Source organism: Balaenoptera borealis (assembly GCF_965194805.1).
Source record: "Balaenoptera borealis genome assembly, chromosome: 7".
Classification (NCBI taxonomy): domain Eukaryota; kingdom Metazoa; phylum Chordata; class Mammalia; order Artiodactyla; family Balaenopteridae; genus Balaenoptera; species Balaenoptera borealis.
In genome coordinates this window covers 56,250,735-56,809,375 of record NC_138864.1, presented here as the reverse complement: position 1 = coordinate 56,809,375, position 558,641 = coordinate 56,250,735, and the positions used below count along the sequence as shown (strand labels likewise).

General features: G+C 37.0%; 4 protein-coding genes and 3 long non-coding RNA genes across 16 annotated transcripts in view; 3 read left to right on the top strand and 4 right to left on the bottom strand.

Moving 5' to 3' along the window:
- Positions 1 to 101,125: 101,125 nt before the first annotated feature.
- Positions 101,126 to 132,640, bottom strand: LOC309631813. Its single transcript, XR_014246572.1, has 2 exons — positions 132,552 to 132,640; positions 101,126 to 132,128 (listed from the first exon to the last, which is right to left on the bottom strand). It is a non-coding gene; the product is annotated as an uncharacterized lncRNA (long non-coding RNA).
- Positions 132,125 to 226,038, top strand: ITGB8 (integrin subunit beta 8). Of its 4 annotated transcripts, XM_082398311.1 has the most exons (14): positions 132,125 to 132,828; positions 166,524 to 166,609; positions 172,780 to 172,951; positions 181,683 to 181,929; positions 183,320 to 183,485; positions 184,066 to 184,224; positions 197,034 to 197,129; positions 206,357 to 206,446; positions 209,992 to 210,126; positions 212,755 to 213,160; positions 215,619 to 215,844; positions 217,114 to 217,220; positions 220,222 to 220,385; positions 220,482 to 226,038. In XM_082398311.1, the coding sequence occupies exons 1-14, from the start codon at positions 132,702 to 132,704 to the stop codon at positions 220,602 to 220,604; spliced, it is 2,304 nt and encodes a 767-aa protein (XP_082254437.1). In that variant the 5' UTR covers positions 132,125 to 132,701; the 3' UTR covers positions 220,605 to 226,038. The 4 variants fall into 4 exon arrangements, with proteins under 4 accessions (XP_082254437.1, XP_082254438.1, XP_082254440.1 ...); XM_082398312.1 differs by lacking the exons at positions 220,222 to 220,385; positions 220,482 to 226,038 and adding an exon at positions 219,166 to 220,204; XM_082398313.1 differs by lacking the exon at positions 166,524 to 166,609 and having other exon boundaries at positions 132,697 to 132,828.
- On the bottom strand, positions 140,858 to 394,735 carry LOC309631771. Of its 3 annotated transcripts, none has more exons than XR_014246517.1 (3): positions 376,177 to 394,735; positions 183,801 to 183,894; positions 140,858 to 158,195 (listed from the first exon to the last, which is right to left on the bottom strand). It is a non-coding gene; the product is annotated as an uncharacterized lncRNA (long non-coding RNA). The 3 variants fall into 3 exon arrangements; XR_014246519.1 differs by lacking the exon at positions 376,177 to 394,735 and having other exon boundaries at positions 140,858 to 142,834; positions 158,057 to 158,195; positions 183,801 to 184,059; XR_014246518.1 differs by lacking the exon at positions 140,858 to 158,195 and having other exon boundaries at positions 183,492 to 183,894.
- A 3-nt stretch (positions 394,736 to 394,738) lies between these two features.
- On the top strand, positions 394,739 to 508,919 carry ABCB5 (ATP binding cassette subfamily B member 5; the record flags this gene model as incomplete). Its single annotated transcript, XM_082400422.1, is given in 33 exon segments — positions 394,739 to 401,528; positions 403,684 to 403,690; positions 403,694 to 403,738; positions 405,408 to 405,558; positions 407,967 to 408,021; positions 415,415 to 415,606; positions 415,692 to 415,863; positions 418,522 to 418,646; positions 418,727 to 418,841; positions 418,845 to 418,904; positions 420,252 to 420,254; positions 420,256 to 420,366; positions 420,678 to 420,788; positions 423,188 to 423,313; positions 424,602 to 424,805; positions 441,310 to 441,605; positions 456,465 to 456,684; positions 460,589 to 460,729; positions 464,819 to 464,962; positions 465,921 to 466,025; positions 466,220 to 466,297; positions 470,856 to 470,939; positions 480,751 to 480,954; positions 483,857 to 483,957; positions 484,877 to 485,017; positions 496,011 to 496,167; positions 499,276 to 499,476; positions 501,288 to 501,494; positions 506,905 to 506,961; positions 506,963 to 506,989; positions 506,993 to 507,052; positions 508,722 to 508,874; positions 508,878 to 508,919. Coding segments are annotated over 33 exon segments (3,948 nt in total). The 5' UTR covers positions 394,739 to 401,475.
- Positions 508,920 to 519,255: 10,336 nt separating this feature from the next.
- On the bottom strand, positions 519,256 to 530,722 carry LOC309631751 (uncharacterized protein). The gene is made up of 3 exons (XM_082398661.1): positions 525,009 to 530,722; positions 523,501 to 523,629; positions 519,256 to 519,333 (listed from the first exon to the last, which is right to left on the bottom strand). Exons 1-2 carry the CDS (start codon positions 525,339 to 525,341, stop codon positions 523,573 to 523,575), a joined length of 390 nt encoding a protein of 129 aa, XP_082254787.1. The 5' UTR covers positions 525,342 to 530,722; the 3' UTR covers positions 519,256 to 519,333; positions 523,501 to 523,572.
- Positions 530,723 to 530,795: 73 nt separating this feature from the next.
- On the bottom strand, positions 530,796 to 533,574 carry SP8 (Sp8 transcription factor). Of its 5 annotated transcripts, XM_082398447.1 has the most exons (3): positions 533,038 to 533,112; positions 532,579 to 532,675; positions 530,796 to 532,423 (listed from the first exon to the last, which is right to left on the bottom strand). In XM_082398447.1, exon 3 carries the CDS (start codon positions 532,388 to 532,390, stop codon positions 530,921 to 530,923), a length of 1,470 nt encoding a protein of 489 aa, XP_082254573.1. In that variant the 5' UTR covers positions 532,391 to 532,423; positions 532,579 to 532,675; positions 533,038 to 533,112; the 3' UTR covers positions 530,796 to 530,920. The 5 variants fall into 5 exon arrangements, with proteins under 5 accessions (XP_082254573.1, XP_082254571.1, XP_082254574.1 ...); XM_082398445.1 differs by lacking the exons at positions 532,579 to 532,675; positions 533,038 to 533,112 and adding an exon at positions 533,420 to 533,574; XM_082398448.1 differs by lacking the exons at positions 532,579 to 532,675; positions 533,038 to 533,112 and adding an exon at positions 533,420 to 533,574 and having other exon boundaries at positions 530,796 to 532,419.
- Positions 533,575 to 541,432: 7,858 nt separating this feature from the next.
- Positions 541,433 to 558,641, top strand: part of LOC309631769 — a 551,953-nt gene continuing 534,744 nt past the window's right edge. Inside the window, exon 1 of the long non-coding RNA XR_014246515.1 lies at positions 541,433 to 543,930. This is a non-coding gene — a long non-coding RNA (uncharacterized lncRNA). The remainder of the gene's footprint in view (positions 543,931 to 558,641) is intronic.

The following is a 558,641-nucleotide window of genomic DNA, read 5'->3' as shown; positions in this document are numbered from 1 at the left end:
CGTGGGAGTAAGAGAGCAGCAGGTGGAGGGCTGGTGATTGGCAGTGACGGTAGAAACAGAGAGAAAGAAGCAGAGTAAGATAAAGGCAGGAATGGCAGAATCCGAGTTCAGAAGTATTAGCCATTCATAAGGGCAAGGCAAGCTGTTAGTCATCCTCACATTCAACAAATACTTACTGAGTGCTTACTATGCACCATGGACTATTCTAAGACCTGGCGATACTGATAAGGTCTACTGAGAGAAGAAAATAAACACAAATCCATGCCTTCACAGACCCTACATTCTAGTGGATATGTACTAAGAGTTACATCTTAAACCATGTTTGAGTTCTTCCTGATTGTACAAATGTCACAGTGACTTCCTGTGCTTCTTCACTTTATTCTCTATCCTTTCAGCACACCCTCTTCATCGTATTTTTTGCAACATGAAAGAGCTTAATTGATATGGCCTGAATTAAAAGTTAATTACTTAGAGTTTTGCTTAGGACTGGTTCTAAATGTACACAAGTCTCATTCCAAAGGGGTGAGGTAAGAGCTGTCTCTTTTTGGGGGGGGGGGTGTGATGAATTGGGAGATTGAGATTGACATATACACACTAATATGTATAAAATAGATAACTAATAAGAACCTGCTGTATAAAAAATAAATAAAATAAAATTCAAAAAAAAAAAGAGCTGTCTCTTCTTGCAGATAACATTGGGACCAGAAAAGAATGAGGTAAATTAAATATAAAGGTTTCATCATTGTTTCTTGTTTACTCATTACAGAATTATTTATGTATTTATTCATTCATTCATTCATTCATTTTTGTTCCAATAAATGATTCTTTTTGTAAAGAGCCAAGAATTACTTGTTAGTCAAAATTTGCCTAACTCTGTTAGTAGTTTCAAGGCACTTCCCTCCTATCTTTTCAAGAAATTTTCAACATCAATCACCTCTTATTTTCTTTTGTATTTTCTTTCATATTCTACCTCTTTCTCTCATCAGAATCCTTCCTATCCATATATCTCTCAAATCTCCCCCATTTTATAAAAACAACAAATTTTTACATCTCTCTCAAGGACCCATGATAACCTTTCCTTCCCATCACTGATATGCTTTCAACAATCTCTTTGTATAAACTTACTGTCAATTTCCTTATCTTCTCAGTCCTCAGCCCTTTGTAATCTGACTTCTGCTTCCATTAAGCTCCGCTTATGGCCATTTTTCTAAATCCAATGGATTTTTTTAACTCTTCAAGTTTCTTGATCTTTCAGCAGATTTTAACACTCATATCATTCAGAATGGTCTATGTGATGCTGCAGTAAAAAAACAACTCTAATCCCTCAGGCTCACCATAACAAAGATCTCTTTCTTGCTCACTCTGCCTGTCCATTGAGGGTTAGCTGGAGGGCTTTGCTCAACTGAATTACTCAGGGACTTAGACCCTCAGGGCAGTCTCTAATTTGAACACTGCCTGTTGTCCTGGTAGAGGGAGACCTCTGGTGAACTTCATACAGGCAATTATAGACTGTGCTCAGAATCAACACACATTCTTTTTGCTCACAACTCTTCAGCCAAAGCTAAATGCATAGCCACACCCACCCACAATTGAGCCAGGAAGGAGAGCCATCTACCATGTGCCCGTAGACAGAGAGCTGGAAAAATTTGATGAGTTGGATACAATTCCTACAGTGAGGTTCACTGATCCCTCCCTTGGCATCTGACAGACTGAACTCTTTTGATGGTTTTCCTTTCTCTCTAGCTGCTCTTTTTCTGTCTCTGCAGACTCATTCTCCTCTACTCAGCTTGTCCTAGCAGCTTATCTCTTTCCCCAGGCAATCTCATCTTTGCCACTGTTTTTATTACCTTCTATACATTAACGGTTTTAAATTTATATCAGTGTTCCCCTCTGAGCCCTAAACCCAGATATCCAGCTCTTCATTCTTCTTCATTTCTACCCATACATTTCAATCCAAAACAAAAGCATAAATTTGCCCCCAAATGGTTTCTTTGCCTGTGTTTCCTACCTCAGGAAGCGGCACCATGAGCAGTCCAATTTTGAAGGCCAAAATCCCAAGACAGATCCCCTGTTTCATTCGCTCCATATCTAATTCATCAGCAGCCCTTCTCAGGTGTACCTCCTAAAGGTAATTCATCCTATATACCTCTTTCCATGTTCATTGTCACTACCCTACTCCAACCTACCTACTTCCCTTTTCTAGAATACAATAGCCTAATTGGCCTCTTTTAATCCACCTTTGATGTTCTTCAATCCATTCTTCATATTGAAAATGGAATTGTTTTTCCAAAATTTAAATACAATGCTCCCACCTTAAAATTAGATAGCTTTCCCTTCCTCTCAGGGTAAAGCTAAAATCCCTATTTGGCCAGTAAGGCCCTCTCCATGGTCTCTTAAGTCCCTTCATATCTGTCCACTCTCACAATATATTACTCTTAATGATTTGCTCTGCTCCAAAGGAGATTTCTTTTAATTCCTAGATTTTCCAAGTTTTCTTCCATCAAACGGTCTTGCACATTTCCTCTAACTGGAATACTCTCCTCCCTCTTTCCCTTTAGATCTTGGCTATCCACAGGAAAGCCTTCCTTTGAGCATTTATATAAAGTTTTAAATTCCATGACAATTTTTGTAAATAATTCTTGTCCATTGTTCAGATAAGCTCCATGAGGCCAAGGCCTGTGTTTTTGTTTCTTCACCATTATTTTCCCAGCTGCTAGCATGGTGTCTGGGATATAGATGTTTGCTAAACATAGTTTGAATGTATAACTGAATGGCAAATTTTATATTCCTTTTGTATACTAGAATTTAGTGGAAACAAAATTTGTACCTTTGTTTAAAGTTGTTCCAAAAAAAGAAAGAGAGTGAGTTAGGTCCTTATCACTAGGGAAACTTATACAGAAATATTTTTTAGAACTGGATGGGGATTTTGCTAAAATGTACTGGTTTACAAGATTATTAGTGATAACCTCATTAACAAAAGAAGCACAGTTGCCCATCTTTTCCCAATTATATCTCATGGACATTCTTCTAACATGATACTTAGGGTAGAGACTACATACATATCCAGATGGCATTGCTAAAAAAGAACAACTAACTGGAACACTGTTACAGTGATTTCCCCTCTTTTCATTTCAGAAGAAATTTATAAATTTCCAAAGCCAGAGTTTAAAGTCATGGATGCCGTATTAAATAAATACAGGCCTACAGATTTCACTGAATTTCTGGGAAATGAAATTAGCCCCCCACACAAGTGATTAAGGCAATGTGTCACCCTAAATTCCAAGCTGATAATTTTAGGTAGCTATCCTAAGTACTAATGTTGTCAGTAAGAAGGAAATCATTTACCTCAGTTTGGACAAACACTAACTCTTTTAAGTTACTAAGGTTCCTCTGGTGGAATTTTAAATGCTGTTCAACAAATATGTTGTGTCTCACCCAAAGGGTATAATTTGCATTTGAAATAAGTAAGGAACTTCTCAGTAATAGACTAGGCACCAGAAATTTTACATTTTTAAGATTCAAATCCATATTTAAAGTCCATGTGTAATCAATAGACATTTAAAAAGGAGCATGATTAAAAGAATATCAGTATATGTAAGAAAAATGAATATCAAGTATGTTTGAGACTAAAATCAGAGGGCTATTATTTACATTAATTACTGTGTGCAATTAAATTATTCTGAACTTACCTTAGCACTTAGAGCATTAATTTCTTGGAGATACCTAATTAGTGAATTTTGGTGCTATTATAAGAACATTATCTGCTTCTATTATCCATACCTATAAAATAGATATTATCTAAATTTATAAAATAGATTTGCTCCTATTCCATTTATCTTTGTAGAAGAATAATAGTTTACTAATTACCTGGGAAAGGCCTGCTGAACAAGATTTTAATGATGCTTAAGTCATTCATGGGTATAATGAAAGTTATTCGAAAGACAGGAGGGTAGAGTCTAAAAAGAGATTCTTACCATCGAAGAGTTACTTAGAATTTTTCAAGTTCAAGACTACCTTTATTTTGAAAATTCATGCAACATTATATATTCTTACAACACACAACAATGTATCAGGCACTACAACAAACTGAGAATCAAAAGATTTAAGGGAATCCTCTTAGTGGATGAACCAGGATGGACCCTGGGTCTCTGAGCTCTTTATTCAGTGTTCTTTCCACTTTACCAAGATGACATTTAAGATAAACATTCTTTCTGGAATCATCAATGTTCCAACGCTCTGGAAACCGTAATACTGCATATTTTTAAATAAATATCTTGTATAAGTGGTTGAAAGTAACCATTTCTTAAAAGGGAAAGAATGATTTTCAAAAAAGTATTTGAGGATCAAAAATACTTTAGGAAAATGCTTTAGGATTCCAAAGAAGAAATTAAACAGAGAAAAGTCCCTTTCATATCCACTGATGAATAGATGAATGTAAAAGTTCTGAAATATGAAAGAGCTCTGGGATTCATTTACATACATTTGCTTGTATTTCCAAAAGGTAAACCACATAATATAAAAGAATGTTTCTGGCCAATTTAACAGGCTTAGGAGGATAGTTTCTGGTGACACCACACAACTTCCTTTTATATTCATGCTGCTGATATTGATTTGCCTATCGGTTTCTCTCCCGGCCAACTTTTCCAACATCTTTGAGAATGTAAGAGTATCAGAGAAATATAGATTTGAAAGTGATTTCCAAAGAATCTTTCTACACATAATCTCTTTTTTGGAAGGTATAGGGGTGGCACTGGGGAGTTGACAGATCACTGCCTGCATACACGAAAAGTCTTGCTATTTTTTAACAATTAAAAACTGTAGAGAATATGACTATTATCTCACACAAAAGTCAGAAACATCTATGCTAATTCTGTCATGAGATTGTTCCAGGAGAATGAAAATGAAGACCTTCCCTGATTAAAGAATGGCCCGTTGGGTGATGGAGTGATCCTTCTCTATAATCACTCTCCATCTTTCCTTTCCCAACTGAACACTGATCCCAGGGCTTTCACATTGCCCTAGAAAGGTAACTCTCCTTATGTAAAACCAGAGAAATTAACACATCATTAGTAGCTAGGGGCTTCCTTTAACATTGTATTTCCATGCCCCTAAATGTCAAGGAGGCATGGAACTATTTTGAACATTGCTTCTTTGAGAAGCTGCATTCCATTTCAAAAAATTGACTCACGGGACTTCCCTGGTGGTCCAGTGGTTAAGACTTTGCATTCCCAATGCAGGCGGCCCGAGTTCGATCCCTGGTCAGGGAACTAGATCCCACATGCATGCTGCAACTAAGAGTTCGCATGCTGCAACTAAGAGTTCGCATGCTGCAACTAAGAAGTCTGCATGCTGCAACTAAAAGATCCCTCATGCCACAACTAAAGATCCCACATGCCGCAATGAAGATCCAATGTGCCGCAACCAAGACCTGGTACAGGCAAAATAAATGAATGAATGAATAAATAAATAAATAAATAAATATTTTTAAAAAATCGATTCACATATAGTTGATATGGATTTTTTAAGTGTACATGACTTAAGCCCTAGAATGATGTAAATAATAACAATGAAGTACGAGGGTGATTTGAGGGACTAAGTAGCATTTCCAACCATTCTTCAAAAGGTTGTGGGATTTTGCAATTCTGTTACACTAGATAAAACACTGACATGGGAATCTTAAAAACCTACATTCATGTCCCATCTCTTCCATTTACTATGTTATATGACTTTGATCCAAGACACTTAACCTGAGTCACATTTTCTCAGCTGGAAATGGGTGTAATTTCTGTTCCACCACATCTCAGGGTTGTGAGGCAGCATAGAGCAGTTGCATGACATGGACTTCAAAGTAAGACAAATGTTGGTTTGGATTTTACCTCTACCACTTACCCTGTTGGAAAATTTCTCTGAGACTCAGTTTCTTACCTTTCAGGATTTGGGGGAGGATTCAAAATAACATGTGCCTAATAAATTCTGGGCCAATGAATAATTGCAATGATCATAAGAGATGTGGAAGGTGCTTGGAAACTATGGAGTGTTGTCTAATATAAAGTATTATATTGTTAAACATATGACTACGTATAGCTGTTATGCAATTTAGATCACAACTTGAAATCATAATGTATACGGAACTTGATGCTTGTCATCTGTCTTCCTGACTCGAATGATTGAATACAGGCCATGTCAAGTTAGGGGTTTTGTCTAACCTAATTATGACTTTATTCCCAGTCCCTGAAATAGTGTCTGGCACATAGCAGGCACTCAGTAATATACTAACACTAATGTAGCACCCATGTGTCAGGCATCTCATATTCATAGCAACCAGGTGATCTAGATACTATTATTAACCACAAATTACAGATAAGGGAACTGTGGCATTGATCACTCTCATAGCCTCTTTCCCAAGGACCACCAGAACCCAAGGAAGCCGCTGGAGCTACTGCCAAATCTAGGAATTAAAAATCACACTTCATAGGTTGTATTTTGGCCTCACCATGCTATGGGTTCACTCACCTTTGGATTTTTTATTTTCTCTACTCAGATAGCCTTGATAGTCTTTGCCCTCAAAGTCAGTTTATGACTAGAAGAGCTGTGAAACAGCTGTGTAGCCTTATAGAATACCAACCTTCTCAGTCCCAATTTCCTTAATAATTAATACTCGTCTTTTCTAATTTATAGGTCTGTTTTGTGTCAGTATGAAATAATGCATGAAGAACTATCAATTGCTATGCAAATGTTAAGCACTGTCTTTGCTCTTCTGATACACCTAGGGAGTTGACATGGCATAGTGGTTAAAGGCGGAGTGCTGGCACAGCATGGTCTGGTTTGAATCCTGGCTCATGACCCATGTGATCTATGAGCTTCCTGTGCCCTCATCTCAAAAGTGATGGCAATAGTACCTGTATCATTAGGATTTTGCAAGGGTTAACTTTAACACATGTAAACTTCCTACAACAATGTCTGACATATGATAACAATATCTTAACGTCAGTCATTATTATTTCTGAAAATTGACAATTTAGATTATTGAAATATAAATATATGCAAGGATTTCTTCCCTCCCTAATAAATCTTTTCATTCTGAAAACTCCTCCTGGTCTATTTTGCCTTTATTCATCACCTGAGTATGAATGTCTTTTACACGTACAAATAACTCTTAATAGTCCCAATTTTGAATATTCATGAAGGACTCTAATGGGTCTCAAAGACATAATAATATGTCATTTCTCTGAGTCCTGTATCTGGCTCCTGTGTTCTATAAAGCACCCAGATGCTCAGGTGAGAGTGAATCTAAAGGCCTAGTGAGTTTTCATCTCAATCCAGTTCTTTGTTTTCCGCCACTCTTCACACAACTTATCATCCTCATTCAAACTTAATAAAGCTTTCCACTGCAGTTTAATGTATTTGGTGTGTGTGGCAGAGTGGGGGAAGGATAGAGACTTGGATTACATGTTAAATTGTTATTTTTAAATTTGATTTTTCTAAAAAGCCTTGGAGTCTGTTACCAGTGAGTGTCAGCAGTCAACTTTAGAGTGACAACATATTTTAGGTCTAGATTTGTATTTCCAACTACTTCTAGGAATTTTACCTAGATGTTTATTGGGAAATGTAGCAACATTATTATAAACTTAACTTTTTCCTCAAAAACGTGTCCTCCTTTCCATCTTCCATCCTGGTAAATGATATCATCATTCGCTCTGCTCTGTGGCTACCATCTGAGCATCAACATCAACTCCTCTTCTCACCCCACATGCAAAGTGTTTCCAGTCCTCTTGATTCTGTCCCCAAAATATATCTGCTATTTATCCTTCACTTTCCAGTCTCTCTCTTACTTAGATTAGGTTCTTATGGCCACATGTGGATTGTTGCAATTAGTCACCTAAGCAGGTTACCTGCCTCCAACATCCTACGATCTGATTATATCACCTCCCTGCTCAGACCCTTTGAAAGCTCCCTTCATCCTAGAGTATAATACCAAAGTTCCTTCTTAGCATGGCATCCAGGGACCTTCACAGTCTGAATCAGCGTATACTTCCAGCTCATCTATACCGTCCCCTCCACGCATTTCCCACTCCAGTCATATGGGACCCTTTATTCCTTGAATGCAAGTTTGCATTTGTCCATATACCTTTGCCTACTCTTAATTTGTTCTTTCTTGTCCATCTTTATTCATCCTTCAAAAAATCTATCTGTCCTTCAAAATATCTCCTTCTCAGGAAGCCTGCCTGACATTTCTTTCTTTCCTTTTTAAGGACTACATTCCTGGATCTTCTGTGTTTCCATGGCAACAGAAGAAGCATTACTACATTGTTTTAAAGTTGCTGATAAAATATTTATATTTATTAAGCGAAATTATCAGCTTATTATGAAAAAAATGGTATTTCTTGCCTCTAGTCCCTAGATCCCTAGAAAACAGTACCTAAGCCAACGCTAACCTACTAACATTTTATTGGGGAATATAATCCCAGGAAAGCAAGGGAGGAGAAGAAAGTGAAGTGATGTAGGAAAAGAGTGAAGCAAATGCTAGGTGATTTGCTGCTGAACTGACCACATGGAACCACAGTACCTCAGACCAGGCCAAATAGAAAAGAAAAGTGAGCAACTTATCTATTTATATTCCCCTTCTTCTCTCTTTGATTAACCAAGTGTCACCCCACAGGGAATTAACTCCTATATCTCCAAAGTGTGTTGCCCAGCCCCTCTGGGCAGCCACTAGACAAAACTGAGCCTCCATGGGACCAGTAAGATTGGATCTAGGTAGTGGAGATGAGCTATAATAGTTCACTTCAGTCCAGTTCTTCTCTCATCTCAAGAGAGGCAGAGATAACTCATGTTGATCAGAAATGAGGTGATGACTGTGATGGCCTTGATGACTATAGTAAAGGTGTAAGCCATAAGAAGACAGGTGATGCCAAGCAAATCTAGGTGGTGGAGACGCATAAACTGGGTTCAGTGCACTTCCCTTTGTGTCCTGGTGCATAGCATGGTTAATGTGTAACGTGTTTCCTGTATGGGAAATAGCATGGTCATCATCTTCACCATTATCAAAGGTAACTTGAGGCAAAGCCAGCTTTCTTACATTTCACTTGGGAGTACAACAGCAAGGCAGTAACATGTACTGGATGCCACTAAGTGCCAAATACCACGTGAAGCCCTTCACCTTCTTCATGTGAATCTGTTATTTTGATCCTCCCAATATCTTATAAGACAGGTATTTCTTACATCTTTATTTTATAGGTGAAGAAACTGAGCCAGTGAATTTCTCATCCAAGGTCACACAACTAGTAAGTTATAGAGTCAAGATTCTATCCTAGGTAGCCTAACTCCAGAGTCTCAGCTTTCCCACATGTGCTGCACAGCTTCCCCAAATATCCCCTAGGATCCCTGTGCAAGTCTGTTTTGAAGAAGAAAGGCAGAACTAAAGTTGAAGATGAGCATAGCTTCCGTCATTGTTTACTTCAAAAACACACAATTACCGGGACTTCCCTGGCAGTCCAGTGGTTAAGACACCGCGCTTCCACGGCAGGGGACACAGGTTCGATCCCTGGTAGGGGAACTAAGATCCCACATGCCACAAGGTGCTGCCAAAAATTAAAACACACACACGCACACACACAATTACCCTAGCAACCTCCTCTACAATGCCTACAGCAATGCAGAACTTCACAACCACCCTCAAATCCATTGTGGTGCATACATGCTGAGACATTTACAGTCACAAGAATTCACTACTACAGAGTTCAACTATTCTTCACTCTCAGAGTAAGAGGGGACAAACAGCTGATCAAAGCTACTTCTTCAGAAATCAAAAGTTCTGGACTGTCTGTGGGTTGACTCGCTGTTGAAGTCACAATTGGCTGTTTACCTCTTCCTGAGAAGGAGGGTGGAATCTACTCTGCTTGTGAGTTGGTTTGTCACTTATAATTTCTATAGTGATCACGTATCGCCTAACTGCCTTTCTCCTCACAGGATGGCCGCTGTGATGCCCCAACATAAGCCCCTGAGCTGTCTGCAGGGGAGGAGGAAAATATGAAGTTGCTCACTAAGTATTTACTCAGCCAAGGAACATGATTGCTGTCACATTTTAGGGGAAGCACATTTAATCTCAAAAACATTGTCTAGAAGAAGCCATTTGGTATATCTGAAACCTGATTATAGCATTGTTTGATTTACAGAATGTACCTCTCTTAGCAGTCTTAGTGAATTCCAATTTCCACCCCTTAAATTACCTAGTAAAAAAACTTGCCAAGCCACTATATGAGTCCTGATCTTGCCCTTTCCAGTAGTACAAATATTTCAGTGTATGTAAGAAACACAAAGTGTTGTAGATGGATTCAGGAATAAAATTTTTAAAATACATAGTTGCTTATTTCTGGAACAAAACAAGAGAGTAAAAGGCTGCATACAAATCCCAGTTACTAAGTGACTGCATATATTTAAGACCTATTGCATTCCTGGCTTCCCTTGAAAGATAGCCACAGAATGATAAATTCAGGAGGTACAGAATTTTCATAAAATGCTTAATGTTTAAGCCACATCCTATGTGTCCTCCTGGACTATTGGTTGAATGCTGAATCAGACAGATGTGAGTTAGAATCCAGACTTCAGCCTTGACTGGTAGCTGCGAGCAAATTCACAATCTCTCTAAGCCTCATTTGACCCATCTGTAAAATGGAAGTAATAAACTTCCCTACTTTATAGGACCTTTGTGAAGGTTAAATGACTAGTACTTATAAAGCACTTAGCATGTCTGACTCAAAGCTATTTGACAATTGTCACACATATAGATATCAGGGATTCCTTGAAAATACACACTGACTTTGATTTTTATGCCTACTACAATATCTCTGTATTTTTCTTCTCTCAGTAATATTTAAGATCTTAATGACAGGAACTGAATATCAACTGAATGAATATGAATAAAGAATTTTTAAAGAAAACACTAACATCGTGTTGAAAATAAAAATTTTAAAATCAACACAGAAATGGTTGTTGAAGTTCTGAAAATTCAAGGGATCTCTGAACTAGAAAGCTGTTAAGTCTTCTGCCCTAGAAAACCCTAAAGACTTGATGGGGAGAAGAAAGGGAAAGAAAAGCCCACTAAGAAGAAAAATAAGGAAGTCGCACAGTTTTTGAAAAGAATTAGGAGACAGTGGCATGGGGATTTGAAGAGATGAGAGATTTTCAAAAGAAAGTTTCCTTCATCCATTTAGATAGATATTCATTGAGTGTGTAATAGATGCAAGGCTCTAGAAAAACAAGCTGATAAAACATGCCTCTGCTGTTAAGTGAAGCTCAATACCATAACAGGTTATTATAGTAGAAATTCATGCAAGGAAAGGGGAGTATGAGGAGAGAGCGCCTCCATCTGCTTGGTAAGGAGATAGCAGTCAAAGCAGCCTCAACAAAGGAGGTAGGTAACAGGCTCTTGGTGGCTGCTTCTATTTTCACCTCTGGCTCCATCCAGCACCACCAGGGGATTCTCACAGAATTGTGTGAACACACAGCCCATAGGAGCAAGCTTTGTCCACACCCTTCAAAGAAATCTTCCCCTGGTCACCACCTACACCAAGTACACACATCAGCAGCAGCAAAATGCACTTTAGGAGACAGCTCAGGAAGTGCACAAGCACCCTTCTTTCTGCACAAGCCCTAGAAGCAGGCTTGGGGTCAACTGGACAAGGAATTCCAGAGTCCTGGGTTCCTGGATAAGGGGGTGTCATGGGTTCTACCTGGTCCATCCCTATGGCCTTGGAGATTCTATGGCCAGTAGGATGAAGCATGGCTGGAAGAGGACCAGAACATGGGGGCCAGGGCAGAAGACACTTCTACCTGAGTCTAAAGGCAGGATGGATTGCAGGAGGAACTCCAGAATTTATATCTTGTCATCATGAAACCCTATAGAAATAAAAGTAAGAAATCTCCCTCCCCATTAACTCATTGTGGACAAAAATCACCTTAGCCAGGAGGAATGTGATCTACTATTTAACTTAATCTGGTTGTATGCTGCATCCTGGAGGAGGGGTGTGAACCCCACGGTCTGAGAATGGAGGAGTGGAGGATGAAAGGCGAAAGGATGATGAGAGGCAATGACTCTTACATGTGTACTACAGATGGACATGAAGCCAGGTTCCAGAGTGTTATGGAGGGGAAAGCAAGAAGGCATTGGAATATATGAAGCAGCACATGGAAGTCTGGCCATGAGAGAAATGAAAAATATAACTATAGCAAAGAAACAGGGGTAAGGTCTAACGATAGCTTTTCCAAACAAGGAAAACCTGTGCATGTGTGAATGTAGAAGAGAGCTTCACACTTTAATGTACATAAAAGGCTTGCTGTTAAAATGCATGTTCTGATTCAGCAGATCTGGGGGTGAGGCTTGAAATTCTGCCTTTCAAACAAGCTTCCCCATGATGCTGCAAGTTTGTGGACTTCACCTTGAGAAGCAAAAATACAGAGAATTAGGCATCAGGAAAAGAATGAGGTTAAAGGTGTGGCAAAAAAAGAAAAAATGAAAACTAGAGATTCCCAGACAGTGCTCCTCTTTGGCCCCCTATATTAAGCCATGTTCCCAGCAGAGAGGCACAAGGCAGTATTGTGGAGTAATCTGGGGACATTCCAACGATCTTTTAAGAATACTTGAAGAATATTCTAACCAGAGGCTCATCTAGTGTAAGAATGAAGCAGGAAAGTCGAGTCTGTTACCCTCTTGTCCTTCCTACGCCCGCTCAATAAAAACATAGCATTCATGTGTATGTGTGTGTGTGTGTGTGTGTGTGTGTGTGTATACGCATGCGTGTGTGTGCGTGCGGGCATGTGTGTTCACATTGTGTGTGTGTATGTTGGATTCTTTTGACAACCTAGCCACTGACCACAAAGTTTCAGTCACATTGTTAGTAGTTCCTTCCTGACTTAATTTTTCATCAGTCATATAAATAATGAAACTTAGTCAATTAGGGCTTCACAATGTCTTCTTTCTATAACTCAGAGATCTGGAAAACATATAAATTTGCCAAGTAATGAGGTGTCAGCCCCTTAGGGTGACAATACTAAAAAGTACCTCGTTAAAATAAGGAAGTAATCATTAGTGAAAATTTAATTCTTCAATTTTTGACCTCAAACAAAAATTGTCATTTTTTTCCATAGATACTCATCTCAGCAATGACTAAACAACAAGTGGGGTGTTGTCATGACAAACAGTTTCAATAAAGGCTTTTAATTAAAGTTTTAAAATGCTTTTTTATAACAATCTACCATCCTCATTGTCTCAATTTATTGTTGGAAAGTAACATATTTTTGCAAGTATAGAATGTGTATCCTAGGATTTTACCTTGATATATTATTCTTTGGAGAGTTATTAATTCCCTGGAAATATAATTTGTCCCTTAATATCTTGAAGACCTGCTAAAATGTGAGCAGAATTTTTTTCCTTTGGCCTCCTCATGGCTCTTTAGTCCATTTAATGCTCATCTCACTGTATTAGAAACAGGAAAGTATAGCAGAAATCATAAGAATAAGTCTGAAAAACTGGTTTTCTTGGCTCTGCAAGTAACAAGGTTTTTCTTAATCTATATTAAGTCACTAAATGCCCCTCCTCCTATTTCTCCTACTTCCCATATTAAGTCTTTCATTTCCTTGCCTGGACTTCTTTCTGACTGGCTTTTTCCATGATTGTCTCCACCTCAACTTTCCATCCCAGTTTATACATCACCTCTTTGCAGAGGTTTTCTTAATCTCCCCTCCATAAAGTAGGACATTCTATTATTTCTCTCTCACAGCACCCTGCTTAATCCCTTTATAGCAGTAATCATAATTTGTCTGTATTTGTTTACTTGATTATTTTCTGTCTCTCCTTTAGAATACCTAGTGCTTAAGCTCTGGTAGATATTCTCCCTTGTTTTGGATTGTAAGTCAGAACCAAGCAGTATATTGCATAGTTTACTCTCATAATTTGTATTAAATGATTATAGGAAAGAAAGAAGGAACAGTCCATAAGTTCTTTTAAAGCAGGAATTCTCTCTTTAATTTCCATAAATCTCAACCTCATAGCTCCATGCTTGACATAGAATAGGTGCTCCACAAATACTGGTTAAGCGAACACTGGTGCTCAGAGAAGTGTCTGCAAAAGTGAATAATTTCACTCTTAGCAACCACAGGAGACAGAAGAAGCAGCAGGGACCAGAAAGTCACGCTATAAAGCCTGTGTAGCCACCAACCACAAGTACCCTTTTGATTCTGGTTGATATTTGTAAGGCTTTTCCCTGGTCTTTCCAAACTTACCCTACAAATGCCTCACCAAGAGTACTTGGCTAAAAAACTTCTACAGTGAAAAAATTATCTAATTTTCTCCAAGGTTTCTATTTGGATCAACATGTGCTATTATGCTCAACAACTTCCCTGTTGTGCTCATGGGGATCACCCTCAGGAAGAGTAAACAGATACTTAGAAAAACCATGATCTTTCACCACACTGGATTACTTTCCTTCTGATTGTGACCAATGACCACCCTCAGACATTTTGTGCCTCATGCCATGTAACTCATTTTTTTCCACTTTTCACTTAGAACCTGATCCATTTGTTTATTTATCAGACCAAAAGACTCACACAGATGGCTTGTGTTTTAGACTTGAGACCATAAGTCCAATTGTTAGGGTCCCTGTCTGACTCCCCTGATAACATGTGTGACCTTGAGTAAGATGTTTAACCTCTTGTGAACTCCTACCCATAACATGAACGTAATAATGCTTAACTCATGGGTTATTTCTTTTCAATAATGAAATAATTCATGTAAAGTGCTTTGTATATGTACTGTACCAGGAATGTATTAGTGACTAGTACATTTTAGTGCCTGGAATATACTAAGGGCTTGATTTTAGCTGGATATTAGCTATTATCTTTATCAACTTGATATTTGTTTTTCAATTGTAGAGGAAACCTCTCAGATATTTGAAAAAAGTAGAGAGGGGAAACAAATTTGCCACTTGCCTCACGACCACTCAAGAGTTATAAATACCATCATAACTCTTTCCTGATAAAATAGGGTGAGATGGAGCCTAAGACCTTTCTTTGCCACAACATACTGGAATTCTCCAGGAATGGGAAAAGCTTCCTCATAGAAGTACTGAGGACAGACCAGTGTGTTTTCTGTTTTGTGAAGTCATTCTATTGTATTTATTTCTATCTCTCTTGTTCTTTCAAATTTTGCATAACATTTCGATATGTTAACACTGTTAGATGACATTGTCATTGAAATAAATTGGAGTAACTGACAATGGCAACACAATGAAAAGAGATGAGTCTGAATTTAAAATAGCATTTTAACAATTTTTCATCAGAAAAGCCATTGTTGTGTGAATCTTACTAACACACTGTGTGTGTGTGTTCATGAATGTGTGACTATAATAAATAAAGTCCAAAAGCCAAGATGGATAAAAGCATACTTTCCGTTAATATCTCCCCCAAAATGTCTCAAGTCCATCTTCACTTGAAAAAATAATATAGCCACACAATGTGTTTATGAAGTTACTTCCAAAATACTCTATCTCTGTACCCTGATTTGAATATCTATTATTATATTATAGATCTGTCAGTTTATTTATTGCCTATCTCCCTTACTAGAATTTAAGCCCTGAGGAAGGCATGGAATTTGTCTATCTCATTCATAGCTATATCTCTAGCACATAGTAGTTGCTCAATAAATATTTGTGGAATGAATGAATATCCCTTAAATTCTGCAAATATTGAGGCAATATATTTATATGCACAGCACAGACTCTAGACAAATCACTGGTTGAACTCAGTATAAGCAACACTATGGTGTGGTATAAATATTAGCCTGGAAATTTAGATGTTTACACTTGGTTCTGCCACCAAATGTGAGAATTCAGGCAAAGAGAGTATGGCTTTCACATATGCCAAACGACATAGATGAGAAGGGAAGCCTCTTCTCTGCTGTGCTTGGTTCAGTTCACTAAACATTATGTCTTCTTAATGCCTCTTAACAGACTCAGATAGTTTATTTGGGCGGGTAGGGTTATGGGGGAATAGGATGGTGATGGCTAGTAGGGGAAGACAGTATCTTCAGATGAATCTTTACATTCAGCAAGTTATAGTGACTAGCAGAGAGAACAGGATAAGCACTGATGTAATTTTGTTATCCTATTACTACCTACAATATGAGTTTCCTCTTTTGATTCTCTGTTCTGCAAAATAAAACATAAGAATTCAAAGCAAAATCTAATTGAAATTGTAGAACATAATAAAGTTGTTTATAGTACAAGTATTTCAAATATTCAGTTATTAATTTATAGTTTGAAGTATTGCTAATTTAAGCTTTTTATTAAAGCTTATGGAAACATAAAAGTAAGCACATTAAAATATAGCCTTAATTCCTCCCATTCTTTATTCCATTAATTCAGATTACAATTTGTTTTAATAATGGGCTTCCTTTACTTTCCTGAAAGTGCAATGAAAAGCACAAGCTGCATTTGTCTTATTCTTTGCTTGCCTAAGAAAATTTGTGGCCATCTTACTCCCATGACAGATGCGCAGTATTATAGTAAGTTTGTGAATAAGTACTAATGAAGTATATTTCGTTGTACCTGAGTATTTGGAAATCCAACCTTATTTAATATGATCCAGAAAGCAATAGTGGAAATCAGGGTAACAGACATATCTTTTAAAATTTTTACACAGTATTCCACTGTTGAAATGCCAATTACAATGTATTTTAATGTTTTGAAATAAAATTATAATATAAAGTTCCCAATTCAGTAAAAAACTATTAAACTTCACGTCAGTTCCAGGTCTGAACATATTCTGCTCTAGAACTGACTTCCCTTATAGCAATCTCATATTTGGACAGCAAATCTCTTTCCATGATATACAAAAACTGAATTACAATGTACTATATCAATGCAAAAGAATGTGAGATTTCTGAAAGCCTTAGTAACAACAAAACACATAATAATTTAAAAGAACGCAAAATCAGAAGGATAAGTTTGTGTCAGGGTCAATTAAGGCAGAAAAAGGGATTGTTCATTACATATCCCTTTTATACAATAAGAAAAGCACATGTTTGTTATAATGACAGCCAAAATAATTTTTTAAGTTGTAATTTCTTGTTAGTAGACCTATAGGTCCTGTACTTTACATTATGAAAACAACTCTAACAAGCTTCACAGCCTTAGGAAAGAATTAGAAAGAGCTATAGATAGTGAAAAGTGAATCACAGTTACATACAGATAGAATGTGCCAATGAGACAAATAGCAACAGGAAGGTCAGGCCTGAAGTGTTATCATCTTAAAATGATATATTTTAGCCCATTTCCTTGGTTAATATTATTCATTCCTGGCCTTGAACAGTTGTGACTAAGGTAACATTGCATAAAGAAAGAATATGGATAAACACTGGAGTGCCAAGTTCTAAATTAGACTCTGCCAATTTCTAGTGAGCAATCTGAGACAGATTACTTCACTTCCCTTGAGATCCATTCTCCACATTAGCAAAAATAGAAGTAATACCTCTTGCTCCAAGGTTTGCTGGGAGGATTAAAGACAAAACATCTGGCACCATCCTAGTACATAATTGACATTCAATAACCATTAGTTTCCCTTTTTCCTTTACTAAAAATACAGAGCAGTCCAAGGAAAGCCAAGTGTTTTCCATGTTTACTGAATAAAAATTTGAACATTTTAAGCAATAAATAGCTTGAGTTTGGCAGCCATGAGTGATCTTTAATCAGAGGGTTTAAAAAAAATAATCAACTCAGCACTTTTTACATAAATAATGATAATAATCACTTTTTAATTCCTCGTTTAATGACCTTCAGCCACATAAACTACCCCATCAAAATAGATAATAATGATTTTGTTTATATACATAAATAACATATATGAAATACTGAAATCCAAAGGAACCCTCACAGCTACCTTAATATGAAGAAGACATCATAGAATTTTTAGATGTAAAATGAATTCTGGCTTTAGTTTTGTATCATGTGAGTATAGTCTTCTGAAGTGTTATGGACTTCAATATAGTAGACACATTTAAAAGTAAAAGCAGGATGGAAATCAATATAGTGGAGTAAGAAGATGTGGAGCTCACCTTTCCCCCCTAACACATCAAAAATACATCTACATGTGGAACAATTCTCACTGAAAACTAACTGGAAACTGGCAGAAGGACTCTTGTACAAACAATGTGGTAAGAAAGCTACACATGTAATAGGGTAAGAAGGGAAGAAAAGTGGTAGGGACAGGATTTGTGCCCCTGGGAGGGGACTCAGAGGAAAGGGAGATTACACGAGTGGATACCCACCCTGAGGAGGGAGAGGGTCAAGCGACACACTGGGCATCACAGTCCTGGGGTCCTACATTGGAAGAGAGAATCCCCTTTGGCTGGTTGGAGAACTGCTGGGTGAGGCAGAAAGGCTGGAGAAGCCTAGACTCTGGTCATGGAGAGTGCACACAACAGGGTGGAGACAGGTCTGCCCTAGAGGTGCTGGGCCCCTGTGATTACCTTGCCGCAAGCCTGAGCCCAGAAAATCAATATGACAGACTGAAAATCAATAAGGCAACAGTGGTCTTAAATGATACAATAGGCCAATTAAACTTAATTGATATGGATAGGACATTACATCCCAAAACGGCAGAATAAACATTCTTTACAAGTGTACATGGATTATTCTCCATGATAGATCACATGCTAGGCCACAAAACGAGTCTCCACAAATTTAAGTGGACAGAATTTATATCAAGCATTTTTTCCAATCACAACAGTATGAAACTAGAAATCAACTACAGAAAGAAAAACACGTGGATACTAAACAACATGCTACTAAAAAACCAATGGTCAATGAAGAAATCAAAGAGCAAATCAGAAAGTATCTTGAGACAAATAAAAATGGGAACACAACACTCCAAAATCTATGGGATGCACCAGAAGCAGTTCTAAGAGGGAAGTTTATAGAGATATGGGCCTTCCTCAAAAACAAGAAAAATGTCAAATAAACAACCTAACCTACCACCTAGAGGAGTTAGAAAAAGAAGAACAAACACAGCACAAAGTTGGCAGAAGGAAGGAAATAGTAAAAATCAGGGTGGAAATAATAAAATACAGACCAAAAAACAATAAAAAAAAATCAATGTTACCAAAAGATGCTTTTTTAAAAGATAAAAGAATTGATAAACCTTTAGCCAGGCTCACAAAGAAGAAAAGAGAGAGGACTCAAATAAACAAAATAAGAAATGAAAGAGGAGAAAAAACAACCAATACCACAGAGACACAAAAAATCCTAAGAGAATTCTATGAATAGTTATATGAAAATGAATTGGACAACCTAGAAGAAATAGACAAATTTCTAGAAAAATACAACTTGCTAAAACTGAATCAAGAAGAAACAGAAAAAATTTGAACAGACTGATCACTAGTAGTGAAATTGAATCTGTCATTTAAAAAAACCAAAACAAAAAACTCCCATCAAACAAAAGTCCAGGACTGGAAGCCTTCACAGGGGAATTCTACCAAACATATAAAGAAGAAATAATACCTATCCTTCTCAAACTATTCCAAAAAATTGAAGAGGATGGAACACTCCCAGATTCATTCTATAAGGCCACCATTACCCTAATAACAAAACCAGACAAAGACACTACAAAAAAAGAAAATTACAGACCAATATCTATGATGAATATAGATGCAAAAATCCTCAACAAAAATTTAGCAAACCAAATCCAACAATATATAAAGAGAATTACACACCATGATCAAGTCAGATTTATTCCAGGATTGCTTCAATCCTGGAATAAATCCTGAACACAAGATTGGTTCAATATTCACAAATCAATCAATATGATACACCATATTAACAAAAGGAAGGATAAAAATCACATGATCACCTCAACAGAGGCAGAAAAAGCATTTGACTAAATTCAATTTCCTTTCATGATAAAAACTCTCATCAAAGTGGGTATAGAAGGAACAAATGACAAATCCACAGCTAACATCATACTCAACAGTGAAAAGCTGAAGCCTTTCCTCTAAATTCAGGAACAAAGACAAAGATGCCCACTCTCACCACTTCTACTTAACATATTGGAAGTCCTAACCACAGCAATCAGACGAGAAAAAGAAATAAAACACATCCAGATTGGAAGGGAAGAAGTAAAACTGTCACTATTTGCAGATGACATGATACTTAATACAAAAAACCTTAAGGTCTCCACCAAAATATTTTTAGAACTAATTAAATGAATCCTGCAAACTTGAAGGATACAAGATTAATATACAGAAATCTGTTGCTTTTCTATACACTAATAATAAACTATCAGAAAAAAAAAAAGGCACAAATTCCATTTAAAATCTCATCAGAAAGAACAAAATACCTAGAAATAAACTTAACCAAAGAGGTGAAAGAACTATATTCTGAAAACTACAAAACACTGATGAAAGAAACTGAAGACAACAAAACAGTTGGAAAGATATACCATGTTCTTGGATTGGAAGAATCAAAATTGTTAAAATGACCACACTACCCAAGACAATCTATAGATTTAATGTAATCCTTATCAAAATGCCCATGACATTTTTCACAAAACTGGAATCAATAATCCTAAAATTCAAATGGAACCAAAAATAACCCCAAATTGCCAATGCTGTTTTGAGAAAAAAAGAACAAAGCCAGAGGTATTACACTCTGTGAATTCAGACTATACTACAAAGCTACAGTAATCAATACAGCATGGTCCTGACACAAAAACAGACATATAGATCAATGGAACAGAATAAAGAGCCCAGAAATAAACCCACACACCTATGGTCAATTAATCTAAGACAAAGGAGGCAAGAATATACAATGGACAAAAGACAGTCTCTTCAATAAGTGGTGCTCAGAAAAGTGGACAGCTAAATGTAAAACAATGAAATTAGAACATTTCCTCACACTATATACAAAAATAAACTCAAAATGGATTAAAGAACTAAATGTAAGACCAGAAACCATAAAACTCTTAGAAGGAAACATAGGCAAAACAGTCTTTGACATAAATCATAGCAATATTTTTTGAATTGTCACCTAAGGCAAAAGAAACAGAAGGAAAAATAAACATATGGGACCTAATTAAACTTAAAAGCTCTTGCACAGCAAAGGAAACCATCAATAAAACAAAAAGACAACCTGGATTGAGAGAAAATATTTGCAAATTATATGATCTACAAGGGGTTAATATCCAAAACATAAAAAGAGCTTATACAACTCAATATAAAAAAATGAACAATGAACAACCCAAACAAAAAATGAGCAGAACACCTGAATAGACATTCTTCCAAAGAAGACATATAGATGGCTAGCAGGCAAATGAAAAGATGTTCAACGTCGCCAATTATTAGAGAATTTCAAATCAAAACAACAATGCGATATCACCTCACAGCTGTCAGAATGGCTGTCATCAAAAAGTGTACAAATAACAAATGCTGGAGAGGATGTGGAGAAAAGAGAACCCTCCTTGGCGCAGCCACTATGGAAAACAATATGGAGGTTCCTCAACTAAAAATAGAACTATCATATGATCCAATGATTCCACTCCTGGGTATATATCCAGAAAAAAATGAAAACACTAATTCAAAAAAATACACGCACCCCAGTGTTCATAGCAGCACTATTGCAATAGCTGAGATGTGGAAGCAACCCAAGTGCCTATCATCAGATGAATGGATAAAGAAGATGTGGTACATGTATACAATGGAATATTACTCAACCTTTAAAAAGAATGAAATTATGCCATTTGCAACAATGTGGATGGATCTAAAGAATATTATGCTTAGTGAAGTAAGTCAAACAGAGAAATAAATACTGCGTGATATCACTCAGATGTTGAATCTAAAAAATAAATACAAATGAATGTATATGCAAAACAGATACAGACTTACAGATATAGAAAACAAACTAGTGGTTACCGTTGGGGGGAGGGAAGGGAGGGAGGGGCAAATTAGGGGCATAGGATTAAGAGATACAAATTATTATGTGTAAAATAGATAGCTATTGATATATTGTACAGCATAGGGAATTATAGCCATTATCTTATAATAACTTTAAATGGAGTATAATCTGTAAAAATACTGAATCACTATGCTGTACCCCTGAAAATAATATAATATTGTAAATCAACTATACTTCAGTTTAAACAAAGTAAAAGCAGAATTGTGAAAACTTTATTCTCCCTTTCTTGAATTTCACTATCCATTCTAAGGGTTAGTGTATTAAACACCAAATTTAGTTTCTCTCTAAAGGATCCATAATGTGTTAAGTTTGAAAGCTATCACCATGGACAGCAAAACATAACACAGGGAGATGAATATCCCTGCTTCTCTCTCTCTCCCCACTTCTCTCTACTTCTCTATGCCCAGTACACTATAGGTTCGCAATAAATCCTTGTTGGATGGATTAACAAATGGATGGATGATCTAAAAATAAAACTCCAAAATTTTAATGAGAATCTATGAAAGTGAATTATTTGGTTTGTACTTATTGATATCATAACTAAAGAAACTATAGTAGAATACTGAAGAACTGTGCAAAAGTGGACAAGTGCATCTATGTTTTTGAGGAAGAGAATCAGATGTTGTAAATAATGTATCCAGACAAAGGAATATTACCTAAAATCATTGTCAAAGGTACCAGATGCTGAACTTGATTAAAACATTCTCCTAGAGGTTGGGAATAGAAAGATGAATATGGCACTTATTTTCAAGAAGTTCAAAATATAATGGGAGAAATTAACATAAACAAACTGAAGTAAATGCATGTATAAAATAAATGTGTATTTATAACATACACAAATATATGCATAGAAAAATACTACACTGCTCAGAAGCAGGAATAATCAATGTTGTCTGGGGAGCAGAATGTAGGCAGGAAAGGGGAGCATTGAGATAGGCCTCTGAGGGGACAGTTTAATTGGGTCTCAAAGATGAGCCAGATGTTGTGAATCATACAAGGTAAGGCAGAACATTCAGGCAGCCCGTAGATAATGTGGAACAGTAGACATGCCCAAAACAAAAGTGGCCAGTTTACGGAAATTCAGGGAGATCAATGTGGTGGAGAGCAGGTTGAAAGGGGATGGGAGGGTGGGGGGAAGTATAATAAGGAGGGCCTTGTTTGCCATATGGAAGAATTTCGATTTTATATTGCAGGCCAGTGGTTTTCAAATTATAGAATCCCCTCAGAGCCTACTGGGGAATAAAAGCATCCAAGCTTATATCTGTTCAGTCTTCCACTTAAGTTTTCCTTTATGAAGAAAAGTTTCAAAACGTCTGTTATAGGCAATGAGCCTGTGAAAGGTATTTTTTGTTTTTGTTTTGAGAGTAATGAGGCAGAGTTATATTTTAAGAAGTCAATGACTGGGTCTTCAGTGGAGGTGAAAGGAGCCTGAGGTCAGATCCTAAGAATAATTAGATTGCCAAGGTGAAAGATCTGGAGAGCCTATTCCAAAATGGCAGCAGGTGGGATGGAAAGCAGGCCACTGGAAAAGAAAGTTAGTGGTCTCTAAAACTATTTTTCATCTCCCTTGAGTAAATGATTGGACTCAAGATTAAGAAGAAGCAGATCAGGATTAGTCCCAGGTTTTGGCTTGGGTTTTTGCATATATAAAGGTATTCTTCACCAGGATAAGAAATAAAAGAGGATGATCAGGCTTGAGTGCAAAACTATGAGTTGAATTTGAAGCACTGTAGTCTACATAAATGAGTATGTATATTCAAGGGTTGGGCATAAAAGTGTGGGGCAAGAAAGAAAAATCAAGACTGAAGATATAGCTTTGAGAACTAGTGGCATAGCAGTATGCCTTTAGCTATAAGTGTATAGTAGATCACTCAGGGAAGAGGTGAATACATGAAAGGTCCAAAAATAAAATGTGATTTACTTTATTTAAAAGATAGGCAGAGGAAGAAAAATCTGTGAAACAAACAAAGAAAAGAAGGAGACACTAGGGGACTGTAGTGTCAATCAAGGTAACAGAAGTGTCAAAGGGAGGGTCAACGAGTAAGATCAAGATCAAGTAAGAAAAGGACTGAGGAGAATCTACTGAATTTGTCAATGTGCGTCTCCATAGAGACCTCAGCTAAAGGGGATGTACTGGTGGTATGGTGAAAGCAGAAGTTGTGCTACAGTTGAGAAAGTCAGGAATTCACTGAATAGAAAGAAAGTACTGGGGTTCCATACAGGGGTTACTTCATGAGTAAAAATACTGATTTCTGTGTGCAGTTTGTTAGGGGTATCAAGAAAGTCAACATGGCTGTAGGGAAATAACAAAGTAAGTATAAAATTTCTGCTTATGAGACCAGTACCATGTTATAGGGAAGAGGTATTGGTTGTAAGGACTGATATTTAAAGGAGATTAAGAAGCAGTTTTGCAGTGAAAAAAATAAATTGATAGACTTCAAGTTGCCTATTCACTCTGGATTTACTTATTATGTTGCCGTGACTGTAAAAAATTAGATAAAACTAAAGAGATATTCCAAAGTCAAAATGCCACATAATGACCATAACCAAGAGAGCTGGTGCCAGGAATCAGGAAATCTCTGTGTTCTTCCGTCTTGAAAGTAGAAGAAACACTGAAGCATTCTGAAGCCAATAAAGCAGGACAAAGAACATGTAAACAGCTCTTTCCCAACTATGAAGTAGATGAAGAACACCATGTCCATTCTAGCATTAACAATGTAAAATTTTTGTGTAAACTTCAAGGGCTAACATATTTAGTTAATTTGGTGAGGAAAGCAATGACCTGCTTTCTATAACTATGCTCATTAAGAGAACAAGTGAACCTTACTTTTCAAGGGCTCTTTTTCTCCAAGAAGAAAAATGCTTATTCATAAAACACTTAGGTTTTTTTTAATGAAGAATATAATTTAAGGATTTATATTTCCTTTAATTTTGATGAAAAGACTACGCTCTTTATGAACTAACACATTTCTAATTATAAGCTTTTAAAAAGTTGAATTCTTGTAACTCTGTTTTATTTAACAGGTCACAGTGTATCCTATCCCAAATCTACAGTCCTATTACTGGTTTGTTGAGAGTTGATTGATATGGGCAGAGAAAGTCTATAAGTTCCTTGAAGGAAGATGGCTGTATCCTCAGGACTACATAGATGTTCAATAAATTCTTACTAAACTAAATTGAGTCATATACAAAATAATATTGGCCCAAAATTCCCTTATTCCTATCATAATGTCATCCTATTTTTAAAAAATATTCCCCAACACTTAAAAAAAATTAAATAACTCAATAACTATTAATCTTGAAAATAAATTTTGTTTGGATCCACTTGATTGGTTGACAAACTTATCATTATTTATATAGACAGGAATACTTGAGTCCAGATATCAAGAAATCAATGCCAAGAGGGTCAAGGAGATAATATAAAAGGGGGAAAATGTATGAGTATAAGGTACTAGAGAAAGATGTGCCTAAAAAGGGACAGGTAGCACTACACTAATCCAGGATGTTATGCTGCATGGGCATCTGGTCCCAGATCACCTGATCTTTCAAGAGATCTCAGAAATATGTATTTTGAGGCTGTCTCCTAATTAAAAATTTTAAACTCAATTGCTTTTTAAAATATCATGTGATTGACTCCCTCCGCTCTAGGTAGATACTTGGCAGTTAAGGTCTTTAAACATCAAATCCATTAAAAGAGGTGAACAATTACAATGAACGGATTATGTGTTCAGCCTGTACCATCTGAATTACAAAAAAAACTTTCTTACTAATGAGGGTATAAAATACACTCTGTGCAGCTATAGGAATTATTGTCAAAATCTCTTTTCTCCTTCCAGCTTCGGCAGTCTGTAATGTTACCACAATCTGAAAGTTGAACATTAAAATGATTAAGAAGAAAAAATACTTAGAGACTTCTGCATAATTCATCATAGCAGCTGAGAGTGAAAGACAAGTTGTCTTGTAGCACAAATACATTACGAACTACAACACACAATGAAAATTTAGTTAAATACACTTAAGTGAAAAGATTAAAAATGTAATTCCTTTCATTATTAAAAACACCAGAAAAACAGTTCATTCCTGCTAACATAAATGAACAAGTCACTATGTTTTAGATATATTTTATGGAATAACATTGTTTGATTGGGGGCAGACATATTTGTGCAATTCACCCGTGACATATTCATTCCACATGGCTGGATCATAGGTATTATTATTGTTCCACCACATGGAAAAACATCAGGGCCCATTCTTCGGCTAAAGCACCCTGCAGTAGAAACACCACATGTGGTGCCAACTTCTGTCACACTTCAGTGGAGGGATTTAGAATAGTTTGCTTTAGCTGTGGATCTTTCCCTAACAAAGACTGGTAGTCTGTACCACGCAATACTTTAAAGACTAGATTTTAATAGCTATGTGTTTAGGTGGGAGGGAGAGATAGTGTTTCTCAGAACAGCACAAAACAAATGCCCCATAGGCAGATAGAGCTGGATTTGAATCCTAAATCTGCCACTCATTAGCTTTGTAAACTTGGACTAATCACCGGAGCTCTACTGAGCAGCTTCCATGTTCCACACACTATGCTAAGCTCTGGGTATAAAAGAGTGAACAAGATATAGCCTATGCCCAGAGCAACTTAAAGTTTAACAGGAGAATCAGAAAAGAATTGGCAATTGCAACAGAGAATCTTAAGGGCTACAGTAAATGTAAGCAGAAGGTATTAGGGGGAGCAGGTAGAATTAACATCTTTCCCAACCTTAAACTGTAAGGTTTCCTGAAGGAAGTGATATCTGAGCTGATATCTGGAGGAAGGAGAGGAGATAGGTAAGTGAAAAGTGAGGCAAAGAATGTTTTAGAAGGAGGAAATAACATATCCACAGCCAGAAATTGAAAGACAGCCTAGAACTTCTGAGGACCTGCTCACAGTTGTACAAGTGTACACAACGGAATATCAGCTGGACGATCCTCTATATCATAGCCAAAAAGAGTTTGAAGGAAGAGTGAAAATGCAAAAAAAAAAGTTGAAGGAAGAGTAAAAATATTACCTTAGTACTATTCATACATTTATTCCTCCTCTTTGTAAGTGGTTATTTCAATGTATTATGTTTAAGAAACTATAGGTCACCCCAGCTTTGACTTCTTCTTACCTACCACCATTCCAGTGATGTAGTCAGGCAGAACGAGAAAGAGCAAGTATGTGAAATGCTTCAGGGTAGAAGTTGCTAAGGCTGTTCTTTTTATGCTTCAAGAAAATGCAGTCTTTAACTGCAGAAAAAGAGACCGTCCTGGAAAAGGGGGAGAGGAGGGAGAATGCAGGTGCAGTAGTACCTGAAGGAATAAGCTCCAGGCAGGTGAGATGATAAACTGGATCCTGTTATTCCATCTTGGCCAGAGTGAAAACTAAATCTTTATCTTTTAAAAGTGGAATTGATATTCAGAAACAGCCCAAGGAAAGGTGTTCCTTAACAAACAAACTTAAAGACTCTTCTGGATGGCCTCTAAGGAACTCCCTCCCTCTCCTACCAACTTCTGATTTTGATAATATATACTTCCAGACTCTTTCTGCAGAGGTCCTATTGCTCAAAGCTGGAAGCCATCTTGGGATAGAGTATTTTAGAAGGTTCATGAATGGAAAGTGATGTCAGCAACATGGTGATATAAGAATTTCTAGTGTTTGTCCCCTCCCAGAAACATCAATCTGAACAACTATACAAGCATGAAAATATCACCACAAGAGCTAAGGATTTCAGGTGAGGAATTACAGCACCTGGACAAAGCACAGATATAAGATGAATTTGAGCAAGTACGAAAGACAGTTTCACCTTGCCCTTGTCACCCCTCCCCTAGGCCCAAGCAGCCCAGTGAAGAGAGAGATATCCTTCTGTGGGGGAGAGAGAATGAAATGAGCACCTGACTTCACCAAAGACCACAGCACCCACCTGCACCAGTGCCAGGCTGACTCCTCCAACCCCAGGCAGGTTCCCTGCAGCCCAGACTCCTTGCTGACCCCAATGCTAGGCCAGCTACACTGGTCCTTGACTCCTAGCCCACCCAGTGCCAAGCATGCGCCCATAGAACCAGATTGGATCCCAAGATCCAGGTCCCCAGCCCACCCCAGTGCTAGGGAAACTCCTACAGTCCCAGAATCTCAGGCCACCTAAGTGCCAGACAGGCTCCCATAGCCCAAGCCTCCATGATGGCCCCTGAAGCCTCAAGCTATAGGCCAATTCCCATGGCCCCAGGCTCCAGACTGGGGCAGGCTCTGCAGACATAGGCACCAGGATCACCTCTAGTCAGCTCCTGCACCTAGTCAGCCTCTGAAGACCCAGGATCCAGGCTGCCCCTATGGACCTAGGACCTTGGACCGGAGCCATGAACCCAAGCACCAGATCTGCCCACCTGTTGACCCAGGCTCAGACCTACCTGCCCAAAGACTCCAGCAGCAAGTCTGCCCACAGAAAACACAAGGCAGCCCACCCAGAACTTCTGGATGGGCTGACTCATAAAAGGACTTCCCTCCCTAAGCCAATCTATACAGACAGGAAGAGGTGCCTACTTCCTCAATGCCCAGACACCAACACAAAGCCACAGGGTTATGAATAATAAAGGAAACATTAATCCATCAAAGGATATAAATAAAGCTCCAATGACTGACTTTAAATAAATGGAAATCTATGAATGATTTGACAAAGAATTCAGAATAATCCTCTTAAAGAATTTCAGTGAACTATAAGGAAATGCAGATGACTAAAGGAAATTAGGAAAACATTGCATTAACAAAATGAGAGTTTAACTAAGAAATAGAAACCATTAAATAAAGAAACAAAAATACTAGAGTTGAGGAATACAATGACTTCCCTGAAGAATTCAATAGAGAGTTTCAACAAGACATTCAACCAAGTAGAAAAAAGAATTAATGAACTAGAAGATAAGTCATTTAAAATCATCTAGTCAGAGGAGTAAAAAGAAAAAAGAAAAAGAATGAGAAGGAGTGAATTACAGGATACCATTAATAAAAACAGATGGTTTCCCTGATGAATTTTGCCAAATATTTAAACACTAGCTAATGCCAACCTTCTCAAACTCTTCTAAAATATTGAAGAGGACAAAACACTTCCCAATTCATTTTATGAGGCCAGCCTTACCCTGATATCAAAGCCAAATAAGGAAAACTACAAGAAAACTACAAGAAAACTGCCGGCCAATACACCCAAGGAATATAAATGCAAAAATTCTCAACTGTTACAACTCAAATGAATTCAGTAAAGTTACAGGATAGAAAATCAACATACAAAAATTAGTTGTGTGTTTATACATTAACAATGAACTATCTTAAAGAGAGATAAGGAAAACAATCCCATTGACAGTAGCATCAAAAACTACAAAATATTTAGGAATAAGATCAAGCAAGGAGGTGAAAGATCTGTACATTGAAAACTATAACACATTGTTGAAAGAAATTGAAGAAGACACAAATAAATGGAAAAAAATTCCATGTTCATAGATTGGAAAAATTAATATTGTTAAAATACACATACTACCCAAAGCCATCTATTGATTCAAAGCAATCCCTATCAAAACTCCAAAGGCATTTTTTACATAAATAGAAAAAATAATCCTAATGTTTATATGGAAGCACAAAAGATTCTGAAGAACAAAAGCAGTCTTGAGAAAGAATAACAAAGCCAGAGGTGTCCTATGTCCTGATTTCAAACTATACTACAAAGCTATACTAATAAAACAGTATGGTACTAGAAAAAGACACATAGGCCAATGGAACACAATTGAGAGCCCAGAAGTAAACCCATGCGTATATGGTCAACTAATATTTTACAAGATGCCCAAAAATGCTCAGTGGGGAAAAGATAGTCTCTTCAAAAAAGTGGTGCCGGGAAAACTGGATATCGACATGCAAAAGAATGGACGGGACCTCTATTGTACAACACTCATAAAAATTAACTCACAATGGATTAAGGACTTAAATATAAGATCTAAAACCTTAAAACTCCCAGAAAAAACATAGGAAAAAGTCTTGGCTTTTGACCTTACAATGATTTTTTGGATATCATACCAAAACTGCAAGCAACAAAAGCAAAAGTTAATAAGTGAGAGTACATCAAACTTAAAATGCTCCTACACAGCAAAAGAAACACTCAACAAAATGAAATATAATGAAAAGGCAATATATGGGATGGGAGAAAGTATTTGCAAATACTATATCTGATAAGGGGTTAATATCCAAAATAGATAATAAACTCATACAACTCAATAGCAAAAACTCCAAATAATCTTATTTTAAAAATGGTCAAAGGACCCAAATAGACATTTTTCCAAAGAAGACATATAAATTGCCAAAAATACATGAAAAGTTTTCAACATCACTGATCATCAGGGAATGTGAATCAACACCATAATGAGATATCATTTCACATCTATTAAAATGGCTATTATGAAAATGACAAATTTACAAGCATTGATGAGGATGTGAAGAAAAGGGAATCCTTGTGCACAGTTGGTGGAAATGTAAATTGGTACAGCCACTATGGAAAACAGAATGGAGTTTCCTCAAAAAATTAAAAATAGGGGAGACCTTCAAGATGGCGGAGGAGTAAGACGTGGAGATCAACTTCCTCCCCACAGATAAATCAAAAATACATCTACATGTGCAACAACTCCTGCAGAACACCTACTGAATGCTGGCAGAAGACCTCAACTTCCCAAAAGCTTTGCTTTTACCATTTGTCCTAGGGTTCTGTCTATCCGTTTTTTTTGTTTTGTTTTGTTTTTTTAATAGTTTTTAGCGCTTGTTACCATTTTTGGTTTGGTTGCTCTCTTTTTTCTTTCTTTCTTTTTTAATTACTTTTTTATTTTTTTATTTTTAATAATATTTTTTAATTTTTTATTTTAAGAACTTTATTTTATTTTATTTTTTTCTGTCTTTCTTTTTTTTTTCCTCCCTTTTTCTCTGAGCCATGGGGCTGACAGGGTCTTGGTGCTCCGGCTGGGTATCAAGCCTCAGCCTCTGAGGTGGGAGACCCAAATTCAGGACATTGGTCCACCAGAGACCTCCCAGCTCCATATAATATCAATCAGAGAGAGCTCTCCCAGGGATCTCCGTCTCAATGCTAAGACCCAGCTCCACTCAACGACCAACAAGCTCCAGTGATGTAAAACCCATGCCAAACAACTAGCAAGACAGGAACACAACCCCACCCATTAGCAGAGAGGCTGCCTAAAATCATAATAAGTTCACAGACTCCCCAAAACACACCACCAGACGTGGTCCTGCCCACCAGAAAGACAAGATTCAGCCTCATCCACGAAAACACAGGCACCAATCCCCTCCACCAGGAAGCCTACACAACCCACTGAACCAACCTTACCCACTGGTGGCAGACACCAAAAACAACAGGAACTACGAACATGCAGCCTGTGAAAAGGAGACCCCAAACACAGTAAGTTAAGCAAAATGAGAAGACAGAGAAATACACAGCAGATGAAGGAGCAAGGTGAAAACCCACCAGGCCAAACAAATGAGGAAGAAATAGGCAGTTTACCTGAAAAAGAATTCAGAGTAATGAGAGTAAAGATGATCCAAAATCTTGGAAATAGAATGGAGAAAATAGAAGAAACGTTGAACAAGGACCTAGAAGAACTAAAGAGCAAACAAACAAGGACGAACAACACAATGAACAAATTAAAAATTCTTTAGAAGGAATCAATAGCAGAATAACTGAGGCAGAAGAACGGATAAGTGACCTGGAAGATAAAAGAGTAGAAATAATTACCGCAGAGGGGAATAAAGAAAAAAGGATGAAAATAATTGAAGACAGTCGCAGAGACTTCTGGGACAACATTAAACGCACCAACATTCGAATTACAGGGGTCCAAGAAGAAGAAGAGAAAAAGAAAGGGACTGAGAAAATATCTGAACAAATTACAGTTGAAAACTTCCCTAGTATGGGAAAGGAAATAGTCAATCAAGTGCAGGAAGCACAGAGAGTCCCATATAGGATAAATCCAAGGAGAAACACACCAAGACACATATTAATCAAACTATCAAAAAATAAAGACAAAGAAAAATATTAAAAGAGGCAAGGGAAAAGCAACAAATAACATACAGGGGAATCCCCATAAGGTTAATAGCTGATCTTTCAGCAGAAACTCTGAAAGCCAGAAGGGAGTGCAGGACATAGTTAAAGTGATGAAAGAGAAAAGTCTACAAGCAAGATTACTCTACCCAGCAATGAACTCATTCAGATTCAAGGGAGAAATTAAAAACTTTACAGACAAGCAAAAGTTAAGAGAATTCAGCACCACCAAACCAGCTTTACAACAAATGCTAAAGGAAGTTCTCTAGGCAGGAAACACAAGAGAAGGAAAAGATCTACAATAGCAAACCCAAAACAATTAAGAAAATGGTAACAGGAACATACATATCAATAACTACCTTAAATGTAAATGGATTAAATGCTCCAACCAAAAGACATTGACAAGCTGAATGGATACAAAAACAAGACCCGTATTTATGCTGTCTACAAGAGACCCTCTTCGGGCCTAGGGACATATACAGACTGAAAGTGAGGGGATGGAAAAAGATATTACATGCAAATGGAAATCAAAAGAAAGCTGGACTAGCAATTCTCATATCAGACAAAATAGATTTTAAAATAAAGACTATTACAAGAGACAAAGAAGGACACTACATAATGATCAAGGAATCAATCCAAGAAGAAGATATAACAATTATAAATATTTATGCACCCAACATAGGAGCACCTCAGTACATAAGGAAAATGCTAACAGCCATAAAAGGGGAAATCGACAATAACACAATCATAGTATGGGACTTTAACACCCCACTTTCACCAATGGACAGATTACCCAAAATGAAAATAAATAAGGAAACACAAGCTTTAAATGATATATAAAGCAAGATGGATTTAATGGATATTTATAGGACATTCCTTCCAAAAACAACAGAATACACTTTCTTCTCAAGTGCACATGGAACATTCTCCAGAATAGATCATATCTTGGGTCACAAATCAAGCCTTGGTAAATTTAAGAAAATTGAAATTGTATCAAGTATCTTTTCCAACCACAACACTTTGAGACTAGACATCAATTACAGGAAAAAAATCTGGAAGAAATACAAACACATGGAGGCTAAACAATACACTACAAAATAACAAAGAGATCACTGAAGATATCAAATAGGACATCAAAAAATACCTAAAAACAAATGACAATGAAAACATGATAAGCCAAAACCTATGGGATGCAGCAAAAGCAGCTCTAAGAGGGAAGTTTATAGCAATACAACCCTACCTCAAGAAACAAGAAACATCTCAAGTAAACAACCTAACTGTACACCTAAAGCAATTAGATAAAGAAGAACAAAAAACCCCAAAGTTAGCAGAAGGAAAGAAATCATAAAGATCAGATCAGAAATAAATGAAAAAGAAATGAAGGAAATGATAGCAAAGAGTAATAAAACTAAAACCTGGTTCTTTGAGAAGATAAACAAAATTGATAAACCATTAGCCAGAATCATCAAGAAAAAAAGGGAGAAGACTCAGATCAATAGAATTAGAAATGAAAACGGAGAAGTAACACTGACACTGCAGAAATACAAAGGATCATGTGAGATTACTGCAAGCAACTATATGCCAATAAAATGGACAACCTGGAAGAAACAGACAAATTATTAGAAAAGCACAACCTTCCGAGACTGAACCAGGAAGGAATAGAAAATATAAACAGACCAATCACAAGCACTGAAATTGAAACTGTGATTAAAAATCTTCCAACAAACAAAACCCCAGCACCAGATGGCTTCACAAGTGAATTCTATCAAACATTTAGAGAAGAGCTAACACCTATCCTTCTCAAAGTCTTCCAAAATATACCAGAGGGAGGAACACTCCCAAACTCATTCTACGAGGCCACCATCACCCTGATACCAAAATCAGACAAAGATGTCACAAAGAAAGAAAACTACAGGCCAATATCACTGATGAACATAGATGCTAAAATCCTCAACAAAATACTAGCAAACAGAATCCAACAACACATTAACAGGATCATACCCCATGATCGAGTGGGGTTTATCCTAGGAATGCAAGGATTCTTCAATATACACAAATCAATCTATGGGATTCGCCATATTAACAAATTGAAGAATAAAAACCATATGATCATGTCAATAGATGCAGAAAAATCTTTCGCCAAAATTCAACACCCATTTATGATAAAAACCCTCCAGAAAGTAGGCACTGAGGGAAGTTACCTCAACATAATAAAGGCCATATTTGACAAAGCCACAGCCAACATCATTCTCAATGGTGAAAAACTGAAACCATTTCCACTAAGATCAGGAACAAGACAAGGTTGCCCACTCTCACCACTATTATTCAACATAGATTGGGAAGTTTTAGCCACAGCAATCAGAGAAGAAAAAGAAATAAAAGGAATACAAATCGGTAAAGAAGAAGTAAAACTGTCACTGCAGATGACATGATACTATACACAGAGAATCCTAAAGATGCTACCAGAAAACTACTAGAGCTAATCAATGAATTTGGTAAAGTAGCAGGATACAAAATTAATGCACAGAAACCTCTTGCATTCCTATACACTAATAATGGAAAATCTGAAAGAGAAATTAAGGAAACACTTCCATTTACCACTGCAACAAATAAAAATAAAATACGTAGGAATAAACCTACCTAAGGAGACAAAATACCTGTATGCAGAAAACTATAAAACGCCGATGAAAGAAATTAAAGATGATACAAACAGCTGGAGAGATATACCATGTTCTTGGGTTGGAAGAATCAACATTGTGAAAATGACTATGTTACCCAAAGCAATCTACAGATTCAACGTAATCCCTATCAAACTACCAATGGCATTTTTCACAGAACTAGAACAAAATATTTCACAATTTGTATGGAAACACAAAAGACCCCAAATACCCAAAGCATCTTGAGAAAGAAAAACGGAGCTGGAGGAATCAGGATCCCTGACTTCAGGCTATACTACAAAGCTACAGTAATCAAGACAGTATAGTACTGGCACAAAAACAGAAATATAGATCAATGGAACAGGATAGAAAGCCCAGAGATAAACCCATGCACATATGGTCACCTTATCTTTGAAAAGGAGACAAGAATATACAATGGAGAAAAGACAGCCTCTTCAATAAGTGATGCTGGGAAAACTGAACAGCTACAGGTAAAAGAATGAAACTAGAACACTCCCTAACACCATACACAAAAATAAACTCAAAATGGATTAAAGACTTAAATTTAAGGCCAGACACTATAAAACTCTTAGAGGAAAACATAGGCAGAACACTCTATGACATAAATCACAGCAAGATCCTTTTGGACCCACCTCCTAGAGAAAAGGAAATAAAAACAAAAATAAATATATGGGACCTAATGAAACTTAACATCTTTTGCACAGCAAAGGAAACCATAAACAAGACGAAAAGACTACCTTCAGAATGGGTGAAAATATTTGCCAACGAAGCAACTGACAAAGGATTAATCTCCAAAATATACAAGCAGCTCATGCTGCTCAATATCAAGAAAACAACCCAATCCAAAAATGGGCAGAAGACCTAAATAGACATTTCTCCAAAGAAGATATACAGATTGCCAACAAACGCATGAAAGTATGTTCAACATCACTAATCATTAGAGAAATGCAAATCAAATCTACAATGAGGTATCACCTCACACGAGTCAGAATGGCCATCATCAAGAAATCTACAAACAATAAATGTTGGAGAGGGTGTGGAGAAAAGGGGGCATTCCCACTGTTGGTAGGAATGTAAATTGATACAGCCACTATGGAGAACAGTACGGAGGTTCCTTAAAAAACTAAAAATAGAACTACCATACGACCCAGCAGTCCCACTACTGGGCATGTACCCTGAGAAAACCATAATTCAAAAAGAGACATGTACCACAATGTTCACTGCAGCTCTATTTATAATAGCCAGGACATGGAAGCAACCTCAGTGTCCATTGACAGATGAATGGATAAAGAAGATGCGACACAGATATACAATGCAATATTACTCAGCCATAAAAAAAAATGAAATTGAGTTATCTGTAGTGAAGTGGATGGACCTAGAGACTGTCATACAGAGTGAAGTAAGTCAGAAAGAGAAAAATAAATACCATATGCTAACACATATATATGGAATCTCAAAAAAAAAAAATGCTTCTGAAGAGCCTAGGGGCAGGACAGGAATAAAGACACAGACGTAGAGAATGGACTTGAGCACACGGGGAGGGGGAAGGGTAAGCTGGGTTAAAGTGAGAGAGTGGCATGGACATATATACACTACCAAATGTAAAATAGATAGCTAGTGAGAAGCAGCCGCAGAGCACAGGGAGATCAGCTCAGTGCTTTGTGACTACCTAGAGGGGAGGGATAGGGAGGGTGGGAGGGAGACAAAAGAGGGAGGAGATATGGGGATATATGTATATGTATAGCCGATTCACTTTGTTATACAGCAGAAACTAACACGCCATTGTAAAGCAATTATACTCCAATAAAGATGTTAAAAAATATTAAAAGTAGAACTATCATATTATCCAGCCATCCCTCTTCTGAATATATATGTCTGAAAGAAATAAAATCACTTTCTTGAGAAGATATCTGCACACTCATGTTCATTCCAATATTATTCATGTTCATGTGGTATATAGATACAATGGAATATTATTTGGTATATACATACAAAGGAAATTGTGATATATATATATAGAGAGAGAATAATGTATATATTTTTACACACACAATGGAATAATATTCAATGCAATATTATTCAGAAGACAGTTCTGCCTTTTGGGACAACATCCTTTTGAATGTCCATGAGGGCATTACGCTAAGTGAAATAATTCAGACAGAAAAATACAAATACTGAAGGATCTCACTTATACGTGGAGTCTAAAAAAAGTCAAACTCACAGAAACAGAAAGTAGTATGGTGATTGCTGGGGCTCGGGGTTGGGGGAAACAGGGCGATGTTGATGAAAGTGTACAAACTTCCAGTTATAAGATGAATAAGTTCTGAGGACCTAATGTACAGCACGGTGACTATAGTTAATACTGTATTATATACTTGAAAGTTGCTAAGAGAGTACATCTTAAATGTTTTCACAGCACACACTAAAAGGTAATTATGTAAGGCAATGAAGGCATTAACTAAACTTACTGCAGTGATCATTTCGTAATATACACATATATCAAAACATCACACTGTACACCTTAAACTTACACAATGTTATATGTCAATTATATCTCAACAAAGCTGGAGAGAAAAAGAAAAATGACATACAGTCATTGCTTTCATACAAAGTCTTAATTTTCACATTAACTATGGTAATACTCCTGACATTATTTGAAATGGAAACAGTTAGTTCATTTTAACAAAGAAAATGCTCATTTCTAGATCAGCAACTATCTTCATAATTGTTCCCTAGAACACTAGTGTTAAGAAACTCCATGAGAAGGAAAAAAATAGTCAGTGATCAAATAATTTGGGGAAATGGCTACATACTATCCCTATTGAATACTGATTATTTTTATTAGCATATTTAATATTCTGAGAAGTCCCAAAGTAAACAGAGCAATCAACAAGCAAACTTCAACCCAGGATTAGATGAGGGTTAATTAGCATAGATTCAGTCACGGGACTAGAGTCACCATTCACTGGGCATGGGCTCAGCACCCATGAAGTTGTTAAGGAAATCCTTGAGAAAATCATTTAAAAGGACCTAATCACCTTACAACATCACATAAAAAGTATTCTTTCCATCAAAGAAAACTAATGAGATTGACCACCATGACTGCTATATATTGTTCTTACACAATGTCAAAAATCATGATCCTTCCTAGAAATAGCCCATATATCTAATGAGGAAGAAGAACATAGCACACCACAAATTCTTTGTTAAAGTAAGTTTTGTTTTGCCTGGCAGTCATTCTTGCTTGTTTGCCTTTTTATGTCACTTTCATAGAATAGGGAGAGACTTGCTTATCACTATCCAAAATTCATTAAAAGTAGGTTGTGACAATTTTTTTGGTCACCAAAACAAAAATGTCTTCCCTGAGAAGAGTAATAAGAGAGGTCAGAATGCTTTTCCTTTCTTGGTAAGCTTGCCTGCTTGTGCTTTCAGCACACCATGGGCAACCTTTTGTCATCAATCCTCATGTGCAAATGAGCCATGGCACTTCTCAAGGTCCAGGACTTCCCAGATATTTGGAAAAGGACTTCTTAGGCAAAGGGCAGGAGCAGTGCCAGTGACAGAGGTGCTACTTGGTACTGACTCTGATAGGGGATAAAACATCTTACTTTTTAAAAAGAGGATTCCTAAGTATCATTTCTTAACCTGATGATAATGTAAATGGTGTTATGCAGTTTCTACCTCATTGTCTGGAATATAATAAGTACAATACGGTCTTGCCTAGAAAATAGAAGCATCCATAATTTTGGAAGACCTTAGAATACCTTTCTACCTTTTTTTTTTTTTAACATCTTTATTGGAGTATAATTGCTTTACAACAGTGTGTTAGTTTCTGCTGTACAACAAAGTGAAACAGCTATATGTATACATATATCCCCATATCCCCTCCCTCTTCTGTCTCCCTCCCACCCTCCCTATCCCACCCCTCTAGGTGGTCACAAAGCACCGAGCTGATCTCCCTGTGCTATGTGGCTGCTTCCCACTAGCTATCTATTTTACATTTGGTAGTATATATAAGTCCATGCCACTCGCTCACTTTGTACCGGCTTACCCTTCCCCCTCCCTGTGTCCTCAGTTCCATTCTCTACATCTGCGTCTTTATTCCTGTCCTGCCCCTAGGTTCTTCAGAACCATTTTTTTTTTTTTTTAGATTCCATATATATGTGTAAGCTTATGGTATTTGTTTTTCTCTTTCTGACTTGCTTTACTCTGTATGATAGACTCTAGGTCCCTCCACCTTACTACAAATAACTCAATTTCGTTTCTTTTCATGGCTGAGTAATATTCCATTGTATATATGTGCCACATCTTCTTTATCCATTCATCTGTCAATGGACACTTAGGTTGCTTCCATGTCCTGGCTATTGTAAACAGTGCTGCAATGAACATTGTGGTACATGTCTCTTTGAATTATGGTTTTCTCAGGGTATATGCCCAGCAGTGGGACTGCTGGGTCATATGGTAGTTCTATTTTTAGTTTTTAAAGGAACCTCCATACTGGCTGTATCTTTTTCTACCTTTTCTATATTAACTTTATAATAAAATTTAGAAGTATCTATAAGAAGGGCACTCATGTCAGACATGACTCCTGCATCCCTTGCACTTAGCACAGTGTCTGGCATAGAGTGAACCATCGTAAGTATTTATGGTGAGAGAGTGGAAAGGAAAGGAGGAAAGGCTTAGAAATCAAACATAAAGGCCACCACTTTTAAAGGAGCAAATTTCTATAGGTATTTTGAAGAAGAAATTTAAAATATGTTCTAAAAAACTTCTGTGCCCTTTAGGGGAACATAATGCTTTTGTACTATTTGATTCAAAGAGTAGGCAGCCAACTTTCAGAAAAAAGTCATATACTTTTAATTGTAAATAATATTCATTTGACTTGATTGATCCTTAGTTTATATAATTTGAGTATTCTCTACTTTACCTGCTATTCTCAAAGAAAATCCTCCTATTTTTCTTTGTATAACACTGAACTGGCATACTAGCATAGGTATTCATATTTCTGGTTTACCAGAAGGTATAGTTGAATGAATGTCACTGTTATCACACAGCAACATATTTAAGGCCCTGATACATTCTTGAGGTTCAACATACACTTTCATGAATTTTTCAGGGTTATTAACTTTGAACTCAGTCATGTTGGAGGACTAAAGTTACTATCCTCCATCCACACATTGTATTGATTAGTACATTTTCAGTTACAAGTAGCAGAAACTCAAATCAGACAGGCTTATGCAATCCATCAATCAATCAAAATATTGGCTTACTTCACTAAAGTGCAAAAGTAAAGCTGGCTACAACTGGTGTGAAGAATTATTATTAGGAATCTATATCACTCCATTTCTTAGCTTCTGTTTTCTCTGTGTTGGCTTCATCAAGCTCTCTCCATCTGGTAGCAAGATGGCCCCAATAGCTTCAGGCTAGGTTTCTTCCACTTTAACAAGCCCAAAATGAGAAAGAGCTCTTCATTCCTAATAACACCTAGGACTTTGACTGACCAGGCCTGGAGTGCCTATCTCTAGAGCCTAGACTAAACGTAAGGGGGGGCGGCTCTCCAAAAGAAAGTGAAGATGCTGTTATGCCAGAAGAAAGGGACATGGATACCAGATAGGCAAAAATGCAATGGCTGTATGCTATGCCCATATTTTACATTCTTGTGGAATTAGTCAGAAGTCAGAGTACTTAAATTATATTTGGATTGTTCACAGGCAATTCATTAAGTTTTAAAAAAAATACTATTAAAAGTTCTTTTTTAACCTAGAAAATAGTTGGGTGATTTCAGTGCATAAAAATTTGCCATTAAAATGAAATGAACAGAGAAACAGGAAGTTAAGCCTTTCACACCTTTGTGTGATACTTCATTGTGGTTACTTAATTTACTGATACAGCTCCATTATTCAAATATTAACAGTGACTCAAAGATCAGACATTCTCATTTAAGGCACAAACATAGGAAAAGGTAGGTTTGTTAAATATGAATATTTATGAGTATGAGCAATAAACTCCTGGCTAGACAATAAATTTGAACCCAGGCCCCCACCAAAATTACTTGATGAACTTAAATTTTCAAGATCATTTCAAAAGTTGAATAATCCTTTGGTTTAGTAAGTTATCCTGGTTCTGTGTGATTTTGACTTTATCCAAAACAGCAAAACGATCAATAAATACAAAGTCAGAATATTTTGGTTTCAATAAGATCTTTACCATACTAAAGCCATGCAATTCCCGGCAAGTAACTTCTTTCAAAAAGCTGCACAATAGTCAAAAGGATATTATGTGAAAAGTAGTTCTAAAACTTATAGACCTCAACGTAGATTTATAAAACAAAGGGTTTTCTCCATATAATACATTTATAATTCTGCTCCTCATATGGTAATTCTTATTTAGCTAGTGTTCCTTTGTTATTATTCAGTTATTTTGTCCTGATGAATTTATTTCTGTTTATGGCTTATAAGCCCTTTACAACTATTTTATTATGTGACCTATACATAACCAAAGTAGAAAATGCCCTGTATATTGTGCTGTGGTTTGACCTTTTTGACAGTGCAAAAAGAATGAGAGCTGGCAGAAATAGGCATGATGAGGGAAGCTATTACTTGTGTAAATTATTTAGAAAATAACTATATGTGAGGTTTAATATATTATCTAAGCTACATTTGATTGAATCAACCTATATTATTTTAAATACCAGTGGTTATACTTCTATCATTTTATATGAAATAAACCCAATTTTTCAGACAAGATTTAAAAATGATGCAAGATAATTCCTTAATTAAATGTGAAAAATAAGTTCTTGGGAATTAAAAGGTCTCACATGAATATGCCTATTCAACTAAAAATGACAGTGCCCACACATCTTGACATCCAACCATACATTGATTCCCAAATCAGAATAATTATACCTGCAGGTAGGCAGATAGAGTTTATGCAGAAATGTACATCTTTTGTTGCATCTTCTTGGCTTTGTGCCCTGACATGTCAGACACAAATAAATAAGCCAAGCAATACATTGTTTTCTAATTCAGAGTTTGGAAGATACCCTGCTATCTACACTTTTACAAGACAATGTGTTAATATTTCTATGTTCACCTTTTACTTTTAGAATATATGGCTTTATTACTATGCTTTATTTTCTGAAGAGTATACTTTCTTGTTTTCAAACAAGATTTATTTGTTTATGTATTAATGTCTATATATTTTAACTGTTATTTATTACATCTCTTTATTTATTATCTCTGATATTAAATATCCTATTGGAAATAGGCACTCCCAGCAGAGGAATAAATCATAACATTATTTCCATCATAAAAAATCTCATTTTAATTTGTATTTTGAATAATTTTATAAAGCTGGAGTCCCTGGAGCTTCAAGTCTATTTTGACATCTGCTTAATTCATCTGCTTAATAACCAAGTTATGATGAAACAGTTGTGCTGTCAAAAGAAATGATCAGTGTTGTACTATTCTTGGTTGCATTGCCTTCTGTTTCCCACCTTCTAGACTTTCATAGAAATCTAATAAAGGACGCAAACAAGCATTTGAACTACAGGATCATAAAATGCCTCCTGCATTATCTGGCCACTTATTTAGCTGTATCTTTAAAGTGTCAAAGATTTCGATACAATGAAAAACGTTTGGTCTATGATCTCCGTGCTTCTTTTCTCTTAAGCTAAGTTTGTGCAACACCTATCTTTAGGTACACTTGGTGAATGCAATACTATCATTAATTTATTTAATAGAGTTATTATACATTTTATGGGAGAGTTTCAATAAAAATTGGATTTCAAAGCAACTAACATTTATGGGGTCATACTCTGTACCAGGTATTCTATATACTTCAATTTATAAAGTCTCAATTAAAGCTCATAATAAACGAATGTAGTTGTTATTATAACCATTTTACAAAATGGTCAATAAAAAATCAAAGAGGTCTAGAAGCTTGCCTCAGGCACCAAGCTGGTGAATTAAGTATAGGGAATTAACCCTAAAATTCCAACTTTAAAACTAGCATTCTTTTTACTATACTACATTTAATAACAATAAATGATAGCAATCATGGATATTAGATATTAGCATCCATTATATGCCATGCACTTTTCCTATTAGTCATGACCCAGTGAGATTATTTCTATTTTTCAGATATGTAAATTGATGATCAAAAAGCCTAGGCAGTTGCCCATTGTCACCCAGCAGGTAAGTAGTAAAATCGGTATTCAAATTCAAGCCACGCACCTGACGTCAACATTTAAATTCTCCCTATGATAGCATGCTGATTTTCAATCGTAACTAAAACTTGCAAAAACTATAATTCAATGTATACGAGATGACTGGATGATACTTTAGGAGCTATCACTTCAAGGTCACCATTAAACTTCTTTTCCATTGTTTCATATATGCGAGGTGCTGATTTAAGAGGTTTTTTTGGTTAATAGAGAGTCAATATATTATTGGTTAATTGATATTTTCATTTTACTTATGTCTGAATATTTGGCATTACACACTGTATTTTGAAAATTATGGCAGGGTATATAGCTTTTTGCATAATCAGATTAATAAAAAGTGTTATAGGGGCTACCCTGGTGGCGCAGTGGTTGAGAATCTACCCGCCAATGCAGGGGACACGGGTTCAAGCCCTGGTCTGGGAAGGTCCCACATGCCGCGGAGCAACTGGGCCCGTGAACCACAACTACTGAGCCTGCGCATCTGGAGCCTGTGCTCCGCAACAAGAGAGGCCGCGATAATGAGAGGCCCGCGCACCGCGATGAAGAGTGGCCCCCACTTGCCGCAACTAGAGAAAGCCCTCGCACAGAAACGAAGACCCAACACAGCCATAAATAAATAAATAAATTTTAAAAATAAATAAATAAATAAATAAAAAGTGTTATAACTGTGATTCAATCAGCAAAAGAAGACTAAACAGATAAACATAAGAAAACACTAAACAGCAAAATGTATACAATTCAATTTTGTGAAGTGATCTAGTCTATAAGCAGGTCAGTATACAATCTCATAAATAAATTAATACATACTACTATACATACTCACATATACATGATAGAATGGGCAGGAAATTCAAAGAAATAAAGGTTGGGAATCCCTAGGCAATAGAGACAACATATTTTTAAATCAACTTTATTCTGGGATAATTTATATTAAAAAAAATACACCCGTTTTAAGTGTATTGTCCAATAACTTTTGACGAATATATAAAACTGTGTAACCACCACCACAATGAAGATAAAGAGCAGTTATATCATCCAAGATTTTGGTGGTATCCCTCTTAAGTTAATCCTACTTTCTCAGTACTAGTTAACCACTTTATATCACTTTAGTTTTGCCTATTCTAGAACTTCACATAAATGAAATCATACACTATGTGCAATTTTTTGTCTGTCTTTTGCTCACTATAATACTTTTAAGACTTATCCATGTAGTTGCAAATATCAGCAGTTCATTCCTTTTTATTGCTGAGTAATATTCCATTGTGTGTATTATCACAAATGTTTTACCCATTCACCAGTTAACAGACATTTGGATTGTTTGCTGTTAACATTGTACACAGGTACATTTTCATTTCTCTTGGTAAATACCTAGGAATGGGATTGTAGGGTGGCATAAGTGTATACCAATTGTACATGAAACTCTTGAACTGTTCTCCAAATAGGTTGTACCCTTTTATACTATACCAACAGTACATGAGAGTTTCAGTTGTACCACATGTCAGTCTTTTTAAATTTTAGTCATTTCAGCAAGTATGTAGTGATTTATTCTTATGGTTCTAATTTGCATTCGGGAAACAATTTGTTTTGAAGAGGACTAGATTAACAACTGAGAATCCTAGGTAAAAAGATTGACAATCGAGTCACACATGGATCTGAATCCGATATGATACCTACTACGGGCATACCCTGGAGATATTGAGGGTTTGGTTCCAGACCACGGCAATAAAGTGAGTATGGCAATAGAATGAGTCACACACAAATTTTTTTTGGTTTCCACAAAATTATATAAGTTCTGTTTACACTACTGTAGTCTATTAAGTGTGCAATGGCATTATGTATAAAAAAACAATGTACATACCTTAATTAAAAATATATTATTGCTAAAAAATGCTAACCATTATCTGAGCGAGTTGTAATCTTTTTGTAATAGTAACATAACAGATCACTGATCACAGCTAACCATAACAAATACAATAATAATGAAAAAGTTTGAAATATTGGGAGAATTACTAAAATGTGACACAGAGATATGAAGTGAGCAAATGCTGTTGGAAAAATAGCACCACAGACTTGTTTGATGCAGGGTTGCCACAAACCTTTAATTTGTAAAAAGCGCAGTATCTGCAAAGTGCAATAAAGTGAAGTGCAATAAAACAAGGTGTGCCTGTATATGTGTGACTACGAACAAGTTCTCTTAGCTTCTCTATGCTTATTTTTGGCTGCGTTGGGTCTTCGTTGCTGTGCGCGGCTTTCTCTGGTTGCGAAGAGTGGGGGCTACTCTTCGTTGCAGGGCTCGGGCTTCTCATTGCGGTGGCTTCTCTTGTTGCAGAGCACTGGCTCTAGGCGCGCATGCTTCAGTGGTTGTGGCTCGTGGGCTCTAGAGCGCAGGCTCAGTAATTGTGGCGCACGGGCTTTGTTGCTCCGCGGCATGTGGGATCTTCCCAGACCAGGGCTCGAACCCGTGTCCCCTGCATTGGCAGGTGGATTCTCAACCACTGTGCCACCAGGGAAGCCCCTATTTTGGACTTTAAAAAGAACATAAGCATAAAGCACCAAACATAGTGCCTGGATTATAGAGAGTGTTCAATGAAAGTTAACTATTATTATTATTCCTATTTCACAGAATGTATAAGGTTATAAATTTTTTACCTTATATTAAGTTTACTTCTAATGACCATAAAAATAATGCTATGCCTTTATAGGATATATCTTACCCAACATATGAAAGTGCTTTAAAATAATTTTTTAAAACAGATAAATCTGATTTCTTCAAAGTTAACCATAATATACAGAAGTATTACTCTGGAAAGTATCTTTGCATCTAGTACTTTTTTAAATTATTAATTAATTAATTAATTAATTTATGGCTGTATTGGGTCTTTGTTTCTGTGCGAGGGCTTTCTCTAGTTGCGGCAAGCGGGGGCCACTCTTCATCGCGGTGCACGGGCCTCTCACTGTCGCGGCCTCTCTTGTTGCGGAGCACAGGCTCCAGACGCGAAGGCTCAGCAATTGTGGCTCACGGGCCTAGTCGCTCCGCGGCATGTGGGATCTTCCCAGACCAGGGCTCGAACCCGTGTCCCCTGCACTGGCAGGCAGATTCTCAACCACTGCGCCACCAGGGAAGCCCATCTAGTACTTTTTAAAAAATATTTTGTTTTGTTTCTAAGTTGGGACTTGATCCCAAGAAAATATAGCATTACTTTACATGGCCTTAATCCTAGAAAGTAGTAGTATCAAGTATTTAAAGCAACCTAAAATAGATCACAAGCATTCTGCCTGCACTACGCCTTCCTCATCCACAAGCAATCTTTGTGGTTTCGATAACTCCCTAAAATGCCAACTCCCATTTTATCCTGACATCAAGTGGACCAACATGCTCCCTCTCCCCTCGATGCGTCAAATTGCCTACCCAGCTGCTCCCACCCAGGGTGTAGTCTCTTTACTAGCACTGCCTGCAACCACTCCACTGTGGCCTAGTGACGCCACAATCAGCTTCCCTTTCACTTGTCCCATTGCCGAATTTCTCCTCAGGTCTGAAAGCCCTGCCAAATCATCTAGCTTTTGCTTCTGTGTGGTCTGAGAGAGTTGGCACAAGGAGAAGTAGTGAGTTCTGTGACTTCCTCTTGGGTTTTCTTTCACAATTAGGAAAGAGGATTAGGAGTAGCCAAGAGACATTTATTTTTTAAGAAAAGTGTCCTTCTGAGAAAAACAAAGAGATGTCTTAAAACTCTGAAAAGTTAAGGGTTTAAACTAATTGCTATTCAGTCATTGACTTACTCGGTGACCCTAATATGTTTACCTCTTGAATACTAAGTTTTTTATGAGCTGTTACAGATTTTTTTGAAAAAAAAGCTATTATTGATGTCTGTTGACATCACATTTGCAATTAACAAATTTATATAGTGATTTTGTTTTCCAGTCCTCCCATGTAAAATCTCATTTGAATGTCATAACTACTATGAGTTTGAAAGCATTGGGTAACAAGGCATGCCACCACCAGCACTATCAATACCAAGAACAAACCACTTTGGGAGCCAGGCTGAGGTTAATGGGGAGAGTTACAGTAAGAACAAAATAGAATACTGGCACATGAAGACAGCTGGAATGAGCAGTTACTAATAAGAGGCTTCAGGCACAGCAAGCAAGCAGAAGTCTATTAATCAGCATTGGGAATAAATACAGGGAAGGAACCGGTCAACAACCAGGGTATGTAAGGGTAAGAATCATACAGATTTATCTGGCCAGTGGATCACACTGGTCCTGAAGATCGGTAAGGAGGTCTGTCTTACCAACCATGGCTCTAGACATGCCTCCAGACATGCACTGTTTGAGAAAAAACAAGAAACCATTCACCATGTCACAGGGTACTCCATTTTTTATGCCTCATTTCTGGTATTTTTTTCTCTCAGGCCCATCCTTACTCACTCCAGCTCTACAGCTGAGCAAGAAGCAAATTGGGGTTCACTGCTTCCCACGGGCTTTTGCTTAATATTAAATTAAGTCAATGCTCAATATCTAAACCCCTTACCTAGAGCTGGACTTATTGAGGGATAGGCTTCCCTTATGCTTGGCTACTTCTTCTTGTCTAAGGACAGTTTTTTGGACTTCACCTTGCCTGCCTGCCCTAAGCCTGTTATATTCCAGACCCTCCATGTCTAACTAGACCTCAATTCTTGACTCCTCCTGTTAAATCCAGTCCTATGGCCATCCATGCATTACACTTACAATCACTCTTGGCTATTGCTCTACAACCACTCAGGAGACTATGGCAGGATGGCTAGAGAAGAGTCTACCATTGCCATGAAGATGATTAAGAAAAGGCCTTCATGAATAAGCAATATACAAATCCCTTCAAGACTGAGCTTGAAGATATGAGCTCTAGGAGATTCCACAAGTGGAGAAGTTCTTAAGGTGCTTCCACAGACTATAATGTTGGCATCAGAATTTTCCACTTTGAGTCCCACAAGCTCATATGCAGCCTGTAAAAAGATGCTAATCTCCCTTTAAAAACTCAGGCCTCAGATACCCTGGCACACCGAGGATAATTTTAAACTTCCAAGGAGGAAACAAAATAAATCAGTTACAGAATATCCTAATCATTTTTAGTTAACTTTCCATATTTCAAGATTTTTGTTCCAGGACAAATGAATTCTATCCTAAAAGGGCTTACCCAACTTCACAGCTCTCTTGCCTATTTCACAGATATGAATTTAATAAACATACATTCAAATATCAAAATTGCAATTTAGTTTTATAACTAATATATGTTCTATCTACTCTAGAAGTCCCTTACCACAAAAGTCAGAATATATATTTTTATCTTGTATTTAAGATTCTCAGATGGTTTAAATTCTTTCCATTCTCCTTCCAAATATAGTACCTGGTTGCAGAATGAAGCTGACATGTCTGCAGAAATGAAGGTGGAACATCCAAGCCTCCAGGTGATATATCACATCCTGCTTGGTCTCTGAGTTGGCCTCTGTTGTGGCTGCTTCTGCAGTGTTGTAACCACGTGGCCACTGAGTATCCTTCTGAGTTGGGTTGTCCTGCTTTGTCTTTAGAGTGCATCCTGTAACCACTGCAAATGTCCATGGACTTTGCCCTAGCCTCTAGCCTCCAGTTACAAAGATCCTACATTCTCCAGTCTATATGGCTAGTATAGTCCTCCTGCTGGTCACTAGGAAACATAGCATTTTTGGATGGTCTTGGGGGCCTAAGATTCTTTATTTGTTTTCTCCACACCACATCAAAGTGAGACTTCACTCAGGCCCACCCTCTTTGATACCTCCTCAACTATTGCTATGTAAATGCTCCTAGCATTTCACATGCGTGAGACCTCTTTGTGAAACTTTCCATTATCCTAGGCTATGTCTTAGAAAGCAGGGCATCAGCCCCTATGGTCTTTGGAATCCTCAAACTCACTTGGTTGTTGTTAACACCTTCTTTGGGATTTACCCTTAAGGAGAGAATCAGAACACTAGGGCCTGATCTTTGGTTCTTCTCTTTGTCTCACTCCCAGGCTCCATCTCTCAGTGTCCAGATGGGCTTTCCTCTTCCTATGTGTCAAAAAATTGCCTTGCATTGCAATTTTTTTCTCCTATTCTATAGTTCCATCATATAAATTGCCTGATCCTCTCCAAGCTGAATGTCTGCTTTGGAAGTTCTGAGAAAATCATCCCCTTCTCAAGCAAGCCAGGCATTCTCAACAATCAAGTGCTTACTTTCAGACTATAAAAAATATTCCATTTTAAAATTCTAAGCCAATACATCCCTGGTTGTAACAGGGTTATGCTTTCCCCATAAAGCCATGCATGCTATTGACTCAGTGGTTTGGAGACCTGGACTCCTAGGAACTGGGAATGGCTGAGAACTGAAATGCATTGATTTGCTGTCTCAAAATTAGTATCTCTGTAATGACTTCCATCTCCCCATTTACCTCTCTATGGTATATATTTACCACCACATAAATACAATCGCTGGACACACCTGGCCTTCAAGGCAAGAATCAAACTCCAGCCTCCTCAGACCCTCCCTCTCAGTAAATAATTTGCAGAGTTATAGAGGCTCACATCAGAGCCACCATCTCATCTAAAGTATGTGACCTTGTCTATTACAAGGGCCCAGTTTAGTAATACCTTAATTGGACAATAACCATAACAAATAATTAACATGTAACACATATGTGTTAATAAAAAGCACACTTACAGAAGGGTTATTCTGTTACACACTAGAGTAAAATTAAAATAACGCTTATACCTGAATAATATGTATGTGAAGTAATAATCTTAAATCTCTATATAAAATAAAAATGAACTAATCAAGAAAGAATTACTACATAAATTATTGGGCAAACCTGTAAAAATTCCACCTTTCTATTGTCAAAGGGCAATTAGATTTCAGAGTTGCCCCAAGATTAGGCCTGAAATGTGTTATCTGATGAACCCTGTAAATAAAGGAAAACTCAAGGCTACCATTTATTGAATGGCTGCTAAGTGCCCTTGGTTGAATCTATATTATCTCATTTAGTTCTCACAACAACTCTGCAAATGGAGCGAAATTTCATTTTTAAAGATGAAGAGGTGAGGGCCCCAATCACCAGTAGAGGTACAATGGGACTCAATTCTGGCAGACGACAAAACCCTCAAGGTGGGACTGAAGCAAGTTCATGTAATTGCTCCAAAGTCTTCCTGTGGTGGGTGAGGAATTAGAAACAAGTTCCAACACCGCCAAATGTAGTGCCAATAAGAATTACACTTTTGGGGCTTCCCTTGTGGTGCAGTGGTTGAGAATCTGCCTGCCAATGCCGGGGACACGGGTTCAAGCCCTGGTCTGGGAAGATCCCACATGCTGCGGAGCAACTAGGCCCATGAGCCACAATTACTGAGCCTGCGTGTCTGGAGCCTGTGCTCCGCAATAAGAGAGGCCGCGATAGTGAGAGGCCCGTGCACCGCGATGAAGAGTGGCCCCCACTTGCCGCAACTAGAGAAAGCCCTCGCACAGAAACGAAGACCCAACACAGCCAAAAATAAATAAATAAATTAATTAATTTTTTAAAAAATTACACTTTCACCTCTAAACTTATATTTTAAATTCAGCTTTTGGTTCTTGTTACCTGAGATTTAGCACTGGTTGACTCCTATTCAAGCCAACTGATACTTCAGTCAGTCATCAGCAAATACACAGACTTATATTTAAAAAGCAGTCTCTTTAGAAAAAGTATCTCAGCAGGACTTGAAAAGGCCCTGGGGAGGAGTACTCCCCTTTCAGTAGAATAAAGTTACTCAAGATGACCCCTCTCTTCAGTTCTCACACAATCTTTGAAAGAAATAGCAAGAACTGGCAAAAAAAAAAGTGGCACTTCTCTCCTTTGGTCCTTCCCTGTCTACATGCAAGTGTACATCTCTGTCTCCTACTTCTCTAAAGTTCCTTTTAAATACACTGCAGTAGTTTTAGTATATTTTAGAATCTGTTTGACTTTCATGTTTTCAAGTGATTTAAAAGGTAGCACTAGGGAATGTTGCTCTGTGGCATGTTACTATTGAAGCTCCAACAGGGAGCAAGGATAACATCTGCTTTTCATGTTTTGCTGTGTATATTTTATTGAATCTTACAATAACCCCTCAGAGGTTGGTGAAGGTCAGGTTTTATTATTCTCATTTATAAGCTGGAGGTAGAGTAAAGCTCAGTGAGGTGTTGAATGTCATATCAGAAGCAAGTAAAACAAACAGGAATATAGGATTTAGGTCTCTGTCCAGGGTAAAATACACTAAACCAGAATTTTTCAAAGAATAATCCATGGGTTCCAAGAGACACTTTTGTAAAGAGAGTTTCTTAGTGTAGAGGGCAGACAGCAGAAGCAAGAAGAACTCCAATCCTGCAGCCTGTGGAACAAAAACCACATTCACAGAAAGATAGACAAGATGAAAAGGCAGAGGGCTACGTACCAGATGAAGGAACAAGATAAAACCCCAGAAAAACAACTAAATGAAGTGGAGATAGGCAACCTTCCAGGAAAAGAATTCAGAATAATGATAGTGAAGATGATCCCGGACCTCGGCAAAAGAATGAAGGCAAAGATCAAGATGATGCAAAAAATGTTTAACAAAGATCTAGAAGAATTAAAGAATGAACGAACAGAGATGAACAATACAATAACTGAAATGAAAAATACACTGGAAGGAATCAATAGCAGAATAACTGAGGCAGAAGAACAGATAAGAGACCTGGAAGACAGAATGGTGGAATTCACTGCTGTGGAACAGAATAAAGAAAAAAGAATAAAAAGAAATGAAGACAGCCTAAGAGACCTCTGGGACAACATTAAAGGCAACAACATTCGCATTATAGGGGTCCCAGAAGGAGAAGAGGGAGAGAAAGGACCCAAGAAAATATTTGAAGAGATTATAGTTGAAAACTTCCCTAACATGGGAAAGGAAATAGCCACCCAAGTCCAGGAAGCACAGAGAGTCCCATACAGGATAAACCCAAGGAGAAACACGCCGAGACACATAGTAATCAAATAGGCAAAAATTAAAGACAAAGAAAGATTATTGAAAGCAGCAAGGGAAAAACGACAAATAACATACAAGAGAACTCCCATAAGGTTAACGGCTGATTTCTCAGCAGAAACTCTACAAACCAGAAGGGAGTGGCATGATATACTTAAAGTGATGAAAGGGAAGAACCTACAACCAAGATTACTCTACGCAGCAAGGATCTCATTCAGATTCGATGGAGAAAACAAAAGCTTTACAGACAAGCAAAAGCTAAGAGAATTCAGCACCACCAAACCAGCTTTACAACAAATGCTAAAGGAACTTCTCTAAGTGGGAAACACATGAGAAGAAAAGGACCTACAAAAACAAACCCCCCAAAATTAAGAAAATGGTAATAGGAACATACATATCAATAATTACCTTAAACGTGAATGGATTAAATGTTCCAACCAAAAGACACAGGCTTGCTGAATGGATACAAAAACAAGATGCATATATATGCTGTCTACAAGAGACCCACTTCAGACCTAGGGACACATACAGACTGAAAGTGAGGGGATGGAAAAAGATATTCCATGCAAATGGAAATCAAAAGAAAGCTGGAGTAGCAATTCTCTTATCAAATAGACTTTAAAATAAACAATGTTACAAGAGACAAAGAAGGACACTACATAACGATCAAGGGATCAATCCAAGAAGAAGATATAACAATTATAAATATATATGCACCCAACATAGGAGCACCTCAATACATAAGGCAACTGCTAACAGCTATAGAAGAGGAAATCGACAGTAACACAATAATAGTGAGGGACTTTAACACCTCACTTACACCATGGACAGATCATCCAAAATGAAAATAAATAAGGAAACAGAAGCTTTCAATGACACAATAGACCAGATAGATTTAATTGATATTTATAGGACATTCCATCCAAAAACAGCAGATTACACTTTCTTCTCCAGTGCACATGGAACATTCTCCAGGATAGATCACATCTTGGGTCACAAATCAAGCCTCAGTAAATTTAAGAAAATTGAAATCATACCAAGCATCTTTTCTGACCACAACGCTATGAGATTAAAAATGAATTACAGGGAAAAAACCGTAAAAAACACAAACACATGGAGGCTAAACAATACGTTACTAAATAAGCAAGAGGTCACTGAAGAAATCAAAGAGGAAATCAAAAAATACCTAGAGACAAATGACAATGAAAACATGATGATCCAAAACCTATGGGATGCAGCAAAAGCAGTTCTAAGAGGGAAGTTTATAGCTATACAAGCCTACCTCAAGAAACAAGAAAAATCTCAAATAAACAATCTAACCTTACACCTAAAGGAACTAGAGAAGGAAGAACAAACAAAACCCAAAGTTAGCAGAAGGAAAGAAATCATAAGGATCATAGCGGAAATAAATGAAATAGAAACAAAGAAAACAACAGCAAAGATCAATAAAACTAAAAGCTGGTTCTTGGGGAAGATAAACAAAATTGATAAACCATTAGCCAGACTCATGAAGAAAAAGAGGGAGAGGACTCAAATCAATAAAATTAGAAATGAAAAAGGAGAAGTTACACAGACACTGCAGAAGTACAAAGCATCCTAAGAGACTACTACAAGCAACTCTGTGACAATAAAATGGACAACCTGGAAGAAATGGACAAATTCTTAGAAAGGTACAACCTTCCAAGACTGAACCAGGAAGAAATAAAAATATGAACAGACAAATCACAAGCACTGAAATTGAAACTGTGATTAAAAATCTTCCAACAAACAAAAGTCCAGGACCTGATGGCTTCACAGGTGAATTCTATCAAACATTTAGAGAAGAGCTAACACCCATCCTTCTCAAACTCTTCCAAAAAATTGCAGAGAAAGGAAGACTCCCAAACTCATTCTATGAGGCCACCATCACCCTTATACCAAAACCAGACAAAGATACTACAAAAAAAGAAAATTACAGACCAATATCACTGATGAATATAGATGCAAAAATCCTCAACAAAATACTAGCAAACAGAATCCAGCAACACATTAAAAGGATCATACACCATGATCAAGTGGCATTTATCCCAGGGATGCAAGGATTCTTCAATATACACAAATCAATCAATGTGATACACCATATTAACAAATTGAAGAATAAAAACCATATGATCATCTCAATAGATGCAGACAAATCTTTTGGCACAATTCAACATCCATTTAGATTAAAAAACTCTCCAGAAAGTGGGCATAGAGGGAACCTACCTCAACATAATAAAGGCCATATATGACAAGCCCAAAGCAAACATCATTCTCAATGGTGAAAAACAGAAAGCATTTCCTCTAAGATCAGGAACAAGACAAGGATGTCCACTCTCACCACTATTATTCAACATAGTTTTGGAAGTCCTAGCCATGGTATTCAGAGAAGAAAAAGAAATAAAAGGAATACAAATTGGAAAAGAAGAAGTAAAACTGTCACTCTTTGCAGATGACATGATACTATTCACAGAGAATCCTAAAATTGCCACCAGAAAACTACTAGAGCTAATCAATGAATTTGGTAAAGTTGCAGGATACAAGATTAATGCACAGAAATCTCTTGCATTCCTATACACTAATGATGAAAAATCTTAAAGAGAAATTAAGGAAATACTCCCATTTACCACTGCAACAAAAAGAATAAAATACCTAGGAAAAAACCTACCTAGGGAGACAAAAGACCTGTATGCAGAAAACTATAAGACACTGATGAAAGAAATTAAAGATGATACCAATAGATGGAGAGATATACCATGTTCTTGGATTGGAAAAATCAGTATTGTGAAAATGACTATACTACCCAAAGCAATCTACAGATTCAATGCAGTCCCTATCAAATTACCAATGGCATTTTTTACAGAACTAGAACAAAAAATCTTAAAATTTGTATGGAGACACAAAAGACCCGGAATAGCCAAAGCAGTCTTGAAGGAAAAAAATGGAGCTGGAGGAATCAGACTCCCTGACTTCAGACTATACTACAAAGCTACAGTAATCAAGACAATATGGCACTGGCACAAAAACAGAAACATAGATCAATGGAACAAGATAGAAAGCCCAGGGATAGACCCACACACCTATGGTCAACTAATCTATGACAAAGGAGGCAAGGATATACAATGGAGAAAAGACAGTCTCTTCAATAAGTGGCGCTGGGAAAACTGGACAGCTACATGTAAAAGAATGAAATTAGAGCACTCCCTAACACAATACACAAAAATAAACTCAAAATGGATTAAAGACCTAAATGTAAGACCAGACACTATAAAACTCTTAGATGAAAACATAGGAAGAACACTCTTTGACATAAATCACAGCAAGATCTTTTTTGATCCACCTCCTAGAGTAATGGAAATAAAAACAAAAATAAACAAATGGGACCTAATGAAACTTCAAAGCTTTTGCACAGCAAAGGAAACCATAAACAAGACGAAAGGACAACCCTCAGAATGGGAGAAAATATTTGCAAACGAATCAACAGACAAAGGATTAATCTCCAAAATATATAAACAGTTCATGTAGCTCAATATTAAAGAAACAAACAACCCAATCCAAAAATGGGTAGAAGGCCTAAATAGACATTTCTCCAAAGAAGACATACAGGTGGCGAGGAAGCACATGAAAAGCTGCTCAACATCACCAATTATTAGAGAAATGCAAATCAAAACTACGAGGTATCATCTCACACCAATTAGAATGGGCATCATCAGAAAATCTACAAACAACAAATGCTGGAGAGGGTGTGGAGAAAAGGGAACCCTCTTGCACTGTTGGTGGGAATGTAAATTGATACAGCCACCATGGAGAACAGTATGGAGGTCCCTTAAAAAACTAAAAATAGAATTACCATATGATCCAGCAATCCCACTACTGGGTGTATACCCAGTAGAAAACCATAATTGAAAAAGACACATGCACCCCACTCTTCATTGTAGCACTATTTACAACAGCCAGGTCATGGAAGCAAGCTAAATGCCCATCAATAGACGAATGGATAAAGAAGATGTGGTACATATATACAATGGAATATTAGTCAGCCATAAAAAGGAACGAAATTGAGTCATGTGTTGAGACGTGGATGGATCTAGAGACTGTCATAGAGAGTGAAGTAAGTCAGAAAGAGAAAAACAAATTATCGTATATTAACGCATGTATGTGGAATCTAGAAATATGGTACAGATGAACCGGTTTGCAGGGCAGAAATAGAGACACAGATGTAGAGAACAAACGTATGGACATCAAGGGGGGAAAGCTGTGGGGGGTGGGGGTGGGGGTGGTGGTGTGATGAATTGGGAGATTGGGATTGACATGTATACACTGAAGTGTATAAAATTGCTGACTAATAAGAACCTGCAGTATAAAAAAATAAATAAAATAAAATTTTAAAATTTTAAAAAAACTAATACTAAACTTTCTTTCGGTTATTTGTATGGAAATATGTTAATATAAATGTTTCAGACATTACATGAAATTCCTAAAAATCTTATATGTTCTGGTATAATGTTATAAGTCATAATTCTAGTTATTACTTTAAAATGTATATCTCAGAAATAACTAAATTTCCTTATCAATTGCATTATTATGAACTTTCATCAAATCTTTAACCGTGGTCATTTTTAAGTCTTTTGTCATTTACAGACAGTTCTGGGTGTACTCTGATGCTTTTGAAAAGTGTTGCTATAAAAGGGTTTCATCTTCAAGGAATTCATGGAAAAGACTCTGACAAGTACAGGTTTCTGGTAACTGACTATACTGCTGAACTGAATGAATAAGCATTTTCAGAACTCTAATGGAAAACTGATGAATTCATAAAAGTGCTAACAAAAGATCAAGATGAAAAAAAAATTAATTACATGGGACTGAGTGAACTGATGAGGATGATTATAATTTTTGTGACTTTCTGTTTGAATAAAAAAAAATGTTAAATTTTGGTATTTATTTACCTAGAAACTTCACTTATGTGAAAGGCCAAATTTTAGCATAATAACAAAAGAATGATAAAAAAAATGTTTCTTAGTGTATATATTTGAGTAATTGCCCATACTAAATGTGCCTCCAGAGATAAACAGTGCATACATTAAAGGTTCTGTGAAGTCCTGCAACTAAAAAAATACCAAAAACTTTGCTTACTTAACTCAGCATCATTTCCTATAGCATCTTTTGTTTGTTTAGTAAGTATTAGTTTAGATTAATAAAACACATATTGGGAAATGCTCCGTTAAACTGTACCATCTCTCTTTTACCTCATAGCATACGAGCAAAAAAACCACTCGTCTCAGTCAAGGGCACATCTAAGTTATCTTTTAGAAGTAACAGAGAGAGAAAGCGAGGGAGGGAGGGAGAGGGAGAGAGAGGAAAAGGGAGAGAGAGAGAGAGTCTCTTACTTGAGTTTGCTACTTCTGCCAATGGTTATCACTTCTGTCAACAATATCACTTCTCCCCAGTCCAGTCCCTCTGTTCCAGTTGGTTTGATCTACTTCACTGTCCCCCACTCTCATTAATTGGATTATATTCCTTCATTTAGTAAACAAAAAGAGCACCTATTAAACACTAGGCACTGTGTCAGTCACAGACAGAAATTAAAGCATAGTTCTTGTCCTGGAGGAGCTACCTAGTAAAAGGGGAGGCACGCAAGTACAAAACAATGTATCTCGACAAGGCAAGCCCAGAGGTGGAACATCCACCAGAGGGAAGAGAGGGAAGTCTTGCTGCAGGAGGTGGGACATGGCTTCCTCTTATTTCTTCAGTGGAAACATTTTAGAAAACAGTGCTTATTGATATGGATGATAAATAGATGTTAGCAAAGCAAATTGTGGAGAATAAGAGAGCCTAAAGAGAATAATATCTAGCAATGCATGTAGGTGAAGAAAGCAGGGTTCATTTGAAACAGTGCATGATCAGATCTTAGGACATATATACAGGGGTACTAGCTGAAGAGCCATGGAGATTATCTAGCTATCTAACTATATATCTATCTATCCATCCATCGACACATATACATATATATACATATACAGATATATATATACATATGTATACACACACACACATAACACAGTAAGGAGTTTAAACTTCATCCTAAAGAGAATACAGTTATTAATTATATATCACTTTTAGCCATTTTAAGTCACTTTAAATCCCTAAAGATTCTTCCATCTTTTGCAACTACTTATTCTCAAACCTTGAGTATCCTTTCTCTTTCTGTGGACATGTCCAATGCCTATCCATACATCCAGGCCAAAATATGTAAGCCCATTATACCATAACTTCCCTGACTGCCTCAACCCAGACCTCTTCCTCCTGTGAATTTCTCTGCTATTCACTAACTCTGTGATTCATGTAATGCCTTATAAGTTACTCTTTTGTAAATATGTTTGCTTTCTACAGCTGCATATGGCAAACAACTCAAAAGCAAGGAAGTATATTGTGTATCCTTGGAACACTGTGGTGGTTCCCAGTGATCCCTACCTCCAGCTATTCATTCCCTCGTATAATTCTCTTCCCCTGAACCTGGGCTTGATCTAGTAACTCACTTCTTACAGATAGAATAAAGTAAAAATGACAGGGTGTTATTTCCAAAAACAAGTTACAAAAGACCCTGGCTTCTGTCTTTCTCTCCCTCTCTTGCTCTCTTCCTTGCTCGCTTTGAGGGAAGTCACCTGGCATGTTGTGAGCTGCCTTATGGAGAGGCCCATGTGGCAAGGAAGTGCTATCTCCAGACAACTACTACATGAGCCATGAGTGAGCTTGAAAGTTGTCAATCCTACTCCTAAAGAACCTTGAGATGACTGCAGCCCCAGAGGACATTGTTTACAGTCTTGTGAGAGACTGAACCAAAGTGCTAAACTGCACCCAGACCCCTGAAATGAAAATAATAAATGCCTATTGCTATAAGCTACTACATTTTGGGGAAATTTATTATACAGTCATATATAACTAAGAATAACACCTAAAGCAACAGGCTACAAAATAAATATAAAATATTTCAGAAGAAAGATATGTAGATAGATAAATGGAAGAATATACAGGAAATAATTGATTTAATATTTATTGAATGAAGGAATCCAAGGATGGATATTCATAAAAGTTCCTTCAGGTTTATTTTGGATTAAAGTAAAACAAAAAGCTGATTTTTATATTATACAAACCCTCTTGCTTTTATTCCCTCGTTTATTTCAACTGAAGAAATGCGTTTTCACTGTGAACTTCTAGGCAAACATTTTCTGAGTTTTTATGCAAAATGCATAATTGATAACCACAGAAGATACACCCAACAATGGATACAGTTGCTTACCCACATTTCACACCACTTATGATCTTCTCCCTCACAGTCATGCCTGTTTCCATGGAATGATGAGAACATCTACCAGGAAGGCATTTATGGACTCAGTGTGCCTGGGATTTATGGTACAAGAGGGGACAGCAGGACATCCATTTAAAGAAACATGATGAACCATCTTTCCCATGAGTGGTAACCATGGAATGCCCTGTTGATTGAAAGATTTCTCACATGTTCTCCCTAAACTATCAAGTTCTTGAGTCACAAAGGCATTCCACCTAATGGCCTTTCCTGAGACTCCTTTCTTATTACCAGTAAACAAAAAAGAATGAGTCTGCTGAATACTACCATCTATACTCTAGTGTTTCTTTTTTTAACGTGTTTATTGGAGTATAATTGTTTTACAATGTTGTGTTAGTTTCTGCTGTGTAACAAAATGAATCGGCTATATGTATACATATATCCCCATATCTCCTCCCTCTTGCGCCTCCCTCCCACACTCCCTATCCCATCCCTCTAGGTGGTCACAGAGCACTGAGCTGATCTCCCTGTGCTATGCAGCTGCTTCCCACTAGCTATCTATTTTACATTTGGTTGTGTACATATGTCAAAGCTACTCTCTCACTTAGTCCCAGCTTACTCTTCTCCCCAACCTTGGTGTCCTCAAGTCCATTCTCTACGTTTGCGTCTTTATTCCTGTCATGCCCCTAGGTTCATCAGAACCACTTTTTTTTTAGATTCCATATATATGTGTTAGCATACGGTATTTGTTTTTCTCTTTCTGACTTACTTCACCCTGTATGACAGACTCTAGGTCCATCCACCTCACTACAAATAACTCAATTTCGTCTCTTTTTATAGCTGAGTAATATTCCATTGTATATATGTGCCACATTTTCTTTATCCATTCATCTGTCTATAGACACTTAGGTTGCTTCCATGTCCTGGTTACTGTAAAGAGTGAGGCAGTGAACATTGTGGTACATGTCTCTTTTTGAATTATGGTTTTCTCAAGGTATGTGCCCTATAGTGGGATTGCTGGGTCATATGACATTTCTATTTTTAGTTTAAGGAACGTCCATACTGTTCTCCATAGTGGCTGTATCAATTTACATTCCCACCAACAGTACAAGAGGGTGCCCTTTTGTACACACCCACTCCAGCATTTGTTGTTTGTAGATTTTTTGATGATGGCCATTCTGACTAGTGTGAGGTGATACCTTATTGTGGTTTTCATTTGCATTTCTGTAATGATTAGTGATGTTGAGCATCCTTTCATGTGTTTGTTGGCAGTCCGTATATCTTCTTCAGAGAAATGTCTATTTAGGTCTTCTGCCCATTTTTGGATTGGGCTGTTTGTTTTTTTGATATTGAGCTGCATGAGCTGCTTATATATTTTGGAGATTAATCCTTTGTCAGTTGCTTCATTGGCAAATATTTTCTCCCATTCTGAAGGTTGTCTTTTAATCTTGTTTATCGTTTCCTTTGCTGTGCGAAAGCTTTTAAATTTCATTACGTCCCATTTGTTTATTTTTGTTTTTCTTTCTGTTTCTCTGGGAAGTGGGTCCAAAAGGATCTTGCTGTGATTAACGTCATAGAGTGTTCTGCCTATGTTTTCCTCTAAGAGTTTGATAGTGTCTGGCCTTACATTTAGGTCTTTTATCCATTTGGAGTTTATTTTTGTGTATGGTATTAGGGAGTGTTCTAATTTCATTCTTTTACATGTAGCTGTCCAGTTTTCCCGGCACCACTTATTGAAGAGGCTGTCTTTTCTCCATTGTATATTCTTGCCTCCTTTTCAAAGATAAGGTGCCCATATGTGTGTGGGTTTATCTCCGGGCTTTCTATCCTGTTCCATTGATCTATATTTCTGTTTTTGTGCCAGTACCATACTGTCTTGATTACTGTAGCTTTGTAGTATAGTCTGCAGTCAGGGAGCCTGATTCCTCCAGCTCTGTTCTTCTTTCTCAGGATTGCTTTGGCTATTCGGGGTCTTTTGTGTTTCCATACAAATTGTAACATTTTTTCTTCAAGTTCTGTGAAAAATGCCATTGGTAGTTTGATAGGGATTGCATTGCATCTGTAGATTGCTTTGGGTAGTATAGTCATTTTCACAATACTGATTCTTCCAATCCAAGAATATGGTACATCTCTCCAGCTGTTTGTATCATCTTTAATTTCTTTCATCAGTTTCTTATAGTTTTCTGCATACAGGTGTTTTGTCTCCTTAGGTAGGTTTATTCCTAGGTATCTTATTCTTTTTTTTTTTTTTCTAAGTTTTTTTTTTTTTAATTAATTTATTTATTTGTTTTTATTTATGGCTGTGTTGGATCTTCGTTCCTGTGCGAGGGCCTTCTCCAGTTGCGGCAAGCGGGGCCACTCCTCATCGCGGTGCGCGGGCCTCTCACCATCGCGGCCTCTCCTGTTGCGGAGCACAAGCTCCAAACACGCAGGCTCAGTAGCTGTGGCTCACGGGCCCATTTTCTCCGCGGCACGTGGGATCCTCCCAGACCAGGGCTCGAACCCGTGTCTCCTGCATTGGCAGGCAGATTCTCAACCACTGCGCCACCAGGGAAGCCCATCTTATTCTTTTTGTCGCACTGGTAAATGGGAGTGTTTCTTTAAATTTTCATTCAGATTTTCCATCACTGGTGTATAGGAATGCAAGAGATTTCTTTGCATTAATTTTGTATCCTGCTATTCTACCAAATTCATTGATTAGCTCTAGCAGTTTTCTGGTAGCATCTTTAGGATTCTCTGTGTTTAGTATCATGTCATCTGCAAATAGTGACAGTGTTACTTCTTCTTTTCCAATTTGGATTCCTTTTATTTCTTTTTCTTCTCTGATTGCTGTGGCTAAAACTTCCAAAACTATGTTGGATAATAGTGGTGAGAGTGGGCAACCTTGTCTTGTTCCTGATCTTAGTGGAAATGGTTTCAGTTTTTCACCATTGAGAACAATGTTGGTTGTAGGTTTGTCATATGTGGCCTTTATTATGTTGAAGTAGGTTCCCTCTATGCCCACTTTCTGGAGATTTTTTACCATAAATTGGTGATGAATTTTGTTGAAAGCTTTTTCTGCATCTATTGAGATTATCATATGTTTTTTCTCTTTCAATTTGTTAATATGGTGTTTCACATTGTTTAATTTGCATATAGTGAAGAATCCTTGCATCCTTGGAAAAATCCCACTTGATCATGTTGTATGATCCTTTTAATGTGTTGTTGGATTCTGTTTGCTGGTATTTTTTGAGGATTTTTGCATTTATGTTCATCAGTGATATTGGCCTGTAGTTTTCTTTTTTTGCGACATCTTTGTCTCGTTTTGGTATCAGGGTGATGGTGGCCTCATATAATGAGTTTGGGAGTGTTTCTCCCTCAGCTATGTTTTGGAAGACTTTGAGAAGGATAGGTGTTAGCTCTTCTCTAAATGTTTGATAGAATTCACCTGTGAAGCCATCTGGTCCTGGACTTCTGTTTGTTGGAAGATTTTTAATCACAGTTTCAATTTCAGTGCTTGTGATTTGTCTGTTCATATTTTTATTTATTCCTGGTTCAGTCTTGGAAGGTTGTACTTCTCTAAGAATTTGTCCATTTCTTCCAGGTTGTCTATTTTATTGGCATAGAGTTGCTTGTAGCAGTCTCTCATGACCCTTTGTATTTCTGCACTGTCAGTTGTTACTTCTCCTTTTTCATTTCTAATTCTGTTGTTTTGAGTCTTCTCCCTTTTTTTCTTGATGAGTCTGGCTAATGGTTTATCAATATTGTTTATCTTCTCAAAGAACGAGTTTCTAGTTTTATTGATCTTTGTTATCGTTTTCTTCATTTCTTTTTCATTTATTTCTGATCTGATGTTTATGACTTCTTTCCTTCTGCTTACTTTTCGGTTTTTTTGTTCTTCTTTCTCTAATTGCTTTAGGTGTAAGTTTACGTTGCTTATTTGAGATTTTTCTTGTTTCTTGAGGTAGTATTGTATTGCTATAAACTTCCCTCTTAGAACTGCTTTTGCTGTATCCCATAGGTTTTGGGTCATCATGTTTTCATTGTCATTTGTTTCTAGGTAACTTTTGATTTCCTCTTTGAGTTCTTCAGTGATCTCTTGGTTATTTAGCATATTGTTTAGCTTCCATGTGTTTGTATGTTTTACAGTTTTTTTCTTGTAATTGATATCTGGTCTTATAATGTTGTGGTTGGAAAAGATACTTGACATGATTTCAATTTTCTTAAATTTACCAAGGCTTGATTTGTGACCCAAGATATGATCCATCCCAGAGAATGTTCCATGTGCACTTGAGAAGAAAGTGTATTCTGTTGTTTTTGGATGGAATGTCCTATAAATATCAATTAAGTCCATCTGGTCTAATGTGTCATTTAAAGCTTGTGTTTCCTTATTCATTTTTTGTTTGGATGATCTGTTCATTGGTGTAAGTGTGGTGTTAAAGTCCCCTACTATGATTGTGTTACTGTCGATTTCCCCTTTTATGGCTGTTAGCATTTGCTTTATGTATTGAGGTGCTCCCATGTTGGATGCATAAATATTTACAATTGTTATATCTTCTTCTTGGATTGATCTCTTGATCATTATGTAGTGTCCTTCTTTGTCCATTACACTAGTCTTTATTTTAAAGTCTATTTTGTGTGATATGAGAATTGCTAGTCCAGCTTTCTTTTGATTTCCATTTGCATGGAATATCTTTTTCCATTCCCTCACTTTCAGTTGTATGTGTCCCTAGGTCTGAAGTGGGTCTCTTGTATACAGCATATATATGGGTTTTGTTTTTGTATCCATTCAGCCAGTCTATGTCTTTTGGTGGGAGCATTTAATTCATTTACATTTAAGGTAATTATCGATATGTATGTTCCTATTAACATTTTCTTAATTGTTTTGGGTTCGTTTTGTAGGTCTTTTCCTTCTCTTGTGTTTCCCGCCTAGAGAAGTTCCTTTAGTATTTGTTTTAAATCTGGTTTGGTGGTGTTGAATTCTCTTAACTCTTGCTTGTCTGTAAAGGTTTTAATTTCTCTGTCGAATCTGAATGAGATCCTTGCTGGGTAGAGTAATCTTGGTTGTAGGCTTTTCCCTTTCATCCCTTTAAATATGTCCTGCCACTCACTTGTGGCTTGCAGAGTTTCTGGTGAAAGATCAGCTGTTAACCAAATGGGGATTACCTTGTATGTTATTTGTTGCTTTTGCCTTGCTGCTTTTAATATTTTTTCTTTGTCTTTAATTTTTGATAGTTTGATTAATATGTGTCTTGGCATGTTTCTCCTTGGATTTATCCTATATGGGACTCTCTGTGCTTCCTGGACTTGATTGACTATTTCCTCTCCTGTGTTAGGGAAGTTTTTGACTATAATCTCTTCAAATATTTTCTCAGTCCCTTTCTTTTTCTCTTCTTCTTCTGGGACCCCTATAATTTGAATGTTGGTGAGTTTAGTGTTGTCCCAGAGGTCTCTGAGATTGTCTTCAATTCTTCTCGTTCTTTTTTCTTTAGTCTGCTCTGCGGCAGTTATTTCCACTAGTCTATCTTCCAGGTCATTTATCCGTTCTTCTGCCTCAGTTATTCTGCTATTGATTCCTTCTAGAGTAGTTTTAATTTCATTTATTGTGTTGTTCATCATTGTTTGTTTGCTCTTTAATTCTTCTAGATCCTTGTTCAACGTTTCTTGTATTTTCTCCATTCTATTTCCAAGATTCTGGATCATCTTTACTATCATTACTCTGAATTCTTTTTCAGGTAGACTGCCACCATTCTTTCACCACCAACTGGAAGGAATGCCTAAATATATGGGTGTTTTATATAACTTAGGAAAGAGAGCGAGTACTTATATAATTTAAATAGCATGCCAAACTCTATCATGAAATTTTATGGCATATAATTTTGAAGAACTTCTAGTTTGAGTTAAAAAGAAAAGATACATGGGAAGCAGCCGCATAGCACAGGGAGATCAGTTTGGTGCTTTGCGACCACCTAGAGGGGTGGAATGGGGGTGGGTGGGAGGGAGACGCATGAGGGAGGGGATATGGGGATATGTGTGTGTGTCTGGCTGATTTGCTTTTTTCTGCAGCGGAAACTATCACAGCACTGTGAGGCAATTATACTCCAATAAAGATGTAAAAAAAAAAAAGAAAAAGATACATGGAGAAGAAAGAAGGAAATACAACAACAACAACAGAAATCACTCCCCTAAAAAAGCAGATTCGTGCTGAAAATTGCTAACCATTACTGTCATCATTCTTAATCTCATCATCTAATATTTACTTTATTTCATGGTTTACACAATGTATTGTGGATGACACTAAATAAGCCTGTGTGTTAACGGGGAAGTTGGCATTCATTTTGTTCTTATGATGGAAATGTTAAATCAGATAGGTTAAGTTTGTTGGTCAAGGTCAAACAACCAGTAAGTGGCAGAACTAAGACTAGCATCCATACTTCCCAATGCTTAAAGTTATACTGAGGTGAAAGGAACTGATTAAGTTAATAGTTGAATGACTTGCCAAGAGGTGAAATCCTTTTAATTTAGTGCCACTATTATGAAGTAACTGTAGCATGGGGGAATGAAAAGTAACGTGGAATGAGACAATCTTTCTGAAGAGAGAATCAATTGCAAAAGAAAGATGAAAAGATTTCAGCAGTTATCTGTATAGTGCTAGTCAAAACAAATTCACTTTTCTAATATCTCTCACTTTCATTTCTCTGCAAAGTATTGGTATGAGGTGACAGAGAAATTTCAGTATGGAGTGGTTCAATGAATGAAGGGTTAAAAATCTCAAAACAAGGAGGAAACGATGACTAATTAAAGAATTTCACTGAATTATTCTGAATTATTATTCTAATCAGAGTGATGAATGAACTGCCTAATATATGGGTGGAAAAAGGGTGATTTTAGGTTGCTAAATATTCCAGTATTACAAATAGCCAAGTTAACCCATTTCCTTGAATAATTACTCATTCATTTATTCAATAAATTTCTAGCTAACTGAATAATCATCATCCAGGGAGCTTACAAAAATAAATATTCTAAGTTTCGATATTGTAATATTGTTATACAAGATGTTACCATTGGGAGAAACTGGCTGAAGGGTACATGGGACCTTACTTAACATTTTTTTTTTTTTGCAACTTCCTATTCCTGTGAATCTAAAATAATTCCAAAATAAAAAGTTTAAAAATAGAGTGGGATCCAGTAATCCATATTTTTTAATCAGTACTTTGGATGATTGTGATGTGCTGCTGTGTTTGGCAACCACTGGACTCCACAGTACAATACTTGTACAGAAGTCAGAGGAAGTTTTCAAATAATTTATTTTTGATAAAGGATTATTCAATTACTGTGACATTTCTGGGAGTAGTGGGAGTTAGAGGAACACTAATTATCTGTCCATCTCCCGACCCCACACTCACTTCCCCATCCAGGCATGACTAAATAGCAATACATTTACTCCTGTCTCCGAATTCTCTACTCATTTCCATGTCTCTATCTCTATCCTCTATCTCTATTCACGTCTGTTTCCATAGATAACCTATCAACACTCTGACCTTACAGCTTCTGAATCTCCTTGGTATCAGCAACCTCCATCATTATTCTACTGGTCTATATACATTTGTATTGCCTGGAATGGAAATAAGCAACCCAAATGTTGCTTTCAGCAGCCCAGTGTGAAGCCCACCTTCACAGCCCTTTGAGCCTAGGGACTTTAGCCTCCAGGGCTAAAGATGTCTGTAGCACACCTTCATGCAAAGGCTCCAAGGTCCCTAATAACAAAAGCTTAAATGTCCAGTTCTAATCTGTGCTAGAACCAATGGAAAATGGCTTCTAAGGCTAGAAGTGCCATATTAATATGCAAATATCAATTGGGGACAACACTGTAAACTATTATTAACTAGGCCACCAGTTTAGGATGGAAGAAGCATTATTAGAAAGGCAGGTTTCTGGATCCTGGCTCTCTCAGGATTCTGACTCAGTAATTCTAGAATAGGATCCAGGAATCTACATTCTTATACATTGTATACTGACCACATTCAAAGAAATCTTAACCTGAAGGTTTAAATGCAGATAAATAAGCTGCTAATCTAGAAGAGATACTACAGATACAAGAAGCACCTAACAGTTTGACAAATAAATGGGAGAAAGTACAATAGATGTCCTTTGAATATTACGTTTCTAAAGAGGTACCTAACTGGAGAGTCTATAGAGGATAAAGTGAAGGATTGGGAAGAAGGCAGCTCAAAACAGAAAAGGAGAGAAGGGGAATAAAGAAAACCCTAGTCTTTATGTAACAAGGTTCCTCAACACTGACTTTGTTTCTGGGTGGAAGTTGGCATGGAGATGGAGTTTTGGGAAATATTCTCTCCCAACTGCAGGATTGTCTCTTTCCTACATAGAGATGGACCAGGAGAGAAGGAAGGAAGTCATAATATTCACATGGAATGATATGAATAACTCCAGCTAATATGTGAAAGAACTAAGATATAAACAGAACTCAAACAAGATATTCAGCACAAAAGACCAAAACTAGGAAGATTCCCTGTATGCCCTTGCTATCTCTAGGAGGCTGAGAGAACTATGAGTGTTTTCTCTGCCCAATTGTTATTGTTAACAATAATTCCCAGAGGTAGTCTCATATACCAAAGGGATCATGTTCAGAAGCAGAAAATGATTCAGTAATTTCATTTTAAGGCTTTTCCAAAAGTCTATTCAATTCCTGGGCTCTTTGTACTTGCAAAAACTTAATTTGCCTACCAGATAAAATGTTTGTTCTTAGTTCTCTGGTGTATTAGTTACATTCCAATCAGAAGACAGAAACCACACAGTAGTTTAAACAGGGAAAATTTAGGGTAAAGAAATAGCAACAGAAGATTGAAGTAATAGGGAATTGGTTAAAGGTCAGGGGAGGGGGGGTGGACTCTAAGGGATACTCAAGTGCTACTGAGGGAGAGTACTCAAGGAAAGAACAAACTTGGAGGGAAAGAATCCTTCACCAAAGCTAGGACTCAAATCTCACTGGAGAGGGCATAGTTGAATCCCACTGGCTATTGGAAAAGTTCAATGGGTTGTTCCAAGCCAAAGAGAGTAGCTGAGAAGCTACCTGTTCAAGTTGTTATGGACTTGCTGGAAAGCCGGCTTGTGCACTATCTGGATTCATGGAAAGCCACCTGGAAGTAGCAGGGGTATGAGAAGGGGTTGCTGATGATTCACTGGGAAACAAGCTGGTGAATCCATAGAACTTGTTAGCTGCCCTCAGGAATGCCATCGAACTTACTGCTGGAAACCGCACAAGGTGGGGTTTGTGCTGAAGGAAGCTAGGGAGGTGCCACTTGCTGCTTGATGCCAGGACACTGCTGAAAAAAGCCAATTCACCCTGCAGGAGCTCAACTAAATGAGCACACCTGAACCAGGAAGAAGGAAACTCTCTCCTCCATTGTCCCTTCAACACCCTGTCCTTACAGTGTTTGACCAGGCCCACTTTTGTTATCACAGAGCAGAAAAACAAAAAAGGGTGAATTTGGAGCTGAGAGGCAATAAATTGATAACTGGCACAGCTGCCTACTAATTAAGTAAAAATTTTTCTTTTCTAAAAGACATTTTTCAAATATATATTTGATGATATATATATTCAATGTATGGAAAATATCATTTTCTTGAGAACTAGGTAAAGAAAATGTTATCTGAATCAGTGAAGGACAACTTTTGTACTTTTATTTGTCAGTGTGTCTCAGTTTTTAATCTAGACAAATATTGTACTATCAGAAAACATATAGTTCCTATTAGTGACCATCTGTGTGTGAGCCTCACCCAAATTTAGAATCTCTAGAAGTGGGATCCAGGTGTGGGTTCTTTTCAAAAGTTTCCAGGTGATTATATGTTGCTAAGTTGGAGAACCACTACTCATCAGTTTATGCCAGAAACCTAGGAATCACACCAACACCTCCATTTCCTCATCTACTGCCCTCAGCTAATACATCACTGAAAACCATATGGTTTAGGAATCTCTCCACATTTTCCCCCAAATACTGCTGCCCCCAGTCCAGATCACCATCATCCCTTACATGGGTTAATGCAACAGTCTCCTCCTGGCCTTCATCCTTTCGTGTCCATCTCTGAGCAATTCCACTAACAAATGGATTTTGCCCATGCTGTTCCTGCTACGTTAGACTCTTTTCCTTTACTTTTCACCTGGTTTATTTCTATTTATCATTCAAGTTCTAGTTCAAAAAATACTTCTCTTAATCAGAAAACCTCTCCAAATCCTTAAACTAGGTTCAACCCTTCTCCCTTATTCATTGCCACAGCATCTTAAATGTTTTACTTATTACATCATCATAATGAGCCAAATAATAATTTAGGTAATTATTTGTTTAATTTTGACTCTATCACTAGACAAAGGTAAAACTGATGAGAACAATAACGATAAATGTGGAGAAGAAAAAAGTTCAAAACATCTGGATCTATAGTTTTACAAATAAATCATAATTAGAGCTGACAATGAACATTTAGTGTCCTTAATTAGCACATTACATACATTATCTCTCTCAAGCCTCATAACAGTTTTAAGAACTGCATGTGTTCACTCAGTCATTCATTAAACAATCTGCATAGTGCTACATGTGCAAAAAATTTAGGGCCACATTTCTCTAAATGTGGTAAGAGACTGTGAAACACAAGTTGGCCAGGACATTTACATCAGATGCAGATTTGGTTGCTTCATCTTGGAACTACTGCACCAGGCTCACTGAGGATAAGGCCTGGGTATTGACATGGTTAATAAGTTCCACAGGTAATTAGTATTCAGCTTAAGTTTCAGAAGCCCTGTTCTAGAATAAAGATTCTAACAAGGATGAAATATATATATATATGCCATCTATATATATGCCATCTATACCAGGACCCTTTCCTACACCTACTGAATCAGAATTTCCATTGGGTAGAGCCTAGCAAAAGTAATTTTTAGAAATTCTACAAATGATTGTGAAACTAGGTACCTCTGAACACTAATCACTCTTTTAGATGTTGAGAATATGGTCCAGAGGTGGCTGCAGGGTACAGAATTTTGTATTAAAAACAACTTCAGTGAAACAAGATAAGGCAATAGAAAAGGTGAGTATACAATTTTGAGAGTTGATTCATTAATACTGCTTTGTTTTCTCAAAAGCTAGAAAAATACTCCCTAGTCTACCACAGGGAATGTCAGTTTTTAAACAAGTTGTGAATCAGTGAATAGTGCAATGCCATCATCATCCTCACATCATGCACAGAGAGATGTGATCCTGCTCAAGATAAACAAGGACATCAAGAAGATTGATGTGACCATTGTGGCCAAGGAACCATGGGACTCTTCATAGGAAAGATGGTGGCTAAAACTTTATTAAGATACTAGATGGTTTCTTGGAACTGTGTCTATTCACAATGGAAACCTGCCTGGTTATAAATATTTTTGAAGAAAACGTATTCTCCCACAGTCTAGAGTAGAAAGTCGAATGAGAAAAGGGGAAGTGAATTTATTTATTTATTCATTTACTAAACAATTTGTACAGTGCTATATGCACAAAAGGATTAGGGCAACATTTCTCAAAGTGTAGTAAGAGAGTCTGACACACAAGTTCACCAGGATCAGAGAGAAGTTTAAAGTAATGGCATTGAACCAAAAATGTACCTTTCAAAGTGAAGATAAAAATACATGAAAACTAACTAACTAAATAAATAAATAAAATAAACCTCTGAAACTTATCTGGAATCTTTCCCTTTTTTTTGAATTAATAATAATTACAGGAACTTCCCTGGTGGCACAGTGGTTAAGAATCCACCTGCCAATGCAGGGGACATGGGTTCGAGCCCTGGTCTGGGAAGATCCCACATGCCGCGGAGCAGCTAAGCCCGTGCGCCACAACTACTGAGCCTGCGTGCTAGAGTCCGCGAGCCACAACTACTGAAGCCCGTGCACCTAGAGCCCGTGCTCTGCAACAAGAGAAGCCACTGCAATAAGAAGCCCTCGCACCACAACGAAGAGTAGGCCCCACTCGCTGCAACTAGAGAAAGCCTGCACGCAGCAACGAAGACCCAACTCAGCCAAAAATAAAAATTAATTAATTAAAAAATAATAATAATAATAATGATTATAGCTAACACTTAACACTTACTGCATATACCAAGGACTTTAACATACATAATCTCATTTAAGCTTCATAACAATTCCATGAAGTAAATACAATTTTTCTTCATGCATTCATTCATTCAACGCATGTTTAAAATACATTGACCACAACAACTCTGTTCAACTCTGTCTAAGGAATGGGAATGGAACTATGAAAAAATAGGGAAGTTCCCTGCTGTTGTAAAGACAAACAAAATATACTTATTCGATAAATATGCAAACTGAAGGCTTTGGGCAACTGAGATTTAGACAGGTTAAACAATGGTCTCAAGTTCAGAAGCAATAAGATGTAGAGCCAGGCTCTGAACAATTAACAGGTTAATTGCAGAGCCACTGCTCATTACTATGTTCAAGGACCAAAACCAATTTAGATCTAAGTAGGTGAAATTGCCATTTTTATAGGGGAAAAACATCAAATTTTGACTATTTCATATGCATCAATCTATACTCATACATATCTTTTCCATAAATCTTAGTTCTTTTTCTCATTCCCAGTAACTCTTCCTCCCAGAATTGTTTATGGTTGTTGATGACCCACATTGCAAAGCTGAGAATTAAACCCTATTTCAGAAGATTCACATTACTAGAAAGTTTGGTAGGCCAGAGGGCACTGTAGTTTGACGATGACTTGTCGGTTTTTTTAATACATGAAATGCGCTCCGCTGTAACCAATTAAGGGAGTGGAGATGGCCTCAAACAGTTTAAAAGCAGTAAAGGATTGTGTAGAGAAGACTTGTTTATTTATTGCTGGCTATTTTATCTCATCCTCAACACAATACAGATCAAATCATACTAGACGGACTAAGATAAAGATTAATTGATAACAGGTTTCTCGGTAAAGACTAATTGATAACAGGTCTCTTGTCCATGCTTGTAGTTTTTTGGTTTTGTTTTTAATGTGCATAGTCAACAAGACCAAGTCAAGACATTTGGGACACATAACACAGTTCAGTATCAAGGACAATGTGGCAGTAGTGTTCTCTGAACTAGAAATAAAGTTATGTGTTTTCTGGATCAAAATAACCTGCTAGGAGAATTCTAAAACATTCTAAGGGCTATTGTCTTCTAACAACTTAAAAGAGTCCTCTAAAGAAACATAATTACATAAGTATACACATATAAACATTTACATTTATCTTCATATATATGTCTCTCCAGTTCAGGGTTCCCCAATCTTCGTTCAGATAATTCTTTGCTGTGTGTGTGTGTCAGGGTTGGGGAGATATCCTGTGCATTTTAGTATTTTCGCAGTATCCTTGGTCTCTGCCAATAATACCCTCTCAGTTATAACTAATAATGTCTTCAGATACTGCCAATTATACCACAGGGGCAAAACTGCCTACAGTTGACAACTACTGCCCTTGATAGACATAGGAATAGATAAGTATAAGGGAATACTGTGATAAGGAGACATGAATTTGTGTCTAGGTACGGAAAGGGAGAAGACTGTGTTTGTGTGGGTCATATGGTACAATGGTTAAGAACAGTCAGAATCACACTGACCAATTATGAACTTCAATTCTACCACATATTAGCTTTGAGATCTTTAAATGATGGTAACAGTAGGATTTCAAACAGTTATGAATATTTAGCAAGAAAAAGTATTTAAAGTACTCAGCATATTGCTTAGCACTGTAAATACTCAGCAACTATCAAGTCTTATTATCTTAGAAGATCCAGCAAATACAATCTTCCCTCTGTCTTTCGCTGCCTCTCTCTCTCTCTGTGTATTACATATAGATACACAAACATATTACATAAGCATTTGCATATGCAGCTGTACATGTATATACATATACATATAAATACAGCATAGGTAAAATATAACAACGGCATGTATGAATGTGAGTTCTTGACTCTGGCTGTATTGGGGGCAGAGGCCCAGAAAGAGAGTGAGCCACACCATAATGCAAAACAGATGTTAGTTTGTTAGATAATTTTTTTGGCAGATTAAAAAAAGAGGAGTTAAGTAAGCTTTATCTGGCATGTTTCAAGAATAAGGTAATCAAATGTTAAAATTAATAGAGTGTTAGCACATAAAACCAAACATGGATTATCCATTTTAAAACATTTAAAATACAACAAAATGCATTTAACACTAAAACTTACATGATTAATTCATTTTTATTTCAACAATTATTTATAAATAACTTACTCTTTTCTTAGCTCTCTGCTAAACACTGATTTATTTTTTGATGAAACTTTAGGAACTTACAATTCTTTAAGGCAATAATTTTAAATATTTTTTCTCTTCAGAGGTGTGAAAGATGTAAGAGTTTTTACTAACTCCATATATCATGACCTGAAGGTGTTTTGGAAAGTAATAATACTACCGACAATCAGTTATTTCCATTGTATTTGCCCCTTTCTCATATAAATTTAAAATACAGAGTGTCATGTAAGATGCCTACCCTACTTCTCCAAAAATTAAACTCTTAAGTCAAAAACTAAGAAGCTCTTTTGTAAATTTTAAAGGTTTTCTTTCCTATCACTATAGGAACTTAGAAAATATCTAATTCTTCTCTTCCACATCCTTAATAAAACTGAATTCTGCCTCAGCTTCTAGTAAAGGAGGTATTTATTTGTCAACGAAGTATCATATCTATGGTCAGCTGAGATGCTGAAAAAATTCTTCCTTATATTAAACCAAAGCCTACCTCAAATTTATACACAACATATTGATTATCTGATCACTACAAGCAACAGAATATGTTTTGAATTTTTTCCATATAGCAATCCTATATACACTTGACATCAACTTTTACACCCTCATATATATATATACACATACAGACATACACAGACATACACACACACACATATTAAGAATATACGTATCCATATATATTAATATATATATACACATATGTACATTTATATGTGTATATATGTATATATATCTACACACACATACACAGAAAGAGATGGGAGAGAGAGTAATAAATAGGGCAAAATATAAACAAACAACTTGTAAATCTTGCACTAGTGTTGCAAAATTTTTAACTGTGAAACAATACCTAAATTAAGAGCTTTTATAAAAATATGAAGTCATATGGGAAAATCCAAAATATTGCCTACTCTCAAAAAATCAAGCTATGTTATACCAAGGACTTACTATGCTGTATTCATTATTTGGTAGCTAAATGAATGTGCATAAAACATGAAGTCATAACGCTAGGAGCTTTAAACTTACAAATATGCAACAATGAGTTATTTATAGTGATAGTTGTATCAATGGCATTTTCTTCCCAACATTTTACTTCAAAGGGAAAAACATCTGAAGAAATGGTACTCTAGTTAAGCATAGGGAATTTTTAGTTAGAATAATTATGTTTATACGAATACTTAGGAATGTGTCTATTTATCTGCCAAATGAATACAAAACATACAGCATTTATCAGTTTCAAGGACTCTAAACCAGAACTGTGAGAAAGTATTTCATTTTGAAACCTGAAACAAGAAGAAATTCAGCTAATTTGGAGTCAAAAATACACTTGCTGCATGTCTCTTAAGCCTCTGATGAATTATAAAATGCATTTCCACATTTTTTTGGGGGGGCTAGGTCATAATGTATATAGCGGTTTCATCTTTCTTCTGTGGTGTGTTATTCATCCTTGTTTCCATTTCTGGTTTTTAAATGAAACTTCACAATCCTGCTGAGAACCCTTGCTTTCATACTGTTTTTGAAACCAGACTTTCATGATGAAGCCACAAAACAACTCAGCAATAATACACATTAAAGCAGCATGCTGTTTTGAATTCATATTTAGGGGATTTGGCAAAGAAACCATAATAATTTGTCAAGTTAGAAGCAGCCTAGCAGACAAAATCTAAACCTACATCTAAACTCACATTGCTCATCATCTTTCTACTCACTGATCTCTTAACTTTTCTTTCTTTATCCCTCTCGTCCCTCCTTCTGTCTTTTTTTTTCTTTTTTCTTTCTTGAGTCTTTGAAGAAGTGGAAACTAGGATATAGGCCAGAGCTGGGCACTTCATTTCTCACAACCATATGGAGAAAGGAGAGAATAAATACTAGTCAACTCTACAATCAGGAATTTTGTCATCTGAAGTCATAAGCAGACTTTGGCAACATGGAGCAGTTAGTCACCATCACAAATTCAAGAAAACTTTATGTATATCCACGTACATCCTCACTGGTTTAGAATTAGGAGAGTAACACCCCAGGTATTCCCCAGGTGGAAAGGGACACTCCCTTGAAAGTGGGTGAATTCCCACTGGATGTCCCCATTTCTGTTGGGGATCTCATCTCATATTCCCTCCATGGGGAGCCCCATGGGTTTCTTAATTGCCTTCTTCAGGGTTGGGAACAAAATTGAGAACCCTGCCAAGTTGGGGAAATCTAGAAGGCTCTTCATTGCTTAACAAAATAAGGGATAAATTAAAGATTGAGAAATCTCTAGGACATTTCCTTTTATAGCTTCTATCTCTTAACTCACAAAAATGACAGATTTAATTAGTGTTATACTGAAGAGACCCAGGAAATATCATCATGAGATTTCCACTGGATACCAGTAAAGCCAGGTGGTTATCTGTGTCTGTTTGTTGTTCTTTAGATATATCTTCAGAAGTTGGTACTTTACCTTTTTTTAACATTTTTTAAAATTAATTAATTTATTTGGCTGCGTTAGGTCTTAGTTGCGGCACGTGGGATCTTTGTTGCGGCATGAGGGATCTTTCGTTGCGGTGCACAGGCTCTTCATTGCAGTGTGCGGGCTTCTCTCTAGTTGTGGCGTGTGGGCTCTAGAGTATGTGGGCTCAGTAGTTGGAGCACGTGGGCTCTCTAGTTGTGGCTCTAGGGCTCTAGAGGGCACAGGCTCAGTAGTTGCGGCATGCGGGCTTAGTTGCCCTGCGGCATGTGGGATCTTAGTTCCCCTACCAGAGATCGAACCCGCGTCCCCTGCATTGGAAGGCAGATTCTTAACCACTGGACCATGAGGGAAGTCCCAGAAGTTGGTACTTTATTGATTGCAAACATTTATAATAAGGAAGCATTTACATAGTAACAAACTAGGAAAAGAAATATATATATATTTCTCCATACCATCACCACAAAAAGTTTAACTGTTTTGTTTGTCATACGGGTTTTTAATTCAAAAATAGCCTCTTTCAGGATACAATGGAGAAAAAATAGTCTTTTCTTTCCTTCCTCCCTTCCTCCCTCTGTCCCTTCCTTCCTTCCTTCCTTCCTCTCTCTCCCTCTCCCTCTCTCTCTTCCTTCCTTCCTTTCTCTCTCTCTCTCTCTCTCTCCCTCCCTTCCTCCCTTCCTTCCTTTCTCTCTTTTGGCTGTGCCAGGTCTTACTTGCGGCATGTGGGATCTTCATTGTGGCATGTTTAATTGTGGCATGCAGGATCTGTAGTTGCGGCATGCAGGCTTCTTAGTCGAACCATGCAGACTCTGAATTGCAGCATGCATGTGGGATCTAGTTCCCCGAACAGGGATGGAACCCATGCCCCTGCATTGAGAGTGCAGAGTCTTACCCACTGGACCACCAGCGAAGTCCCAAAAAGGTAGTCTTTTCAACAATTGATGTTGAAACGACTAACTGTACATCCCTATGCAAAAAAATAAATCTAGACACAGACTTTACACCATTCACAAAAATTAACTCAAAATGGGTTACAGACCTAAATGTAAAACACAAAGCTATAAAACTCCTTAGAGATTACATAACAGAAAATCTAGATGCCCTTGGGTTTGATGATGACTTTTTAGATACAACATCAAAGGCATGATTCATGAAAGAAAAAATTGATAAGCAGGACTCCATTAAAATTAAAATGTTCTGCTCTGCAAAAGACATGTTAACAGAATGAAAAGGCAAGCCACAGACTGGGGAAAATGTTTTCAAAAAACCCATATAAGTTATCCGAAGCTGCATAAAATAAGCCATCCCAAAAGTTAGTTAAACAATGATTTTTTATTTCTTTCAGTTCCATGGGTTGATTTTCTGCTCCACTTAGTTTTGACTGGGATCATTCACGTAGCCACATTTAGCTGGGAATTCAGCTATGGCTGGAACATCCAAGATGTCTTCATTTAGATCTTTAGTAGTTGTTGCTGGCTGTCAGTTAAGATCCCTCCTTTTCTCTTCTATTTGGCCTTTTATCCTCAAGGGCCTCTTTCTTCATTCCTTTCAAATAGAGTATCTTCAACTTCTTTACATGGTAGTTGGCTTCCAAATGAGTGAAACAGAATCTGCAAGTCCCCTTAAGTACTAGGCTTAAAGGTTGCATTCTACTGGTCAAAATAAATCAAGAGACCAAAGTCAAGAAAAGAGGAAGTAGACTCTATCTCTTGATGGGCGAAGGGGCAAAGTCACATTGCAAAAGAGTACACAGGATAGCAGGGGCTGCTGTGATCATGGTGAGAAATAATCTCCCACAAACATATAATACTTTTCCATTGAACTTATTTAAAAGTTATATTGTTTCTGAAATTTTAAATATTTGCAAGTTGTAATGAACAAGATTAAGTTTCTTTATAGGATGAAGATTTAATCCTAAGTTTTTAATCAAAGGCCAAAGTATTAAATTGCTAAAATAAAAAAGAAAAGAAAAGAAAAGAAAAGAATACATACTCCATTTGTGTTCCCCAAATAAAGATCTTCTTGACAATTTTTTGAGAGCTTCCAGCAGGGAGTGAGTATGGATTATATGTCCTGAAAAACTAGGTGGTTTATATCCTAATAATAATGAGAATTATATGTAACTCATTATAGTTCAGTCTTTGCCTTGACTACCAAGAAGCATTTGATAAGGTCATTTAAACATAATAGTCATTCTTTTACTTTATTACTTGTTTCCTTTATTCTATATTCATATGTTCCTGGTTATTTTTTGCCCTGTTTCTTTTTTGCTTTGATTGTAAGCCACTTAAATCTTTCAGGAAGTAATAAATAAATAGATTTTAAATAATCAGTTTTATGTTCATATCTAAAAAGAGAACACAAGAATGATGGATAATGAGGTTACTGTCTTACAGATCAAGAAGCCAGAGCTATGTAAAGTAACATATCCCACCCAAGGCTTTTCATCACTTCCAACACAAATATCATGAAGCAAAGGGAGGCACTCACCCTCTGAGTATCAAAATCCAAACTAGTTTCATTCATATCATAGAGTAAAAGTCCTCAAAAGGACTCAGATTGGTAAATCTAAAGCTAAGGTACAGATACAATCTTTCATCTTCAAGATTAGTAAGGCACAAGTTCTTCTGCCTTTTACTTATTGATAGGCATTTACTCAATCTTAATCTTATAAATAAACATATTCTTTTAAAAACAGCCAACAACTCTTAACCAAAAGATGTTTAAACACATGGTAGAGGAATCTTAGGGAAAATCCAGAGGCTGAATCCAATTTATTCCAAGAAAGGGACAGGAAATCAAGTCACTAAATAAACTTACTATGTGTGTACTTGAAGTACTGTTGGCTTTGTGCATGATTTGTTTACTGGTGATGTTATGGAGCAAGGGCTCCTGTACCTAAAGCACAGAAAGCCAAACTCTGAAAGCGGGTGTTTGCAACAAAGTAAGGGTTTATTTGTAGGGTGCCAAGAAAGGAGATGGGCAGTTCAGGTTCAAAAGACCCAAACACCCCAATGGCTTTCAGGCTAGTGTTTTTAAAGACAGCGTTAGGGGAGAGGTTGTGGGATGTGTGATCAGCTCATGGGCTTTCTTCTGATTGGTTGGTGGTGAGGTAACAGGGTGATGTTTTGGGAATCTCAGCCTTCTGGTTCCAAGCAGTCTGGGGTCTAAGTGCTTGTGGTCTACAGGTAATCACCATCCTCCACATGGGTAGGGATCTTAGTTTCTATAGAACAACTCAGATATGCAGTAGATTGTTATCTATATCCCTTAAGGAGGAATTAGGAGTCCTGTGACTCTATTGTTCTAATTATTAACTGCTTGAGCCTGCTCTTTGGAACTCAGAGAAGGCCTAGGAAACTAAAGCCTTCTTTTCTACAAACAAGTAATGTGGGACATGGAGGGGCTTTTATACCTGGGAAGGCACCACAAGGTCTTGCTTGGTTTCAGTCCCCGCTTCTCCTTGATAATCCATAATCCTTAGGGGAACAGGCAAGACAGGAAAGGGAATAAAGTTTTGGACAGAGAGATTAATCATGAACTCAGCAGGGGAACTCAGTTTCAATGACATAGGCATTTTTCTTCAATATTATTGCTAAAATTTTCTACCTGTTTTGTGAGAGCAAATTTTTGCTTTTCAAGATTCTAGAAAATCCTCATTTCATTATATATGTCTCAGTATGTATAATATTCTAAAACATAATTTCAAAGACTATATAACTGAAGCGTGAATGATTCTCACAGCCCCATAACTGACCCAATTCTTCTTTATGGGTAAAGCTGGAAAACAATAAAAGAGCAATAAAAAGTATGATATCACTTATGTACTGTTTAATACATGGGCTTGCTTTTATTATTGGATCCAGTTAAATATTATTTTGTTTTTTAATAAAACAGTGTCTACTTCTCCAGTATCAAATTTACAAAATATTTGACTTTAGTATTTATCAATGTATAGACATGTTACATTGCTTCCTTTTAATATGTAATATTGGTTGTCTTTGCCACGTTGAGCACTTAGCAAGTGATGTTGTGACTAGCATTGGATAATCTAGATCATTGCTCCTGACAAATCTCCTTTATTTGCAAGAAGCAAACCATATTCAAACTAACAAAATTAAAAAACAGGTTCATTAGAGAATATAAAATATCCCAGAATACTAAGATAGAAATGAAGTATAGTTGGGCTTCCTGTGACCTGAGTCTACAGATTGGAAACCTAAATTACTCAGTCTTTCAAGAACTGCCTAGACTATGTATCTATTTTACTCTATGAATATGCTCACTCTGTAGTATTTTTTATCATCTTCCTCTGCTTACCCATCTTTACCACAGCCTAACATGGCTAAAAGCCCAACTCTGTAATCACCAATAAGTTCTGGGCTGAATTCTGAATGACCCAGGTTCCTCAGTACTTTGATTCCAAACTTCTAATTGATTGTTCCTCTCTTTAATGTTTACCCAAAGTCTGTCTGTCACTGCAGATTATCATAAACATGTGGTCAACCTATGGGTTAGTTTAGCTGTGATTGTAGTAAGATAGAGTCATGTGATCAATTGGAGCTGTGGGAAGGCAGAAAATGATTAACATTTCTACTATAATTTACTAAATATGTACCTTGGAATAGTAACAGAAGAATCTGTTTCCTCATGTGTAAAATCTAATAATGTTTACTTAATATTTGCCTAGCCTACCCTTAAGTTCTGTCTATAGTAACAAATGAGTTAATAAAAAAGAAAGCAGTGGGCAACCTAAAAGCATTGGAATGCAGCCAATAATTAACAACACATATCTACTATCAATCAAATTATTGAGGAGAAAACAAACTATAGACAAAAATCAGTCTCTCAAGATGATAGAAACTTCATATAGCTCATTTTCGATTGTAACTTAGAGGAAATCAAGAGTCTAATATAAGTCAACTATTTTTCTTTTTTCCTTGATCATTTAAGTTATAGTGCTTTTTCTAAAGAAACTCAAGAGTTGACTCTTTCACCTTGATTTAAATGGTTTTGGGGATATATATTGATTTGATATCTTGTTTAAAGGTTCCTACTATTGCAGGTATGTTTATTTAGCTTGGAATTTGGGCTCTTTCTTTGACTTTTTTCTGCTTCTTTATTTCTGTTTTATTTTTCTTTAGCTGCTGCTGGTTCTGGTGATTTATTTATTTCATACTTTCTATTTTCTAGAAATCCACAGTGGTAAGGACTTGAAGATAATTGGAAGACTAGAAATGAAGGAAAGTAGTAGAGTCTAAGCCCTGAGAGTAGGTGGGATTCATCTAACAGTTTGTAAGAGCAAAAGGAGCTTTATACACAGAAAGGAGATGGAATAAAATTAACAGAGAAGCCAAAAGACAGCAACCCAGTCTACAGAAAAAAACTACTGAGGTGAGAACTGTCTTCCTAGTGGAGGCCCAGAAAAACTCCAATCTTGCACTGAATGAACACAGGGAAGAAGAGTGAATTGAGTAGCTATTATCCAATTAACCACATTAATTTATAACTAATTATACTATATATTTATATATGAGCTAATTAAAGATAACTTAATTAAAGGTATCTTTACTAGGTAGCTGGAGCAGAAAAACCTCTCCCCAGCCCCATCATACTGAGCTATCAGCAGTAGTTGTCTGCATGTAGGGACAGTGTTCGTAATCTGCTCTAAAATTAAAATGCAGACTCTTTTCTAATATGACTCATGGGTTGGGTATCATGCCAGTTATGGAAATCCTGAAAAAAAAGGGGGTGGAAAGTCCACAATGGATGAGGAGGAGTTATTTTAGAAAGGAAAGACAACTTTGCTTACAAGTGATATATACTGAAGCTCTCTACCTTCAGATTAAAATCCTTTTTTCTTTTTTTACCAATTGTGAGACCCTCAAGACTGCCTGTCTACTTTATGCCTACCAATCCTGAGAGGAACTTCTGCAAGGCTGTACTCTGCCCTCACTGACATAGTGCCCATAATAGTCCTTCCCTCAGGTAAAAGGCCAACTAATGCACGTACAGAATTGTAGAGAAAAATCTGTGATAGCTGACTATGAATCAACCTAGTAATTCAGTGCAAAATATGAAGAGATAAGAAGGATCATAAAATATTTAAGAAAAATCAAGAATATGATCAACATTAATACATTAGATCCCTGTACCTAATTTCAACATGTGAGTGTGTGTGTGTGTGCATGTGTGTGTGTGTGTCCCCACACCAACAAGCAATTCTTGGACACCAACCAGGTGTCTGGGAATTCAACTCAACTCTGACACTATCTACCCAGAGATAGAATCAAGATCACACAAGTAAAGGGCTCAGCCCAAGACCACGCTCCACTTTAGACACCAATCACATGCCCAGGTTACCTGTACTTCTGACTGACTGGCTATAAATCAGAGATTCCCATGATCCCCTCCTTGGGTTGGATTAATTTGCTAGAACAGCTCACAGAACTCAGGAAAACCTGTTTACTCACCAGATAACCAATTTATTACAAAGGATATTAAAGGCTGGTAATCAACAGCCAGATGAAAAGATATATAAAGTGAAATCTTAGACAATGGAGGCTCTGTCCTTATGGAGCTTTGGGGCCTGGCACTGTGGCATATGTAAATGTTCTGGTTCCATAAAATGGAAACTCCCTGGACCCTCTACTTTTGGGTTTTTATGGAGACTTCATTACATAAGCATGATTGATTAACTCATCGGCCATTGGTGATTGACTCAACTTCTAGCTCCTCTCCCCTCCTCTGAGGTCAGGGGTGGGAGTCCCACCCTCTAATCACAAGGGTGGTTTCTTTGGCAACCATCCTAAGGTGCTTACCAAAAGTCACCTCATTAATATAACAAAAGACACTCTAATGACTTTTAACACTGAGGAAATTCCAAGGGTTTTGGGAGCTGTAAGCAAGGAATTATGGACAAAGACCACATAAGAAATATATATTTTGCTCATCTGGACTAAATATATATTTTTTATAGATCATAATTTTGCAATGAATAACTAGCAACATCTAACAGATGTTAAAGGAATAGATAAACATCTAACATCTAAATCTGAAGGCAAGGTCTGTGGACATTTTTAGTTGTCACAGTTGCGGGGGTAGGGGAGCTACCGGCATCTAGTGAGTACGTGCCAAAGATGTTGGCAAAACTCCGACAATGCACAAGACAGTCCTACGCAACAAAAATATATCCAGCCCCAAATTTCAATAGTGTAGAAGTTGAAAACCTCTGTGCCCTTTCTACTTCTCCTTCACTTGAGTCTTTAATGGCATTTTGAACGTACTTATCTTCCTCTGTCCTTGCTTCTGCAAGGTCCTCCTTTCTTCACCCCCAGGAGATTCTCATTGTTTCTATTATGCTATTTTCCCAGGATTTTGAGATCTAGAGAGTAAACACCATCTTGCTCTCAGTGATTATGAGCTTAATTTCTCTAGGATGCACTGGGGGAAAAAAACCACTCACCTTTACTTTCCTTTAGCAGCACTTTCCTGTCTCTACTGGAGAATGGTTTTACTTGTGTATTTGCTCTGGTTTCTTCTTGAAACTGAATGCAAATCCTTTCTAATTTGAAGAAATTTTTGACTGTCAGCTCTCTATTATGTCCTAGAGTGGTTATGGATGTATTCCCTTGTTTATATCTTCTTTTTTTTTTTGTCATTTCAATGGCCTGTAGGAAAACTGTAGAAGTAAGCACATATTCTTAGATTGCCACTTTTATCTGAAAGTTGCTGATTATTTTTGCAAACTTATCCCCATAAAATTTAGGCTACAAAAAATTACCAGAAACTGGAATTTGTGAACATTTTGAGTTTTATTGTTACAAAAGTCACTGAAAACTATTTCCTGTGTATTTTTGAAAGTTTAATTTTGACACTGATATTTTTACTAGAGGAAAATTTTCTTCCTAGAATCATTTGTTAAAGTGGAGAGTTATTTTAAAGGTAGATATTAATAAATATTATTAATGAAACTGGAGGGAAGGGGGCAGGGTACAACCTTTAAAAGAATGACATAGCCATAGGACATGAGAAAAACTGGTTAGAACTAACTACATCCAAGACTGCAGAAGATCTGACTTCCAGTGGACCTTGAGCCTCATTATACACTCATTGTAATACATTAGCATAAACTAAGTGACACACCCACCAGCGCCATGACAGTTCTGAGGCTGACCATCAAAGATCAAAAAGTGGGTGGTGGCCCAGTTCCTGGAAATCTCCACCCCTTCCCCAAAATAGTTGGAATACTCCTCCCCCTCATTAGCTTATGAAATTACCCAGTCCATAAAAAGTAACCATGGCACATTTCGGTGCCTCTCGCCTTCTGAGATGGCCCACACTCTGTCAGTGGAGTATGTCTCTCCCAAGGCCTCTCACTTTCTGAGATGGCCCACACTCTGTGGAGTGTGTTTCTCTCTAAATAAATCCACTTCTTACCTATCACTTTGCCTCTCACTGAATTCTTTCTGTGATGAGACATCAAGAACCTGAGCTTCATTAAGTCCTGAGACCAGGTGTGTGATCTCAATTAAAAGCCTGTGGGTTCAAGTCCCAGTCTGGGTTTTGGCCAGGTTTGAGTCCCACCATGTGGGTTCAAGTCCCAATCTGAGTTGCACAGTTTCATTATTACAACGATAGTTCATATTTTATAGCCGTCAGACATGGTATGCTTTCATAAGCACATTATCCTGCTTGAACCTCACAACCCTAGGAGTAGGTATTGTTTTGCTTCTTTAGCTGTAAGAAAAGGTGACTTTTGAGTGAAGCCACACAGCTGAGTCTCAGGAAGTCTTCTAACTCTACATTTAATATACTTGCTGGTTTTCTACACTGTTTTCTTAACTGGAGGAAGCAGAGTGTTTACTTTTCCATTGTATCAGTTGCTCTATTCCAGAATGGGGAGGGAATTATACCATGATCCAAGAAGAGGATCTTGTATTAGACCTCTCCTGATATGGCCCAGTAAATGCCAGCTGTAGAGCCCTATTAACATGAACATACCACTAGCTCATTGTAAATAAATAAATAAATAAAAATTAAAAAATAAAAACAAATAAATAAATGACAATGCTCATTATTTGGAAGAAATCTTCTAAGAAGCTTGAGGTATAAGAAACGTAGTCAAGGCTAATTTCTTTGGTATCAGATCAAAGAAAGAATATATTTTTAATGAAATTTCCAAGTGTTGCTTAGGTCATGTTATCTTGTGTGTACTTCTCAGTATACAAAACTTCACCTTTGTGCCTTCTGATTCATTATTTGTTTTCTTCTACATTTCATTCAGGACTTGAGAAGTTGGAAAAATGACTTTTACTCTCAGTTCTCTTACTCTTGTAGAAAGCCAAAGGTCTACTCATTGATCTACTGATTTCTAGCAGATAAAAATTATGGGTTCACTACAAATCTTTTTTCCCTTTGAAATCCATGCAAATACTGTAATTTATCTTCAAGGATGTGGACTAGGAGGTCTTTCCTTCCTCCTTCCTCCTTACTGGTCCCTGCATTTAGCCCAAAGGAATATATTGCTTTTTGTTGTTTGTCATATTGCTGGGGGTGAGGAGACTTTCCATAATCTTACAAAAGTTAGAGCACAGTAGGAACAACAGAAGTATTATTTGTATGAACCTCCCACTAGAGGACAAAGATTTCTGTCCTCACTTTTCCTTAGAACTGGTATTAGGAAAAAAAATTTTTTAAATAGCTGAAATTTATTCAACATTTAATATGTCAAGTACTGGTTTTAAAAACAGGCATTTTGCATTATTTCATAGTCCTCACAAAACCCAGTGATGATGGCACTATTTTCACTCTGATCTTGCAGATAAAAGGGGAAGCAAGAGCAATGACATAGTTTGCCTAACAATTAGTGAAACTTAAATTCAAATCCAGTCTGTCCATCTACAGAGCTTGCTCCTAAATTATTTGATTTATTTCAATTAACTTTATTTTTTAGGAATGTAAGAGTTCTTCAACACAACATCTACTCTCATGTTTTCCATTTCTGCCATGTTTTTCTCATGGTGAGCAAATATGCCACTGACTTTTCATATATGTGGGTCAGAGTTGTGGATAGAGACATCAACATGACAAATAAAACATACTGTATGTTACTAAAAAGAATTTTTCACATTCCAGATCTAGTGGGTTTTTTCAGGGTAGCAGAAGTGCTTGCATTTTCAAATTAGTTTTTGACAGACGATTGTAACTTAGATACATAAACAGTTTTCATCATCAATCCTTTCATTTTCATTTGTCTTGTTCCTGGTAAACTCTTTTTCACATTCTCTGAGGGACTGTCCCAAATCTCTAGCATTGTCTCAGGACCATGACTCTCACTCTCATCTTTCAGCAAATACTTCTGCTTGCCATTTCACAGACAACTATAGGCCATCAAATACGAATGCCTTCAAACTTCCCCCTCTACACATCTAACTTTTCAGTAATGACACCCATTCTCATGGTCTTGCAACCTATCTTGGAAGAAAGAATGCTCTTTATCCGTGGTGGGCTAATCTGTGCTCTAAATCTACATCTTATCTCCTTTGACATGTTAGCCTACCAATTTATCCTGTCATCTCTATTTTCAATATGCCTTTTTCCAGAGTCAGCTTCTGTCATCCCACAAACATTTAAATCTTTGTATTCAGATAAAGAAAATCCTTCCTCCTATACACTATACAAACTATTGCTGATTCCCGTCCTTGTCTTTATCACTAACTTTCTTGAAAGTGTTACATAATTTATCCTCATCACTTCCTTAGATTCATTCATTCCTCAATCCACTGAGTTTGACTTCTGTCACCATCCCTCTAAAAGTCATGTTCTTTGGCTCACCTATAATCTTGTAACAACCTTACCTACTATCAGTTTTCAGTTTCCATACTACTTCACTTGTACAACATTGATAATGTTTACAACACCTGCTTCTTGAAAATATCATTCTTTGGTTTATTTGGGAGGAGGGTCACCATTCCTTTTGATAAAACATGTTGCCTAGAATTTCTTAAAGATTGGTACATGTAAATATACAATATATTTTAAAAATACAGATATAAATATAAATGCAGATATTAATGTAACTATAGATATATCCTAGCTGTAGAGATATATGCATATCTTGTATAATTTCTGTAATATGAATTTTATTGAAATTTAGTTTGCAGGAATGAACTAAGCACATATGTAAAAGGAGAATATTTAGCCAGAACTTTGTTATGTCAGATATATGTTTTTACTTAGCTTACTAGACTAAGGCCATCCCTTTTCCTCCAGGCTTGCCTACTACTACTTACTGCCCAGTAGTTTTCTTCCATTTTTCTCTGGCAATTACTTTTTAGTTATTTGCATGAGCTTCTCTTTCTCAGTTGGCTTGTGAAAACCTTGGGTCCTGCTCTGGTCTCTCACTCTGCCTCCTCTCTCTAAGTAACCTAATTCAAATCTATGGCTTCAACTGTCATCTGCTCAATGACTCCAAAACACTATATGTCTAACCCAGAACTAACCGTTTTTTAGTATAAAGTTCAGTATTATTAAGTGCATTCGTATTGTTGTGCAACCATCACCACCATCCATCTCCAGAACTATTTTCATCTTGCAAAACAGAAACTCTATACCTATTAAACAACAACTCACCATCACACACCCCCACCCCCTAGCCCCTGGTAACCATCTTTCTAATTTTTTTCTCTATGATTTTTGACTACTCTAAGTAACTCACATAAGTAGAATCATACATTATTTTTTGTGTATTTCACTAAGCATAATGTCCTCAGGGATGATCTATGTTGGAACATGTGCCAGAATTGCCTTCCTTTTTCAGGTTGAAAAATATTCCATTGCATGGATATACCACATCTTACATATCCATTCATCCATCGATGGACTCTTGGGTTTCTTACATGTTAGCTGCTATGAATAATGTTGCTATGAACATGGGTGTACAAATATCTCTTCAAGACTCTGCTTTCAATTCTTTTGGATATATACCCAGAAGTGGGATTACGGAATCATATGGTAATTCTATGTTTTATTTTTTTAGAAACCTTCAAACTGTTTTCCACAGTGGCTACACCATTTCACATTCCCACTAACAGTGCATAAGAGTTCCAATTTCTCCATATCCTAGCCAACACTTGTTATTTTTCTGCTTTTTGTTTGTTTTTCTTTTTGATAATAGTGATCCTAGTGGGTGTGAGGTGGTATCTCACTGTAGTTTTGACTTGAATTTCCCTAATGATTAGTGATGTTGAACATCTTTTGATATGCTTACTGAACATTTATATAATATATCTTCTCTGGAGAAATATTCAGGTCCTTTGACCATTTTTGAATCAGATTGTATGTTTTTTGTTGATGTTGAATTTTAGAAAAATCATTGCCAAATTCAATGTCATAAATCTTTTGCCCAATATTTTTTACAAGAATTCGATAGTTTTAGGTCTTACATTTAAGTCTTTAATACATTCTGAGTTAATTTTTGTTGTTATAACTTCTAATTTCACCCCATTGTAGTTGGAAAAGATACTTTATATGATATCTATCTTTTAAAAATCTATTGAGACTTAATTTGCGACCTAATATATGATCTGTTGTGGAAAGTATCCCATATGTACTTGAGAAGAATGTGTATTCTGTTGCTGTTGAGAAGCATGTTCTTTATACGTCTATTAGATCTAGTTGGCTTATTGTGTTGTTTAAGTGCTCTATTTCCTTACTTATCATCTGTCTGGTTGTTCTATGCATTATTGAGAGTGGAGTAGTGAAGTCTCCAACTATTATTTAGAACTGTTTGTCAATTTTTGCTTCATATATTTTGATGGTCTGTTATTAAGTACATAAATGTTTGTAACTATTATATCTTTTTTGCTGTGTTGAATCTTCTATTAACATAAATTGTCCTTCTTTGTTTCTTATAAACTTTTTTTAATATAAAGTCTATTTTGTCTGATATTAGTATATTACCCCTGCTCTCTTTTGGTTACTATTTTCATGGAATATCTTTTTCCACCTTTTCACATTCAACCTGCTTGCATCTTTGGATCTAAAGTGAATTTCTTGTAGACAGCATATAGTGGTATCATTAAAAAAAAATCCATTCTGCTAATCTCTGTTTTTTAATTGGAGACTTTAATCTTTTTACATTTAAAGTAATTACTCTAAGGAGGGACTTACCTCTGTCATTTTGCTATTTGTTGTCTATGTGCCTTACAGCTTTTTTTGTCTCTCATCTCCTGCATCACCGTCTTATTTTGTGTTTAATTTTTTTTATAATGAAACGTTTTAATTCCCTTCTGTCTTCCTTTTATGTATATTCTATAGCTATCTTCTTTGTGGTTACCATGGTGATAACATTCAACATCTTAAAGTTATAACACTCTAATTTGAATTTATACCATCTTAACTTCAATAACATATAAAAGTTCTACTCCTTTACAGTTCCATTCCCACCCCTTTCAGTTTTTGATGTCACAAAATTATACATTGTGTGTCCAAAACTACAAACTAATTATTGTTTTTTTTCATGCATTAGTCTTTTAAATTACATAGAAACCAAAATGTGGAGTTACAAGCCAAAGTTACCGTGAAATAAAAGGAAATACATATTGATATTGATATAGAGAAACATAGACCTATAGATATAGTTACATAGATATAGATATAATGTCCCCAGTTCCTGAAACATAGCCCTTAAAACCTTTGTGAATAGGGGTGGTAGAAGAATCTTTATTATAACAGTTAGTCTTTGACCCCAGTTTATGACACAGAGTTCCTATGACCTTTGTAATTTCCTGAGTGACAGGAACATCTTTTGTCCTATTGTGGTGACTCCTGGTAGACTCCTGGATAGGAGCTTGTCACCTGAAAGGACAAGCCATGATTAGATGTTTGAAACTTTCCGTGCCACCCCACCCCCATCCTTCAAGAAGGAGACAGGAGTTAACAGTTAGGATAGGGTTCTGAGAGCTGCAGGATTGCTGTACACATGGAGGTACTGAGAGGGTGGCATGCCTGGTGAGGGCATGGAAGCTCTGAGTCCCTTCCCTCATACCTTGCCTTACGCATCTCTTCTGTCTGGATGCTTATCTGTATGCTTTATCCCATCCTTTTATAATAAGCCAGTAAAAATAAATGTTTCCCTGAGTTCTGTGAGCCACTCTAGCAAATTATCAAGCCCAAAGAGGGGGGTTGTAGGATTCCTGATTTATAACCAGTCAGTCAGAAGTACAGGGGAAAACCTGGGACTTGTGATTGGTATCTGTAGTTGGGGAAGCAGTTCTCTAGGACGAGTCCTTAGCCTGTGGGAGCTGATGCCATCTCCAGGTAGATAGTGTTAGAATTAAGTTAAATTGTAGGACACTCAGGTGGTGTTGTAGAGAATTGTTTGATGTGTGGAAAACCCACACATCTAGTGTCAGAAGTGTTGTGAGTATGGTAGTAGTAGGGAGAATAAAGGAGACACACAGAAGGAGTGTGTTTTTCTCTTACAGTTACAATGATACTAGCTTTTACAATTGCTCATGCATTTACATTTACTATGATCTTTATTTCTTTACATGGCTTCAAATTACTGTCTAGTGTACTTTCATTTGAACCTGCAGGACTTCCTTTAGCATTTCTTGAAGGGCAAGTCTAGTGGCAACAAACTCCCTCAGCTTTGGCTTACCTGGGAATGTCTTAATTTTCCCCTCACTTTTGAAGAACACTTTTATTTGATATAGGATTCCTGGTTGACAGTTTTTTTCTTTTAGCACTTTAAATATATCAACCTGACTTCTGGCCTCCAATGTTTCTAATGAGAAATCTGCTGATTATGTTATTGAGAATCCCCTGTATGTGATGAGTCACTTCTCTCACACTGCTTTCAAGATAGTCTTTGTCTTTCAACAGTTTTATTATGATGTGTCTCAGTGTGAGTCTCTTTCAGTTCATACTACTTTGAGTTCATTGAGCTTCTTGGACGTTTACAGTCATGTCCTTCATCAAATTTAGAAGAATTTTGGCCATTATTTCTTCAAATATATTATCTCTACTCTTCTCTCACTCTCTCTTCTCCTTCTGGACTCCCACTGTGCATATGTTGATCCACTTTATATAGGGTTCTGAGAGCTGCAGGGTTGCTGAACACATGGAGGTTCTAGAAGAGTGGCATTCACTTTTAGGCTCTGCTCGCTTTTCCCCAATCTTTTTTCTTTCTTTTCTTCAGACTCAAAAATTTCAATTTTTCTATCTTCAAGTTCACTGATTCTTTCTTCTGCCCATTTAAATTTGCCCTGAACCCCTCTAGTGAATTTTTTTGTTTCAGTTGTTATATTTATCAATTGCAGAATTTCTTTTTGGTTTCTTTATAGATTTTTCTATCTCTTTATTTATACTTCCATTTTGTTCAGACATCTTTTTCTTGATTTTCTCCCCATCTTTCTTTAGTCCTTTGAGCATCTTTAAGATGGTGTTTTAAAGGCTTTTTATAGTAGATCTGTCATCAGATCTTTCTCAGCAAAAGTTTACGTTGGTTTATTTATTTATTTTTTCATTTGAATGGGACATACTTTCCTGTTTGTATGCCCTGTGATTTTATTTGGAAAATTGGACATTAGAATCTAATAATGCTGTAATTCTGAAAATTACATTCTTCCCCTTCCCCAGGGTTTGCTGAGGTGTTTTGTTTTGTTTTGATTATTGTAGTATGTCTCTATGCCAAAGATGAATGTGAGGTATAAACTTAAGGTCTTACCAGGTCTTTTCTTAGCAGGCACCTTTCTCTGAGCATGCATGGTGGCTTTCTAATTTCCCCCATACACATGGTTGCTTTAGAATATTCTAATCTTTAATGCCTGGCTCCCAAAATGTGAAAAAGGAAAATAAAGTGTGGGGCAGGGAGAGTGCCAGCCCTTTAAATCTCCTGGAATTCACTTCATCTGGAAGCAGGAGAGGTTTCCAACAATAAGGAGTGGTGCAACACACATAGTTGCCCACTTCTGTGTCTGCACATCCACGATCAGAAATAGCAATCAGCAATCAGAACATAGATCCCTGATATTTGAAAGACAGGGTTCTTATTGCCACTCTGGCTCCTGCAAGCTGTGTGCAAGCTGCTTCAGAAACATGTGTACAGTTGCCTGCCATTGGCCTGGGGAGTGTGCGATGGGTAGCTGATAAGTGCTGAAATTGCAATTAAGCATAATTTAATGTCCAAGCCTTCCCCTAGAAGTAGCAAGTCTTCATTAGACTCCAAGGTTTCAAAATAGTTACATCAGCCGAATTCTGTGTCTGTAACTATTGTCTGGGTGGGATGATGAATTCTTGGTGTTTCCTACTGCACCATCTTCCCAGAATCCTATCACGTCCAGATAAACCTTTTTAGGGGTCATCAATAGCACTGAACTCGCAATGAATACAATGACTCACTAAAATGCAAATATAATTTGCATAAAATAATTTCTAAACTGAAGATGAAGTATGATGCTAGGACCATTGTCCTACAGTTTTCTCAATACATTTGTATAATTTTGATTCTTTTTTTCAGTGGTTCCAAAATGTACTCTAATAAATATGTTGAAGAATTGATGTTGAAGAATTTTCAATAATTTTCATTTCCGGTATTCTTTCTTACGTATTATTCTACTTAGTTGCTCTCCATCTCAAACGCAATAGGAGTGTACTTCCCCTGTGGGTTCCATAAATGCCTATTGACAGGAATAATTTTCCTTGCCTGGCAATAGTGCCTTTAGAATCCAAACTATTTGCTCTCACACTCCCAACTTAGATATTGGGGGAAAGTAAGAAGTAAAAACTCAAGAAGTGAATATACTCTGAGTCGTATTTTTTTTAAAAAATGACATGTACACATAACTGTTTTTAAAAGAGACGTAATCTGTTAGTTAAGAATGAAATGAATGCACAAAACTGCAATAAGATAAAAATACCCAGATGTAGTTTCTGTGGTGATAGGATATGGATTATGAAAATACATGCCCTGTGAAGTTCTAGTGGGAAGTATGAAAACACATGCTGTGAACTGAGGAATTTTGTCCCTTTGTTTATGATTATAAACAATGGTGGGACTGAGACTGGGGATTCTCCTTTCTCCTGGAAAATCCCTACTTCTTCCCTCTTAGAACTGAAAGGGACTAACTCGGTGTTATGAGGCTACTGGGGAATTTCAGCTAACTCCTGTGGGGAAAGAGATGGAAACAAGCATTCCTCAACAATCTCACTGATCAACCACAGGTTTCCCATAAGCATCTCTCAGATTCCCATAGGTCCTGCCGAGGGATAAGTGAGAAAAATGGAATCACCACATTTAGTCATGCTTACTATAATGACTGCCACTAACTGTAACAACTATTTATTCCTCCTGAAGCCTGGACCCATCTGACACATGCTAGAGGCTAAAAAGCAACAAGAGGGCTTGATGATCACCATGGCTTCCTGGCAGGCTTGATCATCTTAGTACCTATAGGAAGCAGGCTATCTATGAAATCGGATACCTGGAAACTTGGGCCCATGCCACTACCAAAATTACTAGAAATCAAATTTCCATTAATAAGTGGAATCCCATCTATGTCACTTCTGGCTAACCTACAACTTCTTACCTCCCTATCCACCTTAGATACTATAGATAAAGATCATTAGTCCTAGAGTCCCATCTTCATTCTGCTCCTTTCCCTCCAGTTCTGCTCTCATTCCAGACCCTTCCACAGGTCTTTGGAACCCTCCATTCTGAAAAAGAAGCAAGCAAACCCAAATCCTCTATATCCTTAAATCTTTAAGCTCTCTCAGGTCATGTCCTGAATGCCTTTTTTTTAAAAAAAATAGAAACCTTACATCAATGGGAGGTCAATTCTTCTCATGTTGACTTCTCCAGTAGGGGATGTACATTCTCCCATATATCAACATGAACACCTCAGCCCCTGAGGCAGGGCTGGCATCCTCCTGGCTCCCTACTGCCACTTTCTGTTTATCACACATCTATTTTCATTCAAGAAGTCTCTTCTTTTAAGCTCATGCTGTGTGGCTTTACATCGATTTACCTGAACCTACTGCTCTCATCTTCTAACCCTTGGACATTTAATAATAATATTGTCATTTGACCCACAGTCTTATCCTTACCTATCCAACATCCTATTCCACATCCGAGCTACTCAATTGACCTCCTCTATCCCAAAGATCTTTACCATCATTCAACTTCCACAAGTCATACCCTGGGTCTAGTCAACATCTGAAATTAACTCACATCCACATCCAGAATATTAAACTATGAGTACAAAGCGCTATTTTAACTCTCTTGTTCCATAAAAAAAAGAAGAAGAAGAAGAAAGAAAGAGAAATAGACAGAGAGAGAGAGAGAGAGAGAGAGAGGGAGGGAGGGAGAGAGGAAGGAATGAAGGAAGGAAGGAAGGAAGGAAGGAAGGAAGGAAGGAAGGAAGGAAGGAAGGAAGGAAGGAAGGAAAGAAATTCCACTCATCCTCTGTACCTGCTGTTTCATTTCCTTCTCCTTTCTTTCACGGCCATACTTCTTAAAAGAATTATCTGCCCTCATTATCTCTAGTTCCTCACTTCACACTCTTTCCTGCTGGAATTCAGCTTCCACCCCAACAATGGAAACTGTTCTCACTAAGGTTAACATCTTCCTCCTTATCACTTGATACTACCTCATCTTTGAAATCCTTTCTTAGTTTAGCTTTCTTGACTTCTCTTTCTTTTAGTTTGTCTCTCACTTCTCTGAGTATTCCTCATTTCGTTCTCTATATACCTCTTAAATATTAGTGGCTTCCAGAGTTTAATCTGTGTTTACTTTCCTTCACTACACTCTTCTTTTCTAAAACAGCCTCTCCACTGCAATTATTATACCTAAAAATGCAAAATAGGTGTAAAATGACTGCCCAGTCTATAAACATCAATCCCACAACACTCTTCCATGTTTCAAACAAGATTTTCCTTTGTCCCTCAACTATCTTCACTTCAATGAATTACAGATACATCAATATCCACATGCTCTTCCTTCATTTATTAATGGAATACATTATAACAGACAAGCAAGAAATAGGTGAGGCTGCTAGACCAAATATCACAGGACTCAAAGCTCTCTTTTTTCTTTCTATAGCTGCTTACTTGTACACATTATTTCTCGCCTGAATTATTGCAATCACCAACCAGGTGGTATAGCAAATACTGTTTCTTTACACCTTTATGCACAGACATCTTTTCCTCCTGAACATCTAAAATAAATAATATGCAATAAATTTTTTTCCTAAAAATCTGAAAATAGTCATACCATCGAATATAAAATTTAAGAGGATAGTATCTCCTTTTAAACTGACAATAAATTTTAATACTGCTCTTACTTGTTAATAAAAGCCACATTAGCACTTGTGACACAAGCCTTCTTATGTTACCCTAGTCGAAAGAGAAAACTATTTCAGCAAAGGTCGTTAGAAAATCATTTTAGAAACCACTAGATCATTACCATAGTTTTAAAAAAAATAAATTCAAGAATTTTATAATATTGCTCAATCTAACAAAACTGGAATTGTAACAATAGAAGAGGCATTTCCAAAATAATGGTCAAGTCTATGATAAATGAGTTAGTGGTATGTGCAGAACATCTTCCATTTGCCCCTCCAGATCTATTATCCATTCTTCTCCACACTGTTCCCTTCTGGGAGGCTGTTTGGCCAAAGGAAGGGAAGAGGGAAGAGAAAGAAGTTGGACTACTTCTCTAATCCTTCCCTGTGTGACCGTTAATTGTATATATCAATTTGGCTGTGCAACAATGCCCAGATATGTGGTCAGATATTGTTCTGGATGTTTCTGTGAGAGGGTTTTTAGATGAGGTTAACATTTAAATTGATGGGCTTTGAGTAAAGCAGATTGCCCTCCATAATGTGGGTGGGCTTCATCCAATCAACTGAAAGCCTAAATAGAATAAAAGACTGACCTCCCCCAGATAAAAGGGGATTCTGCCAGCCGACAGCCTTCAGACTTAAAACTGTAACATAGGCTCTTCCTTGGTCTCTAGCCTGCAAACCCACCTTGCAGATATTGGACTTACTGGCCTCCATAATCACATGAGCCAATTTCTTAAAATAAATCTCTTTCTACATACATATAGAGAGAGAGAGCGAGAGAGAGAGAGAGAAGTGTGTGTGTGTGCATGTGTGTGCGTGTGGTAGGGTAGAGACAGAGACAGAGAGATCCTTTTGGTTCTGTTTATCTGGAAAACCCTGACAAATACACCCTGCTTCAGCACTGAGTGTCTGGAAGTAGCTGTATCCTTCTCAAACTACAACTCTGGTAAAATGGCCCCTTCTCCACAAGTCCAACTCTCACTGGGTCAATCTATTTCTATTGTCTTCTTTGTCTCTTGGCCATAAGGGTAGTAATGATGCCCCTCCTCTTCCCCATTACTAGTCTCTGGTGTTTTACCATCCTTTATTTCTTAACTCTGCTCACACCTCTGAAGTCAGTCCTTTCATTAAAGCATTGGCTGTCAACTCAAGCTGCATATTAGAATCAGCTGGGAAGCTTTTAAAAATCCCAATGGCCAGGCCACAAACCAGACCAACTAAACCAGAATCTTTGGGGGCAGCATACAGGCATCAGTTTTCTTAAAGCTCCCCAACACAGCCAAGGTTAAGAACCACTGCATCAATGTCTCTTCATTTGACAGGAATTTTGTTTCCAGCCATGACCCCAACCAATATAGTCATCATCTAATATCCCCTTCAATAAATTCCCCTCAAAGTTTAAAGACAAAAAAGTTTCTTGAAATCTTACAAGCATTTATCACCTGTATTTTTCTTATAGCTATTTTCTACACTGCCAAGGATTATTTCACTTTTAAGACTATTTTGCTACTCTTTCATTTTCTCCAGTTCATTCATTTGTGCCTAACCAAAAACTTGTCTTCCAACTACCATTCTCAACCTAATATTTTTAACCTCTTACCCCCACTTCTGGTGAATAATCTTTCTAAAATATGTCTGACCATGTTGCCCCATAATGCAAATTTAAAATTTCTATCAGTAAAGGTCTACAGCCTATATAAGTTGAAACTTCTTGGTTAGGCATTAAAACCTCTCTACACTCAGCATAATCAGACATTCCTAATTCTCAACAACCTCTCCCCTCCCTTGCCCTGATATCCTACATTCTACCAAACTACTGTCTGTTCCTTTGACTCTCCTTATCCCCTCATGCCTCTTCTTCATATTAACGGAGATCATTTCTCCTGCCTGAAACTTCCTTCTGTTCTTCAGCAGCCTGACCCTTCATCCTTCAAGACTCATCTCAGATGTTACCTCCTCAGTGAAGACATCTCCAGTCCCTCTACAATGCTCAATAAACGGTAACTATTATTAACCCTCTTGAGGGCTTGGGGAGATTTTCTGAAGGAAGAGGCTTGTAAACTGGGACTGAAAGAAAATAATGAAGGGGAAAGTGTTGGGGAAATGGGGAAGAAAGTTCAGAAGGCTTACATAAAAGCCCAAAGATGAGACAGCATCCATAGCACATGGAGACTGATGAACAATGAGCCTTGTAAAGAGTTTTGTTTTAATCGTAATAGCAATGGATTGTAAAGCATCGCTCACAGAGTCATAGAGAATAAATCAGAGGAGAGAAAGATTAGAGACAGAGAGATGACTATGAGACTGTCACAGAAACCCAAAAGTTCCTCACCTGAGCTAGGTCAGTGGCAGTGAAAAAGAAGGCATGTGCCATTTTCTATATTGTCCTTAAGTGTAACAATTTTGCCTTTTCCATAGAGATCTGTTAAGATTCAGAGTAAGAATCCAACACTTCACAGATTCTTTTGATTGATTGAAATATCATATGAAAATGCACATTCCTTTAAAAATCAGTCAAGTATATTTAATGACATATGTGTAAACAAATCATTTACCATCAGCCATGGCATTGAAAGTCAACCATTTCTATGTTTTCTTCCAAAAGTCACCCTCTGCAACAGTTTTTTCTCATTCCACTACGATATTTTTCTTTTCATTTGACAGCCTTGTTGGTCATTTGATTATCTTTGTCTTTATAGGTATATATGTAAGTCTTGAAAAATCTTTTATCAGTGTACATAATGGACCTTTCATGAATACAGCAAAGACTAAATATTTTTTAAATGGTGGTAGCTAGGAACAAGGGTGGGATCTCCATTACTACATCTGTTGTCGTGATAGGGGAATATAATTTGACCTATAGAATAACTCAGAATTAGAACTCTATTAAAGGATTTTCCTTTATATATGGAGAAGGTATTTACTATAAAAAATTAAGAACTTAACATTTCTATTTTAAAATAATACTAGTGTGGATATTACATCACAGATTTTCATATAGGCAGTAAATCATGACTCTCTATATATTGATGCCTGAAATGTCATGTGGCCATGTATAAAGCAAATGTCACCCGAGACCCTCCCACACAGAGACCAAAGTGAGTCTCATTCAAACCACTGGTTTGAGTTTGATGCTCCAAATCCTCCCTGTGAAGATTATGACTATACCTGTAAGTTTCTTAGGGTTTACTTTTTTAGGTCCCTGTTGCTTCCATTCCTAAATCCATGCAGCCTGTTGGCCTGGCATGGATTTAGATGTGTCACTTTTCTGATATCCACAAAAACCCACTCACAACAAGCATTCTGTGAGTCTAGTAACTTCAATGGTCATGAGGAAAGTAATGATATTCATAGAACGGCTTTCTTCCATCTCCTGTTGCCTCTGCTTTGTTCCCATTCTCATCTTTCTCATCCCTTAATTCTGTCCTCCTGTTCCCTTGTATACAAACAACCTTATCTCTACATCACACACACTACTCCTAATCCCTGGTGAAGCCAACACTATACCTGCAAAAACTTACCTCATCTAAGAACTTATCAAGAACTTTCCAAATAAACGTTGTTCTACATCTACTAAATAAATAAAAACTGTTCTGTCTCATTATATGTGTAATACATGTGAATGCAGAAGACAATCTTGCCTAATGGGGTCTGAGATTTTACCCAGGTCATAATCTGTTTGCTTTTTGTCATTATCTGTCATTATCTATCATTACCTATCATTCATCTTTATAGATTTTAACACATCATCTTCCATCAAGAAATGGATGACACGGAGAAGCAAAATATTTTATCTCTCTGTCAAGGAAGGAATGGGGGATGAGATAGAGAATTTGGGGGAGAAAACAAAACTATATGCTAGGTGACATCTGAGGCATTTTACAAATATTACCACATTCAATAACCTTTTTAATTGAATCTTCACAGCAAATGAATGAGATGGGACTCCTGAGGCTAAAAGAGACTGAGTAACTTTCTCAAGGTCACAACAGCTATTAAGTATGGTAAATGAAGTTCACATTTATTCTGCTGAAATGCTGAACTAAAGATTGGAATAGATGTATAAGTTTTCTTTAGCATCTCTTTTGTTATAGCTATGACATCACTCGTCAACCTAAAGTCTTGGTCCTGCATTTGCAAACTGACCAAAAATTAAGCATGGAGGATATGCCTTTGTAAGAATTTAAGCTCATTACAGACTCATGGAAGAGAAGTTCAGAAACCCAAGGCTTGGGATATCACCTTGTTTCTACTGGAGATGGTAACAAGGGAAAGAGTCAAATTTTTACCTACTAAATCAGTTGTTCCTTCATTGATTTATCTTAATAACAGAATCACCTTATTTTAAGTCAAGATGAAATTCAAAACTGAACTTGGATCCTGTAGTCTAACAAATGTCTGTGACCTTAATATAGTTATCCAGACTTTTACCTCTCACAGTCATCCCCCAGACAGAGGAAATGACTCCTCTCTTTTTAAAACTGGAAGTGTTAAAGTTAACATAAAATATGTCAACACAAAGTATTTCTTTATATATGGTTCAGGAAGTATGCACTTGTGTTTTTACAAGTCTAATTCATGTGCAGGCCTTTAAGTCTTGGGCACCTATGTCAAAATTTCAGTAAAAGTAAGCCCAAAATTGAAAAATAAATAGATTATCAGTAGAAAGGACCATCTATTCTTGGGTTTCATTATACCTATATGTTTCATATGAAAATTTAAAACTTATTTTAAAACGTGCATCTATTACTTTATCTCCAAATATAACAAAATTTCCAAAAATGTTGAAAATGAGAAACCATGAAGTACTTCATTTGAATACAAATAATACATGATGAATTGAAAATATGACTGTGTTAATTTTTCATTTAAAGACTTAGCTATTCTAAGACTCATTTTGAAGAGGTCCATTGAAACTAAAAGGCAGACTGACCTCACCACAGCCATTCAGCAAGGAAAAGCCACCTTCAAGGTGATGATAGCCATATACAATATGTATTCTTTGATAAGATAAAACACAGCATCTCAGAAGTCAGAGAGAATAGCTTCAGATGCATGCCTCAAAGAGAAACTCAAAAGGAAAAGAAATCTATTTCAAAAGAAAGAAAAAATGTTTGAGGTCTTGCTCCCAAAGAGAGATTTTGCTTTAAACTACTCCAAAAAAGGAAAATGGCTGGCTGATATCCAAAGATAAAGAAAGCTTTGGCATTCTTGACCTCAGATACCTTAATGAATGATACACAAAAAGTCCTGTGTTACAAAGTCCCATTACTAAGCTGGCATGCAAGAGGGAGGAATCATCCTGTGAGACAGAGGGCACATATACAAGACAATATTTTACTGTAGGAACACTGGTGCCAGGATCTGATACACAAGGGTCCAAAGCTTGGCTGGGGATAGTATTCACAAATGCCCAAAAGTAAAAGCGGTAAAATAAAGACCAAAGAAAATCCTGAAGTTTAAGGCCAAACTACACTAGAAACCAAGGACATAGTCTAGAATTAATGCCTGGCAGAACAAAAAGTTACCTGGGCATGATGTAGGTGAAGCAAAGCAGTGAGAAGGCGGGTTTTGCAAATAAGGCTGTTTTCATGGCTTGCTTTTATTGGCTGTATAGTAGAAAATGTTACGGTGTGTTGGGTTTGACCTTAAAGCAATGGGACCTAGGAAGACAATAGATCTAAATAAACTTTGTTGTACATCCAGTAACAACTGGCAAGGCATTTCTTATTCTTGGTTTTTATTTTCCTTTTCTTTTGCTCTGGTTATTTTTCTGTAACTCCTATTTCAGTTAATGACACCACCATTCTCTCCTTTGAGCCACTCCAAAATAAGGGATTCATCTTGACTCTTCCTTCAGCTAGTGTACCTAATATTGTCTTTAAATGAACTCAGCATTTTTTAACTTAAATGTGTTTAAAAGGAAATCTTCATATTATTAATTAAAATGAAAAACCTCCATTAGTTACTATAAAACAAATTCTCTTTAAAAATTCAATGAAAATAAAGCAATGTCAATAAATTTTAGTAGCAATCCACTCCCTCTTTTTCAAAAAGATAATTAGCAAATACCATTTGATACAGATTAGTATCAACCTAAGTTTTTCTCCTTAAATTAATTAGAGGGATTAAAAGATAACTGAAAAGGAAATTATTTTTTCATTGTGTGACTTAATTATGATTTAATGCAGCATCCTTGTACCATCAAAAGGTCATCTGTAGACAAGTTCCACACTTTGGGAAGCACTGGACCATGGGATAAAATCCAAACTCAGGGGGCTTCCCTGGTGGCGCAGTGGTTGAGAATCTGCCTGCCAATGCAGGGGACACGGGTTCGAGCCCTGGTCTGGGAAGATCCCACATGCCGCGGAGCGACTGGGCCCGTGAGCCACAATTACTGAGCCTGGGCGTCTGGAGCCTGTGCTCCGCAACAGGAGAGGCCGCGATGGTGAGAGGCCCGCGCACCGCAGTGAAGAGTGGCCCCCGCTTGCCACAACTGGAGAAAGCCCTCGCACAGAAACGAGGACCCAACACAGCCATAAATAAATAAATTTAAAAAAAAAAATCCAAACTCAGTAGCTTGATATGATCTCACTCCTGACTACCTTTCAACATAATTTCCTGCCACTCCACAAGCCACACACCCTGACTAAATTTGGCCCCATTAATTTCCCCACTGTGTCTGCTGGGAAAATTCTAATGCCTCACTCTGGAGGTTTCAGATGTGAAGTCTAGAGGGACCTCCCAGGCACATTTCTCCTTAGCACTGACAAACATTCCTCATGGACTAAACTCTAGTCAGGTTCTTCTGAGTCCTTGACTCAACGAGGTTGCCACCTTGGCCTATAAAGATTTGCATAAATGCTAGTATGGTTTCTAACAGCTCAAGGCCACATCCCTAGGATGACCCTAGTCCCCTCAAAGTACCTGCCTGAGAAAGCTCAAGACTTCCAAAAGAACTCACTGCTTGTTCCAGCTGATGCCTGAAGATAGGGCCCCCGTCTCCCAGTCTCTGTGGGAGGGTAGGACCCTAATTTTGATAAGTGCCAGTTAGCAAACCCAGATGGATTTCATGTGGACCAAATGCCCCCTTCTTGCTTTCTGTAATTTTCTTTTTTACTTCCCTGAAAAAGTCTGTTGCTCTCTTCCTTACTCCTTCATTCTCTTTTTAAAACACCGAGTCTCCTCTGTACAAATTAAAGTTGAGTTGAGAGCATGCTGGACTGCTTTCCCTACTGCAATAGTTATTGCTGATTAAGTCTATTTTTACCACTTTAACTGTGCCTGCCTTTGTTTACCTTTGACAGCACTTCACATCTGCTCCTAATTCACTACACTGTAAATCTTCAACCATCCCTCTTTCTTGCTATGTTGTGCTCACTGGTGTACCCCAAGTGCCCAGATCAGTACCTGTGCAGTGTCTCCCATATTAGAAATGGCAAACTCTTTTGCTCACAGGTTAATGAAGTGAAATGATTCAACAATATTTTGTCAGGTAGGTTTTTGTACTATATGTGTACTATGCATGAAATAGCTAAACAATATTTTGTCACATAGACACCGATCCACCACTGAGGCAATATTTCCTTGAGAGGAATTTTTAACTTTAAATAACTGCATACACAAAAAGGGAGAACGCTGTTATGTGACTACTGTGACCAGGGCCATGTGGAAAGGATCTAACATATCGCTGTCGTTTTTCTCTCAACCTACAAATCATAAGAGGGACATCACACATTACATTAAGTTTTACAGTTTAAAAATAATTTTAAAATCTTTATCAGCTTATTTTCATTCTTTCTTAACTTTGTCAGTATCATTTTTAATTCCAATGTTTCCTTTAACCTCTCATCTTCCTCTTTTGGATGTTCACTTCCTTTTAAAATGATAATTGTCTATGACTTTTCGTATTTTTTGTTTTATATTAGTAAGAGGATTTCTATAACTATGGCATGGGGAATTTACATGCAAGTTATGGGAGACACTGGGTTTTTACTTCAAAATTATTGATAGTTTTGTTTTACTGCTACTAACTTATAGGTGAAAATGCTACTTTGCATAGAAGCCTCTTTTATTCCATGAAATTAAATGAACCATAACTCCAAAGTGTGATGAGGCACACACAGCATGACCACATTATTTCGGAAAGCTGAAGAGTTGCCAGTCTGTTGATCTCAGACTTCATGAACCAAAGTGCAGCTCAAATTGGTTCCCTGCAGTGGCTTTGAGCTTCTGCCAAACAGACACTGTAGGACTGAAAAATACAAGGTACGGAGATGGCACCTAGGCACAAGTTTAGAAAGTTAACTCTTTTACTGAAGTTTATTTTGCTACTTTTATTAAAGGGGTTGTTGTCACATCAGACATTTTGCTTACTTAAAGGTAATATAAAATAATTGCTGAGATAGCATACCACTGAAAACGTGAAACTAAATGTGGGGCCTGTGTGAGCATCCTTCTTTTGCCACTGAATTGCAAATGCTTCTTCCTATACACAATTGTACTAGCATTGCAAATGCTTCTTCCTATACAGAATTGCAAATGCTTCTTCCTATGCACAATTGTACTAGCATTAAACCATAAATGTAGAATTCTTATTGTGGGTTGATTTGGGGCATATCAAGTCTCTTCTTGTCTTCAATTGCTGTATCAGCATCACCCTGTTGCCTAAAACTTCGTTGTTTCGGTCTCTGCCCCTCCCACTCTGAGTCAATCCTAACGCAATCAGGCAATATATTAAGACCTCTAACCACAATCCTTAAATGGAGCCTGGAATTAAACTCACATTACTGCGCCCAGAATCCAGTGTCTGTGGAGTGACTACGCATTCATGCACCTGGCAAGCTGCAACCACTCTCCCACCCAACATTCTGTTGCCCAATCTTCATTATCGGATTCCTCTCCCTGCAGACATCCTCCACTCCTCGGGCTGCAACACGTGTCCTAAGCTAAACCACCACTGGTTTAACAAGGGACCTGCCCCTGACTAGAATCTGGCCTGGCACTTCACACCCCTTCCCTAGACACTGACTGAAGCTCTGCTTCCAACAAAATGCGCTCTTTCCTTTCCTTGCCTGGAGCTGAAACACTAGCACTGCCATGAATTCTTATTGCTGTATCCTCTCCCACCAGATTCCAACCCCTTATAAATGATTCCTGGCCCACAATCTCAGTCTTCCTAATCTCAGATATTACGATTAGGAATGCTGGTCACCCACCCACTGTAGATCCTTGATCCCAGCCCCCTTTTTCCTGCTTACTTCTCTTTCCCTGACCTGAGGTCCAGCGTACTTCATAGTAGGTGAGGTGGGCGATAAGACAATGTCAGTGTCTTTATATCCCATCATATAAAGAAAATCTTTGAAGGCATCTTTTTTATTCAATGCAAATAATCACCACAATTAATCTGTTTGGTGGTGTCTATTTTTTTTTAATGAAAAATAAACCTTCATTTTTTTTTCTAATGAGAAAACAGTATAATTTCCTTTTGTTCTATTGTTCCAAAATTTGATAAAAGTTACTCTTTTCAAGATGCCATAATTTGTTAGGTGTTAGAAGTACTTGCATTACGTAGTTTACTTTGTGTTAGGAGCTTGATTCTTCCTATAAAGCTTTCTGTACTATCTATATTCTGTGCTACCCAGTTTCCCTGGCAACATGTTTGTTCCCATGGAGAAACAAAAATGAACACCTATACAGAGTTGAACTTGAAGATATAAAACTTCACAGGATGGATAGTTTGCTCAGAGGCTATTAAAGAGCAAAATGAAAAGACAGAAAAGGAGAAAATATATCTAGGTTTCAAGTTCCAGCTCAAAGCTAAGAAACTACTTCTGATCTCTTTTGACCTAAGTAACAAATGCATTCTTGGTGTCATTAACAGCAACTTTAAAGAGACTTTTTTTTTTCTCCCAAAAGCAGTTTTTAAAACTCACTACCTAGGCAAAGGGCCTTTTGAAATAGTGACTGGATGGTTTGTTTTATTTTAGCAATTTGGTCCTCGTAATGGCAATTTGTATTACATGTTACATGAAACTGCCTAAATTTAAGTCAACTTGATTTGAGAAACAAACAACCCAATATATATGCTAACAGTGAGACTGCTAGCAAATGAGCATAAGATTATTTTTTTAATAAAAACAGGTTATTTTTCTTTCTTTTTTTTAAATGTCCAGAATTTTCCTAGTCAACCTATTGCCAGTTTATGCTATCTGAATAGAGCTTGCAAACTGCAAATGGATAGAAATTCGGCTGCTTTGGTTGAATATGAAAGGAAGTTGATAGCCTCAGTTAAGGCTCACACCACTATGCCAAATTCCTAACATTATTATAGCAGGACATGGAATGATAAATGATACCAGTAAAATAATTCACACTCATTTGCAAGCTCCATGCAAGTGGCATGAACTCCACTAATAAGAGACAAAGCGAAATCACTGGCTCTGGTGGCTCTTTGTTCTGTGACCTCCCACCCTCCTGCCTGCCTTCTTTTCCCCCCACTTTATAATCCAGACAACTTCATCCTCTCCATTTGTATCTCACTTCTTTGTCTGCTGTCTGCTAGCCTTCTTGTGTTTTTGCTCTAAAACCTTGACCTCCTTTTTCCCATTTTGTTCTGCTGTTCCTACTCTACATTTTTGTCACTTTTTTCCTGGCTTCACTCTTGTTTCTTACTCTCGTCCCTCTTCAGTCCTTACCTTTTTTTGTATTATCCTTATTTTCAGTCTCCTTTCAGTCTTCAGTTTGCTACCTTTTCATCCTCTCTATGCTCCCCCTCTTCTCCTAGAAGTTTGTATATTTTGCTCCTTTTTATTATTATGTATTGTTTCTGGATGAATTATTTTTCTTTCTCCTTCCATATATTACTTTTTTCTGATTGTTTGAACCCCAGTCCCACTGACCTTGTGCAAAAGACTATGACCGGAGCAATTTAAAGTTTGTCTTTATTATGATAAAAGTGGAAGAAAAATTAGGTTTAGGAAATAGCATCTTAAACAGTAGGTTGCCTTCTTGTTAACCAGTCTCTTTGTCCTCCCTGTAGGTTCACAGTGAGTAGAATCAATGAGATTTGTCACCTTTATCTGTCTAGATCAGGTGTTATTCACCCTAATCATGTAGAGAAGAACAGGACTTTGAAATCAGTAAGTCCAGCATGCTGAGTTGCTGCCACTCAAGAAAAAATAACTTTTGTATATTATACGGTTGGTCAACTGACAAGCAGCAGAATAAAGTTGTGGCCCAGGATTTGCTGTAGCTTTTGAAGCAATAGTTAACAAGGAAAGAAAACATAGGTTTTACTCCCACTTATTTTTGTATGGTATTCGGGTGGGGGCATTTGCATCATTTTATATTGTTTATTCCATATGGCAGATAAAATAATAAAAATGTTTTAAACTCAGAACTTGTTTTTGATCCTCTATCATCAAATGGCATGTACTTTAAGTTGCTTTTTTACAAAAAATTTTGGGAGTAGGATGTTCATTTTTCTTTTATAGACTTTTACCTAATTTCTAAAAGTATTCAATAGTGAATTGCATGCAAAGATAAATGGTCATTCAGGTTTCAATGCATTGCTTTGAACTAATGAGATATACATCCTAATATTTGAATTATTCATGACCATATAGCTTATATAAATTATATATATATATGTATATCCATTAGTATAGTGGCAGATTCTTTGTGTATGCTTGCTTTGTCATACTTGAAGTTGAATTTTAATGTAAATTATATTTATTAAGCACCTAAAAGTCACACTCATCCCCTGACAAATTTTCAGTCTTATAAATCCATGAGAAAATATTCATGTCCCATGATATCTACTGGTTTTAAAGCACTCAAAGCCTTGCTCAATCATTTTCACTCACCATGGTTAAGATATCTGCCCTTTCTGTTTTCTTCCGTTTACTGCTTTTGCATTTAACAGATTTTATCTTGCTTAAAGACCTCAGGTTCTTAAAAAAGACCATGACTTGGTAACTAAACCAAATTTATCCTATTCTAGTTTAATATTCTGTTATAATAAAATTTTTAGTACAGAGGAATTTTCCATACAGTATCTTCTTTTCCTTATTATTAATATAATTATAGAGCCAACATATACAGTCATGCAAGCTGAACGAACATTGCACAATGCTAGGGGGTCATTCTTGACCTACGTGTGGGGTCCTGTATACAGTTGGATTAATTTTGCAATTCTCACTGAAACGATGCCATGCTTTTACTCATCTGATGGACAAAAATTTCTACTTCGATAATGCTGAATCGTGTTTGGTTTTTATTCTCTAAAAATCCTGGAATGTAACATTTTAGAGTTAAGAGGAAATTTAAAGATCTAGTTCTCCTCTTTCATGCTACACAGAAGGAAGATAATTCCAGAGAAATGATGTATCCTGACCACAATTTTATCACCATATCCACCATCAGAGTCAGCGTTAGAGCCAACTCTCTGATTCCTAGCTTCAGGAATATCATTTTGAATACATTCATGGTGATACAGAAAATATTTCTACCACACAAATCCCATAGGTTCAACTTTTTAGATTTTTAGCCTAATTTTACTCCTAGACAATTTTACATTGCAAACTGCTGGAGGACTGAAATAATTTCTGAGTAATCCTCCTTATGCAGCTTGCTATGTAATCCAGCAACATACTAAAAGGCTTTTTGAGCTGGGATGGTCACCATCTCCATTGACTAACACAGTGAAGAATATTTAGAAAAGAAATTGTTCAATGCTACTGTTACATCTATATTACTACAGTATAATTTTGGAATATTAACATTAAGTAATTGAAATAGAGTTTCTTAGGAATTAAAATGTTTCCCAATAATGTACTGAGAAACTACCAGTTTAATTTTAATCTTCTCTATAGAGATTTTCTCAATTAATATCAGCCCATATTTTTCCTTCTCTTCTTTTTTATTATTCAAAAACAATGTGTGGTTTTTGCTATAGTATTTTAATTTGTTTCTGTTCTCTTGTTGCATCTAAAAAGCTTATCAATTCCATGTATACAAAGTTTGTCTTTTGTTTTCTCTCCTCCATGCTCCTCAGTGTGCATACAGTTGATGTTAAATGTGTGCTACTGAAGTGGACAAGAATTGAACCTGACACTTCATCACCGAAGTTCTGATTAAATGGAAACAAATATCTAAATTTAGTCTACATTGCCAAAAACATTGTCAAAAGTGTACGTAATGAATTTAAATGCCAACGGAACTAATCATTAATGTAACAACTTTAAAATGAAAATTACTATAAAGCAATATATAATAGTGATGCTTAAAATCGTTTCTCCTTCAAGTAGCTTAATGCAAATTGATGGAGAAAACAAGCAGAGAGGAAAAACTGGTGCATACCATCACAAAATCATAATGGTTTTAAAAAATTATTTCATCTTTCCCCCTTTTTTTTAGAACTGAAAGAGGTAAATGATGGGTTTGGTCGGCTCTTCATTTGAGAGAGCAGCAAAAGAAGAGAAAAAGAACATATTAGTGCTCCAAGAAGCCATAGCTTCTGGCAGATGTTGCAAGAATGAATTAGTTCATTGGCCTCTTTTTATTTATTTATTTTTTTGGAGACTTGTGTCAACTTTGAGTGGAGTTTCCAACTGCACAATGAGCATCTAGACAGTTTTGACATCTTTATTACACTCTCTGAGTTCTTAAAATGCTACCATTTTGTTTAAAGATGATTTCTTTCAAGCTTAAAACAATTATTCAACTGCCAAGAATAAATAATTCCATGACTCAATACCAATATAATTATCTTCCCGGATCTGGTTTCCTAACTAATATTCATAATCAAAATACCCGTTGTTTAAGCAAAATTAAGATTTGATTGATTGCTTGACGATATTCTCATTCAAATCCATTTCTTTCCAGGCCTAATTTTGTTTCTTGTATTTGCTTTGCACTGAATTTTTGTGGTTTAAATAGCCCATTTAACATGACCACTTTCAAACAAGATCATAAATTCTCATAAAAGCAGACTATGGAATTCATAATCATAGCTCTTGGCCGCCACCTAAAGGTTTCTTTTTTGTTTTATTTTACATAAGACCTACTGTGCATTCCATTTATAACAAAACCGTTGCCTGCAACATCACATGTTTTCACATAAGTATAGGGTAAAGAGACTTATTTCACAATGTCTTTTCACTTTTGTATACTTGCATCAGCAGCCAATATAATTATATCCACTTCTCAATCTATTTGGTACTCAAAGGCAATTTAAACTAGGTCCTCTGAGTGGTTTGCAATTTTCCATTCATTCAAGAAATAGTTTGTCCTTATTATGTATCACTCCCACTCCTAGGTCCATCTTAGAAATACAAATATTTAAATCATGGTTTCTGGCTTCAAAGAAAAATGCACCAGCTACCGATGTTTTAAGAAACTGGCTTCTCTTTTGTCATAATCTGTATTAGAATTATCGTTAATTGGATGCCATAGAGTAAATTGAGGAGAAGCCTGAACAAAGAGAAATGTTCCTCATTTCCAACTTTCCAAGGTAAATGCAATTAAACTCATGTTTACTGAACAATTGCTGAGCTGAATGTAATGTATATGCTAAAGTCTTTGAATTCCACAGAAAACATAAATAACAGGTGTAGCCTCTTGATTATATTTAAGGGTAAATAAGATATCAGAATTAATAATTGACCTGTTCCATATCTTATTCTCACTCCCTTTATTCGCCTCCTAAGAAACACCTGATTGAATCAGGCAAAATATCTCCAACTCCCTACTTGGATTCTGACAAAGTCATGTTTGGAGACTGAAATAAATGTCAGACGATATCATAGTGAAAAGTTAGGTATGAGCTCTACAAACTTCTCATTTCAAAATTCATATGAATAAAGCATCTATGAACTACCCAAGTTGTTCCCAAACTTGTAGACATGTTTTATTAGCATGTATACTTACCACTATGGATTTTATGTATTTATGCCTTGACCTATTTATAGACCACTAATCACTAATTCATCAATTCAAAAAATATTTAGTAGGTGTGTCAGGCACTCACCATTGTCAGTGTTCAATAAAATAGACTGCTCTTTGCCCTCATGGGGTTTGTGAAGGAGAAGATGAAAGAAAGGAAGGAAGGAAGGGAGAAAGAAAGGGAGAGAGGGAGGGAGGGAGGGAGGAAGGAAGGAAGGAAGGAAGGAAGGAAGGAACTATGAAGGAACTTAACACACTGTACTGTGATAGAGAATAATGTTGAGGGGAGACAGAGTCTCATCAGGGTAATCAAGAAAAGTTTCTAAGGGGAGGCAATATTTAAAATGAGACCTGAAGAATAACGAGCCAGCTCTGCCAAGAACACAGAGAAAGAGGCAGAGGGAATTGTCTATGAAGAGGCCAAAATACAAAGAGAGAGCCACGGGATACAGAGCTGAATGAGCAAAGGGGAGTTTTGTGAGATGAGAATGGAGAAGTAACAAGGAACCCAATCATGCAGGGCCTTGAGAGCCAGGGTAAGGACGTTGGGTTTTACTTGAAATAGAATGGAAATCTACAGATTAGAGAAGGAAGTAATTTGATCTGATGGCTGCATGAAGAAGGGGTTGGAATGGGCCAAGGGAAGAGAGAGACAGTTAATAGTCTATTACAGAAGTACAAATGGGAGAGATGATGGTGACATGGACAAGGGTGGTGGCAGTGGAGGCAAGAGAAATGAACACACTGGAGATGAATTTTGGAGCTAAGTTCAATAAGATTTGGTGGTATGTTAAATGACCCCTTGCTTCTGCTGTTCCCGCCCAGCTTGTTAACATTTGCTGATATGAATATAACTGAAATGCTGATATAGTTCTCCATGTTAGACTTAGACTTCTAATTTAGATTTTATGTCACGTGTAAGCTTTAAATTTAGTAAAAAAAATTTTAAGAAAATATTTTAATAGAATGACCTATTTGTACATCAATAAACTCTTATTATCTAGCATTTTCTGCATATGAGGCAATCTACAAAAAATAATTTTATGAATAATGGAAGTTTATTTACTAAAAGCACCAAAGCTTATTTAATTTTAACCACTTAGAAGAATTTTTTCTAAAATTGTTAAATATTTCCCTGATCTCTTAAATAGAATATATTTAAAATAAGTTAAGCTTTTCAAAAACTCTGGGTCACCATGATGAAAAATAGCTGCTGTACCTAGTGGTAGCCTTAAAAAAAGTGAGATATAAAAGCGGGTCTCCCCTACTCTGAAAAACTGAAAACTATTCTGCTTTGAAATAATTAAATATTGTGTTACTGTTGTCTCAGTTGTCCTAGTCCTCATTGTGCCAAACTGTAGACATCCACTTCTGACCCATTCTAACATGATGTTTTTCTTTGGCTGTAAGCTCGGAAACCTGCTACTAGACTTTCATGCAAGTTAATAGTATGTAGACTCCAGTAAAGTATGAACATTTGTATTCTATTTTGACTGTACAGAGGCTTTTTTAACATGCTGTTTTCTCAAGTATATTTTAGGTCACTGAAGTTGCTTGATCAGCAAAATTTAGAACAGGAAAATGTCCCTATACTAGCATTTTTTTTCCCACATTTTTCATGATGCTCCTTGAAAATGGTATTCACATTATCACATACATTATCATTTTAAGTATCTACAAAGGATCCTTCCTTATGACACAACTTCAACTACATCATTATAAACATTGGTTTTTTGTTTGATGCCAAAAGTATAGTTTTAAATGTAACATAAAAGCACATAAAATTTGACCGTAAGACTAGACTAAAAAAAAATCCCAAATCTCTTGACTTGGACTATAATGTTATCTCTTTCCTTTTTTCATTTTGACATGCATGGAAACTAAAACTAAAACAAATCAAACGTTCACAAAATCCCAATTAGCAACACTAATTTCAAAGTGTCTTTTGACAAATAATATGTGCAGATTACAAACCCAAAGATATGTTTGAAGCAGCTCTTCTAAATAGCTACATTCCTCTCTCTATATCACCACCTTGTTTCATGGAAGAAAATGTGTAAACGTGTAATGGAAATGTGTAAATGATTAAAGGATCTGTATAAACAAAGAACATTCTTAACACGCATGAGAATTATTTTGAGGACTTATTGAAAAACCAGATACCAGATGCCTAAAGCTGACCTGAGAAATGAGAGTCCTTGAGAGAGAGGTCTAGAAATTAGTATTTGAAACAAGAATTCCCCAGCTTATTGATATAGGTGTTCCATAGAACAATCTTTAGTTAGCATTGTCATAGACACCAGGTAAGCAATCCTAAACAATCTGCCTTTGTATTTTCCAAAGATGACTGTACCAATGCATACCATCCTATATGCTCTTCCTCTAAGGTGACGTTGGCATCTCTTCACCAAAAGATGGGGTTTATGTTCCTTCTTCTTGAATCTGGGCAGACTTTTGGCTACAGTGGAAATGATGTTATGTGACTCCCAAGACCAATTCATAAAATGCAATACAGCTTCCACCTAATTCTCCTGGGACGCTTGTCCTTGGAATCCAGCCATCATGCTGTGAGAAAGCCAAGCAGCCACATGGAAAGGCCACATGAAGGTTTTTCAGCCATAGCTCTCACTGAAGCCCCCATTGACAGCTAGGCATCGACCACCATACATGTGAGTGAACCTTTAGATGATTCTGGTTCCCTGCTTTTTGGCCACCAGAGTAGAGCAAAATCAAGGTCTCTCACCCCGCCATGGCCAAATTTCAGCTTTGTGAATAAAATTAATGTTGTCACTGTTCTAAGCCACTAAGTTGTACAGCAGTTTTTATACAGCAATAAATAACCAGAACAAATTCAAAATATTATGTGGCTTCCTCAGATGAAACATAAAGCCTCAGATAAATCTTCACACATTCCAGTTTCCATTTAAGGATTTCAAATTCTATTCAGCCAGGTCTCCCCAGGTCCCAGACCCGCTTGCTAGGTCTTGCTTTAGTTTATTGCCTAGACCTCTGGTTCTCAACCGGGAGTGATTTTTGCCCCTCAGGGGACCTTTGGCAGTGTCTGGACACAGTTAATTGTTGTCACGACTGGGGAGGAAATGCAATTGGCATCTAGTGGGTAAAAGCTAAGGATGTCGGTAAACACTGTGCAGTGCACAGCACAGCGCCTCCTCCCCAAAACAAAGAATTATCAAGCCTAAATAGGAGACTGAGAAACTTGCACCTAGACCTGGCCCAGCAGTGAGGTACTCCATACTTACCTGTGATTCTCTTCATTATATAGGTATGGAGTTCTCAACCAGGAGTTGAGGAAAAGGGGTGGGTGGGGGCACTAGAGTTGGAACATCAGGATTATCTGTAAAGATTTTCAACTTACACAAGTGAGCCTATGGTGCTTAAAACTGGCTACAAATTAGAATAATTTATCAGTTTTTTTTGTTTTGAAATACCAACTGTATTTAAATACCAACTCAATCCCCAACTCTAGAGATTCTGATTCAAAAAATGCTGGAAAGGCAGTAGTCTTTAAAAACTACTTAGGTGATTCTAATGTGTAGAATATTAGCCCCTTCACCTGGAGATTGTGACTCCTAACTTGAGGAGAAGTATTTGCAGAGTCTAAAGAGTAAAACTGTAAAATACTTACAGGTGATCCTGTTGGCACCCCTCTTCCTCTTCCCCTACCGAGAACCTTTGGCCTAAGTGCTCTCCTAAACTTACCTGCCATGTTATGGCAAGAAAAGGACCTGTGCCAGACTCTCACTTCACTCTCCTGCACTTCTTTGGGACTGAAGCAAATCCTAAGGCTCAGTAAATGTTTCTTAGGCCAGTAAGAAGCACCATTTAGTAAATGCTGAACAGCCAATTCAAGTATAATAGGATCACTCTGCTTCACACCTCTCCACCAATAAAATCAGCTCTATTTACTAGATTTTCCATTAGAAGCCTGAGGTAGATATAAAAACATCAGTCAATATTCTTAGAATTTTACCACTTGGATGTCAAGCTACACCAAATAGCTTATACGATTTACAAAGTTCAAGATGAGACTGAAGTTGCTGATAGGATGTTATCATGCTGAGATTCATCTCCTTCTATATAGAACTTGTCTTGCCCCACTCCCCCAAAAAGCCATTAGCTAGGCAAATGCATTGTCATCTGCCTCAGATGCTAAGCAGATGAAAGTCTGCTCATTAAAAAAAATGAGTTGGGTGGAGAAGGGAAAAATGTGAAATAGGCTATTATTATAGTAATTACTTTGGCAAAAATGTGTTATTTCATCATGACAATAATCTTTTCTGAACATGTTATTATTATATTTGTGGTAAAAAGAAAAAAATCAAAACTATGTTTTTCTTTTAAAAATGTATTTGTTGAAGGAAAACACCAATTTAATAAATTAAATTTCTCAATAATGATCAAGTTCTAACTTTTCTGTTTTTAATTCTTTCCCATTAAACCCAAAGCCAGAAAGAATCTTTATGTGTTTTGTTACTTAGTAAAATTATTTTTCACCCTCCTCAAAACATAAATGTATGTGTATTTTAATATGTCCTTAAATCTTCTGTCCTTGGGCCTAAAATAGATAAGAGAAAACCAAAACAGAGCAAGGTTTTTGGAATGAGTTTTCAAGCTCTGGAATCCTTCTAAAAGAAGTTTGTATGGCAATTATGCTTTGAGTTGTTACATCTCTCCCTTCTCTAGAGACATATTGTTAGCTATGTGGGTAAAATGAACCTTTAAGTTCTTCAAACTCTTGTTATCTTTTCAGCTTTCTAGTACTCAAAAGAATACTTATAAATAGTTTCTTAAAGGTGCTGGGCCTAATGTCTTACTGAACACTTTATGTAAATAACAAAACCTGTTGTTGCCCAGTTGTATGTACATCTTTGCTTGAGCATGTCCCTAATACTGTCTTCAGTGTCCATGATGGAGGCAATATTGTTATTTAGTTTCAGGACCTAAAACCAACTAGGCAGGATCTAGTTTCATAAAAGTATATCTGTTTTAACAGGAGAGAAGCTGTTATAATTCTAAACCACTTCCTACAGGCTGAGTAAAACACAGAGAGAAGAGGCACAGTGGAAAGTGGTGAGGGCCAGGACACAGAACAGGTAACAGATAATCACTATTTGGTAAAAGGAACTGTGAAAAGATTGTAATTTTACTTATGCCAAATTCCATTGGCCATAATGTACTTCCTGCTGCATTGATATTAAATGTTCGGTTGATGCTAAGGAAATAAAGAATTGGAGGTTGGGCACTGCCCCTTTGTCCATAAGCCACTAGTGCAGGGATCACAAAGTTAAATGTCCACAGGACTCAGGCATGTAACAGATATGAGCAAACCCTGTCTAGGTATGTGAAAAGCAGTAACATGATTGCAGTGAAAAATGGTAATTGACTCTCAGAAAGACAACAGAGAATGGTGAAGACTGTGGCAAACTGGAGAGCCTGGGCTCCTTAGGGGGCAGCTAGTATGCAGTTCCAGCTCATTTCCTTGCAGAAATGTAAGCCTAGTCATGCCTAATATTCTCATTGTTCAATAGAAGCTGTAAGTAGGATTTTATGAAATCTCTTGATTTTAAAACATTTGGCAAAAAATCAATAATTTTTTAAACCACTCTATGGGCAGATAGTATGAGGGCCAAACAAAATGTGTTCATATTTGATTCTGAAACTTGTGTTTCACAGTCGAGAAGATCCAGGAAATCCAAGCAAATAATTAGGGGTATATTTGAGAGGAAAGGGACCTCAGCTAGCAGCAATACAAAAGCTCAACGATTAGCAAAGATGTGAAATTCAGACTAAGAAGCAATTCTCATGTTTCTTTTGCTAATCTTGCCAAGATAGATTATGGCTATCTTAATAAAGCCAATCTCCTTTCCCTTGGCCATTTGACCTCCTTTAAAGCTAAATGTGTTAGATATTTTCCATTCACCCATCCAGTTCCCTTCTCTACCCTCTTTGTGTCCCAGGAAGCTGGCCAGTGTAGATTACATTAAAGGGTTGCTTCCTCTCTGGCTTACACTGTGTTTGTTTGGCCCATCTGGGGCACTGGCAGGAGTTTGGAGAGTAGGAAGAGATGGACATCAGGGCATTTATTTGCCCTGTTTTTTCCCTGCTGGTTCACTGATTAGCTCCTTTCTTCCCATCTGGAGGCCCTCTATATACAGATCCTCCATGCCCTTTGTGTGTGTGTGTTTCTTGAAATACTCCCTCTTCTTGACTCTCAAGACAAGGGTCTTAAGGGTTCCCCACTGTTATAAGGCTCAGGGAAATACACCATCACTTGTTCCCTTCCATAAAACCTGCCCTGCAGGCTTCAACTACCCAGCTTAACTCTGCTTTCTATTTCCTTCTGGGAGCCTGCCTTAAGATGCCTTTTCCAAGGGCACAATCATTCCCCAGGGCTGGGATCTTAACTGGGCAAAGCTTCTCATCAAGTCCTTTAATTCTTATTTTTCTGGGTCCTTTGAAAAAGCAAAGCTGTTTGGCAAGAAGTATCAGGAGTATTGAGAATGTATCTAACCTTTGACCAAGTAACTTCACCTTGGAAATTAGTTAAGGAAAGAATCTTAAATATTTAAGAATTTGAATAAAAATTTATGCAAATATGTTTATTTTTATAATGGTCAAAAACAATAAACAGCTCACATCCCATCTTAGGACTATGCCAAGTATCTTTTGCTTGCCCCACCAGCTACCCACTCCACTTTGCTCTGCCCTGAAGTGCCAGCCTTTCTGGACTCCACTACCACCTGACTTAGGGATGGGCTTTGCCAATTGTGTGTCTTGATCAGAAAGCAGAGAAGGGGAAAAGAATGAAGTAGGGGTAGTTATTCTTCCTGTCCCTCCCTGAAGATGACCTCAGGCTGGCTGTGACTCTTCAACAAAGGTGACAGAACTTGTCAGGTGATATCCACACACTAAGTACTTCTGGGGTCCAGCAATGCACCCTTCTTTTGCCCTTTGAAGCCTAAGGAAAGCGATGTATCTCCCCATGGTTTCTAACTCAAGGATACAGCACTATTACAAAACCCTATCCCTATGTTTGCGAATAGTCTCTTTATTGTCAAATTCTCTTCAAATTACCCAGTTTGAGCATACCGTCTATTTCATTGCCAAGAATCTAGTGGAATCAAGGAGCATATTTACGTAAACTGAACTACAAACTCATTTGGGAATAATATATAACTTAGAAAGATATTCCTGAAAAATCTATATTAATAAAACTGGTAAGTCCAGTATGAACAAAGCTACATAAAAATAAAGCAAATGAAATTCACCATGAAAATGTAATACGTCCTTCACATTTTCTGTTATAAAAACACATTACATTTTTAATAAAAAATTTCCTTTAAAAATTAGTTAAAAGTGAAAGACACTTTAGATTATGCCTACAGGAATCCAGAAAGACATAGAAGTGGCATTAGAAATAATTCTTGAGAATAAAGTAGGACAAAAGAGAAGGAAAAGGAGAAAAAAAAGCCCAGCTGAGGAAAAAGCCTATGGAAAAAACAAGTAAAAGTGCTTGTACGAAAGTCAGGATTCTGTTCTGTACAGCATGTAGGTGAAGTTGGGAAGAGGGGAGAAACATGCCATTGAAAGTGGTACCCAGAATGCGATTTGGGGCCAGAATATGCAGGGTTTCATAGCTGAAGCTAATGGTCTCTTTCATGGCCTGCAGAGAGGTTGGGAATGGCATAAGATGAACCATAGATGGGTTTAAGAAAAGGATAACAAGTTTATTTTTATTTGTTTTAATTTAAAATTTTTTCCCTCTTTGCACAGAGTTTTATTTATTTTTTTATTGAAGTATAGTTGATTTACAATGTTGTGTTAGTTTTGGGTTGTACAGCAAAGTGATTCAGATATATATATGTATATTATAAATATGTAATACATATACATATTCTTTTTCAGATTCCTTTCCCTTATAGGTTATTACAAAGTACTGAATATAGTTTCCTGTACAGTACGTCCTTGTTGGTTATCTATTTTACATATAGTAGTGTGCATATGTTGATCCCAAACTCCTAATTTATCCCTCCCCCCACTTTCCCCTTTGGTAACCATAAGTTTGTTTTCTATGTCTATGGGTCTATTTCTGTTTTGTACATAAGTTCATTTGTATCACTTTTTTAGATTCCAAATATTAGCAATACCATATAATATTTGTCTTTGTCTGGCTTACTTCACTTAGTATGATAATCTCTAAGGCCATCCATGTTGCTACAAATGCCATTATTTCATTCTTTTTTATGGCTGAGCAATATTCCATTGTATAATATATACCACATCTTCTTTATCCATTCATCTGTTGATGGACATTTAGGTGGTTCCATGTCTTTGCTACTGTAAATAGTGCTGCTATGAACATTAGGGTAAACGTATCCTTTCGAATTATGGTTTTCTCCAGATATATGCCCAGGAGTGGGATCGCAGGATCATATGTTAGCTCTACTTTTAGTTTTTTAAGGAACCTCTATACTGTTCTCCATAGTGGCTGCACTAATTTACATTCCACCAACAGTGTAGGAAAGTTCCTTTTTCTCCACACGCTCTCCACCATTTATTATTTGTAGACTTTTTGATGCTGGCCATTCTCACTGGTGTGAGGTGATACCTCACTGTAGCTTTGAATTGCATTTCTCTAGTAATTGGCTACATTGAGCGTCTTTTCATGTGCCTTTTGGTCATCTGTATGTCTTCTTTGGAGAAATGTCTTTTCATATCTTCTGCTCGTTTTGATTGGGCTGTTTTTTTTTTGCTTTTGAGCTGCCTGAATTGTTTATATATTTTGGAGATTAATCCTTTGTCGGTTGCATCATTTGCAAATATTTTCTCCCATTCTGTAGGTAGTCTTTTCATTTTATTTATGGTTTCCTCTGCTGTGCAAAAGCTTTTAAGTTTAATTAGGTCCCATTTGTTTACTTTTGTTTTTATTTCCATTACTCTAGGAGGTGGATCCAAAAAGACATTGCTGCGATTTATGTCAGAGTGTTCTGCTATGTTTTCCTCTGGGAATTTTATAGTACCCAGTCTTACATTTAGGCCTTTAATCCATTTTGCATTTATTTTTGTATATGGTGTTAGGGAATGTTCTACTTTCATTCTTTTACATGTAGCTGTCCAGTTTTTCCAGCACCACTTATTGAAGATACTGTCTGTTTTCCCTTGTATATTCTTGCCTCCTTTGTCATAGATTAATTGACCACAGGTGTGTGAGTTTATTTCTGGGCTTTGTGTCCTGTTCTATTGATCTATATGTCTGTTTTTTTGCCAGGACTATACTGTTTTGATGACTGTAGTTTTGTAGTATAGTATAAAGTCAGGGAGCCTGATTCCTCCAGCTCCATTTTCCATGCAAACGGAAATCAAAAAAAAAGCTGGAGTAGCAATACTTATATCAGACAAGATAGACTTTAAAATAAAGGCTGTTACAAGAGACAAAGAAGGACACTACATCATGATCAAGGGATCAATCCAAGAGGAAGACATAACAATTCTAAATATATATGCACCCAACATAGGACCAACTCAGTATATAAGGCAAATGTTAACAGGCATAAAAGGAGAAATTGACAGTAGCACAATAAGAGTGGGGGACTTTAATACACCACTTACACCAATGGACAGATCATCTAGACAGAAAATCAATAAGGGAACACAGGCCTTAAATGACACATTAGACCAGATGAACTTAATTGATATTTATAGAGCATTCCACCTGAAAGCAGCAGAATACACATTCTTTTCAAGTGCACACAGAACATTCTCCAGGATAGATCACATGCTGAGCCACAAAGAAAGCCTTAGTAAATTTAAGAAAATTGAAATCATATCAAGCATCTTTTCCGATCACAATGCCTATGAGATTAGAAATCAACTGCAAGAAAAAAACTCCAAAATCACAAACATGAGGAGGCTAAACAATATGCTACTAAACAACCAATGGATCACTGATGAAATCAAAGAGTAAATCAAGAAATACCTAGAGACAAATGAAAATGAAAACTTGACCATCCAAAACCTATGGGATGCAGCAAAAGCAGTTCTAAGAGGGAAGTTTATAGTGATACAAGCTTACCTCAGGAATCAAGAAAAATCTCAAATAAACAACCCTACCTTACATCTAAAGAAACCAGAGAAAGAAGAACAACAAAAAAACAAAGTTAGTAGAAAGAAAGAAAGAAGAAAGCTCAGAGCAGAAATAAATAAAATAGAGACCAAACAAATAAATAAATAAAATAAAAAAGATCAATGAAACTAAAAGCTGGTTCTTCAAAAGATAAATAAAAGTGATAAACCTTTAGCGAGACTCATCAAGGAAAAAAAGGGGAGGGCCCAAATCAATAAAATCAGAAATGAAAAAGAGACATTACAACTGATACCGCAGAAATCCAAAGACCATAAGAGTGTAGTATAAGCAACTATATGCCAATAAGATGAACAAGCTAGAAGTAATGGACAAATTCTTAGAAAGGTACAATCCCCCAAGACTGAACCAGGAAGGAAGAGAAAATATGAACAGACCAATTACAAGTACTGAAATTGAACCCGTGATTTTAAAATTCCCAACAAACAAAAGTCCAGGACCAGATGGCTTCACAGGCAAATTATACCAAACATTTAGAGAAGAATTAACACCCATCCTTCTAAAACTATTCCAAAAAATTGCAGAGGAAGAAACACTTCTGAACTCATTCTATGAGGCCACAATCACCCTGATACCAAAACCAGACAAAGATATCACAGAAAAAGAAAATTACAGGCTGATACCACTGATGAACATAGATGCAAAAATCCTCCCCAAAATACTAGCAAACTGAATCTAAACAATGCATTACAGGGTCATACACCATGATCAAGTGGGATTTATCGCAGGGATGTAAGGATTTTTCAATATCCACAAATCAATCAGTGTGATACACCACATTAACAAGTTGAAGAATAAAAAACATATGATCATCTCAATAGATGCAGAAAAAGCTTTTCATAAAATTCAACATCCATTTATGATAAAAACTCTCCAGAAAGCGGGCACAGAGAAAGCATACCTCAACATAATAAAGGCCATGTATGACAAACCCACAGCTAACATCATTCTCAATGGTGAAAAGCTGAAAGCATTTCCTCTAAGATCAGGAATAAGACAAGGATGCCCACTCTAGCCACTTTTATTCAACATAGTTTTGGAAGTCCTAGCCACAGTAATCAGATAAGAAAAAGAAATAAAAGGAATCCAAATTGGAAAAGAAGAAGTAGAACTGTTACTGTTTGCAGATGACATGATACTAAACATAGAAAACCCTAAAGATGCTTCCAGAAAACTACTAGAGCTCACCAATGAATTCAGTAAATTTGCAGGATACAAAAGTAACATACAGAAAAAGATTGCATTTCCACACACTAACAACAGAAGATGAGAAAGAGGAATTAAGGAAACAATCCCATTTACCATCACATCGAAAAGAATAAAATACCTAGGAATAAACCTACCTAAGGAGGCAAAAGACCTGTACTCAGAAAACTACAAGATACTGATGAAAGAAACTGAAGATGACACAATCAGCTGGAAAGATACACCGTGTTCTTGGATTGGAAGAATCAATATTGTGAAACTGAGTATACTACCCAAGGCAATCTACAGATTCAACGCAATCCCTATCAAATTACCAATGGCATTTTTACAGAACTAGAACAAAATTTTTTAAATTTGTATGGAAACACAAAGGACCCCAAATAGTCAAAGTAATCTTCAGAAAGGATAACAAGTTTAGATTTGTATTTTGGAAGGAAAACTCTCATAGCACTGTGGCAATGAGGTGGCTGGGAGTTCAAGATAAGGATGAGAAAAGCCTGAACTAAGGCAGCAGTAAAAAAATAAAATAGGAAGGAAAAGACTGCAGACACTTCACTAAGGTGGGATTAATAAAATTTGTTAACTAATGAAAGACAGGGGTTATGCAGTACATATCTTTAAGACAGAACAGTAATACCTAGGGCACACCTAAAATCATGATAATATTCTTTGCTACTTTAGCTTTAAAAAGCATTCTTCTAGTGACCAAAATATCGTTTGCATTTTTGTTGTTGTTGTTGTGATTTCTATCATACTGAAATGTGCATCTTTATAAATAACTTTATTATATTTCTGAATCTTTAGGGGGCTAATTTTCCAGATATAAAATTAGTGTTTCAGATATTTTAAAGATTTATTACATGCTGTCAACGGATTGTAAGAAAGTTTGAGCCAATTTACCATTCTAAGATTAATGAGTTCCTATTTCAGCCTTCTATTGTTAGATTAAGTATTGTCATTTAAAAATTCTTTGAGCATTTAATGGGTAAAAATGGCATCTCAGTTTTTTTTTTTTACAAGTCATAAATTTTATTAGAAGTTGAGTATCTGTTAATTAGCAGGCAGCTATATAACTTAACTATAAAGCCACTACAATTCAAACATTGTAGCATTACTACATGAATGAACACATATACAAATTAAACAGAAAAGAATATCCACAAATAGTTCTAAGTATGTCTGGGAAGTTTGTGATAAAGTCAAGTTATAATCTTTAAAATTGATGCTTAGAAAACTACACACCCTTTGAAAACTAAAGTCTGTACCTCACACTACATACCAAAAGAAATTACACCAGTTGCACACGTAAGAAGCTTGCAAGTTGCCACTTTACCCTAACAAGATGCATCTCAGTTTTTTAATTAGTATTTTTTGGATAGCTGATGGCACTGAACTGCCATGTTTTTAAGCAATTGTATTTCCTATCCTTGAATCATATGCTGATGCTTTCTGCATATATATATCTATTGTAGACTAAATGTTTTCTTATCCATTTGTATGGGCATATTCTGTGTTAAGTATTTTTACCCTTTTTTGAAATATTTATGAACACCTAAGTTTTAAAGAAATCATATCAAATTTGTTGATTTGTTCTTTTGAAATTGGATACATTATTTTTACATTTAGAAAGAACTTTTATTACCAACACCAGAAAACAATTATATGTATATAGTTTTGAAGTTTTACACTAAACTCTTTAATCCATCATGAATGCATTTTGGTATAAAGTAAGTTTCTAGTATAAAATAGGTAAGCAACAGGATATATTCTACAGCCCATGGACATATAGCCACTATTTTGTAATAACTTTAAATGGAGTATAATATATAAAAATATTGAATCACTATGGTGTACACATGAAACTAATATAATACTGTAAATCAACTATACTTAAAGAAAAAAAGAAAAAAAGGCTTAGTTACAGATGGAAAAATAAAAATAAAAAAATAAAATAAATGTCTAAATTCATGTTGGTTGTTTTCCAAAAAACTCACATTGTCACATCACTATTTATTAAATTTTTTATTCTCTCTACATTGATATTCAAAGCATATCTTGTGTTATATTAAATCATCATTGATAGTAGAGCCTACATCTGAGCTATTCTATTTACCAACTCAGTCATCTTTTTTTTTTATTATTATATATTACTTCCAAATCAGATTATAATATCTTTGAGAAAAGGGACTGGGTTTTACTAATGCTTGTATTTTCCATAGGACCTATCACTTTACACATAGTAAACGTTCAATAAATATTGACATATCTATTAAATGAATGTTTAAATTGAATATCCTGTGCCTAATTTACAAAGAATTTCCTCACCATGTTAAAAGGTCACATTCTTCAAGGTGAAACATGAAGTAATTTTGAAATTGGAGAACAGGGCTGAGAATGGAAGCATTCCAAGTATAAAAATGCCATGTGAATTTGATTAGAATAATTTAAATTTTGTAGTGACTTCATTCTCCAGAGGCGATGTGATCATGAGAAAATACTGAGAGAGAGAATTTTAGTTGTGGGCTTACTCTGAATTACTGAAGTTCAGAAAGGCCTTTAGCTGTATAGTGATGTGCAAATCAGTCCACATACCACCATGGCTCAACAGATGAACTATGTCAATGGTGAAATGTTGTCTTTACAATGTCTGCTGATACTTTTATTTGGGAGAACCAGCTGTGGATCCTTAACATTGTTATACATTTAGAGCACTGAGCAATAAAGCAATGATATTTAAAACATATTACATATTCATTTCCCCTCCTGACTACGTATAAGTTTAAACATGTTAAATTTTAAATAAAAGGCAGTATTAAGTATGTTGTCCCTGTCATGTACAAATATGTGAAGCTTTCATATAGTTAGTTATCTGTCAAACTATACAGGATGACTTCAGGCTGAAAAGATTGCGGAACAATCTTTTTGATTAAGGAGACATAAAACTAGGCTGTCATAAAGAATGCTAGGATTACAGGCTTCTATATAAAGACATGCTCACTACATCTATTAATGTGGGTAAAGAATTGTATAGTTACCAGAAAAGGAAAGTTATGTATTCAGCAAAACCAAAGATATTTGATGTTATTTTTATGACAATATGCAAGTCTTGAAATAAGTATTTATGCATTTTCAATGTTGTTTACATTGTGAAATTAAAGTAACCTAAATTACCATCCCAAAAACCCTTGGCATAATGTATTGTGAATTCTAACACGTTTCATTCTCCTTTGATTCTCATAATAATCTTACTTAGTAGTGTGTATGTGTGTGTGTGTGTGTGTGTGTGTGTGTGTGTGTGTGTGTGTTTTAATAGACTTTACTTTTTAGAGTAGTTTTACGTTCCTTACGTTCCCAGCAAAATTGAATGGAAAAGTACAGAGTTCCCTTTTGCTCCCTACCCTCCCATATTTTGCTTCCCCCACTATCAAAATCCCATATCACAGCAGTATGCTTATAACAATGGATGAACCTACACTGACATACCATTATCACCCAAAGTCCATAGTTTATATTAGAGTTCACTCTTGATGTTGTACATTCTATGGGTTTTAACAATTGTACAATGACATACTACCACTGCAGTATTATACAGAGTAGTTTCACTGCTCTAAAATTCTCCTGTGCTCCATCGATTTACCCTTCCCTCCCCTCTTAACCTGGCAACCATCTTTTTCCTGTCTCCATACTTTTGCCTTTTCTAGAATATCATATAGTTGGAATCATAGAGTATGTAGCCTTTCCACATTGCCTTCTTTTACTTAGCAACATACGTTTAAGGTTTCCCCATGTCTTTTCATGGCTTGATAGCTCAGTTCTTTTTAGTGCTGAATAATATTCCATTGTCTGGATGTACCCCCTTGTATTTATCCATTCACCTCCTGAAGGACATCCTGGTTGCTTCCAACTTTTAGCAATTATAAATAAAGCTGCTGTAAACATCCCAAGTGCAGATTTTTGTGTGGAGATAAGTTTTCAACTCCTTTTGGTAAATACCAAAGAGTGCAAGTGATGGATTATATGGTAAGAGTGTGTTTAGTTTTGTAAGAAATCACCAAACTCTTCTAAAATGGCTGTACCATTTTGCATTCCCCCCAGTACTGAGTGAGGGTTTCTGTTGCTCCACATCCTCACCAGCATTTGGTAGTGTCAGTGTTTGGGATTTTGGCCAGTCTAATAGAAGTGTAGTAGTATCTTGTTTTAATTTGCAATTTTGGTAGCTATTTTAATTTTATCACTGTATAAATGAATAAACTCAATCTCAGGGAGGTTAAATAACTTGCCCATGATTCTACAGCTACTAAGTAGCAAATTAAAAATTAGTGTGTACAGATTCCAAAGCCCTTGTGCTTTTTATTCTGCAGGTTGCCTTATAGCTAGACAAGAATAAAATTCAAATTCACACACGGAGAACACCATAGAGTAGTTTCCAGGCTCATTATTATTCGTTTTAGTTTAGGTTCCTCCAGAAGAGGACCCTGAGACAAGAAAGTATCAGGGAACGGTGGAGAAAGGAAGGAGGGGAAGGCAGTGAATGAAGGATGTTTGAATACAGTTATCCCTGTGGGCAACTGCAGCTTACTCCTACAGGGAACCTAGGGAAACAGTGCTCAGTATTACTCAAAATATAGTGTGTGACAGAACCAGTCCTTGAACTGTTTAAGACGCACCCAGGAAAAAGAATATATAAAAAGTAAAAGTAAGTACTTAGAAACTTCGGTAACAACTTGACATTTTTGTAACATCCATTTTTCTCTTTTTTATTTTTTAAATTTATTTTATTTTATCATTCATTTTTGGCCGAATTGGGTCTTTGTTGCTAAGCGCGGGCTTTCTCTAGTTGCGGCGAGCGGGGGCTGCTCTTCGTTGTGGTGCACAGGCTTCTCATTGTGCTGGCTTCTCTTGTTGCGGAGCATGGGCTCTAGGCACGTGGGCTTCAGTAGGTGTGGGACACAGGCTCAGTAGTTGTGGCGTGCGGGCTTAGTTGCTCCACGGCATGTGGGATCTTCCTGGACCAGGGCTTGAACCCGTGTCCCCTGAATTGGCAGGCAGATTCTTAACCATGCGCCACCAGGGAAGCCCCAACATCCATTTTTCTAATAATTCGTTTTATTTTTTTCCAATCCATGATGGATTGAAAATGAAAAACTGGTCCAAAAAGAGTTTGAGAAGCACTAGTATGGAACACAAGGCCCAAAGTGATTCCTTTCAAGGAGCAAGGGAGCTGGGGTATTTATACCTCACTTCCCATCAGGTCAGTCCTTGTTTGAGACAGTGTCCAGAAGTGTTCATTTCCCAGCACTTCTGCCTGGGTGGAATGAAGTGGTATGCCCAGAGGGACACATGAATGTCAACAGTAGTGTCTACTAGAGAGTTTGTCAATGAAAAATTTCATTTCACTAAGCTAATTAATCTAAACATCATCACATCTCTATAATCATACTGATAATGAGTTAAAGGCTAAATAAGCATTAATTTGCTACATGCTATATATAGAAGGATAACAGAAAGCTAGAATTTGACTATGCACAGATAAAATGTTTCATTCAAAAGCACCCATGAAAATAACTAATACTGCCAACCAAAGCATTGGTTAGTGGGTAGGGTAGCTAAATTAAAGCTGCATCATTACCTAAAATTCAACTCTAATGCAAAGCAGTAGTCCATGGAATTCAGGATATGTGAGTAATGAGCATCTGTCACTTTACAGGGCTTCCTTCATCAACCTAAGATAATTTTGTGCCATCTTGTTGGAAAATAGTATTTTACTTTCCACTAAGGAAGCCAAAGGCAAGAGCTCCTCCTTCCTTCTCTCCACTCCCAGAAAGCCAGGGGACTGGCATGTGACGAAAGTTCTGAAAATTAGATATTCTCAACCAGGATTCTGAATCTTAAGCAAGTGGTCCAAAGATGAAAGTATGATTAGAGAGCATTCCTATTTTTTGGAGACTTACTGCTACTGCTTATGCCTTCCTTGGTTTCTGGCCTTATTTAATCCTGGTCTCTCAGCCTCCTGCTAATTCTGTGAGCTCCCAATTTCCTTCCAATAGTTTCCTTTTTTTACTTAAGACAGTTACAGTCTAACTCTTACTTGAAACCAAAAGTCATCACTGATATGAGGTGGTGGTGAAGAATCAGAGCTCTGATTCATGCTTGCTCAGTAATTCTCTTGAAGAAGTGAGGTCAGTCTCTTCATCAACCTGGTTTTTAGTTTCCACATTTCTACAGTAGTATTAGTTCAGCAGTGTGCTTTATGTAAAATTAGTCTGTGAGATGGTCTCTGAATAAAGGATTCTTCCTTTGGAGAATCCAATTGCATGTTAGCCTATTTAAGTTCCTAAAAAATTCTCCAGCAAAGGATTTAACTTGACTTTAACCCAGCATTTCCTAAACTTAATCATGGAAGTCTTATTTCTGAAAATGTTAACATCTCACACAGTTATTCATCCATAGAATACCTTGGAAAGAGGCATTGGCTCCAGCAGTTCATTTTTCTTTGACTTTGCACCTGACACTGGAGTTTATCACTAAGCACACATGACACCTTTGAGGAGTCTCTGCATTAATCCATTATGGCAGGGGTTCTTAAACCGCAGTACATGAAGAAGTATTTCAGAAGTTTGTAATAACGCATATTGCTGGGCATCACACCAGATCTATGAATTCAGAATCTCCTGGAATAGAGTAAGGAATCACTCTACAGGTGACTATGTTGTAGGCAGTCCTCAGTTCACAGTATAAGGAACACTACTTTCTGTAAAGTACCTCCTGAACCTCCTGATGGCTTACATTCTTTATCATTGGAAGAATCTAGAAGTCATAGTCATAATACTATATCCCACTGGCTTGATCATTCAGATCATTCATCTCCTAAAAGCTGTAGATGAAGCAAGTTCATAGACAACTTGTGAACATCAGCTTAAAACCTCTGAATAAAACTTTGAAAATCTCTGATCCAACTTCAGAAAGATACAATATTAAAGTGTGAATATGGTTTCAGTTGTAACTATGGGGTCAATAATTTGGACAAAATCTAGTTAAAGGTTGAACACACACTAAAAGGAGCAGTCAGTCTCTCAGATGTCTCTCTCACTCCTGTTAACTGTCTATAGCTTATTCATTTCTCACCATAAACTATTAGTGAGAAATCAAGGTTAAAGGAGTAGTAGGTCAGAAACTTAATTCATCCAATTTTATGACTTATTAGCAACTAAAAGATTCTGATGATAGGAAGCCTGAAATGAATAGCTAAAATGTTATTTTTAGACTATCTGTGAATTTCATTTGCTCTCATTTACACAAATGATGAAAAATCAGCTGTCAGAAATTTCAAAGCAAGACAGCAGAACACGAAAGAAACAAAAATTACTCAAGTCACCATCTTCTGGAACATTTTTTCTCTGTTAGAATTCTTCAGGTAATATATGAAGAGAATAATAGTACATTTCTTCACAATATCCTGTACATTTTCTTACAGGAAAAAGGACGAGTAGTGGTGACATTTTTGTTGTTGTTGTTGGAAACAAGCAAACTTTTTGCTCCTGGGCCACTAGTTATATTTACTGTAAGAAACCCTTACAGATGATTTGCAAGATTCAGGAGAATTCCCTTTTGTCTTTACAGCCCCAAATGTACAGATAATTTGTTAGTAAATAATTTGCAAGGATCATAGTCTCACAGCTGCAATATTCTCTTATTTTATTTTGATAATCAGAATTATAGCCTCTTTGCAACTGGGGAGTGACGATATATGGAGGTGTGCTTATTCCTCAACATCTCCATAAAACTGGTATACTGACATATATTTGCCTGGGCTTCATATAACACAACACAGAATTCTTTCTTTCCAAAGGGCTTCAAAATTTACAAGCTTACCGATTTACAAGCTTTGTTTTATTCCTCTTGCTGCACAGTTGTTTTGGCTTAGTATATAGAATATATCAACATCTAACAACATAGAGTTTAAAAAATTTGTACATACCTTATCATATTTCACAGTTACTTTCATTATTTGAATAAATTTATTTTATTTAATATTGTAACTTCCATTTACATTTCCAACACTAAGAATTAGAATTAAAAATGTCATGAAACCCTGATGTGATAGTCACTCAACAATGCAGAGTGTACTTACACATACATCCTTATAGGGATTATGGATTGACCTTTTTTCTTTATTGTAGCACTGCACTGTCTCAAGGGTGGCTGCATTCCTTAGGGTTGTGAACTAATCTCTGGAGAATACACATGTTGCCTCACTGAAGAGTCACTAATCAAAGCTTGAATATGTTCCTTTTGTGTTCAAATTTCAAATCCTCATCCCCACTCCAGCCATTTTTCAGGATCCTTCCTTTAAGACCACCGAAAGCAAAACTATAGCTGTTCAAACTTGGAACTAAGGAAAGAAAATAAAAAATGAAGCTGGGCTGGATTTAATTCTATGTAGAGCACATTGCCAAGAGTGGAATTACGTTTACAAGCATCAGTTTTTTCAGGTTTGGGTCATTCATTTGGTCTCTCAAAAGGACCTGCTTTGTAGATCCAGGGCACTTGTAATTTTCCAGCTGCGTTCCTGGTTTGCTTAGCTAATCCTGTGGGCCCCAATGTGCAGTCCACACCTGAAAAGGGGGAGTTTTTAATGTCGTGGTTTATTAACCAGGTACTTTCCATTCACGCAGTTAACAATTAGAAAACAGAAAGAAAGAAAAAAAAAAAAGAGCGAGAAAGCCTCCTACTTGTTTTTTTACTCCAAATATGGAGATGGAAACTATTAAACAAATAAGAAGGAGGGAAACTCCCGCATATTTCACCTTGACCTGGCTGGAATGCTCTGATGCCTGTAAGAGGCGGTGCTCTATGAAAGAGATCGGGCAGGCTGCTAGTGGAAAAATGAGAGGTCAGACTTTACCACGGGGAACCTCTCCTGCCCCTAGAGGAAAAAAGAGAACCATCAGCCTGTGTCTCAGATTGGAAACAGCGCCTTGTTTTCAATCCGGGGGACTGGGTTCCCTCCCTCGGCCTAACGTCGTAGGAATGGGACCCAAGAAGGCGCGCGGCTTCCCCGACAGTTGCCGGGCATAGCACCCGCTCCAGGCTTGAACCGAAATTTCTGAACTGCCAACAGGCAGAACGGCCCTCCCACCTCCTCTCCTTAGTCTCACTCTTCTGCTCCGCCGCCCTTTGTAACTTCTTTGTTCCGTTTATTTGGAAGGTGACGCCTAAGGTCAAAAGATCCACCGTGACTGGCAAAAGCCCAGAGCCACCACCAGACCCTGGGAAGAGCAGGGCTGTCCAACTCAGGGCTGAGGCTCCGAGTGGAGAAGGAGCCGTGAGAAATTTCAGCTGCAACTCCGGGTACAGCCCCTGCGGACCGGCCCAACTCTCCAAGGGTTGGGGAGACGCCGAACAGTCTTGGGGTGGGGCAAAGGGTGAGCTCCGAACTCTGCCAGCAAAGTGGGCAGTGCGCACCAGCGGAACAGAGGGTGTTGGGGGCGGGGAGAGGTGCCTGCACTCCACGTAGTCTGTAGCAGCTGCCGAGCAGTGAGTATCTCCCAACAAAGGACCGCGCAGCTTCGGGGTCAGAGGCTGGGGTTTGCGCACAGCTGCCACTCTTGCTGAGCTAGTCTCCGCGCCACCTAGGCGAGCGTTGGGATGCAGGGATTCGGAGAGGAGGGGGAAAGAGAACACGGTGTGAGATTCCTGCTGCGCGGCTACGCATCAGGAGTTCTTGTGAACGATGGGAATGGCAACTCTCAGAGCCAAGGGGAAGAAAAAGAGCTGGAGTGAGCAAAACAAAGAGCGAGTGTGGGCCGCGGTGACTTCATGCCTCACCAATGTCCCGCCCACGCTGCTCCGAGCTGTTGCTGCAGCCGGAGCCTCCGCCGCGCCTGCGGGCGGCCGCGGCAAGGAACTCTGTAGCGTGGGGCGGTTTCCTAGCAACTCGCAGCCCGAACGCGCCTAGCTACCCGCACTTTGGGAGCCCCAACCCTCCCTCCCCACCCCAGCCGGGGGCCGGAGCAGGACCATTCCTCCCCCGCCCCTCGCCAGCCTCGCCTCCTTCTCATCCTCTCCGGGGTGCATCCCAGAGCGCGACAGCTGTCCCGGCTCTGGACGTAGGGACGCCTGAGCAGCACACTGGGGCCAAAAGGACGAGAGCACGAAGCACCCGCCCCCGTGAAGCCAGGCTCCTGCACCCCTGGGGAACCTCTCCTCCTGTGCTCGCGGCCGTGCGCTCCACTCCCGGTCAAGCAGGGAGCTGCGATGCCTCACTCGGTGTCCGCGGGCGCCGGCGGGGGCTTCTAGGGCGCTCCGGAGCCGCCTCCCCCGGCTGCTGGCACATCAAGCTTCCTCCCTCGCCAACCAGGACGCTGCCTCTTCGACTTTGCCCGCTGCTCAGCTGACGAGGCTGCAAAGTTGCAATTAAGTGAAGTTGGCTTCCCTGCCCACCTGTGGAAGAAGCTCGACCTCATTGATGCGCCATCGACTTTTTTCCCCTTCGGCCTCGCCAGCGTCCCCTCCCACAGATGCAGCATCACCCACTGAATGTACATTAGGCTGGTTTTTCCCCCCAGCTTCGGGCTTTGTTTGGGTTTGATTGTGTTTGGCTCTTCGCTAAGCTGATTTATGCAGCAGAAGCCCCATCGGCTGGAGAGAGACAAAAGCTCTTTTCTTTGTCCCAGAGCGGGCTGCGGAGCCTTTGCTCGCGTCGCCGCCCCGGGCCATTGGCCGTCAGAGGAGGTGCTTCTCGCGGAGATCGCGGGACCAGCCGTGCGGAGCTGGGAGGGCCGCGGGGGCCCTGAAATGCCGAGCTGTGCCCAGGCCGCCGTACCTGCATCGTTTGCTCCGAGCCGCGGGGTCCGCCTGCCGGGCCTGCTGGAAACGTCCTAGCAACACTTGGCACTTCGCGCCCGGGAGCGCGAGCGCGCATCCGGTTAGCAGCCAGGCGGCGGGCGCGGTGCAGTGCGGGCTGCTTTGCATTATGTGCCGCTCGGCCCTGGCTTTTTTTACTGCCACATTAGTCTGCCTGCAAAACTGCAGGCCAGGTCCTGCCCCATTCCTCCGGGCGGCCTGGGTGTTTTCAGTTGTTCTTGGACTGGGCCAAAGTGGTAAGTTGTTTTGTTTTCTTTTGTTTTCTTCCCTTCCTCAAAGGTCTTGGGCTGTCACGAAGAGCATCCCGGCCAGGTAAGCGGCCCGGTGACAGCCTCCATCTGCGGAGAACTTCAGAAGGGTGGGTGTGTGGCGCCGTTCTCCATTGCAGGTGGCCCGAGGGAGGCCAGGTGTCAAGCGTTTCCTCCCTAGAGGGACAGCAATAACTGATTACCTGAGGAGACCCTGTGTGTTGCTGAGGGAGGCAGTTAATAGAATGGAAGTTTGGGAGGGTGGTGGGCCGTATTTACAGAAGCCCGTTTAGGGGTTCTGCCCCGTCCTTGAAGGCATCCTTGAAGGTGCTCCCCATCTTTCTAGTATGTGGGTCCACTAACCCCTAACTTGCATTTGATTCAAGCCTGAGGATAAATTGGTATAATGAGAGTGAGGGTTCTGTTTTTGAGTCCATGAAAGAAAGGATAGCTGCACACAAGTTTCCTCTACCATAGTGCTCAGCCTGAATGACTTAAACATATATGAAGAATATTCTTGCTTTAAGTCACTGTTTTTTCAGCTCAAGAAACAATTCCTAGCTAACTGATCCCTCAGTGAGATCAATCCTTGAGACCGAGACCCTGAGACAGAACCCAAGAGCAGGATTGACAACTATCAGTCCAGGCAAGCCACTTTTGTCAGAACTACCTGATTTGGAGAGGATACTTCTTTATAAAGGATATTGTCCCCTCATTTTACAAATCACAAAGAGAAGCTCAAGTCAAATAGTGTATGAAAAGGTGCTTTGGCACTTCTGAATTAGATGCAAATTTAAGGTGGCAGTACTGGATTGTTAGCAAACAGTAAGACATAAAGTAAGTGATAATAATAATCATGAATTTAGGATGAGTTCTTATTGGTATTAAATGTAGGCCAAATATTTATTTTTGCCAATGCAATGATTATTGCCATACTTTTTGGAACATGTTTACTTTATCTGTGTTTGGTCATTGAGACTTAAATTCTATTAGAGCCTTTCTCTGGCCTCTCCTGTTGAAGGAGAGTTGTAATTGTTCTGTAGATTAAAATGTTCTCCTATGCTTTGAATTGACGAGCCAAATTTCTGCCTGAAGCTAATTAAAACCATCAAGTCATAGCCTTATAAATAAGGGTTTATAATGGAAACATGCTAGCTTCACTTATTGGTTGCATACACAGCTGTCTAATATTTGTTTCAAAAGAAGATTTATCCAACTGTGTGAAATGAGAGCAGTTAGAGCTAATTTTTATCTTGTGGCTCTTTTTTGGCTTATAAGTTGATTTTAAAATAAGTGAAACTTAAGGCAAAGGAAAAAGTAACATTATCAATTATCGGTTAAGTGAAACCACTGAGCATAACTCCATCCTGTGTTAATAAGTGACAAAGTATTTTTCCGGATTTAGTAAATACATACACACGCACATACACTAGTAAGATGACCAAAACTTGTGTCAACAGGGTATATTTTGTTCCCAATACTTAGGCAAAAGAAAAAGTGCTACTTGCCCCCAGATTTTGCTAGTAATTGTGAGTTTTTTTAAAATATTCATTGCGTTTGTAAAGATTAGTCAAGTTGTCGTGTAATAGCATTGTATTTCCATCCAGTGACTGTAGCTGATTTGAAGCAAATACTATGAATGAGCTCTCTTGCACCTGCAGTTGTGAAAAGGGAATGCTTATCTGAAATCAGAACAAGGCATCCTTTTCCCAGTCTCTGTCAATATACAAAGATTTCTGATGTATACTGGTTTGCACTGCAGTTAAAAACATGCAAAAAATTTAAATTATAGCCAGTACAACTCAGAAAATTAGAGATCAGCATAAACTGTTGTACTTTTGTGATATAGCTACAAGTCTCAAATTATATGTCTTCACAGTACAAATTAGATGCTTAAAGCAGAATAGAAATTTAGGTATCAGTTACAAAGGAAATCTTGTTCCCTTGCTCAGTAGTTTACACCAAGGATATGTTGAGGGCAATAAAGCCATACAAAAGAAACCATAAATGGCACAACTTTGGGTTTAATTTTTGAAGTAGAATTTACAGGTCCCAAATACATAGTGGACTTTTAATAACGAATATATAGTGAGAACGGGGGATGTTATTAATAAAATCTGAACATTATTCTGATCTAGAAAAAAAATTATTGGAGTTTGTTTTTCAACTTTCCTTGGTGGAAATTACCGACAATCAGAGAAACAATAACACTATAAATTGGTTAGTGAGTAACTGGAAAACACTAGAGAATACCTAATGGTTAATATTTGAAGAGTTAATGTAGTAACACTGCTGTTTCTACATTTGCTAGCTTTGAAAGGCTAAAAATCTTTTTAACCTATATTTTTATATAGCAATATAAGAGTGACAAATTTCAGAAACTACCATTTCTTTTTGGAAAGTGGTAACTATTGCGCTGAAATATCACCTTCTGTGCATAATCAACTATTTATTCTTTTACGTAACAATCAACTGGATTAGCATTGTTTTGTAAGTGTAGTATATTACCTCAGAACATGTTTTATAGAATAAGTTTCAGAATTCTTTATGCTTACCTAAAGTGAGAGGATATTTAAGAGAACCAACGCTTCATTTTTAAAAATCCAGTTTTCTAAATTATTTGCACAAAAAGCATCCAAATTAATTCTATCTTAAAGCAACTGAGATACTTTCCGATAAAAAAGCTTGTACTGTATATGAGAAGGCTATGTTTGTGCTGTATATTTTCAAATCATACCAGCAAGGTAGGTGATATGATTTGAAAAATGCCATAAAAATTCCTGTGCCCCCAAACAGTTCTTTCACCTGTTACCAAATTATCAAAATTTTCACCATTTAATGGATTTCTTTGGATTAAGCATGGTATTGACACTATGTTTCTTCTAATTTTTAACTTTATATTACGGACATTTTCAAACACACACAGAAGAAGAAAGAATCGTGTAAGGAATCACCACAGACCCATCACCCAGCTTCATCAACTATCAACTGAAGCCCAGCTTCTTTCATGTCTTCCCCCACACATTTCATTTCCTTCCCCCAACAAGATTACTTTGAAGCAAATGTCTCATATCATTTTGTCCTAAAATAATATCAGTAAATCAAAATACTACTAGAGGAGAAGCATGCTTCATTAATCCCCACAACACAAATTTTTTTAGCTAAAATTTAGGGCCACAAGAACATCCACTATCTTTAAAGGGAGGAATGCGGAAGTGAGGGAGGCAAGCAAAGGCAAAGACAGTTTCAAGTATTTGCTTCTCAGTGGTTCTATTATATAGCTCCATTAAAAATATTTTTTAAAAAGTATGCATGCATATGAAAAAGAAAAAATACAGACAAATGTAATTACTTTATTTCAGTGGAATCACAGCAGGTATATCTTGTTTGAGTTTCAGTTTTAAGGACTGTTCCCCGTCTCTTGAATCATCATTTTTCTCCTCTCTACTAGATCATTTACAGCATATGCATATCCATACATGCTGTAATAGCTCTCATCTTCTATTTCTGTCTCCTTTGTAGCAAAAATTCTTGAAAGAATTGTCCATACTTGCTGTCTCCAATTCTCCTCACCTTCTCTTTTAATCCATTGCTCAGGCTTCCTTTATCATCCCTGAAGTTACACCACTCTGTTAAGATCACAGTGACCTTCCTATTGTCAAATCCGATGGTCAGTTCATAGTCTTCATCCTTCTTGACCTACCATCTGTCAGCGAGTTGACACTGTTGATCACTCCCACCTTTGAAACACTTCTTTCCTTGGCTTCCTGGACCCCCATTCTCTTGGTTTAAGCTCCTTCTCCATCCCTGATGTTGGTTCTTTCTCATGTCCCAACCTCCAAATATAGGAGTGGCCCAGGATTCAGCCCTCAGATGTTCTCTTCTAGATATATACTGGGTCTCAGGTGGACTGATCAGGTCTTGGGTATTAAATACCATTTCTATGCTGACAGCTCCAGTCCTGCCCTCTTATCTCATTTCCAGAGGGTCTAGCAAACTGCCTATTCAACATCTCCACTGTATGTCTAAAGGCAAAGTTAACCCTAACATAGTCAAAACCAAACTTCCAATTTTCTCCCTCAGGTTTGCTCCTTTCACACTCTTCTTCATCTCAGTAAGCGATGTCAGTCTTCTAGTAGTTTGGGATAACACTTTGGCAGCACCCTTGATTTCTCTGCTTCTCCCACATTCCATGGTCAGTTCACCACCTCAGTTGCCTAAAAAGCTGATTTTGCTGTGATTTTCTTTTGTCCACTCAGATTTGATAAAAGTTGAATTAATACCATAACTTTTTTTTTTTTAAGTATAGGATATCTTCAAGTGGTAGAACCATATATAGCACTCTGAAGAATAAGAGGACTGACCAGGTAGAAAAAGTTCTTAGAATAATATTAACCAGCTGATAATTTTTTAAAATGTATGTTTAAGTCTTAAAGATATATTATTTATTCATGAATGTATATACCTATTAAGCTAATTAAGCCTTGATTGGACTAAAAACAAAATTAGTTAATAACTTTAATAAAACAAGGGAAGCCAGAGGATATAGTTTAGAAGAGAAAGTTACACTGTTGAATAGGATTTAATATAGACAGTTAACAAGATAATCAGTTTTCATTCCAATTTGATATTTTTATGAGACATAAGAAATAACATGATATAGCAACAATATATTGCCTTTTCAATTTTCCTGTACTCCATTTTGAATGAACCTTCCTTGAAGCAAATAAAGTATTTGAGATAATCTGGTCTGTGTTGTTTAACAGCCTTTTCTGCCCCACCTGTTAAATTAGATTTATCCAGGTATAGTTTATGTTAAATTTTCACTTTGTTCACCACTCCCCTCCCCCAGGGCCATTCTATTGATCACTAGATGGATCTCAGAGGGTACAGTTTTTATCTAAAGTTCTTTAAACTTTAATAAATGGGGCCTGATATGCAGAGACCATCCAGTTTTCTTAAAACGTAATAAACTGTTTGCCTTGTGATATAGTCTTTCTCTTGTTTGTACTTATTAAGCAAAGATGCTCAAAGCATCCTCCTTGAAAGTGCCTGTTGTATAGCATTCTCAGTCATTTAAATGATGTCTTTTCACTGGTTTGATAGGTCTCAGTGAGTAACTTATATAAAAATTATGTTATTTTTGATATTATTGAATCTTACCTTACCAAACTGACATAAGGAAATAGTCTTTTTATATGTTCATTGAATGACCTGACAACATTCATAACCAACCCTGTATTGTTTATGCTCAGTCCTTCTTGGTCCTCAAAACTCTAGTCCCTGTTGCAGCCCAAGTCTACACATTTAGAGGAGTTTTGCCAGCATGAGGACTGTTAGCCCTATGTATCTTCTCCAGCTATATATGAAATGTATTCTGTAAGCTATTTATTGATTATAAAAGAAGCCATAGAAAAAAATATTTTATGCTTATGCATATTGCATTTTATTAAATTGAACAATTAAATACTGAGCTTCTTAAGTAGGTGACCTAATTGCTAATCTCTAAAAATGTAACTTTTCCAGTTGTATCCTAAAGATGTCATATAAGTATGGCTTCTATATGTAGTGGAAAGAAAGTGCAATGCTCATGTAATTTCACAAACAACTGGGTAGCTCTCTCTCTGTGCCATGCACTGATATAAATGATTTACCACATTAATTTAACCTTCATACTAACACTATGAGAGAGGTAGAATTGTTATTCCTGTTATAGAAATGAGGAAACTGAAGCACAGAGGAGATAAGTAACTCACTGAAAATCACCTAGCTAGTAAGTAGAAAAGATGGGATTTGAACTCAGTTATGCTGCCTCATACTTGATTTAAAAAGTTTCTAGATGTTTAAGTTATACATTCAGTGTGATTGTCAGATAGAGGACCTTCATGAGGACGCCCATGGCATATTTGGAAAAAGGCCTTTCATTCATCCCCTTTCTCAATTGTTGGTGTGCAAAGGTGAATTGTGGTGGAAATCTGGGTGTTTCAGGGTTGTCCAGGAGGCAAGGAAACAATGGCCATAGGTAACATGCATGTGAGAGCATGGAATCCTAGGAACAGAGTTTGGACCTCCTTCCCTGGAGATTGCCGGGCTATGCCATGTAATGCTGTTACCCTCACAGAGTAACTGCAGAGAGGAGGATAAAGATTTGTGAATCGGGGCATGGTGAAAACATACCTCCTGTGGAGGCAAATACTCTCAACCTCATATACACCTCACTATGGTTGTTTTCATATGGGAGTAAGAAAGGGCGAGAGGACACGTGGCCTTATGGGCGTAACCTGGAGCAAAACTCTGCCTCCCACAGGATTTCCGATGTGTTACAGATGTGTTTGACTTGTGGTTATGAGAAAGAAAGGAAAAGAGAAAGACATTGACCTACTAAGTAGCTGGTAACCAGTTCAGTCAGAGTGTTCAAAGGGACAAAATCATGGTACAAGGCATCACACCATTGATCAACATAGGGCTCAAAGCATTCCTAGACATTTGGAGCCACTCTATTATATAGCTTGATACTCTATATTGTTTAATATATTCATATTATTTTTTCTCCGTGCATGTTTACAAAGTAAGTGTTTTTTCAGCTGTTAAATATTTACAGTGATTAGCCATAGCCAGTAGTCTACCAATATTGGTCATTTAGAGCATGGCATTTCCAGTATATGCCAGGCTCAAGGCATCTACTGCTGTACTTTCTTCAGGCAGAAGTTTTCGCTGTGTGTGTGTGTGTGTGTGTGTGTGTGTGTGTGTGTGTGTGTGAGTGATTTCAGTTTTATAACTATTTGACAGCAGCGGTTAGTTCACATCAATATGGACTGTCTATAGACTTCTGAAAGTGGTGACAGGTTTATAGGTTATCAACATATAGAGCTTGTTTAGTGAATCTTCACCCTTGTTTCCCACATATGGATACGGTATAGGACATTCCTTATTCCTTTGGCTCAGACAGCTTTGTTAAGCTTGGTGTCAATGTATACATCTGGAGTTCCCACCTCCTTCATGGCAAACTTCCAGATCTCTTTGAGTGTCCAAGGGCCATGCTTCTTTTAAAGCCTACTCCATATATGCACAGGTAAATGCTGATGGTTTATTCTCTGGTCATCACCTCATTGATGGAAGAATGGCCCTTTCTTCTCACCACTCTTTTCCGTGGGAGCCATCCAAAGAGTGCAAGAGATTGTGACTCTTCAGGAAGGAGTTTAATGCTGAGACATCAAAGGCTCTACCTAAGCACTAAGAATACAGCAGAGAGCAAAACAAAGTCCCTGCTCTCATGATGCTTACATTCTAATTGAAGAAGACAAATACATGTATATATACATGTGTATATATGCATGATATATATGATATACAATTTATCACATGTGACATATATCATACATACACATGTGTATATATATGTGTGTGTGTGTGTATGTGTGAATATATATGGTAAAAAGAAGAAAAAATAAAGCAGACTGAGGGAACTGACCTGAGAGGGACTGGACAGTCTACTATTATATACAGGATAGTCAGAGTAGGTCATTCTAGTAAGAAAACATTAAATTTCTTAAATTTTTTTCTTTCTATTGTACACATCAGACATTTCACAATCTTTCCTATAGTTTAGCTCCTTCTTGAAAACGGGAGGCAAAAAGATACACTAGGATTTCTAAGCTGTTAACAGTAATAGGAGTTTTTTTCCCCTTTGCTATTAAAGGTCATCAAATTCTCACTTATGGCTAGGAAGAAAAGAGTTGAAAGGTAGTGAAGGGATGACAAGATGATAAATAAGTGGGTGATTCTAGGTAAGATGACTAAAGGAAAATGGAGATTTTTGTTTTTTAGCATCAACTCTTTGTCCATAATGGTTTCTCGAATCTATCCGCTCCTTTTAATACAACGCCACTAGAGTAGAGAAAGCCTGAAATAGTCTTCATTCCATGAGGCAAATCTTTTGGCAAAAATCTATGAGTGTCCTAACCAGTCTCCATTATTTCAAACCTTTGTCCACACTTTACCTCCCTACTCAGAATCTTCATGGCTTCCATTGTCTTCAGGCTCCTCTGCGTGGTATGCAAAGCCCTTCCAGAACATCCCATGCCTAACATTCTGGCTCCTCGTTGAAGTCCTGTCTCCACATCAACCTGTGACCTCCTTGAGAGGAGAAACTGTGCCTGTTGATTCTGCGTTTTCAATGCCTGGCATGCAATAGGCCCTAATAAATTATTTGAAGTAAATGACTCAGTGAATGAGGTGAGGATAATAGTGATCAGTTTTAAATTGGGCAGCTAAGCAAATAAGCCCTATTCAGCTCTAATCCTCACTAGAATTTGAACTTTAAGAAATACAGTTTTCTTTTGAATGTGAGTTCTACTATAAAAGGTTTAACACCATGAAAGGACGTTTGTTTCTGCATTCCAAGTCCACTCCAAAAAGCAGTCTCTTGACTTGACAGGCAAATCTTTAGCAAAGATCACAATAGAGACTTAGATTTTTAATCTACTTTTTACAAATTTGTTTTGCTTTCAAATTTCTGTGATAATTATTTTCATTGTTTTTAATTAATATGAAAAGTAATCCTGATCCTTTACCCTCAGTGTGTATTTTAAAATTGATTTCTACTTAGATTATACAACCTGAAATTTGTAGTCATTTTAACCAAATACTAAAAAAAGTAATGAAAAAACAAGATATTCTAATCAATTTAATCATAATGCACTCAGATTTTCTTAAAGCATCTATAGCTTTGTGTCAGGCACTGTTCTGGAGTTAAAAGAATAACAATAGTTAACATTTGTAAGGTATTTTCTGTATGCCAGACACACTCCTGTATATATGATAGGAAAATATATCCTTTAGTGCCCACAACCCTCTGAGGTATGTACTCTGATAATTCACATTTTATAGGTAATCAAACTAGTTAAAGAGTCATTGAATAACTTCTTCAAGATCTCTTAGCTAATAAGTAATAGAACCAGAAGTCAGACCTGCGTGGGTTTGACTCTGCACTCTCAACCTCATAACAGACTATCTTCCAGGGGTAAGAAGAGTCTCTACCCTGGCCTTGGAGGGCCTTGCTCTGGCCCTCTCCACAGGCAAGGAATCCATGGGGCATGCCTGTCCAGAGTCTTCAATTCCCTTCTAGATCATCCTTAGAATTCTCTGCCCAAGCAGCCCCAACCTACTTTTTTTAGACTGTGCCACCTACATGCCAAACCCGAGGAGAGGGGAAATAAATAGAGCTTGGACATGCAGGCTGGAGTATCCATGCAGGTAAGTGACAGGCTATTTGCTTTGCAGAATAAAGCTAGAAGTGAGAGAGAAGAGGGGCAGATTGAGGGCTGGAGGAACAACACACACTGCAAAGTTCCCAACCAGAAATCTTAAGAATCTGAAATTCTAAATTCAGACCTAGCCTTCTAGGGCATTATCAACGCGTGTTTATCAATGTAGGAAAACAGAACTTATTTTACATAATAGTTTCTTAGCCTGGGTTTTAACTGTTAAATATTTAATCCTGTTATGCCTGGCACCATTTGTACTCTTGCTCCCGCCCTAAAAAAATTTAGGGACAGATTTGTCTAGTACATTAAGTATTACTTGGGGGAGGGTGACAGACAATGAATGCACCATAGATCACTGAATAAAGAGAACTACTTTATGTCAAGGTGCTTTTTGGTAAAACTCTGAGATGGATACAGATTACACTAAATTCTATTTTCCTGAAAAACAGTGTCATAGAGAGAGTCTAGTGTATACATTTTTTAATTTAGTTTTACTTTTTATTTCCCCTTATTGGTTTAAAACATGTCACAGAAAAGAACATTTTACTGACATGAATTAGCCAAATCCGGTTGAATTATTCAGCTGGCATATATTTAATATCTATAAGTGAATGAATGTGTGGAAAAAATACTGCCAAACTGCCTTTATGGACTAAAAGGACTATTTTCCAATTTAAATATCAGTCTTAATGTGACCTCCTTTCTGTTTTTACAGCAAGTAAATTAGTCTAATTTACATATGAAAGAAAAATGTAATAAAAGTCAAAATTATTTCCATTGGGATTTTATAATTTAATTAAAACAGTCCTACCTTTCAACAAAAGTACTAGGATCGATTCTTGCTAGGAAACTACTAATATTAAATAGATATATTAAAATTATCTTCTCTAACTTTAGGAAATTAGTTTAGGAAATAAGAATAAGATCATTAAATTAAAATTGCAGTGTTAAATTATAGTGGTCTTATTGGATATATACTCTTAAGATGATTCTAAAAGACGCTTTTATTCTGAATGCTGTTATTCAAAGTACTAGAAGTTCATATTTTAAAACAGCATATAAAGTCTTAAAAAGTGATCTTTCATGCCGACCTTATCAATGAGCCAAACTATCATTACTATAGTTATTTTGAAGAGAGTTGTTACACTCTTTCCCAGCTATTTTTGTTGTTGTTTTGTTTTAATCCGCTGTTAACATTTGTCAAAGATAGAGTCTGTTGCCATTCTAGATCAGTACTGGTACAGTTTGATTATTCTAGAGAATTGCCCCCCAAAAATCACAGCACCCAGGTAGTACAGAGTGAGGAACCAGAGTAGCAACCAAAGGCTAATTCAAGCTAAAGTCCATGAGAGAGACTGAGTTTGGAAAGACTGGAAATGGGAAAGGCTGGTAATGAAGACAGGAGAATAGCAGACTAGAAATATGTCAGCTCTGAAGAAACGTGCCAAATATTTCTCATTAGGTATGTGAGGTGTGCAGTAGCTTTTGGTCAGGGATGTTTTGATATTTTGGACCCAGCCTCCTTCTAGGATTGAAAGAGTTGATATGCCGATGGTAAAATACAGCCACAGTCGAGGTACTGTTGTTCCAAATATACATATGGTAACAGGGTCCTATCCTTGGAATTGAACCACAAACATTTTCCAAGGTACAAGCATTTTTCCTGATTTCAATGGGGGCCATATATTCAGTATAATTCCCTAGTAACTGTTGCAGGTACTACGTAGGGAAAAGATCTTCAATCTTATAGAATGAGGGATGACTACTATGCTCTGCAGGAGCTTTAGAATATTATGAGTTCGAACAAAGAAAATAATTAAAAGAAAAATTCAAAATTCTACAGGACCTTAAGGAAGTACCTTACGTCGGAGTGCCAGACTAGGCATTGTCTTTTTTAAGTGCCTACTCAAGTCAGGCTTGGAGGTCAGGCTGGCTACGCCTAATGGTGTAAGGTGTTCGTTGATTGCAGCAAAACAAAGAATGCAGGAAAGTTTTGGGGTGTGCAGAAATTGCTGTAGAACTGGCTGTTCTAGTTGGAAACAAAGAACTCATTGTAGCAGAACTGAATTATTGGCAGAAAAATGACCTACCTGGTCTCTTTCTTAGTACAAGGCATACCTCCCAAGGTATCACTCTATTATCTTTTGTGCATTTGATTTGGATTTATATGGTGAATTGAAGACAACTGAACCATAATTTGCAAAAGAAAACCCTCTAGAAATGATACATGAGGCTCAAGTTTCAAGAAAATTTATCTGGAAGATGATAACACTGAAAAACACACTCAAGAAGGGAGTCAGTTTCAGGCATCCTGAATTTTGGTTTAAAATGTCCCTTTTGATGAGTGTTTCAACCACAACCATCTAGAACCAGAGCCCTAAGGTGAAGGACAATGTATATAATCACAGTGCCCAACCCCTGAGGTTGGTAATGGAAACACAAAGATTAAATGTTATTAGTACCAGTCTTTAGTTCAGAGGATATAACTTGTTTGATGCCTCTTGAAGACTTCAAGGCCACACGATGCTTGGTGACATCTGATGGGACTAAGACGGGGTGTTAGAAGGGGTGAGGTGTCCTGAATAGGTACCTGTGCCCCAATGAAGGAAGCATAACACAGCTGGAGAATAAAGCCCAGCACCCACTGTTAGGGAGCACATGTGTGTTAATATATATGTCCAGGGCCGACCCTTGGCTACTTGCAGGTCAGCATAGCATTGATGCCAGAGATCATTACTCTCTGAGAACAGGACTGCAGGCTAGATTATCTGGTGGTAGACTTACTGGGGTAGAAATCAACTTATGGGCATTATCAAAAGTCAGATATCAGGGCTTTTTGGACAAATCCTGCCTCTCAGAGATGTGTTTGATTTTGAAGTTAAAAAAAGACAGGTGCTGCTTCTGACTGAATTACTTGGCGGTGCAGAAATGTTTGGTCGGTTAGACCTATAACCGGATGTTACACCCCGCTTCCCCACAGGATAGACTTCTCAAATACTGCCCAGATGACATGGGTTTTTTCTCCTACACTGGGCACCTATCAATTCCTTTGGGTTTAATTTTTTTTAAACAGAAAAGCCCATGTACAGAACTTGGGTTTTCTTGGCCCTTTTACTAAATTACATACAGGCATACCTTGGAGATATTTTGGGTTTGATTCCAGAGCACTGCAATAAAGCAAATACTGCAAAAGCAAGTCACATGAAATTTTTCATTTCCCAGTACATATAAAAGTTATGCTTACACTATACTGTAGACCATTAAGTATGCAAAAGCATTATATCTAAAAAAAATAATGTACATACATTAATTAAAAATATTTTATTGCTGAAAAATGCTGTCATCTGAGCCTTCAGTGAGTCATTATCTTTTTGCTTGTGGAGGGTCTTGCCTGGATGTTGATGGCTGCTGACTGATCAGGGTGGTGGTTGCTGAAGGTTGTGGTGGTTTTGGCAATTTCTTAAAATAAGACAACAATGAAGTTTGCTGCATCGATGGACTCTTCCTTTCACAAAGGATTTCTCTGTAGCATGCAATGCTGTTTGATAGCATCTACCCACAGTAGAACTTCTTTCAAAACTGGAGTCAGTCCTCTCAAACCCTGCTGCTGCTTTATCAACTAAGTTTATGTAATATTCTAAGTCCTTTGTCGTCATTTCAACAATCTTCATAGCATCTTCACCAGGAGTAGATTCCATCTCAAGAAACCACTTTCTTTGCTCATCCATGAGAAGCAACTCTTCATCTGTTAAAGTTTTATCATGAGACTGTAGCAATTCACTCACATCTTCAGGCTCCACTTCTAATTCTAATTTTCTTGTTATTTCCACCACATCTGCAGTTATTCCTCCACTGAAGTCTTGAATCTCTCGAAGTGATTCATGAGGGTTGGAATTAACTTCTTCCACACTCCTGTTAATATTGATATTTTGACCTCTTCCCATGAATCACAACTGTTCTTAATAGCATCTAGAATGGTTAATCCTTTCCAGAAGGTTTTCAATTGACTTTGCCCAGATCTTTCAGAGGAATCACTATCTATGGCAGCAATAGCCTTATGAAATGTACTTCTTAAATAAAACTCAAAAGTCAAACTTACTCCTTTATCCAGGGGCTGCAGAATGATCTTTTGTTAGCAGGCATGAAAATAAATTAATCTTGTCCATCTTCATCAAAGCCCTTAGGTGATGAGGTGCATTGTCAGTGAGCAGTAATATTTTGAACAGAATCTTTTTTTCTGAGTAGTTGGTCTCAAAAGTGGGCTTAAAATATTCAGTAAACCATGTCATAAACGGATATGCTCTCATCCAAGCTTTGTTCCATTTATAGAGCACAAGCAGAGTAGATTTAGCATAATTCTTAAAGGCCCTAGGATTTTCCAAATGGTAAATGAACACTGGCTTCAACTTAAAGTCACCAGCTGCATTAGCCCCTAACAAGAGAGTCAGCCTGCCCTTTGAAGCTTTGGAGCCAGGCATTGACTCTTCCTCTCTAGCTATGAAAGTCCTAGATGACATCTTCTTTCAATATAAGGCTATTTTGTCTACACTGAAAATTTGTTGTTTGGTGCAATCACCTTTATTAATTATCTTAGCTAGATCGTCTGGATAATTTGCTGCAGCTTCTACATGAGCACTTGCTGCTTCACCTTGTACTTTTATTTTATGGAGACTGTGTCTTCCCTTAAACCTCATGAACCAACCTCTGCTGGCTTCAAACTTTTCTTCTGCAGCCTCCTCACTTCTCTCAACCTTCACAGAACTGAAGAGAATTAGGGCCTTGCTCTGGATTGGGCTTAGGCTTAAGGGAATATTGTGGCTGGTTTAATCTTCTATCCAGACCACTAAAACTTTCTTCATATCAGCAGTAAGGCTGTTTTGCTTTCCTATCATTTGTGTGTTCACTGGAGCAGCACATTTGATTTCCTTCAAGAACTTTTCCTTTCCATTCACAACTTGGCTAACTGTTTGGCTCAGGAGGCCTAGCTTTCAGCCTGTCTCAGCTTTCAACCTGCCTTTCGCACTAAGCTTAATCATTTTTAGCTTTTGATTTAAAGTGAGAGACATGGGACTCTTCCTTCACTTGACTGCTTAGAGGCCACCACGTGGTTATTAACTGGCCTAATTTCAGTACTGTTGTGTCTCAAGGAATAGGGATGCCCGAGGAGAGGGAGAGAGATGGGGGAACAGCATGTCAGTGGAGGAGTCAGAACACACTTAATATTTATTGATTAAGTTTGTTTTCTTATATGGGCATGGTTCGTGGTGCCCCAAAACAATTACAATAATAACATCAAAGATCACAGATCACAGACCATCATAACAAATATAATAATAATGAAAAAGTTTGAAATATTGTAAGAATTACCAAAATGCTGCACAGAGACATGAAGTGAACAAATGCACTTGATGCAGGGTTATCACAAACGTGCAGTCTGCAAAAACACAATATCTACAGAGCGCAATAAAATGAAGCACAATAAAATAAGGTAAGCCTGTAGATGCTTCTAGCTCTATGTTAAAGAATTCAAGCTCCAGAGTACTCCAGATGGGCCTTCGAGTTCTGTGGAGCTGCCATAGTGGCAGATGACCTACTAACTGGTCAATCCACTTTAGGATATTTCCTAGGGATCCTTATTGACAAGCAGAGAACTAAAACACCCAGAAAAATCCCAAGAAATATGGAATTACCTAAAATTTGGAAGCCTGCCTCTACAGCACAGTGGCACTCCTATATATGACTTACCTATGAGGAATTTGGGTTCCCAAGAACTTTACCCTTAATAGCACAAACTCACTTTTCCAAAGCTTTGAGGATGCTATACAGTAAGTGGCCTAGGAGAGTCTGAATTAGTTGGTTATACAAAGAAGGCTGTTGGATATTGTCCAGATATACAGTGGCCCCCTCCATCCAAAAGATCACAGGAGATACCACATGAACACTGGGAGACTGGCAGGGAATTCTAGAATCTGAGAGGACAGTATCAATACTGTATATAACTTAATTTATATATTAAAAATATATTTTGAAAAAGACCTTTCATTCATCTCCTTTTTCAATTGTTGGTGTGCAAAGGTGAAGTGTGGTGGAAATCTGGGTGTCTCAGGGTTGTTCAGGAGGCAAGTAATCAATGGCCACAGGTGCACATGCATGTGAGAGCACAGAAGCCTAGGAACAGAGTTTGGAGTCAGGCTGTCATTTGTTTGGGAATAGAATAGAATCTTCCAGGGAAGAAGGGGTAGATAAATTGACCTATCTCTGCACACTCAGTGGATCTGCAAAATGGGTCTGACAGGATAGACAGGCACTCAAGAGCCTCAGTCATGGTGAGGAAACAGCTCCTATTTACCATTCAAAAATAATCATACTTGATTATATATTTTAAAAGGCAGCTTGGGAGTCTTTAGCAGAAGCACAGAGGTTGAACTTCAAAGGGGTAGTTAAGTATTGGAAGACAAAAGGGATATAAGGGCCAAGGGGAAGCTGAGTAGAAAACAGAGGGGTTCAGAGATTAGACCTGGGGTGTTGTATGTTGGGGGATGATTTCATTTTTCTGAATGGGTTGCTGCTGTTTTGCCAGCTTTAACTGATCCAGCTGAATGGGCTGACCCCCTGTAACAACTTAACAATACTGTGTGATTTCTAACAGACAGTATATATTTGGGAACCAGACAGAATAGAGATGCAATTATGTAATAAAAGGATCTGGCAAATTCCTCAAGGAAGTTTTTACTGACCCTCCCAGTCTCCCTTTTAGGTGACATCCTCCTATGCTTTGCTGCCATAGCACCTAGCCTGTTCTTTTCACAGCACACTTATTAAGGTTCTGTCATATGTTAGTTTTTGCTATTACTCTATAAGCTTCACAAGGCAGGTACCCTATTCTTAAGACCCTTCACAATGCCATGATTATAGCAGGTATTAAACAATTATCAAATAATTCATGAATGGACGAAGGCCATCCAAATCATTATAACTTCAAATTCCTTAAAAAGTGGAATTTTCTGCTCTGTTCCCAGATGATAATCTTTTCCTCTTTTGACCAAATCTGTGTCCATTCTCTTCCTTCTACTCAAGAAATCTTTTAATAATACTAACAGTGCTGTCCATGAGAAGGTGAGAAACAGTTATAGTAAAACCCTGGTTACCTACAGTGCATGTGAAATCCATGGTCATTCATAGTTTGATGCTTTCTTTTGAAAATCTTTTAAAGATGTATTTGTAAACTTTCCTATCTTAGTAAGTACATCATTCAGACTTTGAGATTTGAGAAAAGCCTCCCAGTTATCATTCAATCAATAAATCAAAAGGTATTGTTTGAACACCTACTCAGTACACTTGGCATTGTACTAGTTGTTATGGGGACAGAGGAGATGTAAGATATCATGCAGGTGGGATAGCTGAGCTTGGGAACTGTGTGAGTACGTAAAACAAGATAGCAATGTGGGGCCAAGGTGGGTGGTCTGGGTCATTAGTGTTGCAGGGCTTTTGACTTCTCCTGAATTAGACAGGATATAGGTCAAGTGTGTCCTGATGCCGAGACAGAACCTCGAAGTCCCTTCTAAATATTAATATTTAATTTTAAATTTTCTTATGCTTCAGCAGAGAATTAAAGTGCAGAGCCTTGATTAACTGAAGGTTTCAACTACTTAGGTTTTACTATACATACGGTTCACCTTTTTAGGTACAATGTATTCCTAGAAACCATCATAAAATGCATCAACATAAAGCAAATCCAGGTTGTGTATCCCTTACCCTAAAGGTATATGTGATTACTTGCATTGTCTTTAGCTATTAGCAGAAAACTGTTAAATGAGTGTATAAAGACAGGAAGAACAGAAATATAAGGATTAATTTATCGAATGAGTAGACCAGGGATATCAAAGTGGCAAAATTCAGAGACAACGTGTTTTCATTGTGTTGAAAAAAAAAAAGTGTTATGAGTGCTGGTGATCAGTGCAGAATGGCCAGAGAGAATAAGTGCAGTAACAGGACAAAGCTTCCCCAAGGGGAGGCATCCTGAGCTGAATTCCAGAGTTGACTGAGAGAAGGGGACACAATTGGGAGAAAGTTAACTGAACGATGCAGAAGTAAACACATCAACTCAGAGAGAGAGGGGGTTGGGGGAGAGAGCACACACGGGACAGTTTGGTCAATGCAGAGGAGACATGCATTCATCTTCTCATTAAACAAATATGTAGTGAGTCTCTACAATGTGCCAGATATTGCTCTAAGCCCTGAAAATAGAGCAGTGGACAAAATAGACAGAAATATCTGCCCACATATAGTTTATATCCTAATGGGAGGAGCCAGACCATTGACAAAATAAATAGAATGTCCAGCATGCTAGAAGGCGCTATTTGTCTAGCACCTTCTGTAGTGAAAACAAACGCAGCTGGGGGATAAGCAGCAGTGCTCACACCTCCCCCTCTAGCACTCCTCACTCCGCATCTGAGTCTGTTTTTCTCTACAGAAAGTGCTAGACATATAGCACCTTCTAGAATGCTAGACCTTCTATTTATTTTGTCTATGGTCTGCCTCCTCCCATCAGAATGTGATATCTGAGCCAAGTCCATAAACCTGGAGGGAAATATGAAAGGACAGCATCTTCCTCAATGATCTGTCACTTGAAAGGAAGAGACTGGCACTTAAACGTGAATTATAATCTAATAGGTTCTATAATTTAAACTAAAATCTAATAAGTGCTAATCATTTAACAAATAATTTTTCAACAATGACTGTGTGGAAAGCATAGTTCAAGGTGTATAAGAAACATTAGGAAACAAAAGGACAAAAATCCTTGTCCTCATGAGTCTTATATTTTGGGGGAAGAGGAAACAAAATAAAAAGTAAACATGGTTATAAGTAATTATATAGTATGTTAAAAGTGCTAAGTGCTATGGGAAATAGTAGACCAGGATTAGGGGTATACGTGGGAGTTGCCATTTTAAATGGATTAGACGGGCTAGACATCATTAAGAAAGCAGGTGTTTGAGCAAAGTCTTAAGGGCAGTGAGAGTTAGCCTTGTGGATAATTGGTGGAGGGGATCGAAAAAAAGAGAGGCTATCAAGGGATGTAAGAGATGTGACATAGATGGGAAAATGGAAGGAGGGGAGGTGGCAGATTGTTGGTGTCAGGATCCTGGAAGTGAGTGAGATTGAAAGACAGGAGGTAGTGGTCAGAGAGGGTAATATGGGAAATACTGGGATTGTAGAGGGGTTGCAATTACTGGTAATTACAAGGTCTAAAGCTATGACCGTGGCTTAAGCAAGTAGCTAAACCAGAGTGGAGGACAAAATAACTGGAGAAGAGAATGAGGAAGTGGGGCATCTAGGTATTGCAAAGATGTTCTGCATATATACTGAAATTGCCATGAACTGAAATAGTAGTAGTATTGGAGAGTGTGATAAGCAACGAGTCAAAATTCTCTAGAAATGAGAAGGCATCACCCTGGCATCAGTAAATGCCCGTAGTAATTCAGGGTTCTGCGTGATGAAATCTGAGTTAAGAGTGTCAAAACTGGGAGAGGTTAGGGATGAGGGAGAGAGAGTGCCCTGGAAGTGGCAATAAGAACTAAGGAGGGCAGCTATCTGCCTCTAGGCCCAGTGTCATGAGGGTCGTGGGAGAAACAGCCATTACTCATGAGGTCAGCAAAGGAAGCGAACCTCAGGGGTGATTCAGTTTTCATTAGAGCAAGGAGTGGGAAAATTCATAGAAGAGACTGATATACAGGGAATTCTTCTGTAAATGGGCTAACAATTTTGGAGAGCACAAGAAGAGGGTTTCTGAAGTTGTAAAAGAGTGCAGATGATGGGAGAAGAGAGACTGTGTACAGCCTAAGAGGGATTAGAGGGGCATTTGCAAGTCTTAGACTCCTTGAAGCAACTGACATGAACATGGATAAGTGAGATTAGTCTTTGTGAACTCAAGGTAGATAGTGGTGATAAAGCTGTGAGTGGCAAGAGGAAGGTGGAAGTTCTGGGGCTTTTCTTGATTCTATGGAATGAAGAGAAACGATCTGAGGAAGCCTGACTTAGTTCTGGTGTGAGGATGCTCACTCTACTCAATCTCCTATTGAGTGGGAGATGGACATTTGTTTTTGAATGCCTTGGGCTACCCCCTCAGACAATCAGCTGGAGCTGATTATCTGAGGAGGTATATAATAGCTGAGGATTATACCCGAAGGTAGTACAAACCAACAATGCTTTGGAAGTGAAAGGGTTTAGTGAAGACTTTCCAAACTATCTAACATCATCTTCTCCCTGGAGGAATTTGCTTCTTGCTAAATATATTTACAAACGTAATATGTAATTTATACCCACACTTGCATAATCTGCAACTAACTAAATAAACAAATAACTAAATAAAATACATACAAATAACTATAATTTAATGCAGAATGTAAGAATCACAATGCAAATTCTGTAAGGACTCAAAAGTAGCGAGATAAGCTACACCTGAAGGGAACAGGAAGGAACGGATGGCAGAGATGTAAAAGTAAGATAAGTGTCTTAATTGGATGCTGAAGAACTGCAAGGACTGTAACAGAGGGAAATGCCCAGGATGACTCTTCAGGCAGAGAGAAGAGTCATACATACTGGCCATGACTAGGGCATCAGGGGAGAAGTGAAAGAGAGAGCCATTGAGTTAGATATAGGTGAATTTGTTTGAACTTGACTACTCAGGTGGTGGAAAATCATTGAAGGCTTTTTGATTGTTTAGTAGGGTAGGCAATAATGTATATAGTCAACCCTCCGTATCCAGGGGTGTCACAGCCCTGGATTCAACCAACCACAGATTGAAAACATTCAGAAAAAATATTCCAGAAGCTTCCAAAAACAAAACTTGAATTTGCCACATGCTAGCAACTATTTCCATAATATTTACACTGTATTTACAAATACTTACATAGCATTAACATTGTATTAAGTATCATAAGTAATTTAGAGAAGATTTAAAGTATATGGGAGGATGTGCATAGCTTATATGAAAATACTGTGCCATTTTATATTATATAAGGGACTTGAGCATCCTTGGATTTTGGTATGGGGTGAGGGGGTCCTGGAACCAACCCCCTGGAGAAACTGAGGAACATCTGTATAATGAATTTCAGTGGTAGATGCCCAAGGTAAAAGACTGAGAAAATTGTTAACAGTAAAGCAAATGATAAATAATGAGAGCCTAAACTAGGTTGAAGTCCAATAAGGGAAAGATGAATGCTAAAGATACTGAGGTAAAAGCAAGAAGTATTGGTGACCAACAGGTTGCTGGGATTATGGCAGAGGGAGGAGTCAATGTTGACCATAAAGATTTAAAGCAGAATAACTAGGAAAATATTGCAATTAACAGAAATAGGTCAGTCAAGTCAGGAAGAGCTACTGATAGATGGGAAGATGATTTTTATTTGAGACTTGAAGCTTTTGAAGTTCCAGTAGGAACCTACGTGGAATGTCCAGAAGACTGTTGAAAATTCAAGACAGAAACTTGAGTGAGAATTTGGAACTGCAGATACTAATTTGACGGTCATGTGCAAGCAGATGAGACTTAAAGTCATGTTAGTATATGAAGCCATCAAGGTATAGAGTTTAGAGAGATGTAAAAATAGCCAAAGACATAAAAAGAAAATTAGTTGTGGGAATGGGAGAAGTGATAGAGTGTCCACTCACTGTTGAAAGGTAGAGCACATTTAAACATTGCTAAATACTAGTTGCTAGATATAATTAGGAAATTATCATTTGCCTTTGAGTGAGCAATTCACTAGACAGAGAGAGGAAATGATCTTGGCAAGTACGAAACTCTTCTTCCTCTGAAAAGAGAACAAAGACAAATTTGAGTTAAAAAAAAAAGTAATTTAGATATTCTAGGTAATATAAAGGTACGGTTGGGTCATATCTTAAGTATGAGGACTTGGTAGAAGCGTTTGGGGATTTGAAGAGAAAGGATTAGAATAGCGAATGTGAGAAACTATGATGGAAAGTCAACAAGAGATGAATCAACAAGGCCTAGGGGTTAGGTGAAATGAGAAAGAAATTTGGAAGAAACAGGGCCCCACAAAGGCAGCTTCAGATGCTAAGGTATAAGTTGTTGCTTAGGATGCATAAACACTACTTCTGTTTATTTTCAACTTCATGTTTAGAATTCTTGGCTCAGGAGCCTGCCTTCTGTCCCGTCCTCTGGCTCCTCCTGAATTTGCCCTTTATCCTACTTTTGGTCTTTGGGTCTAATAACTCTCTCATGGTTTCATGATCCATTGGCCCCAATAGCTCATGAGAATTCCCTGCTGCAGGCCCCAGGGATTCCCAACAACTCTGTCTAAGGTGGAGGTAGTGAGATGTGGGGTGATTTGGGTGATTTTATGGAATTGGGTAAGCTGAAAATCATGAGCAAGATAATACTTTGTAAAATGTAGAAAAATGTCTGGTGATGATAACAAAGATTGGGAGGGGCATATTAAATAAGAGCTGTGAACTTTGAAAGAATAGAAGTTGATACGTTTTAGAGGCAGGGACTGGGGGAATGGGGGGAGAAGCCTACAAACAGCTAGTGAGAGCAAGAAGATTAAAGCATTGGTTGAAGATTTACCCAAAGAATGATAAACTCTAATAAAGCTGAGTTTTGATAAAGTGGAAGCAATAGCTGGACCATTTTGGGAAATATGGAGGCTATGGAACAAGAATTTCATAGGACAATATGGACTATAGATTAGTTTGTTTTACAGTATCAATATAAAATGTCCTGAATTCACCAACTCTTGGTGGTTTTATAAGAGAATATCCTTGTCCTTGAAAAGTACACCTTGAAGATTATGAGGTAAAGTACTGATCATTGATATATATATGTATAAAGAAGTACCTAGTCAAATTCCAGCCAATGGAAGTAAACTGGGCAATTAGTTGAAATAGTTTAGATAATTTAAATATTATAAAATATTAAATTTCATTCCTATAAGGTAGAGTAAGGTGAAAATTTTTAAATTATAATTCAGAATTTCCTTTGCCTGAGTCCAAAAGTAAAATGAATTTTATAAGAGACACTGAAGTATTTAGAATCATCTTTGGCTTGAAGATTGAAGCGATTTTATTATAGAGAATGGACTATAAAATATATTATTAATGTGTACTTCAAACTATATTAGTATTAGTGCTAATATTAGTACTAATTACTAAGATACTTAATCTTACACTTGGTATTAGTACACACTCCTTTCAATTTTTCATGCTGCTGAAGCCTTGCAAGGAATTCCAAGTAGAATATAAAAAATAATTTTTTAACCTGAAAAAATTTTTATCATCTCACAGCTGAGCTCAATCCGTTTGAAGAAGCATTACAATAATTTACCCCTCGATCTGAATAGGTTATATAAAGCAGGTAAATATAGTGTAGGGATAAATGACTTTAGTTAACCACAAATTGATCTGTAAGTCAAAAGATTTATATAATGTGTCATTGGCATGCTTTTTAAAAACCACATAAAGTAATTTAATATTTTTATATATATTCTCAAGAAAGGAATATATTTCCCCACTGTGCTCTGATTGTCCTTTATTTAACAAATAATACTCTATCAGTTAATTTATAATGCTAATCTTAAATAAACTTTATTGATAAATATTACATCAATAAATCAACCTTACTGATAAAATTTACATCATTTAAAGTGTCAATTGTACAGTTTTTGACAGATGTATAGACCTGCGAAACTAACACTACAAACAACATACAGAACACTTTCATCCCAGCAAAAGTTTGTACTTCTTTGCTGACAAGGTTAAAACATAAAACAATGGGGGCTTCCCTGGTGGCGCAGTGGTTGAGAATCTGCCTGCTAATGCAGGGGAAAACGGGTCCGAGCCCTGGTCTGGGAAGATCCCACATGCCGCGGAGCAACTAGGCCCGTGAGCCACAACTACTGAGCCTGTGCGTCTGGAGCCTGTGCTCTGCAACAAGAGAGGCCACGATAGTGAGAGGCCCGCGCACCGCGATGAAGAGTGGCCCCCGCTTGCCGCAACTAGAGAAAGCCCTCGCACAGAAACGAAGACCCAACATGGCCAAAAATAAATAAATAAATAAATAAAAATTTAAAAACATTATTCCTCTTTAAAAACAAAACAAAACATAAAACAACGAATGATTCTGCGTTACAGACAACTGATGAGTAACTGATATATCTAACATATAGGGTTTTGGATGACCTTTAAAAATACATCTTTCATAATATAAATTATATATTAAAATGTCCGCATAAACTGACAGGACTGTACATGCTATAAAGCAAAAGTTTTCCACCAATCATGTCATTTTAACTCATACTCTACTTTTTAAAGTGTTTTCACAACACAGTAGATGAATACAGCATATAAAGAGCAGGAGCATTTTCCCTACCTCATCAGCAAGGAAGCAAAACCTCAGCAAAGTTAAATTATGAAGCCAAGGCAGTTAGGACAAGAACAAGTTGCTTGCTTCCCTGTTCCAGATTTGGCTTCCAGGGCAGAACTGGAAATTCACAAATGGAAACTGCAACTGCAAACACCATTTCAAGTGCTTCTGCCTAATTAGCATGCAGCCCAGAACTGTCCCCTGGCAAGATATTGGGGAAACACAGTTGTAAAAGGAGAAGCTCTCTCCGTTGCTGAAAAAGTGCCAACCAATCTGATTCAGGCACTTGGTAAGACATTCAAGTTGGGGCTTTGGTGTTAAAACTCAAAGTTTCCTTGTGCTCAGAAATAAAGTGAATTTTGAAAAGGGCACTGAAGTACTTAGGGAAGTCTTTGGCACTGAGGACAGAAAATAATCCTACTGGGGAGAATCTAACATCCTCATCTCTAGAGTGGGACTGATGATAGGAAAAGTAATGACACACTACTGGTATGAAAGAATTATCTTCAGCTACATGGGAATTATTATTGAGTCATCACTTAAGAATTAATAATAGTACTAATTAACAAGGGTTTTAGGTTTTAAATCATACTTTGGTATAATTGTCTTTCTTTATGTTTTTCTCTATTCCATATAGGACAATGTTTAAGAGAAGAGGCTCTGTAGTCCGAATTGGGTTCACACTTGGTCTCCGTGCTCACTAGCTCTCTGACTTTGAGATGAGACTTTGCCTGAGTTTTAGTTAGTTCCTCATCTTTAAAATGGGCTTAGTAGTGCTTTCCTCATAGGACTTTTATAAATTTTCAGTGAGATAATACATATAAAGTGCTTGGTACAGGGCCCAAGTGAGAGTAATCACTTAATAAATATTTGGGGTTTTTTCCCTAATTTTATCCTATCATATATATAGGCTTGATTTTCAAGTGGCAGAGTCAACTAGAGATACCTTTTTGGTCTTTGAAGTGTAATTACAGGAAAACCAAATGCTGAATTAACTAAAATTCACTTTGAGTTTTAATTTATTTTTTTACTTAGAATAAAATTCTCTACAATATAGGGTGTTTCTCTGCCGCTCTAATCAAGCGCACGCCTTCAACGTGACTTCAGGATTAAAAGATATAATGAAAAAAATGTATTCCTACTATCCTGGGGCATTTGGGTTTTGACATGAATAGCACTATGATTTTTTTTTTAGGTGGGAGAAAGGAAATTCATACATGCCAAGAGTTGGAGAGGAAAATAGGAAGAGCCCCTAGAACTCTAGTGTGTTAGATTAAAAAACATTATTTAGAGGAACAGAGTGGGAAACCGGTGAATATTTTGGCTTTTATAAAAAGGGAGTGTGCCTCATAAACAGGACAGTTGGAATGTATGGAAAAGTTCCAGTTAAAACAAGACACAAAGCACATGACTAATATTGCTTTTCCAAGTTAGACAAATGCAGCTTTAACCAGAATTTGCCTCAGAGGGGCCTCTGGAGCCCTCCTTGAATCTTGAGATTTTGATCCTTTTTCAAGTTCCAAGTCTGAAGTAGGAAAGCAATATTGAGAGATGCTGTGTTTTTGCCCCTCACCTTTCTTCCTGAGTTTCCCTCGCTTTGTCACAAATTCCCACCAGGTGAGTGAATGTCAGAAGACAAACTGATATGCACAGGTAAAGGAGCAAATGCAAAACTTGATTTGAGCCTCTTCAGGAACTATCTTGTTGAATACCTGCTTGGCCCACCAAAAGAAAATTCACTGTTAGGAAATAATATGAACTGCAAAGTCATTTTCAAATGCAAATGACAAGTACTCTTTATACTCTTTCGTCTCCTTCCCATTTCAAAGAAGATATAATCTAAAAAACAAACAAATTTCAGCCAGATTTCTGCATTTTACCTATCTTTCAAACCTGACGGTTTGTCCTTAATGTGAAGAGACTCCTTCATCAATAATAATTCATGGGGGCTTCCCTGGTGGCACAGTGGTTAAGAATCTGCCTGCCAATGCAGGGGACATGGGTTCGATCCCTGGTCCGGGAAGATCCCACATGCCGCGGAGCAACTAAGCGCGTGCGCCATAACAACTGAGCCTGTGCTCTAGAGCCCGGGAGCCACAACTACTGAGCCCATGTGCCGCAACTGCCGCACCTGAGTGCCACAACTACTGAAGCCTGCACGCCTAGAGCCCCTTCTCTGCAACAAGAGAACCCACTGCAATGAGAAGCCTGTGCACCACAACGAAGAGCAGCCCCCGCTCGCCGCAACTGGAGAGAGCCTGCGCACAGCAAAGAAGACCCAATGCAGCCAAAAATAAATAAAATAAAAATAAATAAATTTTTTAAAAAAAGAAATAATAACTGGGAACTTCTCAATCTGAAGAGAGAATTGGATATGCAAATACATAAAGCTTATAGATCACACTATAAAAAAATAATAATAACTCATGGTGTTTTATTTCTCCTTGTACATTTTCTATCACCTGAGCATGGATTGCCTTGTGTATTGTTTTTATTTCTTATTCTACACACCAAACTACTGTGCATTTAGGGTGACCTGAGGCCTCAGCTTGCCTGAGGAGTTTCAGTTTACACCTGTTTCACCAGTGTAATTAATAGTTCCCCCTTTCAAGTTAAAATTGTTCTGGTGTAGAGCATAAATTACACAATCACCGAAGATGGCCTGCAATCAGAACTTTTTCAAAGCAAAGTTGGTTAAAATGTGTGTAAATGAGTCACAATAAAAGTTTCTGATATGACCCCTCCAGACTAGCCTTCTTGATGTGGCCCATTTCAACACAAATGAGTGTCATCAGTGGCTTCACAGTGGTTCTTCTTGTAAATTCCATCATGAACTAGAGTTCTGATTTATGCCATCCCAGCGTACTTTAAATACTGACTCATGTTGGGATTGCCCCAAACAGGGCAGGGCAGACTAATGGAATGTGAAGCATTGCCCTGACATTTCTTAACCTGCCCAGTGTTGAAAGTGGCTTTATTTTCCCCGTTTGTGCTCCAAAAATCTTTATGCTAGCATAAAACCCTATTGTACTCACATGATTTTCTGCTATATAACAAGGGAGGTTGAAATTTGTCCCTGAAACGAGGATTACATGTAATAAAAATCTAATAAACCTGGTTAATAAGAAGAAAAGATACTAATGCTATTTCCTAACATTGGCATTAGAAGGAAGTTCCTCTCAGTAAGAAGTTACTCAACCTCATAGGGGCATAAAACATTTGCTGAAATGGAACCTGATTTAGATCTGAACAATAAGAAAAAAAAAAAAGTGAATTTGGTAGTTTTGCATCTGATAATGGTACCATTCAAAAGTGCTATTTCAATTCAGTATCATTCCATCACATATTCAGAGTTCTTTAGAAAGAAACTAACCTTGCTTTAAAATAAATCAGCAGAACTGTACAATATCAGAAGACCAAATGTAAGGAAAAGAAATTTGTCACTATAGGTATATTTGGTTTTTTTCACATTTGGAAACATCAAGATGAGGTCATCCAGATGTGAAACATTAAGTAAACATAGTTATATTGCCTTTTGCAATGAATAGGTTTTGGAAAGAAAGATTATTTAAAAATGCATATTCAGGAGCTAGAAAGACCTGAGAAATTAAATTGACAAATCAAACTCAACTTAGAATATCAATTATTCACCCCACATTAATTGAGTGTGTACCAGGTGCTAGGCTCAGACACTGAGGAAAGAAAGAAAATATATGTAAGCACCTGTTTTCTAGGAACTGACAGTCTAGTAGTCTTACTTTTCCAAAGAATAGCAAAACATGAAAAAACACAATCTCTTTAGGGTCGATGATCTGTTTCATATAAAGTAATGTTATGCTTAACATTTCTAAAAAAGCAGTTATATTAATTCTGCTCAAGTCTTTCTCTTATTAATTTTTTTCATTTTTTCATTGAGATATAGTTGACATACAATATTGTAAGTTACTGGTATACAACACAGTGATTTACAATTTTTAAAGGTTATATTCCTTTTATAGTTATTGTAAAATATTGGTACATTCCCTGTGTTGTACAATATATCTTTCTAGCTTTTTTTTTTATACATAATAGTTTGTAACTCTTAATCCTCTACCTATATCTTGCCCCTCACCCCTTCTCTCTCCCCACTGGTAACTAATAGCTTGTTCTCTATATCTGTGAGTCTGTTTCCTTTTTGTTATATTCACTAGTTTGTTTTATTTTATATATTCTACATGTAAGTGATATCATACAGTATTTGTCTTTCTCTGACTTATTTCACTTAGTATAATACCCTCCAAGTCCATCCATGTTGTTGCAAATGGCAAAATTTCATTCTTTTTCATGGATGAGTAATATTCCATTGTGTGTGTGTGTGTGTGTGTGTGTGTGTGTGTGTGTGTGTGTGTGTGTGTGTGTGTATACTACATCTTCTATATCCATTCATCTGTTGACGGACACTTATGTTCCTTCCATATCTTGGCAACTGTAAATAATGCTGCTATGAACATCTCATTAATTTATCTTTTGAATCTCAGATGAAAAACTGTCTGAGGCATTGTGTTCATCGGCTAGTAAGAGGGCCCTTAAAAACAGTGGCTTAAGTAAGATTGAGGTGAATTTTCCTCCTAATGTCAGAAACAGTTCTAAGAGACCACCCAGAAAGGGGGCAGCAACTCCACAGTGATGAGCGGCCTGGGCTTCTTTACTTTTGCCACCTTTACTATTGGCTTCCATGAAAAAGGTTACCTCAAGTATGAAGATTGCTGCTGCTGTTTGAGACATCACATCCATGTTCCAGGCAGGAAGAAGCAGGACAATCATAAGACAAAAGGGGCCTTCCAGCTGAATCAGCCCTCTTTTTGAAGAACTTTGACAGAAGTCCCATTCAGCAATTTCTGCCTCCTCATCCCAGTCATCAGAACTAGTCATATGACCATGTAAGTGAGGCTGGAAAGTGTGATGTTCCAGTTCTTCTCAATGCCATCTTCAGCAAAACTAGGATACTCTTAGTAAAGAACAGGCAGGCAAATAGCAATCTCTGCCTGCTACTCTAATTATTTATCACTCTCTGGGGTACATCATTTTAGTAGATGTTGCTGGCACCCCATCTGGAATCCTTTTATAGGCTGGCACACCATCCCCAGCTACTGTGAATTCTGGCTGTTAATGGCTCACAAACGCCACCTTCTCAGAATTGGCTTCCACCAAAGCAAACTACATGGCTCAAAGATATCTGGGACTTTAACCTACCCTGCCCCCCACCCTATGCCCTCCAGGCTACCTGCAGCCAATGACTGACTGGTATGAGGGTATAAATGTTAGACCACCCTTGCCTCAAGGTGGGACAACTCCATGGTGTCAATTGGGTATGACTTCTGGGTTGGATCAGGCTGAGATCAGACTTGGACTGCACCAACATCTTTGCTGAGCACCTTGTCCTGACCTTCTCATCTCACTTCCCTTCTCAAAAATCACTTGCCAAGAATCTCTCTCAGGTTCTTCCTCTGAGGATCTAAGACAATTGGTTTTTCTTAGAATCCCCTCACCCGTTTTCCTGAGCCACTATATAAGACTTGAACATTATCATACCACCACCTTTTCCTCCAAATACATCTTTAGACTATCAAACCTAATCACTGGAAATACTAACAGGGAGACAAGAAAGAAAGGAAGCCAAGCTGTTTTTCACTAAACATAAATGTAGGTGTATGTTTCTTCAAGTGCAAGTAGAGGCAAAATTATTTAGACAAAATGGTTTTCCCCATAAAGGTACTCATTTTCATTTACATGGGCCGAATGCTTATTTGCTACAAGTTCAAAAGAAATTAAGCAGTATGTTAGAGGTAGAGGAGAAAAAATTGCCAATCTAGGCTGGATGCCACTGCTGGAGAATAGTATTTTCTGAATTATAGTTTAGTAACAAACTACAAATATTAAAGTGAATTTTTTCAACTAATTCTATATGAGCATACTTGAAATATGCATTTGTTGCATAAAAATTATTTTAGTAGTTGAAGTTTTGCCACATATGTATTATTATAATTATTTTAATTATATCTGCTTCTTTGTCTATTTCAAAAGTAAAATTATGTTTCATGTATTCTGAATGCTAATTAAAAGAGGAAATGAAGAACACATAAATGAACAATTCAATTTTGTATTATTTATGTGAACTCCAAGGAAAAAACTAGAAGAAAAAAGAGAAATACCAATAGTTGTATTGTTTACTTGCTCTCCCTGTTCTGAGATACTGCCTCAGGCACTAACTTCCTTGTAATACATTTCTAAGCTCTTCCAAGCTTCCCTACTCAGATCCATCTTTTCCAAAGAGCTTCCCACGCTTCCACCTTTTCTCCCTTGCCCCTTTACTTAATCCCTATTGAAATTTAACTGTGACTTTGGTTCTGTTTCCTGTGCCTGATTTTCAAAGAAGGAGCCCTAAACCACCTCCTCCCTCCCTATATTTTTGTAGGGGCCTTTACGAAACAGTTCCTCAGTCAAAACTTGGAATAACTAGATAATTACAAGTGATTAAAACACGAATCTATTTCTTTGTTTTAACTTTTATATCAAATGATAACACATTAAGTGTCATGTACACAAGAACTTTCAGTAATCAGGTAATGTATTTTGAAGATACCTGTAACATTTACATGACTATGATATACACCTAGAACAAGGAAACCCTGAAGTTATACTCCAAACTTTATTCTACATGTGCTCAATTTGCCTGGTTTTGACTGTTATCAAAGTAGAATACATATCCATTATAACAGTGTTTATTTTGTTGTTTTTTTTTAAAGGAAGCAGTTTTATATAATTATCCAAGTTTAATTTAATTTGTATAGTAAATGCAATTAGGAAGAGGATGCTGTCTGGAAAAAATGCATTTCTGCATTTTTTACAAATCATTCTGTCTAGGAGTAACAGGAGGATCTAGAATGATTGATTCTAAATACCACGGACGATAATCTTCATCAGTTTTCAGTTCATTCTTCCAGATAACTATGGACATCCTTTAAATATTGTTGAAATTTTGTGGTGTAGACTTTAGACCAGAAAAACATTAGAAATGTTTCCTAGAACTTTCACTTGATCTGATCACGTGACTTATGGAAAGATCCCAAGCTAAACGTTGAAATTTCTACTGTCTTTAGGTTATTTTTTTCCTGGTCCATTTTCTTCTTCCTTTCACTTCTGTAGATTAAACATCCTCAAAATAATATTAATAAACATATCATCTAAACAGGATCATTTTTCCTGTAGTTAAATAGACTCTGAGAAATGTCAGCCTTGGAACCTGGGAAGTATTAACAGAACCAAAGTCTCTGTGTCCCTTGGTCATCATCCTTAGGTGTCTGAAGTTTGAGAACAGAGGTTGGCACTAGAACTTTTAAAAGAAAACAGAAAGCAAAATTCAGAGAGAACAGGGCTTCCCTGGTGGCGCAGTGGTTAAGAATCTGCCTTGCAATGCAGGGGACACGGGTTCGAGCCCTGGTCGGGGAAGTTCCCACATGCCGCGGAGCAACTAAGCCCGTGCACCACAACTACTGAGCCTGCGCTCTAGAGCCCACGTGACACAACTACTGAGCCCGCGTGCCACAACTACTGAAGCCCATGTGCTTAGAGCCCGTGCTCCGCAGCAAGAGAAACAGCTGCAATAAGAAGCCCGCGCACTGCAACGAAGAGTAGCCCCCGCTCGGCGCAACTAAAGAAAGGCCACACGCAGCAACGAAGACCCAACACAGCTGAAAATTAATTAATTAATTAATTAATTAAAAAAGATTCAGAGAGAACAGATGTTTGCTTATAAATTCATTATTTACTACATGTGCTATAGAAGTAGGAGCCTGACTTGAACTTGAACCAGGTTAACTTAAGACAGAGTCAGACAACCATTAGAAACAAAGACCAAAGTAATAGAATCTGCAGCTTCCCTTCTAGGAGGCAGTCTTAACTGCCAGAGCAAAAGTCCTACCTATTCAGTGAAAGGCTTGGTCAACTCTGATCTGAAATAGACTTAATTCCATCTTCCAGCTGGGGCAAGCTTAAGAGTTGGTAAAGGTCAAGTTAGGTCTGCAAGTGTGCTTGACTTCTAGACCTAAACTGATTTGCTTTCTGAGGACAAAACTAAAAAGGTCACTCCTCTTCTGAATACTTTAAGAATAAGCAGGTTTTACAGTTTTGGAGGATAAGTCAGAAGGAAGATTTTTAGGTTATGGAGTCTTCATAGTTGGTGACCACACTGTAGTAAAGAGAGCCCAAACATGAGTTATTTTTTTAGTCCTTGGAATTCTAGGCCAGTGAAGAAAATTCTAGGCCAGTGCAGTGCATCTAGATCAGGGAAGATGTTTTGGATAGTGTATTTTAAAAGCTGATGTAAAGCCAAGGACAAAGGATGAAGGGGACAGAAGAGAAGGATAATAGAACAATGAGATGTTAGGGAAAAATGCTTTTAGCTTAACTCATTGGTGTCTGGGGAAATACAGGGAAGAGTGCTCACTACCACCCCAGTTATTTCAGTTTTCAAAATACCTTTTGGTCTAGAATTGCACATACTTCCCAATATCCCAACGCACCTCTCTGCTATGTTTACTCCTCTGTATTCCTCTCTCTCTCTTCACTGCCAACGCCCATCCCATGCCACCTCCAGGTCAGAACCGTTTTAACCCTGTCTTCAAGAATGTTGGGACAAGTTGAGAGAGAAGAAAAAGAGAAACCAATTAGATGGGGATAGCTAGAGATTTTGTAGACTCTATCCCCTTTCAAACTTCGATATGCATGTGTGACTGGGCACAGACACAGTCTTCTTTCATGCCTATTACATTTTTTAAAAAGAGATGAACCCAAATGAGAATAAACAAAATGAGAGGGCAAAGAGACATACTAGGTTATCACTGCCTCTGGGGAGCCGTCCATAAACATGCCCTCTTCTCTGACCCCTGCCCTTCCCTCTAAGTAGAGTGAGAAGATCCTCACCATATTCCCATAGTGCATTGGTGATATTTTGTTATGCTTATCACCCTGTATTTTATTGTTTGCTTATACAGTTTTCGCCTCACCTGGACTGTGAACTACTTAAAGCCAGGATGTCTATGTTATTTACTGTGTGCGTGTAAGTGAGATGGGTGGAATGCTGTGATTTCCCAGGTCCTTGGGACATTTCATTGTAAAGGATGGAGTACGGGAAGCATGTGATTGTTCCACTAAAACCTCATGATAAAATAAATTATGACTCACTCTTTATTATATTTTATGTGTTTAAGTCTGTAATATGAGCCTCTTTTTAATGATCTAAGTAGACAGTGGCTAGAAGGATATAGGTAAATAGCATCCAGGCACAACTATGTTATTAACACATAATAGACAAGTGTGGGTAGCTATGGAAAAGTGAATTGGTCATAATCTTAAAGTGGTCCAGTCAGAGAAATTAAATTAGGTTAACTAAAACAACTCATTCATTTTAACCACTTTACTTCTAAAATACTGAATCAATGCCATTTTGTCTGGTTCTGATATCCTGCATGCCAAAATAATCAATATTAATGCAGTCAGAATTACCAAGTGAACTACTGTGTATGTCCATCAAGAATGTTTCTCAGAAACTTCATTCACTATGACTTAATATGGATTTACATGTTGAGATTGAAGTCTGTATATGATTATTTTTACAGAAAAATTCTAGATCCAAAAACACCTCATTGGTTCAGATAATATGAACTACAGTGAAACTTTAGCACACTAAAAAATTTGGAGGATCCTCTGCCATTGCAACAGAATTTCAAACCAAACCCCAAAACCTAATTAAAGTCATATTTTTATCACCTTCTTTTCCCTAATTTTATAAAACCAGATGATAGCTATGAAGAAAATACGGTACATATTAATTGCAGTGATCAGGTTAACAATTCCCAAAGAAATTGTATATTTTTTGATGTCATGTACTTAAAACTATGGGTCAGCTTATTTCAGTTTTCAAAATACATTTTGGTCTAGAATTGCACATACTTCCCAATATCAGAGTAAACCGTAATGCCTCATTTTATCCTCCATTACAGAAGACAATAGATGTGCATCTTCGAATGCAGTGTCCTGCACCAAGTGCCTTGCGCTGGGTCCGGAATGTGGATGGTGTGCTCAAGAGGTGTGCCTTTTTCTTTCTTTCCTTTTTTGCTCTTTTCTCTTTTCCTTAAAGTTGACCTTCTTTCTAGCATGATTTCACTGACCTAATATTCTGTGCCTTGAAGATGCATCAAGAAAAAGAAAGATACTGCTGAGCATCAGGAAAATTTTCTTTGGTTTCATGCTTGGAAACAGCATATCTGGCTGAATATAAGTATAACCTTTTTATTAGGAAAATTATGGTAATTTTGAAATGAAGTGCAAACCATTTTATGTTTTCCATCTGTTCTATAGAGGGAATTGGCAAACACGGATAGTAACTTTTGATAGGTCAGTAGGCTTTGTGTGAAATTCTTGCTGCAGCTTGGGGCATTAGGTTATATATCCAAGTTGGATCGTTGTCTTGTGCTTGCTTATTAAAGAAAAGCAAGCTAATTTATTGTTCCATCTCATTTGTTTTTATTTGAAATACTTGGAGATAAGTGATTTGCTCCATTTCATAACACTGTACATCAGTTCACTGGCTACTTATGCAAAATGGGATGCTTTTCTTTGACATGTGACCCTATTCATGCAATATTGTGTACATTAAATTCTGTTACATGGAGAATAACCAGAAAATGTTTATTCTTCAAAATTTGTGTCTTTATAGTCAAATAAAGAGAAACATATCCCAATAACAAACTTTTTAGTAAAACGATTATAATGTGTTCCTTCCTTCTTGGCTCTAAACTTGTATTGAGTTTTTCCTTCCTTGGTAATCTTCAATCAAAACTACCTCATATAATAAGTGTCAATGAGGAAGCCAACTGCTAATTTGGGGTTTCTTTTATGAGATTGCCTAGGTAACTTTATGATTATTTATGTAGTTCCTGAGAATTGAAACAAACAGACCTTTAATGGCCTTTTGCTTGACATGAAGAGAAATCTCTAGCTTTTGCAGGCTCTGATTTAGCTGAAAAAACTGTACCTACCATTATCTTTCCAATCTCTCCTGTTATTACTTGCCCTTTTATACACCCCCAAGAGCAAACAGAAATATGAAAAGTAGCAAAGGATGATGGACATTACTTTCTTCTATGCAACAAGTCAGGAAAAAGGCAGGGGTGGGGATCATGAAACAGTAGCCACGTCTTCTGAAAGTAAGCAGCCCTCCTACTGACAGCCCAGAGGCTTCCTGGATGTACTCTGGGCTTTATCGGTCAGAAAATCAGATGTCACTCAAAACTAGGCAGTGCTTTGCCAGAACCCATGGAGCCAGTCAATGTCATAGAGAGGACAATTCCAGAGTTTCCAGGACCAATCTCATTCCCTCCTATAATCCAAATGACCAGACAGAATTCACTCTTTTCTCTGAGCCTCCCTTTCCTCATCTCTATAACCTTGAGTTTGAAGTTTACTTCCAGTTTTTCCTCGTCAGGTATGTTTTACATTTGTTGGTTTGTTGATATTTCGTGACCCTCACCCAGCACTCCGTTTTAGATCTTTACTGCATGACCAAGGAAGATCATTAGAGTTGTGAAGATTGTGCCAACTTAACTTCAGCTCCTGAGAACTTTAGTGACTATAGTTTAGAGGAATTTTCAAAAGATGGTTCAGAAACCCAGTTACCAGCTAAATGCAACATGCCAGCCATATAGAATGTCAGTTTCCAGAGAGCACCCTTCTCCATCTCACACCTCTACTGGCATGAAAAGTCTGGAGAGTCACAGTTATGGGAGTAGCAATGTCAGTCCTGCCACGGAGGAGGGATTTTGTGTATTCAGAGGAATGGGTGGTCCAATGGAAGGAGGTAAGCCAAGGAGGAAATGTAGGGTGGCTTCCAGAGGTGTCTGCTGTTGGTCCAATCCTCAGAAGGGGATCTCAGAAAACATCCAGAAATGACTTGGCTGTTCATATCCCGAAATATTCTTCTATGTGGTGCCAGGGTAGTCTAATTTATGTGTTGACAAAGCAGGCTCTGAAATGAGATCAACTTGGATTCAAATCCCAGTGCCATCAATTTCCAACTATGTAAACTTGGCCATGTTAACCTACCCACTCTGAACCTCAGTTTTCCCTAGCTCTGAAATGGAAATAATAACTGTAACTATGATACACTGTTGTGAAGTTTAAATGAAACTGTATGTGGGAGGCATTTGGCACACAGGCATTGCTTAAGTTACTATAAGAACTATGGTGAGACTCTAGAGCAATTCATTCAGACTTAGGAAACTAAGAAAATTGCCTGTGTTAAGAATACAACATCAGGGGAAGCAACCCATGTTAGGACTCAGTCACTGGCCATATCATTAACAGAAGGAGCTGTCCACTCCCTACATGCTGACCTGACACAACTGAAAGGAAAAATGCAATGGTTAATTTTGAAAGATTGCCCACCATTTAGTCACATATGCAACTGATGGTTTTATTTCTCAGCCAGCAAGAGTACAGGGACAAGAAAGAAAGATGCATTTTTTTCTCTGTTCATGATTAGAAAAGATAAACATGAACAACTTAAGCCTGGTTTGTATAATTCTCAAAGCTGGTCAAAAGTAAAAGTTCACTAGAAAATTTACACAGAGTATAATCAATTTGTCTGCATTCTTGTGTAGCATGTCAATCTGCCATTCTATATATTTTGACTTCTCTTTCTCTCCATGCTACATAAAAGGAACTGGAAAATATTTAGGATAGACAAAATTGTATCAATATTACCTAGTTCAATGCCTCATATTCCTTTTAACATATGTGAAAGACTTGACATAACATATGTGAAAAAAAAGATGACTTAACATATGTGAAAGTTTTGAAGACTTCTCTTCCTCTTCTGCCTGATATGTCAGATACAGGTTGTAATTACATAGCCAGAAGTTTACAGGGCAGCCTTGGAGCATAATTAAACTAAAATATAATACAAAGGGCATTCACTATCAAAAAGGAAGATGATAGAATTCTTTCATTTCTGTGCAGATTGCCATGCCTGGAGGTTAGAAAGACTCAGAAATGAGTAGGAGAAAAACCTCTTCCTATTTATATCTCCAGATTATTACATTAAATGGATGAAAGTAACAACTGATGAGAAGCCAACCAGGGTAACTTTCTAACCTGGGCTTTTCATTCTCAAATGGGTTTTAGACAGCTGGAGTATAAGTTTGCTTGAGTATTTCTTGTAGAAAAAAGTAAAATATAAGAATTAGAAGACATTAAAATGACACAAAACACCAAAAGTTAAAAGGGTGTGGTTTCAAATTCTTTTCTTTTATACAGAGTGGAAAGTAGGCCACAGTGGGTAGGGGCAGCATTCCATTCTTTATTTTGATGCCACGATCTTTTCTTCCCTTTTCAAACCTAATTGTCAAATTGGCAATGTTTTTCTAACTTAGTTTTTACAGTAGAGTAAAAACAGCCATGCTGATTCAGACACTGCAAAACAAATGATATTTTTTTGCCTATTTCAGCAAAATGATTTGACATTTAAAGGTCAAATGGCATAGCTTGATGTATAGTTGCACTGAATTAACCACCCTCCCCTCTTTTTCATTCTGTATATACAAATCACAAAATTTCCGGCTGCAAAGAAAAATCAGAGTTATTTGTACTTTATTTCCTTTCCTGATTTGAAGGCTTGCAGTTTTTACTTAAATTAATTAAATTAAAACGCATGTGGCCCTTGGTCTGTGGCCTTCATGGGAGGCATGAATGAGCATACATGTACCAAGCCTTATGCGCGCTCAGTATTCCCCAGGCTCTGGGACACCTGAGATCCCCCATCCAGCCCCTTATATCTAGCAGTATATGCCACCTTTCTCTGAGGAGCTCCAAGTTGTTTAAAAACTAAATCTCACATTCAGAACCTCTAAGTTTTAACAACAGATAGGATAAACTTGGAAATGAGAAATTAAGGCTTTAAACATTTTAAACTTCAGGCTAAAATCTAGGTGTATGGTCAATAGCAAGGCAAATGGAATTCTTCTATTCCCATGAAGTCATTCACCAATGACACCTGGAGATCTTGATTGAAAAGAACATATTCTCTTTTGTCTTTTTTTAAAACAAATTTATTTATTTATTTATTTATTTATTTTTGGCTGCGTTGGGTCTTTGTTGCTGCGTGTGGGCTTTTCTCTAGCTGCGGCGAGCGGGGGCTACTCTTTGTTGCGGTGCGCTGGCTTCTCATTGTGGTGACTTCTCTTGTTGCGGAGCACGGGCTCTAGGCGCACGGGCTTCAGTAGTTGTGGCACGTGGGCTCAGTAGTTGTGGCATGTGGGCTCTAGAGTGCAGGCTCAGTAGTCGTGGCACACGGGCTTAGTTGCTCCACAGCATGTGGGGTCTTCCCCGACCAGGGCTCGAATCCGTGTTCTCTGCATTGGCAGGAGGATTCGCAACCACCGTGCCAGCAGGGAAGCCCTCTCTTTTGTCTTTTAATTATATTTATATTACAACTGTGCACCACACTCTAATTCAGGATCAGTACTGTAAAGGGTCACATAGTAAAATTTTTTGTGCCACATACTATGTCTGCTGTACATTCTTCTTCTCCTTTTTTATTGTTTTACAGCATTTAAAAAATGTAACAAGTATTTTTTAGCACTCAAGCCATACAAAAACAAGCCATGAGCTGTGTTTGTCCCACTGTCTCTAGTGTTCCAACCCTTTTTCTAAACTGAGAGAAGAATTAAATTAAAATCTTTGTATGAATGTTTTTATATTGCCTACCACCATCCCATCTAATTCCTCACCAGTGCCAAGGATCTCCTTATTCATAATTAGTGATCTCACATTCAAGTAATATTAAACTTGAATATAATCTCTTTTCTCCATAACCCTATGACATTCTGTGCTTCCCCTAAATTTAATGCCTATGATAATTGCATTTACTTGCTTAATGGCTGAATTCACTGATGGTCTGTTGACTCTGATAACAGGGACTCTATCTGTCGTGTTCCAGTCTGTATCCTCAGCACCTAACAAACTACTGTCCCTGAGTATGTATTCAGTCAACATTCTTTGATTGAATGAGTAACTGATCAGAAACCCAATTCTTTGAATCGGTTGAACTAGACGAGGAATGACTGAATGCCAGATCAAAATAGCCACATCCAGGAAGATCACTAAGCAAATATCCAGGCAATATGTAAGCAAATATCCCAAATAATTCAGGCCAACACTATATATAATAAACTATATTTCTATACTTTTCAATACATTTCCTGTTCTTAGGAAAAAACCTAAATGGTTACATTCAAAAATAAAAACATCAAATCTTTCTCAGTCAAGATAAATTATATTTTAAGCTTGCTCCATTAATTCCAAGTTTACTGGATGGCTATTGGATTACCATCAACTAACCAGTGCTGAATGGTAATGAAAGTTCAAGATTCTGTTCAAAATCAGGAGAATTTGAGCTGCACTTTTTTTTTTTTTTAAACATCTTTATTGAAGTATAATTGCTTCACAATGGTGTGTTAGTTTCTGCTTTATAACAAAGTGAATCAGCTACAGATATACACACGTTCCCATATCTCCTCCCTCCCGCATCTCCCTCCCTCCCACCCTCTCCATCCCACCCCCCCAGGCGGTCACAAAGCACCGTGAGCTGCACTTTTATATCTCCCAGCCTCATTATGAGCATCTTCCTTGGTTTACTGAATTACAGGCTGTTACGTGTATAAGAAGTCAGAGAATTTTTAGTCTAAGAAATATAGATTTCCAATTCATTCTTTTATGAGTTTTCAGTACCTAATGAGGCATGTGATTTCTAAGGACTTGCTCTGACATTCCAAACATAATAGTATATAGTAAATATACCAGTTGGGTTCTTTGAGAACTGAAGCTTACATGTGGAACCACACTGAATGGTCTATTTTGGCTAAATTTTCTTTTGGAGCAGTATTTCCAAAGTAAAATATTTAGGAAGAATTAAGTTGGTATAATTTTACAGTGATCAGTTAACAGTATTTAAAGTACTTAGTTTAAATCTCCTTTTTAATATTCATTTTCTTCTTTCAAAATAAGATTTAGAAATTAAAGCTTTATTTAAGACAAATTTGCCAGTATTCTTATTGGAAACATGCAGCTATTCTTAATAGTTGTATAATTTGTACAATATCGGAAGATGGCTTCTTTGCAGTGTTTGTTATGTGGTTTTCTTTGGTTATAACTGAGATGATATGCACTAAAAACATCAGTGATTTTCCTTCTTTTAAACAGGATTTCATTTCAGGTGGATCAAAGAATGAACGTTGTGATATTGTTTCCAATTTAATAAACAAAGGCTGCTCAATTGATTTGATAGAATACCCATCTGTGCATGTAACACCAAGTGAAAATGAAATCAATACCCAGGTGACACCAGGAGAAGTGCTGATTCAGCTACGTCAAGGTATGGTTATTTTCAAATAAATCAATGATGATTCTTAATTTGACATTATATCTAGCTTTATTTGCTCATATTTAACATTTTATGGCAGGCAGTATTGCTGCAGTAGAAATAAGAGTGGGCTCAGAATCAAGAAATCAGAATTCTAGTCTTTCTTATGACTATAGCTAGCTGTGTGGCCTCGGACACTCTCTGCAAACCTGACCACACTATATTATAATTATGTGTTTCCAAACTTGATCACATTGTACTATAATTGTGTTCCTATGCCACTGCCAGCTCTGGAAGAAAGAGAACATGTTTTATTCCACTCTGTTTCTCCAATGCCTAACAGAGTGCTGGCATGTAGTAAGCACTCCATAAGTGTTTGCTGAATTTGTTAGTTGATTAATTAGTAAGAGATGTGAATTAAGCTAAGTCTTAGAGCCTTTGTGATAAGCTTTTAAACAGAAAACTATAATTCATAATTATCATAATTAACTTGAGATGCTTTGGCCCCTGAGAGTAACATACACTTTTCCTCCAATACTTCTCTTATACTTATCCTTCCACACCACTGTATTGCACATGTAGCAGGCCACTGGAAATTATTCATTTTCTCCAGTGCCAGAGAATCCCAATGAACTAACTACATATGGCAAGATAAGTTCAGGTACAAAGATATGCATCACTCAACTAGATACATTTAGTTTTAAGTGGTATGCAATTGCCTTCAAGCCATCATTATTTCATTTTGGGTGGTCTTGTCCTGTCATTAAACTTTTGAATATCCATTATCGACATATGACTTCCCAATTCCAAAGCTGAGCTATTTTTCCCAGACTCTTGGATTACCAAAATAACGAAATCCATTTCTTTCTTGGCCCTAGGCATATTCCCAGCTTCCAATTAAAACTGTGCACTTCACCATATCCAACAATTATACAGCCCAGTATGGACATAAATGAGTGACAGCTGGAAAGGGATACACAAAAATTAAAGTAACTAGGTTGGTAAGATTATGACACTTGCCACCTTCTATTGCTGCCATAGCAAAATACCATACACTAAGTGGCTTAAACAACAGAAATTTATTTTCTCAAAGTTCTAGGAGCTAGGAAATCTAAGATCAAGGTGCTGGCAGATTCGGTTTCTGGAGAGGGAGAGAGAATGACAGACAGACAGAAAAGGAGCTCTCTGTTGTCTCTACATATAAGGGCACTGAATCCACCATGAGGACCCCACCCTCAGGACCTCATCTATATTTAGTCATCTCCCAAAGGCTCCATCTCCAAACACCATCACATTGTGAGTTAGGGCTTCAACATAGAAATTTGGCTGGGGGGTGGGGGGCAGGGAGGGGACAAAATTCAATCCATAATCCTTGATATATAAAATAATGTTTTCAAAGGCCATGAAATATTTTTAGAAATTAATTACATTTTATACAAGAAAACTGAACTCCAAAAAGTGAAACTTTTTATAGGCCAACATCTCTGAACACCTCGCAATAAAATTTAAAATCAATACAAGAGGATAAACAAATATTAAATAATAGAGAAACAAAGAAAAGCTTTTCCTAAATAAATTCTATCTCCAAGAATAAATCAAAACTCTAGTCATAGACTATTTAATAATAACAATAATAACAACACACATCATAACATAATGGGATGTGTTCAAAGTTGCTCTCAGGATAATTCAAAACTTTAAATGCTTTTATTATTAAAGAAGAATGAAGCATCCAGATAAAGGTATAGGAACAATAAAAACAAAATAACCATAAGGAAAACAAGAGGAAGAAATTCATAAGTTAAGGAAAAAAAACAAAATGAAATGCAAAATAGAAATAAAAAAGTAAAATGAACGTATAAATCCAAAATCTGGTTATTTGTAAAGCCCAATGAAATAGACAAATTGTTGGCAAAGCTAATTAAGAAAAAAGGACAAAAAGCAAATGACCTGATTATACAGACCATAACCAGAGAAACAAATATTGGGTAAAAAAAAACTTTAAGAAAATATTAAAAATGGTTAAATGTATTAAATGTGGTAATATATATAAATTGTGATAATAAAGATAATTTTCTAGGAAAATATACATGACTAAAATTGACTCAAGAAGAGGGAAACCCCTAAGAAACCTAATAAAGATATAAGAAGTTAAGAAAATTATAAAAGAAACCCCCCCTAAAAACATTAGGTCTAAATGTTTTCATGGGAAGAAATGATTTCATATTCCCCTAAACATTTAAGGAACACATTATCCCTATGCTACATAAACTCTTCCATGGTTTTAGAGAAGGCATAGAAGCTACTCAATTTTTACAAGCTTATAACTCTAGTATCAAATCCCTAATAACATTTTAAGAAATCAAATTAAACTGCATGTGATAATAAAAAGCAATGTCACCATACAAGTAGATTTAACCTAGGGTAGTTGATTGTCTTAAAATTAATGTATTTTTATCATCTTAGTTTGCCAAAAGAAGAAAAATATATATTGTTATCTCAATAGATGCCCAAAATCATACAATAAAAATTTAGTATCCATTCCTGCCCAAACCAAAATTGAAGACTACTTCTTTAATATGTATTAAAATCCTTTTGAAAGTTTTACATAAAAGCAATCAGACAAGAAAACCGAATACGAGTTATCAACATTTTGAAAAGATAAAGCAAAATTATCATTATATGTCTACCTGGAAATCCAGGCAAATCAACGAAAACTAACTATTAAAATTAAAAATAAAAGGCCATGGAAGGAAATTTTTTAAATATTCAAAAATCAATGAATTTCCTATACAGTATTAAATATAACTTAAAAAGGGATCATTTCAAAGCAGCAACCTAAAATGTAAACTGCTTAGTGATTAACTTTCTAAAAAATATGTAGAGAAAAAAAAAAAAATATGTAGAGTCTATTGTGCTACGTAAAACACAGTATGAATAGATGCAGAAGAATTTTATGTTCCTGAATAGGAAAACAATATTATAAAAATAACAGTTTTCTATAAATATATTCTAGTAATGTAACAAAATCTAAGTGAATCAATAAATGTAAGACAGTCCCAATCAAATTTAAATGCAGTTTGTTTAAACAAATCTTCAGTGATACTCATTATACATGTATCTATCTATTTCTATCTATCTATCTCTCCATATATATAACAACATATATATTTAGGATACATTCCTAGGAATAGATTTACTAGGTCATGTATATTACCAGATTATTCACAAGAAAAATTCATGTCCAGTTAGGCTTTCAAGAGTCAACCTCGCCCATTCTCATTCTTTTTAATCTCTTCAGTTTGTTAAGTGTAACTAGTCCATTAGCTGTTTTCTTTTGTCTTTTTCCTATTACTAGAAAGCGTGAACATTTTTCTTAAGCTTATCAACTATCTTTATCTCTCCATTTTGTGTGTGATTTGCCCCTCCATACAAATTTGCTTATTTTTCTCATTGAATATTAATTTTCAAGAGCCAACAGATGAGGCTTATCATATATTATTTACCTCTAAAAAATATGACTAATAGCCTTTAAAAATGTCTTGCTCTTTTTTAAATACTTGAGATTTGAAAATTACAAGGAGCATTTTTTTATACTGGTATGTTACTTTTAAATTTATACACTTAAATGAATTTAGTCTGTTCTCTTCTGTAGACATAATGGTGGCTGAATCCTCCTGAGACTATAAATTAACAGTTCAAAAGTTGGGAAGTTATTTCAGTGCTGTAGATAAGCAATGGCAGTAATGGTAACAAGGCAGGAGAAAAATGGCCAGACTTGAGAGATAATCCGGAGGTTTCATCCCCAGGAATTGGTGATTGATGAGTATGGGAACACCTGGGCTCTGGCTCGAGCATCTAGGTGAGGTGGAAAGGCTGCTCTTTGTGGAGGGGGTGAGTCTGAGTTCAAACAGACATCTTGAGTTAACGTAGTGACTTATCCGTTAGAGGCTGGAGTTCTGAGGAGAGATAGGGTTGGAGATAGAGAAGCTGGAGATGTCAACATGAGGCAGTAAGTGAAGGTAGTATGAATGAGATCATGGGAGTAGGAGAATCAAAAGACAAATGCTCAATGTCTATGTCAATCATTACAGGGTTTGATTTTAGTCAATTCCCCAATCCTCATGAATTTCTGTGTGAAAATAGTGTAACTGTCTAATGTGTATGTTATCTTTCCAATATAGCTATGACAGAACTATATTTTTATAATCTGCATATATAGCAAATAATTATTAAAATAGATTTAATAAGTTCATCTAAAAGTGCATCGTGGCATCAAAGACATGCCAGCTTTGGCATATAATATATAAAGCTGTATTTTACCAACTCCAGATATATAGGAACCTCATTCCTTACAATGTAAAAGTCCTTTGCACCCTAACACATATATAAGAGTTGAGGGTCTGGTATAATGAATACCTAAGTGTAAAATACATTTATTCCCTAATTTTAATTTTGATTTATTAGATTTATTTATAGATAATCACTTTATTCTTACCTGATGAAAATTCATGACCTTCAATGTAGCATTTATTAAGGATTTTAAAAAGTTTTTATTTTTAAAAATAAAAATATTTCTATTACATCATATACTAAGTTTTTAAAGGAATGTTAGGGCTATATAAAATATGTATATAACTGAATATTTTAAATGAGATTTTAAAAAGATATTTTCTTTTACTTTTCACTTCTTAAACTATACTTTTTAAATTTTTTACCTATCAATTTTATGGCAAAATAATAACAGAAATAGGCTACTAATCCTAGTTTATGTCCCCTGAGAACAGTGAAATGAAATGAAATCTTTAGGAAGATAGGTGAGAGAAGATAATTTTCGATTTCTGTTTCAGAAGTAATATAATGTATATGACAAGGATTAGTATAATTTGTACTTCACTAATTGAAGAAAAGGTTTCAAACTTGATTCATTTTAATACTGTAAAGAAAAAAAGTTCTTTAGTGTAGCTTAATTTAAAATGTAAAATTTTTCAGGTATTCTTCTTGAATTCAAAACTTTTTTCAAAAAACCTAAAAATATATAGTCATGCATTTTTCCTCCACAACACCTGGCACATATCCCCCATTTTATCCCACACAGAAATCCAGAAATGTGCTGGAGTCTGTACCTTGCTGTTTCAAACTAGTCTTATTCTTGGGACTTCTCCTTCCCCTGCTCAAGGATAATGAATAGAAATTGGCAGCTCTTTCTTCCTGCTACAGTTCTCCATATTTTCTTATGGCTTTTCAGTTTCATCTTATGCAGAATATTTCTTAGTTATCTTTTCTTAATATCCAGTCATGTTTGTTGTAGCCAGCTCTTCAGAGATACTCACGCCATTATGTGAGTGATTTAAAACTCATTCGAACAACTTTAGTTTTTTGGTCTATTCAAACCAATATTGGCAATAGCTCTAAGTAGGTCTCAACTTTCCTCCAAGTCCTCTTTCTTATTCTATGTCACAGACTCTTTTCTTGGCTTTAAAGTTAATCAAAGGAATAGGGTTTGAGCCTTTAGAATCTCAAATTATGAGAATGAAGCTTTCCTGGAGATAATGTAAGTGGTTGCATAAATATTTTGGGGCCAGATGATACTCTTTTCCTCTTATAGAGAGAAACTATTTAAGATCTCCCTAAACTATGGGAAAGAAGTTATAAATATTAGCTTCTTACTGTGGTATATATATGGGCCTTTTGAAATGCTGTATCAAAATATTCTTCATATATAGTTTAAAGAACATTTATGAGTGGCTATGCATGTACCAAACCCAGAGGCTTCAGAGATGAATAAACAGTTCTTATCCTAATGTTGTTCTATCTAATGTTAGAATAGTTCTATCTAATGTTGGATAGAACAGTTCTATCTATTATCTGTTCTAACATTAGAACAGATCTAATGTTAGAATCTAGTAATACTAATGGTAATAATTACTAATGTCTATATATTTACTGTGTACCAAATACTGTGGTAAATATTTTATGTGGATCACTGCACTTAGTAGCTCTTACCCACTAAAAGAATCCACCCCCACATAGCTCCTCTCTCAGAGTAGCATTTAAGACATTGCTGCTGGAATTTATATCACAGTGGTGATGGCCGCAGATATTGTCTTATTTTTAGATGTGTTTCTTTCTCATTTGATATATTCAAAACCTCTTTAATGTCATCTTCCCTTTGAGCCCAGTGTTGGTGGCACCCCAGTAGGAACTGAATGGCGATTTTATCCAGGGACATGGTATTCATGTTCCCATGAAAAGGTATTTCTACTGCCTCCGAGAGAAGGTTTCTCCATCATATATAATTATCCAATCCAAAGCCAACTTGAGAGCATAATGTGGGCAATGTCTCAGGCTCATGGGCAAAATGTGGTAATCTAAGCTTGGCCCCTTCAGCTTCCTCCTTAACAAGCAGAGTGGGGTTTGGGGTCAGCCTATGTAGGGCTGCCCACCTTAAGCTTACTACTTAAAGCTAGAACCTTTTAGGAAACTCAAGGGCCTTGCAGTTTAAAAGTAGCGATTATCATTCTCTCCAGCGATGAGTAAAAGGCCTGTGTACAGAAAGATTCTCCTTTCTCCTTTAGTGAAAACTTGTCTTACTGAGGTGTCAGCCCACGCTGAGGTCTTCAACTGACCCAGGTACATGTGCTAACGCCAGCACCTATGTAATCAAAATCAAGCTACAGCAGCCTGCATCCTCTAACCATGGCCATTTGGCAAGGCTTCCTAAAAGCCCTCTTCTTTGCTGAGGCCAGTGAGACTAGGATTCGCTTGCTAGGCTATGAGCAGCTGACATGTGCTGAAGGCCCCTGTGTGGCTAGCATTTTACTGGAGCTCCCTGAATAGCTCAGGCCTCCAAGGCCTGTGCTTTTGTTGATGCTATGTAGACTCTGCCTGTTGGCTGAGATAACCAACCAATAATATAACAACTCACACAATACGCTGAATATCTGGTACATTTTTCGATGACTCTATAAAAATAGGCAGCCATTCATCTTTAGACAGAGCCACCATAAACTATAATGATCCATCAAGATGAAAATACCATGTGGCCAGTTCCTAATGCCTTCAGCCATATGTCCAAGTCAACAGTTAAAAAACAACTACACAACTTTAAAAAAATTAAAAATTAAATGCTGACCCACACATTAAAATTCAAGCTCCTCCACATGAACCACACTCCCCAATATGCTCCATTTCTATTTCTCATCGATCCAGCCCTGTCTACCAGATTCTATCATTCTTCTGAATTAAACTTCTCTACCCAAATTGCAGGACACTTCCACATGGGCAGGATTTTTCACCAGATACTTGGAAAGCAGAGCCAAATATATGTTCACTGGAGGCAGCCCAGCTCCCAAAAAAAAGGAGTGAAAGAGTTGACTGGGCTGGGCTATGCAAGCCCAATTTCTCCTCCCAAACTCTTGGGCTGAAAATCCAAGAATGTTATAATAAAGAAGTTTCCTGCATTTAAAGGCAAATTAGGAATAAGTAAATAGCCCCTTTTTCCCATAATTAATATTACAGACCAAAAAACCTTACTATTTTTAATACATTCCATAATCTGGCTGAAGAACATTTGATTTGTGAAGTAAGTTTTAAAATATTGCTATTTTTAATCATATTAAGACTGGAAATATGATTTGATAAATTGTAAGATTCCTTTAATAAGTAGATCAGGCTACCAATTATGTATACAAATTGGTATTTATTAAAAAAATTTTTCCACTCAAAATATTCCCCATGTACAAATAATTAATGACTTACAAGCATTTGCTTTATTATTTAAAAAAGTAAAATTCACAAACTTCCTGTATTTAAATTGATAACTTTTCATCATGTACTTTAAAAAGTTAAATACAGAAGTACTAACTCTGTAGGGTACCAGATCCTTGTATCACTTGATAATGGACAGAAAACTAAATAAAACTGTATTGCAAAGACAGTTTGTCTTTTGGAGGCTCCAGCAATTCTCCTTATGGTGACCCTCTCTACTCATCCAGTTTCTTTGCCCCTGTGATCCCTCTTCAACATATGTTTATCATGCACCCATTATGCATTGGACAAATGCTGTCCCCTACATTGTCTAGGTCCTCAATGTGGCACTGCTGCGTATCATTCTTCAGACCACTGTCTCATTTCTTCTTACAACTAACCGTTGGGGAGAATCTAATCAAGTAACTCATGATGAGGTAGGAATGATTTTGAATAGCTTAATGTACTTCTCAGTACCAGAGTTTTCACATCTCATATGTAAATATGCCTTAACCCAAAAGAATGAATCTACACCTGCATCCAATAAGGGGTAAATTTTCTTAGAATACCTTTCTGGCTGTCTTCATATCTAAAAGCAACCTGAAAACAAACACAGACACCTACTCTCTCTTATGATAGAATGCTGCTTGCCATTTGTGCTGTGCTTTACTAGACACTAGAAATACAGGTTCATATGGTGATAAATATATTCCCTATTACATTTATGTTGAGCTGGTCTATTTGCTATTATCTCTATCTGCCCTATAGAATTATGAGAAATGCATTGTAGAAGTTGGAGACTAAGACATTGGTATGTCTGGGATGGTACGGTTTCCAAACTGCCTTGAAATTATTCTGGAATAGTCCCAATTTCATTCATTATGCACAAATTTGTGATAATTGTTCTACACCTAAAATGTGACTGACGTATTGATAGCTTAACCTGAGATGTTTAAAATGAATACTATACTATGTTTGCCTTTCTTTGAACTAGGAGCTGAAGCTAATTTTATGCTGAAAATTCATCCTCTGAAGAAATATCCTGTGGATCTTTATTATCTGGTTGATGTCTCAGCATCAATGCACAATAATATTGAAAAATTAAATTCAGTTGGAAATGATTTATCTAGAAAAATGGCATTTTTCTCCCATGACTTCCGCCTTGGATTTGGCTCATACGTTGATAAAACAGTTTCACCATACATTAGTATCCATCCAGAAAGAATTCATAATCAATGCAGGTATCTAATATTTGACGTGGACTTCCTAATGCTAAACAAATTTAAGATCTTATAAAACCTCATTTTGTTTTTAAATCAAAGACTTACTAAATTTTATATTTTTGTTTTAATTAAATGATAAATGAAAATATGTATAGAAGAAGTATGTTCCTATCTGAAAACTTCTGAGACTGAAGGGTGGCTTTTTACTTTATATTTCTTCAAATATCATTCACTTAGTTCCTATTACAAAAAACACAAATAATATTAGTAATTTTGGATAAACCTCCAATAATCAGGCTACCACATATATATATAAAATACCTCTTTGAAATTTCTGTATTCCTTTTTTGATTGCTCCAAATTTGCCGAATTAAGGTTTATCAAATTCAAAGTACTTATTTTGCCAGTATTGCATCTATATTTCCATTACTGTATTGTGACTGTTTATAATTACATTGCTTATGATGTGATTTCAAAGAAAACTCAGCTAGCACATGGAGGGTAGGTAGGTAGGTCAAAAGATGAGAATTTTTTTGCTAGAAAGAGCCCTTTTTCTTATCATTTTGGAACAGCATATTCCCTACTATGAAAGGAAAACAGACCTTTAAAACATGAATTTCTCACACGATACTTAGCCTGTAGAATTTTCAGAGAGAAATATAAATGTGTTCGGTTCTTCCTTAACAAAACATTTCATTTTATCATCTTCTTTCCTACTTCCATGAATTGCCCAGATCATTTACAGTATATACTCTAATTTACCAAAACAACTCTGCTTTCTGTTGTAGAGGAACAAGACCGATGCCTCTCCACATGGAGCTTCACACACCTTCTCCCCGAATACAACTGCACCTGAGGAATGATCCTCACCTTTGGGGACATTATGGGATTCTCAAAACAATTTTAATGAATTTTGACCATTCATCAATAATCCTACACCAAGCATCACTTTAAAATTAGCAAAATATTTTAAAATATCGAACAGTAGTACAATATTTTAACTGAATTCCTAAAAACATTTCCCAAAAAGTGTTTTTCAGCTGTTCCATGGGCAAATGTGATAGGAAATCACTGTAAATTCTCATCTCCTCTTAAAAATTAACAGTGCATATTAGCATAATAAAAGCCCTTAGGTGTCCTATATTAAAGAAACATGTTTAATCTTCTTTATGTTTTGACAACCAAGGCATTATATTCCTACATGCAAAGAAATATTCACCAATATTGAGCTTTTCTCTGATTTTATAAAATACAGATTTTCTCTAATAAAATTTTCTTGGCAAAAAAAAAAAAAAGGTATTCCCTTCTCACATCAACCACACACTTTTACTATGACTATGAGTAGTATTTTGGATCTTTGAAGGACGCATAGTAAAACAGAATTTGCATTTCTTCTATACCCATATAGTGACTACAACTTAGACTGTATGCCTCCCCATGGGTATATCCATGTGCTGTCTTTGACGGAGAACATCACTGAGTTTGAAAAAGCAGTTCACAGACAGAAGATCTCTGGAAATATAGATACACCTGAAGGAGGTTTTGATGCTATGCTTCAGGCAGCTGTCTGTGAGGTAAGAAGTTTCACATTATTGAATATTTGCTCAGATGAAAAATTCTCCAAGAATTTAGGATTTTTCTCTTTGATTTATGGAGTGAAAACATAGCATAGAAGAATACATTCTTCTCCTATCTGTTATTCGTCACCAGTATTATTCATTTTGGTATGTGTTCAGGACAGAGGGGCTAAATTAGGAGAGGGTTATAAATAGGAAAAGATAAAAGGGAAAGAATAACTTCTGCACTTGGAAAATCATTTCCAAAAGGGCTGCTCTTTTCACTCACTACTCTCCAAGGAAAAAACAGAAATAGCTTGTTGTCCTACTCACATCACAGTGGGCAGTCTGTACTTCATAAACCTGGCTTGTTCTTCCTCTGTGGAACACCAGAAGTCTCTAGCCAGGAGATAGTGTGGTCAAACGGCTGTGGAAGAGGATATACAAATAAAAGTTAATACTATTTATGAAACAGCATTGAATTTATGCACATCATTCTAGCCTGACTTAATGTTTTAAATTTAATGTTTACTTGAAATGAAGACCATAGTAAAGGTCTATGTTATTGTACAAGATCTAATTACATGTTTATTTTAAGAGTCACATTGGATGGCGAAAAGAAGCTAAAAGATTGCTGCTGGTGATGACAGATCAGACATCTCATCTTGCTCTAGATAGCAAATTGGCAGGCATAGTGGTGCCAAATGACGGAAACTGCCACCTGAAAAACAACGTCTACGTCAGATCAACGAGCATGGTAATACAGCAATAGCCTATTAGTAGTTATGACTCTTCTGGTTACAATATAAGTTTAAATTGGCAATTCAGCTGTCCTTGTACCAAGAAATTACCTAAAGGATCATGATGCAGAGTCAGGATAAGTCATGAAAGACAAGTTACAGAACAATGCAGTCTATAAATTCTGCTCAATAAAATATAAGGCTGAAATACTTTGATAATATGTAGTAGCTGACTCTCTAATGTCCTACAAAGCACTGTATAATTTATGAAAATAAGAGTGATAGAAGAGCTTACTTTTTACTCAACTGAAGGACCTTAAAAGGAAAAGAGCATATACATATACGTTTGCCTTACTAGTTTACTTATAACTACTACAGGGTTAGTATTGAAAAACATATTAGAGATTAAGAAGAATGTATTTGGCTTGAGGAATCCTCGCAGTAAAATAGACAGAATCAAAGTAGAGACTAGGGGAAAAAAGGACTAAAACAAAACCGGCTTTCAATTTTATACCTCACTCCTTCCTTCTGAAGTTTATCTATATTTAAGGGCTCTTTTGTTTAAACAGTGCATATCTGGATTGCTTCCTGAGGGTTAGTTTCGGCTCTGAATCATATATTTAAATACAATCTCTTAGAACAACATCTTTCCCAGCATTAGCTATTCTGCATGTAGAAAATAACTGCATAAAGCATCATTTACTTGTGACGTGACACCTACTTATACAGGCATGCAAATATTAGAACAAAAGCTTCCAAACTTTCTTATACTGCGGTACCTAGTGTCTTAGTAATCTTTTCCCTCGTACACGTAGGCAAAACAAGCAAACAAACAGCCTGACAGTTCTGTTTATTAAGTAGTTAGGTCCAAATAACATAACTATTTAGTCCTAAAAACTTAGTAGCCAGTTAAAAAAATAATACACATGAACATCAAAAAATATATATGTGTGTATATATATATATGTATAGTTTGTCATTCTTAGTAAATAAGTTACAATGGGAACTTCCCAAGCCTTGGAATCGGACTAGATATAACCATCCTCACTTCCTGTTCCGCACTGATTTTCACGTTGCCCAGTTTTGCAAAGATATGCCATCATCTAAAAGAACAGAGCCAAATGTAATGGTAAAGCTGTGAACCACCTCCAGCTAGTAGTTCATGGGTACCTGACAGATGCCACGTATTACTGTGCTTCCCTTAAAAATTCAAGATATTTTGAGGTACCCTGGTGAGTGTACTGCAGTGCTCTCAGGCACCTCATGCACAGTTTGGGAAATGCAATATTAGAAGCATATAAATTATGCTGAAATGTGTGTGGTTCCCATGAGTGAAATTTAAATAGTTTAAATTTTGTTAATCTGAAACATTCTACCAGACTTTTTGAAAGTCTAGAGCAGCAACTGTTATTACCGCATAAAACAAGTTCAACCCTTGGTTGGTTTAGATTCTTGAAAGCAGCCTCAACATTTAAAGATTTTAAAAAATAACTAGAATTTGAATTTTAAATTTTAGGATTTGGAGTTATTCCCTTAGTGTCTTTCTCTTTGCTAATTCTCTTCTACTCAGCCACATTTCACTTTGGTAGACCCATCCACTTTAATTTAGTCATTTATTATCTTTTCTTCCATTCAACCTCTTTTAATCTGAGATAGAGTTCTAATTCATTTACTGGGAGTGGAGGAGAAGACAAGAGGAACTATTCTATTGTGAGACAAGTAGAAGCTTTTTTTTTTTTAAAGGGAAAATAATAATCACATTATTCTCAAATTGCATTGCATTATCGTTTTGAAGTTTTGCCAAGTCACTGAAGTCATCGCTCCATAACTGTATTTTAGAGGGTGCTGTTGCTCATATAGGAAGGATTCCTTAAGGCAAAGAAATGTTCTCATACTTTTAGACATATGCCATGCCATATAACCTTATGGACACAAATTATAATTCTGATGGAATTTTACACAGTGTTTGGGCTCTTATGATATCAGGAATTTGGACAAACTATCATGAACTTCATTTGCTTTCTTGAAAATTGTTTTACCTACTTAAAACAATGAACCTTCCACATGTCACTGATATGTATTGAATAAACCAAGGAGTAGTGTGTTTATTAATACCTTAGAAGAATATTTTTATCTCATTTATCCCAGGTCTGTGTTTTAAGGGATCCTCTTCTTAAGAAGTTCATTCCCTTCATTTCCAGGGACACTGCCCTAAAACAAAAGAAGCTGAAGCATTTTGATTGATCCCTTGACTATGTGTTTATATACACAAGGTGTACTACTGCTCTGAAACCTCCTACATCCAAAGCTACCCTGAGCCTAATAAGCATATGTACCTGCTTATTTTAAAATGACCTCCATTCTCTCCTATTCAGCCATTATAGAGGAATTTAAAAAGGTATAATTTAGACAAGCAATCAAACACTTTGCTTCTTGGCTTTATCTCTAGCAGCCAATACCAGTAATGTTGAATAGTACCTGAGCTTCTTGGGCCAAGACTCTGGTTCTTTCATTTTTAAAAGGAACTGATAAAAGACCTTTTACATGTCTAAATTACATGGTCCAGAGTTCTACTGCTTATTCACCTAGCTATTTCATGAGGGTCAATGTGAATTCCAGAATAATAACATCTACCCTGTCTTCAGTTTTTATTAACTGAAACCACATATGTACATACAGTATCAGTATACTGCATACAGTACAGTGTATACAGTATGAAATTTATCTTTACAACAACTTGGTAAGGTAGTCATAATTATCTTTCTTTTATAAACAGGAAAACTGAGGGGAGAAGAAATTAAGAATGTTGACTGAGGACAGACAGCTAAGAAGTTAATAAGTGGCAGAGCTAGGGCTCAATCGAGTTCAATCTTTTATTAAAATCTATATTCTTAACCACTTTGCCACAGTGTCTCAAGGGAAAACTAGAATAAATAGAGCAGTGAAGTTCTTGCTATAGTTTCTGCTCTAACTTTCTAGTTACAGTCTTACTTATAGAAGAAATAAAGCAGATAATTTGGCTTACTTAAATTACATAACATGATAAAATTTTAAACAGTTTAAGCATTGTTACATTTTATATATGGCCATTGGCAAATAATATTATAGTATTAAATAAATTACCTTTTCCACTGCTTTTTCTCCAATTGCCAATATGAAAAGCTTGAGTAGTAATGTAGTTTTATAATTTACCAGTAATAATGCCAGCTTAAAATAAGGAATTGTTTCTAAAATGGTAGAGGTTAGTATAAAAATTGTTAATGGTGTAGAAGACAGGTTAATACTGAGGTCCTAGAATTTCACCCTGTCTCCCTACCCAGCTCCTCCAGGGTGATTCCCAACTTCATTCAAAGCCCTCCTCACAACCATTCACCCCATCCTTGGCCAAGAATAACACCAGAGTCTCCAGTAACAATGAAAGGGGCCCAAAGAGCAAATATTTGGAAGAGGCACACAGGTCATGCAATGAACCATTATTAATGGGACTTTCAAATATTGCTGTGACTCTCAGTCCTGATGGAGAGATGCAAATAGGCAAGATCCTACCACACTTCTAATTATATTTAGTAGCTCAGGTATGGTGTTTCTCTCTCTGAGCATTTTTTTTTGTGCCCCATCATATTATGGTCAGTGATTCTTCACCCCTCCTATCATTTAACTCCTCAGAATTCCTTTACTTATTTAGTCTCATGGAAATTACTGATATATAATTATAAGAATAATAACATTAAAATTCTAATATGTCAAAACTAAAGCATATAATAAAAATTTTCACCTTATTTCCTGATTCTTACTTTGTTTTTCTCTGCTTAACACTGCATAAAAAAACTTTTTAAATTAATTAAAGAGATAAGATCAGTTTAGAGTGTTAGCACCTTTGGGTTTTATGAACATGCACCATCAGGAAAGTAAAGGGAATATCACTCAGGCTAAATGCACCCAGAAAGTTTTAAGTCCATATGCAGCTGTTTTTTTAAAAAATATTGTTACAACTTTTAGTTAAAGGTAAAGAGAGAACTTCAGCAAGAGAAAAATAAAGAGTCACATACAAGGGAACACCCATAAGTCTATCAGCTGGTTTTACAGCAGACTTTGCAGGCCAGAAGGGAGTGACATGATATACTTAAAGTGTTGAAAGGAAAAAAAAACCTACAACCTAGGATACTCTATACAGCAAGTCATCATTCAGAATTGAAGGAGAGAGAAAGAGCATCTCAGACAAGCAAAAACTAACAGAGTTAATCAACACTAAACCAAACTTCAAAGAAACATTAAAGGGCGTTCTTTAAGTGAAAAAGAAAAGGCTGTAACAAAGAAATAAATTATAGGAAGGGGAAAATGCCACTGGTAAAGGCAGATATATAGTAAAGACAGGGGTTCAACTACCTAAATAAGCTACTACAAAGACAAAAATTGTAGAATCAACTAAAACTACAATAAATAGTTAAGGGATTGATATGAAGATATAAAATATGATATCAAAAACACAAAAGGTGGAGGGGGTAGTAAAAAATGTAGCTCTTTTAGAATGTTCTTGAACTTAAATGACTATCAGTTTAAAACAAGTAGATATAGTTAAAGGTCAACATATATGAACTTCATGATAACCACAAATCAAAAACCCTCAATAGGCATACAAAAACTAAAAAGAAAAGAGATGAGCTAAAGCATACCACTAAACTAAAAAGAGACTAAAACTAAAAAGACATGAACACAAGCATACAACTAAAGAAAATCATCAAACCACAAGGGGATAGACTAAAACAAGAAGACAAAACAGAGAAACAACCAGAAAAAAGTAACAAAATGGCAATAAGCACATACCTACCAATAATCACTTTAAATGTCAATGGACTAAATGCTCCAATCAAAGGACACAGAGTGGCTGATTGGATAAAAAATAACCCATCTATATGCTGTTTATAAGACACTCACTTGAGAGCTAAAGATACACGGACTGAAAGTAAGGGGTTGAAAAATGATATTCTATGCAAATGGAAACAAAAGAAAGCTGAAGCAGCAGACCCTTATCAGACAAAATAGACTTTAAAACAAAGTCTATAACAAAAGACAAAGAGGGAATTATATAATGATAAAGGGATCAATACAAGAAGAGATTACACTCATTAACATATATGTGTCCAAAACAGGAATACATATATAAAATATTAACAAAAATAAAGGGAGAAATGGACAGTAACACAATAATAGTAGGGCACTTTAACATCCCAATGACATCAATGGGGAGATCATCCAGACAGAAAATCAATAAGGGAACAGTGGCCTTAAATGAATCATTAGGCCAGTTGGACTTAATAGATATCTACAGGACAGTCCACCCAGAACAGCAGAATGCATATTCTTTTCAAGTGTACACGGAGCATTCTCCAGGATAGATCACATGCTTGTCAATACAAGTCTCAACAAATTTAAGAAAATAGACATTATATCAAGCATCTTTTCTGACCACAATGGCATGAAGCTATAGATCATTTACAGAAAGAAAAATGGGAAAAGAACAAACACATGGAGACTAAACAACATGCTACTAAAAAAACAGTGGTCAATGAAGAAACCAATGAGGAAATCAGAAAATATCTTGAGACAAGGCAAATGAAAATGGGAACACAACACTCAAAAATATACGGGGTGCACCAAAAGCAGTTCTAAGAGGGAAGTTAATAGTGATACAGGCCTAACTCAAGAAATAAGAAAAATCTCAAATAAACAGCCTAACTTACCAACTAAAGGAATTAGAAAAAGAAGAGCAAAGTCCAAAGTCAGCAGAAAGAAGGATATAATAAAGATCAAAGCAGAAATAAATAAATTAAAGACACCCCCCCCCCCAAAAAAAACAATAGAAAAGATCAATGAAACCAAGAACTTATTTTTTGAAAAGATAAACAAAATTGATAAGTCTTTAACCAGGTTCATTCAGAAAAAAAAAAGAGAGAGTACCCAAATACACAAGATAAGAAATAAAAGAGGAGAACCTACTGCTGTTATCACAGAAATACAATCATAATAGAATACTATGAACAGTTAATGCCAACAAATTGGACAACCTACAAGAAATGGATAAATTCCTAGAAACATACAATATTCCAAGACTGAATCAGGAAGAAATAGATAATTTGAATAGACTGATAACTGGTGTTGAAATTGAATCAGTAATCAAAACCTCCCAAACAAAAGTCCAGGACCAAAGGGCTTCACAGGGGAATGCTACCAAACATATAAAGAAGAGTTAATATCTATCTTTCTTAAACTATTTCAAGAAATTGAAGAGGAGGAAACACTTTCAAACTCATTCTATGAAGCCACCATTACCCTGACACCAAAACCAGAGAAAGACAGTACAAAAAAAAGAAAATTACAGGCCAATATCTCTGATGAATATAGATGATTCTATCACTATATGCAGATGACATGATACTGTATATAGAAAACCCTAAAGTCTTCATCAAAAAGCTATTAGCACTAATAAATTAATTCAGTAAAGTTGCAGGATAGAAGATTAATATACAAAAATCTATTGCTTTTCTATACACTAATAATGTATTAGTATTATATATTTTCTCAGGAAGAGAAGGTAAGAAAACAATTCCATTTAAAATCACATCAAAAAGAATAAAATACCTAGGAATAAACTTAACCAAGGAGGTGAAAGACCTATACTCTGAAAACTATAAAGCACTGATGAAGGAAACTGAAAATCATAAAAAGAAATGGAAAGATATCCCATGCTCTTGGATTGGAAGAATTAATATTGTTTAAATGGCCATTCTACCCAAAGCAATCTACAGATTTAATGCAATCCCTATCAAATTACCAATAACATTTTTCACAGAAGTAGAACAAATTATCCTAAAATTTATATGTAATCATGGGAGACCCCAAATTGCCAAAGAAATCTTGAGAAAAAAGAAGAAAGCTGGAGGTATTATGCTTCCTGACTTCAGACTATACTACAAAGCTACCATAATCAAAACAGTATGGTATTGGCACAATAAGAGACATACAGATCAGCTGAACAGAATAGAGAGCCCAGAAATAAGCCCATGCACATATGGTCAATTAATCTATGACAAAGGAGGCAAGAATATACAGTGGGGAAAAGACAGTCTCTTCAACAAGTGGTGCTGGGAAAACTGGACAGCTACACCCAAAGGAATAAAATTAGAACATTTTTTTCCATACCATATACAAAAATAAACTCAAAATGGATTAAAGACCTAAATGTAAGACCAGAAACCACAAAAATCCTAGAAGAAAACATAGGCAGTATGGTCTTTGACAAAGATCTTAGCACTATGTTTTTGGACCTGTCTCTTCAGGCAAGGGAAACAAAAGCAAAAATAAACAAATGGGGCCTAATCAAACTTAAAAGCTTTTACACAGCAAAGGAAACCATCAACAAAATGAAAATGCAACCTACTGAACATGAGAAGATATTTGCAAATGATATGTCCAATAAGGGGGCAATATCCAAAATATATCAACAGCTAATACAACTCAATATCAAAAAACAAACACCCTGATTAAAAAAATGGGCAGAAGACCTGAATAGGCATTCTTCCAAAGAAGACATACAGATGGCCAACAGGCATGTGAAAAGATGTTCAACATCACTAATCATCAGGGAAATGCAAATCAAAACCACAATGAGATATCACCTCACACCGGTCAGAATGACCATCAAAAAGACCACAAACGATAAATGTCAGTGAGGAATGTAAAGAAAAGGGAACCCTCCAACTTGGAAAACAGTATGGAGGCTACTCAAAAAATTAAAAATAGAACTAACATACGATCCAGCAATTCCACTCCTGGGTATATATATATAGCTGAAGAAAAAGAAAACATTAATTCAAAAAGATCTATGTACACCAATGTTCACAGGAGCAATACGTACAATAGCCAAGATATGGAAGCAACGTAAGTGTCCATCAACAACTGAATAGATAAAGAAGTTTGTGGTATATATATACAATGGAATATTACTCAGCCATAATAAAGAATGAAATTTTGCCATATGCAACAACATGGATGGATATAGAGGGTATTATGCTTAGTAAAATGACTCAGACAGAGAAATACAAATACTGCATATTTTCACTTATATGTGGAATCTAAAAAATAAAAGAAATGAATGGATATAACAAAACAGAAACAGACTCACAGATACAGAGAACAAGCTAGTGGTTACCAGTAGGGAGAGGGATGGGGGAGGGGCATGTGAACAATAATGACTTTAATAATAACTTTAGAATAGACCTAATTTTAATGCTTCTCATGCTTGGAGAAAATTACCCAGGAAATTATTTCTGCAAACAATATTTATTTTTTCTTCTTTAAAATTGAAAGCAAAAGTTGCACACAGAATCACTTGAGCTAGGCTCGGAGTAGTCTCATGTTGCTTTTATAGTGCCCCTGAAAATGAGAAAAAATATTGATTTTCTAAAGTGACTCAATAAAAACAAAAATTGATGAAATTACTTATGAAATAGAATGTTCCAAATAAATTATATGTTTGATTAAGTCATATATAAGCAGAAAACTTACTACCATTCTCATTGAAAAGCTTACAAAAATGGTTATTCCATGCCCCTCATTCAGTAACAAGGATATCAAGAATGCAACTGATACCATGTTTGGCAAGAGCCACAAATTCAAACACTTCAGGAGCCAGGTGCAAAAGGTAAATAAATGAAGCAAGTTAAAGCATATCCAAGTGCCCAGCATTTAGCCTTTAGTAATGGCCTCCAAATGTCTTTTATTGAAAGCTGTCTTTTATTAAGCAGCCCTGTGGTATTTGTCCCTTTACACTTAGGGAGCACCACCCAGCCTCCCAGTGAAGTGTAGATATTGCTATTACCTCCATTTTATAAATGAGAAAATGGAAGCACTAAAAGGATCAGGAACTTGTCTGTGGTCAAGTTCTGTGCCCTGCATAGTAGTGCCTAGGTAAATGACACGCAGTGTGACATCAGGACATGAGCCTCTACTTACCATTAATATGGGCTTAATAATTAGAAAATGGTAAATGAAAGTCTTTACACATGTTAACCCATTTAATTCCCACCATAACCCTGAGAGGTAGATACTAGTATTTATACGTTTTACATATATAGAAACTGTATCACAGAAGGTTAAGACAGATGCCACTGTTACATGGCTAGTAATTGCAGAGCCAAGAGTTGAAGCGGCAGGTGGTCTGCTTCCAAGCCCCTGCTCTTGGTGTGGCTCTCAACCAGAACGATTTTGCCCTCCAGAGAACATTTCAATGTCCAGAGACATTTTGGTTGTTACAACTGGGGGAGGAGGGAGATACTGGCCTCTAATAGGTAGAGGCCAGGGATGTAGCCAAGTACCCTACAATGCACAGGACAGCCTCAAACCCACAACACAAACTGTCCATAGTGCCACTAATGGGAAACATGGGTCTATGCGATTATGACTATGCAGCCATATAGATAGAAAAATAGGCCATTGGGAGAGATGGGGACTGACAACACATAATTTAAAGTCTTCATCTCTAAATAAATCTGTGCTATCACATTGTTTTCATGCTGTCTCTGTCCTCTAAAAAGTGAACTATAAAAAGTAATCCAGATAACTGAGTACTTTTATTTAACCAAGACATTGTTTTTTTCTTTTTTTGTATCTTATTATGATATTCAATGCTTCAAATTCTATATTATCTTATAAGGACTTTTTATAATGAAACTCACTTTTATGGAGAATCTTAAACACTTATTTTCTTGTCACTACACAGGCACATTATTAAAATTCATACATCTCTACATAGTTATTATCTCTTTAACCGAAACTGTCTCCATTGAATCTTTCTTACCTCCTCTTCCCTTCTGACATTTATAAGTTATTTCCCACAAATCACAGTGAAGGTGTTGGTGAAGAAGAAAAATGTGAATGGAATCCTTTTGCCCTTAATTACTTAGCAGCTGCCTTGGCACATTGCTTTCCCTTCTCCCTTCTGCCCCAGAAATGCTTGTTATCTCCATTAATTATTTTCATAGTTCAGAGAAACAATATGTAATGGGTTAGACAGAGGGGGAGTTAAAGCTGAGGAGCAGTGACGTCACCAGCACAGGACAGCTGGCCGAGAGGGAGTGTTCCCGCTAGTGAAATACAAGACATAAAAGATAAAATACTTAAAAGATACTATGCTTCATGGAGGAAAGGGGAAGGGGCTTCAACAATGGCCATTAATCCACAATTCTCCCATCAACAATGGTTTGTTTAAACATCTATTAAACATTTGTAGTTTTAACAATCTGCCTCAAGGTACTTGGAATTTTCTTTTAAAACATTTCTTTCTAGGGTTAAAAAATGTGTTCTTTTAAGCTTAAAAATCCAACTGAACTTCTTAATGATCTTCGGAGCAAACGAGAACTTTCTAGATTTAAATTTTGTGTACTTTTGGTCAATGTGACTTCCTGTTTTTGAAAAGGGGAAAGAGATTAAGAAGCCTCCAAAAGCTGCTTACATTTTGGACTGTTCTTTAATATTGATTTTATGTGAGTTAAGTGTAGGCTGGTTAAAAAACATATGGATTAAATTTTCCTGAAAATATGAATGGTTTTAAAAATTAAGAAGGGGAAATGCTTGGCAAACTGTGATTATTTTTTGTCAAAGCAAAAATATTTGAAAAGTAGTTGTTGCCATTAAAAAAATATTCCCAATACAGTTAGATTTACCTTCTATTACTTGTTCTCTTTTTTGTTGTTCTCTTTAATTTACTAGCATTATGCAAATTGTCATAAGTCTGTTTTAAGAGTATGCATATTATTAGGAACAAGGAATAAAAATTTATCTGATAGAACTTATATTTTGGGGATTGTTCTTCTATTACTTTAAAATTATATTCTTAAGAATTGCTGTGGGTAGCATTTTTCTTATGCAAATCCATGTGGTAATACTTTTTATACCCCTTTGTAAATTGGAGTCATATCACATTTAACTGTAATTCAAGAAAATTTTGTTTCTACACAGCAATTATAGATTATATAGAAATAAAAGGATATTTGTTATGATTATTATCTTAGTCCATTCGGGCTCCTATACCAAAACATCATAAATTAGGTGGCTTATAAACAACAGAAATTTATTCCTCACAGTTTTTGAGGTTGGTAAGTCCAAGATCAAGTCACTAGAGGATCCGGGGTCTGGTGAGAGCCTACTTTTTGGTTCAAAGGCAACACCTCCTAGTTATAACCTCACATGGCAGAAGGCACAAGGGAACTTTCTCCACTGGCTCTCTTTTATAAGGGCACTAATCCCATTCAAGAGGGCTCTACCTTCAAGACCTAATCACATCCCAAAGGCCCACCTCCTAATATTACATCACCTTGGAGGTTAGGATTTCAATGTATGAATCTGGAAAGCGGGACATAGATATTCAAATCACACCAGTTACTCATGTTAGTGATGATAGTTTTAAGCACAAGGCTGTGTCTTATATCTTATCAAACTTATATATATAAGTTTAATAAGCAGGTCAAAGAACTTAGGCTATAAGTGAAACTAGTAAAATTAGCTCTTTCACTAAGTTCATATAGTTGCCAAAATCCAGAAATATTAACCAAGATGGTTTAAACAAAATTTTCCCTTAACAAAAGCACAGTTAGCATTGGAGGGTGAAAGGGGAAACAAAAACTACAGAGTAATTTGAACTTGAATCAGATGATACTAATTAGGCTCAGTCACATGATCCTTGGCTTACAGTACTAGGCACCAACAACAGGTGGGCACCACTGCAGGTGAAGTTTGACATCATTTCTCTAAAGGTATCTAGAGTTGTTATTTGAGATTGCTTTAATATCTAAAAGAGCATTTATAGAAAGAAAAATATCAAGTACTATGTCTTACTACATAACTTTATATAGCAAATTCCATAGTTGTCAGATTTCTCATATTTACTAAATTTTATTCCCTTTCTACTCATTCCCTGCTTTCTTTCTCACTACCGCAAAGAATGTCACAGTTAGAGCTACATAAGTTTTATAAATCAATGTAAGACAGATTTGTAATATAAATATATGTATACATAAATGACAAAAAAGTTAAGTATAATGATAATAAGTTGAAAGATCTGTAACCTACACCTTGTATAAGCTGTTGGAAAAAAAATTATAATAATCGCTATTAGTTTTGAGTATATGCAAGAAACTGCTCTAAATAATTCACATACTATTGTTATCTTTCTACTTTTGCCAGCAATCATGGAAGGCAGATACCATTCACATGTTGTAGAGGATAGACCTGAAATACAATTTTTATCATAAATTGACAATCCGGGATTTGAATACAGGGTTTTCTTCTTTTAAACAAACTTTGTTCTACACCATGTTATATATCAAATTTTTATATGTATGTAAATATGTATATATATACATGCATATATTTGCATTTTAACACTTGTTACTGAATTTCACCTCAGAATGTGATTGTCACTAATATGTCTCTGTTTCTGAATATTAAATAATCTTTCAATTATATTACTTGGAGTCCAATGTTAACCTAAAGAAGTGCTAAACACTCTTTGTACGTTGAATGCAACCCTCTTCATTTTTCTGCGTTTCTGGGGTTTTTATGGGGCCTTTGTCTTTAAAATATCCTTAATAATGTTGACGTTGACCTTATTTTTTAAAAGAATTTAAATGCCTCTGGTAAAATGATAATCCTTCCCAACACAATACATTTTTATGTTAATCATACAGTTTTCCTCATAACAGATGTTTGGAAGTGTGTGGAATTGAACTACTAAATTTCACTCCCTTCTTTATTTCATTTTCTGTTACAGGAACATCCCTCACTAGGCCAACTTTCAGAAAAGTTAATAGACAACAACATTAATGTCATATTTGCAGTTCAAGGAAAACAGTTTCACTGGTATAAGGTATGTTAACTCCCAAAATATAAAAATTAAAATGTTTGCATCTATAGTTAAAATTAGAATACTTCTTAGAACCCCAGGTAAGGATTCTGGAGTTATTATACTCTGTACAATGTAAATTTAATACTGTATTAACTAACATAGCCCAGGTGTCCGTTCCTCTGGTGAGATGGGGCAGGAGATGCTCTCCTCAGCTCCTCGCCTGGGTGGGCAAGTCAGGCTCCAGGGCTGGCAGAAATCCTCGTGTGAGGGTCCCACTGAGTTGCCCGGTCAGAGTACTGCAGCTGAGCGGAGCGGCTGCTTGGGACTACTGCTCAGGTGCTGCAGAAAGCCTTCTTGGAATCTGACATGTTATCACTCTGGGACCATTGGCCAGCTGCTCCTGACTTGGTCACGTGAAGGCTCAGACAGTCCCAGTCTCTGAACTGAAGACAACCAAAACTATTAGCGTATCTCTCACCACCATGAATGCAAGGTATTTCAATTAAGAGTATCAGGAGGACATCTATAAATCCCAGACTGGCATGTGAAAGTTCTGAGTAATGGTGGAATAACCCAATGTATCTGGGTGACCTTTGGAGACAGCTGAGACAGAGCTAAAACAGGGCAGTGGCTGACACCCAACTCATAGCCCATGTTCTCCAGCCGTGTGGCTGCCAGGGTCTTGGGGCTCCGGCCAGCTGTAAGGCCTGAGCCTCTGAGGTGGGAGCACTGAATTTAGGACATTGGTCTACCAGAGACCTCCCTGGCCCACGTAATATCAATCAGCGAGAGCTCTCCAAGAGATCTCCATCTCAAAGCTAAGACCCAGCTCCACTCAATGACCTGCAAGCTCCAGTGCTGGACACCCCATGCCAAACAACTAGCAAGGCAGGAACACAAACCTAGCCATCAGCAGAGAGGCTGCCTAAAATCATAATAAGTTCACAAACACCCCAAAACACACCACCGGATGCGGTCCTGCCAGAAAGACAAGATCCAGTCTCATCCACCAGAACACAGGCGCTAGTCCCCTCCAGCAGGAAGCCTACACAACCCACTGAACCAACCTTACCCACTGTGGGCAGACGCCAAAAACAACAGGAACTACGAACCTGCAGCCTGCCAAAAGGAGACCCAAAACACAGTAAGTTAAGCAAAATAAGACAGAGAAATACACAGCATATGAAGGAGCAAGGTAAAAACCCACCAGACCAAACAAATGGAGAGGAAATAGGCAGTCTACCTGAAAAAGAATTCAGAGTAATGATAGTAAAGATGATCCAAGATCTTGGAAATAGAATGGAGAAAATACAAGAAACGTTTAGCAAGGACCTAGAAGAACTAAAGACCAAACAAACAAGGATGAACAACACAATAAATGAAATTTAAAATTCTCCAGAAGGGAACAATAGCAGAAAAACTGAGGCAGAAGAACAGATAACTGACCTGGAAGGTAAAATAGTGGAAATAACTACCACAGAGCAGAATAAAGAAAAAAGAATGAAAACAATTCAGGACAGTCTCAGAGACCTCTGGGACAACATTAAATGCACCAACATTCAAATTATAGGGGCCCCAGAAGAAAAAGAGAAAAAGAAAGGGATTGAGAAAATATTTGAAGAGATTATAGTTGAAAACTTCTCTAAAATGGGAAAGGAAATAGCCAATCAAGTCCAGGAAGCACAGAGAGCCCCATACAGGATAAATCCAAGGAAAAACACGCCAAGACAAATATTAATCAAACTATCAAAAACTAAATACAAGGAAAAATTATTAAGAGCAGCAAGGGAAGAACAACAAATAACCCACAAGGGAATCCCCATAAGGTTAACAGCTGATCTTTCAGCAGAAACGCTGCAAGCCAACAGGAAGTGGCAGGACATATTTAAAGTGATGAAAGGGGAAAACCTACAACCAAGATTACTCTAACCACCAAGGATCTCATTCAGATTCGACAGAGAAATTAAAACCTTTACAGACAAGCAAAAGCTAAGAGAAACCACCAAACCAGCTTTACAACAAATGCTAAAGGAACTTCTCTAGGCAGGAAACACTAGACAAGGAAAAGACCTACAATAACAAACCCAAAACAACTAAGAAAATAGTGATAGGAACATACATATCGATAATTACCTTAAATGTAAATGGGTTAAATGCTCCAACCAAAAGACACAGACTGGTTGAATGGATACAAAAACAAGACTCGTATATATACTGTCTACAAGAGACCCACTTCAGACCTAGGGACACATACAGACTGAAAGTGAGGGGATAGAAAAAGATATTCCATGCAAATGGAAATCAAAAGAAAGATGCAGTAGCAATTCTCATATCAGACAAAATAGACTTGAAAATAAAGACTACTACAAGAGACAAAGAAGGACAGTACATAATGACCAAGAGATCAATCCAAGAAGAAGATATAACAATTGAAAATGTTTATGCACCCAACATAGGAGCACCTCAAAATATAAGGCAAATGCTAACACCCATAAAAGGGGAAATTGACAGTAACACAATCATAGTAGTGGACTTTAACACCCCAGTTTCACCAAAGGACAGATCATCCAAAATGAAAATAAATAAGGAAACACAAGCTTTAAATGATACATTAAACAAGATGGACTTAATTGATATTTATAGGACATTCCATCCAAAAACAACAGGATACACTTTCTTCTCAACTGCTTATGGAACATTCTCCAGGATAGATCATACTTGGGTCACAAATCAAGCCGTGGCAAATTTAAGAAAATTGAAATTCTATCAAGTATCTTTTGAAACCACAACGCTATGAGACTAGATATAAATTACAGGAAAAAATCTGTAAAAAATACAAACACATGGAGGCTAAACAATACACTACTAAATAACCAAGAGATCACTGAAGGAATCAACGAGGAAATAAAAAACTACCTAGAAAAAAATGACAATGAAAACACGACGACCCAAAACCTTTGGGATGCAGCAAAAGCAGTTCTAAGAGGGAAGTTTATAGCAATACAATCCTACCTCAAGAAACAAGAAACATTTCAAATAAACAACCTAACCTTACACCTAAAGCAAATAGAGAAAGAAGAAGAACAACAACAACAACAAAAAACCCAAAGTAAGCAGAAGGAAAGAAATCATAAAGATCAGATCAGAAATAAATGAAAAAGATATGAAGGAAATGATAGCAAAGATCAATAAAAATAAAAGCTGGTTCTTTGAGAAGATAAACAATATTGATAAACCATTAGCCAGACTCATCAAGAAAAAAAGGGAGAAGACTCAAATCAATAGAATTAGAAATGAAAAAGGAGAAGTAACAACTGACACTGCAGAAATACAAAGGATCATGAGAGATTACTACAAGCAACTCTATGCCAATAAAATGGACAACCTGGAAGAAATGGACAAATTCTTAGAAAAGCACAATCTTCCGAGACTGAACCAGGAAGAAATAGAAAATATAAACAGACCAATCACAAGCACTGAAACTGAGACTGTGATTAAAAATCTTCCAACAAACAAAAGCCCAGGACTAGATGGCTTCACAGGCGAATTCCATCAAACATTTAGAGAACAGCTAACAGCTATCCTTCTCAAACTCTTCCAAAACATAGCAGAGGGAGGAACACTCCCAAACTCATTCTACAAGGTCACCATCACCCTGATACCAAAACCAGACAAAGATGTCACAAAGAAAGAAAACTACAGGCCAATATCACTAATGAAAATAGATGCAAAAATCCTCAACAAAATACTAGCAAACAGAATCCAACAGCACATTAAAAGGATCATACACCATGATCAAGTGGGGTTTACCCCAGGAATGCAAGGATTCTTCAGTATATGCAAATCAATCAAAGTGATAAACCATATTAACAAATTGAAGGAGAAAAACAGTATGATCATCTCAATAGATGCAGAAAAAGCTTTCGACAAAATTCAACACCCACTTATGATAAAAACCCTCCAGAAAGTAGGCATAGAGGGTACTTACCTCAACATAATAAAGGCCATATATGACAAACCCACAGCCAACATCGTTCTCAATGGTGTAAAACTGAAACCATCTCCTCTAAGATCAGGAACAAGACACGGTTGTCCACTCTCACTACTATTATTCCACATAGTTTTGGAAGTTTTAGCCACAGCAATCAGAGAAGAAAAAGAAATAAAAGGAATCCAAATTGGAAAAGAAGTAAAACTGTCACTGTTTGCAGATGACATGATACTATACATAGAGAATCCTAAAGATGCTACCAGAAAACCACTAGAGTTAAACAATGAATTTGGTAAAGTAGCAGGATACAAAATTAATGCACAGAAATCTCTTGCATTCTTATACACTAATGATGGAAAATCTGAAAGAGAATTTAAGGAAATACTCCCATTTACCGTTGCAACAAAAAAAATAAGATACTTAGGATTAAACCTACCTAAGGAGACAAAACACCTGTATGCAGAAAACTATAAGACACTGATGAAAGAAATTAAAGATGATACAAACAGATGGAGAGATATACCATGTTCTTGGATTCGAAGAATCAACATTGTGAAAACAACTATACTACCCAAAGCAATCTACAGATTCAATGCAATCCCTATCAAAGTACCAATGGCATTTTTCACAGAACTAGAACAAAAAATTTCACAATTTGTATGGAAACACAAAAGACCCCAAACAGATGAATAGCCAAAGCAATCTTGCGAAAGAAAAACGGAGCTCGAGGAATCAGGCTCCCTGACTTCAGACTATACTACAAAGCTACAGTAATCAGGACAGTATGGTACTGGCACAAAAACAGAAATATAGATCAATGGAACAGGATAGAAAGCCCAGAGATAAACCCACGCACATATGGTCATCTTATCTTTGATAAAGGAGGCAAGGATATACAATGGAGAAAAGACAGCCTCTTCAATAAGTGGTGCTGGGAAAACTGGACAGCTACATGTAAAAGAATGAAATTAGAACACTGCCTAATACCATACACAAAAATAAACTCAAAGTGGATTAAAGACCCAAATATAAGGCCAGACACTATCAAACTCTTAGAGGAAAACATAGGCAGAGCACTCTGTCACATAAATCACAGCAAGATCCTTTTTGACCCACCTCCTAGAGAAAGGGAAATAAAAACAAAAATAAACAAATCGGACCTAATGAAACTTAAAAGCTTTTGCATAGCAAAGGAAACCAGAAAGAAGAGGAAAAGACAACCCTCAGAATGGGCAAAAATATTTGCAAATGAAGCAACTGACAAAGGATTAATCTCCAAAATATACAAGCAGCTCATGCAGCTCAATATCAAAAGAACAAAACAAGCCAATCCAAAAATGGGCCGAAAGCCTAAATAGACGTTTCTCCAAAGAAGATATACAGATTGCCAACAAACACATGAAAGGATGCTCAACATTACTAATCATTAGAGAAATGCAAGTCAAAACTACAATGAGGTATCACCTCATACTGGTCAGAATGGCCATTATCAAAAAATCTACAAACAATAAATGCTGGAGAGGGTGTGGAGAAAAGGGAACCCTCTTGCACTGTTGGTGGGAATGTAAATTGATACAGTTACTATGGAGAACAGTATGAAGGTTCCTTAAAAAGCTAAAAATAGAACTACCATACGACCCAGCAATTCCACTACTGGGCATATGCCCTGAGAAAACCATAATTCAAAAAGAGTCATGTACCACAATGTTCATTGCAGCTCTATTTACAGTAGCCAGGACATGGAAGCAACCTAAGTGTCCATTGACAGTTGAATGGATAAAGAAGATGTGGCACATATATTCAATGGAATATTACTCAGCCATAAAAAGAAATGAAATTTAGTTACTTGTAGTGAGGTGGATGGACCTAGAGTCTTTCATACAAAGTGAAGTAAGTCAGAAAGAGAAAAACAAATACCGTATGCTAACACATATGTATGGAATCTAAAGAAAAAAAAAATGGTTCTGAAGAACCTAGGGGCAGGACAGGAATAAAGACACAGACGTGGAAAGTGGACTTGAGGACACAGGGAGAGGGAGGGGTGGGCTGGGATGAGGTGAGAGAGTGGCATGGACATATAGACACTACCAAATGTAGAATGGATGGCTGGTGGGAAGCAGCTGTGTAGCACAGGGAGATCAGCTCGGTGCTTTGTGACCACCTAGAGGGGTGGGATAGGGAGGCTGGGAAGGGGACGCAAGAGGGAGAGGATATGGGGATATATGTATACATATGGCTGGTTCACTTTGTTATACAGCAGAAGGTAACACACCATTGTAGAGCAATTATACTCCAATAAAGATGTTGAAATAAAAAAAAAAAGTAATGTATACTACACAGGGTCTTAAGTTAGCATTTAAGTATAAATAAGTATAAATTCTATGTTTGTAACACCTAGAACCAAGTGTGGGCACTGATACTTGGTGTTGTACTGACTGTGACAATAATGGAGGAGACTTTTATCAGGTGAAAAGTAGTTCACACTCCAAGTATACCACTCAGGTCCAGAGTTCTGCGTTTTCTAGTCCATGGGCATACCTTTATAATAGATTAGGTTGGGGAATATCAGCATATTTTACAATAGCACCAACGTACCTAGATTTGGTCTAGGTCATTTAGTAAAGGAACAAGAGGAGCCATGGAAGTGGCTGACCCAGTCAAAGCCTTCCTACATAAGAACAATGTTGATTTTGTCCAGAATCTTTTGGGCCACGTAAGTCCTACAAGCCCAAAAGACATGTGGCACTGATGTCACTCTGGCAGCACCCCATGGGATTCCCCCTGTCACCCCCAAACCTATAACTTCTGTGATCCTGCTATAGCTTTCTTTTCACAGTCTTTTAGGTTATTTTTTCCAGAAAACTCTTTTTTTCATTTCTACAATATTGTGATACCCTAATTGTCATTACACATATCTGTTCACTGGGTCTTCTTCATCTCCTTTGTTGTCTTTGCTTCTTCCTTCTACTCCCAATGTCCTTTACTTACTTTTTAATACTTCAGAGAAACTACATTTTCTTTTGGCTTCAACAAATACTTGAACCCATTTTCATTTGCCACAAAGCTGGTGTTCCCTTCAACAATTTCCCTAATACCTGACTACCACGTTTATCATCTGAAAGTGCTACTTAAATTATACTATTTCTTCTCTTAGAAATCTATAGTGAAAATATAAATCCCTGTTTTCCCAAACTTATATACCATGGAACCCCCTTTTTAAGCAAACAACCATTAATATCCACAGAAGTAGGGCTCTGACCCAAATTAAATGCCCGAATCACTTTATTAACAGTAGTAACTGCTTCCACTTATTGAGCACTTACTATTGTCAGGCACTGAGTTTATTAACATTAACTCATTTAATACTCTTAAAACTCATAACAATGAGGGCAATATTACTAGTATGCCCATTTTAAAGATGAAGGAAATGCATTTAGGGAGGTTATATACTTCCCCAAACTTTCCTAACAGCCTAAATCCTGTGTTCTTAACCTCTAAGCTTAAATTTCAAATTGAATTTCAACTTACTGTGCAGCTCTTTATTGCTTTTACCTCTTTTTTCTCTGCTATTTATTACTTCTTGATGGTGATATTAGCTCTAGTAGTTTCTCCCTACTCCTTTAAGAAAATTTCCACTGACTTAAACCATAAAACCAGGTTTATTATTAATTGAATTGTGTGCAAAGTAAGAGTCAGCAGGTTCTAAGAGTCAGCTAAGAGTCAGCTCTGCTAAGAGTCCTGTGTATGCCGTTGCAGTCACCTAATTTGGCTGCTCAGAGATATTTTTATTAATCATCTTTGTCTGGATTGTAACAGCTTCCTAACCCATCTCCCAAATCCACCTTCCACCCGGCTGCAGGATGAGCTATTTGAATCACAAGTGTGACCACAGTACTCCCTAGAGTAAAATGTTCCAGTGGTTCCCTCGGATCTAGAGGATCAAGTCTTTAATATTGTCTGCGTTAAACTTGTCCCTCCAGTCGTGCTTCTAATCCTCCTGTGTACACACACTCACCAGGCTCTTTCTTTCCTTTGTGACTTTGTTCTTGCTACCTATCTCCCATGCCTGGAAGCCCTTCTCCATCATTACTTGACTTACTCATCCTTTAAGACACAGCTCATGAATCACCTCCTCCAGGAAACAGTCCCTGACAACTTTCCCCAGCTCTCAAATGCTTGCTCAGTATCCCTCTCATTAGGGTCTGTACATATGTCTATTGCTTCAGGTGTATGTTGTTTTTTGAAACTGTCATTTATATTCCTGTGAGATCCTTAAGGATGGAAACTATGTGGCCTAGCAATTTAGCATTTCCAAAGTGGTATATGGTGGTTAGTTAATAAAGGTTGTATAAATGAATTTTAAAAATATTTAACTGATACATTTTCCCTATTACCTGAGATACCAAATTGTTAGTAACCAAGTAGTAGCTGGCATACAGCAGGAACTTAATGATACTTGTGAATGGTAAAATGAGTGTATAAATGTATTTCAAGGCTTTTCATAATCTGATTCCATATAAATATGCACCGTTCACTCTAGTCAGACTAGTTTCTTCTCTATTCTTACTTCATCTACAACTTGGGTAAACCTTTAAGCCTTTGCTAATTCTCATTTCTCACTAGGAATACTAGAGTCGATTCCATAATTATTATGTACCATCCATCAAGAACACCTGCTCCATGAAGCTTCCATTTGTGACTTTGATTTTTTTCTCCTGTCTGGGCAAATATGTCCTAAAGACCATTCCATGGAAAAGTAGTTCTGCAAAATATTTGTATATGTTACATGAGAAAAGAGTTTTGTAATTAAGGAAATGTTAGGGAATGCTGCATTTAATAATGCTAAATTATTTCTGAATTGCAGTGGTGTACATTTTGAGTCTCTATGTGGAATAAACCATATGCAGAACTTATCAAACTTATTTGCCCTCAGAACCCTTTTCATTTTAAAATCTCTTGGGACCATGTTCTATGGGAGATAGTTTGGGAAATGCCTGTCTGTGCTTTGAGTTTTAGGTCAGCATGTAACTTGTGCACGCACACACACACACTCATGCACATACAAATACATACTATTTCAGGTACATATGTTTTGGCTGCTCTGCTTAGTTGCTCATATTTTTCTTGTTTCTCATATTTTTTGATTCATGTAATGACTCACCTTCCACTGATAACTACAAGATTTTTTAATATTTGTTGATTGCTAAACCATTGTATACTATTGTCATTAAGTGCAGGTTATTGGTATGTTTTCTAGGATCTTCTACCCCTCTTGCCTGGCACCATTGCTGGTGAAATAGAATCAAAGGCTGCAAACCTCAATAATCTGGTTGTAGAAGCCTATCAGGTATGTATATACTGTACACATTTTTTCAAATAAACTTTTAACCCCAATTTCCACGGCAAGGTACAAACTAATGCCCTATCATCTTGAGAGGAGTGGTGGAAAAAACAGATTAGGAATTAGGAAACTGAGGTTAGCCCTGGCTCTACCACTAACTAGTTATAGAACCTTGGGAAAGTCATTTCAGCTTTCTGTGCTTCACTATGTCTCATTGACACAGTTTACTAAACTCAGGTTGAGCTAGAGACTATCTAAATTTCCTTCCTCATCAAATGTTCAGTGAGTCACCAAATCACAGCTATAGAATATACTTTATTACCAAGAAATTTCACAATTTCCAGTGCCATAAAGATAAGTAATCAATCCACAGTGTTATTTAAACAGCAACTTTCCAGGGAAAATGAACTATATGAGATATAGAGATTACTAAGAGAACTTTGTTGGGGTCTCCTAGATCAATCACTTGGTTGTTCGATCATTTACTTTAGCAGTTTTACCAAACTAGTTTGATTAAAAGAATCACCCTAAGAGATACACTACGTTATTGAGATGACAGTTGTATGCTGTCCCCAGTTTGTGTAGAGTGGGTACCAAATGCAAAGATTTAAGAAACATCTGCTCTCTCAATCTAGGTCATTTCTGGATAGAATAATCTCTTTTAAGAAGTTGTAATAATAGTAGCTGTCATTTTAATACCACTAAGAACCAGTTATTTTCCATACATGACCTCATTTAATCCACACAACCGACCTATAAAGCAGGGATTAGTACTCCCACTGTGTATTTGTAGAACTTCAAAGAAGCTAAGCAAATCAATCAAAGGCCAAACAGCTAACAAGCAGAAGCAGCAGCACCAGAACCTAGGTCTTCCTTAATTCTAGCTTCCAGGTGCTTCCTCCTGTGTTACACAATCTGTTTTTCTGTTGTTGTTTTTTCTTTTTTACATAGTGTCTAAAGATATGCTTTATTCTACCTTGAATTTATGCACCATTGATAAACTCTCACTTCCCAAAATTCTCTTTTTCCCTTCCTGACACAGTAGAGTTGAACAGTGTTAACAGTAGCCCAAGCATTGTGAGAAATCTCAGGCTTCTCTACTCATTTTCTTCATGGAACATCTGCCTTCAACTCAGGTACAAAAGAGAAAGGCAGGAAGTAGACACGGGATAGAAAATGAAGGACTTGTTTAAACTTTCCTTTTTTAAAAGGAAAATAAACCTTGCGACATTTTTTTGTTTTTGTGTTTTTTGCCAAGGAATTTTTCTATGTCTGAAGACTATGTTGGATGAAATAAGAAAAGCATCTTTAATTATATTTCTTCGTCACTGTTACGAAACAAAAACAAAAACAAAAACAAAAAACATTAGGACTGGTGGAGCTTCTTATCAAGGAAAACCAAACCTGTGTACCATTCATTCCCATCCGAAGTTTGTTCCCAAGTATAATCAAAATAAGAAAGGAGCTTACAGTGTTAGAAGTCACCCTAGTTTTCATAGTATGAACCCATTTATTACCCCAAAGAAAAAATGTAAGTTGACAAACTTTCCGGTATCTCAAACTGCACCCATGGAAAGGGAAACAGCAGGGTTTTTTTCATGTTCTTTATTTGCTAGGATAGGTGTGTGATGCATTATCTAATTGCAGTTCTGATTAACCTTAAACAATTTGAAAATACTAACAAAACCAACAAAAACTCTGGCTAAACAATCTCCTTAAGTTGGGATTCTCTTATTCTTTTATATATGTCTACACTTTCAAAATTCTTCTGAAATTTCATTTTGTCTTCACAGTTCAACAGAAACTCTTCACAGTTCATTGAAGAAAAAAATAATAAAAATATTTTATTCTAACTTTTAATACTTTGCATTTCCTTTTTAAGACTTTTATAAAATTATATACAAATTTAGTACATGGTGAATGTGACTGCATTTTGTTTTTTATCCTTTACATCTGCATTGCCATTAGAATTAAAACTATATAAAAATCATGACTATAATAACTTAATAGTAATTTAGCTGAAATTAAGACATAAAAAAATAAATTATGTTGAATAAAAAAGAATTATACATTAGAAAACATAAATTCTGCCTCTGTACCTGTTAGATATTAAAAGACAAGCTTAAGACTGTGTCTGAAACTTAATTTCTTAATCTCAAAACTGGGAAAAATTTTAGATATTTGTCTTCATACCCTGTTTGAAAAACATTGGTGAAACTAGCTTAAGGTTTTAAGGGAAGCAGAATTTCAAAAGGGCAAAAAGAACAGTCATGGTATTAGGAACTTCCTTCTGATTTGTCAAACCATCACCATATCGATACCATTTAGATACCATTAGAAGCTTCTATGTTTTGCTGAAATTGTTTAATTAAGTGATTACAATGTATGAATTCTCTGGTAGATAAAAAATGTGACTAATATAGTCTTACCTTTATTCAAATAAAATTTGCTAATTTGAGGAAGTATCTTACTCTAAAGATTTACTACCATAATTCCATGATCAACTATTAATCAGTAAGCACACATCTCTTTATTGATTATACAGTTGAAGAAGAAAAATTACTCAAGTAAAGAATTAGAAACCATGGGGATTTCTTTTTCCTTCACACCCTGCTACTCACTCTCTTTCCTTAGGTACATACTTCGTCTTTTCCCTTTCCTTTTGTTTACAAAAATAAGTTAAGGATTTTTACATGTGGTAGACTCTTAGTTTTATGAGATGAAATTCACACAGATCTACAGAATATATTTAATGTAGCTAGAACTTTTGGAACTCAGAGATTGGATGAAATTAGGATGTGCTTGATACATAATAGGCAATACATACATGTTTTTTGAATGATTATATAAATGAGTGAATAAATGAGAAAATGATTTTCTGCCCAGTAAGGGGCCCTATTTCAGTATTAAGAATTGGAACAAATTTGATTGACATAAGCAAGCCCCAGGGATTTGGCAAAAATCCTAGGCCATTCTTGGAGAATTTATAGAGCCATAACTGGCAGGTATTTCTTATACCTACAGTATAGAAATGCCCTCCCAAAAATTTACCTTTCAATTCTGTATCAATAAGGCAGTTTAACTTTCATGATAGTCTAAAGTGTTTGAAACTGAAATGCTTCTTTAACAGCTGTAAATGTCAGAAGCATGTTCCAGATTTTAAGCTGTCAAGATTTAGCCTCTGTGATGATATATGTATTCTCAATGCTTTATTTAAATTTTATCAAAAAATATAAATATTATTGGATTAAAATGATTATTTTCCTAACAGGCTGAGTGAGAAATATCTCTGAAGTGATCAAAATGCAGTCATGGAAATATGTGAAAAAATAGAGCCATTTAAATGCAGATAATCCTTCAGTATTTTTTATGTATTTCAAATGTAATTGGGTCATTATGTGGAAACACTGTTTTTAATCGACGTTTTACAGAGACAAACTCTTTGATTTAGTTAAAAGTTAAATCTGGAATGACATGATAAACTTGACTCTGTTTTGTTGCTTACATTAGAAACTGCTATAGTATACAACTAAAAAATGTCATCTCTGCAGAAACTCATTTCAGAAGTGAAAGTTCAGGTGGAAAACCAGATAAAAGGCATCTATTTTAACATTACTGCCATCTGTCCAGATGGGAGCAGAAAGCCAGGCACAGACGGATGCGGAAATGTGACAAGCAATGACGAAGTATGTGGGCGTGCGTTTTTCCCATTTAAAGTAAACTAAGTTGTTTGGCATGCTTTCTTACAGAAAAATCAAACCATTCAGAAAAACTTTGTTTACTACTGACCTCAAGCATCTCATTTACACTTCAAAGTAACTTTTATTATCTACTCCCTAAGTTCCTACTTGTTGTAACTCCATTGACTGTTTTCTCAAACTCTCTAGTTAAAATAAATAAATATATATCATATTAAATAATTATTTAATAATAATAACTTTAAACTTAAATGACACAGCCAGTGAATGTTAGGAAATCATATCTCCTCAAACAAGAAGTGCCTATACTTAGGATGATGATAATACCTTTTTGTTTCAAATCTGAAAATTCTCAGAGTAAATGTGAAAGTTGAAAGTAAAAACGAAAGAGAAGAATGCTGTTGATAAAGATTAAGAATTACAAAATCTTTCACTTTGTGATTGTCCCAGTACACTTGTATTATCTCAGTACGATGACCTACGAGGTAGGGAAATTTGTTAAGAACAACAACAACAAAAAAGTGTCATCATTTAACTAAAAAGGAATGAAATATGGAAAAGAGAGATCCGGATTATAGCAGCATCAGGAAATAGGACCGGGGGAGATAGGGATTCTCCCAGGACTGGCACAATAGAAAGTAAATACACAGAAATATGCTTTTAAAAGAAATTCTTGCAGAATGAAGTGATTTTCAGTGAGTCATTTACCTCTTGAGGCATCAGTTGCCTCATTTTTAAATAAATAGCTAGAACTAGAAGATTTCTAATCCCGCCTCCATCCATCTCTAAGGTTCTATGATGTTATTATTTTAATATCATGCTATAGAGAAAAAGAAAAAGTTATTGAAAGAGATTAAAAATCCCAGTATTCTAACGTTGAATAAAGGAGAATCTTCCTTCTCTTTAATTAGAATGTAATTTTCCCTCTTGGGAAGTTTAGAATCTGCAGGTAGTATAGTTGTTCCAACAAGCTGTATATTTGAAATTAATTATTTCAAATTCAAATTCTGTAGGCTCCTCCATAATCACTCCTTGAATTTTGTTCAAAAGACATTTTATGCCAGTTTACAAAATACATATTTAATTTCCGCTGAATATAGAGAAATTTTGTGCTAGCAAAAGATAGTGCTAAGTTAGTTTCTGAGAAAGGGTTACCTTTTTAGAAGTAGCTCTTTCTTTCAAAATCGATTTTGGCAGAATGGTTTTCCTTACTCCTTACATTTTTTTTTCTTCTTCTTTGTCTACATCCCTTTTTTCCCTCACTTTCAACCAAGTAGTATAAACAGTTTGACTAAGGAAGAGTCATTTGACCACTTAATTATATAAACCCCAAGTTTTGCTCTATTAATATTGGCAGTTGACCACATTATCCTACAGTCTGTTAATCCTTATATTTTTAAAGAGAAAAAACATTTCAAGTCTGACACCAACAGTATTGATTTTAATATTATGAGACTAATTCTAATTCCGAATGGATATATATATAACGTATAAACCTAAATTTAGACCTTTCATGTCATTGTGTATATTTGTGCTAGGCTTTTTGGTTGGGATGGATATCTATCTATCTATATACACATACATATATATAGAGAGAGTGCACAAATCTCTATATATTCATATATATATCCATCCATATATATTCATCCATATCTATCATCTATCTATGTAATCTAACTCCATCCCAACCAAAAAGCCTAGCACAAAGTATTTTTAAATTGTAACATATCTCAGTCTAACATGGATAAAAAACATGTAACTTTATTTGCCAAAGTACCTGAAGATCATAAGGTGAGTTAACAAATATAAATAGACACACTAAGCCAATCGTGTTGTACAGGAAGGCAAAATAGAGAAAAAGGAAAAATTTGGCAGGAGAAAGACATTCTGTAGTTTGCATGGGGGAAACCAATTCCTGCCAGGCCAGATCCTTAGTTGTGGACTAACATCTTCCACTGAGACAAATGTATGACCTTGTATTGAGATCTTAAGATCTAAAAGTGAGAATCCTAAATCTTTTTCCCTTGAGTAACATCAGGGAAAGCCCCATGTTTTCTTCTTAACACCATGTATAAACTAAAATTTAGCTCTAAAACTTACTTGGGCCCCTGGAAAACAGAAACAAAATAAAAATTGTTCATTTGAACAATTGTTCATCTCAGGGTTTTAAACCAGTAGAGCAGAAGCTCTTGACTTTAGTTTATCTGATCTATCTTTAGTGCCAAACATATTCAGTAACTCCACATGTTAAGGACCGAATCCAGAAAATGGTCTATTCTCTCTCAAGTTTACTAAGAAGTCAGTTGAGGATATAAATTAATGATCAGAAGTAGAGTACACATTTCAAATAGGCTTGAACCCATGTCCATTTAATGCTGCAATACAGGCAAGTCTCAGTCATTGCATCATTTAACTCTCCAGTTCATTAATTAGGAAATAAATGAAATTAAAAAGGAATGTTATGTCTACATATGAGAGTACATGTGTAATTTATAAATATTAATTTCTATAAGATGGTATATTATTGACTTAAATATTATTAACAGATATAATATTGGTAATAAAAATTATCAAGACATATAAATATATTTTCTTCCTCCCCACCCACAAATTTAGGTTCTTTTCAATGTAACAGTTACAATGGAAAAATGTGATGTCATGGAAGGAAAGAGCTATGCAATAATCAAACCTATTGGTTTCAATGAAACCACTAAAATTCATATACATAGAAACTGCAGCTGTCAGTGTGATGACAGCAGAGGACCTAAAAGAAAGTGTGTAGAAGAAACTTTTTTAGATGCCAAGTGCTTCCAGTGTGATGAGAATAAATGTCATTTTGATGAAGATCAATTTCCTTCTGAAAGTTGCAAGTCACACAAGGATCAACCTGCTTGCAGCGGTAGAGGAGTTTGTATTTGTGGGAAATGTTTATGTCACAAAATTAAGCTTGGAAAAGTGTATGGAAAATACTGTGAAAAAGATGACTTTTCTTGTCCATATCACCATGGAAATCTGTGTGCTGGTGAGTATAAGTATGTACATGCAGTTATTTATATAGTTATATATTAAACTAGCATATATGTTAAAGTATCTTTAAATCACATCTTTATAATTACCAACTTTGAATCTGAATTTAATATTCAAACTTTCAAAGTCTGTGAAATTAGGACATAGCCACAGATTTACAGTACATGATTCTGATATTTATAGTTTAAATTATTTTGTACAGGAAATATTGAAAAATTAAAACCAAAATTTAATTGTTATTTTCAAGTATGCCTTGATCTTGTAAAGACATATACCAGAAAAGGAAATTACTGATAATGTCTGACAGATTTTCTATAATCTGGGTATTCTTCTAGAAGGATCTGATTCATTCTCATAAGTGGTTACTCCCTCCATCTTGCTCAGAGGATAGTTAGCTATAAAAATATACTTTTCATTCATTGTAAAATTCTTAATGCATTATCATAGATGGCATTGTAAATCTGTAGTAATTTAAATTTCTCTAGTTTATTTTTGGAACAACGCCAGCAACAAAACTGTCAAAGGACAGAATTCTTCAAGAAAATGCTGGTTTCATAAGAAATCTAGATTAGTCCCAGAGGCCACACACAGACCAGATTTAAAAATGAGATAATTTAAAACGAAAATATCAAAAGTATTTTTTGGCTAATTCAGTTTACTGCCACCTAGAGGTTACATTCTAGAAAATATATGCAACATTTGAAAATTAATACAAATTATTATTTTTAAATGAATTAAGTTTTTTGTGACAGTGTGCTAAATCCACTTATTGTTAAAGCACCTTTTTAAAGTTTGCATTTTGGTAAGCAAATATTAATTAAATTATTGATGAAATGAAATATTTCATTGTAATAAGCATATGGAAAGTAACAAACCTATACAAAATAAATTTTTATTCTTGTGTAAATTAAAAATGTGCCCTATATCACATAAATATGTGATGGCAAATTTCCTTTATATTCTATCTTATACACATAATATTTTATATTCTAAACATGTATTCAGCTGTACCTGGTATCTAGGTAGAATGGATTATAGATGACTTTAGAACAAACTGCAACTGTCATCTAATTTTTTAGTGTTAATCCTGTTTGGGACAGGGCAGAAAAAGAATTCTGAGATCATCATTTCCCACAGCTGTCAAGCTCTCAATGAACTTTGAATACACTGAGAATCCCAGTCTCTGTTAATAGTAGAATATTAAAAATCAGTGTACTGGTCCTTCTATATGACTATGATACTACTGACCTACAGGCAGTTGAGAATCTGCTTTGAATTATTTGTATATAAGTTATAAATGCAAACTGTAGGCTGACAAGCATTTTCTTCACTAGTGTCCTTTGAGAATAAAAACACATGATCACAGATCTGCTGGCTAGGATTAGGCATGCAGCCCATATACAGGGAACCGGGTCTGGCAGGCATTTGTTTGGCCTGGATATCATTAGTTTTACATTTAACAAATTGAGCTGATCCAACAGTAGATGCTATGGAACAGTTACCCTGTGAGGTGCTCCACAATAAAAGGAAGGAGGGAGGAAGCCAGGAATCGAGGGAAGGAAGGAAAGGAGGAAGAGGAGGAGGAGGGAGGAAAGAGAGAGGGAAAGAGGAGAAAGGAAGGAAAGAAGAAGGAAGGGAAAGTCTTTGGCCAGATAAACTTGAAAAACATTTTACAGCCCTGAAAATTTACCCTCTCTTGATGATTTCTAGTTCACATTAGCATATTAAATCTTGGATACTTCCTGCAGGCTAAAATCCACTTAACTGAGTATAATCAGTGTTCTTCCTCAACTACAACATGCACACACATACCACCTTGCTTTCTTTCTTGCTTTCTCTCATTTACCACCTAATAACACCTCACAGCATACTTTAAGACATGCCCCACAAACCTGCTAAATAATGTGTTGAAGATGTGAAAGGATTACTTCAACTTCCCCAGAGATCTTATCTTTAAACAAGGCACTAGCAGAACTGAAGCACTTAAAAGGGTTTGCCAAATAGACCTTCAAAGTTATCCCAGGCCCTGAGCAATAATGAGTGACTAAGAGAAAAAATTATGGAAGCTATTCATAAAATACCCCTGTTTTTCAAATTTCAAATCAGACAACATTACGTCAGCCTCTGTAGCTTCTTTTTATTTGTGTTTTTTTAATTTAAAACTGAATGTACAGCGACCTTCAGGTAGTTGGGCAGCCACTGCGGCAGGGCAGAATTCACAATTGTCAGCACAGTAGATTAGCATGGGGAGATTATCTACAATAGAACAGCTTTGAAAATAGACACTCCTAAGTCCTGGCATTGTTTATGTCACACAAATAGAAAGTGATGCTGTTTCTATTCACTTGACTGTCAGTGTGTCTCCATGGAGATGGAAGGGGAATTCATGTTTGGAAATGCTTCACAAAGTCAGTGACCTCAATAACTTAGGTCTTGGAGTGTCTCTGTTGCAGGGCATGGAGAGTGTGAGGCAGGCAAATGCCAGTGCTTCAGGGGCTGGGAAGGGGATCGGTGCCAGTGCCCATCAGCATCTGCCCAGCACTGTGTCAATCCAAAAGGCCAAGTGTGTAGTGGAAGAGGCACATGTGTATGTGGCAGGTGTGAGTGCACCGATCCCAGGAGCATCGGCCGCTTCTGTGAACATTGTCCCACATGTCACACAGCCTGCAATGAAAACTGGTATGTGTTTCCTGATTCCAAACATACATAAAGCAGTCCTTCAATATATTCATGTTTGACCTTTTCTATTTTGCCTACCTTAACCTAAAAGTTGCCAGATCTTCTCCAGATAAATTGTTATCATCACGCTAAAAAAGAACTGAATGAGGAATTTAGGAATTAGAAGACTTAGATTCCAATCTTTGGCCATGCATGAGAATTTATCTAGGTATTCACTGTCTTTTTTGAAATAGGTTTTTTTTTTTTAAAGAATAATATTCAGTGTTCATAAAGGTTCATTGCGGTTTTTTTCCCCAGCTTTTTTGAGATATAATTGGCATATAACCTCGTGTAAGTTTAAGATGTACGATGTGATGATTTAGGGGCTGCCTGCTTCCCAACTTACTATTAATTAGCTGTTTGATCTAGGGCAAGATTTTTTAAATTCTTTGTGCCTCAGTTTCGTGATATTAAAAGTGAGGATAATAATAATACCGTGGTATAATTCTGTGAAATAAATTAGATGTTCATGCAAAAAATACCTAAACCTTTGTACTTGGTGCATAGTAATCATAGAACAAATGTTAGCTGTTATTATTGTTTTATTTTTATTCTTTTAAAGATAAAGAGTGGTGGCTATGAAGCACTCTAGAAAGAAGTGATGGATAAGTGAAAGGTGATGTTAAATAATGGTGGCATTGTTGTTTTGTGCCAATAATTAATTTTCCAATAACAATTTGAGTCCTGCTCAAAGACCACTACTCAGAATATCACTGTGCCTTACAATTTGTTTTATTCAATTTTTAAAAAGACATTCTCAAGTAAAATTTTTTAAATTATGCATTGTAGGTTATGTAACTCACTAGGAAGATAATGATGGTGTGATGGAGGTATTTCTAATGAACCCAACCAAAATTTGAACTGTATGTTCATTGCTAAATTTTTCTAGTAGTATCATAATATTCATCTTCTAAAACATCTGTGCTAGTTGGTTTTGTTTTTGATTTTGCAGTGAGAGTATCTTATTCATTTCCTAGAGATTTTCTTCTCAGTACAGAAAAATCATTATGTTGATTTTATACATTAAAATATTTTAAGTGGTTAGAATGTAACTTTGCCATGGTATTAAATTCAGCCAAGATTACAAATAAACGTCATAGTTTTCTTTCCCAGTTTTACAATTCTGCTGTCCTAAAGCAGTACCCTATTTTATTTTATTTTTTACAGAACATACTACAGGCTACAACCTTTTAAAAAATTAAATGTTTTTACTTCTGTTTCCCCTTACAGGAATTGTGTGCAATGCCTTCACCCTCACAATCTGTCTCAAGCTATACTTGATCGGTGTAAAACCTCATGTACTCTCAAGGAACAGCATTACGTGGACCAAACATCAGGTAAACAAAAGGTTAATAATCAAAGTACTGAAGAGTATCTGTAGAGAATCATATTCCCCAATAAGGCTCATAATCTACCATCCTAAAGAAAGAACTAACTGCTTCAATGTTTTCAACCTCCAAGAAATAGTGCTCTATAAAACCAGCTGAGGATATTTGCCATGGTATGGCTGAATTGTTAGATCTCCCTCCTAACAATGAAACTACCATCTCAACTACCCAGCTAAATTCGCATGCTGTGCACCTCCATGGAAGTATACCAAACAGATTTTCTAGAGAGACCTCAGTGAGCCAAGAATAGGATTCTCCTAGATAGAGTCCATTTCACCCTTAGAGACAAGGTCTATGGAGCCATCATTACCCTTCACAATCCAAACTTGCTTCCAGTTATAACCTTCCTCATGTCAAACGAACATTTACTTTCATGTTTCAGGTGACGCCAAAAAATTCTAAGTAGCAATGATCTGCTTTTGCAAAGTACATAACTTCAAAAGGGCCATTCCTCCCTGATAATTTTCATTCTGATATAAATACAATTTAGGGGTGAATGAATATAAAGATGGCACAATGGAAAGGGTATGGAAATTTTAATCTGAAGACCTTAGCTTAAGACATGTCTCCTGACACTAGTAGCTAAGAAATATCAGCCCTCTTACAAAGTTTCACTGAGCCTCAGTTTCCTCATCTGTAAAATGGAGATAATAATACCAATCTCAAAGAGTTGTGTGGATTAAATGAGCCAGTGAACATGAAAAAATTTTTCAGTTAAAAGATGATATATGAATGGAAGAAACATGTGAAAGCTGTGTTCAAAGATCATTTTGGACAAAAGTTCATTAGAACCCAAAAGCCAGCACCCCATTTTGTTCAGGTTTAAGGTGTTAAACTATATAAGAATTAGAAATGAAGCTGGAAATTATGTATTCATTGAAAATGTTCCTACTGCTACTCCTATCTCTAGTCTTTCCTCTAACCTGTAAGAATAATTCCAGGTCTTAGAGAGATTGCACAGGAGAATAAACTTTCTCCATAGTTTTGTTTCCCTCTCCCCTCACATCCACACTAACCTTAGCCCATAATAAATTTGGCTTTGAAAAGAGCCCATGTGCTGCCAGCTGGGGCTGCAGCAATCACACCCCAAAGCCAAGTGCCTTTTCTAATAAATAGAGCCCTTATTGTCAACATGTAATTTATTATGTTAAGGAAACAAACCTATTCTGACCTAAGTGTGGTTACAAAAACTATTCCCTTAAAGCTCCTTAGGAAAAGTCCTTGCTTGACCTAAACTAAGAAAAGAGGCATGGCCAGGGCTAAATTTTTGGCTCTCCAAATTTAAAAATGCATGCAGATTTGAGCCCCAAAAATGTCCTCCATCCTAACCCATTAGAAATATTTGTAAAATGTATTAGTAGCTAGGGGGCTACCCTCTCCTTCACAACTATTGTGCAAGGAGAGGGAAAGGGCATTTGTTAGCCACCTCTATTATCTATCCACTTGATCACACTTAAAGGGTATTCTTTTGGTCTTTCTGGCTAAGCTCCTACTAGGCAAGAAGCCATTAAGTGAGATCAAGCCATGTGCCACCTTAGCTGATTAAGTATTCTAAGCCAGCCAAGGGAAATGAAAGGCGTGCATGTCACAAACCTGGGCACCACCAAGGGTACCACTTTTGAATAGAGCATCTTGGATTCTCTCTGCGTGTGAGACCATAACAAAGGGAGACTTGCACTTGCATTTGGTGCTTCTATTCCAGTTAGTAGTCCTCCAGCCTCCTTTTAGCATTCCTTTCAAGGAACCTTATCATTATGACCAAGAGAAAACTGGCTCTAAGTCTTCCCACTTAGAGAAGAGCCCTTGTTACTGAATTCTTGGCGTATTCAGAGCAATGCTTGGTCATCCCTGGGATTTCAGACACAAATCACTCATGACTGACTGTTCTTCTAAGCCTTGGCAGGTCCCCTCCCAAAAGGCATTCTCAAGGAGACCTTCAGACAGTTAGGTGAAGTCCCCAAAGTCTGGAGGATGCGCGGAAAACACATGCTTCTTTAGGCCAGGAGGTAATTTTGTGAGTGTGGGGCAGCTGGTGAGTTCTGTGGAGTACTTGTGTATTATGCAACCATGTTCCTCTTAGATTAGGGTAATACCTCTGGCAGCCACAGAGCCTGCAGACTTTCCAACTAGACTTTGCCAAAGGTCTAGGGCTAAAACAGAGACCTAGAATGCCCCTCCTCTTAATGCAGCATTTCCTTTTCCAGCTAGTAATTATCTGTTCTTGAAAAAACAAAAAGCGGAATTTTTAGAAGCAAAATAGGATAGATTTGGTTAACAGACAAGTAAAAAATAAATTAATAACAATTGAGGAAAGAGATTTGGGTATTGTCCCAAATTACACACTCCCATTTCCTGGAGAAGCTATGTGTAATAATAACGAAAACTTACACTGCAGTTTCAAAGGAAATATTTATTCATCTATTAGAGTAGTACTGATTTTAGCTTCTGCAGATGTTTACTTTATTTTCCATTACTGATGTGTAACAAATGAGGAGTAAGCATAACAAGAAAAACATACGTTAATGCACGGAGCTGTTAAATAATTTTTTAAATCCTATTTTCCACTTAGTGATCCACACCACACCAAAAAAACTGTCCCTCTCTCTGTCATGGATAAAGTTATATTTGGTTAAGGGATTTGGACATATTCCAGTTAGTACAAATAAAGAATCAAGCTGCAAAGAAATAATCTTATTGAATACCTTAATTGTGGCTATTCTCCAAAGGACAGTTTTCTGTTGAAAAGATTTTAATAATAAATGTGTAATAATAATTAGTTTACTTCTTGAATCAACAATAATGGCAGTCCTCTATTTTGAAAATGTAGATTTGCAAATATCTCTGATCCTACTGAGATGATGAACATTATTTACTTCTAACATTATTGTTAGAACCCTTTGATTTACTCATTCCAGTTTTTTAAACCATTTATTTGTTTGTTTCTTTACAGAATGTTTCTCTAGCCCAAGCTATTTGAGGATATTTTTCATCATCTTCATAGTTACATTCTTGATTGGGTTGCTTAAAGTCCTTATCATTAGACAGGTGATACTACAATGGAATAGTAATAAAATTAAGTCCTCGGCAGATTACAGGGTGTCAGCCTCAAAAAAGGTCAGTGAATTCTAAAAAAGAAATACTTTCAGTATGTTATTGTCTACTTTCAATATTTAGGCACTTAATTAATGATAATATTTCCTCTCCATCAAGGACAAGTTGATTCTGCAAGGCGTTTGCACAAGAGCAGTAACCTACCGACGTGAGAAACCTGAAGAAATAAAAATGGACATTAGCAAATTAAACGCTCATGAAACTTTCAGGTGCAACTTCTAAAAAGATTAAAAAGTACTTTATGGGAAACTGGATTTTTAATGATCGCTCCTAAAAATTATTATTATAAAATAATAATTTTATAAGTCACAGGAGGAGATAAATTTCCTAGATCATGCCAGTTGCTGGTTGTCCACTCGAATGAAGACTGACAAGCATCCTCATCATCATGTGACTCACACTGCTGCTGAATTCTTCAGAGAAAAATGTGTCTTACTACTGTTTGATACTAGTGTCATTGTAGCACTTTACTGTAATATATAACTTATTTAGATCAGCATAGAATGTAGATCATCTGAAGAGCACTGATTACACTTTACAGGTACCCACCATTTCTACACTTCCCAGAGAGACAATGCTGTGAAGATAGTTTTGGCATTGTGTCTCTACAAGGGTACAGTAATCCCTGCACCAAACATGCAGATGAAAAAATAATAAGGCAATTATACTAATGTTGCCAAACACTTCAACAATTGGCAGTGAATAGACAAGAACAGATAGATGAGTAAATGATTAGTGTTTCACTCATTCAAGAGATGAACAGATAAAACCTTAACCTTGAGGGATATTGCTTTCGAAACTAGTTTTATGCATGTGTGTTTGTTTTCTTCCTTTACAAGATGGATACTAATTCTAACATTCTTTCCTCTTTGCCTTTATATTTTGGTTTTCTTTCTTACAGGATAAGTTTATATAATGTCACAGATGACTGGATTAAATAAGTGCTAAGTTACTACTGCCATAAAACCTAATAATAATACAACGTCACTTTATTAGAATACTTTTAAAAGCTGAACATTTAATAAGGGACACTTCAAGTAACATCAAAATTTGAACAGCTTCGTTGTGTGCAGATGTGGAGTTTTATATCTTCTTACCTGGTAAACTGGATGGATTATTTCACCATTTCATTTGTCTAATCATCAGGTTGAAATTCACGAGATATTTAGAAACTCTGCAAAGTTTCTAAGCAAAGCGCCACACTTTTGAGTCTTCTCCAATATTTATTCCAAGTAGATAATAGCATTTTTCAAATTAAAAGCTAAATTAAGCTATATTCTTTTTGCCCTTCAATGCAGTCTAAGGACATTCTTTCTTTGAATCACCTCAACCCTACTCACCAGAATTCTAAAAGTACACAATTGGAGGAGGATAGACAGTATCTTAGAAATAAGCTCATTCACTCTTGTAGTTAGTCAGAGAACTGAGGCTCAGCAAGTTTAAATGACTTCTCAAAAACCCCTAAGTGACCAAGTAGCAACAATCAAAGAGAACTTTTTTCTTATTGCCAGGCCAGTGTTCATTGAACAATGTCATACTACCTCTTGAATCTTTAAAATAATCAATTGGCAAGTATTTTTAGATGTGATTTACTGAAGTCTTAAGTATAAGAAAATTTCAAAACAAAGCAGAAAAAAGTAATTCAAACAGAATTGTCCATGGTTGGCTTCCAGTCTATCTGCTAATCAGCTTCTAAGAGACTGCAAAATAGCCTAACTAGAGGGAAGTCCATTCACACCATAGCCTGTGTGAACGGCGCCCCCTGGAGTTGTGCAGTGCTCAGTGCTCAGCCAGAGAGCTTGATACAGAGGCCATGAACTTTTATCCTCCCCAACAGGAACTTCATCACAATTACCATATCCTTACAGACTTATTCAGTCTGATTTTATTGGCTAAAAGTCCAACAGTCCTGTATGCAGTACAGAGCTTTGCCTATGACAACTAAGGAATTTATTTTAAATTCCTTTAAAATGTCTTCTTATAATCAGCTTCCCAGACTTTCTGTCTTCCAGCACTTGAGTTAAAGTGCCAGATATTTGCATTTCGATGAAGACTAAATCCCACTCCATATTCTACCCTAAAGAGGATTTAAAAACATATAATAAGTTGTTCTGCAGCCAACAAACACAGTAACTCCATCAGCCGTCCCCTGCAGCCAAGCAATTATGATGCTAGGTTGAACTGTATTTCTTTCCCCAAATGAGAAATCAGCGGCATTGACAGAATCCAGTACTGTGACTCACTTGTGTAAAATACCTTTGATCACCAAGGATAATGCAAAACTTCTTTTTGCAGCATGCCTGTCACAGCATCCTTTTTAAAAAAGAAAATAAATGGATACTTGACAGCCCTCAAAAAGGAGAAAGTGGAAAATATCCATTCATTGAAATGCTGAAAATTTTAAAATTTTAAAACATTATGATGTTCATAAGCTAATTTCTATGAGGGCTGAGTTATCCAAAATAGCATAATAAAATGAAATTCTTAAAATAAAGGGATATATATTTTGACACTCTCACTAGTTTGCACTAATTTATAGTGGAACAAGGCTCTTCTCATAGGAAGGGACAAACTTTCTGATAGGCAGTTCAATGCTAGATGATGACTGCAGTTATGCTTGTGATGTCTTGTGCTTTCCTTTTTTACTTAAAGGTCTAATTCTTAAAAGATTTTAGAGCTTATATTTACTTGAATAATTGACATTTTCCTTGTGAGAAAAGAATTAATATTTGACTAGCTAGAATTAATTAAAAGTTAAGGGAAAACAGGGTATTCTTAGATTAAATAATTTATGTAAATAAAGCCTATTTTCAACTAATATGAACACAGGGGCCTTTTGAGATTCACTGATAGTAAATACAAGTTATGAAACTTTAAATGATTAACAAAGTTAAGAACTTCAACAACACTTTTGGTACGACAGCATTTCTGTGCCCTAAAGTATTTCATGATTTAGAAATGTGCCATATATGCACTACAATATAACTGTATGCATTTTACTTCTCTGGGGATATCTTTACACTGCAGTGTACATGCATTTATAAGCATCTGATATCTTTTTTTTTTAATTTATTAATATTTATGAAGTCTCAGACATTCTCTGAAAGACTCAGAAATTCACTAAAACTCTGATTATGTCCTAAATGTTTAATTTAGCTTTGGTTTATAAAGATTAAAAAAAAAAAATCTAAGGTTAAACAGAATAGATTTCTCTGGAGGCAAATTTTTCAAAATTCAAAATTAAAATTAGTGGATGCATCAGATGCAACACTTCACTAAAGAATAAACTTCAAATGTTTTTAATATACACTTAATCTCTATTGAAGATATTCTTATGTATGACAATGGGCATCTACAAGATGTTGAAATATGATTATGATGGACTATGAAAATTTTTCTCCTTAGAATTATGTTCCTCCTGGTACCTGATATAGTAAGTTAAACGCAATGGCTTTTCCTTCCTTTCCTTACTCCTGTTCTTTTCTACTCATTTTTCCTAAGAGAGTGCCCTAAAACTTCAAGCTCAATAAGCCTAATTGTGAAAAATAACTGACTGTAATGGTATAATGAAGTTCTTCATTTCCATACATCTCTTAATGATTTTAAAACTTATTTGAATCTATGCACCTGAACAAAGACTCATTAAAAACTAAGAATTTTAAATTTTTACAACTGTTCGACTTCTTTCAATTTTAAAGGATTTGAGATCTATATATTTTAATAAAAGTATCAAGTGAAATACAACCACTTGGGAGTTCAATCATGTGCATATTATATTGTTTTATTTACTCTTAACATTTAATTTACAACTATCCTTATTTATATCGACCTTAAGAACTCCACTTCATGCAATGCAAACTGAGATATATTTTGAAAGAAATATAAAACTAGCATTCTTTCAGATCATTTCCCTTTTCTCTTATAATTCCTCAATGGTAAATTTATTATGGGTAACTAATTATACGTGTTCATATTTCATTAATTCTAAGACATCCACTTTTTAATTTAACATCTCTAAATGTATCTTGCAGTTGTTGACCTCTTAGATGCAGTGTTTGAAGTTTTGCTTAAATAAACATTATACTAATTTATCTTTAACCAAATGTTCATGGGTATAAGGACATTCATTTTTGTATAAATATTTAATAACACATTTATGATAACATGTGAAGTCAGTTTTCAGTACATCTGGATCACATACAACTCAACATGGAGCCTAACCATCTGATTATGAGTTCAGATCCTGTAGACCTTTAGGTTATAAAAGCTCTTTCAGCCTCCTACTTATGCTTTATGCTAGTGGCTACAATTTCAGCGAACCCTAACCTAACTGACAAGAATGAGTGAGTTTCTCCAAGGTTTGTTAACAAATTTTTATTCTTTCTATTACTTCCTAAATAATACTTGCATATGGTCATCTCACTTTTAGACAGAATTAACTGGAAAAATATTACATAAAACCATCATATTTAGATTTAGATTTTGCATATTTAGGTTTTGCAGCATCTTGTATGTCATATGTCAATGACAGGAGAAAAATATGATATAACCAATCAGTGTTGTAGGAAAACTTTCCCTTCAAGTTCTCCTACATTTTTATTCTTTATCATTTCTGTTCTTTTGTTTGACTTTTTTCTTTGGCTCTGATAAATTCACCTTAAGCCCATGTAATGACTGTCATAAAACTGCATATTTAAATTATTTGACTTATATGAAACAATTGTTCAGCTATCTGGGCAGCTGTTAATGAAATATCTGAGAGTAATAACACTACTCTTTTATCTACCTGGATTACTTTCCCACAGAAATTTACCTTTGTAAGCTAACTCTATTAATCAGGTTTCTAACCTCCATAACCTATTTCAGTTAAAATCATCTAATCCAACAATTAAAAAAACCCAAAACACTGCAGTCATCAAGGGTGGAAAATGTATGACTTGTGTAAAAAATCTTTACTAGCTTTACACTGTACAACAGATAAATGTGATTTTGATAACAATTCCACACAATAAGTATGGCACATAGATTTTATTAATATTGAATATAAAATATTTTAATTCTAAATTAAAATAAAATATAAATTTGCACATATTAATATAGAAATTCATTTGGTGTATATTTAACATAACTTTAAAACCACTTTACATTTACCAGCTACTTCATTAAAGTTTTTTAAATGTCTGCAAAAAAATTAGAAATGTTTTTAAATTTCAGTAATATAACCTATGTGTTTCATTTAAGTCCTGCCTTTGTAAAAAAAATTTTTTTAATATAGAGTGTATTTTTAAATTAAAATATTTGAATATAAAATAGTTCTAAGAAAGAAACTATTTCTCATTAAGCAAGTTTCTTATTATTTCTGGCTTTGAATTATACATAAATTTAAATTGCCTTAAATGACATAGAAGATTGGGGAATATGATAATTTCACATTGTATACTATGAGCCTGTTCATATAATTCTGATTGACTACTAACTTTGGTTTATGTATTTATTAAAGAGCTGACACTGTAGTTTGTTGTGAGATGTTTATTTTTATAACAGAGCTTATAACAGTTATGACAAGGCATTTAATTAATGCATCATTCTGTTTAAAAGTAGGTGTTAACCAATATGAAATTCTATGTTTTAAAATAAAAATGTAAAGATCTAAGTATGCACAGAATGCTTCTTTATTTCTTATTGTGTGCTACATGACTCTCAGCACTGCCAGACAATAGTATATTGTCACACAAGGAAATGTAATAACATTCATACATGGTCATTGGTAGAGGACATTACATAATTCCAAAAAGCTACTACTTCTGGAAAACTGTAGAGCCAATGATAAAGATGTGAGGCCATCCTAATTCCTCTATTTCCCTTCAATAGCCGCCCAATGGTGAAAGCAGAAGGAATATCCTAATTACAAAAACTGAAAAATTAGCTAAAAGAGAAATTGGGCTTTTTCTAGCAGACAAAGGCCTCTACCATCACCTTGATACAAACATAACATGTTCATAATCTTCAACTGCACATTCTCCAGAGCCATATTTAAACAAGTGAAACTTATGGAGTACCCTTGTGTTGTGATTTTCCTTTATTTAATCTAGTGGAAAAACTAAAGCAGATGAGGGAGCACACTGAAAGTTAAATAAGATATGCAGACAGATTTCCTGTCCTTAAGGAGTTTTAATAGTTTGAAGGAAAGGATATGTGTAGCATACTATAGATAAAAGGGTTTCACTGGAGAGATCAGATGGAAGCTATCAGGAGGTTTAACAAGGCCTTTGTTTTTGAGGATTCATCCCAGTTGGGTTTGGGCTACAGTCTTTCAGGCTCAGAATACTGATTTTGTTATGAGTGTTGTTTGGCCCCATTCTTCCCTTCCCTCTTTAGCAACAGGACTCATACCCTGAGTCTGAATAGAGCACACAGCTGAGACTTAACTACCCAGACTCCTTTGCAGCTAAATGTGGTTACAGGACTAAATGTTGGCCAGTGGGGCAGATGCGAGAGGAACCCAGGATCTCACTTCCCCTTTCCATGTTTTTGCTATCTCGACAATTGGAGGTGTCTTGGCAAAGGAAACCCTGTGCTGAAATATTCAGAGCTTCCGCTTCAGCCAAGAACTGCTCTCCTCAACTGAACCCTGGTAGAGAAACAATCTTTTTAGCTAAACCATTGCATTTGATGGTATAGCAGATATTTTGTACTCTAATGATGTGTTATTTATATAATTGTCTTACTCCTCAGCGATACTAAATACCATTTCTGTCAATTTTTCAAATAAGGAAAACAAGGCACATAGAGGTTAAGCACCGTGTATAAATGAACGCAGCCAGTAGGTGGCCAAGGCTGGATTCATAGGCAGATCTGTTTTTCATTCCATAAATGACTGATCATATGTTTTATGAGGATAGATTTTTACTAAGTTAATTAGTTTTACTAGTTTAACTATGTCCTTATGAACCAAAAAAAGGTGCAATAAATAAAGTTGAGGAGCTAATATATGTGCAGAAACACTACACAGGAAGAAGTGAACGGAACTTAAAAATGAAAAACAAAATGTTAAGTGCACTCAGATGCTGTAACTAGACTGGAGCAGTCCATGGAGGATAGCATTTGGCCTAGGCCTTGCAGGAAAGGTAAGTGTAGACATGCAGAAAAGCAAGATCATGGAGAGGTAAGGGAAGAGTAAAGGAGAAAAGGGTGGGGATTCCATCCAAGAACATTGAAATCTTGTTGAGATGCAGCATTGTATAATGAAAAAAAGTAACCTACAGGTCCTAGTCTATGGAAAGCCTGCTTTCCTGACTAAGAAGTTTGAACTTTGGTTACTAGGAAAAAGCAAGCCCTGAAGTTTTTGCACGGAGAAGTGGTATTACTGGAACTATACATGGTTTGGAATATACTAACATAAACTAAATATAATTTTTAATTAAACATTAATTTTATCCCCTCTAATACTAAATATAAATACCACTTAATAATGTTAAATATTTAATTCTATTAAATGCCATTTAACAATAAATTTAAATACTATTTAGTGCTAATGTAAAAGAAACTGAAGTATACAAAAGCAGAAAAATTTGAAAATCCAACTTCCTAATGGCAATCACTTTCATATGTAGGCATATTTTCACTTTATTTTTCTATGCACTTTATAGCTTATTATGCAGATAACACATATTTGTTGTAAAACATCCAAAAATACCTTGACATTAAAATTAAAATAAATATTACTCCAATCCAACCACTCAGAGTTGACCGTTGCCATACATTATGTGTGCGTGTGTTTGTAACTAAGAAAGAAATATGCTATTAATAGTATGGTATAAAGATATTTTTTCTTCGAAAACATTTCAAACATTTTTTCCATGTCAAGATTTAAACTATAGTTTTACTAGGTGGATATAATCCCATCCAAGAATGTGCCACAATCATAGCTCTATGTTCAATGAGAAAAAGAATGAGCAAGAAATGATACCAAATATAAAACAATGGTCAACAACTTTAGTATTCAATAGGAGGAGATTGGTTAAATAAACTGTTTTTGAATGGGAGAGATTTGCACATTTATAATGGCAGAGGAGAGGGAGCCAGTGTAGAGAGAAATGTTTATATTGGGATGGTTTGTATTGGTCTAAGGTACAATAGGGGAGCATTTCAAATTATGACAAAGAGGGATCAGTGAAATGAGCTTAGAGAATTTTCGTGAGGAAATAAAGATTTACACAAAAGTACAAAGGGAGGGAATAAGAGTTACTGCTACAAGGAAAATTAGAGAGAACTTGGAGATTGGCTAGATACAGGTGATAAGGAAAGAATTTAGTTGAATAGAATTCTAATGCCAACTCTGAAAGTCACTACAGACTTCTACCCAAATTGGATAAAACTCCCAATCTGGTCTCACAAACCACATTGTTCTTGCCAGTCCATGACTTTTAGACTAAATTCTAACTTCATCAAAATATTTGGCCAGACAAAACTAAAGCTGCAAATTTTTAAACCATGTCAATGGTCATGCTTTCAGTATTATCAAAATAAGCCTAAGTGCAAGATAAGCAGTATCTCCTTTTAATCTAGTTATTTATATATAAATATTTTGATCATAATTAGAAGTAGTGGTGGGCTGCATAAGAAAAACAAATGGCACCTTGGCTTCCAACTTGGCAATCCTTTAGCACTTATTTGGACTGGTGCATTATTTCGTATTTAGGGCCCAGTGTTGTTTAGACTTCTTCCAATGAATTGCTTAAAGGTCATAAAAAACTATCTGTCTATAGTGGTGAGAGGAAAACTCTTTCTTTATTGGGCTTTGTCATACTTTGTGCTGTTTTTCCATTATTATGAGAACAAAATACATTCTAACCATCATTAAAGTCATGAGAGATAATTATCCATTTAAGAAAATCTTAATTTGCGATTAACAACATTTTTTAAATATTTTCCCCTATTAAATTAAGGATAATCTATAGGTCCGTGATTTTCAAAGAGTAGTTCCCAGACCAGCAGCATCAGTGTCACATGAAAACTTGTTAGAAATGCAGATTTTTAGTCTCTATCCCAACTCTTCTGAATCTGAAACTCTGGGAATGGGACCCAGAGATCTGTGTTTTAACAAGCTCTCTAAGTAATTCTGATGCCTGCCAAAGTTTAAGAACCATTTCCATAAAGAGTAAAAGTTAGCATCAGGAAACCAAAAGCTATAGATTATGCTTACTGGTGCACATAGACGAGTACCTGATACTCAATACTCAGTGCAAGTACTTATTTATTAAGTGTTGAATGAGTCAGTGATGTTCTATTTTCTCTGAGCCCCTCAGACATGTCCCTTTGAAAAGACTGTGCTCAAAATTTGTCTGTCATTTATTGCAGCTAAAATCAAAGTAATAAAATGATTGTCTGGCATGTTGTTTAAGAAAATAAAATTGACTTCAATTACTTTTTAAAACAACCTAACATATCCAGTGTATGTAGAGGCCCACATTAAATATTTTTATTGTCTACAGGCAGTTCTCTTTTTTCTGTCACTTAAACACTCTCTGTTCTTCCCAAAAGCTAAATGCATACAGATTTATGTGTGGGTGTATGAGATAGTGGAGGATCTCTACCACTGCCTTAATTAATAGGGAAATTCCTAACACGGTCTGTGGAGTTCCATCTTGGTCAGAGGGCTAAATCTTCTCTTCATATTCTCATGTCCACCAAAGTATACAACTTCTCTCCCTCCTCTCTGTTCAGAGACACTTGCAAGTGTCAAAGTCTGTTGGCTGTCTATAGGGAATACAAGTGGGACAGCGATACCAAGGACAGCTGGGTACAGCATCCCTTCCATTGCACCCCCTGGTCACTGGAGTAGAAAACCCTTCTGCTCCCTCTTACTTTGAGGAATCACATTTGTTTACTCTTCTCTAAGAAAAATATCTAAGTCACCCCTCTCTCCCTTACCCTGGATCCAGTTTTATCTCATCCTGAAAAAAAAAAGTAGCTCTACAGGCATGCATTCAAATTTGTCTCTGGTCCTCTAAATTTTGAACTTATTTTGGTAGTATTTCTGCTTTAGTGTGGACTTGGACAAGCGAAAATAACCTGTACAGTATCAGTGAATAGAAAAAAGGAAAGGAAATGTATGCATATGTGTATATAGGGGCAGACAGACCCAAAGAATAAGAAATGGTACTGAGAACTTATTCTGGGACTCTGGATCCCTCAGGCCAAGGAGGATATAAAGAGAGGGCAGAGACAGGAAGGAATGGATATTGTTAAAAATAATTTTTGAGAGACCCTTGCCTTGAGTCTCCACTTCAGCTTTCTTTGGGGATAGGAGGGGATATTCTCTCTAACTTCCAGCCTAGTGTGGCTTCAAGGGAACGCTTAGGACCTTTAAAATGTATTCCCTACACCTGCGAGACAGAAGTCTGATGCCTAGCTCATGCCAGAAAAAGAGGCTTCATCATAGATTAGTGCTCATAACACATAAGGCTGTGGCCTGGGTCCTATCTCCCCCCATGAAAACTAGAGGGGAAGAATGGCAAGTACTAGGTATGTCTGTCCTAATTCTAACCAAGTGTCATTCTTACTCTACAGGTATATAATCATTACATATATATACATATATATATATATATAATTATATATTTAATGGCACTTATATATATAATTATATATAATTTGAAACAAATGTCATTTTCTTTCCTTTCAAATACCGAAACAATACTATCAGACTCTTCCCAAGAATGATTTTAGGTGTCATTTAAATGCCCTCACCCTGACCAGAGAATTTGAGAACAATGAAAAACATGTATTGAAAACATTTGGAATAATACTGTTTATTATGTTTTTAAAATTACTTAGAGTTTATTTTTAGTGCATTTAATATGCAGATTACTTTGTATAAAAAATATTCACCTTAATCTACAGATTGATTTTGCAAATATTGGTTACTTTTCAGTTGGCAATTTCCTTGCTTCCTTTGGTTTGACTAAGGTTTTTATTTTTAAAAAAATAGAAATACAGACTATTATTCAACATTTAAAATGACTACGGTTCTCTCTTTTGCCCTTGGATAAATTGTGAAAAGGCCAATTATTAAGCTTCAAGATTTCATTACTTTGTCCTCTGATGACATTGAGTCTATTTGGGTAGAAAAAAATATGTAGAACTCTTCAAGTCAAAATTGTATGACTAAAATGGTAACTATATATGTCAGCTTTTAAATTTCCTTTATTAATAAAAGAAATATATGCAATTTAAGTTTCTTCCTAGCTCCTCAGTCATTTAGTAAGAATAAGCATACATCTTAACTCTCTATTCTGGTAATGAGTAGATAATGGCCTAATTAGTCAGTAATCATTTGAAAACAAGAGCAGATAGAAGAAGAAACCCACACACTTCCAAAGATATGGGGAGAAAGTAAATGCATTCTTTAAAATGATGGTGAGTGAAGGCATCAGTGAGTCTTTATGATGGGTGTAGGTGGTTCAAGAATAAAAGAGAGACAAATGGTGAAGAAAAAGTCACAGCAGGAAAAATCTCCATCACTTATCTACCAGCCCTTACACACACACACACACACACACACACACACACACACTCCTTCTCATACACACATACACACACTCACATATACTACTCTGTATGATATGTGACATGTCATGACATAGCTGCCCAGCATCCCTTTTGGATTTTCTTTCTTTTCGTTTAATTTACATGCAATACAATGCACAAATCTTAAGTTTATAACTTGATGAGTTTTGATAAATGTATACACCTGTATAACCACCATAGAACATTTTTATCACTTCAAAAGGTTCTTTATGCCCCTTTCCGGTCAATCAATCCCCTTCTTATGATAGTTAATTTTATGTCAACTGGATTGGGACACAGTGCCTAGATATTTAGTCAAGTAGTATTCTGGATATTACTGTAAGAGTGTTTTAGGGTGAGATTTACATTTAAATCAGTGGACTTCGAGTTGTCCATAATGTAGGTGGGCCTCATCCAATCAATTGAAATTGAAGTTGAATCAGTTCTGTCACTGAAGCGAGCAAAAGGCTGATCTCCCTCAAGCAAGAGGGAATTCTCTAGCAGTCTGCCTTTGGAGCAACATCAGCTCTTCCTGGTTCTCCAGCAGACTGCCTTTGGACTTGAACTGCAACTCTCCTGAGTCTGTCGCCTGCTGGCCTCCCCAAACAGATTTTGGACTTACCAAGCCTCCACAATTACATAGGTAAATTCCTTTAGGTCTGTCTGTCTGTCTGTCTATCTATCTATCTATCTTGTTGGTTCTGTACCACTGGAGAAACTAACACACCTCCCCTTCCATGCAATCACTGATTTCTCTTACCATAACCAAACAGCTTTCTTACTTGTAATTTCCCTCAGAATTAACAGACCTTCCCCTGACATTTATCCAAACCCAATCTTCTCATAGCAACTAAGTATGGAAACTAGTATAATACTTAAATAAATTACCTTTGTTTTTTAAAAAAGTCAGGTTTATTGTAGTATGATTTATCCTATAGAAAAATTCATTCTTTTCAGATGGATCTCAACAAATGCATGTATATCACTGTACAACCACTATCATAATCAAGATACAGAATCATTCCCAAAAGTTTCCAATGCCCCTTTTATAGTCAGTCAGTTCTTTCTTATTATCCCCAGCCCCTGGCAACCACTAATCTGATTTCCGTCCCTATAGTCTCCTTTTATCAGAATGTCGTACAAATGGAATTATACCGTATATAGCCTTTTGTGTATGGCTCCTTTCACGTAGCATAGTGATTTTCAGATTCAACCATAATGGCATGTATAAGTAATACATATTGCTGAACTGTAAGATTCTACTGTATGAATGTACCACAATTTGATGATCCAATCACTGGTTAATGGGAATTTGGACTATTTCCAGTTTTTAATGATTTTTGAGTGAAACTGCTATAAGCATTCTCATAAAGCCCTTAATGCAGACATATGTTTTGTTTCTCTTGTTTAAAGACCTAGGAGTAGAACTGTTAGGTCAAACGGTTAGTGTATGGTTAACATTATCAGAAACTACCAATCTGTTTTGCAAAGTGGCTGTACCGTTTTACATTCCCAGCTGCAACAGATGAGTATTCCAGTTGCTCTGCTTCCATGTTAGGACTCTGTAGTGTCAGGTTTTTAAAAGCCATTCTAGTAGCTGTGTACTGCTCTGTCTTGGTGGTTTTAATTTGCACTTGCCTAATGACTAAAGATGTGTAACTTCTTTTCATGTGCTTCTTTACTATCTGTAGTGGCCAGCATCCAAGTCTCCTCCACCTCCCCTGCCCCCCCCACAAATGATCCTGAGATACTGGTATTCACACCTCTATGTATTTCTCCTAAATTTAATAGGGCTTTGTAACAAATAACAAATAGGATACCATGAAAATGATATAGTGTAACTTCTGAGGCTAAGTCATAAAAGCCACTGTTGCTTCCTCCTTGATGGCTCTTGGCTCACTCACTTGTAAGCCAGCTGCCATATAATGACAACATTCAGAAAACCCTATGGAGGGGACTTCCCTGGCGGTCCAGTGGTTAAGACTCTGCACTTCCACTGCAGGGGCCGTGGGTTTGATCCCTGTTCCGGGAACTAAGATCCCACATGCCGCCTGGTAAGCACAGTGGCCAAAAAAAAAAGCCTAAAGAGAAAACTCTATGGAGAGATCCACATGACAAGGAAGTCAGGCCTCTTGACATTAACCAGCACCAACTTGCCAGCCATGTGAGCCATTGTGAAGGCAGATCCTCAAGCCCCAGTTAAGGCTTCAGATGACTGCAGCCCCCACCAACATCTTGGCTACAAAACAGAACACCACCAATTAAAATGCTCCTGATTTCTTGAACTACAAAAACTGAGAAAACTTTTTATCATTATTTTAAGCAACTAGGTTATTTAGTAAATTGTTATGTGATAATAGATAATTAACACACCATTCATATCTTTTCTTTGGTAAAATGTATGTTCAAGCCTTCTATTTTTTTTTAATGGGTTGCCTTCTTGTTCTTGAGATAAAAGATTTCTTTATATACTTTGGGTATAAATCCTTTATAAGATAGGTGTTCTTCAAATGTTTTCTCCCAGATTTTTGGCTTGTTTTCTTTCATTTTCTTAACAGACTCTTTCAAGGAAAGAAATTTCATATTTTGATGAAATCCAATTTGTCTACTTTTTCTTTTGTGGTTCATACTTTTGGTGTCATATATAAGAAATCTTAGCCTAATGAAAGGTCAAAATATTTTTTTCTCATATTTCCTTCTGGAAGTTTTATAAATTTAGGCTTTACTTTTAGATATGCAATCCATTTTTAAGTTTTTTAAAAATAGAGTGGAGTTCATTTTTTCAAAGTCTAATTATTCCAGCAACGTTTCTTAGAAAGACTATTCTTTATCCATTAAATAAACTTGGTACATTTGTACAAAAAACAAAAAAACAAAAAAGAATCAATTGACTACAGTGGACTCTCAAACAATGCAGGGGTTAGGGGAACTGATCCTTTGCACAGTCCAAAATTTGGGCATAATTTATAGTCAGCCCTCAGTGTGCATGGTTCCTCCTTGCCTGTGATTCAGTACCTGCAGATTCAACCAACTATGGATCATGTAGTACTGTAGTATTTACTACTGAAAAAATCCATCTATAGGTGGACCTGAGCAGTTCAAACCCAAATGTTGTTCAAGGGTCAACCATATATGTGTGTGGTTCTATTTCTAGACTATTCCATTGGTCTATTTGGATATCCTTTACCAGTATTTCATTGGCTTTATTACTCTAGCTTTAGAGTATAAATCTTGAAATCAGTATGAATTCCCCAACATTGTTTTTTCTTTGTCAAAAGTTCTTTGGCTATTCTTGGTACTCTGCTTTCCACACACATTTTAAAATACATATTTTTCAGTTTCTGTAAAAAGGCCTGATGAGGTTTTAATCAGGACTCTATTAACTACATAGATCAATATAGGGAGAATTGAAATCTTTTTTTTCCCCTAGTTATGAAGATAAGCCTTCCTTCTTTTTTTTTTGAATTTTTGAATTTTATTTTATTTATATTTTATAAAGCAGGTTCTTATTAGTTATCCATTTTATACATATTAGTGTATATATGTCAGTCTCAATCTCCCAATTCATCCCACCACCAACCTCCCCCCCGCCACTTTCCCCACTTAGTGTCTATACATTTGTGTTCTACATCTGTGTCTCTATTTCTGCCCTGCAAACCAGTTTATCTGTACCATTTTTCTAGGTTCCACATATATGTGTTAACATACGATATTTCTTTTTCTCTTTCTGACTTACTTTACTCTGTATGACAGCCTCTAGATCCATCCACCTCTCTACAAATGACCCAATTTCGTTCCTTTTTATGGCTGAGTAATATTCCATTGTGTACATGTACCACATCTTCTTTATCCATTCATCTGTCGATGGGCATTTAGGTTGCTTCCATGACCTGGCTATTGTAAATAGTGCTGCAATGAACACTGGGGTGCATGTGTCTTTTTGAATTATGGTTTTCTCTGGGTATATGCCCAGTAGTGGGATTGCTGGGTCATATGGTAATTCTATTTTTAGCTTTTTAAGGAACCTCCATACTGTTCTCCATAGTGGCTGTATCAATTTACATTCCCACCAAGAGTGCAAGAGGGTTCCGTTTTCTCCACAGCCTCTCCAGCATTTGTTGTTTGTAGATTTTCTGATGATGCCCATTCTAACTGGTGTGAGGTGATACCTCACTGTAGTTTTGATTTGCATTTCTCTAATAATTAGTGATGTTGAGCAGCTTTTCATGTGCTTCTTGGAAATCTGTGTGTCTTCTTCGGAGAAATGTCTATTTAGGTCTCCTGCCCATTTTTTGATTGGGTTGTTGGTTTTTTTAATATTGAGCTGCATGAGCTATTTATATATTTTGGAGATTAATACTTTGTCCATTGATTCGTTTGTAAATATTTTCTCCCATTCTGAGGGTTGTCTTTTCGTCGTCTTTGTAGTTCCCTTTGCTTTGCAAAAGCTTTTAAGTTTCATTAGGTCCCATTTGTTTATTTTTGCTTTTATTTCCATTACTCTAGGAGGTGGATCAAAAAAGATCTTGCTATGATTTATGTGAAACAGTGTTCTTCCTATGTTTTCCTCTAAGAGTTTTATAGTGTCCAGTCTTACATTTAGGTCTCTAATCCTTTTTGAGTTTATTTTTGTGTACGGTGTTAGGGAGTGTTCTCATTTCATTCTTTTCCATGTAGCTGTCCAGTTATCCCAGCACCACTTATTGAAGAGGCTGTCTTTTCTCCATTGTATATTCTTGCCTCTTTTATCAAAGATAAGGTGACCATAAGTGCATGGGTTTATCTCTGGGCTTTCTATCCTGTTCCATTGATCTATACGTCTGTTTTTGTGCCAGCACCATACTGTCTTGATTACTGTAGCTTTGTAGTATAGTCTGAAGTCAGGGAGTCTGATTCCGCCAGCTCTGTTTATTTCCGTCAAGACTGCTTTGGCTATTCGGGATCCTTTGTGTCTCCATACAAATATTAAGATTTTTTTGTTCTAGTTCTGTAAAAAATGCCATTGGTAATTTGATAGGGATTGCATTGAATCTGTAGATTGCTTTGGGTAGTATAGTCATTTTCACACTACTGATTCTTCCAATCCAATAACATGGTATATCTCTCCATCTGTTTGTATCATCTTTAATTTCTTTCATCAGTGTCTTATAGTTTTCTGCATACAGGTCTTTTGTCTGCCTAGGTAGGTTTATTCCTAGGTATTTTATTCTTTTTGTTGCAATGGTAAATGGGAGTGTTTCCTTAATTTCTCTTTCAGATTTTTCATCATTAGTGTATAGGAATGCAAGAGATTTCTGTGCATTAATTTTGTATCCTGCAACTTTACCACATTCATTGGTTGGCTCTAGTAGTTTTCTGGTGGCATCTTTACGATTCTCTATGTATAGTATCATGTCATCTGCAAACAGTGACAGTTTTACTTCTTCTTTTCCAATTTGTATTCCTTTTATTTCTTTTGCTTCTCTGATTGTCGTGGCTAGGACTTCCAAAACTATGTTGAATAATACAGGAGAGAGCGGACATCCTTGTCTTGTTCCTGATCTTAGAGGAAATGCTTTCAGGTTTTCACCATTGAGAATGATGTTTGCTGTGGGTTTGTCATCTATTGCCTTTATTATATTGAGGTAGGTTCCCTCTATGCCCACTTTCTGGAGAGTTTTTATCAAAAATGGGTGTTGAATTTTGTCATAAGCTTTTTCTGCATCTATTGAGATGATCATATGGTTTTTATCATTCAATTTGTTAATATGGTGTATCACATTGATTGACTTGTGTATATTGAAGAATCCTTGCATCCCTGGGATAAATCCCACTTGATCATGGTGTATGATCCTTTTAATGTGTTGCTGGATTCTGTTTGCTAGTATTTTGTTGAGGATTTTTGCATCTATATTCATCAGTGATATTGTCTGAAATTTTCTTCTTTTGTGGTATCTTTGTCTGGTTTTGGTATCAGGGTGATGGTGGCCTCATAGAATGAGTTTGGGAGTGTTCCTTCCTTTGCAATTTTTTGGAAGAGTTTGAGAAGGATAGGTGTTGGCTCTTCTCTAAATGTTTCATAGAATTCACCTGTGAAGCCATCTGGTCCTGGACTTTTGTTTGTTGGAAGATTTTTAATCACAGTTTCAATTTCATTACTTGTGATTGGTCTGTTCATATTTTCTATTCCTGGTTCAGTCTTGGAAGGTTATACCTTTTTAAGAATTTGTCCATTTCTTCCAGGTTGTCCCTTTTATTGGCATAGAGTTGCTCGCAAGAGTCTCTTATGATGCTTTGTATTTCTGCGGTGTCCATTGTAACTTCTCCTTTTTCATTTCTAATTTTATTGATTTGAGTCCTCTCCCTCTTTTTCTTGATGAGTCTGGCTAAAGGTTTATCAATTTTGTTTATCTTCTCAAAGAACCAGCTTTTATTTTTATTGATCTTTGCTATTGTTTCCTCTGTTTCTATTTCATTTATTTCTGCTCTGATCTTTATGATTTCTTTCCTTCTACTAACTTTGGGTTTTGTTTGTTGTTCTTTCTCTAGTTCCTTTAGGTATAAGGTTAGATTGTTTATTTGAGATGTTTCTTGTTTCTTGAGGTAGGCTTGTATTGCTATAAACTTCCCTCTTAGAACTGCTTTTGCTGCATCCCATAGGTTTTGGATTGTCGTGTTTTCATTGTAATTTGTCTCTAGGTATTTTTTGATTTCCTCTTTGATTTCTTCAGTGATTTCTTGGTTATTTAGTAACATATTGTTTAGCCTCCATGTGTTTGTGTTTTTTTCGTTTTTTTCCGTGTAATTATTTCTAATCTCATAGCATTGTGGTCAGAAAAGATGCTTGATACGATTTCAATTTTCTTAAATTTACTGAGGCTTGATTTGTGATGCAAAATTTATCTATCCTGGAGAATGTTCTATGTGCACTTAAGAAGAAAGTGAAGTCTGCTGTTTTGGGGTGGAATTTCCTATAAATATCAATTAAATCTATCTGGTCTATTGTGTCATTTAAAGCTTGTGTTTCCTTATTAATTTTCTGTTTGGATGATCTGTCCATTGGTGTCAGTGAGGTGTTAAAGTCCCCCACTATTATTGTGTTACTGTCGATTTCCTATTTTATAGCTGTTAGCAGTTGCCTTATGTATTATGGTGCTCCTATGTTGGGAGCATAAATATTTATAATTATTATATCTCCTTCTTGGATTGATCCCTTCATCATTATGTAGTGTCCTTCCTTGTCTCTTGTAACATTCTTTATTTTAAAGTCTATTTTATCTGAGTACTGCTACTCCAGCTTTCTTTTGATTTCCATTTGCATGGAATATCTTTTTCCAACCCCTCACTTTCAGTCTGTATGTGTCCCTAGGTCTGAACTGGGTCTCCTGTAGACAGCATATATATGGGTCTTGTTTTTGTATCCATTCAGCGAGACTGTGTCTTTTGGTTGGAGCATTTAATCCATTCACGTTTAAGGTAATCATTGATATGTATGTTCCTATTACCATTTTCTTAACTGTTATGGGTTTGTTTTTGTAAGTCCTTTTCTTCTCTTGTGTTTCCCACTTAGAAAAGTTCCTTTAGCATTTGTTGTAGAGCTGGTTTGGTGGTGCTGAATTCTCTTAGCTTTTGCTTGTCTGTAAAGCTTTTGATTTCTCCGTTGAATCTGAATGCAATTCTTGCCAGGTAGAGTAATCTTGGTTGTAGGTTCTTCCCTTTCATCACTTTAAAAATATCATGCCACTCCCTTCTGCCTTGTAGAGTTTCTGCTGAGAATTCAGCTGTTAACCTTATGGGAGTTCCCTTGTATGTAATTTGTCATTTTTCCCTTGTTGCTTTCAATAATTTTCCTTTGTCCTTAATTTTTGTCAATTTCATTACTATGTGTCTCAGCATGTTTCTCCTTGAGTTTATCCTGCCTGGGACTCTCTGCGCTTCCTGGACTTGGGTGGCTATTTCCTTTCCCATGTTAGGGAAGTTTTCGACTACAATCTCTTCAAATATTTTCTCGGGTCCTTTCTCTCTCTCTTCTCCTTCTGGGACCCCTATAATGCGAATATTGTTGTGTTTAATGTTGTCCCAGAGGTCTCTTAGGCTGTCTTCATTTCGTTTCATTCTTTTTTCTTTATTCTGTTCCGTGGCAGTGAATTCTACCATTCTATCTTTCAGGTCACTTATCCGTTTTCCTGCCTCAGTTATCCCGCTATTGATTCCTTCTAGTGTAGTTTTCATTTCAGTTATTGTACTGTTCATCTCTGTTTGTTTTTTCTTTAATTCTTCTAGGTCCTTGTTAAACATTTCTTGCATCTTCTTGATCTTTGCCTCCATTGTTTTTCCGAGGTCCTGGATCATCTTCACTATCATTATTCTGAATTCTTTTTCTGGAAGGTTGCCTATCTCCACTTCATTTAGTTGTTTTTCTGGGGTTTTATCTTGTTCCTTCATCTGGCACATAGCTCTCAGCCTTTTCATCTTGTCTATCTTTCTGTGAATGTGGTTTATGTTCCACAGGCAGGATTGTAGTTCTCCTTGCTTCTGCTGTCTGCCCTCTGGTGGATGAGGCTATCTAACAGGTTTGTGCAAGTTTCCTGATGGGAGCGACTGGTGGTGGATAGAGCTGGCTGTTTTACTGGGCAGAGCTCAGTAAAACTTTAATCAGCTTGTCTGCTGATGGGTGGGGCTGGATTCCCTCCCTGTTGGTTTTTGGCCTGAGGCGACCCAACACTGAAGCCTACCTGGGCTCTTTGGTGGGGTTAATGGCAGACTCTGGGAGGGCTGACGCCAAGGAGTACTTCCCAGAACTTCTGTTGCCAGTTTCCTTGTCCTTACGGTGAGACACAGCCATCCCCCCGCCTCTGCAGGAGACCCTCCAACACTAGCAGGTAGGTCTGGTTCAGTCTTCTATGGGGTCACTGCTCCTTCCCCTGGGTCCCGATGTGCACACTACTTTGTGTGTTCCCTCCAAGAGTGGAGACTCTGTTTCCCCCAGTCCTGTTGAAGTCCTGCAATCAAATCCCGCTAGCCTTCAAAGTCTGATTCTCTAGGAATTCCTCCTCCCGTTGCCAGACCCCCAGGTTGGGAAGCCTGCTGTGGGGCTCAGAACCTTCACTCCAGTGGGTGGACTTCTGTGGTATAAGTGTTCTCCAGTTTGTGAGTCACCCACCCAGCAGTTATGGGACTTGATTTTATTGTGATTGTGCCCCTCCTACCATCTCATTGTGGCTTCTCCTTTGTCTTTGGATGTGGGGTATCTTTTTTGGTGAGTTCCAGTGTCTTCCCGTCGATGATTGTTCAGCAGTTAGTTGTGATTCCGGTGCTCTCGCAAGAGGGAGTGAGCGCACGTCCTTCTACTCCACCATCTTGAACCAATCCAAGAACTGAAATCTTAACAATCTTGATTCCTCTGGTCCATGAACAAGATACAGCTCCAATTAATTAGATGTTCTTTGATTTTTCTCAATGATTTATAGCTTTCAACATACAAGTCTTACACATATTTTGTTAGATTTATCCCTATGTATTTTATATTTTAATTCAATTTTAATACTTTTTATTAATTTCAATTTTAATTTTCCATTATCAGTATAGAAAAATGCAATTGATTTTGGTGTCTTGACCTTTTATCCTATGACCTTTCTAAACTCACATCTTAGTGAGTGCAATGTTGAACAGGAGTAATTAAAGCATACACTTTGCACTGTCTCCAACTCTTGGGTGAAGGCATTTGGTCTTTCACCATTAAGTTAGTTATGAGCTGTAGGCTTTTATAGTTATGCTCTTTATCAACTTGAGGAAATTCCCTTCTGTTCCACATTTGCTAAGAGTTCCTTCATGATGGTTGTTGACTTTTTCAAATGTCTTTACTACGTCTATTGACATGATCATATTTTTTTCCTTTTTAGCTTGTTGATATGGTGATTTACATTAATTGATTTTTTTGAATGTTCAACTAACCTAGCTGTTTGTAAAGACCCCCCACAATATAAACGTACTCTATATATGTTCAGCCAAATTTTGCACAAGGTGCAATCACAAACCCTAAGCTGTGGGACCTCACTATCCTGACTGACTGACACTCATCCTTTGACCCATAATCCTCTTTTCCCTTCACCTATCTGGATCCCTGTCTCCCTTCAAGGTCCAGTTCAATTCCACCTCCTCCATGAGCCTTTCTCCCGTTATCTAAGTTCTCTCTCCATGGGCCAATCATTTGAAGATGAGCACTCTTCCAAATTTTTATTATCAAGAAGCAATATCAAGAAGAGGGAGAAATTGCTGGGGGTCAGCAAATGGAGATAAGAGTCAGTGGAGGAGAGTAGGGTAGCATAATATTTGAGTATCACAACTGGTATTTTTCTCCTAGCACAATAACACAGGGAATTTCTAGGTCTAGTTCTGGGGAGATTCCAGTCATGTTATGCTCATAGATAATCCTCCTCTCACCCTTACTGTTCTTGGAGCAATTCTGAAAGACTGTGCTCATTTTTTTTTTTTTTTTTTTTTTTTGGTGGAACTGCAATGATAAAGAGAACCTCCTGTTTCTCTGAAAATACTTTGTAAAAATACGGATAAAATAAAGATAAAATGTTGCATAAATTTATACAGTAAATGCTCAGCAGTACCTTGTATGAAACGTTGTGTTAAGCTTTGTAGGGGATACAAAGACAAGATCTGTTTGACATCTCTGAATTTAAATTACACATAATGCAATTTATGTATACTTATGTTTACTTATTATTTCTTGTGCTGAAATCTCTATTCCTTTGTAGTCCCCCACCCCAGAAACACACACTCAGCTTCCTTCTACACATGGAGAAGTGCTACTCAATATACAAATAATAAAATATATGATCACATAAAAACATTATTAACATCAATTTAGCACTATTTTGTATAGGTTTACACAACCAGTTTCATTATCAAACAATTGTGAAATATAATCCTTAATTTTTAAAAATAATTTTGAATATTTTGTCATAATCTTTGACTAGAAAACCCATTTAAAACATAGCAAACTGGTTTTAATAAAAATTAAAAATGAAAAGCACCTTGTTTAAAGCCAGCTTTTAGAATTAAAACCATATGGGAGCTCTGAACTGTGCAACTTTTGGCTCTGTCATGATTTCTGTGATGAAACTGGCACCTGTTTTCATGCAAGTATTTTGCCACCTATGCTGTTGGACATTTGCAGCTTTGGCCTTAATAACAGTCTCCAGCTGATTATTAAATTACCTGGGTAAGGAACTGCAAACTATTAAATATTTCTTTGAAATGTATTTGTCTTAGTGTGGCAGACATAGTACAGAGTAACTGCAGAAATTGCCAAATGTTGGATTAGCACTACCCCCCTCAGATCAGAATCTTAAGACACAACAGTAAAACTTTGGTGATTTCCATGATCCAAGATGAAAAACAAAGAAGAAAGTCTGATACTGTAAATGATAGTGGGGATTTTTCTCCTTTATATTAAAACTCAGCTAATTAAAGTCCAGCTGGAATTTACAGTACTCAGTGGTCAAAATCAAATGTATGACTTGAACTACAAGTCAACTGCATTAAGAGTAATAGACCAGGATACTTGATGAATCCTAGTTTTACATGTTACCCATTATCAAATTCTGTGTGCAAGTCTGAATTCTACCTTGAATAATTTAGGAACCATCTGCATGAGAAAGTCTGTGTGAATAGACTTTCTTCTATCCTCTGAAATTCTGATTTTCTGCTATGTTTTTCTAGCTAAGCCTTGTCAACCTAAAGTAAATAATTTATTAGTTCTAGTAAAGATATGATGGTAAAAGAAGAAACAACATAGAACCGTTTATAAAAGGAATGCTTCAAAAGTCTGCAGCTATGTAGAGTCTTCTTCAGTGCCTATTTATAAGTCATCAGTGAAAACCAGTATAGACAGTTCAGAGTATTTGAGTTGAGAGGTAATATAGGAATTACCCAAGGGAAGAGGAATACCTTGTTCACCCTTTGCCAGCTCCTGCAGAGCCATGCCACACTGAGGAGGAAATAATCTCCACAAACACAAAGAAGTCTTCTCTCAAAGGGATAACCTTTGATCCCTTCCTGTAAGGTGTGCTTGTAAGGTGTGTTTGCTGTATTATTTTAGAATATTCAATTCTCCTATGAAAGACAAGAAAAGCAAATGGAATCAATGAAAGTCACGAAAAACATTAAATATATATAGTAAGTATAAAAGTAGCTGTGAGACACAGGAGAAACTCATATGTTAAGCATAGGTAGTAAGTTAGTAACCTGTGGGATACATTAGACACAGATAGAGTAAGAAGAGCATAAGTGATAAATATAGGTGGAAATGGAAAGATCAAAGACACCAAATATTCATATGGCACAGGAGACACCAAAACTTCATATTCTACTAAATATTTATGAGGCAAAAGAGATATCAAATGTTTATGAGATACTCAGTACTCATGGGATTTAAAATTACCCCCCACCCATTGGTGACACCCATTCTGGCTCACGTGTCCTCTGCCTAAGACATGCAGATAAAATCTACAACTGCTCTGCAAGCTAATGGGCAAGCTACAGCTGTGGCCAGGAATATTTGCCCCTGTGTCTCTCCTAAAGCACAAGCATTTATTGACTTCAGGCACTTTCTATTGGCTGAGCTCCTTGTTCACTCTCAACTCTGGTCCTTGTAATTATCCTGACAGTGGGAATGACTGATGAGGCAGAGAGAAAGATAAGACGTAGGAACACTGTATAGCACAGAATTCACATAGTGTGGTCCTTCCAACTCTCTATCCTTTCCTAAATGTATTAACCTGCCCCATCTATTTTCTCTTACTTCTCACTCTTTGTTTTAAGTTGATTCAATAAATCATAAGTTTTGATGATTTGAGTTTAGTCTCTGAGTCTTTCTGTTCTGTGACCTCTGGGAAAGCTTCTCTGGTTGTATACTTGCAGGCTTCCATTGAACCATAATTTCCCTATATGACACCGCATCTCCACCACCTCCAATGTTGACTCTCAGCCTTGCAGTCCTGTTTGGTGTAGAGTATGACAGGCATTTAAGGAATCCAGAAGGTGCTCGATGATGCTGAGCTCTCCAGACTTAGACCCTCTTGCTGTCATCTACGCCTAAACAACAAAGCACTTTCCTATACTTGAGACATTTTTTATATGAGTAGATTAATTTTCCTTACATAATCTCCCATTTCTTTCTGACCTTTATGTTGCCAGTTTTCCATTTTATTAGTTTTGTCATAAATAATTTTTCTATTTTAGATCATTACTGGAAAAATTTTTCATTACATTATTGAGAGTCTTCCTCCCACTCCTGCCCTAGTCACACAGTTTCTTTTTCCACAAACAGCAAATATTTTCAGTTTTTTGAGTAGGAGAAAGTAGATAAAAAAGAATGACCCAAGTCACTCAACCAAATTTAATTTTTACGCTGTTCCCAAGTCTGGTACGGATGAGAGGAAATAATTTAACCAATTTCCATAAAAAACATTTAAAGTATTTTATTATTAATTGTAAAAATAGTTAAAAGTGGTTTTTTTGGTACTTTGCATTATGTAAAGGAATTTTCAAATTATATGTTTTGATAATCATTGAAACTCCTTGAGAAATTAATATAATAATACTAGATGTGTGATCACAGGCAAGCTCCTTATCCCCTCTGTGCCTCAGTTTTCTCATCCCATAAAAATGAAAATACCAATAGTACCTATCTCATAAGGTTGTTATAAGTATTAAAATAACTAATGCATGTAAAGTGCTTAGAATAAATGCCTAGTACTTAATCATTTGAATCGCTTCTTTTGTAAATTGTTCATGTCCTTTTATGATTTCTCTATGACATATTCATCTTTAAAAGAATAATGTTGTAAGCATTCACCATTTATAAAAGATGTAAACCAGTTATAAAGATAATACTACTTAGAATTAGACTTTATTGAACTCTTGCCATGTCCCAGGCATTCTGCAAAGTACTTTATCTAGATAATCTCATTTAATACTCAAAACAACCTTATGAGTAGACACGTTATTATGTAACTTTAACAGATAAGAAAATGGAGACTTATCATGATTAATTAGTTTCCCCAAGGTCACGAGGCTATAACATATAGACAAGTCTTAAACCAATGAATTAATCCATTTCTGTCTCTAAAGTTCATACTGTTAATATTGTGCTTTAGTGCCCTCAGTCAGAACTTTTTTTTTTTTTTTGGCAGCGCCGCACAGCATGCAGAATCTTAGTTCCCTGACCAGGGACAGAACCCATGCCCCCTGCATTAGAAGTGCAGAGTCTTAACCACTGGACTGCCAGGGAAGTCCCTATGAAAACTTCTTAAATATTTCACACTCTATAATTTGCCTTTCAGCTTTCCTTAATTATGACACAGAAATGTTTCATTTTATGTAGTAATATCTAACAATGTTTTGTAGTTTCTTTCATTGTTTTAATGATTGGAAAGTCATTTCCCACCCCAAGATAAGATATTCTGCGATATTTTCTAGTTGCTTTAGAGTGCTTTTAAATTACATTTAATTCATTGATCAATTTGGTATTTATCTTTTTAATATGAGGCTAGGGGTAACTTGATTTTCACCTCCAAATAAATAACCAATTTTCCCAGCACCATCCATCACATAATTCATTCTTTTACTAATAAGTGAATTCACTGTAACCACACAAACTGAGGGGCATTCTTGCTTATAAATTTGAATTATGGGAATATGAAAACATACTCTACCATGAAAATGTTAACAAAGTATCATTTGTGCAGAAAATTTAATACCTGCACTGTAAATTTAAAATCTCTCAAGAATATGGTAATTCCAAAAAGAGAAGTAGGAAAAAATGATATACAATCTATGTTCCCGTGCTGTGTGGTGCCTGAAGCACAGTGTTGTGTATTCTAGTAAATGATGTCCCTGGTCTGTGCAGCTCTGGTCTGTGGAGCCCTGTAACCAGCAACTGGTGGGTTAGTTTGGGCTCCCCCAGAAGCCACATCCCTCACCCCCAAAAATTCAAATGCAGATAGTTTATTTGAGAGGTGATCTGAGGAAACACTGGCAGGGGAATGGGGAATTGAAAGAGAAATGGAAAATGACCAAGGAAGAGTGCCTTATCAAACTCTTTATCACTGTGGGCAAAGTTAAAACCTGTCAGTGTAGACCTCATTCCTTGGAGGTGTCTACCCTAGGAATGAGGGAGCTGGAGATTTTATGCAGCAATTCTCATCAGTCTGTGGTTAAAAGTTACCGGCAGTGCTGTTACTTCTTCAACACTTAGAGCTGCCTCTGGAGGCAGACCTGGCTTCAGCAGCCAGATGACGGAGGAGAGAATGGGGAGTGCACTACAGTAGTGAGCTCAGGGGATTGGGATAGGGACTTAAGGCTGCTTTCTGCTCCAATGGTAAACAGAAACGCCATTAGTCAGCATTCATCTTGAATGAGTTGCTGAATTATGGGAAATCTTTAGGAATAAGTCCCTTGTGATTGCTGTGATGGAAGTGTGACTACTTTTTAGGATGATCTATTCATCTACTCTATCCATTCTGTCTATTCTAGGGTGATTATTCTGATCTATTACTCTGTCAATCAACTCTTACACTGCTTTTTTTTTTTTTAACATCTTTATTGGAGTATAATTGCTTTACAATGGTGTGTTAGTTTCTGCTCTACAACCAAATGAATCAGCCACACATACACATACATCCCCATATCTCCTTCCTCCTGCGTCTCCCTCCCTCCCACCCTCCCTATCCCACCCCTCCAGGCAGCCACAAAGCGCCCAGCTGATCTCCCTGTGCTATGCAGGTGCTTCCCACTAGCTATCTATTTTACATTTGGTAGTGTATACATGTCCATGCCCCTCTCTCACTTTGTCCCAGCTTACCCTTCCCCCTCCCCGTCTTGCACTACTTTGATATTTTAATCACAATAGTTAGGCATTTTAGGGCAAATCCCTCCTTTTTATATTTTTCTTCAGAATGTTTTTAGCTAATTTCATTTTTCCAAGTGAAAATCAGAATTTTTGCATGAAGTCCCACACCCACCAAAGAAAGAAATCCTGTCAGTAAATATATTAGGATTTCAAAAATTAATTTAGTAAGAATTAACTTTTAGAAACAAAATCAGTCTTCCTGTACAAATCTGCAAATTCAACTCTTCTTTTATACCTCTCAATATATTGTTGTAGATTTATTCACAGGACACACAAATGTTTTAGAGGATTATTCCTGGATATGTTGTACGGCTTTCATTTTTGCTATTCAGTAAAGAATATCTCACATCCTCTCTTCATTATATCTTTTAGCTAGATATAAAACTGCATATAAGAAAGTCACCGTTTCTTAAAAATTCCTCTGGGGCTTCCCTGGTGGTGCAGTGGTTGAGAGTCCGCCTGCCAGTGCAGGGGACACGGGGTCGAGCCCTGGTCTGGGAAGATCCCACATGCCGCAGAGCAACTGGGCCCGTGAGCCACAACTACTGAGCCTGCGCGCCTGAAGCCTGTGCTCCGCAACAAGAGAGGCCGCGATAGTGAGAGGCCCGCGCACTGCGATGAGGAGTGGCCCCCACTTGCCGCAGCTAGGGGAGGCCCTCGCACAGAGACGAAGACCCAACACAGCCATAAATAAATAAATAATTTTTTTTAAAAAATCACATATATTAAACAAAACAAAACAAAACAAAAACATTCTTGTTAAAAAAAAAATTCCTCTTATTTTATCCAATCGATTTTTTAAATTCTAAGCATTTTTTATTATTTTCTTGTGCTGGCTAGGTTATAACCGAATCATCTGTAAAAATGATCATCTCTTCTGTCTTCATAAAATTCTATCATTAAATGTTTGTTCCTTTGAATCAAAGCAATGTCTCTAAGGAGCAACATCCTTCTGGGACATTAAGAACATATTCGGATAGGGAGGGAGGGAGATGCAAGAGGGAAGAGATGTGGGGACATATGTATATGTATAACTGATTCACTTTGTTATAAAGCAGAAACTGACACACCATTGTAAAGCAATTATACTCTAATAAAGATGTTAAAAAAAAGAACAGGGGCATAGTTATGTGAAGAAAGGAATGCTCTCGGTTGTATATTAATGAATATTAAATGTATTATTAATAAATAGGGTGTTTTAACTTAAAAAAAAAAACGTACTCGGGTCTTATTAGTCATTATTAGTTTATTAGTGTGAATTCACTAATCAGATCCTTTATAGGAGGATATTTAATTAAGATAATGTATTAACAGGGAAAGGAGAAAATGTACTGGTAGAAAGAAAAGGCTGGGGTTGTTTCTAAGCCTGTGGAGGTAAGATACGAACAAAGCTATTAATCTTGACTGGGGAAATACCAAAGAAATCTGCTCTGTCTTCTACAATGATAATTAGGGAACGCTCTGATCTCCAGTGGCCTTCCCACTTATCAACCTGGCCCTTGTCCAGGTCTCCATCTAGCTACTGCTTCCACTCCACTTGATGACAAGAAAGAATAGAGCAAGAAATGCTTTCACAAGGAGCTTGGCTCAATACCCACACATTTTCTGAATTGCCTAGGGCTGCATGCTTGGGATATGAAGAGTAGAATATTCTGGATTTCATTATTACACAGCTGGATTATAAAGCATTTTGCTAAGTTTCTGAAAGTATAGAGCTTTATTACTTTTACTCAAGGATACTAAGATATTGAGTATTTTTTCAAAAAAGTGCAGAAATCTAACTTACAAAGAAATACCTTTAGGTAGAATATTAGTAGCGTTTTATATAACTGTAAATAACTAGAAGGAAGAAAGTCTCTATCTGCAAATACAAAACTTCTCTCTCACTAAGCACCATTTGATTGAAAAAAAGGATGAAAGGAAAGGAGGGAGGGAAGGAAGAAAAATGGAAGAAACTCTTACACAACTAGTAATTCAAGTGATATTCTCATTTCTGTATTTTACTTTGTTTTTCTTTGATCAGTATGCCTTTCTGTAAGCCATCTACCTGAATATCTTTGAGGAAAAATTACTTTGGAGATTCTCCAGATGGAAGTACAGTTCTGAAAACTAAAATTGTCTGAGAAAATTATCACCTTTAGAAAACGTAAAGCCTTTGCATGTGAAATGACTGACGTGCAAAACTTGTTTTTAGACCCAATGAGCTAAGACTTTACGAAATTATTCAGGAATAGCTTTCATTATTGTCTTTTTTGGTAAATAAGATTAACACAGTCTGATGTTTTAGAAATCATTAAGTAGAAAATGAAAAATCCTAAAACGTAAAGCTAGAAGCACATATTTCTTAATTGGAACCAAGTGAACACCACCTGTTATTTTCTTATTCAGTAAAGTCAAACCCTTAAAATCCTGACATACACTGATGTGCTGGGAAGGTAAAAAGTCCTGCCTCTAGAGGGAGAAGACAACTGAAGCTTTTTGTTTGAAACCCTCCCAGACCTTGCCCTATGCATCTCTCCCTTTGGCTGGATATGATTTGTATCTTTTGCTGTAATAAAACTATAATCATAAGTATAGCACTTTCCTGAGTTCTGTGAGCCATTCTAGCAAATTATCAAACGTTGAGGGGGTGGGGGTGGTGAGAATCCCTAAATCTGTGGCTAGCTGGTGTTATAGCCTATGTCTGAAATTAGGGCAGTTTTATAGGGGGGTGTGCTCCTTATCTGTGAAGTTAGGCCTCGTTAGTATCAGCATCCATTGCAGTCCTTTTTTAAATTAAAATCATGGCACATTCTACTTATATCCTAAATTCTTATAAGTCTTTCTTTTTTGCTTTCTATCTTCTATTAGTGATTTTTATAGCCAAACTGTAAGACTGAGATAGTGGTTTTTTTAAGTATAATTGGGTTAAGGAGGTCACATCTTATACTGTTACTTTTCCCTGTTATCTTCCTAGGTGGTGGGGTGATATTCTTCCATCAGGATTCATTTCTCCTAGCCGTGCTTCTGCACACCATCTTAACTTTGCTAAGTAACTATATTAATCTCCTAAAGTTTGTTTATTTAAAAAAAATCCTTTACTTCTAAAAGAAGCTACATTCCTTAGGATGATTATCAGAATAAACTGACTTTAAAAGAAGATTTTTCTTATGATTTAGCACTCTTTTGCTAACTTATATTATTAGATCAGTTCTATTTTGAAGGAGAAATTCTTTTTCTGCCTGACAGGTAAAAGCAATGTTTAACTATACTATTATTTTTATAAACAGATCTTAATTTGTATCCATAATATAGAGTAATAAACAAATAGCAACAGTCTAATGAACCTCTAGAATCACTCCATCTCTTTTCTGCTAGGACACGCACATATTACCTAGGTAAGTATCCAAGTTACAGTGGTCTCTGAGGTCTACATTAACTATCATATATGAACTCCTGGCTGCAAGAAGTAATTTGCCATTGATGGGAAATGCATTAGACTCAAAGTTCCTTAGGTTATGTAAAAGCTTCCCTTATCAAGGATGTAGTGTTCTCAGGAAAGACCCTAACTGCAAGAAAAAAAAAAAGAGATCCTAGCATTTCCCCCACCATTATCAAGGAAGTTCATGTTTCTAATTTCATTTTTTGAGATGAAATTTCAAAAAAGGAAAAAATCAGAAAACCGTACCATGAGGAAATAGGATCAGAGAATGTGAACGTCTTTGATATGGGCACAGGGAGCAATGCATCAGGAATGTTAGCAGAGCACATAGTTCACTTACCCAAGCCAAATCCCAGTGTCAAAAGTTTTGCTTTCTACCTGCTAAAAATGATGAGCCTATGAGATTCATGTAAATGGATTAAACAGCTTCTCAGGAAATGTTTGTTATTTAATTCTCACTCTATTTTTGTGTCTGGTAACTTCAGTTACACCAAGGGTTTGAAAAAATGAGGAACTGAGAAGCAGAGTCATACCCACTTTATAGAAGCTGTCTAACAGTACACATTGCTTCATTTCTCAGGAGATGAATGGCTTGAAGTAGTTATTTAAGGATAACTGTCTAAGAGGAAGAGAATGTGGAAGGTTGACTGAACCATGGACCATGTGCCTCCTAACTTTCTCATTTCATGGCTAGCTTTTCTTTTTTCCCAGCTTGCTTCTTAGACAGGAGGTAAATTTTAAGGAAAAGACAAATGCACTCGCACCTCCTTTTTCTGCCCAGCTAACTTATACTTCAAATAGTCATAACTGTACCCTAATGGCAGAATATTGGAAGGAAAACAATCAAGATGCTCAATATTTGGGCATACCTATATCCCTTTAGTGTAAGAAATTTCAATATGCCCTTGGTAAACCTAAATCTCTGTGCTTAATGTTTATTTTGTCTTCCAAACAGACTATATTCCTATTTATTTGGTTTGTTTGCTCATGAAATCCTGCCTTATTCAATCAGAGTTGAGATACTTTAAAGTCAGCGTATGCCCAATAAAAATAACTGTATAACATGAATAGAAAATCTAGACAGACAGGCATGCAAATAGACAACCTAGACCAAATCTATTAATATGTAGAACATATAAGCAACTTTAGCTTCTTTAGTTGGGTTTCTGAATTTCTAGGTGAAGTGAAAGAAGAATATAATCACTCAATTCTCACTTTGGAGAAAGAGAAGGTCATAAGTCAGGTTCTCTAGGAAGGAGACTTCTAGGCAAAGATTTGTATTAAGGAAGTTTAGTGGGGAGAGCTCTTGGGATTAGCACCTATGGGGGAGTGAGGGAAGTCCAATGGACATAGAGAGAAGTGGGACTGTGAGGCCAACAAAAGCTTCCCTGTGGGGAGCACTGAAGCTGGGATGGCTCTTCAGAGTTTTTCCAGTTGGATAACATAGGCTTTATAACTCTCACTCCACCCCCTCAGATTGGGCTGTCACTGATGTAGGCTGCTCCTGGGAAGTGGAGTAATGTTGGGCCAGGTGGCTCTCTTCAACAGAGTGCAATGAGGGTAGACGGGAAGGGCCTTAGCTGCAAGTCATCAGCTGTCAATTCTCCCAGGAGATCTGTTATGTGTGCTTCAATCCTGAAGGTCATGGTTTTGGTGCACCCCTACTGTTCACTTACAAAAGAAAGAAAACAGATTACTCTCTCTGGGAAAGCAAAGTTATTCCAAAACAGGATGAAAAATAAATTATTTTTCATTACTTGGTATATAGAAAACAGAGTAGTATGATGGAAAAAAATTCTCACCAATAGCCCTACAGGAAACACAGTTAACAGATTTCATGGGGCTATTTTCTACAGTGTTCCTGGTAAGAGAATCACATTAATATGCCTCTCCATGAGATTCTGTAAGGGGCGAACCACAAATAACCCTGGGGTCCAGTCTTCTGGTGATCCAGCTTCATTCATTCATTTGTTCCTCTATTCAACAAATAGCTATTGAGTGCCTACTGTGTGCAAAGCATTTTGCTAGGCATAAGAAATATTATGAGATGCGGGAAAGATCCCACAGAAATTGCAGATTTTAATCAGAGAATCACATGATGAACAAATGTGAAATCACACCTTTGATAATTATACACAAGAGAGGCTCACTCTCCAGTGTTAACAAAGCTTCTAGTAGTGGAAACTGACCTGGTTATGGAGGTCAGAGATGCATCAGAGATGGTGCATGATGGTCAGAGATGAGGAAGTGATTATTTTTTAAGGCAGAGTAGGAGCTAGCCAATTGTAGCAAAAAAGGGCAACGGACCCAGTGTTAGAAGGGACCACAGAACACCAAGAAGGCTCGTTTGACTACAGTGCAGACAGATGCTGAGGGCAAACTTGAAAGAAGATGAGAATACGGCATTAGGGAAAGCCAGCCCAGGCAGAGCCTTGTAGATTATATTAAGGAATGTGGTCTTCATCTTGAGAGGAATAGGAAAATCATTGAAGTGTTGTACTGAGGAGGTGCTGAGTGAGGAGGTACTGCTAATAAGACTCACTTGGAGGATGTACTCGTTCTCTATGGCCGGTATAACAGATTACCACAAATTTAGTGCTTAAACCATGCAAATTTTATTATCTTAAAGTTCTGTTGTTCTGAAGTTTATAATGGGTCTCACTGAGGTAAAATCAAGTTGCCAAAGGGCTACATTCCTTTCTGGAGGCTCTAGGATAGAATCTGTTTCCTTGTCTTTTCCAGCTTCTAGACACTACCCACAATTCTTGGCTCATGTCCCCCTTCCATCTTCAAAGCTAGCAACAGCCAGTAGAGTTTTTCTCACATCACATACCTCTGCCACTGACTACTGTGCAACCCTCTTCCACATTTAAGTACCCTTTTGATTAGATTGGGCTCACTCAGATCATTTACGATAATCTCCCCCATCTCAGTATTAGCTAATTAGAAACTTTAATTCCATCTGTAGTCTTAATACCTCTTTTGCCTTATAACCTAACATAGTCACAGGTTCCAGAGATTAGGACACAGACATCTTTGGGTCTACCTACCAGAGTGGAAGCAAGGAGAGAGGCTTTTGGATTTGGTGGTGGTCAATATGCAGAACTCTGGACAGATTTGGGAGCAACTTAGGAACTAAAACTGAGAGGACTAAATCATGATTGTCCTGGGAGTGAGATCTACCCAAGGAGCAAATTCAGAACACCTGAATGTATTCATTTATTCAATATTTCTCTTTGTTCAGATATTTTGTGAACAGATACTGTTCTATTTTCTGGGGATGGAGCACTGAGTAATTCATAACAGCCTCTGCCCTCATAGAGCTTACCTGCAAGATGAGCTGCTTATGCCAAGAATGATTGTCTATAAATATCTCTTTTCTCAGGCAGACATTTGATGGGTCTAGATAATCACTCCTTTCGAATAAGGACATGACTGAAGTTTTATCCTACGTTCTCTGTTGGTTGCAGGCACAGGCTACCTGAATTTTAATTAGTTTTGATATGAGCATATACCTTTATGTTAAAACAGGAAATTATACGGTCTAAGCAAATATTGTCCTCAATTTGCCACAGCTGAATTCTTCATCTCTCCAAGAGTTAAGCAAATTTGCCATAAACTTGCTTCTTAATTCTGATTATCACATAGCATATGAAAGTTTTAGGAGAAAAGAGATGCCTTTTGATATTCAAACTAAGGGGTTCCACATTGGACGAGATTTCTCAGATTTTTTATCTTACAGGACATATTTTGGACCTTGTAGAACTTGTCCACTTTCATATAGAGTCTGATTTTTATAAGAAATATACAAATTTCCCTCACAGATTTTGAGAGTAAAAGGAAACAAAAATTATCTATGGCTAGAAAGTAGTTACCTGGTTGGAAAAGATGAAATAGCACTAAACAGAGGTCTTCTGCAGTATTAAATGTCTTCTAGGTTATCTAATGCCTGTATTTTATGTTCCATGATTTAGTTCCTAGCTACTGAAGCAGGTATGGGATTACATATCACTAATCCTTTTCCTTTTAACTAAATAATTCTGTTCCAAATTAAGAAATACTTAATGTGCTTATAACAGAAAGTTTCATAATTGCATTTATTCAAGTTTTATGAATTAAAAATATCTAATCTAATTCAAGTAGTATTATTTTGCTTCTCTCCTTTTTAAAAAATATATTTATGGGAAAATATCAAAATTTAAATCAGCTTCTGAAAGCAAGAAAGACTGGAGAGGCAACTCCTACATCTTAAGGGTTTACCCCTAAGTGCAATTTCAGATAGCTTCCAAAACTTTCAAATAGAATTGTTAGGACTAAAATTATAAAAAACCATTAATTTCCATGCAGTTGGTTATGTCTTTTCCTGCATGGGTTTGTAATTCTCTGGCAATATATTTCTAAGAATTAGTTTGTTAACTATAAATGGTATGGGTAAACTATGATTTTTCTTCAGAAAATCAGTTATAGCAATTAATCTGAACAGAAACGTGAAATTTATTAAACACTTTCTACATACACATACACACACACACACACACACACACACACACACACACACAGAGTTTCACACATCAGATGTTCTACTTTAACATGCAACATGGAGAAGTAATTTTGGCAGATGGTCCTAAACATTTGTCTTCCTTAGATGACCATTTGGCTTAAACATTCACCTCATAGTTTTCAATTGCTCATTTCTATTTTTCAAAAGAAAATTGGTGTCTAAATTTGCAAGGAACTGGAAAATACAGAAACTGGCTTTTACATAGTTGGGGCAGTGTTCTTCTGTGGAATCTTACAACTAGTTAGCCATCCATAAGAATGAATGTCAATGAATATATCAAGAGCAATACGAACGGTGTTCAAATCCCATACATGCCTCCCCTCAAATATTATCTATGTACCATGGCAGGCAGAGTGGCATTGGTAGGATGGTTTATGGCATGGGAAGAACCAGCATTCTTATAAAAATGGGAGAAATTCATTCCTTGGAGGAGAGAGAAGAAGGGATTAAAGAAGGCTTCATGTACACCCATGTAACAGCAGCACTATTCACAATAGCCAAGAGGTGGAAGAAACCCAAGTGCCGTCTACAGGTGAATGGATAAACAAAATGAGGTACATACGTATAGTGGAATATTATTTATCCTTAAAAAGCAAGGAAATTCTTCCACATGCTGCAACATGGATGAACCTTAAAGACATTATGCTAAGAAAAGTAAGCCAGTCAAAAAAACACAAATACTGTATGATTCCACTTATATGAAATATCTAGAGTCATCAAATTCATAGAACAGAAAGTAGAATGGTAGTTGCCAGGGGCTGGGGGTAGGGGGAAATGGGGAGTTGTTGTTTAATAGACATAGAGTTTCAGATTTACAAGATGAAAAAGTTCTGGAGATTCGTGTTTCACAGCAATGTGAATACATTTATCACTAGTGAACTGAACACTTAGAAATGATTATGGTGATAAATTTCATGTTGTTTTTTACCACAACTTTAGAAAAAGAAGTCGGGCTTCCCTGGTGGCGCAGTGGTTGAGAATCTGCCTGCTAATGCAGGGGACACGGGTTCGAGCCCTGGTCTGGGAAGATCCCACATGCCGCGGAGCGGCTGGCCCGTGAGCCACAACTGCTGGGCCTGCGCGTCTGGAGCCTGTGCCCCGCAATGGGAGGGGCCGCGATGGTGAAAGGCCCGCGCAACGCGATGAAGAGCGGTCCCCGCACCGCGATGAAGAGCGGTCCCCGCACCGCGATGAAGAGTGGCCCCCACTTGCCGTAACTGGAGAAAGCCCTCGCACGAACCGAAGACCCAACACAGCCAAAAATAAATAAATAAATAAATTAAATAAATAAATAAAGTAGCTATAAAATTTAAAAAAAAAGAAAAAAAAGAAAAAGAAGTCTTCAAAGAGAAAGATCACTTGAACTGAACAATAACATGAATAATTACAATAAACTGGTGGAAGTGGGGGACAATTCTAGGGAATCTTAAGTCAAGAGGATACCTTGGGAAAAGGTTGGAATTGGGAAGATAGAGAATAGTCACAGACTGGCAACTAGTTTAGGGTAGGTCATATGCCATTGACTAATAGGCTGAACAGTGCAGCTGGAAATGTATATCTGAGCCTGTGGTGGACATTTATTTGTCTCCACAATACCACCGCTCAGCTGTGCATGACTTGCCCCCCTTTTCCATTTAATCTTCCTCAATCCATATGGTTAGGGGAGAATTAACCGCAGGTTTCAATAATCAAAGTATCCCCTCCCTCAAACATATATACACATACAGAAATGGGACATTTAGATTCCTTTGTAGGATTTTGTAGGAATTTATCATGGAAAGAGACTCCATCTTCCATAGACATAAAATTTAAAGATCATGTCAACCTGTAGATGTCCCTAGACATCTTTTCCCATGTAGGGAATCCTACTGACAATACAGAAGAAATAAGAGTTGAAACAGAGAAAGAAATAGAGTAGGTGGAAGAAAGAAAGGAAGGAAGGAAGAAAGGGAAAGGGGGAGAGACAGAAGAAGGAAGAGGGAGGGAGGAATAGGAATAAAAAGGGAGGGGAGGGAAGGAGAAAGAAAGGAAGAGGGAGAGAGAATGAGAGAATGGGGGAAAGAGACAGAGGAAGGAGGGAGGAAGGGGAGGAGGGAGGGAGGAAAACTTGATACCTGATAATATTATTTGAACATCTGAATCCACCTATGCCAATCAGAACAACCCTGGACTGTTCTATTTTATAGACCCCAAATTCCCTTGTTTGGCATAAGCTGGTTTAAGATGAGTTTTTGTCACTTGAAATCACAAGAGCTCTGACTAATCTAGGGCTAGATTGTGGGGAGCCTACACTAAGGCAATTGGAAAATATTTTATGATTGTTCACTGTGTTAGATACTGTGCTAAGTCCTTTAGATATTACAATGAACAAAACAACTTTTGTCCCTGCCCTCATGGAGGTAACAATTTCTTAGGCCTCTAACAGTTACCTGAGCCTCATTTCTGGTTATAGGCATCTCTCTGTTTTTTCAAAAAGCCCTATTGTAATGGTAAAGCACAGATAGATTTGGTAACCACTAATCGAGAAAGGCATATCCAAACTTTCCTGATGATAACTCACCTGGGTTGCTCATTAAAAAAGGCTTAAGTCATCCCCGAGAGCAACTTAATTAGACTCTCTAATGGTGGGACCTGAGAACACCCTAAAACATTAGTTGCCCAGGTGATTCTTATCAGCAGAGAATTTTGTGAAATGCTGATCCTGCTATTCAATATGGGTTCCTTGGACCAGTGGCAGAGTCATCACCTGGGAACCTGTTAAAAATGTAGCATCTTAACTCCCTGCCTAGACCCAATGAATCTGCCTCTAATATTTTAATATGAATAGCTTGTATTATAAGGAAATTTTTAATCTGAAAATCAGACAGGAAGAAAGAAGTCTAAAAGAAAGTTCACTCAAAAGTGCTTTCTAACAAAATCCTTTTATTTCAAAGTCAAGATGATATTAATAAAAATGAGATATTACTTGCATTGTTTTTGTCTTAAGCCCATTGCCAGTGATGTCCCTGTTTGTGAACTGTATCAAAGGTTAAATAGTATCTATATTGCACAACTCAAAAAAGGACCATTCATGCTGTGTACAAGTGAATGGTTCCCTCAGGAATCATATAAAGCAGCAGCCCTGGATCCAAGTGCAACTAGACATTCATTCAGAGTCAAGCTCTGAAAATTGAACCTGGGGACTGCTTTGAAGTGATAAGGAGACGCACCTCCTTTTTTGATAACCGAGATAACTGACAGTGATGATGTCCAAACAAAACTTCCTTTCTCTTTGAAGAGGGCTTCTTCTAGTCACTAACAGAAATATTACAACATAGCAAGCATGCAATAATATAATACAAAACATAAAGATGATAGAATAGTAGTACCTGCTTTTATCCCAGCCCCTTGTTTTTACATTTAGTTTATCTTATAGGTATAAAGGGACCTATGACTTGCTTTCACAGGCTTTCATAGTGATAATCTGTCACTTTCATATGTTTGCAGATGAAGGAAGCATCATCATATGGCAACTCTTAGGAACCCCTCAGCTATTTTACAGGATTGTCGACCATACAGGCAGTTGGTGGACATTTGACCACTCAAGGTACCTAGTTTCAGCTGCTATAAAGTAACAGTATAATGTAGTAATTAAGAGCCTGGACACTGGAGCCTATCAGGTTCACATCTGACTTTACCACTTACTAGCTACATAAACTCAAGCCAGTTACTTAAACTGTGTCTCTCTTTCTTCATCTATATAATGCAGATAATAACGGGATTTTGTCAAGAGCCGTGAAGAGTCTTAGATTTTACCTTATGTGCAAGCTAACAACTTAACTTGCCACAGTTTCACATATACTGACAGAAGACACAAAACTTTTGGATCTGAGACAAGCAGATAACCAAAGCGTCAACATTGCTGTGTCAGTTCCCCAAAACAAAGTTCCCAGTGGCACTGCAGGTTTGCCTACATGAATGCTTGCACACACTGAGAACTGTGCTACAGAAGAGGAATTCTGGGCCTGGAGAGGTTGCTGCTTTACAGCAGCCTGTAAGCAAGCCAACTCTTTGTCCCAGAGCTGGATATTACCTCATCTCCCAAGCACTGCAAACACAATCCTGAAAAGTGACTCAGGTAAAAAGCTCTCAGGGCCTTTCATTCTTGGCATTCTCAGTAGGATGGATAGCAGTGCAAGACACCCATGGAGAACTAACTGTCTCCAACAGGTTGCTGAAAAGGTTGAATGAGTTAACATATGCAAGGTGCTAAGAAGAGTAACAACTCTGTAGAAGCATTAGTAGTAGTAGTAGTAGAAGCAGTAGTAGAAGTATTATAGTAGTAGTAGTGGTAGTATATGGATGTTAGCTGCCTGTTTCTTTAAAGTAGCCCCTCAATAATATATGTATATATCTAATATAAAATATACATTAGATATTAGGTACATATATACATTTGGATAGATATATCAGATAGATATAATAGATATACAATATATATTTTAGAAAGTTGCAGAAATACAAATGAAAATAAACTATTAAAATCTCCACCAATGCTACCATCAAGTTTTATCCATTTTGTTTTGCTTTTGTTTTTCTATGCATATATATTTTTAATTTTTTCTTAAATTGATGTCCAAGTCCAGACACCATTTTTATCTTACTTTTTCCACTTTTTATGACATTGTGAGCATTTTCCATTCAGTAAATATTAGTCTAAAATTAATTAATTTTAATAATATTCCAATGTATGCATATATCATAAATTTTTTACTTATTCCCTTACTGTTGGACATTTTGGCTGTTTCTCATTTTCTGCTAGATGCTTAACTTCTACCACAAATGATTAAGTTAAGTGGAATTCCAATTAGAAGCAACCCAAAACATAAAGTTACATAAATTTAATTCCTGGACTCTCAACTCTAAGTCTTTCCTTAATTGGCAAAAAGCTTGTTCTTTTTCCTCAAACCACATGAAACTTAATATCTAATTTATCCCAAGTTCCCTCATATGAACTACACACTTCGCATTAATAGGGAGTCACTGTGGCAGTGAGTTTCGGCTAGGGCAGAATCTAACGTTATAATAGAAGCTTACTTAATTTAGGAAAACCTATTCTGGAAACTTTGTTATGATTCCCTATGGAAATATATCCCCTGTCTTTCACCCATTTTCTAACTGAAAAGTAAGCAATAAAAAAAGAAGCAAAAGAGGTATCAAAAAAGATCCATGCATAAAACTTCCATATTTTACCCATACAAGAGCTCTCAAGATCAACCTACTTTTATTCTACATCTAATTGTAAACTACTTCTCAGAAATTAACACTTATTGAATCCCTTAGTGTAGCAGGTACATATGTCAGATATGTTACATGCCTCATTATAGTCTCTGCAGATTGGGAAACATTAGAAGATCTATAAAACACTGGGAAACATATAGAAGATCTATAAAAGTAGAACTGAGCTCTCAAACCAAAATCATCTTAGCCCATTTAGTGCAGTGGCTTCTCTACAGGAACATCTAAAGAGAAACTTAGATTCATAAGTATTCCCTCAAGTTATTAAGAAAACATTCTATTGATGTTTATACCATGATAAAGACACTTGCATTCAAGATATATTTAACAAATATTTTTACTAATGTGCTTAAAACAGTTACCTTTAATTTTTTGAAAAATGTGTTTATGTGAATCCAATTGTTTTTTGACATTAAATATGTGGAACTTTTAGTCATTACTTTGCTGAATGGGCCACCTATATCATTTCTTCTTTCCATTTTGCTTTCATGTCATCTGATGATTAGTTTCCTTCTCTGGGACATTTACCATAATGGAAGACATAGCTTTAGCTAATCAAATAAAATGTAAAGAATAACAAGGAAGAATGAAAACATAAATCACAATGACATTCTAACCAGAGGATACAGAAATGGAAAAAAATGTGTGCTATGAAATGTTAACAAATATTTCCTTTGTTTATAAGCCAAATAGAATTGAACTAGCCATCCATAATTTTTGGAAAGAAAATCAAAATAATGGAATTTTGTTTATCTGATTGGTTTTGGGTCTTGTTTTTAGTGCTTTCTCTTCTGCTTTATCTCACTTTTCTTTAGTGCTTTAGTGCTACAACAGTTCTGTTAGCAAAAGCTCCCTGTTAATATAAAACAGCAAATAATTCAACCTTATTGTCCTTCAAATTTGTCAAGACAAAAGAAGTTTAACTTTTTTGGGGTTCTATTAAACTTCTATTTATCTAGTTCTTCCTATCAGAGGCAGTTAATTAAAATCAAACTAGTTTGCAATGGGGATCAAAGCAGAATAGCAGCTGTGAAAGGTGATACACAGTGACCAAACTGTGATGCAGAAGCTGAAGGGGCTTAGATGAGGTAAGGAGAGTCTAAATTCCTCCCAAAGAAGAGTAACTTTTCTTTCTAAAAGTCTTAAAACCACAGCAAGATGAAGAAGACAGACAGTGAGTGTGATGGCTAGAGAATAAGTCTCTAGGGGTCCCCTCACTTAAAAGAGGGAAGGCAGGAAAAGGATGTTGTTAGTGATGAATCAGTCAAGTCTTTGTGAGCAGGCCCCAGGAATCACCCTCCCCATGGTAGGTCCTGACAAACTATGGAGAGGGGCCAAGGAACAGTAGCAATGACAAGCTTAGAATGTCCTCTAAAGATCACTTAAAATCTAAAATTCTGATGGATTTAAATGCTATAATTTTTCCAGTTAAAGAAAATCTTTATCATAAATACCAATTTGCAAATAGAAAGTACAAATACCAAGACATGCATTCTTATCTGTTCTAGTATAAATAAAGAACCCTCTACTGTCCAGTTATATATGAGGAAAAAGTCCTTAGCTTTGACAAGTAACAGCTCACTCAATAGTAAGATCAAAGAGTAGCCTAATTGACTTTTTTTTTTTTTTTTTTTTTTTTAATTTATGGCTGTGCTGGGTCTTCGTTTCTATGCGAGGGCTTTCTCTAGTTGCGGCAAGTGGGGGCCACTCTTAATCGCGGTGCGCGGGCCTCTCACTATCGCGGCCTCTCTTGTTGCGGAGCACAGGCTCCAGACGCGCAGGCTCAGTAACTGTGGCTCACGGGCCTAGTCGCTCCGCGACATGTGGGATCTTCCCAGACCAGGGCTCGAACCCGTGTCCCGTACATTGGCAGGCAGATTCTCAACCACTGCGCCACCAGGGAAGCCCCTAATTGACTTTTTCAGCATACTATTCTAATGTTTAGTCAGGAAAAAACAAGTACCCTGAGAATCCCTGATTTGGTTTCAATGTATGACTTTCAATATGGTTTTTCAATACAATCACTCAATTCTGTGACTACAGGTAACATTAAAATGATGTGGAAATGCTTTAAGAAAAAAATGGGATATGACTGAGCTCCTATGTGCCAGGCACTTTATAGAGGATATCTCATTTGACTCTCACAACAAATCAGAAAAGTTGAATAATTTATCCCTTGCAAGTTGATACAGCTTTCTGGGGGAGAAGGCAGGATCTGATTTTAAGATGGTCTGGCTTCATAGTTCATTTCCTGTTCATTACACCATACTACCTTCTATCATTTCCTTGTATAAGAAGGTGAAGGATTGACCCAGAGATTATTTTCCCAAGTGAGCCAAAACTGCATTGTTATGATACAGAGACATTAAGAAGTACTTCAAAGGAAGTGAGAAAAGGCCCTATCCACTGAAAAGCTTTTTAGATATACTAAATATTTCCAAAATGCTGGGGCTTCCTCTACCAGTCAGCAGAGACCAGACACCAAAGAACCAATTGTACATATGATAGGGGATTCCCTGTCTTTCACCTTTATTTTCCCCATCCTAGCATGAAGAAACATTATACCATAGAAGACACCAACACCTCCCTCATTATCTTCCCTGCCAACATAGTCTTTAAAAAATGTATATATAGGATATTTAAAACATATAAAATGTGTGCAGAATAAAACAATATATAGCCAAGTACTCACATCCCAACTTAGCAAATAGCATTTAGTCACATCAGATTTTAAGACTAAGTATCATTAGAGGGAAAAAATTCAAAAGGAGGAGAGTTTCCTAATAAATTTTATTACGCATAGTGTGAGGGAAACCCATTAAAAAGTCAAGATATATTTCTGTCCCAAAGCACATTAAATAATTTATATGAAATGCTTAATATGTCTAAAAAATAAGTATGCATAATGGAAAATGTACAATAGAAGAATTAAGAGGGTTGCTTCTATGTAGAACTCAGTGGTATCAGAGATACAACTCTGAGATTCAAGGCTGTGCACAGTCAAAGCAGACAGCAGACACAATGACATGTTAAATTACCCACATGATGGATGGCTTAATGAACCCCCTTGTGTTGATCATACTTGGCATTAATCAAAGAACCATGAACAGATTCTCTTATTTTCTTAGTGCTTCTCTGATAAACCAATTTCATTTAACCTTGGACAGCAACTTTAATACCTTCTACAGGACACCTGTTGATACCTTCCTGGGTATACAATGATTAAACCACAACCCAGGAAGTATGCCATGAATTTTCTTCATTTGAAATTAGAATTTTTATTCTTGACTATTTGCATAAAGTATGCTAAAAACACTGAGATATGTAAAGATTTTCATTTATCCATGCTCTATTTCAAAACATTAATTAATGTCATATTCATGAAAAAAAATAACACATTACCAAAACTTTGGTAGCTCTGAGAATTGATCCCTGATCACATGCCCCTCACTCCCTCACAATATAACTACCATTCTAAATTTATGCTTATTTCCATATATTATCTATACTTTTACTCCATTTGTATACATTCCTAAACAACATGTATCACAGCCTTTACATGTTTCCAAAACTAAATGCAAATGGTTTTATATAGTACAAACACTTCTGCAACTTTCTTTTTTTGATGATCATATGTTTGTGAGATTCACCAAGATGTTGATATAGAAGGATCTGTAATAACATTTCAACTGCATGATTCCATTGTATCAATATATAACCTTTTTCCTATTGACAAACAGAATTGCTTTGCCATTATAAATAATGCTGTTCTAAATGTTTTTATACCTGCATTCATACATGAGAGCTTCCAGAGGCTACACTTAAAAGTGAGATTTCTGGGACTTCCCTGGTGGTGCCAGGGAAGAATCCGCCTGCCAATGCAGGGGACACGGCTTCGAGCCCTGGTCCAGGGAGATCCCACATGCCACAGACCAACTAAGCCTGTGCACCACAACTACTGAGCCTGAGCTCTAGAGCCCGCGAGCCACAGCTACTGAGCCCGCGTGCCACAACTACTGAAGCCCACACACCTAGAGCCCACACTCTGCAACAAGAGAAGCCACCACAATGAGAAGCCCGCACACCACCACAAAGAGTAGCTCCCGCTCACCGCAACTAGAGAAAGCCCACGCACAGCAACCGAGACCCAACGCAGCCAAAACTAAATTTATAAAAAATAAATGTATAAAAGTTACACGCAGGCTTCCCTGGTGGCGCAGTGGTTGAGAATCTGCCTGCTAATGCAGGGGACACGGGTTCGAGCCCTGGTCTGGGAAGATCCCACATGCCGCGGAGCAACTGGGCCCGTGAGACACAACTACTGATCCTGCACGTCTGGAGCCTGTGCTCCGCAACGAGAGGCCGCGATAGTGAGAGGCCCGTACACCGCGATGAAGAGTGGGCCCCACTCGCCGCAACTAGAGAAAGCCCGCACACAGAAACGAAGACCCAACACAGCCAAAAATAAATAAATAATTAAAAAAAAAAAAGTTACACGCAATTTTTAAAAAAAAGGATATTATGAGGGTTTAATGTTTGCTATGGACTGAATTGTGTCCCCTCAAAAATAAATAAATAAATAAAAGTGAGATTTCTGGATCAAAAGTTATGTGCATCTTCAACTAAACTAGATATTAAAACTGTTTTGGATGGAAGAAAGTTCAACAAATTCACAACCCCTCTCTCCTTTCACCTTTTTAAATAGATATTACCAAACATAAATTTCAACTACAGCAATGCTTGATTCTGGGTGAATCCTCATTCCATCAGACATTAAAAGAAGTTTGTTCTTTTATCCATAATTATGTTCCATCTCCTCAACCCAAGTAATTAAGTTAATCAGGCTGTAGTCCAAAGGGATTGCCAGTGATTAAATGTGGCCTTTCTTGGGATTGGATCAAGATGGTGGAGGGAAAGGACGTGGAATTCACCTCCTCCCATGAACACATCAAAAATACATTTATGTGTGGAACAGTTCTTGAAGAAAACTAACTGGAAACTGGCCAAAAGCCTCCTTTACCAGCAAGACTGTAAGAAAGATATACACGTAATTGGGTAGGAAGGGAAGGAAAGTAAATGGGTCAGGACCTATGCCCCTGGGAAGGGACTCACAGGAAAAGGGAGATTACACAGGTGGACATCTACCCAGAGGAGTGAGCGCATTGAGTCACAGATTGGGGACCTAGCCCTGGGGTCCAACATGGAGTAGACAAGCTCAATTGGCTGGTTGGAGGGCTGCTGGGACAAACAGAAGGCTGGGTGGAGAAGCCCGGATTCTGCTCCAGAGGACAGTGCATGCTGGCTAGCCCCTGAGACAGGGAAGAGAGAGGTCTACCCTAGTGGCTGCCTGGTTTTCCTCAACCACCTCGCCACATGCCCCAGCCCAAACTGAGCAAATGCTCCAGCCCCCTCACTCCTTGCCATAGCGCAGCACTGGATCTGGGATGGTCACGACTAGAGGAAAGACTCGACTTTGGAACCCAGAAGTAACCCAGTCCCAGGGCAGAGCCCTGGGTGGGACAGCAGCAGCCATTGTTGATGCTTACTCAAGCAGCGCATCAGGAGCTACCTAGATCTCCGACAGCAGCTGCTCCACCACAGCTGGCCTCGTGATACACACTGAGAGTCCACATGGGCCTCCACCAGCCCTGTAGAGCAGTTTCATGGCAAGGCAGTGGGCAGCAAAGATGGTGGGCAGTCATCAGATGTGACAGACAGAGGAGACTTGTGCCTGAGACTGTGTGTGGGCAGAGCCATGAACACATGCACAGGCAGCATATCAGACCTTTGTGTGCACACAGGCCCCACTTCCTCCAGCACTGCCCCCTCTGGGGCAAAGGTCAGAGTGTAGGGAGAGGAAAAAACACACACTTAAGGAACAGAGCCAGCTCAAGCATGACCCACATGGCTTCTGCTTTAGCAACTTGGGATCAGACCATGCCCCTGATAAGGCAGTGACAGCCACTGAGCAGAAAGGAAGTCCTTCCTCACACCCAGTGCCAGCTCTAGCCACTCCATCTCCAGCCCTAGCCCCTACCAAAGTGATAGTTGCCAGCACCATGAGGAAAACTGTGTCTTGCATCCACATCAAATCCAGCTCTCCCACTTTAGGCACTGGGCACATGCAGTCTGTATAGAGATGTTCCACATAACAACACCCCTTCAACACAGCAATAGGTAACTGCTTCACATAAATTCATAGAGGCAGAGAAAGTTAAGCAAAATGAAAAGGCATAGGAAGTGCTCTCAACTGAAAGAGCAAGATGAAATCCCTGAAAATATAAAAATAAAACAGAAATAAGCAATTTACCAGATAAAGCATTCAAAACATTAGTAATAAAAATCTTAACTGGATTAAGGAAAACAATTGATCTAAACAGTGAACATTTTAACAAGGAACTAGAAAATATAAGAAAAAGACCCAATCAAAAATGAATAATTCAATAGCTGAAATAAAAAGGCACACTTAGCAGACTAAGTAATACAGAAGAACACATAAGTGATCTGGAAGATATAATAATAGAAATCACCAAATCAAACCCGCAGAAAGAAATCAAATTAAAAAATGAAAGCAATTAAGAGATCTCTGAGATAGCATTAAGCATTCCAACATTTGCATTATAGGTATTCCAGAAGGAGAAGAGAGAGAGAAGGGAATAGAAAATGTATATGAGGAAATTATGGCTGAAAATTTCCCAAACTTGAAGAAAGAAACAGATATGCAGGTACAGGAGGAACCACAGATGGTCCCAAAGAAGATGAACCCAAACAGTCCCACACTAAGATATATCATAATTAAAATAGCGAAAGTTAAAGAGAGAATTCTAAAGGCAGCAAGATAAAAAAACAAAGAGTTATATGCAAGGGAATCCCCGTAAGGCTATCAACTAATTTCTCTGCAGAAACTTGGCAGGCCAGAAGGGAATGGCATGATATAATCAAAGTGTTAAAAGAAAAAAACCTTCAACCTACAATACTATAGCCAGCAATATTATCATTTAGAATAGAAGGAGAGATAAAGAACTTCTCAGACAAGCAAAAACTAAGAGTTCATCAATACTAAACTTACCCTAAAAAAATGTTGAAGGGTTTTCTGTAAATAGAAAAGAAGTAAGAAGCTAAAGGAAAGGGAAAATCCCACTGGGAAAGGCAAATATATACAACAGTACAGATTGATGATCAATCATTTAAATTAACCAGTAAATAGATCAAAAGACAAAAAATTGTAAAATCATCTATAACTACAATAAACAGTTAAGGAATAAGCATGAAGATGAAAAATATGACATCAAAAACAAAATGTGGGGGAGGAGAGTAAAAAAAAAAAAGATCTTTTTGAATGTGTTTGAACTTAAATGACTACCAGTTTAAAACAAGACATAATTATAGGTTAACATATATGAACCCCATGGTAACCACAAACCAAAAATGTACAATAGATACACAAAAACTAAAAAGAAAAGAACACAAGCAAACAACTAAAGAAAATCATCAAACCACAAGGGAAGAAACAAAAGAAGAAATGAACAGAGAACTACAAAAACAACTATATTTCTATTATGCCATATAGAAAAAATAATAAAGTGGCAATAAGCATGTATTTATCAAGAATTACTTTAAATGTCAATAGACGAAATGTTCAAAATACACAGAGTGGCCAAATGGATGAAAAATACAAGACCCTTCAATATGCTTCCTACAAGAGACTCATTTCATGGAGAAAGACACACACAGACAGAAAGTTATGGGATATATCTGTTTCATGCAAATGGAAATAACAAGAAAGCAGGGGTAGTAATACTCATATCAGACAAAATAGACTTGAAAACAAAGGCTATAGCAAAAGACAAAGAAGGGTATTATACAATGATAAAGGAATCAACATAAGAAGAGGATATTACACTTGTTAACATATATGCACCCAATATAGGAGCACCTAAATATATAAAGCAAATACTAACAGACATAAAGGGAGAAACTGACAATAATACAATAATCATAGGGAATGTTAACACCACACTGACATCAAGGGACAGATCATCCAGACAGGAAATCAATAATACAACAGTGGTCATAAATAGCACAACAGTGGTCATAAACAGTTAAATTTAATTGATATCGACATGATATTCCATCCAAAAACAGCAAAATACCCATTCTTTTCAAGTGTACATGAAATGTTCTCCAGAACAGATCACATTCGAGGCCACAAAACAAGTCTCAAAATAAGAGGAGAAAAATTATATCAAGCATTTTTTCTGACCACAATGGCATGGAACTAGAAATCAATTAGAGAAAGAAAAATGGAAAAGAACAAACACATGGAGACTAAACAACATGATACTAGAAAACTAATGGGTCAACCTAGAAATCAAAAAGGAAATCAGAAAATACCTTGAGACAAATAAAAACGGAAACACAACATTCCAAAATCTATGGGATTCAGCAAAAGCAATTCTAAGAGGGAGGTTTATAGAGAAACAGGCCTTCCTCAAGAAACAAGAAAAATCTCTATAAAACAACCTAACATACCACCTAAAGGAATTAGAAGAAGAACAAACAAAGCCCAAAGTCAGCAGAAGGAGGGAAATAATAAAGATCAGAGAGGAAATAAATAAAATAGAGTTAAAAAAAAAAAACTAGAAAAGATCAATGAAACCAAGAGCTGGTGTTTTTGAAAAGATAAACAAAACTGATAAACCTTTAGCCGGTCTCACCAAGAACAAAAGAGAGACGACCCAAATAGTACTGTGCATAGTACTGGCACAAAAACAGACACGCAGGTCAATGTGACAGAATAGAGAACCAAAAATAAACCCACACACCTATGGCTGATTAATCTATGACAAAGGAGGCAAGAATATACAGAACATACAATGGAGAAAAGACAGTCTCTTCAACAAGCAGAACTGGGAAAACTGGACAGCTGCATATAAAACAATGAGATTTGAAAATTTCCTCACACCATATACAAAAATAAACTCAGAATGGATTAAAGACCTAACAGTAAGACCTGAAATCATAAAACTCCTAGAAGAGAACATAGGCAGAACACTCTTTGACATAAGTCATAGCAGTAGTTTTTTGGATCTGTATCCAAAGGCAAGAGAAATAAAAGCAAAAAAAAAAAACAAATGGACCTAATTAAACTTAAAAGCTTTTGTATAGCAAAGGAAACCACTGACAAAATGAAAAGACAACCTAATGAATGGGAGAAAATATTTGCAAATGATTTGATCAACAAGGGATTGATATCCAAAATATATAAACAGCTCATACAACTCAATATCAAACAAACAATCAAAACATGGGCAGAAGGCCTGAATAGCCACTTTTCCAAAAATGACATACAGATGGCTAACAGGGAAATGAAAAGATGCTCAACATCACTAATTATTAGAGAAGTGCACATTAAAACAACAATGAGATATCCCCTCACACCTGTTAGAATGGCTATCATCAAAAAATCTACACATAACAAATGCTGGCGAGGATGTGGAGAAAAGGGAACCTTTGTACACTGTTGGTGGGAATGTAAATTGGTGTAGCCACTTAGGAAAACAGTATGGAGGTTTCTCAAAAAACTAAAAATAAAACTACCATGTGATCCAGTAATTCCACTCCTGGGTATATATTCGGAAAAAACGAAAACACTAAGTCAAAAAGATACATGCACCCGAATGTTCATAGCAGCACTATTTACAATAGCCAAGATAGGGAAGCAACCCAAATGCCATCAACAGACAAATGGATAAAGAAGATGTGATATGTATATATACAAAGGAATATTACTCAGCCATAAAAAAGAATGAAATTATGCTATTTGTAGCAACATGGATGGACCTAGAGAATATTATGCTTAGTGAAATTAGTCAGACAGAGAAAGACAAACACTGTATGATATCACTTATATGTGGCATCTAAAAAATACTACAAATGAGTGTATATGCAAAACAGAAACAGACTTACAGATATAGAAAACAAACTAGTGGTTACCAAAGGGGAGAAGAAAAAAAGAGGGGAAAATGAGGAGTATGGGATTAAGAGATACAAACTACTATATATAAAATAGATAAGCAACAAGGATATATTGTATAGCACAGGAAATTATAGCTATTATCTTGTAATAACTTTTAATGGAGTATAGTCTATAAAAATACTGGATCACTATGTTGTACACCTGAAACCAATATAATATTGTAAGTCAACTATAGTTCAATTTTTTAAATGTGACCTCTCTTATCTTTGGTGTAGCCATTCTGAAAAATAAAGACCTCTTACCTCTTTTTGAGAGCAATTTGGCAATATCTATCAACAGTCTTTAAAACTGACTGGTCTTTGATTCAGAGGTATCTGGAAATTTAAGGACATATTCAGAGGTATACATGAAAACTTGTATGGTAAGATATTGACCTTAGTGTTAAATATGATGTCCATTGCAATGTTGTTGGTACAACAAGCAAATTATCTATCAGGTAGCAACTAAATAAATGGTTGTATATTCACATAACTGCACACTAAGCAGAAATTTAAAAGAATGAGGTAGAAGAAAATGAACTGATACATTATTGTTTCGGTTACTGTTTGCTACATAACAAACCACTCAAATACCAAGCAATTATTTACAATTTCTTAGGACACTGTGAATTGACTAAAGGTATTCTTCTGATCTTTCTGGTGTTGGTTGGGGCCATTCAAAGCATTGCATTCAGCTGGCAGGTGAACTGGAGCTAGAACATCCAAGAAGACCTCACTCACACAGCTGTGATTTGGTGTCGTTGTCACCTGGAACACCTCAGTTCCCTTCCATGAAACTTCTCTTCATCCAGAAGTCTACACCAGTTTCCTTACAGCATGGTAGCTGTGTTCCAAGAGGGAATGATCCAAGAGGACAAGCCCCACTGTGCAAGTTCTTATCAAGCTTCTTCTTGCATCAAGCTTGCTAATGTCCCACTGGCCAAAGCAAGACACATGGTCAAACCCAGACACAGTGTGGGAAAGGACTATACAAGGGTGTGAGTCCAGGAAGCATGATTCATTAGGCATCACCAGTGTAACGGTCTACCACAGTTATTAAGGGAACAAATGAAAAAGCAGAAGAGTAAAATAGGATAAACGTTGTTTTTAAAAAAAAAAAATTTTAATCATCATTTTCAAAATGCGTACATAGAATATATTGGGAAGAACACATAACAAGCAGTGTTTGAAACACTGGAGTGAAATTTGCATGGGAAGTGGTAGTCAGGAACAGACTTTTTAATGTTTGTGTTGCTTGAATTTTTTATAATAATCATATATTTTATAACTTTAAAACTATGAAAGAAAATGAGATTGTAGAATTACGTAAGTGAATATGTAATATATATCAACTGAAATATATCAACTGAAATAACATATCAACTGAAAAATGTTAATGGGATTATTTCAAGATAAAGGAATTGTGAGAAATTTGTTTCCCTTCATGGTTTTCTATATCATCCACACTTCGTGTGAGAAATACACATAGACTTTGACATTAGGAAAAAAAAAAAAATGAAGAGGAAAGAGAATGAACTCAAACCATTGGTCAAGTCTTTCTTATTCCTCATGCAAGTACTTCCAAATTACTGCAGCATTACTTTATCTATATTTTACATTACCAAAATGCTCATATGTCTAACAGTAATAAAATTTTCCCAGTGGCAAAGTGAAGACTATATGTGCTAATCTATTTTGCATCATGTTTTGCAATATAATAAGATCATGAAGCAACTGGAAATGGTTCCATGATGATGGGTTTTTCCAAATATGCATTTTGGATTTCCCAAACTCAAATCCATATTTGCTAACTTATGAGGCACTTTCTGATGAAGCACTTTCCCAACTGTTTACAGCTGTCATTATGTATTAACCAGGCCATCAGTTCTATGATAGCAGGGAAAAGTGCATTCCTTTTCTTCACTGTTTTTTGAGAATAGATTATTGTCCCCTCACATTCAATTGTGATCTGATATTGTGTGTGATTTCATTAATTTTTTTAAGTGGCCATCATTAATATAATCTGGTCCCATGTAACTGAAGGTACAGTACTCTATGTGATGGAAGAAGTGAAGAACATTCCCCCCCTACTTTTTTAATAAGGAGAGTTTTTTTAAAATTAAACATATATTAAAATATATGCTTTAAAATATATTAATCATAGGGCTTCCCTGGTGGCGCAGTGGTTGAGAGTCTGCCCTCCAATGCAGGGGACACGGGTTCGAGCCCTGGTCTGGGAAGATCCCACATGCTGCGGAGCAACTAGGCCCGTGAGCCCCAATTACTGAGCCTGCACATCTGGAGCCTGTGCTCTGCAACAAGAGAGGCCGCGATAATGAGAGGCCTGCGCACCACGATGAAGAGTGGCCCCCACTTGCCGCAAGTAGAGAAAGCCCTCGCACAGAAATGAAGACCCAACACAGCCATAAATAAATAAATTTAAAAATTAAAAAATAAAAAAAATAAAATATATTAATCATAATTCATGGAAACCTAGTTAAATTTAACTGTTTATTATTATTTACACAAAACATTTTTAGATATTATTTATGAATACATAACACATGCAGTGAAAATGATAAACTATATTCACAACATATTTGTGATAATGGCTCTTGCTGGGATTGAGGGAGTACAAAGGGTTAGGGATGGAGGTTTTTTTTAGCTGTATCTATAATTTTTTCATAAAAAAAGATTATGAGCTGAAAGAATTGTTAGATCTGGGTGATAGAAAAATAAGCATCTGTTATATTAGAAAAATAAGCATCTGTTATATTATCTTCTGTATGTTGAAGTATTTTGTAATTAAAACATTTTTAATTAGAAAAATAAAAAGAAATTAAGTGCAGCTGGTGCCATCATCAGGATGGCTACGACAGAGTCATGCACAACTAATGAGGTGATTCCTGAAATAAACCAGGCCCAGAAAAGAATCAGATGCTCAATAACCCAGTCATGCCAGGGTTATTTTTAGGCCAAGAATTTGATCCAAGACATGTATACAACAGGACTACACTTTCCTTAATATACTGTCTCTGGGGCAAAAATTAAGGGCCCAGTTTTGGCAGTGTGTGCTGGCTTTTTTTTGGCTCTTGTTGGAGATAGAACAGGTCTAAATCCAACTCTCTGTCCTGCTTTTGGGACTAGAGCCTGACCAGAGGGGAGCCTCATTAGAATCCAGACAAATCTCCAGGCCCTGGACTTTGCTTGACAAAGACCAAGTATCAAGAGGTAGTTTCTCCCTATGGCCAGAGCTGACCTTTCCCAAAGATGGGGAAGAAATACCAGCTGAAGATTTGAAGGAGAGGTCTATAAGAGTTTACATTCCAGCAAGTGCAGGAATATGCAACTTACATAAAATTACCACAGAGAACATGGTCACCATTCCTCTAACCAAGTTTTCCAGATTCCCAAATCAACTGATATTTCTATTGGATTGATGTCCAAATCTGGTAAATAATTAAGATTTCCAGTCACTTTTTGAATATAACAAATGGAGTCCCTGCTTCCATTCCCCCACCTCCATGCCTAATACTCCCTTTTGAAACTTTAGCAGTATGGCCCTGTCCTGTGTGGGGATGGGATGGGGGAGGGATGGTTCGTGTGTGCAGGGTCTGTGTGTGTGATGTCTGCATGTGGTGTATACATAGTGTCTGTGTTTTGTGTTTGTGTGTTCTGTGTATGTAAGCTCCCAAGTGGTTCTGATGCATTCTGTCCTTGGGTCCTGGATTGGAAAATTACTTCATTTAGATTAAATTATTTATTACTGACTCAATTTGGAGATTTACCCCACAAGCATCCTTCCTTATTAATGCAGCAAGGCACCATTTTCTGTAGCTACAGATGGTGTCTGGACCGAGCAGGTGAGCTGGGAAATTGATTCTACTAAGAGGATGGTACGCAGTTTCTGCATTTTAGAGTAGAAACACTGGTCTTGGTTCTTGGGGCCAACTCTCTAAAATGTCTAGAAAGGATTACCATGTTGAGTCTTTCACTTGTAAGAATGTACATTTTGTGAGAACAGGGGATGTATCTGTTAATTACGACTGTATCGCAAATACTTGGTAGAGTGTCTGGCACATAGTATATACTCAACAAATATTTGTTCAATGAACAAAAGACAAGGAATGGAGAGGTAGACTTTGTTCTCAGGAAAGCCCAGTAATAATGGAGTATCTAAATGCATATGTTTCAGACTAAATCCTTAATCCATCTGTGCCATGATATAAAAGGCAGTCTTCATTTGAGGCCAAATGGCAATGACAATTATGGAACTGTTTGTTCTAGTTCATTTGTTTGTCTATGTGTTGATGTTTTCCTTCCTCTGTATTAGGCTAAAGGCAGAAAAGTTTGGAACACTGATGTAGCCCTGACAAGAAGGGAAAGAAGAGGAAATCTGAAGGGCACTCTCCCTTTTGGGGAAGATAACCTGCCCTCTGGCAACCCGCAGGGCCTCAGGAGAAGCACAGCCAGGAGGGGGCACTCTCTAAGAAGCCTGACCTACAGCAGAGACTGAGTCAGTGTTAAGTTTTTGTCTGCATTGTAATACCCTGGGTGTCCTTAAGCTTTAATAAAAGCTATGTTAAAACCACAGGCCAATGTCAGTTGGGAGTTGAGAATTAAGGTCTGAGAACGGGGAGCTGCAGCAGCATGGAGGGGCTATTAGGTGGCAGCAGGATGCAGAGAGCAAAAGAGTCCAGAGCCATCACTGGAAGTCGTCCTGGCAAGCACAAATCTCAGTGGATTTGAGAAACAAGTATTTCCTGAAGCACTTAATGAACACTGGTAGAAAGAATGCAAAATAAGATGAGAGCTTTGGACAGGAATTTGGAAAGAGGTCTTGCTATAAATATTTGTGGCCTTAAAGGGAAAGGTGTCTTCTCCAGGCTGGAAAAGTTGAATTTTAGAGTGAACCCAGTGGTTGATATGAGGACCTAAACCTACTCTGCTTATTAGATTAATACTCTGAAATAGTATGTTAGTGTTCAATGATTCAATAAGCATTCAAGTGTTTGCTAGGAGCAAAATACTGTACTAGGTGAAAAGGGATAAAGACAAATGTGCTTATGTACATTTCTCTATGTACATATGCAGACATTCTAGACATATACTAAATATATATAGACACACAGGCAAACATATACACAAACATACATAAATGAAATCATAACAAACACATCATTTTTAGAGCTCTGATTCACCATTATTAATGGCTGTATTACCGTATCACAGTAATGTTTCCTTAATCATTCAGTCATTTAAGGGATATTTATTGAATGCCTATAAATCAGTTAGAATTTATTCAGCTGCAAGTAACAGAAAATCTCATATTGCAAGATCAGGATTGCCCAAAAATGACTAGAAGCTCACTCTAGAGAACAAAGTATCTGAGACTGGGGATCCCCTTTCTCTCAGCAGGAGGGGCTGCACCCCAGCTTGGCCCCCCACAGGACTCATGGCTTCCTTCATCTTATGAACCTCAAGGCAGCTCTGTTCCCAGAAGACTCATGTGTCACCTGACACCCCCAAAGTTAAGCAGCTTATGTACTGTCCCACAGACAAGGCTGTTCTCAATGCTTGCACTCTAAGGAAAGGAAGAGTGTAGACCTACACTGCATGTTCCAGAGATTGCCAGGCCCCTGAATGTTTCCCAGCATGATGATGGGAAGATGGGAGACTGGTCCTTCTCTTCCCTTGCCAAGATTGGCTATGTGAGGGTGATTGCTGGCATTGGTTAAGTGGCTAGACTATATCAGGGCCAATATTTCTGCTATTTTCTTGGCCGTTTGCTTTTTGTCTCATGGTCCCAAGATATCTGCTATTTGCTATCTTGATTTTTAATTTTTAAAATGTAGATATATGGTGCATGGACCTCAAGCTGTAGTCTTGTTGTGGACCCTGCAAAGGTTAAGGACAAGGCTGTTTGTCTCTATCCCCTACACTGAAATAACTCATCAAGGCGAACAATGATTTCCACATTGCTTAACTGAATAATTTATAGTCCTCATTCCCTCCGACCAGTAAAATTTGACATAGTTTATCTCTCCCTGATTTTTAAAATACTTTTTTCACCTGGTTTCTAGGATACAAATCTTCTTGAATCTTCTCTTTCCTCACTGGCCACTTCTTTCCAATCTCCTTTGGGGGCCCCTCCTAATCTTCTCAGGTTCTAAATGCTGGAGAACCCAAAGATTCACTCCCTAAGAACTTTTCCCATTCTTTGTGTGATTTCATTCAGTTTCATGGCTTGTTTCAATGACAATTTTAAATTCTGTTCTCAAGTTCTTGAACCCCAGATTTATTTATCCATCTGTCTCTTGACTTCCCAGTTGATATTTTAATAACCATCTCAAACTTAACATGACTAAAACCAAACTCCTTATTCCTCAAATCCTTCCTTCAAAACCCTGCTCCTCCACAGACATTCCCATTTCATTGGCAATATTTTTCTTGAGTTAATCAAGGCAGAAATCTGTAGTTATCCTTGATTCCTCTTTTACTCTCTCCCGTTCAATCCACTAAGAAATGCTCTTGGCTCTATCTGTAAAATAAATTCAGGATCTGTTACAACCTCAAGTGATACCTGGTCTAAGTTTCCATCATTGCTCACCTGATTATTAGAAGAGCCTCCTAACTATATTTTCTGCTTCAGTTCTTGTTCCCTATAGTCTATTCTCAACACAGTGCCCAAAAAACTTTTAAACATGTCAGATCATGAGCAAAAGGCAAAGTTCTCAAAATAGCCTAAAATTGTTACATAATCATGCCTTCAATTCTTATCATGCTCTTATCCAGCCTACTTGCTGTTCCTTCTAAAACAGAAGATTTAAAGAGCTAGAAACTATCTATGAAGATAGTTCAAGTTCAGTGGTTCCTAATATCTTGCTACACATTTCACTAATTGTAATATTTTGCCATGTACTCTTAGTCAAGTATATCAAATGCAGCCCCTTCCTCCTGCCACATTCATTTTATTTGCATTTATAGAATTTTAAGTATTAGGACCCTGGCAAAGTTTTCAATTCCAAAATGGTTTCTTCCATTCAAGAAACAGGTTATCATTATTGCTATTAATACTTCATGAATCCCTGCTGCCAATAAGAGCATGCTTAATGAGATGTATTTACTTTATATATCAGCTATCTATCTAGATAGATATACTTTTGTATATTTGTATATATATAAAACAGTATCAAATATATATAATTATAATTATATAATTATACATATTTGCTGACCTTAAGGAATTAAAATTTATGTGGGGAGTTTAAATTTGGGAATATAAACAGCTTGGTCTATTGGTTATTGACTTAAAATCCACGTAATTTATTCCTCCTAACTACATAAGAAGGATATGCCTATCGATATGCTTATTTCCTAATTCAATGTGAAAGCATAGTGTGACCAAATTAAGGTAAAAACTCTTCTCCATTTGGAAGCACAGTTCTGTCTTTTTAACTCTGTGTGCACATTGTTCTTAATTTCCTAGGCTTTTTACTGTCTTTTCACTACTAGAAGGCATGGTTTTGATTTAGAAACTATAGGCAAAATTATTTACAAAGTATTTATTAAAATAAAGTGAAAGAGAAGTATAAGAGTATCACTGAAGTCCTAAATATACATTTACTAGGTATTTTATAAATAGTATCTCATTTAGTTCTTAGGATATTCTTAGAATAACTCAGTTATGTATTACTGTTCTCATTTTACAGAGGAGGAAACAGAGGTTCAAAAAGATTAAATAATTGACATAAAGTCAAAACAACAGGCAGGTCTGTCTGATTCCACAACTAGGCTATTGCTACTGTATCACACCATTTCCTCGTAAAAGTGATGGCTAAATAACAAATTCCAGTATCTCCAGACAATTAATTCAACATTAAAATGCCCCATTAATTCTTTCTGCACCAAATCCTATTCATTTTTGTCTTTCCTTAGTTGTTTTTTTCATAAAGATAAAGGAGACCAAGCCAAATCTCCAAAATTCCTACTTTATATGGGAAATTATGTCTTGTTTTTCTTTTCTGCAGACCAAATATTTATGCCAATACTTATCAACTGTTCATAGCATTTAAATTCATATTTTTAAATTTGCTGTTGATTCTCATCATATTTCTAAAACCTTCAAGTCATGGCCTTTAAGTCCTGCCTTTAACTTACTAATTGAATAATACTAACCAACCAACACTTAATATTTAAGTATCTAATTCTAATTTACATCACTCTTCTCTGGTACTGCCTGCAAAGAAGGCTTCCAGTAGATTCCCACCCCCAAAAAACCTCCTGATTGACCTACTAGGATGCTAACATGTAGAGATTCGATCTTTACTTTTTTTTCATTTACCCGCATTAAAATTCTCATATCCCAAGGAGAGGGTCTATACTGAGCTAACACAACAGTAGAACAATCTTTCAGATTCTTCCTAAACTGTTAGCCAGGCACTATAGGGCTCAGGAAGAAGAAAGAAGTTGCCTTAAAGGGTCAGTGAAAGGACACCAAAAACGAAGTTCCCTTACATCACAATTTTGCTTCATTTCCCCTTTACTGCCCAATAGCCTTGGAAATGGATCTCAGTGGTGGTGTTATGATCCCTTTACCCTCCACCGTGGCTTTACTCACCGATAAAGAGCGTTCCAACTTCTTGAAAAAAAAATCTTGCAACCGAATTTAGTTGCCCAACAGCATATGAGTCTGAATCATTTTCCCATCTCTGACACAAGTAATCTGGCATTATTACTTATTCCCAAAACTTTGCAATCAAAAGTCATTTAACCACAGGGCATTTAGTATCCAACAACCACACCCTAGGCCCACACTCTAAACAGCTTCAGTGGGATCCTGGAGCTTCCCAAAAAGGAGCTGTGGGAGTGGGTGATCACTGTGGTGTGACAGAAAGATCACTAGCCTCAAAGTCAAAAAACCCTGAGTTCGAATCACAGCTCTGCCATTTACCATCTCTCTGGCTTGGGGCAAGTCACTTAACCTCTCTGAACTTTGGATGCTTCATCTAAAACCTGGACATAATATGGTCCACTTCACAGGGCTTTTTCCAAGAATGACATGTAAGAACACTTAGCAGAAGGAACTCTAACAAAAAGAAGGCACTCCATAAAAGTGTTTATTTTTAAGTTAGTCTGTTTTTCCTCTGTGGTCACGGGATGAAAAGCTTTGAATAATTTAGAGTTAACTCCTTTCCCCTAACAATCCCCCAGCATTCTGGAGCCTGAAACCCATATTTACATGTACGTGCCTGAGAAGTTATAGTCGTCAAACACCAAATGCTTAATTTCAAGAGAACAAAACAATGTTTACCTCTAAAACCACATATTATAACAAAGAAATTCTAAAATTCCTCAATTCAAAATCAATTTTTATTAATTATTTTGATGGTACTTATTTACAGTATAAATGCCCCAACAGAAATAACACATTAACCTTATAAGTTATTTACATTTCAGTAGGAATGACTTTCTGAGGTAATATTTTATGAGACCAAACATGTCCAAGAAGGAAATAACATGCAAGTAAGGTCTCTTCCTGGCTCCTCCAAGAAAAGGACCCATGTAGGAAGGTAACTGGAGGCTGTGAGGCTCAACTTCTCCTGCTCCATGATTTTGCATCGCACATAACTCTGTGAAGAGGTAGCAGAATTACTAATCAGGAACAAAGCCCTGAACTCAGAGATAACCTTCCAGGACAGACAGAGCCTTCCTAGTCCTATACAGAAAGCTTTATACTCGGGTTGCCAGCTTTAGCAGATGAAAATACAGGACACCCAGTGAAATCTGAATTTCAGATAAACACCATTTTTAAAAAATTAAAATGGAACATAATTATATTTCTTAGTATACTTATTCATTGTTTTTCTGAAATTCAGATTTCACTGGGTATCCCGTATTTTATCAGGCAACCCTATTTTATATCCTTGAAAGGCCTAGGAACAGTAGAATCCTCAAACTTTTCCAGAACTCGGCTACTGAATAACAGAAATATGTGGTAGCCAGCACTGTCACTGTGAAGGAAAGGTTGTAGGATGAAGTTTTCTTTCTGTGGAGAGAGAGGCACCTTTTGGGTCTTTCCTTCTCTGAAATGGATGATACACCGAAGCTGTGTTTCCTTATTCTTTCGTCTTACTGGGCAGCAACCATATTCCAGCACTGTGCTCATCCTGGGAAAACATTATTGAGCTAGACAAACACTATATGTACCCTAATGAAGCTCTCAGCCCATTGGAGACTTAGGCACTAAACAGCAATCCTCACATTTAACATGACAATTACAACAGTTTCAAGTGCTATAAGCTATCAAAATGTGTGACTTAAGCTGATTCATTGATCTCATTCTATGCATGTGACTCTGTACTAGGTAATGTCAGGCATATAAAGATGAGTGTAGATGGATAAGCCAAGATTACTTTTTTCTCTCCTTGAAGTTCACATGTTCTATTCATAATAGAAGTGTAACATTCATAAAATGATCCTCTCTTTACTAAATCTGCATGATTGAGGAAACATGCATTACAAGCCATTTTTGTGAATTTTATTACTAATAAAAGGGTGAAATATCCTTATTGGTATCTAAAACAAATGACTACAGCTGTGTCACAACTAATATTAATGTACTAGATTAAATCTCTGAAAAAAAATTAAGAATTTGGCAAAGACTTTTTTTCATTCATCTATGACCCATGGTATATTGTAACCGAGAAAAACACACAGGTTCTTCTCACTTTAAAAAACGCACGATAGTAACTCTAGGATTAATATAGTTCAAAGAATGAAGGCAACTTTATGAAAATTCAATCTGTGTTTTAAAAATTCTTCATCAATCATGCCAAAGCAGACTTAATGACAAAACACTGTTCTGCAGCCAACCGCCTTTTATACAAGGGCATGAAAGTTAACAAAGGCAAACTTCGTCCTTTCCCCAGGTTCCACTGTTTCCATCCTTTCTCCTCTTGGTATTAGTCTCCTTACTCATTTCTACCCATTTCGGAAGCCTTGTTGTTCTCCTTACTTTCCCTGTCCCTCTCCTACTTAAACAAAACAACACAAAACAAAGTATGAAAAGTTCTGATGAACAATTATAGCTACATATTGATTAGTGATTACTCTTTAATGACTGATTAGCGATTACTCTTTAATTAAAAATGCATTCGAACCAATGAGCTATCTCACTGAGGACTTTACTTTTTCAAGTTGTTAAAGGAAAAACCGTGTTCTACTTAAATCTGTCCTTTCAATACCAAAGGATACTAATTAAACTTTGCCACCACCTGAAATGGCCAAAGAGTTTCCATCCTGGGGCAATTCTGAATTTCCTTTTCTTCAAGTTAGGCCTCTCTTAGCTAATTGCACTACTTGGCCAGCCTATCACTATGTCAATGATCCAGAAATCATTCTTGAATACTACCTCTCTCTTCTTCTTCATTTTTTCTATCTATCCCTGAGTAATAAAACTCCCCAAAATTTAGTGCCTGAAAGCAACAAAGATCTATGATTTCTCATGACTCTGTGGGTTGGCTGGCAGTTCCTTTGCTGATTTCTTCTGAACTCACTCATGAAGCTGCTTTCAGCAGAAAGTTCAGTTACTATGTTCCTCACTCTGGCAGACAATACTGGCTATTGGCTGGAGTGCCCAGGATCTCCTCGGCCTCTGATCTTCACATCTGCTACACTGGCTTCCCGACATGGCCATCTCTGGGAGCATTCCATAGGTCAAAAGCAGAAGCTTCAAGCTCAGAAGTCGCATAACATCATTCCAACACATGTTTTATTTTTCTTCATGGCACTTAATATCACATGATATGATGTGATCATATATATTAGAGGACTGCTTTATTTTTGTCTCTCTCAATAGAATGTAAATTTGTGAGAGCAGAGGCTGTCTTTTTATTTACTTCAGTATCTCCAGCACCTATAACAGTGTCTGGCACAGAATAGGAGTTCTATGAATAACTACTGAATGAATGTAAGAATATACCTTCTTCTTCCTTAGTCACCAGGTCCTGCCAATTCAGTATTCTAAGCAGCCAATTACCAGATTTCCATCAACTCCCACGGGGACACTGTGATAGCCTCCTAACCCATGTTCTTTGTCAGGTTCCTCCCCACCTCCAGCCTACCCTCCTATAAACCTGAGGGTTGTTTCTGAAGAAGAGGTTTGATCATAGCATTTCTCGGCTTCGGAACTTCAGTGGCTGCCTTGCTGCCAATACAATAAAGTCTCATACACTTACTGTGGAATTCAGAACCTTCATGACATGATCTGAATAGCCCTTTCCTGCCTCTGTTCCTCATCAACTAACCTCACACTCCCAAACCACAGATCTTGCTTCTAATGTGCACTGACCTCTCTCCTATTTTCTGTTCATTGAGTGCTCCAAGCTCTTTATTGTAACTTGCACCTCACCTTTGCTGGCTGACAAATTCCTTCTCATCTTCAAGATCCAGCAATTTCATTACCTCTCCAGTGGAAACTTGCCCAACATTCCATTTACTCTGGGTTTCCTCAGAATTCTGAACCGAGGTAAATAACTGTTTTATTATAATTGTTTCCTTATAAGTCTGTCTCTCCTCCTCAACAAACCATTATCTCCTTGTGCTTTTTTCTTTTGTTTTTTAAAATTTCTATACTACATGCAAATTAGGGCTTGGTACAAACTATGTATTAAATAAATGTTGGTTGAATGACTACTCCCAAAGATAGATTTGGGAAGGATCAAGATTAATGACTCAGTGAAGCTCACTACATCCCAGGATAATTCCAGACTCAAGACCACACTGGACTCAGGCATCATGAACAAAGAGAGATGGAGAGATAACATACCCTGAGGCTTTTGTTATTTGGTTTAAATCTTTAGGCTTCTTCTATTCTGGCAACCTCATCAGAAGTCTAATTCACAAACACTAACTACAAAGAATGTGATTTGTTATAAACCCATATGGATAGGTAATTGCAGGGAAATCAGAGGTGCTGGTGTTCCTACTTACTTCATAGGACATGGCAGGGTAATGAACTTGAAATGCCTGAAAGTGGGAACTGTGGCCAGTGATTAATTGATCCTGTATCTGCTCAGCCTCACATTGTCTCCACAACTGTTGGAAACAAGAGACTCCTAGAGTAAATAAACAATTTTTCCCCAGAAATATTTCCCCTAGTCAAGGATGATCAAATCCCTGAATAAGCAGTATATAGTTTTTTGCTCAGTGAAATACCGAAGCTTTCTTCTTCTGCACTGATTTTGAGAATGTTTTTAGAAATGTAAAAACTAGCACTGACATTGTTTAGTTCTCACCACACAATAACTTTTCTTATAACCCCATCATGACATTTTTAGTAGAGAGTGAGTCAAATATCCTGACCACCTACTCTGTGACATTTCCAGCAAGAGGTAGAAGCCTGCCCTATGTAAGGTACACCAGCTGGTGGACCTAAAGAAAGGCACTCCTACTGGTGATATTTCTGTCATATCCCATATCTCAAGGCCTTCTGTTAGCAGGAAAGCTGAGTACAGATCATTCTACCCTTGAATTTTTTTCAGTCAAGGATGATCAGCTCCCAAGAGAGCAGTTTGTGTATTTTTGCTCAATGAAATATTGAAACTTTTTTCTTGTACACTAATGTTAAGAACTTTTTTGGAAACATATCAACTAGTATTGACCTTGTAAGTACTGAGTTCCTTTTTAGCTTTAATTTCATCTCCAGATATAAAAGAAGGAACATTCTTTCTATATTTCTTCAACAAGCATGTGATTAAACATAGTAAGTTAAATATTTTTTGTTTTTCTAAAGAAAATGTAATCAGCATGTCCTTTTGCATTTATTGATCATAGTCATGAACATAAAAATGTTCAGAATAATACTGAGTGATGCCAATAAGGTCTCTTCTGCTCTAAAATTATACTACTTCTCCTCCTCCTGGGCTGACAATTTTGGTGACTAACAATACCACCATTATCTGCAGATGTGATGTGGGCACACTGCTAATCTGTCCTTATTGCTTTAGCCCTGATATGGCAGATATGAGGCTCATGTACAGTCATGTCCTCCTTCTGAATTCATAGAAGGACAGTGTGGATACAAGTCCCCAGAGGCTGGTGTCAGGTGCCAAAGAGAAAAATGGAACAGGTAGCCCAATCCAGCAATGATTTAAACATTAATCATTTTGATGTATTTTTCTAACATGAATTACATATTAGCATAATTCTTAAGTACTATATATTGTACATAGCTTTAACATTTTTATAACAATCCAGCATCAGTCATTATTATGAACATGAACTACTGTAGGATCCATTGAGTTATGAAAGCTATTGAAGTGTACACAATGACATGTATTTGGGCCTGAGAATGAAACAAAAATTGACCAGGCATTTTGCATGTCATTTCAATTAATCCCTACAACCACTCCACAAGTTAGATTATACTATTTTCATTTTACACATGATAACACAGACATAGAGATTTTAAATAGCTTGCCTAGGGTTATAATGCTAATCAATAGGTGGTAAGTGGAGATTTTACATGCAGGACTCTTTGTCAAAAAAAGCCACACTCTTGATCACGATGGTGGCGTGGGAAGACGCGGAGTTCGCATCTCCCCACAACTAGGGCACCTGCTGGACACTGGTGGGGGACCTCGAAGTACAAGGAGATGGGAGGAACCCCCAAGTGAACCAGTAGGACATGAGGCACTGAGGGGGAAAGAGAAGTGGAGGCCAGACAGGACCAGCGCCCCTGAGGGGTGGCTGAGATGGGGGAGGGGTTCCCACGCTTGGAGGGACCCTCAGGGGCTCAGATCAGTGGGGAGCCCGCTGAGCGTTTCCCCTGCCTAATCGGACGGGGAAGTCTGCCCTGCTCTCCGGCCGGGTCCTACGCCCTCAGAGGCCCCCTCGGGGCCGCGTTGGTCCTGGGGACGTAGGAGGAAGGCTGGGGCAGAACAGGAGAGGCAGGTGGGAGGGGCCCTCCGGGACCGGAGGAGCAGGAGAGGAGCGGAGGGCATTTGCCCCGCCCACTCGAGCCCGGGAAGCCTGCTGGGCTCCCAGGTGGGGTCCCCTGCCCTCTGAGACCAGAGGCATGCCTGGGCCCCTTCTGTTCCCTTCTGTTCCCTGTTGCCCAACGCCCAAACCCCACTCCTGCTTAGGCTCCGCCCTCCACAGCCAAGGCCTTTTCCACCTTTTTTTTTTCTTCTCTTTTTTACTATTGTGGTTCTGTTTTACCTTCTGGTACTGTTTCATCTATATTTTTATTTTTATATTCTTTCTAACATACCTGTTAGTTTCCTAGTCTAATTTTATTTTTTACTCTTTGTTATTGTTCATTTTCTTTCTTGCCACCAGAGCAGCTTGCAGGATCTTGGTTCACAAGCTGGGGGTCAGGCCAAATCTCCTGCAGTGGGAGTTCTGAGTCCGAACCACTGGACTAACAGAGAATCTCAGACCCCAGGGAATATTCATCGGAACAACGTCTCCCGGAGGTCCTCATCTTGGCACCAAGACCGAGCTCTACCCAACAGCCTACAAACTCCAGTGTTGGAAGCCTCAGGCCAAACAACCAGTAAGACAGGTACACAATCCCACCCATCAAAAAAAAAAAAGTGAGATGACAAAAAAATATGTCACAGATGAAGGACCAAGGTAAAAAACTATAAGACCAAATAAATGAAGAGGAAATAAAGATCAGAGCAGAAATAAATGAAATGGAAATGAAGAAAACAATAGGAAAGATAAATAAAACTAAAAACTGGTTCTTTGAGAAGATAAACAAAATTGATAAACCCTTAGCCAGACTCATCAAGAAAAAAAGGAAGAGGTCACAAATCAATAAAATTAGAAATGAAAAAGGAGAAATCACAACTGACACCGCAGAAATACAAAGGATTATAAGAGACTACTATAAACAACTATATGCCAATAAAATGGACAACCACGAAGAAATGGACAAATTCTTGGAAAGGTACAATTTTCCAAGACTGAACCAGGAAGAATTAGAAAATATAAACAGACCTATCACAAGTAATGAAATTGAAACTGTAATTAAAAATCTTTCAACAAACAAAAGCCCAGGACCAGGTGACTTCACCGGCAAAATTTATCAAACATTTAGAGAAGAGCTAACACCAATCCTTCTCAAACTCTTCCAAAAAACTGCAGAGGGAGGAACACTCCCAAATCCATTCTACAAAGCCACCATCACCCTGATACCAAAACCAGAAAAAGATATCACAAAAAAAGAAAATTAGAGACCAATATCACTGATGAACATAGATGCAAAAATCCTCAACAAAATACTAGCAAACAGAATCCAACAGCACATTAAAAGGATCATACACCACGATCAAGTGGGATTTATCCCAGGGATGCAAGGATTCTTCAATATACGCAAATCAGTCAATGTGATACAGCACATTAACAAAGTGAAGAATAAAAAACATACGATCATCTCAATAGAAAGTTCCCTCATACCCCATTGTAGGCAACACTCTCGCCACCCCTAACCATTGGCAACTACTGCTCTGTTTTCTGTCCTATAGTTTTGCCTTTTCCAAAATATCATATTAATGGTCCATATAATATGTAGCCTTTTGAATTTGGCTTTTTTCACTCAGGTCAATATGTGCATCAGCAGTTTGTTCCTTTTTATTGCTGAGTTGTATTCCATTGCATGAATATACCACAGTCTATACATTCACCAGTTGAAGGACATCTGGATTGTTTCCAGTGTTTGATGATTATGAATAAAACTGCTGTAAATATCTGTGTACAAGTTTAGAATGCACATATATTTTCATGTCTCCTGAGTAAAAACATCTAGTACTGGGATAGCTGAGTCATATAAGTGTATGCTTAATTTTTTTTTAACATCTTTATTGGAGTATAATTGCTTTACAATGTTGTGTTAGTTTCCACTGTATAACAAAGTGAATCAGCTGTATGTATACATATATCCCCATATCCCCTCCCTCTTGCGTCTCCCTCCCACCCTCCCTATCCCACCCCTCTAGGTGGTCACAAAGCACCGAGCTGATTTCCCTGTGCTATGCAGCTGTCCCACTAGCTATCTGTTTTACATTTGGTAGTGTATATATGTCAGTGCTACTCTCTCACTTTGTCCCAGCTTACCCTTCCCTCTCCCCATGTTGTCAAGTCCATTCTCTACGTCTGCGTCTTTATTCCTGTCCTGCCCACTATGGAGAACAGTTTGGAGGTTCCTTAAAAAACTAAAAATAGAACTACCATATGACCCAACAATCCCACTACTGGGCATATACCCTGAGAAAACCATAATTCAAAAAGAGACATGTACCACACTGTTCACTGCAGCACTATTTACAATAGTCAGGACATGGAAGCAACCTAAGTGTCCATCGACAGATGAATGGATAAAGAAGATGTGGCACATATATACAATGGAATATTACTCAGCCATAAAAAGAAACGAAATTGAGTTATTTGTAGTGAGGTGGATGGACCTAGAGTCTGTCATACAGAGTGAAGCAAGTCAGAAAGAGAAAAACAAATACCGCATGCAAACGCATATATATGGAATCTAAAAAAAAAAAAGGGGTTCTGAAGAACCTAGGGGCAGGACAGGAATAAAGACACAGAAGAAGAGAATGGACTTGAGGACACAGGGAGGGGGAAGGGTAAGCTAGGACGAAGTGAGAGAGTGGCATGGACATATATACACTACCAAATGTACAATAGATAGCTAGTGGGAAGCAGCCTCATAGCACAGGGAGATCAGCTTGGTGTTTTGTGTCCACCTAGAGGGGTGGGATGGGGGGGTAGGAGAGAGACGCAAGAGGCAGGGGATATGGGGGTATATGTATGCATATGGCTGATTCACTTTGTTGTACAACAGAAACTAACACAGTATTGTGAAGCAATTATATTCCAATAAAGATGTATAAAAAAGAAAAAGCCACACTCTATATTTCTGTCTCCCTGATGTCTGACAATAAATGGCGTTTTTAAATTTACTTTTTTTTTAAATCTCTTCCTATGTTGAAATCCTGTTTGTTGCTAACAATGTATTTGTGTTCAGTAATACCCCAAGCCTTCCTTTTTAATTTGCTGCTTCTAACAAGTAGTGAGCTAGGGAGAGCAAACAACAATTCTGTTAGATGTGTCAGGAGGAAATATGCTCTCGCCAAGGACCTGGTGTACTTGCTCTATGAGCAGAGGAATTTTAACACATGGACTATGTGAAGTCTCCTTTTGAAGTATAAGGCCTATATTTGCAAACTTCGTGGTTTTCAGACAGGTTCTAAAGAGTGAAATTTACCAGAAAAGCAAATTTCAGCTAACTGAAATGTTTCCATCCACATTTATATTTCTTTCCTTCTGCTGGGAATTTTCATGAATGTTTGTTGTTGTTGTTTATGATAACAGGCTTAAAAATATAACAGAATGGTCTTAAAAGATGATACTTTTACAGATATGCTGTGTAAATGTGCTGGTTTTAAATGAGTCACTTAATGATCTAACAGAATTGCTTTTAAGTTATTTTAATTTTTCCCCCATTACATGTTTCTTCAGTTAAATTAAAATTTTTCCACATGCTTCTTACTCTTATTTTATTCATTAATTTTCATAAAACCTCTACTGATTAAGTAAAAATAAAGTATTACTGCCTTTTTGTGGATTCTTTTGAGAATATTACTAAAATATAAAATCGGTCAGTATCATAAACTATTGCTTTTATCAGAAGGAAGTGACTATGCTGTTTGCGATTTCCTTTTGGATCTTTTTCTTCCCCTTAGTTGTTTTTTTTTTTGTTATTAACCTTTTCTCAGTTATACATATAAGTAATAATGAATAATTATTAAAATTTCAAATGCTGCATTAAAGTAAGCAGAACAAAGTAGGTCATTTTCATCAATTTCAGTTTTGTTCAAGTGCTATGCCAGGTTCTAAAGATCCAAAAATAAATCAAGAGATGATTCCTTTCCTCTTGGCAAAAGGAAACAAAGGCAGGATAGTCTGATGGTTATGATTTACAACCGTGGGGTTAGACACATCCGACATGGAATTCTGACTCAGGCATGTGATGGCAGAGTATTTTTAGACGAGACACTCCTGAGTCTCAAATTCTTTATCCATAAAATGAGAACCAAATTAGAACAGTAACAGTACGTCCGTGAAGTTGGTAGTTTTATTGCCTCAATTACCTGAGATATGGTAGGAGGGGGGCATTGTCTGTGTGGATAAGTCTGTGGATGCTAGAATTCAATTGTAACGGTTCTCGCCCTGGCTTTCCCACTCACTTGCCCTTGAAAAATTATCATATCCAAAGATCCTCTGTTTGCAAAGTAGGAATAATAATAAGTGTATTCTATAAGTTACTAGTCTGTCTTTATTCATTTACTAAGGCTGCCACAATAAAATTCCACAGACTGGGTGGCTTAAACAACACAAATTGATTTTTTTCTCACAGTTCTAGAGGCTAGAAGTCCAAAGTCAAGGTTTTGGCAGGGTTGGTTCCTTCTGAGGCCTCTCTCCTTGGCTTGTAGACAGCCATCTTCTCCCTGTGTCTTCACCTGGTCTTCCCTCTGTGTCTGTGTCCTAATTTCCTCTTCTTGCAAGGACACCAGTCATATTGGATTAGGGCTCACCCCGAAGACTTAATTTAACTTTAACTGCCTCTTTAAAGACTATCTCAAATACAGTGACAGGCTGAGCAACTAGGGGCTAGGACTTCAACATATGACTTGGGGATGAGGGTAGGAGACACAATTCAGCCCATAAAACTGGCCTATAAGAAACACTCAATAAACATTGGCTATCATTGTTGCTGCTGCTAGTTTTATTATTATCATTATCACTTTCATCATTATTATTATTATTAAATAATGTATTAATCTCAAAAGGCAGTAAGGCACCAAAACTGATTTAACAGTAAGCTGTTTTCTTATATTTTTTTCACAAACGGGGCATTTTAATCATAATGACATTTAAATAGTGTTATCTGCCACATCATGTGGTTCAGGAGAATTCTAAGTTCAAGCTTCTGGTAGTTTCCACATTATTTAAAATACGAATAGGGTAAATGTCAAAGATTTAATTCATATTTAGGCCAATGGCTTCATTTTGTTCAGTGGCTGCAGAATGTATCCCAAGCCTGGTTCATCACATCACAAATAAAAGCCACTGTTTCACAATGGGAACAGGGCAAGAGGGTGTGCACGGATCAGCAGAAATCTATTGGCATGACCAGGAAAACAACCCAGAGTGCATGCCCTTCCTCTAAATGAATAAATTATTTCTTACCAGATCTTTTTTTTTTAGAGTGAGATGCAAAAATGCTTAAGAAAAGACAGTTCTCCCCCAAAGGAACAATAAGTAGAAAATGAGATTTTGCTTCCATTTTCCCTTTTTAAAGCACTTAAACTAGAAAAATAAAATATTGACACCTATAGAAACATTTAATGTCTAAACACTTTACTTGTCATTCCTCTTATAATTTCCTTAAAAGATATTGAAACAATTTGCCCTGAGAGGATTAAGTGGGGAAAAGGCTCCATTTTATTTTCAGATATGGATACACACACTTTATTTTACCAATAAAAGTGTCAAGAATCAGCTCCATTTTGAAAATGGTTTGCTCTGTAATAAATATAGATGACAGACTTATGTGTATCAATAGCCTACCTTCAGGATTCTCAAATTACTGTAATTTGTAATCACTGACATTTACATGGGAATTTAGATGATAAAGAAAAGAAAATTAAAAAGGAATGATTCTCTTCCATCAAAAATAAACTGAATATTTGAATTCATCTCCTCTGTCCACATACACTTTTTTATGAAGTCACATTAAATCAAAATAAGTACTGCTTATAAAACAAGCCTTAATGATATGTTCCTAACTTGATTCTGCTACTAGCAGAAAATAACTGAGGGAAATCTGTGCAAGCTACAGTTTTATTGGACAGTATTATTTTATATTTTTATGAGTCTGATATTCAACACAAAAATCTCCAATGATTTGGATCATGATGCAGAATTTCTTGAGGTATGATTGTCCCTCTCTAGCCAAAAAAAGAAAAAAAAAAAAAAGAATCACTACAATAGGGCCCCTGGAAAATGCCCCAAGGACCTCTTGAGCTCAAAATCTGAGCCACAAAGTAACAGTCACCAGACTCCACCCCAATAGTAACTCTCAGAGTTGGCTCCAAACTTACACAGCTCTGCACTACATCCAGACCCAAATGATAGTGAAATTTTCCCAGCTGGAAAACTATATCAGCGATTAGGAAATAATTAAGATATACCCCATTTCATCCTAAGGAAGGGACACCTAGCAAGACAGTGGAATTCTAGGCAAATTGCTTTTGCCTCCACATTATTAAAGTAATTTTTAAAGATATCTTATTATAAGCAAATGTATTTTTTAAAGGACCTGAACAACAGAACAAATTCTACAGACACAAGGTTAACCATAGTCCCTGCCTAATAACATCTCTCTATATTTAGCATAAAAATAGAGTTTTAGATTTTTGCATCAACCATAATAACTACTCGTTTTTAATTCTTACCATTGGTAAATGCTTTAAGAAAATAATCTCTTTGTTACAAGGCTGCAAGCAGGTAAAGAAATGGAAGGCCAAGGAAATTAGGTAACTAGCCTGAGGTACCACATTCAGTAAAAGGCAGGACAAGGATTTGAACACTACTCCATGCAATTCCCCAAGCCTGTGCTGTTTCTGCGGTGCTCAGCTTACAATGTTACTATCATCCTCAAATTTTTCAAGAGAGAACATGAATAAAGACAGAGAAGTTGGCTTCAAGATGGCGGAAGAGTAAGACGCGGAGATCACCTTCCCACAAATACATCAGAAATACATCTACGTGTGGAACAACTCCTACAGAACACCTACTGAACGCTGGCAGAAGGCCTCAAACCTCCCAAAACGCAAGAAACTCCCCATGTACCTGAGTAGGGCAAAAGAAAAAAGAAAAACAGAGACAAAAGAATAGGGACGGGACCTGCGCCAGTGGGAGGGAGCTGTGAAGGAGGAAAGGTTTCCACACACTAGGAAGGCCCTTCGCGGGCGGAGACTGCGGGTGGCGGAGGGGGAAGCTTCGGAGCCATGGAGGAGAGCACAGCAACAGGGGTGCAGAGGGCAAAGCGGAGAGATCCCGCACGGAGGATCAGTGCCGACCAGCACTCACCAGCCCGAGAGACTAGTCTGCTCACCCGCCGGGGCGGGCGGGGGCTGGGAGCCGAGGCTCAGGCTTCGGTCGGATCCCAGGGATAGGACTGGGGTTGGCTGCGTGAACACAGCCTGAAGGGGCTACTGCGCCACAGCTAGCCGCGAGGGAGTCCAGGAAAAAGTCTGGAACTGCCGAAGAGACAAGAGACTTTTTCTTGCCTCTTTGTTTCCTGGTGCGCGAGGAGAGGGGATTAAGAGTACCATGTAAACAAGTTCCAGAGACGGGCGCGAGCCGCGGCTATCAGCGCGGACCCCAGAGACAGGCATGAGACGCTAAGGCTGCTGCTGCCACCACCAAGAAGACTGTGTGCAAGCACAGGTCACTATCCACACCTCCCCTCCCGGGAGGTCGTGCAGCCCGCCGCTGCCAGGGTCCCGTGATCCAGGGACAACTTCCCCGGGAGAACACACGGTGCGCCTCAGGCTGTTGCAACGTCATGCTGGCCTCTGCCGCGGCAGGCAACCCAAAACCTATGGGTTGCAGCAAAAGAAGTTCTAAGAGGGAAGTTTATAGCAATACAATCCTACCTTAAGAAACAAGAAGCATCTCAAATAAACAACCTAACCTTACACCTAAAGCAATTAGAGAAAGAAGAACAAAAAACCCCCCAAGTTAGGAGAAGGAAAGAAATCATAAAGATCAGATCAGAAATAAATGAAAAAGAAATGAAGGAAACGATAGCAATGATCAACAAAAAAAAAAGCTGGTTCTTTGAGAAGATAAACAAAATTGATAAACCATTAGCCAGACTCATCAAGAAAAAAAGGGAGAAGACTCAAATCAATAGAATTAGAAAGGAAAAAGGAGAAGTAACAACTGACACTGCAGAAATACAGAGGATCATGAGAGATTACTACAAGCAACTCTATGCCAATAAAATGGACAACCTGGAAGAAATGGACAAATTCTTAGAAGAGCACAACCTTCTGACACTGAACCAGGAAGAAATAGAAAATATAAACAGACCAATCACAAGCACTGAAATTGAAACTGTAATTGAAAATCTTCCAACAAACAAAAGCCCAGGACCAGATGGCTTCACAGGCAAATTCTATCAAACATTTAGAGAAGAGCTAACACCTAACCATCTCAAACTCTTCCAAAGTATAGCAGAGGGAGGAACACTCCCAAACTCATTCTATGAGTCCACCATCACCCTGATACCAAAACCAGACAAAGAGGTCACAAAGAAAGAAAACTATAGGCCAATATCACTGATGAACATAGGTGCAAAAATCCTCAAAAAAATACTAGCAAACAGAATCCAACAGCACATTAAAAGGATCATACACCATGATCAGGTTGGATTCATCCCAGGAATGCAAGGATTCTTCAATATACGCAAATCAATCAACGTGATACACCATATTAACAAACTGAAGAATAAAAACCATATGATCATCACAATAGATGCAGAAAAAGCTTTTGACAAAATTCAACAACCAATTATGATAAAAACCCTCCAGAAAGTAGGCATAGAGGGAACTAACCTCGACATAATAAAGGCCATATATGACAAACCCACAGCCAAAATCATTCTCAGTGGTGAAAAACTGAAACCATTTCCTCTAAGATCAGGAACAAGACAAGGTTGCCCACTCTCATCACTATTATTCAACATTTTGGAAGTTTTAGCCACAGCAATCAGAGAAGAAAAAGAAATAAAAGGAATACAAATCGGAAAAGAAGAAGTAAAGCTGTCATTGTTTGCAGATGACATGATACTATACATAGAGAATCCTAAAGATGCTACCAGAAAACTACTAGAGCTAATCAATGAATTTGGTAAAGTAGCAGGATACAAAATTAATGCACAGAAATCTCTTGCATTCCTATACACTAATGATGAAAAATCTGAAAGTGAAATTAAGAAAACACTCCCATTTACCACTGCAACACAAAGAATAAAATACCTAGGAATAAACCTACCTAAGGAGACAAAAGACCTGTATGCAGAAAACAATAAGACACTGATGAAAGAAATTAAAGATGATACAAACAGCTGGAGAGATATAGCATGTTCTTGGATTGGAAGAATCAACATTGTGAAAATGACTCTACTACCGAAAGCAACCTACAGATTCAATGCAATCCCTATCAAACTACCACTGGCATTTTTCACAGAACTAGAACAAAAAATTTCACAATTTGTATGGAAACACAAAAGACCCCAAATAGCCAAAGCAATCGTGAGAAAAAAAAACGGAGCTGGAGGAATCAGGCTCCCCGACTTCAGACTCTACTACAAAGCTACAGTAATCAAGACAGTATGGTACTGGCACAAAAACAGAAATATAGATCAATGGAACAGGATAGAAAGCCCAGAGATAAACCCAGGCATGTGTGGTCACCTTATTTTTGATAAAGGAGGCAAGAATATAAAATGGAGAAAAGACGGCCTCTTCAATAAGTGGTGCTGGGAAAACTGGACAGGTACATGTAAAAGAATGACATTAGAACACTGCCTAACAGCATACACAAAAATAAACTCAAAATGGATTAAAGACCTAAATGTAAGGCTAGACACTATCAAACTCTTAGAGGAAAACATAGGCAGAACCCTCTATGATATAAATCACAGAAAGATCCTTTTTGACCCCCCTCCCATAGAAATGGAAATAAAAACAAAAATAAACAAATGGGACCTAATGAAACTTAAAAGATTTTGCGCAGCAAAGGATACCATAAACAAGACGAAAAGACAACCTTCAGAATGGGAGAAAATATTTGCAAACGAAGCAACTAACAAAGGGTTACTCTCCAAAATTTACAAACAGCTCATGCAGCTCAATATCAAAAAAACAAACAATCCATTCCAAAAATGGGCAGAAGACCTAAATAGACATTTCTCCAAAGAAGATATACAGATTGCCAACAAACACATGAAAGAATGCTCAGCATCATTAATCATTAGAGAAATGTAAATCAAAACTACAATGAGATATCATCTCACACCAGTCAAATTGGCCATCATCAAAAAACCTACAAACAATAAATGCTGGAGAGGCTGTGGAGAAAAAGGAACCCTCTTGCACTGTTGGTGGGAATGTAAACTGATACAGCCACTATGGAGAACAGGATGGACGTTCCTTAACAAACTAAAAATAGAACTACCATACAACCCAGCAATCCCACTACTGGGCATATACCCTGAGAAAACCATAATTCAAAAAGAGTCATGTACCACAATGTTCATTGCAGCGCTATTTACAATAGCCAGGACATGGAAGCAACCTAAGTGTCCATCGACAGATGAATGGATAAAGAAGATGTGGCACATATATACAATGGAATATTACTCAGCCATAAACAGAAACGAAACTGAGTTATTTGTAGTGAGGTGGATGGACCTAGAGTCTGTCATACAGAGTGAAGTAAGATAGAAGGGGAAAAAACAAATACTGTATGCTAACACATATATATGGAATCTAAAAAAAAGAAAAAAATGGTCATGAAGAACCTAGGGGCAAGACGGGAATAATGACGCAGACCTACTAGAGAATGGACTTGAGTTCACAGGGAGGGGGAAGGGTAAGCTGGGACAAAGTGAGAGAGTGGCATGGACATATATACACTACCAAATGTAAAATAGGTAGCTAGTGGGAAGCAGCCGCACAGCACAGGGAGATCAGCTCGGTGCTTTGTGACCACCTAGAGGGGTGGGATAGGGAGGGTGGGAGGGAAGGAGACGTAAAAGGGAAGAGATATGGGGATAGATGTATATGTATAGCTGATTCACTTTGTTATAAAGCAGAAAGTAACATACCATTGTAAAGCAATTATACTCCAATAAAGACGTTAAAAAATTAAAAAAAAAAAAAAGACACAGAAGTTTGAAAAATCAGTGTTGTGATTAGGGTCTGCTTTAGCACATAGGCTCAATTGTGCATACATTTGATAACATTAAATATAGGTATAACTACATGGCACATATTTTTTTAAAGATATTTTGTTTTTATAATGAAACCAGCACTTCACTGGTTCCATCCAATATTCTATTTCTTTGTAGTTTACTAATACCAGTTTATGACATGGAAATCTCTTTATAAGAAATTGCAAAAAATTTTTGGATATGTATTCCAAAAATGTATACAGTATTTCTTAGTCAGAATCAGAAGTTTCTTTCAGAGCAGTCCCTTTTGTCTTCTTTCCTTCATCCCACATTTACTGAATCTTTTCTATTTTGATAGTTCTGTGATTATGCATTATTAAATATCAGGTGGCTAGAAGAAGAAGGACCTAATGCCAATTCATACCCATTTACTACGTAACTTGGTTTGTATCTATTTTGAGTACATACAGTTCTTTTCTACACGGAGGAAAACAATGATTGTTTGTAAGTGATAGATAAACTAGAATTTAAATATTAAACAAAAAAAATGAAAGTGCTATCTAAATAAATTCTTAAAACTTTAGGTAGATCTAATTTTTATAACCTATGTTTCTTATAATATTTAGAAACAAGACTAACATAAAAAATAGCTAGGTAAAAGTGGGAATTACATGCTAGAACAGTTATGGAGTTTGATTAAATTAATCTAAAAATGTATTTTGATAAAATAAACTAGAATTTATTACCTAGTAATAGACACTCCAGAGAAGTCCAAAAAAATATTACAATCTTACCCACTTTGAAACTAGGACAGTCTACAGGAAATTTTCAGAACATCTATGTACCTAATTTTTAAATTCCCATGTAAATTTCATTCCTTTTTCAGATATAAAGAAGTACTAAAATTTATAGTTATAATAGTAAAACAAAAATACAAGAAATAGACATATAGACAAATAAAACAGAATAGAGTACCCAGACTTCCAGTCTCCAGAACTACAAGAAAATTAATTTATGTTGTTTAAGCCACTCAGTCTATGGTATTTTGTTATGGCAGCCCAGTAGGCGGTGCCAAAACTAAAGGACAGTCTCTATAACAAATGGTGCTGGGAAAACTAGATATCCACATGCAAAAGAATGAAGTTGGACCTTTTAATTATACTATATACAGAAATTAATGCAAAATGGATCAAAGACCTAGACATAAAACCTAAAACCATAAAATTTTTACAATACACAGGGGAAAAGCTTCATGACACTGGATTTATCAAGGATGTCCTGAATATGACACCAAAAGCACAGGCAACAAAAGTAAAAATAGATTGTACTATATCAAACTTAAAAACTTCTGATCATCGAAAGACACAATCAACAGAGTAAAAAGGCAACCTACTGAATGAGAGAAAATATTTGGAAATCATAATATTTGGAAATCATATATCTGATAATGGGTTAATATCCAGAACATAAAAAGAACTCCTACTACTCAACAACAATGAAATAACCTGACTAAAAAATGCACAAAGGACTTAAGTAGACATTTTTCTGAAAATTATATACAAATGGCCAAGAAATTTATGGAAGTATGCTTAACATCACTAATCATTAACAAAAATGAAAATCAAAAGCACAGTGCAAAATCACCTCATACCCATTAGGATGGATACTGTTAAAGAAAAAAGAAAAAAAAAAAAAAAACAGAAAGTAACAAGTATTGGCAAGGCTGTGCAGAAATTACAACCCTTATGAATTACTGGTGGGAATGTAAAATGGTACAGGTGCTGTGGGAAACAGTATGTCAAATCCCTCAAAAGTTAAAAACAGAATTACCATATGATTGAGCAATTCCACTTCAGGGTATATATCTAAAAGAAGTGAAAGCAGAATCTCAAAAAGGTATTTGTACATCCATGATCATAGCATCACTATTCATAATAGCTAAGAGGTGAAACAACCCAAGTGTCCATGGACAGATGAATGGATAAATAAAATGTGTTATATGTATGCAATGGAGTATTATTCAGCCTTAAAAACAAAGGAAATTCTGACACATTACAATATGGACGAACCTTGAGGACTTTATGCTTAGTGAAATAAGCCAATCACAAAAGACAAATACTGTATGATTCCATTTAAATGAGATATCTAGAGAAGTCAAATTCATAGAGATAGAAAGTTGAAATCAAGAGATTGGGATTGACATATATACACTACTACGTATAAAACAGATAACTAACGAGAACCTACTGATAGCACAGGGAACTCTACTCGGTGCCCTGTAGTGACCTAAATAGGAAGGAAATCCAAAAAAGAGGGGATATATGTATACATATGGCTGATTCACTTTGCTGTACAGCAGAAACTGACAAAGCAGTGTAAAGCAACTACACTCCAATAAAAAAAAAAAGAGAAAGTATAATGGTGGTTACCAGCAGCCTGGGTAGAGGGAAATGGAGAGCTGTTGTTTAGTGGGTATAGGGTTTCAGTTTTGCAAGATGAAAAAGTTCTAGAGACTTATTGCCTAACAATGTGAATATACTTAACATTATTGAGCTGTAAGATGGTTAAGACGGTGTTATGTTATGCATTTTTTACTACAATAATAAAAAAATGCAAGAAATCCACAGGATTCCTTTTTAAGCGTAAAGTTAACATCTACCTCAATAGTGTTCCAGGAAAAGCACATTGAAAAAGAGAAAAATCTCTATAAAAGAGACCACTCCATGGTGAAATGGTCAGTGGTTTATACTCCAGATATGGATTAATCAGTCCCGTTTTTATATAAAATAAGTTCAATATGTTGGGAAATGCTTCTTTGCCCTGGTCAGAGGTGGGGAAAGAGAGAATTTAGACAAAGAAAACAATGGTTCATTCAGCACTGAAGGCAGCAAGTGTTGGCCTCTTTCTCCCTCTCTTTTTGTCCTCTAAGATACTTAACAAAAGTGTGATGTCACACAGATCTTACTGAGCTGAATAACTATGGGGTCCATGGTGACCTTAACATCTGAATTCACACTCCTACTCAATGGGTAGCTTTTTTCAGAACAAAGGCCTTTTTTACATATTTGCTACAAAGCACAGCAAGATATCAGGGAAAGAATATGTGACAGCTGAAGAAAATGACTACCCAGAAAAATTAATAATATGGCAATTTATGGATGAAACACACATACACACTGGCTGCATTGGCTATAATATAATTAATTTCTAGCTAATTTCCAAGGAACAATGAATCACATGTGATTTGCAAATACTGGGCTTTTTGTTTCATAAACACCAACAAATGTGTTGCTATTTGGAATATGAATATGGACACATAATAATTATCCCTTAGTCTGAAGACAGTGCTGGTAGGTCAAGAGAAAGGATTGAAGACACAGGAAGATACATCCAAGGGGGATGTGACTTTGAAAAGGAGGAAGAGTAATACACTCTGTTTCTTTTCTATTGTTTTTTTAATTCTTTCTTAAGCAAAAAGTTATCACCATCACTTACAGAGTTCAAAAGACTCTGTTGGATTTTTTGAAGGCTTACCATGTGCTGTGTCAAAGCAGGACCCTAATATCCTAGTTGCTCACAGTGTACTCTGGAGTCTGGCTCTTGGAGAGTTTCTGATACCTAGGGAAGCAGACAGGAATGTACATGACTATAAAACTAAAGTGTTGGAACCCAGTCAGCCTAGCTCTTTAACAAATGTCAAGTTCTTTTTGGTAGATATTGGAAACCTCTCATATTTAGAGGTAGAAGGGGAGGCAATAGTCCCCACCCCATCCCTCACTTCCAAAGGGTCTTTTTCAATAAGAGAAATCTCAGACCACCTTCTGCCAAAAGCAAAGGCATTTATTAGCAAGCAGTTGTGACCACTCTGAAGCTGCAGAGTTCTTCTCTCCGACCTAAAAAATAGCCAGCAGCCCCTTGCATGGAATGCCCACTGAAAAGGGGACTCAAAGTCGGATCCTGTAGTTTGATCCCCATCTGCTAGGGCAAAGAGGTCTGCAGGTCCACCAGAGCACAAACCTGGAGTTCTGCTCCATTGACAGACACTTCTGGGCTAGTGGGTGTCTTTGCTTATATATTTGTTCAGGCCAAGGTAGTGGGTCCTGTATTACCATTCCAACCAACCCCATAACGTAAATACATTCATTTCAATTTCACCAAAAACAACATTTTATTAATTAACTAATGCTAAGGCATTTATTTAGGATAAGGAACTCATCTACTAATTAACTCTCCCTAAAGTGTTGACTACAGGTAACTTGTACTTAACCATGTAGTACAGTATTTAGCATGAATTATCCCACAGACAGTATAACCAGAGGAGGAAGCATTGGAGCTGGGACTTGAATCCAAACTAAACTGAAGACTTTATAATTGCTAAGTCCTCCAGCTTTAAGATAAATAAGAAAAGAAAAGGAGAGAAGAGTAGAAAAAAGAAAGAGGAGAGAAGAGAGGAGGGGTGGGGTGGGGAGGGGAGGGGAGGGGAGGGGGAGGAAACAAAAGAGAAAAGAAAAGAATGATTTTCTTTTCCTCTGTGATTTCAGCATCTATTCATGAACGATAACCAGGATGGTTGTTTTATTTGTGTAGGTGGGTGGAGTAGGTGCAAATGGGAAAATATTTCAAGCTAAGAATATCTGATTTCTATAGAAGCCTTTATGTGACTTCTTTATAAATAACCAATATATTGGGTGATTAAACAAGAATAACTGAAAAATTTAGGAAAACATTTTCTTTCCTTCTTTTCTTCTTCCCTTCCTTCCTACCTTCCATTTTTAATTAGAAAAGTACATGTGGCCATAAACACAGATGCACAAGTAAAAGCTGAGACTAGAGAGCAGAAGAATCTCTGATTGATCTGAAGGAATCTGACCTGTGACTCTACGTGGCTGGGAATTTTTTTTCTAATAGACTCTCTTGTACATAGTGGCTAGATCTAATACTTTCTCATCTCCCCTGAAACAGTCTCCAAAATTTGGAAGAAATCCTTCAGTAGTCAGCATATCAGGACACAAATCATAACATAATGAGGCAAATAAACTGATGCAAAAGTGATATTTGCACGAAGAAGCAGGTACTAAAGCCCCATCCTACTGCCCCCAGCCCCACAGGCCACCAAAAGATTGGTGGCGTCAACAGAGGGCCCCCTTTCACCACCCCTACACAATGTACAGGGTTTCTAGGGGACGTGCATACTTGGGCCTGGGGCTGGAGTCATGGAACTGGAAAATATCAAGTGTTCTCCTCTTGTCCTCCACGTGAGATCTTGGGAACACTGACACGAAGTGACTTCACTGTGGTCATTGTCCAATCTTAACTTTGTTAAGTGTGACCAACACCTCCCAGAAAAGTGGGTTGCTAGTTTTTGCCTAAGAGGAGCTGAGGAAACCCCAAATTGACAATATTCAGCACCAGCAATGAGAGTGCTATTAACCTAAATAAGGAACAGACAATTTTCTGTTGGAGGCAAAACCCAGAACTTGGTGAAACATTACAGGCTGTCACCATATATTTGCTAAATTTTTGTGTTGTGTCTGCTTTGGGCCCCAAAGTAAATTCTTGATACTCAAACAATGACAAGTTAGAAAAACAACAATGGGAAACCCCAAGCCAGATCTGGTTTTAAGGGAGAGCTGATCATCTCCCCAGCCAAAATATGGACAATGCTTTAAAAATGTAAGGAAAAAAGACAGAAATAGAATCCTACCACAGCTAACACTCTGCTCGTAAAACATAGAAACAGATTTTTTTTTTCAAGTCAGGAGATGAAACCATCTACTTTAAAACCTAGATGACAAGCAGATGGAATTATAATGCTCCTTTTAATCCACAACTAGCTGACTCATTGCAGAAGGGTATGGTGATGTTAGTTTATAACAGAGCCACCCACTAACACAGAAATTGGCAAGGAATGATGATTTTGCAGTGGAAGTAAAATTACGATATAAGGGGCTAGGTCTAAAATTTCATTACTACCAGCATCAGATACTCTAAACTACTCTCTAGATAAAATCAACTAAAATGACAAACAAATATATATGTATAATTTTAACTTTAAATGTATTACTGAGATAAAAACTAAGAAAGGAACAAAAGGATCCCCCACACAGCTGCACAGGAAACTTGGGAGACAAGCCAGATAGCTTTTCTCTCTGAGAGTTTCTGCCCAATCCTGGACAAATGAGTCTTCTCTAAAGACTGACCAGCATGCAGGGTGCAGGTGATAATGCTTAGGAAATGCTCAAAGTAGGAAATCCAATAAGGTTTCCTATCAGTAGTATAAAGGTGAAGAATAAATAAAACCTGCTACCCATAAGGTGGTAGCAAAGCAGCTCACCTGTCTTAAGCCAGGACACAGATGAGGATGAGGTAGGGGGCACAGGAAGGAGAGGAGGATCTCTCCTGAAAATTCATAACCACAAAGTAACATTCATGGATCTATAGCTGAATTTATAACACCTTTGTTGTCTGAAAAATCTTAGGTAGAGAATAAAACTTAAATAATTTAATGAAATGCAAAGGTGATTGAAAGAAGCAAGTGAAAATCTAAGGAGAGAATTGGTGAACTGAAGGAAATATTCAAATAAATTATCCAAAATGTAGAGAAAGAAAACTATGGTAAATAAAATGAGAGGTTATGATGGCATATGTGTAAGCACTCCAAAGGAAATAACAGAAGAAACTGAGATGAGATAATACTAAAAGAAATAAAGGCTAAGAATTTTCCAGAAATATTGAAACACACTAATCATGAGAATGAGAAACAGCAACTATGAATTCAAAACCTGGGTGCAATTCCAAAAATTGTTAAATTTAACCAATAAAACTTAAAAACTTCTATATGGGCAAAAAATTAAGCAAAGTAAAAAAATAACAATAAAGGTGCAAGAAAGGCATGAGGGAGAAACAGAAAAGCTGAGGCAAATAGCCCATAATAAAATGATACAACTAATCAAAAGATATCAGTGATCATTATAAACATAAACTAATTCTTCATGAAAAACAAAATTCATCACACTTAATTAAAAAAAGTTTTAAGGGCCTGTTAAATTTTGTTTATAGGACCCATATATCATAAAGAAACAAAATATTGAGAGCTAAAAGAATGGGAAAAATGTAACAGGCAAATCCTAAGCAAAAGAAAGCTGGAGGAACTGTATTAAAACCAGGTAAAGTAAATATAAAGGCAAAAAATATTATTACAGATAAAAATGGTCACTATAAAACAACATTGGGGGGACCTTCAAGATGGCGGAGGAGTAAGGCGTGGAGATCACCTTCTTCTGCACAAATACTTCAGAAATACATTTACACGTGGAACAACTCCTACAGAACACCTACAGAATGCTGGCAGAAGACCTCAGACCTCCCAAAAGGTAAAGAAAGAGGCAAGAAACTCCTCACGTACGTGGGTAGGGCAAAAGAAAAAAGAAACAACAGAGACAAAAGAATAGGGACGGGACCTGCAACTCTGGGAAGGAGCTGTGAGGAGGAAAAGTTTCCACACACTAGGAAGCCCACGGCGGGTGGCGGGGGGGAAACTTCAGAGCCACGGAGGAGAGCGCAGCAACAGGGGTGCAGAGGGCAAAGCAGAGAGATTCCCGCACAGAGGATCAGTGCCGACCAGCACTGAGAGGCTTGTCTGCTCACCGGCTGGGGCGAGTGGGGGCTGGGAGCTGAGGCTTGGGCTTTGGAGGTCAGATCCCAGGGAGAGGACTAGGGTTGCCTGCGTGAACACAGCCTGAAGGGGGCTAGTGAGTCACAGCTAGCCAGGAGGGAGTCCGGGAAAAAGTCTGGACCTGCCTAAGAAGCAAGAGACCACTGGTTGTGGGTGCGCAAGGAGAGGGGATTAAGAGCGCCGCCTAAACGAGCTCCAGAGACGTACACGAGCCGCAGCTATCAACACAGACCCCAGAGACGGGCATGAAACGCTAAGGCTGCTGCTGCAGCCACCAAGAAGCCTATGTGCAAGCACAGGTCACTGTCCACACCTCCCCTCCCAGGAGCCTGTGCAGCCCGCCACTGCCAGGGTCCCGTGATCCAGGGACAACTTCCCTGGGAGAACACACAGCGTGCTTCAGGCTGTTGCAACGTCATGCCGGCCTCTGCCACCGCAGGCTCACCCTGCATTCTGTACCCCTCCATCCCCCCGGCCTGAGTGAGCCAGAGCCCCCTAATCAGCTGCTCCTTTAACCCCGTCCTGTCTGGGTGAAGAACAGATGCCCTCAGGCGACCTACATGCAGAGGCGGGGCCAAATCCAAAGCTGAACCCCAGGAGCTGTGAGAACAAAGAAGAGAAAAGGAAATCTCTTCCAGCAGCCTCAGGAGCAGCGGATTAAATCTCCACAATCAACTTGATGTACCCTGCATCTGTGGAATACCTGAATAGAAAAGGAATCATCCCAAAATTGAGGCGGTGGACCTTGGGAGCAACTGTAGACTTGGGGTTTCCTTTCTGCAACTAATTTGTTTCTCGTTTTATGTTTATCTTAGTTTAGTATTTACAACTTATTATCATTGGTAGATTTGTTTACTGATTTGGTTGCTCTCTTCCATCTTTCTTTTTATATATATATTTTTTTCCTTTGTCACTTTTTCTGAGTGTGTATTTGTATGCTTCTTTGTGTGATTTTGTATAGCTCTGCTTTTACCATTTGTCCTAGGGTTCTGTCTGTATGTTCTTCTTCTTTTTTTTTTTTTTAGAACAGTTTTTAGTGCTTGTTATCATTGGTGGATCTGTTTATTGGTTTGGTTGCTCTCTTCTTTCTTTCTTTCCTTTTTTTATTACTTTTTTATTTTTTATTTTTAATAATATTTTAAATTTTTTATTTTAATGACTTTATTTTATTTTATTTTATTTTATTTATTTATTTATTTTTCTCCCTTTTCTGCTGAGCCGTCTGGCTGACAGGGTATTGGTGCTCCAGCTGGGTGTCAGGCCTGAGCCTCTTAGGTGGGAGAGCCGAGTTCAGGACACTGGACCACCAGAGACCTCCCAGCCCCACATAATATCAAATGGCGAAAGCTCTCCCAGAGATCTCCATCTCAACACTAAGACACAGCTCCACTCAACAACCAGCAAGCTACAATTCTGGACACCCCATACCAAACAACTAGCAAGACAGGAACGCAACCCCACCCATTAGCAGAGAGGCTGCCTAAAATCATAATAAGGTCACAGACTCCCCAAAACACACCACCGGACGTGGTCCTACTCACCAGAAAGACAAGATCCAGCCTCATCCACCAGAACACAGGCACCAGTCTCCTCCACCAGGAAGCCTACACAACCCACTGAACCAACCTTAGCCACTGGAGGCAGACACCAAAAACAACAGGAACTATGAACCTGTAGCCTGCGAAAAGGAAACCCCAAACACAGTAAGTTAAGCAAAATGAGAAGACAGAGAAACACACAGCAATGAAGGAGCAAGGTGAAAACCCACCAGACCAAAAAAATGAAGAGGAAATAGGCAGTCTACCTGAAAAAGAATTCAGGGTAATGATAGTAAAGATGATCCAAAATCTTGGAAATAGAATGGAGAAAATATAAGAAATGTTGAACAAGGACCTAGAAGAACTAAAGAGCAAACAAACAATGATGAACAACACAATAAATGAAATTAAAAATTCTCTAGAAGGAATCAATAGCAGAATAACTGAGGCAGAAGAATGGGTAAGTGACCTGGAAGATAAAATAGTGAAAATAACTACCACAGAGTAGGATAAAGAAAAAAGAATGAAAAGAATTGAGGACAGTCTCAGAGACTTCTGGGACAACATTAAACGCACCAACATTCGAACTATAGGGGTCCTAGAAGAAGAAGAGAAAAAGAAAGGGACTGAGAAATATTTGAAGAGATTATAGTTGAAAACTTCCCTAATATGGGAAAGGAAATAGTCAATCAAGTCCAGGAAGCACAGAGAGTCTCATAAAGGATAAATCCAGGGAGAAACACGCCAAGACACATATTAATCAAACTATCAAAAATTAAATACAAAGAAAAAATATTAAAAGCAACAAGGGAAAACCAACAAATACCATACAAGGGAATCCCCATAAGGTTAACAGCTGATCATTCAGCAGAAACTCTGCAACCCAGAAGAAAGTGGCAGGACATATTTAAAGTGATGAAAGGGAAAAACCTACAACCAAGATTACTCTAACCACCAAGGATCTCATTCAGATTCGACAGAGAAATTAAAACCTTTACAGACAAGTAAAAGCTAAGAGAATTCAGCACCACCAAACCAGCTTTACAACACATGCTAAAGGAACTTCTCTAGGCGGGAAACACAAGAGAAGGAAAAGACCTAAAATAACAAACCCAAAACAATTAAGAAAATGGTAATAGGAACATACATATCAATAATTACCTTAAATGTAAATGGATTAAATGCTCCAACCAGAAGACATAGACTAGCTGAATGGATACAAAAACAAGAATAATTGCATAAATGAGTAAACAAATTGTCTTATAAATGAAGGAAACCAAGTATAAGTATTTTCAGCATAATTCACATTAACACCAATTCTTGAAAGACCAAATGGTGGATGGGATAAGATGGGGTCTGGAATATGCCAAAAATTAGCCATCAAGCTGCCTTGCAGATAAGCATAGAAATGCAAGTTTTCAAAGGACTTCTGAGTTCTTCCGTCATTAAACAAGGTCACAGAAAGCACATGGTAATTAATGTCAATAAGATGTTGATATACAACCCTTGGGTGAGAAAGAAAATGGCAGACAGTAAGTTAGGATAGATAGAATGGTAGAGAGGATTCACATGGTTCATACTTCAAATAACTTTTTATGTCAATCTTACTATGGAGTAAGCAAAGAGAAGCTTAAGGTGCAATAAATCTTTTTTGAGCAAAAAGTGATATAAATCTTGTTTTTGTAGGTAGCTATCTCTGCCAGAAGACAGATCATGATGAAGAGCGTAAAAGGAACAAGATCACAGAAACTTATTAGGATATTGGGAAACGGACCCAATGAAACAGCAATGGGGAGAAAATGATGAAGCTAAATTAATGGAACATTTTGGTGTTAGAATTGAAAAGACCTGGTGGCTGGTTAGATATAGAGAGACAGAATTTAAGGATGAGTCCAAGAAACTAGGTTTTGGAAACTGTGTAGGTGGTGATCCACTAACTGAGATTGAAAAATACAAGAAGTTTAAGAAGTGTGGTATTGGGAGAAAGGGAAAAAGGCACTTAGAAATGTGAACCTGGAGCCAAAGAGGAGAAGACTTGGGGCGGGAATAAAGACTTAGAAGTCACGTGTGTGTGTGCATGTATCATGGGAGCAGATGAAGCAAAAGGTCCAAGAAAATAAGCCTGAGGAACCCCAGTATTCAAGAGATATGACAGATATCCACTTCAGTCTTTGGCTATTTTTTGTGTAATGTAGGGAGATTAATGCATTCACTTTGTGGTGACACTGAGAGAATTATTTTAAATGGCTTTAAATGGCTATCAAATAGAGAAAATTATTATCTACAATAGATTCAGCAGAACAAATAATAGCCATGTTTAACATCTGCACACCAAATGAGATATTAAAATTCTTGCATGATGCGTTGTGTTGAAAAACAACATGTTTTCAATGTACCTCTATCCCAGGAAATCCTCCCTTTCTTCATCTGTTTTGTAGGTACAAATAATCTGGAGCAGGTGAGGGACAGGGATATTTGGAGGTAAGGGATGAATGAAAATGGCTTTTTTCCCCCTAAAGATCTTCTACCAAACACTAAGGGGAGGGGGTGCACAATACTGAGGAATTGGGAAAGGTACAGTAATAAAATCTAGTAACCTCCCAAGCACTCTGCTACACTTTGGCTTTACAGAAAGTCATTCAGTCTATCTTAATAGGTAGGAAAGAAGTAAGATATTAAATACAAGTCACCTCTTTGTTTTTTTTTTAGTCTCCTAAATAAATAGAACACTACAGTAATAGGTACAACAGAAGAAAACCAGTTCAAGATTATTCTTCCCCCATGATATTTCATTTGTGGTTTTGATATTAAGTTAAACAGGCATACATAAAATTTTTGCATTTTTGGATAAACCGTGAAAAATTCATTTGTTCATTCATTCAGTCAATCATGTTTATTGGGTGCCTACTATGTGCAGAAAGCTGAACAAGGCATTGGAAAATCAATGGCGAACACATAAAACAAAATCTCTATGTTGATATCTAGGACTACAAGCATTCTCTTAATTAATAAATAAGTAGATATCTAATTAGAATGATAGGAACTACAATGTAGAAGAGCAGGATGCAGTTAGACATATTTTGCAGAGATTTGACCTAGTCTGGAGAATCAGGTAAGATTTCCTTGAGGGGACTTCCCTGGTGGCACAGTAGTTAGGACTCCGTGCTCCCAATGCTGGGGGCCCAGGTTCGATCTCTGGTCAGGGAACTAGATCCCACATGCATGCCACAACTAAGGAGCCAGCAAGCCTCAACTAAGGAGCCTGATTCACTTTGTTATAAAGCAGAAACTAACACACCATTGTGATGCAATTATACTCCAATAAAGATGGTAAAAAAAAAAAAAAAGATTTCCTTGAAGATGTGTCTTTTGAGCTGAGCTCTGGAAGATGATTAAGATTTAATGAAGTGAAAAGTTGTATGAGAACTCATCAGACAGAGGGAACAGCATGTGTAAAGGCAATGAGGTGGGAACAAGCACAGTATATTCAAGAAAATGAAAGATCCAAATATGGCTGAAGCTCAGTGAAACACGAGGAAAGTGGCCGAGGATGAGTCTGATGAGGCTGAAAAGGATCAGATCTTGCAGAATTCTGCATGTCAGATCAAGGATTTGGTCTTATGGTGTACTGGTTAGTCTCCACATTATCTGCCCAACTCTGTTTTTCTTCAGGTTGACCCCTGCAGACTAAATTACTCAGGTTCCTTGCCCTCCATTAGATTTGGCCCACAGGAGACAATGTCAGGAGAGTTGAGATTGGAGAAGAAATGAAAATCAAGGTACTTCCTCCCTGTCTCACTGCAGTATCACTGGTGGTATCCTGTCTCTCCACAATTACAGTTCTTGCTGTGTGGAGCCTCCTCGTTAGGCTAGCTCTCAGTGAGCTTTGGTAATATATCTCCTTCCCCTTGATCCTTCGATCTGAGGGATGGTAAACAACTTCTACTTATGTCTATCTTTATGTTCCTTAGTATCTCTTATTGGTCCTCCTAACTGTGACCACTGTGTAAAGTGGATCTTTTATTATAATCTTTACACTTGCACCATTTAAACTGATGTCCGTTTCCTGCTTGAATAGTGACTGATAATTCAACAGAACAGCCAAAACCCACTTGCATTTTTCAACTGATCATTTTGCTGTAAGAAAAATGGATTGTATTGGGATTATTAAGAGTTATGTGAGGAGATCCGTTAGGAGGCTACTGCAGGAGTCCAAGGACATGATACTGGCAGCTTTAACTAGGGTACTGGCGATGGAGAAGGAGAGACAGGACAGACCTGAGAGCTGTTGGGAAGAGAAAAAGCAAGATTTAGTCATTGATGGGATTCGTGGGTAAGAAAAAGGGAGGGTTCACTGATAACTCTTCTGAGTAACCCAAAGAAATAAAATGTTGGTTGAATAAATAAATGCTGCATTAGCAAGCACATATGCAATAAAAATGTTTATAACATTAATAAAGATAACTGAACAATTTTGAATTAAAAAAAATTTTTTACAACAGGCAAAAGAAAAAAGCCAAAAATTGTACTTTAGTACCAACCAACTTTTACAGAGTGTCTATGTGCAAGGCACTGTGGAAGGCACTCAAAAGAATCAGCATAGAAGAGTAGGTTGGAACCTGGGCTCTGAAAGCAGACTACCTAGGTTTAATTCATAACCATGTATTTACAGGACAGAAGGAGGGAAAGCAAGAAAGGAGAAAAGAGTAAACAATAGGGAGAGAGAGGGAGAGGTAGTTAAATATGAAAATTTCCTCTGCCCTTCCTAGCAACCTAACTCCTTGGGATATGTAAAGTTGTAGTCCAAATGGTAAGTGACCTAGAGGGATTTTTTTAGGTGATAGGATAATAAGAAACAACTTTTTGAATTTGAGGCCCGTGAAGTGTTCTGAAATGATTTTCTAAAGGCTAAAGTTAATTAATTTATTGAGCTCCCTTTTTGTATCAGGCACTATGCTAAGTGCTTTACAGATATAGAATATTAATTATCTCATTATGCTTCCAGTAACTCTATTTCCTTTCCCAGAAAGGAAATTCTGCAGATACCAATGTATCTGAAATGTTTTTGGTTTAGTCCTACCTAATGAAAGAGAGGTTTTGCTACACTCTTCTGCACACAAGACATTTAAAGTCTTCCTTCATTCTGAAATATCAATACCTTTTAAACCTTTAGTTACAAAGGGCATTAGGAATTAATCCAAATTCTCAACCCCCTCCCTACTTCAAAGATACAGAAACTGAGTCTTAGAATACTAAGTAACTTACTCAAGGTTAAGCAACTGGAAAGTGTCTGAGGTGGCACTTTAAGTAAATATCCCACCATTCCCTTAAACATTCAGTAAAATGCTTAATATCTTTCCCCAGTTCTCTAGTATTATGTTTTGAAACTTTAATTATAACCAAATTTAAATCAAATTATATTTTGTTAAATTATTTTTCTTCCATCAACATTCTTTTTTTGAGATTACCTAGATGGCTATGATATTTGAACATTTAATCTAAAACAGCTAAGGAAAATAACACATTATAAGCCATGGGCCTACATTATTTGCTGTGTCAACAACACATAATATTCCACTTGGAAAAGTAAATGCAACTAAAGCTGAAATTAAGTAAGCTTCTAGGAAAACCAGTGCATTTATTTTATATCAAATTGACCACAGATAAATTCATAATCTTTTATAAACTTCAGTTTTAACTGTTCTTTTAATTTTACTAAAATTGTTCATCTTTGCTCTCAGAGGGTAGGCTTGGTATAAGTCATTTTTTAGCCATATGTTATTTGCATCCTGTGTTGTAGAGACAGCTGTGTATTGACTAAATCACCTTTCTTTTTCCTTGTGGGCATACAGCTCCCAAGGTACATTTTCCAATCTCCCCTGCCACTGTGGGTAAAGGGACAAGTAACTGAGTTCTACATAAAAGAATGTGGGAATTTTTTAGTTTTGAATCTCTCATTTTCCTGCCTCCAAATTATTTTGAGGCCATTGACAGAGAATGTTAGAGGTAGAAGGTTCTATTTTTTTGAAGGATAATTTGCTTCTTTTTTTTTTTTTATAAATTTATTTATTTATTTATTTTTGGTTGCGTTGGTTCTTCATTGCTGCGTGTGGGCTTTAGTTGCGGCAAGCGGGGGCTACTCTTCGTTGCGGTGCATGGGTTTCTCATTGTGGTGGCCTCTCTTGTTGCGGAGCACAGGCTCTAGGCGCGTGGGCTTCAGTAGTTGTGGCACGCAGGCTCAGTAGTTGTGGCTCGCGGGCTCTAGAGTACAGGCTCAGTAGTTGTGGCGCCCAGGCTTAGTTGCTCTGCAGCATGCGGGATCTTCCCGGACCAGGGATTGAACCCGTGTCCCCTGCATTGGCAGGCAGATTCTTAACCACTGTGCCACCAGGGAAGCCCCTGCTTCTGTCTTAACTATTAGCTGGTGTAAACAGATCCATACAGCTTCATATTCCGTCTCTCACACTCCCTTTCTTTTCCTCTCTCTTCTCTTCCTCGCTTCATCTTTTTTACTGTTCACGAGAGACTTTGTGATCCATCTCCATTGTAACAGGCATTAATGCTGGCCCAGAGTCAAATGGGAAGGAAGCAGCTTTTATCTTTGGTGTCTCTCCATTTCTGCTTTGTTCATCTCTATTTTATGCATTATCACCTGCCTCTTCTCTCACGCTATCAAGATCACCCTATACCTTTTCCTCACTCCCAGGCATCCCCATTATGGATCTTTCTTCTTTATCAGGGAGACTTGAAATCATATGGATCACATGTGTACATGTATATATTTGATTGCATCACTGAATAAAATTATCATTTCCTATAAAAAGAACGTTAGAAGAAAAAAAAACATTTCCCCTCATTTCCTCAATATTTCTGTCGCCAAAAACTTATTCAGAAAGCAGAGCCTTATGTGCTAGTAATGTTCACTTATATCATGGGTCAAATGACAAATGAAATTATCATGGAACATCTATTCATTTCATCAACAGAAATGGAAAATCAAAATTCCCTTGAATAGCTTAAAATCTAGGAAGGTTCTTAATTGTTTCAGGCTCCATTACAGACCACAGAAACCTGTTATACAGAAAGAGACATATTACCAGCTACTCTGTGGCTTAAAAATTGTAGGATAATCTCGAGAATCAGAAGAAGCCCCAGGTATAACGTCTAAGAAAGTTCCCAGCCCAAGAATCATTCCACTTCTGCTGCTGGGGATGTTGCATGTGCCACTAGAAAAAGTTCCTGACCAAGAAACTGGTTACTTAAACCCATGCTTGACTCTGACATCATCTGAATAGCAGAATTATGGTCTCTATCCCTATTAGTCCCAAATTCAAGTCTCCCATGAGTGTACCAGATTGGAAGAACCCAAATGACAACTGGAACCTTATCAATAAGGATAAGGTTTGTTTTGGTTTGGTTTGTTTGTTTTTATTTGTTTTGTTTTATTTATTTTTTAACCTCTAGACACTGCAGTACTGGAAGTCACAGGAGTAAGAAGGTGGAATCCATGTTTAAAAAAACAATCCAGAGGATCCACCACAAAGGCTTACTATGATTTTACCAGGTGAATAAAGAAGTCAAAGCACAGACTGAAGAAGTTATACTCTCCCAACTCAACCATGAATGTTGAAAAAGACTGATTTATCTGCTGTGTTAAACAAGATCACATGTAGGAACCATATCCGAAACCACTAGAACCGAGGGAAATACGCTTTTGAGTCAAAATCATTTGTTAAAAATTATCAATGTGATTCTTGAAACACAAACACACGTTATATTTCTTTAAAGCTAATACAATGCTTCAATCATTTCCTTATTTATATTCAACCAACTTTCTTTTTATTATAAAATTTGAGTCTATTCTGATATGTGTTTGCCAGAGAAACATTTAAATTCTCGTTTGCTGCTGCTACTTTGCAGTCCATAATTTTTTTTAATTTATTTATTTTATTTATTTATTTATTTATTTTTTGGCTGTGTTGGGTCTTCGTTGCTGCTCACAGGTTTTCTCTAGTTGCCGCGAGTGGGGGCTACTCTTCGTTGTGGTGCGCAGGCTTCTCATTGCGGTGGCTGCTCTTGTTGCAGAGAGTGGGCTCTAGGCGTGCAGGCTTCAGTAGTTGTGGCACGTCGACTCAGTAGTTGTGGCTCGCGGGCTCCAGAGCGCAGGCTCAGTAGTTGTGGCGCACAGGTTTAGTTGCTATGCAGCATGTGGGATCTTCCCAGACCTGGGCTCAAACCCATGTCCCCTGCATTGGCAGGCGGATTCCTAACCACTGCGCCACCAGGGAAGCCCCAGAATTCCATAACTTTAATTAATGTATAATGTTTTGGTAATGTATGCTTATTATTTTAATTTTTAATATTTTAAAATATCCCAGAGAGATTAATAAGAATATATATTTTAGGTTCCTTACTTCTTGGTTTGAATCATCTTCTCTCATTATGTGCTGACATAACATAGAGCAAATTGGGTAAATGGAAGATGAAATTATACCCATAAATACTCCTAAAATCATAAAACTCAACTTTGGCTTATTTAGGGCAAAAATTCTGGAATAGAACATAATGAAGTTTTTATTCTGCATAAAAAGTCATTTTAAACATGAATAATTTCTCTGAAAACATAAAAAAAGGTATTTTCCCAGGGAAAGTATATAACATTTCCTAAATGTGAATCTTAGTAAACACTAAAAATGGTTAATTTTCTCACAATCTAATCTATTTTGAATAATGATTTCTTCAGATCTATGAATTTTGTTAACTTTCAAATAGTCACCTAGAAAACCGAGAAGTTGACATTTTATCAAAAGATTAGCTGAGACAACAGGAAGCTCTGTGGTTCAATGAAAAGTCAGATGTTATTAACAAGTACGGACTGCAGCTGTAACACATGAATCATTATTATAAGGAGCTGAAAGTCTCACTATTCAGTGCAGGAAACTATTAGTCTAATTCAACCTCAGTTAAGTGGTAAAGAGTTGGCAATGAGCCAGCTGCAGAGCTGGATGTAGTTATAGTGATAAACTAAATTTTTCCTTTATAAAACATAGGCAGCTATGGCACATTCCCACAAGGACAGACTAATCATACTGAATACAAGGACCAAAAATATAGGATTGGAAATGTCTAAATTAAAATTTTGCCAACATTTTCTACTGTCTTCAGAAATAGAGATCTGAAAAGTCACATTAAAAAACTCAGAAAACCTTCCACAATGTTTACATGTCAGCAACATGGAAAATATCAGTTTCATACACCCCAACCCCAAATACCACCTCATTATAATCTTGGGTTATTGTTATTTCTGAATAGTGGGGCTATGAGTGATTTTTAATAAAATTTTTGCTTAACTCTATTTTCCACAATGAACAACTATTTCTTTTATAAAGAGTAATCTACAAAGTAGAAAACAGCTATTTGCAACCCTTTTCAAAAATGCCAGGTTTAAAATATCAGTGATAAAACAGAACAAAAACATTGAAGAAACAGTATTTTTCTAATTTGAACTGTAATAAAATTATTTCAATATAAATACAACGGATTTGCCCTTAGAAAGAAAATAAGGAGCACTTTTATTCACAGCATATTATTTGACTGCAAAAATCCTGTCAAACAGGTGAAGTGCTACGTTTTTCATTTTACAAAGGAGATAATAAAAGGTCTAAAGAGAATAAGTGTTTCGTCCAAGGATAGAACAACTAGTAAATGGCAAAGACAGATTTCCAAAGTCCCTGCTCTATGTCATTTATGCTAATACTAAACCAATGCTAAATAAAAGGTAATCTCAATACCCTCTCCCACAGCAAACAAAAAATCTACAAAAATATTGTAATTTTTCCTTGAAATCACATAATATAGTGGGAAATGCTTTATCTATTACGTGAGACACTCCATAACTGTTTTAAAAGAGAGACAGTCCTCCCAAGAGATGCTTTGACAATCTAGGCAATGATACAAGGAAGAGGGCAGAAGATTTCTCAGTATGCTCCTCCATTCCCAAGTAACCAATGAATTTATTCTACAGGATGTTAGATACAGATCATCTCTGCATTGTGTTCTACCCAAAGAAGAGACTCTAATGGAGGAAATCTGGCCAAGTAAGAAAAGATCTAAAGACTGGTTGAGGCAAGTGGCATTTAAGCTGATTGGCCTCTTTAATCATCCTTAGAGCTCTGATCAGTGTTGACTAATGTGGATGAACAACTAATCACAATATCATAGATTGACTTAACCTTACCTGGTTGATAAAAACCCCAAATACAGTTCAGGGAATATCTGAATGAACAGACATCAGTTTATAGGAGATTTTCTAGTGTAAGCTATAACTGTCTCAAAAGAGATTAATTAAAAGAAAGTACACTATTGATGAAGCATTTTAATTCTGGAAATTACAGTATGCATCTAACTATTCAAGTTCAAACTTTCTTAAAACTTAAAGTCATAAAAACAACTCACTGAACTGTGCCACATCCTGATTAATACTATCCTATACACAACTGAAATAACAAATGGACTCTTTTCAGGCCATAGTTGCTTCTAAACTGTAAGAGAAATCTGACTTTAAATTTTCATATGAAAAATGAATCTTTAAAATAGCCAAAAGGCTTCACATAAATTAAGTATATTTTCTACTGACAGCCAATCACTGCCACAAAATAGCAACTATTGTCAAGAAGGCAAATTAAACATTTATCCCAGGAACAAGCATATTTTACTTGCTGTGTTTTGGGATTATGATTAATCAAAAATTCCAAATAATTTATACTATGTGTAGTTTCTGAAAACACTCATCTTCTGGGAGGACCTTCAAGACGGTGGAGGAGGGCTTCCCTCGTGGCGCACTGGTTGAGAGTCTGCCTGCCAATGCAGGGGACACGGGTTCGAGCCCTGGTCTGGGAAGACCCCACATGCCGCGGAGCAACTGGGCCCGTGAGCCACAACTACTGAGCCTGCGCGTCTGGAGCCTGTGCTCCGCAACAAGAGAGGCCGCGATAGTGAGAGGCCCGCGCACCGCGATGAAGAGTGGCCCCCGCTCGCCACAACTAGAGAAAGCCCTCGCACAGAAACGAAGACCCAACACAGCCATAAATAAATAAATTAAAAAAAAAAATGCAAACCTTAAAAAAAAAAAAAAAAAGACGGTAGAGGAGAAAGACGCAGAGATCACCTTCCTCCCCACAAATACATCAGAAATACACCTACATGTGGAACACTCCTACAGAACACCTACTAAACGCTGGCAGAAGACTTCAGACTTCCCAAAAGGCAAGAAACTCCCCCACGTACCTGGGTAGGGAAAAAGAAAAAAGAAAAAACAGAGACAAAAGAATAGGGACAGGACCTGCACCTCTGAGAGGGACCTGTGAAGGAGGAAAAGTTTCCACACACTAGGAAGCCCCTTCACTGGCGGAGATGGTGGCTGGGCGTGGGGGAAGTTTCAGAGCCACGGAGGAGAGCGCAGCAACAGGGGTGCAGAGGGCAAAGTGGAGAGATTCCCACACAGAGGATCAGTGCCGACTAGCACTCACCAGCCTGAGAGGCTTGTCTGCTCACCCGCTGCGGTGGGCGGGGGCTGGGAGCTGAGCCACGGGCTTCAGAGGTCAGATCCCAGGGAGAGGACTGGGGTTGGTTGCGTGAACACAGCCTGAAAGGGGCTAGTGTACCACAGCTAGCCGGGAGGGAGTCTGGGAAAAAGTCTGGACCTGCCTAAGAGGCAAGAGACCATTGTTTTGGAGTGCACAAGGAGATGGGATTCAGAGCACCACCTAAACGAGCTCCAGAGACAGGCACGAGCCGCACCTACCAGCGCAGACACCAGAGATAGGCATGTAACGCTAACACTGCTGCTGCAGCCACCAAGAAGCCTGTGTGCAAGCACAGGTCACCATACACACCTCCCCTCCCAGGAGCCTGTGCAGCTCGCCACAGCCAGGGTCCCGTGATTCAGGGACAACTTCCCCGGGAGAACACATGGCACACCACAGGCTGTTGAAATATCATGCTGGCCTCTGCCGCCATAGGCTCAACCCGCATCCGTACCCCTCCCTCACCCCCGGCCTGAGTGAGCCAGAGCACCCTATCAGCTGCTACTTTAACCTTGCCCTCTCTGAGGGAAGAACATACGCCCTCAGGCAACCTACACACAGTGGCGGGACCAAATCGAAAGCTGAACCCCAGGAGCTGTGCGAACACAGAAGAAAAAGGGAAATTTCTCCCAGCAGCCTCAGGAACAGCGGATTAAATCTCCACAATCAACTTGATGTAGGCTGCATCTGTAGAATACCTGAATAGACAACGAATCATCCCAAAATTGAGGCGGTGGATGTTGGGAGCAATTGTAGACTTGGGGTTTCCTTTCTGCATCTAATTTGTTTCTGGTTTTATGTTTATCTTAGTTTAGTATTTACAACTTATTATCATTGGTAGATTTATTGATTTTGTTGCTCTCTTCCTTTTTTTTTTTATATATGGATATATATATACTTTGTCCTTTTTCTCTTTATGTGAGTGTGTATGTGTATGCTTCTTTGTGTTATTTTGTCTGTATAGCTTTGCTTTTACCATTTGTCCTAGGGTTCTGTCTGTCCATTTTTTTTTCTTTTTCTTTTAATACTTTCTGATTGTTTTTATTTGTAATAATTTTTATTTTAATGACTATATTTTATTTTTTTCTTTCTTTCTTCCTTTTTTTCTCCCTTTTCTTCTGAGCTGTGTGGCTGACAGGGTCTTGGTGCTCCGGCCAGGTGTCAGGCTTGTGCCTCTGAGGTGGGAGAGCCGAGTTCAGGACATTGGTCCACCAGAGACCTCCCGGCTTCACGTAATATCAAATGGTGAAAGCTCTCCCAGAGATATCCATCTCAACACTAAGACACAGCTCCACTCAATGACCAGCAAGCTACAGTTCTGGACACCGCATGCCAAACAACTAGCAAGACAGGAACACAACCCCACCCATTGGAAGAGAGGCTGCCTAAAATCATAATAATGTCATAGGCACCCCAAAACACACCACCAGATGCGGTCCTGCCCAGCAGAAAGACAAGATCCAGCCTCATCCACCAGAACACAGGCACCAGTCCCCTCCACCAGGAGGGGAAGCCTACACAACCCACTGAACAAACCTTACCCACTGGGGGCAGACACCAAAAACAATGGGAATTATGAACCTGCAGCCTGCAAAAAGGAGACACCAAACACAGTAAGTTAAGCAAAATGAGAAGACAGAGAAACATACAGCAATGAAGGAGCAAGGTGAAAATCCACCAGACCAAACAAATGAAGAGTAATAGGCAGTCTACCTGAAAAAGAATTCAGAGTAATGATAGTAAACATGATCCAAAATCTTGGAAATAGAATGGAGAAAATACAAGAAACGTTTAACAAGGACCTAGAAGAACTAAAGAGCAAACAAACAATGATGAACAACACAATAAATGAAATTAAAAATTCTCTAGAAGGACTCAATAGCAGAAAACTGAGGCAGAAGAACGGATAACTGACCTGGAAGATAAAATAGTGGAAATAACTACCACAGAGCAGAATAAAGAAAAAAGAATGAAAAGAATTGAGGACAGTCTCAGAGACTTCTGGGACAACATTAAACGCACCAACATTCGAACTATAGGGGTCCGAGAAGAAGAAGAGAAAAAGAAAAGGGACTGAGAAAATATTTGAAGACATTATAGTTGAAAACTTCCCTAATATGGGAAAGGAAAGAGTCACTTTAGTCCAGGAAGCACAGAGAGTCCCATAAAGGATAAATCCAAGGAGAAACTCGCCAAAACACATATTAATCAAACTATCAAAAATTAAATACAAATAAAAAATATTAAGAGGAACAAGGGAGAAACAACAAATACCATACAAGGGAATCCCCATAAGGTTAACAGCTGATCATTCAGCAGAAATTCTGCAACCCAGAAGGAAGAGGCAGGACATATTTAAAGTGATGAAAGGGAAAAACCTACAACCAAGATTACTCTAACAACCAAGGATCTCATTCAGATTCAACAGAGAAATTAAAACCCTTACAGACAAGCAACAGCTAAGAAAATTCAGCACCACCAAACCAGCTTTACGACAAATGTTAAAGGAACTTCTCTAGGCAAGAAACACAAGAGAAGGAAAAGACCCACAATAACAAATCCAAAACAATGAAGAAAATGGTAATAGGAACATACATATCAATAATTACCTTAAATGTAAATGGATTAAATGCTCCAACCAAAACACATGGACTGGCTGAATGGATGCAAAAACAAGACCTGTATATATGTTGTCTACAAGAGATTCACTTCAGACCTAGGGACACATACAGACTGAAAGTGAGGGGAAGGAAAAAGATATTCCATACAAATGGAAATCAAAAGAAAGCTGAAGTAGCAATTCTCATATCAGACAAAATAGACTTTAAAATAAAGACTATTACAAGAGACAAAGAGGGACACTACATAATGATCAAGGGATCAATCCAAGAAAAAGATATAACAATTGTAAATATTTATGCAACCAACATAGGAGCACCCCGATACATAAGGCAAAGGCTAACAGCCATCAAAGGGGAAATCGACAGTAACACAATGCTGGTAGGGGATTTGAACACTCTACTTCCACCAATGGACAGATCATCCAAAATGAAAATAAATAAGGAAACACAAGCTTTAAATGCTACACTAAACAAGATGGACTTAATTCATATTTATAGGACATTCCATCCAAAAATAACAGAATACACTTTCTTCTCAAGTGCTCATGCAACATTCTCCAGGATAGATCATATCTTGGGTCACAAATCAAGCCTTGCTAAATTTAAGAAAATTGAAATCGTATCAAGTATCTTTTCCAACCACAACGCTATGAGACGAGAAATCAATTACAAGAAAAAATCTGTAAAAAATACAAACACATGGAGCCTAAACAATACAGTACTAAATAACCAAGAGATCACTGAAGAAATCAAAAAATACCTAGAAACAAATGACAATGAAAACATCGCAACCCAAAACCTATGGGACGCAGCAAAAGCAGTTCTAAGAGGGAAGTTTACAGCAATACAATCCTATCTCAAGAAACAAGAAACATCTCAAATAAACAATCTAACCTTACACCTAAAGCAATAAGAGAAAGAAGAACAAAAAAACTCCAAAGGTAGCAGAAGGAAAGAAATCATAAAGATCAGATCAGAAATAAATGAAAAAGAAATGAAGGAAACAATAGCAAAGATCAATAAAAATAAAAGCTGGTTCTTTGAGAAGACACACAAAATTGATAAACCATTAGCCAGACTCATCAAGAAAAAAAGGGAGAAGACTCAAATCAATAGAATTAGAAATGAAAAAGGAGAGGTAACAACTGACACTGCAGAAATACAAAGGATCATGAGAGATTACTACAAGCAACTATATGCCAATAAAATGGACAACCTGGAAGAAATGGACAAATTTTTAGAAAAGCACAACCTTCTGACACTGAACCAGGAAGAAATAGAAAATATAAACAGACCAATCACAAGCACTGAAACTGAGACTGTGATTAAAAATCTTCTAACAAACAAAAGCCCAGGACCAGATGGCTTCACAGGTGAATTCTATCACACATTTAGAGAAGAGCTAACACCTATCCTTCTCAAACTCTTCCAAAATATAGCAGAGGGAGGAACTCTCCCAAACTCATTCTACAAGGACATGATCACCCTGATACCAAAACCAGACAAAGATGTCACAAAGAAAGAAAACTACAGACCAATATCACTAATGAAAATAGATGCAAAAATCCTCAACAAAATACTAGCAAACAGAATCCAACAGCACATTAAAAGGATCATACACCATGATCAAGTGGGGTTTACCCCAGGAATGCAAGGATTCTTCAGTATATGCAAATCAATCAATGTGATAAACCATATTAACAAATTGAAGGAGAAAAACAGTATGATCATCTCAATAGATGCAGAAAAAGCTTTCGACAAAATTCAACACCCACTTATGATAAAAACCCTCCAGAAAGTAGGCATAGAGAGTACTTACCTCAACATAATAAAGGCCATATATGACAAACCCACAGCCAACATCGTTCTCAATGGTGAAAAACTGAAACCATCTCCTCTAAGATCAGGAACAAGACACGGTTGTCCACTCTCACTACTATTTTTCCACATAGTTTTGGAAGTTTTAGCCACAGCAATCAGAGAAGAAAAAGAAATAAAAGGAATCCAAATTGGAAAAGAAGAAGTAAAACTGTCACTGTTTGCAGATGACATGATACTATACATAGAGAATCCTAAAGATGCTACCAGAAAACCACTAGAGTTAAACAATGAATTTGGTAAAGTAGCAGGATACAAAATTAATGCACAGAAATTTCTTGCATTCCTATACACTAATGATGAAAAATCTGAATGAGAAATTAAGGAAACACTCCTTTTTTCCATTACAACAAAAAGAATAAAATATCTAAGAGTAAACCTACCTAAGGAAATAAAAGACCTGTATGCAGAAAACTATAAGACACTGATGAAATAAATTAAAGATGATACAAACAGATGGAGAGATATACCATGTTCTTGGATTCGAAGAATGAACATTGTGAAAATGACTCTACTACCAAAAGCAATCTACAGATTCAATGCAATCCTTATTAAACTACCAATGGCATTTTTCACAGAACTTGAAGAAAAAATGTTACAATTTGTATGGAAACACAAAAGACCCCGAATAGCCAAAGCAATCCTGAGAAAGAAGAACAGAGCCGGAGGAATCAGGCTCCCTGACTGCAGACTATACTACAAAGCTACAGTAATCAAGACAGTATGGTACTGGCACAAAAACAGAAATATAGATCAATGGAACAGGATAGAAAGCCCAGAGATAAACTCACGCACATATGGTCACCTTATTTTTGATAAAGGAGGCAAGAATATACAATGGAGAAAAGACAGCCTCTTCGATAAGTGGTGCTGGGAAACTGGACAGCTACACGTAAAAGAATGAAATTAGAACACTCCCTAACACCATACACAAAAATAAACTCAAAATGGATTACAGACATAAATGTAAGGCCAGACACTATCAAACTCTGAGAGGAAAACATAGGCAGAACACTGTATGACATAAATCACAGAAAGATCCTTTTTGACCCACCTCCTGGAGAAATAGAAATAAAAACAAAAATAAACAAATGGGACCTAATGAAACATAAAAGCTTTTGCACAGCAAAGGAAACCATAAAGAAGTCGAAAAGACAACCGTCAGAATGGGAGAAAATATTTGCAAATGAAGCAACTGACAAAGGATTCATCTCCAAAATTTACAAGCAGCTCATGCAGCTCAATATCAAAAAAACAAACAACCCAATCCAAAAATGGGCAGAAGACCTAAATAGACATTTCTCCAAAGAAGATATACAGATTGCCAACAAACACATGAAAGGATGCTCAACATCACTAATCATTAGAGAAATGCAAATCCAAACTACAATGAGGTATCACCTCACACTGGTCAGAATGGCCATTATCAAAAAATCTACAAACAATAAATGCTGGAGAGGGTGTGGAGAAAAGGGAACCCTCTTGCACTGTTGGTGGGAATGTAAACTGATACAGCCACTATGTATCAATTTGTATGTATCAGTATGGAGGTTCCTTAAAAAACTAAAAATAGAACTACCATAGGACCCAGCAATCCCACTACTGGGCATATACCTTGAGAAAACCGTGATTCAAAAAGAGTCATGTACCACAATGCTCACTACAGCTCTATTTACAATAGCCAGGACATGGATGCCTCCTAAGTGTCCATCGACAGATGAATGGATAAAGAAGCTGTGGCACATATATACAATGGAATATTACTCAGCCATAAAAAGAAACGAAATGAGTTATTTGTAGTGAGGTGGATGGACCTAGAGACTGTTATACAGAGTGAAGTAAGTCAGAAAGAAAAACAAATACCGTATGCTAACACATTTATATGGAATCTAAAAATAATAATAATAATGGTCATGCCTAGGGGCAAGACGGGAATGAAGACACAGACCTACTAGAGAATGGACTTGAGGACACGGGGAGGGGGAAGGGTAAGCTGGGACAAAGTGAGAGAGTGGCATGGACATATATACACTACCAAATGTAAAATAGCTAGCTAGTGGGAAGCAGCAGCATAGCACAGGGAGATCAGCTCGGTGCTTTGTGACCACCTAGAGGGGTGGAAGAGAGACGTAAGAGGGAGGATATATGGGGATATATGTATATGTATAGCTGATTCACTTTGTTTTAAAGCAGAAACTGGGCTTCCCTGGTGGCGCAGTGGTTAAGAATCCGCCTGCCAACGCAGGGGACATGGGTTCGAGCCCTGGTCTGGGAAAGATCCCACATGCCGCGGAGCGGCTAGGCCCATGAGCCACAACTACTGAGCCTGCGTGTCTGGAGCTTGTGCTCTGCAACGGGAGAGGCCGCGACAGTGAGAGGCCCGCGCACCGCGATGAAGAGTGGTCCCCGCTTGCCGCAACTGGAGAAAGCCCTCGCACAGAAATGAAGACCCAACACAGCCATAAATAAATAAATAAATAAAATTTAAAAAAAAAAAAAAAAAAGAGCAAGGGCCATTTCATTCATCTTAAAAAAAAAAAAAAGCAGAAACTAACACACCACTGTAAAGCAATTATACTCCAATAAAAATGTTTTAAAAAAATAGTCATTTTGTTAATAAAATGAACAAGGACAGAAGCTATTAAAAATGATTAGTGGAACAGAAATACAAAGCTCTATGGGAGAGAAATTTTTCTCTTTATTATCTTCTCTTCTACAAAGCAATTTGCACCCTTTTGTGCCACGAATTTAACATGTATCCTTTGTTTCCAAACTGAGCCATTCCCAAATTTTGTAATTATGTCCATCCTTCTGAGAAACCCTGTGAGTGCAACATAGATTAGTCTTTGAGGGAGAAAATAATAATGAAAGATTTAGAATTCATCACACTTCAGAAATAAAAATACATTATGTGGATCAGCCTACTCTAAATGTTTTTAAAGCCATTTAGAGATAATATCACCAATTATCAGAAGAAGGCAGATTAAAGTGAGCTGTTTTTAACTTCTCAAATTAGCAACAGCAACACCAAAAAAAATCAGGTAATTTCCAATACTAGTGATAACCTGAGGAAATAGTTGTTCTCATACATATGGTTGGAATTTAATTTGGTCTAATCTTGTTGTAAAATAAAATTGACAATATTAACCAAGAGTCTTGAAAATATTCATATACTTTGATCTTGAATTCAACTGAGGTATGAAAATTAGAACATTTATACATGAAGATGATTGTTGCAGAACTACTTTAATAGAAAGAAAGATAAAAGAAAGAAAGGGGGGGGAAGAGAAAGAAAGACAGAAAGAAAGAACGAAAGAGGGAGGGAGGGAGAAAGGGAGAAAGGAGGAAGAGAGAAAGAAAGAGAGAAAGAGAAAAAGAGAGAAAGAGAGAAAGAAAAGAAAAGAAAGAAAGAAAGAAAGAGAAAAAAGAAAGAAAAAGAAAGAGAAAGAAAGAAAGAAAGAAAGAAAGAAAGAAAGAAAGAAAGAAAGAAAGAAAGAAAGAAAGAAAGAAAAAGAAAGAGGAAGGGAGAGAGGAAGGAAGGGAGGGAGGAAAGAAGAAGTAAAGAAGGAAAGAAAGGGAAAGAGCCAAGAGTAGATGGTATATACCCATTAAAGATATAAAATTTGGGAAAATGAATATCAAAATAAAGCTAAATATCAGGATCCTAAATTGCACACACACACACACACACACACACACACAACTACAACTTTATGAAAAAAAAAAACTACAGACAGGAATATGTCATAATCTTAACAATGGCTGGGTTTGGATGGTGATGAGGCTATGGATAATTTTTATTTGTTATCGTTGTTTATATTTTATGTATTCTGTTTAATAAACATGTAACTTCTAGCTAAGAAAAATAAACAAAAATAAATAAAATAAAGGAAGTGAAACGATGCAATCTAAGTATCAATGCAGTCATAAATTCAACTTCTTTTCCCTTGTATGAAAGATAGCACTATTGATTCTTAAGGCTTATATATCAAATTTATAAGCCCTTAACATATTGATCCACTTCATAGCATTGATCAGTAATTAAAAAGAAAGACAAAATAAAATTTTAAATTTCACGAGGTATAATGAGTTAGCAGAGAGAGCAAGTGACTAATTTTGTTTTGCATTTCATGTATTGTATTGAATAATACTAAATATTTGATATAACTGCAGTAATTTTTATCAATTGGTAAAAGCCAACTCTGAAGAAAGAGTCAAGATATGATACCTCTAATAGGAATGTTTATTTTTTACTCTTCAAATAGCAAACAAGCTCTATTCCTTTTAGACTGAGATTTGTTCACATTGCTTAAAGAAGCAGCCTAATGCATATATAAAAGTATGGTATTAAAAAGAAAATTATTTGATCCATTTCAGGACCAAAATTGATTTATTTCAATATATACTTGTAGGGACTTCCCTGGTGGCGCAGTGGTTAAGAATCCATCTGCCAATGCAGGGGACACGGGTTCGAGCCCTGGTCCGGGAAGATCTCACATGCTGTGGAGCAACTAAGCCTGTGCACCACAACTACTGAACCTGCGCTCTAGAGCCCGCAAGCCACAACTACTGAGCCCATGTGCCACAACTACTGAAGCCCACATGCCTAGAGTTCATGCTCTGCAACAAGAGAAGCCATCACAATAAGAAGCACGCACACTGCAATGAAAGAGTAGCCCCCACGCACCGCAACTAGAGAAAGCTCACGGGCAGCAAGGAAGACCCAACACAGCCAAAAATAAAATAAATAAATAATTAATTAATTAATTCAAAATATATATATACTTGTTAAAAATTTCTGTAGATACATAGATATCTAATGATGAATATTAGTTTACTCTATGCTTTTTCATTTCTCAAGTTATATTTGTAATAATTTGATATTACAATTATATCCTTTTTCAGGGAAATCTAGGAAGAGCACTTTAGAATACGATTAGTAATTATTTCCACTGAAGATTGAAAATACTAAGCACTGAAATAGTAATTACAGCATAAAGTATTTAGGCCAAGTTAAGAATCTTCTAATAGTATTAAATAGAGACTTATGAGGTTAAATTCCTAGAAAATTATAAAACTAAGGTGGTTTGTATTCCAATGATTATATCTAATGGAAATACTTGCTAGATTTAAGATTCTCTTTCCAGGGTTTGCTTGCTTATTATTGAGCAATTAATCTAATGTACATAACTAACTCCTTATTGCAATCTTAACCTCTACCTCTGTGACTTCCTTATAGGCTTGGACTTTTTGTCATTATCTTGTGAATTTTTATGAGGGCATTTTAGTAATATTTTAAGGTTGAATTTTCCTTTGTATAAAAAGTATGATTTTATTGTTTGATTTCACTTAATTTTCACAACTTTAGAAGGTAGCAGATAGATTCCTCTGCCAAGTGGCATTTTTAAAGGTTGTGTATATATAACTGACATTTGAGGTTTATTTAATGCAAATCTAGTAGTTATCAAGATGACCAGTCATGATAATCATGCTGGTAAAAATGATTTTCAACTCCTAAGTAAGTCATTAGGGTCCTGCAGCCCAATGAAGGAGTGAAATAAAGCTCTGGGAACAGGAGCAAGTCCCCAGGGTAAGGTCATCTTGAAGTGGTAAGGGAAAAGGAAAGACAGGGATACTAGCAGTAGAGGCACTTCTCCCTCAGTCTTGAGGGGATGCTTTAGTGCTGTGTTGAAGGAGCATGCTAGACTGTGATACACGGGAGCAATTCTGGCACAAGCAAGTGTTGATTAAGTCGCCCACTGACTCTGTGTTGTTTATACTTCAATACACAGTCTATGAGCCCCATGAAAGGAGAGGCTGTGGCGCTTTTTGGACCATACCCTTGATTCACATTATATCTTAGTGAGGGGGCCACTACCCTGTTGGCAATAATATTATTGAGCAAATTGATTGCACTTCATATTTAACATGCTGTCATTGTATTTACTTTAAAATCTAGATTGTTTACATTGGTTCATATTTATTATTGCATCCCCATCCCCAAGTCAACTATACCTGGCATTAATCTGCAAGTGGCACCTGGAAACAAATACAACCACTCCATCACACACAGTCACACATACCCAAAACAGCCCTGTCAAACTCCAAGCTCAATAAGCAAATAAAATTTAAAAATCATGTAAAAATACTGCTAAAGGAAAATAGAAGGGACCTGTTTTTCAAGCTAATCAATCCTCTGTATTACATAGATAGGTATGTATATAATTAAATTTTACTTTTTGCTTGTGATAGTGATTTCAAATTGGCCTAAACCCTCGGTGATGAACAATTCTTACCTATTCTCACGTTTCATGTGCTAAGGATTAACTCTGAGTGCCTAGAGGTGGTGAGAATTCATCCTAAAGTAGGATTCTAGGATTTTTAACCAGAGCACGGGCAAGGGCAAGGGCAATGGCAGCTTGTACCCTCCATATAACTACACTTGTCTTTTTCACATTTGAATGTTAAATTTATGAAAAAAATAAATCAAAATGTTTAACTGGAATATTTATTATAATATGCAAAGGAATGATAAGATTGAGTAATACACTTACTTCAATACTACCTTCAATGTAGGTTCACAACTGAAAATATAATTATAATGGCTTTATAAAAAAGCACTAACCTAAGGAAAAACTAGTTAGGGATAAATAATGAAAAGAAGTTTCTACAATTTAAATGCAAGAAAAGATCATTGGAGGTTGAAATATCTACAGTCTTACAGAACTGACCTACTTCAATACTACCTTCAATGTAGGTTCACAACTGAAAATATAATTATAATGGCTTTATAAAAAAGCACTAACCTAAGGAAAAACTAGTTAGGGATAAATAATGAAAAGAAGTTTCTACAATTTAAATGCAAGAAAAGATCATTGGAGGTTGAAATATCTACAGTCTTACAGAACTGACCATATTAGTCACGGTAGGCTAACTGCTATAACAAACAGTACCAATATCACTGAAGCTTAACACAAGATTTATTTCTTGTTCATGTCACATTCTCTTGCAGTCATTCAGAGACCCAGGTTTCTTCTAATTAGTGACTCTACCATTCCCTAGGACCTCAAAGTTCTTCAGCTTCTTCCCTGAACCTACTGCCTCCCACTGCTAAATGATGGAAGAAAGCAAGTGTGGAATAATGTAAATGTTATTTATGTATATACACACACACATATATATAGACATATATATATTTAGGAGTCAAGAGATGTGTCCAACATACACTGAATTCTAATTCAAAGTATATTTTTATTATGATGTGGCAAAATCTAAAGGTTTTTTTATAAAGTAAGACAATATAAAGAGAGCCATTAAATAATTAACAATACCACTACTGAATTTCACTGATGTGGCAATAGGTTTGTGAATGGCTGAAATGTGATACCTAAGATCCCTTCCAAGTTAAAATTCTATTACTCTACTTCATGAGTCTGATTTCCTTCAAGTTCCTCAGTTTCAGGTAATCATTTACAGTTAAGTCAATGTGTATAACACATGGTTTTGCTGAGGAAAAAGTTGTGGGTATGCTGAGAGGACTCCCTCAGGCTTCAGCAGTCACAAGCATCTGTTACATTGATCCCTGTGTGAAGACCAATATTACCATTTCCTATACATGCTCTGAGCTTGAAATAGAATTACTAAGATAAGTATACAAACAATACTTAGACCTGATTTTTTAAGTTTCATACAGCAAGATGACAGTTCCCTTTTTTACAGATCATCAAGTTTGCAAAAATCTAGAGAAATTCACAGAAAAGCAAAGTGAGGCTTTGCTTTTATCCATGGGCCACGAAATTTTGCAATATTTTTGCTATGAAATTTTGCTTGTCTGTGAAATGTTCCTAAGATGTTTGACCGAATGGAATACACTCAGAAGACTGCTGACCAAGGGTTATTCATTGTTATGGGCTGAATGATGTCTCCCTAAAATCCATATGTTGAAGTCCTAATCTCCCAGTATCTCAGAATGTGACTATATTTAGAGACAGGGTCTTTACAGAGTTAAATTAATTAATTAGAGTTAAATGAGCTCATTAGGTGTGCCCTAATGTCATATGACTGGTGTCCTTATAAGAAGAAGAGATCAGAACACAGACATGCACAGAGGAAAGACCATGTGAAGACATAGGGAGAAAACAACCGTCTACAAGCTAAGAAGAGAAAACTCAAAAGGAGGCAACGCCACCAATACCCTGCTCTCAGACTTTCAGCCTTCGGAACTCTGAGAAAATAAATCTCTGTTGTTTAAGCCACCTAGTCTGTGCTACTTCGTTATGGCAGCCCCAGCAAGCTAACGCACCCATGTTTACCTAAAATCCTGCACCTCAGTATTTCCAAACAGATGCTCTCGCAACTCCTAGGACAACTTTGGTTTTCTCTAGAGTGGATTAAGGAAATTTATTGTGAATGAAGATAGCCATCCTATCCAAGGTACTTGGATGAAAGGTCACTTAAAATTATAAATGATTTATGGTGGGGCCCATAGTTTCCCAATTAAGATGACACTCTTCCAGGCATCAATGCAGAAACAGTCCTCTAAGGCAGGCTCTAAAATATAAGACAAAATTCCCTCTTAGAAAGCCTTTGTACCAGTAGCTTCTTCTCTTGAGGAGGACCCCTTTAAGGGACTTGATTTCAGAGCAATACTTGGGTCTAGATAGTCTTATGCTAGGGACCCCAACAATTTGCAATTTTAAATTTAGAGGCTGCTTCTCAAGGTAACCTTATCTTTTGGGCAAAATGCACCAAAGCACAATTTGGTAAACCACACTGTTCACCAAGAACATCACTATGAACACTGTTCACTATGAACAGAGAAAGAGGAGGAACAGGTGGCTGAGAAATTTTCAATCTGTGTCCCTTAAGAAGGGATAATTTGTTTTACTGCTATCCAAAAAGCAGAAAGAAGGAGTAAGTCCTGAATGGGAACCTTTTTAATGTGTTCTTGTAGACCACAGCGGTGTTTCCGAGAGTGATCCTCTTAGAATTCTAGATTCAGCAGATGCTCCTCATTAGAAGGGTTTCATGATCAAATGGATTTTGAAAATACTACCCTCTCTATCACACACTTAGGGACTCACAATTTACAGAGATATATATATAAGGCCCTGAGAAATCCTGCAAGTAAAAAAATAAAAAACAACCATTCAAGTCTGTCAAACCCAGAATTTGTCAAACCTACCTAACCATAAAACCTTTATTAGAATTATTAGCAAGCACCGTGTGATATACAGTTTGGGACTAAGTTTTGAACAGGGAGTCATGAAGAAACCCTGCTATAAAGTGATGAACCAGATGAATATACATATACTAGAGTTAGAATGTCAAAGGAACTGAAATTCCCTTCCCTTAAAAATATTTAGTTGTTTTGAGCAAAGCAAAAATATACCAATATTTCTGTCACAACCTCTCACTTCTTAAAATGCTTATTTGATTATATATTTCTTTAACTGCATACACTACACTAAATGCTAAAGCACATACATGAACTTACAATTCAGCCTTATTTTTTATTTCCAAAGAATGTTTGGCATTTATTTGTAGTGGAGTTAATAGCCCCTCTGAACCGGGTTAAGAGGCAGCATGAAGAACAAAGAAGGAAACTTCTGTAAGTATGACTTGACTCCAATTACTTCTGAGTAAGCTGAATAGTTCTATAAATATCTGTCAAATATATGACTGGCTCTGAAAGGTTTGGCCCCTACCCCTTGGCAACCATTTTAGCTTTGTGATTACTTATGCCAAAAACAGTCAACCCAAACTGTACATACTTCAGACAGAAAAGAAAAAAAAAACTTATCCAAAATGGTACCAAGTGAAGTGAGGTGTTACCCTTTTCATATAAATTGACAGTTTTACAGTTTTATATGGAATATTTTCCTAACAGCCTTGACTGTAAAGGGTAGCAGAGCAAGTAAGATATATTTGAGATGTGAAATTAATATTGGATTGATTTTGTTTATTTTTAAATATTTAGCCTGCATTTTTTAGAAGAACCTGGCCTTTGGAGATTTATTCACATTTGTCTGAAAAAAAACAGGTATTGTCAAAGCTAGGAAATATATCCAGGGTGACTCATCACAATGGAGTAGGTGAATGCTAACAATTTCTAAGTAGCAGAGACCAAATTGCTTCATTACTTCAATTAACTCCAAAGATTCATAAGCAAATGAGCCAGTTGCCACTGTTGGTTACACGAGGTTTTAAGACGGTTCAGAGACAAACTGAGTCTGGCCTATTTCTTGATAAACATGTCCCAATCCCACCCAACCAAATATAACCCAATCAAAGGAATTTCTCCAATATCTTATCATTGCTAAGGAATGAGCATTCCACTTAAAAGTTCAATTAATTCTAATTACTAATTACAACATTATTATTATTTTGACTCATTTTAAGAAATTGTACCAGTTATAAAATCAACATGAACATTAAATAATATATGTTCCTTTTTCACCAGTAAATCTTATAACTGACGACATCTTAAAGTAAAAGAAATAGCGTTCCATTAATATTTTTTTCTCTTTAGAAGTCTTTTGAACAGCACTGAATTAATGTTATGTGTTGGTTCATGACACAAAGTCATTAGTCTATATATGCACCTAGTAACAGAACACCAAAATGCACAAAGCAAAATTGATAGCAAGGAAAGGCAAAAATGACACTTCAACAATAAGAGTCAGACATTTCAATAACCCACTATCGATACTGGACAGAACAGCTGGACATAAGATCAACAAGGAAATGGGAGACTTGAATAAAACTCTAAACGAGCTAGGCCTAACAGACATTCATAAAATATTCAATACAACAACAACAGAATAAACATTCTTCTCAAGTACACATGGAACATTCTCCAGGACAGACTATATGCTAGGCCATAAAGCAAACCTCAGTAATTTGAAAAGATTGAGTATGTTCTTTGACCACAATGGAATGAAATTAGAACTCAATAGCAGAAAAAATGTTTGGTAAAATCACAAATACATGGAGATTAAACAATTCACTCCTCAATAACAAATGGGTCAAAGAAGAAATCAGAAGGGAAATAATAAAATATATTGAGAAGAAAACAAAATGGAAACACAGCATAGCAAAACTTAGAGGGATATTTAATGCCTAAATTAAGAAATAATAAAGATTATAAATCAATAACTTAGTCTTCCTCCTTAAAACACTGAAAAAGAAGAGCAAACTAAAACTAAAGCAAGCAGAAGAAATAATAAAGATTAGAGCAGAAACAAATAAAATAGAGAACAGAAAAACAAGAGAGAGTATTAATGAAACTAAAAGCTAGTTCTTTGAAAAGATCAACAAAGTTGGAAAATGTTTAGCTATACAGACCTAGAAAAAAAATAGAATACTCAAACTACTAAAATCAGTAGTGAAAGAAGGGACATTACTGCTGACATTATAGAAATAAAAAGAGTTATAAAAGAATACTATAAATAATTAAATGCTAACATATTAGATAACTTAGAGGAAAGGGAAAAAATCCTGGAAAGACACCCTCTAACAAAATTGACTCAAGAAGAATACTCTGAAAAGTGAAAAATATTGTTGAAAGAAATTAAAGATGATCAAAATAATTCTCTGAAAGAGAATAACAAAGTAGAAAAACTCATACTTCCTGATTTCAAAATTTAACTACAAAGCAACAGTAATCAAGACAATGTAGGACTGGCACAAGGATAGACATAAATCAATGGAATAAAACTGAGAGTACTGAAATGAAAACATTGTATCTATAGTCAACTGACTTTTTTTTTTTTTTTAAACAACAGCCATTTATTTATTTATTTATTCATTTATTTATTTACTTACTTATTTATTTATTTATTTTTGGCTGTATTGGGTCTTCGTTTCTGTGCAAGGGCTTTCTCTACTTGTGGCAAGCGGGGGCCACTCTTCATCACGGTGCGGGGGCCTCTCACTATCATGGCCTCTCTTGTTGCAGAGCACAGGCTCCAGACGCGCAGGCTCAGTAGTTGTGGCTCACGGGCCTAGTTGCTCCGTGGCATGTGGGATCTTCCCAGACCAGGGCTCGAACCCATGTCCCCTGCATTAGCAGGCAGATTCTCAACCACTGCGCCACCAGGGAAGCCTCAGTCAACTGACTTTCGACAAGGGTGCCAAGAGCATTCAATGGTGAAAGAATAGTCTTTTCATCAAATGGTGCTGGGACAACTGAATAGCTATATGCAAAAGAGTAAAGCTGGACACTTACCTCACACATTCACAAAAATTAACTCAAGATGGATCAAACACATAAATATAAGAGCTAATACTATAAAACTTTTAGAAGAAAGCATGGGATAAGTCTTCATGACCTTGGATTTGGCAATGGATTCTTAGCTTTGACATCAAAAACATGAGCTTAAAAACAGATAAATTGGACTTGATCAAAAGTAAAAACGTTTGTCCTTTAAAGAACACAAAATAGAGAGTAAAACCCCACAGAATTATAAATAAATATATATATATATACAAATATATACACACAAACATGTGTTTTGCAAATCAGATATGTGACAAAGGACTCATATCTAGAATATATTTTAAAAAACTCTTACAACTCAATAAAGACAACCTAATTTAAGCAACAAAGGATCCAAATACACATTTCTCCAGGAAAGATACGACAATGGCCAATAGGCACATCAGACGACGCTCAATATCATTATTCATCAGAAAAATGCAAATCAAAACTACAGCGAGATACCAATTCATACCCACTAAGATGGCTAAAATCAAAAAGTCAGATAATAACAAGTGTCAGTGAAGATATGGAAAAATTGGAATCCTCATATACTGATAGTGGGAATGTAAAATGATGCAACCATTTTGGAAAACAGCCCAGCATTTCCTCAAACAATTAAACACAGAGTCATCATATCACCCAGCAGTTCTACTCCTAGGTATATACTCAAGAAATACAAACATATATGCACACACAAAATCGTACATGAGTGTTTATAGCAGCATTGTTCCTAATAGCTAAAAGGTTAGGAACAAGCCAGATGTTGATCAGTGGACAAATGGATAACCAAAATGTGGTAAATTCAGTCAATGGAATATTATTTGTCCATAAAAAGGAATGAATACTAGTGCATGCTACAACATGGATAAACCTTGAAAACATTATGCTAAGTGAAAGAAGCCAGTCATAAAAGTCCACATACTATAGGATTTCATTCATATGAAAGTTCAGAGTAGGGAATCCCATAGAAATAGAAAGTAAATTAGTAGCCCTTAGGACAGGAAGGAAGGGTATGAGGGCTAGGCAGATGATAGCAAAGGGTACGGGGTGTCTTTTTGAGATGATGAAAATGTTCTAAAATTGATAGTGATAACAGTCACATATATCTGTGAATATACTAAAAACCATTGAATTTTACACTTTAAGTGGGTGAACTGTATGATACATGAATTGTATTTCTAGAAAGCTATTTTAAAAATTAATAATAGAGCAAAAAATAGTTAATAATATGGCAAATTGATAAAAACTGACAATACAGAAAAACGTACTAATGGAATAATTAGACCATTTCACCAGCATAATGAGAGATTTGAACTTATCTCTTCCAACTATTGATAAATCAAGCAGATAAAGAATCAGCTTACTATAGAAAATTTCAACAACCTAACTAAATAATACTGAACAAATGGACCCAAATATTAGAGTATACATTTTTCTCAAGCACATATGGAACATTTACAAAATCAATGATGTATAATGCCATAAAACAGCTCCCCAAAGTTGAAAAAAATGTGTCACACAAAATCCCATTCTGTGACTAGAATGTAATTTAGAAATTAATAACAAAAAGAAATTTAGAGCCCATATATTTAGAAACTAACTCCTTGGTCAAAGGAGAAATCATAATAGAAATTTTAAAAATATTTCCACATATTTTATCCATTTCTAAGAAATATGAAATATGATAAGGCTATAAACACTACCTATAACACAATAAAATTTTTCACAGATAAGTATACTAGAGCTTTGCAGTTTCTCAAGCACTGCTGGGCTTATAAATATCAGTACCAAAACACAAGTAAGAATAAATTTCTATCTGATAGGAAACATGAATGGTTCTACAGGTAAAAAAGCTAACAAAGCCAAACATTTTTTTAGCTATTCTTATAAATACATAATTCTCCATATCTATTTCCATGGGAGAAGTGTCAGAGAGTTCCTGATTTTTGAGATCACTCTCCCAGCAACAATTATTCCAATCAAAAAGATACTCGGATATGAAGAGCCTGAATAAACAAGGTTTTATAAATAAAATTCTTTCCTAAGATTTTCCTTTCCCCACCTAAATCAGTCAAAGTTTAAGTACACCTATTTTAATAGGCCTCCCAGAAACAACATCAGAACTTCAACAAGCAAAAACAAAACAATATTTTTATTTCATGGGGCATCGGTTGACACAATGATTGCATAAATGCTACAGATATTTTATTGACCAACTTAAAATGTATTTTCCCTGGTAAAAATGGTATGTTACATACAGACAAAGTTGTACAGAACTAATACTTAAGTACAGGTAATTAGGAATACCACTAAGTTAAAATATTTTTCTAATTTATGTAGATACAACTTCCAAGTTATTTTTAGAACAAGAGTAATTGGCTAAAATATGTCCAGTATATGTCTGATAGATACAACTTTAGCTACCAAACTAACATTTCTGGAGTCTAAATTGTCTTCTGACATTTAGAACAAAACTTAAAAAGCTAGAGGCTCAAACTGTAGCCATGGAACATGGTAGAATTTTTGTTCTATACATGTATCAGAAATATGAAGTATTATATGGAATAAAAATCTAAGAAAAGTTTCAACAATATTAAGTTACTATATTAAAATTCTCAGTAATGTTTCAAGACATATGATGATAGAATTATTTATAGAATGTATTGGTTTCCTCTGGACAATTCTCAAAGTCAGGTATATCTCTCTATTCATTGCTCTACCATCATATACACGAGAGCTTATTCTCTTAAATATCATACATGTTATGAGCACATTTCACTTCTATTTACTCTCTAATGAATGTCACTAATAATGATGATGTCATGTTACCATTAACTATTTTCTTTGTACCAGGCTTTGTGTCATGCACTTTACATGTTTTATCTCTAATCCTCATGGCAACATAACAAGGTATTAGTTGTTATTTCATTTTAAAGAAATCAAATCTGAGACTACAAAAGTTTTATTAGGTCATCTACCCAGTAAACACTCAATCCCTAATCTGTAGTTCTCTTGAGAGTCCAGAATCTTTCCTCCATTCCATGATTTCATTTGCATTTCCTTGCTCATCAGTCGGTTATAAAATCAAATCCAAATAGGTATGTCTATACCCAAGTGTGTGAAAAATATAACATACACTTGACAGTCTTTTAGACTCCAGAATAAAACACAAGAATTCTGCTGATCTTGGGCTACAGACTCCTTGTCTTGCTTTTGGCTGGCTGTGCCTACCAGTGAATATCCATGTGTTCCCTCAGGCTTCCTTTATGGAGTTGGGGCTGTTGATTTACTTTCAAATAGCTTCCCCTTCTCAGTAACTTGTGTGTTACACTCGGTTTTGAATAACTTTAAAAGGTGAAATGGTGCAAGTATCATTTTCAATTTATGTTTTTCCAGCCTTCAGTACCCTCTTCTAAAGCAGCAGCTCTCAAATTTTAATGTGCATAATAAAGTGTGCCGTGGGACTTGTTATAATTGCTGTATCCCAGACCTTTCTCCAAGATTCTGGCTCTATAGGTCTGGTATGGGACTGAGGATTTCCAAATAATTCTTTTTTTCCCAAATGATTCTGATGCAGGTGGTGTTCACATGACACTTTGAGGAAAACGATTTGATTTTATCCTTCTCCATGGCAAACTGAATATGATTATAATCATATTTAAATAATGAGTGGCAAGAAGATGAGCTCCAGGTTTGGATTAACAGATGGTTATGTTCTACTTCTGCAGCTTTCTAGCTCTGAACTATGACAAATCTCTTAAACTCACTGAGCCCCAGTGTTGTGAGGATTTAATAAGATAAAATGTTAAAGCCCTTAACCCAGTGCCTATTACTCACCAAAGCCCTCAGAAAACATTTGCACCCTGTCGTTCACTCTCCCCTTTTAAAGCTCAGATCTTCGCACTCCAAATCTTGTTTTCTTTCTCCTCCACAATATGACTAAGAGCAAAATACTGTCTGCTAGAAATGCTACAGCTCTAAAATGCTGTCTGTCTTCTTAAACTCCTATGCATTAAAGCAAAGCTACTACTCATTTCCTCGATGATTTATCTTGTACTCGTCACTAGTTGAATTTTCCACTGGCACCAGTTCGTTTTGACATTTTGAGCCTTCTGTGGGCAATAATGACATTTATTTGGAAAAAAAATCATGATAGAAATTCAAAACTTAAAAAAACAATTTATAAGGTACTATGTTCCAGGCAGTAGGAATTCACCTGAGCTTTGTCCTAGAGACTTACTGCTTTTCTGGTTCCTTGTGAATATGGCTGGCAGATAGCTTCACTTATCACAGCCTGACCAGCTTTCACTCTGTCTTCAAATAGATTTAAGTTACCTTCTATTACTGGACACACTTCATGAGACATAAGTGCCTTGGAAGAGGCTAAAAGAGTACATTCTCTACACTGCGTAACAGCTGTGCTATGAAAGAGGACAGCAAAGAAATGTAAAAGGTTGGGTAGTTTATACTTTAATCTTCATGTATGTAGATCCTTGATATAGGTTCAGGTTGGTGAAATACAAAAGAATATTCTCTCATTTATTAACTTCTCACAGTCTCTGGACTTTTCATCTTAAAGAGGCTCTTAATTTAAAATGATTTTCTAATGGAAAGCAAATGACAGTAAACTTTAAGAAAGAATAGAATGGTATAGTCATTAAAACATAATTGAAGGAATATGAAATACTTGTTTGAAATGACTACTGGCATAGCCAGAAAGGTTTTTTAACCTTTCAGTTAACTTTATAGCTGTATTCTTGTTTCCAAATTTAGATTTCACCAGCATCAACAGAAAAATATAAGAAAATTAGCCTCAGTGTAAGTTTGATATATATTTAGGATTCGTTTTGCCATCTTTCACTTATAGTTCTCCTATAGAAAAAAAATAAATATTTGGAAACAAAAATGAGATCACATTATCTTCACTAGTACTTTATTTTGTAGCTTATTTCTTTCAGACAATAACCTACTCTCTTATTTCATCCAGAACTAAGTCTGAACCCTGGTTCTGCTGCTTCTAAGCTGTGTGCCATTGGTAATGCTACTCAGTTTCTCTGACCCTCCATTTTCTTATGTGTAATACAGAAATAACATTAATTTGCTCATAGAGTTATTGTGAGGATTAAATTAAGTAAGCATCTATGACCAATGCTGGAACATAGTGGGCACTCAACAAATAAGAATTTTTAACATACTATGAATAGTTAAAAATAAATTAAATAACAATAAAGACCAATTACAACTACAAAAGAAGACAGGCAGAGCATTTTCACACAATGTCTAGTTGTTTGAGGACTAGAATCATAAAAACTTAGTTGCCACAGGAAATTTAGGAAGTCAAAATGTATGCATTTCTTTAGAACCAAAAGTTTGAGCTTTTGCTGTTTTTAAGATTGAGGTCATCACATTAATCTTTGGTTTTAATGAATTTATTAGTGTTTGTTACTACAACCCTGTGTCTGAAACTCTCCCCTATGAGTTTATCTACAGAAGAATGCAGCATACCTACCACTTCATTAATGTGGAGGTCTTGAGATATGGAATATAGCCTACTGTACCATGATACCTAGGATTTGAAAGCACATTTCTGTAAGAAGAATTTATTATAACTATGATAAATTAAAGATACAATTTTCAAAATTTTAATTGTGGACAGGCAAAATTACTGAAGCTGCAAAATATGCAACAGCTTGAAGTTTAATTGCAACTGGAAAACTATGCTTTGGAAACTGTATGTGGATGGAAATATTTATGAGTTAGCACCAAGAGCTGGCACAGTACATTTGCTATGGAATAATTTTAACTGTAACCTTGTTTTACAAGCTGGATTTTATCACATACCTTTATGGGAGAGTTGAACAAGTCTATACATTTACTCTACATGCTGAGGTTTCTGTTTTTGTTTCAATTCCAGATATGCTTGAGAAGCTTTTAGTAAACTTTTTACAGGAAAATGATCAAATGAAACAAACTAGGGACATTTTCCATATAAGAATGACATGATATTTCACATGCTGTATTGTTTCATATATCATCAATTTTACACCAGATTTTGGCAAAGGAAAAGATCCTGCCTCAAGAATTTTTATTTTTTGGACCACAAGCAAAAATCCAAAAGTAAACAAAGACCAAACCAAAGAAGAAGGCATAAAACAATAAAAATCAGAACCATGACTTGCATGTAAACTGGAAAAAGAAACCATATAGTAAGTTTTCTGCTTATTCTGATTATAATCAAAGTTTGTCAAAACAGAGTGGTCTTTCTCACAAAAAATTCAAAATCCCTAAGTTTACTCTTAAATATGAAAATAGCTACACTTTGGAAATATTATTAATCCTATGTGTTCACCTCTGAATGCATACCTCAAAAATACTTAATTTTAGGAATGTATCTTACAGAAATACCATGGGTCTACCAAAGATGTTCACTCAATATTATTAAAATAGAAAAAAAATATTTAAAATCTATATTTGTCCAAAGTAAGGAACTGATGAATGACATACATTCACAGTACATTATTCTGCAGCCATTGAAAACCTAAACTGTAGGAAAATATAATGATGTGGGGAAACTGGCATTTGACCTTAAGTGAAAGAAAAAAACAATAAGCTGATCCTATTCTTGTTTAAAAAATGGTACTTCTGCACCAGAAAAATGGTTTTTAGTTCTATTCACCAGTGTTTTTCTCAATGTGATACAAACTTACAGTAGTTTATTTGCATTGAAATTAAATGTATTTTCTAAGATTTCTAGCAATGTATATATTATCTATATGATAAAAAAGTATATAATAATTAAAAATAAAACCTATATAAATAGTGGCAACTATCTTTTTAAAGATAAGTAGACTACTTCTCTATTGACATTCCTGCTTCCAAACTCTGTCAGAATGTTCAGATGTGTCTAACTGAGACAAATCACCAGAAGAGCCAAGTTATGAATCAAGGAGGAAACCTGAACAAAGGCCAAAAGCAAGTTAAGAACTAGAGAACCAGAGCAAGGTTGGAATCCAGGGAACCTGAGAATGTTACAGAGGTCATCCCAGTGATCAAAGGGCCAGAAGCTGAAACCCAAGAGACAGAAGGCAATTGTTTCCTGCCCAGTTCCATCTTCCACATTAAAGGGTTTCTCTCTCCCTCAGATTTTAACAGAATTCTAGGTAAGCCCTAATTTTCCTGAAATTATATTAGGAAAGGCAACTTTAAAATAAATACATGAATTATGGTCTTCTCCGGATATATGCTCAGAAGTGGGATTGCAGGATCATATGGTAGCTCTATTCTTAGTTTTTTAAGGAACCTCCATACTGTTCTCCACAGTGGCTGTACCAGTTTACACTCCCACCAACAGTGCAGGAGAGTTCCTTTTTATCCACACCCTCTCCAGCATTTAGTTTGTAGATTTTTTGATGTTGGCCATTCCGATTGGTGTGAGGTGATACCCCATTGTAGTTTTGATATGCATTTCTCTAATAATTAGTGATGTTGAGCATTTTATCATGTGTCTCTTGGCCATCTGTTATGTCTTCTTTGGAGAAGTGTCTATTTAGATCTCCTGCCCATTTTTTGATTGGTTTGTTTTTTTGATATTGAGATGCATGAGCTGTTTGTATATTTTGGAGATTAATCCTTTGTCAGTTGCTTCATTTGCAAATATTTTCTCCCCTTCTGAGGGTTGTCTTTTCAACTTCTTTATGGTTTCCTTTGCTGTGCAAAAGCTTTTAAGTTTCATTAGGTCCCACTTGATTATTTTTGCTTTTACTTTCATTACTCTAGGAGTTTTATAGTATCCAGCCTTACATTTAGATCTTTAATCCATTTTGAGTTTATTTTTGTGTATGGTGTTAGGAAGTGTTCTAATTTCATTCTTTTACATGTAGCTGTCCAGTTTTCCTAGCACCACTTATTGAAGAGACTGGCTTTTCTCCATCATACATTCTTGCCTACTTTGTCATGGATTAAGTGACCAGAGGTGCATGGGTTTTTCTCTGGACTTTCTATCCTGTTTCATTGATCTATATTTCTGTTTCTGTGCCAGTACCATATTGTCTTGATTACTGTAGCTTTGTAGTATAGTCTGAAGTCAGGGAGCCTGATTCCTCCAGCTCCATTTTTCTTTCTCAAGATTGCTTTGGCTATTCAGGGTCTTTTGTGTTTCCATACAAATTGTATTTTTTTTTTTGTTCCACTTCTGTTAAACATGCTATTGGCAATTTGGTAGGGATTGCATTGAATCTGTAGATTGCTTTAGGTAGTACAGTCATTTTGACAATACTGATTCTTCCAATCCAAGATCATGCTTTCCACCTTTTTGTGTCACCTTTGATTTCTTTCATCAATATCTTATAAGATACATGCACCCCAATGTTCACTGCAGCACTATTTACAATAGCCAGGACATGGAAGCAACCTAAATGTCCATCAACAGAGGAATGGATAAAGATGATGCGGTACACATATACAATGGAATATTACTCAGCCATAAAAAGGAACAAAATAATGCCATTTGCAGCAACATGGATGGACCTAGAGATTATCATACTAAGTGAAGTAAGTCAGACAAATATCATATGATATCACTTATATGTGGAATCTAAAAAAATGGTACAAATGAACTTATTTACAAAAGAGAAATAAAGTCACAGATATGGAAAACAAACTTATGGTTACTGGGGGGAAGGGGGAGGGATAAATTGGGAGATTTGGTTTGACATATACAAACTACTATATATAAAATAGATAACTAATAAGGACCTACGATTATAGCACAGGGAACTCTATCAATACTCTGTAATGGGTTATATGGGAAAAGAATCTAAAAAAGAGTGGATATATGTATATGTATAACTGATTCACCTTGCTGTGCAGCAGAAACTAACACAACATTGTAAATCAACTATATTCCAATAAAAAAATGATTTAATAAATACATGAAATTCTAGAGGAAACCAATGACCTAAATTTAAATTCTAAACTCCAAAGCAAAACTTCAGTCTCCAATTCCAGAGTGGTTTTGGTGTGCATATTATGAAGAGAATATGAGGTTGTACACTGCTTGGGAATGCACCTGCTAATGTGCCCCCAAATTATAAAGACTCTTCCAATATTAGTAATAGCTATAGTGGGAGATGATTACTTAATTAATTTAAAATTTTTATCTCCAGATTAAAATAATCTCAATTCAATTAAATTTTCTTCATAGGCTAAGTGGTTTGGTTTTTTAATTCATTCCTGAATTTCTCCAATTTTTCTGAAAATAAGATGTCCAAAATTGAAGCTAGCACTAGTTCATTGAATATCACAAGGATTCCATTCCCAGCACTTTTATGATAATTAATCTCAGATTATGAATAGGCAACAACTTTTAGAACAACCTGTGCATAGTTACAAAGATAAAACAGAACGTGTAAATCAGATGATAATTTCAACTAGTGATTGTTATTTATTAAGTTGGTAATAATAATGACATAGTTTTATTTCATTACATCTGTGACAAAAATATGACCCAAAGGCTGGCTCTCCAAGCAGAAGTTTTCCAGCTGGCTTCCCAGATATTCCCAGCTTTCCATAGAGTCCCATTATCCCCCACTGGCAATGCCCAATGGTCAGAGCTTCTTCTTCAAGCATCTGACCTTTCGTCCTAAGGGTCTTTCCTTATACTTCTTATGAGACCTCCTTCACAGCTCATTTCAGTAGAGCTACCCAAAACAGCTACTTAAAGTGCAGAGGCCACTTTTCTCTCTGTGTGGAGATCTCAGGGTACAATATATTTCACCTAGTACAGGCTGGCTACTCAATTTATCTTAGTATAGGTTAACATATAAATCCAGGATTTACAGCCATCTCCAATTATACTCTAGGTTCACTCTGACATTTGAGCATCTGTGCTTAATCATACACCTACTGAGCCAACCTGACTAATTTCATACAGTCCACTAGGTGGCAGAGGTGTTTACAAGGAAGTGAAGATGAACAATGACCAAGTCTCCTTAAATAGTTCAGCAAGGAGGAAATGAAAGAGAACCTAATTAGAGAAATATATGGTATTTATAAGTCACACAATACATATGTATTAAACTGTAAAACCACACACACACACACACACACACACACACGCACAAATTTGAATTTTAAACAAGATACAAAAGTCCACCACAAATAGCAACAGCTACCTGGCTCAGCTAACACTGCTTGTGTTTAATAATTATTTAACTAAAATGGGTCTCTTTTTTTTAATTGTTAAAAAAAGCTGACATTAAGAGGTAAATGGCCACTGTGTAAGGTCCCAGTTTGGCATTGATTCTGACTACAGCATTGCTCAAAATATTAAATATGGGAATGCTATAAAGATTATTAGCCAGGAAGAGGCTGAAGAGGCAGATAAAAGAAAAAATATTCATGGCTTCATTGATATTGGCCTAAGGCACCATGGAAACTTTTCTTAATTTTTATTTTTCATTGTATAATCTGTTTATGAAATTCCTAATTCTGCATGACCTGCCATTACGGAGCAATAATAGAAAATATATCCAGAGTAGGTTGTGGCTTCGCTTACAGAGGTAAAGATGAAAACCCCATTTAAAAAGAAGGATGAAATAAGAAGAGTGAGGAGAAACAGAGTTACATACAATGGCTACTCAGAGGACACAGGAGGCATAGAATAGGAACTTTAGGTTTCAACATTCAGAAGAAGGTTTGGGGTGGCCAAGGATAAGGAAATAATCACAGAGATATGGGCAAGATTGAACCCTGAAGACCTGCATCCAGACAGATATGAGGAATCAACTCTTTTCTTAGCACACAAAGTAGGACTTAACAAGGTTTCTTGCAACACAAGTTGAGAGTACCAGTAATACGTGTGTATCATACTTTGATTTTAGGAATGAATCAATATTCAAAGTGATTCTTTTTTTAAAGTATTCTATAAATGGGAAAACACTCAGAACCATATTGCTAAAAACATAACGTATAAGATATCATAACAACCAAAATATCACATTATTAAATTACAATATTATGTAAATTGTGTAAAATCACAATATTATTAAAGCTCAAACTATTGTCATTGCAAATTAGAAAGCAGCTTGGATTCTGGAGCTCTCAATCAGAAAAAACATTGGGTCCTTTAAATTGCAGTTTAGAATAAACAAATGCAGGGAATGACCAAGGATGACTATATAACATCTAGTTATAAACTCACTATAATTAAGAGACCTTGTAAGCCTTATAAAGAATTCTACGGCTTGAAGCCATAGATTACAGGGTAAACTCAAGTAGAGATTAGTTTACTTTGTAGAAGTTATTTCAGTCCTCTGCATGTCATTTTAGCCAATTTGTCTAACACTGATTACTAACCGTCACTTTACCTGGTTTAATTTATACAAGCTAACAACACAACAGTCCTATTTTCTGACCTACAGTCTGGTGGGGATGTTTTTCCTAATTTTTGAAAGTCTTGCAAAGGCATAACAATTAAATATATTCAACAAAGCATGTAAGAAATTATTTTTATTGAAAAGCATAAAATCACATGCAATAAAGGCTAGGAAAAACTGAGATAGTTAATCACAGTTAATCTTATCTTTGAATTCAAATAATTGATGTATAACCAACTAAAAGTGTTTGATAGCATTACATGCAAAATTCTAATTTAATGCAATACTTTTATATTTTATTAGAAAAAAATCAATATTTTTGAGTACTCAAGAGTATAGCATGTTTAAGGTGTTCCACTTATTTATTCCTTTAAATTATTATTGTGTATGAATGAATTTGATTAGCACATTCACATAATTGATTTCTTACTAGAAGGAAGAAACTAGAAATAAACAAAACCCCTACCTTCCCCCCAGTGCAGAGTTGAAGAGGCAGCTCTCCAGGGATACTTGTTTTCAGTCTGACAGGAAGGAAGCATTCAGAGAATCCAATTCCTGTAGCTACTACTATCAGTCTCCACAGCCATAATGGAAGTCTCTCGCCCTTCCTTGCTTTCAGATGTCCTACAAAGTCATAGATATGCTTTCTCATTGTTTTAAAAATGCAAAAATAAAATACAGGGATTAATAAAATACATATGGTGGCCAGAAATATATATTCGCTTTTGCTTAAGTCTTAATTTGAAGGCATGTTTTCTCTCTTGTTCTGAAATAATTTCAAACTAACAGAAATGTGGCAAGAATTATACAAAGGACTCTTGTACCCCTCACTCAGATTAATCAATTGTTAATTTTTGGCCATATTTGCATACTCTCTCTCTCTCTCACTCTCTATTTATTTGTATGTGCATGTACACGTAAAAAAATTTCCAGAACCAACTGAGAGAAAATCTTAGACATTGTACTTCATCACCCCTTTAATACTTCAGTGTGTATCTCTTGAGAAAAGGACATTCTCTTACAAAGCTCTAGTACAATGAACAATTTTAGGAAATTAACATTGATGCTGTTATCTAATCCACAGTCCATATTCAAATTTCACAAATTATTTAGCCACATCAATTCAACAAGCAGACTTTACAAATAAATTGGACATTCTGTCTTCTTTAAAATACAATGGACCACCAGAAGTTATAGAGCCATTTATTTCCCCGAAGGCACTAGGTACCAACATAGATTTATAACTATGAACAAACATAATAGAATGTCTTCTGTCTACACAGAAAAAAAAATTCTTTAACTATGGTAACACAGCCTAGCTACCTACCAGAAATGGGTAACTAGGAGAATATACAAATAACAGAATTAATATGTAATGAGCTCTTTTATTATACGATAATCATGGAAGAAAAGTAGAAAGGTCCTTGTTTTTCTCTTGGAGCCTTAATGAATGAATTCAAACACAGTTACAGTCTGTAGAATTCTGACCTCACAGATTCATAAAGTTAATTCACCTACTGTCATTTCTCAAAGTTTAACAGTGTGAAGATCTTCCAGTAGCATAGCAAAGGCTAAAGAACAAGTATTTTCTCAAAGTTTGAGTACAGTACTTGTGGGAAAAGAAGACTCCCTTCTGCTGAAGCATTCTTAGGGCTTAAAGTAAAACCTACCCTTCAGACCATGACAATTTACAATGAAATCACCAATATGGGAGAAATGGGATTAACAATTCAATCCATAAGGGGACTGCTAGAAGCAATCTATTTAAAAAAAAAAAAAACAAAACACAATATTCTTTGCATGGCTGTACAGACTGCTCAGAAAACCTTGCAAGATGTCACAAAAGATAAAAGTACTGATGTTAAGGCTGATTCCAGGACAACTATACAAGATACAGACGTCATGGCCACTTCTCTGAACAGAGACTGCTGAAACAGGAAATTCCAGCAGCTTTCAGTAAAAGACAGTCAATATTTAACTTTGTAAATGCATAAATACCACATTTGATAAACACTCTTATTAAAGTTAGAGCATTCTAGTCAAACAAAAATAATACTAGAATGAAGTTTAACCTAATGTACAATAGTACTGAGAGGGGGCATAGGGCTGTAAGGAGCAAATATGAGTGGAAATCTCAGTTCTCTTACTTCTTCACCTAAATAAAATCTTTCATTTCTATTTAAACTTTCAGAATTTCAGCCACCACAATACCTGATTTCTCCATATCTTCAATGGACTCTCAAATGTTAATAAAGAAAAACAACTGAGTCTGTATCTACTGACTGCATCACAACTGTATTTTACAATATGTATGATGTATAGCTTAATATGCTCTATGTACAATGAGCTCTCAAATATTTCCAAGAAAAAAAATAAAGAACCTATGTTCAGTGGGTATTTACATCTACCCAAGGAATTTTCACCATAACTGCTACTGTACTTCAGAATTACATATACATAAATATATATATAAACTTTTCTACCAATTGAAAATTTAAAAGATTAATTTTTAAAGGTATGTCATGCTTTCCCTTTAAAAAGAGATTATGTATTTCAGTCAATTTTTCTTAGTTTAATAAGAAAAGTCATTCTTATCTATTTCTGACTCAATTTTAACAATTACTTGGGTTTTTTTGTTTAGTTTTTGTTTTTTTCATTTAGAGAATACTTTTAAAAACTACTAGTTGGGAATTATGTAAACAATATTTATAATCATTTCAATCCCCTCTGTGTGGTTATGTAAGGAAGTCTTCTATTTATTTTGTGCAATTACATTATATATATTTTATTAAAAATATTTTGTTTTTAACAAAATTACATTTAGCTAAATTACAGATAAAGATAAAAACTTAAAAGGGCTTGGCAGATAATTCAATTATAATGTTCATCTTATGGAAATAAGGAATTTTAAATAAAGCGAGACAGAAAAAAAAATGTCCAAACCAAATCAAATGTGATACCTCATTTGTGCATCATGTTCACATGAATAATGTGGAAGAAGAAATTTAAACACTGTATATAAATTTTAATGTTTAGTTCATTCTTAGCTTCATTTTTAAGGATAATTAGGTTTTAATTTGAAAAATTCTTCTTTTAAAATGTATTGTCTGCTGGTGCTATTACCAACAACTCTGGACTAAAATATTCCTGGAGCCATCCCACCTCCTGACAGCCCATCCTACACCCTCCCTGCCTAAATCATCCAACTAATTCACATCTTTAAATTGTAATATTTAATCCCGAAGTCAAAGTTTTAAAAAGAATGGCCAACTAGGAAAAAAATGCAAAACTCCTTGGAATAGGGAACATGAAAACATGGTAACAGCTGCCAGGCACAGATGAAGGGTTTTTTGTTTTTTATCCAGAGTAGAAAGTCATTAAACACTCCAAGAAGAGTCAGAGACAGCCTTGACTTTCTGTGCTGTTTTTCAAAGCTTTACTACATCTCCAAGGAAGGGAGCAGCTGCCTTTAACATTTATTTGGTGGCGATTTACTTGGAGCAAAAACTGAGGGCACCTACTGAGCAGAATAAACTAAAAGTGCCACATTCTCTTAGATTCATCTCCCTGGATTTCAAATTCCCACTTCTTCCTTCTGCTTTTCAAACTTGTATCAGTAAGAAGCACCTGGGGTAGGAGTTGACTTCACTACAAACTAGAGGGGCTTATGAGCAAACAACCTAAATAAAACAAGATGAATTCTCTGCTTACCAGGCTTCTTAAGCTGCTCTGACCAATTCTTTTCTCCAAAATGTACCTGCAATTTTAAGTAAACTCAAACCAATTATTTCTGTGAGCTTTCTGACTCATAAAATAAATCAAATTCCTAATCTAGATCATTATTCTCTTTGGTGTGCTTTTTTCTGAAGATGAGAATCTTTACATTCTGTTTTCAAAGGTATAAATTTCATAAATGTGGGTAACTTTGTCATGGAATCATTTAGGGAGGAAAAATCCAATGAAGGATGTTCTACTGCACCTGGACTCCAAAACAGACATAGTTTGTATGAATTCCATCAGAGTATTTATCAGCATTATGTGCTAGAATCTGACAACTTGATTTTGAATTCCAACTCTAATGCAGGAAAGATCCCAGGAGAGCAAATCTCTTTACCTCTGTACCTCATTCATACATCTCTTTACCCCATTCATACATAATACTTAGCTCATCATGTGGTAAGGGTGAAATTTAATATAATGTGTATAACTTTCATAGCATATAATAGTATTCAATAGTATACAGTATCATGCTTTTGGCTGCAAGTACCAGAATTCCTGAGTAACAGCATGTTGAACTCATACACCAAGTTGCTGAAGGTGGGCAGTTGCATACATGGGCTCAATGACTCAACCCTATGAGGGTCACATCTCAGAATCATAGCCTTTTTTTATGTTTGTAAACTCATGGTTACAAGATGACTTCCTTAGATCTGATCATCACGTTAATGTTCTCTAGCCAGCCCCATCCCCAGGTTTCATTAACCGGAAATATGCAATACCTATCAAATTACCAATGGCACTTTTCACAGAATTAGAACAAAAAATTTTACTATTTGTATGGAAACACCAAAGATCCCAAATAGCCAAAGCAATCTTGAGAATGAAAAACGGACCTGGAGGAATCAGGCTCCCTGACCTCAGAATATACTACAAAGCTACAGTCATCAAAACAGTATGGTACTGGCACAAAAACAGAGATATAGATCAATGGAACAGGATAGAAAGCCCAGAGATAAACCCACACACCTATGGTCACCTAATCTATGACAAAGGGGGCAAGGATATACAATGGAGAAAAGACAGTCTCTTCAATAAGTGGTGTTGGGAAAACTGGACAGCTACACCTAAAAGCATGAAATTAGAACACTCCCTAACACCATACGCAAAAATAAACTCAAAATAGATTAAAGACCTAAATGTAAGGCCGGACACTATAAAAGTCTTAGAGGAAAACATAGGCAGAATACTCTTTGACATAAATCACAGCAAGATCTTTTTTGATCCACCTCCTAGAGTAATGAAAATAAAAACAAAAATAAACAAATGGCATCTAATTAAACTTAAAGCTTTTGCACAGCAAAGGAAACCATAAACAAAACAAAAAGACAACCCTCAGAATGGGAGAAAATATTTGCAAACAAAGCAACCAACAGGGATTAATCTCCAAAATATACAAACAGCTCATGCAGCTCAATATCAAAAATAACTGGAAATAGATCACATGCTTAGCTTCAAGAGAAGTGCCCAAGGGAGAAGGGGTGGAAGTGGGTGTTAGAAAAAATAATTGACAGTATCTACCATATTATTTCCTTTGAAGAATTGTAAAAAGTATGTTAGTAATGTTAATACATCCCCCTAAAACAAAATATTTTGTTTTTACTCTACATAGTGTACATTTATTTTTGTCCTGAGCTTGTTTACTTTATCAACTCCCATAAGCCTCCCTCACTCTGATCTCAACAGCACATGATAGCATGTGTTTTTTCACAAAAGCTGATTAATTTGCCTTCTGTAAAACCTGGCACAGTCATCAGAACAACAGAGGGGACCTGTTCCAGGATCACCCTAAGGAAGAAAAAAATCAAATATACCCAATTATTTTATTTAAGCAATTTCCTAAAATTCTATTTTTTAATAACTTAATTATCAAATGGAGCAATTTAAATACAGTGTTTCTCGATGCTTTGTGACGACCTAGAGGGTTGGGATAGGGAGGGTGGGAGGGAGGGGATATGGCAATTCATATATGTAGCTGATTCACCTCGTTGTACACCAGAAACTAACACAACATTGTAAAGCAATTATAATCCAATAAAGATGTGAAAAACAATAATAAATAAATACAGTGTTTCCTTTAAATAACTACTCCTTAATTAGTTGAGTGAGGTAAGCTGTCCTGCCTGAGGTTGCAAAACCTGACTCTATGCCTTGCACATTGCTTCTGCTAGCTCACACATGCTTAATCTTTATTGCCATCTTCTGGAGGATTTGCTTTTAGACGCAAATAGGTAATACTGGGCCAATACACTTCCTCTGGAACTGGGATCTGGAAACACAGGCCCTTTTTGGTGTCTCAAATTAAAATATAGGTCAAATGCCATAACCACAGAGCACCTTAGCCTGGGCCATGGAGGCAGTCACCTCAGAGTGCATTTCAGAAATAACGAGAGCCACTTGCCCAGAAAAACAAGTGCCCGTTTATAAGCAAAAGGTTATATTTCCACTATTAGAGTCCCATCTTAAGAGTATAAAACTGAACCATGGCAAAAAACAGGTACTACTGGAAATGGTGATCTTTTTACTGATATCAATCAACTCCACTTTAGTGTAAATGAGTTTGGAGTGCTTTCCTATTACGACAGATCATGAATGGGGTGCAGGGGTGAAGAATACAATACATGAATAACATGAATATTATATCTCTGAACATCACCTAGCACAGCCCTGCTGCCCAAGAAGTAGACAAAGAAGACATAGTTTGAATCTGGAACTGCTTAGAGGAGGGAAAGACCAAGCTGTGAAAACAAGCAGGATGATAATTTGGCAGCCAAGGCATGGCATCCAAGGGACTATGGCACCACAGTTTGTAAGCAGTTCGCATCTGGGAATCTGACCTCAATTCATTGATCATCCATAATACAAGCTGAGCAGTCATGGGAAATCCAGTGATGGCAGTGGTCAAACTTCTGGTAGAGAGGTTGACAAGTAAAACCAGAGAAGTCCATCAGCATAGAGTAGCACCTCAGCCACCTAGCCAGGGCTCAAGGGTAAATACCAGTCTCTGAGTCCATGGCTATGAAAAGTAGAACAAATGCTCAGCCCTAGAGTTATTAGGGTTTTGAAAGTATATTATGACAGGAAACAGACTTAGGACAGTGCATTTCAACCTTCTTGCTTCTTGGTTTGCAAAAATGGACACAGCTGCTCACAGAATTGGCTCTGGGCGCTCAGCACTTCTGTAACCCTCCATCTCCACATACCAGATGGGACGATCCAATGGAGAGAAGAGACCAGAGACTGGTTCTCTGAATGGCACACAAGGGCAGAGACAGAGGGAAGAAAGTAAGAGAAACTTGAAGCTCAAACTCAGGTCAGGAAGGGACTTAGGGTTGTGGCTGAGCTCTGAGTACAAGGCAGATGGCTCTCGTTATGCAAGGAGAAGGCCGAATACCTATAGCGTCCTTTATTTAAAGGACATACTCGTATTGTTCAAGCATTCACTCATGAAAAAATATTTACTGAATCTGCACTACATGAGGAGCATAGTGTTCAGCACTACAGATACACCATGAACAAAATAGGTCTCTTCTGTAAACTATTACTGACATTAAGTAACAAATTCAAATCTTTTCTTACATATTGCAGTAAGTACTATACGGGAAAAGAACAGAAGGCTTGTCCTAAGAAAGCACAGTAGGGCCAGGTGGCCAACTACTTTGGGTTAAGAGACCAAAAATGATCTTTCTAAGGAAGGTATATTCCAAGAACATGCAACAGAAAAACGTAAGAAATTCTTTTTTAATAATTTAAATAAATTTAAACTTTAATATTATATATTATATATGTGATAGTATAGATGTATCAGTAGTAATATATAATAAGATACACAGATACATTACTATAGAGGGATTATTGTCCAATGACAAACGGCAAACAACTAAAATCAACTTTCAAAAGACTGGTTTTGCTATGAAATAAAACACACTAAGGCTGGATTCTTAATGACCTTTCCTCTCATGTAAGAGAAGAGTTAACCTTTCATGAAAGACCCAGAAGATAAAGAGGGAAGAGAAAATCCCATATACGACTTATATATAGGTGTATCTACTTCTAAAACATCAATATTTAATCTTGGTTACTATTTATGCAATCTGAATGTAACAGCTAAAATCTGGGCAAACAGGCAGACTCAAATAGGCACCTATGTTCAATATCAGAGGCTTCCAAGTTGATAGAAGAATTCTGAGCACTAGTGGATGCACCTAGCTCTGGTAAAAATATCAGAGTAATTTGAAATAGTATTTACAGAATAAGCAGACAAATTTATTTGGGTATAATGTGCAATCAAATTCACAATGCTGTCAATTCCCAAAGGAGGGTAAGAATTCTAAACTCTGAATGACCTAACTGGAGGATAATGGGCCTACAAATTTTGCTTTTATATACAAAAGTTTGTGAGCATATAGAAGGAAATATGAAGGGGTCCTCCTGGGGTGCAGATTATATGGTGTGTTAAATGTGTGAAAATTTCACCAAGTATACACTTATGACTTGTACAAACTTTTCTGTTTGTATATAATATGTCAATGTCAATTAAAAGAGGTTTGTTTGGGGTTTTTTAGTTTGAGAGGGAAAAAAAAATCAAGTCCAGGAAAATACAGACATCTATTATGGGACACACGAGAACAAAATCTTAAAAGGAAAATTTAGAGCAGCTTTTACAAAATTGTGAATCAGTTAGTAAGCTGTCTCCAAGCATGTTACTTATTTTAAATAATGGGAGAATATTCAAGAGGTACATAAAAGCTAATGAAATGAGAGGTCATTGTATTTACCTAAAATAAAATTTCACCTTTACTGCAGATTTTAAAAATCAATGTCATCTTTTAATCTGTGTTCTAATCATAGCTTTATCTTCACATATGATCTTCATTTACACACACCTATAAAGTCTTATATTTGCTCTTTTGCAATTTGAATCATTGATGCCTAAGGCAAGTGCTCCTAAAACTATAAACACTACACTTGCTTCTTTCATCTATCAAGTAAAAAATAAAAAGAACAGGATGCTTAGTCTATAAGAACAATGGAGGAAAATCTGAAGTTGTATTTACTCAATAGTTATGAAACAATCTAAGTTAAATTAAAAAGTATTTCTCTTTCTCGAGACTCATTTTGCTATTCTTTTCTCTACTTTTGTATTTTGCAGATATTTTGAGACATGAAACAACTTCTTCCAAATGTTCATCCTAATTCCTTTGGGTATTTCCCATTTACTAATATATTTTTGATACCTTAATCCACTTGAAATTTTGGATTTCTAAATCACAGGTAATTATACAAGGATAAGGTTCTCTTCATTCTATCCTCATGGATTTTTCTTAGATACATACAATTGATGATGATTACTCCCTCTAAATGTATAATAGTGATGAAGCTCTTGAAAAGAATTAGGGTCAAATTTAGCCCCTAAGTAGTGTATCATTACTCTTAAAAAACTTTTCAAACAATAACCTAGGACATAAGTTATACAGATTCACAACAGTCATTTACTTGTGAACAAAAGATAAAGGGAAAGAAAGGAGCAGAGTTTGCGTACAATGGAAAATTACAGTTTTCAATATCTGTGATTTTCTTAATGAATGGAGCCTTAAATTCACTGGAGAAAAAAAAAATCCCTGAGCATTTGCTCATGCTGCGATTTGTCCCAACAGTTACTTCACATCAGATTATACAATCCTTCATTCACTTTGTGAAACCAATTACTCATGGTCACTCAGTTTCAATTTCTTTCTTATTGGACCCTAACAGAGGCACTCACCAGGCCTATTGTTCTCAAAGGTTAAAATACCCCGAGAGCCACGAGCCACGACATCATTTTGAAAGTATGTCCTGGTCATAGGAACAAACTCAGCAACATGACTCCAGGAAAGGGAGGGGGGAGACCAGAATTTTAATCTGATCTCTGCTACTATCTAGATGAGAAAAACTCAGTTAATTGTTCCGTCTCAAGCCTCTGCCTCACATATAATTTTTTTAATAAAAGAGCAGTTGTCTAGCGTAGCAGTTTATTAAATGTATTGCAAAGCACTAAGTTGCTTCAGAAAAAGTTTGGGCAATACTGAGACCTATATAGCGCTCTTGGAAATTCACAAGGAACATTAACACAGTAAAGGTTCTGAGAATTCCTGTAGTTCTGTTTAATTTTGTTCAACCTATACAGAATATTTTACATTTTTTTACAACCTAACATCCCTAAACATCTGCGAAGCCTGCACTGAGAAACTCTGCACTGGTGATTTTCAAATTATGTTCTGTAAAATCCTCTCAGGGTTTGCCAGCCACCAGAGTGAGGGGAAGCAAGGCGGTGAAGAGGAAGCAGTCAGCAAGTAGGATATTGGGTCCTCCACCCCACTTCAATCTTTCTACTTTGGGGCCTCAAAATACAATATCACTTTGAATAAAAGAATCATTACTTTAAAAATTCTTTTGTTTCTAAAATTCTCTGACTTAGAAATAATTTATTTCTAGTCTGAATTGACAAGTTGAGCTTATTATGGGATTACCCAGAAAGGGTCCACAGTGTTTCCAAGACAGGTTCTTGTGGTAGATTGAATTATTATTCATGTCATTCTCTCCTCACCCTTGCCATGCGTTCCTAGAGGCCAAGTTCACTTCTCTGTCCCACTGATTTGGGGCTAGGTCATGTGACCTGCTTTGGTTAATGGGATGTGAGGGTCCAATGTACTTGTGTGGTCTACCCCCTTGACCTTCTTCACCATAAGAAGAGAATGCCCCTGAAATTAAAAGAGACATGAAGCCCAGCTGATACCAACAAAGCAACAGCCAACCCACAGCCCTCATGCAACATGAACAAGAAATTAATGTTTATTATTGTAAGCCTCTGAAATTTGGGGATTATTTGTTGACACAACAGAAGTTGAAACTGTAAATCAAATCTAAGCTGATCTGACTCTAAATCATATGCCTGCAATGTTAGCCTTGAATAGCTTTGGGCTAGAAAATAAAGTTTAAGGTAGGAATTGTTAAATTCACTAATAGTTTTGCAATATATTTGTATAACTTTAAGAAAGTACAATAATGCTATATTTCCTCACCCTATACCCAGTTCCCATTCCTTACCCTCCAAAGATAAATGCTTTACCCACCATGATTTATAGGACAATCAATGATTAACAACATTGCCAATAAAACTCACTGTATATAGTTTTCAATCATGGGAATCAAATGATTTTCCCTTTGTTTATAAAGCCAAATACTGCTTTTGGGTTGGGATTTAATAAGAAAAATTCTAATATGCATTATGCATGGCTATAATTGTTTTCAGACAGCTTAATTACATCAAAATTAAAACTCAGCTATGTTTAATCAAGCTGTAAATCAAACAAGAGTATTCCCAACCAACACACATGAAAAGCAATCCAGAAAGAATTTTTTAAAAAGCTTATATTCACTTTCATCCTAAAAATTGAAACCACATCTACTAAAAACAGGTACACAGGGAATGAACAAGCTTTCACTTTTCTCAAGTTCTTTAAATTTACAGGAGAGTTATATATGAAAATAATGTCCCATAGTATATGGAATGACCATGAAATTACTCTACTTAATAGAAAATGCAGTTGGAAAAACACTTAAAGAAAAAATTCTACTGGTGAGGTATCAACCCATGGTCATGTATAAAGAAACAAAAAATGAAAGGCTTCTGAAAGTAATCTATCCTTATGGAGTTAAACATATGCACAGAAGGGCCATACAATTAAAAGGAGAATTATATAAGAATGATGAGACAAAACAGCAGCAAGATTTAAAATTCCTAAGCAGTGAATACTAATAATACGTGTGAACTTAGAGTTCATGATTCTTTTGAAAAAGAATAAGAAAAGGATTTGTGATCTACAGGGGGAGAGGAATTTCTCTCTTACTTAAATAATTTAAAATGATACTAACTACTATTTATTCAGCACCAAGAATGTGACAGTAAAGAATTGAATGTAAGTAGGAGACAGCAACCTGGCACAGTAATGATACACTCATTTTACAGATGAACAAATGAAAACTTCCAGGGTTTAAGTAACATGTTCTCACAACTATTAAAAAATGGATTTGTTTAAATATAAATTAAAATGATAAACACTTAAGATTAACTAAGAAAAAAAGAGAGAAGACTCAACTAAAATCAGAAACAAAAGAGCAGACATTATTATAACTAATACCACAGAAATAAAAAAGATCACAAGGGACTATTATGAAAAATTATACCAATAAACTGGACAATCTAGAAGAAACGGATAATTTCTAGGAACATACAAGGTACCAAGACCGAATTATGAAGAAGTAGAAAATATGAACAGACCTATAACTAGTCAGGAGGATGAATAAGTAATCAAAAACCTCTCAACAAGAGAAAAACCCAGGACCAGATGGATTCACTGGTGAATTCTACCAAACATTTGAAGAATTAATACCAATCCTTCTTAAACTCTTCCAAAAAACAGAGGAGGGAACCCTTCTAAACTCATTTTATGATGTCAGCATTACCCTGATACCAAAGCCAGAAAACACACTACAAAAAAAGAAACCTTAAAGACTATTATCTCTGATTAATGCTGATGCAAAAATCCTCAACAAAATACTAGCAAACCAAATTCAACAGTGCATTAAAAAACATGGTATTTATTCTTGCAATGCAAAGATGGTTCAGCATACAAAAATCAATCAAATGTAATCACCACATGAACAAAATGAAGGACAAAAAATGATCTCAGTTGATGCAGAAAAAGCCTTTGACAAAATTCAACAATTATTCATGATTGTAAAAAAACTCAACAAACTAGAAATAGAAGGAAATAATATCAACATAATAAAGGTCATATATGAAAAGCCATATATGAAAATTTCTGCAGATCCATTGCACAACAATATGAACACACTTAACACTACTGAACTCTACACTTAAAAATGGTAAAGATGATGAATTTTATGTCATGTGTTTTTTACAACAATTTTTTAAAAGTGGAGAGAGAACTCATGACCAGTTTTTTTCACAGATGTTTTCCTGCAACATGCACTTGGAGGCGGTTGAAAGGAATAAACAGTAAGCTGTCCAGGTGGAATGAAGGAAGTGGTCAGATAAACAAGTATCAACAGTTATATGTGTTAAGTGAGAATAACATGATAGGAAACCAGAATTGTTACATGAGTACCAATATATACAGGAGCCTGTAGTTCAGATGTCAGGATGTGTACCTTTATAATAGATTTAAATGACTCAATGCTTTTTCTCCTCAAAGATTTAGTACTTACTTCATTATTATCACTGTATTAGTTTGCTAGGATTGCCATAACAAAATACCACATTCTGGTGTTTTTCCTCACAATTCTGGAGGCTGAAAGCCCAAGATCAAGATGTCAACAGGTTTGGTTTCTCCCAAGGTCTCTCTCCTTGGCCTGCTGATGCCCTTTTCTCAGTGCACATGCATCCCTGATGTTGCTCTCTGTATGTCCTAATCTCTTTTTATAAGGACACCAGTCAGATTGGATTAGGGCTCACCGTAATAGCCTCACTTAACCATAATTACCTCTTTAAAAACCCTACCTCCAAATACAGTAATATCCTGAGGTAATGGGGGGTTACAACTTCAGCATAGGAATTTAGGGGGAACACAATTCAATCCATATCAATCACACAGTTTAATCTCCTAGTTAATTGTACATGTGGTTTTTCCTAAAGAAAAACAGAAGAGCTATGGACGAATAGTTCAGGTCATATGCTGTCAACCAGGGAAAATAGGAGAATGTAATTCTTTTCTGCTCTCAGCATCACCAGCCACTTACGCTTCAAACCATATTTTTGAGGCATTCACTATAGGCAATTTCACAAATTATACATTTCTACAGATGCAGCTTCTGTTTGTTTGTTTGGTTGGTTGGTTGGTTAGTTTATTGGTTAGCTATTCTACGTTTTACTCAGTAGCAGGAAAAAAACATCAAAAAGCAGGCTGTCAGGGCCAAGTGAAAGCTTGGAAGAACAACATCTCTATAATTCTGCAAGACTGTTCCCAAGAGATTTCACCACATCCTTGGGGAAGTCTGAAAGCAAAACTTTTCCTCAAAAGGTTTTAATATTCTGGCCTCCAGACTTACTCTGGACTGGGAAGTCCCTAAGTATTTTTAAATGAAATTTAAAAGAATTGTAGAAATACTTCAAAAGATTTTTTTAATATTCTAAATGAAAAGGCAATTTAATTCTGACCCCCGGAAACCAGATATATTTTCTCTTTTCCAGGTTCATTTTACAGTCATTTCTATAATACACTCAACAGCCATTCATTTTCTCTTCTGAATTTTTACCTGATTTAAATTCTTAAGAAAATTATATTCTTGCACACACTGACTAATTTTCTCAGTTATCACTGATATCAGTAAATATTTATAAAGACCAGCTGGGTAAGCTGCATTAACTAAATACATATATTCTTGACAAAATACAGCTCAAGAGCTATTTTTAATTTAAGAGGCTAAATGGTATATTTAAGTGAATATTAATGTGTGTGTTTATTTGTTGGTTTAGTTTCTATTAATGTAAATTCACAGAATTGAGGAAAACAACCCAATTCACAGCTTTGTGTAATTTATAAAGAGCTATGTACTAAATATATTCCCTTTTCAATAATATGAGATCTGGCACATTTTTCAATCTATAAAATAGAAAAATACAGGATAATAATTTAGAACAATTTCTAAATGGATGAGAAAATGAGATTGTTCAAATTTAAATATAATCTGAGAGACCAGTTCACCATATCGATTAGAACATCTCTGTTTATACAGATTTGATGTTTCCAACCACTGTTTTTTTAAATGTACAATCAAATTCATGAACTTTACACCCCAAATACTGTTTACAAAGGTCCAAATTTTTTTCCATGATTTTATCTTACAAATATTGATCTACATTAAACATTATTTTAAAAGTTACATATTTCTATTTGTAGGTTAGAGTGCTTATTAAATATGTCATTTAATCTCTCTACTACACTAATAACATTCTTAAATACAGCTTACTACATTAAAGAAAAAAGCCATTCTAGTTCAATGGGAATATCAGCTAGAGAACTGAATATCTATAACAGAACATTCAACATTCAAGTGAGGTGATCAGAATGTTAAATTTCAAATAGATTGATATAATATCAAATTTTCCTCTATCAACCTAGAGATACTGGCACACAATATTTTTCTACCTCCCTGAAAAGTTCAGGAAACAAATAAAGCAATGTCATGTTAGTATTTAAAATGATAACATCAAGGAAATAGTGATGATGACCTATATGTTGCTCCCCTTTTTTTTTAACTTTCCTTGAAGACACAGAAGAACCAATTTTTTATAACTCCCAGATTAGATTGGACACTGGTGTCCATTAATACAGCATAAAATAGGGGATAGGATGAGTTGAGAATAGATTGTATTTAAATGTCAACTTCCACCTAACTTTCAGAACACTGATGTCTTCTTGGCTTCTGAGATCATCCTAACAAAGTAAATATGAGAGCACTAATATGAGGAAATATTCCTGCCAGACAGTCTAAAAACATGAGAAGACAAGCCCATGACAGCCATTAAAATAAGCCCTCATTCTCTACATAAGACTTACATAAGGCAAACATTTTCATCTCCTAATTGTTTATCTGCCACCCAGCGTACTTCTGGACTATCTTTTTTCATCAAGTTTTTGGCCTGATGAAACACAAATTAATTTTAGTACCAGATTTTTTTAATTTTTACTGAAATTATATATATATATATATTATATATTCTTTTTTTACATTCTCTTCCATTATACGTTTTTACAAGATATTGAGTATAGTTCCCTGCGATGTACAGTAGGTCTTTGTTGGTTATCTATTTTATATATATTAGTGTGTATATTTTAATCCCAAACTCGTAATTTATCCCTCCCTTCCTCCCCTTTGGTAGTCATGTTTGTTTTCTATGTCTGTGAGTCTGTTTTGTAAGAAAGTTCACTTGTATCATTTTTTTTAAGATTCTGCATATAAGTGATATCATATGATATTTGGCTTTCTCTGCCTGACTTACTTCACTTAGTATGATAATCTCTAGGTCCATCCATGTTGCTGCAAATGGCATTATTTCATTCTTTTTTATGGCTGAGTGATATTCCATTGTGTATATATATATATATATATATATATATATATATATATATATATATATGTATATATATATACCACATCCTCTTTATCTAGTCATCTGTCGATGGACACTTAGGTTGCTTTCATGTCTTTTTCACAATATTGATTCTTCCAGTCCAATAATACAGTATATCTTTCCATTTGTTTGTGTCATCTTTGATTTCTTTCATCAGAGTCTTATAGTTCTCAGAGTACAGGTCTTTTGCCTCCTTAGGTAGGTTTGTTCCTAGGTATTTTATTCTTTTTGATATGATGGTAAATGGGACTGTTTCCTTAATTTCTCTTTCTGACCTTTCATTGTTAGTGTATAGAAATATAACAGATTTCTGTGTATTAATTTTATCCTGCAACTTTACCAAATTCATTGATGAGCTCTAGTAGTTTTCTGGTAGCATCTTTAGGATTTTCTATGTATAGTAAGTATCATGTCATCTGCAAACAGTGACAGTTTTACTTCTTCTTTTCCAATTTGGATTCCTTTTATTTCTTTTTCTTCTCTGACTATTCTGGCTAGGACTTCCAAAACTATGTTGAATAAAAGTGGCGAGAGTGGACATCCTTTTCTTATTCCTGATCTTAGAGGAAATGCTTTCAGCTTTTCACCGGTGAGTATGATGTTAGCTGTGGGTTTGTCATATACCATGTTGAAGAACACCGAGATAAAAATACGGAGCCACATAGAGTACATAAGAAGGTCAAAGAAAAGTACATTTATATGTTTTTTGCCATTTCTTACTTTCTTGAGTGAGAAGTTGATGGCATTTTATAACTGATTTCTATGCTTCTATTTCTCCGTTAAAATATTACCAAGTCATCAGTGATTCTACCTTTGGTCAGAAAACCTCTCCTGCCAACACTCCTATCTAATCTTATAATGAAAAAATTACATGTTTACATATAAAAGCTGACATGCTGACTGTGTTTGATGGTTGGCAGGAATTGGAAAGGAAACACATTATCCAACAACCACAGTACTAAGAAAACAGGCTCCTTTTGCAAGATTTATTCCTAATTCTTTTGGGGTTAGAGAGCAAAATGTGATAAGAAGGATTATTGCTTCTGACACCAGTTGTATTCCACTTGTCTCTCTGTAAAGGCTCTCCTGTTATCTCAGCAATCATTTTGATGTGGCTGACTCTAGCCCAACTCCCGCCCTGCCCTCCAGACCAATATTTCAACTTTTCAACCTAACAGTTGACACATCCAACTGGATGTTCAGCTAACACCTCTGGCTCCAAAATGTTCAAAATGGAGCCTCTCATCTCTGCCCTCCATCTACTTCCCTTTCCCCTATCTTAATAAACCTCCTTTCTCACTTTTCTGTTTCCTATTTGCCACCACTATCTGTCACCTGTCTTTGAGGTCATGTATGGGTCCTTCTTCCATCTAGATGCTACATCAGCCTGTCTTTACCAAGCTAAGTTCCTATTTTTGTGTCTACTATTGTCAAAGCCCTCAGTCTCTCCTTGAAGCAATTGGTCCTATATTCTGCTATAAGATATGTCTCCCTACAGCACAGCTGTCCCAGGCTACCACTAGCCCATCTGGTGCTTTTGTACAAATCAGAAAAGACACCCCATCTTCAACACACTTGACTTATCTGTCAGGAAACCTGTCATAACATATTTACAATGACTGGTCATAATAAATATAGAAATATACAGAGTTATCTTGTGAATGGCACCCTCTAAGATTTTCAGTGGACAATCTGCACACAACACCGGGCAGCCCTATGACCGTACCATCCCTCAACTCTACACATTTTAACAACCTCATCACCTGTGAAAATAAATGCACACCTGTCAGCCTAGTACAGGAAATTCACCACGCTTGGCGTCAGCCTGAATCTCCTATATTATTTCCTATTTCTCACCTCCTTACATACCTATGCTCCACTCTAGCTGGCACAGTTTCTCAGAACTGACTCACACCTGCCTATCACCTTGCTTTTAATTCTTTGTCTCCCTGGTATGCCCTCTTTCCCTCTTTTCACCTATAAATATCCCATCTATTTTTCAAATGTCATTTCTTCCACGAAGCTGTATGTTTTCCCAACCCCAAACAGAAGTGAGCATTCTCTCCTTTGAATCTCGCTGAACTTTGTTTATACCTCAGTTACAATATGTGTAATATATACTGCCTTTTATTAGAGTTATTGGCTCATTTGATTGATTCTGTACTAGATGGTAAACGTCTTGAAGTTCTGGATATTATGTTCGATTTTATGTCTTCTTCAGGGTCAAATCGAGGATTTCATGCAAAATAATTTTTTTTTAATTTGTTTAATTGAACTAAATTAGTAAGCCTCACTCCCAATAAATATGCATTAGATTTTTGTGGGTAAAAGTCTTCCTTATTCCTTAGGAACATTATCAGTAAGGAATTTTTTATTTTTTATTTAATTGCCAAAAATTTAGAATAAATAATAATGTTTTTAGTCTCCTTATCTACATCATATTCCATTTACTTCACTTCTGCATTAGCTGGAAAACAGTCCATTGCTATAAGATATATAACCCATAAGTCATATGCTCACTATTTTATTTTGTTCAACCAAGTAGTGTTAAATATGATTCCTTTTTGTCTTTGTCTTATAAAGTTAGCCTATCACTGATTACATAGGTCTCATTCCTCCAACATCTTCAGTGTAAATACATAAGAAAAGTCTTTCAAAGAGAGTGGGTGACGAGGTATTTTCTTATTCAAAAAGGAGATCCAGCTCACAAATAATTATGGGACAGGAAGCATCTTTATCCTCCACCTGCTGTGACTACTGTGCCACTGTGGATTTTAAAGAGCTCAAGATCTCAACTGAATTGAGAACTATTCATTCATTTTATCATTTTGTTGTTAAAGCTATACAGAGACAGTGCTAATGAGACATCATTATTATTTGATTCAATTCGGATAACATAAATATGTGATAAATACATGATTTTTAAAGATTATGTCTCTCACGCCCAAGGAACCCTAAGCATGTGTCAGAAACTGGGCCCTGGATGTCAATTAAAAATTGTGATGATCAATGACACACAGACACAAATGCAAGCAAGACTGACAATATTTATAATTTAAAATCATTTTCAAGTCCCTGCTATGCCATACTTCTTTCATTGACTGAGGCCAGCAACCAAATACAGACACTTGCATTCAATTGCCCTCTGAGATGAGAGCAAAGAAAAGGTTCACTTGCACTGATAAACTCATTTTCTACCTGTTTATCAACTTGAGGATACATTTTCCTTTTTTGTTTTGTCTCTTAGCAAGATCAGAATTACCTGAGATTAAACTCTTACTTTCTAGGCCCCAAAATACATATGAATGCTGGTGTTAAGGAACTCCAAGGATAGTAATTTTCAATCACAGGGATTTGAAGTTCACCTGTTTACCATTCCCACTCATATCTGAAATTCCTCTACAGCTTCTCTAACATGTGGTCATCTAATCTCCACTTTAATGTGTCTAGTATTAGGAAGCTCACTGTTACACAAAGACTCCTTTTCCCTGAATTAATTCAAACTTCAGAAAGCCCTTCCTAATGATGTACTGAAATCTACCTTTTTGTCTAACTTCCCTTTCATTCCTATTTCTACTATTTCTACCCTCCAGAGCTACAATTTTTTGTTTTAACTCCCATTTAAATCACGTTCCTCCTTTGAATATTTAATTAAAACTGCCTTGCCCGTCCTTAGATTTTAATCCTAGCTCTGCTACTTACCAGCTTTATTTGCCATGCTGGCTTTATATGTCTTTAAAGACACTAAAGACCCTGGAAAAGTTACTCAGTATCTTTAATCCTCAGTGGTTTCCTCTATAACAGGGAGGTGAAAATAGGATCCATCTCATATGGTTTATCTTAAGGATTTCATGAGAAAAACACTTATAGAAGTGCTTAGCACATTTTCAGTACCCCCTTTGATTACTGCAAACACCTCCTGTTTTTATATGGGAAGCCCTCTTTCTCTCAGTCCATCACCATCCCTCCATTTTTGTTTTTGTTCAAATTGCTCTTTCACAATGCTTTTTCCACCTGCCCGACATACAAAGAGAAAATGGCAAGGATGTTGCTATGTCACAATTCTAGTGACTCCTAGTAATACACTCAAGTCTCATTTGTTCCTTTGAGGTGTACCTTCTCTGTAGGCTGGAGCTCAGCACAATGTTAAAGAAGGTCACAATGCTGATTAGCATTGACCGCTCCCCTCTTGGAATTTCCACTCAAGGCTCCTCATCCCAGCCATTAATCCCCTCTCAGAGCTACAGAATCTAGACTGTCACAGGTACTCTTTCTCCTCCAGCTTCTCTGAGGCCCCAACAGAGAAAAAGTTAAGTAAACTCATATGCTCCATGTTCTTTTTTGTCAGGGCCCTTGCACTGGCCAGCTAATCTAACAAATTTTGCTATCGAGCTAATGAGAACTAATGGTTTAATATTTTGCCTTTCTAAGTAACAAAAAAATGCTATATTTTAGACCAACAACAGAAACTTGACATGACTTTAAGTCTTGGAGAACACTTGATTTTATCCTGTAGGTATCTTAACAACTATGCTTATAAGTTTATTTTTCTTATACTTTAAATTTACCTTAATTTAATGTTCTGTGTATGTGTGTATGCAGGGCATCACAGATCCCCATATCTGTTAATAAGAAGTGGTAACTTCCTTAGAACACCAATGACGGCAATCTAAGGCAATGGTCAGAGATGGGTTTCTCAGTAAGAAATCTTGAGAATTTTTGTTCCCACAGAAGTTCACACCATATATAACTTAGTCTAATCCTAAAACAAATTAATTCTGATCCCATGCTATGAACATACTTATACATAAAGAGATATTTCACAACTGCTGTTGTTGCTTTTTGGAGGTGAATGTTCACTGTCAACTTATGATTACCTAAAGATTAAGAAATTAACCTAAAAAGAGAAAGGAAGAGATGAATGTCAAATGCCCTAAGGCTAGAAGTAGTGAGCCTCTCTTTCCTCACTATTTTCCAATGCTTTCTTAATGCCAGACTTCAAAATGAATCATCCAAGAAACTGAAAAGATACTTATCATCAAATAGGCTTTTAACCAAAGTCAACAAAAGCACAACTTACTTGTATATTTTATGTATCTCCAAAACAGGAAGGGACTGAAATTCCTCTAAAAGTTAGACTATTCTCTGAACAGCATCCTCTCAACCTTTCCATTTAGAAGTTGTCCATGCTAAATATGAGATCACTCTTTGAAGTAAATTTACAGTAATATGTTCAAATCGAGTTTGCTCACATTAGTGGCTGGCTTTTCTGAGAAACATCTTCTATTGGCTTGTTTTCTATTTTGAGGGAAGTGGCAAATTTCAAGAAGCCTATCTTAGAGAAATTTAAATGTAAATAAAATAAGAAAACCAATCAGTGACTTGAAGGGTTGTTTCAGCTATTAAACAAGACACTTTGGGTCTTCTGTGCCACTCACCATAAAGAAACCATTTATGTTGATCAAGTTGATAAAGACTAAGGCGTCAGTAAAGTTCATCTTTTGTTTTCACATTCAAAATTCTCATTTGTAAAACAAGGAGGAACATGATTATTACTCCACACAAAATTGTAGAAACGACACAGACATGTCATGAACAAAAGACATTAAAGAGACCTTTTCTATGGAAATTGGATGGGGGTGTGGGTGGAAGACGTGAGCCAATAGGAATATTTAACTGGGGTCAACCAGTTAACCAGTTAACCGGGCTTGCAACCTGATGTCAGAGATGTTTCTTAAAATAATCAAAGAATAAAATACTTGTATCTCACATTCTTAAATACTTTAATTTCTAAGGAGATTAAACCACATTTTGAGTCAACATTCTACACATCCTAGATGTGCCATTGTTTTCAAGAATATGACAATTTCCTAATGTAACCGAAAGTGGGGTCCGGCTGCTTGCCGCTCAAAAGCCAATAAAGAGGCCAGGTTGGTGGAAAGGAAAGTTTGCTTTATTTTGGATGCCGGCAACCAGTTGCAGGGGGAGGGTGGACATCTGTCCAAAGGCCGACTCCCCCTGCCCCGACAATCAGGGGGCAAGAGCTTTTATAGACAGAGGGAGGGGGCTACATGCAGAAACAATACAATCAGCTCTGCAGTCATCTTGAAATTGGTCATCAGTGGTCTGACCAGCATCATCTTGATTGTTTTAGGTACAGTTAATCTTCAGTTCCAGGGTCGTTTGTTTCCATTTCTTTGAGGCCACTTCTCGGAACTGTGGCAGCTTATGTCATGGCTACAGCCTGGTCATCATGTAGTTAACTTCTTCCACCTGGTGGGGGTTTCATTATCTATAAGACAGCTCACAGGATATGGCTCAGAATATTATCTATATCCCTTAAGGAAGAACTAAAGGTCCTTGAATATGCTTAATGACTAAACTATTCTTATTTGGTCTCCTTTGACTGTTTTCCTTTGTTTCTGCATTTTCTCACTTCTCTGATTAAACTTATTTTTGGCTAAAGTTTTTCCACAGACAAAAGGCAGGCTGAGGACACGGGGCAGCAAGGACCATAGGGTCCTGCTCCATTTCACTAACACATGTGTTATCTTACTCTCTAGAAGCCCTTCTTGACCTCAAGGTTCCCTTCCCTTTCCCCTTTAGAACATGTATCAGGGGACTTTGTACAGTTATACGCCACCTTAGGTCAGCCCCAAGCTGCTGAGACCTTAAATCTGATAAGGGATTACACAATGTCAGTAACTTATTCTGCAGCTCATCTTCTTACCCCTGACAAGTAAAGTATTAGAAAAATCCTTAGGGAGTCAGCAGTCTTTGAGTGTCATATCAACTATGCCACCTATTAGCAGTTTGACTTTGGGGAAATTATTATACTTCATACAACTTCAGCTTTTTTTTTTTTTTTTTGGCTGCTTTGGGTCTTTGTTGCTGCACGCGAGCTTTCTCTAGTTGCAGTGAGTGGGGGCTACTCTTTGTTGCGGTGCATGGGCTTCTCATTGTGGTGGTTTCTCTTGTTGTGGAGCACAGGCTCTAGGCATATGGGCTTCAGTAGTTGTGGCATGCGGGCTCAGTAGTTGTGGCTCACGGGCTCTAGAGCGCAGGCTCAGTAGTTGAGGCGCATGGGCTTAGTTGCTCCGCAGCATGTGGGATCTTCCCGGACCAGGGCTCGAACCCGTGTCCCCTGCATTGGCAGGCGGATTCTTAACCACTGCACCACCAGGGAAGTTTCAACTTCAGCTTTTTGAGTGTTTAATGAGAATAATACTTTGCTCATTTGCTCATTCAGGAAGTATTGGGGTCTACTAAGGCCAGACATGATCTTCAAAGCTGGAGACACCTCTTGAAACCAGACCCTGCCTCTCACCTTGAGAAGTTTATGATTTAAAAGAGGATGCAGAGGACTTCCCTGGTGGTGCAGTGGTTAAGAATCTGCCTGCCAATACAGAGGACACAGGTTCGATCCCTGGTCTGGGAAGATCCCACATGCCGCAGAGCAACTAAGCCCGTGTGCCACAACTACTGAGCCTGCACTCTAGAGCCCACAAGCCACAACTACTGAGCCTGCATGCCACAACTACTGAGCCCACGCACCACAACTACTGAAGCCTGCACGCCCTAGAGCCTGCGCACCACAACTACTGAGCCCACGTACCACAACTACTGAAGCCCGCGTGCTCTATGGCCCACATGCTGCAACTACTGAGCCCGCGCTCTAGAGCCCATGTGCCACAACTACAGAGCCCACATGCCGCAACTACTGAAGCCCACACGCCTAGAGCCCGTGCTCCACAACGAGAAGCCACCACAATGAGAAGCCCGTGCACCGCAACAAAGAGTAGCCCCCGCTCAATATAACCAGAGAAAGCCCGCGCACAGCAACAAAAACCCAATGCAGCCAAAAGTAAGATAAAATAAAATAAAAATAAATATAACATCTTAAATAATTTATAATAAATATTACTAGTAGAAATAATCAATATAAATATTCTATTCATGGTAAAATGTTTTATAGATTAAAAACTGACTAAAACGTATCTTATTGATAGAATATATAGCTACAAGAGCAGAGCAAGTAACAACTGTACTTTATACAAATAAACAATAAAAAATTAAAGTTAACAGTAGTTAAGCCTCAATATCTTTCCACTTAAAAATACTTATACAGCTTCTATCATTCCAGGCACTACTCTGAGAGCTTTAAAAAAACATAGTTTACAGGCACACCTCAGAGATATCGCGAGTTCAGTTCCAGACCACTGCAATAAAGTGAATATTGCAATAAAGTGAGTCACACAAATTTTTTGGTTTCCCAGTACATATTATAAAAATTATGTTTACACTACACTGTAATCTATTAAGTATGCAACAGCATTATGTCTAAAAAATGTACATACCTTAATTTAAAAATACTTTAATGCTAAAAAATGCCAAGACATAATTATAATAGTAACATCGAAGATCACTGATGACAGATCACCATAACAAATATAATAATGAAAACATTTGAAATATTGCAAGAATTAGAAAAGTAACACAGAGACATGAAGTGAGCAAACGCTGTTGGAAAAATGGTGCCGATAAACTTGATCAACACAGAGTTGCCACAAATCTTCTGTTTGCAAAAAATGTATTATCTGCAAAGCGCAATAAAGCAAATGCAATAAAATGAGGTATGCATGTGTTAACTCTCATCATAGGATTAATCACAGACTTATCACGGGACATTATAAAAACATCCTATGAGTTAGATGCTAATATTATCCCCGTTTTTTAATAGATGAGAGGAGTAGAACAGAGAAAGTTAAGAAACTTATCCCAAGTAACACAGCTGGCAGTGGCAGAGGCAGTTTTGGAATCCATCAATCTAGTCCCTGAGTTTGTTCTATGTACTGCTCTCTTTCTAATAAAACTTTATTATTGATTAGAACATTAAAGAAGACTCACATCTTTGTATCGGAATTTATATCTGCAAATTTTGACACAAGCAAATTGAGCTTGTTAGAAATAATAGCCACAAAACTCACAATGCAAAAGCTAAAATCAGTATGACATGACATGAACAAAACAACTATGAATTAATAATTTCTGGGAATTTATACAAAAAACAGTTGATTGTAAAAATAATTTTTGAAAAAAATAAAATAAACTTTTAAAATGACATAAGTATGCTATACGAAATAGTTATCTATGAGTGAAATAGGTTTTATGCAGTTAGCTTGCCTATGTGAGTTGGGATGGGCCAAGTAAAGCTATGGTAACAGATGACAAACACATTCCAATTACTTCAGTGGTCTGAAGTTGAAAAGTTTATTTTTCATTCATGCTATATGTCTATCACATTTTGGCAGGAGTTTCTGTACCCATTGTTCTCTCTTGGGACTTTCTGGAGTGTCACTGATTGAGGTGACAAGTATCATCTCTCTTATTTCTTTGGCCACGGCAAGTCATCTGGCCATGGCTACCTTCAAGCAGGTGGGGAAATACCATCAGAAACAGAGGGGAACTACTTATTAGTGAGAAGTTTTCAATCAAGATTTATCAGCACACAGCTCCCAGATAAATACACAAAATCAGTCCTCAGATTAAAAGGAAGATAGAGAAGCAGGATGTGTCTATAGGTAGGCAACCAACATTTTCTGCCACCATCAATGCTAGAAATAATAATAAACATGATAACAATAGCCAACATTCATTGAGAACTCACAAAATGCCAGTCACTGTGTTCTGTATGCATTTGTCATTTAATTCCAAAATCCCACCAAGGAAGTGTTTGTCTATTTTCTAGAAAACAAAACTGAAGAACAGAGAAGTAAAATACCTTTCTGGACCTTAGAGCTGGTAACTTGTTGGAGCTAGAAAAATAAACTAGACAATCTGATAAATATCCCCTCTTAGAACTGCTCCCCTAGACTACTTCCCCTATAGTGTTTCTCTTCTGAATTGCACAAGATTCAGAGTTTAGAGCATTTTATTTCTGGATATTGCAGGCTTTGCAACTATATTCATCAGTGGATCTTGACTGCAAAGTAGAAGCTGACCCTGGCGGTTTAGCTATAACTGGAAAAGACAACTTCCACAAAATTTTCTCATAAAGCCTGTTGCCAAGATCGTTGAGAACAGCATGTGCTTTTCCAGATTACAGTGATAAGAAGGTCGACGTTGCTGAGGGCTGCAAGTCCTAACAAAGCAGCACGTCTCCAGGAGAGGGATATTTCTGCTGGCCTCCACAAAAGCCTGTGCAATGGTTTCTTGGGGAGCAGCTGGCTAAGACTGTTGGGAAACCACACTGAAGAGATTCACGCTGTTGGAAGGGCCATCAACAGGAAATGGTCACTAGATTGCCTTAAATCCACTGAGCTCGCAGAGGGCTGCTGCTGCAACCGGCTGGACATTACCATGCTGTCCATTCACTTGAAGACTAAAGGACCCCTTCTGTTCTAAAGGGGGAGTAATTGAAGAAAAAATGAGCTTCTGCCTAAATAAATTGTATTCAAATTACTCACCCACACCTGGGAATTTACACCAATCATACCAAGAAAAAAGTAACTATTACAGTGTCTGGTATCTGCTGAGCTGTAAATCTCTTCAATAGGTGCTTCTCATGGGTTGGCAGGTGCTGATGTTAAATGGCCTCTAGCAAACACATGCAAACACACACACACACTCCCTCTCTCTGTCTCTCTCCCCATGTCTTCCTTTTTTGCCCCAAGTTCTTTCAATTACATTGGATCTCTTTCTGCACCTCCACTGGATCCTTTCTCTCACCCTTGGGGTACACAAAACTCTGAGGAGATCCTCAGAGCTATTAGATCAGGCGCTTCATCAGGCCATGGCTGGTCTGCTACTCCAGCCCCAAGATAACCAAGGGGCTTCTAACAGTATTCCAGTCTCCCCTGGCTACACCTCGGAACCCTGGGACATGATGAACCAATTCCCTTCTGCTTGGGAGGTGGGAGTGAGGGAATACAGGGCAGGATTTGGGTCTCTCTCATTAACTCTTACATCATCATACATTCTTTGATTTTGGCATAATCTCCATGCTTTATTACCTCAGGAGTTTGGATTCTGATATCCATAAGCCAAGCACTTGAACTTTAAAGCACCTTATCTATCTCAAGCACCTGGCTTCCAAAAATTTCATCTCTGCTCTACGTTTCAAAATCCATTCATCAATCCAACTGATGTTCCCTTTCAAAGCTACACATGTCCTCCCTCTGTGGGTGGTGTATAAAGAAAATTATATTACGGGAAAAAGGTAATGGGTTCCAAGCTGCCCTACAGAGGAACAGGAAAGCGGGGTCAAGAACTCTGACAAATGTATCTCAAAATATCATTTGTTGGATATGTGTTCTGGAATGCTGGTGTTTCTCCTATTTTGAGGTTACTCTCATAACTGTAATAGCTACATTTATGTAGCATTTACTATGCGTCAGCACCTTAGATGACTTTACCCTCTAAACCTCACAAAACATTATGAGTTGGAACTTTTATCTCCTTTCACAGATAAGGAAAGGGAGTCTTGCGTATGCTTATTAATTTGGCTAAGTTCACACAGGTAGTAGATAGTGGAGCCAGGCACTATGTGAGTCCCTGAGTGTACAAAGATTAATGATACAAAGATGAATAAAACAAAGATGAATGCACCAATAAGGTGTAGACATCAGACACTTAAATGGACCCTGATAGCCCATGTGGCTAGGACTGTTATTGGGGTTTACACACATAGGCAGGGCATTTGACTAGGATTATGGCTGACTTCCTAAAGACATTAAGACCTGAGTTGATTCAGGAAGGCTAAGCAGGAAGTTTAGGCAGGTGAAAGAAATGAGAGAGGAAGAAAATAAAGGGTATTTCAGGCCCAAGAAATAGAATCAACAAAAGCACGGAGGCAAGCTTAAACAGAATAATTTGCTCCCTACTTAGGCCTATTTCTCCAGTTACCTACTGTTGTGTAACAAGCCACCTGAAAACTTAGTGTCTTATAACATCAGTTATTTTGCTTACAAACCTGCAATTTGGACAGGGCTTTGCGGGAACCCCTTATCTCTGCGTTGCCTGGCTTCATCTGGGAGAGCTTAAAGGCTAGAGCTAGAATCAGTGAAGGCTGTCTCATATGTGAGTTGGTAATGGCAATAGGTTGAGACCTTAGCTGAGTCTGTGGCCTGATCAGCCTAGCCCTGGCCTGTCCCTGTGGCTTAAGCTTCTTCACAACATGGTGGCTGGGTTACAGGGGTGAGCACCCTGAGAGAGAGTAAACCAGGTAGAAGCCATATCACGTTTTTTGACTTAGTCTTGTAGTCATGCAGTGTCACTGCTATCACCTTCTCTTTGTCAAGACAGCCACAAAACGCCATCCAGTTTCAAAGAGAGGAGCAAAGACCTCAACCCTTGAGGGTGTATGGCAAGGTTTTGGAGGAGCATGTGGAAGTGGAAATATGGTTGTGATCATTTTTTCAATATACAATCTGACATAGCTATAAACAGGAAAGAACAATATACAATGCATATAGCCCTCTCCCATAACAATTTTGTCATTCCTGATCTAATCACACTATCAGCTGGATGAGATCACTGATTGACTCATATCTTTTTTGGAGGAGGTTAACAGCATTAAGCCAAGAAAAGAATTTAAGTCATTCACTATCCACACAACAAGTTGGGCACAGGGAGATCCTGTCATCTCTGCACAAAATCCAAAGAACACATTCATGAACTGTCTGCAACAAGGACTCAGCTAAAAATTGTGTCCAAAGGCTTGAATTGGACTCTTCGATTAAAAGACCATTTGAGGGCTTCCCTGGTGGTGCAGTGGTTGAGAATCTGCCTGCCAATGCAGGGGACACGGGTTCGAGCCCTGGTCTGGGAAGATCCCACATGCCGTGGAGCAACTGGGCCCATGAGCTACAACTACTGAGCTTGCGCGTCTGGAGCCCGTGCTCCGCAACAAGAGAGGCCGCGATGGTGAGAGGCCCGGGCACCACGATGAAGAGCGGCCCCCGCTTGCCGCAACTAGAGAAAGCCCTCGCACAGAAACGAAGACCCAACATAGCCAAAAAAAAAAAAAAAAAAAACCATTTGAACCTGTTTGTCCCAGACTGCCATGGGTGCCTCTATTTCTCTAGGCAGTAATCTATACGTCTTGACCAGGAATCCCTAATGAGTCTGCAGTCATTTCAGGAAGGGTTTTATTGTTTGTGGGAATGTCTTCAGAACGGTTTGAACACTCTTAGCTTCATCTCACTTACGGAGTACAACAATCACAGCCCCATGCCATTTAATCCTAAAGTTGTAAGACGCCAAGGTTTCTATGCCCTACAGGGCTCAGAGTACAAGTGGCTCAGTATTTCGTGCCCTGTTAATAAAATGTAAAGTGGCTTTTCTCAGGCAACTTGGAATGAAGCTGAAAAGATAAGAGCCCTCCTATCTAGAAGAATTTCGCTCTGAATTTTCAGTTTCTTAACCACCTCCCCTCCCACTGCCATGGAATCATAAGAGACCCAGAGTAGAGCACCAATGTCCTCACCACGGTCTCCCACAGTGACGAGATGAGAAACAATGGTGAGCAAATCCGGACAGGAACCCGGTTACCAAGGAATTTACGTTCTAATACGAGGGACAGAGGTTTACCAAAGCCCCACAAATATGGGACGTAATCGAGAAGATAAATGCTACGAAGGAAAAGCACGAAGAAAGCCCTGAGGGAAGTGGCAGTTGGGCTGAAGCTGCAGAATGGGTATGAGTTAACCTGGAGGCCGCGGTGAGCGGGGGAGAGGGACGGAAGGGCGTTCCACACAGAACAAAACGAGCAGGGGCCTCGCAGGCCGGAGCCCGGTGAACCCCGGGACAGAAGGCACAGCACCCAGGACGCCTGGAACCGCGGGACCAGGGGAGCCTGGAGGGCCTCTGTCCTGAGGACAGTGAGAAGCCGCTCACAAGCTTGAAGCCCCTAGGTTTGTAAATTCACTGCGTTCGGCATCACGTCATTTTCAACTAGAGAAAGCCAAGCGGGAGCGGCGCGCGCGTTGGCGTTGAGCGTACACGTCTTCTGCCACGGCCTGGCACTTGGGCACCAGCGCTGCCGTCCGCTTTGTTTAACAACAGCACATGGCCTTCTTACCGTGAACTCCTCTGCCGGGGTCTTCGGTGGTCCACACCGCTGAGTAGGAGCCCAGCCACCTCAGGGCTGTGACGGCCGCGTCCGTCCGTTCGCTTTGGCGGGAAAGCGGACGCCGGCGGCGGACCCGGATGTTGAGGACTCGCCCTCTGTGAGAGGAGCCCGGGCTCCCAGGGTGACGGCGGCGAGCGTTTGTGGGCCTCCGGAACGTGCTGCTCGTCTTCGCCCTGTGGCTTCTCCATCATCTGGGTCCTCGGCGACACCTTTCGTGGCTTCTCTGCCTGAGGACAGGATGCCGGAGTGGGCGCCCGTGAAACTGAGAGGCTTGTGAAAGCCCGAGAGGCCAACGGCTCCGCGTCTGCTTCGACCCCAGCAAGGTCCGCCTGCCTGCCGGACGGAGGTGAGGACCGACCGGTTGCCTCATGGGGCTCAAGAAGCGCCGCCTTCTCCCCTCGCTGGCCGCCCTCCGCACTCTCCTCAGAGCGCCTAAGTAAAGGAGCTGAAAGTCTGAAAGTTGTTGTTTTTTTTTCCTTTTTTCCCTCATGCTCTCAGATCTTTATTAGGTGACGTTTGGGCAAAAAAGAAAATCCCTGAAACTGTCGCCCAGTTGGTTCAGGACAAGGGGCATAGAGGCGCCTTTGCTTGCAGACGTTTCTCTCACTGAGGTGAAAGCCTAGCTTTGATTTTTTTTTTTTTTTTTTTTTTTTCCTAAAGGGGAGCTGACTGGCTGAATACATCAGAGCACAAATTCAGATTATGTGAAAAATGGTCAAGTAGAGGAAGGCAAGTCTCTGGGGACGAGACAAGCAGATGCCCCTGATCTATAGGAAGACAGACAGGCGCCAGTTTTATGTTGGGCGCGGGGAAGGAGGGGGAGGGGTCATCTCTGCCTTTTCCAGATCGAGATTTGGCGGGAAGGGAACATGAAAAAATGGCGAAAGGACCGGGATAAAGTAATTACACGGGGAAGAAAACTCAAATCACGCAGCTCGAGAAGTCGTGATCCTTCGTTGGTACCTGACCCCAGTGCCCAAACAGTTCATCTTCCTGCAGTGAAATGTTCGTCACATCATTCTTCTGCTCAAAAACTTCTGGAGGCACATTCAGGGAGGAGAATAAATTCCTCCTCTGTTATTTGTTATTTCTGTTTCTATCCAATCTGTCTCCTCCACAACCAACTCCCACTCTTCCCCAAAGGAATCTTCCCCTTCACCAGAAGTCAGTATTTGTTTCCACCTCCTTGCTTGTGCTCATGTCACTCCTCGTAGGAATCAGCTTGCTCTCTTCCTACCTTGGCCAGCTCTTACTCATCATTAGAACATCACCTTAGTCACACACCTGTGGAAACTTCCACAGCGACTCTGGTTTACATTTATTTCTCTCTCTCAGATCTTACAGCTCCTGTTACCTCTACCCTTCCTATTTGCAATCAGCCACGAATGAATGCACACTCCTTTGCTACTCTGTAACTATTCACACAGGTGCGTCTTGTCTCTTCCAAGAAAAACAAGATCCTTGTCAGGAGCCACATGTGTTTAATCTCTTGATGAACATTAGAGTTCACCTGAGTGGGCAATTCCATTTCGTAAGCAACAGTGACATCTAGTGGTTGAAAGTTTGCATGGATTCTTCTGACTTTTTTAATAGTTGCATTTATAAGGAGAACGATATAGATTAAGCGATGAACCTAAATGATTCCTATCAATTATGCTTGCTCATGAAGGGACTTCAAATGCAAATTTATGATTTCTGCCTTCCCAGTGCTTCCCCCACTCTCCTGTGGTCCAGTGGCCCACAAACTGCTGGTAAGGGGTCCCTGCATGTGCTCCTTGCAAACCACAACTTCCCTTTCCCGTAGGAAGATCACTTGAAGCTTTCATGGTGATTATGCGATTTTTAATTCTGTGCTTCCTGTTGAGATAGAGGTTTATGTGCATAAATATTTATTTTGGAAATAAAATATGTAATTGAGGAAGAAACTTGAGATGATAAATATGATAGCCAGAGTAGAAACTCATTTCAAAACCAAATGGGAGAGGCACTGTGGTGTAGAGGAAAGCTTGTGGACTTTGGCTTCTGAGGGACTTGGGATCAAATGCCAGGTCTTTCCGTTAAAGTCATGTGGTAGTTATGACAACTAACATCTCTGGGACTCATCCCAAACAATGAAGACGACATATACCTTGCCAAGCTGCTTTGGAGAGGATTAAATAGAATCATGTACCAAAAAGTTCTGGTCCAGAGTAGGTAGTCAATAAATGATAGCTACTATTATTATTATTTACATTTTGCTAAGAATTATTATCATCGTGTTTCCAATTTGATATCTTTTAAAAACAAAATCCTGGTTTTTAAATTTAGGAACATCGGTAACTAATTTTGATTCTGATTAAAATTACCTCATCTCTCTTGGTTTCAGAGGCTTAAGCTATAGAAAAATGAGTTTGGGAAAACTACTTGAAATCTCTGAAAATGAAATAGAAATTCTAATCTACCATAGGCATCGAAATTTGAATAGTAATGAAGGGTTTAGAAGAACTGAAGCAGACTGAAATTATCTTTATATAGAGAACTTGAAAAACAACCTCTTTAGCTCAAGTTATAAATTGTGAGACAACCTGGATTTCTGGAGGGAGAAAAAAGCACTAGGAAAAAATATGTAAACAAGTTTATCACAAGAAAATATTAAGTACTTATATGGAATCTAAAAAAAAAATGGTTCTGATGAACCTAGGCGTAGGACAGGAATAAAGACTCAGACGTAGAGAATGGGCTTGAGGACACAGGGAGGGGGAAGGGTAAGCTGGGACGAAGTGAGAGTGTGGCATGGACATATATGCACTACCAAATGTAAAATAGGTAGCTAGTGGAAGCAGCCGCATAGCACAGGGAGATCAGCTCTGTGCTTTGTGACCACCTAGAGGGGTGGGATAGGGAGGATGGGAGGGAGATGCAAGAGGGAGGGGATATGGGGGTATATGTATATGTATAGCTGATTCACTTTGTTATACAGCAGAAACTAACATAACATTGTAAAGCAATTATACGCCAATAAAGATGTAAAAAATAATAATAATAAAATATTAGAAACATTGAAAAAAAAAGAAAATATTAAGTACTGACTTGTGTGGCCCCCCTGTGGGCAAAATGTGAATAACACCCTTTTTAAATGTATGGGGGTTTTGTTTTAGAAAATATCATTTGAGCTTTACCTGAACCCTAAGGTAAAGCAAGAACTTGTTTCAAAAGTTTACCCTTTTTGCCTATTATTTGGAACTTAGAAAACTTTTTTCCGTATAAGGGATGTTATATATGGTGATTTATTTCCCTGTCAATCCCAGATTAATGCCACAGTTAAGCCTCAACTATATAGCCCCACAAATTGTATTAGCCCAAGTAGCAACAATGGACAGTGATGTTTCTTCAGGAGTGTCAAAGAACAATAGAATTTCTGGGTTGGAAGAAATTTGAGATCTCTATTCTAAATTCCAGTTGAGCATACCAAAAACACACCTTCCCCCTGTTGCCGCCCTAGCAAAGGGAGCAAATAATCCCCTCTCCACCTAGATCAGATATAACTCTCTTCTCCTGCTGAGAATTATAACAGAAACAGCAAGTCATGGACAGAAGACCTGGGCTCAAATTCTCACTCTTTTTTCTGTTATAGGAGAAGGGAGTAGAGAGTGGGGATTATCATCCCAAAATCCCATAAGGTTAAACAAAAGTCTCTTTTGTGCTCACATTAATGACCACTGCAGGTTGACTGCAACTGCATTCCAAGTCTTTTTCATTCTGTGAACTTGACTGAAATAGCAGCCACTGACAGGGACATGGTAGTCTGATGGCAGAAGGAAAAAATAAATTGACCAATGAAATGCCTCAAGATTTCTGCTTGGAAGTGGCATGGGCCTCTTGTACTCACACTCCTCAATCAAAGCAAGTTGTAGAGTCAAGCCTGATGTCAGTAGAACAGTAAATATACTGCTCTCATGGGGTAGAGCTCCAGAGAAGGGCAAAGTAGGGAAGGTCAGCAAATATTTTGAACAAATGCTGAAATATGTTGTCTTTTGTGACTGTAAACAAATCACCTATGTTCTCTTAGTCCTAAGACTCAACCCCAAAATTGCAGGTAACAATCCTCTCCAGCCTAAGCTCAGGATTGTGGTAAAGATCAAGTAAGACTATGGATATATTTTTATGTGTGTGTCTGTGTGTTATTTTATCCTTTTCCAGAGATTCTGTACAGTAAGTCTCATGTGGAACCCTACTGTCTCTATTTTTTAAATGTTCCCGTGCATCTCAGAACCCAGAGAGCTTTTAGAAAATGCATACTTCTGGGCCTTATGCCAAAGATTCTGATTCACCAGGACTGGGATGGAGTTCCAGATATTGCATTTTTAAAAGCTCCTCTGAGATTCTGACAAAACCAGGCAGGAAAACCTGAGCTATAGATCCTTTTCAACAACAAAATTCTGCAACCTGTAGTCAATAACTTCCCCTTTTTTTTCAGGGAGCAGGGAATTTTTATTGATTGCTTATATAACTTTCTGTTAGAAACTTCATTTTTTGTATCTCAATCTAATACAGATTGAGTTGACTAATATTAACCAGGGAAGAACAGGTATTGATTTGTTCATAAGAAAGTCGTAATGAAAGTTTGCTCAGCCGGGGAAAGAGATGGGTGACAGAAAAGTAAAGAGGAAAAGTAAAGGGGAGAGACACTTAAAGTGACTATATAGCACTGAGTGCAGAAATAACAGTGACGACAGCACCCATTTATTCTGTGATCACAGGCTCTGACTTAACATGAAGCCTCAAGATAGCCTTATGAAGTAGGAAATATTATACCTATATTAATCTGGGTGCCAGAAAAGTTGAGTCACACAGAAGTGGTAAAGCATGATTCACATTCAAGTCTGTCTAACTTCAAAGCACAGGATCTTAGCCACAGCAGTACCCAGATGTCAGCGTCACATACGCCTTCCAGGAAATTCCATCAAAGAGGCCACAAAAGGAGGGGGAGCAAAGAGTAACAAAATCGTCAAGGAAGCAGTATTTGCCAGGTGGCAACATCTCAGTGATCTCCCCTCATTGCTGTGTCCCAGAGGCTTCCGCTCTACTTCCAGACTTCCCTTTCTGCCACTGTCACTGTGAAGGCAACACTCAGAACTGATGACCACAAGTGTTGCCACACTTCGTCATTTACTGTGTGCTTTCACAACTATCTCATTTACTATCCTCAAAAACAGTATTCAACAAAATGCAGAAGCCAAGGTTGAGGTGATTTATCTACATCAGTACTTCCAAACGTTAAGTATTATTGGTCTGGATAATTTTTGTTGCAGGGCTGTGTCCTATGCATTGCCTGATGTTTAGCAGCAACCATGGATTCTACCCACTAGATGAACGACCACCCCCAATTATAACAAAATGTTTGCAGATATTGCCAGATGTTCTCTGGAGGAGGAAGTGGGGGGCGGCACAAAATTACCCCCAGTTCAGAACCGCTGGCCTAAAGTGACGTAACAAACAGGTAGAAATTACTGTCAAACCCACATCTTCTGGCTACAAACTAATGTATATTCCGTTGCATCCCTGAAGCCTCCCTAGAAACATAAAATTTTGGAGCCCAGAGTTTTTAGTAACATCCAGGAAACTCCTTTGTTTAGCTGATGAGCAAGCTAAAGCATAGAGATATGAGGTGACTCTCACAATTTTATGGCTCAAAACCATTTAAAACTAATTTTAAGCATTCCTAAGGTAGTTGTGAAAAGTTGTGTTACTGATGCCCATCATATGATAAGGGCACATCTTGTCCTATGGCTACATCTGTTAGCCATCACATCCCTCACAAAAGAGTACATCTGTCATGCCAGTCTTTGGGTCATGACTCTCCTTCACCTTCCACCCCAAACTCCCCACAGGAGCCAGCAGTGCTGATTGAGTTACCAAATTAGAATAGTGACTTAATGGCATTGATTCTTATGGATGAGCTTCCTTAAACTAAGATTTTTTTTTTAATCAGCCGATAAACAACATCTGATAGCAAACAAAAAACTAGCTATGGTATCTTTCTTTACAAAATCCAGGGACCTCTATGAGACTTACAGACACAGGGTGTTTTAACAGTGGAGAAATTGAGGTCATTCCCAGAGACAGAAAGTCTCATTGGAACAGCAGACTTGTCCAAGAGATGTTATCCTGTTCCCCACTCAGAACATGCCTCCAGTTGGAGGTTATTTCCTCATAATCATTTTTGGCCCTTTGTTGAGATCAAGAAAAATATTTATTCTTATCATTTTAACATCTAATATAGTCTTTACTAGCCTTGGAGCAACTTGAAGACAAAGGCTCTCCTTCGTTTATTATGCACTACACCCTCAATAAGCAACACAAACTAGGTGGCCAATAAATATTTATTAGGCAGCTTAAAAAGAAAAATTAGGGCTTCCTGATTGACTTTCATGATCCCAGTATCCACCAGGAAGCATTTTTCTTCTCCAGATGAGATGGACCCAGAGATAGAAGAAGCTTATGAAAAGTTTTGTTTGGAATCAGAGCATAGGTGAAAACAGTAAAATTAAATTTCAGCACATCAGTTTTATAAAGCAATTTAGGTTATGGTGATTTAGCAGAACACAGGAAAGCAAGAAAATGTGTCACACATACCAAATTAAGGATGTTGAGTTTTGTTACTAATGTATGCAACTTTAATTTTGTTGAACACTCTCTGCCAAAATAAACTTTATTCCCTATAACTTAAAAAAAAAAAAAAAAACCTTTCAGAATTCTGCCTCTTTGTTCCCACCCAGGAAAATCTACAGGTAAGATCATCCTAATCCAGTGAGCACCTTGGGGTTTCTAACACGAGTGCTTTGACCCGCCAGACTTCCACATCTACTGGTAGGGTGAGACTTGGAGAAAATAAACTAGTCCTTAGTCCCAGCAAACCCAAAGACTTTGTTTTTTGCTTAAACTATTTGGGCCTGGATTTCTGTCACTTGTAACCTAGAGTCCTAACTAATACGCTGTAGTCAGGAATATTCAACTTTTAACGCATAAAATTTGCAAAGTAAACCAGGTAGGTAACCTTGTTCAGACTACCAGTGCTAAAACAATTCATGCCATACCATTGTTGCCTTTGAGGTTGAGGGCTTTCGGTCACCTACAGAAGTTCCTATGGTACTAGAAGCCAGACTTCCAAGAAACATAAAATCTGTCGTAGGTGTTCCAGGAAGGTAAAAGGAAAACCACCTTTCTGACCAGATGAGGACCTTTGGAAAATGGAGGAATGCCGTGCTCAAAGAGCCTCTCTTCTAAGCTTCTCTGACTCTCCCCTCCTGTCCCTTTTGTCTACATTCTGATATACTCCATGCCTGAGCTCTTTACCCAGTTCCACTTTTCTCAGCGATTCTTTAGATAGCATTAGCTCTGTGTGAGAAAGTATCCCTTTCATCAAGAAACCAATAGAATCTTAGCTCCCCCCCTCACCTTCATGCCTGCATTGGCAGCTGTTGTGATGTAGCCGTTCCTTAGATTTACAAGTTTCTCAAGCAGGTCTTCTCCATCCTTAACTCATGATATTCAATTCTTTGCTGCTCCAATTACTACTTCTTTGGTCATATACAGAATTTCAGAACAGATGGACCTGGATGCCAAATGGTGCTGTAAAGTTTAACTTTTTTCTTGCTCTAAATTTAAAATGTCACTATAATACTCGGTCTATGAAGAACTTAAAGCTATTGTTTTTAAAAAGTGCCCTATAACTCCTGGAGAAGTAGTAGTACATTAACACATTGCCTCAGAATAGAGTTAGTATATAGAAAACCACCCACCCACATATGCTACAAGTACATCTAATATATGAATACAAGAATTTGTCTTGTTTTATAGCAATAGCACAAGAACTTCTGTGTTAGTCATGTTTTTTTATTTTCTTTATTTTCTGATGCTTTGACATCTTGGGGCCTTATTGGCCCTAGAGGGACTACCCCTCCTATGGTTAGCTAATTCCTAGAGAGAGCAGACAATTCATCCTGGAGTACTCCTTTTATATGCAAGCCATATAAAATCCAGAGCCCATACCTTTAGCCATCTCCTTTATTAGGCTATCACATGCTGAGCAAGCCACTATCCTTCTGCCCTAATCACCACAAGGAAGGTAAGGTGCCAGACAACTAGAGAAGCCCCTACACCCCAGAGTCCACTGAAATTATTCACACTAGCCAATTCTAAGCCTGCTTATCCTGCTTTGCCTTGCCTTTTTCACAGAAACTACAGTAAAGGCTCTTGCACACGGTTTCCTCTGCTTCCTCTGCCTGCTTTCCAACCCTGGTGCTTTCTTGGGTGGCACTGATGGAGAAGTATGCTTCATGTTTCTAGGGATCTGTGAGTATGAACTTCTTCCTTCATGAAAGTCATTTCTGTGTCTATATGTCTTACCATATCTGATTAAAATAAATCCTGGGTACATTTAAAAATACATCCTAATCCTATTAACTATTGAGCAAAATAGCTTCTAATAGTAAATGTATTATTAATCTAATAGTTTCTACAATATTCAGAGGTTTCCTTGTGAAACATTTTCTTTTCAAGTAAGATTTCAAGAGAGGAAAATTCAACCCCACTGAGACTATTTTGGAATGAATCACTTCCATATTCTTTAGGAAAAACTCAGTAATAATCAAAGTTTATTGAGTTGGATTAGTGGTCTAATAATCTCTATAATCTCTTTTTGATATGAATAAAACACTGTGAGTCACCTAAGGAAAAATAATTTTCCCTTTTGTAGATTAGAAGTGATTTCAGAAATTTTTACAAAACTCAAGGGGAAAGACATTGCTTCTAACAACTTCCCTAATTGTTCATTCAGAACTGGTGGTTTATCTTGTAATTTATTTAGGAAGGAGCTATTAAGAAGCAAGTGACCCTCACATGTGACTAGCTAGTGTTTCCTTCCCTGGAGGAAATTAATCTTGTGGCAAATTATGCATTTTCTTTTAGTTGATGTTTAAATGAGAATGGAGTTGATGGCCTGGATGTGGACAAAATATATTTATAAATACCTGGTTGCCTGGCTGGGAGATTTTACACACAAGAGCTACATTAATGTAACCTTTCATAATTCATATTATGAAATAAAAACATCATTGTCCCAGAGAAAGTTATTTTTCCTCCATTCAGAAGAGGGACTTGAAAAAAATTCTGTATATAAAAACAACCAGGGGTAGAGCCAGGTGCCCATTACTTTATGCAATGGACCTCAAACTCTAATTTGAATAAAATCACTTGTAGAGCTTGTTAAAAATGTCTATTCATGGGCCATACTCTCCACAGATTCTAATTCAAAAGTCTGAAGAGAGGGTCAAGAATCTGCATTTTTATCAGGAAGTCCGTATCCTGACACAGGTGTTCCAAGAATCACAATATAATAATCACAGGGAAACCACTAGCCTACTTTGCCTGCTTTGGAAGACTCATTGTTGAGCCATGTAAGCAGTCAGCTGCCAGCTTTTGGGTCCTAAAGTATCTCCTTCAGCTTCAGCAGCTTCTCTCTAAACATCGGGTTGATAATATTAAGTTCATGTATATAGTATATATACATTTATAGATAGGTAGCTCTGGATACCTAGATATAGATATGTTATTGATACCACCTCATCTGATCCAGACATAAATGGGTAAAATTTCCAGCTCAGTCACTTACTGACTATCCAAGTCAGACCAAGTTAAACACTTTGAACCTGCTTCCTCATTTTTTAAATGGAATTATAATGCCACTTCACAAAATTGTGATGAGGATTAAAGGAGCATTTGTATATAATGCATTTAACCCAGTACCCAGCAAAGAGCAAGGATAGGAGTGGAGACGGTACAACCGACTGATGTTTTATACATTTGTAAAGAAATTGTTGTATGGTTTCCAGAGCTCTTTCAAACACATCATTTAATTATATCCTTACAATGTGCATGTGACGTAGAGAGTACAGATTATTGTTCCAGTTTTAAAATGAGGTTTAATCTCAGTCTGCTGCCATGATCATTTGATCATAGGCTCAGTGGGAAAAAATGAGCCTCAAAGTGGTTGAGAGAGTAGGAGTTTCTTTTGCCTTTTGAAGCCAAGGAATTAGTGTGCCCCCGAATGCTTCTTGAAACTTCAGAGCTCAAGGTGAATTTCAAATTTGTAGAATGGCAGAGTAGTAGTGGTTAAGAGCATAGGTTTTGGAGTAGACAAATTTGGCTCTGCCACTTTAATAGTTGTGTTAACTTGACAATGTTATTTAAGTCTTCTAAGCCTCAATAGCTTCTTATAAAAATGAGACTAATAAAGCAATGATTAAATAAGATAATTTTCATAATAGCAATAATAATATCTAATATTTATTGACGCCTCCATAAAATATTTTGTACAGTGTATAGCAGAGTAATGCTCAGAATAGAGCTAGTATATAAGAAACCAGCCACCCACACATGCTACAGGTACTGCTAATGTATAGGAACTGTTATTACTGTTGCTAACTTAAAGAGTAAAGCAATACATTTTTTATTAATGTGAAGAGATAGCTAATGGACAAATTATTAGTCAGTATTATAACCACTTACTTTATTAAGAAACAGAGTAAACATGAGGAAACTATGTAGCTAGGCCCAGATCACAAAATGACTTCATGGCAGGGTCAGATTTCTGCCCTGTCCAAGACCTTGTCTCTTCTCCAGGGATCACTGTGATCCTTTCATTTCACTCAAAAGAAAGACTTTCACTTCGAGAATTCCCTCGTAGAGTTCCATGGCTTTATACCAAATGCTTTGGGATCTGGAAAATTACCTTATACTCTGATGTTTAATATTCTGAGTTTCTGTTAAACATGGAGTTTTTGCTGAGTTAAAGACCCACACAGTTCTTACAGGTTCCAGTTTGGAACCAACCCTAAATCTTTTGTGGCTTTGAGTTAGTCTTGGCAAAACACTTCCAGAGTGGGAGGATTTTTTAATGGGTTTCTTTAAAGAGTCACTTTAAAGCATTCATTTAGGCTCAAACCAAAGTAAACTGACCAATCTATTCCCATGGATTTTAGAGGAACAAGGGTTAGAATTCAGAGGAAATGTGGTAAGCAAAGCCTACTGAGAATTTGGTTGATACTGCAGGCCATTAAGTGACCATGGTGTCACTAAAAGGAACTTTCTCACAAAGGAATTTTCTCACAAAAGTTCCTACTGTGTTATGCTCCCATAATATTAGAAGTGTTTTGAATATATATCTGTATATATACATACATAATATTTATACTTTGTACCAATGCCAGAGGTTGTCATAAAGTTGATATTTTGCTGAATATCAAATATCAAACATCCAGTATAAAATAATAACTCTAAAAAATTTTTATTGACTATAGCAGTGAAAATTTAAAAGTCTAACACGACAGTGAAGAACCATAATTTTCCAAACACTGTCAGCTGCTAACAGGTCCTACAGTTATTACAGAGCACATCTGTCTTACTGAGTAGATATTTTTCTAAGTAAAAGACAAAGATATTTTCCCACAATACTTTTTTTTCCTCGTCTTCATAGTTTTTATATTCTTTGTTAGATCTGAAAATTGTATATGATTTTGGAGATTTTTCACCCTCAGGAATATTTGAGATGGGAAACTGATATTCTGCTCTTAATTCTTTCTCATAAGTTATGAAGAATTTTAAATGGGGCTTTTTTCCTGAAAGAACTCATGGCTCAAATATATTTTAAAAGTTAAAAAATATGTCTTATATTGGTGACATTGTTTAGTATTGGGATGAATGTTAGCATCCAATAATTCCATAAAGATTAAAAGAATAATACCATTTTATTTCTATTGTACTCTATCTTTAAAATAATGTAATAATTGTTTTTAATAGTTTTCCTAAATCTATCTAGCTAAAGTACCTTCTCTTCTTTTAACATTCAGTCAAATTTCTTACTTTGTCAACTCTTATCTTTTTTAAATTGAGATATAATTGACATACAACATTGTGTAAGTTTAAGTTGTACAACATGTTGATTTGATACCTTTATATATTGCAATATGATTACCATTGTAGCATTAGCTAACACCTCTAGCACATCACATAATTATAATTTCATTTTGTGTGAGAACATTTAAGATCTAATCTCTTAGCAACTTTAAAGCATATAATACATGATTGTGGAATATTGTCACACTACTGTGCATTAGATCTTCAGAACTTATTTATCTTCTAACCACAAATTTATACCCTTTGGCTATCATCTCTATCTCCCCATTTCTCCCACTTCCCAGCCCCTGGAAATAGCCATACTACTCTGTTTCTATGAATTAGCTTTTTTAGATTTCACATACAGCATACCTCAGAGATATTGCAGGTTTGGTTCCAGACCACTGCAATAAAGCAAGTCACACAAATTTTTGGGTTTCCCCAAAATTATGAAAGTTATGTTTACACTGTACTATAGTCTATTAAATGTGCTATGGTATTATGTCTTTAAAAACATGTACATACCTTAATTAAATAATACTTTATTACTAAAAATGCTAACCATCATCTGGGCCTTCAGCAAGTTGTAATCATTTTGCAATACTATGATCAGATATAACTGATCATAGGTCACCATAACAAAATACAATAATAATGAAAAAGTTTAAAATTTCACAAGAATTACCAAATGTGAAACAGAGACATGAAGTGAGCAAATGTTCTTGGAAAAAAATGGCACTGATAGACTTGCTCAACACAGGATTGCAACAAAACTTCAATTTGTAAAAAACTCAATATCTGCAAAGTGCAGTAAAGCTAAATGCAGTAAAACGAGGCATGCCTATATAAGTAAGATCACGTAGTATTTGTCTTTGTCTGACTTATCTCACTTGGCATAATGGGTCCATCCATGTTGTTAAAAATAGCAGGATTTCCTCCTTTTCCATGGAGGAAAATATTCCATTGTATACATATACCACATCTTCTTTATCCATTCATCCATTGATGGATGCTTAGGTTGTTTCCATATTTTGGCTATTGTGAGTAATGCTGCAATAAACATGAGGTGCAGATATCTCTTCAATATGCTGTTTTTATTTCCTTTGTATATCTACCCAAAAGTGGGATTGCTGAATCATTATGGCAGTTCTACATTTAATATTTTGAGCAACCTCCATACTGGCTTTAGTATCAGGGTAATGCTGGTTTTGTAAAATGAGTTTGGGTGGGTTCCCTACTCTTCAAATTTTGGAAGAGTATGAGAAGGATTGGCATTAATTCTTCTCTAAGTGCTTGGTAAAATTTACAGGGAAACCATGTGTTCCTGGCCTTTTCTTTCTTGGGAGGTTTTTGATTACTGATTGAATATTCTTACTTATTATTGGTCTGTTCAGATCTTCTATTTCTTCATGATTCTTGATTGGTTGACATGAATCTTGATAGATTGTATCTCTTTCTAGGAATTTATCCATTTGTTCTAGGTTATCTGGTTTGTTGGTATGTAATTTTTCATAGTAGACTTATGATCTTTTGTATTCTGTGTTATTGATTGTAATAACTCCTTTCATTTCTGATTTTATTTATCTGAGTCTTTCCTCTCTTTTTCTCAGTTAGTCTACCTAATGGTTTGTTAGTTTTGTTTATCTTTATTGTTTATTTTTTTTTTGGCCATGCTGTGTGGCATGCGGGATCTTAGTTTCCCTGACCGGGGATCGAACCCATGCCCCCTGCAGTGGAACTGCGGAGTCTTAACCACTGGACCACCAGGGAAGTCCCAATTTTGTTTATCTTTTTAAAAAATCAGCCCTTAGTTTCTTTTTTTTCTGTTGTTTTTCTAGTCTCGATGTCATTTATTTACATTCTGATCTTTCTTATTTCCTTCCTTCTACTAGCTTAGGCTTAGTTTGTTCTTTTTCTAGTTCCTTGAAGTGTACAGTTAGGTTGTTTATTTGAGATTTTTCTTTTTCTTAATGTAGGCATTTATCATTATAATCCTCTCTCTTAGAACTACTTTTGCTGCATTCTATAAATTTTGGTATGTTGTGTTTCCATTTTCATTTGTTTCAAGACTTTTTAAATTTCCCTTTTGATTTCTTCTTTGATTCAATGTTTGTTCAGGGGTATGTTGTCTTAATTTCCACATATTTGTGAATTTTCCAGTTTTCTTCCATTATTGATTTCTAGTTTCATACTATTATGGTCCAAAAAGATACTTGGTATTTCAATCTTCTTAAATTTGCTAAGACTTGTTTTGTGAGCTAACATATGATATATCCTGGAGAATGTTCCGTGCATGCTTGAGAAGAATGTGTATTCTGCTGCTGTCAGATGGAATGTTCTGTATATGTCTGATAGGTTCATTTGGTCTAAAGTAAAATTCTAGTCCAATGTCTCCTTATTAATTTTCTGTCTGGATTATCTATCCACTGTTGAAAGTGAGATACTGAAGTTCCCTACTATTATTATATTGTTCTCTGTTTCTCCCTTTAGATCTGTTAGTATTTGCTTAATATGTTTAGGTGCTCCAATGTTAGGTGTATACATATTTACAATTGTTATATCCTCTTGATGAATTGACCTCTTTATCATTATATAATGATTACCTTCTTTGTCTCTTGTTACAATTTTTACTTAAAGTCCATTTTGTCTGATATAAATGTGGCTACCCCTGTTCTCTTTTGATTTCCATTTGCATGGAATATCTTTTTCCATCCCTCACTTTGCACCTATGTGTGTCCTTAAAGGTGAAGTGAATCTCTTGTAGGCATATAGTTGGGTCTTGGGGGTTTTTTTATTCTGTCAGCCACTTCATGCCTTTTGATTGGAGAATTTAATCTGTTTACATTTTAGTAATTATTGATAGGTGAGGACTTACTAATGCCATCTTATTGTTTTCTGGCTATTTTGTACTTCCATTGCTTCTCTCTTCCTCTCTTGCTAGCTTCCTTTGTGAATTCATGATTATCATAGTGATAGGCTTTAATTCCCTTCTCTTTATCTATTGTGTATCTACTGTAGGTTTTTACTCTCTGGTTACCATGAGGGTTATTTAAAACATCATTTGCCAGTTATTTTAAGCTGATAACAACCTAACTTTGATCACATCTAGAAGCTCTACCCTTTTACTCCTTCCCCCTTTTATGTTTTAATGTAATAATTTAACTCTTTTTATTATATTGCATATCCATTAACTAATTATTGTAGCTATGGTTATTTTAATACTTTTGTCCTTTAACCTTTATACTTAGAGTTAAGTAGTGCCACCATATTACAGTGTTGGACTATTCTGAATTTGACTATATACTTAACTTTACCTGTGTTTTTTATATTTTTATATATTTACATGTTACTAATTAATGTCCTTTTATTTCAGCTTTAAGAACTCCTGTCAGCATAGGCAGGTCTTGTGGTGATGAATTCCCTCAGCTTTTGTTTGTCTGGGAAAGTCTTTATCTCTCCTTCATTTATGAATGACAGCTTTGCCAAGGTATTCTTGGTTGGCAGTTTTCTTCTTTCAGTGCTTTGAATATATCATCCCACTTTCTTCTGGCCTGCAAGGTTTCTGCTGAAAAATCTGCTGTTAGCCTTATGAGAGGGTTCCCTTATACGTGAGGAATTTCTTTTGTCTTGCTGCTTTTAAAATTCTCTCTTTGTCTTTGATTTTAGACAATTTTATCATAATATGTCTCGGAGAAGATCATTTTGAGTTGAAATTGTTTGTAAACTTATGTGCCTCATGAACTAGAATGTCCAATCTCTCCCCAGATTTGGGCAGTTCACAGTCATTATTTCTTAAAATAAGCTTTCTACCCCTTTCTCCCTCTCTTCTCCTTCTATGACTCTAATAACACATAGATTATTTCTCTTTATAGTATCCTATAGTTCATGTAAGCCTTCTTCACCTTCTTCACTCTTTTTCATTCCTTCATTTATCATTTTATTTTCATTTTTTCTTGTTATCCTCTGGCTGGTAATTTCAAATGACCTGTCTTCTACTTCATAGATTCTTCCTTCTGCTTCATTGATAGGCTGTTGACAGTTTCTATTTCATTTTTTTCCATTCATTGCATTCTTCATCTCCAGAATTAGTTTGGTTCTCTTTTTATGATTTTTGTTTCTTTTATACTTCTCATTTTGTTCATGTATTGTATCCCTGATATTGTTGAATTGTCTTTCTGTTTTCTAGTAGCTCACTGAGCTTCCTTAAAACAGTTATCTTGAATTCTTTATCAGGCAAATCTCAGATCTCCATTTCTTTGGGATCACTTACTGGAAAATTATTGTGTTCCTTTGGTAGTGTCCAGTTTCCTTGATTTTTTATATTTCTTGAAGTCTTACATTGCTGTCTTTGCATTTGAAGAAGCAGCCACCTCTTCTAGTCTTTACTGACTGACTTCAGGAGAGAAATATACTCCATCAGCCCTGTTAGGGATTCTGAAGTTTTCTTAGACCTTTTCTGTGGGTATGTCTACTCCACACTTCTTACTCCCTCTTGGAGGGAAATTCTTAAGACTGTATGCCTTCTCTTGATCCTGCAAAGCCAGACCAGGTTCTGACAGCTTCTCATTTTCTTTATTTTCCTAGGGCATTTCTCACTTTTGTGTGCTTTTTCCCAGTCCTGTAAACTTGGGTCAGCTTTCTACACATGTGCATACATGCTCACTAGCTATTTGCAAAGCTTTGCTTCCACCATCCTCAGGGGTGTACACAGGGAGCCAGCCACAGGGTTGGGAGGTAGTAGATTGTGGGTGAGGCATACAGAATGTTGGGGGTACCCATGGGCCAATTGGGGAGATCTGTAGGCAAGGCATCTCAAGCAGCTTAAGAGCTGGCTTCTTGATGGAGTCTGCCGTATGGCTAGTAGGATCTGCATCCCTTTGATATGTTCCATTCTGAGCTCTGACTGCTATTATCCCAGCCACTCCCTGTCCCTTAGTCGTGCAGCACACCTCAGTGTTCTAGATGGGGCAAGAAAGGAATTGGTATCTTTAACGGTCTCCTGCATAGCTGAGAAAGTTAAACTATTCCTCTTACCCTCTTCAATCCATTCAATCTCAGATTTTTGCTCCAACAGTGTGCTGGAACTTTTCCGCTGGACTACCCCCAGACATCTCCAAAGGCACTCTTGTCTGTGAGTGATTGTCTAAATCAGTGTTTTTTGGATGGAAGATGGTAGAAATCTCCTACTTCACCATTTTGATATCTAACTCTGCCTTCACCTCTTTTTTTTAAATCATGATGTTACACTGACATCTTGTGGTAATTGATATGGCTTGTGTGTCCTAAACTGACAAAATTAAGCAAGTAGTGACATAATTCAAAAAGGAAGAGAGGTATTATTGAGTTGTAGACATTGTGCTTAGTGCTGTAGTAAGAATTAAATAGCTTGCCCAAAGTTATATGTGTGGGGAATCCAGAATTTGACTTTAGGTAGTTTGACTCTAGCAATGTGCTTTCCAATATGATAGCGACTAGCCATGTGTGGCTTTTTAAATTTAAATTAATTAAATTATATAAAACTAGAAATTCAGTTCCCTTGACAGCCACATTACAAGTGCTCAATAGCTACACATGCCTAGTGAGTACCATCTTGGACAATGTAGAGAATATCTCCATTTTTGCAGAAACTTTTATTGGACAACACTGCCCTAGAAGCAAAACTCTTGACATCTCTACTACACCACTTCACCTGTGCTTTTATATAACATTGTCAGATTATTAAAGCAAGTTTATTCTCAAAATTTTAATTATTCCTTCTCTGCAGATGACTATTACAAGTATATATCTAGCTTGGCAATTTTCCTAATTATCAGTTCCACATTTCCATCTGTATGGCAGATTTGTTCACTTGGACACTCTAATATAAACCCAAACTTTCATTTTTAAACAGAATGTCACTTTTTCCCCCAAACCAGCTTCCTCTCCTCACTTCCCCATTTCCATCTTTCCTACTCTTTTATTCCCAGTTTCTGAAGTTTAGTCATTGAACTTTTATTTTTGATTCCTTCTTTCTTGTCCTCTGAATCTGTATCTTGTCAACCTTTCCTTAAAAATATCTCTCAAATATGACTTTCTTACTGCTATCAAACTAGACCATAATGGGTCTACCTGAATCTTGTCTTTTCCCAAGTCCTTACAGTCAACCCTTGACATCAGATTAAATGTATCAAATATCAATGGCCCTGTCACTCTCATTCTCAGAAAATTATAATAGTTGCCTGAAAAATTGGGCAGTGCCTTCTACAATCTTATCTACCTTATCTCTTCCTTGATTTTGGCATGAACTGTTCATTCTAACCAGAACGGTCTCATGCCTCTATTGTGAAATAATTCACCTTTGCATTCCTGAAATTATGTTCTTGTTCCTCCTCCACAAATCTCCATTTATTGACATCTTAACCATCCTCCAAAGACTAACCTCAGGGCCTTTCTCATCTGTGTGTTAAAACCATTTAGGTCATAATGTTCTTTGTAGATGCTGGAATAGTCACTCTATGTACTATTCATCACATAACTTCCTGTCTTGCTGGGTGTAATAGTCAGGATTCTCCAGAAAAACCTATTTGTTTTGTCTATATCTGTCTATCTAGAGAGAGAGAGATTGGAAATGGGGAGCATTGATTTTTACAAATTGGCTCACATGAATGTGGTGGCTGGCAAGCCCCAAATCCTCAGGGCAAGCTAGGAGGCTAGACATTCTAGCAAGAAGTTGATATTTTGAGTCTGAAGACAGTCCTTGAAGCAGAATTATTTCCTTTTTAGAGGACCTCAGTCTTCTCTCTTAGGGCTTTAACAGATTAGATGATGCCCACCCACGTTATGAAGGGTAATCTGCTATACTCAAAATCTACTAACCTAAATGTCAATCACAACTAAAAAATTACCTTCACAACATCCTTTAGATTGGTGTTTAATCAAAAAACTGGGTGCCATTGCCCAGCCAAACTGACACATAAAATAAACCATCACGTCAGATATATATAATTTTGGAGCTCTTATATATAATTCTCAACTCTGCAATCTAGGTAGACATGTGGAGGGAAGAGGATAACAGCATTTGAGGAAATGCAGTAAGACAAAGTATAAATATTAGAGGATATGTAAACAATTGGATCTTGTTTTTTTTTTAATTTTTATTGGAGTATAATTGCTTTACAATGTTGTGTTACTTTCTACTGCAGCAAAGTGAATCAGCTATACATATACATGTATCCCCTCTTTTTTGGATTTCCTTCCCATTTAGGTCACTACAGAGCATCGAGTACAGTTCCCTGTGCTATACAGTAGGTTCTCATTAGTTACCTATTTTATACATAGTATCAATAGTGTATATATGTCAATCCCAATCTCCCAATTCCTCACACCCCCCTTTCCGCCTTGATATCCATATATTTGTTCTCTCCGCCTGTATCTCTACTTCTGCTTTGCAAATAAGATCATCTATACCATTTTTCAAGATTCCACATATATGCATTAATATATGATATTTGTTTTTCTCTTTCTGACTTACTTCAGTCTGTAACGACAATCTCTAGGTCCATCCATGTCTCTACAAATGACCCAATTTCATTGCTTTTTATGGCTAAGTAATATTCCATTGTATATATCTACCACATCTTCTTTATCATTGCTCTGTCGATGGACATTTAGGTTGCTTCCATGTCCTGGCTATTGTAAATAGTGCTGCAATGAACATTGGAGTGCATTATCTTTTTGAATTATGGTTTTCTCTGGATACATAGCCAGGCAAGGGATTGCTGGATCATATGGTAGCTCTATTTTTAGTTTTTTCAGAAACCGCCATACTGTCCTCCATAGTGGCTGTACCAATTTATATTCCCACCAACAGTGAAGGAGGGTTTCTTTTTCTCCACAACCTCTCCAGCATTTATTATTTGTAGAATTTTTAATGATGGCTATTCTGACTGGTGTGAGGTGATGCCTCATTGTAGTGTTCATTTGCATTTCTCTAATAATTAGCAATATTGAGCATCTTTTTGTGTGCCTATTGGCCATCTGTATGTCTTCTTTGGAGAAATGTCTTTTTATGTCTCCTGCCCATTTTTTGATTGGGTTGTTTGTTTGTTTTTTTATGTTAAACTGTATGAACTGTATGTTTGTATATTTTGGAAATTAATCCCTTGCCAGTAGCATTGTTTGCAAATATTTTCTCCCAGACCACAGGTTGTCTGTTTTGTTTATGGTTTCCTTTGCTGTGCAAAAGCTTTTCCATTTATTTAGGTCCCATTTGTTTATTTTTGTTTTTATTTCCATTACTCTAGGGGAGGGATCCAAAAAAAATATTGCTGCAATTTATGTCAAAGAGTGTTCTGCCTATGTTTTCCTCTAGGAGTGTTAGAGTATCTGGTTTTAACATTTAGGTCTTCAATCCATTTTGAGTTTGTTTTTGTATGTGGTGTTAGAGAATGTTCTAATTTCATTCCTTTACTTGTAGCTGCCAGTTTTCCCAGCACCACTTATTGAACATACTGTCTTTTCTCCATTGTATATTCTTGCCTCCTTTGTCATAGATTAATTGACCATAAGTGTGTGGGTTTATTTCTGGGCTTTCTATAAGCATGCCCATTCTGGCCACTTTTATTCAACATTGGTTTGGAAGTCCTAGCCACAGCAATCAGAGAAGAAAAAGAAATAAAAGGAATCAAAAATTGGAAAAGAAGAAGTAAAACTGTCCCTGTTTGCAGATGATATGACACCATACATAGAAAATCCTAAAATACTACCAGAAAACTATTGATACTACAGTCATCAACGAATTTGGTAAAGTTTCAGGATACAAAATTAATACACAGAAATCTGTTGCATTTTTATACACAAACAACAAAAGATCAGAAAGAAAAAGTAAGTATATCACATCTTATACACTGGAATATTACTCAGCCATAAAAGAAGAATGAAATAATGCAATTTGCAGCAACATGGATGGACCTAGGGGTTATCATAGTAAATGAAGTAAGTCAGACAGAGAAATATATAATTTATATGTGGAATCTTAAAAAAAATGATACAAATGAACTTATATACAAAACAGAAATAGACCCACAGACAGAAAACAAACTTATGGTTACCAAAGGGAAAGGGTGGGGAGGGATAAATTAGGAGTTGGGGATTAACATATACACACTACTATATATAAAATAGTTAACCAACAAGGACCTACTGTATAGCACAGGGAACTCTACTCAATATTTTGTAATAACCTACAAGGGAAAAGAGTCTAATATATATGTATGTGTAACTGAGTCACTTTGCTGTACACCTGAAACTAACACAGCATTGTAAATCAACTATACTTAAATTTAAAAAAAGAAAGAAATTAAGAAGACAATCCCATTTGCCACCACATAAAAAAAATTAAAATACCTAGGAATAACCTACCTAAGGAAGCAAAAGACCTGAAAACTATAGATGCTGATGAAAGAAATCAAAGATGACACAAACAGATGGAAAGATATTCCGTATTCTTGGATTAAAAGAATCAACATTGTGAAAATGACCATACTACTGAAAGCAATCTACAGATGCAATGCAACCCCTATCAAATTACCAATGGCATTTTTTACAGTATCAGAAAAAAAGTTTTTTTAATTTCTATGGAAACACAAAAGACCTTGAATAGCCAAAATAATCTTAAGAAAGAAGAATGGAGCCGGAGGAATCATGCTCCATGACTTCAGACTATACTACAAAGCTACAGTAATCAAAACATTATGGTACTGGCATAAAAACAGATATTTAAATCAATGGAACAGGATTTACCACAATTTTTTTTTAATTTAAATTATACAAGGTCCCAGGTGTTGCTGATTCTGCTGGTCTTGGGACCACACTGAGTAGTGAGGCTGTAGTACAGAGAAAAACCGTGTGTGAGTTCCTTAGGAGATGGGAAAATATCTTTTTATTTTTATAAACTAGCAGCCACATCATATAAGCTCAAAATTTGTTTCAATGAATTCATGAAGGAATAGGTAAATAAATATAATCTAATAGGGTAACTATGAATTGTAATACAAGTCAGAATGCTTCAATGAACATAATACAGCTTTGAGCAAAGTTCAGAAGGAAATCAGAGAAGGAGATGATTATTTACAGGTAACGACAATGAGATAATTAAATGAATGCTTTTCATATAGGATTAGTCAATGAATATTTGCTGTGCAAATGTGCCATTGACATTGAAAAGATTTATTTTACTTATTATAATTACTAACCCAGCTAACTAAAAAATATTATGGGACTAAACAATAGAAAATTGGGTATATAGACACTACACATCTTTAAAAAGAGTGTTTTTTTGGATTCCATATATGTGCATTAGCACATGGTATTTGTTTTTCTCTTTCTGACTTACTTCACTCTGTATGACAGACTCTAGGTCCATCCACCTCATTACAAATAACTCAATTTCATCCCTTTTTATGGCTGAGTAATATTCCATTGTACATATGTGCCCCATCTTCTTTATCCATTCATCTCTCGATGGACACTTAGGTTGCTTCCATGTCCTGGCAATTGTAAATAGTGCTGCAATGAACACAGTGGCACATGTATCTTTTTGAATTATGGTTTTCTCAGGGTATATGCCCAGTAGTGGGATTGCTGGGTCATATGGTAGTTCTATTTTTAGTTTTTTAAGGAACCTCCATACTGTTCTCCAAGGTGGCTATATCAATTTACATTCCCACCAACAGTGCAGGAGGGTTCCCTTTTCTCCACACCTTCTGCAGCATTTATTGTTTGTAGATTTTTTAATGATGGTCATTCTGACCAGTGTGAGGTGATATCTCATTGCGGTTTTGATTTGCATTTCTCTAATGATTAGTGATGTTGAGCATCTTTTCATGTGTTTGTTGGCAATCTGTATGTCTTCTCTGGAGAAATGTCTATTTAGGTCTTCTGCCCATTTTTGGATGGGGTTATTTGTTTTTTTGATATTGAGCTGCTTGTATATTTTGCAGATTAATCCTTTGTCAGTTGCTTCATTTGCAAATATTTTCTCCCATTCTGAGGGTTGTATTTTTGTCTTGTTTATGGTTTCCTTTGCTGTGCAAAAGCTTTTAAGTTTCATTAGGTCCCATTTGTTTATTTTTTATTTTATTTCCATTACTCTAGGAGGTAGGTCAAAAAAGATCTAAAAAATACGGTACTGATGAACCTAGTGGCAGGGCAGGAATAAAGACGCAGACGTAGAGAACAGGCTTGAGGACAAGGGGAAGGAGAAGCTGGGACAAAGTGAGAGAGTAGCATTGACATATATACACTATCAAATGTAAAATGATTGGCTAGTGGGAAGCTGCTGCATAGCACAGAGAGATCAGCTAGATGCTTTGTGACGACCTAAAAGGGTGGGATAGGGAGGACGGGAGGGAGGCTCAAGAGAGAGGGGATATGGGAATATATGTATACTTATAGGTTATTCACTTTGTTGTACAACAGAAACTAACACAACATTGTAAAGCAATTATACTCCAATAAAGATACAAAAAAATAAAGATAAAAAAATTTAAAAAAACAAAAGTCATCTGAGAACTAAAAATAAATAAATAAATCTAAATTGTAGCGAACTAAAAAATAAATTTAAACTTAAAAAAAATAAAAAGAGTGTTTATTTGGCTCAGTGAATTTTCTTTGCTCACTTTGTTTCCCAAGTACAGTATGACAAGAAGAACCCAGTGTGCTTTACCTGGGAATTCACCATTGTTGTAATCAGATATTAAGGCGTGATCAGAAAAGAAGCTTAGCAAAGCACAGTTCTGAGAGAGCAGTTAGTTATTGGTTGAGGGGGGAAATTACACATAATTTTGATGTAAATGAAGAGATCATGCACTTACCAAGGTAGGCCTAAATTGTTTTGGTTTCTTTTTATGAATTTATGAGTTTTATTATATAACTGTTAATTTCTAAAGTGTAATGATTGATAGAGTTTAATTACTTACATATACGTTAAATAACTGGAGATGGTATAACATCAGTACAGCAATTATGAAGATTTCTTGTATGAAGTTATGACCATTGGTTTCTAAAACAGGAAGCATATGCCAATGTATTTGTATCATGTCTTCCTTCTCAAGTGCTAAAACCATTTCTGACTCATTGTGATCATTTCTTCATGGAGAAGCATACTATTTGAAAGTGTATTTTACAGGTTTTTACAGAGGCTTAGGTAGTATTTAATTAATTACTAATTTCACTCTAGAGTTTAAATTTATATTTGTTATAATCCTAATTATATTAATTAATATATTAATTATATATTAATATTATATATTATAATATATATTAACAATATAATCTTTTATATTATAAATATAATATATTATAATATACTAATTATATATTAATATTAATATTAATCCTAATATAGGTAATACGTTACATGGTCTAACAAATCAGATTGAGGCAAAAACATCTCTGCATATTTGCAATGAAATGATAGTTTATATTGATAACTGCAGCTTAAGACAAGCTAAGATCCTAAAGTATCATCTAAAGGAATAATACATTATGCTTAATATAATTTTAATAATAAATGAGGTTTTTTACTATTCTAATTTTTAAGAGCTGTTAATTCATATATGGTAGGAGCTCTAACTTCCTTATATTTGGTGAACTAAAAACCCTAGTCCTTCAAGCTGCTGGCTAACAGAAACTACTGCATCAGTTTCTTTACAGAGAAAACTAAGCAATAGTTAATTTAAAGATTTTCATCATTAACAATAAAATCAGGGTCAGAGTAGGAATAAAATCTAACGTTCTGGGAAGACATGCATTGTTCATGGAGTCTGGCTTTCCTCCTTTTATTCCATTTCTAGAATTTTATTAGCTCCAAATCTAAGCCCAGAATGAAGCAAAGAAGTTATAAATTCATAAAAAACTCTGAGTTGCATAGCACAGGGAGACCAGCTCGGTGCTTTGTGACCACCTAGAGGGGTGGGATAGGGAGGGTGGGAGGGAGGGAGATGCAAGAGGGAAGAGATATGGGAACATATGTATATGTATAACTGATTCACTTTGTTATAAAGCAGAAACTAACACACCATTGTAAAGCAATTATACTCCAATAAAGATGTTTAAAAAACAAAAAAACAAAAAAACTCTGAGTTGGTGAGTTAGGTAACCAGAAACTTCATTTGGAGTGGGGGGTGGTGGAGGCAGGGTGAATCTCAGAAGCATGCTTTCTTAGAAGCTGTTAGGGATGTAAAGAATGCTTTATATCGACTAAGTGATAAAAATTCACATCATCATGATATACTTGTTAATATTTTATTTCAGAAGAGTTACATTGTAAATAAGATGGCAAATTCTGAAAGTGTTGAAGAAATGCAAGAAAATTATCAGAGAAATAGGTAAGCTTTGCCGAAATTCTACAAAAACTGTTCTGCAACATCAAATATACCTTACCCTTTTCTCAGCTGTAGCAAAAATGTTTATAGTCTTTTTCCAAAAATAGCAGGGCTGTTTGCATTTTGCTGGACTTCAACATAATCAGTGTTTTAAGTGGTTTAATAGTAAATTTAGGAAGTGTAATAGCTACAGGATTTACTGATTTAGTATTTACTTCAGATATTTATTCTTCTGAATTTCTTATAGTTTACCAGCATATAGAGAGAACATACTTGAATATTTATGTTTTAATTCTCCATGAGTCCTTCATTCCATGTGGTACATAACAAAATATTGGATTCTGATTATTTTTTCAGTAAGTAGGTGTCTATGTGTGTGTTCATATGTGTGTTATAAAATTTCCTACACCTATAATTCATTAATTTAGAGATTTAAAATGGAAATGATTTAAAATCTTTAATTTCCACTTTTACCATAATAATTGTGTTACATTTTGATGTATAAACTGTAAAACGGTAGTGAACCCCTCTAGATCACTATTTATTTAATATTCCTGAAACAAAATTTATCAAAACAAGATAACTTACTAGGTCTTAAGCTTTAAAATCCACATTTGGGTAGGGAGAAGGGGTTGTAGCCTTTATAATCTTGAAGAAATATTTTTTTGTCATCTATGAATCATCTCAGAGAAAGCTGGCCCAATATACAAGTAAATTATTAACTTCAGATGGAATAAAATTAAGTGACTTGTCATTTATCAAAGCCACCAGAACAATATGTTATAAAGCTGAAGAAAAGACTTGGAAGTTCATCCTTCTGTGACATCTTTCTTAGAAAATTTAATCTGATCCCCTCCACCCTTCTTTTAAAGTTTCATAATCTTATATGTGTGTGTGTGTGTGTGTGTGTGTGTGTGTGTGTGTGTGTGTGTGTGTGTAATTGACAGATTACAGATTTCTCTGAAATCAATGGACAAAAATTTACATTCTTCATCTGGAACTCCTTGAAATGTGAGCTAAGAAATGAAATTTTCAATGGGGGACAAAATTCTCAGTACATTTGTTTAATGTGTATTCAATAGAACTTTCATTTAAAGCTCTCAGTTGCTCTTGAGTAATTTGTTACAAAGGGTTTGAAAATTCTAATCTACCACCTCATACCCATTAGGAAGGCTACTATTAAAAAAATAGTAATAATAAAATAAAACAGAAAAAATGAAGTTTTGTTGAGGATATAGAGAAATTCGAACACTTGTGCATGGTTGGTGGGAATGTAAAATGATGCAGCTACTATGGAAAACAGTATGGTGATTCCTCAAGATATTAAAAATAGAATTACCACATGATCCAGCTTTTCTACTCTTGGATACAAAAGAATTGAAAACAAGGACTTAGAAAGATATTTGTATACCCATATTCATAGCAGTGTTATTCACAATAGCCAAAAAGTAGAAGAAACCTAAGTGTTCATTGCTGGTGAATGAATGAACAAAGTGTGGGATATATATATATATATATATACATACACACACAATGGAATAGTATTCAGCCTTAAAAAGGAGGAAAATTCTGACATGTGCTACAACATGGATAAAACTTGAAGACATTATGCTAAGCGAGATAAGCCCTTCAGAAAAAAACAAAATACTGTATGATTCCACTAAAATGAAGTACCTATAGTAGTCAGATTCCTAGAGACAGAAAGTACAATGGTGATTGCCAGTGGCTACGGGGGAGGAGTTATTTAATGGTTATAGAGTTTCAGTTTGGCAAGATGAGAGTTCTCTGGGTGATGGTGATGGTAGCACAACGGTGTGATTGTACTTAATACCACTGAGCTACACACTTAAAAAGAGTTAAGATAGTAAGTTCTATGTTATGTGTCTTTTATCACAATAAAAAAAAATTCTACTCCAGATGTGTGTCTTCAGTTGTTACCTAAATAATGTAGAGACAACCAGTGGTGACTTAAACTTTCCCAGTGATTATACTAAAAATCTTTGTACTGTCTATCATTAAGTTTGTTTTTAAAATGTCAACGTTGATATAAACTTGTTACCAATGAGTGAAATTTGACACTTCAACACAATTTTAATTAGAAAATTTTGCAAATTATATTCACATGGTAATCTTTCCATTGTAAACATTTGTTTTCCAGAAAACTGTAAGAACTGCCCAAAGTAAGACAGCAAGTTGTTGGACCTACTGAGATAGTAAGTGAAATTAGTTAGAAAGTATGTCTATGTATCAGAAAATTTTAGAGAATTGTCAGGAGTGCATAGAATGATTGTTTTTGTTTGATAATTTACATCTATTTGGGGAAAAGGGGAATTTTAAGAAAAGAATTCATTAAGCTATTATTTCCAATAGGAAAAATATCAATATATATAAATAACCCATAAGTTCCACAATAAGAGATAAGAAAAATAACACAATATCCATACAATGATCCAATTTTGCCCAAAAAAGCATGTATATGTGTGTATGTATGTGCAGACAAGTGTGTGTGTGTGTGTGTGTGTGTGTGTGCTACATAAATGTTATCAGAGGTTATTTCTCAGTAGTGGGGAATTATGAGTGACTCTTGCTATTGTATGTTTACATTTCAGTATTTTCCAATGAAAATACATAGAAATGAGTTGCTTTTATTATTTTTAAAATGTTATAAATCCTTTTTAAATAAAAAAAAATTACATAAATATTTTATAAACCCTATGCATCAAAAACTGTGGCAGCACAATTCTTTGGGACTATGTTCAAGGAACATTTTCAGACGTGTTCCTAAAACATCACCTCCACCGACCTAACCTCTATGTCAGCCTGGTTGTCATTGTCATTAGAAATACATAGGCAGCAGTGCCTGTTTTTTCAAAAGCCAAAAATTTAAAAACCTGGAAAGTAGCAGAACATGACAAGCTTTATCAAGGAGATAACACACTATTCTAGGGGAAGGTGGAGGAGCAGATACCTTCTTATCATCTGTAGTACTGAGTACAATGCTATGGCAGTTACTCCATAAATATTTATTAGCTATTGCATGAGTGAATGGAAAAACATGAAATTTTCTCAATATCCATTCATAAAATACGTACTAAATTCCTTTTGCTGCTATTCAAATCTAATTTTATTTCAATACCTTATACGTTTTATCTTGACCCCTCTCAGTAAGATAAATAATCCACTTTTTCAAGTTTTGTTCAAGTGTTGGTTTTGGAATAGTGCTGTAGGGACCCATTATAGCATAGACTACAAAGTGTTCACTATTTGACTTTCAGGTATTCCTTTCTCATTCCAAACAGCCTTAAAATTATCATAGACCCTTATTTACAGCATAGATGTTGTCCTGGATACAAAAAATTTGAGGAATTTAAAATAAGAATGAAAAATATGATTCATTACATTTGGTGAACTAATTTTTACTAGATAGTTACTGTTCTCTGCACTTAGTTGTGTCATTGCTGTTACGTTGATACACCTAGGGAACTGAAAATTTGAAGATCAACTTTCATAAGGCAAGATATTTCATTCAGCCAAGATATTGTCCTTACAGACTTTTCAAATATCATAATTTATTTCAGAATCAACCAAATGGAAGGAAGTTTCTGATTTATATGCACATCTGACCTGATTTGTGTCACAGATCTACAATTTGTACTGATTTTTCTACCTTATTTTTCTATAGTTTCTCCAAAGTACATTGTAAATCCTTAAGATCAGGGGCTTCTTTTACTTTATATATAAATACTTATGCATGATTTTATACATTTATTTGGCCTCTTAATTTGTAAAATAACATTTACTTGATGGCAAAAACTGTAGGTTGGTTTTTGGTGTTTGTTTTTAACAGCTATCATGGTACCATGTTTTATTTGTTTTCCTCAGTTTTGCTTTGCTGATGGACTGGACATCACACTCATGATCCTAGGATTACTACCATCATTAGTAAATGGGGCCTGTCTTCCTGTATTGTCACTGATTTTAGGAGAAATGAGTGACAGTCTTATCAGTGGATGTCTAGTCAAAACCAACACAAGTGAGTACAATATTTACTTTTCTATATTGCTAGGGACTCAAAAGCATTAAATAAAACAAACATTAAACTCATAATACAGATTATTTTCTTGTCAAACAATATCTATATAATATTTAAGTCATTTATTCTTCTGTATTGCCAGGGACCAAAGAACCAAAATCTGTATTTGTCAAAATTCTTCAAATAAACAGAACCAATACAATGTGTGTGTGTGTGTGTCTGTGTGTGTGTTTATGTAGAGAGAGAGGGAGAGGGAGAGAGAGAGAGATTTGTTTTAAGAAATTGGTTCACACAATTATGGAAGCTGGCAAGTCCAAAATCTGTAAGGTGAGTTGGCAGGCTGGAGACCATCTGTGCCCTATTTGACTTTAAATACTAATTCATACCCTCTTATTTTCCATCCAAAGCCTAATTTTTCAAATGCCCCAGTCTTGTTTAAGTGAATAAATCCATAGCTTCCATCTTCCACGTGAGGATATCCTGTCTACACAGTTATTAATTTTTTGATATTTTAATGATAGAAAGTGAAGATGTCACTTTGTAAAACAAATGGAACTGCCAATTCATTGAGCAGATATTTATTGATTGCCAAATATGTCTCTCTCTCTCTGAATGAGTGAGTGAAGAAAAGGAAGGAGGGAGGGAGGGAAGGAGGGCAGGAGGGAGAAAGAATAAGCCTAGCAACCTAAGGCAGTCTGTGTAGGAGTACTCCTTTGGTTAGATCTGCTCTATAATTGATTGCTTAGTCAGCTTTAGATAGGATAGTCAATACATACCTGACTGATATTACTGAATTTTAATTTTGTTTTTGTTTAAGGCTTCTCCATGTTTCTCGAGTTTCATTGTGTGTTTTTTCAAATGTAATGAACACATAAAGAGGTTGACAAAGATTTAGATAAATACATGGATATTATTGGTATAACATATTATTAAAGAGAAGTGGAGATATTAAGGCATATGTCCTCAACCTTCTAACATTTGTTTTCTAAAGAATAATAGAGGAGGATTTTTTTTGCTCCTACAATTGAAAATATGAATAATAACTATCATATTGATCAGAGGCCCATTTTTATGCCAGCACCGAACTTTTGCACATTCTACGTCTATTAATATAATCTCCAGCTTCCCTGGTGGCGCAGTGGTTGAGAATCTGCCTGCCAATGCAGGGGACACGGGTTCAAGCCCTGGTTTGGGAAGATCCCACATGCCGCAGAGCAACTAGGCCCGTGAGCCACAACTACTGAGCCTGTGTTCCGCAACAAGAGAGGCCGCGATAGTGAGAGGCCCACGCACCGCGATGAAGAGTGGCCCCTGCTTGCCACAACTAGAGAAAGCCCTCACACAGAAACGAAGACCCAACACAACCAAAAATAAATAAATAAATAAAATTTAAATATATATATATATATATATATATATATATATATATATATATATAATCTCCAAAATGACATTATGCTATTTTTATGTGACTGTAGGAACCACTTTTAGAAACAATATGTACTCTCTTTATTAACTCAGTTAAATTTCATTAAAACTTTCTACTGAGTTTTAATACTTCTATGTCAATTCTGATATTTGTAATAAGCTGCTTTAAAATGCTTTCTACCACAATTCCAAAAATGGAATAAAGGAAAAATGATTGTTTGCACATAAATAAAGATCATAGACATCATCATATGTGAGGCTACTGTGGTTATGTAAGATATGAAGAGCATGTTGTCTGCAATTTATTACAAATGTTTATTATGGCCATTTAAGAAAGAAAATTATGATAGTTGATATCAACCACTGTTTTGTGCTGTTGGTAAAATTACAACCTTGGTATACTAATTAATGTATGATGTAGTTTTTCCTAGAATATATATAGAAAAGTTTACATGGCAAACTGGTAAACCAAGGATTATTTAAATACCATTTTATGATGTTGCTATCCTTGTTATACCCAACAAATTTCAATGAGCTTCTTTTAAATTTTTCCTGTGACTCCTACCTCTACCACTTTCATTTGTGTTCTTGCTTTTCTTGGATTTTCTAAATTACTCCCTGGGGTATCTCAAACTGAATTCTAAATGCATAATTTTGACAGGAAAGGAAAATTCTGTTACTTACGTACCTGTTACCTGAAATCTGAGATATCCTAAAGAATTCTTTCCACATATGAGCTACATGGTTAATATTTCCTTGTAATTTTTCATGTTGCATGTGTGCTTCCTGAAACCAGAGATAATAATTTCAAATTTTAGGTTAAAGAATAGAAAATAAGATGATCATTAACCAGTGTGTAGTCATTAAGTCCATTTTCTTGAGAAGGGACTATATTTGGTTTGGAGGGCTATGTATAAAAGACGTCATGGCCAATTATAAATTTATTAATTTCCTTTATAATTTAAAAAACTTTTTTACACCAAATTATCGGAACTGTACTCAGTCTCAAGAGAAGGTGAATGAAGATATGATTGTGTAAGTCCAAATGAAATGTTAATATCATATTCATTGCATGCTGCTTTATTCAATACTTATAAGGAAGAAAACTGAAATGTTTGTCTGATCATTAATATTACATATAAATGAGTAAAGCAAACACGTCCTCGTCTTTCATTTGGTATAGAAAATATAATTACACATTATAATTGTGTAATTATAATTTCTTCTCCTACTTGAAAGGTATATAAGTTCATATGCTTTCAGTTTTGACAAAATTGTCATCAATAGAAATGTTGTTTTGGGATTTGCATTTTTATATAAATTTTGTTTCCTAGAACTGAAGGTACATAACCTAGAGGTTAAATGACTAGCTTTTCCTTTTTAAAATTTTTTTCTTACAAAACTTACAGAAAAATGCCACTTCTGTAAACTTTAAAAGCCAAGAAGATGTGTGCAACAAATAGTAAAATAAAAAACTAAAAAGAGTAAAGTTTTATTCAGACTAATTTTGGAGACTAATTATTCAGACTATGATAGTAAAGTTGTATTCAGACTAAAAATTATAAAGTCTGAAATAGATAATTTATTATCATTTTGGTTTTGTAAGCTTGTGTATTAAGCAGTATGCTTTCCTCTGTCACATGTGTTGAGTTTGTTAGAGAAATGCAACCTTACTGAGTATATTCACTGGATTTCAGTAGTGCCTCACTGAAACTAACAGTCTTATCAGACCTAAGTGATCTCTTATTCTTTTCCTCCAAAAATGAAGCCTCCATTCTACACAACCCCAAGAGACATCCATCACATTGTAGTGACACTCTCTGGGCCATAATTCTTGACCTTCCACAGTTAGCCACAGCCTCATGTGACTACTTAATCTTCAATTAATTAAAATTAGATAAAATTTAAAATTCAGTTTCTCATTCTCAGTCAAGTGCCAAGTGTTCAAGTCACATATGGCTGGCTGCCATATTGTACAGCACAAATATGGAACATTTTCTTCATCACAGAACATTCTATTGGACAGTGCTGCTCTGGACTACAGTGTGAATAATGCTGCCTCAAGTTGTGCTTTGCTGCAGTCTCAACTTTCTTTGAGGGAAAGTTTCTATTTTTTAGCACTTTTTACATAAAGTTTATTTATGTTCCATCTTTTAAAAATTCCTGATTAGGATCCAGGAACTGTCTTCTACTGAATTCTGGTCTTACGATATTAAAGCAGGGTTCTAATGTTACAATCATTAAGTATGAGTTCCTTACAAAAAAGTTTGGAACTTTTAAAAATAGGGGCATCTATCTTAAAAACATAATAAAAGGGAGAATAAGATATGTCGATGTAATCTATGTATGGTTATTAAGAGATTACTAAACTTATAAGGAAACATTCTTAACATTTATAATGTTGTATTTGTTATGCTATTGTTTCTCAAACCAGTGTACTGTTTTGGAAATATTTGAGGTATATGGTGAAGAAGGGTTCCATAGTCAAAATGGTTCAGAAAACACTGTATATGACAGCCTCCTTGGATACACTTAGGACAGATAAGCATACTTAAGGCTCAATTTAATCAAAGTTTTCCAAACCTGTTTGACTATGGAAACTAAACATCCTGCTGAGCCAATGTTTTGATGAACACATTTCTGTGAAACCTTGTTTTATATAACTTTTTTGGTGGGGATAAGATAATACCTCTTACATCTATAATAATCAAGAACTGAAAAATGTTATTTTACCTATTTTCCAAAGACAATGACTCATGGTTTTATGTAATTTTAATGTTTTAATGTTGTCTGTGCCTTTGTCTTACTTATCAGACAATTATTCTGAAAATAAGATTCCTCCTTTGCAATCAATCCCCATTTCCACCCCCAGCCCCAAGCAACTTCTTATCTGCTATCTTTAAAGATTTGCATTTTTTAGACATTACATGTGCTTGGAAACATACATGTAGGGTTTTGCACCTGGCTTCTTTTATTAAGTGCAATGATTTTGAAGTTCACCCATGCTATGATGTGTATCAGTAGTTGATTCCTTTTCATTGCTTAATAGTAATCCATTGCAAGGATATATCATGTTTTGTTTATCTGTTCACCAGATGATGGACTTCTGGAGTGTTTCCATTTTTTTGCTATTTAAAAATAACGAATCTATGAACACTGATATATAAATCTTTGTGTGGACATATGTTTTTATTTCTCTTGGGTAGATACCTAGGAGTAGAATTGCTGGGTCATATGGTAAGTTTATGTTTATCTTTTTAAGAAACTGCCAAACTGTTTTCCAAAGTGGATATATCATTTTACTTTTCCACCAACAATGTGTAACTGTTCCAGTTTCTCCACATCTTCACCAACACTTGTCATTGTCTTTTTTATTATAGCCATTGTGTAGGTATGACGTGGTATTGTATTGTGACTTTAATTTGCATTTCCCGATTGAGCATTTATTTACTTTTTAAGCATTCGTATATTTCTATGGTGAAGCGCATATTCAAATATTTTGCCTATTTTATTGTGTTGTTTGTCTTAACGTTGAATTCTGAAAGTTCTTTGTAAATTCTAGATACAAGTTCTTTGTCAGATATATGATTGGCATATATTTTCTCCTAATGTGTGGCTAGTCTTTTCATTTTCTTAAAGATTCCTTTTGAAACAGAAAAGTTTTAAATTTTGATTAGGTACAGTTTATCAGGTTTTTCTTTTATGGATTTTCCTTTTGGATTTAAGAATTCTTTGCATAGGATCGTGAAGATTCTCTTCTACATTTTCTTCTAGAAATTTCAACATTTTAGCTCAGACACTTAGGTCTATGATCCATTTTGAGTTCATTTTTTTGACTGTTGTGAGGTAAGGGTCTCAATTCTTTTTTGCACTTCTTTTTTTCATTTGTCCCAAGACTCTTTCTTGAAAAAACTATTTTTTCTACATTGAATTGCCTTGGCACCTTTGCTAAAAATCAAATGCCCATAAGTGTAAGGGCTAGCTTCTGTTCTCTCATTTTTGTTGCATTTATTGACAGTCTGTCCTTATGCTGGTATCACACTGCCTTGAGTACTATAGTTTTAGAGTTTAAATAAATAAATACATTTTTAAAAATCAGGAAATGAAAGTCCTCCAACTTCAATCTTCTTTTTAGACATTTCATTTCCACATATATTTCTACATATATTTTGGGATTACTCTTCAAATTCTGCAAAATAGCCTGCTGGGATTTTGACAGGGATTAATTGAATCTATAGATTAATTTGGGCAGATTGTCATCTTAACAACATTGAGTCTTCCAATCCATTTATTCAGATCTTCTTTAATTTCTCCCAACAATATTTTGTAGTTTTCTGTGTACAAGTCTTTATTTTCTCCTTTGCATTTGATCTTTTAACCCAGTTTTCTCTTATAATATTGCAAACATTTTCCCCACAACATTAAAAAAAGTTCAATAAGATTTCTATTAAACCTATAGTGTTCTATGCTGTCCTTGAACAATCCCTCTTATTAGAAAACAGTCAATTCTCGTTATTGTAATAATTATGTTCTTTTAAAGTCATCATGAACACTGAATTAGCAAATACAGAACCATTGCTTCCTGGTTTCTGTGAACCTCCAGTCACAACATTTTCATCAATTGATTATCATTGAACTCACGGTCAACAGCACTATAACTCATGTCTGAACGACGCTTATCTAACACATGTATTTTCATGTGCCATAGGGCACATCACAGCTTCCTTGCACTTAGGAACACTAGACAGCACTTCAGCATGCTTCTTGAGAGTCGTTTTAAACAGTGAAAACATCAACAAAAAGCACAAAAATTAGAAAAACTTGCCACTACCTAGATCACAAAAATGACACTTGTTTACAGTATGAGGGCACAAACAAAAAAGCAGAGTGTTGCCTTGTTCAGCCTGAGCTGGGAGTACCTGTGTTGGGTGACTCAAAATTTTTGCCACTCTACACATGTCCATAAATAACAATGAAAACAGCAAACATTGATTTTTGGATTACAAATAAATTTCATTGAGCAGGCACATTTGCCAACACAGAATCTGGGAATAATGAGACTCAAGTGTATGGTCCTCTGTGCTTTTCTTGATACTTTAGTCTCCTGGATTTCCAACTACCTCATTGGCCACTTCTCAGCTTTCTTTACTGGCTCTTTGCCTTCACCTTAAACTCTACCATGTTTGGAGAGTCCCTGAGCTCAGTCCTTTGTCCTCTTTTTTATCTATACTTTATTCTCTGTCTCTGTGGATGATCTCAGCCAATACTTTGTTTTAATTGCCACCTGTAAGCTGGTGACTTTCAAATTTCCATCTGCAGCCTATACCCCTCTCCAGCACTTCAGACTCTCATTTTCAACTTACTTGATATCCACTTTGACGTTTAATATGCATGTCAGACTTATGTCTAAATCAAAACACTTGATATCTCCTGCAAATCTGTTCCTGTCTCAGTCTCCCACATCTGTAAATGGCACCCCATTCACTTAGTTGCTGAAGACAAAATCTAAGGAGTTATCCTTACTTTCTTCCCTTCCTGCATTCCTCACATCCAGTACATTGGCAATTCTTGTTTGTTGTTGTATTTCCAAAATATATCTAGAATCTGTCTACTTCTTTGCAATCAGCTTCTACCATCTACATCCAAGCCTCCATCCTTCTCACCTTGACCACTGCAATAACCTCCTAACTAAACTGTCTGTTTTGCTTTGTTGTAACCTCCATCCATTCTCCACAGAGGACCCAGAGTAATATTTTAAAACTTTGAATAGATAAGAACATTCTATGCTTAAATGGTCTTCTGTTTCTCTTGGAAGAAAACCTGTACAATGCACCATAGCTAAGAGCCCTATGATATGCCAAATTCTCCAGCCTCATAATTTCATAACTCTTTGGACTTCTTTTCTTCTGGGAACATGCTAAGCTCTTTCCTGCCTCTGACCTTATTACTTGCTTTTCTCTGTCCCTGGAATGCTCTTCTTCTTGCTTTTTTATGGCTGGCTCCATTTCTCCTTTTGGATCCCAGCCATAATATCATTTCCTCAAAGAAATTTTTCTTAATCACTCTTTTTATCTTCACTAGCTCTCCCAACTCACCTTTACCCACCAGTTATTCCATGACCTATCACCCTGTTTACTTTCCTCATAGAACAACTTGAAATTCTTTTTCTTTGTGTGTTGTCTGTCTCCTCCCACAGGAATGTAAACTCTTCACGAATAGGGACTTCTTATCTTGCTCTTGACTGTATTTATTTCTAGAACTTCATACTAGTGGGCACCCAGTATAGGTTTATTAAATGATTACATTTCTCTTTCTTTTTAACTGAAGTAACATTGGTTTATAACATTATATAAGTTTCATTATAATGAAACATTATAATTCAACTTCTGTATATACTACAGCATACTCACCACCAAAAGTTTAGTTTCCATTCATCACCACACAGTTGACCCCCTTCACCCATTTCACCCTCTTCCCATTCCCTTCACCTCTGGTAATCACTACTCTGTTCTCTGTATCTATGTGCTAGTTTTTTGTTTTGCTTTGTTCATTTATTTTGCTTTTTAAAAATATTCCACATATGAGTGAAATCATGCAGTATTTGTCTATCTCCATCTGACTTATTTCACTTAGCATAATATCCTCAAGGTCCACCCATGTTGCTGCAGATGGAAAGATTTTTTTCTTTTTTATGGCTGAGTAGTATCCCACTGTGTGTGTGTGTGTGTGTGTGTGTGTGTGTGTGTGTGTGTGTGTGTGTGTGTATACTACATCTTCTTTAGCCATTCATCCATCGGTGGGCACTTAGATTGTTTTCATATCTTGGCTATTGTAAATAATGCTGTGATGAATGCAGAGGTGCATATGTCTTTTCAAATTAGTGGTTTTGACTTCTTCAGATAAATACCCAGATTGGAATAGCTGGATCATATGATAGTTTTATTCTTAATTTTTTGAGGAATCTCCATACTGTTTTCCATAGTGGTTTCGCCAATTTAAATTCCCACCAGCAGTGCACAAGGGTTCCCTTTTCTCCACATCCTCGCCAACACTTGTTATTTCTTGTCTATGTATAATAGCCATTCTGATGGAAGTGAGGTGATATCTCATTGTGGTTTTGATTTACATTTCCCTGATGATTAGTGACGTTAAACATCTTTTCATGTGTCTCTTGGCCGTCTGTATGCATTCTTTGGAAAAATGTCTCCTCAGATCCTCTGCCCATTTTTCAGTTGGGTTGTTTGTTTTTTTGTTGTTGATTTTTATGAATTCTTTATATATTTTGGATGTTAACCCTTTATTGGATATATGACTTGCAGATATCTTCCTCCGTTCAGTAGGTTGTCTTTTCATTTTGTTGATAATTTCCTTTGTTGTGCAAAACTTTTTAGTTCAGTGTAGTCCCATTTGTTTATTTGAAAGGTTGTCTGATTCTAAGAATTTATCCATTTCTTCTAGGTTGCCCAATTTGTTGGCAAACAGCTGTTCATTATATTCTCTTATAATCCTTTGTATTTCTGTGGTATCTCGTGATTTCTCCTCTTTTGTTTCTGATTTTGTTTATCTGAGCCTTCTCTTTTTTCTTAGTGAGTCTAGCTAAAGGCCTGTCAATTTTGTTTATCTTTTCAAAGAACCAGCTCTTAGTTTCATTGATCTTTTCCATTGTCTTTTTAGTCTCTATTTCATTTATTTCTGCTCTGATTTTTATTATTTCCTTCCTTCTACTGACTTTGGGCTTCATTTGTTTTCTTTTTCTAGTTCCTTTAGGTGTTAAGCTAGATTGTTTATTTGAGATTTTTCTTGTTTATAGGCCTGCTATAAACTTCCCCTTAGTACCTCTTAGTATTGCATTTGCTGCATCCCATAGATTTTGGTATGAAATGACTACATTTCTTATCTGGTCTCCTACTGGTAGCTATTTAGAATGTTTTCAGTTTTATGTATTATAATTAATGCTATAATGAACAATCATTTAGATTAATCTTTGTACATATTTCCTTAGGGTAAATTCCTTAAGTTGAATTTTGGATTTAAGTATATGTATTTAAAGAATTTTATAAAAGGCTTTTGACTACTATCATTTCTTTACCCTCCTTTTCTACATACAGCTATCATAATTACATCAATGTAACATTTTCAAATGAAAGTATAAAAATATGGACAGACGCTATAAGTAGCGAATATGTTTTGAAATGCTAATCTTTGCTAATAATATAAGAGAGACATACTCTAAACGTCTTACAAGGGTAACTGAGATTCCTACATCAGCATACTTCAGTCTTTCTCATGGTGGTTTATTTTTAGTTATCTTATAGGCTTTAGCCCAAATTCTCTTAATCAAATATTATGACAGATTTCATTTTTTTGGTAACAAGGGAAAAAAGTTGTGCTTCAGTCTCACTAAAATTTCCAATAATCCTTTTTTCAGGTTGATCCTGTATTATGTTGGAATAGGAGTTACTGCCATGGTTTTTGGCTACATACAGATTTCCTTTTGGGTTATGACTGCAGCTCGACAGACCACGAGAATTCGAAAACAGTTTTTTCATTCAATTTTGTCTCAGGACATCAGCTGGTTTGACAGTTGTGACATCGGTGAACTTAATACTCACATGACTGAGTAAGAGGATGGATGTGCAGTTTATCAACTTTGTTCTCATATATGATGTATAAATGACTTAACTGCATTTATTTTCTTGTTTCAGTGACATCAACAAAATCAATGATGGTATCGGAGACAAGATTGCTCTGTTGTTTCAAAACATGTCTACTTTTTCTGTTGGCCTGGCGATTGGTTTGGTGAAGGGCTGGAAGCTCACCCTGGTGACTCTGTCCACATCACCTCTTATAATTGCTTCAGCAGCCATGTTTTCTAAGGTAGGCAAGATGACTAATGTAGTGTTAACTGGAAGCAGGAATGTGAACTAGATATTTTACTGAGTTTGTATTAAAAAAAAGGCATTTCTATTTTTTTTTCTGTGTCCCAAAATAGGAAGGAATATTAACTACCTTTCTATTTTCAAGTTATTTGGCTACAATGAGGTTTGGTTTTAATACCTTACTAACATTTTAAAACATTCCTCTTCATTTAGAACCTAATGCAGTTTCAAATAATAGCATGGATAAAGCTTTATGCTCTTATACATTGAATGCTGGGAAAGCCTTGTGTTGTCTAAATTCCCACATAAATGTGTTTCAATTCATTTCACTAGAACAGAATGAGAAAATTCTAAAACAGTAAACACCTGAGCTATTATGTGACTATTTTATGTCAGCCATTTCAAGTTTATATTTTTATAAGGCTCTGAATTACCATTTAAAACGTCTGCTAATGTATATTTTTATGTAGTATATAAATCTGTTTCAATTTTTTAAAACAAACTTTGTATTTACATTTAAATTATATTTCTAGCACTGTTATAATGTATTAATCTTAATCTCTTTACAAGATATTAATCTATTTACAGCCTGGTTTTGAAACCAATGCTATTTGTGCAAGGTAAAATATATATATCTCTGCCAATATAGTTCTACCAACGTGTATACCCATTTCCTAGATTGGAGGCACAGTGTACTCTTAAGAGATGGAGTTTTGTTTTGTTTTGGGGTTTTTATGGAGTTTAAAATTTTTCAAAGCCAGTTGCTCTTTATGGAAGTCAAAGCCATAAAATTTGCTGAGTTTATTTGCTAGCAACATACAAATTCAACCAAACAAGAATTTTCAACAATAAAAATATCCTGTGTTTGAATAATTCCTTCACAATAGACTTGGGTGTATAGACAACAGATCTTTATTTAGTGTGACTTCTAGTGTTGACCTTGTAACCCTTGTCAAAATCTTCATCCCCAGCTTATTTGAAATGAGGACCCCTCAGTAGGAAGATTACCCACAGTATGTTACTAAAATCAGAGCTTTAACTGCCCAAGAAGTGGAGTGGACAATGAGTTTTAAAAGAACAGCAGTGGGGAAACTAAGGTCTGCTATTGCTGTTAACTAATTGCAAGTAGGAAGCAAGTAAAGTCAAAATTACCTAAATGACTAAAGATGCCAGGCTGGATGGTTTCTAGCATCCTTTAATTCAATTTAATTGGGCAAATACATATTGAATACTGGCTATGTACAAGGTTTTTTGCTATGTGCAGCTTCCCCTCCAGTGACAGCTGTTTTATTAAGTGAATCCAGTAAATAATAAGTATTACTCAGTTTATACTACCTTCTGCTTTAACAAACACCTGTGCGTGTCTTACATAAAATTAGTTCCAATTATGTGGAATGTATTTTGAAAATGGATAGATTTGTTATATGAGCAAGCCGTAGTTACAGACTCACAACTCTGAAGACAATTTCCTTTCTTCCTTTCATTGAACTCTTATGCTAATTACTAAATTAAATCCTTTACCAATTAAAGGAATAGTAAGTGGGGTGTATAATAAAGAAAAAGGCACATTCTGATGAAAATTTTTGATAAATCTGGTAAACCTGAATAATATCACCAGGAATGATAGTCTCCTCTCTCTCTCTATCTCCCTCTCTCTCTCTATCTCCCTCTCTCTCTCTCTCTCTCTCTCTAAAATCTCACATTTTACTATGTGGCAATACACTGTTTACTAGACAGGCTGCATTATGCAGTATTAGTTTCAGGAGTCATATTCCTCTTCCTGCCACAGCTCTGTGACTCATACCCTCTGGAAGTGTTGTTTTTTCCATAATAACAAATCAAATCAAGTCACATCAGGCACACTGATTTCCAGGGTGCACGTAAGAAGAACTCTGTCCCTAATATCCTTCTCCAAATCAAATTTTTCCAAATTGTATTAATATAGATACTCATTTTCTAAGCTTTTAAAAACACAGAGAAAAAACAGTGAAGCTCTATTAGAAGGAAAAATAGAGATTTACACTCTAGGTTACGTTAAGCTAAGCTTGTTCACTGCAGTGAGACTTTAAAAAGTCAATATCTGTTACCATTGGTTTCCTCATTTGCAAACTGATGGGGTTAGAATAAGTGATAAGTACCTCTTCAATAGTAAAATTTTGTTATTCTAGATTCTACCTGAATTAAATTCTCTGTGCCTTGTTACTACCCCAGGTTATTCTTTTTTTTTTTTTTTCTGATAATCAATCACACTTTAATTTTTTACTGGGGTATAATTTACAATATTGTGTTAGTTTCAGGTGTACAGCAACGTGAATCTGTTATACATATGCAAATAGCCACTCTTTTTTAGCTTCTTTTCCCATATAGGCCATTACAGAGTATTGAGTAGAGTTCCCTGTGCTATACAGCAGGTCCTCATTAGTTATCTATTTTATATATAGTAGTGTGTATGTGTCATTCCCAATCTTCCAATTTATCCCTCCCCTCTCCTTCCCCCTTGGTCACCATAAGTTTATTTTTTATCTGTAGCTCTATTTCTGTTTTGGAGATAAGTTCATTTGTTGCCTTTTTTTAGATTCCACATATATGCAATATCATATGATATTTGTCCATCCCAGGTTATTCTTTGGTTAACTGTGGTCTTTGTTTATTACAGATAGTTATCTCATTGTCCAGTAAGGAATTAAATGCTTATTCCAAAGCTGGGGCTGTAGCAGAAGAAGTCTTGTCATCAATCCAAAGAGTCGTAGCCTTTGGGGCCCAGGAAAAAGAAATTCAAAGGTCTGTTCCTTTAATTATGATAATATCTGCTTGGTTTTATTTTCCCCCAAGGCTATTATATTGTGTTTTGGCTTTTTAAGGTATACACAGAATCTAAAAGATGCAAAGAATGTTGGCATGAAAAAAGCTATAGGTTCGAAACTCTATCTTGGTGCTGTGTACTTCTTTATGAATGGAACCTACGGAATTGCTTTTTAGTATGGAACCTCCTTGATTCTTAGTGGAGAACCTGATTATACCATTGGAACTGTTCTTGCTGTAAGTCTTATTTGAGAACAAAGGTAACTGGCCTAGATAATCTTTTCTTACCTAGAATTTATTAAAAATTTCTCTTTGAATGACTCAATGTTTGAAGATGAGTGTTTTTAATAAACAAATATTTGTTTCCTTCAAATGATTTGTATACAGCTTTAAATTATAGTTATACATTGGCAGGATTTACTCATCCTGCATGTTTAGTGTCTTCTAAAAGCATGATGTTTTTAAAAGAATCATAACTGAATTCTCCACTGGGAGATAGAGTTGTCTTAATCCAGAAGTCAAAAAGACCAGCCTCTAGGGAGACTGCTTCCTTTCCATCTTGCTGAGATAAGAGAGCGCTCTACATTCACCTTGCTAAATGTTTTCTTCTGGAAATATTCTGTAGATTGGAATCTCCTGCTCTTCCTCTGTCCTTTCAGCCTATAATAATGTTAAAAACAGACTATATACAGCTCTGTCCAACATCACAATTTAGAGTTTTTTAAACTCTTAATGGTTATACATTAAATTGTAATTGTTTCAGTTATGCTCCCAAGTTTCAATAATAAACAGATCAGCTCAGGATTAAGAACCATTTGTCCTGCTGAACTAAATTGATCTGGTCTGTATACTTTAGTCCTCATTTGGCCTTCCCATTGTATGTAGGTTTCTTTTCCGTCAACTAAAGTCATCTTCTGAACTTGAGACTTTCATTTTTAAGTCTTTAAGCTATTCATATATTGCTGATAAATGAAACTTGAGCGTAAGGAATTTTTAGCACATCTTTCCTCCTCAATTTATGTGTGACTATAGGTGTATGACTTGCTAAGCTTTAGCTTCTTCATCTATAAGACAGGGAAAATAGCACTTAGCTTGTGGGGTTCTTTGCTTATTTGACTTTCGGCAGAGATGTGTCTGTCTGAAAATGAACAGGTGTCCACTAATATAAGAATTCAGAAAAGTTTGGGAAAAAGTAGTACAGCATCTCTAAGACAATGAAATCTATAATATCCTTTTCTTTAAAGTTAAGGAGTTAACCAGCATACAGGGGAGTAGAGCTCACCTCCTTACCCCCCCCCCCCCAGGTTCATGTATGTTCAGCACTCCTCAGTAAGCAGATTTTTCTGCTCAGCTTCCCAACAGGTAATAACGACAAGATTACGGGACAATTAGAAGTCGTTCAACATTAGGAAAAGGCCAACTGCACTTGGATTAACTAATATTTCCTTTATATTCGGCAGCATCTTCCATTCTTTCCTACCTAATTTCTCTAATATACCTCTGAGTCTCAACCAAGTATACACTTCATTCTGTTGTCCCGCTTATATAACTGTGAAGGATAAATATTATTTTCTGTTCCTGTAGGTTTTTTTTTAGTGTAATCCATACTATTTATTGCATTGGAGCAGCAGCCCCTAGCTTTGAAAGCTTCACTATAGCCAGAGGAGCCGCCTTTAATATTTTCCACATTATTGATAAGGTAAGACTCCTAACTGCCTTGAAAGATAACTATCATTACTGCAAGAAGGAAACCAAAAAACAGGCGCTTTCATTTCACTTAAACAAAAAGATGGGCAAAATCCATGTTGCCCAGTTGGCTGTGGAAAGATTATTTTAACTCTTCAACAAGGAGATTGTGTTTTATTGAAACCTTCATATGTAACTCAATGCACTTCTAAAGCAGAAAGGAAATCACTGTAGAAGAAAACCCATCTTTAAACTACTTTTAGGATATAGAGAGTGTCAGCCTAGTTTCTCTAAGATTTATAACGTCCTCTTTGTTTTTCCAAGAAACCTACTATAGATAAGTTTTCAACAACAGGCTATAAATCGGAATGCATACAAGGAAATGTGGAATTTAAAAATGCTTCTTTCAGGTATCCATCAAGACCATCTATCAAAGTAAGTAAAATTTAATTATGGAAAGGTACACTTTTCTAATACTACCTTTCACTGGCTAGGATCTCCTCATATGAGATGGTTTAGGATCACTTTGACCAAGATTTGGCTACTTTGTTTAGAGACTTGAGGGGAGAGAGAGAGAGACAGAGAGAGAGGGAGGGAGGGAGGGAGGAAGAGAGAGAGGAAGGAAAGAAGGAAGGATAGATTAGTAATGGACAAATAACTCTGGAAGATCTAGTTACATTTTGCAGCCTCTTCTCTATATTGAACTGACTAAAGCATTTTTTTTTTAATTTTATTTATTTATTTATTTATTTATTTTTGGCTGTGTTGGGTCTTCGTTTCTGTGCGAGGGCTTTCTCTAGTTGCGGCAAGTGGGGGTCACTCTTCATCGCGGTGCGCGGGCCTCTCACTATCGCAGCCTCTCTTGTTGCGGAGCACAGGCTCCAGACGCGCAGGCTCAGCAATTGTGGCGCACGGGCTTAGTCGCTCCGCGGCATGTGGGATCTTCCCAGACCAGGGCTCGAACCCGTGTTCCCTGCATTGGCAGGCAGATTCTCAACCCCTGCGCCACCAGGGAAGCCCTGACTAAAACATTTTTGACTTCCTGGAATTCCTTCACTCTGGATTTGGGAGCACAGCAAAAATGTCTTGGATTGATGTTGCCACCTATTGGTGGTCCCTGGATATTTTCCCACTCAGCATAGATCACTCGTTTGAACTTTCTAAAGTTTCTAACCTGGGGGAATTGTGCCCATATTGTGTCTTTCCATTATCCCGTTTTCTAGGGCTTTTACTACAGCAGCATTTTTGCCTCCGTTTCTTTCTCTCTCACTTTCACACAGGCACACACACACTCAGCATAAAGTGCGTCCTTCTCCCTCTATCATTCAGCCTTTGACAAATTCTTGTAAAAATGTGTCTGTCTCTTCTCTTGTCTTCATCCTTTCATCTTATTAGTGTATTTATCTAAAAAGGCAGTTACTGTTAAAGATTGCAAAGAGTAATTCCTAATAAAACACCTGCTTTATAGAAAAAGGATGACATGATTTTAAGTGAAATTGGTAAAAATACTGATGTCATCAACCTTCAATGTCTTTTAAAGTGTCCAAATATCACCTGCATAATTTGCATCAAAAAAATATATACCTACTCTTACTTCCTTATTTTTCTCTAAGTCTTTGATTGAAATTCTTTCTTTCAAAGCTCTTTATTTTTTTAAATTTTTGTTATTTAATTACCATTATTGGAATAGTGTTGTCTTCTATCATTTTTCTTAACATAAATAGAACATTTTAATTCCATTTTGCAACTATATTTGGGTTGGCTTCCTGAAGACTTAAGCACTGATTTTGTCATTACATTGTATGGGTTTTAAATAAGTATTTTTTAAATGAACATTTGAAACATAGCCTTTTTTGTTAAATTGAAAAATAAATAATTACCCCCCCAAAAGTCCACCCACTTTAAATAAACAAAACACAGATTCTTCCAAAGAAAGAACAGATGCGAATTCTAGAGTAAAAGTGCAGGTGGGAGAGGAGGTACTCTCACTGGGGGTCCCTGATTTGTCACCTCCTTTAGAGAATTTTTCTTTGCTTGGCCCTTTGAAGGTTTTGCATTTGGTTTGTTTATAGAGTCTCTTTCTTTACAAATGAGGAGATCAAAGTGAAAGAATCCAAGGGGATATTCCCATGTTTTGGGAAAATGTAAGCAAAGATAAGTGAGAGTTTCTCAACAGGATTACTGTCGTCATTTTGGGAAGGTAATTTTTTGTGAGGTTTCTCTCATATTGCAGGTTCCTGGGACACTAAATGCTGGTAGCAACCCCCAGTTATTGAGAAAAATGTAAAAGTACTCCCCCTAAGTTGAAATGTCCCTGTGAGATCCACCACTAGAAAAAGAGGCTTTCTAGTGGTGAAATCCTATTCGTGGGAGTCCCTAAGAAGTCTGCCAATTGTTTTAGTTCGGAGTCTATTTTGCAACAATGTTACATATATTCTAAGAAAGAACTTCCTTAAAGAACTCACAGGGATATCTGGCAAGATTTCATTCAATTGTTGCAAGTTGGAAGATATAACTTTCACTAACTTGGTAGTCATGAAATTCATATAAATTATTTTGGTTGAAAATATGAAAAAAATTTTCCTGTGGCTAGTTAATAATCTATGAGTACTCACTTTAGATCTCCTCTTTATATAGAGAGATGATTAGTGTTTTTCTCCAAAATTATGTAGGTTATTATACACATACATGAAACAAACGTAATAAGATCTAAATTTGTTTTTAAGTGCCAAAGAATTTTTTCCTGTTTATAATTATACATTAAATTTCTGAAGATAGGTAAATCATATTCTTATCCTAGTTTTATGGAATTGTTTCCCCATACTTTCCAATAGATTCTGAAAGGTCTGAATCTCAGAATTAAGTCTGGAGAGACAGTAGCCTTGGTTGGCCCCAACGGCAGTGGGAAGAGTACAGCAGTCCAACTTCTGCAGAGGTTATATGATCCTGATGACGGCTTTGTAAGTGCACCTAGCAAGATCATACGCATTCCACACGATGAGATTTGGAAATTCCACCTATTACAGACAGCTTACAGCTGTGTCAACTTCTAATTTTGAACAGTGGAACTGGGAGAGAAACCATATTGTTTTCTTTCCTGCATATTCATTCATTCAACAAATATTTATTGAGCACCTACAAAGTGCCAGACGTTCTTCTAGGTGCTGGGAATACATTGGTGAACAAAGCATAAAAACCTCTCTTCCCTCATCAAGTTTACATTCTAATAAGTAGAGACAGACAATAAATAAAATAAGTAAATTATATAATATGTTAGAAGATAATAAATGCTATAGAGAAAAATAAAATAGTAATTTGTAGCACGCAGAAATTATCAAGAATTTCAGTTCCTCAAAACATCCCAAAAGAATAATATCTGTAGAAAATACTCTCTCATTTTTTTCTGTCATCCATATGTTGCACTTAACTTTCTCACCCTTGTAAACAGCATAGAGAACAAGACTATGATAGTCACAGAAGCATAATTCTTAATGCTTCTATTCAGTTTTTCAACTGTTATTTTTAAAAGAAAATCTACTCCTCTAAAACTTAAATTTGACTTCTTAAGTCTTCATTTGGAGTATACTAGACTCATGTATCCATGCTAATATTGAATAAATAAATTACTGGATTAGCATTCCTTACATAAAGCAGTTGCATAGAATACCCATGCCCAGACAGAATACCAGTTGGTGTGAAATACCAGAGTTATAATTATCATACCTTGGCTTCTGTCATTGGAATATGTTGGGATAATAGGTAATGACACTATCTATGGAGAAGACAATGTTCATTTAATATTATTTATAGCAGTGAATAGAATGGACTTTTACCTTTTGCAGAGGAGTGGGCTGTTGAAGGGAAGGAAGGACGTTTCCTAGAAAAAAAATGCAAAGGTCACATCAGTCTTAAAATAACAAAACTTCAGTTTTTTACATGTGTTTACATGGTAATATTTGTGGCTCCTGGAGTATATATCCTCATAATACCTAATTTGTGGATCGTAGAGTAAAGATATTCAGGTAGTTTGGCCAAATTTTAAGTCATTTTTTTTAGGTTTTATTAATTCCCAACTACCAGAAAAAGTCTATGGGCATTATACATGCTATAAATATTTTATCAAAATATAGTCAGTCATTGTTTCCTGAAATAACCTACTTCTCAGCTTATGTTCTGGAGCAGTAAAAAGGGCTCTAACCCAGTGCAGTGAAAGGCATCACAACGTGATTCATTCCTTTGGATTCACAGATCACGGTGGATGGTAACGACATCAGAACTTTAAATGTGCAGCATTATCGAGAACATTTTGGAGTGGTCAGCCAAGAGCCTGTTTTGTTTGGGACCACCATTAATAACAATATTAGATATGGACGAGATGGCGTGACTGATGAAGACATTGAGAAAGCTGCAAAGGAAGCAAATGCTTATGATTTTATAATGGAGTTCCCCATGGTAAGTACACTATGTACCCTATATCCTTAGCTTAAGTGTAAAGCACTGAAATATTCCAAAATAAGTTAAATAACAATAACATCTACAGAGTAGGGGGAGTGTGATTAATTTTTGCATTGTCCTAGGTGACACATCTGAAAATGAGAGAGCGTGGTAACAACCAAAAGAAGAAATACATCCTTGAAAGGTCCAATTTTTAACCTGTTTAGTTCTTACTGGTTCACACTTCAAATGGAAAAGAAAAAAATAAGGGATATGTTAAAATATAACGAAGAAATATGAAAGAAAATCATCAGTACAAGCTGAGGGATAGCATGTATCTGCAAAACTGTTGGTTTGCAACGCCATCTTGTGGCTAAGATTGGGAATGTCACACACAGTGTTCAGATCAAGACATGTGACATGATAGTTGGAAAGAGATACAGTAAACTATAATTTTGGGTATTAGGACATATAGGATCCTAATGGGTATTTAAAATTGATAGAGAGCTCTAAAAATATTTCTATTTCTCAAAGTGTTTGTTCATCGGCATCTTCTGAAATTGTTGTGGGGAGCACCTCGTGAAATATGAAAGGATGAGATTTGAAATTAAAAACACAAATAAAATTCCAACATCCCAGAAGGCAACCATAACAAAAACAGTTTGTTTTAATGGATATATTTTACAAACTACACTCCATAGGTCATAATAATTTTGTTCTTTCTTTTGTTTATTTCATAAAAACTTGTGTTTGCCATTCATTACCACCTATCCCCGTTATTTAGGGTCATAATTAGGACAGAAAACATTAAAGGCTGGAGGTCATTCTTTGCCGTGTGGTTTGGGAAAACACAGACTTCCTTTCTTTGACCTTTTGACTTTTAGTGACTTCCTTTCCTCAAAACACCAACGATCTTCAGTTTCCCACCTGGAATTAGAAAGTTTTCTGGTGCCTCTTAAGTCATTCCCTATAAGTTATGACTTGCTTTTACTAAAAGTCCAATATTTACACAAAAATGTCCCTTGCTATAAATCTAATAGTAAATCCTAAAGATATAATCCAAAGAACAAATTAAAGATGCTGGGTTATTTTGATAGAAACTAAATTCCACAGCCATGGTTAACCAGGGAAATAAGAATAAGCATAATAATAAATAAATGTTACAGAAGTGGTTAATTCGTATAGGTGAAAATTTAGGGAAAGCTATACTCAGAAATAAATACCATTACTCCTTCTATGATATACACATATTTTTGAATTAATATATTAGGATTAACTGATACTTGCTAGCCTTTTCCCATAAACAGCCATAAAACTGGCTAAAATATATGAGACATAGGACAATTGTTTCCAAGCACTGGATAAGAGGTAGCACAAAACTGTGATTCCTGAGAGAAAGGAAACTCATTAAGACAGTCCATGAATTTTCAGCATGCTTCCTGGGAACAAATTTCTGACCATATCTCTGTAAAATGGAATCCAGAGAGAACATGGCAGTCCTACTGAGCTAAAGGCAGAGATAGAATTTCAGGGCAGCTTAAGCAACTGGAGAGGCAAAATGAGAGAGCTGTGGACATGAGGTAGGGGGCAGAAGTCCATGTAGGCAACCCTTGGGAATCCTTCTCTTAGGATAAGATTACCTGTGGCTTACCAGAGAGCAGCTGCTACAAAGCCGAGGGTAGAGCAGAGATACTAGAAGTCAAGCAGTATAGTGGAGATGTTGAAAACACAACCCAGCCAGAGTGGAGAGGTCACATTAACACCATTTTTAATACCTCAGGCATATAGCTGAGACACCAAAAAAAGTCACACCTTAGGGGTAAAGACCACACCTTAGAGTAAGGCTGACTCTAGACCTGCTCTAACAAATCCTAAAACCAAGCCATGACAAGATTCCTAAAGGAGATAGAACTTGGATGTTGGGTCCTGCCAAGTTTTGAGACTTTCTATAGATTTACCCCAACAAAGCATAAAATCAAGATTACCTAGTTCAAGATGATCAGTCAATATTTGAATTGCCTATGAGGATAAAAATCAAAATTTTCTTCAGAAGAAAACAGGTTTCAGAGTCTCTTCAACATATCATGCACAGAATTCAGTATATATTCTACAATACCTAGGTGTGCAAAGAAACAGGAAACTATGATCCATAGGCAAAAAAACAAACAAACAAAAAAAACAACTAAATGTTTATGCACTTAAGAAAAACTTCAAAATGCAAGAAGAAAAACTGGTACATCTGAAAGGAGAAAGAGACAAATCCACATTTTTAGCTGAAGGCTTTAGTACTTGATAGAACAAGCAGGCAAAAAACCACTAAGGATATAGATGACCTGAACAATACTATCAACCAACTAGATCTAATTGATATTTATAGAACACTCCACCCAATAACAGCAGAAAACATTTCTCTCAAGTGCACACGGACTGTTCACTGAGCTAAACAATATTCCTTTTTTTTTTTTTTAACATCTTTATTGGAGTATAATTGCTTTACAATGGTGTGTTAGTTTCTGCTTTATAACAAAGTGAATCAACTATACATATACATATATCCCCATATCTCCTCCCTCTTGCCTCTCCCTCCCACCCTCCCTATCCCATCCCATCCCTCTAGGTAGACACAAAGCACTGAGCTGATCTCCCTGTGCTATGCGGCTGCTTCCCACTAGCTATCGATTTTACCATTGGAAGAAAAAACTTATAATTTCAAAGGAAACATGTAAAGTATGTTCTTGGGCCATAATAGAATTAAAATGTAGAAATCGATAACAGAAATATATCTGGAAAATCCACAAATATTTGAAAATTAAAGAACCTACTTCTAAATAACCTATGGCTCAAAGAGGAAGTTTCGAGGAAAATTAAAAACTATTTTGAAGTAAATAAAAATGAAAATGCAAGATATCAGTATTTGTGGAATACAGTTGATCCTTGAACAACATGAGTTTGAACTGTATGTGTTCACTTATATATGGATTCTTTTTTCAATAAATACATACTGTAGTACTACACGACCCACAGCTGGTTGAATTCAAGGATGTGGACACAGAGGACCAACTGTAAAGTTATACTTGGTTTTTGACTGCACGGGGGTTGGTGCCCCTAACACCTACATTGTTCAAGTGTCAACGTACAGTTAAAGCACTACTTTAAGAGAAACTTACAGCATTATGTGCTTACTTTAGAAAAGAAAAAGATCTAAAATCTGTAAACTAAGTTTCCACCTTGAGAAACTAGAGTAAGAAGAGCAAATCAAAGCCAAAGCAAGTAGAAGAGAAATAATAAAGACTAGAGCAGAAATCAGTGAAATCAAAAACAGAAAAACATTAGAAACAGTCAGTCATTAAAACCAAAAGCCGTTTCCTTAAAAGATCAATAAAATCAGTAAAACTGTAGGAAGCCTGATGAAGAAACAAAAAAGAGAGCAGAAATTACCAATATCGGGGATCAAAGAAGGTACATCACTATTAATCCCAAAGACATTAAAAGGTTAATACAGGAATACTATGAACAAAGATATGCCTGTAAATTTGCTAACTTATATGAAGTTCTATTCCTTGAAAGACACAAACTACCAAGACTCACTCAAAGAGAAGTAGATAGATAACTTTAGTGAGACTTATAACTATGAAAAAAATAAACTAGATCTCTAAACAGTAGCAACAACTACAAATAAAATTAAAATTAAAAGTGGCATTCACAATAGCATCAAAAAATATAAAGTAGAATAATGAAAGATCTGTAAATCTTCTATGTAAAAAAGATAGAACACTGCTGAGAGAAATTAGAAAATACCTAAACAGAGAGGAGCTTCAAGACGGCGGAAGAGTAAGACGCGGAGATCACCTTCCTCTCCACAAATACATCAGAAATACATCTACATGTGGAACAGCTCCTACAGAACACCTACTGAATGCTGGCAGATGACCTCAGACTTCCCAAAAGGCAAGAAACTCCCCACATACCTGGGTAGGGCAAAAGAAAAAACAGAGACAAAAGAACAGGGACGGGACCTGCACCAGTGGGAGGGAGCTGTGAAGGAGGAAAGGTTTCCACACACTAGGAAGCCCCTTCGCAGGCAGAAACTGCGGGTGGCAGAGGGGGGAAGCTTCAGAGCCACGGAGGAGAGCGCAGCAACAGGGGTGCAGAGGGCAAAGCAGAGAGCTTCCCGCACAGAGGATCAGTGCCGACCAGCACTCACCAGCCCGAGAGGCTTGTCTGCTCACCCGCCGGGGCGGGCGGGGGCTGGGAGCTGAGGCTCGGGCTTCGGTCGGATCGCAGGGAGAGGACTGGGGTTGGCGGGGTGAACGCGGCCTGAAGGGGGCTAGTGCGCCACGGCTAGCTGGGAGGGAGTCCGGGAAAACGTCTGGAGCTGCCCAAGAGACAAGAGACTTTTTCTTGCCTCTTTGTTTCCTGGTGCGCGAGGGGAGGGGCTTCAGAGCGCCGCTTAAAGGAGCTCCAGAGACGGGCGCAAGCCGCTGCTATCAGCGCGGACCCCAGAGATGGGCATGAGACACTAAGGCTGCTGCTGCCGCCACCAAGAAGCCTGTGTGCAAGCACAGGTCACTCTCCACACCTCCCCTCCTGGGAGCCTGTGCAGCCCGCCACAGCCAGGGTCCCGTGATCCAGGGACAACATCCCCGGGGAACGCACGGCGCGCCTCAGGCTGCTGCAACGTCACGCCGGCCTCTGCCACTGCAGGCTCACCCTGCACAAAGTACCCCTCCCTCCCCCCGGCCTGAGTGAGCCAGAGCCCCCAAAGCAGCTGCTCCTTTAACCCCGTCCTGTCTGACCGAAGAACAGACGCCCTCAGGCGACCTACATGCAGAAGCGGGTCCAAATCCAAAGCTGAACCCCAGGAGCTGTGTGAACAAAGAAGAGAAAGGGAAATCTCTCCGAGCAGCCTCAGGAGCAGCGGATTAAATCTCCACAATCGACTTGATGTACCCTGCATCTGTGGAATACCTGAATAGAAAATGAATCATCCCAAATTGAGGAGGGGGACTTTGGGAGCAAAGATATATTTTTTTTTTCCCTTTTGCTCTTTTTGTGAGAGTGTAAATGTATGCTTCTGTGTGTGATTTTGTCTGTACAGCTTTGCTTTTAACATTGGTCCTAGAGTTCTGCCTGTCCGTTTTTTGTTTTTGTTTTTTTTACTTCTTAAAATTTTTTCCTTAATAATTATTTTTTATTTTAATAACTTTATTTTATTTTATTTTACTTTATTTTATTTTATCTTCTTTCCTTCTTTCTTTCTATTTTTTCTCCCTTTTATTCTGATCCGTGTGGATGAAAGGCTCTTGGTGCTCCAGCCAGGCGTCAGGGCTGTGCCTCTGAGGTGGGAGAGCCAAGTTCAGGACACTGGTCCACAACAGACCTCCCAGCTCCACATAATGTCAAAGAGTGAAAATCTCCCAGAGATCTCCATCTCATTGCCAATACCCAGCTCCACTCAACGACCAGCAAGCTACAGTGCAGGACACCCTATGCCAAACAACTAGCAAGACAGGAACACACCCCATCCATTAGTAGAGAGGCTGCCTAAAATCATAATAAGGCCACAGACACCCCAAAACACACCACCAGACGTGGACCTGCCTACCAGAAAGACAAGAGCCAGCCTCATCCACCAGAACACAGGCACTAGTCCCCTCCACCAGGAAGCCTACACAACCCACTGAACCAACCTTAGCCACTGGGTACAGACACCAAAAACAATGGGAACTACGAACCTGCAGCCTGCGAAAAGGAGACCCCAAACACAGTAAGTTAAGCAAAATGAGAAGACAGAAAAACACACTGCAGATGAAGGAGCAAGGCAAAAACCCACCAGACCTAACAAATGAAGAGGAAATAGGCAGTCTACCTGAAAATGAATTCAGAGTAATGGTAGTAAAGATGATCCAAAATCTTGGAAATAGAATAGAGAAAATACAAGAAACGTTTAACAAGGACCTAGAAGAACTAAAGAGCACACAAACAATGATGAACAGCACAATAAATGAAATTAAAAATTCTCTAGAAGAGATCAATAGCAGAATAACTGAGGCAGAAGAACGGATAAGTGACCTGGAAGATAAAATAGTGGAATTAACTACTGCAGAGCAGAATAAAGAAAAAAGAATGGAAAGAACTGAGGACAGTCTCAGAGACCTCTGGGACAACATTAAGCACACCAACATTCGAATTATAGGGGTCACAGAAGAAGAAGAGAAAAAGAAAGGGACTGAGAAAATATTTGAAGAGATTATAGTTGAAAACTTCCCTAATATGGGAAAGGAAAGAGTTAATCAAGTCCAGGAAGTACAGAGAGTCCCATACAGGATAAATCCAAGGAGAAACACGCCAAAACACATATTAATCAAACTATCAAAAATTAAAGACAAAGAAAAAATATTAAAAGCAGCAAGGGAAAAACAACAAATAACCCCCAAGGAAATCCCCATAAGGTTAACAGCTGATCTTTCAGCAGAAACTCCGCAGGCCACAAGGGAGTGGCAGGACATATTTAAACTGATGAAGAAGAAAACCTACAACCAAGATTACTCTACCCAGCAAGGATCTCATTTAGATTTGATGGAGAAATTAAAACCTTTACAGACAAGCAAAAGCTAAGAGAATTCAGCACCACCAAACCAGCTTTACAACAAATGCTAAAGGAACTTCTCTAGGCAGGAAACACAAGAGAAGGAAAAAACCTCCAATAACAAACCCAAAACAATTAAGAAAATGGTAATAGGAAGATACATATCGATAATTCCCTTAAATGTAAATGGATTCAATGCTCCAACCAAAACACATAGACTGGCTGAATGGATACAAAAACAAGACCCGTATATATGCTATCTCCAAGAGACCCACTTCAGACCTAAGGACACTTACAGACTGAAAGTGAGGGGATGGAAAAAGATAGTCCATGCAAATGGAAATGAAAAGAAAGCTGGAGTAGCAATTATCATATCAGACAAAATAGACTTTAAAATAAAGACTATTACAAGAGACAAAGAGGGACACTATATAATGATCAAGGGATCAATCCAAGAAGAAGATATAACAATTGTAAATATTTATGCACCCAGCATAGGAACACCTCAATACATAAGGCAAGTACTAACAGCCATAAAAGGAGAAATCGACAGTAACACAATCATAGTAGGGGACTTTAACACCCCACTTTCACCAATGGACAGATCAACCGAAATGAAAATAAATGAGGAAACACAAGCTTTAAATGATACATTAAACAAGATGGACTTAATTGATATTTATAGGACATTCCATCCAAAAATAACAGAATACACATTGTTCTCAAGTGCTTATGGAACATTCTCCAGGATAGATCATATCTTGGGTCACAAATCAAACCTTGGTAAATTAAGGAAAATTGAAATCGTATCAAGTACCTTTTCTGACCACAACACTATGAGACTAGATATAAATTACAGGAAAAAATCTGTAAAAAATACAAACACAGGGGCTTCCCTGGTGGCGCAGTGGTTGAGAATCTGCCTGCCAATGCAGGGGACACGGGTTCGCGCGTTGGTCTGGGAAGATCCCACATGCCGCGGAGCGACTGAGCCCGTGAGCCACAATTACTGAGCCTGCGCGTCTGGAGCCTGTGCTCCGCAACAAGAGAGGCCGTGATAGTGAGAGGCCCACGCACCGCGATGAAGAGTGACCCCCACTTGCCGCAACTGGAGAAAGCCCTCACACAGAAACGAAGACCCAACACAGCCATAAATAAATAAATAAATAAATAAAATATTAAAAAAAAAAAAATACAAACACAGGACTTCCCTGGTGGCACAGTGGTTGAGAATCCGCCTGCCAATGCAGGGGACACGGGTTCTATCCCTGGGCCGGAAGATCCCACATGCCTTGGAGCAACTAAGCCTGTGCACCACAATGACTGAGCCTGCGCTCTAGAGCCCACAAGCCATAACTACGGAGCCCACGTGCCTAGAGCCCGTGCTCTGCAATGAAGAGTAGCCCCCGCTCGCTGCAACTAGAGAAAGCCCATGTGCAGCAACGAAGACCCAATGCAACCAAAAATAAATAAATAAATAAATACATTTATTTTTAAAAAAAACAAAAGTACAAACACATGGAGGCTAAACAATACACTACTTAATAACCAAGAGAACACAGAAGAAATCAAAGAGGAAATCAAAAAATACCTAGAAACAAAAGACAATGAAAACATGATGACTCAAAACCTATGGGATGCAGCAAAAGCAGTTCTAAGAGGGAAGTTTATAGCATTATGATCCTACCTCAAGAAACAAGAAACATCTCAAATAAACAACCTAACCTTACACCTAAAGCAATTAGAGAAAGAAGAACAAAAAAACCCGAAAGTTAGCAGAAGGAAAGAAATCATAAAGATCAGATCAGCAATAAATGAAAAAGAAATGAAGGAAATGATAGCAAAGATCAATAAAACTAAAAGCTGGTTCTTTGAGAAGATAAACAAAATTGATAAACCATTAGCCAGACTCATGAAGAAAAAAAGGGAGAAGACTCAAATCAGTAGAATTAGAAATGAAAAAGGAGAAGTAACAACTGACACTGCAGAAATATAAAGGATCATGAGAGATTACTACAAGCAACTATATGCCAATAAAATGGACAACCTGGAAGAAATGGACAAATTCTTAGAAATGCACAACCTCCCAAGACTGAACCAGGAAGAAATAGAAAATAGGAGCAGACCAATCACAAGCACTGAAATTGAAATTGTGATTAAAAATCTTCCAACAAACAAAAGCCCAGGACCAGATGGCTTCACAGGCGAATTCTATCAAACATTTAGAGAAGAGCTAACTTCTATCCTTCTCAAACTCTTCCAAAATATAGCAGAGGGAGGAACAATGCCAAACTCATTCTACGAGGCCACCATCACCCTGATACCAAAACCAGACAAAGATGTCACAAAGAAAGAAAACTACAGGCCAATATCACTGATGAACATAGATGTAAAAATCCTCAACAGAATACTAGCAAACAGAATGCAACAGCACATTAAAAGGATCATACGCCATGATCAAGTGGGGTTTATCCCAGGAATGCAAGGATTCTTCAATATACGCAAATCAATCAATGTGATACACCATATTAACAAACTGAAGGAGAAAAACCATATGATCATCTCAATCGATGCAGAGAAAGCTTTCAACAAAATTCAACAACCATGTATGATGAAAACCCTGCAGGAGGTACGCATAGAGGGAACTTTCCTCAACATAATAAAGGCCATATATGACAAACCCACAGCCAACATCGTCCTCAATGGTGAAAAACTGAAACCATTTCCACTAAGATCAGGAACAAGACAAGGTTGCCCACTCTCACCACTATTATTCAACATAGTTTTGGAAGTTTTAGCCACAGCAATCAGAGAAGAAAAAGAAATAAAAGGAATCCAAATCGGAAAAGAAGAAGTAAAGCTGTCACTGTTTGCAGATTACATGATACTATACATAGAGAATCCTAAAGATGCTACCAGAAATCTACTAGAGCTAATCAATGAATTTGGTACAGTAGCAGAATACAAAATTAATGCGCAGAAATCTCTAGCATTCCTATACACTAATGATGAAAAATCTGAAAGTGAAGTTAAGAAAACACTCCCGTTTACCATTGCAACAAAAAGAATAAAATATCTAGGAGTAAATCTACCTAAGGAGACAAAAGACCTGTATCCAGAAAATTATAAGACACTGATGAAAGAAATTAAAGCTGATACAAATAGATGGAGAGATATGCTATGTTCTTGGATTGGAAGAATCAACATTGTGAAAATGACTCTACTACCTAAAACAATCTACAGATTCAATGCAATCCCTATCAAACTACCACTGGCATTTTTCACAGAACTAGAACAAAAAATTTCACAATTTGTATGGAAACACAAAAGACCGTGAATAGCCAAAGCAATCTTGAGAAAGAAAAACGGAGCTGGAGGAATCAGACTCCCTGACTTCAAACTAAACTACAAAGCTACAGTAATCAAGACAGTATGGTACTGGCACAAAAACAGAAATATAGATCAATGGAACAGGATAGAAAGCCCAGAGATAAATCCATGCACATATGGTCACCTTATCTTTGATAAAGGAGGCAAGAATATACAGTGGAGAAAAGACAGCCTCTTCAATAAGTGGTGCTGGGAAAACTGGACAGCTACATGTAAAAGAATGAAATTAGAACACTCCCTAACACCATACACAAAAATAAACTCAAAATGGATTAAAGACCTAAATGAAAGGCCACAGACTATCAAATTCTTAGGGGAAAACATAGGCAGAACACTCTGTGACATAAATCACAGCAAGATCCTTTTTGACCCACCTCCTAGAGAAATGGCAATAAAAACACAAATAAACAAATGGGACCTAATGAAACTTAAAAGCTTTTGCACAGCAAGGAAACCATAAACAAGATGAAAAGACAACCCTCAGAATGGGAGAAAATATTTGCAAATGAAGCAACTGACATAGGATTAATCTCCAAAATTTACAAGCAGCTCATGCAGCTCAATATCAAAAAAAAAAAACAACCCAATCCAAAAATGGGCAGAAGGCCTAAATAGACATTTCTCCGAAGAAGATATACAGATTGCCAACAAACACATGAAAGAATGCTCAACATCATTAATCATTAAAGAAATGCAAATCAAACCTACAATGAGATATCATCTCACACCGGTCAGAATGGCCATCATCAAAAAATCTACAAACAATAAATGCTGGAGAGGGTGTGGATTAAAAGGAACCCTCTTGCACTGTTGGTGGGAACGTAAATTGACACAGCCACTATGGAGAACAGTATGGAGGTTCCTTAAGAAACTAAAAATAGAACTACCATATGACCCAGCAATCCCACTACAGGGCATATACCCTGAGAAAACCATAATTCAAAAAGAGTCATGTACCAAAATGTTCATTGAAGCTCTATTTACAATAGCCAGGACATGGAAGCAACCTAAGTGTCCATCGACAGATGAATGGATAAAGAAGATGTGGCACATATATACAATGCAATATTACTCTGCCATAAAAAGAAACGAAACTGAGTTATTTGTAGTGAGGTGAATGGACCTAGAGTCTGTCATACAGAGTGAAGTAAGTCAGAAAGAGAAAAACAAATAGCATATGCTAACACATATATATGGAATCTAAGAAGAAGAAAAAAAAAGATCATGAAGAAACTAGGGGCAAGACGGGAATAAAGACACAGACCTACTAGGGAATGGACTTGAGGATATGGGGAGGGGGAAGGGTAAGTTGTGACAAAGTGAGAGAGTGGCATGGACACATATACGCTACCAAACGTAAAATAGATAGCTAGTGGGAAGCAGCCGCATAGCACAGGGAGAGCAGCTGGGTGCTTTGTGACCACCTAGAGGAGTGGGATAGGGAGGGTGGGAGGGAGGGAGACGCAAGAGGGAAGAGATATGGGAACATATGTATATGTATAACTGATTCACTTTGTTATATAGCAGAAACTAACACACCTTTGTAAAGCAATTATACTCCAATAAAGATGTTAAAAAAATAAAAAATAAAAAAAATAAAGAATACCTAAATAAATAGGATGTACCTTATTCGTTGATTTAGAGATTGAATATTTTTAAAGGTATGGATTCTCCCCAAATCAATCTATAAATTTAATGCTATTTCAATCAAAATCCCAGCAGTCTTTTTTCATGTGCAGAAATCAACATGCTGATTACAAAATTTATTTGGAAATTTTAAGGACCAAGAATAGCCAAAACAATTTTGATAAAAGAACAACAAAGCTGGAAGACCTACAATAGTTAATTTTAAGACAGCAATCAAGACAATGGTAATGACATAATAATGGACTTGTAGGTCAGTGGAACACAATAGAGAGTCTAGAAATAGACCCACACATACCTAGTCAATTGATTTTTGACAAGGTCAGTGTAATTCAATGGGAGAAAGGAAAGTCTTTGCAACAAATGGTGTTGGAAAAATTGGATATCCATATGGGGAAAAAAAAAAAAAGAAATGTGGCCCTTACCTCATACTATATACACATATAATTTGCCATGAATCATAGACCAAATGTAAAAACTTAAGCCATAAAACTTCAGAAATAAAAACTTAGGAAAAAATCTTTGTGACCTTGAGGTAGGCAAAAATTTCTGGGAAAATCACTTACTATTTAAAAAAATGATAAACTGGGCTTTATTGAAATTAAAACGTTTTAAAAGACACCATTTAGAAAATAAAAAGGCAAGACAGAGTGAAAGAAAATATTCAATACACAGATCTGACAAAGGATGTGCACCCAGAATATATAAAGAACTTTGCAAAATGGTAATTAGACCAAAAAATAAAATAAAATAAAAAATGGACAAAAACTTGAACAGACATTTCACCAAAAAATAATCAAATGAGAAAATATACATGAAAAATATTCAACATTACTAGTCACCAGGGAAATCCTAAGTAAAACCACAAAGAGATACCATTTCACATTCAATAGAATGGCCAGAATTAAAAGGAATAGCAATTATAACTTCTCGTTAGGATATAAAGCAATTGGATCTTTCTTTCTTTCTGAATAAAATGAAATTGGTATAATCATTTTAGAAAGAAATTTGACAGTTTACTATAATGTTAAACATAACACTTATGACTCAGCATTCTATTCCTACATATTTTTCCAAAAGAAATGAAAATATGACTACAAGAATATCATGTACATGAATGTTCATAACAGCTTTATTCATAATATTCAAAAATTGGAAATAACCCAAATGTTCATCAGCAGCTGAATGTATAAACAAATTGTGATTTATATAGGGTTGCCAGATGAAATACAGAATTTTCAGTAAATTTGAATCTCAGATAAACAATAATTTTTAGTATGAGTATATCCCAAATATTGTATGAAATATACTAAAAAAGTATTCCATTGTTTACCTGAAAATCAAAATTAACTGAGCTCCATGGTTATTGGTGTGTTTTTGTTTTTGCTAAATCTGGCAACCCAAGATAGATGGACATTGTGAATAAATAGGAGTGAATTACTGATACACACAACATGGATGAATCTCAAAAATATTATGCTAGATAAAAGAAAACAGACCAAAAAAGTACACAATGCAATTATATCAAGGCTGCAGGATACAAGATTAATATACAAAAGTCACTTTTCTATATAACAACAGTGAACAAGTAGAATTGGACATTAAAAACACAATACTATTTATATTAGGACTCCAAGAAATGAAATACTTAGGTATAAATCTAACAAGATACGTACAAGATTTATATAAAGAAAACTACAAAACTCTGATAAATAAAATCAAAGAATTAAATAAATGGAGAGGTAGTCTATATTCATGGAAAGGAAGACTCAATATTGTCAAGATGTCAGTTCTTCCAACTTGATCTATAGATTCTAGGCAATCTCAATCGAAATCCCAGCAAGTTATTGTGTGGATATCAACAAACTGATTCTAAAGTTTACATGGAGAGGTAAAAGACCAAGAATAGCCAACACGATGTTGAAGAAGAACAAAGTTAAAAGACTACACTATCCAACTTCCCAAGACTTATTATAAAGCTACAGTAATCAAGGCAGTACAGTATTGGTGAAAGAAAAACAAATAGATCAATTCAACAGAGTCCAGATATAGACCCATACAAATATAGTCAACTAATCTATGACAAAGGACCAATAGCAATACAATAGAGAAATGATAGTCTTTTTAACAAACAAATGGTGTGGGAACAACTGGACATCCACAAGTAAAAAAATTAATCTAGACACAGACCTTACAGCTTTCACAAAAATTAACTCAAAATGGATCATAGACCTTAATATGAAATGAAAAACTATAAAAATCCTAGAATTTAACATAGGAGAAAATCTAGAATTATTTGGGTATGGCAATGGTTTTTTAGATACAACACCAAAGGCACAAACCATGAAGGAGGTTATTGATAAGCTGGACTTCATTAAAATTGAAAACTTCTGCTCTGTAGAAGACAATGCCTAAAGAATGAGAAGATAAGCCACAGACTGGGAGAAAACATTTGCAAAAGACACATCTAATAAAGGATTGTTATCCAAAAAGTATATAAAAAACTCCTAAAATTCAACAATAAGCAAATAAGCAACCCAATTTAAAAACAGGCCAAAGACTTTAAAAAACACCTCACCAAAGAAGATATACAGATGGCAAATAAGCATGTAAAAAGATGCTTCACATCATATATCATCAGGGAAATGCAAATTAAAACAACAGTGAGAAAGCATTACACTCCTATTAGAATGGCCAAAATCCAGAACACTGACAACACCAAATGCTGACGAGGGTGTAGAGCAGAAGGAACTCTTATTCATTGCTGGTGGGCACAGCCATTTTGGAAGATGGTTCGGCAGTTTCTTACAAAACTAAACATGTTCTTCCCATATTATCCAGCAATCATCCTCCTTGGTATTTACTGAAAAGAGTTGAAAACTTATGTCCACACAAAAACCTGCACAAAGATGTTTATAGCAGCTTTATTCATAATTGCCAAAGCTTGGAAGCAACGAAAATGTCCTTCAGTATGTGAACGGATAAATAAGTTTTGATATATCCAGGCAGTGGAATATTATTCAGCACTAAAAAGAAATGAGATATCAAGCCATGAAAAGATATGGAAAAACCTTAAATGCATATTACTAAGTGAAAGAAACCAGTCTGAAAAGGCTACATACTGTTTGACCCCAACTATATTAACATTCTTGAAAAGGCAAAACTGAGGAGACAGTTGAAAGGTTAGTGGTTGCCAGGGGCTGGCAAGGGAGATGGAAGGATGAATAGGGAGAGCACAGAGGGTTTTTAGGACAGTGAAAATACTGTATGATACTATAATGATGAATACATGTCATTTTATGTTTGTCTAACTTAGAATGTACAACACCAAGAGTGAATCATAATGTAAACTATGGACTCTGGATGATTATTATGTGTCAGTGTAGGTTCATCACTTGTAACAAATGCACCACTCTGGTGAGGGATGTTGATAATGGAGGAGGCTATGCATGTTTGGGGGCATGATGTCTTATGGGAAATCTCTGTACCTTCCTCTCAATTTTGCTGTGAACTTTCAAAACTGCTCTAAAAAAGTGCCTTAAAAAATACACACTGTATGATTCTATTTATATGCAGTTCTAGAACTAGTGAAATTAATTTATAGTGATAAAAATCAAATCAGTAGTATCCTGAGGCAAGGTGTGGGTTTTGACTGGAAAGGGTCATCCGGAACCTTTCTAGGGTGATGGAAATGTTCTATATCTTTTTTCAGGTGGTAACAACATGGGTACACTCATTTGTCAGAACTCATAGAACTGTTCTTTTAAAATGTGTGCATTTTATTGTGAATAAATTATTCCTCAATAAGGTTTATATATATATATTTAATGTGAAGGTCAGACTCTAGAAATTAAAAGTTTAGAAATAGTATTTAAATGTAAATCCTCGAAGAAATGAACTTTGGACTGGGGACTTGACCCAATAGAATATTACTAATTATATTTCATTAGTTCTAGAAATTACCTCCAACCTCAGATATCTAACAATATCTACTTTGTTAAAGATGCATATACCAAAAAGTAAAGAAGGCCTAAAAGGTCTCCCAAGATTGAAAAAAGTTTTGAGGAAGAAGTTTGTTTTTGCAGTAATCTTTTCATACTTTTTTTCAGAATATAAAGGAAGGAAATTATGGATAATATATTAAATCACTAATAAACATTTCAAATAATAGTTAAGTATTTGTACTACCGTGTTTCTTTTAAAGATACCAGTGCATTCTAAAAATGTCTTTAAAACTTTGAAAATCGGTTCAAATTATTATTAATCTTCCTTAAAATCCTTGATTATCCTATGTTCTCATGTCTTTTAGTCCTAGCCAAATTTTTCTTAGGGCTTCTCTTCACTACACTCTTTTAAAATAGTTGTTTGTTTTTACAAAGAATAAATCATAAGTCAATACCAGCCAGTCTGAAGTAGAGATTAAGCTGGCATTAAAACACAACTGTGGGGACTTCCCTGGTGGTCCAGTGGTAAAGAATCTGCCTTACAATGCAGGGGACGCAGGTTCAATCCCTGGTCAGGGAACTAAGATCCCACATACTACAGGGCAACTAAGCCCGCATGCCACAACTACTGAGCTCGTGCACCTCAACTAGAGAGACTGTGTGCCACAAACTACAGAGCCCACGTGCTCTGGAGCCTGCGTGCCACAACTAGAGAAGAGAAAACCCACACGCCACAACTAGAGAGAAGTCCGCGTGCCGCAACGAAAGATCCCACACGCCTCGACAAAGATCCTGCGTGCCGCAACTAAGACCCAACGCAGCCAAAAATAAATAAAATAATATAAATAAATAAATATTAAAAAAAAAAAAAAACACAACTGTGATTGCCATTTACTGTTCTAATCATCTGACCATGCTGCCTTCTGTTTCTGTTTTCTTTCCTATTTTTCATTAGAAATTTAATACCATGGTAGGGGAAAAAGGAGCTCAAATGAGTGGAGGACAGAAACAGAGAATCGTGATTGCTCGAGCTTTAGTTCGAAACCCGAAGATTCTGATCTTAGATGAGGCTACTTCTGCCCTAGATACAGAAAGCGAATCAGTGGTTCAAGCTGCACTGGAGAAGGTAAGTGAGAAGATTCATTTATTATTTTCATATTCCTGGTTCAGCATTATTTTTAAATACAAGAAAGTATGGCTCCATAGGAGATTATTTATTAATTTCAGAGCCCTCCTTAAGGTACAGATGCAGTGATTTGGAGGAAAGAAGAAGATGCTATACTTAGTGTTAAAAATATATATGAGGCTCATATCCAAGCAATCATCCCATATATACCTCCATTCCAACAGGTCTGCACTTTCCACCTCCCCAGAGTAATTCCACACCCCCTACCACTATCACAATTATAATCGCATCCACCCTTTGTCTCTTCCATATACACCCGTGGGATTTTCTTCTCTGGCCATTTTTTCCTCTTTGGGCAACCCCAGAGTACTCATTTTAACTTAATTTCACTTCAAGTGGAGAAGCATACCGTGTGGTTTGCCTTGACCTTGAACCATCCTCCTTCAACAGCCCTGGGGCCCTCACACTGGCTTCCTGCTCTTTGCAAGCTGTTGCACATGCTTCATGACCACAATGCAGAATTGGCCCTTTACCACATTGCACTGCATCAGGGAAGGTAGTTAGTGGTGGTGATATGAAAAACCACAGAATACTTTTTTCAGTGGCCAAACACTCTTTCAAATCATAACCTTCAAACTCTTCAGAAGGCTTAATGGAACTTTTTACTTTGTGCTTGTCTGAAAATGGGTTGTGTTTTTCTCTCTAAGGAAATTACAGGCTTTTCTTTTTAAACACTGATTTTGTGTGACCAGAAATGGATACTGGCAGCCAGAGTGCCCACTGCTTATTAAAAAATCTGTTAGTTACTATTATCAACTTGCAGATCAGATTTTATAAGTTTTTACCGTTGTTTCCATCTCACATGATGAGAGTGCCACATGTTGCTCATGATATTTCTTATTTTCATAAAATAAGTAAGTGATATGAAAATCCATGTTCATTGTGGACACTTTGCCAATTTGGTTCATTTTGGTGAAGAAGAAACGACGATGATTCCCTCAAAAGCATGTCTCATACTTTATTCATTTTTTTTATACTTAGTAACTAAGACAGGGCTCTATTTATAGAATACACTCAAATTGTGTTTATTAATGGTGATGTTTAGTTATTACTTAGGGCTTGAATGTACTGGAAAATGATTACACTTAAGCATCTTAAATCACAGTTTTTCTAGTTTTATTGAGATATAATTGATATACATATATAAGATTTTTTTAAAATACTGTAATAGGCTGTGAAGTTGTTTAGAGGTTAAATGTTGTACCCATTGTCTTTTCATCCAATTTGTTAATCACTTCAGGCAATCAAAACTTGTTCAGACTTTTAAAATAAACAGTTGTTTAGTGACATGATAAACTAATAAATATTTTTTTCCTACTGGTTGAAATGAAATCTATATCATAAGTGAAAAGAGAAGAATACAAAATGTTTGTAAACTATTATTCCAAGTATATATATATATTTTTTTTTTTTTTTAAACAGAACTTATATATTTATTTATTTATTTATTTTTGGCTGTGTTGGGTCTTCGTTTCTGTGTGAGGGCTTTCTCTAGTTGCGGCAAGTGGGGGCCACTCTTCATCGCGGTGTGCGGGCCTCTCACTATCGCCGCCTCTCCTGTTGCAGAGCACAAGCTCCAGACGCGCAGGCTCAGTAATTGTGGCTCACTGGCCCAGCTGCTCCGCGGCATGTGGGATCCTCCCAGACCAGGGCTCGAACCCGTGTTCCCTGCATTGGCAGGCAGATTCTCAACCACGGCGCCACCAGGGAAGCCCCCAAGTATATATTTTTAAAATTCAATTACTGTTATTGTTTTCCAGTTTTTAAAGGGGGTAATTAAATCAACATTGTAGAGATGTATGGGTGTGAAACTGCTTTAAATAGACTTTGCTTATCTTTTATGGAGTGAGGGTAAATGGTAGCAAATGAGGTGACAGGTAGTACAGTAAACTCATGAAATACATATGCTTCAGTATATAATTGACTTGTAGTGAAGCGGAGAGTTAAAATACAGGCAAGGAAATGAACACTCTAGTGCCATGAGAGTCCTGTACACCCACTACACAGATGGTGGTCGCAAAACCAAGTCTTTTAAGAGGTCCCCACCTAAGGAGGGTAGGGCATTCAACAGGTCTTGTTTCTGCTCATCTAAGAACTCTCAGACCCTGTGGCATGACATGGCCTAACCCACAGCAGTTAACAGATTTTTTATAGCTCAAAATACCATGTAAACCACTAACCAACAAAGAGGGAACAATAAAATGTATTATTTCTTACTGGTGAATGCTGCATCCACCTCCCTCCACAGCCAGCCTTCAGATATCCTCCCAGCCCCTCCTCTCCATTACCTCATTGTCTTCCTTTTATATGAAACTCTAGAACCAGTAGAACTAATCTATAGTGATAAAAAAAAATCAGATCAATAGTTTACTGGGGCAGGGGGTGGATTTTGATTGAAAAGGGGCATGAGGGAAATATCACTCTTGTTCTCACTTGGATTATTGCAATAGCTCTCTCTCATGCCCACTTCAATCTGTTCTCAACACCGCAGCCAGACGACGTTATTAAAATGTAAATTTGATCATGTCGTGCTTCTGCTTCAAATCCTTCAATGGCTCCTTATCTCACTTCTTACTCTAAGTAAAAACCAAATTCCTTACAGTAGCTACAAGGTTCTATGGAGTTGGGCACCAAGCTCCTTCCGGAACCTGACACCCTGCCACTCTACCCCACATTGGCTGCCCCTTAAACATACCATAACACTTTTCATCAGCTAAGATACTATGTATGTATGTGTTTATTTTGTTATCTCTCTTCCTCCACTGGAATATCTACTCTTTGTTGTCAAAGGCATTAATTGGTTAACTGCAGCATACCCAGAGTTAGAACAATGCCTGGCCACTGTTTGACAGCCAATAAATATTTGTTGAATAGTATCTGGATGAGTGTGATACAGAATAGTTCCAAGGCCTGAAGTGCTCTTTTCTGGACTTCTTAGTTTAGGCTTGCGGCAATCTAGTTTTGCTTCACTAATCTTGTTCAAGAGGAGGACTTAGGATCAGTGGATAAAGATCTATACTGCAGGCTATGGAGTTCCACTCTGGTACTTGTTTGGACCCAGCATGCCAATGCAGCAGGCTTCCAGGTTAGCCTACCATGAGGAGTCATGGCAGTGAACACCTGCAGGCCCCTGGGGAAGCAGAGGAAGCCCACACTGATTTTAGGATAAAGCCTGTGAAAGCTCTTTGAAATGTTAAAAGTAGTATGCACATCTAAGGAATAATTATTATTAAGGGAGATTCAGCTACACCACATTAATGGAGAACCTTTAAAAAGACCCTTTGCTAATTATGAAAGATGGGTTTCCATCACAGCTTTATTCTTTGAAGAGACTGAGCTGCTTTGTTGCAGCCCTCATAGGCTTTTCTTTATCATCACTTCTCTCTCTCATGTGATGCATTCTGTTTGTCTTCCTCTGAGGAGCCTTACATTATGTTTATACTACTTGTAGAATTAATAAGTAAATTGATATATTACATTAAGCTGTGGGCTACCTTATTATATTAAGCCCAAGAAGTGGTTATCCAAAGCTGAAGTTAGGTTAATTATTACACATACACACACACACACTCACACATGTTTTGGTGTGTCTTTGTCAGATATCTTACTTTCTCTTTGCATATGGAATTGGGAATTTTTTAGATTTTTTATTTTTCTTTTCTTTTTTTTTTTATTTTTACCATTTGTAACAATACTATAATAGTTGGGAACAGAAAGGGGATTGCTGCAAGGGGACTTCCTTGGCTGGAATTTAGCCAGGAGAACAAAGGTAACGCAGAGAATACCTCATCCCAAAAGCATCATGGGACATTTTACAAGCTTGCTTAATCAAGCTCACATTTATAAGGCTTGGTGTTAAATCATAGGCCACTAACTTCTTTTAGGATAGCGCTTCTCCCCCTTTGATAGATCACGGTCCCATTGAGAATCTGACTAAGAAAGGGAAAAATAAACCACTGTAACTCTTCTGAAAAATCTAAAAGTGCACTTGTACAGAAAGATTTATATATAATATTGAGGGGTTCATAGACCCCCTGAAGCCATTCATAAGTCATTATTTTAGGTGTAATAAAGGATCAAATGAACAATAATAACTAATCCTTACAAGAACCCAGTGCGATTCGTACATTTATTCTCCTATTTTACAGATGTGCAAACTGAAGCACAGGGAGATTGAGTAGTAGCTAGGAAGCAATGAAGTCAGAACCTGGACCCAGACAGTCAGCCCTCTAGCTCATTCATATAACCACCATGGTATATTGCCTCAAGATTATACACCTGCTAGGGTTTGAAGCTAAATTTGAAACCAGATCGCTCTTAAACTAGCCTCTTATAGACTTACTTATATGATCCAGCAATTCCACTTCTGGATATGTAACCAAAAAAATTGAAAGGAGAGACTCAAACAGATATGTGTATACCAATGTTCACAGTAGCATCATTCACAATAGCTGAAAGGTAGAAACAATGCAAATGTCCATTGACAGATGAATGGGTGAACAAAACATGGTATGTACATACAATGGAATAGTACTCAGTCTTAAAACGGAAGTTCTGACGCATGCTACAACATGGATGACCCTAGAAGACATATGCTAACTGAAATAACACAGACACAAAAAGACAAATATTGTATGATTACACTTATATGAGATACCTAAAATAGTAAAATTCATAGACAGAAAGTAGAATAGAGGTTACCAGGGGCTAAGGGAAGGGAGAATCAGGAGTTATGGTTTAAAGGGTACAGAGTTTCAGTATAGGATGAAGAAAAAGTTCTGGAGATGGAGAGTGGTAATGGTTACACAACAATGTAAATATACTTGAAACCACTAAAGTACACTTAAAAATGTTAAAATTGCTTTAAATTTTTATGTTATGTTATTTTACCACACAAAAGAAGAATGAACTAAGCCTGAGCATAAAAGGATAGTGACACAGAAGGAATTGACCTCTCAGATCCAGGAGGACTCTACCCTTAAAAATGGTTAGAATGACAGCACAGCAAATATAGCCAATATTTTATAATAACTTTATATGGGGTATAATCTATAAAAATATTGAATCACTATGTTGTACAACTGAAACTAATATAATATTGTAAGTCAGGTATATGTCAATAAAAAATAGTTTTAATGGTTAGAATGGTAAATTTCATGTTATCTATACTTTACCAGCATTTTTAAAAAAAACTATTTTCTATACAAAACCACACTGCCTTCTTAGAAAAGAAACTCAAACTGTACCCCAGATTGAAGCTGCTATGTAGGACTGTAATAGACTTGTTTTTGTCCCCTTATCCTGCTTATTTTGACCCTATTGTATATATAGCTAGTAAATTTTTCTTCCACAAATGAATTTAAATCATTATTACTTAGCAGGACATTTCAAAGTCTTTAAAAAACATAGGAAAAAAACTAAAAAATATACAGCAAGTTATTTTCCCATGATATAGATACTTATCTTAGTGATTTCTGTGAATTTAAATTATTCCTAAGCTTTGTCCTCCCCCACAAATAAGGAAAAGTCCTAAATAAAATATTGATTTTCCTAACTCTTACCAAATAAGACATCTTTACTGTATTGTTTATTGGTCAGCACTCTGAGCTAGGTAAGACAGTATTGCCTCCTAGAAGAAAGATGAGCTAATTATTGTAGTGTTTTCTTATTCACTGTTTACTTCATCGTTTACTTTTTGTTGTAAATTTCTCCACAAATAGTAGCTTGTTAATAAAGTTAAGTGAAGGAAAATGGTATTGACTATAAATAATTTTATTATCTTCAGTTGTTTGTTAAGTTATTTAGAAGTGAGAATGAAGAGATTCCAGGCTATAAAAAGAAAACATTGTACTATAGTGTACTATTCCAAGTTCCTAATTAGGTAGTACACATGGCTTCAACTCAGCAAAGAGTTTAGATTTTGAATGTGTTTTCTTTTCTAAAGGGTCTTAACCTAAGCATGCATAGATATTCACATGCAAGTTGAAAGCAGGAGATCGGTGAGGAAGTGAGTCCCTTATTAAATATAGCTTCTAAGTGCCTGAAATTTTTCTTTTTGTCACCACGTTTTACAAAAGAGAAAGCATTCTCGGACAGCCGTAGTGATGTGACAGTAATTCCATATTGTTCAGCTACGGTACCAATATTGACCCAGAAGAATGCCAAGCCAATTGGATTTCAACATCATAATGATGTAGGTAAGACACCAAAAATCCTGTATTTCCCATATAACTACCACAGAGACTTTCTTATAGCAGATGATCAGTTAAAATTTGGTAGCTAAAAGATGTGGAAATTTGTTAAAGAGTAGTGAGAGGTTTGTCAGACTGTATTTTTGAAGTATTGGGTACTAGGGTTTTCCAGGAGCCTCTTGAGGTATGAAAGAAGGTGGGGAGGTGAGGTAGATGAGCAGGTAGGGCTGCACCTCCCCCCACCCCCGCCATGGACAATTCATATAGAGGAGTTACTCATTAATCTGTATGGTTTATTTACATATATCAAGTTTCCACATGTGCTTTCATTTGATGAAAGGATTTTTCACCTTAAAAAAAAAGAGTTTGGGGCTTCCCTGGTGGTGCAGTGGTTGAGAATCTGCCTGCTAATGCAGGGGACACGGGTTCGCGCCCTGGTCTGGGAAGATCCCACATGCCGCGGAGCAACTGGGCCCGTGAGCCACAACTACTGAGCCTGCGCGTCTGGAGCCTGTGCTCCGCAACAAGAGAGGCCGCGATAGTGAGAGGCCCGCGCACCGCGATGAAGAGTGGCCCCAGCTTGCCGCAACTAGAGGAAGCCCTAGCACAGAAACGAAGACCCAACAGAGCAATCAATCAATAAATAAATCTTTAAAAAAAAAAAAAAAAAAAAGAGTTTGAAGACCATAGGACTGCATCATGGAGCAAATGTTATCAGTGGGCCCCAAGTCCACCTGAGGCAAACTTCCAGGAGGCAGTCAGTGGGAACTTGTGGTCCCATAGGTTTCCCACCTCATGCTTTCTGTGAGACACTAGAACTCTGTGTTTCCAGGCTTCTCCAGAGAGTATATTACCCCTGTTAACTGACTCAGCAGTCAAATGCAGGCCCTCTCAAATGCTCACAGCTTTGCATTGTTCTCCTTTCTTTTCCTGTTGCCCACCCTTATTCAAGGCCCATGGCCACCAATGGTGAGAAGCTAGCTGGTCTCCTCAGGCCCTTATCTCTGCCCTAGCAATTCTGGGAGTAATGTTTTAAAGCACCCTCTATTTCAAACTCCAAACTAATTACCTGATGACTTATGGTTGTGCATGAAATTGTGAAGTAATCTGAAAATGCCAGCAGTGTCAAGTAGAGATCTTCCTGTTGACCTTTCTTTGGTCGTGTAACTAATTGTTTGGCTTTTAGCTTTGTATAAACTGTGAAGGAGGAGAGGAGATCTAGGAAATCCTTTCAAATTGGTACTTTCTAGAAGAAATAATAGCAACAAAGACATATTGAAAATCTATCACACCTAGGCATCTGAGAAAAACAGTGGAATGGATTGCACTACCTTCCTTATCTTTACAGTAATTCTTGCTAAAAGACAAAGCATACGCTCTAATTTCTTTGATCAGCTTTCTAAGAGGCCTTGGCTCCCAAAATCTCTTCTCTGTTTTAAGTCTGAAATGATTAGTTTGGAAATTTTTTTTTTCCCTATGGCTAGTATATCAGTTTTAGGTCACATATATGATGTAGTGAAGTTGTATTCTTGTAGTGTACTTTATAGTACCTTAAGTGTGTATGGTACTTGTAGGCTCATTTGATAGGCCTTTGGAGCAGTTTTTCCCTTTTAAAGTATTAGCTATTTCTGTAATTTATTTCATATACTCAGACACTAATTCATGATATAACAAATTAAATTGTAACATAATATAGACTTTATTCAAATGTTTGTAGTTTAGACCAGGAGCCTGGCAGCATAAAGATGATACAAATGGGTAAGCTCAGGCCGTTCCCGTCCGGGGAACATCAATGCACACTAAGACACAAATGTGGAAATGGTTATCACTTATTGTCAGTTTTCAGGTTTCAGACAACAGTATGAACTTTCGCAAAATAAGTAAACCTGCACCATGTGTAATGCCTAATAAGTGAAGAAATATGAGAATATATGTGTACAAAAATGCCTGTGAGCCCCTCTTTGAAGACGAGAAGGGCTAGAATAGTACAAACCTGCACCAGGAAACCTTGTGATTCTGATTCTGTCACAAGAGGCTGCACACCACTCTCAACCTTTTCTAGTTGCAATCTCCTAATTGTTTGATTTTACAGCATTCTCTCTCCCCACATTCTCCTTTGAGTGTGATGTGTTATATGTGCCCTTTTATATTTTTAAATTAAACTTCATATACATTAATTTGTTTTAAGAAATGTTTGATAGTACTGTGAAAACCATTGAGCTAATTGGTAACATAGCTTCATCAGTAAGGTTTGAGCTCTGTTTGCTTTTAGGAAATAATATTTGTAAACTCAAGGAAATGTAATTGAATCAATGGGAGAGATATGGGCCAGGAGCCTGGGTGTCTGGGTGTTCTCACTTTTGCAGTGATAGTTCTTCTAATGCATTCCCACTCAACAACAGTGTTCTTAACGTTCTCTTTTAAGGCACTGTAATTAAGTCCTAGGGTCTCCAAGACCAAAAATCGAATTCAAACTTCAAGTTTGAATGAGAGAAGGGGAATCAGTATAGGCTGAATGTCTTACCCCTAACAACTAGGCACATCAGACAAACCCAAACTGAGGGACCTTCTATCAAGTATGTGACAGGTATTCCTCAAAACTGTCAAGTACCTCAAAAATAAGAACTATCTGAAAAATTGTCCCAGCCAAGTGGAGCCTAAGGAAACATGATGACTAAATGCAATGTGATATTCTGGAGAGGATCCTGGAACAGAAAAAGGATAATAGATAAAAATTAAGGATATCTGAATAAAGTTTGGAGCTTAGTTAATAATTAGTTTTATATTGTTTTGTTAGCTGTGACAAAAGCACTATAGAAATCTCAGATGTTGACACTGGAGTGTACTATGTGCAGGGTACATGGATATTGTACTACCTCTGCAAATTTTCCATAAGTCTAAAATTATTCTAAAATAAAAATTTTATTTAAAAAAACTAAAATGAAAAAGCTAATTACATTTTTTACTAATTTTTCATACCATTCATAAGAATGCTTCTATATAAGCAAGACTTAGAATTACCACATAAAAGTAAATAAGAGACTGAGGAAAACAAAAAGCAAAGAATAAAAACTCATTCCCCGAGTATTATCCACTCATCAGTTTGATAAAACGTCTATGTATTTGGCAATATGAAAAATAAAGGAAGCACTAAGCATTGCAGTACTTAGACCTCTCTTCTACAGCAGAGTATGTTACACATAAATATCATCTATAGAAACTCACATATGTCCATTATCAGACCTTGCTGAAGTTAAGAAAAAGAAATCTTCCTACCTACAATGCAGTTAGTTGCTCCTCAATCTGCTTTTTTATTATATTTACATAACATTCATTAAAATGTCTCAGTCTCATTGGGGATTCTTACAGAACTTCAAGAATGGCCAGCTGGGGTGCTGTATATCGATGTTTCTTTTGTTTGACTTTCTTTTTCTTAACAGTTTTTTTGAGGTTTAATTGACTTACAATAAACTGCACATACTAAAGTATACAATTGGAAAAGTTTGGGCATATATGTATACCTGTGAAGCCATCACCACAGTCAAGCTTGTCAACCAATCACTCCCAAAAATTTTTACATGCTTTTTGTAATCACTCCATCCCAACCTTCCCAACGCTTCTTCCCTGACTCTTAACAGCCACTGATTTGTTTACTGCCACTACAGACTAGTGTGTATTTTCTAGAGCTTTATGTAAATGGAATTGGACGGTATGTATCCTGTTCTGTCTGGCTTCTTTCACTAAGCATAATTGTTTTGAGACTCATGCATGTTGTGGAATGTATTAGTAGTTCCTTCCTTTTTTGTTGGTGAATGGTATTCCATGATATGGATATACCACAGTTTGAGCTATTGGTATTGATGCCCACTTGAGTTATTTGGTTTGCTTGCAGGTTTTAAATATTATAGGTAAGGCTGCTCTGAACATTCACGTGTAAGTCTTTCTGTGGACATGAGCTTTTATTTCTCTTGGATAAATACCTAGGATTTGAATGGGTGAATCTTATGATAGGAGTATGTTTAACTTTTTAATTAAGTGCCAAACTATTTTCCTTTTACGTTCCTATAATATATGAGAATTCCAGCTACTCCACATACTTGTCAATACTTGATATATCCAGGAATTTTGATTTTAGAAATGTGTAGTGGTGTCTTATTTTTCTTTTAATCTGAGTTATCCCGATGACTAATGATGAGCATTTTTATGTGCTTATTGACCATCCATATCTCTTCTTTGTTAAAGTGTCTGTTCATATGTTATGCTCATACCATTTTTTGATTGGTCATTTGTTTTCTTGTCTTTGAGTTTTGAGAGTTCTTTATATATTCTTTACATTCGGGATATAAGGATTTTATCAGATAACTGATTGGAAAATATTTCTTCTCATCAGGGACTTGTCTTTCCATCCTCTTACGAGGATCTTCCAAAGAACAGAAGTCTTTGATTTTGAAGAAGTTCAATTTATCATTTTTTCTTTTATAAATCAAGCTTTTAGTGTTCTACTTGAGAAATCTTTGCCAAATACAAGATCACAAATATTTTCCCCTACATTTTCTTCTAGAGGTATTATAGTTTTAGTTTTACATTTAGGTTTATGATAAATTTTGAGTTAATTTCTGTTCATGGTGTTTTGTGTGGTTAGAAGTTTGTTTTGTTGTTGTTTTGTTTTATTTTGTTTGCACATTGCAGTTGTTCCAGCAATATTTGTTGAAAAGACTGTTTTTCTGCATGGAACTGCCTTTACACCTTTGTAGAAAATCAGTTTGTCCACATATGTATGGGTCTATCTTTGGACTCTCTGTTATACTGATGTCTCTATGGCTTATTTTCCTTCTTTATATTTCATTGATTTCTGCTTGGATCTTTATTATTTCCTTTCTTCTGCTTGCTTTAAGTTTAACTTGCTCTTCCCTCTTTGTTTTCTTAGGTTGAATCTGAGGTCATTTATTTGAGAAGTGTTATTTGGTTTCCAAGCATTTTGGGATTTTCCAGAGATGTTTCTATATTGAATTCTAATTTAACGATTTTGTGGTCAGAGAACATACTTTGTATGACTTGAATTTTTAAAAATTTATTAAGACTTGCTTTATGACACAGAATATGGTCTATCTTGGTAAATATTCTATGTAGACTTGGAAATAATGTGCATTTGCTGCTGTTGGGTGAAGTGTTCTATGAATATCGATTATGTGAAGTCAGTTAATAGTGTTATTCAAGTCTTCCTTATCCTTATAGATTCTCTGTGTACTTGTTCTATAAATTATTGAGAGAGGGATATTGAATTCTCCAACTATTATTGTGGATTGGATTTGTCCTTGCAGTTGTATCTGTTTTGGTGTCATGTATTTTGGATCTCTGTTATGATGGGCATAAACATTCAGGACTGTCAGGTCCTCTTGATGAATTGATCCCTCTATCATTATGAAGTAAACTTCTCTACTCTGGTTATGTCCTTTGCTCCTTAGTCTTCTTTTTCTGATACTCATATAACCCACCCCAGCTTTCTTTTACTTAGAGTTATCATGGTATGTCTTTTTCCATCCTTTTAATGTAGACCTATTTGTGTCTTTACTTAAAAAATGTGTTTCTTGTAGGTGGCATACAGTTGGTTCTTGGCTTTGTATTCAGTCTGACAATCCTTGACTTAATTGGAGTATTTAGACCATTTACATTTAATGTGATTATTGATATGAATTAATTTAAATATATCATCTTTGCTATTTTTCTGCTCTTGTTCCTGTTTTCCTCATGTTCTCCCTTCACTTGGATTACCTGAGTACTTTTTATGATTCCTTTTCATCTCTTTTGTAAGTTTATTAGCTATAACTCTTTGTTATTTCAGTGATGGGTTTAGGGTTTATAGTATATACCTTTAACTTATCACCATCTACCTTCAAATGATATTACATCGCCTCTCATATAGTAAAAAAAACTTACATTCGTATACTTCCATTCCTCCATTTCTGGCCTTCAAGCTATTATTATTATAATTATCTAATTATCTAATAGTAATATACATGTGTTATAAACTTATACATGTATTATAAACCCAATGCTACATTGTTTTCACTGTTGTTTTCTTTTTTTTTTGCTTAAATCATCAATTATTTTTAAAGAGATTTAAATAATAAGGAATAAATTATATAATTTCCCATGTATTTACCATTTCCAGTGCTATTTATTTCTTTAATGTCCTTGTCTGCTAAATTTTACATCTGTGTTAGTTCGGGAGCAGTCTCGATTAATTGATTTTTCTCCTTGTTAATAGTTGTATTTTCTAGCTTTTTTGCATGCCTGGCCACTTTTTATTGGGTGTCAAAAATTGTGAATTTTACCTTGTAGGGTCTGGTTATTTTTATATTCTTAGAAATATTCTTGACTTTTGCTGAGAGATGCAACTGTTACTTAGAAACAAGTTGACATTTTTTTCTTTGCTTTTCATTTTTGTTAGGCTAGACCAGAGCTATTTTTAGTCTAAAGCAAATTATTCTCCACTATGGAGGCAGGACTCTTTTGAGTACTCTACCCAATGCCCCTGTGAATTATAAAGTTTCGCAGTCATGCTGGTTGGAACAGATATGATACCCTCTAATCCTTTCAGGTGCCTCCTTCTCTAGCCTTGAGTAGTTTCCACATTCTTCTACAGTCAGTTCTCCATTGAATACTTGAGAGGGATCCTCTAAAGATTTCCCAAGTTCTCTTTGCATTTTTTTCCTCTCTAGCACTCTTCTCTGTGAACTCTTGCTGTCTTGGTCTTCCCAGACCCTTAACCCCACCTCCTTAACTCAGCAAGTCAACCAACTCCACTTGCATTCCTCCTCCACACACTGCACCCTGAAAACTCTTTCAAGGAAATAAGCTGGGGCAATTGTAGTTCTCACCTTCTGTGTTTCAAGGGATCACTGTGCTTCATTGCCTAATAAATATTCAGTGTTTTGAAAACCATTTTTCCAGTTGTTTTCTTGGTTTCAGGTGGGAGAATAAATCTTATCCTTGATACACCATCTTGGTTCAAAGGAAAATTCTGTCTTTTATTTTATACAATTGACCCTTCATTTTTTGAGACACTGCCTTGGTATTCTCCTTTCCCAATATATTTATTTTTTATATTTTACAAAATTCAGAAATCACCCATTTTTAAAATCATACTGTATAGACTATTAGAGAGTAGAGTTTATAAATATTATTTAAATGAAGTATATATTATAGAATTGAAAATAGCTCTCTGGTATGCATGCTCAGTATTGTAAGATCACTCTTGAGGATCAGTAATTCTCATCATTACCTGCATTTCAACACAAGGAGTTTGAATAGTTCTACTTTGTTCATGTGTAAAACTGTTTACAGAAGTTTACAAAAAGAGTAGGCCGAATGAAAAGCCTACACTTAGTGCTGGTGTAAAGTACAGGAAAAGAAAACTTGCAGGGTTTAAGAAGCAGTCAATGCAAAGGGCTTTAGTCACATTAACAGGAAGACATCTCACAGAGATGCAGCGGGGTTTGTGGACTTAAAGCATTCAAAGGACCTGAGTGTGCGTTTCAGCATTACCACCTGCCTGCTATGTGGACTGACATCCATCACATAACTTCCTGAGCCTCAGTTTCTCTATCTCTTAGAGGAAAATAAGCATACTTTCCAAATCAGCTCATGGGACAGTGTGAGCAAAACCAGAGAACTGTTAGTTATAGAACCTTTTAAACTCTAACATTCTTTAAAATGTAAGATATTTTCAAAAGTAATAATTATTTTTGCCATCAGTAGTTAATAATTAATCATATATATATATAAATTAAGTTGTCTTAAGGAGTAAAAAGAGAAAAAAAAGCAATAAAAACAGTTCAAACTATTATGTCTGTAGCTATTTACCACAGCATCAACATTTTTACCTTGATTATTTTGTAACCTCTTAAATCTCAAAAACATGATAAAATAGCTTGTATGGAAAAAATAGAATCTAAGGGTTTAGAAAGACCTTAAAAGTCCTGAAACCATATGTAAAACAGAGTGATGGATAATTTGTAAAGAACAAATTTCATCTATATACACCATTCCCCTGTTCAGAAACTTCCTGTAAATTCTGTTCCGTACAGAAGAAACACTCTTTAGAATTGCTTTACACTAACTAGCCCTAAATTCTATTCCTAGCCCCATGACCTCCCATTCTTCAAACAACTCTGCTACATGTAAACCTCAATATTCTTCACAAATCCATGCCCTTTTTTTAATTGAAGTATAGTTGATTTACAATGTTGTGTTAGTTTCTGGTGTACAGCAAAGTGATTCAGATATATGTATATGTGTGTGTATATATATATATATATATATATATATATACACATATTCTTTTTCAGATTCTTTTCCATTATAGTTTATTGCAAGATATTGAATATTGTTTCCTGTGCTATACATGAGGATCTGGTTGTTTATCTATTTTATATATAATAGTTTGTATCTGCTAATCCCAAACTCCTAATTTATCCCTTCCCCCCACCCTTTCCCTTTTTGTAACCATAAGTTTGTTTTCTATATCTGTGAGTCTGTTTCTGTTTTGTAAATAAGTTCATTTGTATCAATTTTTAGATTCCACATGTAAGTGATATCATATGATATTTATCTTTGTCTGACTTATTTCACATAGTTTGATAATCTTTAGGTCCATCCATGTTGCTGCAAGTAGCATTATTTCATTCTTTTTATGGCTGAGTAATATTCCATTGTATATGTGCACCTATCCATTCACCTGTTGAATGCATGCCCTTTTAAGCCCAACTGCCTGATTTGCTGTAGCCTCTATCATGATTACCCCTCATCTTTTTCTCCCTGGCAAACTTCTATTGTTTCATTAAGACCCTACTCAAAATCATCTATAAAAGATGGGATGGTGGTGGAAAAAGGAACACATGCTGAACTAATGGCAAAACAAGGTCTATATTATTCACTTGCAATGTCACAGGTAATGTTTACATGACATAATGTTATGTTTGCAGGTGTTATTTTTTTTGACTTTTCAGAAATCACGCCATGCTAGAAAATAGAAGTCTTGAATTATAATCTTAGGTTTCACAAGGCAACCAAGGTTTATTTATAGTTCCTTAGTGAAGAAATTCAGTGAGTCTAATATCCTCAGCATTGTGCTAGATAATGATGAAAGTTAAAGAACTAATTGTTACATAGTACCTAATATTTGCCAGGCACACTACAAATAGGCTTCAAATCTTGTATGTGGCAGATCCAGAACAATCTAACTCTATATTCCATGATCTTTTTGTTAGAACACAAAGAAATATAACACACAATCCCTACTTAAAGACTTAAAACTTAGCTACAGAGGCAAAATGCAGAATCATGCATACAGATGTTACAAGTTGTAGAAATAAGAAGCAAGACTGATGGGGATATAGGGAACTAGATTACCCATGGAAGTATTCATGAAGGAATCTTGAAGGCAAGAAGGTAGGAGGGGGACTTCCCTGGTGGCGCAGTGGTTAAGAATCCGCCTGCCAATGCAGGGGACACGGGTTCAATCCCTGGTCCGGGAAGATCCCACATGCCATGGAGCAACTAAGCCTGTGCGCCACAACTACTGAGCCCGCATGCTGCAATTACTGAGGCCTGTGTGCCTAGAGCCCATGCTCCACAACAAGAGAAGCCACCACAATGAGAAGCCCGCGCACCGTTAACAAAGAGTAGCCCCCACTCGCCACAACTAGAGGAAGCCCGTGCGCAGCAATGAAGACCCAATGCAGCCAAAAATAGATAAATAAAAATTTTTTTTAAATAAAGGTAGGAGGTGGAAAAGGAGGAGAAATTTAGGTAAAGTGGAAGTAATAAGGAACTTGGTTTGTAACTAAACAGAAAGGAGACCAGCCTTCCATGAGTAATGAGTTTTGGGGGGAATAATGGAAAATTTGGATAATGAAGGTCAGATTATGAAAAGGCTGAGACTTCCTGTGTCGGAAGCACCTACCCCAGTGCTTGGCACACTCAAAATCTATCTGCTGAATGAAAGGATGCACACATATATCCATACCGTGTACACACCAAATTCTCACAGGTAGACCAGAAAGCTCATATTAGGCAATGAAGAGGAGGCACAATAATCCTGGAGGCACACTGACAAACTCCTGTTTTTGAGGATCCACATGTCTGCATGCATATGATCTACGCTACTGAATTTCACATGGTTCTTTCATTAGGGCACATTAACATAAGTGATAGTGATTATGCTCTAGGTCTCTTCTTCATTCTGCCTTCATCTCCTGGTCTGGAAGGCAGCCTTCTTTCCAAGGGGTCTTCTGCAGACAACTAATATCAGCCTTTTTTGGTTTATTTTACTTCTTCAACTTTCTGATTATATTTTTGATATCAACATTATTATTTCACAAATTAGGAAATTTAGAAAGTTATGAGTCTCCATCTCATCAAACTTAGAATTTCAAACCCCAGCTTTCTCCACAATTCTAGAATGAAGGATTTTTAAACACATCCTCTAAAGCAATGATAATAAAAAAAAATTAAAAGTTTGAAAATGTAATCTTATACTGATTTTAAAACTGCTTGATTTTAAAACTGCTTGATTCCAATTTTATTTTATATTAGGCTATATTTTTCTTTAAAAATAAAATGTACATGTTATTTGCCAGTTGAATTTGCATGATTTGCATTCCATAGTAGACTTAACAATTTATGAAGTTATAAAGTTCAATATTTTCAAACTAATAATTGTAACAATAAAAGGAAATAACTGTAGTCAAATTAACCCTATTTTGAGATTTTAAAAAACTACTACACTCAGATCTTTCTTTGAAGGAACACTTCTTTATTTTTCATTATAACTAAACTAAAACTCCATTTTTAGGTGTTAGGTGAAAGAGTTCCACAACATAAGGAAAACAAAAATGGAGTGTTTGTGGTATAAGTGTATAAAAATTTAAAATACCTTATTCAAAATGGATTAGTACTCTCTGATTACCTAAAATAATGTTCATTCCGATATAATAGTACAATTTTAAATATTAATACTCAATGAACAGCTCTAATATTCTGGGAAATGTATAGTAAACATAACATACATGGTATCTACATAAACAGTAACACATTTCTGAAACTCTGGATGCATTTATTTGCCACTATTGCCTATAGTGTCCAAATGAATCAATTTATGACAATTCATGATTTTCATAAGTATTACAAAGTTAATGCTGCTAAGAAAATCAATCCCAAAAAGCAGCATAGAAAAATGGTTACAGTCACAAGCTGTGGAGACACAGCAAGTTGAAATCCTTACTCTGCCACTTAATAGTTTTAGGACTGTGGGTAAGTTGTTTAAATTCTCTGTGCCTCAGTTTTCTAAACTCTAAAGTGAGGAAAATAATAATAACATATTAATTAATTACATTGAGTATTAAATGAGTTCAATTATGTAAAGTACCTAGAATTATTGTTAACATAATAAATTTTATTATATTACCATTCTTAGCATTAGCGTTTGTTATCCAGTCAAACTTTTAAGGAAAGTTCAAACCATGGTTATTGCTGTAATCAGGTACAGATTTAATGCTGTAGTTATTTATCTAGGATGTACATAATTATTTACAGACATAGTGAGTCTGTGAGCTTCCTTTAGTGAGTTTTCACACAAAAATGAAATAAAAACAGGTAGAGATACATACATACCAAAACTTCTTGTCATTGTTATTTTGCCTAGCAGCCTTCTCAGGAAAAGGAATTGTCTTTGATCTGTTAAAGCACCTCTTTAGAAAATTTTATCATGAGAAGTAAAAATTTTATTTTAAACTTGCCACAAAGCAAATAACTCCTGAAAAAATGCCAAATAAAAAATTTCTTTCTTGGTAGAGAAATTTACTGAAAAAAAGAAAGTGACAGCATAAAGGAATGTCTGATTAAAGATATTAGGATAGCTGGTTAAAGTTCATGGTAGTTTGAAATGCCTGATTAACAGTTGTTAATCTTGTTAAAGAATCACAGTGTCCCTGGGAAGCCTTCCATGTACATCTCCCTTGCACCTAAAATTATCTAAGTCTTTCCATCTCTACTCCCCACCACGGTCAGGGCCACCATCACCCTAACTGGCCTCTTCATTTCTGTCTTCACCCCTCCTCCCACCTCTTCACGAGGAAGTCACAAATTTACTCGCACCACATTCAGATAAGCAGAGAATATGTAACTCCTTTATTCCACTGAAACTGGTCTTATTTCTTGGAGTAGCAAGAAAAACAAAAACTAGACTTAGAGCAATCTGGTTTAGAACTTTATCCTATTCTATGATTTAAGCAGCTTTAAGGTTAACTTGATGGCTTCAGAATTTCTCATTCTTTTGGAGCTGGCCCCACCAATTTTGCTTTTTGGTCAGATTGGAATGGGCAGCAGTGGCAAGCCTGGAAAATGTTATTGTCTCCTGAGATCTATCTCAGGCCCAGGACCAGCCTCACATTTAACTGCCTTGCTATATGTTATCAATCTGTAAGCTCCAGAGAAGGCTGGGAAGAAGGGATCAGAGAGAGGGTATATTTGAGTCATCTCCCTCACAAACTTCTTTTACTAAGATCCGTCCTTGTTAGTGGAATAATTGTTTTGAATTAAGACGTTGTTTTCTCTAGTTAATTGTACAGGTCTTTGGGGGAAAAGGCACAATAAAAACTATTGTTACTCACTAACATTTTAGTATGAGTTGGGCTTACGGTCTCTGTATCAAGTCTGAAAACTTTAGCAAGAACTGCTCAGGAATACACCACTTTCAATAACAGAAGCAGTACAATTTTAGAGGGATGCTTAATAAAGTTGCTTTGAATTTTTAAGGCATTCTTCTAGTGGTAACATGTATATTCTCCATTTAGGATATTAAAAAAGCTGATGAACAGATGAACTCAATGGCATATTCTACTGAAAAAGATATCAGCTCAATTCCTCTGTGCTCTATGAATAGCATCAAGTCAGACTTTACTGACAAGTCTGAGGAATCCATCCGAAATAAAGAGGTAATGGTTCAACTATCCACAAGTTACCACCATGTTCTCCAATGAATTTTGATACAATCCTTATAGCATTTAGAACTTATTTACAATAAAACGTTATTATAGCACTAAGTTTACCAAACCAAATTCTTTCCCTAACTTCACTCTAACATCACTGTGACACTATAAGAAAGAGGCCCTCAAATAAGACTGCATTTATGTCAGAGGAAATTGTTGGGGCAAGAAATCTCATGAAAATCCTTTCCTATGTGGCAAACCATGGGTAAAAACATTGGCTCAGGAGGTGTGGTACAGATCACAAACAGTGATGCTCAAGATCAATTTGAGTCATATATTTGAGTCATGCTTATCTCCACTCACTGGATGCAGATAAGCACTAGCATGTACGGGACCCAGTCTTCCAATCCCAGGGTACGACCCTAATAGCTTTGTTCAGTTGGGCAAGGAGCACTTGTTTCCATGCTTGCTTCCCCACTCCTAACCACTGTACCGCCAGGGAATTCCTTGAAAAACTTTTTAAGAAATGAAAACATAGGCCATAAACTGGAAGAAAATATTTGTAAGTCACATATGTGATAAAGGACTGTGTCCAGAATATAGAAAGAACTCCCAAAGCACAGTAATAAAAATACCAATAACCCAATTGAAAAATGGGCAGAAGATTTTAATAGACATTTTGCCAAAGAAGATGTGCATATGGGAAATGAGCACACAAAAAGATGCCTAAAATCATTAGGCATTAGAGAAATGCAAATTAAGTCATAACCGAGATGTCATGATACACCTATTAGAATGGTTAAATCTAAAAAGACTGTACCAAGTATTGGTGATGATGAGGAGCATCTAGAACTCCACATTTTGTTGGTGGGAATAAAAAATTAGTAATCCCACTTCAGAAAATCATTTAGCAGTTTCTTAAAAAGTTAAACATACACCTACTATGATCCAGCCACTCCTTTTCTAGGTTTTTACCCAAGAGAAATGAAAGCATATGTCCACACAAAGTCTTGTATGTGGGTATTTATAGCAGCTTTATTTGTAATAGTCCAAAACTTGGAATGACCCAAGCTTATGTCAACAGATAAATTGTGGTATATCCATACAATGGAATACTGCTCAGCAATGAAAATGAATGAAATATGAATTCATGCAACAGAATGAATAAATCTCAAAGTAATTATGTTGAGCAAAAGAATCCAGATGAAAAGAGCACATACTATGTGATTCCATTTATTAAAAGAAAACTCTAGAAATTGCAAAACAATCTATAGTGACAGAAAACACATCAGTGGTTTTAGTGGAAGAGCACTGGCAGCTGAGAGGTATGGAAGAAACGGAATACAAAAGCAGGAGAAAACTTACAGGGGTAATGGATGTGTTCACTATGTTGACTGTGGTGAAGGTTTCATGGGTGTGTAGTTATGTCTAAACTTTTCAAATTGTACATTTTAAATATGTGCAGCTTATTGCATGAAAATTATAATGCAATAAAGCTCTAAAACATATCAGATTAAATTTTAAAATCTTTAAGAGATTTGTTTAGCTTTTTTAAACCTTTTCATATCTCTTTACAAAATGCCTCTAATTTCATATATTTTTATATCAAATTCTGTTAAAACATGCTATAACCTGTAACACAGTTAGGTAGCACAGAGTCCTTCATGATTTTACTAAAAATTTTCATTTTGTTTTTACCTTATTTCATTTTATTCTTTTCTATCTTATAACTTTATTTAAGTAATACCCATTTTTTCCCATCTGTTTTATATTTTTAGAGGCAAAAGGGTAGATTATTCTGTAGGAGCAAGACAGCCCTCCTACATTTACTGGCTCTGTAATTTACTGGTGTTGTTCCTAGGACATGCTAAGCCTTAGTTTCCTTACAAAATGACGTAATTTTATAAAGAATTTAACAAAAAAGAAAATTTGTATTTAGTGCCCCACAAAGAGTTGGAATGGAACTTTTAAAATTTCTGTATATTCTGTTGGACAGTGACCTAACTGAAAAGTAAGGCTCTTTATGATGATAATCTTCAGAAAACTTCAGAAAGAAAGATAATTGGTAATCAAATTATTAAGTAACCCCAGGTTTAGCCATCCTGAAAATAGACTTTAAAGGCTTTAGAATTTTAAATGTTCTTTTATTCAGACAATGGAGTTTCTATTATAGTTGCCAGACTAAAATTAAAGCAAGAATTATAAACTATTTTATAGTCTTTCCTGACGTCTTTCTCTGGTTATTAGGTTCGTAAACACCATTACTTCAAGAGTGAATGCCGTGAGGAAGTTTTAACATGTGAAATGCCTCGTAGTTTGCTGTCTACTTTCCTATTCAAAATAATTACTCACTACAAAATTATTCATAAGATTTTTTAAGTTTCTGAAATAAATCCCCTACATATTCCAGACAAGAGTAAGGGGAATTCACCACTGTGTTATTTATCCTCTGATTATTGTGACCACTACCTCCCCATAGCACCCTCCATGGATCCCAGGAAAGACTGGCAGATACCAGAGCTACTTGCAGTGTTCTTTCTCTGTATAAGATCTGGGATTTTGCATAACATTATCCTTCTTTTCATAATAACATCAGCAACAGCCAACATTTATTGGGTACTTACTGTTTGCAAATACTGAGTTAAGCTTAATTCTAAAAACAATGCTCGGGTTTCCCTGGTGGCTCAGTGGTTAAGAATCCACCTGCCAATGCAGGGGACAGGGGTTCAAACCCTGGTCCGGGAAGATCCCACATGCTGTGGAGCAACTAAGCCCGTGTGCCACAACTGCTTAGCCTGCGCTCTAGAGCCCAAGAGCCACAATTACTGAAGCCCACGCACCTAGAGCCATTGCTCTGCAACGAGAGAAGCCACAGCAATGAGAAGCCTGCGCACCACAACGAAGAGTAGGTCCCGCTCACTGCAACTAGGGAAAGCCCACGCGCAGCAACGAAGACCCAACGCAGCCAAAAATAAATAAATAAATTTAATAAAATAAAATAAAAAAATAAAAACAATCCTCTATTCAGCCGTAAAAAGGAATGAAATTATGCCATTTGCAGCAACATGGATGGACCTAGAGATTATTTTACTAAGTGAAGTAAATCAGACAGAGAAAGACAAATATCATAGGATATCACTTATATGTAGAATCTAAAAGAATGATACAAATGAACTTATTTACAAAATAGAAACAGACTCACAAACTTAGAAAACAAACTTACAGTTACCAAAGGGGAAAGGTGGGCGGTGAGGGATAAATTAGGAGTTTGGGATCTCACTGCTATACATAAAATAGATAATCAACAAGGACCTACTGTATAGCACAGGGAACTCTACTCAATATTCTGTAATAACCTGTATGGGAAAAGAATCTGAAAAAGAATGGGTATATGCATAACTGAATCACTTTGCTGTACACCTGAAACTAACACAACATTGTAGATCAACTATCCTCCAATATAAAATTTTTTTTTTTTAAATCCTGTAAGATAGGAACTGATACCTTCTTCAAAAAGATAAGGAAACTGAGGCTTGGTGACTGTAAGTAATATGTTCAGATATTGCAGCACTTAACTTATAAATGGGAACCCCAAAACAAGCTTTTAACCAAGATATTAGAAAAATGTTTCCATAAATAAGTCACAAAACTAGAAAACTTTCAAGCTTAAAATGCTAGGAAAACTTTTATCTTTTGTCTCTGCTTAGTTCCTATCTAGATTTTGTCCTATGCTAGAGCATGATATTCAATCCAGTTTAACAGGTGTAAAGGAAAGTAGGCCTGTCATTTCTTCTGTGAGTCTTAGCTCTCAGAACATGTGGGTTAATTTGTACTTTTTTAATGATAGTGACTGAGTGAAATGCCAAAAGGTGATAAGTTGCACAGATAGTCACTTTTGTGTAAAATTTATTTTATGTTTTGAGATCTTTATCAGTAATATGGGCAGTAAAATTTTTCTAAGAAAAATTCTACTTTCTACTCTGTTACCTATTATATTTGATATTTTACATTATAGATTTATTCAAGATTGGCTAACTTCTCTAGGTTCCATTATGCTCTCAAACTGGGGTTATAACCAAGGTATTTTATTTATAGATAAGTCTTCCTGAAGTTTCTCTATTAAAAATTTTTAAATTAAACAAGTCTGAATGGCCTTCTGTGGTTCTGGGGACATTGGCTTCTGTTCTAAATGGAACTGTTCATCCAGTATTTTCCATCATCTTTGCAAAAATTGCAACTGTAAGTAAAATTTATTTGCTAATATTTTTTAAAATTTTAAACAAAGTGTAACCTGAGAGAACAGACCTGGTATACTTTGACCCAGCAAGGGGAAAATTGGGACGTGTAGTAGGTCACCCCTAGTGTGGAATCCATGATAGAAAGGTTAACTAATGTTCTCAGGGGATAAGCCAGCCTCTATTGTGAAGTGTTTGGCTGGACCTTGTTGACTGGGCAATCAGTAAAGAAATTGCTTTGTTTTCTAATTCTGACTCCAGTGCTGTATCAGCATTCCAAAGCACTGAAGTAATAAAAGAGACAAATGCGACCACTCTTTCCTTCAACTGGTCTGAACAATGGCCATTTTTTATTACCAGCCAGCTCAGAGAGAGGAAATAATGAGAGTTTGGGGTTGTGCTGGGGAACCCAGGAGAGCTGATGAATTCACGGATCTTATTAGAGCCACCTTAAGTCTTCAGTCTCTTGGACTGTTGCTACGCTGTGTCAACATAGATGCCAGTATATGTATAACTACTAATTCTAGGAACAATTTCTAGAGAAATTTATAAAGGTCTCATATTGCAGGTAGTACTCTGAATAGAGGAATATTAAGAAACCTGAGTTATGAGAAGTTATTAGAAATAATAACTCAATCAGAAAACTAATTTCAATAGTTTCTTCGAAAATATGTGCTGATATTAATAGCAGATAGAGGACTCATTTGTCTGATCCTATATTTACATAGCTTAAGGGAGAGAATTAAGAGTGAATTTTTTTTTTTATTGAAGTAGTGAATTTTTTTTTTTATTTATGAACGTAAAGGATAGAATAATGGTACATTTTTTCCCCAGAAATGTGTGGAAATTATTATGCTGAAATTCATTTTTAAAATCCTGATGAATAGACGTTTTAGTTTTTTCTTTCTTTTATAATATATTCTCCTCCAATCACCTGATTTAAAAAATCTATTCCTTTTCAGATGTTTGAAAATGATGATAAAACCACATTAAAGCATGATGCAGAAATTTATTCCATGATATTTGTAATGTTGGGTATTATTTGCTTTGTCAGTTATTTCATTCAGGTAAACTTTTAATGAATTAAACAAATATGTACGTGATTACTGTTTTATGTCATCCTATTTGAGTTAAAAATAGTAACTAAATATAATAACTAAATAAAATGCAAATAAGTAAATATAGTAACTAAATGTTCCAAAGAAATAGATAAGACAGTGAAGAATAAATGTAGATTTTTGTTTGTTTCTTTCTTTTCCAGGGATTATTTTATGGCAGAGCAGGGGAAATTTTAACCATGAGATTAAGACACTTGGCATTTAAAGCCATGTTATATCAGGTCAGTGTTTAGTTGGGGTTTTTTCTTATTTTATTTTAAATGTGTTTTAAAATATTCTAGCTTTTAGTTTTTCTTCACATCAATTTCTTGACATAACCTTTCCTTTGATCATTTAAAAGCATCCTTTTTGTGTACCAAGCAGCAACTGTATTAGAATTACTGTAATGTATTTTCTAACAGAAGCAAGTCCAAAATTGTTATGTTCAAAAACGCAGTTTATAGAAAACAAGATTTAGAGTCCACTCCCTGTTCCTTGCATTTATCTTGACAAATCTCTTTTAATGTATAATGTAGTTGTTCTAGAATCAGAATGGAGGCTAAATTAAAACTGAAAAGGGGTGTTAAGAACTACAGTATCTTGGGGAACATGTTTAAAAAGGAGTTAATTTCTATAGTTCTCATCCATATGCACAGTTTAAGTTTTTTCATTGCTGACTTCTTAAGGCAGCCATTCTCTGAATTCAGATAACATCAGTCTAGCTGGCAGGTCGGCTTGCCGCAGATGATCATTCACACCTGTGAAATAACTAAAACTAGGTGTATCAAATAGTAATCTTGAAAAGTGAGTCTTGGGGGCAAATGGCAGGAATGTCTCAGACTGGCACCTCTAAAATTCTTTCAGAAGGCCAAGGTATATTGGGTTACCCTGAAAGCCAGTAATCATTCGAAGCCCTTTGCCACACTTTCTGTCACCAGAGCTCACCGTGTAGGAGCAAATAGCTTCCTGCCAGGGTCATTTCTTTTCAAAAGTAGAGTTACTGTCACTCCAGCTGAGTCGTCAAAACCAGTTTTTACATCTTTTGACTTTTAGCAGTAGTGCTCAAAGGACTGCTGAGTAACAAAACTCCTCCGCCTTTGTGTGCTCTTAGAGGACAGCAAGATACAAAATGAAGCGAGTGGGAGGTTTCCCATAGCAACTTAATGCTCTGAAGCAGTTGGTGCCTAATGTCTTCTCTCAAAAAGGTCCTGTCAGAGACAACTGCAGACACCCCTTAATCCAGAAAAACAAAAATCTACTTAAAGGGTCATAAAATGATTTAATGACTGCACATCTTGTCTCGCTCACATTAAGCTTGTACTTCTGGGTTTTTTTTTTTATGAACAATTTATGTCTTTACCTCAAATCTTTGATGAAATTAGGTGGGATTTTTAATTAACTAATACTATGTTTCACACTTGTTGACAATTTTTGCTCATTTTTGTTTTTCTTTGTGTATTTATGTTTTTACACATTCAAGGACATTTATTTTCAATTTTCAGGAACTTTTGAAAATGTTCCCTGAATGTCTGAATGTTTTAAATAAAAGAGTATAAACTTTAACTTTTCCAATCATTACTTTGAACTTTCTTTCTAGAGGAATACAGGATGCTTTTGGTGGAGGAGTCCCAAGGCCACAAGCCAGTTAAACCGGTGGATATTGTTAATCCAATATCCTGATGGCTGATACTGGACCTTACTCTTTTGCCTAGCATTAGCCATGTGAACAGGAGGACAGTAACATTCTTGGATAAAGTAGCTTCTGCCCATAAGAATACAGCAATCTGTAAGCCATAAACTCCTCTTCTTCAAAACACATAAAAAGACAAACAGAAACTCTGTGCTATTTAGCAGATGTTATTAAATTCTCCCATAAATTCACCTGAGCCCCTTTCAGCTTACCATTTGTTTTCCCTCTTCATTCTTTAGCACTCGTTTTGCTTATTTGCTTTCTCAAATTGAAAGAAAAGAGTAATGTATTTGGCTTTTTCTCAATAAATGTCTTAACGAATTTCACTTTTGTCTGTAGTAAGGGAAGTTCCTAATGTACAGTTTTGCCCTAACTCCTATTACCGGTTTTTTTTCCCTAAGATAAGATATTTTAAGTCTTAGAAATCATGCTGAGACTTGTAGTGCTTTTTATAACCATTTTGAAACCTCAGTTGAAGTAGAGGTATTTATGGAATCAGGTGTGGTCTTTTTGTAGGTATAAAATCTCTATTTTATTTGATGACTTGAGATCCTTCCAGTTGAAAAGAATGTTCTAATTGTTGCTGACTTCAGTGGTTATAAATAATCCATTGCTTATTGCGTTTAAAGCTAAATTTATATTTCTTAAGGATAAATATTGACCTATAGATCTATCAGGTTTTTTAAAAGATATGAAGTTTATTTTTGCCTATTTCTCTCTAAATTGGATTGGCTGGGGCTTCTGTGGAAGGTCACTAAATCATAAGATGATGGCATTAGTGGAGATCACTAAGGAATCTCAAAAAGCTACTTCCAAAAGGATTTGAGGTAACAAATCCTGAAGCAGGAAAAACATGTCATGAAACTCACCTGTAACGTTTCAGTTAGATGGGAGGCAGAACAGGATAGTTGATTAAAAACTCTGGCATCGGGGCTTCCCTGGTAGCGCAGTGGTTGAGAATCTGCCTGCCAATGCAGGGGACACGGGTTCGAGCCCTGGTCTGGGAAGATCCCACATGCCGCGGAGCAACTGGGCCCATGAGCCACAACTACTGAGCCTGCGCGTCTGGAGCCTGTGCTCCGCAACAAGAGAGGCCGCGATAGTGAGAGGCCCGCGCACTGCGATGAAGAGTGGCCCCCGCTCGCCGCAACTAAAGAAAGCCCTCGCACAGAAACGAAGACCCAACGCAGCCATAAATTAATTAATTAATTAATTTTAAAAAAAAAAAAAAAAAGGAGAAAAACTCTGGCATCTGGTTGCCTAGGTTTAAATCCTGGCCTCAGTTCTTTCCAGCTATGTGGCCTTGGGCAAGTTACTTAATCTCTCAGTACCTCTGTTTCCTCGTATATAAAATATGGATAGTCATAGTATCTATCTCATAGAGTTGTGATGATTAAATGAGAAAAGACATACCACGCACTTATGATAGTGCTACTGTAATTTTTTATTTCTAATAGAATTATTGGCAGGAAAAAAAATGGATTTACTAGTATCAGAAAACCTGCTAGCCTAGCTTATAATCATTTTACCACCTGGAAGAGAAGAAGCAAGCTAATTTTTACTCAATACCAGCTGTGTTCAAGAAACTCTGCTAAGTGTTTTAGCATATAATGCCTATGCTGGAAAACAATCCCTAGAGTGCATAATTGCTGACTTGTTGAAAAGCAGTTTTGGATATCTTGCTGATTGAACATCACAGAAAGACTAAGACTAGTCAAATATGTATCCTTTGCCTTGCGTATTATAGCAATGACTATACTATAGAATCAGGAATGTAATAGTAAATGATAAATTCTTTTTCTATATTTTCACTTTATATTGTATCTAAAAATTCTTTGTGTATTCCATGTCATGTTGAAATATAGAAAGAATTATGCAATGTAAAAAATATATATATATATATTTTAGTATACGATAAAAAACAGGTAATGTCTTCTAGATCAAGAGTGCTGTAGTTACTATCATTGCTGATGTGTGTTCACGATATGCTAGGCTCTTGACTCGGGTTGTATTCTCAAAGTGGCTACTGTATAGTGCATATCATGATCTCTATAAGATGCCCTTTGGGTGTCTAGGACCCTAAACTCTTTGGGACACCTTCCCAATCCAGGGGTTTAAAGAGTAGTGATGTCATGCCGGGGTTGTAATCCCCCTGGCCGCTGCCACATTCCTCTACAGGGGCTTTCTTCTCACACAACAGCATGATTAATGCACAGCCTTCTCTCTCTCTTGCTTTTGTTTTCTTAGTTGGCAAAAATGTGTAACCTGGGCATCAGGGCCCTGGCTGGGTTGTAGGAAGCCAACAGTTCTTTTGCTCTTCACTCACTAAAACTTAGTCATTTTTTAGAGACAGTCTGCATGTAGTTTAATCCACAAGAGATATAAGTGGTCTGAGTGCATGGGAGGAAACAGTCAATAACTAATAAAAGGAAATCAGCATTCCTCAAGTTGAGAGGTGCTGAGAAGTGCTATCTCTATTTGCTGTTGAAAATGAAATTGGTTATAACATTAGGCTTTTATTGCTTGTATTTTTGACCTGTCTCCTTCAAATTGCATGCTTTTTGGCTGCAGGGTTTTTACAGCAGCCTTTCTGCCTCTTTAGCTTCCCACAAGGCCCAGTACTTATAAGGTCTAAGGGGGAATATGAAGTGTCAGGGAAAATCTCACCTATCTGGGTCCTGAAGAGAAGGAGACAGACTTTTTTTAAATTTTTTATCATTTATATGTTTAGACAGAAAGGTTTGGAAATATTTCTAAATAGTGTTGTGCATTACCTTACTTTTTAAGTAAAATCTGCTCTCCACAAATTACTTGTGGAGTAAAATTACAAATTATTTTGTGGTTCGAAATGACCATTTTAAACATTGATTATTATACAATATTGCAGCATCATAATGAGTCCAAGCTGTTGGGCTTAAGTTCTTCAGTTTGTATCTAAATATAGATCTTTGTGAAGTAAGAAACAAAAGTTATTTGATCCGTAGTTCTTACAAGAATTAAGGGCCTGTGAATAAGGAGGCAGGCAAATGGCTTCTAAGTTAATATAGCAAAATCGCAAGTCAGAAAAGAATCTTTTTGATGACCATATGTTAATTCCCTTTTTTCTCTAGGGTATCTCCTGGTTTGATGATAAGGAAAACAGCACAGGAGCCTTGACAACAATATTAGCCATAGATATAGCACAAATTCAAGGAGTATGTATATTGCTTTTATTTTTAATTTATTTATTTTTGGCTGCGTTGGGTCTTCGTTGCTGTGTGCGGGCTTCCTCTAGTTGTGGCGAGGGGGGGCTACTCTTCGTTGGGGTGCGTGGGCTTCTAATTTCGGTGCCTTCTCTTATTGCGGAGCATGGGCTTTAGGCTCGCGGGCTTCAGTAGCTGTGGGGCGCGGGCTCCAGAGCGCAGGCTCAGTAGTCGTGGCTCAGGGCCTTAGTTGCTCCACAGCATGTGGGATCTTCCGGGATCAGGGTTCGAACCCATGTCCCCTGAATTGGCCAGCAGATTCTTAACCACTGTGCCACCAGGGAAGTCCCTGCTTTTATTTTTAAATGGTATATGTATATGGTATGCATGCATGCGTGTACACACATGTGTCTATGCATATATGTGAGCTATGCTGAGATGACCCACATCATTAAGGAGACCAGGTAAGTCTCAGGGCTAACAGGGAGCTCTCAGTGAAAGATATAAAGAAACCTTTCAGTTCTGGACATTTTTAACCAAAAATAAAGGAGATTTAGGACATGTAATAGGAAAACCAGAGGACGAAAGAAGATACCAAGAATGAGTTAGAGAAAAGAGCTCAGAATTAAATAGTAAGATAAGAAAAAGTAACAACATGAAAACACACACACGTAACTTAGAAGTTTTAATAAAAGAATGAAGTTTAGTTTTTCCTTGCCCCCAGAAAATAAAACCTTATTTAGCATAATATGTAACATGTTAAATTCATATGTATCTGGAAATGGTTCTGTGCTAGTTGTTATACAGATCAAGTTAAAGAGATATGTGTGATCATGACTGGTCACAATATGTATAAATAAAATTCATGTTTATGAACCATATTCAAAATCAATGACAGAATGACCAGCATAATGTACGTCAAAGTGACGCTTAAATATTTATGGGGAGTAGAGTAGTGTGGAAGAGATGAAGAGTAATTTATTAGTTTTCTTCCAATTATTTTAATAAAATTAACCTTTATATTACAAGCAGGATTTCAACTATAATTGAGAAAAGGAATGCAAAACAAGATTTCCCACTTTTAATTTAAGTGAGATAAAGTTTTTGATCTGTTAAAATAAGAATTCTAGCAGAATTACAGACTTTCCTTTTTCCTTATCATTCACGTGATAGAAAAGGAAAGTCAATGATGCACCTCCGAATGACAGAAATATCTTAAAAGTATTTTCTTTGTTGTTTAGAAATACTGAAATGTTGATTACAGTATTGCTACCAGAGCAACAAATTGTCAACTAAAACGGCTCTTCAAAATTGTATTTTCTTTTGGAAGCTATTTCCACAGGACATGGCCACTATTCTAATTTTTGTAACTTTTGCAAGACTTCTTTGTTCAATATATACATACAAGGATAGATTTATATTACTAGAGAATAAAACAAGTTGGTTACAATTATGAATATTCACATGCTTCTGTATTGGTTTGGAAAACTAATTTTATGATGTAGAGAGAGCTCAAGAGGAAAGGGGGCATCATCTTCATCTCTTCCTGAAATTCTTTTTGATAATTTTGAAAACAAGACTCTAAATTTCACTAGATAGTATTTAAATTTTAAAGTAAGGCTGAGGAGCTGGATTTTACTTGTATAAGTGGGAAGAAAATGATGGATAAAATTTCACTTAATAGTTAACTAATGAGCATAGCATTCATCTTCCATAGCACAATAGAATCAGATAAATGACAACATCTGTGTTTAGAAATTCAATGGTTCACTACTTTTGGCAGAAGTATCAATCCCTATAATTCCCTTTGAATCCCCATTCTACAAAACTTGGGTTTTTTTTTCCTTTGCTGTGTGCATGTTTTTCTCTTACTACCTATCATCATTCAGATCTTTTAAGAATCCAGTGAAATAGGTATTCTTACTATAAGCTATACTTTATATGTGAGACATCTCTTTTAGTATTTACTTCAATGAAAAGAACAAATTAATACTAAAGACCAACATTACTCTCCTAATACCCATTAGTTGTTTCTAATACATAATGTTGTCTCTCATCAAGAAAAATTAATGAGAATATTTGTCAGTGTGATTCCTTATAAGCCTTTGACTAATACTATTTGAATCATTTGAAAATTTCCTGTTTCAGTTAGTAAATGTTGGTCTCATGATAACTTCTGGGCAAGTCAAATCATTTTCATTAAATAAGAAGTAGTAGCTAAACACTAGATGGCTGGAATACTGATGGCACAGTTAAAGTTGCAGAATTTGGAAAGCATAGCAACCAAAGAAGTATTCCAAGAGTAAGACTGTGTCTACTGGCATATAATTCACATAAACCCTTGCTTTGCCATATATAGGTAGATTCATATCTAACTTGAATGGATTCTCTTTCTATCGAAGGAAGATTATTTACTAATCCTATTTGCCCACTATTTCTTTTCTCACAAAGACACACCACACTAGAGATGAATCAGGAAACAATAATTTGGGGTCATATAGCCTGTCATATCAACTTAAGATATTTCCATCTCAGTTTCTTCATCATGTAATTTCAGTTACATGTTATTTTATCAGATGTATTAGGGTGAATGTTTATAAACTAGCCCTTTAATAACAGTAAATATTGTTTTGAAACCCTTACTAATCACCAAAAATATAAGCTCCTGGCTATTTTTAGATGCTCTGATACTTTGAGAGTCATGAGAAGAACATGTTAGTGAAATAAGGTTATAGGACAAAATGATTCCTGAAATAGTTGATTGAATACAACCAATTTAACTGGTATTGTTTCAGCCCAAGGTAATGGCTTAGTGCCAGTACATCTGTCAACAGACTATTTTCTGTGTAGTATGTAGTTTTATTAAAGGTATAAAGCCATTTTAAATTCTTTGGGAGACTGAATTTCACAAAATTACAAAGTATTATTTCTGTATATTTTAGCAAACCCTTTTCATCAACCAGAAGTCTTACCTCACTTTTGTCCACATGAAAGTGTGTAATTGATGCCACAGTGTATACTTGATATACCGACAGACACAGTGTTAGTTCCAAGAATTCTCATCAGAACTACAGTTACATTGTCCCAAGGAATAAAAAATTCCTTTATTAATTCCTAGAGCCCAGTGAATTGATTAGGTAGAGCTAGGGTATCATTACGTGAACAATGGTGACCTCACTTTTTGGTTTAACTTTTTGACATGGAAAGTGTATAAAACAGCTTAACATTACTTATAATTCAAACAATGTGAGTAGTCATTGAAATCACTTTACCACAGTATACGGTTGGCATATAATTGCTGTTTTGCATTACAATTTTAGGTTGAATTCATTGAGACATTATCAAGTCTACAGCAAAAGCTAATATCCAAAACCATAGTGGTAAAGGTGGTCCTTCCTATAAGAAAAAAATTTCAATCTCAGCCCTGAACTCAAAACTTTGCACTGAAACTACCACTGCTAAGCCCTCAAACTGTTGTCTGGAAAGACAAGTCAAGAAATTCAGCTTCCACTTTTGACAAAAAAAGAAATAAAGATAGTAAGGTCTGTAGGAGCAAATGAACTTCGCCACTGGTCCAATAATGTGTGATAAATTCATTTATTTTCCACAAAATACTTGCTAATGAATAATACAATGAAGAACAATAGGCCTTAAACACCTTACATTTTCACAAACTTTGTACATTTGTCCAACTAAGCCTTTTTTTTTTTTCTGCTCTACAAATATTTTTGCCACCATCAGTTGTAATACATCTTAGCAGATTACACTTTAGGTTATACTCATCTAGTTTATCTCTCAACTTCTTTGAAAATATTCTCACCTTCAGTTGTTCCACACAGACTATTCATAGCAGCTAATTTTAAAGTCACTTCAAACTCAGTATCGACTCCTCAAAAAAACCAAAAGTTGAGCGGTATCAGTAACATATGTCGACCCATCAAGAGCCAGGGAAAACTACTCAAAACGACCTACCTTGGTTTTCAACTGACAATTGATATTGCTGTCGTTTTTCTCAACTTTTTGAGCAGTTGTTCTCATCAAGACGCTAATCATCTGATATTAGTTTATGCTTTCTGAACACATTTCTTCCACTGCTGCAATCAAGCATGATTTAATTAACTCACTATCTGTGAGTGACTTTCTTTGCTTAGCTAATAAATGAGCCACTCAGAAACTTACTTTAGCTTCAGCCTTGTTTTCACTTTTTAGTTTTATGAAGAAATTCTGCTAAGATGTGTTATTCCATTTTGTGTTATTTCCATTCCATTTGTTTCCCATTTCTAATTTTTATAAATGTTACTTTCCTGTGAATTAGGAATTTTGTGATGCATGCTTAGTCTGCTAATGTCGACCTGTTTTGTATATTTTTAAGACTATATAGTCTCATGGCATAATAAAGACAGCACTGTGACATCTAATTAGAACACAAAGTGATCCACAGTCCATTGTGCCTTCCTTAAAAGCAGGACATCCAAAGTCCACTTTTCTCTTCCTTTCTTGTCTTTAGATGATGGGCATACAGTGGTAATTTTTAAAACTAGGATGAAATATTACAGTACAGCAACACACAGGGCACTCAACATGCTGCCAAATTATATACAATCTCATCACACTGAGCAGCAGTACAAAGTGAGGAGAGCGGCACATACGGTTTCTCTAGCAACCCCTCAACTCCATCGTTATAGTCGTAAGACAGCCATAGACAATAGGTAAACAAAGAGGCATGGCTGTGTTACAATAAAACTTTATTTATGGATACTGACATTTGAATTTGTAGAATTTTGATGTGGATCGTGTTCATTTATTTTCCTTATCTCTTAACTTTTTGAATGTATGTTATACAATGATAATAACTTTTAATGTCATTGTCTGCTAAATCTAACATTTGTGTCAGTTCTGGGTCAGTTTCAACTGATTGATTTTTATGCTCATTATGGGTCCTTTTTTGCTGCTTTTTGGCATACCTGGTAATTTTTGAGTAGATGCCACACATTGTGAATTTAACATTTTGGGGTGCTGAATATTTTTGTATTTCTAGAAATATTCTTGTTTTGTTCTGGGATGCAGTTAAATTACTTGGGAACAGTTTGATCTTTGGGGGGGGGTCTTGATTTTAAGATTTATTAAGCAGGACTGGAGCCAACTACTGAGGCAAGACCCTTCAATATACTCTACCCAATGACCAGTGAATCATGAGGTTTTTCAGTCAGGCTGGTATGACCAAGCATTGTTCAGTTGAATACTCAAGGAGGACCCTCTGCAGATATCCAGATTTCTCTTTTTGTATACCTCTCTCTTCTTCAGTGTTCTGTGCTGCAAACTCTAGTTTCCTTGGCCTCTCCAGACTCAGCTTTGTCTACTCCACTTACGGAGTCTGTTGGGCTCTATCTCAGTTTACCCTTCCTATTCTGAAGCCTGGAAGCTCTTTTAAGGGGTAAACTATGGCAAACATAGGGCTCACCTCATTTGTTTCCCATTTCTACCCTTGGTTGCCTTAGGTCTAATATCTTGAAAACTATTGGTTCATATATTTTGTCTATTTTTTATTTGTTTCGGATGGGAGGACAAATCCATTCCCTCTCTTCATGTTAGCCAGAAGCAGAAATCCTGCCATATAGAATTTTATGTCTACAATTGCTTACTGAGTATCTTTCCATTTATTTTCTTATGGCAGCCATTCTGCTGGAACTTTCTTATCAAAGTTGTATTACCCACATTTAGCATAGCATTTGGATATAGTAGATACTCCATAAATAATTGTTATCTGCAGAACTATTTAATTATGACTTTCTGCTCTTGATTTCCAACGAAAAATTCTATCTTCATGCATGTTGATAAAGAATCTAAAGAAGTTTAATTAAATTTCCCCTGATTCCAGTTCTAAATTCTTTCCAGAGCTACACTATTCCTCTAGGTCTTTAAGGCAATTTTTAATTTTCTTTTAGTTCTTGTAGTATTGTTCAAGGCCAAATGTCCGTTGTTTTCTGTTAATTCTTCCTGGAACAGGAAAGATATATTCAGATCCTTCTTATCCTACTACCATCACCAAAAAGCAGGGTTTGTGGCCTGTCCATGGCTGCGTTGACTGAATATTTCAGTAAGTTTCTGGTAGCTTAAACTAAAATGCCATTTAGAAAGGTATATGATCTTACTTTCAAGAAGCAGATTAGGGCTTCCCTGGTGGCGCAGTGATTGGGAATCCGCCTGCCAATGCAGGGGACACGGGTTCGAGCCCTGGTCTGGGAAGATCCCACATGCCGCGGAGCAGCTGGGCCCGTGTCCACAATTACTGCGCATCTGGAGCCTGTGCTCCGCAACAAGAGAGGCCGCGTTAGTGAGAGGCCCGTGCACCGTGATGAAGAGTGGCCCCCACTTGCCACAACTAGAGAAAGCCCTCGCACAGAAACGAAGACCCAACACAGCCATAAATAAATAAATAAATAAAATTAAAAAAAAAAAAAAAGAAGCAGATTAGTACAAGAGTGGATAACTCAAGATTACTGAATAAGCAAGGTTATGCAAGTGCAAGTCACTTTATAGAAAGTTCTTATGTCCCAAACAAAAATCTCAAATACAAGACCGTTCCATCAAAAATTTGGCAAGTTTACACTTGGATGTTTTTAGACATGAGGTTGGTGTGCATACTCCTTAGACTAATTTTAAGTGACTCTCAAATATTCATCTAGTGTGCCTCTGGTAAGTACCTCTACCTCTTTTTCCAACACACCGCATAATTTTATACACAAAAACTACAATCTCCAGCATGCTTTCTGTCTTTACTTTTCCTGTTTTTCACCTTTTTGCTTCATTTTCTTTTGATTTCCTGTAAAGAGCTGTAATCTTAAAGTAAATAGGATAAAAACAGAGGAAGGTGATGAAAAAAGGAACTATATTATGGCCACCTAATAGGAAATACCCAAACAGAAACGAATAATTGTTCACTGGATATGTTTTACACTTTTGTTAATATAGATATCGTGCCAAAAACTGAGATCTGAAAAAGAAAAAGTCATTGACCTCAAAATAAGAAAGTACAAAGTGGAAATTAATGAATGTATAAAGGCCTAAAAACATAGCTATCAAGTAATTGATGGCAAGTAATTTCTTAGTAATATTTAGCTAAATTTTACATTAAAAGAACAGTGACTATCTTATTCTTAACAAAACTTGATTGTAATTTTTTAAAATACTTCTAACTATTTTATAGCAAAAACTATATATGTTTATGTGGCTGTAGGAGCATTCCATAGTTAATCTGATGTGGGGTGGGACCTTCAACAGTACAAGTACTTAAGTTCCACAGCCTCTTCATCCAGCTATCTGATCTATATAACTTTGAAACTCATGGTGAGGGTGGGAGGAGAGGAGCAAGTACAGTATATTGGTTTGCAAGGGCTGCCATAACGAAGTACCACAGACTGAGTGGCTTAAACAACAGGAATTTATTTCCTCATGGTTCTAGAGCTTAGAAGTCCAAGATCAAGGTGTTGGCACGGTTGGTTTCATTCTGAGTCCTCTCACCTTGACTTATAGTTTTCTTCTTGTTGTGTACTCATATGGTCTTTCTCTATGCAAGCATGTCTGCAACCAAATTTCCTTTTCTTATAAGGACACCAGTCATATTGGAGTAGGGCTCACCCTCAAAACCTCATTTTAATCTAATTACCTCTTTAAAGACCTTATCTCCAAATACAGTCACATTCTGAGGAACTGGGAGTCAGGACCTCAACATATGAATTTGGGTGGGGGGTGTAGGACCATTCAGTCCATAATATACAGCATCATTTATCTCTGCATCATCCTTAAACTCTCAAGAGGCAGAGTGTAAGCAAGCATTAGTACCAAATGACATTTTTATTTCAGCCTCATAGCTTAGAGTTAGTGTATAACGCCCTAAAGCATGTAAAATGGGTTACCTGTCTGAGTTTTCAGTATTTAGTGGTTTGTTTGGTGTTTGCTATTGTTATTTGTTTTTACTTTTTTGGAGTTTTCTTTGATAGTTCAGTGAAAAAATGGGAAAATAGTGGATCATTATCAGATGCAGTCTTGAAACTAAAACCACAAAAGTTTTTTAGGAATAAGTCAGAGCCCTGTGGAGAAAGAGGGCTTTTTATTGTTATTTTAGTGATGATACTAATTTGGGGGATACTTCAGTGAATATTGATATCATCTTTTAGAGAAGCAATTTGACAATATCTATGAAGAATGTAAGAGTATATACCCTTTAACTCCAGGCTAGGAATTTAACATTAGGAAATAAAAGATGAGCACAAATATTTTGCACAAAGATGTTCATTACATCTTTGCTTTTAATAGTGAAAAATTGGAAGCAATCTACTAGATATTTTTTGAAGATTATTTAGTGACCCAGGAAAAAGCTTGCTGTATAATGTAAAGGGATAAAAGCAGGATACAAAGCTGAATACACACAATAATCCTAATCTGAATGTATGTATTTATGTCTGGAAGGATGTAATTTTTAACATTATTTAGACCTTTTCCAATGGCCATGTTTTCATGATCAGAGCAAAACATATGTTTGAAAATGTGAATTGATGTCTTGGTTGATTATAGCTGTGTTTCTAGGTAAATAGGTGTTTCATTTTTTCATCACAGCATAAAGGAATTTAACATTTCAGTTTATTACTTAACATGTGTCCCACTGAAAGTTAATTCATAAGACATGCAGTTCTCGTAAAACAGTTATGAAGATATTTCTACTTAATTTAAGATTTTTTTCCAAATTTCCTTTAAGTTACCTCATACCATGATGTTTCCAACTCCTTTTCTATCTTGATATTGCCTCTTTAGACCTTTGCTGAGTGAAACCAAGTTATAAAGTGCAGAAGAGGGAATGCAAGATATCATATCCAAAGTATATACTTCAATGAATATCCTCAATCATTCCATTCAGCACTACTACAGTGTAGTGGCTAAAAAGTACCGGCCCTTTTTCAGTGTAAGGGGAAGGGGCAGGGTTGGTTTTGGAGCCCACATATGGTAAGTTGGGCATCCATGTGAGGCAGCAGCCTCAGGTAGGAAAGCCAAGCCAGAGAAGAGTGAGGAGGGTATGCATGCAGGGGAGACACAGGGGTCATGATAGCAGATTGGTCACGATCTGCATGATAGCAGAGAGATTGATCACGGAACTCTGTTAAAGAAAATGGGAGCCAGGTTTCTCACTGTTGAAGAAGGGGATAACAAGTATTAGAAGGGAGAAAGCTGGAAATAACCTTGTGTTTTAGGATTGGAACTGGAGGTATTGGTATGAACTCATGGATTTCAAGAAATGTAAATAGAGAAATAAATATAGATTTCAATAAGTGCATGCATCTACACGCACACACACACACACACACACACACACTCCCCAGTTCTGTCTACTAACATTCCACTGATAATGAGCACAACTAGCACCATATATTGATTTTTTTGTAATTAAAAAATTTTTTTTCTTCATATAGTAACTTCTAAATAACGTTCTCCACTAACAGGAACTGGGACTCCTTGGAGAAATGACAGATTTCAGGTGTAGGGCCTGGAAAATCTTTTTGTGTCAGAAAGTAAGAACATATTCAAAAATAACAGGAACATGTCAAAGGACAATATCAGACATAATATAGACAAATAAAACATAATGACTCCTTAGTAGTGGACATTTTAAAACTATAACTATTATTTACTCTCTAAGTATAAATTCAAAATTAAAATCTATGTATAAATCCTAAAAAAGAAAGCTTATCTTATTTTGCAAGAAACTATAATAGCAATTCTTGTAAATTTAAAATTAACTGACTTTTTTCCAAAATATGTCTGATTATAGGCAACAGGATCAAGGGTTGGTGTCTTAACACAAAATGCAACTAACATGGGACTTTCAGTTATCATTTCTTTCATATATGGATGGGAGATGACACTCTTGATTCTGAGTATTGCTCCGGTACTTGCTCTGACAGGAATGATTGAAATGGCAGCAATGACTGGATTTGCCAACAAGGATAAGCAAGAACTTAAGCATGCTGGAAAGGTAAAATAAAGACTGTTGTTCCCATCATAACATTTTAAGAGAAAATCAATAAGAGCTCCTAACCTTACAATACATAACTTCCTTTCTTAGGAATCTGTAAAGTGATGTATATGTATTGAAATTCATACAGATCAGTTTAAGATAGGGTGTAGATAATGTCATAGCAATAGGGTGCATAATTCAGAGCATAGGCTCTGGAGTCAAATTGGCTGAATTAGAATCCAGATTCTACCACTAACAAATGTGTGATCTGAGCAAGTTACATCAACATTTCTGGACTTCAGTTTCTTTCTCTGTAAAGTGGAAATAAAATAGTATCCCCTTACAGATCTTTATGACTATTACAGAAAACACTTAGTCTTAGTAGTATATGCAATAGTATCTGGAAAACAGTAAGCACTCAGTAATATCAGCCATTATTACTGTTACCAAATCGTGGGGGAATTTGTTAACATTGTGATTCCACATTCTCTGATTATTGAATAATTGAATGTCTTGAACAATTCTGGGTATTTTATTTTTCAAAATGAAGAGGAAATATAATAGTTACTAAATTCAAGGCAAGGTACTGATATTGGTAGTGCCTAAAACAAAGCTTTAGAGACAAGGACCATTTTTAAAATGATCAAAATGAACAATGTATTTACTTGGAAATGTTTTTGACATATATAAGTTTCTCATGATCAATCAGATTCGTAAAAATAAAATCATTTATTAAATAAATAAATAAAATCATTTATTAATAAAATCATTTATTAAATAAAATAATAATAAAAATAATCATTGTAGTAGCGATTTAGGGAAACATTAGTAATGTAGTACCATAATATCTAAAAGTTGAAGAGATGTCATTTGATCCAGCCACTCACCCAAAGTAGAAATCTGTTGTACAACATCCCTGCTGAGTGTCTATCCATCTTTTATCCACGCTTTTCTCTAGTGGCAGGCAGTGCATTACTTTCCCAGGCTGCTGCCTACCCCTTAGATGGTAGGGAGTTCTTTTTTTTTTTTTTTTGGTGGCCTTCTATCCTTCTCTTCTTGGCTTTCATCTTGATAGAGGTCCAAAACCTGTTTCTTGTGACGTTATGAAGATGCATCATGTAAATGCCAAGTCTTCTCTTGGTCACCCAGCCCCAACTCCTCTCATGATATAGTTTCAAAGATCTATATCACATTGGTGAAAGGCCTGAATATAAAAATGATTTTAATATCATTATGGTCTGTATCACAGTGACTGTATCATATTATAAATAGCATGAATATCCATGAATAGGGATCCAACCAAGCACAGGACTCATAGAAATCTGGTTTTCATGACCCTTGGACTTTTCCACCTTTCCTGCACTAGATAAGGACCCTTGGAATGTCTGCTTGAGCAGTACAGACTGAACTACTTAGCATATATTTGCTTCAGAAACACAGAAAAGTTGTTCAGCCCTCCGTGTGAACAAATTATCATAATTTCCAAGTTAATCTGGCCCTAATTAATTATATTTTATTCATCTTAATTTTTATGTCATGAGCTTTAGTTGTATATGTGCCATTTGATTTTTTTTCCATTTTATATTATTAAAGTAACCTCAGACTATACAATCAATAACTGCAATCAAATAGGCACTTTCCCACTAGCTTTTCAATCAGTCACTTTACCAAACACCAAAACTTAGAATATGGACCAATAAAACATATTGGTCTAACACACCACTGTGAAGCAATTATACTTCAATAAAGATGTTTAAAAAAAACAAAAAAAACAAAAAAAAACATATTGGTCCTTCTTTGGTTGCATGTGTAGATTTGGAAAAATCATCAAATGTTTTATTTTTCAGATTTTAAATGACCATATTAGTAAAAAATAAATAAATAAAATGACCATATTAGTTTTTAAAAGAGGACTATTTTCTAAGGTTCTGTTTTCAGTCCTTTCTCTATTGTGAAAAATGATCACAAGACTTTTTCGTTCATTTCTTTTTGTTTTCCTCAAGATTTCAGCATTCTCATCCATTTTCCTCATGCACTACAAAATGTTACAGGTGGAGAATTTCTTTGAGTTCATTTTGAAATTATGAGAATTTAGAGCAGAATCCAGGTGTCCTGACCATGGTCTACATATCCAGTTCTCCCCCGTAACCCAAGTTCTCCTTCAAATAACCTTGGGTGTCCACCTAGGTCTTCATCTGTCCCACAGTCCACTCTGCCAGCCTGAAAAGAGAATGTGAAAGCAGGAAGTTTCTCTTTCAATTCAACATGTGTTCTCATGTCCAAGAAGTTATTCTGAGCCAAAAGTCTCCTCCATTTTTGATCCCCCTTCTTTTTAAAAACTATATAACTATGAAGAATCATTACATTTGAACTAAATATCTTTTTAAGTTTACAGACATCAAAATGAAAAACGACTGTACAATATCTTATACAGAATTCAAAAGCCACCCTCCATGTTACTTTACAGCAGTGTTCCTGAGAACTTTGGTTGCTATTTGCATTTCTGTGCTAGAATAAAATAATTATTTATTTGATTCTCTCTGCTGTCTTCTTCTTGAATCAGCTCATAATTCATAGGACAGCTCCTTTGCATAATTACATATGGACATAATGCTCACTAATGTTTGATCCCTCTGCTTATGGAACTAGTTTAAATAGAAACTCAATGAAGACTTAAAGAGGGCTAAATTTAGACCAGTGGACTAAATCTTTTCAAAAGGAATTTTCCTTGAGCTTATTATCCTAATATATTATTTTCCTGTCTTATTTTGGGGAAGGAAAAAAAAGAAGCTAAGAAAACTCATCAGAAAAACTTATTGACTTAATGTACTTAATATGTCCCCGTTGTGACTGTAACTCACAACCAGAGGTTTAACCACTACTAATTTTATTTCTCTATTTTATTATCTTGTTTTATAAGATAGCAACCAAAGCTGTGGCGAATATACGCACTACAGTGTCATTCACAAGAGAAAAAGCCTTCGAGCAAATGTATGAGGAGATGCTTCAGACTCAGCACAGGTGATTGTAGATTCACACTGACTGTATTAACTATAGTTTGTTCCTATAAAGGCAGTACTCCTGGGTGACTCCAGTGGTTTGCCTGCCAACTCATTTGCTCTGGAATCTTTCCTAGTAATGGTATATCTTAATTCCTTATATGACTCCACCAAGAGGAAACTAGAAAGAGGAGTTGAGAGCAAGCACATTTAGAACATACGTTTTAGGTCCTCCCACATTGCCATGAACTATAGCAAAGTGTGCATATTTTTCTTTTTTCCATGAAACAAGATTGAGGAAATAACATATTTAAGAAAGGAAATAATATTGCTTAGCCCTTTATATTGAATCTCTAAAAGAGTTCACATTTTAAAACAAATATATGCACAACAAATGTGATCAATTCTTTTAATTTTAAACAAAATTTAAATTTAAATTAAAAAAAATTAAAATTAAAATTCTTTTAATTTTTTTAGTCCTCCTTACCACATTTACTTAGTGATACTCTTTGTATTACTTTATCAGAGAGATAGCTTTATACTCTTTTACACTCATGCTTGTGGTTGGTACCGCCATTTAATTCCCACTCTTTATTCTATTAGTGCAACATTAGGATAGAAAATATTTTTAAACCAAATCTCTTTAACTCTTTCAGTAGCTATCCTTTCACAGACCTTGTCCATTCATTTGAAAATACATAGAGGCAGCTTTGTTACATTGAACTATAGAGCATATAGCTATAGAGAAAATCATTATATTTATTGTTTTCTCTATAATAATTCTCAGTAGTTAAAAAGTCATTTTCTGTTTAATAATTAGAAAAAGTGTATACCCCCTAAATGATAATATGTCTTACCTTCTGTATTCATTACTCTACATTTATTTAAAGGACCTTACTATACCTCATGCCCCATTATCTAGTAAATTTTGTGCATTTCAAAAATACCTTGAAGAAAGCACAGATCATTGGAATCTGTTATGCATTCAGCCATGCCTTTGTATATTTTGCCTATGCAGCGTGTTTTCGATTTGGAACTTATTTAATTCAAGCAGGACAAATGACCCCAGAGGGCATGTTCATGTAAGCTGTACAAATATATAAACCCTGTAAATGGGTTATGTACTTAAATTAACCAGAAAGATGTCTAGTTTAGAGTGTATTATCATTTAAATCATATATGTGCAAAAGACATGTTGGGGAAATTAAAAAATTTTTTGTTATTTAATATCTATTGATATAAGTGCAGTCAAGCTGGTAAAATACTGATACAACACAGGTACTCTGAGTTAAACTCCCAGATGAATTGCTTCCTACTTCAGTTTACTAGACGTGGGAATGTGGGGGTAAAATATGCCTTCTTGTTATCCATTATCTCCCAAGGTGGAGATGGCTTTATCAAGTGTGACTGTAAATCAGTGAGGTAAGTTCCTTGCTAAGCAAATACTCCAGGAGAAACACATGTAAATGAGTACTTCTCTTCAGAAAAGTCACGTTGAGAATTGATCATGGCATCCCAATGAGGCTGCCTCTTCCCAAAGCATTTGTTGGTGCTTCTATTTGGAACTCTGTTCACATAGTTATGAATTTCTTTACTTCATAGAAACACCTAAATTCAACTTCTGAAATAAGAAAAATTTATTTTGGGTATTAATTCTGAGCTTCTTAAGTCTCCCTAAAATGTCAGATTATTACTAATCTATATCATAAATGTCACTGCTAAACGTTTAGAGCTAGAGAAATCCATACAATATTTGACTCCAGAAAGTAACGTTATTTTTTTTTAAGAAGCCCACCAAAACATACACATCAAAGCAAGGATCAGCCTCTTCAAAATAATGACTTGGGAGATTACACCTGTTTCAAGGATACTGCCATTTGGCAAAAAATGTCGGGAATTCCTCTTTGGGATTTACCTCTCAAGACTCAGACATATTCTTTTGAATATCCTTATTGGTGGCACATATTTGTACTTTGAGGATATATTCAATTTGAAGAAATGACCAAAAGTCATTTGAAGCCAAATAATTTCAGAATAACTTGGAATAATTTTCAGTTCCTCTTCATGTGTTTATTTGTTTGTTTGTTTGTTTATCAAACATTAACTGAGTTCCCAGGAAGTTTCTTTGCTAGGCACTCAGAAGGAAAGCATCCACAGTTCACCAACCTAATATTTTTGAATCTATGAGGCCACTTAGAGGTTTCATGAAGCAGATTTTCTTATAAAATGGAATATCTGTATTTAAAATGTCAACAGGAATTTTAGGCTCCCTGTTCTACCATGTTTTCCTACCCTCTAAAACAGTGTGCAGTATTGTCTTTGTGAACATATAAATCACAGTTATGACATTTACCCTTGGTCTTCATTCTGATTACACAGACTAGTTTACAGAGATAAATTAACAAGAAACCAAATGTAGAATCACCTAAATTACTTCATTCAGCTCACCAGCCTGCACTAAATTAGCAAGTTGTTTCCTTGGTTCTTATGAAATGCACGCAATCACAAGCTTAAAAGTTGATTGTATTCCAAAAGTTTGCTTGCAAGCCAATTGTTTGAAACTCAGAACATGTCTTCCTTACATTGCTCTAAACTTTCTGCAGCCATCTTTAAATCCCCAGTGTCCCATTCCTTCATATAACTGTTCCTTGGTATTAGTTGAGAGCAAGCCAATTAAATATATTCATACTAATGTAGGATGTCTGATGATTTTATCAATTCTCACAGAAGAATTTTCATTTATAAAAGCAATTATAATCCCAGTTACTTTCTAATGGATTTACCTGAAGATAGTGTAACAAAGCAATCAAGAGAGAACCACCTCATTTTCCCATCACCAAACTCACTAGGGTACCACTGATCCACCATGCCTGCCATCTCCATGGAAGAACTAAGGTCCTTGTCTGTAATAGGTTCCTGCAATCATCTCTTCACATCAGTTTCTGTCACTACTATCTCTTTGCTTTATAATCATCTGTCATAAAAAAAAAGAAAGAAATCTCTCCCATGATCTTAAGTCCCCTTCTGCCTACTTTCAATGTCTCTGTTCTCCTTTGCAGCCAAACAAATTCTAGAATTGCCTATTCTTGTTATCTACACCTTTTCATCTCCAACCTCTCCTAAACTCATTCCAATCGAGCCTTGATTCCCACCATTCCACTGGAAAGACTCATTATCAAGGTCACCACTGACCTCCATCTTGCCCACGCATAGACCCATCCAGTGTCCGGTTTTTGGTATTTTTTAAAATTTTATTTATTTATTTAAATATTTATTTTTGGCTGTGTTGGGTCTTCGTTTCTGTGCGAGGGCTTTCTCTAGTTGCGGAAAGTGGGGGCCACTCTTCATCGCGATGCGCGGGCCTGTCACTGTCGCGGCCTCTCTTGCTGCAGAGCACAGGCTCCAGACGCGCAGGCTCAGCAATTGTGGCTCACAGGCCTAGTCGCTCCGCGGCATGTGGGATCTTCCCAGACCAGGGCTCGAACCCGTGTCTCCTGCATTGGCAGGCAGATTCTCAACCACTGCACCATCAGGGAAGCCCCTGGTGTCTGGTTTTCCCATCTCATTTAACTTGACCTCTCAGCAGCATTTTATACTCTCCTTCCTGAAACATTTTCTTCTCTAGGCTTTTTCTCCTTTGTTATTGGCCCCTCCTCCTCTATTTCCTGATTTTCTGCTGGGCCTCCACGTGTTGGGGGGCTTTAGGGCTCTCAGTGCTTTTCATCCACACACTCTAACTGGTAATTTCATCGAATCTGATGGTTTTTTAAATATTACCTGTATCCTGATGACTCCCTTCTGTGTATTCCCAACTCTGACCCCACTCCTAAATACCACATGCTTATCCAACTACCTACTGGGCATCTCCACTTAGGTGTCTAATCATATCTTAATGTGTCCAAAACAGAATTTGAAGTTTTTCCTTCCCAAAGTGTCTCTTTTCCAAGACTTCTCCATCTTAATAAACAGCACCACTATCTATGCAGTTGCTCGGCCCAAAAATCTAAGAGTCAACCTGATTGCTTCTCTTACCTTCACCCACCACATACAGCACCAAGTCTTAACAGCTGTAACTCCAAAATACTTCTTACCATCTCTACCCATGTTACCTTCCTTTTTACCTCTTTGCCTGTCTTGACTGGACCACTTTAACTACCTGCTCACTGATGTCCCTGTGCTCACTCTCTTGCTTCCCTGTAATCCATTCTCCACACAGTAGCTAGGTTGATCTTCTAAAACACAAATCCAATTCCATCAATTTACTAAAATACTGTAATGAATTCCCATTGAAATTTGAATAAAACCAAATTCCTTACTCTGACCTGAAAGCTCTACACATTTGGGCCTCTGCCTTCCTTTCCAACCTCATCTACCATTGTCTTTTTTTGTGATCTGCACATCAGCCCCCTACTTGCATTTCTGTCCCTGGAACTCTCTTCTTAGTGTTTTTGCACTTGCTTTTTCCTCTGTCTGGAATAATCATTCAGTTCTTTACTGGGCTGCCTCTTTCTCACCATCCAAGCCTCTGCTCCTAAGTCCACTCCTCAGAGGGACTTTTGCTGATGGCTCAAAGTTGTCCTCTTAGCCCGTCTCCTCATCACTCTCTATCCCATTACCATGGTTTAGTTTGTGTATAGCACTTACCACTATGTGAAATTATCTTTTTTGTTTCCAGATTTATTGAGTACATAGACTGTAAGTTCAGTCAGAGCAGAGCTTAGCCTGTTTTGGTCACTGATGTTTCCCTAGAGCCAAAAACAAGAGCTTGGAACATCATAGGCACACAATAAAAATTCACTGAATAAATGACTAAACCAAACATAAAGGGAGAGATTTGGAGTGGTGCATAATTAAGCAGTCCAGTCATTCCTGGAAATGTATTCCCAGATTCAACTTTTCCACATCACTCCTGTTTTTTACAGATTCTTCTCTTTTTCTTCCCTTCTACATCCAAGTGCTTTGGCATAAGGACTGGGTGTAAGTCAAAGACAGCCATTTATAGAAAAGTAGAATGTTTGTAGCTGGGAGTCTACTTCTCCATACTGAGATTTGTTTAGATTAAAACTAAGCAAAGAATTTTCTTAGTTAAAGAATGATACGGGCTTCCCTGGTGGCGCAGTGGTTGAGAATCTGCCTGCTAATGCAGGGGACACGGGTTCGAGCCCTGGTCTGGGAAGATCCCACATGCCGCGGAGCAACTAGGCCCGTGAGCCACACCTACTGAGCCTGCGCGTCTGGAGCCTGTGCTCCGCAACGGGAGAGGCCGCGACCGTGAGAGGCCCGCGCACCGCAATGAAGAGTGGCCCCCGCTCACCGCAACTGGAGAAAGCCCTCGCACAGAAACGAAGACCCAACACAGCCAAAAATAAAAAATATATATAAATAAATAAATTTAAAAAAAAAAAAAAAAAAAAAAAGAATGATACAACTTCAAAATCATGCAATCACTATCATGCCTGCAAATGACATCAGGCAGGACATTTCTTGAATGGGGCCTCTCAAGGCTGCCAACCATTCTGTTTCATATGATAATCACTATAACAACAAACTTGACTGAGTCTTTACTTAGTATTAAGGATTTGTAATACATTTTCTGCTTAATCTTCTCCACTACCCTGTGAAATACTATGATTCCCATTTTACAGATGGGGAAAATTAACACTCAAGGAAGTTACCTAACTTGCCCAAAGTCAGTTAATCAGCAAGTGGCAGAGCACAGATTCAAGTTCATGACTCAAGATGCTAGGGGCTTTGCTTAGTTGACATTTATTATTATTAATTATTATTATTATTACTAATTCTGTGACAAACTTTCATAGAATCTTTCTATAAAATTATTGTTTTTTTAAAATTCTTGTGTAGTTTTCCAAACGTTTAAATATCCAGAGCTGGGCTGATTCTTACCATAAATGGAACAAGTAACTTGCTTAGTATTAGTTCATGACCCTAAAAAAATATAGAAGAATCAAAAGGCCCCCATACAAAAATTCCTCCTCCTACTGGACTACCATACTTCCTGAATTTTTTTTTCATTAAATTCATTGAAAAGGGTCATTTCTGGAGACGTAAGAATTTTAGCTGTCAGAACACATGTAGTACTATTAACATGAGAGCAACAATTAATGAACAGTAATCACACTGGTATTTCCTAGTGCCCTGAGGGAAGGAAGAAACAAGGAGCTATCTGAGCTTGGACCATGAGTATCATTTTTGATTTGAGTTTCATTCAACCAGACTACAAACAAAGTAAGGATACCCATACTTTTATCGTATGGACAAAGAAGAGAGGCTCTGGGAAATATGGGTATGGGGCTGTGCAAAATGTGAACAGATGAGATTTGTCTTCAATAGCAAAATCTTCAGTTTTCTTAGAGACCCAAAGCGGTCCCCAACTACCATAAACATGTCACAAGTGTCCCTTTAGACACACTAAACTACACCTGGCCTAAAGGACTCTGTGCCTTCCAGAATCTAAGGATACAGACAGCTTTCTGTCTAATCAGCTAATTGAATGGAAGATTTTACAAAGAAAACTCTCTCCTACTAGAACCCTCCTTACATAAAAAGAACTTTGTGCCATTCTCTAAATAAATGGTTTCCCAACTCATCAATCGAGGAGCTGGTTAAAAATGCAGATACCTGGAGCTCACCCTACAGATCTAACCCAGAGATCTGTAGATCTGGTGTAGGGCCAGGAAACTACGTTTTACCAAACATCCCAGACTGTTCTGAGGCACAGAATCTGAAGATCACTCTTTAAGAAATATGAGCATAGGGACTGAATTCCAGGCTGCTCTCCATAGCTACTTGAAACCTCAGGGTTTTCTTTTGGCCATTACCAGAAACTTTTCTAGAATTATTTTAAAATTGGGGAAGTCATATTTTAGTTTATTGTATAAAATAAAGATGCTTTATTCGCTCTATAAAATGTGAATGTATTTTCATGATTTATAGCTACCAGGATGGATAAGCTGTCTCTCTTTCAGAAGTGACAGTGTGCCTTATAGAAGGAGATGCACAAAGGGAGTTTTAACAGCAGAATCCCTTGGTGTGCTCATAATGTTACTTTATCAGCAAGGCTACTATCAACCTTAGCTTCTTCTTCTAAAAAAATAGGCAACATACATTTCTCATGGTAGAAACTGTCTCCATCCATCTCTATTATTGTAGAAGTTTCTCTGAAATGAGCATTTTTTAAAAGGTGATAATATTTTCCCTCTGCTGCTTTGCAGCCAATGCATAAGCATTCAGAAAATCTCTCACTTATGTTCTCACACACATACGTGTACTAAAAATCTCCCCTTCTGCTTCTGTTAGCCCTGGCAACACTTTGGATTTACTTCAGTATAAATGTACAGACTTTGAGAAATACAACATACGTTTATTTTCTCCCGTCTGAATTTTAGTGCCTTTAGGTTAGTTTCTACCTAACCTGCCTTTTGCAATATAGTCCAGGAACCATTAGTGCCCAGCAGAGGTTTCTGTTATTCTCCATACTCCCACGTCAGAACTTTCCTCTTTCTGTTTCTTCCTTCTTTGCTACGCATATTAGCAGGAAGCTAAGTAGAGCAGATGGGTAAGAAAGAATCAAGGCATGACAGCCTTCAGTACAGTAATTATAAAAGCCACAGCTTTGAAAGCTGCCTGATAAGCAGAGAGCCAATCAGCTTATGTGTTGTGGCCTAGTCCTCCAAAAATCCAGATGCAGTTCTTGACAGAAAATCATATTGAACTTTGAATACTTAATGTGGTTATTGGCCAAAAGAACAATAGGTGGGTTTTCAGTGAATATTAATAGTAGGTTAACAGCTTGGAATAAAAAGGGATAGAAAGCAAGCTAGGTCTCCACCATCATCTTTGCTCTGGTAGGCCAGGCAGCCATGGAACTGTGTTAACATAATTAGGGAAACAACCTTAGTTAGCCAAAACAAGGAGAACAGGAAAGTCTTCTTTCAGTGTTCATTGCCATGGCAGCCACCCAGCTTCTGCCAGGCTCCTCCCCAGAGATTATCCAGAGGATAGGAGGAAAAGATAAGGAGACCAGATAGAGGGATCAACCATTGAAGGGATCTAAAGGAGACAAATCAAGGGGGATTTGCTATCTAGGGTCCTCTGAAGATTCTAAAATGGGAAACAAGTGGTAACAAACCCCAACATGCAGGGAGAGACAGTTCTGGTCAGCTCTCCACTAGAAGGAGCACGGTGTAAGGGAAAACAGTAAACAAGGAGGTTCAAGTTCCAGTCCTACAGTTTCATAGCTATGTGATTCTGGGCAAATTGCTTATTTCTCTGAGATAAAGAGTCTCCTTATTTATTAAAAAGTGATGTGTGTGCCTTACTCCTAGGTGATCAAATGGTATCATGTATACGAAAACATTCTATAAAACCCAAAGTACCAAATAAATATAAGTTGTATATTTTCTCTCTCCCTTCTGTTGAGAAAGGGATTTATGGTGAAAAGAAAAGGATCTTTGTACTGTTATATGGATGTTAGGGGAAAAATAGTATGAGTATGGGAATAATTGTAATGGCCACCCCTGTGAGGAAAGATACTCTATCTTCCAATCAAAAAAAAGAAACTTACTGAGTGGGGACTTCAGAAGTTGTGGTTTGACCTGCTATGCTAATCTACATCCATAGAAATGTGAGAACTTACTTTCCAACAGAAAGTGTCCCATTAACTTTCAGTTCTATGAGAGGAATAACAATAACTTAAACACTTAATGAGCACTATACTAAACACTTTATATTATTAATGTATTTAATTCTCACAACAACCCCATAAGATGTAGATAGTCTTGTTATCTCCAATTGTCAGTAAGGAAGCAGAAGCACAAAGAACATGCACAGGGTCACAGAACTAGCAAATAAATGATGGAGTTTGGATGTAGTCCCAGTGATCTGGCTTTAGAGTCTAGTCTCTGAACTGCCCAGTATACTTCCTCTTAGAATAAGTCACCAAAGGTATACAAACTGGATATGGGAGCAGGGTTAAGGGGAGACAAATAGACCTGAACCAGTAACTATGCTGGATATTTCTATTTGGATCAATTGTATTAAAATTAGGATTGTTCATTTCTATGCTTTTTTACGTTGTTCCCAGCCAAAAGGTCCTTTCAAAATTCTAATTCTATCTCAGCAGCAATGATGGGCAAGGGGATTTCCCCATTGCTTGAAAATGCTTGGAAGGATCCCTGTAGCGAGGGTGCAGTGACAACGGCCCCATGAACCCATGAAGAATCCATAAAACTAGGAAAGAAGAAGCCTAGCACGTGAAAACCCTCTCCAGACCTCTTCCTGCTCAATATTCTCTTTCCTCAACCCCAGCCAACCTGGAGGTTTTTTTTGTTTTGTTTTGTTTTTTAATTAATTAATTTATTTATTTAGGTTTTTTTTGGCTGTGTTGGGTCTTCGTTTCTGTGTGAGGGCTTTCTCTAGTTGCGGCAAGTGGGGGCCACTCTTCATCGCGGTGCGTGGGCCTCTCACTGTCGCAGCCTCTCTTGTTGCGGAGCACAGGCTCCAGACGCGCAGGCTCAGTAGTTGTGGCTCACGGGCCTAGTTGCTCCGCGGCACGTGGGATCTTCCCAGACCAGGGCTCGAACCCGTGTCCCCTGCATTGGCAAGCAGATTCTCAACCACTGTGCCACCAGGGAAGCCCCCAACCTGGAGGTTTTTGCTATAAATTCAGTAAAGCAGTATAAACTCAGTGTAAATCCATATAAGGATAAACTGTAGATAAGATTTCTTCTTCCATGGACAATTTAAATTAAGAAAGTTATAGAAGTTAAATTTTAGGTTTTTGAATTCCTGCTTTACATATTTATGGTTCAAGAATTATTCCAACATGAAAATCATTTCTGAACGGTGGAATGTTTCTTGTAATCTTATTTGGGCATGAAGGGGCTATATAAGCATTTATGATAGATTAATACTTTGACAAATGTGTTATTAGTGACTTTAAAACATTCATCATTATAGCAAATCATTCCTCTTTGTATATCCCAAATGGGTGAAATTCCCAAGACCAACACTGGCATGGGAAGTCGGCCTGAACATTTCTCTGGAGTAAGCTCTTGGTTCAGATGCCTCCAGGAGGTTGGACCAATTTGAAGGATCTGGTTTAACTCTCTCATGGAGTTAGAGCACTGGTTATTGTGCAATAAATACTTTTTAAGTGGAAGTGAAATGCAACTTAGTTCTCTCTAGCTAATTGGGCCAGACTAGGTTAGGACAGATTCTATAGCAGACCAGCTTTGGCCTCTTTATACAGAACCCACCTGCGGAAAAAGTATAAAGGAGATTAATGTCCCTGACTCAACCCCCAGATAGTCCCATCACCACAAAGTTAGGTTCCTCAATGTAATCCTCGTCAATGTCAACCGCCATCCCACTTAGCCTCCCCTCAACATATACACAATAAAGACAGCATCAGGGCTTTTAGTTGGTACTCTCCCTTCTCTACTAAAACTTTTCTTCTTGCTCTATTGTGCATCCTTTGGATCATTTACCTCTCACAGAAGCAAGTTCTCCCTTCTACCCTTCTCAGTAAATTTCATTTTATGGGAGACCTAACAAAGACATTAGCCTTTGTACATTTATGCCAAATGATTAAATTGACTTTTAATGACACAAATTTTAGAACAGGTAGATATTTTGGCACATCTCAAATCAGAGGAAAATGGTATTTTCTTAGTTGTTCTGAGAAGCCTCCATCCCTGTGGGACTAGAATCCAGGTCTCCTGACTCATAATCCAATTCTCTTCCCATCTTACCTGCTGACTCTTGGATCAGACTGAGGCTGGAGTCTGATTCAGCCTGGTTTTTTTTCCTTGCATTAAAAAAAACAAAACAAAAAAAAACCTCTGATGTGTAACCTAAATTCAATAACCACTTCTGATATTTATAGCTGAGTATTAAGTATTTTGAATGGCATTTTGAGCTCTACATAATTTTAGTAAATATTAGTACTAAAAATGCCTTGACATCACAGAACTAGTGGCTACAAAATTTTAGCGTCTCACATCCCTGTAAACTGGTTGTTTGTATATTTTATACTGTGTTTGACCTTTGTAAAGACAACAAGATTCAAGATCTGAGGTCTGTGTCACTGAAGAGATTGCATCAAAATCCACCCCTTAGTAGGTCCCATCGCTGGAGAAATTCACAAGGAGACCAGCGTGTTTACCTTGCTGTGATCCAGCACAGCAAACAAACAACTGGGTTCTGTGATGTCTTTTTACTGCCTAATGTTTAAATATTGCCAATGAAACGGAATTGTACCTTTAACTCTGCCACTGAAATGCATTATTTTTCATTCTAGTAATATGTTTTCATGGCTAAAATGAAAAAGAAAATGAGAGGAAAATATTTAACCATGGCCACATGATACGCCACATTTCTGTAAACAATCTGTGTGCTTCCAAACATCATTTGCATACTTACCATTTTATAATTAACATATTTTAAGACTGAGATCATAATCTATAGCAGACCAAAGATCAAAGCTCTTCTTCCAGCCTGGCTAAGGTATATTTTAGTCAGATATTGTTTTGAGGACCTTAACAAAGTACAATCTCCATGCTTTGCTCTCTTTAAATCATGTAGCACTTCAGACAGATAACCAATCATCTGACATCAGTTATCTGTTCTAACTACATTATATGCAAAAAAAAAAAAAAACATTCATATCTACTGTGTAAATTCAGATCTCACTACTGGTGACTCATTCTTCCTATTGTTAGTTGAATTCTCTGTTAAATCTCCAAGCAAATGAGCCTTATATCAAGGAGGCTAAGAAGTTTTATATTCATTAGTTAGAGCCTTTGAGCTATCTTTCTAATTGGAAAAGAAATTTTTAAGATTACCTGAGCTCCAAAGGTTATTTTGGTGTACAAGGCAAGGGATGATCACTATGTGGTCGAAAATTACAAAAGAGATATCATTGTTGGGCCTTCAGCATTAATGGTATTGTCTGGGCCAAAAGATTATATTCCAGTGCCTGATTTTTCCTTCACTTTTACAGCTCTTGTTTGAAAACAGACCTAACTGAGATTCATATGCTTTATATTTTGATAGAGTTTTTACTGCAATTGCATATGGAGCTATGGCCATTGGAGAAACACTTGTTTTGGCACCTGAATATTCGAGAGCCAAATCTGGGGCTGCACATCTGTTTGCTTTGTTGGAAAAGAAACCAACTATAGACAGCTATAGTCAAGAACGGAAAAAACCTGTAAGCACAACTCTGATTTTAAATGTCCACTTATTATTAATTGTCTATATGCATCCTCTCTAAGCAGAGACTTAAATGAAGGCATTATCTGATAACTGCAAAAGAGAGTGCTATAAAGAATTAAAAGCTTGTATAAATAATTGTTATGGCTACAAAGGGAGAAAGGGGGTCTTGTCTTAATCAAATTTTCACCTCTATTACTAAAATGTACAGATTTTATATTTAAAAATATGTGCTTCTAGTTTATTTATTTGCCTGATGCCATGAGAATATTCTGGAACAAATGATTGATTTATATATTTGATTTTACTTAGACTGCAAAAGTTTTAGTCTTGGATAAAGATTTGCATTAGGATTTATTCATTTTTTTCCTCTGATAACATATGCAAAGTAAATAGTGCCCTGCTACTTCAGATGCCATTTTTCGTGGGAAATATATCTGCAAACAAAAGAGAGAAAAAGGGAACTATATTTATTAAATTATTAAATATTAAAACACATGCACATATTTAGTCACGAACTCTAAAAGACTGTGAATATTAAAAGGGAAGTAATAGGAAGATTGTATAATTTCAAAATTAGCCTCTCAATAGTAGTCTTATACATTAAACATATATTCAATTTTTCTAGACATTTTAAATTTAAAAGAATAGCTATTAGGTATATACTTAAAAGAAAATTTTCATTTAAAAGTATTTCCCTCTAGAATTTTAACAGTAGATTTATATGTATTATAGCTTAAAATAGTACATTATCACTAGAACTTCATAATTATTAAAAGGTATGCTGGTTGTTAGAAACAAAAAGATCATGAAATTCTCAGAATACTCTAAGATACATTATTGTCAAAATAAGATTTTATACTTGTCTTTTGGAAAGTAAAGTATGTAGGAAACTTTTTTAATCTTAGGATTTAGATATATAATAATATTACTACTCATTTCTTTCTAAACATTACAATAGAGGAATTGAGCATCTCATTGATAAATGTCCTCATAGAACTGTACACAAGGCATAGAATGTGGAAATGTTCCTTATAAAGACTACAAAATTGTTATTTAATCTTTATTTTATTTAATGTATGAATACTTCTAAATATCAGTCCCTATGCTTTAAAAAAATTAAAGTCCGGTGCAACAAAATTGGCAAATATTGATAATTATTGAAGCTGGCAGATAGGCATATAGCAGTCTGTTACATATTATTCTCTCTACTTTTATAGATGTTTGAAATATTCCATAACAAAATGTTTAAAATAGTAGGAATAAATTTTTAAACGTATTAAGTCTAGAAATCTAGAACATCTCTCTATGCCTTTCCAAAAGGCACCAGAGCATACACAGAAATAATTGCACTCTCATTATTCTGCAGTATCCTGAGGTTTTTTTAAAAACTTTTTTTTTCACAAATAATATTCATGTGTTGTAGTGGGCAAAACAGAAAGCATTGAATAAGCTAAAAATAAGCTACTACTAAACTTAATATTTTGGCATATGTCCTTCCAGGTATTTTTTTCTAATTCTAGACCTCTTAACCACATGTTAACATTTCTTTCCTTTGACAACAGAATAATTTCATTGTCAAACATTTTTTGGTACTCCTCCCCTCCACCTACCCCCGCCTCCTACCTATATACTGGGCTTGGAATATGCTGAGCATGACTATTAAACCTGACTACTTAAAATGCAATTGATTGAGGGCAAACATGAAGTTCAAAAGAACCTAAAATCTTATGAACCAAATATATAAATGGAAAGTTAATCATCATTTAGTGATCATTCTGGAAAGTCTTTTATAAACATCCCTGGTGTACGTAAGTATTGGTTTACAAATTACCAACCACTAAAGAGATTGAAGCATAGAGAGAAAGATAAACTTTTAGGTAAGTGTCACTGCCAAAAAATGATCAATTAACAATAAATCTGAATTCAAAATATAATGTATATTAACTGTAAAACATGGTCCAACCTACAAAAATAACATTTATATGTACAGTTGATGAGGACCCCAGCTAAGCTGAATTAAGCAATAAATGTCTATAAAGCACAAACTAATTTTTTTTTTTGTTAACTCCTGAATAATCCAGATGGGTTTTTTTGTTGTTGTTGTTGTTTTTAATTTTATTTATTTATTTATTTATTTTTGGCTGTGTTGGGTCTTCGTTTCTGTGTGAGGGCTTTCTCTAGTTGCAGCAAGCGGGGGCCACTCTTCATCGCGGTGCATGGGCCTCTCACTGTCGCGGCCTCTCTTGTTGCGGAGCACAGGCTCCAGACGCGCAGGCTCAGTAGTTGTGGCTCACGGGCCTTGTTGCTCCGTGGCATGTGGGATCTTCCCAGACCAGGGCTCGAACCCATGTCCCCTGCATTGGCAGGCAGATTCTCAACCACTGCGCCACCAGGGAAGCCCACAAACTAATTTTTTTAAAATGTATTTATTTAGAGCAGCTGGTCAAACAGCTAATTTACAGATCGCACTGTGACTGGGTACTGAAGCCAAAGGAAACTAGTGATTTTAGGAACTTGGTGAAGTCCAGTGAAGACAAGAACTACAGATATAAAAATCTCAACAGAAGTGACAGAAACAAATGTGCAGTCAGCAACTCTATAGAGAGGAATACGATGTTTAAAACTAAAATGGTTGGACTTCCCTGGTGGTGCAGTGGTTAAGAACCCGCCTGCCAATGGAGGAGACACGGGTTCGAGCCCTGGTCCGGGAAGATCCCAGATGCCGCAGAGCAACTAAGCCCGTGCGCAGCAACTACTGAGCCTGTGCTCTAGACCCCCGCGAGCCACAACTACTGAGTCCATGTGCCACAACTACTTAAGCCCGCGCACTCTAGGGCCCACAACAAGAGAAGCCACCACAATGAGAAGCCTGCACACCGCAACGAAGAGCAGCCCCCCCTCGCTGCAACTAGAGAAAGCCTGTGCAGCAACAAAGACCCAATGCAACCAAAAATAAATAAATAAACAAATTTATTTTTAAAATAATAAAATTAAAATGGTTGTGGAAACATGCACAATTTTCAGAAAGCACTCAGCCAATGTGCTATAATTTATTACAGCCTTTCTAAGTCATCCTCTAAACACTGCCAACTTTCTTTCACAGGACATATGTGAAGGGAATATAGAGTTCCGAGAAGTCTCTTTCTTCTATCCATGCCGCCCAGATGTTCTAATCCTTCACAGTTTATCCCTCAGCATTGAGAAAGGGAAGACTGTAGTAGCATGTGTTGGGAGCAGTGGCTGTGGGAAAAGCACCTCTGTCCAACTTCTGCAGAGATTTTATGACCCAGTGAAAGGACAAGTGGTAAGACTGAATTCAAATACAACTTATCTGGGGGTTAGTAGGGCTATTCTTAAACATTCCCTTGGGCTTAAGCATCCTCGCTGATTTGGGGAGGGCAAACAGTGCAGTAGTTAAAAAAAAGATCTCTATGCCTTAACTAAGAGGATAAGCAAACCAATAACAGAAATGATGGATAGGACTTTGAGGCTAAGATCAAAGCTCCAAAGATTCTTCAACCATTATAGAGCAGAAATTTTGATCTTATAAGCCATGGAATTCTCTTAGAATACAGGTGTTGGAAGATGGGTGTAATATCAACATCTGGGCTCTCTTGTCACTCTGTTCTGCCTCCCTGGTTCAGGCTTCCTGCTATTCACTCTGGCCATCTCCACCTCCCAACTCTCAAAACCTTAGGCATGATTAGAGCTTCTTTGAATCAGCTCCATTAAGTTCTGCATCCTGATCTCCAAAAAATGCAACCTCTCCCTCCTTTGAACTCCAAGGACTGTTTTTCTCACCTGGCACTTTTCTTACTTTAACTTGTATTCAGATTTTCAATTATTCTCTCCCCACAACCACCACCAAATTACACACACACAAAGACAATTTCCTGTTCTGCCTTCTCCTACCCCCACAAAAAACCATAAGCCCATAAAAGTCAAAAACTGTCATGTTGGTCATCCTTCTGCTGCAATTTACAGTCTTTTCCCCATCACAAAGTCTCAAAGACTCTTTGCAAAATGGAACAGTCCAAAATGGCTGCCTTGTTACCAGAGAAAACAATGAGTTAACAATGAGTATGAAAATCAGGCGACATTCACCTATTTGAACATAGCATAGCACGCTCCCTCCTTTAAACTCTCCAATGAGTTCCCACCACAGTTACAATAAACCAGAGTCCATACCATCAAATCAAGGTCGTTCATGATCTGGCCCCTGCCTCTCTCTCCAAACTCCTCTCCTATCCCTCCTACCTCGTTGTGCACTGTGTGTCAGTCTCACTGGCTTCTTTATGTCCTTTAAACACACTGTGGACCTTTGTTCTTGCTATTCCCCTGCTTCGAATGTTCTTACTCTAACTTCTTTGCCAATGTCTTCTCATCATTCATGTCTCAGTCTAAATGCTACTTCCTCAGATAGAATATAATGCATCCACTCGCCCCCTTCCCATATCCTCACCACACCCTTAGTCACCCTCTATCCCATTATCTTGTCTTCATGACACTTTCTTTTTCTGATGTTATTGAGTTGTTTGTGTGCTTATTGCCTGCCTCTCTCCACCAGAATATAAGCTACAGGAGGGTAAGAGCTTTGTCTTGTTGATTACTGTTTCCCCAGTGTCTGAAGAGTCCCCATCACATAATAGGTATGCTCATCAAATGTCACTTGAATTTTGTTATACGTCCATGTGAATAAACATGGCTTTGTACAAAATGACTTATTTCTACATGTGGACTACTGTATCAATCTGCACCTACTCTCTCACTAGGCTTTAATAAAGTGGGGTTCTGTTGCAGTGGAGGTTGGTATTTTTTCATCTGACTTCAGTACAGAGCACCAGACGTTATTCTAGACTCTGAGCAGGTCTCTAGAATATATAGCCATTCCTAGAAATGGCAAGTAAGTTTAAGAGTCGGTACTTTAGTCAGTTACATGCTGTCTGCTTCTATACAACATATGATTTATGAACCTTCCTTGGGTAACATTATACTATGAAACAGCTTGAATTCCTAACCTTCTTGTTATGATTTGTATATGTTTGAATACAGTGAACCGTAACATGATACAGTTGTTGGATCTTCACATACCATTTTCCGTTCTGCTTTTGGCAGCTCTTTGATGGTGTGGATGCAAAGGAATTGAACGTACAGTGGCTGCGTTCCCAAATAGCAATCGTTTCTCAAGAGCCTGTGCTATTCAACTGTAGCATTGCTGAGAACATTGCCTATGGTGATAACAGCCGTGTCGTGCCATTGAATGAGATAAAAGAAGTAGCAAATGCAGCGAATATCCACTCTTTTATTGAGAGTCTCCCTGAGGTAAGAAAATGTCTGAAATCTTGAACTACAAAGCTGTCAAGTAAGCCCAAGTATTTTATTGGGCCTAAGTGGTTATTTTTATGTGCTCCATGGATTATACAATTTAGTTATTGCTAGCATCTAATGTAAAGTTAGATATAAAAAGCAAAATTTGAGATTTTTGTGTGACTATTTTTTCCAAAACCAAACTGTATTAATATTCATGAATTAATTTTCATATTTTGATTCTACACCTTCTATTCATTTATACTCTGCCATGTCTACACCACCATCATCCCCCTGTGGACAACCTTAGTAGCCTCTTAATCTATTTTCCGGCTTCCAGTCTTGCCCCTTTATAATTCTTCTTCACAGCAACTGGAAGGATCTTTTAAAAACATAAAGTAAATCATACCCCTCCCTGCTTAAAACCTCCTAATGGCATCCCTTTGCAAGAAGAATGAAGTCAAAACTCCTTATGCGGCTGGCAAGGCCTTCTATGATCTGGCCCTGCTTGCCTCTCCAGCTCCTTGCTCATCATGTGCTCCCTCTGCTCCAGCAACACTGGCTTCTTTCTGTCTCATCAATTGGCCAAGTTCTTCCCTACCACAGGACATTTACACTTGCTATTTCTTCAGCTGGGGCCTCCCTTCCTCTGGCTCTTTGAGGAGCCAGCTCCTTAACTTTCAAGATCTTTCAGATGTCACTCTTGCAGAGGCCTTCCTTGGCCACCTTATTTGAAAGAGTCCCCACCAGCTCTTATAGCCTATCACATAGTCTTCAGGGCGCTCATCACAGTTTAAAATTACCCTGGTGCTTATTGACTTGTTTAGGGCCTCCTGTTCCCACTAAAGTGTTAAGTAAATGCCTGCCATTTTTGTCACCTCTCTGTATCGGCTGTGATGGCTGACACAAAATCTCAGAAAAGTTAAAAATCTTGGCTAACTGTAGAGAAGCCTTTAGCATAGCAAGCATTGATACACATCCAGAAGTAGTGCATAGAGACACTGTAATTGCAGCTTAAAGTTCTTGCAATATCTGTTTAAACCTACATACACACATAGATAAAATAAAAATATAGATACCTACTTTTGATTGGAAACAATTTTTATAATGTGATTTTCTAGCTCACTTTAAAAGGAAATGCCAAAGTTTAGTAAGCATTATATCAAACAACTAATCTAGTGCCCTGTTCTTTGGGGGAGGATTCTGGTCACCATACTCTCTTTTATACTACTAGATCTTCCCTCACCATCTCCTGTCCACACTAATTGATGCCTCTAACTATAAATGGGCCATTAATACAATTTCCCTAACTCCAGTAAGGTTCTTCATTACTACCTATAATAGAAGGAGTGACATATTTTTATCAATATTGTGACCCTATGTCTTTCCCTTTTTTTACTAAGGCATTCACTGCGTTATTGATTCAGGGTCAGATTATTATCCACATACTCCTGATAGGTTTTTTTCTTTAATTTATATATGGTAAAATGCTATCCATTTTATATTTGTACCATTTGACTTTTGTCCTTAAATTGTTTATTATCTTTCATTCTTTTTTTCATTGTACTATTTCTCAGATTTACCCAAAACTACATACTGCAGAGATTCAGTGTGCTTTTTACAATAAACTTTGAGAATCAAGATAATGTTATTTCCAAAAGAAAGAATAGCTTGTTTCTCAGTGTTTTTAACTTTAGTTTACCTTCATATCACTGTTACCCCTAAAATATATACAACCATAGAGAAATCTGGTGCCAAAATATCATTCTGGAATAGGACAGTGGAACTACTAGTCTAGCAGCAATGAAAATGACCCTTTGGAGTGAAGAGAAGATAGGGAATTTGGGAGATCACTTAGGAGCTATTTCCAGGGTTAAGTTATGAAGGCCTGAATTAATAATTATAAAGTGAAGTAAAACAAGGAAAAGGGTGTAAAAGATATCATAAAAGTGGATTGTCAGGACTTAGCTTAAGGTTGTCTGTAGAAAGTGAGCAAGAAAGTACATAATACACTGGGCAGCTTGCTGGAATAAAAACACACAGAGCATATGGTGAGAGTACAGAAGAAGGAATGACAAAGTGTCCTTTTTTTTTTTTTTTTTTTTTTTAACCATGCAACAAAACCTTTATTAACATTTTGAACAGGTTCAGCTATTACTAAAACTGGTAACTTCTAATCTTAAATTGGGGCAAATGGCTAGAGTGCAGAGTGATGCCATCATTGGGCATTATGAATGCAAGACTGAATAATTAACAGCCACCCCTCAGAGGGAGGACCAGGTGCAGGGTCGACTCTTTCTGGATGCTGTAATCAGAAAGAGTGCAGCCGTCTTCCAGCTGTTTGCCTGCAACGATGAGCCTCTGCTGATCAGGGGGGATGCCTTCTTTATCCTCAATCTTGGCCTTCATGTTCTCGATGGTGTCACTGGAGCTCAGAGAAAACCACACAGAGGATGCTGCTTTGAACTGGGTTTTGAAGAATGAGTATTTCACTAGGCAGAGAGGGGACAACACCATTCTTAGGAGACAGAATAAGCTCATGAAGAAACACATATATGTGAAAGGGTTTTAGGTATTTGGGGGAAAATAAGTTTAAAATTCTGAGCATAAAGCATAAACTGGGGAATTGAGAAAAAGAAGCCAAACAAAATATGCACATGCACTAAATGCGAAGGTTCTGATTTACCAGGCTAAGTTTGGAAATAGGAAACCGCTAGACATTTTTAGGCAGAGAAATGACATGATCAAATTTTTAAAGAAAATAATTGCATTTGAAGCTCAGCCTTTTGTTTGCTCATTCAAGAGGCTCTGAGGTCTCTGTGGCAATGGCATAGACTGCATGAAAGGGGCAAGTCCTGGTACAGTACAACAGTCTAGATGAGAGAAATTCAGGTCCACATTTTCTTTCCCCCAGTTCCAATTTCCAAAAGTTCTTAAACTCCATGCCCTCCTCTCCCCTCCATACACAAAGACCACGTGTTTGATGTCAATTTGTTGGGTGGCCAAAATGATGTGAGGATTTATGAAATCTTTATTTGTCCTACTTAGAATGGTCAAATATTTCTACAGAAATATTCATATATTTGATTACTGGTTGCCACCCAGCCCTTTCTGGGGGTGTTTAATAATATATATCACATATTAAATATAAATAATATATAGTATGTACAATTTACAGTATATTTTCTTCTAAAGTAAAAAAAAAATAGAATTCTTAAACAAATATAGCCCTGTGGGTTTCAGATAAAGGATTATGGACCTATCTGGCAGATCAAGGCAGGAGGGTGAATAGCAGAGCATCAACTCAGAGCGTGCTAAGGGTAACACATCTATGGTATGTGCCATGGAGATGACCTGCAGGCATTTGGAAATATCAGCCTGGAAGACGAGTTGACATAACACTGACTTGTCTTGAGGATCCTCGGAGAAACACAACAGGTGTAGATGTCCCCTAGTGGCCACAATTTCACACGGTGGCAGCTCTCAGTCAAGCCACATCATGTCTCCCGCTGGAACCACCCTGAAACTCCTTTCCAGGGCCTGCAGGGAATCTCCAGAATGCAGTTGGTTTAGGATTAGACTCTTTCTGATGTTCCCTCCAGGGTCCAACTGGTATTTAGACCCAGGTTCACATTGAACAGCCATTGCCCCTTGAGTGTCTCATAAAACAGTTGATTTCAGGGCATTCACTATCCCAGTGTTTGCCAGAAAATTTAGATTTTCGGTTTAAACAGGAAAGAATTAAATCCTATAGTTCTTCATTAAAAACAAACAAAAAAACAAAAACCTTCAGTTTAAGTGTCTGAAAATGGTTGCTATTGAGACGGGTATAGTCACATTTATAATCTGTTCTGCCTAATGATGGGCAAAAACATCTGAACTGTATTTTCAACCAATTCATTCTTGAGACTTACATCTCCCTGCAAGCCCGAGAAGGCCAAGAGATGCAAAGTGATTTCTAAGCTAGTATTGTATCTTCTTCAGCTATAATAAAGGAATCCACATACAATTTAAGCTGGACTGGCAGAAAGAGCTACAAGCCCATTATCATCCCCACCCAATCCTCTCTCAATTTTTGGTTTAAGATTGAATTCTCTAATTAGATGGGAACTTTGCAGTGTGTGGAAATGAACTACAGAGTTTTACCTGATTATCTGTAGGCCTATGATTCCAATTTTAATAAAATGCATTTTAGGAGGAAGAGACCCAGCGTGCTGGCAGTCCCAGATAAAATCGCAGAGGAGCTAGCTAAAGTCTGTTTTCTTCATAGAGCATTCACTTCAGAAAAGATGCTTTTACTGGGCGTTAGTAATTCAGATACCCATTGTTTGATATAAAGTAAGCAACTGAGCATTTTAAGTTGAAAAATGAACTTTGAGATGAAGCAGACATATTTGTTATAAAGTTATATCATAGGCTCTCTCGAAACCCACTCTGCTGGAAAGGCACCTCCTGAAGGCAGCCAGGTATGGAGGGAAAGCAATTGAATCAGGCTTCTCCAGGGCACTAAGATAAATAGCACATCAGTCATGTGCTGCATCTTCTCTATAATGCTGCTACAGGATCCACCTTTAGAAGGCTGTACACTTGGAGTCACTTTCCCAGTGGAGCTCATCCATCCACACATCCTTGTCTGGGTACCAATGGCATGTATTTCTCAGACAACTGGCAAGCGCTACTAGAAAGCAGTGTGAAACCTTGGAGGGAAGCAGAGTTAACAGGACAATCTAGAAAGCAAGTGGGAGCCTGCTTGCTGATCCATTGTGATTTAGGATGGCTTCAGGATAAGTGAAAAACTTCCTTTACCCTTCCATGGAGGGTAATACTGAAAGAGGGGTCATTAGTATGTAGGAGAGTGTAGAAACATTGTGAAGTGCTAAATGTCACTATCATGGCCTGAAAAGGTGAATGGACTGTCTCAAGATGTCAGCCTAACTTACTGCTAGGATGATACCTGCACCTCTGAGAAGGGCATCATGGCATCTGGAGAGATGTGCCCATAGAGGGTTGGTGAAAGTCAAAGTTAAGGAACCCAATGATTTCCTTTAAAATGATACTTTAAATCATTTTGATCTGAAAACAGAAGACAATTTAACTTAATGGGGAAAGATCTGTGCTTACTGGGAACTTTTTTTCCCTAATAATTTTTTTTCTTATGCTTTAATTTGAACAATTCCTTTGTAGAAGCACAATGGCAAAGGTCTACTGTTTGTGATCAGATTAGATATGTAAATGAAATGGTAGTGTTTACTGCTGGTTTAGCATTTATTTGCAACAAAGCCCAAGAATAGATTTTTAGTACTTGTTGGGACACAAATTTTAGAGAGTAGCAAAATTTGAAATATTTAGATGGCTCTCGCCCACAATTGCCATGTTAATTTAAATAACCAAGCCTTGCTTTCTTAATTGCATGTTCTTGTAATAGAAATACAACACACAAGTTGGACTGAAAGGAACACAGCTTTCTGGCGGCCAGAAACAAAAGACTAGCTATTGCAAGGGCTCTTCTCTGAAAACCAAAAATTTTATTGTTGGATGAGGCCACTTCAGCCCTTGATAATGAGAGTGAAAAGGTAACATCCTCTTCTTTCATCTCAGAATGTAATATGAAACATGAGAGTGGAGTATTGTGGAAGAAATCAAGGTCAGTTTGGGGAAGAAAGGCCTGGAGAGAATTGTAGTCAGAGGGTCACCAGTTGTTAATTAAGGTTTTGGCCTTTATAAAAAGTTTAGAGGCTGGTGGGGAGGTGGGAGAGAGTTGGGACACAGGGCATCTCATGTTTTAGAAGGGTTTTCTCGTTTGAATTGGTCTCATTATCAAAAGGGACCCAATTCTTGAAATGTTTCTCCACTCAAGGAAAAAGCCCAATGAAAATTACTTTCCTGTTTTATTATTATTTTAATGATACCAAACAAAATAATAAGGCAATCTACATATATAAAAGAGTGATCTACACTGCAATGTCGGAGCCTGCTAGTTACTTTACCTTCTATAGACTATTAGCTCTGTTTGAGAAGGAAACAAGGGGGCAAACAGACATGTAACAATAAACCGACACTGCATGGTCCTTCAGATGTTTAATTTTACTATGTCCTTGTCCCCTAATAGTTCTTGCATATAGCATGTTCTTATTTGTTAAATGAATGTTGATTGAATGAATTATAATCTTTCATATTTATCAAGTACTTATTATATACTACTATCTCAATCCTCACAACAACTTGATGAATTAGCTTATTTTATGCTCATTTTACAGATCAGCACACTAAGGCTTAGAAAAGTTAAGAAACTTCCCTAAATTTTAATAGACGGTGTCTGACCTAAGATCCCATGTGATTAATCACCACACGATTGCTATTTGTAGATGATTATCAATTCTTGATTTCCAAGGAGCCAGTGTGTTATGAAAGAAAAAAATGGGACTTTTGGAACCAGACATATTTGGGCTGTAATCCTGGATTCATCAGTTACTAGCAGTGTGACCTAGGTGAAGGGACCTGGACTTTTCAAATCTTGGTTTACTCATCAGGGAAATGAAAATAATCCTCACAGAGTTACTGAAAGGATTTAAATGAAATATCCATCATTGGAATATTTTATATACTCAGCCAATATTGGTTTTCACCTTCCACTTTCATTTCTTTTTTGTTGTTGTTGTTTTGTTTTTGGTCATACTTCATGGCATGCAGGATCTTAGTTCCCCAACCAGGGACTGAACCCATGCCCCCTGCAGTGGAAGCACAGAGTCCTAACCACTGGACCGCCAGGGAATTCCCTCATTTCTCTTATACAGCATTATAACCTCATTGTAGCTGAGATGCTGTTTTAGCCAGGACAGTTTTACAACTAAATACTAAAAGAAAAGAAGAAAAAAACCAACACAAACAAATAAAAAAATAAAACTGTGAGAAGAAATGAAGTAAGTAAATTAGACAATTCCACTTGGGTATGAAAATACTACTTTCCGGCTTTGACTTTGGAACCACTTACTTACACACAAATAACCATCTAATTTTTATTCATTGTCATGAAAGCTCTTCCAATTAAAATTCTTACTTAATGTGTCTATAATTACTATTTCTAGATTTCTATTGAGTAGGGTATTTCACAAAGTAGGGTAGTTTCCTTGGAGATAAGCAAATACACAATGAATGTTATTAGATTACCTTAATTAATTTGACTTGTGCAAGTTTATTAGCATTTAACCCAAGGTAGCAATCACAGGTTCTTCTCTCTTCCAGGTGGTTCAGCATGCCCTTGATAAGGCCAGTAAAGGGAGGACGTGCCTAGTGGTAGCTCACAGACTCTCCACGATACAGAATGCAGATTTGATAGTGGTTCTGCACAATGGAAAAATAAAGGAACAAGGAGCTTATCAAGAGCTCCTGAGAAATTGAGACATATATTTTAAATTAGTAAATGCACAGTCAGTGCAGTGAAGCTGTTGGAGTTAACACATATTTTGATCTTTGTGTAATGCAAAGAATAATTAGTAATTAGTAGGCATTAGGAATTACTTAGTAATTATTTGGCATGCTTTGATCTCCTTTATTGCATGTATCAATAGAATCATGCTATTCAAGTACAGACATGTTCTGTTTACACACCATCTTCCCTTCAGATTTTTAAAAGGAAACAAAAATTACTAAATTCATTTAAGTGAGATAATCCCTGTATCCCTCACTTTAGAAAAAGCACATTTGCTTATAAAGCAATTTGCTGCAAAGTGAATATTTTCCTTTCAACTTCCGCTATAAAATTGGGAATATATTCCCAGAGGGAAAAATTACCCAGTCAACTAAATTAAAAGATTTTAGCAAAGAGGGAGTAAGATGTAGTTGGGCCTGTGGCATTGCAGGGAGAATGATTTTAATTTGGAACTTCCCAAATTTTGTAGCAAATTAGAGTACTTTGAGGTAGTCCTTTACTCCAGACCATAGGACGTTCTCTCATAATATCTCTCAATGCTTCTTTCAGTGGATATCCACTGTTTCCCAAAATTCCATTCTATTCCTTTGTCAGGGGGATAGGGAGAATTACAGTGTAAAATTTCTGGCAGAATTAGGTAGTTATCTTCCACTTCAGTAAGTGAAATGCCTTACATGGTCCATTCTGAAGATTCCATTATTCCAAGCTTTCGGTTTGGCCGAATAAGTAACAAGCTTAGCTGTATATAAACACTTATTTACTTAAAATAAGAGCTACTTTTATTACGGATGAAAATTTTTAAATGCCTTTCTCTATTATTATTCAATCAAGTAATTTGTTTAAACTTTATATGTACTTTATTTTATGTAATATATGTATGATTTTTAAATTCTATGTAAATAACAATATTGGTAAACTGAATCATGTTTTCCATTTACTTAAATATGTAATTTCATCTAATGATTTATCTCCATTCTTAATTGTATTTTCTTCCATTTACAGTGATATTTACAACCAGCCTCTCTAAAGTACCCTCTGCCAGTAATCTGAAATCTTGTGAAAAAAATTAAAACCATTTGTGTCTTATGCCACTTTTTAGAAAATGCAAAATAAAAATAGGCTTGGGGGATTGAGAACCAGATTATTGTTTAAAAGCGTTGGCACTGAAAGCCTGTGGCCCCTTTGCTATGTGTGGCTGTAGAGCCCTTGGTGTTTTCTCTTTCCAGAGTAGGGTGGGAAGGAGGGAAAGGGCAATATGATATGGATATGCTTAATTCCTCAGAGCAGGAGCAGAACAGGCTCCAAGTCTGTAATGCCTCCTAGATTAGCAAATACCTACAATGCCTACTTTCCCCTTGAGCCTATCCGTAGCAATCCTACCGTCATACCTACAGATGTCAGGGAAACACTTTCCTTTCTAATTAATAGCCCTGTCTAATTTTTTATTTGCATTTTTATTTCAAAAGATTTTAAAGGATGCTCCAGAAGCAGCATTCTCTTAAAGTCACTGCCTTCATGGGAACAAGCAACCATGCTGAGAATTAGGGTCCCAGATAGTATACAAGGATCTGTGGGGTTATCAGCTGATGAAGGCAGAAAATAAGTAGAGGCCAGCTGCTTTTAGGGACTGCCACAGTTTAAAAGTTTAAAATTGCTGTACTGTTCTTAAAATGGTTTTAAAATATATCATTTTATTTAAAACACTAGTTTTAATAGAACCAAGGCACCCCATCCCCAAAATTATTCCAGCCAGCTATGGAATTACATCAGTGAGGTCAGGATTTTAGGAATACTTGTAGAGATTTTTTCAAAATGAACTACCATTTACACATACTTTATCAGTTTTGTAAGTCTGACTTTTTAACCCGTATACTTTTTCTTAAATCGGGGTATTCTATAACTGGAAAAGAAGCTAAGTTAGGAACTGAAATTTTTATCTTAAAAAAAATGAAATGAAAAGGTACTTTAGCAGATTTAAGTCTAGGTTTTAAATTTTAAATCACTCCTTAAAGCTCTTATAAATTAATTATTAAATAATAATATGTTTAGAAAAAAAAATATGTTTAGGTTTATAGTTCCCAACTTGATATTTATGTAAGGGCTATAAGTAATGAATGCTGCATTATTGAGGGCACCAAATCAGCACATTTAGCTGATTCAGCATTATCTTCTTACAGTGCCTTAGATATTGTAGATATTAAATAAATACTAGGTGACTCAGCTCAGAAGGACGTCTCTCATAGCAGGTCGCTTTATTGATACAAAAATGAGGCTTATATTTTACTGAAAAGATGAGCTGATGGGCTGCAAATTGTTTTTGCTTCAACAGTCGCATATTGCCATCCCTTTGTCACAGGTATTATCCATCACTGGTGACCCACTGTATGGTTAGCTTTTATTCTAGACTAGCCTAAGTCCATAAAAATGTTTTCTTTCCACTCACACGCAATTTTAATTTTACTTTAACTAACTTTAATTTTAATTTAATTAATTATAGTCTTTTATCATAGTGATTGAGTTGGTTTAATTTATTTAATTTTGAAATAATTTGGCACTTGAGTGTACCTTGCCAAATCCCTTTTAGATCCTTGTGGCCCTAATTTCCCACAAGGCTTCTATCTATATTACCAGGCATTCACTAGTCTTGAGGACCTCCTGGTCTCAGGAAAACACTGACTTCTGCCGTCATGATTCATAGCCTAATACTCATTTAGGCTGACCTCAATCCAAACTTGTCCAAGCACTCTTGCCCTCCGCTTCTACTTGACCTTTGGGCTTGGATATGTTACAGGAGACAAAAATGAAGCACCGGTTGCGGGGGGGTGGGTGGTGTGGGCAGGGGAAGGTGGGCAGTGGGGCAGGTACAGGAGAACCTCTAAATACCTGGCCTAGAAAGTCCTAAATATAGTGAAGGCAGCGGACCAGGGAGGTCAGGATCCATCAGAGTCATCCTTTAAATGTTAGTATGTTATAGTAGCTCTCAGTCATCCCCACATCTTGTCCTTTGCACCACCCTTCCTTCCTGGGAGGGAGGGCTGTTCACTGAGTCTTAAAATAATTGAAACACCAATGAGGGTACCAGTGGAACTGAACCAATGTAGCAAGGATAAGGCACAGATATTAACAAAAAGAAATAAACCACTATGTCACACCTCTTTTATAACTAACCCAACCAACCTACCTTATATCTTATCATTCCTTAAAACAAGCTGTGGTGTGTTTTTATGTTAAGTCAACTTAGGTCATAGCTAACAACCTGGTTTTTAGCCTACTCAATGTGTCAGTTTCATCGTATGTATAGCAAGCTTTGCATATGACCTATTATATGAAAATGTTTCCTGTTAGTGTCCACCTGTGTATTCATTGTTCTAATTTGAGCTCTTATTCCCAGAGGGCTACTGAAGTGGAATCATAGGTTGACTGGAAAGTTCACTCATAAGAACTCGTGAAGGGAAGAAACTGGGAAAATTGGAAGTAATAAAACAGAAATTAAAAAGCTCATTTAAAAGCCATAATTATAAAAAAAAATGCATGGATCATCAAATGTCTACATAGTACCTCAAGTAACACAGCTTGCCACCTTTTAGCAAAACCACACTGATAAAGCCTGTATTACTTTTCTATTGCTGCTATAACAGATTACCAAAAACTTAGTGGATTAAAACAACACACATTTATTATCCTATAGTTCTAGAGGACAAAAGTCTAAAATCAGTCTCTGAGGGCTCTAGAGAAAAATCTATTCCTTGTTCTTTTCCCATGTTCCTCAGCAAGCATCCTGAGGATATCTGATTCCTTCATCATACCTCCATCTCTCTCTGCTTTTGTCCTTCCTCTCTTACTCTTATAAGGACCCTTGTGATTACATTGGGCCCACGTAGGGAATCCAGGATAATTTTCCCATCTCAAGATTCTTAATCACATCTGCAAAGACCCTTTTGACATGTGGACATCTTTGGGAGGCCCAGCCTACTACAAAGCATTCAAACTTCTATTCCATTGAAAAGAAAAGACAATTTTTCTTAGATTTCCACTGAATAAAAGCTCAAAAAGAACCCTGAAAACATCCAATCGAACATCACCGTTATATGTTGATGAGAGAGCAAAAATTCACAAATCTTGCCTCCAAGCCCTGTGCTATTTCCATTGCAACATGCTACCCATCCTCATTGCTAGGCAAAGATTTGGAATGCATTTGTCTTTCTCCCTTCACTTTTGCTACTGGATTCTGCTGTTGCTGGTATTCGCTTTTATCCTGAGACTAGATTTATTAAATAGAAGTTTATACTAAGTTCTACTTTCTTAACCTTTTTCTCTTTCCACTAAAATGCTTTATGCATTAGCAAGGAAAAATAGCATCCTTAATACTGTAAATATATGAGCTTTCACTTACTTCTGACTCAGTATACTTCTGAATTTTCCTAAAACCATTTTAAACTACTGCTTCTAATCAGAGCTAATTTTTTTGTGTGAAATTTTTCACAAAGGCATGGGATAAGCACTTTATGTACATTGTCTCTTTAGTCCTTATATCAACCCTATAATGACAAATATTAACATTATCTTTCTTTAAAGAGAAGAAAACTGAAGCTTAAGGGAATTAAGTAATTTGTTGAGGCCTGGGCTTTGGGATTCACAGCGTTATCTAACTCCAGAGCCCACAGTCTCCATCATAGCACCAAGTACTTCTGTCCACAATTTATTCAGGAAGATGGCTAGCCAAACTGAGAGTACAGTCATTGCTCACAGGAGTATATCAATGTGAGGATCAAAGTAAAAATTGGCAGCAGTTACGTGGTCTAATAAAATTAACAAGCCACACCCTAAAAATATTCTCTACAACCACACTGCTGAAACAAGATTGAATTCAGCCCAAGTTACAAGATATGTTTTTCCTTTTGTGCTTACTTACAGGTATAAGTGTTGTGGATTTGGACACTTTTTACCCAGGTAAAATTGTAGAAATATGAGAATTCCAAGCTAAAAAATTTTTGAAAGAGTCACACTTCTTAGACAAAAGCATAGTATCTGTGATTATAATGTCTATGGAAATATGCTGAAAAGCATCACCAATGTAATTGTGTTTGTTAGGCATGTTTTCTTAATGATTTATACTTAATTATCAAGGTCCAATTTAATCCTACTAAAATGTTTTACTTTTTAAACTGCTTGAGGATCTGTTTATTGAGATTTCAGAAAAGCAAAAGTTAGACAATTAGGTGTGAAATTCTATAAATGAATGCAATCACTGCTGCATTATTAAACTGAGGGAAAGAATGGTCTTGTAAACTGATCTGTGTTTTTGTAGATGTAGTAAATGATGGAATGCTATTCTTTATAAGCCAAGTAAAATTTGTTATTGAATGGAGGTATTTTGTTTGATCATCAACTTTACTACAATCCAGTAATGTAATACATGGCTAAAATATTTTCTCCCCAGTTGAAAGTCAAGAAGAGATTCTAGAAAAAGAGTTGAAGTTGTTAAATTACCAGAACATTCTGGACAATTGTAAAGCAAAAAAGAAAGAGAGAGAGCAAGAGAAAGAATGAACTAGAGAAAGAAGAAAAACCTATTTGAAAATACTCAAACAATAAAGAATGAAATACACTCAAGCAATCAGCTTAGGATTGGAAGGAAAAAATATTCTACCATCAAATCCTCAGAAAACCTAAAAAAGGTGTACAAATTTAAATGTAAAATTCTTACTTCCATGGCCCCAGGTAAAGCAGAATTACACCTTTGCCTACATTAGTTTCATAAATTCCTTTAGTCCTCAGTTTCCTAGAGCTAAATCCCTTGAGAGAGATAGGTTAAGAGCAACATATAAGCCAAAAAGGAAAAGCCTGGCTCTCACAGGATGGTATGTACAGGACACCAAAGGAAAGCAGGAGCAAGAGGGGGTCACCAAATAAGAGCAAGGTCAACAGGGCTCCCAAGGATGGAGAAAGGGAAAAAAAAAAAACCCTCCAAAGTAACAAAGAGAATGCTTTCTATTATAAAATGAAATGTTCCTGTCATTAGTAGTAGCAATAATAAGATCAATAATATAAAATAAGCTAGATTTATAAGTTCTAGTTTTTATATCCAATATATAGTTTTTATATAGAACTTATAAAATTAAGTTCACACTGAACACTCATCTATCAGGCACTACGATTGAGCCTTATAGGCATTAACTTACTGACAGTAAGATTCATTCTTTTATTCAAATTTTACCAAATGGGGAAACTGAGGCACAGAGTAATTAAGGAATCTTCCCAAGGTCAAACACCAAGGAAGTGACAGAATGAGGATTCAGCTCAGAAAATCTGACTCTATAACCCACACTCAACTAACCCATTAGCCCTCTAAGATGGAACTGGAAATGGTAAAGTAGTACTTTTGAATTATTTACATAGAAAACAACTTGCACTGTGCCTCCTCCTTACACTGCAAAAATACAAAGGTGCACGGTTCCTCTTTGGTTAACATTCTGATGTGAAGCTGGATTTTTTTTTTCTGCCTACCTGCACTCTGAAAAAAATTCTCGTACACAGCCCAATTACAATTTGGAAGGGTTAGAAATATAGCTGCTCTGGCAATAGCACATTTTCCCCACAAGTGTTCCATTTTCTCTACCTTCAGACACACACACTCACAAGTGTAGAGGAAGATTAGACCTTGAGATCTACATAGATTGTTTCTCTCACTGTTGAATCACCCCTGCTATCTTATTTTCAGGGTGTTTATCATAACTCTTTTGTTCCATTTGCAGCCCACTTGCTGATGCATCATTCCCCTCTTTGCCTAAGATAAAAAAGATCTTGATAGCTATGTTATGCAAAAACTAAGACAGATTTACAAATGTTGCAACTAAAAAAAAAAAGGTAGTAACATATGCATTGGGTAATGTATTGGCTAAGGTGGAGCCATCAAAAGTGGTTCAGGTTTGCTCAACTATACTGAGTCTCCTGTTCATAAGAACGACTTTCCAAATACTGTACAATAAATACTGCTTCAGTAATAAAATTATTTTAAAATGGGATATTTAATGACGGACTATAAAATTCCCTCTATTTCCATACTGATGGAAGGCTTATGACATTAACCTAGACGAAACATTCGGAACCCAGCATACACAGAACAAGCAAGAGAAGTACAAAACATCACAAAATTTTAATCTTTAACTTCTGAAATGTGAAGGACAACACTCCCATGGTTCTTCGCTGATGTTATGTATTTCAAGGTGCTCCTTAAGTGAATATTGGAATCTTCACAGAAACTCCAGTCTCGTCAGAAAAGAGTTAACCTTTCTCCTTTCTCTACATTCATTTTTACCAAGGTAGATTACAAAGCCAAAGATAAAAGACACTTTCTTTGATTAACTCAGGTAAAATTCTTCTAAAATGTGTAACATTTTAGTAGAGCATACAAACTAAGGACTCAACAGTACACCTCAGCTCTAAGTCTTAAGTCTATTTATAGGTGTCAGAGAGGTGTTGATTTGAGATTAGCATATTCTTAAATTAAGATCTATAGCCTGCATCAAATTCTCAAAGGGGTTTATTAACAACAACAACAAAATTGAGAACCATTGTTCTAGACCAGAATTAAAAAACAAAAACCAAAAAACTATCTCCAAAACCAGCCACTTTAAATATAGGATTCATAAATAAAAGTTGTAAACCTGAGCATGGATAGAATAATTAATGAAGTCCAATAAGTGTTAACTTATTTTCTTTGCTGTAGTATAGTTTTAAAAAGGCATAGGCTCTTGTATCCTTTTTTTTTTTTTTTTTTTGGTGTATTCAGAATTTCCTATATATAGTTAAAAGAAGAAAGAGCAGTTACTTTTACAAAGTCTATTTAGCAACATCTGTGAGCTCTATTAGCTTGTTATACACAATAGAATATTTAAATTTACTTAATAATCAAGTAACTTTATTTGGAGGACAAACTAAATTAACCTCTGTCCCCTTGTAACAATTTTAGATCAAAATAGATTGGGTTTAATTCTGAGTAAGTACATATACACTCACAGACCAAGGTTTAAGTTATTTTAACACACTTTGAGCATGTTAAAATTATAATGCTATAATGCCTACATATAAATTTTTAAATAGTTAATTTTAGAGTCATAAGGTCAGAACGATGGGGTGATTTTTATTTTTTTCAAATGGTCATTTTTTCCTTAAAGAAAGAACACAAGAAATATTTTACTTCTGTTTTACAATTATAAGTAAGTTCTCAAATTATGACTGTGATTCATGATCATGCTTAAGGCTTATTTTTAACCCAAAGTACTGAACACAAAGTAGGCTGTTGACTTGTTTTTAAAAATTTTTGAACAACAGCAAATGTATCATTTAAAATATCACTCTGAGATACAGTTAACTCTACTACAAGCTGAGGCTATATTAGAGATATGATATATGTCCAATCTACTTACCCTCTTCTTCCTTCTCCCAACAATTCAAGAGTGAGAGCCTCTTTAGTGGCTGTATTTCAGCATTCCTTTCAAGGGCTAATGAATATGTCATGCAGGTATTACTTCAAGCTTGTTAAAGAATAACTTAATTATGTAGAATTATGTAAAAACTTTTTTAAAAACTTAGAATTAATTAGTGATTAAGTAGACCTAACTTTACTCTTGGACATTATTTCTCCAACGGTCATAAAATATCAACATTTTAAAACAGATCTTTTCATCCTGCTAAGACAGCTGATTCAAATCAGACTCATTATGTATGGTGGCCATGAATGAATTAACTCTCTTTAAAGGTCAACTCTGTGGCTTCATGCAGCCAGAGGTCAAAACATCTGGCTAATTCAGTTAAAAAGGTAAACTATAAAAATCATAAGTCATTTTTGGGGGGTATCCTATAGACTCATTGATTGAATCTTTTTTTTTTTTTAACTTTTCAACCAGTTACAGCTAACATGTTCAAGTGAATCTATATTTAGTACCATGTGACAGTGGTGTCCACTCTCAGTTGGGAAATACAATAGATTGTTTCCCAAAATTCTTTTGTAAAATGATAGCACATATTATGTTCCATTTTGCCCACTTACTGTAATTAATCTGGTACTAACAAATGGAAACTGACCTGCAGGTTTCAGTTTACTGGAACTGTATGGTGCAAAGCCTTAAAAGGAGTTTCTGCTTCCAGAGCCAGCACTCTCTTTCCCCGCAATGTTCTCCATTGGCCCAGATCATCTGCTTGATTTTGCAACCAAGTGGACCCTCATTCAAAAGGTCATAACCATGGAAGGACAATTCAAAAAAGAGGGAATAAAAATAGCAAATAAAGATGTGGAAGAAAAGGTTAGGAATCTAAAATATATAACTTAAAGCAATAATGAGATTCATTTCTTCCTTATTAAGTGAACAAAGAATTCAGTGCACTTAAGGCTGGTTCTTTCAACTGCTGTTTCCTGAAGTATAAACTGCTAAAGGGACAGTAATCTGGTCATCCCTATCTAGAGCCTTTAAAATGTTCTTATCCCTCAAGAATTCCCTCCTCTTTTAGCATCCTAAGGAAATAACCAGAAATTAGAACAAAAAGTCATGCAAAAGGATGTTCAATCATTCAGAAACAGCTAAATGCCCAGTATTGGGGAAGTAGTAAAATTTTGATATATGAGGTCCATAACCATTTTAAATTGTGTTTGCAGATAATTTTTAATAGTGGGGGGAATTTATTTTAATATTAATGAGAAAAAAGTAGGTTATACTCTTGTACATATGTGTAAGAAAAAAGTCACTTGGAAAAAAGATAAGACATAATTGTTGTATCTCAGAAGTGGCTTTAAGGTTATCTGTTTTCTCTGCTTCTTCACAATTCCTTGTACTTTCCAGGATATCTTCAGTGAGCATCTAATAGTCTCCAAAAAAATGAAGTTTAAAACTTCTGTTGAAATGGAAAGTCTTTGGATGAGGATGGAGGTATTATGAGTTGACAAATTTGCATTTGTATGTGAAGGCCTCCTTTAAAATTCACAGAGGTAATTACATTTTTTAAAATATTTATTAATCCAAATGAATATCTGATTAGTTTTATAAAACAAAGTAAATTGGGGAAAAAAAGTAGGGCAGTTTGTGGAAACTTGTTTACAATTTAATTTTCAGGGAGTGCTACCATCAAGGCAGCCTCCAAAATAAATTTTCCTACACTTCCCACTTACCCATTTCTTCTGGACCCTTACAGTAATAGGTGTACTGCCTGGTAAAAGCAGCTACCTTTAAGGCCTGGGTTTTTGATAAATTCCCTGTTTATGGATAAAAGACTGCCTGTATTGTTCTTAATGATTTATCTGATTGGCATACAAGGCCTGTTAATATTGTTTTTACTTACCCTTTGAGCTGTGTGAAAGCAAGATGGATAAACCTCAGATGCCAGGTTCATTCTCCCCCTCACTTCTTATTAGCCTGTATTGTGTCTAAGCTACACAGAATTTTACTCATTATTTCTGGGGATAATCACAAACAATAATTATCAAAAGGTAGGAAATTGTTAGAAAAATTAAATTAATAGTATAAATGAATCACAAGAAAGAAAACTGTTACATTAGGATAATGGATTGCTTCTTGGGAAAATGTCATGAATAAATAAGTAGCTATTACCTTTATGTCTTATATAGCACTACTTGCACAAAAGGAAAAACAAACTCTCCTGGTATAGAGAACTTTAACTTCTGGTTATTTAGTTGTAATCGATGGAATACCTGGCAACTGAATTTCATATGCAGTACTGCTACTACAACTTATACATGACTTCTGGAAATATAGGAATCCACATTTATGCAGTTTAAGTAAGAGCAATTAAACCGGGGGTAGTGTAAAGTATCTAGGGAATGGAATTTGCAAGAGCAAAACTTCAGTATAGGGTCTTAACTGCATGAAACTAATGAATAGAAATTAGGGTGATTTTTTAGAAACTTCCTTTTTTATAGCATTAATATTAGAAAGAAGAGTGCACACATCAGTATAATATTACTTTCTTGAAAGCTAGAAAAATGTAGTTTCTTAGTACGGCAGGGTAGTACTAGCATTCTGAAAGTGTAAAGCCCAGATTGAAGCCAAACAAGCTGAAAAATAAGAAACAGAAAAGAGTGATAGGAAAATCAATTTTATATTTTCACCCTACAGGTAACAAGTAACTTTTAACTTCATTATGTCTTGCATTTCCCTTTTAAATAGTACAGCATGCTATCCTTAGCATGTTCATGAACAGGCATGAGTTACTTTGTTTGTATATTGCCTTTTATTTTTAGATTTGTCCTTATAGATGCATGAATTTCATTCAAAAAATGAAAAAAAAAAATGAAAAATCAGGACGTCCAGTTAAATCTGAATTAAAAAAAAAAAACATCAAATCACGTTTAGTGTAATTACATCCCAAATATTGCATGGGGCATACTCATGCTAAAAAAAATTATTTGTTGTTTATCTAAAATTCAAATGTAACTGCGTATCCTGTGTTTTATCCAACAACTCTATGTAGAGTGAAAATACATTTTAAATAAAGGATACTTTCCTTTTTTCTGAAACTCCTTATAATCTCACTTAAACGAGACAAAGACCCATGCAAGTGTATTGCTCCATGGAGTGTAGACACACATTTATTTGTGCTTAAAAAAAAAAAAAAAAGACTCAACCATTAAGTTTTAAAGCTTTCTATATTCTGACAAACTCAGTTCCTTAGTAAAAATGATCCTAAAATTTAACTTGAAAGATATGGAGGAAATAAATAGAATCATTAGATTATTTGTATTTTGTAGTACAATAATAATGAGTAAATAAGTCATTTTAAATTGTAGAACAAAAAATAGGTCTAGGCTACAAGTAGAACATTGCTAAGAATAAATTTTTGATAATTTTAAGTGAAACTGTCAACCATTCAAAATTTAATCTGATGCTTCCATACATAAAATAAAAAATGAAAACTGAACTAGATATGTTTTCTTAGATTTTAATTAACTATGAAAGAAATAAAAAACTTTTTATTCTAAGACACTATATTTTAAAAACCTTCCTGAGGAATAGCTTTCTACACAACTTGCTAATGTAGTACATAGCCTCTGCATAGGCAAGTTGGCTATAAGAAGTTGAGCAAAAAGAAGTCAGCATTTTCCTAAGCTGCAGTCTACCATTGACTGATGTGCAGTGCAACATTTGTTGCCTTTAATTCTTTATTTTAAAAAATTATATACCAGTATTGATTTCCTGGGTTTGACAAATATACCATCATAATGTAAGATGTTAATAACAGAGAAAACTACTAGAGCTCACTATACTATTTTTACAACTTTTCTGTAAATCTAAAATTATTCCAAAATGAAAACTTTACTTTAAAAAAATGAAGTAAAAAATGCTACTTCTTTTGGAGTATAAAGTAATAAGTCATTCTAAACCATTTCACAGACATAAATGCCATTCCTCTACAACAGGGATCACTATTATACCCCTCTTTTGAAACTAAAATTTTCTCTGCAAAACAACAGGTGAATTTTAAGAATGGAACACTTCACTGATTCTGATTTTCCTGGTATACGTATTAAAACATTCAAATGAACATGTCACTAAGCAAAGTATGTTCACATTTAATCATTACACCATATACTAAATAAATTATATCATATGCTTTCTACAAAGTGTATGCAACTGAAGAATATATAATGTTCTGTTGCCAAAATATTTACAAGATTGTTTTACTGCTTTCTATTCATTACTATTACAACATTCAGTTGTGATAATAAACTAAAATATGTCACTATTGAGGGCATAGGAAATATATGTGTACAGTCCTCTACTTAACCACTACAGTTTTAAACCAAATATTTACTGGGAGAAAGAGCAAAACTTAGTTTGCCTCATAGTACAAAGGCTACTGAATTGTCGCCTACAAGAACCTTATTTTCTTAAAGTTTGGGAGAAATAGAATTTAATGTTATAAAAATGATTATTTTCTCTTAAACTGAGACTTCATATGATCTATAGTCAAATTCTGTTAGAGTACGTATAACTTGATAATATTCATTCACTAAATCAATGTGAATAACTTAAATTCATTTCTACCTACTAGCTTCCCCCTCCCTTACAAAGGCCATTGTTTGTTTAATTGAAAGGGGAAAGTGCTTATAAAAACAACAAAACAAACAAACCAACAAAAAAATAAGGGACAGGTATGTAAGAGAGAAAAGAAGCATTGAAGAAGAATGTGCACAAAACTTCCTGAAATGATGGGAAACCTGATGATAGGGTACCTGAATAATTAGGGACATTAAATTGGGTGCAAAATTGGGCAGTACAAATCCCTTATTTTCAGTTGAACTAGACAATCACCTGAACTCTGGGGGAGGCAGAGGGCACGACATCTACTTTCTTTCTTCTATTTCAGTGCTTAAAATGGAGTGGCTAAAAAACTTAAAGCTGGGAGGATCGGTCGCCTCAAAGATGTAAAGATAACCCTAGATAAAGTATTGAGGTTTTTTTCCAACATTCGCATGGAGTACAGGGTGAAATGAGCATAATGTAAATCAACTCATTGTTTGGGCCCTTTCAAATTAGTTGCCAAGAGAGGAGTGAAAACTTGATAAGCAGGCTCCAGTTTCTAAGTGTTGATTTAGAAATCTTAAAACTTGTGGGAGCTCAGTTCATTTAAAGGAAGAAATTTAAAGGGAAGAAAAGTAAACAAGGAAAATGCTAAGCAATGAAACACTGATGTATAAAGGATTTTCTTTAAAGAAGAAAACTATAAAGAGTTCCCCTGTGCTTTTAAATTACAAATTTAGATTTCTTTGATTTAAGCTAAGAGTCTGATTTTAAAATGTCTGTCAAAATGTCGTGATCCATTTAAATATTCAAACTGTTGATGCTGTTTCTTATCTATCTTAGGGGGAAACTAAATATAAATCAAAATCTTAAAGAAGCCCACATTTTCAAATAGGTAGATGGCTATTTTGAATGAAGCAGCAATGCATTATGGTTTTTAGCCTCCCCCTTCCCCATAGAAAGTACGTTTCTGAACTGCAAACCAGGTAGGTTCAGAACACTAATTGCAGCAGTTCCAGGTCTTGACCCTTTTTCTCAGGAAGCAAGCAAAAAAGCACTAATTCACTAAAATAAGTGAAGAGAGATAGCAAGACTAAGTCCAGGTATTTGGTGGCAAATCCCAGGTGGCTTGTCTGCCTTTTTCCAGGAAAATGCGGCCTCCGCTTTCATCAATGTGTACTTTGTCTTGATAGGAATGCATATTTAATCATCAAAGCAAAAATTTTTTACCCTCAGACATAAGATCCTTTAGTAGAGATTTTTAAAGTATTTTTAAGCCACGAATAAAACTTAAATTTAAAAAGTGACACCAAACTGCTTTGCGGGGGCAAGAAAGGTGAGGGCAGGGAAGGATTATCCACACGTAGATTTTGAAAGACGCTTGTAGCTTACTTGTGAAGCTTCATTTAGCATTGAGGTACAGGGGAAATGCTGTTCCTGGTGACAGCGCAGTGGGAATTCCCACTCCAACAACCCATGAAATGTTACTGCATAATTATTCACCTTCTGGGGCCCATTAGAACTTATCAGCAGAGAAAGAAATTTAATTTAAACTCACCCCTCTGTGCTAAAGAATGACCGGGACATGAGATCAAAGCCCGAAGCTCTGTCCTCCAGTGGTTTGCAACACCTAGGCACAATAGGGTGAGAGAACGCGACATTCCAGCGCTTCCCGGCTTTCCGGACCCTGGAGAGAGGGGTGGAGGTGGGGGTCTCGTCACCGGCTGGTTTGAGGGGGGAGGGTGATGGAGGCTCCGGAGGTGGATGTGTCAAATATATCCTGCAGCTCCAGGAGGCCAGACTGCTTCTACTGGGAGGCTCCAGGGGCTTGGCGAGCAAAGCCCTCACTGCAGACCAGATAGGCCATTCCCCTCCCTTCCCTGTTACTGGGATTGGGGTCAGTGGAGCCCGTGGATTTAACCACAAGCGGGAATGGCTGGAGCCATATCACACGCAGGTGTGCAGCTCTGAGTACTCGAGTATTGAGGAAGCTGCTTATACTGCAGCACATCACAGGGTGCCTTAAACGCGTATAGACGGTGCATGCATAACCCAAAATACATGCCAAGTTGAATCCCTGGCATATCTAGAGAGTACAAAGTGGAACCCATAGATCCAAACCTGCACGATGAGCTTTCAAGACCAGAAGGCCCAAGTCCTAGAGGCGCCTAAGAGAGTCAGGGGCAGGGAGAGGTTTCCTGGGGCCTGTTGCTCAGGCCCCCCCCCAGGGAGCGGCAGGTACGTTCTCAAAGTAAAGATCTTTAAAGGGAGTACGGTACTCTTTCCGAGAGATTGATCCATCCTCCCCTTCCTTCAGATGTCACCAAAATACGGGGCCTGGAGAATGTGGCTAGCGCTCCCCAAATATCCAGCTGCCCGAAGGGTGGAGGGGCAAGAAGGGAAGGGAAGAAAGCCCAAGAGAGGTTGTTGGGTTTTAGGTACAACTTGGTAAAGACAAGTTGAGTTCTGCTCAACAGGTACAGTGATTATATGTCTATATCTACCTATCGGTAAGATTCTCCCCTAGATAGTCCCTTAAGTAGCTAAACTGTTCTTTTAATTCCTGAAATAAAAAATCACAGCCAATCAGACTTGACTTTGCTTCCCTTAAGATAACAGTGTGAGAAAAGGTGCACAAGTTCCTGGCAAACCCATAATAAAATGACAAGAAGAACACTTCCTGCCGACGGAGGACGCTGCAGTTTGTTGAACCGCCACGGGGGAGGAAAGGGGGAGGAGGCGGGTGAGAGTGAACAAAGTAATTTGGCCAAGAAAAGAGAAGAGTCGCTGCTAAAGCCAAGAAAGAAATATCCAACAAGTTCGGGAAGAACCACCTCGGCCCGTCCACGCCGCGGCAGGCCCGGGTGGCACCGGCAGGACGCAGCACTTGGCCTGTCACCTCAGGATAGGGTGGGACAGAGGCCCCAGGGTCCAGGCGCTCGGATGGCCAAGGGCCCCGGAAGGATGCTTGGGGATACGGAGAGAAAAAGAAGGGAAGGGAATCCCCCCCTCCCTATCCGGCCCGAGTGTCTTTTGAGCTGGGAGGTGAGCGCGGGGGAGGCTCACCGCGGCGATTCCCACGGTGGGTTTGGTGGAGCCAGAGAGGCTCCGGGAAGCGCGGGCTGCTCGGGCTGGTGTCGCCTGCGGCGGGCGCGCTGCAGCGCGGGCGCGGGGCACGTGGTGGCGCTCGCAGTCCGCGCAGCGGGCGGAGGCGGCCGCCACGCCTTTGTGTGCGCCGGCACCGCGCGGGGCGGCTCGGCCAGCAACACGAGGGGGGCTGCGGGAGGGGACAGGGGCTCGCGGGTAGACCCGACTGCCGCCCCACCCTTCACTGCAACCCTGGGGCGGACGACGCGCCTCGCCTCCTCCGAACTCTTCCCGGGGGTCTCGGAGGGTCATTTTGAGAGCAGCCGGCACGTCGAGAAGGGAGAGGAAAGGGGAGGTAGCGTTTAGAAAGGCTGGGAAATTCTCCTGGGCTCAAAACCTACCCTTGAACTCATTGAAACAGAGAATGAGGGGAACTTTGGGCAGCCCAGATCTCCGCCTCGAACCCCACAAGGGATGCAGAGGGCGCCTCCACCTTTCCCTCCTGCGCAGCAAGAAATGCTTGTCCGAGGAGTAAAGTTAAGGAGTGGGCTTAAAAGAAGCCCCAATAAGATGGACTTGAAAGAACACCATGAAAAGCGGCAGTTTTGAGCGGGCGCTTTATTTCTTGTTCTCAGTCACTCCCCACGCCCCACCAGCTCTCCTCGCTGTCTCTAGCGCTCTAGAAGCCCCGAGTGTCATTAGGAACCAAAGTAAAATGTATAAGGCTGCTTCCGCCAGGAGACTCCGCAGAAAATTAAATTAAATTAAACACGCGCCCAGGGACGAAAAAAAATAGATTCCACCACCCCACCCCCGCCCCCAAGCAAATCAACACTTCTGCGCGCAGGGAATACAGCGAATTTAAAGAGATGGCCACTGACGCGCATCCCCTTAAACCTCAGCCGCTGGAGCCCAGGACAGCAAGGAATTATCGGCTTTCCTTTAATCCGGAAGCAGGGAATAAATAGGGCGAAAGCAAATTCTGAATCTTACTTTTTAAACAACAGCAACAATTGTATATCGAGCAAAGTCTTCAAAGGATGCCACCCAGAACTACAGTCCTAACTTAAAAATGAGTACACTTCACTCCTGTTGATCCCTTAATACGATTTTCTTTAAAGACAGTGATAGAATTAATCTGCTGGGGCATTTTTTTAAAGAAAGGGGTGGGGGGGAAGCAAACAACTATAGAAACCATATTTTTAAAAGAGAGAGAGAGAGGAGACTTGATCATACCTGAGTTTTTCTTAGGGGTGTAGGGAGAAATAATAATTCCTGCCTGTTTGGACAGAAGCAGCAAAAGGCAGCAGGAAATTAAAAGCCCCAGTTTATTCAAAATACCTGCATCAAATTAACCCCTCTTTGAGGCTATTTGTATGAAAAATTGAGCAAAATGTAGAACTTCTTTCATTATAATATTCATCTCTACCATTTTAGGCAATCAGAGAATAATCAAATCCACTTTTTTTCTCTAAAGTTCCTACCTTACCAGCCTAAAAGATCATCTGACCTTTGAGCTAATCCTCTAAAATAAAATATTTGTTTAAAAAATTCCTCCAGTGGCCTTCTGTAACATTCCATTCAATAATCAAACCAAAAGATCCACGGGGAGATGAAAATGTTGATGGCAGGATTATCGATCTGTCCGCCCAGGAGTCCAGTCTCATCACGTGCTTGTCTTTAATTTTTAATTTCAGCATTCTGTCCCCACGGGAACCCCAGTTGAAAAGTTATACCAAGATTGGAGTTAAGAGGACAGTGGAAGAAGGGCAAACCCATCCAGGAACTTTTTCTAATATCAGTTGTTATAGGAGAGGGATGAGGAAAACTCATCACATTTGCTTAAATTAAGTTTTAGCCTAAAATATTTTTGTTGATAGCCCAACCTTAACAAATCACAGTCACGTCCCTAAGCAAAAGACATCATCCAAAAAGAAGTTGAACCAGAACAGGAAAAAGCAGGATAAGGAAGAAACACTCAAGTTTGGGGATGAAATGAGACAGGTTAACAGAAAAGCGGGACTGAGCTGCAGCCCTATTCTAGTCTCCAGAGGGTGGACTGATATATGCTGGCCTGACCTCTGGGTCAACAACTAGTTTAACTCTACCTTGATCTGTAAGACTGGAAGCTTGTCCCTTGGTTCAAAGTGAGACCAAGACTTTGGCTTCATTTGAGTGAGCCTGCAGGCACTGCTAAGAGGTGCTTTAGCACAGATAAAGCAGGAAGAAACCACAATTTTGCACTTCATCCTCTATCCTCCAAAAAGATGTTCATCCCCAAAAGGGAACCCTGCCCACCCTGCAGGAAATGAATCTAGAAATACTGCTCAATAACCAACAATACAAAATAAAGCAAAGGTAGAACAGAGAGGAGGAGCCAAAGGAAGAAAGTGAAAGTTTGAACATCTATGCTACAGAAAAATCTGTCCCCGTTCATCCACCCCAAAGAAATCTTCTTCCAGACAATATCTCTCCTTGTCATCACCCACTTCGTAACTCAAATGTGATTCTGTGTATAATACAACTGATATTATAAATGTACCAAGCTTTCTGCTTACCTGCCACTACATTTAACTCATTCAGAACTGTTTTCTCCGAATCCCTCAGCTCTGCAACTTTCAATAAAAAAGCAACACTTAAATTGTGTTGTGTGTGTGATTCCTAGGAAGAAAGTGATGAAAGAGACTATTTTACTTTTTAAAACCATTATTTAGAGCTATAGTATAGCAAAGAATCAGAGCTAACTTGCTTGCCTAAAACCATAGGGATTGAAAGTCTCAAACATCAGCATAGGCAACGGGATTAAGGCACTCTGCTACTTGGGCACAAACTGCATTATTCTAAAATATTTTATCCCTAATTGTTTTTTTCTTCTGAATTTACAGTATTTATAGCATTCTATTTTCACTTCCGTTTCTATGGATCATAAAGACTTTATATAAATTTCATTGGAAAATTTTCAGGTCAAGATGCACACCAAGACTGAACTTAGGGTGGGGGAATGCAAACGGAAAGAAAGAAGCTAAACTTATAAGAATCTGAACACTCTAACTTTTTATTCAGTTTGTTTCAAAATAATAATATTAATCTAATAGTGAAATAGTTTGATAAAACAGCAATCAACATTTAAAGTATTTTATGTTTCAAAGTATGGCTCAAGGAACACCCATTGCTTAAATGCACTTAGACATAACAAGACAATATTTTTTTATTGGCATCATTGACACCTATGAACAATAGCCTAGTAGATAGATTAAGGTTTAACCTTCCTTTTCTTTGGTGGCTGTTTAGAGACTTTAAAAGAACAGATAACTCATTTCAACAGGAATCTACTACTGATATTTACCTCTACATAATCTTTAGCTAAGACATGGAATGCCAAAAACCAGCTTTTGTTAGCCTGACCTACTCCACCCCCTAACAACAAAAGTTATCCCCAAACCCATGTTTTTATTTTAGATGTATTGATCTTCTAGTGTAAGACTTGGCGTTTTAAATACCAAATGCAATCAATGGCCAACAACCTGAATCCTTCTGGAGAGTGAGAAGAAAGCAGAACAGAGAAATTTCTTTGAATTGTTTGGTGACTTTGTACAAATTTTAAGAGGTCAGTAAATCCTGATGCTTGGAGCTATATCTACTGGTAAATAATTAATTACATTTCTGAGACACTACAGTCTTTATCTTGGTAAATAGAGAAAACACAGCTTCGCCAAATATAGCATTCCATCTAAGTAATATCTTAAAGGCAATTATTTAAATATTACCACAAACAGGATTATATTTTGTTTAAATTAGACATTTAACTGAAGATAAATGCAAATGTCCATAGTTTAAAAAGGAAAAAAAATACAAATTAACTGACCTAGTCTTTTATCTGAGTTTATTAATACCATTTAAAATATTACAAATAAATCAATTACATTTCATGCATTTAAAATGCAAGTCTAAAATGTTCCAGAGAAAGGCTTTTCATTTCAATGTGAAATATCCAAATTATTTCAACATTACAATGAGCAATTAGTTTGCAGAATCTGCAAACATTTAAATGTAGTGTCAGGAGTGTTTATTAACAGTTAACAATATTACCTTCAGGAAATACACAAAGGCCAAAATTAGTTGAGATTCACTTGGACAATTTATTTAACACATGGGTTTTGGCAGACCCAGTTTTTATGAAATATAGGAGAACTCTCACTTTAACTATGCCTGAACTGCCAGCAAATGCAAATAAGTACATGCTCCATTAAATTAAGTGTCATCCCACATTTATCAAATATTGTCTTAGTTACAGTTTGATACCTATCTAAATTCATACTCGAGCAAAACTAGGCCCGGAAAGTGCGTTTGTGGCTCTGCACCTCCAGAAGTGAGTTCAAAAAACCTGCAGCTCATCAGAACTGCAAGAATAACTCTTAATATTTTCTTGTGACAAAAAAAAAAAAAGTTTACTTCAATATATTTTCAAATATTTACTGGAAGTAATGTACAAGAAAAATACTATACAAAATCGTCTCCTGGACAACTGCACCTCGCACTCATACACTGGTGGAGTTATAGTTAATTGATACCTAATCTAGAACGATTCTCCAGTTGTACAAACCATTAGGTTCAGATATATCTTACAATTTTTTTTTTTCTATTTCCCCTTTTGGCATTTAAACTACAGCCTCGTCTGAAATAAACGACAGCTTCTTCACTTCTTTATAAGTTTGAATCACACACACAAAAAAAGTTTAACACTAAGAATCTTCAACGAATTGCAAAAATTTACAGAAATGGTTACTATACAAATTGACGGCTAGACTACCAAAAAAAAAAAAAAAAAAGATTATGCTCGGGAGTGGTGAAAACGAGGTAGAAAAGGACAAACACGGAGATAGTTAATCTGGTCTCACCGGAAAGGGGTATTTTTGCATAAGAAAAAGACACCTACCCTCACCCCCACCCCCAAACCATAAGTTAAGTTAATGCGATCAAAATAACTTTGGGATCAATATTAGCAAAGTTTCGAGAGAAAGACTTGCTCACTGCTAGAGGAAAAGCTATCTAGAAGGGAAACCAAATGGAAGGAGGCTGTTTTTTTTTTCTTTAGTTTTTTTGTTTGTTTGTTTGTTAAAAAAAAAAGTTATAAAGATAAAAGAAGGCTGTTGCATCGATTCACCAAGACTGCCCTTAGCTGAAACTTGCTTCGGTTCCACCCCAGGGAACAAAGAAAAGGAGGCAGAGCTGACGTCGGAGAGCTGAACTAGGAAACTCTGGTCTCGGTGCCGCCAGATGGGCTCCCGACGGCTCTGCGCAGGACAGGCAGCGGCGCGGCAGGGCGCTCCGCAGCCTAGACGCCCGAGACTGAGGTTCTGGTACCAAGTCGGCGGCTAGCCCGGGAGGGGCGGGGGGCGGCCATGGGTGGGCCTACTGCCTCGCCCTCCCCACGGCGCCGCTCAACCTTGCTCAGCCTAGTTGTTACCGCCCGTGCGGAGGTCCCCGGTCTCCCAGGCACTGGATCGGTCCAGCTCTACCTCCAGTGGCCGCTTTCCTCTAAAAGATGTGCCCGTCAAAGCTGGGGATGGCGGAGGGAGGACGAGGAGGAGAGGACCAGAATTAAAGGCCCGGCGAGGCGCTGGCTCGGGCTGTACTGGGCTCCGACAGTGTCACCCGGTGGAGAGAGACAGCCAGGGCCCAGGAAAGCAACGCGTGTTACTTACATGTCCACATTCCCTTTACAAAGTTGTCACAGAGGGAGTTAAAAGAGAGAGGGACACGGACAGAAAGAGACAGAGAGAGTGAGCAGGGTGCAGTGTAGAGAGGCTGGAACTGAGGCCAGGATCCACAGGGCCCAAGCGGACCAAGGTGGGAGGGGGAAGGCGAGAGGCGCAGGGGCGGGGTGCGCGTCACTCCAGGCCGTTGCGGTGCCCGGGCTCGGGGGGCTGCAGCAGCTCCGGGGAGTGGCAGGGCGGGCTGCCCGCGGCGCTGTGCTCGCTGTCGGTGTCGCTGCCCTTCTTGCCGCCGCTGCCTGACCCCGCCGAGCCGCCTCCGCCGCCGCTGTGCGTCTTCACGTGCTTGCTGAGGTGGTCGCTGCGCATGAAGCGCTTGTTGCAGACCGGACAGGCGAAGCGCTTCTCGCCGGTGTGGGTCCGCAGGTGCCGCTGCAGCTCGTCGGAGCGCGTGAAGCGCTTGCCGCAGAAGAGCCAGTTGCACACGAAGGGCCGCTCGCCCGTGTGCCAGCGCAGGTGCGCCTTGAGGTGCGACGTCTTGCCGTACACCTTGCCGCAGCCCGGGATGTGGCAGCTGTGCAGGCCCTTGCGCCGCAGGCTCGCCCCGGCCGGGCCCAGCCGCTCCGCCTCCTGGCAGTTGGGGCAGTCGCAGGTGGCACGGCCGGAGTAGCGGCGGGCGGAAGAGCGCGGGGAGCCCCCCAGCGGCGCAGACGGCCCCGCGCTCAGCATGGAGCCCCCAGCTCCGGCCAGCGGTGACGGGGCCGAGTCCGGGTAGGAGCCGGGCAGCACCGGCTTGAAGCCGTCCATGAGGTGCTGCCCGGCGGGGCTGAGCAGGTGTGAAGAAGCGCCGCTGCTGAAGGCTGAGTGGCTCAGGCCTGAGTAATCCGAGTTGTAGCCTCCGAGCGGCGAGTGCAGCGAGGTTTGGAGCCCCCCGGCGGCGGGGTGCAGCGAGCCGGGCAGCGCCGCCGCGCCGTTCGGGTTCTGCACGTCGATCCAGCCCGCGCCCACGTCCCACCAGCTGGAGGCGCCGGCCGAGCCCACGTCGCCGGCGGCGCCCAGGCCGGGGTGCGAGGGCTTGAACCACGACTCGTATGGGTGCGCCATGCCCACGCGCGGGTAGATGCCCTGCAGTCCGTCCACAGAGGTGTGCACCTTGGAGATGAACACTGGCTGGTGGGAGCCGTCCTGCGAGTGCGCCGAGGAGCCGCCGCCGCCGCCGCCCCCGCCGCCGCCGCCCCCCGACACGCCAGGGGCCTGGAACACCGAGTAGTCGTTTGCGAAGGGAGAGCTCGAGGCGGAGGCGGCGGCGGCGGCTGCCGCGGCGGCGGCGGCGGCGCTGCTGGAGGTTAGGGAGAAGGCGCTAGAGCCCGGCGAGCCGCCGCAGCTGAACGAGTCGGTCACCAGGGCCGCAGCCGCAGCCGCAGCCGCCGCGGCAGCCGCCGCGGCCGAGGACGAGCCGCCGTTCCTGGAGGGGGCCGACACGCCGAAGCTCGAGAGACTGGAGCCCACTACGTTGCAGCTGCCGGAGGAGGAGGACGAGGAACGTTTCCAGGGGTGGAAGCCTTTGCCGAAGGAAGATGAGCTGTCCGAGAGGGAGGAGGGAGACGGGCTGGGGCTGCCGATCTTATTACAGGTAGCAGCAAGCATGGCCAAAGGAGTCGATCCCAACCTCGGTTCTTCCTGAGAGAAGGAGGAGAGGAGAAGGGGTGGGGGAGGGGAGGTGGGCAAAGGGCCGGTGGGGGAGGGAGGAAGGAAATGTGCATCAGTCCTCCGGTAGCCTCCAAAACGCCCCACTGCACCCCATTTCTCGCTGCGGCGCGGCGCCACCAACTCACCTGGCTCCCCCAACAGCCCCGGCGCCCGGCTGCTTCCTACCCTACGGGAGGGGACAAGTTTGGCTGCCGGCGTCTGATTCGGGAGCAAAGCGCCATGCTAAAGAAGAGTTTGACAAGTATTCTCAGCTAAAACAACACTCTTGTGCACACAAGGCCCCAGGCACTTCGAAACAAACAAGCAAGCAAAAAGTCCAGATTGGGGAGGAAGGAAGATTCCTTTGCGGAGAAGCCTGGGGAAAAACCATTGGATTGCTTTTAAGAGCGCTACCCCTGTAATCCACAGAAGAGCTTTGAAAATCCTGTTCCGGTCCCCAGAAACCCATCCTGGGTTGTTTCTCCCAGGCCAAAAGACGTCAAACTATAGGGCTGGCTCGCTCTTCCTGATTTTCTTTAAAGAAAAAAAAAAAAAGTCTACAATAGTAAAAAAGAGAAAGAGAGGGAGAGACGGGTTCAACGTACCTGCAAGACAAGGCGGGCTGCGGAATTTTCTAAGGGGAAGAGGGAAGATCTGCAGTTTGCCCAGGAGGAAAAACTTGCTCTCTTTACCCCCGAAATCGTCGCACGTAAAATGGGCTGGGCGCACGTCTCCCGGGCGGGGAGAGGCCGGGCGCTGCGAGGTGGCTTGTCTAAATGCCCTTCGAACCTTTTCCTGCTCTGAAAAAAGTGACTCTGCCCCCCTCTCCCCCTCTTTCTTTTCTCCAAACTCACTTGTATTTAAAGGGGAAAAAAAGCTCTCAATAGAGACTGATAGCCCGTGGCCTGGCCGGGGCGACTTTAACCCCCTCCGATCGGCAATAAAAGGAAACTAATTAAACCAGCAAGAGAAAATCCTGAGACTCACCCCTAGAAGTGAAGTTGCCATCACACAAAAGTGCCCTCCTCCTCTCAGAGGATCTTTTTTATATTGATAAATCAGAGGCAGTGTGTTTTTTTAGAGGTGTGCAATACAATGATCAGTTCCGCCCATTCCACCACAATTGTAGCTCCCTCTCCGGCTTTGAAGTGCCGCGGAGGCGCGGCCAGCCAATCTGCGGCCTCGCCGGGCCGCGCCGCGCGCGCGCCGTGAGGTCATCGGCGCCGCCGCCGGCCGCCTCGGGGGGGTGGGGGGGGGTGGTGTTTGGAGCGAGAGCGGCGCGGGTGACTGCGTGTGTGTTGCAAAGCGGTTGTGTGTGTGTATAACAGTGTAACTGTGTACGAGTGTGACCAAGCTGAGAAGAAGACAGTGCAGACTGAGGGATGGGATGCGGGGAGGTTGGGGGCAAGAGTATGGCAGTGTAACAGTGACGGGGGGAGGGGAGGGACAGTGCAGAGAGGGAGAGGGGGTTGTGAGTGACAGTTTAGCTGCATGTGTGACAAAGGGGGGTAAGAGGGACGGACCAGTAAAGTGTTGAGGAGAAGGGTGTGAGTGTAGTGTAACTGTGAGTGACAAACCTCGGGAGAGAAGAGGGACAGTGCAGTAAAGTGTGCGTGGGCGGGGGAGGTGGTGTCTGAGTGTGTTTGGTGTGGGGGGAGAGGAAGGAGTGTGAATATGGGTGTTTGTGTGAAAAGGGGGGGAGGGCGGATGAGTGTGTGTCCGCTTGATGTGGGAGAGACGAAGGCTGTGTGAATGTGTGAGAGAGAAGGGGGGAATCGTGTGTGCTTGTGTGTGTCTGTGCCACAGAACTGGGGGTGGAGAACGGGAACAGTGCAGTAAAGTGCACATACGTAAAAGAAAGACATGGCGATTTGAAGAGTGAAACTGCGAAGTTGAGTGAGGCTGAATAAATAAATATTCACAAACGCTATCACTGTCTCCAACTTCCTCTGGTTTCCTGGAGCTCAAATCTTGAGTGATTTTTTTTTTCTTAATTTCATGGATACTATCACTACATTTTAAAAGAAAATCGTATTAATACCTTCCTCTCCTTTCCTGGCTCTACAGCCGAAGGGTAGAAATTTAGGGAGGCTGAGGGGTATTTTTCAGAGTCAGGGCGTGTGTGCGCCTGCGTCAAAGAGTTGTTACTTTGCTGCGGTAGCTTTTTTTTTTTTTTCTTCTGAGGTGGGATTCGGCTTTGGAAGTGCAAGTCTCACTCTAGGGGAGAGGGTGTGTTTGTCCCGTGGCGATGAGTAAATTTCAATACAAAAGGATTAGATAGAGAAGGGGGTGGGAGAGTATTGTTTTTTCTGGGGGTGAGAAATTGAGCGTTTTATGGAATTTAGGAGTTTTCGCAGGAAATCCCGCCGCCTCTTTCTGAGGAAAAAAAATCAGGATTTTGATTGAAATCTTTGAGTTTTATTTATCTGAGAATAGAAACAAGCTGTTGACAAATCGTGGTCCACATGTATGGAGGCGTCTGTGTCTAATGGCGTTTGGGCCAGATATCTATGAGTGTGTATGCATGTCAATAGACAGTTCAAATTTGGTGGGTTTTAGAACTTGCTTGCCATTTGTGTTATTAGTTGCCTTCAGAAATGTAATTACAATTTCACTGCCACCACAAGGGAACATCATAAACTACAGAAAGCACCATACCAGTGTAACAAAAAGTCCACAGCCCTTGGAGCCCTATTGAATATTCATATGTTTAAAAAAAGTAATTCACATTTTTAAGCAGTTGCAAATGCTCCCAGAAATCTAATTTTAAGTCGGAATTGATTAAAATGATACTAGCTGAAAGAAGTGTTTTGTTTTGACTGGAGAAACATGTTAATTTTATTATTGTTTTTGAACCTTCCTCAAGTATGTCACAGTTTCTGGAGACGTCAAAAAAAAAAAAAAAAAATCCTCCTGGGGTTTACTGAACTCCAAAGTCAGGTTGTAGCATGTGTTTCATGGAGCAGAGTTGAGGCTGATGTTTGTGGTATGAGAGTGTGTGTTTCTGACCCCTTTTTAACAGTGTTGGGATATTGACTGTATATCATATATATCTATTGATTAAGGGGGTAAGGTACACTCTTATACTTTGAAGTAAGTGTGAAGTAAATTAATGAACTGCTTTCTTTCTCTGAAGGCTGACGCTTACCATAAATGTCGTGTTTCTCCCTGCAAGCCACTCTGAATGATTTTAGCGTGTTGAGAAGGCGTGACAGGCCAGCCCAGAAGGAGGAAGGGGTGGGGGAAAGGAGGGAACTCTGTTTAACAAATAAAAGAGAATTAACTTCATTGCTTTGGTCTCTTTCTATAATGATATTCATTTTAAGAACCTAATATACAGTTGTTCAAATTTGGGGTTTAATTCTAATCAATACCATCATCCTCAAAGGTGGAGAAAAAAAGCTTTGAGGGAAGACTCTCTTCTATGAATAGTTATTTATTTTTTCTTTTTATCCTTCTATCTGGTAGGAAGTGAGGCAGGACTATTGAAAAGTTAAATGCTGATTCTGAGAGTAAACAGAGGCATTAACCACTGTTTCCTTAAAAAATGCTAGGAATTAGAAAAACTCAGCATCATGTGATTACAATTTTGAGTATCTACTTCTAAGATTTCATTTATATAAATTCACTTTAGAATCATATGTAATTCTGCCTATAACAATGGGTCACAGTGTTGGTATGGATTTAATGAACATACTGGTTTTCTCAGTTTGCATAAGGTTGGCTTGCAGCAGATTTTCACAAAGGTTTGCACGTGCATCTTTCTTCATTATGAAAAAATATATTTATGTTTTCATGTATATGTGTATTCCATTTATTCCCATTTTTAAGTTAGGTGTTTGTTTTATAGTAGTAGTGTCAAAGGTCTTTTCTCATCCTACCCCCCCACCCCAAAAGAAGTGGTTAGTGTTTGTCATAAGGCATAAGACAGCAGAATTTAAAAGGAAAGACAAAGAGAATTATATAATTGACCAAAACTTAAAACAACAATAATCTTGCTTCTGGTTTCAATGAAACTGGTCTTAATAGCAGCTCTTTCTCTACTTTGCAGAAGTGACTCTATTATTTTTGAATCGCCCACAGGAGGGAACATCTGTAATCCATTGTAGATAGAGCCTGTCCAGCAAAGCATTTCATGGCACATCCAGTTCAGTTTACCTTTGGTGATATTGATCACTGCTCTTGAGTATTATACCATAATAATATGGAGGTTTGGAAGGGGAAGAAAGACAGGAAGTGCAGGCTTTCTAACATTAATTAGAAGTTTCCCCACCCCATATGAAGTTTAAGTGCTGGCAGGGAGAGGGGTAGATGGATATTCTGCTGTTTCTTGCAAACCTGTGAGATCCACTTTCAATAAAGCTAAAATCTATTAGCATTCTGTATGCATCTGCAGCATAAATTTCATTTGAATTTCAAATTTAATAAACCAGGAGGTTTTTAATCATCCCTGGTTTTATTTGTTTGATATTAACATGCTTATTGACCGGGTCTGGTGACCAGTTTGATCATTACAGGACAGCAAAAAGTTAATTAAAACGACCACAGCCCCTTAATCATATCATCTGTCTCATCCATGTCGCTCTCTTTATTACCGGTGATGATGGATAGTCTCCCAGATTAATTTCTCTGTTTCTTCGATTTGGACAACAGCTTTTGGGACCTAATTTACATCCTGGGAACAACTTGCTCAAGTATATCTAACACCTTGCAGCTACAATATACATCAACATCTCCTTAGATGGAGTGGAGAAGGGGAGCTTTTTTGCAGCCGGGTTTGAAGACTAATCAATGCTGCGATCTGGAGCTCTTACGCTTTCACAACCAAAGAAATGGAAGGTCCAAAAAAAAATTAGAGGCCTTGATCCCTGCTTTTCCTTTTCGGAGAGTGGGGAATGAAATATGCCTCTGCTGTTTGGTTAAATAGATTAAAATGTGTAGATAGAACAACAAGTAAATAAAACCATTTGTAACCATTAAGTACAAGTGGGGATTTATAGTTGAAAACATCAAAGTTATCCAGGCTTTCAAGTGTCCGGCCACACATCTACACCAAATAAGGTTTTGAACGTATTAAGTGTGGTCTGGTAAATACACAGCGCTCAAAAAGCCTAATAGGAAAAAAAACTACACATGAACTATATAGGCGCACGTCTCTGCTGGGTACGTTTAAACCGGGCTCTTCGCATCTGGGTTTCCTGAGCGTTGGCAGGGACGCGCAAGCTCTGGAAGCTGACCGGCCAGTGCCCGCTGAAGACCCAGGTGCCCTGGTGGGTGCCTCTCCCCAAATAGGGAGACAGCCCCCAATCCCCGGCCACTGTGCGGGGACCTCGTGCGCGGACTCGTTGGCTATTAAATAAAGCCTGAAGAAGGCTGGGGAGAGAGCCGAGCGCCGCCGGCGGCTGCGGGGAGGAGCAGTCTGGGCCAGGTTGGGGGTGTCTCCTCGCCCGAAGCTCTCTAGTCAAAGTTTCTTTCCTGCTGAAAAGAAAATCTGGCCAGGCATGGACCTGTGGATTCCTGAGGAGTGCCCTTTTGCTGTCCATTCCTGCTTTCGGGCAGCTTTACTAGGAAGTTGCCTAACATTTCCTGGGAAGGGAGGTAATAAAATCCCCTCGCTGGTGGCAGATTGTTGAGCTGTAGGTGGGAAGGGATCAGTCAGCCAGAGCCCAGAGAGGGCTGTATTTTCCTGATTGGAAAATGGGAACTTCCATACTGAACAATAGCCCCTATTAGTGAGGCTATTCGGTTTCAAACTATCCGGCCACATTTACAGCCGAGTCCTTACTTTCCTGGTACTGCTTAATTGGATGCATTTGTTGACCACAGCGAAGCAGTAGTGACTCTTGATCTGCTTGCATAGGATCTCCGGCTGGATGCAAAGCCTTGCCTTGGTGACTCTTTAAATCAATAGGACTGCTTGAGAAAGCACATTATTTCATAATTGACTCGATCTCCCCACCATCACACTGCTTAATATTTATTCTTTTTCTCTGACGCTTTGAAACATTCAAAAGTTAGGGACATTTTAATTAAAAGAGACTCATCTAACTTAGGATATTACATCCTTTGATTCCCTTTAGCTAGGGCATTCAAATTGCATATATTCAGAGACAAGGGAGAGTTTTCCAGTATATCAATCATATGAATGTGTTGGTAAATTCATAGATAGGAAATATATGAAGATATTTACCCAAATAGGTATTTCTTCCTATAGTAAAGGAAGAAAAATCATAATTCCTTATTTGTTGTATGCATGCATAATGTTCATATCCTCATAGTATGTTAATATGATCGTGTGCTAGGTCTACAGGCAGACGTGTACTCTATGGTATATGTCGTATTCATCTCCCTGACAGCCCACAGATGAAATTGATAATTAATTCTACAGCACTTCATATTTCTCTTTCATCACGTAAATGAAGGAAACACATGTAGGGAAAAGAGAGTTTGCTCATTTGGGGGTGGTGTGTGTGTGTGTGTGTGTTTGTGTATTTTTGTCGTGCAAGGCAGGAGAAGGAGAGAGGCTTAGAGATTCAGACAAGTTTGTCCCTGATTTTTTCCTAGAGTGGATTTGTTTAGAATGTTTTCTCTTTTGGTATTATATATCACTTTCTCACAGCTAACACGCAGAGTTAAAAACTACTAAATTCTTATCCTCAACAATATTGATTTCTTTTCATTCTGTTCTGTTACTAGAGGAGGTAATGCTCCCAGATTACCCCGTCGTCTCCACCAGACGGGTGACAATTGCAATCGCAGTTTCGGGAAGATAAATGTTACTCTGGGAATTGTGTTTAATTACAAATAATCTAGGAGCTGCACCGGGTCTCTAGGTTTAACTGCACATGTGTTCACATCATTGTACAAGGTTTACAAATGGGTGATATTTGTGAAAGGGGATACAGTTCGCTTTTCTAAAATCAGGGGACAAACTAGGATGCCCCCACTTGGGGTTTGTCTCAGAGATAACACAGACCAAAAAACACCAATAACAAAAAGTTGGGGCCTCAGAGTACTTGAAAGCGTAAGAAAATTTTTTTCCATTGACGTTTACCTTCAGATCAATTTTATTAAAATGAAAACCTGAAAATAAACCAGTCTTTGTTGAGTTCTTAAAATCTCTTAACATAAAACCATTTTTGTAGAGAGCATTTCTGAACTCACAGATTCAATTTTCTTTTCTTTCTTTCTTTCTTTTTTTTCCTCGCAGCCCCGTAGATTTTCACTGAAATAGCCCAATGGTTATTTTTTACAGTTCCTCTTGTAACTCAGCTGCTACCTTTGTGTGTCTGATTCTTTGCTTCTACGGCAGCTCAATTAGTGTTGTTTGTGTGTGTGCTCGCTTTTTTTTCTAATAGTCTTATTAACAAAAAAAAAAAAAGGTGGCGAACAGGTTATTCTCTTAACCTGACCTGGCTGTAAGAGTAAGATGAGCAGCACTGAACAGATGTCCCCATTTAAGCCGTTCTTTTCCCACATGCCTGCTGGATATTGCAGGCGCGCAGGAAGCTCGCTTCAAACCTGGCCCATTTCAGGCCATAATGGCCACGTTATTCCGGCCCAGTGAACACGAACAAAATCGCGTGCTTTAGAATCATTCGACTCTGAGTCCAGGAAAAGCAGGGGGTGTGGTGGCAGTGGGGGTGGCTAGGGAGGGGTGTGTTTGAGGGGGAGCTGGGGTGGGGAGCCGATTTCATCTCGGATCGCAGGAAGAGAACTTGCTCAAAAGAATTTTTCTCCAGCAAATATGGTATAATTTACAGCGCAACTTCATAATCCGAGGGGCAATGCAAAAGCCCTTTGCGTTGTAAACCGCTTCTAATTACCTGCCAGAGCAATTAGCTGACTATCACGAAGAAATTAGATCGCTCAATGTAGCATAAATAATGCGAATAATTTTGTAAGAAGAATGGAAAGCGAGACCTGGTGTTTCTTTATAAGGAAATAACACCTCGTACTGTACGAGCCCTCCATGAACACATATTAATGTCCAGGCATGCATAGCAATGAGTCCGAGCAGGAGCCCTCTGGCTGCGCTTCAGCACTTTTTCCGTTTACGTATGCGGGGTGAAAGTCGGCTTCCAGGCGTTCGATCTCCAGTCTTCCAGCTCACAGTAATTAACACATAGCGACTTCAATGGGAAAACCTGTTTTCCAGATGATTTTTACAATGCAGCTTTATGTCTCATTTGGCAGTTTAAATAGCTGGAGTTGTTTTCTGGCTTCATCTCTACTATCATCTGTTGAGCATATTTTGCCTAGTATATTGAATCCCACCCAAAACTTGGGTGCAGGCTTTCTCTATTTTTTTTTTAAGAAGTGGGGATATCAGAAGTCACTCTGAGGACACTAGGGCAAAGAATGCTTTTGGGGACGTGAAAGATATCTGCTTTCCTGAATGAGGTTGTACAGTATATTGGAATATTCTTTGTGTGCCTCACTTTAACTTTTTATTTAAAAATCTACCTCAATCATTTTATATATATAACTCATTTCTCTTGACTGAGTGATTCCTATAGGGGGATTCATATGGTGAGTTCACATATTTCTAAAAGATTTCTAAAGAGTAAACAGAAAACCCAGTTTTGGAGGAAAGCTGACCGTACATTTAGGTGTCTGATAACACCATCAAGCTCTTTGGAATTTACTGGGTTTGTAAATCACAAAGGAAAAAACAGATTCAAAAGATGTTTGGAAATCGAATATGTGCGCCATCACCTACACACACACACACACACACACACACACACACACACACACACACACACACACACAAGCTGTTGTTCACAGCTCTACCCGTTCCAGTGCCGCCAAAGTGAAGGGAGTCACGGGTCCCTCTTTCCCTTGTGAAAGAGATGGGTCACACGTTTGGGTCAAGTTGAATCGGCCTGGAGAGCTTCCGTGGTAATCGAACTGGACGTCTGCATTGGTCACTGAAAAGGGTGTCTTGTGAATCCTGGAGTAGCTTGGTCCCGCACAGCCGTCGGGGTGAGTCCCGCTCCCGCAGACCCTAGTGGATTAGGGTTAGCGCCGCCACACCCCCATACCCCGCTCATCCCTACGCATCGCCCAGGTCATGTGTGAGCATCTTTCATGCCTGTTTTCAGTGAATTTTTGCAGGACTTCCCAGTGGTCTTGGCCAGCCTCACATGCCCAGTGTCCTCCTTCTGAGAAGACAGAGACGGTTTGGCTTGTGACTGGAGAGTTCTAGATGGAAACGGAAGGAACCTCAGTGATTAATTTCGTCAACGCAGCCTACAAATTTGGTTACTGCTGCTTACGGCATCACGTCTATGCAGTCCTCCTCCCTCTTCAGACAGGCGCTAGCCACCTCAGGCTCCTTTCCAGGAGCTCAGGGCTGCTGGGTTAGCGGGAAGGATGGATACAAGCCTACAGAGAGGGGGACCCACTTAGCAGAAACCGCCCCCACTCTAGAAGGTGTTGGAAATAAAATATCTACAGCAATTCTAGGAAATTCGTGACGTGATGCGCTAAACACTTGAGTTCAAGGGCGTCTACCTTACCCGCGCGAAGTCCCCTTTCCAAATCCAGACAGAAACGCCCATCTCGACTAAAGGAGGGGGCACGTTTTCATTGAAGGCTTGACAAGTAACGACTTCTGTACTCAGCAGAGGTTACTTCTCAAGAGGAAATAAAATCCTGATTCTTGCTTATGGATTCTGGAAAAGTAATAAAGTTTGCTCAGATACTGAGAACGCAGTTTTCCACAATCGCCTCACCGGAACATAACCGACTCACGGAATTCCATTTTGCAGCTCGGTTTCTCCCTAACACTTAGCACCACCCCTCCCCCAACGTCGCTGTGAAGATTCTCCCTCTTAAATAACAAGGACCCTGCTGGCCACCAAGGAAGGCTGCTGCCCCATTTTAATTCAAAACAAGACCAGGACTGCAGGGTTTAGAGAGTGGGAGAGTGAGGTTCCAACTTTTTCCTCTTGAAATGTCTGCACTTAACCCGCAATAGGCAATATAGTCCTTTTTTCCTTCTCCGTTGTCTTTATTTAAAGGTTTCTTTCTAAAATTTTTTGCAACGTTTCTTAAGGTGAGATAAATAAGCTGAACTAATTATTGTCATGTCTGTAATTGCTCTAAAAACATTTTCCAAAGGGGCCTCATAAGGCAAACACATAGCTCTTTGATCAACACTGAAGAAAGCAAACATTGGAAGGACCAAAGCCCACTACTTTGGAGTCTACACTCTACATTTACAGCCCTGAAATGGAATGGCCATTACCTTCAAAAGGGCAGCTATTAACGGCAGAACGTTCTCATTTTTCTGTAGGTGGTACTTGAAGTAATTTTTTCAAGATGACACCTATCCTAACAGAGGCATAACCCCCGCCTCACCTCAGCCCCACCGCGGTGAAGCTGGAAAAAAACAGTTGCTGCAAATTGAAACGATTTGACTAGTACTGTCCAAGGTCAGTTTATTGGAAACTTTCTGGATAAAAATGTTGGAAGAACTAAGGAATCCACTTCAAAACTTTTTCTGCTCTGGTTCAAGAAGAAGCTTCAGAGAACAAAAGGAAGACAAAACTGATTTCTGCAATTCTGGCATACTTATCAATTGGAACTCCTGTAGCAAACTAATAAAAGCCAAAGTCAAACCAAAAGAAGCATTGTTTGTTGTTGCTAAAAGACAACCGCACTATCGATTTTATTGACTGACTTGGTATTACGGCATTAAAAAGAGTGTTTTGCTCAATTTCAGTGTTTTAACAGATTTTAGCAGATTTAGCTGAATATAGGCCAATTGATATATGTAAAGTTTCAAAATAAACCTTAGACAGATATGCACAACTTGTTTTATTAGGTGATTTGCTGTTGATTGGCCAACTGAGTCAAAACTGTTCTTTCTCGTAAGCTTCGGTGATTCGAATTTCCTTCCCCTTAGGTACCTAAGATTTAAGAACAGAAATTCCAGAACGGTCAGAAATAAGTAGGAAAATTGTAGGTTTAGAAATCTGCGGGAGGAAATTAAAGTCAACTTTAATTGTTGACTTTAAAAAGGCCTGATATGTGCAAGTTCATAACTCAGCTGGAGGGGAGAACCTCGCGGATATCACGTAATGCATCGCCAGCCACCACGCTCTGCGCAGGGGCAAGGCTCGCGGAGGCCGCCGTAGCCACAGGAAGCCGCGAAGATCCCTGCGTTCCCGCGATTAATTGTCCGGGCAACCGCAGAGGTGTTCCCGCTCTCGGCTTGCACGTATCTCTCTCTGGGGTGTTTTGCCTTCCAGAGGGTACTTTTGGTCTCATGTCCCTTCTCTGTGCTGTGGCCATCTAAGAGGTCGGGAGACAGGCAAGGAAAAACCCAAGACTATAGCCGAGGGGTGGGGTAGGGGGATTAGAAGGAAGAGGAGACGCTCCCCCTCACATCCGCCTGCAAAGGTGGCAACCGCCCAGCGCTTTCCCGGAGCTGAAGCTCCCCAAGAAGTCAGCTTAGTATCCTGTCCTTGGGGACTCTAGGATAAAAGGTGAGTAGTGGACAACTTTCCCCACACGTCGCAGTGGGGAAGAAATGAGCGACGGTTGTCTGGGAGGCGGTCAGGAAGACCTTGCAAACGAGGGGTCGTCGGGCTTCCCGGCAGTCTTCCGGAGCCTGGAGCCGGGATCTCTGACAGACCGGCACCCAGCAGTCACAGAATATGCACTCCCCCTTCTTTTCTCCCCTCGCCCCCGCCCCCACCGCGTTTGCCGGCCGTCCCGGGACCCGCGCACCAGCCACTGCCGGCCTAGCGCGCAGGCCCGCGCCGCCTCGCACCTTCTGGCCCCGGGCGCAGGCCGCCCGCCGGGGGGCACACGCGTCCCCGCCCGCCCGCGGGGTTCGGGCTGCGGCGGCAGCCGGAGCAGGAGGCGGAGGCGCGGGCGCAAGGGCTCAGCCGCGGCCCGGCCCAGCCCCGCCCCGCCCCACCCTCCGGCCCTCCCCTCCGCTTAGCCGCGCTCTCCCGCCGAGCGCCGCCGCCGGCTCCGCGCTCGGCCCGGCTCGGACGCCGCCGGCCGCCGCGGCTCCCCGGCCTGGAAGGCTGCGTCGGCTCCCGCCAAGGGGGAGGCACCATTCCGCCCCGCGGCGGTCATTTCGCGGGGACTCCCGGGCCGGCCACAGAAGCCTCTTTCCGCGGGCCAGACGGGACGGGAGTCGGGTGTGAGGCGGCGGCTCCCTACCCCGGCACTCAGTCGCCCGCCCCGCTCCTCCTCCTTCCCTCCCCGGTCCCTCCTCCTCTCCCACCCCCCGAGGATTCGCACACCCCGCGGGCGGGAAGGTGCCGCCCTCGGGGCGGACAAAGGGGCAGGCCGGGCGGAAGGGGGTTGAGGCCGGCACGCGCGGCCGCGGGAGGGGCCCGCCGCGCCCTGGCCGTCGACCTGACTCCTGCTGGGCGGCCGGCGCGGCCTGGGGGCGGAGGGAGGTGGGCGGTGAGGCCGGGGCAGGGTGGCCCCCCACCCCGCGCCGCTGGGGCCGCAGGGGTGCGGGAGGGGGTCGCGGACAGGTCAGGGGGCCTGGGACCCATCCCACCCGGGCGGTAGTTGAACCTCCTGCTCCGCTCGCCTCCCCCTCCAGGTTTTGACCCGACTGGATGTAAAAGCTCCTTTGGAAAATTTATATTCTCGTTTCTCTGTCAGCGATAATACATCAGAATCACCCAAAGGGCTAGTTAAACGCAGATTGCTGGGCCCCATCGCCAGAGCTTCTGCTTAAGTAGGTCTGGGGTGGGGACGGATAATTTGCATTTCCAAGTAGTTCCCACGTGATGCTGAGCTGCAGATTCGGGTACCGCACTTGAGAATCACTGCTACACACCATTCCTTCCTCACCAGTCTTCCTGTAAAGTGGGGAGAGGATCTTCCATAGGGATTCCCAGATGCACTGCTTGTGTTCTCACTGCCAAGGCAGTCTTACCTCTTTTGAAGGTAAGCTGTACATCGAGTATGAATTGGATTTTCTTGCCAGAAGCTCTAAATTTGAGACTGACCAAATGCTGCAGTGTAATCCTAGCGCCAGTGGTGCTTGAGAAAGTGAGGCTGCATAGATGTGAACGCCACAGTTCAGCTGGTCATTTCCCCACACTGAAAGCCTGAACCAGAGAGATGGGTCCTGCCGCTACCGCACAAATTCAAAAGGGGATCAAGTAATTCCCTTTTGGTATAAAGACAATCTCCTGTCTGCTTTTCTTTATAAATTTTTTATTTTTTTCCGTCCTATATTCTTCATATTTTTGTTTTATATTTTACCGAGGGACCTAAGAGTGTTAAAACAGGGCACAAGAACTAGGTAAGCAGAAAAGATATTGGAATGAAACTTTTTTAAAAAGCCACATTACTGTTGAAAATTTCTCTGTTGTTTTTTAAAAGCATATCTATGTATTTAAAGGGAACATAATTAATCTTATCATTTTAAATGCACCCCCTGCACTCTCAAATCTGATTCCTCCAAAAAATTTATTTGAAAATCTAGTGTGAAATGTATTTTGACATTCTAATCCAGTGAGAGTTAGTTGAGGAAAACGCCCAAAAAAGAGACATGCTAAAGTTTTCTTATCCCCAGTGGGCGGTGTTAATCATCTGGTTTGAGCCTTGTAGGTTTCATTGTCAAATACTTGGGTTCTCTCAAAGGGAAGAAAGTTGGGGACTTGCATTCACTGTTTTTAAAGAGGAGATTAAACACAAAATCGATTTAATGGAGCATCTGTAATCTTAAATACAAGAAGTCAAGAGCTAAGGCTATAATAGAAAGGTTAGCTTTCCTCCATTGTTCACACACTCTAACTCATATTTTTGGAACTTAATTATCAATGAAAGCCACTACATCAGTGCAATACAGTATAGGCAAATTACAAGAACCTTTTACTTCTCCCAACTGGGTTTAAATTGCAAATCTTAACAGTGAACAGTGTGCTTTTGGCACTGAATATTCAATACAGTGAAATGTGTTTTAAGTGAACCACCCAAGGGCCCAGGAACATTTGCTTAATAATGATACTTTGCAATTCTATAGGGCCTTTCAGGCAAAGATCTCAAGTGGAATGCTCTTTAACTATACCCTGCATGGGAAACCTTGGGAATATTTTAAAGTGCTCACTTAAGGCCTATTGGAAAGAATCTTTAGTATAGATTTCACAGTATGGTTTTAAGAAATGAGGTACTGCCGAATTTTCGATCTCAAGGGTATCATATTCATGGGGGTTTGATGGGTACTGAATATTTATTAGTTATTTAATGTGAAGCTTAAAGTGTATATTTCCCCAAACTTTTTATTTTGAAAAATTTCAAACCTACAGAAAAGTTGAAATAATAGTACAATGAAACATTTCATTGAACACCCATATTCCTTTCATCTAGGTTAACATTGTTAACATTTTGTGACAATTGCTTAGGTTCTCTCTCTCCCACTCTCTCTCCCTTTAGATAGTTAAATAGATAGATAGATAGGTGTCAACATACTGTATCTAAATAGGTAGATATGGATATAGAATAAAATTGTTTTCTTGTTTGTGTATTCATGTACATGCACATAGTTCTGTCCCTACCCATTTAAATTATGGACATCATTGCACTTCACTCTTAAATGCTTCAGCACACTTCTGGTAAAAGGACATTCTTTTGTCTACCTATAATGCCTATATAGAATATATTCTTATTGTTGATTTTTAAAAAGCTTTCCATTGACTTTATTTTTGAGTTCAGAATGTCCGTAAATTTTATCAGTGTTGTCTATGAACTTAGGAAACGAGATTTAAGCCAATGCTGGCATAAACAATCTAAAATACTATTGTATTACCTAGGTGTCTTGGGAATTTAAGAACCTGGTTAAAGAATTATTATAGAAACAATATATACTAAGTATTTTGAAATCAGATTTCAAAAACAATTCAAGAAACAGAAGACCTTTTTGACATGCTATGGAACACGAGACGAACATTTATATTCCAATCCAAGCCCCTCTCCCCTGCAAATTTAATCTGCTTTCACCTTAATTAATGTTTGATCTAAATTATCAGAATAATTGTCTTAATTATCCACTTCATTTTGCTAGCTAGTGTAGACTTGACCAAACTGAAAATAGCATTGGCAGTTATGTACTTTGAGAAGTGTATGCAGACAATTTACATAATTTAGCCAAAATGGCCAATTAATTGGTGTAATTATGAATGTCTAGACTTGGCCTTTATGGATAAGCAGAAGAAGTAAACCCACTCCTCTTTCCAATGGTTGCCCTCCCCTAGCTTTAAAGATCCATATTTTTCTTGTATTGAATATTTTTACATTCCTAATTTAAAATATTCTCATATTTTTTATAATATAGGCATGTTAATTAAAAGTAATTATCCAGAGACCATCAAGTACATCTTCTTGCCTCTTACAAGTCCTTGAATTATGGTATAACTTAATGTGTGATTTATCCCACTTTTGGAAATGTATATAATTACATGTTTACCTCTGTAGTGTTAGTGCCTTATACTTCATATTCACTCATTAGCATCATTCTCTCTTCTATGGAAAGTCAACTTCTAACTGCATGAAATTCCTGGAGCTTAAAGCCATCTTACAAATAAATGTTGATGAATTTTTGCAGTTTTTCAGGTGTGAAATTCATACAACTTTATGTAAGAATTAGCGGGAACTTTAAATTTTTATACATACCATTACCTCCTTGGGTTAGAATCACTGTTACTTTATTTAAATGTAATTTAATGTTTTCTTTTATTCTTATGTAAATAGCTCACGTTTTTAAACATGTCTCTCTACTATATTTCAATAAAGTCTTTATCTTCTGAAGCTATTTGTCAAGGCATAGCAAAAGTGCTGATGGTTGTGTTAATCCTATTAAGCAAAGAACTGCAGTATGAATAATTTTAATCAGAACTTAAGCTTCAGAAATGTACAACCTAAATTATAAAACATGTTTTTTGACAACTAGTAATGGTTGTTGTCTCTGTCCCTGGGAAATTTGTTAATACTAGTCAACGTAAAGAAATTGAGAATAAAAGTACTTTTACAACTGATATACTTGTCCATACATTGGAGAAGCTATACGTATAATGAATACTGACTTATAAATTGGGAAAACTGGTTTCTATTTCCAGTTTCCCCACTGATTCTCTGTATTAGGTTAGATGACATATCACTTAACCTGCTTGAGCCTCAGTTTTTTCATTTCTAAAATAGGGCTATTACTTGCCCTGCCAACTCCACAAGATGGCTCTGAGGCTCCAATGAGATAAGGTATCTGAATAGCCCTTTTTACGGAGCACCTACTGTAGGGAAAAAAACCTCAGAAAACAAAAAAAATAATCAATAGATACCTGATTTCAAGATATTTACAGTCACTGAGTAGGAGAGGAAAAGTGCAGGAAGTCACCAGCACAACGTATGGTAGAGAATTGAATATGTGTTTAATGAGTTGTACAAATCATTACTTTGGGTCAGTAGTGAGTTTCAAGAAGATAAAACCTAAGGGTCTTTGGTGGATTATAAGAAGATACATGTAACAGATGTGGAACATTCTGAAGATTAAAATTTTCATTTTTCAGATTTTTGATGGGTAAACCTAAGACAGATCTAGAGCTGCCCTTATTATTTAACACATGTGATAAAGCTATAGATGGAGCGGTAGCATATTTTATATATATATATATATATATATAAATATATATATAATTCAAAGGTAATAATGAGTTAGGGAAAAACTAATTGTTGGTGTTTTGCTTGGATTATCGGGTAAAATGGTGTTCTGAGACTTAATCGGTAAATACTACCTTGTACCAGTATCTTCTATACGTAAAAAAGACAGCTGGCTTAAATTTTTTTTTTCATTGAAGTAAATGGGGCTCCGAGACTGTCATTCTCTTTTGTTTGTCAGGGGTGAGGCCCTGCCCACTTTGGGACACTGCTCTACATCTGTCATTCCATTCACCAGTGAGTCTCAAAGTCAGGACACTACAGCTGTCCTGTTCTTTTCAACCTTTTCTGTGATGGAAGAGATGAGATGCCTGGCTGGCTGGTCAATGCTTCATCGCATATTCAGTACTTCTGTACAAGTACTATCCTGTAATTGTATTGTTCTCCCCTTTATTTGTAGAGCAGAACTTTTCAGTCTAAAAGGTCATTGGAATGTTTATTTTACTATGTGTCCCTATTTAATTATTTTGCTTTGAGTTGTATTTGTTAATAAAACAATGGTGTCAAACTGTTAGCCATAATTCATGTTCTACCATGCACATTCGTGTATTTGCATAGCCAGGAATAGTTAGTGAATGGAAGAGGAAAGGACACTCCAGTTGGAAGTTTCAGGTTAGGCTTCCTTCCAAATAAGGACTAATCTATTGACTTCCCACATAACACATGTGGACATAAGCAAAGAGTCTTTTGTGTTTGGAAGTAGCAAATTCTACTGATTCGGTATTAATGGCTTGGATTTTTCAGAGGAACTTGAATATAGAGAATCAAATGATTTTTCTATCAGTTCGTGACTGGGCTCGTTCTGGCTAAACTCTGCAGCTTTGAGTTGAATGGAATTGGTGGAGACAAAATCAAAGTTCATTTGCACTGTCTTTTCCTTGGCTGGTGTGTGGTTGTGTGTTTGAATTAGTCTTTAATCATCCCAAAAATTTTGATGGAAAAGTAGTAATTCTAATTTCTTGCCCCAGAAATTTAGATCACTCTACAGGTGGGATTGGGGCAGTTCCAATGAAACAGACTTTAGAGCCAGCAAACAGCACACCAAGTTCCTAGGAAGACTCCAAATACAAATTGTGGAAGAAATACATGAATTCTGAAGATATTTTCCATTTAGAAATTCAAATTTATTTTCTAGACCTAAGAGTATTTTGCCAAAGAATACCATGCCCAGCTACTTATCTTCCAGAGGCTTAATGACATAAATAACCAAGAATATGAGATTTCTACACACACTAGTACATACCCAGAGATTTGAGCAGAGTAGCTGGAGTTAAAACTAAATAAAACACTAAATAAGAAAAAGAAAAAGAAAAGAACTTTATTACTTCTTTTTAATTGTTGAGAAAAAATGAGAAGACTTTTTGTTATTTGGAAGATTAGTCTGGCAGCTATTACTACTGTACTGTAGATTTTAGCAAGATGGGAGTCATTTAACCTAAACCTAGCTGTGACTGCATCTGCACTTCAGCTTCAAGTAACTCTTAGGTTTGCCTGTTCTTTTTCTTTCAGCTTTGTTTCTATTCTAAACTGTTAAATGTTCAACAGCAGAGAAATCAGAAAATTGCCTTAATTACTCTATTATGTTCTACCCAAATCCCCAGGAAGCATTGTAATAAGGCATCTGCGAGGGTGCTATCTGATAGTCCTTGCTCAATTGCCATGAACTCGAATGCATAATCTTGAAGCATGGCCATCACATCCTTTGCGTTCTCCCTTGAGTCTCAGTTGTTTTTAACCTTGGCTGTACTGTCATACTCTCTTGAGAAGGTTTCAGAAATCTTGATGTCTGGGCCTGACACTCAGAGGTTGATTTAATTGGTCTGGAATGTGGCCTGGGGATTGGGATTTTGAAAACTCCTCCTAAGAGTTTTGACAGATGATTCTAATTTACAGCTGAGGTAGGAAACCATGGACTCAAGGGTGGACTGTTTGGAGTACGCTCAAGAGCTTACTTGAGGAGTTTGGCAGCTCCTCTCCAGGTCTTTCCTGCAGGTCTTCAGTTAGAGCTGACAATCCCAAATATCTACAGGAGAGAAGCAGGTAGGGTAAGTTACATAAATTTGGAATGGGGCCAAAGTAAACAGGATTCAGAGCCCTGTAGTTTAGACACTTTTCTCATTTAATTACCTTAATATCCTGCACTAAATGACTCCATTTGTGTTAAAACTGCTGCCTTAGATTTTAAACTCTTTTCTTTTTTTAAACGGAAGTGTGACTGGCCTACAATAATATGTTAGTTGCAGGTGTACAACATGTTGGTTCTTTATTTCTATACATTACAGAATGATCACCATGATAGGTCTAATAACCGTTCGTCACCATAAAAAGTTATTACTATATTATTGACTATATTCCCCATGCTATACAGTTCATCCCCATAACTCATTTAGTTTTCAACTGGAAGTTTGTACTTCTTAATTTCCTTCACCTGTTTCACTTATCTCCCATCCCTCTCTCTTCTGGCAACTACCTGTTTGTTCTCTATATCTATGAATCTGTTTCTGTTTTCTTATGTTTGTTCATTTGTTTTTTCAGATTCTACATGTAAGTGAAATCATACTCTATTTGTCTTTGTCTTATTTCACTTAGTATGATACACTCTAGGTCCATTCATATTGTCACAAATGGCAAGATTTCATTCTTTTTTATGGCTGAGTAATATTCCATGTGTATAAATATACCACATCTTCTTCATCCCTTCACCTATTGATGGACACTTTAGGTTGCTTCCATATCTTGGCTATTTTAAATATACTGCAGTGAACATAAGGGTGCACATATCTTTTCATATTAGTGTTTTTGTTTTCTTTGGGAAAATACCCAGAAGTAGAATTTATGGCTCCTATGGTAGTTCTATTTTAATTTTTTTTCAGGAAATTCCACACTCTTTTCTATAGTAGCTGCACCAATTTATAATCCCACCAACAGTGCACAAGGGTTCCCTTATCTCACCAACCCTTGTTATTTGTCATCTTTTTGATGATAACCATTTTGACAGGTGTGATATCTCATTGTGGTTTTGATTTGCATTTCCCTGATGATTAGTGATGTTGAGCATCTTTTCATGTGTGTATTGGCTATCTGTATGTCTTCTTTGAAAAATGTCTATTTGGGTCCTCTGCCCATTTTTTAAATTCGTTTCTTTTTTGATGTTGAGTTGTATGAGTTCTTTGTATATTTTGGATATCAACCCCTTATCAAATATATTATTTGGAGGGATCTTCTACCATTCAATAGGCCATCTTTTCATTTTCTTGATAGTATCCTTCACTGTGCAAAGCTTTTTAGTTTGATGTAGTCCTATTTGTTTATTTTTGCATTTGTTTTCCTTCCCTGAGGAGACAGATGTAAAAAAAATATTGCTAAGACTAATGTCAAAGAGCATACTGCCTGTGTTTTCTGCTAGGAGTTTTATGGTTTCATGTCTTACATTTAAGTCTTTAATCCGTTTTGAGTTCTTTTTGTATGGTATGAGAAAGTAGTTTAGTTTGATTCTTTTGTGTGTAGCTGTCCAGGTTTCCCAGCACCATTTATTGAAGGGGCTGTCTTTTCCCCATTGTATATTCTTGCTCCCTTTGTTGTAGATTAAATGACCACAGAAGTGTGGGTTTGTTTCTGGGCTCTCTATTCTGTTCTCTCAATCTATGTCTGTTTTTGTGCCAGTATTATACAGTTTTGATTACTGTAGCTTTGTACTATAGTTTGAAATCAGGGAGCAAGTTCTTCTTTCTCAAGATTATTTTGGCTATTCAGGGTCTTTTTTGTTTCCATACAAATTTTAGGATTTGTTCTAGTTATGTGAAAAATGCCATTGGTATTTTGATAGGGACTGCATTGAATCTGTAGATTACTTTTGGTGGTATGGCCATTTGAACAATATTAGTTCTTCCAATCTATGAATATGGTGTATCTTTCCATTTGTTTGTATCATCTTAGGTATTAGGTTGTTTATTTGAGGTTTTTCTTATTTCCAGAGGTAAGCTTGTATCACTTATAAACTTTCCTCTTAGAACTGCTTTTGCTCTGTCCCATAAATTTTGGATTATTGTGTTCCCATTTTCATTTGTCTCCAGGTTTTTTTTTTTTGATTTCTTTTTTGATTTCTTCAGTGATCCATTCATTGTTTAGAAGCATATTGTTTAGTCTCCATGTGTTGTGTTTTTTGCAATTTTTTTCTTGTAGTTGATTTCTAGTCTCAAACCGTTGTGTTCAGAAAAGATGCTTGATATGATTTCAGTCTTCTTAAATTTACTGAGAGTTGTTTTGTGGCCTATCATGTGATCTATTTTGGAGAATGTTCTGTGTGCACTTGAAAAGAATGTGTATTCTGCTCCTTTTAGATGTAATGTTCTAAGTATATCTGTTAATTTTATCTGTTCTAATGTGTTGTTTTAGATTTTAAACTCTTAAAAGGCATTGTTCTTTCCTTATATAATACCATGTATCTGGAAGCACTTTGTAGATATATTTAAGTAATAGTTATTTCAGCTCTCTTTCATCATACCCCTCCCCTGACACATGTACAATAAACTCAGCCTAATGTTGTTATTATTGTATTAGGGAAAAAAGTCGTATGTTGAATATTTCTCCATTGATAGTTACAGGGAAAGGAATCCTCTCTCAGAACTTTATCTGTAGAAACCTACTCTTGTACTCTTGATCTTTATCTTTTTAAAAAATTCTTATAAATTCTTTATAATAATTCTTATAAACTCCTTTATAAATTCTTATTATAATTTTCCAGTTAATCCTCTGAGGTTTTTTTGGGCGGTCTACTGGTAATCATAATTTTGTCTCTCCTTTAATCATAGTTTACAATTTCTTATTTGCATATCATTTTGAAAGTGGAAAGTTTGTAAGTTTGGCACTAAAACCTTACTTGAATGGATGTGAGGCTGTTTTGGTTTTTTGTTTCCACTTTGTGTCACTGTTTATACAATTTAATGTAGAAATATTGATTACAGACTGCTGCATCAGTTTCTGTTATTATGTAGTATGTAGAAAATTAACTTTTCTAAAATGTGAAAAATTTTAAATTCTGGAATATATCTAACCCCAGAGTCAATGAAGGAATGTGGACTGTATTTATTCCTTTACCTTGATGTGTTTAGTTTTTTACCTCTTTACATTCCTATTTACTGTCTAAATCCCTACTTAATAATTTTTATTGAAAATCTAATCTAAAATTACAACTATTTTGTGTGTGCATTTGGCACTAAGTTCTTTTCTAGTCATGATGAGGTTGATTTTGCTACTTTTCATGATGGTGAAGTTGATTCTGCCATATTTCTTCAGCAGAGGGAACAGCCATCAATTGCGACAAAAGCTTTAAGTATTGAAGGAGAAAAATTGTACTGAAAAGAATAAAGTTGACTAGAGTTTGCCTTTATCCAAATATATTGAAATCCCTCATATAGACTCTGAAAACTAGCATGAAATACTTTTGTCCTCCCTTCAGCTAACTAAAGGCCACTGGGAAGCTATACAGCTGTATAGCAGGTAGCCATAACAATCAAATTATATACTTAATCTAGTCAGTTAACTACTGGTGATGATGATGATTTTAAATTGCAGCTATACTCATCATGTTGGTTTCTTTTTAATGAATAAAGACAACAAATCTAATTCCATTATCAAAAGCTACCTCGATGTAAATAGTTTCTAGAGTAAATGAGATTTAGGGACTTCTAGTTAAATATAGCACATTGAACATGTATTCTTTCTTGTCTTCTCTTCAGAAACCTATCAAAATAATAATGGAAGAACATGAGAGAGCAAAGTAGAACCAGAAAGTAAACCAAGAAAAAAATAGTCATGGAATCCAGGAAACAATCCAACCAAAGAAAATAGGTGAAGGAAAGAGTGACAAATGGGTAATTAGGTTTAGAGAGAGCCACCAATCCGTATTGAAACAGGAAGCTATGGGAGAGAGGATTTCAAGAAAAAATACAGAAGTAATGGATTATTTGATGTGCATAAACCTTTAGAAAAATTGATGAACATTTGACAAATGTTATAGCCTTTGGGGAAAAAATAACCATAAGCACATAGAGAACTAAACCAATGTGAAATCAATGAAATTAATACCTACAGGAAAAACAAAAAAGCTTAATGAGAGAGGAAACATAATAAGAATATACCACTTGGCTCAATAGTAAACAATATTTATGTAGTTGTAATATAGTAAATATCAATTATTGATCTAAATAAAATTTTTGATGTAATTATATTGGGTGGATGGGGGAGATAAATGTGTATTTTTTTGGAAGGGAGGTGAGGTGGTATAAGAGAGCTCAATCATCATTCATATCATCCATGTTAGAAAATCAATAGGTGATATGAAAAAATTTTATATACTTACAATTTGAAAATATGTACTTAATTACTAAAAGTGGTTTCTTTGGGCTGTAGCATTTTGTTGGGGGGATGGTGGACAGAAGTGGGAATGGGATAGGGAAGCCTTTTTAATAGTATTTGATTTGTACACCATGTACATGTATTACATAGAGAAAAATTAAAATTAATTTAAAGAAATACCTTTAAAAAAAATCAAACATGTGGCTTGAAGAAACACCCTCAAACTAATCTTTCACTTCCAAAGCAGTTAACATGTACATGTGTGATTTTGTTTTTAAGCCTTCCCAACTCAAAATATTCTTTTCAGGTTGTTATTTTTGGGAATGCTAAAGTTAAAGGTCTCAGAAACTCAGTTCAATGGGCTCAGAGTTCTAATCAAACAATTAAAAAAAAAACAGGTTATAACAATGAAGGAGATAATTTACTTGCAGTTTTTATTGCACCTCTTTGATTTCTTAGTGGTGAAGTGCAATGGAGTCAACGTTCCTGGGTTTGAACAAGCTCTGTTTCTGATTATGTGATCTCGGGCTAGTAGTTTTACTTCTCTAAGCATCAGTTTCTTCTCTAAAAATCGTATGGTAAGAGTATCTATCTCATAGGGCAGTTGTGAGGATTAAATGAAAGGAAGTATATTACTTAGCTAAGTGTTTGGAACATCACAGGCGTTACTTACTGCTAACTGCTTTTACTCTTCCTTTCCTTTCCATTTTTCTTTCTTCCTAGAAAACAATATTCTCTAACTGCTCTATTAATATGCATTGTCTTCTACCACTGGGTAACTAGATGCTTTTTTAACTTGCCCTGTTAGATAGTTGTCTCTTTATCTCTAGCTACATCTATTTTTATAAGCACATGAATTATGGACCATTGTATGATGTACAACTGAACTAATTTCTTAATAAGTGTCTTAATTATATGTTATGCAAGAACAGGTAACTAGTTTCTGATGTTCTGAGGGAGTAAATTTCATATTAATTATAATTATCTATGACTTTCATTTGTCAAGCTTAAATTGCTATATGTATAAAATGCAATTAAACCTTTGAGTAATTTATTATCCCCATTTGACCGATGAGAAAACTGAGGTTTGAAGAGGGTATATAATTTTTATAAGCTGTATAGTTTATATCTTTTAAAAAGGCACTTTGTTCTGTTATAGTATAATACTTTATATGCCTTAATTCATTTTGATTTCATCATTTTAGCACTATCATAAGTGCTGCTGAATAGCTAATAAAGCAATGTTTCAAAACTTGAATATGCAGTTAGTGATAACTTTGTGCCACAAATTGGATCATATTTTTGAATCCTAAAGAGCTGTAGGGCTACCCTTGGTTGCTGCAGGGTCAGTAAGGCTTTTCCCCATTGATTACTTTGATTGGTTTATTTGTACATTTATTCATTCAGTAACTATGGAGTGCTCACTGTATGATAGGCACACTGCTTGGGGCTGGGCATCCATAGTGGAAAAGGTATGGTTCTTACCCTCAAGCAGTCCAGTAGGGAGATCTGTCTGTATGCATTTGCAGCACAATGCTGTCAAGGACATAATGCAAATGTGAACGAGGCTCCCAGAATACTAGCACCTAGGTGTATCCAGAGAAAGTCAGACCTGGTTTAGGCCAATCCCTCCTAGACTTTCTGGGAGCACAGCACCTCTCCTCTGGAACTTGTCCTCCTCTCTCTGAGAAGTGACCCCAGGCAGATTGCATTGGCATTACCCTTTAAAAAAACTTTTCTCAGGGAAAGGGCCATGACATTTCCCGCTCCTTTCCGGCAATAGCCCTTTTGACTACCTGCCCCCCCCCCCCGCCCCAAGCCCCCCAGTTTCTCTTGAATCCTCTACTATGAGGGTTGATATTATAATCTCAATCTTAATCTTAATGAACGGGCCTCTAGTTGCTAAGGCTCTTGGCTTGTTGGCTTTGGATACCAATTTTCAAGAGAATAGCAGACTGGGATTAGTTTTCTGGGGTCCAGCTCATGGAGGCACTTGACAAACATGACTACAAATTCTATGTTCCATCACTACATTATACTACCTCTGACTCCATATTTTCAATGTCTCTATAAATAGGAGGAATATGAGATTTCCATAATGATCCCCTAATGACTTGCATTAGCTTGTTTGTGTTGCCCTGGTCTGTCCGTTGTCCTTGTGACTTCCTGATATTGGAATGTTACAGATAGGTGTAGTGTGACCACAATGGCTGACATATCATCCAAAAATTTAAGGTGGAGTGTACTGGCTAAGAGTACAGTGATTTGAATGTTGGCTCTTGTTCATGGTCATCTTGGGTGAATTACTTAACTCTCTATGTGCAGTTTCCTTATCTGTGAAAGGAGAATATAGTAGTATTAATTTCATACAGTTGTGAAGAATAAACCATTCTAAGTACCTAAAGCAGACTGTTTGGCTTTACTGTTTGCTCTATCCTTGCTGGGCATGAATTTTTTCAGAGAATACAAGTAGGCAGAGGTTGCCAGCACTTCTTCTGTATCTTCCCTCTATTGTGGTTGATCAGAGGATTGTGCCCTTTCTCCAGCATGTCTCACTTTGGTATTTGCCTCATTTCCAGAGACTGGATCTACAGATGGAGACTTTCCTATTGTCCTTCCGTCCCTGAAATTGCAGTTACTGTGAGATTTTATAAGTAAATCTCGGGGATATATTAATTGGGATATTGGGAACTCGTTGAATTTCACTTGTCTGGTGGTTATTTCCCAGGAGTCCTTTCATATTTTTATTTGAACTTGTATCCACAAGTATATCATAGCACCAAGCAAAAATTTATACAGAGCCTCAAAAATTGTGAATAGGTTGGTAACATCATTCCCAAAAGTGTGTGTTTAAATGTTATTTTATATAGTATGGAGTACCTAATAATTAAGAGTATGACCAATATTGCTTTTTCTCTATTATATAAACAAAAGTAATGGATTGTTGTGACTCTGAAAATACAAAAGTAATTTTTTTGCAAGTAAGAATAGTGTGGAATATTTTTATTGAATCATATGTATATCTTAATCATAGATTCCATAAAAATCCCAACATTTTAATGCTAAAATTTCAGCTACAAAAATGATCATTTGCTTACTTATATTTTGATAATAGATATTTTACATCTCTTTAAGAATTTTTTCTCTTAAACTT

Bases quoted from the DNA above. Each gene is read 5' to 3' on its own strand.
- ITGB8 (XM_082398311.1), top strand. From the start codon at position 132,702: ATGTGCCGCTCGGCCCTGGCTTTTTTTACTGCCACATTAGTCTGCCTG. The intron at 166,610-172,779 runs GTGTGCCTTTTT...TCTTTTAAACAG, and splicing joins GTGGATGGTGTGCTCAAGAG to GATTTCATTTCAGGTGGATC. The intron at 181,930-183,319 runs GTATCTAATATT...ATACCCATATAG, and splicing joins AGAATTCATAATCAATGCAG to TGACTACAACTTAGACTGTA.
- LOC309631751 (XM_082398661.1), bottom strand. From the start codon at position 525,341: ATGACCCTCCGAGACCCCCGGGAAGAGTTCGGAGGAGGCGAGGCGCGT. The intron at 523,630-525,008 runs GTGAGCCTCCCC...CCCTCTCTCCAG, and splicing joins CCACCGTGGGAATCGCCGCG to GGTCCGGAAAGCCGGGAAGC.
- SP8 (XM_082398445.1), bottom strand. From the start codon at position 533,440: ATGGCAACTTCACTTCTAGGG. The intron at 532,424-533,419 runs GTGAGTCTCAGG...TCCTTCTCTCAG, and splicing joins TGGCAACTTCACTTCTAGGG to GAAGAACCGAGGTTGGGATC.